General features: G+C 39.1%; 10 protein-coding genes across 11 annotated transcripts in view; 4 read left to right on the plus strand and 6 right to left on the minus strand.

The window, feature by feature from the left end:
- Window positions 1-17,851: 17,851 nt before the first annotated feature.
- Window positions 17,852-25,826, minus strand: PDCD6 (programmed cell death 6; the record flags this gene model as incomplete). The annotated part of the gene is made up of 6 exons (XM_079533270.1): window positions 17,852-17,950; window positions 19,764-19,873; window positions 20,385-20,543; window positions 21,278-21,322; window positions 22,870-22,931; window positions 25,765-25,826. The coding sequence occupies 6 exons, from the start codon at window positions 25,824-25,826 to the stop codon at window positions 17,852-17,854; spliced, it is 537 nt and encodes a 178-aa protein (XP_079389396.1).
- Window positions 25,827-26,614: 788 nt separating this feature from the next.
- Window positions 26,615-41,559, minus strand: EXOC3 (exocyst complex component 3; the record flags this gene model as incomplete). Its single annotated transcript, XM_079533191.1, has 12 exons — window positions 41,383-41,559; window positions 39,098-39,317; window positions 37,423-38,104; window positions 33,529-33,646; window positions 32,663-32,788; window positions 32,399-32,499; window positions 31,877-31,987; window positions 31,021-31,171; window positions 29,535-29,657; window positions 27,964-28,125; window positions 27,222-27,349; window positions 26,615-26,786 (listed from the first exon to the last, which is right to left on the minus strand). Exons 1-12 carry the CDS (start codon window positions 41,524-41,526, stop codon window positions 26,615-26,617), a joined length of 2,238 nt encoding a protein of 745 aa, XP_079389317.1. The 5' UTR covers window positions 41,527-41,559.
- A 2,672-nt stretch (window positions 41,560-44,231) lies between these two features.
- LOC306945115 (dynein axonemal heavy chain 5-like) lies at window positions 44,232-190,195 on the plus strand (the record flags this gene model as incomplete). Its single annotated transcript, XM_079533823.1, has 76 exons — window positions 44,232-44,394; window positions 45,971-46,071; window positions 48,111-48,299; window positions 48,398-48,472; window positions 50,417-50,503; window positions 52,483-52,554; window positions 54,568-54,669; window positions 56,100-56,290; window positions 57,002-57,163; window positions 57,257-57,350; window positions 58,180-58,278; window positions 59,188-59,369; window positions 60,512-60,631; window positions 61,315-61,516; window positions 62,532-62,627; window positions 64,430-64,603; window positions 64,689-64,778; window positions 65,952-66,107; window positions 67,112-67,251; window positions 68,884-69,035; window positions 70,933-71,140; window positions 71,983-72,070; window positions 72,187-72,310; window positions 72,421-72,584; window positions 73,695-73,787; window positions 75,266-75,469; window positions 75,936-76,016; window positions 76,099-76,503; window positions 76,642-76,760; window positions 77,655-77,791; window positions 78,877-79,039; window positions 82,039-82,150; window positions 82,473-82,601; window positions 83,849-84,048; window positions 84,147-84,300; window positions 84,963-85,229; window positions 85,461-85,589; window positions 86,023-86,238; window positions 87,831-87,977; window positions 90,100-90,272; window positions 92,244-92,422; window positions 99,569-99,756; window positions 100,899-101,093; window positions 104,108-104,242; window positions 105,239-105,428; window positions 107,196-107,413; window positions 108,282-108,593; window positions 112,786-112,875; window positions 112,973-113,209; window positions 113,732-113,899; window positions 116,466-116,672; window positions 117,671-118,000; window positions 119,910-120,116; window positions 120,204-120,446; window positions 121,284-121,438; window positions 123,635-124,299; window positions 125,458-125,738; window positions 126,080-126,295; window positions 129,015-129,182; window positions 135,847-136,065; window positions 138,378-138,554; window positions 142,325-142,519; window positions 143,365-143,520; window positions 143,784-143,966; window positions 149,711-149,881; window positions 150,293-150,671; window positions 151,790-152,061; window positions 153,272-153,436; window positions 156,686-156,953; window positions 161,596-161,717; window positions 162,411-162,758; window positions 165,733-165,921; window positions 172,844-172,976; window positions 183,248-183,456; window positions 188,472-188,693; window positions 189,974-190,195. 76 exons carry the CDS (start codon window positions 44,232-44,234, stop codon window positions 190,193-190,195), a joined length of 13,974 nt encoding a protein of 4,657 aa, XP_079389949.1.
- Window positions 190,196-194,101: 3,906 nt separating this feature from the next.
- CAVIN4 (caveolae associated protein 4) lies at window positions 194,102-206,171 on the minus strand (the record flags this gene model as incomplete). Its single annotated transcript, XM_079533436.1, has 2 exons — window positions 194,102-194,764; window positions 205,761-206,171. 2 exons carry the CDS (start codon window positions 206,169-206,171, stop codon window positions 194,102-194,104), a joined length of 1,074 nt encoding a protein of 357 aa, XP_079389562.1.
- Window positions 206,172-207,870: 1,699 nt separating this feature from the next.
- Window positions 207,871-324,925, minus strand: TMEFF1 (transmembrane protein with EGF like and two follistatin like domains 1; the record flags this gene model as incomplete). The annotated part of the gene is made up of 10 exons (XM_079533036.1): window positions 324,709-324,925; window positions 255,494-255,603; window positions 250,777-250,906; window positions 243,139-243,165; window positions 229,873-229,969; window positions 217,443-217,591; window positions 216,407-216,472; window positions 212,701-212,824; window positions 208,882-209,040; window positions 207,871-207,955 (listed from the first exon to the last, which is right to left on the minus strand). Exons 1-10 carry the CDS (start codon window positions 324,890-324,892, stop codon window positions 207,871-207,873), a joined length of 1,131 nt encoding a protein of 376 aa, XP_079389162.1. The 5' UTR covers window positions 324,893-324,925.
- Window positions 324,926-371,165: 46,240 nt separating this feature from the next.
- SLC39A6 (solute carrier family 39 member 6) lies at window positions 371,166-384,886 on the plus strand (the record flags this gene model as incomplete). Its single annotated transcript, XM_079533999.1, has 9 exons — window positions 371,166-371,891; window positions 373,168-373,348; window positions 373,599-373,768; window positions 374,686-374,898; window positions 376,262-376,331; window positions 377,556-377,933; window positions 381,492-381,572; window positions 383,832-384,022; window positions 384,734-384,886. 9 exons carry the CDS (start codon window positions 371,166-371,168, stop codon window positions 384,884-384,886), a joined length of 2,163 nt encoding a protein of 720 aa, XP_079390125.1.
- Window positions 384,887-390,225: 5,339 nt separating this feature from the next.
- ABITRAM (actin binding transcription modulator) lies at window positions 390,226-392,061 on the plus strand (the record flags this gene model as incomplete). Of its 2 annotated transcripts, XM_079533973.1 has the most annotated exons (6): window positions 390,226-390,283; window positions 390,358-390,409; window positions 390,707-390,836; window positions 391,640-391,716; window positions 391,789-391,858; window positions 391,927-392,061. In XM_079533973.1, 6 exons carry the CDS (start codon window positions 390,226-390,228, stop codon window positions 392,059-392,061), a joined length of 522 nt encoding a protein of 173 aa, XP_079390099.1. The 2 variants fall into 2 exon arrangements, with proteins under 2 accessions (XP_079390099.1, XP_079390098.1); XM_079533972.1 differs by lacking the exon at window positions 390,358-390,409 and having other exon boundaries at window positions 390,226-390,343; window positions 390,658-390,836.
- Window positions 392,062-393,234: 1,173 nt separating this feature from the next.
- CTNNAL1 (catenin alpha like 1) lies at window positions 393,235-450,439 on the minus strand (the record flags this gene model as incomplete). Its single annotated transcript, XM_079533176.1, has 19 exons — window positions 393,235-393,396; window positions 393,497-393,580; window positions 395,874-395,993; window positions 396,129-396,185; window positions 397,288-397,336; window positions 398,717-398,871; window positions 398,973-399,023; window positions 401,998-402,035; window positions 407,661-407,811; window positions 408,120-408,212; window positions 410,193-410,351; window positions 413,430-413,516; window positions 416,133-416,333; window positions 416,890-417,060; window positions 417,360-417,449; window positions 419,952-420,071; window positions 426,460-426,647; window positions 433,386-433,575; window positions 450,314-450,439. 19 exons carry the CDS (start codon window positions 450,437-450,439, stop codon window positions 393,235-393,237), a joined length of 2,292 nt encoding a protein of 763 aa, XP_079389302.1.
- Window positions 450,440-498,927: 48,488 nt separating this feature from the next.
- ELP2 (elongator acetyltransferase complex subunit 2) lies at window positions 498,928-532,768 on the plus strand (the record flags this gene model as incomplete). Its single annotated transcript, XM_079534010.1, has 22 exons — window positions 498,928-499,059; window positions 499,153-499,231; window positions 500,803-500,888; window positions 502,617-502,767; window positions 504,099-504,176; window positions 505,291-505,355; window positions 509,953-510,019; window positions 510,969-511,103; window positions 512,016-512,111; window positions 513,721-513,821; window positions 514,968-515,099; window positions 515,588-515,737; window positions 518,773-518,961; window positions 520,961-521,030; window positions 523,234-523,329; window positions 523,458-523,515; window positions 528,182-528,254; window positions 528,702-528,888; window positions 530,508-530,629; window positions 531,055-531,197; window positions 531,656-531,769; window positions 532,612-532,768. 22 exons carry the CDS (start codon window positions 498,928-498,930, stop codon window positions 532,766-532,768), a joined length of 2,481 nt encoding a protein of 826 aa, XP_079390136.1.
- Window positions 532,769-571,572: 38,804 nt separating this feature from the next.
- The window catches only part of GABBR2 (gamma-aminobutyric acid type B receptor subunit 2), a gene marked incomplete at both ends in the record, with an annotated part of 442,331 nt that continues 437,187 nt past the window's right edge, over window positions 571,573-576,716 (minus strand). Inside the window, one exon of the mRNA XM_079533247.1 lies at window positions 571,573-571,738. Coding sequence (XP_079389373.1) covers window positions 571,573-571,738 — 166 coding nt within the window. The remainder of the gene's footprint in view (window positions 571,739-576,716) is intronic.

The raw sequence follows: 576,716 nt of genomic DNA on the forward strand, positions 1-576,716 counted from the left end.
ACAATAGTCTTGAAATTCCTGTGAAAAAAATGAAGCTGTTGAAGAAGTTAATTTCATTTTAGTTAGAAAATGTCCAGCTGGAGATTTTAATGCTTTACTTCAGTGATTCTTAAGTAACACAATTTAACTTTCTCAAACGTTTGGGAATTTTCTCTGAAATTTAATTTGTACTGGTTATATATAATTTGTAAAACTGTGCTAGGACGAATAAAACTATTTGGTCTGTCTCTACAGACAGTTGCAATAGGGACTATTGTAATGAACTCTTATAAGAAAAATCTAATATAAAACTATGTCTGCTTTCTAGATTGAAGGTTACATAAGACCAAGTACCTCACGTAAGTTTATGTGTTATTTGAATATAACATATTTGACAGCCAAAACCAGCTTAGTTTGAATTGCTGCTTGAACTTGAAGGGTTTGACTGTTTTAAAACATTAAAATTGCAAGTAATAACACACAATGTTTTCTTTTCAAAGATTTTTCCAGTTTTTGTAAATTTGAAATGAAGAGACTTTTTTAGCTGCTTGGTTCTGGAGGAATTTAAGATAACTACAGTAGTTTTATAATCAAGAAAAGTCAAGAAGTATAGAAATATGGTTTTAGATGGATTTCTTTGAAAAAGCTGATAAAACCTTTTCCACCAAGTTTCAGTCATCAAAAGGCATACAAATCAGTGCTGAATTGCTGCTAAAGGCAGAAGTTATCTTTTTTTAGCAAATTTATTTGAATGAGCAATGGAAATAAAACCTTCCAACATAAAAGCAGCATCCTCCCTCTATGCAGTATATTTGAGTTGTATCGTTTTCCAACGTGAAGAGGTACGTGTACTTGCTACCTTTTGACCCTAGAACTACTGGCAGTAGGTTTATTGAAATGGGTGCAGATTGCTTGGTCAACAGTGTATGTCAGTATGAATCCTGCCTGTAGTGCCTACCACAGTGGTGATTTATTTGAATTGGTCACTGATGGCTTTTGTGTCTTGTGCCTACTTATGTTGGTCTACCAAACAAAGTAGCAGAGACCTTTTTGAGGCTTTGTCTCTTTTGTGAAGGAGATGGAATGTGATCCGTTAGCCTGGTCCTGTAATTCTCAGTTCAGAGTAAACTTTATGAATGAGTTCTAAAACCTCCAGAACTATTTGTGTATTCTGATCACCACAGTCTGAACTGTTGGTCAGAATCTTGCTATAGAGGTTTTTAGCAAGTTCGGCGCTGTACCTTGCTCTTCATAAATCTGAATGGATGTTGTTAATATTTTTTCTTTGTATGGGAATCTTCTGGAAACCGCTGCCGATTTTTTTTTTTTTTTTTTTTTTTTTTTCTCTATAATATAGAAGGTGTAATACTGAAAGTTCATCTTCTAGAAGAATGTAAAATATTTTAAGTATTTCAGAGAAATGATGATCCAGATTGCTAGTAAGTGAAGGACAAAACAACTGATAATCAACTTTCAGGTAGGCAGCGTTGTATAGTGTTAACATGAGGAAAGTTGTATGGACATGATAGTATTTGATTTCAGAGCTTACTGACTTCTATAGGACGTCTATAGGAAAGACGTATTCAAGTATTCACTCAGGGCATTGAAAAAAAAAATAATAATCCATGCAGTTCCACAGGCTATGAAGAGCTGGAAGGAACAGACAAGAGTGTTGTGATGTTCAGCTTTAACTAGGTATTAAGCTAGGTAATACAATATATAAGGTATTAAGCACAGCAGCACAACACCAAGTTTATTCCAAAATAAAAACACTACTTATTTAGAAGGAATTCATGCTTACTGGCTTAACAACTGTGTGGGCTTAAGGTAGATCATATTTTTAGAGAATGACTTTCATCTTCAGAGCTCCCTTCTGTCAGCAAGAATGAGTTTGAGGATGTAATTAAGAAACGCTATCTGGGTAAGAAACAAAACAGACATTAACATGTAAGTTTTGGCTACTGCCAAAATCACATAAAAAACAACATGATTATGTATCTTTATATACATTTGAGAAGCTTTGGAGGGATTGATTTGTTGCTTTCCTCAAAGGAAAAATTAAAACATTTCTTTATTCTCTAAAGAAAGGCCATCTGTACCTTATGAAGATAATTCCAGTAATCACTTACTCACAGAAGAGAACTAATGAACTTGAAAGCCCTATGGCGTTCTTATGAAGTGTGGGAATCTGTATAAATACAATGTGATAGTACAGCATATGAATTTCTAGTCTAATTTAGTTTCTGAATTCTGTTTGCATCAATATTTTCTGTTCTAAAAGCTACTTTAATACTACTACAGAATGCAGCTGGAAACTAAAAGCAGTTCCAAAGATTTAGTTTGCTGTTTTGGACAACAGTCTTCAGATTCAGTTATTTCTTATTTGAAATTATAGCGGATAACTGGGGAAGTTTGTCTGTATCTTCATTGGGTAAGTGGTAACTCCATGTGTGAGTACAGGATAGGAAACAACAGGCTGATCAGCCTTGCTAGAAAGGGCTTGTGATGGCTGTGGTGGTTGCCAAGCTGAATATAAACCAATAGAATGCTCTCATTTCATATAAAGCAATCTTGTAACACTTCAGGTAGGGAACAGGCAGCAAGCAGACTGCTGAGTGTTCTTATTGCCCACTGTTTGATACTGGTAAGATCAAACTTTGAATATTTTATCTAGTTATATTCCTTCTAACTCTAAAAGAAGGTGGAGAAATTGGAGAATATGTAGCAAAGGGGTGTGGTGGTACTCAAGGATAGAGAGCATTGGGCTTCTTTAGATGGGAAAGAGTACTGATGACTATTCTTCTAGAAGATTGCTACAAAGGTGATAAAGCTGAAGTTGCTGGTAACTGCAGAAGGTGAAATAAGAGATTATAGCCATGAATGGCAGATTGAGAGGCTGAACTCAAGAAAAACTTATTTCCTAGAGGATGGAACAGCACTAGAACAGATTATCCACATATCCTTCATCCTCAGAGGTTTTCAAGACCTGACTATATAAAGCTGGCAGTAACCTTTCTTGAAGTGGGAGCTTGGGCGGGATGGTGAAACTGGAACTCTGTATGATCAGAAAGCTATAACGTCGTCAGAACTGCAAAAATACAATACAGTAGCTTGTATGACAGGAGTGCTGATACGGATGGATAGAGGCTTCTCGTCAAAATCGCAAACAATCCAAAATTGAAATCAAGCAGTTTTTCATGCAGATGCTGGGTGGGTCAATGGGGAAAGGGTTTTGCGCATTTTACCCGCAAGGAAAGGAGAGAAGACTGAGGAAAATGATGATCAGTGGCAGCCTTAGTTGATATGATCATGAGATTATTATCATGACATTCCTAGTCACCAAACTGGAGAAAAAATGGATTTGATGGATGGAACACTCACTGGATAAGGAGTTGACTGGATGGCCACACTCAGGAGAGTTGCAGTCAGTGGCTCAGTGTCCATGTGGAGGCTGGTGATGAGTGGCATTCCTGAGAGACCAATGTTACTTAACATCTCTATAGGTAACATGGGCAGTGGGATTGAGTACATCCTCAGCACATTTGCAGATGACACCAAGCTGAGTGGCTGCAGTTATTATGCTAGAGGGTTCCATCCAGAAGGACCTGGACAAGCTTAAGAGGTGAGCCCAAGCCAACCTTATGAAGTTGAACAAGGCCAAGTGCGAGTCCTGCATCTGAGTTGGGTCATTCTCAAACACAGATACAAGTTGGGCAGAGAATGGCATGAGAGCGGGTCTGATGAGAAGGATTTGGGAATGTTGATTGATGAAAGATTCAACATGAGTTGACAGTGTACACTTGCAGCCCAGAAGGCCAACCTTCTGGATTGCATCAAGAGAAGAGTGACCAGTAGGTTGGGGGAGGTGACTCTTCTCTCTTAGGACCCTACCTGGAGTACTGTGTCTAGTTCTGGAGCTCCCAACACAAGAAGGGCATGGAGTTGTTGGAGCAGGTCTAGAGGAGGGTCATGAAGATGATCAGAGGACTGGAGCACCTCCCCTATGAGGACAGGCTCAGAGAACTAGGGCTCTTCAGCTTTGAGAAGAGAAGGCTCCAAGGAGACCTTATAGTGGCCTTTCAGTACCTGAAGGGAGTCTACAGGAAAGCTGGGAAGGGACTTCTTATGAGGGCAGGTAGTGACAGAACAAAGGGAAATATTTTTAAGCTGGAGAGGATAGATGAAGACTGGATATCAGGATGAAGTTCTTTACTGTGAGTGAGGGTGGTGAGAGACTGGAGCAAGTTGCTTGGTGAGGTTGTGAATTCTTCCTTGGAAGCATTGAAGGCCAGGCTGGATGGGGCTCTGAGCAACCTGGCCCAGTGGGAGGTGTCCCTGCCTATAGCAGGGGAGTTGGAACTAGATAACTTAAAGGTCCCTTCAAACCCAAGCCCTTCTATGATTATGTAATTTAAAATCCTTAGGGGAATGGGGACCAAGATCCTGGTCTCTGGGAGAACTGCCTTCATCATCTTCAGAAAACTAGTAGCCAGTATTCCTTGAGAGGCTGCCATGAAAAAGAAACCCAACAGAAATAATGAGTCTTCAGAGAGAACTCTCAAAGAGCAGAAACGATCCATTCTGCTGTGCAAGAATATGGACAGGTATAGCAGGTGGCTAGTGAGTTTGAAGAGAGAAAGGCCAACTAATCTTCAGTGCTTAAAAGGAAACATACAGACTTGAGGGCAGGCTGCCAACAAGAAATACACAGGCATTTCAGATGTGTTTGAGGTGGAGTTAAGACTTGTTGGTGAAGGTCAAAAGAAAGGCTTCTGCGTGACAGCAGCAAAAGGTCTGACCCATTGAAGACCAGAGCAAATAACTTAGTGATAAAGGACACAGAAAGTGTTGAAATACTTGTTGCTTTCTTCACTTTCAGCTTTACTGAATAAAGGTCTGCTTTCAGGATGTTGTATGTAGTTGTGGAGTCACAGTAGAGGAGAATTAGTTTAGGGACTGGCAAATCAAGCATGTTGCAAATACATAGGAAAAAATGGAATAAGTCTGGTGTTGGGGGAACCCTCTCTTGGAGTCTTTGAAAGGTCATGATCAGAAGAGTTCCTTGGTGACCTGGAAAAAGCCAGGTGTACTTTTCTTGAAAAGTGAGGCATGTGGCTACAGGATTGACCAGACCTTATAAAAATTATAGGACAAGTCCTTATATGTGTCATTAATTGGTGTGTAAAAGTCAAGATGATGACTGAGAACAAACTGTAGATTTACTAAGGAGAAACTGGGCTTGACCAACCTGATTGCCTTTTGCAATGACATGGGCTGGCTCTGTAGACATGGAAGGCTGGATGTTGTTTTAACTTCAGGAAAGCTTTCAATGCAGTCTCACTTAGTATGGTCGTAGCCAGACTGAGGAGATACCATCATTATACAGGTTGGGTAAAAGGTAGCTGAGGAAAACGTTTAGATTCAAAAAACAGTTGTCAGTGGTTTTAGGTGTGCTGGCTGGTTTGCTAGTGGCGTTCCTGAGTGGCTGATCTTGGTGCCAGCACTGCTTAACGTCTTCATTAACAATCTGGATAATGGAATATAATATAACACTGTCAAGTTTGCAGATTACATCAAACTTTGGAAGATTGCTTAGTATGTGATAAAACAAAGTTGCCATTGAGAGGGATCTTGTGTAGCTAGACAAATGGGGTGTCAGAAACCTCCTGAATTCTGGCAAAAGTAAATATGAATTCTTACATCTGGGGTGGAGCAACACCCTGCTGGATACAAACTGGACATTATTTGTATAGGGAACAAATTCTAAGAACCTACAGATTTTTATGTACAACAATACAAGCATGTATCATCAATGTTCTCTGGATGTAATGAAGGCTGACTGCCTGGACTGCATTAGAAAGAGTGTAGCCAGCAGGTTGAGGGAAGTGGATCCTTTCCAACCTGAGCTTTTGTATGATTCTGTGGTTCTACCTGCAGAGATCCCTCCCATCCTGTTTCTGTGATTGTTTCTTCATTGGATGTCTTCTCCAAAATGTTGGCAATCTTTTTTTCTCCTGACATGCAGAAAACTCTGGGACGTACAGTGCAAATTCCTGTTGCAACTTTTCAGTATTTGTTTAACATCAGGTGATAGGAAAAAAAACAGAAATGAGTCTTTCAGCATCATACTGCAGGGACAAATATGTCATTTGTCCTGAGAATCAGCACTTGCCCAGTTGCTTTCCTGGAACACATTAAGAAGTGCTAAGTTTTGTATAATGCAGTAACTGATTCTCTGAAGTACATCTACTGTCTTAAAGATAATCTTGTTTTACTGAGCTTTCCCTCCTTTCTAATTAATATAGACAGTACTGTCCAGAGAGATTATTGGGCCTTTAAAAGACTGCCATTACTTCAGAGCCAGTTACAGATTGGTTTGAGTAATGTTTCTATTGCGGTAATATGGTGGAAACTCTACAATGGTGCTAATTATTCTTCTTAATTTTCTAGCCCCATCAAAGAAGAAAGCAAGGTGAGATTATAACTTCTGTAGGGGAATCAAAAGAGATTTCTTTATGAGATCACTTTACTTGTTAAGTACATCTTTTCTGTAACAAATATCACATACAGGGAATATGTATTGTCTTTCCATTGTGCTTCATTTTGTGTAAATTGTTGCTTTCTCCTGAGAGGAAAACACCTGAAATAAAATGTGATATTCAGTTTCTGTGTAGCAGTGATTTTTTTTAGATGTTACGTGGCTTATGCAGTTCAATAGCAGTCTGATGTACCTCTGCACGAAGACTGCAATTCAAATGTCAGGCTGTTACCGCTGTATTTGGGATGCCATTGCCCTAAGCTGTAAGAAAAGGCACCTATGTTCATATATGAAGGAAAAGTTTCCATTACTTTAGTCACCTCCTTTAGCTGATCTGTAGAGTTCATCAGTGCAACTGTTGTTTTTTGAGTCAGAGTAAAGACCTTTAAGAAATACAGTATTTTAGATACAGAAAAATGTATCCTGTATTGTTAAGTTATATACATTTGGAAATCGAAATATTTGATCCTAGACACAAAAGTAAACCTGACATTTTAGTAATCTTTTAAATGTGTCTTAGTATTTCTCTTTCTTTCTTTTTAAGGTGGGATGATGATCATAAGCATGAGGTATGTAGAAGTAATAATTCTGCAAATGTCTTAACAGTTTCTTATGTTTGCTTTGCTTTTTTTTTTCTTCCTGAAAACAACTGCTTTTGGGCTTCATTTCCCATTTTATTGATACTATTCCAGAAACAAAGTAACTGACCTAGTGACTAGAGTTTTATGTTCACCACACCACCAGGGAAATTAATACTGTACATCAGGGTATTGACCCATGTAGTTCATATGATTTCTGTTCGGAATCACTGAGTATGAGATCCAGCATCTGCAGGCCAAGTGCCCCGAGTTATGATGCATTCTCCACTGTTTTGCCCCTCTTCAGATCAGAGATGTTCTATTCTGGAGGTTCGGTTTAAATCTGAAAATAAATATAAAGATTTATTGTCCTTTTTTTCTAATTCAATTCTAATTCAAAAGTGAAATTCTAAATGATCTCTGTATCTGACTTGAGGAGCTCTGTGCTATTTAGAGTTTAATGTTTACAGCTGCAACATAAAAATGCTGTCTTTCATTTGTGTTGACTTGTGTTGTTGGATGAAAGATTAAACAGTCTTGTTTTGTACAGGAAGGTGTTACAAGCACTGTGTGTTCATTCTTTTGATTTTTCTTCCCCAATCCCACAGAATGATCCTTTTTGGAAACAAAAAGCTTTAGAGTTCTTGGTACGTATGCCAAATAATTGTGATAAGAATTTGGTAAGTCTTAGTAGTTGTGGAGTTTCTCCTGTGTGAAACACTGAATATTGTAACGGAGCCATTGATTACTGCTCAAATTTATTTGACTCCAACGTTAATTTCTAAGGTACTTTTTCATGGACTTTGCTTTTTGAAAAGCTCAGAACATGCTGGCTTCAGCGTGAATGGTCTCACTAGTCACTGGACCATTCTTCTCTTTGTTGAGGAGCCACCCTAACAAGCAGCTTTAGCATCACTGATGTTGCTCAAGTGCAGTGGTTTGCCCATGCCTGCTAGGGTTATTGATAAACTGAGTGATAGGAGCCAGTCTGGTCCTGCTGTCTGTGATGCTGTGACTGCTGCTGCTGTAGAACTAGATAACCAAGTGAAACTGGAAGATCTAGAGCAATGTTGTAGCTGTTGGAGTGGAGCAGTTCCGCCTGTTCAGTTGCTGTTAGCAGTGGCATAGTAAGCCTTGCTTTGTCATTAGCATCACAGAATCATAGGATCACTAAGATGGACAGGATCTCCAAGATCCTCTAGCCCAACCAGCCACCTACCACCATTTCCTCACTAAACCACATCCTTTTTCCATCTGAATGTTTCTTGAACACCTTCAGGGATGGTGGCTCCTCCACCTCCCTGGGTAACCCATTCCAGCACCTGACCGCTCTTTCTGAGAAGATATACCTAACCTGAAACTCTCCTGGTGCAACTTGAGGCCATTCCTTCTCATCATATCACTAGCTATGCAGAAGATGCTGATCAATGCCTTGCTACCATGTCTTTTCAAGCAGATGTAGAGAGCAATAGGATTTCACCTGAGCTTCCTCCAGACTGAATAATCCCACTTCCCTTAAGATTTGTGCTATAGACCCCTCACAGCTTTGTTGCCCTTCTCCGAGTATGCTGCAAGGCCTCAATGTCTTTCCTGTAGTGAGGGGTCCGAAACTGAACACAGTACTTGAGGTGTGGCCTCACCAGTGCTGAGTACAGAGGGACGATCACCTCCCTGCTCCTGCTGGCTGCACTGCTCCTGATACAAGCCAGGGCATCTGCCTGTTTGTCTTTGCCATTTTTCTCACTGAAAGTCTTAAAGTCTTTTTTTGTTAAATATCTTACCTTAGGCATTATATCATTTCATTTGAGTCTGAATTGCTTGTTTCTGCTCTGAAATAACAAGTCAGCTGTTTTGAGAGGTGTGCTTCTTTACCATCTGAAGTGTTTTTCAGTCTTTTCTTTCTTTTAGTCTATTGTTATTTATGACTTTAAGAAGAGTTATAGAAAAAAACAAGTCTGGATGATCAGTAAACTACCAAAAATGCTTGGTAGCTGTTGACGTAGCTGATGAAAAGGTATCACATATATTTCATGTGGCTTCAAACTATTTCTATTCTTGTAATTTTCTGCAATCATTTATAAATTCATACACTTACTTATTGTGATTTAATATTAAAAAGACAGATACACATACCTTTTCTTTATATAGTTATATCAGTGTCTTTTATAACTCTGTATCCCAAAAGTATACATAGGAAAATTATGGTAGAAACTTTCATCTTTTTGTTACCAAAATGGCAGAATCAGAGGCATTGATGAAGTATCTGAACTTTTTATTCAAGTTTTGACAAGGAGCATAAATTTAATGCTTAGATCTGCAACAGAATGTTCATCATTGTCAGTATGGGATTGCTACAGACATCAAGGGTTATGTTTTGCCTCTTATCAGGACATAATTATATTTACAGTTACGTATTTTCAAATACATGTTGTGTATGTATTTATATGTGTATTATATATTTCTTATGTGTACGTTAATGGTCTAAGCTTGATTATACCAAAATGAAAATATAATTGATCTGTTTGTATACATGACACTGAAGTGTCCCAATGAGGTAGCAATTCTTGCTGTGTTTCTCAACAGGAGACTTTTCACATCACCTCAGACTCAGAAGCAACACGTGTTGTTCGTATTACACAGGAACTCACAGAAGCTTTGAAGTCCTTTTGTGAAAAGAAAGCAGTGGTAAGTGACTTCATCTTGACCAGAGTTGTGGTGATGTTACCAGTGGGAGGCAAGAAGTGGGAACTAATTATGTTAACGCCCTGCCAAACTGTCACAGTTCAGAATAGGCCAACCCTCCTCATTTAAATATTTCAAAATTATTTTACAATTTTGAAGAATCAAATTCATTAATTGCTTGGCACTGCTTCTCTTAGTTCTTCATCGTGTTCCATCTGTTTTCCTTCCATTTTGCATATATTTCCTGCCCAGATTTATGCTCTATTTTACATCATGATGTCTGGTTGTCATCCTTACTTTACATTCAGTCCCTTGCTTGATAGCTTTTCTTCTGTGATTAATCAGGCATTTATCTGTTACCCAAATGTGTCACTTTTTCTTTCATGAGAGTTTGGGTAAATGTTTTACTGGTAACTCTGCTCCCACTTGAGATCTTTAATCTCCTAAGATGAAGGCAAGTGAGATGTTCTGCCATTTTTTGGATGTGCTTACAAACCTTGACAGCTTCTTTGCATGAAAACTGAATACCCACACAGAAAAAAAGAGTGTGAAGATTGACCAGAATCTGTACAAAAATGACTATCCACCTCTGATAGCTACTGATCCATAAAATTTAGTATGTGTTTTTCTGAAAGAAATTTCAGAATGGATTCTTAAGCATTAACAGTATGCTCCATATCAGCTGAGTGATGGTAACTCTTTACACTTTTGTGTCCAACATATGTCAATACCTTTTGGAGATCTACACTTTCAAATTGTTGTGCATTTGCTGCTCACTAAAAAAACAACAGGTCAGAAGTCTGCTTACTTGCTAGGCTACATCAGCTTGAAGGTTACCATTTCCAATTTCCTGCTAGGGGATGAGCAGTTGATTCATATAGGAAAAATATTTCTTGCTGTTCCTATTATGGGATTTACTGTAAAGTACAAAATGGACAAGTTTAAAGACCTTTCTCATTTAAAATACAGCCTGGACTATTTTGAAAACAACAAACAAAGCAAGAAAGTGCCCTGTCTGGATTATCTTGAAATTGTATAAAGCCTGAGAATTGTGTTGGCACTGAAAATACATGAGGGCCTTGAAAAACATTCGCAAAGAGGAAGGGGCTGGAGGCTGGGGCTGAAACCAGCTTAAGTTAACAGTATCTGACATGTGTCTTTGCAGTATACTGTTTTTCTGTTTCCTATATATGCCACATTGGCACGTGAGTAAAATGCAGTTCTCATGAGCTGGTTAAAAATTGTCATTTAATCTCAGGCAGTAGTTGAGCCTTCCATTCTGCATTCCCTAGCTAGAGACAGGATTTGCATATGCACCAGTTTTATATTTTAGCCAGGCGATGTCAAGGGACAGTAAAGAAATCTGGAACAAGTGGTATTGTCATCCTCATTCCTCACTCTGTTCTCCAGGTTCATACCTCTTAAAAAGTGCTTTCTAATTGTAGTTCAGTGTGGTAATTGAAACCAACAGAGCAAAACATTCTTCAAATGGAGTTCGCTGCCACCTAAAATTGTACTCCGCTAACTTTCTATGATGAAATTTTTTGAATGCTGTACATTTCAGCTTAAAAACAGACATTCTACACTTTTGCTTAATCTAGGTGAATTATACTAACAGACTGAGGCCATTGATGCCAATGTCTCGAGGTGGATTTCCTGCAAGGAGAAACTTCACCAAACCATATAAGCCATATGGAAAATACAAAGGTAATGTAGACTCTTTGTTCTTCTAGTATTCTGCTCCTAATTTATTTTCGTGGCCAGCCATAGTGCTTTTTTACTAGAATGCTGTGTCACTTTGTCCTCTGAGTCAGTTCAAGCTATCATTTTCTGAAGCTTTCATGACTTCAACCCTGTCAGTCTGGGAACACTCTGTCTCACTGCATAATATTACAAAGAATAGAGGTCACTGGAAATCCAAGCAGTAGCATCTGCCTAGCTCACTGTGAAGGCTGGCATGTCAAGGTGTCTTCAAAGAGGAATTTCCCATTTTTACATTGGATGCTTCTGCTGATACTGCTAGGGGATGCAATGAAAGAGGTTCTAGCTTGCTTCTTTTGGCTACTGGCCTTCTAATTATTTGATAATGAGTTGTCCCTCTGTCCCACAAATCTTGGGGTGTGCAGAAACTTGGTAAGAAAGGATGTAAGGGTAAGCTGGAAAAGTAGAGCTTTGGCAAATTTTTGGTTGACTGTATTTTTAGAGGCTAGGAAGACTTGAATTTTTGTAAATCTTTGTTTCAGTGTTTGCTGCAGAACTGATATATTTAAGAAGAAAACAAACACTGGGAGGAAATGATGTGATTTAAGCTAACCCATTTTATTTCATATCCACAGCAGCTAAAGGGCACGTGTGCTAAAATCAGAAGTGTTGAGGCACACTGGCTCATTATTTATAATTATTCTTACATAAAGTTAATGTTTCCTGACCTCTTTGATCTCTCTTAGGTACATCTTACCTGAGAGGCCTTCGGTGATAATTCCACTGGTTGATTTTTATCATGCTTTGACAGTAAAGCAAAATACGGTTGAATTCAGATTATTTATTAGGTAATTAGTTGGGTTGAGCCAGTTATTTCCCTTCTGTTATTCTTTGTTCAGCTTTGTAGCACAAAAGCTGATGTTTTCTAACCCAGTAAATAGTCAGACAAAAAGGGGCTTGTAATGAATTAAACTTATTTTGCAAACAGTTGTCCCAGGTGTATGTAATGAATTAGAAGAAAAATAAAGCAGAAAAGTCACCCAAACTACACTGGTTATGTTCAGTCAGTGCCATTTGCTTCTGTGTGAAAATACTTCAGAAGGTGCCACTGAAAACTCTGTGTGCCCTATTTAGCATGAAGTTTTTTGGGTGGAAAGATGGAAGGACTCAGGTGAGGTACAAAGGTGGGAAATGTGGAAACAGGAAAAAAACGCTTTATGAAACATAAGAACAGTTGTCTTTTTGGTTGGTATTTTCCTTAATCTCTGATGCCCTTCCTTACGTTGTGTATTTATTTTTTTTATTTAGGAAATTTTAACTGGAATCAACGCTTTTTCTCTCAGTATGAACAGTGTGCTGCAGATAATTCTTTTGCTTCTGCCAACTCACACAGTTACCAAAATGATGATGGATCATCTTCCTGTGGACTAAGATCTGCTGACTCTGCAATGATGTCAGCACTCAGGGACTCTCTTGCTCTCCAGACTGGAAGTTCTGCTGGTATCAGTGAGTGGCTGAGGCAGTTCAACCAGTCTGCTTCTAACAACAATCCAGCCCTTGGGGCCTCTTCTTATGCGACAGGTTCTGTGAATGAGTACTCAACAGAGTATACGCCCAAAGATGTGCAAGGAGATAAGCTCCCTGGTAACAGAATGCCATATGACAGGGAAGGTGCAAGTTGGAGGAATCGACCAACGTGTAGCAATGCAAGGGGTATAAGTGATAAGAGATTACCCTATCCCAATTCTTCACATCCTTCGTCTGGAAGATACTCAACAAACTATTCTTCGCAAAGCTATTGCTCTTACAAGAGTGATGGGGCTGTGAATTCTTGTACGTTTTCTACAAATTCTGCTTTTTCAAGAAGAGGTGGCTCTAGGTGGAACCAGAACTCTAGGTGGAACCAGCGTCCTAACTGGAACCGGGACTCAAACTGGAACCAGGGCTGTAGCTGGAACCGGGACTCAAACTGGAACCAGGGCTCTAGCTGGAATCGGGACTCTAGCTGGAACAAGGAATCTAACTGGAACTGGGAATCTAGGTGTCGAGAATATAGGCATGAGAAATCAGGTGATAAAAATGATTGGGGTTCACATCACTGTTCCTTCCCTGGCAGTGGCTCGTACAGAGATAATGAGCAGTTCAGAAGCTCAGATAAGATGTTTGGTGAAGATGCTGTTGGTCCTGCTCCCAGTGTTTTGAACAGGCTGGAAGGAAAAGATATACCTATGATGACTGGGGTGCTCAGACAGCTGGCTTCATGTTATCCAGCAATTGTAAGATTGTGATTAGTGAAATTGAAAGTTTTGTTTGGATCATCTTGCTAGCTATATTTTCTATTGGGGAAGGGGATACATTGGCATAGATTAAAAAAGAAAAAAAGAAAAAAAGAAAAAAAAAAAAGTGCAGAACCAAACTTGGGTGGAATTGTTGAAAGTATGCAAAATGGATCAAATGCATTGGGATAGCAAAACAAATGTTACCAAAGAGCTGATTATTATCTGATTATTTTTTTTTTTCCATGTGGAAAAATACTCCTTTATGTTAGAAAAGTTTCTGCTTTGGAAATAGATTGTAAAATATTTCAAGGCCATTGGACATGTCCTGTCATACAGCTGCCTTTGGGTGTGACTTTGGACAAATCTAAGTTGTGCTTATGTACGAGAACCAGGAAAGTCAGTTAGCAGTAAAGCTTTCATTTAAATAATCTCTGATGTATTGTGTGAGATAATGTGAAAAAGAAATAACTTTGTTTTTTAATTTCCCCTTTCTAGAACTAAATATTCAGATGCTAGCCAGTGTGCTAATAGAAGCTAGAGGAAAAGATTAAGGAACAACAACAGCTGAACTGGAAGCAGATGAACAGACTCAAGAATCTCCGTATCTTGGATTTCAGGAAAGAGACTGCATTTAAGTGTGTTTTTGGAAGGGGAAAGGGAGGTAGAGTGTTATCTTTTTTATGATATTAAATGTAGGTGGAACACAAACTTGCACATAATGGAGGTGAATACTATTTTTTTTTTTTTTAGGCTTTTTTAAATGTATTTGTTACATCTTAGTGTATTGCAGAAAAATCTTCTGTTATTTTTTTTAATAGCATTAACATATGTTAATGTTGTCAGCAAAAAGCTGATCACCCTTTTAACGACCTTCCCCACTCAGAAAAAAGAAGTTTGCTTTTATGTTAATTTTTGGGGGAAGAACACTCACTGAAAATACAGATCTGTTGTTTGAAAATCCAAATGTGCTGCTCTTTTACACAAATTTCAGGTCAGTTCAGTTACCTTAAGCCTTTATAGTTGGGGTGTTTGTAGAAATAGATACACTACATTTCTGTTTAATGAGAGTGTGACGTTATTTCGTTTTATTTTTGCAGAGCAGAGAAGTACAATATCTGAGCTTTTATATCCTGTTGAGAATGAAACTTGTGAATCAACTTAAAAATTCATTTGATAAATGGATCCATGCTGAAATGGGAAATTCTTCATTCTTTGTGCTGACAAAAGCATACTGAGACATAGTAGAACCCATATGGCAATTGCATAATAATAGGGGAAACTAAATAATCAAAATGACACACTAACAGAAATGAGCACCAGTTCGTTGTGTTTACCAGTGGTCTGTACTTACATTTCTTCTCTCTGCACTTCTGAGCTGTAAGCTCACCAGTGCTTACCTTTAGATGTCTGCTGTATATAATATATAGCTAATGTGGGGCTAAGGAAAAGGACTAGCTTGAGACAGTTTACTCCTGGTACTCTGCTCTCCTTTTCACTGCTCTGTTATGGGCTGTCATCTTTCTTTCTAACCATAGCTGGAGTATTTTTCTCTGCACATTAAATACTTGTGCTGAACTCAGGTTTGTCTTCATAAGCTATACTAATCTATTTTTGCATTCACAAAAAAATAACCTTTTGGACGTCGTCATGTAAATTTGTAACACAAGAGCAACAAAGCAATTGATGATAGGGCACACACACTTGATTCTCTAAAATTCTATTCTTGTTTGGACTGTGCATCAGAATCCATCTGCTTTCCTTTTTCTTCACTGCCTCCTTTTCTCCAGGAAGTGTAGTGCAAGTAAGTTCCTGGAAACAGAAAAACTGAATGAGAGTTAAGGTTTTTTCAGCTGAGGTCTTCATATGGAGGGTTTTTCTTTCTACTTCTGATTCCTTGTGGGATTTTACTGTCAGTACTGTATATTCCAGTGGCATACAGTGGCTGAATGATCTCTTCCCCAACAAGATGCTCTTTCTTCCTCCGCGTTCCCTTATTTTTTGTTCTGGGGAACAGTTCCTGTTCTTGCCTGTTGCACAGGATGAGTGGTCTCCCAGCAGGGGAGGGAAGTTGTGTCATCCTTTCAGTCACTTCTCCAATTAGTCTTATATAAGAGAAGACCTCGTCCTGTTTCTGTTTTCCTGTGTTGGCCAATTTCCCCGCGTCAGCTTCTGGCTACTTGCTCCCAAGGAACCTCTGTGCCCTGTCTTGCCCCCGTGTAGTAGAGCACTGGAACAGAACGAGTGCTGTGTGTGTTCGTGTTTCTCTGGGCACTGGGCCTTCTTTGGGAAACAAACTTTACAAGGTAGGTATTGATGGGCTGCAGACCGCACTGCAAATGTTTGCCATCCAGCAGCAGTACAGCTACACCACGCCCTTGGGCACCAGGGCAACGTTTCTGAAGGTGTACCAGAGCCTTTTGAACCAATTTTAATTTTCCTTCAAACACCAGTGATAAAAATCTGGGATCGAACATGCTTTAGGGGTAGCTTGTGTATTTCCCAGCCAAGTTCTTGTTATTGTTACTTGCTTTTTCTTCAGAAGCAGCTCTCCCCCTGAGCTGAGGCATTCCAGTTGGTCACTGGTGATTTTTCTACACCAGTACAGCTTCTTTAGGAAGTGCTGGCTCCAGTTCTACAGCAGTGAAATATGATGATGCTGGCTGAAAAAGAATGACTTGACTTCCTTCACAGGCCACAACCCGGGTAATTCCTCTGATGTCAGCTTTTCTGGTTTTAGCTTTGCAACCTTGGACCTATGAATGATCCTAGATGTATTGGGTTTCATTTGGTCAGGAGAATTATCGAGGGGGACAAATTCCTTTGCAGGAAGGGAGCGGGAAGCTCTTCAAGTGGTCTCTGATATTGGTTTGTCACTGTCTGTTCCCCCAGCATCTCACAGGAGCAGCCCATTGGAGGCTAAGGACACCTTTTAGGTGTTCAGAGTCCTTTACGAGAACCTCTTATTTCCCAATGTCTGTGCTGTAACCATTTGTCAGTGATATTTCATAGCAAGATGCTTAGAAAATGTTACCAGTGTCACTAAGGATCTGTTGCATCATTACTGGACAACTGGTGGTACCACGTTTTTCTGCCCCAAAGCTGCCAGATAGTATGTAAATATATCTTGAAGAATAACAGCTTTGGGTAGAGGAGGTTTAAGATTTTCTTTCAGAGTAATCCTAGGGAGCTTGTTAATTTTTACTTCTTCCAGATTGCTTCTTGAAAGCAACTGCGTAAAAGGAATCTTAAGTAAGTGCTTTTAATATATTTCTGCTTGTTTTGTGTTTGTAAATGTTGAGATTGAAAGGTTTTGAGAATGCTTGACCATCAGGGCCGCTGCAGAATGGATGCTTCACGCAAAAGGAAAGATTATTTGCATTAAGAGGGAACCGTATATCCAGAGGATTTAAGAGTTTGAAGGGAATTAACTGAAGAAGATGCAGCGTTGGAAATTAATGTGAAGAAGTTATCTTTAAAAATGGCCTAAGGATACCCTGAAAGAAGCAGCTAGAAAGTAAAGACAGAAAGCAGAGAAGGCCATCCCTCTTAAGTGAGAGGGATCGTGAACTATAAAAACAAACAAAAAAACAACCTGCAACACAGGAACACAGCCACCACCCTCCAAAAAACTGTACAAATGTAGACTGTACATGTTGGTCTAACATTTTTACTTCATTTTAAGTTCTGTATTAAAAATTAATACATTATACTCTTATAAAAGTAAGGCACATGCAAAACATGTTGTGCAACTTCGGAGTTTTGACTCTTACCAACTAACAAGCATTATTTTAATTTGGCATTTCTAAAGTGTCCTTTGTCCCCATGCAGGATATGTGGAAGAAAGTTAAGTCAGACAGGGCACCAGTTACGTCTAGATTCTGTGCTTTGTGTGCTACAGTAAGCATGATATGGCTGATCTTAGAGTTGTAAAACACAAAACCAAACATTGATTCTAAAAGCGATGATGACGTACATACAAAATTTACGGATGTGAAATTATATCCATTACAATACAGCAATTATCTTATTCAGTACACGATGATTTGGCAACTCCAGTTTGTGTAATGCCAGCGGGGGCTTCTTAGATGTCAATGTCATACAATGCTGAAGACCATACAGAGGTACTGCTCGTAGGACACCTGAATCCAGCCATCCTGATCAGTATCATAACGTCGGAATACATCAGTCAGCCTCTAAATACGTGGAGAAAGAAAAAACATCTTTGTGTACAGGGAAAGATCAGACTGCCACACTTTCATGTATGAATGCTGCTGCTTTGTGCCTTTTGTAGACATGGCACAGTGTCAGGCACACAGAGGGAGCTCTTTGCTGTGTTTCATGCTTGAGCTGTTCAGTGGATCTGATTCTGTGATCTCAGGACACACCTAAGCCTATCTAAGCTTTTATTTATAAGCCAGAACACTTTTTATAGCTGGCTCTTCAGGAGCTGGGAATTAAGCAAAATTCTTGCTACCTTTGAGAGTCAGCTGCAGACAGGAGCTGAAGAGTACTATTACTAGTTTTCTATCCCAGTCCACTCAATGTATCACTAATATCTCAGCTGTCTCTGAACAATCCCCCAGAGGACAGGCAGTGCTGGCAACAGACCAGAACAGCTACCTCTGGTTTCACTAACAGCACATGAATGATGAGCAATGGCAAAGACCTCTTTGCTAGAATTTAAGTTGATAGCAAATCAAAATTGGCTCATATTTGCAAGTGAATATAAAAGCAATACATGCTTCAGCAGCAGCATTTGACTTAAGGCTACAAACATAAAGCTAAAGAAGAACAAAGCACTTAGGCAAATAATGAGGATCCCAATTACACAGAATCAGAGTTGCAGGGGTTGGAAGGAACCTCTGGAGACAACATCTAAGTCCGACCTTGGAGACTTGTTTCTCTTCTTATTGCATGCTGGAAGCTAGCTTAAGGTACAGTGGAAACACTAGATGTGTTAAGAAAAAAAAGGAAAAATTCTTCTTCCATTCTCTTACTAAAATTCAGCTTGACCTTTGCTGCAGTTTCCCAGCTTTTCCTCAGAGTCTCGCCTACATTTCAGAAACGCTAGAGCCACTTACATAAACCATTCAGTGACTTCTTTCTAAACAGAAGAATATATCTGCAGAGGGACAGCCTCTTTCCTTTTTCTCTTGCTCCCCATAAACATTCCTGTAACTGAAAGGGTGGGTTGGTTTTCTGTTGCTGTTTGGTTTTCGGTTTTCATGGATCCAAGTTGAAGGAGGGAAGATTTAGGTTGGATGTTAGGGGGAAGTTCTTTACAAGGAGAGTGGTTAGGCCCTGGAACGGGCTGCCCAGGGAGGTTGTGGATGCCCCGTCCTTGGACGTGTTCAAGGCCAGGTTGGATGGGGTCCTGGGCAACCTGATCTAAATGTGTATGTTTGGTGGCCCTGCTAGGTAGGGGGGTTGGAACTACATGATCCTTGAGGTCCCTTCCAACCCGGGTGATTCTGTGATTCTGTGATTTTGTTTAAAATGTCTTTTACTACCATTGCCCCTTCAGGAACAGCAGAGATGAAAGATCAAATAATTTAGCTGTTAGGTCAAAAATCTTGTAAATCAGAGCCTTAGACTGAAATAGAAAATCCTCACAACTTAGATTGCAGGAACATCTTTTTGGAGTACACTCAAGAGGGCAACATGGGACATAACACACTCCAGCTTGAATGCATCCAAGACCCATAGAAACTGTGTATATCATAGCTAATGAAAAGAACACTAAATGAGGCTGTATTTCATTTTTTCACCCCATTAAAAATACTTAAGAGGTCAAAAACAACTTCAGATTTACTTATATGGGATGCAAATAGATAACGAGTGAAGATCTACAGCTGGGGATGTTTCTAGCTCTCTTGTGCACTTTACTGAAGTGGATCGTTAGTCATAAGCAAGTTCTAGTTCCAGTATTATAAAGCGAGAACCATAAAAGTTGAACACAACTTTGTTTTTTTTCAATTGCCATTAAAAGTACATCTCCTTTCTTACCTGTAAAACAACACAGCACTGAATAAAGTCATCGAAAGCAACTTGGCCTCTTCCCTGTCTGTCAAACTTCCGAATAAGGGTATCGTAGAACTGATCAGACAGCCGGTAACCTTGGACAAGAGAAATCCTTTAGGATGATTCAATTACTACAGTGTTTCTGGACAGAGTGCTGGGTTGTTCAGCAGGCGTGGGCAACAGAAGCAGAAAACAGAAGTTACGTGAGACTTGTTTTTTCCTGCTGTCTACTGAACAACACAGGTGCACAAACAGAAGGCATGCAATATAAACCATGCTCAATAACAACAGTTACACACGGTATAGTAAACATCATTATGGATTAAAGTGACCATTGATTTACTCACAGAATGGAAAAAACAGTTCACACACATGTACTAGCACATGCACTTTCATTTCCTGCATAAAGGGAAATACTTCTAAAAAGCAAGCCAACAATGCAGGGTTGCAACTGTGGCAGTGTCAGTAAGAGGCCCCTCGTCCTGCTGCCTTTCGCATGTCTCATTTCTATTTCTAGTCATGGGTCCCAGCAGTGCAGCCCCAACAATACCAAAGTCACTGGATGACATAATCCAATCATAAAAACTGTAATTACAAATGAATTACCAAAACCTGTTAGTGCTTGCTTTAGTTCATTTTTGTCAATCATTCCAGAATTGTCTCTGTCATACGTTCGAAAGACATTCTGCCAATCTGTGATGTACTTCCAGACTCCAGTGAATTCATTGAAATTCACACCACCTTTGTTCTCTCTGTCAAACATGCCTGAAATAAAAAAGAAAGCCATGTAAGAACCTCAGCTCTGCCAAGTCTTGAGGAAGGTCTGCTGGTATTTTAAGAAAGAAACCAGTGCTTTAGGGAGTACTGAAAACAGGCGAGGAATTACTAAAGTGATATTTAAGTCATTCACCAAAGGAGGAAAGGATAAAGCAAGAAAATCAGAGTGAGTTACAGAATATTTATTTTTCCTGTGTTTTCATTTCCAGTTTCAAAGCATTCAGGGTTTGACTGATAATCCAGTGACAAAATGAGAAAGGACTCATTTTCTTAAGACCCATGAGAAAGCCTACAACATCTACGGACTGCCAGAAGCACTGGAACATTGATTACAGATACCATCCCCTTCATGGAGATTGCATTGCACATTGGATGGAATTCTGACTGCTGCTGAGCAAGTTTTAAACACAGGGCATTCATTTATAGTTCAAAAAGGTCAATACTTCAGTTCATATCTTACAGCTACTGAGGAAAAAAGAACTAGAGTTAGAAAACCATGGATTCTTTACAGTCGCAGATCAGCTCACTGACACCACGACCAGACTGGTTCATCAGACCTTTAAATGTGCATTCAACTTTACAATAGAAAAACAATGTACAAGTACTGTGATAATTGCGTGTATTTGTTTCTCTGAAAATAGTCTGCAACAACTGCTTTCTCAAACTGGAGCTGAAAAACCAACAGAGTCTTTGCCTACTTCACAACACGCAGCCATACTCACCAAGAATTGACCTGACTGTCGCTGGATTGAATGGAGTCCACGTGCCTGAAATAGAAAGAATTACTTTGTTCCTCCAGGCAACATTCAAAAAAGGCAACTGAACAACAAGCAAACAAAAACCCACAGGAACCCTAAGTAGTGAATTCTGAGCTAAGCAAGTCAGCTCCTCAACGTTTAACAAAGCTGCTTTGAAGTAACTGTGGTCTTGATGACTTCTGACAATGCTTTACTGATATTGCATAGAAACCCAACATTTTTCAGGCTGCACACACACACACAAAAAAAAAAAAAAAAAAAAAAAAAAAAAAAAAAAAAACCAACCCAAAATGCAAACTAAAATCCAGCTGAGAACCAAAGCCTTAGAAGAACCAAGAATAAGTTTTTTTCTTCCCAGGTTGTCGGGAGTCTCACTTGTTTCTCATCAGTAAAACTAAAAATCTGACCATTTCCTATTCTACAGATGGGTCACTCCAGGACATTGAGTGAAAAGCACAGGTTCTTAACATCACAGAGCCACACAGTGCAACAGTTGAGTTTTGTATAAATCCCCTCTCCATGCTGAATTAAAAGCATTGTTTAAATCAGCGTTTTCAGGCCAAGAAATGTTACTGCTTAGACAGGCCTGAGCACAGCCATGTGAAGAGGAGCTTTGGACTTCTGTGAACAGCTGCTACTGAATGTGGAAAGGCTACTTGCTTTGGACCAGTTTTCACTGGGTTGGAAACACTGCGGAGTTCTAAGGAGCAGAGTATGTTAACTTATTTCATGTAGAAAATTTCAATAGACAGATTCCATACAGAGAAACCATAGCAACTTCAGTGCTGAAGAACTGCACTGATTTCAGCTTGTTCAGCCAGCCAGCAACAGACTGCCTCCTCCTCCCCTGACACAACAAATACCTGGACATGTCGGCGCAGGAGAGAGAAAAAAAAACAAGAGGCAACGAGGCAGCACAGGATTTTACTATGCAAATAACTCTACTATGCAATAACCCACCCTTCCCAGATACACATACTGCTATTTGCATAAATTTGACATGTTGAAAAGCTGATTGTCAAGAACACATTGAACTTCAATATACAGTGAGAACAGTGAATACTTTCTTAGTATTACGTTCTTTTGGCCCATGTTGGACTATGACGCACAACCCTCCACAGAGGATATATTCTGGAAAAAAAACCAACACCGCCACCCCGAATCACCAGAAGGAAGGAAAATGTGACTACCGGAAAAAAAGTCTTCTGTTTTTATTTGGCTTCCTCGAGTTATTTGAGCATGCCCTAGTTAACAATTCAAGCTAGGTCTGAAGTACACCTTTCTACTTGGTTAGGAAAAAAAGTGGGAAGAAAAATGCCTCGTTTAAAAATAAAAAATTGCCACCTTCACTTCCTGCACCGTACTGAATGAAAAGCTCTCACGTGCAGGAAAAAGGCTGGCTGTAAATGTCTGACCTTTGCTCTGGTTCAGAAGGAGAGGTGCAGTGGAGATGAAAGCGGAGCAAAAAGTCAAGAACAAATGAGTCAAGTAGTCAGACTGGCATGAAATGTAGCATGAAGTCCACAATAGGCCTCCTTCCCCCTTTACAGACTTACCATTGGATAGTGCCTGCTGAAGCTCTGTATCTGAGATTACTCCACTCCTGTCTTTATCAACCCTGGAGGAGGGGAGAAAAAGTGGCATGCCTTAAGTTGCTGAAATTAACAGGATTTAGCTACAAGCCTCAGCATTTCTGTTCTTACCAAATAAAATGCAAATAAGATTCATTATATATAAAAAAAAAAAAAAAAAAAGTAAATCACTGTTTAGTCAGTCACAGCCACTGCAAATTAAATGCTTCGCTCACACTGATAAGACATTCTGGATATGAGTTAAGAAAGCTCTGAGTTTTCTCCATAAGAACGCGTGACACACAAACACACTGACAACGGAACAGTTTGGGTGTAACTCAAGGAGGCAGCTTCCCTCTGTTTCACACAAGGGCTTTCCCCCTGCACCTGACAGTTTACCCCCTCTCCGTTCCAACCATTCCAAAGTCCTGCCTCACTGATCCCTGTGCAGAAGCAGAGGGTCCTTTTGGAGCAGCTGGGGCTGCTCTGAGCTGACATGAGCAGCACGGGGCTCTGCTCACAGATCCACCCCAGGCCCCACTACCAAACCTTGCCATGTAATCCCAGCAGAGTTACAATCTGCTTATCTTGCTCTTGACCATCAGTCAGCTTAGAGCAGATCCTGCCCCTGTACTCAGCATTGGTGAGGCCTCACTTCAAGTACTGTGTTCAGTTTTGGCACCTCAGTACAGAAATGACATTGAGGTGCTGGAGCAGGTCCAAAGAAGGGCAACAAGGCTGGTGAAGGGCTTGGAGAATGTGCCATATGAGGAGAGACTGAAGGAACTGGGGCTGTTCAGTCTGGGGAAAAGGAGGCTGAGGGGAGACCTTATCGCTCTCTTCCAATAATTGAAAGGTCCTTACAGCAAGAGTGGGGTTGGTTTCTTCTCACTGGTGACAGGACAAGGGGAAATGGCCTCAAGTTGCACCGGGGTAAGTTTAGGTTGGATATCAGAAAAAACTTCTTTACAGAAAGGGTTGTTAAGCACTGGAATAGACTCCCCAAGGATGTAGCTGAGTCCCCATCCCTGGATGTGTTTAAAAACCATTTAGAGGTGGTGCTCAGGAACATGATTTAGCAGGGGGCTGTTAGAGTTAGGATAGTATCACAGAATCACAGAATTGTAGGGGTTGGAAGGGACCTCCAGAGATCATCGAGTCCAACTCCCCTGCCAAAGCAGGTTCCCTACTCCAGGTCGCACAGGTAGGCATCCAGGCAGGTCTTGAACATCTCCAGAGGAGACTCCACCACCTCCCTGGGCAGCCTGTTCCAGTGCTCCATCACCTCACTGTAAAGAAGTTCTTGCGCACATTTGTGCGGGTTGTGATTGGACTTGATGATCTTTCAAGTCTTTTCCAACCTGAGCAATTCTACAATTCCATGAATCTTCCTCACAGCCACCAGGTATCTATTCTGGAATTCAGCTACCCACGATACAGCAATTAGGATCCAACCGTGAAGGTGACACGGCTTGGGCACTGAGTACTGCAAGGTGCTCCTGCCAAGCCTTCACAGGCTTAGCTTTTGCTGCAAGAATCCGCCACGACATCTGGAATGCGCATTTGTGCTTTGTTAGTAGAAAAAGAAACAGATGCCTTAAAAATACTCAAACATTAGTATGTGTAACTAGAAACTGAAACTTGTGCTTCAGCTGATCATTTACCCTCTGATCCCCTAAGATGCTCTTGAATGTATTGAACAAAGATCCCAGAACTGCTGCATCTATCAGTGCAACAGAAAACCACACGCTTTCCCCTTCAGCCAGTTATTTATACACCAAAGGATTTTCCCTTTCATTCTATGCCTGCCAGATTTCTCGAAAGCTGTTTGATGCTTATTTATGTCGAAAGCCTCTTTGGAAACTATTTGGACTACATAAACTGTAGCAGTTTTATTCATATCTATAACCAATCCCTTGTCCAACACACTCATACAGTGGTAGCCTTGCTAGCTGCATTATTTAAAATGGTTCTACTGGTGGAGAAGGCAGAATGTCCACCTGCTTCCTTCTGGACCAGCTGAAACTGGGAAATGGCATCACACGTACTTCCTTCAAGTTCTCAGATAAAGTGCTTTTACACAAGGGTGGTGGACAACTGTCACCTCTCTGAGTCACTCCTGTATTAGGCCAGGCAGTAACTCTTACTCACTGCTGATCCAAACCTAGCACTCTTTGAATCACAGAATGGCTTGGGTTGGAAGGATCCTCAAAGCCCACCCAGCCCCACCCCGTGCCGTGGGCAGGGCTGCCCCCCAACAGTTCAGCTGCCCAGGGCCCCATCCAACCAGGCCTTGAGTGCCTGAAGGGATGGGGCACCACAGCTTCTCTGGGCAGCTGTGCAAGCACCCTCTCACTGCCATCTGAACAAAGAATTTCCTCCTAACATCCAATCTAAATCACTCTTCTTTTAGTTTAAAGCCATTCTCCGTTGCTCTATCACTATCTACCGGTGTAAAAAGTCAGCCTCCCTCCTGCTTATAAGCTCCTCTCAGGTAGCAGAAAGCCCCCCCGAAGCCTTCTATTCCCCAATCTGAACACACCCAGAGCCCGCTTACTCCATACCCAGCCTCCCTGTTACCGGAGCCCAGACGGACCCTTCGACACATCTCCCACAAAATGGGCCCGAGGGACGAGCTTCCCCAGGCTCTTCACCCTCCACAGACTGCGGCACTCCCGGATTCCCAGCAGGTAACCTCCCTCGCTCTACCCCGCCTCCCCCAGCCCTCCTCACAGCTCTCCCTTGGATTCCCGCCGCGGGAACGCAGCCGCAAACCTCGGCCGACGCCCAGCGCCAGTCAGAGGCGTCCAGCCCCCTCCCAAGGCCCGCTCGCTCCCCGTACCAGCTCGGCGAGCGGCACCGAGCCCTCCGCGGCCTCACCTCTGGAAGACGTTCCACAAGAACGAGGGATCGGGAAGCCCCATTCCGTGAGGCGCAGCCATAACGGCCGCCCCAACCTGGACAGCGCGAGCCTTATTCCGCTTCCGGGGGCGGGCCGAGCGGGCGCAGCGGGCGCGGAGTGACGTCACCAGACCGCGCCCACGCGGGGAAGCACGAGGAAAGGCACGTGACGCCCGTCGCCATGGCGACAAGAAGCCGGTGCGGCCTCCTGTGTAAAAATTAACTTTTAAATCTAAAGCTCGTTCCCTCCTCAGCTAAAACACAGGACACACAGCAGAACGCGGCCGTGGTTTAGCGTTTTATTGAACAAGTGGTGCTTCGTGTGCTCTTTTTAGGGAATCCACAAAGACGACATTTTGTACCTCACGCCCTTCTTAGCTATTTATTGATTCCCTCTGCAGCTCCCCCGGTCAGGAAGCTGGCTCCATAATTAAGGTTTTTGCCATAAACTATTTTACACCAAAGTAATTACATACACCAAGCATAAGGTGGGAGTGGAATGGGGAGGTTAATGTACACCCAATGCTGTGCCATGGGACGAGGGCTCTGGAAGAGCAATACACACCCAGCACTGCCACAGCTGTGTTATTTTCAGTGTATCTTTATACGTTTGCAATGCCATATTTCATGACTAGAAATGTATTTGCTGAGAGCAGTATCACCACCTGCAGAAGTCTGATTATATCCCATATCCCGACCTTGAGAAAGAAACATACCTAGTGTGCACTGGACATTACTTGAAACAGCACTGCCAAACTCGCCCTCAAATATTTCACTATTTCACACCTGTCAACCCATGCCAGTAATATCACATGAACAGAGCTGTCCATTACTTAAGAAGTTTTGCCACATTTAGAGTAGGAACTGTAATTTCTTTAAAAATTGGCACGTAATTTGGATTGGGTTGGCTCGGCCCTTGATCCAAAGTCTCAATGATAGTCTGCTTCATATCTCTGCTGGCATCTCCTCTCACCGTCAGCAAAGCTGCAATGTGGTCATCCCTGCCAAAGAAAAAAGGTAAGGCTGGCATTGGTTCTTGCAGAAGTAACATTGTGCTAGAAATAGCACAGATCATCCTTTCACGCACATTCAGCGTGGACCTCTAATTCTTAATCAGATCTGTGGTCACAAAGAACTGGCTTTTTCAGCTATCTATAAGGCACTATTTTCTGGCGATGCTCAGGAATCTAGGATGCATTTCACCCTCCCAAAACACAATGGGAATAGTCTCATTGTTTCTTTGCCATACCAATACTTAAATGCATATACCTGCTAGTCCAAAACATGTACATTTGCTATCAGCATTATTAAAAAAAAGCAGCCACATTTCAAAATATGATTAATACGAACACATTATGCATTGTTTTAAAATTATCCCATTGTTACAAACAAACTAGGATATTATCTATTTTGAGTTTGAAGGCAAAGAGAATTACCTGATATCTGGGTATTTACTGACTAAAGTTGAAACTTCCAGATAGAGCAGGGAAGGGTCAGTTAGTTTGATAACCTCTGCAATGGCTTCAATGATATCACAAAGTCCTTCAGTGTCCTCTCCAGATCCCTGGAAAATAATAATTAAAAACAAAAAAAAAAAGCCAAAAAAAAAACAACAATAATTTAAAAATGACTAAAGAAATTAACCCCCCCCTCAATATCACAATTATACACAATTATTTAATTAGTATTATTCTTATTTTGTCTGAGAATGCTGTCAAATTCCCTGAAGAGTGGAAACTTTAGCCATTAAGACAAAAATGTTTGCGAATTGTCACATTAAGCCTCTTTTCTGCATTTCCCTATTCCTCCTCATCTGCAGTCATTATCTCCAGAGTATCATAAAGAAAGCCACGTCTGACAAACATGTCGTATTTATCCACACAACTCTGTATTCTGGTCTACAACTGTTGCTAATCCGCAACACAAACATTACGAATAACTGAAGTGAAAGCCAGGTCTGCCTTTAAAGTTTATGTAAAAACGTGCCACTGCGAGGCCATTCAGATACTGCTTTAGCAGTGGGCTTGTGTTTGTTCATGAACTCTGTCCATGCCCCCACATGGCATTCTTGTTACTGACTATGTGTTTTAATTCAAACAATTAGCACATAGCAATGTGTTTTAATTCAAAATTGTTATAAATTACCAAGTTAACATCGTTATTGAAACAGATACTCACAGATGCAAGCTTCCTAAACAGAAATCTGAACTGTTCGGCTTCTTTGATCATTTTTTCTGCGCCCTCTTTTCTCTCTTCTGCATTCTTGAAAGAGATACGTTTTAACATGATCGCCCTGATGTACTCCACAACCACCCTTCGATGGGCCTCCATAGTCATCGTCTGAAAGAAAGAAGTGGTGGCTTATGCCAGCGATAACTGCCAAAGTCCCCATTCAGAGCAACAATCAGGCTCTGAAACACGTTTTTGTGCTTTATCACCAGGATACGGCTTTCACTAATATAACATACTTGGAATGGCTTCAGATTTCCATGATGCTAACAGAAGTGAAAACCTGCTCTGTTCACACGGCTTTTAAAACCTGACCTTTCAGAACTGAGTTAATCAAAAAAGTTTTAACTCCAGGGAAAGACAAGCGTGTCCTACCGATGCTGGAACATCAGATGTGCAGTCTAGGAAACTTGTGCTGGGCCGCAATCAAATAGCAGGTATAATGAATGCCGAAAGTCGTGTTTGACTTTTTTTTTCCCCTAAGGTGGCAATAAACACTACATGATGAAACCCACGTGATCTCTGAGATTGGTATCGATGACTGAAGAAGCTCGTGTCAAGCACAATTACCTCACAGTAACAAATCAGTCCTGGAAAACTGTTCCATGGATACAGACTAGTTCTGTGACCACCTAACTTCTTTCGTATACTTTTTCTAGACTGAAAATTCTTATAATTCACGCACTTAAAGGCCTCCAGTATCTCTAGATCCTGAAGATGAACACGTAAAAAGGTCAGAGAAATTTTAAGCAGTCCCTTCTATCTCCATAGGAGCTCAGGTAAGAAAGAATAACCGTATGATTCTGTATCTTACAAACTCTCCCAAGAATTTCTTCAAAGGCCTCATGTAAATCCTGATCTTGCTAGCTTCAAGTATTTCCTAAAGTGCTGGGAGTAATTTTAAGACACGCTATCTTAAATACACTCAAATTGACTTTAATTCAGTAAAGGACAAAACTAAGAAGAATAAAATTAAAAATTTCAAGGCTAAAGGAAAAAAAAAAAAAAACCTTTGACAGACCATGGGAAAAATATATTAAGATCACCTACATACTGCTATGTCATTTTTAGCATGCATTATGCATTTGGTCAATCTCATGTTGCCAACTTAACAATGCCTTCCCATCTTAATGTACATGTTAAAACAATACATTAAGTGTGCAAGGAAAAAATAACTGCAGGCAAACAAATCTAATCACATATCTATCTATAAACTTCTGATGCGAGGTAGAAAAATTCAAGCTGGTAAGAATATAATTTAGTAATATTACAATATATTTTCTGTATTCAGTCCTGCAAGTCTAATCTCTGAAAACATCAGATGGCTGTGAACAAAATAGATGAGAAATGCTCAATTCAAACTAATGCAATACGATTACAGTTTAATTTCCAGTCATGAATCAATTCAGAATTTCAACGTCTGTGTCCCAATTTTACATTCCATACAGCATCCATAAAAACCCAACCAAAAGGACATTCAGAGTATATTAGCAAGGTACCATAGAATATTTTGCACCTACCTTTTTATAAGGCTTTTTTATTTTTGCAAAGTCATTAAAATAATCCTCTACAGTGACACAAATAGTTCCCACAGCATTAGACCCCAACAACCACTTCTTTGTCATCAGCTCATTCAGATGGGGCTGAGAAGATAACAATTATAATTGATGAGATGAGGTTCCTGACACTTTTCATCAGATCAGTGCAATTAAGAAAAATAAGGAAACAATTTTAAGTGTTACATATTTCTGAATTACATTCCTTCAACCAGAACAAACAGTTAACACAGAAAAATGATGTGAGGGGTTGTCAGAACTGCGGCTGCCATAGAGCGCTACCTCGACATACACACCAGTTGTGAATGTAAACCAACTGCACTAACCTAAGCATTTATTTCACAAGACTCCAAAATCCTTTAGGATTTTCTCTAAATAGAGAAATGTCTATGCTGAATAAAAAAAATTAAGATCCAAGAATAAAGGTGCCTTAGGAGGACAATTCCAGTTTAACACAATGCACCTTTAAGCTGTTGCAAGAACGAAATTTGGTGCTTGTCCCCTTGAGCTGCTACTGGCTATTCCTGGTGCCACCACATCCTTGTGTCCATACCAAACTGGGGGCCTAGGTGCTTTATGCCTTTCCCAGAACTCTGTAACATGCAATTCCAGTATTCTCAGCACCCACACAGGCCTGCTATCTTGTTTCCTCTTCCCAGTGAAAATAATCTGCACATCAAAGCATTGTACAAATGCTAATGGAGACACAGCTTCAAGTTAAATAATTTCAAAGAATGCTCATTTGAGTATTGAGGGCTGAGTGCCTCTTCATAATAAACTAACACAGTTAACAAAAAAAATAAAGGTCTTGCTGAAGAGCTCCAGGTTTAGAATAACAGTGCTCCCACATCTTACTGCGAATCACTTCAAAATGTCATTCACAACCAAAATACTCAGAACACCTTTCTTCCTTCCACATCTCTCTCATTTCTCCACCTTCCTGCCCACATTTCCACTTTCTCTTAAACTGTACATAGCCCCTTTTTTTTTTCCCCCTTTCCATTTTTTAGGCGGATTCTATCAGAAGCCAGAATTCCTGAACTGAACTTATCAGTCAGAAACTGACAATCTTTACTGGCAATCAACAATCTTAATGGTTTCCCTTATGGCACCTGCACAAAGATAGCAGCTTATTATCAGTAGCAAATAATTGTTACAATGCAGCTGTGCAACTATTTGTCTATGTATACTCTACTAAAATATACGTACATTCACTATTACAAAGCAGCTGCCTGAAACAATCCCGTGAAATACAATCAAAAATCCTTTCAGTCTCTGACACTCAAACTGTACCAATGAAGTTCCCTTGCATTTTGCCAGCACACGTTCAGCAATCAGGACATTTCATACCTAGATCATTCCTGAATTATTTTTCCTAGGAAATAATCCTTTTTGTGTTTTTGGTTTTTTTTGTTTTTTTTGTTTTTTTTTTGAGGAAAAAAGTTCCAACCTCTAAATCCATGAAGACTTCATCTAGCAGGCTAGAGCATCCTTCTTTGGCAATGATGTCTAAAATCACATCCATGCTTGCATGACTGCTTGATAATGTCTCTTCCATTTCAACTTTCAAGTATTTTCTTTTCAGACTGATAATAGATTCTCTGTGACAAATAACAAGGCCTTTCATCATCCACTGAAGAAGATGCATTGCTACTAAATTTTCCAAATGCATGAACAGAAACAGACATACCAGTCTTACTTTTGCAACGTGAAACAATGTTTTCTGCTTGCTTTGGAAGCCTTAAGTGACTCCTCAGCATGACTTTCCAGTGAGCACACTAACTTACTTGTATGTTCCTTTAAAAAAATAAGAACTACTGCTCATTTGTAGATGGGAGAATGGCAGCAGAAAGAGATGAAGGAGAGACTGGATTGCTGAACTCTGACACATATGAAGGACTTCTCTTGTTTTGAAACACGAGCAATGAGGATTTCTTTCTCCTGCTTTAATATTCTAAATAAAGTCAACTATACCATTAATGTCCTCTGTTTCATCCACCTTGCTCACAGTGCTTGAAGGTGGACTTTGAGAGAACAAATGTAAGAAAAGATAACTGGTCCCAGACCAATTGAAACAGACAATTGCAATTCTGAAAGGAAAGTGGCTTTTCACATGAATCTGATTTGGTTTGCCAACAGGAGTAACAAGGCTTGCTTCCTAAAATGTTAAATACATTTAAACCTGTTGGCTTTCTTTAGTCAGCTAAACTATCTCACCTAAAACCCTCTTTGTATATAAAAATGCAAGACAGTGCTGGGAACGTGCAGTATTACAAATTAAATCCAGCAAGAAAATACAGACTTACTTAAAAGTTTGACAGTTGTTGATGACTGCAATCATGTACTGAACATAGCATTGAGGATACTGGCGATTTTTAAGATGTTCTTCTTTGTAAAACTGTGCTTCATCTTTGTATCTGTAACACACACAAAGAACAACAGTAACCAGACTCAAAATCTGTAATAACTACACACCGTAGAATGAAATGCTCCATAAGGACTTGACATTTATCTACAACAGTATTTTCAAGGGCTTGTTGCTCATGTGATGTTTCGTCTCTCTGTTTCTCTCTTTGTCATGAGAAAGGATTACCAGTTTGAAATACCAAAGAAAGAGGAACTGACTCCAAATACCAGAGCCAAAGAGGAACTCGTACAGCCACTCACCAACACAGAACTTCTCTGGTGAAGGAAGGAAGAAAAGAAAATGAAAGAAAAGCTTGGTTGGCACAAGGAGACAAAGAAATAAAGAAATATCCACAGGAAAACCAAGCAGTGAAGACAACTGGAGGCAAGATAAAGTATCTATACTTTAAAATTTGTTTTACCTGGTTAGAAACGAATTCATTTGTTGAAGGCATAGAAGGAGTACCTTTGTTTTCAAATCTTCACTTATCTGAGCAGCTACCTGAAGATTCTGCTCAAACATCTACATTAAGGGAAAAAGTTTAGTTGTAAAGGCAGGCCTACCTCAATGGGAAGTAAAAGAACAGTCACTGGCACCAATTTTATTAAAAAATAAATAAATAACCAACCAACTGAAAACTCCTCTGCATTTTTTTTTTTTCTAGAATAAACAACTTTTCTTATACCTGAAAAACAATAGCTGGGAGTGTAGTCTGGTAGTACCCATCTTGATCTGCTTCTGGCTCAGTTTCTTTTACCCAGTCTTTTTTATCTGTCTCCAGTGCTTTCCTTAGCCAGCCAATGATGTTAGACTACATCAAATAAAGCAACCAAGAGAAAGCAGAGATTGTTTAATCCAGCACCACAATAAAACAAAATAAAATATTGCAATATTTGGAATAGCAGTCATAGAGAAGTGCAGTAACAGATAACAAGATGAGATGGGCATCAAGTCCAACTGGTTGTGGTTGCTAGGCATGTTTTAGTATCCAACAAATGAAAACAGCTAAAGATCTCTCTCCTCTGCTTGGCAGAGCTCCCAGACTTAGGAATTCAACTGAACAATACAAGAACACCCAGTCCAAAGTTTCACATACCCCAACAGCCAGTCTGAGAGGCAAACAACATTGAATCTTTAAAGAAAAAAATCATTTAAAAGCCTGACAACCATATACTGATTCCTCTGCCATGGAGCTGACTGATTTTTGATGACTAGCAGTTTAAAAAAAGATGAAGTGTCACCTGTTGCAAGCAAGATGCGGCGTTTTTGTATTTTAAATGCACTTGAAAAGGCATGCATAAAAGGGAATGCTCTGCTTAGGCAGCTGACAAGCATTACATGAAAAAGACTGGCAAATATATCCCTTGAGCATCCTGATTACCTTGAAAAGATCACATCGGTATCAAAATTATGTGAAGATTTATACAAGGAAAGGCACTGAGTTCACGTTTGTCACTGCATTTTCCTCTGATGGAAGCACAGCACTTTGAGTACTAAGGCACGTGTGGCCATGCACTCATATGAAGGAATCTTTGAATTATTACTACTTACAGTGAGCGTTGACATGTACTTGCTGAGAAGCTCATCTACCACATTTTGTGAAAGCAGAAGATTCAGAGAATTTGCATCCACTTCAGGAGACAGCTCTGAATTCCCCATCATCTCTGCACTGAGTTTAAAAACAAAACAAAATATGCCACAATATTTCAGATAAGCAAAGGAAAATGAGATGAAAGTTAAAAACTACACAGCTTTTGTGGTCTGATCACCACAGAATTTTTACATTCTCTGTAAACGTACTTATTGCCACTAATAAGAACTTTTTGGAATGGACATAAAACTGAATGAAAGAATAGGATCTAAGGAGAGTTAGCCCAGCGTACATTCATAAAAAGTGTTTAAGGCATTTTAAATATTTATTTTTAAAATATCAAAGTGTTAACCCTTTTAAGTTTTGAGCAGAGCTACTCAAAGACCTTCTGTTGTGCTACTTTACTTCCCCATCGGAATTAAAGTACACTCAAGTAAAACCTAGCACTGCTTCTTGCATTGGTAGAGAATATACTTGCTATGAGAGAAGACATCTTACAATCTAAATCAAAAAGGCACATCACAGGTCCAGTACCATAACAGCCCTGCTGGCTGTACTTGCTTCATTGCATAGGATTAGAAAAACTAGAGCAACCCTCAAGAACATTTTTAAAAGGTTTATGGAAAACTGATACTTCACAATGAGATTTTTCCTCTAAACAGAAGTTGCTTGCTATGTCAAAGCATAAAAATTGCAAGAATCTTTAAGATTTTGAGCTTAAAAATAAATAAGTAAACAAAGCAAAAATGCACTCCTCAGAGTGCATTTAGTTAACAACTGATGCAAATATACTCAGAGGGAAAGAAAAAAAAAAAAAGTTCATTTCTCCAAGAGTTTAGTTTCTAATTTCCGCAAATTCGAGGTGTCCTTTGGGGATATGCAGTGAGTCAGCTCAGCAGTGCTTCCACATCACAAAAACCACTGCAGCCCTAGAAACATCCAACAGCTAATTGCTAATTACTAAACAAACGTGTTGTCTGTGAAGGCATAGAACCCAGTGCAACCGAGCCCTCTGCATTTGTAATGTCATTCTGAGGTGCAGGAAAGGAGACAAGATATTAAGGCTCTCAAGGTTGAATCCCACTCCATGGCTGTTCACATAAAGAATACAACAATAGTAATAGCAGGACCTGTTCTAGAGTCAAACAGGGGTAAAATGAGAAGCTGGCTATGGCGCTATGCTGTATTAGAGAGTATTTCTAATCTCATTAACCACCATCATCCCTACTTCACAGAAACATCAAACTTTTCTTAAGGCACACCAACTGAAGCCATAGAACAAAGACCGCAGATCCTTACTTCCAGTCTCAAAGACTTTCTATGAAATACTCCTTTCCCAATTGTTACAGAGGAAACAATAACACAACCCTTGCCAGGAGGCTTCTAACCATCGGAAAGGGTTGTTTCCCATCACAGAACATTCATAATTAAGTTGAACTTTAAGCCAGAATTGTATTCCCTGGAAACTAACACAAGAAAACTTCTATGCTGCCTTTCATGGCAGGCTTGACGCCAACTCTGCTGCATCTTGTAAGAAAGGTGTTCAGCTCTGGGACGTCGTCCAGACACACAGCACCGTGCTTTCCATTCACTGACACTAACTGCAGCAATGCTGCTCGACTCTCTTCTCAGCAGTTTTAGCAACACTTGACTGTAGCATCTAATAAAACAACGTTGTGAACAAGGGCATCAGCAGAATCTTACACAACCCAGATTTTTCTAAAGAACAGATTAGAGCCCTGATCCCAACCTAGGGCAGGTTTAGTAACTGCAGTATGTTTTCAAAACTCTCATTGACAAAATGATGAGAGACAAATACATGAACACAGTAAAAACTGCATCCCACTCAAACAGTAGTGGCTGTTATCCACGTGAAGATCACTAATTCTGAGCTATGAATGGAATCTACTTCTAAAAAGAGCTTACAAAATGATCACTTTCTACTTCAGCAGAGTGTATTTTAAATTCTTATCCTTCAAAATTATAAACAGAAGCTACGCACCATCTTCTTATCAATTCATTACATGGAAAAGAATGCTCAAGGCATCCCTTTATTGGCTTCTACCTTATCAGCTGGTTTAGAAATGCAGCTGTAATGAGCATAAACAAAATACACGTTCCTATGTCCTCTATGATGTTCAACTACATTTACTAAAAGTAAAGAAAGATTAGAAAGGACAAAACTATTTTCCATACAAGTGAATAGGAATGTAGAGCTTATTTTTCATTCAGGAAAAAGAAGGTTAAACTGATTTCACAGAAGTTTTCATGAATTTGTGGAAGTTTTTGTGATATCATACAGGCCAGCACAGTTTATTATATTCAGATCTCTATAGAGATGTCCAGCAACTGAGATTTGGTTAAGTTTTGCAAGAATCCCACTGGAATACTTCAACTTTCCTAGATTCCACCACCCTCTGCACAAGCTAATTACCATCTATATAATGCTCTATTGTAACCTAAAAGAACACAATTACTGTGCTGCCCTCTCAGGCTTCTCGGCTAGGAACTAGAGACGCTCACAGCCTTCAGCTTTTCCTGAGGTGTTTCCTCACTGACAGTTTTTAGACCAAGAACTGTCTCAACAGAACATCAGCCCAAGGCTGTAGATGAAAAACCTGGGAGCAGGATTTCTGCCCAGACAGTGCCCCCATAGGAAGAGAGAGTCCCACATTACAGATTTACTTTCATTGCTTCATTCCTCTGGCCCTCTAATAATAATGAAGAGAAGGCCAATGAACTCAGCTCCTTTATCTTATCAGCTGCATCTCAAGTATACCCTTCCAGCCCATTTATTAAACATACATTAGGGGCTCCTCCTGGATGTTCCCTATAGGGAAATAAAACAGAAGAATGTCACACAGTAAAGTAAAGCAAAGAGTAATCCAAAACGTATCTTAAAACAGGTCATAAAAACTCCCTGGAACAGTCATATCTCCATCCTATTTGCTGAACGGTGCTATACTCTAAACCTACCAGGAGCTCTATCTGTTGAAACAGGGAGATCAAATAATCAAAGACAGCAAAAATCATACACAGTTCAGATTCTGAGTCACTGCCAGCTATTGAGAACAAGGTTAGTCATAAAGCACAAAAAGCTAGCAGTACTTTTTCCCAAATAAATCAGTTGCTTAGTAACTATGTGTCAGCAAAGAATAAAACACTGCCATTTGAGCTTGTTTCTATCAGGAGAATGAGAGGACAGACCCAACCCTTCCATTATTCCAACATATCACAGCACTCAAAAGACACTAAGAGTTTGACAGTATCACGGGAGAGAACCTACGGGCAGAAATTCTTCTAAAGAAACAAAGTGTCACGCAGTAAAATCCAGATAAAATCTGGAGGAAGTTACTACATTCTTTCCTTTTAACAGTCATGAAGCAACACTTAAACAGTCCCACGCTCTGCAGAGGAGAACAATAGACAGTAAATAATCACACTAATTTACTGGGGCTATGCCCAACGAAAAACATTTTGCTTTGCATACACAAGCTCTCCATCTCCTCTGCTCTCCCCGTTTCATCACCAAGCAGTGCACAAACACACTGCTTTAGGCTGACAGCAGCTCCACGCTGCTCTGGAACTGCGTTAAAGCCTCAAACTTACAAAGCCACTCAAAACCACGTACTAGAAAACCTGGAGAAGTTTTAAGGGGTAGCTTCCAGAAAGTAAAAGGCATTAACAAAAATCAACAGTCCTTTACTATTATTCTCTTCTTTTTTTTTTTTTAATAAACAGCCTTATCTTCTTTATCTTCTATTCTGTTAACAGACATGCAATTATTAGTACACAGACTGTGTTGTGTATGCTTATCCTCAATTTTTCTCACAGAAAGATAAATGGGACTTTACCTTTTGTAAGTATTTAAAACCCAAGTTAGAAGGCTAACAATCTCATTTGCTTCCAGATCCTCTGCAGCAAGCTCTTGCATGCGGGTGGACAAAGCCTGATGGTACATGCTTAGCAATCTTTTGAAAATGTCATAGTGTGGGGGAAAGCATTGATCCAGCAGGGTTTTAGCCACCAGAAGGTCATCAAGGACATATTTACGTATGATTTCTAGGTGACGCACGAGCCACATTTTGTCAGATCCTCTACTATCTGCTTGAGTGCCTTCAATTCGTATGCTCACAGTTCTTTCCAAAATGTTGAACATATTTTCCTTCCATTTCTTTGGCCTGCCAGGAGGTATGAACCCAGTTTGTTTTTTCCGGTCTAACATGCGCCTGTCAATTTTTTCCTCCCTTTCGATTATCCTAACAACAGAAACAAGCAAGGTCGGATCTCGACGGACTGTAACAAGAAATCTCTGAACCACCATCCACAACTGCTTGGCCAACTCCTCAGAAAGTTTCTGCATTTCCCCAAAGTACGTATGGATGAGGTTCATGTCATGTGTGTTTTTGCTGTCCATGCGATACTGCTCATACATCAGGTTATCACGAGAGCACTCCAAATCCATCAGTTTTCGATGAGCTTGCAGAAGTTCCCCTCGCTCAATCAGATCTTGGGTCTCCCTCACTATCTCTGGAACTGCAACAAAGGCAAAAAAGAAGAAAAAGAGGTAAAAAAAAATAAAATCAAAATTCCAAAGATAAACTCAAGACAACATGAGCACTAGGAAACAAATGGGAAAACTACATTGAGTATTAAGGGAACAATACAGAATAGGATTAGGATTCAGTGGCAAGAAGAAGAAAAATGGAGAAAATGTCACAAGAACAGCAGATAGTGATAAAATCTGGCAATCAAATAAAAAAAAGCACATTAAGACAGTTACAATCATTAAGTGTGGTGAAAAACATTTGATTTGCAATGAAAACATTTGGTTCACTGAGAGGAAAGTTATCATCAACTCTACTTTGTAACAATCTCAGGGGAAACACTTCACACCCAAAACCTCTCAGGATACTAGAAAACAAAAGGCTGCATTCAGGTCTCAACTGCATTCAAGGGGGTAAACTAAAACAACATCCCTGAAACAAATTAGCACTGGAACATACACAAATTCATTGTTCTTTGCTAGATGTTACTTCAAGTGGAAATACAAATCAGCCTTGAGGTTCTTAACTGCTGTGTGAGAAAGACTGCTAGGAACCCTCTGACTGGAGTTCTTGCTCCTTGACATTCTGCATTTGCTTGCAAACTTATTTGCCTCCGAAGATCACCTGGGACCCAAGCCCTGCTGAAGGTACCCAGCATATTTCACATACACCTGAACTTTCTGTAAATGCTGCTTGCATAGTTCAGATTTCTACACTAAAAATATGATTCCAGCTACTAATCACAAACAAGAAGCTTCTTATTGACTTCTACCGATGATGAAGATAAGCCAGATTGGAAGCTTTTACAGAGAAATTTAGGTGAAATATTATTACTTTGCTGAACACGACATCTAGGTGATTTCTCTTTAATTCTTCATTCCCAGCAAGGTCTGAAGTTTCCCACATCATTCTATAACCATGGTTTGTACCACTTTGAAGTGCTTTAAGACTGTGACAGATTATATACAGAATAGCAGATTACCTGAAAATATGTTCTTGAGATTTTCTACAGCAGCTGCCAGCTGGCTATGTTGCACTACAGCATCTTTAACGTCCTTGAGGTTTTCAATGGCATTGATGCTCTGTCTCCAGTCTTTATTGACATCTATCAAAGACTGCTGAATGTCCTTTACATCATTCAGTGCATTGTGCAGTTGACTTAAACCCGTCCGTACCCCATCTAGCTGTGACTGGATTGCTGCCTTGAATGCAAACAAAAAGACAACGAACTCTCACGTTAAGCATAATGCATTGTAAGTACTGCATTTTCAATATTTCTCCAAAAATTTTTACTTAGCAGTACCTACTATTGCCATATTAAAAAACAAAACAAAACAAAAAAACAAAAAACAAAACACTAGATGTTTGGTCCACGTAAAACAAGTAGATTGACAAGGCAACTACTAGATTGTTATGGCATACAGCAAGATTATTGATATAGCTCTCTCTTGTGACAGGCAGTGCTTGAAATAATAACTCTTCAAATGGGCCATTACTCCTGAATATCGTTTTAAAGTCTTGACACACTACTAACATGCATTATAAAGCATATCTTCATGAAACAAATCAGATCACATCCATGTTTTAGGTAGCTAGCTTCTTAAAAATATGCAACTACGATGAAATCGGGCAAGAGAAAATGAAACTGGAAATAACAGAGTTCAAAAGACGAGCCAAAAGCCAGGCACAAGGGAAAATTCCATTGCTTCAAGTCCTTGAGTTCAGCAAACTGTAAAGCAATGAGGCACACACAGTTTAGCTCGGCTGTGGCCATAACTTTTGCTGTACATGTAAGGTCAAAAGGCCTGAGCTGTCACGGGTTTGTTTTTGTCTGTTACTAGAAGCCAAAGAGGAAATCCTGGTAGCTATGAACAACATTTACTGTGTTTTAAACGTAAAGGGAACATCCCAAGAAAATGCAGTCAATCTTAAGCCACAACTGTTTATATACCTCCAAACTACAATACACTGATTTTACTGACAAAAATGCTTTTTTTTTTTTATTTTTTTTTTGTCAAACTCAGCACAGCCAAGCAGTGGCACGGCATTTTTATACACTATCTGTCTACGGAACTGCTGCATCAGCTGATTTTCCCCTACAGTAACTGAGGTACCTAGGTTACTGAAATGCAATGTGGTACTTCAACAACCGAGAGAAGACAAGTTTCTAAAGCTGGCTGTAGTTGATACAATGATACAATGATTTAACATTCAGTCCATCTGATTCAGTTTTTCAATTTATTCTGAGGCAGATCTTCCAAGTTTCACAAATTCAAATTTGTACATATTTAAATTCTGCAGCAACTGATGTTAAAACAGCAACCATCAACTAATTTTTGTCACTGACTCAAACAGCCAAAGAAATTCCAAACAATAGACACCCACCCAGATGTGCAGTTTGCCTCTCAACAATCAATGGGGGATGCTGGGAAAGCAGGGGTACAGCATGCAGACTTTTCCTCCTACAATATGTATTCACCTTAGACTGGACTGACCATCACTTACATAAAACCCAAACAAAACCATTGGGAACAGTGCTCAGTACTTCAGTTTTGTTTTTTTTTACCCCTCAAGTGACAGCCCTCAGCATTAAGCTGTACAGTTGGCATCCTTGCAGCCTGGTCTCCTTAGAGCTCCATGAAGCTATAATCCATTATAAAGAGTGGAACCCTGAATGTAACTGCTTACACTAAGCTTCATGGTTGTTTGTTTTTTTCTTTTTCTTTTTTGTTATTGTAAGCATAGTTATTACTATTATGCTAAGAAGGAATGCAGGCTATTTTCAAAGCTGCACTGTGGACAGAAACATTCAAAAATCCTCAGATTTTTTGAGTCCTTTAGCAAGGACTCAAGAAACCTTTTCTTCTTCAATGACATCACCATACACTATTTGGAAGATTAAACTATCATCGACCATAAGCTCAAAGTCAGAGACTAAACACATGCTCAGCATCGATCGTTTTTTCAGTCCATCACCAAGTTTTGTTACATGTTCAATATTCTATTGTCACAACATTTGCTGGCTGACAGGCTACACTGCAGGAGGGAACCTGTCTGTGGATAAACTGTACAAGCTACAGGTCATAAGAACATTTGAAACACTTGAACAAAACTTCAACAGGATACAAAACATTTGCTCGCATTAGTTTCAGGCTGCAAAACTTCTCTTTTGCACTCAGACCAAAAAAATTCAAGCCCATGATATAAAACTATTTGAATTAAAATGTAGAAGGAAAAAAAAAAGACAACTCATCCCATACTGCGTACCTTGAGTCGAGCTTCCACTGAAGCCTTCTTACGAGCTTCCCTCCTGCGATACTGCTCCACTTTATCCAGCTGATCGGGACGCTGAAGCATTCCAGCCACCCTCTGAACAGCTGTTGCAACCGCTTCCCGATCCGTTTCCTCCATGGCTGATTGGGACCTCAATATGCCTTCATAATTCAACAGCACTGAAAATAAACATAACGTTTTTAGAACACACACTTTCACTTGATGGCTCTCCATAATTTCAAACTTAACTAGGGAGGAAACTTCAGCAATAAAAATGCTGCAACTTGACGGAAGCATCATTAGAAAGCATTACAAAAAATAGGAACTGGAATTACACAAGAATCACATTTGAATTCACTTAGCTCTGTTTCATTACCCGAAATGTTCTCTGCTTAGCATTTTGTATTTATCTTGCTCTATGGAAGCATGTGTCAAAAAATGATAAAAATAGCAAAAGAAGAACTGCAAATATTAATTTATAAAACAAACACTATGTAACCTCGGGTAGGTCTGCCTATTAAAAGGGTGCATACAGGAATCTGGTGGCTGCTCAAAGCACAAACTATCGAAGAACTTAAACCCACTGGAAGTGAGATCTATAGTCCCCTCGCAGTAGCTTAAATTTGGTATCAGCAGTGGAAAGAAACATAACTATGGAAGCTCTAAACCCGAAGACTTAACTATAAAGTACTTTTGTTTAGATTTTTGATGGAAGATTTCCTCCCTGCACTCTATTTCCTCTTTAATTACAGTATTTGTCCATCAGAAGTGCAGGTATGCAGGGAAAAATTAATAAAACATTTTACCTGAGTCTGCAGTAAAGCGTAGTTAAGTCAAGACATGCATGTAAATGAGTATTAGACATTAAAAGCAGAAAAGATAAAATTAACTGGCTCTCAGGCAGGCCTGCTTTCTCAAGCTATTTAAGAGAAGGCAGAAAAGGATCCTAATGACCAAAGATGGAAGAACATGGTATCCGCTGAAATCTAAGAAATGCATTTGGAATTCCTGATTCCTTCCAAATGGGAAATAATGGCCATAGAATGAAGATCTGGAAAGCCTGACCCAATGCCTCCTACTAGGAAGGGCTGTCAGAATCATTGGGTTGGAAGGGCTCTCAAAGCCCACTCAGCCTCACCCTGTGCCGTGAGCAGGGTTGCCCCCCCCCAAGCTCAGCTGCCCAGGGCCCCATCCACTCTGGCCTTGAGCGCCTCCAGGGATGGGACACCACAGCTTCTCTGGGCAGCTGTGCCAGCGCCTCACTGCCCTCTGACTCAACAGTATGAGCAGAGTTAGGTCAGCTTTAACACACACAGCACCCAGCACACCTCACGGAAGAAAGCACAGCGTGCTACAACCTTCCAGTTACACAGTGACGTGCTGAGATAAGTGGGCCGTTTCACAACCTCCAGCCGCTCACACAGGAAGAGCAAACTTCAGGGAACCGTGCCAACTTCGCAGAGGCTGTCAGCCACCACGAGCCAACAAAACTGAGCCCGGCATTTTAAGAAAACCCCCCACAGACAGGCAAGCAGACGCGCGCCCTCCGCCCCAGCGCCGAACCACAGCGGGCAGGGCCAGGCCGCGGGCTCAGCGGGACGCAGCCCCAGCCCCTCAAAACAAAGCCGGCAGGAAACCCCGCGAGCCCCGGCTCCCCTCGGCTGCCGCAGCCCGGCAGGTGCCCGGAGGCCGGAGCCCCGCCCCGACGAGCCCGCGGCCGCCTCCCGCCGAGCTCCCTCAGCCCCGGCCCCCTGCGCCACATCGGCCCGGAGGGGCCCTCGGCACCCCTTTGGTCCGCCGTCCCCAGCGACTCCCCGGATCGGCCTCCTCCGCTTTCCGTCACCGGGCTCCGACCGCCGCTCGCACCGAGCCGCTCACCAGCGCCGGGACCGCGGTGCCGCTCCCCGCCCGCGGCAGCCCGCCCCTCGGGACGGCGGTGACAGTCGGGCAGCGCGCATGAGCCGAGCCAGACCCCGGCGTCACGGGCGAGCACGCAGGCGCAGGGCGAGCGCACAGCTTCCCCTCGCTCTGCGGGAGGCACGCGTGCGCCTTGCGCTGCCTCACCCGCGTCTGCGCCGTTTTGTCGGTCGGAGGTGGGAGCGTGGTGGGTGTTGCGAGCTGATCCTTCGGGAACGGCTATCGGGGCGTTTTGCGGCCCCTGTGGTTTTCAGATCACTTCAATAAATTAAATGCAGAAGCCAACAGCATGAGACGGTTTTATTGTTCTTGGCTGTTTTCGCGGTGGCTCTGGGGTCTACCGAGGCGCGGGGCTGCTGCTTGCCTGGAGCTGTGTGTCGCACAGCACCGCGGGACGCTACAAAACGCGTAGGAGAGGAGTTAAATTAGAAGCTCGTGGGAAACGGGGACAAACGCGTTGCAACTCGCAGCCTGGCAGCTGCGTTTGTGTAGGGGTTGCCATAGCAGCTGCGGGCAGTGCCGGAGAGGCTGCGAGCGCTGAGACCGAGCAGGGAGCTCGGCAGGACGCAGCCCGGCGCAGGGGGATCGGCGGAGGTGGGATTGGCGGAGCGAAACGTTGCTTCTCAGAATAGAGCAGCGAGGCAGCGGCACGGGATGCACAGGGAGGTGGGGGGGTCACCGTCCCTGGAGGCGTTCGGGAGCCGTGCGGATGCGGCTCTGAGGGACGTGGTCAGTGGGCATGGCGCGGGTGGGTTGGGGTTTGGCCTGCGTGACCTTAGAGGTCTTTTCGAGCCTTAACGACTGTGTGATTCTGCGATGCTACAACAGGGATGCACGTGCTGACTATGATTGGTTGTTAACAGTATCACGTTATAGGGTCATTTTCTGTTTTGTTGATTTAGGTCAATGGTTGAGTGGCGGTGGAGATGGAGGAGGCTGTGGGAAATGAGGCGGAGTTCAGGGGGAGAGATGAGCTGCACTCCTTTCCTGATCTCCCTGCGCAGCAGGAGTCAGCGCAACTGGGGAGAATGCAGCCGTCATCCAAAACTGACACTGAACTCTGTCCACCTCTCATTGCTCTAAAAAAGGGTAAGAGAGAGAGCAGCGGTAAGTACTGTGGAAGGCGTGGGGGAGACCTCATTGTGACCTTCCAGTATTTGAAAGGAGTGTATAAAGAGGAATGAAAAACGACTGTTGACAAGGGTAGATAGTGATAGGACGAGGGGGAATGGTCTTAAACTGAGACAGGAGAGGTTTAGGTTAGCTATTAGGAGGAAGTTTTTCACACAGAGGGTGGTGACACACTGGAGCAGGTTGCCCAAGGAGGTTGTGGATGCCCCATCCATGGAGGCATTCAAGGCCAGGCTGGATGTGGCTCTGGGCAGCCTGGTCTGGTGGTTGGCGACCCTGCACGTAGCAGGGGGGTTGAAACTAGATGATCCTTGTATCCTTTTTAACGCAGGCCATTCTATGATACTTCCTGTTTACCGTGTAGGGGAAAAAAATCCAGGAACAATGTGAGCAACTGATTAGTGAAGTATTTAAATGTATATCAGTTGTTCACATACACTGAGTGGATACATGCTCTTAGGAATGTCCCAGTGTAGGAACCACGACATACACTTTTCAGCTTTATGAATAAGTACATGCAAGTACATGCACATGCATATACTTATATTTATATTTATAGGTCCAAGTACAGTGCTAACTCCAATCCCTTACCACAGTTCCTAGTGTTGAATCATAGTAATGTGATTAGAACAAATTTTCTGGAATTAAAATTAGTAGTATGCTATAGTATAGTATACAGTATGGCATATAGCATGATATCTCTTTTCTAAAAAATATTAGCAGTAATAATAGATTGAATAGCTCAAAGATTATTGAGCATGGCTCCTCAAGGACATCACCATCTCCTTCAGCATTCCTGGCTGTAACCCGTGATCTTAGATATGTCCATTTCGCTTAAGAACTCTCTAACCTCATCCTCTTCTACCAGACCAGGGAATACTTAAGCAAACTAAACAAAAGTGAGTCCATGGGCTCTGGTAGGATGGACTCACAAACACTGAGGGAGCTGACTGATGTTCTAGTGTGGATTCAGTAAGGGAAAGATATACCTGCCCAACTTGATAATCTACGGTGAAATGACTGGCTTGTTCACTGAGGAGAGCACAGAATTCTGCCTACCTATTCTTCTGTATGAAGAAACCATTTAAAACATAGAACTTGAGAAAAAATAAATAATGTGACTCGCTGTAAGCCATTGTATGGGAACTGCTGGGTCACGGCCTGAACCTCTGATTGATCACCTGAGGCGAGCCATGAGTCAGCCAGAGGAGCACAGGTGAAGGCAATTCTCCTGTGCTGCCGGAAGGGGTGGAGCCTGGCTCCTAGACCTATTTAAGAGCTGGCTACCAGTGGGGAAGGATCTCTTCTGGAGATCGCCTCTTCTGGTGTTTTGTAGGTGAGCCCCGCATAAGGGTAAGCTTTCCATTTATTCTCTTTTGTTATCATTGTCCACTTTGCCTAACTCTCTTGATTATATTGTGATTGTAACATCTTGATATCCATTGATTATACAGCCATTAAAAGATATTCCCCTAACAGTTTCTAAAGATTTCTACTAATACTCATGTATTCTACATTGCTTCTTTTTCCCTAGGCACCGAAAGTAAGTATCGTAGGCTTAGAGGGGTCATGAAGACAAGGAGCACTGAACTAGAATCTGCTATCACAGGATCATCTTGGGCTTCTGCTCTTCCGGCAAGTGTATTCATTCTAATAGAGGTGGTGACTCAGCTGCCTTTTGCCTGTTAAATTTTCTTCTGCACAAGTTGCTCTTGAAATTGTCACAATTTGACAAAATTAGACAAAGTTTGGTCTAGTACTGGATGGTACAGAGTTCACTTCATCTATTGACTATAAGGAAGTAGAAACACTCAAAATCATATAGTGTTAGGCCATTTATTTTCTGTGCTCTCAACGTGTGTTATTGGGCTTTTGTTTCATAGAATTTTTCATCATCTCTTTTCTTTGCCAAGATGAAGATTTATATTAGTTAAGAATACTTGAATAATGTCATATCTGTAGCATCTCAATATCTTATGTTACTTTAAATGAACTGTCTTAATTTGTGGAGGGAGTTGAGTCTTTCTGTGAGCTCTCTCTGTTTGCTATGGATGCATAGCTCTGAGCAGGCTTATTTAACTAAAATAATTCAGATTATATTAATTCCTTCTGGATCCAATCAAGGTCTGGCACAAATGTTAGTTTATTTTATGCTGCATCAAAATGAGTTTCTCCCATAAGTTGTGAATCAGAGGTAAAATATGTTTTAGAAAGTGGTAGGTTTTTTTTTCTTTTTTTTTTTTTCTCCTCCTGCAACACTGTCAGAACACTGTGTTTTCTTTCCCTTGTGCTCCTCTGCCTCAGACACCAAGGCAGCATTTGTTAAATTAAGTTTGGTCATCTTGTACTCTTGATGAAACAGCACAGAAGAAATTACATTTAGTATTTGGCTTCTAGTATCCTTACTAAGATGCAAATAGGAAAGAAATTGCCACCAGAGAAAGTAAAAGCTGTATTGCTGTAATGCTTATAGAGATTTAACAACAATAAGAATGTAAATCCTTGTTATCTCTAATAGTTTTACATTCTATAATGTGGGAGTTTTTTGGCTTTTGCTGAATTACATTTGACCTGGGGGAAAGAGAAACTGAATACTGCCTCAAGAAAGGCATACACAAGAGATCCAGCTGTTAGCATGGGGCCCAGAGATTATAAGAGACTGACATATATAACAGGGATCTGTATAGAAGAAGAAGGAACTCTGAGTCAGAAACGGTGGGTCTTATATAAACATGAGAATGGTACTGACCAACAGCTACTGATACTTGGGTGGGTTTTTTTGTTGGGTTTGTTTGATTACAAACAATTCTGTTCTAAAAGAGGATTGTTCAACTGCTGTTCCTAATTGAGAGTACTGGAAAGGTGAAGTAATTTATCATTGTTTTTCTCCATTAAAAATCGTGAGTTATAGGAACCCTCTAGGTGTTCCAGGCACTTACATTACTGAGAGCTATGTGTAAAGAGGAATCCTTAGCCTGGTGACTTTTTGACCCAAATCTTTTCTTCTCTGTACCGCTTCTGAAGATTACCTAAAAATATTAGATTACTTAAAGATTACTTAAAAATATTAGTTAACATAATTAGTCTGCTTACATCGTTAGAAGACTTTAAAAAACCTTTTGTCTACATAAATTTTCTTCTTTACCACTTTTCTACTTCCTATATATGACTTGCATATTAAATATCAATTATTTATTTGTTCCAGTGGTGACTGATTCTATGGTGGATTTGTTTTATTATCTTTTCCACTGAGATAATACCTTGATACTGTATGTTAAAATGCTGAGAGGGTAGTAATGGATCTGGTCCCAGATTTGGAGTATGGACATTTAGAAGTTTGAAAGCTAGATTCATAAAGCTGCGATTTGAAATAAGAGCCATTACAGTGCCAGGCTCCGTATCTGATTCTGAGGTCCTGTTCTGAAGTTTCTATGGTAACTGCTTTATGCTGGGAAGCAATTTTGAACTAACAAGTTAATTGTTAGTGTTTTGTAATAAGTAATAGTGATTTTTATTTTTGCTTTCTTTTCTTTTGATACAATCTTTCCATGGTCCTGCTTGAAGTAGTTATGAAAACACCTTAAAGATTAACAGTAAAAAATACAATCCTTAAATGCAATATAAAATAACTGTGGGGAAAAATGATCTGTCTGTAACAAACTTTTATTTTCTAGACAACTGGTAAGAAAAGTATAGTGCTTTCCAGTGAAACTAGGAAAGAGCTAGCTAAGCAAGCTAAAGTCGCGAAAGACGAGAGAAGATCTCAGATAGATGAAAGATACAAGTATTTGATATCAAAGTTATCAGATGGAATAGACTTAAATGAGCAGCAAGTGGAGGAGGCCATTATTTCTGATGACAAGGTAAATATTTATTATCATTAAATTATTAAATACCTTTCCAAATTTTCCAGTTCTTTGAAACTGCCTCACAATTAATGCTGTTGTAATTTTGTTTTTAGTTTCAACTTATAGAACAATTCTTTGCTCCTAATGGACTTAAAAAGTTACTGTTCTTTTACCAAGATGTTTTGCAGGTATGTTTCTATTATCACTTCTGCAAAAATAGCTTTTTTTTTTTTTTTTTTTTTTTTTTAAATCACATAACTGTGGCAAAATAAAGGAAATCCTAGCAAACTTTCAGCAACTTTTTTTTTTTCTTTATGCCAAAGAAAATGGAAAATAACTTGAATCCCATTCTTCAGACACTGCCATCTTGACTTGTATGGAAACAGGAGAATGCCCTGTGGCATTGTTTGATACTGTCTTTATTTACATAAAAAGTAACATAAAAATGGACAATAAGATATTAATCCAGTCTTCAAGAAAAAAAAATACAACAAAAAGCAACACATAGGTGAGGTCAAGTATGCACAGTGTTCAGAGTTTAAAAGGACTAAATGGGCTGATGTAAGTATTAGAGGAATGGGGAACTGTTGGAGGAAGAATATCTTTGTCCTTTGGTTTGAACTGTACCAACTCCATTGTGGTAAAGCACGGATTCAAGAAGGAGAAAAATTTCTTTCTAGATTAAGGTTTCTTCATATTCTGGTCTGTCTCATGCTTTGGAGAAGAATGTTAAGCTTGGAAAATGATAAATAAAAATATGGTAGTTGTGGTCCCAAAGCTATATTTCTTTCCCTTTCAATTTTGAGGAGCCTGTTCATAAAACCCAAAATCATATGTTCAACTTCCACTGAGCATGTGATATGAGAAGGTGCTAAATGATCTTGAAATTGCCTAATGTGACTGTAGTGAGCTCCCTGAACTGCTGAAGTCCTACCACAATTCTTTCTGGTTATGCCACTGAGGAACTATGTTATGATGGACTAATGGGTGAAGATGGTATCTTAGGATTGTTAGGGAGAAAAACTGATGTTTAGTGCCTGATTCTTTTAAGTGCAAGAAGGAATTACACATTCATTGTAAGCTATTTTTCTGAAAATTACTGGAATTGTCTAGAGACTTTGCAAAGTACAGAATCAGCTCAGTTGTCAAAAACAGTTTTTCATTTCACTGGGACTGCATATGCACGCCTCTGGGATGAACACATTCTTCTGACTTGAGTCATGATGAAACTAAGATCTTGAAAGCATTTTCTGTAGCTGACAAGGCAGAAATAAGTGTCCAACATGGCTTAAATGAAATTTTTCATTTCTGCATTTAATAGGTTTTTTTTTTTTTTTTGAGACTGTGCATAGTGGTAAGAAAATATGATTTGGTGTTGAGGGTGATGTATGTCATACCTCATGTAATTTGGTCCAGCAGGAACTGAAAGTTTGACTTTTTAGGAAGAGTTCTCTCCTCAAACTTGGAAAAGAGGTGTTCACAAGCCATTTTCACATGATTTTCTCTTCTATTCTTGAATGGTTCCACAAATTATTTTCTATTTATGTCTGTGTCAGAAACTGAGAGGGAAGTAGGTCTTGATCAGGCTTACATGTTTTTGTTGCTTCAGAGAGAGGAGGTTGTAATGAAGAGGGATGTCTCAGTGGAGGAGAATGAGAGGCAAGGCTTCTCTGAAAGAAAGTTTTTCAGTGTGATACGTGATTAGAGATATGGGCATAAAACAAAATTTATCCATGTTGTTGGCAGGATCCAACTGATGGAGTTGGACTTTGCAGACTAGTCACATGACACTTTCTGTGCGACATCTCATTTGTTTTCAAAGAAGAAATGGCTCCATTAAGCACTTAATATTCATTTGCATTACATATTTTCTGATTTTTTTTTTTTTTTTTTTTTTTCTTCATTATTCTTCAATTTTTTTCTGAAATAACAAGATGAGGAAACTGTTTACTGGGTACAGTCAAATTAATTAATTGGCTTATTCCCCAAATAAATCCGACTTTGCAATTTCTACCTGGATATTACTGATTCACGATGTGCTTAGTTGTTATTCACATATTCAAATATGATAATGTATGTCTATAAGGGTAGTTTTTATTGTATTAACCTTGTATTTATAATTCAATTGCCAGCAAACATCAAATGCTTCATTGAGGTCAGATGGATCAACCAACAGTTTCCTTCAGAAGAAGTTATTTCTTACCACGGGTTCTACAGAGGTATGGTTGAAAAATTTCTTAGTTGATGTTTGCAAAGGAAAATGGAGCGGAGGAAAAAGAGTACTGTAACAGTTGTGCAGCGTTAAAGCAATGTTTTATAACTCACGTTTAGTATTCAAGAACTTAGTCCACGTTCTTCCCATGTTTCTTGAACTGAGATTGGAATTTAACGGTAATGAATCTGATCTGGAAAGAAGTGGAGATTGGTGGATTTTGCTGTCTGATAAGAGAGAAAGTCTTATAATAAAATAAAACCTTGTTAAAAATTGTAAGTCTCAACATTTTTGTTGGCCTGTCTAACGTGGCATCCCACGTCTTTAGTGTTTTTGTATTTCCTTGTATTTGTGCTATAGCAGTGGTTTCTTCTGGCAATGGTGTTATTCCTTTATCTTAATAGAACATAATAATACTGCCCATTGCTCCAAAAATATATTTATTAATTCCTTTATTTAATTCTAGTTCTTATAACTACATCCTTATGTAATGTTGAAGTATTATTCAGGAGTGTCATTAAGATTTTGAATTTATTTTCTTTCTGTTGATTTCTTCTGGGGGCAATTAGGTGTACCATCTTCAATTTTTTTTGAATAAGGCATTGAAATGATTTTTTGGTTTTGTTTTCTCATTGTGCTTGCACTGACATTGTTAACATGTTTGTTATAAAGGACAGCTGCAGAATTCTTTCCTGCTTTCAGAGGATTAGGGAGGGAACTGTCTGGAGAATGGGAAAGTATGAAAGCATTACTCTCTGGTATTGCTGTGTGAGAGCTTCTTTGCCATTTTTCACAGGAAGTGAAGAATAAAAAAATAATCATGAGACGTGGATGAATTTTTCTATTTTTGAAGTAAACTATCATCAAGAGAACTATGTCAGTATTGCACTCTGGAAGCCTGGAGAGTTTTCATTGCTTAACCATAAAAAGGATAATAAAAATAATAAAAAATGAAAATGAGAAATGGCTTTTTTTTTTTTTTCTCCAATTCATGAATAGATTGAAAAAGGCTAGATTTTAAGCTTCAGTGGCACTAAGTTTCTGTTTGAGATTTCTTACTGAAAAATAGAATTTTTGGCCAAAGTTGATATTTTCCTGCACAAAATTATATTTTTATGAATTCTCTTTTTTCCAGTAGAAAGCATTTGATGTTCTGTTTGCACGTGCCCATACTGTCCAGCATGATGGTATTGTGTAAAAGCAGTGTACAGCAAAGAATAATACACCTTACATTGTACAATTGAATTGTATTTGTTGTAAATAGGACTATTTGTTCTTTTGAACAATTTGTGAGCTGAGTCAATTGGAAAGGCTTTTCAATTTTTTTTAGTTATTTTAATTAATAGACTAAAAATAAGCGTGGTTTGCAGAGCTGACTTGAAACTTACATTACTGCAGTCCATTTAAAAAAAAGAAAGGATGAAAATTTGTTTAAAATATTTCGATCAGAAGTTTTGAATAATCTTTCAGTTAATAAAAAAAAAAAAAAAGAAAAACATCCTTTTAAGATGGTTCATTCTGGTCTAAGTATGTATGAAATGAATTCTAAATATTTGAAAGCTGAGTATATATTTCGTTTTCTTCACTGAACTTATGTCAACAGAATCAAAAAAGGATTAGACAGTATCATGGATAGGTCCATAAATGGATGCTAAAATGACTAGACAGCTATCCAGCAAGTTATCCAGCAGCTCTCAGACATGTATTGCAGGTGGTGAGGGAATGTGAATGTGAGGGAACAGAGCACAGGAAGTAGCATCGCTCGCATGCTTTCCCTAAACTGCATTTTCCCGTCAGAGGTGTGATATTGGACTGCTCAGTCCAGAGGGGTGTTTCTGATGTGCTTAAATATCTTACAAACAGTTCACTACTTTTTTCAGTAATATATATATATTCTGAATTTTGTTTTCAACATGTTATTAAGTAGATTACTTTTGCTGTAAATGTGTATTCTTTTTATCTTTATGTATTTTGTGCTTTTCACAGAACTTTACAGGAATCTGTGCATTTTTCCTAAGGATGTCAGATAAAGTTATAACCGCATCAAATGTTTGCCAGGTCAGTCAAAAATCTTGCAGTGTTTGCAGTGCACTTAGAATTCTTAAATCTTTGCTCAACTCCACTAGTTCTACTGGAATCAGAAAAGGAAATGGGGAGTGTTTTCATGAACATGCTTAGTTGTGTTTTTAACAAAAGTTTCTTTTCATCAAAAATGTATTTGTGATTAAGTAATGTTCTAGTAATTACAAAAGTAGCTATCTATCTGCAATATTATTAAAAACAAATTTAAATAATAAAAATTCATTATTAATGTACCATGAAAAATAAATTTATTAGAGGCAAGGAATGTAGTCCTTGATACAGAAATTTTCTGATAATGAACAAACCTGAATTTTGGATGTGCCATATTTAAATAGCTCTGTCTTCTAAAATATGTAAAATAACATTCATCCTTGAAATTAAAGAAAGGTTTTTCTGTCCCTAATAGCTTTATTAGAGTATAAGAAAAGTACCAGAACAACCTTTTATTGCTTTCAGAGATATATGTTTTCACGGGAAATAGTTGCTGTATTTTTTCGTGAAGGGGATCCATCCATGTTGCCCAAGGAGGTTGTGGGTACTCCATTTCTGGAGGCATTCAAGGCTGGATGTGGCTCTGGGCAGCCTGGTCTGGTGGTTGGTGACCCTGCACATAGCAGGGGGGTTGAAACTAGATGATCATTGTAGTTCTTTTAAACCCAGGCCATTCTATAATTCTAAAAAGTAGACATGAAAGAGGAAAATGTGATAACCCTGAAATTATCTTTTCAAAAATATTCATGCACTGTTTTTAGTAATACAGATATTTTCTTTTTATTCTTCACTAATAGGTTAATGTGTTCTATTTGAGCAGTCAAAAGTAGTAACAAATGTTTTTCACTTACAGTCATGGAAATTAGTACTTCAGTTCCTGACTGTGTGCTTTGTAGCAGTGGTTTTACAAATACCCGATCCAGAAGTGCTGGAGTAGTTTGTAAGGTTCCTATTCTCTGGCTCTGTAAGTCCTACTTCAGTTGGGTACCTGTGCTAATGGTTGTTTGAACTCAATTAATTGCCTTGGTGCATTCTCTCTGGTTTTCTTGTGGTCACCTTTTTTTGGCAGGGGATGTCAAACTTGATTCTGCAGGTAAGGCAAAATTTTCAGAAGGCACAGAAGATAAAACAACTGTACTTTTAAGTCAGCCAGTTTTCACATTGATGAAGCTTGGGGCTCAGACTGGTTTGGCTAATTTTGGTTTGTCTTGCAGAGCTGCGTAGAAATATTTGAAAAGGGAATCTCAGAGTCACAGAAATAGAAGGATTCCCCCCTCCTATTTCTCAAGAGAAATAGCTGAATCTTTTGTTCCAAATCCTATCCAGAAATTCATTTGCACTTGGCATTCCAAAAACACTTAAGAATTGCTGTCTTTGCACAGGAAAAGGTTGGGAGTAGAAGCTTCCAAGACACTACTGAATATTCTCTCCAGATCAGTGAAGCTTTCATTATGATGAAGCCAAAAAAATTCTATGTATGTGCAGTTTGGAAGTTTTGAATGCAACTCCCTTTCTGCTAATAAGAAATACACACAGAGCCACAATAGCTAGACAGTATGGGTGGTAAAGAGCTCATGGTCCGGGTTCAGAATGTATATGCATTATTTAGGCAAAATGGCAGTAACAGAATAGCCAACTAGTCCATAAATGAATAACACTAGGAAGGCATGCAATTTTTAGATGCTTATGATAGATGGAAGCCATTCCTCTACTGGAGAAATATAGACATAAAATTGTCTTAATGTATTGATATTAAGTGGTTAATCTTAACTGGTTACTGAAGTATTTGCTACAATATGAGACGGATTTTTCTGGTGAGTATGGCAAGTCCTAGAATTTCCAGCTGAATTTTAATCAGTAGCAAAAGCAAATTCTGTATCGGGGTCAGTGTCCTCATGAAATGTTGGAAGTTATGAGCTATATCTGTATTGAATTTTACTGAAATAGTATAATGTAAAAGTTTACGTCCATTTTATTACCTTTTGTTTCTTTCCAAAGGAGGTGAATTTTGGCACCTTCGATTGTTCTAATGGAAATATCCTTCAGGGTCTGGAATTGTTCCTGTCCCTGATCATGATACCAGCGCTTAAATCCCAACAGGTAATCAAATAGATAGATTTTGTTTTTCTCAAGAACTTTTGGAATTAAGGTAAGTGACTGCTGTACGTTGTGCATCTGATGAACAAAAAGCTGGCCATAAAAATATGCAAGTCAAATATAGGCCTTTATGAGAGTCATGCAATTTGTGTATAAGTGTTTGAAATTCATATAGTTATTGCTTATTTTCAAGTAATAGCAGCAGTTGCAATGCTCATGACAAAGTAGAAAATGGTATAACAGCCATTCCATTTGAAGGCAAAACTGTGATCATTTAATTCTAATTGTATTAAGCTTGGATTGAAAGAAGTGCCAAGTCCTTCTGGTAGAACTAAAGATCTGTCCATAGTTTTATCCCAGAGAGTAGACAGGATGCGCTTTTGCAGCCAGGTTATTCAGCATCATTTAGTTGTCCTTTTTTTAATGGAGCTTGCAGAACATCACAGTTGGTTCTGTTTCTTCTAGAGGTACGCGTTCAGAAGTAAAAAATGGAATAAACCTCAGTGTCTTTTGAGAATGGTAGTGTCAAATCCTATTAGTTTATGCTCGCATTTTCTCAAAGCCTGGAGTAATAAGGGAGATTAAAATCTATTATCTCTGTTTAGAAGTTGCCAAATCAGAGTGGGGAAAAACAATAAAGAAGATCGAGTGTGAGAACATGGAGATGTCTTTTACTTTTTGAGAGCCTCATGCTGATTTGTGTCGTCTTGTCTGGTTTAACTCATCAGGTGGCTCAGCAGCACAGTCATTCGCTCACTCCCCTCCTTTCCAGTGGGATGGAGGAGAGAATTGAAAAGAAAACAAAGTAGAACTCATGTGTTGAGATAAAACTATTTACTAAGATAGAGAAAAAGAAAAGGATAATAATTTTGACAAATGTGTATATGTATGTATGTTATGCACATGTAAATGGCTCAGCTAGTCCCCTGAGCAGTGGAAGAGATTGAAATGAACTCCTACCCTGTTCAAAACTCCTTTCACATGGTGTCATATGGTATGGACTATCCCTTTGGCCTATTTAAGTCAGTTGTCCCAGTTCTCTCTCCCTCTCAGCTCCTTGGGCCCTTCACTGTGAGTGGCCTTGGCTCTGTTCAACACTGCTTAACAGAAACATCAGTGTGTTATCAACATTGTTTTTCTCCTAAAACCAAAATACAGCATCTTACTAGACACTCTGATGAAAATGATTCCATTCTACTTAAGATGTTATGTAACAATAATTAAATCAATGCACACTTTGAAATGCTTATGCCATAGTACTGATGAGCACATTCAGAGAGGTTTACTGATAAACCTTAATATACTGCCATAAATAAGAAATAGCTTTCTAATAAATAAATAATTTAAGGAACATAAGAATGCATGATCCTTATTTTACTTTATCTTTTTTTTATTTCTTTTTTTTTTTCTTTCATTAATTGTTAAACAACTAGCACTGGGGAGCTGTGAAAGAAGGTCTGAAGAACAGCCAGATACAAGATTTTCTATATTCCGTCGATAGATTTGTGGATACCTTGTCATCATCAAGGCAGAATCTGGAAGATAGAATTCAGCTTGCAGAACTGGATATTGATACTTATGTCAGTAATTTACAGAACCCGTCTGACTACATAACTGCAGGTAAGTAATTCCTACAGCAAAGCGAACACTTGGATAGTGATGCTATTCCTAAGAAAATAAATGTTATGTCATTAGTAAGCATTTATTTTGAAGAATTAATTCAGCTTCCTTGATCTATATACATTTTTCTGTTTTCTGTGACTCTTGTCAGATTTAAAACTGTCTAATCAGAAAATCATCAATTTTGTCCTTTAGTTCATTTATCTTAATCACATAGACACTGGCCTTCGTTATTCCTGGTTTGCTGGCTAAGTAATTGCCAAGTGAAGACTTGTGTATATTCTTTGCTTTCTTTGCCACTGAGGAAATCTTATCCAATATTAAATCCAAAGACTGTGAGTCAAAAAGACACACGCACACACATAAAAATATGTAAGAAAATGGGTGGTTATATCTCTTTTGAACCTTCCACCATTTCTTATCACTGCAAGGAATTTCAGAGTGAAGTCATACCAAAGCACTCAATACTTCTGCCCTGTATTAGCCTAAGTAGACCAATTTCCACTGATGGCTCTTAAGAAGAGGTAAGACATGTACATGTGCATTTTGTTATAATCTTAATCTTTTCCTTTTGTTGGCAGTGATTTGAATATACTCAGTTTACATGGAGTCTTAGTATAAATTTGCCAAAAACATTTCATCTCTGTAGTTAAAAACGTAGTTTAAGACTTTTTGGTACTCATGAGACTGTGCTCTTTTTTGATTTTGAAGGCAGTAACACAGAGATCACTGAGAAACTTGAAGAGGTGTTAATGATTTGGATCAAACAGATCAGACAAGTGCTAGTGGAGAGTGAACAAATGAGAAGGGAAGCCGATGACATTGGTCCATCTGCAGAGCTGGAACATTGGAAGTCAAGAATGTCATTATTTAATAGGTTAAAAAAGAAGCTTTCTTTTTTATTTTATTATTATAAATAAATGTAAACTCCGATTCCAAGAGAGATTTAAGTGTGTTTCCTTCTTCAAAGCCTTTTAGATGACATAAAGAGTTCAAGAGTAAAGAAAACTATAAGTATTCTTCAGGCTGCAAGATCGAAGACGTTAAAGCAGTGGAAAGAGTTGGTAATTGCTATGTTTTAATAAAAGTTTTTAAAAATTAATTCAGTACTGCATTTGTTATACACACAGAAGTAAGCACACAATGCTAAGAATAGTTGTGGTGTTTATGCTCTTTTTACACTGTGGTTTATTCTCCCTTGGTTGAAATACGTAACACCAGTGATCCTGAAGTTAAATAGATAACTTGAAAGGAAGTCAGTCTTAAAGATACTGAGTGGAATGGTGCAAAAGTAAAGCAACACAGAAATACAACAATGATGTGTCTCTCCAGCTGTACAGTTCAACAGTTGTGATGCCTGAAAGTTTATCATATTGTTTCTAGAATTATTGAAAATAGGCTGCTTCTTGTAGCATAGCTGCTTCTTTAGAAGAGTGGATATCTTTTATCTAAAATTAGCAGTCAAAATTGTAGACAGGCCAGAAAACAAACTGTAAGCAGTGTACATGCAATTTGACACCTGAAAATGCCAGAATGTGGATCTTATACCACTTACAAAGGTATTTTGGAATTTTCCTGTTTTGGAAATAGTTTAGGAGAATAGTCGTATCTCATTTGCCCTAACAAGTACTTATTAAAAAGAGATGCTTGAGATGGAAGCGCCTTGATATATTCTAGGGAACTTGTCAGTTCTTAGTTCTGTAGAACCAGTAATTTAAAAAACAGTCGTACCACATTAAAATCATTCTAAACGATTCTGAAAATTAAATTGGATTATCAAAGCTATGCTATTGTGCCTCCATCAAGTTTTGGAATTGCAGCATGAACTGTAAAAATACAGGAACCTCTTCTCTAAATTTTAACAGCATTCTTTTCTTTTTTTTTCCCCTTCAGGATGGCAGTATAACGATTGCTGCCAATGAAGCTAAAGACAATGTGAGATATCTGTATACACTGGATAAATTTTTTGCTCTACTGGCCAAAGCTTCTCCTGTAAGTAGTACTCTAAATAAAAACAGTTAACATGAAATTTAGACAAGAAAAGGCAGATATCTTTTCATTCAGTATTTATCTCTTATGCTTAATGGGTAGTAGAGAACTTCAGTTCTATGGCATTTGTGAATTAACAAATTTTAAATAAGCCAGAGATAATATTAGGGTTTTTTTTTTTGTGCAGAAAGTTGTTGTCATTTCAGAAGATAACTGAAAGGTGTGAGAAAATAACCAATAGTTCATGTTTTCTACTGCTGTTATTCTGCAGATAGTCACTCTTTCACCATACTGGATTTGACTTTTAGATGCAGTAATCTTTTATTCTGTTTTAGGGCAGTTATTGTCTCTTGTGATGGGTTCTAAATATATTTGACTTGCTGATTTTCTGTGGAATCTTTCTGTGGGACAGAGAACTCTACGGTCCAGTATGCTCAGTAAAATACAGATTACTATTGTCTTTTCTTCTCCTTCTGGATTTCTTTATGTACAAATGTAGGCAAAATGAGCAAAGACCAGCTTTCTTCTTGAACTGACTTCAGCAGGCTAACTCTTTTGTACTAGCATACACCTTTTTTCCTCAGGTAGCTTACTTTTTGCAAATCAGACTACAATGCTTTCACATACTGGAGATCATGTTCAAAAAGAGCACAGCCTCTGTTTTTCCTCTGGAAAATTCAGCTCTGGAAGGAAGCCTGTTCATTTACACTTAGTCAATTCCCCACTCTTTTCTCTTGGACAGAATACATTAGGTTTCTATGTGTGACTTAGATGTTTCAATTCATACTGATGTCTATAAAAACAATCAAAGAGATGTTTATTACTGATGAAAGTATTCCCAGAGTGATGACATTATAAATTATGTTTTTAGGAAATTTGAATTATTGACTTTCTTGTTTTTTCCTGGTACAGGTTACAGTGGTGGAACACATACCCAGTTTAATGAATGCAGTCTGTATGATCTACTGTACATCACCGCACTACAACACATCAGAGTGTATGACATCTCTTCTTCTTAAAATCACTAATCAAATGATTAACACGTGCAAGACGTATCTATGTGAAGGTGTTTCTAAAATCTGGGATCTGGACAGGTGACAATTTTAATAATTTCATCTTCTTTTGTTAAAACTAGAAGAAAAATCACAGATGAGACATCAAAATTATTAAGAAGTAAATTTAATAGCCGCTGGTTCTCCTACCAGGCCCTCATTCCCATGTTGTGACTATTCATTTTATGCAGAATTAAGTATTCTGCCAAATCATACTTATACACATACTATGTGTTGTGAAAAACTTGTTGCTGAAATGCATGTAATGTATATCAGTGTACAATATTCAATATATTGTCCCAGTGGCTTTTGTGGACCAAAACATACTTTAGCTGTTAGAACTTGGAGTTGAGATTCTTCAGAAATGAACTCCAAGGACAGACTGGCAAAGTTGCATCTGGGATTTATGTTTTGCCTTCAGTGAACAGTAAAGTCAGTTTGAGAAAAGAGACAGTACATACCAGGATCATAATTACAATTCAGCTGTACTCTGGAATGAGGTATGTGGGTGACAGAATGTCATTCAGACTTGTATTTACTATGTATCTATGGATAGTGCTACCTGGGCAAGAACATGAGGAGTACTGATGTTGCCAAAGAGGCATCTTAAATTTAAAAAGATATACAATAAGCTTGCTTATTTAGATATGTTCTCAGTCTAATTTTGTACTTACTTTCTGTTTTGGTTGGTAGAACTATTAGTATAGCAAAAGCCCCTGTATTAGAGCAAATATTAAGCATGCATTAAACCACAGAGAAGGGTAAAAATGAACATGACATTTCAAGTTAGCAGCTAGAACAGTAATGATTAAAACTATCTCTGAAAACTCAGTCAAGATTATGGTTACTGAAGTGAGAAGAAAAAGATGTTACAAACTTCATCAATGCATAGGTAGTCAAGGTGTATGTACTTGTATAGTTAATTCAATGAAGGCACTAAGTCAGCAGGCTGGGAGACAAAAAATAAATCTGACAGAAAACATTTGGATTCCTTCTGTATTTTATTGTGGGGAAAGGGCAGTTTTCAGAAATTGCCTACAATCAATTAAGTACTTATAAGTTTGTATTCTTATTTTTGCCACCTGACTGAAATATTCTGTTTTAATTTATGCTCCTGTACAGCTCCCTCGTGATGACTTACCTTTTGTGCTTTTTTTTTTTTTTTTTTTTTTTTTTTTTCCCAGGGAAGAACTGCTGAAGAGGATTCAGCAATGCATTTTCCTGAAAGAACAGTACCAAACATCATTTCAGAGAATTAGGGAGAAGCTAAAGAAAAATCCAAGTGACAGGCAGTTTGATTTCAGGTAAGCAATTTACTCTAATATTGAATGACATGCACTTATAAGATTTATAAATGAGGTGTCATAATCTCTCCTGGCTTCCTGAGAAGTTGAATGCTCAATTAAAATATTTATTATACTCAGAACAAAACTTGCAGAGTTTTGTTTTGTTTTTTTCTCTTTTTTTTTTTTTCCTTTTTCCCCCTGAGATATCAGCAATGACAAGTTTTTGCCAGTTGCTTGTTGATTTAGCAGATGTTTAAGGGAATTCAGGGAATTTATGCATGTGCTGGATTAATGCACTGGGACGCGAATCAAATGAAAAGACTCTAGTTGTATTTAGTCAGCACTGGTCTGGGTTGTCAATCACAATGCCAAGGGGGAGTTTTACCTGTATTGGTACTTCAAGCATGGAGCGTGTCTTAGTGTATTGTACATTCACATTCTTATCTTTTTTTTGCATGTTTTTGTTTCAAGAATAACTTCTGTGAAATATGGAAAAGGTTTTAATTGGTAGATACGAGAATTAAGCGTTTTCTGTGTTGTATTCATTATTTCAAAATTGTTTTTAGTTGATTTGCAATTATTGCAGCATCAGTGCTTTAATGGTGAACTTGATATTAGTTCTGGAAGAATATAGGAAATAAGAATAGGAAAAAGTGATACAAATAGATATACATAATAATCCTGTTGCTTCTTATCATCAGTGAGAACTATATTTTTGGAAAATTCGACACATTCTGTAAACGTTTGGAGAAGATTTCAGATATGAGCAATATTATGGAAAGCCTACTAGAGCTCCAGTGCATACAAATAGAAGGAATTGAAGAGATCAATACTTGCTTCCAGACCATTGCTACAAATACCAAATCAAAAGAGTATGATGTTCTGGATCACAGAAAAAAAGAGGTACATGAACTCAATGCTTGTCTGACAATCAATCCCTTAATCCTGTGCTATTCATTGAAGTTATGCAGGGAAGATCACATTTTATAACTATGATTATAGCATTTTGTTGCAGTAATAATATTTTTCCACAGTTTAATGCAGTTTGAAATAATTTGGGTGTATTTTGCTTTTTATTTCATATACTTTTGTTATTTTTTGATAAACTAGATTTTGTGTGATAAGTAATGGTGCAAACTACATTTCCTAAACTTGTTTGTTTTTAAGATAGATATATTTTGAACTGCAGACGGAAAATTAATTTAGACAAGTCAGTGCATTAAATTCAGTTTAGCAAGTGCAAGAGTTACTCATTGTTACTTAATGGAATAATAAAGGCAGTATCAATACCATCATACCATATAATGACCATTTCAGAAGGAGAAATGTATGACATCACCTCCAGTACTGAATCACGTGGATGAAAACTAAAGTGATTTTTTGAAGAGCTTCAGACTCAAATTCAGATTTAAATACATGCTACATATCCTAGAATTGAGCTACTTTTTTGAAAGTGTAGCTCACTTGCTTTAGTGGATTGACAGCCTCTCAATGGAAGTGATAGAAATGTTGAATTGGCTTTCTTATAATAATAACCCACTGTAGTCTGTAAAGTGCTCTAGAGAGGCCACTCAGTTTGCTAATCTTGATGAGTTTCATACCCGTCCGTGAGCTGATTAAGTGTACCATGTTCTCTCTGATGAGGTTATTAGCTTTCCTCTGCCTGTCCTTTTTCTTCTGCAGTCCACTGTGTTTGTAAAGATGGGTCTGTAATCATATAGCCTAATAGTTCTTAATTTTTTGTTTGCTTTGCTTAGACTTTTTATGCCTTCATTATTGGTCTCGTCTCTGTTCTCTTTAACTTACATGCTAGGCAGATAACGCAAATTTCCCAGAAACTTATTTAAAAAAAAAAAAAAATGCATAAAGTGAAAGCAACAGTATAGATTAATATTTTTTTCCTTTTACAATTTTCTAGTTTGATAAAGATTACCTTGATTTTAAGAACCAAATTGCAACACTGTATGAGTCCATACAAGAATTTGTGGATTCCTGTTTTGAGAAGACTGTAACTGTAAGTAATTATACAAATGCAAGCTCCTGTTTTGGTGTTCAGAAAGGTAGAGTATCCACAGTTCCTGTTGTATTCCATTGTTACTGGTATTGTTTTGTGCTATACTGGGGCTGCCTGAGATAAGGTAGGAGGACATCAAGCCTACTACAAGATACTGTCAGAATATGTGTAAAAGTGCTGAAAGTTAACATTTGTTAATAGTTACTGCTAGTTGTATGTACCATCTTTCCTTACTAACTCTGTATAGCCCTATTTTTTCTTTCTGGTTTATTTTCTTTATTTTCTTTCCTCAGCCTAGTATTCTCCATCCCTCTTCCACCCTGCTATTGATATTGACACACTAGGGTAGGTCCTTCTTTCTCTTACTATGTTTTGGACTGTCATATTTATGTGGCTCTATCTTCTTCCATTATCTTTGGACTGACTTTCTGTTTCTTTCTTACTCTGCTCTCTTTCAGTGTTCCCTGTCCTGTGTTCTGTATACTCACTTGCAGAAGTCCAGAAGTAATGTTTACTTCTGTGGTGATTTCCCTCTCTCCTCCCAAAGAATAGGTATCTGCTTTTCTCCTTTTTTTTAAAAAAAAAAAAAAAAAAAAAAAAAAGCAAAACCCAATTAAAGCTGTTGCAGGGGCATACAACATAATTTTCTTGAGCCCAGTGAAAGGAAACAACTCATGTTTGTCAGAATTTCCAAGCTCTGTGGTAGAATTGTTGCAGATAATTAAACAGTGCATGCAGTCTGATAGTAGAGTTCAGCAGCTCTTCTGCCGCCCAGTCTCCTACTGCTGGAAAAATCAGAGGTAAAGCCAAGCTACTGATCCCATTTTGTTGTATGTCAATATAGAAATGAAAGAGAAGTTGAAAGTGCAGAGGGAAGACCTCAGTTCATTGCCTCATCAGATGTAAGACTTCAGGCTGGAAGGTCTTTCATAGGTTGCCCATATTTATATATGTAAATATATAACACTAGTCAGAACAGGCGAGTTTTACGCGAAATTCAATTTCTTAAACTCTTAGGTATTCACTTACTGGAGAATAATGTAGGCTGGTTAGCTTTTTTCTTTTACGTGGAAAAGAAAAACAATTATGTGATTCCTGATAGAAACGACACAAAAAAACCATCCACCCAATCAACCCAAAAAAAAAAAAAAAAAAGCACAGGAGAAAAATAATGGGAAGATATCTGTAATTATCCCAAAAACTGAATTCAAATTTGGTTATTCAAATTACAGGGTGATCTAAAGGGAAAATGGAAAATGTTAATTTTAAACAAATGCAATTAAACTTAATTATTGTGAAAGTAAAAGATGCTATACTCAGATTTTAAATTTTATTGTACAAGAGCATATTTGAGATGCTTCCTGTTGCACTTCAAAGTTATTCCTGTTAGACTGGCAGGAGTAATGAATTAGTTTCTGCCATCTGTTACCTTAATGTCAGTACTGTTCAGTGCTTTAGGCCCTGACAATGGAATGAAATGTAAATGAAGCAGAAGGAAAATTATAGGTGTTTCACTACAACTATTTACAGGAAAAAAAAAAAAAAAGAGTAAGGTTTGGAGGTCAGAACAAAATGAGTGTTCCAACATTCTGTGGTGGTGGAAGTTTCTTTGTTAAGGCTATGGTAAATATATTTTAGACAGCATGAAATACTGAAGTTCATTAATTTGTCTGGAAGCATTTTCTGTTCTTAGAAAATTACTTACAAATTTATATAACTTATCTTATAAATAGAAATAACCAGGCTTTATGAACAATGACTATGAACATTTTTTGCAATAAATGTTTCCTTTTCCTTTTTAGACTGAACAGATGCTGAGACTTCTGATGAAGCTTGAACAAATAGGAGAAAATCAAATTGATCTTAATGAGAAGTATACCATTGTTCTTCAGCAATATAGTCAAGACTTAGACTTTGTGCAAAAGCTCTACCAGGAGCAAAAAGAAAATCCACCTATACCACGTAATATACCACCAGTAAGAATGAAATAAATGAGAAAGGTCTTTTTGTCTTGGCTTTCTAAGTTAATAGAAATATAACTTCATATCTTTTGTATTTTAGGTAACAGGGAAGATTATGTGGGCCCAGCAGTTGTACAGAAAAATTGACCATCCAATGAGATTCTTTAAAAAGAAAACTACGCTTCTGAAGGTTAGAAGTGAGGAAAGGATGTTTTATGGCTAAATTCTAATCCAAATTATTAACAGACATAAATTATTTTTTTCCTAAGTTCACTTTTCTAACAATTCTATTGAAACTTACCTAACAAGATAGTATTTTTATTTGCTCCAGGATCTCAACTTCTTTTTGCAATATTGTTATTCTGTGGCTCAGGACAGTTAACTTCCCTTGAGATGTTAAGCTGATGACTTCATCAAGTTCTTTTGTCCCTTCTGGGACCTGTGTTATTCCTAATTGCAGCATTGTTCACCATGGACCTATGCTTAGAGCCTTCTCACTACAGTGCTTTATAATGTAGAGGACTGAGATATTAAACTTCAAATGCTTCACATAACCGTACAGTTTCCTGAGTTGAATGAGACCCACAAGGATTACTAAGCCCAACTCCTGGCTCCCCACAGGACCACCTCAAATTCAAATCCTATGTCTGAGAGCACTGTCTAAATGCTGCTTGAACTCTGAGACCTTTAAAAGTCATCTAGTCCTGCTGTAGATGCAGGGGCACCTACAGCTCAATCAGACTGCTTAGAGACTGGTCCAGCCTGACCTTGAGTTTCTGCAGGGATGTGACTTCCACCACCTCACTGGTCAATCTGTTCCAGTACCTTATCATCCTTACTGTAGAAAACGTTTTCCTTGTACCCAGTCTAAATCTCCCCTCATTTAATTTGAAACCTTTTCCTTTGTCCTGTCACAACAGACTCTGCTAAAGAGTCTGTCCCCTTCTTTCTTACAGCCCCCTTTAGATACTGAAAGGCTGCTCTCAGGTCTCCCGGCAGCCTTCTCTTCTTTAGGCTAAACAGCCTCAGCGCTCTCAGCCTACTGAGAAGGACTAGGACTAGGAAGGCATTCTATCCCTTGGATCATTTCTGTGACCCTCCTCTGTTTGTGCTACAACAGGTCTATGTTTTGCCTGTGCTGAGGCCTCCACATCAGATGCAGTACTCTTGATGAGGTTGTTCTTTTGTTCTTTGTTTTACCCTCTCTTAAATTGTGTAACATGAAACTTTGTTTTGTTTTCTTAACAGTAGTGAGGAAGACCTTAATGGAGGACATTTCTATTACATTAGGCTCATCAAATCGATTAAGTGGTGATGGCTTTTCTAATTTCTTTATTTTTTATTTATTTTATTTTATTTGCAGACATTGGAAATGAAAAAGGTTGCTAAGAGCTACAATAAAATGGCTGCGGTTCTTTTGGAATTTGAACTTATTTATTATAGAGCATGGTGCAGGTTTGCTGACCAGGCTAGAAATGCTCTACATGCTTTCTTACTTGTCAGGCATGCAGAAACCAAGGTAAGTAGGATTTATTTTGTATTACTGCTGCTCTGTTTAGTATTACCTATGATACTTCACTCACGTCATGCAAGGACAAGCACAGCATTAAAGTAATCTTAATAAGGATAGAAAATAAACTACTTTAATTGACAAATTTTTTTTTTTTTTCCTTTTTATGCTACGATACAGACATAATCATCTCTATTCTTCATAAGTCCCTTGCCTCATTCAGGACATGTAAGAGGCAGTGCCCAGCAAATGCATGTTCGATATAGATTTGTCTACATCTTTTAATGTATGGTTTCATTTTTTTTTTTTTCTTTGTTAACCAAAATATTAGTCAAACAAAGAGTTTTTAATTAGATTGTAGGCTTCTCTATAGTGTTCAACATCACTGTGTTGCCTATATTGGAGTCACTAATTTGCTTTCAATATTGCTAGCTGAGATGGAAAAATCCTACCATTCTTTAAAGTTGACTTACTCTGCTGTGCTGCGGAGAAATTACAGTTAAAATGGACATTTTTTGAATTACGGACTCCATAATGGAAAGCTGGAACCTGATTTTCAGCTTAACTCATCACCTTATTAGCATTTTATGCCCTAAGAAACGTACGGAGGCTAAACAGAGCAATACAGTATTTCCCTGCAGTCTACAGATGGAGAAACTGAGATGAGAAGGCAAATCAGCTTTCACAGAGACAGGTGCAGAACTACAATCAGACTAGGGAAGTCACAGCAGCCAAATGTTTAGGGCCCAGTGAGGAAATCATGGGAAAATGAAATCAGTGGAAGCTATTGCATGATTAATATTCTGGAAAATCTGGAAAAATAGTTGTGCAGGAGTCTGGAGATCTTTGTAGAAATTGCGACATGGGCATCAATTTAAAAAAATTTGGCTAGTCCTCTATATCTTGTCATATCTTCCAGATGTAACAAACTGCATGTAATCACTAAACTACTAAAATACTGCTTTATTATTTTCTCTCCCTGCCCCTTTCCTCCCCGCTACCACAATATGAAGGAATTGGTTGTAAACTTGGATCCAGTGGTCCTGGAAGTACTTTATGAAACAAAGTACCTGAAAAAAATGCATTTTAACGTTCCAGATGTTGTCCTCAGCTTGTGTGCAGATGAAGAACAGATTAAAAAACATCAAATGGAGTGAGTGAACGCTTTCTGGATGTGATTCTCATCTGCAGATAGGAATCTTTAGCTTTGAGTCTGTTGTGTGTAGTTTTGATTTGTTGTAACTTTTCACTGTGGTGGATTTTAACTGAAATTTTATTCTTTTCCCCTGCAATTCCATAATAGTTCTGTTAATATGCAATTATTACTCTCTCCACAAAATTCTTGTAACTAGATAATGTCTACATGCTTTTATTTTGTTACAACAGCTACTCTGTAAGTGGAATTTCTAGGTACTGCTAAGGCATCTCCACTCCATAACATATGGATTGCATTCCAAAGTATCACACTTACTTTTGTAACACAAGAATGCTTTTGATGTTAAGTTAGAACTTATCACTTGATTGAGATACAACCCAGGTGTTGGTATAGGTAATACATCAACTAAGTTATTATATGCAAATATTCAAGTTTTTTTTATCTCATGCTAAATATCTGAAATAACCTATGTTGATTTATTAAATAGTTTCTTTCTGTCATTGTAACAGCTAAATTCTGTGCTGTAGGAGTTCTTTTCAGCTCTTCGAGATCCGATTATTAGTTCTTTAAGTAAGGATGGTAGGTCTAAAAAGAGTCCTTTTTTGTAAGGAGTGCACTTAAAGTAGTTTTTATATAGAAGTGATCAAAAAAGGACAGAGTTCAAAGAGTTTCATAACTGAATTGAAATCCTCTCAGCTCTCCTTTCTGTTAAAATTTTCAGTCTTTCGTTCTTGAAATGACACATTTTTCACGAATTATCCATGGAGTGTTTCAGAACAAACCTAAAATTTCTAACATGCAAATCAAACTCTGTGTGCTTCAGTCTTCTGAAAAGCAACATTTTTAATATTTGCCATCAAAGGGAAACAAATGTGCAGAAAGTGTTTGCAATAAAAGAAAATCCAAATTAATTTTCTATTGTGAAAGAGATTTCAGACCAACTCCCTAAGCAAAGTAGGAATATTCAGACACTAATTATGCTGTAAGTAACATTGGAAAAATACTCTGCATTCTGTGGATAGACTCTCTCAGTATACTGTTTGTAACAATATTTAGTGCTATGGTTTTAATCTGGCATAGAGCACAGTTATCATTTTTCTGCAGCAGCTCTTGTAAATAACCTGTTTTGTATCTTTAACTTCTGAGCTGCATTGACTTCCAGTTCTTTTTTGTAGAGATCTGTTATAAAACTCCATTTTCATAAAAATACTGATTCAGAATTTGGCTCCTTTGGCATTTTATGCCCTGAGTACTATGAATCTAGATTTTCTTATAAGTAGTGTCTTTTCATACAGGCTTTTTTTTTTTCTTTTTTTTTTTTTTTTTTTGTTCTGTGAAATAGGAAGAAGGGAAGAAAAACACAGTGTTTTCCATTTCCTTATTTTTGACTGTAATGCATTTTCTTTGGAAGAAAGTAGCCCTAAATAAATATTTTCCTGTAAATATTTATTTCTCCAGTCTGGTTCCAGTGCTTGAGAGGAGAAAGAGACCTAGTTAGAACTGGGAGAGACTTTAATTTTTAACATGGAATCAGGACTTGCAAGTCTTATTAACAGAAAATGTGACCGAATTTCCGTGTGTTTCTTATATCTGAAATAAATACATTCTAAACACGACCGTGTCTTACAGTCTCGAGAATCTATTGATCAATTACAAAGAGCATCTGAATAGAATTCCTCTTGTGCTGAAACCACTAATGAAGCCATTCATAGAACAAGTTGAGGATGCCCTTGCTCCAGGCATGACACAGCTGTCCTGGACTTCTTCAAGCATCAATAAATGTATGTAGGAAGAGAAGTAGTGATAAGCTGTTGATAATGTTGTTTGGTGGTAATGTTTTGATGGGAGGGTCTGTAAAGCCTCGACTCTCTAGCTGTCTTGAAACTTGAGTGAATAACATTACATCATATTATTAGGGCTTCTGTTGCATTGTGTTTCTGAATTCCATACCTTTTCATTTACTGAATTTAAATTGTCACATCACACTTCTTAAATTATTGTGCATTGTTACATTTTCCCCTATCAGTGTCTCTCTGGTCTGTTTCCAAGTAAGTGTCCACAAAAGGAAAAAATGTAGAGCTCTTCTTACGCCTACATTCTGTTTTTATTTTTCTGTGGAGAAAAAAAAAAAAAAAAAAAGGTTTGTGAACTGACCTCCTTGCTTTAGGTAGGTAACTGTAGCCTGACTGATACAAGAGTGCGAGATAAGAGAACAAACATTTGGTGCTGTGATAATGTCTCTTGTCTTTTCTATAGAAAGGTCTTTCTATAGAAACATCCTGAAATAGACATGACTAAATTCACAGTTGAAAATAGTAAGGGACAGATTTCTGTCCAAGTTCTATTTTTTCTAAGAAAGCTTTAAAAATTCTGAACTATGCATGGAGATTTCCCAACACAGCCATTAAGACAATGTTATCCTCATCAAGTACAGCATAAACTTAACTCTGTAATAGTGTCATTGAAATGGACACATGTAAAGCAAGACTTTTGTAGTTTGATTCTGTGAGAAAACAGTAGCTTATGCTTCTAAATCTGTTCTCACCTGAGGCAAACTGATGTTCAGCTTCCACCTTTTTCTTCAAAATGAAAAGCAGCAAGATAAATAGGAACAGATGCAGGCATGGGTTTTGCAACATTTGTGACTGTGCCATGTGATACTACTGCAAAGGGCTCTGGCCATTTCTTAAGGCAGAGCTGGCCACCTTTTAGCCTTTTACTTGATCTTTACCTGACTGGAAAACAAAAAAAGATGACAAGGTTTCCCTCTGTTTGAAAGCACGGGGGCTTGTGGCAGCCTTCTAGACTAAAACTTGGAAAATGAGAAATAAATGGATTTAGAAATACCTAAATTTTATGTATTAAAAAAGGAAAAGCGTCTAGGGAATTGGTTGGATTATTTGTTCATTCTGGTCAATAAAAAAGACAAGATTCAATCATTAACTTCCTAATAGCAATAAATGGTATCTTCTATTTTAAACATTCAACAGTAAGACACTACTGTCACACTGCAGCATTTTAGGTATTGTAACGATTTAATTCTACATACAGTAAGACAAAGTACTGATAATTCAAATTATGCTGTCTGCTAATAACCAAAATGTTATGATTAATGACCAAAATTCCAGATGAGTTATTTCTTTATTTTTACATGAAGTATAAAAGACAGCGAAAGAATTTATCCACTCTATTCAGAAACAACCATTTTTACTCAGCTTAGTAAACACATCTGCTAAGGGACTTGCTTTGTCTCTCTCCAAATTAAATTAGGTCATATACAGGAAAGAAAAAATCTAGTGGTTTAACCTATGTGCAGTCTTGAGGAATTTTAGTTGCTCTGTCTACAATGCTGACTTTCACACTGTAGGTCCTTAGGAGGACCAGAATATTTTTTTGAACGTTTGTTCCTCTTTTCTTTTCCAATGATTTTTGTTAATCCTTCATTCCAGTATTAATAGAGAAGAAATATTTTGAAGGTTCTTCTGTTACTTATTGTAAAATGGTTTCATTTAAAGACTCCAAAGTACAGGAAGTCCATCATGCTTTGGTTTCACGCCTTAGTTCCATATTCCATTGTTGTTAAATCATCATTTAATTGTAATAATTTGGGGCAGGTTGGGGAAATTTAGGAGGTTCATATTTCACTTGATTTGTTTTCATTTTGTTTTCTTTGCTTAGTTATTGAGAATACTTATAGTACCATGAGGGAATTGGACTTTATAGTCAAAGAAGCTGCTGATACCCTGGAGTGCAGAATTGAAAGAGTTCTGGAGGATATGTCAAACACTGCTCTGATAATTTTACCAGAAGAAGAACCTATAGATGTATCTACATTCTTGAAACAGACCGAAAATCTTGCTGTCTCTACTGCTTGCAAACTTTCTCAGTAGGTGTATTACTGCCTGGATTTGAAGGCTTGGTTTGGGAGCAAATATTTATGTATTACTTTTTACGCACAGAGAATGTACTTCTAAAAAAATCATTCTCACTGTTACTGACCACTGGTGTAAAGCAAAATGATAGTCTCAGGTTACGGAGCAGGAACTCCCAAGTAACTTCAATATAGCATATTAAAATTGCATTTATAGCATTTAGCATTTTGTGTTTTTCTTCTTATGGCATTCTATTGAAGAGCAAGGAAAATGGAACTGGATAAAACTTGAAAAGTCATCTCAGTGCTAACTGCTTGATTCTTAATGCTAGCTCAGTCATGTAAGACCTCTCATTTACTCAGAGCTGAAAATCTTTTAGTTTATGCTTATTTTCCATGATATAGAAGAGTAATTGTTCTGTTCTTCACCAAAAAAAGTATGTACATTTTGCAAAACATGATACTCACTTTGTACTTATTTCTTTATTATTTTTGATTTCAGAGCTAGAAAATACATCAAGAAGATAACTAACATTTTCTTACTGAATTGTTTTGATAAGCCTGCTTTTTCTTTAACTACAGCCAGAAAAAAACTTATTTTTCTTTGATTATTATTAAGACCAGTTGAACAAGATATAACAGAGTTTGATGAATGGATTTCCTGACAGACTGCATATCTTAATGCCTTACATTCTGTGCATGTGTAAGCAGTAGGAGCAAAGGGAAAAATAGAAGGGTGTCTCTCTGCACATATGGCACTTCAGAGTGCAGCGGAGCTGAGGATGCATCTATAAACAAGTTAAAGATTATTCCTTATGTTTGACTTGATGTGGATGACTCTAAGGTTGTTTTTGCAGACAGAGTCAGCAAGTGGAATGCTCTGTGTATGAACTGGTAGACACTCTTATGCGCAGGCTGAAAGCAGATACTGGAAGAACTCTGGAGGTAAGGCCTCTACAGTATTAAAAGTAACCTGCTATAATGTAGTCAGATATTTGATATTTCACTTATACAGTGGATAATATCATTACTTGTCTAAGAGTTTCCCTTTAACTCTTCAGGATTCATACTCCTGTATGCATCTTGACACAAAACAGAAAACACGCTGCCAAGAATGCATGTCTTGTTGTTGCTATTATTTCATGGGACAGCTTTGTCAGAGGAATACTGATTCTTTAGTCAGATGTAAGTCTTTTGTTTTCAGATTTGTTTAGTTTTTTAATATCACTTGAAGATTTTTTTTTTGCCAGCTTTATTGTGGTAAAAAATATAACTTAAATATTGCATTTATTTAGGCACGAAGATTTCCTTGGAGTCCTTGAGACATCAGTTGCGTGTTGTTGGCTCTAGGTATCAGATGATCAGGTCTGTAGAGACAAAGAGAATTCCTTTGTTCAAAACTGAATTTCAGCTGGCTATTCCTAATGTTGTCTTGCGACCAAGTCTCGAAGATATTCAGGTAACTGAATAACTGCACGTCTCAGCCATTTTTGTTAAAAATGTGTATTAACGCATTATTTTAAAACCAGATTTGCAAGTTTAATCTGGTATTAGCAATAAAGGGAGTGGAAGAAAAGATTAGAGGTCACTTGAGTTCTCATGACATCAGTGGATGCTAAGAAAAAAAAAAACACGAATTAGGTTTGTTATGCAGTAGAATCAACCATTTTCCTACAAGCTTATCAACTCCTGTTCGCAGTCCACTACAAATGTTTTCAAAGCAAGTGCAAGAAAAAAAATAAAATGGCTTTGATACATTGATTTGACTTCCTTGTCTCCTTAAACACTTTCAGAGTTTAAAAAGACGTGATTGAAATATTCAGTAATCAGATTTGTGCAGTAGTGAAATATAAAGAGAAATATTACAAGCCTGGAGCCCTGAACTGTGGAACAGTTTAAAGAAATATTTAAGCTTACTTACACTAATTCAGCTAAATTCTTATGTTTGTATTTACAATCTGCTATGACCTTTGAAGTTCTTTGGAAAGTACTAGTTGTTTATGTGGTTAACTTGAAGATTTTTCAGCTGGAATTGTCACCATCAAAATCAGTTGCTGAATTCTTTCTCAGATTTCATTTACAGCCTTTTGATATTGTCAGTAAGAAATCAGACCACAAAGTGTAATTTTTAAATACCATAGGTAGAAAAGTTATATGATAATTTATATAGCTGCCTGTATAAATTCAGACAAATTTATTCAGATATTCTGATATGAATATGAAATACAGTATTAATATTTATGTTTATAACCAATATAAAGTGAAATACTTAATTTATGATTCCTCAGTGGCTCATAGATCTCTCTTTCTCTCCTATATTCTTGTTTGAAGAACACATAAAAATAGAATGTCTGACTGACAAAGCTTTATGGGGTTCTCTTTCCCCTAACAAAATCTATTTTGCATGATTCTACTCCATGCTTATTAGAACAGTTCTGATAAAGATGGAGGTACAACTTTTCCATTTTGGTATTGTTCAGAGGATCTGTTTTTTTTCCTTATTCCTTCCCCTCCCCTTAGCTGTTCTGATCTCTCTGTGTGCTCAAAGTAGATGTTTTACTATTTTCAGAGTGCTGTAAACAAAGCAGTAAATATAATGTTATCAATAGCCAAAGATATCCCACTCTGGAAATTTGCTTACTTACACCATAAGCAGCAGCAGGTGAGTGTTTTATTTTGTTATTTAAAAATTTCAATATTTTGGTTAACATTTCTCAATTTCATATGAATATGTTCTATAATAATACAGTGATTTGTAATTTGGAAGGTTTCCTTACTAGCTTAAGTCTAGTTTTTAATCTCCAGATCAGGTAATTGAACAGAAGAGCAAAGAGTAACAATTAATAGAGCTAATGTTTTGAAGTTTTTTATTATTAAAATAAAAAATAGCTTTAATAAAAATATTTTAAAAATCCTGTTAAAGTATGATGATAGTGTGGATGATGTATGAAAACCAGCATTATCCAGTGTGCTACTAACACGACTTATTAGTTTTCCCAGCCAAAAACTAAGTTAAATTTTCAGGCTACATACAATAGCTACAGTGTTAAACTAATTGCTATATGTATGTATTATCAGTGTTAAAATGAGCACTAAAACCTTGGGAAGGTCTGAGATACAGATAGAAAATCAAATTTATTCAAGTTTAGAAATGGGCAATAATGGTAATCAGATGGCCTTAATTCTGTCTTACGATAATGAAATACGTGTTTGTGTGGGTCTGTACTGAAAAGTGTCTTTAAAAAAAAAAAAAAATTCCTCTTTTGTCAATCTGACATTAAAAACAAATACAAATCAGCTCATTTGCATAAAATAACCTTTTGAGTCCTGCAAATGATAAAAAGCAACTAGAAGAGAGTGAGTTGACCCAAGTTCGTTCAAGAATTGCTTGCTTATTTCTAAGTAGCCAATCCAAGATTACCTTCCACACTTTTTTTGGCCAAAAATAGAGATCACAGAATCATAGAGTGGTTTGGGTTGGAAGGGACCTATAAGATCACCTAGTTCCAACCCCGTGCTGTAGGCAAGAACACCTTCCTCTAGGCGAGGTTGTTCAGAGCCCCATCCTGTCTGGCCTTCAATGCTTTCAGGGAGGGGGCATCCACAACTTCTCTGGGCAACCTGTTCCAGTGTCTCACCACCCTCACAGTAAAGAATTTCTTCCTGATGTTAAGTCTAGATCTCCCCTCTTCCAGTTTAAAACCATCTTCCCTCATCCCTATGTGCCCTTATGTAAAGTCCCACCTGTCGGCACCCTTCAGGTCCTGGAAGGCTATTATAAGTTTCCCCCAGAGCTTCTCTTTAGACTGAAGAGCGTCAGCCCTCTCAGCCTGAATGTAGTCCTCTACCAAAGAAAGGAAGACCTGAACATCTGTATAGGAGGTGGAATGAGCACAACTGTACCTCCATGTGTTACATATTTGACTGAAATCATTTGAGGATGATTTAAAAATTATCATTAGCACTAGAAGTATAGCTCTGTAAAAATGAAAGCTAAGAGTGGGGAGTCTCCTTGTGGATTCTTCCTTTGCACTTTTCTATCTACTCATAGAAGTACCCACTGTATGTGTCTTACTGTGCATTCAATAATGTAAAATAAAACTAATGTATATATGTTTATTCTTGTTTACTTTATGCCAGGCTGAACAATCTGTTGCCATAGAGCTAGGTGATGAGAACAAATTCACCAGGATGTTGGCACTGAAGCCTTTAGACAAGCAGATCATTGAGCATAAGGATGTAAACAAAGTGGTGATTCATCTAAATACGGTTATTTTGTCTCTCAAAGCTAGAGCATCGGATCTTGTGAACAGCTTTTCTGAATTTTCAGGCATCTGGAATAAGGTTAAAAACATATTTAATGAAATATGTAGCTGTATTGTGAAATCTTCTAAATACTGTTGTGGATTTCATAAGGAGACTGTGCTCTTTGGGAAGCATTACTTGTAGTTACTGTAGGTGAATGTTGCTGAGCTGGATGAAGATTAATTTTTCCGTAATTGAACCCTTTATTTAGCCCATTTATTGAGACCCACATGGCACTGAAGCTTTTACCTCTGCAGAGACTAAGGGATATCCTCATCGGTGTCTGCATTTGAATTATAGATTTCAAATGCTTTAATAACGAGTGCTGTAAAAAGAATAAGAATCAGGAAAAGCAGATCAAGTGAAACATTGGAGCTTAATGCTTACACTTTGAACTCTGTTAAGAGGGATTGTTTGTGTTTGCTTAGTACATCAGACAGCTGAGTCTTGGATAGATTATTGCAATACCATTGCTAAGTAATAATTAAAATAAACTTTTATTTAGGATCCAGAGGAAAAAGTGAAGGAATTCATAGAGACTAAACCAACAATGGCTGAATTCCAAACTCAAATTGGATACTTTTCTGTAAGTATCATGTCTTTAATAAGAAGGAACTGTTCAAAAAATTGTAGTGAAATTAAAAATTGATCACTTGTGCTTTTCTTAGCAATTAGAACTGCAAATCAGAGAACTGCCAAATCACTTTGTTCTGGAATCAGTGGATATTGCGACAGAGTCATTGAAAATTGCCCTTATTCAGGAGTGCCACTCAAGACAAAGAACGTTTGGATTAGCTTTGAATGAAAGGTCTGCTGCAGACATGGATGAAATTTATTCATTCATTGACAATCTTAGCAAGAAATTAAGCAGGCCTGTCCATGACCTTGATGATGTACGGGGAGCAATGGAAGCCATAAAGGAAATTCGAGAGAATGAAGTTAAAATTGACATGACAGTTGGACCTATTGAAGAATCTTATTCTGTGCTTCAGAGATACAATCTGCTTTTTCAGGATGGAAACATGGAAAGAGTTGATGGATTGGCTTATGCCTGGAAGAACCTAAACACACAGGTATCATTGGTGTATTGTTTGTTTCTCAAATAACAGCTATAGGAGTTATTGCCAGACAATTTATGTTGAAATACTGGAAAAGTCTGTGGTTTTTTTCCTTTTCTTTTATGCCTGTTATTTCTCTTTGTCTGCATTTAGGCACTGCAGGTTGAGGATTTGCTACTGAAGGTACAGCCAAACATGAAAACAGATTTGCTGAGAGGTGTTCAGAGATTCCAGGCTGATACTGCAGAATTTTGCAAAGACTATAATGAAAAGTAGGTGAACTGTGGTACAGTATAATTGTGCTTAATTAGTGATTGTTCAAAATGGTGCATTTAAAGAGTTAAACATAACACAGTGTCAATGCTGATATGCCAGATTTCAGAATAATACAAGATATTCTTGCAGCCACAGTTTACACAATTTCAGTGCTAGAGTTGATTTTCAATACAGATCCAAATTTGAAGTCTTTGAGGTGTTCCAGACACAACAAAGCACTAAAGCATATATTTAAATATGTAGGTAGTGCCTTGGAAGTTAGCAGAGATTCCAATTCCAAATGTTTTTAAGTTCACTGATTGCACTTCACAGGAATGTTTACTTGGACTTTTTAAATTTACACTGTGCTTCATTGGACACTTCTGTGTTAGCAGCTAGTGTGGCACAAAGAAGGAAAGGACCAAAATTTGGTGGTCTGTTGTGATTATGTGAGATAACACACACACTCTTTATGTGTTTTGACAAGGAAATTAATGTCAGCTACTGAGTCTGGGGCACGCACTGCTTGAAGTCATGCCAGTTGTGTGTTCTGTACCTGCCATCTTTCCCTTTTTAAGAATATAACTTTTTATTTTACAGACGAGAAAGAAATGGAAAATAACAAACTATTTGTAGCTCTTTTTGCTGTTTTTCATATTTATTGGTAATCTGGAGAATATATATTATGACAAAATATATTATGTTCAGGTAATACTCAGTATGTTGTGTGGGCATGCATTTTCTCTTCTGGTAACTATTGTAAAAATTTCTAGAAAAAACAACCCAAAACACTTAAAAATGTTAAATACTATCCAGTAAATTAGGCCTGTGCTCTGTTGTGCATCTTCATGAAACCTGCATGGCTGATACTTGTACTTAATTGCTATTTTTTATTTTTTTTATTTTTGTAGGGGCCCCAGTGAAGAAAATGTTCCTTCCCATGAAGCAAGTGAGAGATTACAACTCTTTCAAGCCAAATTTGATGAACTGTGGATAAAGTATATCTCTCTTTCTGGTGGGGAAGAATTATTTGGTCTTCCTGTTACAGGTACTTTTCTCAGAGAATGTAGACACCTGGTGCAATAGGCTATATATATATATGTGTGTGTGAATATTTTTTTGTTTGGAACCTGTGTAATGGATTCAGTGCCAAATTCATCACAGCAAACAAAAAACAAACAAACAAAATCTTTGCAGTAAATTATAGTTGTATTCCTTATGAGTTAAGTGAAACAGTGTCTGTCAGCCTGCACACACATAAACAAGTGGAAAATGACATGCACTGTTCCATGCATCCCAGGAAGGGTGTATCTGCTCATCTCTCTTGCTTTTTCTGCCTAGAGTCAAACACATTTCCTCTCTGCTTTCCTTCATATGCAGTTTTTGGGAATATGTTGATGAAGTACTCACATTGTCCTATCACTGGATATATAATTAATTCACCAGGGTTGTGCAACTTGTCTGTAATATTCTTATGATTCTTAATCAGACACACTTCTAGTTTTGGATGCTACCATATGATTTAAAGTGTGATAAGTACTTCAAATTGTACGTACTGAATTCAGTGTTTTCTTGTCTGAAGACACAAGCATGATATATTTAACTAGAAAGCCCCACAGATATGATAGAAAGTAAGCAAAATGTTTCAGTTGAGGGGATCTTCTTAAATACTTCTATTGCCTAACATATGTCAAGTATCTTTTTTGAAAGTAATTCCTCTCCCCCACCCCCCTTCGATCTCTGCCTCTTAATTAAATAGTGCAAACAGTGATGGGGGATATGTTAGTTGTTGGATAAAATCACAACATGTTCTTTTACCTTTTCATCTACTTTTTCAACATTGTCTCCTTCACATAGGTACGTGCAAGCACCTTTCTTGTAAGATTACATTATACAGTTGTAAGGAATATTAGTTTAAAAAAAAAAAAAAAAAATTTAAATAATTGCTGTGCTTTAAAATCTGGTATCCTTACATAATGCAACTACAAAAGTTTGCCTTTATAGACACTAAAAAAATGCAAATCTGTTTTCGTGCAACTATTAAGTATCCATGTTAGAAATATGTGGATTTTTATGTTCATGTATACACTTTACTTAACATTAATGATTTTCACCTTCTAAAATCTGAAACAGAGTATCCTGAACTGCACAAAATTAAACGTGAGCTTTCATTGCTTCAGAAACTTTACAGTCTTTATAATTCAGTTATTGCTAGTATCAATGGATACAATGAAATGCTTTGGAGTGATTTGAATATTGAAAAAATTAACAACGAACTTCTGGATTTTCAAAACAAGTAAGTTGCTGTTGGGTGATGTACATACAAGTTATTTTTTTCTCACTTTTTTTTTTTTTTTTTTGGTGTTAATTATCTTGTGAGAATTATCCTGGGTGGAAGAACTATTTTGATTTACTTAAAACTCAGGGTTGCTTAAATGCTCAGCACTAGGGTTTTTTTTTTCTACTCTATTGGTGAAGACACATTCAATTTTGAACAGCCCTGGCTGTTCTCATTACTCATTACTCCTCTGTTCATTCAGAGGCAAAGACTCCTGAACCAACAGGATTTGGCTTGTTTTTCCTTGGACAACTTCCTTTGTGTTCTGATTTCTGTCCCTAGAATGTGTACAGAGTTGCTAGAAAAGATTTTTGTTACATGCAAAAGTAGAGAATAGTTGTGAAGGCCTTAAGCATCCATTCCCTGAGAACAGTCTCTCTTTTGCTCTTAATGGGAATTACAAACTGTACATCAGAAACAGATATGTTGAAACCAATTATACAATATTTTTATCATATCATCTAGTGGGAAAAAAAGATGTTATGGTTTTCTTCTAGTGGAAGATTCTAGTGGATTAACTGTTTTCAGCCTTTTGTTAGATTTGTATAAGCCTTTTATTTATCTTTTTACACAGTGGCTCTGATCGCTTTCTCTGTGAATTCTGTTAAGACGAGTTCATACTCAAGATAAAGACCCTTCTCTTCTGCAGATCCTTTCTTCTGGAACATGCATAGTTCAGATCAGCTTTTGATTTTGTGTTCAAAATCTGACCTGAGAGACACTTGAGTAACTTCAGGTGTATTATTCAAGAAATCAAATCTGTGCTTTTTATCTCATCACAAGTCCTTGAAAAGCATGGAAACTTTTTTTTTTTTTTTTGTGTGTGTGTGTGTGTTCAGACTTTTTAGTTGTATGGTATTTTGAGCATGTGACTCTGTTATCAAGGGCCATTTGTGTAGACACGGAAGAGGTGGGGTGGAGATTTTTTTCCTTTTTTGGAAAAGAGTGAACTGCTTTTCTGTTTTGGGGCAAAAACTACTCGGTTTTTCTGTGTTTTTTGTGTGTTTTTTTTTTTTTTTAATAATAGTAAAAATGTATGTATGTAAAATATATATACTTCTGCATTTCAGTAATACCTAGAAGTCTTGGTTTTGTTTCAGTAGAACTCTGCAATCTACATCATCTTCTTTTCTACAGTTACTTATTTTTCGTGGAGTGGCATGACTTTTTTGTTTTCTTTTACTGGAACTACTGTATGAAGCCACTGTATGACAACATTTTTGAAAGTTATGTGTTTCTCTTTGCTTCACATGTGCCTTTTTAAAATTTTTTTAACCCTTTCAGTGCTGAGCTGTCTTTGGAGCAGGGAGACTACCAAGAAGCAATAAACATCTTTTGTAACAGAGGTTTAACCCAGTGCTATCCTTCCTTTGGCAGACTTGTTAGCGTATTGAATCAAGCTATTGTCTTTAACTCTGGAGAGCTTTAAACAACCCGCAGAACTAACTGAGAGGGTAGTGAGATGGTATGTTGTGTTTTGAAATGAGCAGGAATACTGGAAATGCAGTTAGTGTTGTCACATAATTCTAAATATCTGCATAGTCCTTCAGTTTAATGTTTGCTAATTCTTTTAAAAATAGTGTAACAGAAAAGATTACCATGGGAAAAAGAATCTTAAAGATGACTGTAGGTGCAAATAATTCCACTTTAAATAATTTAAATAGTAATAAGTAGTAAATACTTTAATATTAAAAGGAAAAAAATTATAAAAGGGACGTGTTAAGAAACACTATTGAAATTTACAATTCATAACTATATGGAAACTTCCCTTTATCTTTTACTGTAGTATAACTTAAAGAGATTGTCAAGTAATTCTAGGAATGTAATTTAAACCTGATTAATGGAATAGTTTGTTAATGTAGTACATGTTTTGTGGAACTCATTGTTAGGAAGTTATTACTGAGATCAAAACAAAGGAAAATGTTATTTGTATTTAAATGATCATCAGTTTTCATTACCAAGTGAAGAGATTCCTTTTCCAATTGCTAGCCTAAGAAAACCATTGTAAGAAAGTTTGTTGTTGTGTCTTGGCATAGAATTAGCCTCTCAAAGCTTTATCCACACATCTGAATATAATTTTCCATCTGCAGTAATCTTCTCTAGCACATTTGATATTGTCTATTGTTGGATTCAAGATGAAAGAGTACAGAGATCATTGCAGTGCTATGACAGTATGCGTATTTTATCTACCTCATAGCTGCAAGCAGTAAAGAATTCACACATGTTCCAGTGTTGTGTAACAGATCTGTCTGTTTTTGAGCTGTGAAAAATGAACAATGTCATGGGAGGATATTTTGCTATGGATTGGATTTATACTGTATCTCTTTTCTGGCACTGAAGTGTAAAAGAACTGCTGTCAGTCTTTGGTCCATATCTTTTTTCAGATGAAAATTGCCATAACTTGTTAGAAGTAAACGGAGCAGTGACAATTCACCATGCTAGACATTCTTCATTTTCATTTATTTTTCATATTGAGATCATTCATAGAGGAAGACTGTTCTTTAAGCATCTTTCATACAAACTAGGTGTAAAATAGGTCTTATCTGATTGAAACTGAAGGATTTTTTTCTGCCTACAGGCTGATCAGTTTTAAGGTGTACTTTATCGAAAAAAAAAAAAAACATGCTTCTTAATCATTTTAACCCTTATAAAATAGAGGGTATTTTCAATTTTTAAATAAATTAACAATACCATAAAGGGTTGAGTTCAAGCATGAGTTTGCAGGTAAAATTATCATTCTCTAATTTAACTGAAATGGAAACCAACCCAATCTAGTGTGAGTTTTTCCTGTCTTTAGCAGTGTTTCATGCCTGCAGTCAGAAATTATCAGCTATATTTTATGTTGCCACCTTGTAACTCGGTTTTTAACTGGTCAGAACATGGGAGTATATTGTACTATTAAATGTTGAATTTTGGTTATGGGGAATCAAATATTTTATTTTATTTTTTTTTTAAAGAATTCGTAAGTTACCAAAAGCTCTGAAGGAATGGCAAGCATTTCGAGACCTAAAGAAGAAAATTGATGATTTCACAGAGAGCTGTCCTCTGCTTGAAATGATGGCAAACAAGGCATGTTCAGCGTAATGATTTGGAGATAACATTAATTTGAAAAACTCTATTTATGACTGTTCTGTCTGACTGTATGATGCTTTCTGTAATCTTTTTTTTATAGATTAAAACAGCTTATTTATGACAAAAATCTAGCTAGGATTGGTTGCAGAAAAGTAAAACAAAAAGTTTCATAATGAGATGAGGAAAAACTGTTAATGCTTTCAGTGGAATGGAAATCAAGATTCCTTTATTTAACAGATAAAATAAAAAATAAGTGATCATTCTAGTCCTAAAATAATAGTTTTTAAAAACCTTTCCTAATTCCTGTGGGCTTTTCTAGGCAATGATGTCTCGACACTGGGAAAGAATTGCACGAGTAACTGGACATCACTTTGAGGTTGACTCTGAAAATTTCTCTTTGAAAAACATAACAGATGCCTCCTTGTTAAAACATAAAGAAGATATTGAGGTAGATTTACTTTTCTGTCCTTTTATCTAGTCAGCTTTGTACCCTAAACAAATTTGGTTTCAGTTAGGTAATTCTTTTGTAGCATGGAGTTTGGTAGCTGATATCAGCAGTGATGGTGCATTTGCTTCCTTTTATCCTGGAGAAAGATGAAATTAATAGATGGTATTAAACTAGTTCCATCATCAGAAGGAATTCTGTTGTTTTAAGAGTAATATGATTCTGTCACGCTTCTGTTTTAAGATCTGCTTACTTATATTTTTTTAAAATTCCTTTTAAATGTCCCAGCAGAGAGCAAAAGTGGCTGTAAGTCTAATCCTGCTAAATGCTTGAAATCCTTGGAACACAGTAGAAGTAGGATATATGGAATTAAAGGGACACAAAATTCATTTGTATTTCAAACATACTTCTGAGAACAGGGGAATGAGAGGGGTTGTGTAATGTGCACAAAGATATTGCTACATTCATTTTATGCCATTGTCATCTTTTGCAAGGGTAAATTACAGCTAAAAATAAAGAAGGAAAACCCTAACTGTTTCAAGCTTCATTTTTATTGTGAATCTGTTTTCCAAACCTTCTGTAGTAGTGACCTGATTTATCTTGTTCCAATTCTAAGACGAAAACATGAAATCAAACCCAATATCCAAGCAAGAATTTAAGCCTTTTAAAACGATCAGAGTGGCAGCCTTACATCCAAAGGAAGATTTTAAACCTGTAATGGCAGTCAGTACATTACTGAACCTGAATCTGGGCTACTTCAATCTAAGTAGCTTCTCCTTTTTTTTTTTTTTTTTTTTTTATTTTATTTTATGGCATTCTTGTCCTCACTGTCTTCAAGAAGTAGTACACATTCAAGTTGCCCACACAGTCTGCTCTTGGGCTGTTTCCTGGTTTTGATTGATAATGTTTATTTTTCCTAACACCCTCAGTAGATATATTGGACTCCAAATTTTATTTTGTTCAGAGAGGCAAATTCTGCATCCAGGTTTACTGATTGAATCTTCAGAAGTATAAGGTGACTGAATGTCAACAATGATGGAGCACAGCCCATACGATATTTCAATTGCCAATAATTCTATAATACAAACCACTGTAACTTAATTATTGTAACTTAATTATTTTGGGGTTTTCGTACATATATTTTCATTAGCTAAAGCTTGCGCTGAAGTCAGGATCTATCTAATAAATTTTAATTGCTTTTACAGGTGTATATTGTAGTATTCTTTATTTACTATTTTAATCTTACGTAGGATATCTGCATCAGTGCTGTTAAAGAAAAGGATATTGAAGCAAAATTGAAGCATGTCATCAGCGAATGGAGTACCCATGCTTTCAGTTTTGGCCAATTCAAAACACGGGGAGAACTCCTTCTGAAAGGATCAGATACATTAGAGAAAATAGCTTTGGTGGAAGACAGCCTCATGATATTGGGGTCACTCATGAGCAACAGGTACAAAAGTTAATGTATACACGTATGGTTTAAATCTAATGAAAACAAAAAGTAAACAACTATATTTGACTTTTTTTTTTAAACTCTTGTTTGTACAGGTATAACACACCATTTAAGTCCACTATACAACACTGGGTTCAGAAGTTAGGCAATACAGCAGAAATAATTGAAAACTGGATTGCTGTACAAAACCTCTGGATTTACCTTGAAGCTGTGTTTGTTGGTGGAGACATTGCAAAACAACTACCTCAGGTATGCTGATTTATGATAACTATACGTGAAAGACAGTATGTTGTAAGAAGAGGTTAACCACATCACAGTTCACTTACAAATGTGTTTGATAATAAAGTGAGTTTTTCACAGACAAGCTTGTAAAAATTGTGCCAGACTGAGGTCTGTCTAGTTGAACTGCATAGAACTTAGTGATACCTACAGGAACATAATTGTGTATTATTTAGATTCAGCTGTCCTTGTCAACCTGCAATATTAGTGAATCATATGCTAGATAGTGCAGGATTCAGTACTACTTAACGCAAAACTAATTTATTGTGTCTTTCATATATGTAAGTGTGACTTTTTCTGTATTTGCAGATGCTTGTAGGCTCTAAGTTACACGATAAAGCAATGGCAGCTCTTCTGTATGAATTCTGTGTATCTAGGACTCAGTTCCTAACTAAGTCTCACAAAGAGATCCTGTGAGACTTGGGCAGCTGTATGTATGGTAATCTCTCTGAACTATTGCAGTCTCTTCAAAAGACTGCTATGAATTTCCATGATGGTAGATGAGAAAGATTTAGGAAGTGCTCTGATTTTCTTCCAGAAGAGAAATTCTTTAAATTTTAAAAATTGACAGATACGAAGGAGAGATAAAACATGTTTTGTTTTTTGGTTTTTTTTTTTTTCTTTTATTTCAGGAAGCCAGAAGATTTCAGAACATTGATAAATCATGGCAGAAAATTATGCAGAAAGCTCATGAAACATCAAACATAATACAGTGCTGTGTTGGAGATGAGACTTTGGCACAGCTATTGCCACATTTGCTGGAGCAATTGGAAATCTGTCAGAAATCACTGACAGGTTACTTGGAGAAAAAGCGGTTAAAATTCCCAAGATTTTTTTTTGTGTCTGATCCTGCTCTTCTGGAAATCCTTGGTCAAGCATCTGATTCCCACACTATTCAGGTACAAGTAACAAAGCAGTAATGCTCTTATGGTCAATATTAGTAAGTGGTGACTTTTGTTATTTTAGTGATGACTTTTGTTATTTAGTCAAGTGATTTTTTTTTTTTTTTTTTTTTTTTTTTTTAACCTGTGGAAAATCTGCAAAACCTTCTAATACATAACTTAAAGGCAGAATAAGAATGCCATATCAGATCAGTTTGTGAAGCTCTTTATTTTCTGGTTCTATTGCAGGCACATTTATTAAGTTTGTTTGACAATGTTAACCGGGTTGAATTTCATGAAAAAAACTATGACCAGATTTTATTGTTTGAATCTCAAGAAGGAGAACGGGTCAATATTATTGAACCAGTTGTAGCTCAGGTAATGGCAGTATATATCGCACTTTTTCATGACTTGATTTAGAATAGGTTTATGTTGTAATGACAAACAGTGTTGCATCATGTTACTATTTGTCTAGCTGAATGAAAACCTTCCAAAGTGAACAGCGTGATCAAGGCCGAAAAGGACAGGACAGTTGTGTCATTCTGTAACAATTACTTTAGCTGTTTTTTCAGCAACACTGATATGAAGTACCAAATCCATCACGCATAAGAGCATGCAGAAAGGCAGTGGAGCAGGGGAAGAGGAATCTTTTAGATTAGAGAATAACAAAAAATAACAAAGAGAATGGCAAAGAGGGAAATGGGAGTTTGAAGGACTGGGGGTGGGGAAAAGAAGTCACACAGGTCTTTTCTTCCTTGTAAATTATTCATAAAGAAATTCTTTAAAAATACTTTCTTGTTTATTATTTCAGGGCAACGTGGAAATCTGGTTGGGTCAGCTGCTGAATGGGATTCGGAAAACAATCCACACTATCATTAAAGAGGCATCAGTGGCCATTAGCGACTCAGGATTTAAGCTGTATGACTTTCAGGCAATGTTTCCTGCACAAATAGGACTTCTGGGAATTCAAATGATCTGGACCAGAGATGCAGAGAATGCATTGAACTGTACCAAAACAGACAAAAAGGTAGTATTTAATGAATCTCTGGGGATTAATTAAAGATTGTTATTTGGATCAGTACATATTGTGAAAAGTTACAAGTAATTTACAGCAAAAAGCACAAAATACTAATTAAGTAACCAGAATAACAAATAAGCTAATGAGAAAGCAAATGATAAAATGTGTTACAAGGTCACACCTCCTCACAGATTGCCCAGTATAAACCTTAAAATTGTTTCTAATTTTGTGATTTTTCTACTGTTCTGTCAGCCCAGTCAGACTGAGAAGTGATTATTTGGGAATACAGTGAATCTCATGTTGTTGCTTTCCCCAGAACAGATTTGGAAAGAAATAAGAGCTCCCTATATTTGGGGAAATAATTGTACTTCATCAGCTTCTGTCCAGTGTAAAGTGACTTAGAATTTTCAGTTTGTGAGCCTTTTTTTTTTTTTACAGGGAAAGGAAGGAATGGAAGCTGTTTTAAGAGCTGCTGATTTAATCTCAATTGCTCAGAGAAGCTACTATTAACACCAAGGGTTATTAATTTAATAACACTGAATCTATAAAGTGGGAAAGAAGGAATATGAACAAAAAAGTTGGAAATTACTCTTAATCAGGAATATACAATGAAGTGGATCTGAGAATTAGAAGCACCATCCTGAAGTAAAGGAAAAGTGAGGAGAAAGGTGCTATGCTGTACTTTTATAGTTAATTAGGACAAAATCTCTAGACTGTGGAAATGACCATTTAGTGCTGCCTTTTCTTGTATGAAATTTAAAAAGGGCACAGACCTGCTTTTAGTCCACTCCAGTTCATATACTAACTAGACTCAGATTCTTTTTCATTTCCTGGAAAACAGTATTTGTGGTCGGGGACAATCTCTCTATGTGCGTTTGGAGGGCAGGGAGATTGTTTAGCTCCATTAGTTTTGAGGTGGTTTTAGCAGCTTATTCTCAGAAGACAGGGAGAGTTTTAGGGTTTGAATATATTCACGGGAAACTAGTGTGATCCTTCTCTCACATATTTATAACAGGAATGTATATGAGCTGCTCTTTCTGACACCTTAGCACTTTGTGATTCTTTTGTGTACCAGGAAAGTCACTGACAGAAACTGATGCTGTTTACCTAAGCCACTGTTATGTAGTCATTTTTTATTTTTTTATATTTTGTAACAGAATCTGATGCCACATAAGAAATTATTATTTCAGCATTAGCATTGAAGATTACAGTGCATTTTTTATCTTCTCTGGTTAGAAGATGGGATAGATCTCTAGGTTCCTGTTCACCTCTGAAGATACTGTTTGGGTGGGTGTGCAATATCCAAAACAAAAGGTTGATGGTTCTGAAAATATACAGGGATGCAATCAGCTGAAGATATGTCCAATCTAGGAATCAAATTGTATGTGACATGTTCACCCAGAGGCACCTTATTGCACTTCGTTGGGCTATGACTGTATATTTGGAGGGCAGCTCACATATCCAGAATTAGGATTCCAAACCTAATAAATACAAAGCAAAACAGACATTTCATGGGGCCAAGGTGTTTGCAGATGTTTTTTTTCTAAACATTGGGAAAGCAAATTGTGTTTACGTTAATGTGAGTGTTCTTGCTGTGTAAGGTAATGCACGCAACAAGTCAGAAGTTTTTGGAACTTCTAAATGATTTGATTGACATGACTACACACAATCTAACAAGAATGGAGCGCACAAAGTATGAAACTTTAATTACTATTCATGTACACCAGAAGGATATCTTTGATGATTTGGTGAGTTTCTGAAACCCTTAAGAGACTTTCTGTGTACAAGCTTTTGCACATACAAACAAATCTTACAATGTGTTCTTTCTGAGTAGCTCTGACATTAGTGATGTATTCTATTCTATTTTCATTTCATAGAGATGTCACGCGAACATAAGGATGAAGTGTAAATAGATAAATTCATGTATTAAGACTGTGCTTTTCAGATTTTTAAGTGGTTATTGATTCTCTTGCACAAATTCATTGAGGGGATTAATATTTCTAAATTAAGATATTCTCTTAAATTGAAAATTTTAATAAATTATTTAAATGAAATGTAAGAAGAAAAAGCATGCCCTTAGCAATGCAATCAATCATGTGAATTCCAACCTGAGCTCTGTGTTGATCTAAGGTAACAGTTATTAAAGATTAAAGCAGTGAGGTTCTGCATGCTTGAAAAAGATAGCAACAATACCCAGAACAGATATTTTAATGGTTTTTTTGTGTTGTTTTGTTTTATAACTGAATTGCATGAGGATTCCTTTAGATCAGTTTTCTGAAAATATGAAACTAAAGTCATAAAAATGGGAGTAAAATAACTTTTGAAAAGTCTGCATGTTGCAAAGGTCTGTAATTCCATACAGCATTGTTAGATTTATTCATATATATTATACAGAAAAATAAGAAATGCATGTGTAAAGAGAGAAAATGATAAAAAAAAAAAAAAGTAAAAATTAGAAAGAAAACTGCCAACTTCTAAGTTAAGTGTGGAGTTTTTTCCTCTCATTGTAATTTTGATGCATTTTCATCATTATTTTCTTAATTAGGCATTTCATTATGAATTAATTTAATGCCATATTGTGATGAAATTACAAATTTAAATAACAGAAAATGGGATAGTTTTCAAGGGCCTGTGTGTATAAAAATAAAAAAAAGCAGGGACAAGTCCAAAACTGGGGAATGGATTGATTCACCCCCCCATATAAAAAAAAATTCTATTTCCTGCTAAGAAATTTTTTTTTTTGTCTGTGTGTGTGTGATTGAGACAAAGCAGGCAAAGTGGTTGAGAATTCAGAAACTTTTCTTTATCTTAAAGTCTATCTGCTGTTCCCAACAACCAGGACCACATATTCCTTTGGGGGCTAGTGGTTTGAGATCATGTATCAAAAATAATTATAGCATCATAGAATGGCCTGGGTTGAAAAGGACCATGAAAATGATCATCTATTTTCAACTCCTCTACTATGTGCAGGGTTGCCCACCACCAGACCAGGCTGCCCAGAGCCACATCCAGCCTGGCCTTGAATGCCTCCATGGATGGGGCATCCACAACCTCCTTGGGCAACCTGCTCCAGTGTGTCACCACCCTCTGTGTGAAAAACTTCCTCCTAATAGCTAACCTAAACCTCCCCTGTCTCAGTTTAAGGCCATTCTCCCTTGTCCTATCACTATCCACCCACGTAAACTGCTGTTCCTCCTCATGTTGATATGCTCCCTTCATGTTCTAGAAGACCAAAATGAGGTCTCCCCAGAGCCTTTTCTTCTCCAAGTTAAACAAGCTCAGCCTGTCTTTGTAGGAGAGATGCTTCAGCCCTCTGATCATCTTCATGGCCCTTTTCGTGACCCCCCCCAAGAGCTGCATATCTTTCTTGTATTGGGGTCCCCAGGCCTGGATGCGGTACTCCAGATGGGGCCTCACATAATGAAACAACATCTATTAATTTGCTGCAGCTCTGAACACTTCGTACTGAAAAAATACTAAACTAGTGCACAGACATGTATACAGCGCATTCCTTCTTTGTCCAACATCTAAAATTTTATGAGTAATAGCACCATGCAGTATAACCACTATTACTAAATAGTTTTTTTAATTAAGCTACCTGTTATTTTTCTTTGATGTCTTTTTAAGACACAATAATTTCTAAACACAATTCAAAGGAAAGTCAAAGTACTTGAAAGGATCAGAAACGATCAAACTAAGTTATAAAGGGGTTTGAAAAGAACAATGTGTCTTGAATCCTGCCTAATGCTCATTTTTTCACCTCTTGAATTTATGGTTAGCATATGTTTCTTCTGTATGGAGAACAGAATTTAAGATGGATTTATTATATTGTTTGACTTCTACATTAATGTTATTTCTCTTGCATTGTAGGTCCGTATGAACATCAAATCTCCATCTGATTTTGAATGGCAAAAGCAATCTCGGTTTTATTTTCTTGAAGACTTGGATAAATGTGTTATCCAAATCACGGATGTAGAGTTCACCTACTGCAATGAATACTTAGGATGTACAGACAGACTCGTTATAACTCCTTTAACTGACAGGTTATTATAAAAAGATTAGATGCCTAGTACTTGGAGCCTTACTTGTTTCCTTTAACTTTCTTGTGAGATGGATCTCTTAGTCTGATTTGCAATGCAGTGCTGCAGTATTGATGGTGAACAGCAGAGGCCAGTGCTCATATATGATTTAGTTAGGGAAAGCAGGCACTCCATATAGAGATCCTGACTTTTCTTTTGAGTGTTTGCTTAGGCTATCTATGCTAAGGTAAGTATTGAAAACTTACCTGTATTCAAGGTGAATATAGCAGAACGTAATAGCGATCTCTTAAGGAGAGTGGATCTGCAGTATGTTGCTGCTTTCAGTCAATAGTTGAATGAATAGTTAATAGTTGAATGTGAATTTGGGATTATGGCAAATAATTTGAAGTTTCTCTAGGGAAAAATCAGTAATTCAGGAAATTGCATCAAACAGCCAGTACAGATATAAATTTAAAGCAAGAAACAGAATGGCAAAACTGCAAACACAGGGGAAAAAAAAAACAAAACAAAACAAGAAAAAAAACCCCAACACTTTTAAATAAAAGTTAAGGAGAAATTCTTATTACTGGAGAATTATACAGTATGGTACAAACTTCATTATGTACGTATTTTTCTGAAGTAGTGCTTCACCAAGGCAAGAAGCAGTTGTATTTGTGATGCCAAAGCTTGTTCTTTTAAGTGTAGATAGGAGTGTCAGAATACATTGCTTAGTTGTTGTTATGTGAAGAATAGCTGCATACTGCTAAATTGATGCAGAATTGCCTTTGTGCTCTGTACTACAAGACTTTATTTACAAGTGATATTTTGGATTTTTGCCAGTTTCTGAAACAAAATTTTGTCCAGTGGGCTGCTTAGAGAGCTAAAATCGTTTACTTGGATACCAGGCTTTTAAAATATAACACACATCTGCCAAATTCTGTATACATACACTAAAAATTCACTTGATTTCTGAAGAGAATGAGTCTTTTAAGTGAGCTTAAGCTGTAACAACTAAATCCCAGAGTTGTCTGGGGTTACCTGCAAGATCCAAGCAAAGCTGCAGAGATTGGTAGCTATCTACTGCCGTACACTGAGAGAGTATTTGAAGCAGGGATATTTTCTAGTGTTGGCATGGGAAACTTTACGTGTTGTGTGAAAACAGGATTTATTCCCCTTAGAAAATTTTTCCACTTTAATACCACCATATGGGCTTACATGGGTTTATGATAATTTTCAGGTAGTAACACTTAAGCTTTGCAGTAGTCACCTTGGAATCAAGTGCTGTTTGGCTAATGATCTTGTGTTCAGAAACATTCCTGAATCGCAGGATAAATATACATTTGCTATCTTGCAGTATGTTAATAGGGCTGAAATTGAGTGCTCCTAAACATCATATCAGACACAGACCATACCATAGCAATTACAAAAAAGAAACGCAAGTGCTCTTTCTCAAGATTTGTGCTATTCATGGACTTACCAGTTTCAGTAGCAGAACAGTTAGGAATGATATTTTTTTCAGTTAACTGAATGTCTGTTAACTGTTTACTAGCTTATGAGGCGATAAAGCTTTATTACTGCTATTATGTTAGAATGAGTACTGTATTATTTTATAGGAAATGATACTGGTACCATTTGTTTGTTTTATGGTACCCATTTTCTCTTCCCAGATTTATCATAAAGCTATTGTGTATCACAGTGCTAACATTGTTGGACATAGACTTACTGGGATTTTTGGGCTATAGATTTTAGAACAGCAGTTATACTTCCCCATTTAGTAGTCTCCATACTATTTGGGGAGGCTGTGATCTAAGCCTGGAGATGTCAACTCCTGACATCCTGTCAGATGTCAGGATTTACTGCAGAGAAGCGCACTCATTTATGCCCTCTTTCCCCCTTTCCTCAGCCCTACGTAATACAAGTGCTGTGGTTACATTAATGGACTTCAAGTAATTAAGAGTAGAAAAAGATTTATAGAAGTCTTTATTCTTTTTCTAGATGTTATATCACTCTGGCACAGGCCCTAGGCATGAGTATGGGTGGTGCACCTGCAGGACCGGCAGGAACAGGGAAAACAGAGACAACTAAAGATATGGGTAAATGCCTGGGAAAGTATGTCGTTGTTTTCAATTGTTCAGACCAAATGGACTACAGAGGATTGGGTCGTATCTATAAAGGTAAGAAATAATCTGACTTGTTCACTTTAAAATCATATGTTTCTGTCTCCTCACTAGTGACTTAGAAGTGATTAGTCAAATATTTCCTTCTCTGTTTCCTGTTATTTCTAGATGCATATACACTTCTTTTGATGTTTGATCGATTCTTCTTCTACTTTTTTTTTTTTTTTTTTTTTTTTTCTCCTGGCCCCCTGTTTCCCTTTTCTGGAGGTGCGGATTCATGAAATCCCTCCTCCCCACTACTCACAGAACTGGGCCGAACCAGCCCATAAACTGTTGACAATTCCAACCACCCTAAGGGGAGAGTATTCAGCCCTCTTTTTCCCAATTCACGTCAAACAAAAGAACAAGTGTACAGCTCAGTGACACTGTACAAAGTAGGCAGACCAGCACGAAGTATTGTACTGTTTTATTTCAAACTCAAAAAATTTTTTGAAACTGGGAAAATGAGACAGCAGCCAATGTGATGTTTTCATATTAAACAGATCTTGGAAGTCAGTTTTGCAAATCAAATTTGCAAAAAATTGTATCAAATGATCCAATGTTTGTGAATTTCATTATGTCTGTTTTACTGTACGTGGTTGCAGTGGACTATATGGACCCCAGAACCATCATTTTCTGTAAGAGGTGGACAGTTAAATAAAAAACAGAAGGTATCATAAAATTTTCACTATTGTGACATCTCCTGAAGGTTACAATATAACCTGGAGATCATTTTGATTTTTAGTTAAGCCAGAAATGCTGGCCAAAATGTTAATTGAAGTAACTTTTTTCTTTAATTTTCTTTGTTAAAAGCTTAAGAGTATCCAGTTAATCTTTTCTAATGGGGATAAAAAACACGTCAACTATTGGATTAAGATGATTTTGCATTTAGTTGTGAAAATATTTCCCATTTTTCTGTCTTCCCTGTGGTCTTACTAGGTTTGCATAAGGCTAAGTTAAATCAAGCTGACCAGTAGTGCATGTTTAAGAACTGGGGTAAAAGTAGTACTTGTTTTCGCTTCACCGGACTTCATTCTTTTTCCTCCTAACCCTTTTGATGCTTTACAGACATTTTTTAAGCCTCATTAACTTGCTGATTTTCTTTAATGACAGTATCAGAAAGGAAAATGGAAATAGGTAGAACAGAGAAAGAAGGAAAAATATTGATCTGTTTGCCAAGTTCCTCTGATCACGGCTCTGAATTTTGTGTCTGTGTTCTGCAGAGTGTCTTTCTCAATAAGTGAACATTCAAAAACATTAGCAATGTTTACAAGAATGTGAATGTAGATAAGAAAGAATTATTCTTGCTTTGTCTGCCTCAGCCAGCCTCCATCCTCTATTCCTGTGAACCATGAGCTGGGACAAAAGAGATCAAAGATGCTGGTATATCTTAGCCTCTTTCAAGGTGAAGAAAGGCATTCATTGCCTTGAAGAAGGTTGAAACTGATCCTATGGAGAGCAGAAGACAGTATCTCATTGTCACACAGAGATGTGGTTAAAAGATCCCTAGAAGCTGATGACTTTTGTGTTGAGTACATTACTTTATAATAGTGCTTATCCAAAGTATATTCTATGTATTTAACCAAGGTCTGATCGTCACATATGAAGATAGAAAACAGTCACCTACTGATCAGGAGCTGTGGAAAACTGCTCATTTATGTAGTGCCAAACAAATGCACGAAGATTTCTAAGCTAGAGATTGAACTATCTGCACATATAAATACTTTCAGTCAAGGTCACAATTTTTTCTTGTAACTTCCAGATCCTTGAGCCAACTTTTAGCTGGATAACTTTTACTGTATATGTGAGAACTTGCAAATAGGATTACACACAGCTTTTAGTTTACCCAAATTATCTTGCTTATTGAAAATAAACAGAAGTAGACTGGGACCAGCTTGCTTTCTGGTTGAGGATAAATGTATTAGTAGCCCCAAGCACAGTCATTTACTGAGTCTGTGCTAACTGCAACCATCAGTCAGGAGAAGGAATGTTAGTTTGGTTCTTCTTGAAGTGAGTTTAGCTTTGATATCACTGAGCTGTTGTCTTTTTCCTCTCTGCTCCTTTTTTGAGAGTTTATCTTATACTTCCATATTTTTTCCCAATTCCTTTTGATTAAGCTGTTACTGATCTCTCTACACTCAGCAGTCTAACCTCTGTGTCATTGTGTTGTTTCTGCCTTCTTAACCTAAGCAGTTTGGCCGCTTATCCCCTCCCAGTTCCTTTGAGGCAATAGTGACAACCGTATCTTTTCATTGTCATCTTTAAGTAAAATTGGGCACAATTTCTATGTGTAAGAAAAGGAGCAGTTTTAGGGCTCAAATTCCCTCATCTGCTGTTTTTCTGTGGCCTGATAATTTTCCATGTAATACTGTTAAGCTAACTAATGTTGTATAAGGTGTCCTTGTTAATCTGGATGGCTCATTTAATGGCATGCTAATGTTAAATATGAGTTACAAGAGATCAACAAATTGGTGGTCAGATGACCATGATGCCTGTGAGTATCATAGAATCATATCATATCATCAAATGGCCTGGGTTGAAAAGGACTTCATAGATCATCTAGTTTCAACCCCCCTGCTATGTGCAGGGTTGCCAACCACCAAACCAGGCTGCTCAGAGCCACATCCAGGGACTAGGCTTATGAGGAGTAACTGAGGGGATTGTTTAGTCTTGGAAAGAGAAGGCTGAGTGAAGACCTTATAGCTCTCTGCAGCTACTGGAAGGGAGGTGCAGCAAGCAAGGAATCAATCACTTTTCTCAGGTGATCAGCGATAAATTGTAAGGAAGTGATCTCAGGTTGTGCCAGAAGATGTTCAGATTGGATATCAGGAAGAATTTCTACATAGAGTGTGTGCTCAAGTATTGGAATAGGCTGCCCAGGGAAGTGGTGGAGTCATCATCCCTGTAGTTATTTAAGAGATGTGAGGACAAGGCAATAAGAGACATTTGATCTGTTTGCTATAGTGGTAGGTCTTGGTAGGTCAGGGGGATGGTTGGACTTGGTGATCCCAAAGATCTTTTCCAACCTAGGCATTTCTATGATTTTTGAAATCATTTCTGAAGGCCACCAGTTAATTTAGGCTTATGGTTGCAGCTTGGAAGGGCCTGGCTTGGAATCACAATTTTTGGGTTGAAATGTCTTTAACATATCTGGTATTTCTTGAAGGATAGATATGTTATCTCTGGGAAGGAAATGAGCTATTTTTCGGTTAATAGGAGGAGAAAGGTCAGTTTTGTAAAAGATTCTTTATTGCATGTTTGTAAAAGTTCTTTCACGCAGGCTAACAAAACTGTTCTTATGAAATATATTGCACTTTAAAGAGTACACACTGAGAAATTCTTCAGAATTCTCAAAAATGTCTATGATAACCTTTATATTCCATCACCCAGTTGACTCAGAAATGAGGTTTTGTTTCCCTGTTTCTGTGTCTTCCTGTCTCTCTTTATCTATTCACAGCCAGATAGTCTAGCTGAGATATCTGGGTCCTGGACTTCTATCTTTGATACCTTTGTTTTTTAAACATGAAACATAACATAGGTTCTGATAAACTGGTCATTTGAGCTGGAACAGAGTAGTGTATCGTTCTATGGAAGAGCAAAGAGCAGTTTTCAAGTTTTATATTGTATCAAGTTCAATATCAAAATTGCCCAGGAACTGCAAATCAGACATACTTTATCACTACTGCAGAAAAGTGTCTGTGAATATACTTTAGGAAACCTTTCTGTAGTTGACTGAATGAATATAAAAGTCATGTTTGTTTAGATTCTGTTTTTAGAGAGTCAAATAACTCCTATCTTACCTGAGGTGCCTTTCTGTGATTTGATGGTTAATGCAATATTTAATGTAGGATTTGATCTTTATCTTAATTCAGAAGGTGAGTACATTCATATGGAGCTCCACATGGCCTGTGCTTTGGCTAGCCAGGATTCTGTTTTAGTGGAATTTGCTTTAAATTTTATCACTCCTGTGTGCTCTGCACTCTTAAAAGAATGCAATTTCAGAGCAAAATAGAATTTATAGTTGCTTTGTCATGATTAATTACTGCACTATTGCCCTATGTTTAGGCAGATAGAGTGATGTATGAGGCAGCACGTAGGATATGGTCACCTGGCTTGCTGGGTCACCTGTCAGAACAGGGGTGGTTGTGGCAGGCTGCAGTTTTTGAGTGTGGGTTCTTAGTTCATGTGCTAAGCAACATAGTTATGTTGTAGCATCCAGAGGTTGGGCCACCCAGCAGTGACTGGCCAGAGCGCCTCTGAGATGGAAAGGAAAGCAACACTGCATGGCAGAGATACATTTTTAAGTCTCCTTCAGAGTTCAGAAAATACCCTGTGTTATTTCTTAGACCCACTTCGAGGACCAGGATATCTGTACTGATTTTATTCTTAAACTTAAGCAGTAATGTCTCTGGTCTTGGTTTTTGTATTCTACTTTTATCCCTTTTCCGTATTTGATTAGCATATAATATTCTCTGAGTGGACAGAAATTAATGCCCATATGACAGAGCAAAACAAAATTGAATTCTGTAAGCTGTTTTACAGCAGACAGTTTGCTTGCTGTGCTTTTTGCTTGGGTGTTTGTGGGGCGTGTATGTATGTTTTTGTTCTTTTTTTCTATTTTTATTTTTATTTTTAAAATTATTATTTTTTTTAAAACAAAACCAGAATAAAATAGTTTTACTAGAACTGAATTAACTCAAAGCTATTGAATACTGGTATTGTCTGATAGTTAGATTTCCCAACACCATACAGTAGATGGCATTACAGTGTTTTTTTCCTTCCCTGAGGAAAATCGCTAAAACTGAACTTGTCATCCTTTAGAGAAAGCAATTTCAGAAAGCGTTTGATATACAGATAGTAAGTATAGGAGATGTTATGATATGGAACAGAGTCTCTGCTAGAGAATGTCCAGATTTAGGTCTTTTCCTTGTTGCATCCCAAAGAGTAGGTATTACTGTTTAATAAACACAGTAGCAAAACCAGTCTTTTTTTTCTTTTTCTTTTCGTATCTGTTCATAATAGTTATGCGACACATTTCTAGCACTAGTTAAGGTGTTCATCTAAAACCTTGCTGGAACCATGTGGTAAGAAAGAAACACTGATCAGTTGTAGGTTTTGAGAAAGACAATTGCAGTGAAAACTCCTGCATAGGCTCACTAACTTTTGTGTTGTGGAGTGGCTGTGGAATTAATTTCAGAGGATTACATAACTTTATCATTACCTTTCTGGAAAGCTGCTACTGTGGACTTTCCTGTTTCAATCCTGCTAACATGATAAATAAGGAGTATCTGACCCTCTAGAAGACATGCATTTCATGTTAATAGATACTAATACCAGTCTAGAACTCCACAGCCTTTTACAAGTAATAGTGTGAAGCGTGATTCCACATTCCTTTGTCTTAAACAGTGGAAAGTTATTCTTAAACAATTTTTAATTATGAATTAAATGTTATGACAGTATACAATAATGCTGTCAAAAAGTAATGCTTTCTGAATTTGATCCTGTGCTTTTCATTTAGAAAGGTGTCTCCTGAGCTCATCTTTGACAATTGTACCCTCTTCTTACTTGAAGTTCCATGCTATGTGCATGTTTTTGATGCCGAGTACTATGCAGATTACCCTTAAAGTAATGCCTCCTACTTATTTCCAAGGAAACTACAACAGATACAGAGAGCACAATAACACTATTTCATAGAGCAGATTCTCTGCTACAAAACACTATTTTTCAACACAGTCACTAGCTAGGCATTTTCACCAGCAATGAACAAGAGCCTGCATGCTGTGCTTGTAAAAATCTGCACCAGCGGAGGTAACCCACTGTTCACAGCTGCCATGATGGCATCGTTATTAGGAAAATGTTGCCTATGCAGACCATCTTTCATTGGCTCAAATGGATGGAAGTCAGAAGATGCCAAATCTGGACTGCATGCTGGGTGTGGTAGGACAGTCCAGCCAAGATTGGCAATATGCTCCGTGATCTTCAAACTGGTATGGGATTCAGTGTTATCGTGTTGCAATAGAAAAGTTAACTGCTTCTCTGGCCTGACTGCAAGTTCAAGCCTACAGCATAGTCCAAGTTTCAGAAAATCCATAAGGATCACCCCTTTCCTACCCCAAAAGACTGCATATCACATACCCACTGAGATCTGCTTCCTGAACTTTTTCTTCGCTGAAAAATTCACATTATCACTCCACAGACTGCCATTTTGATTCTGGCTTGTAATGGTGTCGCCATGTCTTGTCACTGGTAACAGTGTGAGGCAGGACACTGTCACACTTGTATTGATCAGTAGGTCCCAAAAAACTTGCATATAGTTTTATTTCTGTTCCTGTGTGACCATTTGTGGGAGTCACCTAGGCACAACCTTTGTAATATGCCAACATAGCTACCATCATTTCCAATGCTGTGAAGCCATTATTCAGCTTCGTCAACAGTTCTTTGGTCATAATGCACCAACTTGAATGGCTGAACTGATTGAGACACTCTTAGTTTTGTTGTGTGACAGCTGTTCATGGCTATCTGGAATGTGGCTTGTCTTTCATGTCACTGCTGTCACTGCTGAAACGCACAATCCCACTGCCTCACTGTGCTCACATCCACTGTTTGTTCTCCATAAACATTCAGCAAGTGTTGATGAATGTCTGTGGGTGCCACTTTTTTCTGCATGGAGGAATTCAGTGACACACCTTTGCTTCATCCACACTTCCATGTCAGAGGCCATTCTGTCAGAGTGCCCCTCTGCTGCTTTCTGTCATATGGGTACAACATGTAATGGGATATTGGTAGGAAGGTTCATCCCTACTTTCCTACCACCAACATGTGTCTGTAACATCATGGGACAACATAATAAAATAGGAGGGATTGCTTTTGGAGCACCCCTTGTATATACAATATTACTGGATGATTACCACCTCATGGTTACCGTAGAAGTGTAAGATTCTTTGAGAGTAGTTTTATTTATCTTTCTTAGAAAGACTAATTTTTTTTCTGAGTATCATTACAGCCTAATTTATTGAGTTTTTATTCCTCTTTTTCTTTTGTGTTAATATTATTTGTTTTTCTTGTGTTGCATTATGTTATATGGAATATATTTTATATGTAAATTCTGACTTGATCTGATACACTGTGTTTAATCAAATATTTTCCTTGTTTTCTCTTACTTAGGTTTAGCCCAGTCTGGTGCATGGGGTTGCTTTGATGAATTTAACCGCATTGAACTTCCAGTTTTATCAGTAGCTGCTCAGCAGATATATATTGTACTTCAATGTAAGAAAAATAAGAAACCTCAGTTCGTTTTCACTGATGGTGATGTTGTTGACATGGACAGAGAATTTGGCATATTTCTGACTATGGTACGTATATATGTATATAAACAATGTTAGTGTGGAAAATCTTTCCCATATCGTTGTGCATAAAAGTATCCCTGATAAAATCACTGGAACTCTCTTAGAAAACAGTGAGTTTAAATAATAATTTTCTCAAATAATGATATTTTTGCTTGCCCATATTTTTAACTGGTTCTTAGGACCTGATTTATGCAGTCATAACTACATATCTTAAGGGCTTTTTTAGTTCAGTATTTGACAGTTTGAGATTAAATCCAGCCATCTAATGTTTTTAGTCTAAATCTATCAAAATAGAACAGAAGTAATTGGCTATTGGAAGGACTACTCTAGATGTTTCAGGCAGTATTTCACCACCTCTGAAGAGTTTTTAACTCCAATCCTTCTCCATGACAGCATGAAGGAAGTCACCTTCACTCTGATTCACTGACCTCCCAGAGATTTATCTTTGATGCCTGTGGACTGTATTGTTTCTGTCAGTGCAGGAGGCAAAGAAATAGGAAAGTGTAAGAATGCCATAAAAGCTTCTTTATACTCCTTAGCTTAGGCTACATACGCACAATTAAATTAAAACATTTTCCATTATTCTCAGGTTTTCTATCTTTGAAACGGTGTTAATGTTGTCCTTCTAATTTGGAGGGAAAAAAAAAAAAAAAAAAAAGACAAATGAACTTGTGACATACCTAGTCCAGAGAAAATGCTGTTTGAAAACTGCTGGAAGAATTTAAGAAGTTATTACTGCATAGCCAGAGACTACTGTTCTCAGAGCTGACCCATGTGGTAGTCATAGAGACTTCTTTAGTGAAAGATCAGATGGGTCAGTTTAAGTTAAGACAGTAACCTTCAGCACTGCAATGCTATCAAGACCCTGAGTAGCTAATTGTTTAAAACAGTTCCAATATAATGTGTAAGTGGTTGCCTGTTTTGATCTGTGTGTCTTATGCATCTCAAAATGCCATATGTGATACCATGTACTTCATGAACTGCAATATTTGGACAGTTTAGTAGTAACGTGTAATTGTAACATGCTTCAGTTATCTGGTGTGATCTGGCATGTACACCTGTGTTTGCAAAATAATTATGAAAAAAGCTAAACCTTCCTATCCCACTGTCATCAAGTAAGATTTTATTTTATATTTTTCATTTCTCAGAACCCTGGCTATGCAGGACGACAGGAGCTTCCAGAAAATCTGAAGATTCAGTTTCGTACAGTTGCTATGATGGTGCCTGACCGTAGCATTATTATGCGAGTCAAGCTGGCAAGTGCTGGTTTCCGAGACAACCAAATCCTTAGTCGAAAATTTTATACACTCTACAAGCTCTGTGAAGAGCAGTTATCTAAACAGGTAAAATAAATATTTGTCCAACTCTAAGCTGTCACTGGAAGGGAATGTGGAGAATATACTTTCATGGAATATATAATTATTTTGACTCTCAGAAATGTAGTCATTTCTTAAGGTTTTCAGTTTCTAGTTCTACCATCAGAATTTGAAATTATTGTGTTATTTTTAGTTTTTAAACTAGGTTGTATAGTAAAGGAAGTTTAGTTTGTGATTTTAAACAGATTGCAGATAATGATAAAGATAGGATGAATAGTGTGCAGAGCTGTAAAGAGCTTTGTAAAGGACAGTTTTTTCACTCTTCTCACTTACAAAGACTAGATGTATTGGAGAGACAGTGTGTGAATTTTAAATAACTGAAAACTGCCTGGTAGAAACGAAGAACAAAGCTGCATTTAAGAGCAGGACTAGTTTTTATCTTTTGAATGCTGAGTGCTGACTGTCCACTAGAGGGTCTCAAAGAGAAATGATACGAATAGTAGGTAAATTGCAGCTCAAATGAGAAGTCTGCTCCTCTTGAATCCTAATGTACCTGGACATACCGACTGTGTTCTCCATTATATTAGTCCACATCTACACCACATATTTATTAAAGATTTTGTTGGCTTCTATGTAGAAATCTTCAACTACACCAGAATGAGATGGTAAAGCATCATGTTGTCCACATTATTTGAGAGGTAAAATAACAAAGTATAGATTTGGATTTTCTTATTCTTTTTCCATCCCTTGGTGATTTCACTGTGTCAATATATATATTGCCAACCAAACTAGATTCTCATTTTCATTTCTCTCTGTTTTCTTTTTTTCTGAGAGAGTTTGGCTCACCAGCTGTATGTTGTAGACTGTCTTCTGAAGGATCATATATTCACTACTGTCTTTGTAAATTGCCCAAGGTGATTCCATTTAACCTTCAAATTAGTTTTTAGGCAATCCGAATCACCCTATTTCTGTAGGGTGTTGTAGCATCTATTTGTGTTAGTTGATTTGTTGCTGTCCATCTTACTCCCTCAATCCTGTCCATGTTCATATACTTAGTAGTTATCAGGGAGGGAACTGCCTGAAGGAGTCTGAAACTGATTGAAATGCTTACGTGGAAAACTTCCTTAACAATTAGTCAAATGGTTTGTTGTCTTATATTAGTTCAATTGCCTTGTCTTTGGTCAGTCCTTTGTCTCATCTATATTGATGCTAGCAAGGGAGTTCCTTACTATTAATTAATGGATATAATTACCATGTGTACTGGTTGTGCACACAGGCACAGCTCTGAGATGCAGCCACGTCACAATGATATATTTGAATGTTACCCTTTCATCGCACTTAACTTAAATTACATAGTTCTTATTTGAGCAGCTAGTATATCTGCGGAAAACAGTCTCCTGTGTGAATTTATAATTTCATCAGGACCCTCTAACATTTCTTCAGTAATGACCAGAGAAGCCTGCTACATTGATCTTTGGTCCTGGTGGTTTACTTCATGCATCATGATTCTGTAATCTGCAGTAGAAGCCAAGAAGCATAGCTTTGTACAAAACCATAGCAATGTGCTACTTTGTCATGCCTGTGCCTGACAGAAGCCCTTTGAACAGTCCTGCTCATGTATAAATCCATTATATACAATTATAAAGTCAGAGAAGATCTGAGTTTGGAGGAGTCCTGTATCCATGCTGAAATAGGCTTAAATAAATCCAAATTGCTCAGCACCTCATCCAGGTGGGCTTTGAGTATCTCCAAGGACAGAGAAAGCACAATCTCTCTGGTCAAACTGTTGAAGTGTCTGACCGCTACTGCAGTGGAAAAAAAACTCTTCTGATATTGAAGAGGAATTTCTTAGATTTCCATTTGTGCCTCTTGCCTGTTGTCCTGTCACTTGGCACCACTGAGGCTGTTTTCTTAGCTAAATAATTTGCTGTAAATATTTGTGACGCTCCGTAACATTTTCAATTGACAGGCAGACTGCACTTTCCCAGGCAGTCTGTTCCAAAGTTTGATTTTCCTTATGGTCACAAAGTTTTCCATAAAGCTATAAAGCTGACTTGAATCTCCCATGATGTAATTAAATGCATTGCTTCTTTTTTTGTCTTTTCCTTCTGCCTTCCTCTTTGCAGAAATTTTTTGCACATCAAAGACTTCAATTGTAATTCATCCTATGTGCTACGTATTTACTCTTCCTACTCATAAAGCAAACATTTTTTACTTCTTCATGATATGGCATGTTTTATATTTGGCTGATATCTTTATTTTCTAGATTATCTTCAGTATGGGTTTGACTTCAACTGTTGAACCCAACTTTTGGTCACAGTTTGAATTACAGTTATGGTACTGTTTACCATCTTGATATCCCCTACAAACTTAATGAGTAATAACCAGTTGGCTACTCATTGCTGAAGTTTTGAGTAGTGCTCAGTGTGTTGTTCCAGTTTGTCAGTGATAGCAATTGTGAATCCATCATTACAAATAATTGTACATAGGTCAGATGTGGAGATACCTCAGTTGCTCTGAAAATATCAGAGCATGAATTGAGATTATGTATAAGATAATATAGGCTTATGTATAAATAAATTGTACCTGTATAATTTCAGTACATTCTTTTCATATCAGCAAGAGATGGGCTCTTTTAGTTACCAATCCCAATACCCCACATATCAAAATAGTAGCAGTTCTTATGTGTGCAGGTAATGAAAAGTAGTCTAAAGACGTGGTTTATTGTTTGTGCATCTGACATATTATGAATTTAGGAAAATGATAGAAGCAGCAGCTTTGTTACAGATGATGCATGAATGTGGCAGTGTACCACCAAAAGGGAGACTTGGCAGGCGTTGACATGCAACACTGGAAAATATTTTCAGGATGAGATAGCAACAGAGCTGGAATTTCAGTTTAAAAGATGAAAAGCTGTGAATTTAATTGTATTTAAAAGTTCAGTAGCTGAGATTTCTTTAGTTAATATACTTTTCAGCCCCTTCTTGATATTGAATTCTTCAGTGTTTGTGGTACCAATTGTACTTATGTATCATTTCAAGGTTCACTATGATTTTGGATTAAGAAATATCCTGTCTGTTTTAAGAACACTTGGAGCAGTGAAAAGATCTAATCCCGAAGAGCCAGAGAAAACTGTAGTGATGAGAGTTCTGCGGGACATGAACCTCTCCAAACTGGTATTGTAACACTGATGTCTTTTCCAAAAGAGTACTTTATTAGCCTTTGTGAAGTGTATTTATTATGCACTTGGAAAAGCTCTTTTTCTTCAGCAGTTGGATACATTTTATTTTTTTCTACTAGATTATTTATTTTTATGCAAATACAGTTATAGTGAGAGCACTATTTCTTAAAGAGAGGAAAACACATCAGAAGCATTAGGTGGAGAAATAATCAGAAGTACCAGTGTTCTAGGGGACCTGACCTCTTACTCTAACTGCCTTATGTTTTTTCTTCTTTCTACCCCATCAATGGAGAGAAAGGAAAAATACATTGTGCTACTTTTTTAATAATGTCATGGAAGATTCTTAATCCCGAGTTTCAATTTAAACAATTTTTGGTTGTCTTTTTAGAATATTATAAAAATTGCAATGAGTGAAGTAACTGGAAGCAGCTGACACTTTCTTGTATAGTGTAGTCTGTCTTGTTATCACTATTTAAAGTATTAATCCTTGCTTTATATTGCTGTAATTGTAAGGCTATAGTATATCTAGAGTCCATGTATTTACATTGGCAGCCAGTCCTGTGATGGGAACCAATTACACTGTTTCTGATGTTAATCTGTTTAGCTCATTGGTACATGCAGTCAAACCTATAGGCGTGCTTCAGTGATTTACAGAATGAAAAAGATCATAAGAAATGTGAGGGAAAATACAATTTTAATAAATCTTTCTGGCTTGTATAACAAATTGAGAAACGTGTGTGATTATATTGATACAAATTGTATTATAATGTTAACATTTTTATGAGCCTTAAGTATTTAATTTAGAAATTGCTACTTGTGATTGCATTGTATGAAATTCACTTAATAAATCAGATGTGTAATATTTACTTTGGAAAATATACACTTTTGTACTACTGTCTTTTAAATGGCATGTTCTTGAATAGTGTTTACAGCTGTAATAACAATTTCAGTTAATAAATAATATATTTCCTCCCTACTTTATCCTTGACAGGTGGATGAAGATGAACCTTTATTTATGAGTCTCATTAATGACCTATTCCCTGGAATTACTCTGGATAAAGCTGTATATCCTGAACTACAGTCAGCCATTCAGAAACAGGCAGAGAAAGCAGGGCTTATCCATCATCCACCTTGGATTCTTAAACTCGTTCAGCTGTATGAAACTCAACGAGTCCGACATGGTTAGCATGAGAGAAGAGGTTTTGAGGCTACATAAAAGCAATAAAGTTTTTTATGTTATCTGTACAGAGCGTAGATTATTTTCACAAAAAATGTATTTTGAAATTGGACAGATGTCATTTCTAAAGCTTATGTGGATAGGAAAGTATTAGGAGTCATTATCACTGTGCAATGCACACATAGTGAATTTTTAGCTATGTAGCATTACATTTTTATGGGAAATAAGAAGGTAGCCTTCAGAATGATTGAAATTTCTGTAGTACAAGTTAAAATGTAGAGTATTTGTTCCAATTCAGAGATGTCTGGATTTGTTTGGTATTCTGAAAGCCACAGTTGCCCTCAGTGATCAGTCCTGAAGCTTACATTTAATGTTACTGTGAAATAGTGATACTGAGAAGATTACAAAAATAATCACTCGTGTCTTTAATTTTATAGATTCTAGTAGGCATGCACTATAATTCCAAGTGCTCTTTTTTTCAAATCTGGTCAGTGAGTCTGAGGAGAAATAAGCCACCTGCTTGAGCAGAGAGTTTGGACAAGATGGCCTCCACAGGTTCCTCCCAATGTCAGGCTTTCTATACTTGTCATGTTTATAGTCCACAAGAGGCTGTTGAATAAAACTTACCCAGTCCTAACAAGAATGCCAAAGATGCTAGTACAAAGAGGTTTGCCATTCATAGTTGAAAAAATTATTCTCCGTTTGAAATGCTTGCCAAGACTCTTAAAAATCTAGGCATTTTAGTCTGTGAGGGAGAAAATATGAAGTAGCAAAGTAGCAAATCTATATTGAAGAAGCCATCCTTTTTATTCTTTAAGAGTGATAGTAAGTGAACAGTAACCTCAAGCAAATGGAAAAAATAGAAGGAAATACTTGCTCACATATAGTCTAAGAGCTAATGCCTCAAAAGATTATTTCAAATTATGGATTAGATGAAGGAACTAGTAGTTAATACTTGGTTGAATATATAATTTGCATCCAAACTGCTGGGTTCAGTGTTCCACATCAAATTATAACACTGACACAGGAACCGTAGAAGTTTATATGATTTAAATTGTGATTAGATATACTTTCTTGATGGAAGAAGCTGTTTGAAGAACAGCTCCACAGCAACAAGATCCATGGGATCTCTGTGCTTTCTCCACTGTGGCATTCTGTCTAAATGTCTCTTTCCACATATGCCTGCTATTCCATTGGTCATGCAGCTCCAATTGACCTAACAGTTAGATGCCAGGGCTTTTTTACTGCACAGTCTTGCTCATGTTGGGAAAAAGACCCTTGGATTTATGCATCCCCATAGAATTTCATGCAGTGAAGAAAAATCTGTAAAACATGATTCCCCTTGGTTGGAATAGAGGCAATATGTGCAAATAAAGAAAAAATGTATCATTATAGTGAAGAGTCATTGTGGATAGATGCAGGTGCATATTTTAGTTTTTGTGGTTCTGAAAGTTTTGCTTAGTTTAGTATATGTTGGGAACTACTCACTAAATGCATTTAGAAATTACTGGTTTTGTTTACCACCAGTCATGTCAGTGTCACTGCATGTGAACATCAAAAGGCAGTTGTGTTTCCCAATTACAGAAAGGAACAGAACTGCCTGAGGGAGGATGCAGACCCACATAGACTTCCCTGTCATAATAGGCCAGGCATTTATAGAGAAACATCTTTTTTGTATTGGCTTTTGGATAAAACAAGGACTGCTAGTGGAAAGGATCATTAAATGGTAGCATGATATTTCATTTTAAACCATGTTTGTATTGTTTCTAAGGTATGATGACTCTAGGTCCAACTGGTGCAGGAAAGACCAAATGCATTAATATTTTGATGAAAGCAATGACAGATTGTGGTGCTCCTCATAAAGAGATGAGAATGAACCCAAAGGCAATCACAGCTTCCCAGATGTTTGGTACCCTTGATGTTGCCACAAATGATTGGACAGATGGCATTTTCTCTACATTATGGAGAAAAACTTTAAAAGCAAAGAAGGTAATGGGTATTCTATTGTGATAGTTAATAAGGGCACTTACTGTTGTTTCCGTAAGATCTCATTATCTGTCATTTATGTGAAAAGTCTTCTGTTACAAATTCAAATGGGAAAATGCAGTGTTGGTTTTGTTTTGCATCTGAATAGCTGAATGTACCCCAAAGTCAGAATTATGTGTGTATGCCAAAGAGAAATGTGCTTCCCAAGCTCCAGAGGTTCCAGAATTAAATTGAAATATATTTTGAGAGTTTTGCTTCCTTCTGTAATTAGGTAGTCCTACTGTTCAAATTCAAAAGCAAGAGCTACTCATGTTTTGACATGACAAGAAAGGTAATATTCTCCTGTCTGATTTTATGTCATTACTGCTCTATTTCCAAATTCTTTTATCGCACCTGCACATGAAGTTTCACTGTGTAATATAACACTCAAATCTTAAGAAGTTTCAGTTCTATTCAGTTCTCATTTATAGAATAGGAAGCCTTATATAAGAAAACTAAGTAGCATCCCATGAGGAGCATGTGCCTTGTCTGTGACTTAATTTAACTGGAAATGTTTTAATCCACCTTGATGACTGATGGGATGATGGGTTTGCTAATGCTTTTTTGTAGGAGAGAGGGAGAGATTTATGTTTAGAGCAGTCCAAACTCTTGCTTTTCACAATTCTTTGATTTATTTTTTTTTTATGTGGCACAATTTAAAAAAGGAAGGTTCAATCACTGAGCAGTTATGAAAACTGCAGTACGTACATACTGAGCCAGTCAGCAGAAAATTATGATTTTATATCCAAGATTAGATCCTCTGTGACTAAATGTCTATTTTTGATATTTTTGGTCAGTTTACATGAGGTTGCATGTGTGTCTCCTTTTTTAGGGTGAGCATATTTGGATAGTTTTGGATGGGCCTGTTGATGCAATATGGATTGAAAACCTGAACTCTGTTCTGGATGATAATAAGACTCTGACTTTGGCCAATGGAGATCGTATTCCGATGTCCCCCAGTTGCAAAATTATTTTTGAACCTCACAACATTGACAATGCTTCCCCGGCAACAGTTTCTCGTAATGGCATGGTCTTCATGAGTTCTTCAGTGTTAGATTGGAAGCCTATCTTAACGGCTTGGCTGCAAACACTGCCTACTACATACTCTGATGTTCTTTGGAATTGCTTTAGTGCTGTATTTCAGGTACTTAATCATTTTAGAAAAAAAAAAAAATGGCATTCCTTATTCTTTATTAATGATGCATTGTTTAATCCTAAATGTTGTTTCAATTATTTACTTGTGTTTGTTTATGTAATAAAATAAGAATGAAGGATTTATAACCAAAAAAAAAAAAAAAAAAAAAGAAAGATCTCTACCATTAGTGAACAAGTGAGACTATATCAGATGAATAATCTGGATATTTCGTTTTGTCTGCGTAGGATATTTGGCAGTGAATTGTTAAATCCATGGTTATGTTATGGTGATGTCAAAACAGAAATGTTCTTTTTGCAATTGTTACTGCAATTTTAGTTCTTGTTAGGAGAACCTAACACCAGGGAAGTGGATGAATGTGTATTTTTTTTTTTTTAATGTGAAAAAGTAAGATCTGAAAGAAATGAAGCTCCATTCAAGCTATTGTAATCTTTCTCAATTTCAGTTGTAACAAGAACGCATTTGGTCCCTTATTTTTTTTTATGTATTTTTAAATGATATGTGGTAGCTCAAATTAATTGAAGGCGATTTGATGCTGTATGGTGTTCTGAACTTCAATAGAAGTGACTGCAGTATCCCCTCTGATTTCATAATCTGTGCATCTGTTCCAGAAGAGATTTTTGAGATGGCATCTCTTTGATACATTCTCTAAGTTCGGTTCAATCAATAGATACACAGAGAGGATTCAGAACATTCTTTCTCTTTATTTTACCCTAGCATACTGAATATTTTAAAAGTTTTCATTAGTATGATGGACAACGGTTCTAATGAATAATCTTAGCAGTATAATTTTTTTCAGTTGGAAAAAATTACTTATTTTTCTTTGAAAAGGTTTATAGAAATAATTACTTTTCAATCTTTCAGCTCTGTAATCTTTTGATTTCCCCACTTAAAATCTGTGGAACAAATGCAGCTTGTTGATATCGCTTCTCTTCCCATTTGCTCTCTTCTTCAGTTTTCCTGTGTGAGTTGAGTCAGACTTCACCAGGGCTTCTCCTGTAATCTTTTTTTTCTTTGTTGGATTTAAAAAATGCTGTTTATAATGAACTTTGAGTGACATTTTCTGAAAGATTATTTTTGCATTATGTTTTGGAATGTCTAGAATGCTAACAAATGTCTTCTCACAGATATGTTTCATTTTAGTGCCTGTTCACTTCATAACTGATGTTTAACAAGCTATTCATTTTGTTCTACCTCAAAAACATAATGATATGACATAGTATTTACTGCAGCAGCAAGAGAATCAATTCTGATAATGAATTTTAAAATATGCTTCCAAAGTAATGTATATGTGGGTCAATTTACTGCTTCTTTGCTACAATACTGTTTATATTTTTTGCTAAAACTTGCTCTGAAAATATAATAACAACGTTTAAAATACCCAAGCCTGAAGCAATAGCAATAAAGTCCTGAAAAATATGTATTTTATTAGATTGAGAGATGAAAATACAGTGAAATATGAAGTTAGTTCTGTGCTGAAGGCTGCGTTTGGAACTATCGAAATGTAAATGAAAGCTGTCATGCTGTCAGCTTTTTTTCACTCCTAATGAGCTATCTTTGCTGCTCACATAATAGAAGCGATGACAGTGATTTTACAGATGAGGGTAACACTACTTTTGTATTCAGATATCTCTTTTTACAGTTAATATTTCCCTCAGTGTATAAAAAAATGGATAACTAAATACTAAAAGAAAATTTGTGAAATAAGGTGCTTTAACAATGGTATCAAAGCCCAAATACAGAGCCAAGTCAATTTAATGCTAATATTAAGAAAAGCACATATATATAAGCAGCTTCCAGATATCTTTTTTTTTTCTTTTTTTTTTTTTTGAAGAAAATGAAGATTAGGCTGTAGATGGAAATACAGTAACTAAGGAGAGTCAGATTTTAAGTATACCTATAGAGGTCTTGTGAAGACAATCTAAATTGGAAACATTAACTAAAATTGAGTATGATACTTGCTTCAGTAATTCCAGTTTGCTTAAAAAACTCCCAGTGATCATATTTGGTAATGAAAATAGAATTTGTTGTTGAAAGCCTATATACTGGACAAAATAATCATTAATAAAGGTACAGCAAATAGCAGTTATGTAGGAGGAAGTCCCTGAGAATAATAGTTATGAATTAATGTAAAGAGTTTAATTCTTTTCATGTATAGTGAAATATTCCTGCAAGATATTAGCTTTTATGTAAAAGACAGGGATAAAGTGAAGAACAAAACAAAACAAAAAAAAAGAAGCAAGGCTCCAGTCTTATTGTGAATTAAGATTATATTTGAGTCCTTACTACTTCCGTGGCGTGTTTTATACAGGGTGACTGTGGGGTTGAACATTCATTGTCCCGGTCTCTGTTCTTTCTTCTCAGTAACATTCCCTGCTTGAGAGTAATTTCAATCATGGAATAGAGTGATTTCAAGTCAACTTCCATCCCCTTCCAATGTCTCTGCTCTCTTAAAGTTATAGTACCATTGTTTTTTTAAATCTGCAAATGTTGCTGCTATCTGTAATCAACAGATCTTATCTGATTGAAGTAATTATCCAAGACAGTTTTAAAGAATTGAAATAACTAACATAATTAAATTTACTTTTTTTTTTTTAATTTGATCACGCTCACTTTTTTTAATTTTATTTTTAAAGTCTGTTATCCTGGATGCCTTATTGTCCTATTCTAGGGAACTCCTAAAGTCCTCAAAATAGCAGTGTAGACAGATACGACATCTCTCTCCATCCATGTTAGATCTCACCCTAATTACATCTGGGTAAAGGTTGCCATTGCCTCTGGAGCACAGAGCTGAATGCATAATACAGACTTTTCTGTCTTTAATATTTAAATGCTGATGCTTAAAATAATATTAGAAATATTAATAACTTGGCATAATTTAGTTGTGTTTGTCAAAACCCTGTGAGCATGTTACCAACTTCTTGTCCTAAAGAGTATTCCAGAGTCCTGTGAATTCCACTGTAATTGGAAATGGCAGTGGGATATTTTCTCATACAAGTTTTTACGATGTGATTTCGTTTTTTAATCTTTTGAAAGATAGCGAGTTCCTGATCCAAATTGTTTGCAATTTTTGTTTATTGGCCCAACTCATTTTTCCAATTCTCCATCCAAACAAAATATTCTAATACATAGCTAACTCATGCTAATTGCTGTCTAGAACTTGCATCCTACTATCTGTCATATATTGTTTTAAAAATAAAGTACTGGTGTATATAGACCTAATGCTTTTCTTTTTTTTCCCATAAACTCGAAGAACAAAGATAACACAAACCCCACTGACATTTTAAGTAACATAAAACTTCTGTTTAAAACAGAGCTCCTTTAAGCACAGACAACAACTTTGACTTATGAAATATCTTTATTCTGAGTATCTCAAACCAATTGTTAAGCAATTTGAGGTTCTCAGTGTGGCAGTTATCCTATTATACAGATGAAGAAGCTGAATCTCAGAGAGACTTATGTCCAAGTTTTTAAGGTCTTTAGAACAGAATCTCCCACACTGCTGGCATGTAGATGGCAAGTGATGTTTTAGAACAATTCTGCTCTTCCCAGAGTGGACTTTACATCAATTTGCAACTTTGCTGAAGATCTTACAGAAAACTAGAGGCAGGCACAGTAGCCATCACCATAGAATAATCTGGAAAAGTCTGGATTAAATTTAAATTATTTGCAAAATTCCCTTTGGATATTGTCATAGTTCTACAGAAAAGAGTGTATTAGTTTAAAGAGGGTACATTGTGGTGCAATGAGAACTGATCAAATGTAAATTTATAGTGGTGAGGTCACGTGTTACATGCATATCATTGCAGCAGTTTGAGTGCTTCTATCTTCCCATTAGACAAATGGCAATGGTAGATTAAAATCTCCAGCGGAGAGCACAAATGGCAGATTTTTGATGTAACTGAAAAGCAGTCTTCAAATTGCTCTTTAGAAAATTGCTGTGCAGCTTATGTGAATAATTCTGCTGGCTGTGGTAAATCAAATTTTAAAGTATATTTTTGCTAGCCAATTTACTTGTTCTGTTCATACATTCGTAATTCCAGAAATGGGGAAAACATTTGTTAAGAACATAACAGAGAATATTGTTGAAATTAAGAAATTGGCCGTGTCTAAGAACGAAGCATACCCTTGAAACAGGGAAGCAGATTCCTAATTTTTTTTTTTTTGTTGTTGTTGTTTCCAGGATATGATCAATTTTGTTTTCTCTGCTGTGACACCAAAAATGGCAGTCTTAGAATGTATGTACATCAAACAAGCTATTGACCTTCTACAGGTAGATAAGACATCAGTTTTTCTATCTGTCATTCTGTTATTTGTTCTGGGATGTTGTCCTAGGATGGTGGTTGTCACATATTGCATCTGCTTTGCAGGGTTTATTGTCAGATCGAGATGAAAAGCAGCTCAGTGAGGAGCATATTGCTCGCTTGTTCATTTTTGCTGTAATGTGGTCAGTTGGAGCTCTTCTGGAACCTGATGACAGGTTGAAAATGGAGCTGTTCCTACGAAAGCATTCTGCAGTGAAAGAACTTCCAGCTGTGAATGGAGAAGAAACCATGTTTGAATTTGGCGTTAGTGCCAGTGGCCAGTGGGAGCATTGGTCAAAGAAGGTTCGTATGCTGTGACATGATAAGCTTTCTTAATGAGTATAAAGGAAAGATGTATTTGGTAAGAGACAGATTATTTTATCATTTAAGGTGCCCTTCATAATTCAGTTAAGGAGATTAACCCTATGAACTGCTCAAGAGTTTCCTTTTTGAAATACTTTTTTCTTTTCTTCATAAATATTTTTTGTGGAGAATGGAAACATGCATTTAAAATAGCTTTAGAAAAGAAACAGAAAAGTTATCTTAGGTTTGTCTGCTGCCTGTCACTGTAGTAATCTGTCTATCACCCAGCAAGAAAAAAAACTATCTTATTGTAATAGAGAATAGTGAAATGAAAATATCCCATTAGTATACTAACATTCTTTTACAAAAGCTTGGCAAGGTACTGCTTGCTTATAAATCAGTGCTTAGTTTTCAGGAAGAAAGATTTTGCAAATGCAGTGCGTTTGTTTTTGTGTTCTAATGTAAAGTGTCTGTGTGGCAATGTACAAAATCTTAAACATTTTTCATAACTTTCTCATTCAGGTTCCTGAATATATTTACCCTAGAGATTCAGTACCAGAATATACTTCCATTCTAGTTCCAAATGTAGACAGTGTTCGAACAGACTTTCTAATGTACACTATCATGAAGCAAGGAAAAGCTGTTTTGCTAATTGGGGAACAGGGAACAGGAAAAACAGTTATGATTAAGGTAGGTGGAATGGAAAAATGAGTTATATTTTCGTATGATAACATTGCAATAAAAATAATTGACATTGACAGAAGTGTTAAATTGAAGTGAAAGATCAATGCCTCCCACTGAGGCATTTTTCCAATACTCACATACTCTACAATCAAAAAACCAAAAGTATCTGTACTTTAGTACAAAGGGTTTATTTAAACTTTGCTAACCATGATCACAAGGTTGTGTGACATGTAAATGCTCTCTTATCTTTCTTTTCTTTGGATAAGCCAAACTGCTGATTTTGCTAAGGAAATATTAATTCTTGAAGGATTTAATTATTATTATTCCCATTTGCTTTCTCAGTGGTGAAATATATGAATTGATTTTTCTTTTACACCCTTGTTGCATGGACTTTCTTCACAAGCCACACTGAAAAGAAATAAGGAACATCCTTCTTGGGATAATATTTCAGAGGGGAAATTTAGTGCTCAAAATCTGCTCTCTTATTTTCTTCAGTGGAAAAGGCGAACTGCTCTTTCTGTGCAAAAAAATACGAACACAACTGCTATTAAATTAATGTATGTACTAATGACATGTAAAAATTAGTAACTTACTACAGAAGACAATAAAAAAAACATGAGCAAACACAAATTTCACATTAAACTTGAAATCCCTTTTAAAAAATGAAAAAATGTTATGGTTTTTAGCATGGTTTCTACAATTTTTAGGGAAATATGTATACTCTTTCATCAGTGAAGGATAGTTACATAAGCCTAACCTCCTGTTAGGACAACTGAATGTACTGTACAAGCATCTGTGCTTCTACTGGAGAATTTGTAGAGGCTTGGAAATTAAAAATATTTGAAAAAAACTGGCCTAAACTGACCTTTGGCTTTCGTAAAATCTGGAACCATTTTATGTCCTCCAGGGATGTGCTTTCTGTGCCCTGACATAAAGTGAATTGTACCAATGCCAGTTGCCATTAATACTACTTTTTCAGCTCAGCTGTTGATGCCAACATGCATGCCAGTGTAATGTCAACTTCTGTTCTTGGCACCAGCGGGAGAACTATTTTAGCAGAGTGCACAGGCGGGGTCTGGATGGTGGTCTCGACATTCTGCATGCTGGATTTTGGCCAGATACTGGCAACCTTGATCCTTCAGCTGCCATTCCTGTCCCTAAAAATAATTGGAACTGATTCTTGGGTGTTGCTTACCTAAAGTCTATTCTATGGAGCAGAGTATGTTCCTTACACATGGGAGTTTAGTGTCAAAAAAGTGCCAGTAGATATTTGATGTTATTTAAAGTTAAGACTGAAAATTAACTACCCCTACAAATGTTCCCCTTCTGCTTTCTCCTTCTGTAGAATTTAGCTTTTCAGTACCTAGTGAAAAAGAAATTTCCAGACATAAGCTTCTACTTTCATAAAGAAGTTAAAAAGATTTAATATAGAACTCTACGGGTACTAATCTGAAGGTTAGAGTAAGGCATCAGTGTATTAAATGAAGAACTTACAATGGAATGCTTCTTTAAGATCTTTACTTTGCACTCTGTATTCTTAATTGGTGAATTGCAGACTTGAAACTTGTGTGACAGCATTGAAAATTGCATACAGAACCTGATAGTTAACTAAATAAAATAACCTAATTGAATAAACTTATTTTTCAAAGATATTTCTTTGCACAGGTGTATATTTAGAGTGGTTGGGAGTGGTTATACATTCATGGTTGTGGTGAGTTGGCCTTGGCTGCTTAATCAGGAATGATAGAAGTTTACTTTTATGACATACCAAACATCTCTCATCATCACTTTTATAAAGATAAGAATATGAAGGATATTCAACTTTGTCATCATGGTGGGAGAACTAAGTCTTTAACAGAAATAATGTTAGAAATCTGGAATTTTTAATACTAATTTATGACCCAGGATTCTTATTAAACAAAACATTTCCATTGTTTTATATGTATGTCTTGGTATGACTCCAGGGTTACTTTTTTTTTTTATTTAAATTTTTTTGTAAAACCACTCTAAATAAAAAGAATGAATCTCTTGCTGTTTCAGGGCATTAGCAGCTGCTGTGGAAATTGTATGCGTTCATAAAACCCAAAGATTCCTTCATTAAGAGAAGATAAATATCAGTAAATCTAATCTATCTGTGTTTGATCTTACACTACTCTTCCTTTACTCTGCTTTAGTTGTTAGGTATGGTGTTATGATGTAAATGTAAAAATTTTTTTTTCACTCGTTCCTTGAAGATTGCTGTAACACATGATCATTAGTAACTTGAGTTTAGAAACCCCTCAACAATTACTAATGCAAAATTTATTTGCATCCTGAGTTGTCATATGTCTATTTGTTGAGATGCTTAGTAAATGTCTAAGTATAAAAACTTTTATACTTAGAAACTTTATAGAAAGCATGATTGGAGAGTTTTGATTTTAGATGGGGGACAGTATATTTATTTTAAATAAACTGCTGCTTGACATTTAAAAGTTACTATTTTTTGCAGGGCAGCTGGGCATCTCTGTATCCTGGCAACTGAAATAACCTGGAGTTACCAATTTAATTTGCTTAGAATTGGCTTATCTTACAGGGTTACATGAACAAGTATGATCCTGATGTTCACTTGTCCAAGTGTCTGAACTTTTCTTCTGCAACTCTACCAAATATGTTCCAAAGGAGCATAGAAAGTTACATAGATAAAAGAATGGGTACCACTTATGGTCCTCCAGCAGGGAAGAAAATGACTGTCTTTATTGATGACATCAACATGCCCGTGATTAATGAATGGGGTGATCAGGTAAAAGGAAACTGCTAACATTTGAGAACTGATGGTCTTATCATTATTACTAATGGAAACAGTGACCTACAGGTTTCAGAGGAAAGAAAGTGTAGGAAAAAAGTGTAATATGGACTAGATCAAATATGTCTCCTAAAAGCAATTTCCCCGAGGCAGTTTTTCTGTGGGTGATAAACTTTGGTGTCAACCTCAAAGGATTGCCAGCGTCAAGCCATTTGGTACAGACATTATAGATTCTAAATCTTTTGTTTTGTCTACATACAGAGCCTGCAGAATTTACAAGCTATCTGTACTAAAACAAGTTTGAGAAAGAATGTATACAAATACAGGTAGAAATTCTTTCCTTCCATCCACTCTGGACTTTAAAATACAGTTATTTTTAGGTGAAATCTCATGCTACAGTAGACACACAAGTCTAGTGAGCTGCTTGGAGGTACTAATGAATGCTTTATTGACCTGTACCCCAAAACTTTGACTTTAAAAGACTTGCTTATATAGTCATATTCCTCCACCTTATGTAGCTCTGTAATCCTGTTTTCTCGCTACCTCTATACAGGTGAAAGTGTGACTGTATTTTGTGCTGAACTAACCATTCTATGTCACTCATCTGTATACCCATGTCAATCTGAAAAAATAGTCTGACTGGATGTAACTTCAAAGATACACATTTTCTTAGCTTAATATTATGGAAACTGAATTGAATGCTAAACCTCACTACTACTTAGCTCACAAAGTTTAGATACAGCTAATTCATTGCACTGGGGCTCTTCTTACAATTTTGTATAATTGTAAATTGCTAAATGCCCAACAAAATACCTGAAATTCAGAAATATGGGAGATGTTTCCTTTTGTTTACTGATTTGTTGTACTACAGATTTTCTCTTCTTTCCTTCTCCTTCTTCTTCTTTTTTTTTTTTTTTTTTTTTTTTTTTTTTTAAGTGGAAAACCCTGAAATACTTACCTGCTCCATTTCTTTTTTTTTGGGGGGGGATAACTAGGTCACCAATGAGATTGTAAGACAATTGATGGAACAGAAAGGTTTCTACAACTTGGAGAAGCCAGGTGAATTTACGAACGTGGTTGATATTCAGTTTGTAGCTGCAATGATTCACCCTGGGGGAGGTCGGAATGACATCCCACAACGCCTGAAACGCCAGTTCACCATCTACAACTGCACGCTACCTTCCAGTTCATCTATTGACAAAATATTTCGAACAGTAGCTGAAGGCTATTTCTGTGAGCAACGAGGTTTTTCTGAGGAAATATGTAAACTGGCTTCTGCATTAGTATCTACAACACGAAAAGTATGGCAAACAACAAAAGCAAAGGTAAATTTATGTCCATTATGAAGTCTATGAAGCATCTGACCGTGACAAAATAATAAGACCAAGACTTTCTTTTACTGCCATGTGTGGATACCTGTAGGTATATCTGTTGTCTGAAGTTCCCATTATGAATTTTTTTAATATAAGTACCTCACTATTTGTCTAACAAAATTTAAGCATAATACAGAGAGCGTACTTGATGAGAACATTTAGATGTCTTCTATTTGAGAAAATGTAAAGGGCAAAAGGAACCATACATTAAAAATCAAACAGGAATCTTCTAAAAGGATGTTTAGAATTATGAGAAAATTTAAAGATCTGACAAAGTCAATTTCAATAATTCACCATCAGTCCTGGCAATCTAGGGAGGTCCTTGTTGACTGGAGGTTGGCAGATGCAGCCCAGTCTACAAGAAGAGCATGAAGGAGAATCCAGGGAACTAGAAGCCTATCAGTCTGACCTTGGTACCAGGAAACGTCATGGAGCAGATTGTCTTGAATGTCACCACATGGCACATATGGGACAAACAAATGATCAGAAGCAGCCTGCATGTGTTTACAAAAGGCAGGTCCTTCCTAATTAACCTGCCTGACTAACCTTCTATATCAAAATGACCCATTTAGTAGACGAGAGAGAGGCTGTGGATGTTGTTTACCTGAACTGTAGTAAAGCATTTGACATGTGTTTGCTTAGTATTCTCATGTCCAAGCTCATGGCTTGGATAGGTGTGTTGTTCTGTAGGTAAAGAACTGGTTGGATAGCTGGGCTTAAAGAGTCATGGTGAATGGAGTTCCATCCATTTGGTGGCTGATCACCCATAGTGTTTTGCAGGAGTTAATATTGAGCCCATCTGTCTTTTAGCTTTCCAATTAGCTGACAGTGTTGATCTGCTTAGGGTAGGAAGGTTTTGTAGAGGGATATGGATGGGCTAGGCCCATAGGATGAGTCCAGTTGCATGACTAGAAAAGGACTTGAGGGTCCTGGTCAACAACTAGCTGAACACGAGCCAGCAGTGTACCCAGATGTCCTAGAAGGCCAGTGTCATTCTGGCCAGAAATAGCGTGAATAAGGGCGTTGTTGTTCCTTGTACATGTCCACCGGGAGACTATGCTTCAAGTGGGCCCCTCACTTTAAAAAGAATATTTGATTGCTTGAGTCTGTCCAGAGAAGAGCAACAAAGCTGGTGAAGGGACTAGAAATCAAAAGTCATGAAGACTGACTGAGGAAATTAGGGCTGTTTAGTTTGGAGAAGAAGAGGCTGAGAGGAGACCTCATCTCTCTCTTTGAACAACTACTTGAAAGGAGATTGCAGAAAGAAAAATGTTTGTCTTTTTTTTTCTCAGGTGAAATGAAAAGCTGGATACAGGCATGGAATGAAATTTGGAAAGTTAAAATTACAGCATAGAGATGCCCTTTTTTTTTTAAGTGAAAAAAGTGGAGGAGGGTAGTGGAAAGGATAGATATGGTTTTGATATGTGATCTGTCGATGTAAACTTGGCTTATATAGAGAAATAGCGACTTCCTCGTGTAGTTTTGGAAAGGATGAAAAAAGAGTGACAGAAATTATTTGGAAGAAAGAGTATGAAAAATGCTACAATTTAAGCAATATTGATGTTCTTACTGTTGCCTTTAATGCCATTGTTAACTAACTTTTCTTGGCTACTTTCCAGTCTGCATTACTGAAACCTGTAAGATTCAAAGAAACTTGTGTGAAATTTGTGTGAAATTAAAGAGCTGGTTATTACTACTGTCATTTCTTCATTTTTACCTTTGCTTTTTAAATGCTAAGTGTGCATTTCTGCTATAACGTAATATTTATGTTGAAGTTTGTGAAAATATACAGTATTAATTTAACTCTAACTAGGAAATATTTAGTAGTTATTTGAACATAGATTATGATGTTCTTTTGCAGATCTTACCAACTCCAGCTAAATTTCATTACATCTTTAATTTACGAGACCTTAGTCGTATTTGGCAAGGAATGCTAACTGTTACTTCTGAAGTCTGCCAGAGCATCAGTGTTTTGGTAGCCTTGTTCCAGCATGAATGCAGACGTGTTATTGCAGACAGGTTCATCAGCCAAAGTGACAAAGACTGGTTTGAAGATATGATGAAAAAGGTAGGCAAATAGCATTAAAGTATTTGCTGCAGAAAGGGACCGATAAAATGTTTCATAATTAAAATGATCCTTAATGTATTGTTGTAGACTGCTGCTGCAGAACACAATCAAAATCTATTTGAAGATGGATCTACAGAATTATACTTTGCAGATTTTTTGCGTGATGCCCCAGAAGCCACTGGAGACGAGCCTGATGATGTAGAATTGAAGGCTCCTAAAATTTATGAACCTATCCCATCTTTGGATTATTTGGCTGAAAGATTACAAATGTTCATGCAACAGTACAATGAAAGCATCAGAGGATCAAAGATGGATTTAGTATTTTTCAAGGTATTAGTGCTTCTAGTTATGTTATTACAAAACCACCTGATCTTTTGCACTTTACCGATGCGTGTGTTTTAAACTCTTCCTTCAGATTATTCTTGGAGATAGCTGAAATGGCAAAACATGTATCCAGTGATCCTTATAGATATATAAAGGCATATCTGTGTCTCCCAAATGCTTTAATTCTCAAAAATTATCCCATCTTTTTATAGTTCACCATTTTTTATTTCTCCTGTCTTGCATAATCCAACGCACAAGTTATTTGTTTCTACAGTTCACATCATACTGGTCATCTGGCTCAAAGGTCTATTGATGCTTGGTGCTCTTTTATCTTTAGATTGGGTTATTTAGTTGATTTTTAGAACATTTCAGATTATTTGTTACTCTAAGATAAAAACCACAGTTGAATAAGAAATTTCTATAGCATACTTATACTTTTGGCAGCCTACGTAGAGAGACTGTAAGTAGCTCACCTAAAAAGTTGGAGGAGGCTGTCAATCTGCTTCCTTTCTAGTTTTCCTCCAAGTCCTTAAGGAGACATATGTTTGATTCTGCTATGTACAAATATCACATATAACAGCGTGTCATATGAGCTTCATACAGGGACATTTCTCCTGGACTAGGTCTGCTGGTCACTGAAGAAAAGGGAAATCTCTTGTTGATTCTGTTGAATACAGGACTGAGTATTCGGCAACTGGCTTCAAAGAAGGTCTCTAGCTGTTCTGAGGCAGTTGCTTAGTTATGTGCTTCTAGATAAATATACACTGTATTATTTTTTATATCTTAACACCCCCCCTCCCCTGCCCCATCCCCCGCCCCTTTTTTTTTTTTTTCAATACATAGGATGCAATCATTCATTTGATTAAAATATCACGGATTATTCGTACTCCACAAGGAAATGCGTTGTTGGTTGGTGTGGGTGGATCTGGAAAACAGAGTCTGACCAGACTAGCATCATATATTGCTGGATACGAGAGCTTTCAGATTACTTTAACAAGGTAACACAATACAGTGTACGTAGATATTTCCTATAGAAATGAACTCCAAACATGCGTTAAAGCAATGCAAACCTGTCAAACATTTTATCCCTCACTGTAAACTACATTTTCAACCAAAAGCACCTGTGTAAATACACAATCCGTAGATGACTGACCCTGGGTCTTTGTTTTGGGGCCGTTATGCCATTAAGTCTTCCTTTCTTTCAGCATTTGACTTTGCAATGCATGCTTGTAAATTCCCTCTAAATCATTTTACACTGAAGGTATGGCTGGGGGAAATAGTAACTTTTGTTACAGATGCCTACAGAACCCAGACTGTATTATTACAACTGTTACTATTACTTAATAGTGGGTAGTAGTGAAATTTAGTAATTTGTGGAAACTGAGGGGAAGAGAAGGGAACTCTTGATTTATCTATCTTATCTATTTGTTAGAGCCCTGTATTTTAAGTTGCATTTATTTGGTTTCTTTTCAGAGGGAGAAGGAGTCAGGAGGAGGATGAGTAGAAACAGAATAGGAAATAAGGTTTCCTCTGCCTTTATTCTGTAGATGTTGTTTTGAAACAACAGTCCCTGTCATTCCTCACTAGAGAATTGGAAGAGATCTTTACAATTAATTATTTGTCAGCGTTACCACTTAATTGTCTGGAAGGTGTTCATTTAAATCTTCCTGAAGCAACTGAGAGTGTAATGACTACCCTTCCCCTGTTTATCATTTTAAATAGCATTTACAGGGTTAAGAATCCATGACTGGCAGTGTGTATTTCTCTGTTTTCGAGGGTGGATAGTGATAGGACAAGGGGGAATGATTTTAAACTGAGACAGGGGAGGTTTAGGTTAGCTATTAGGAAGAAGTTTTTCGCACAGAGGGTGGTGATGCAGTAGAATAGGTTGCCCAAGGAGGTTGTGGATGCCCCATCCCTGGAGGCATTCAAGGCCAGGCTGGATGTGGCTCTGGGCAGCCTGGTCTGGTGGCTGGTGACCCTGCACATAGCAGAGGAGTTGAAACTAGATGATCATTGTGGTCCTTTTCAACCCAGGCCATTCTATGATTCTATTTCTCTTTGAAAACTACAGAACATGTTGAGAATTTTTCACTTGTACGTTCTTACCAGAATACCACAAATCATCTGTAGTAATTATAGTTCACACTAGCAAATTGAACTGTTAGATTGTTGCACAATTTCTACAGTGCTTTCATTCAAGGTATTTGTAGAGTTATGTTAAGATGGAGGTGCAAGGGCACTAGAAGATTTTCTGTATGGTATAATTTCAAAACAGAGTTTTGTTTTCAAATATTGAACAGTGCATTGTCTGTATTACGTTACGTAGGACTCTTGGAAATTAATTGATTTCAAAGAACACAAGTGCCTAATTCCTGCAATTTAATAATGCAAGGACAAAATGGAAAAAAATCTGGCATTTTATTAACTTCAGTTTACTTTTCTTGATATTTCTCAATCTGAATCATTAATTTGCATGGAATTCATCAGAATCATTCTTGTATGTGCCAACTGTAAGAGGTGTAAGGAATGAATCAGCCCAAGTGATAATATGTTCAATATTACGAATATTGACAATATAATAACACAAATAACACAATAGAAAACTCAGCTGTGCTTATTCGTGTCTCTTAGTGATTTTATTTAATGTTCTCTTAATATCTTTGAAAGATAATACATCGGTATTTAAGTTTAACAGCAGTGGGTAACAGAACCTACTTGACAACTTTGTCCAGCTATACTAACCTTCAATTTGAACAAAGAGCTTAAGTCTACAATCTTCAGGGATGCAAAACATCTGTATCATGCATATGTTAAAGATAGCATTACTCTTACATTTTATTTTCTAGCACCTTATTCTATTGGTTTCACCTCCTCTCCTATGATTTATGGAACCAATCATTCACTTTGGGAAAATATTTAATTAAAAAAATCTCTGAAAAATGAAAGTGGATGATACAGTGTCATGGTTTCATGAATTTTTGTTATCAGTAGTCAACATCATAACATCATGTTTTTCCCCTGCCCTATTAGTCACAGAACCAGGCTGAACCAGCCCATAAATCATGGACATACAGTATTTATTTCATATGTAGAATTTTATCCTGCCTGAATAAACTGAGCTGTATGAAAGGTATTTCCCAGAATGATCTATCATTTTTGTTCTCTCTTTCTTTAATTCTTTTCTGTCCCAGAACATATGCCACCAATAACTTCTTGGATGATCTGAAAATCTTGTACCGCACTGCTGGGCAAAAAGGAAAGGGCATTGTCTTTATATGCACAGACAACGAAATCAGAGATGAATCTTTTCTTGAGTACCTGAATAATGTTTTGGCTTCAGGTGAAGTCTCAAATCTTTTTGCACGAGATGAAATAGGTGAAATCACACAAGATCTGATACCAGCAATGAGGAAAGAGTATCCAAAGCATACTCCCACTGGTGAAAATCTTTATAATTACTTTCTTACTCGAGTTCGCAATAACTTGCACGTGGTACTTTGTTTTTCTCCTGTTGGGGAGAAGTTCAGAACTCGTGCACTCAAATTTCCAGCTCTGATTTCAGGCTGTACCATGGACTGGTTCCAGCGCTGGCCTAAAGATGCTCTTGTAGCAGTTGCACAACATTTTTTAGTTTCCTACCCTATAGAGTGCACAGATGAAGTAAAACAAAGTGTTATTATCACCATGGGAATATTTCAAGATATTGTAGCTGAAAAATGTGTTGAGTACTTTGAACGATACAGACGCCGAACGTTTGTAACTCCAAAATCTTACCTGTCCTTCATTGGAGGCTACAAAGCTATTTATAAAGAGAAGTTTGCCAGTGTTGGAAGTTTGTCTGAACGTATGAGAACAGGTACTGTAAATTTTGGCTGTGTATTTTTTTATATATATTTATTTTTTAAGTTGAGAAGAATCAGAATGTTAAAGAGTTAATTCTTACATGTCTAGAGAGTTAGCTTATGGACTTGAACTGTGAGCTCACTTTCATTTGGAAGCAGGCTGTCTTATTTTCAGCTGTGTTGTGTATGATTACAAAACATATGGAGTTTTTGTTTTGAGGAACTTTGTGAATATTGCATATTGCAGATGAGTGTTTAAAATAGCACCAGTTAGCAGCTAAAATACCTAAAGCTCTTGCTTCTATATGCCTGTATGCCACAGCACTACTGACTTCCTAGTTTTCACATTTAAACATACTAAAATTAAATCCGAGGGAAAATATGTAATAATCAGATTCAGTCAGATTATTTTAAATAAACATTATATAGCATGCATAAAATTACTAAAATAGTGCACTGCATACACAGTTAACAAATGGTTTCTGAAATTGAATGGTGTTTAGAACTGGAAATGAACTGAAATCATTTCTTCTACTGCCACCAACTTCAGAATAGTGCTATTTACACACATCTGCTTGGATAGATGGTGACTGGATGACTGGAATGAACATTTGTGCTTTTTTTTTTTTTTTTTGAAGGTTAGAGAGATTTACATGATTTGCATGCATGCATTTACTAATAAGGATTTTTATACATATAGATACAAGTAATTTTTTCATCCTTTGATAAAATTTTTGAAATATTGCTCAAGAATCTAGCCTCCCTACTCATCTGGATCTTTATATGTTTAATGTAGAAGCTCAGCCTAATCTCACCTTCCCTTGCATTATTTGGGGTGTCAGGTTCCTCTTCTCTGTTCTGTGGATCTTAGGAACAGTTTAGTACTTCATATAGTCTTGTGAATTTTGCACTGCTTGCATTTTTTAGCATCCCTCTCACATACAAAAATATAAGTGATCAATGACAGATTCTGAGAACTTATTATCCATAAAATAATAATAATAAAATACATGAAATATTAAACAAATATTAACCCTGCTTTATCTAGGTGGGGATTACTCACTGGTATTTCTAAATGTGAATATGAGTGACTTATTTTCAGTATCCAGACCACTTCTCTGAGATTTTTCTCTCATGTACTCATATTGCTGCATGGAATTTATTTTACACAGGTCTTGCAAAACTGATGGAAGCTGAGGTTTCAGTAAATCAGCTTTCCAAAGAGCTGGTGATGAAGGAGAAAGATTTGGCTGTAGCTTCAAAAAAAGCTGATGAAGTTTTATTGGAAGTAACAATGAAAGCCCAAGCTGCCGAAAAGGTGAAAATGCAGGTGCAAAAGGTAAAAGACAAAGCTCAGGTCATTGTGGATGACATTGCCATTGACAAAGCAGCAGCAGAAGAGAAGCTTGAAGCTGCAAGACCTGCTTTGGAAGAAGCAGAGGCAGCCCTGCAGGTCAGAATCAAAGATACTCTGAACATACATGTATTTTGCAATTGCTGTTTGTGGAATATTGTGGTTGAAAACATAAAATAATATGAAAGGTCTAGCAGTGACCTGGTAGAAAAAAAACCTGAAAAGCGAGGTAGTGGAGTGGTAAGATAAGAAGTACCTCTGCCGTCAGGTAATAAAATGAGTCACTTAGTGGTACAGGCAGTCTGGCCTTTCTGTAGTGCTACTTCTGGATCACCTGCAAAACTGAAGCAGTGGCATTAAATATGCAGTCCCCTGCAAAACATCTTTCTCTACCATCAAGTGATGGCTTAAATAAATTGATTATTTTCTTCTCTTTACAGACAATAAAGCCCTCTGACATTGCAACTGTTCGCAAACTGGGTAAACCTCCTCACTTGATAATGCGAATAATGGATTGTGTGCTACTTTTATTCCAAAGGAAAATAGACTCAGTAACAATTGATCAAGAACGCCCATGTGTGAAGCCATCATGGACTGAGGCTCTGAAACTAATGAATAACTCTGGATTTCTTGGCATGTTGCTTAGTTTTCAGAAGGTAAGGAGTTGTTAATGGCATTATTACTCCCATAGCTATCTTAGAGATCAGGTAAAATCATTCTCACATTTGTGTGTTATATCATCCACAGGAACAGAAGGACATAGATAGTCTGAAACACATTAGGTTTTGTGCATCTATTGTTATTGGCTGATAACTGTTTTTCTCTCCATTTTCATGGTTCTTTATTTCAGCAAACTTTCTCCTGGACTACACAGTTATTATGGTAATTATACAATTTTTCCAAGTACTGAATCAAATCTTGAGAAGCTTGATTGTATCTTTATTCAAGCAGCTCTTGCTTCTCAGTAGGAATTTGCTAAAAAGGGTCCACTGTTGATTTTTTTGGTTGTTTTCCCGTCTCTAGTGAGATGGTCTCCATCTACCAGACCTGTTTGCGTATAAAGTGCTCCAGAACACCATCTCCCAAATTGTTTGATGGGGAGGAAATATAAAAGAGAATGAAAAACCTGCAAAAATACAGAGCTACTGCAAACTTTTGGGACTATATTATTAGAAAAGTATTAAAGTGCAGAATGATCAACCAAATGAAAAAAAACAAACAGATTTTTACTTCTTTCAGGGGCAAAAGCCTGCCCCATTTACACCAACATTCTCTAGACTGTGGTGCAAGGGGAATTTCTTGCCAGGGAAGAGAAGATGTACCTAGACATGTAGCTAGACCAGAAGAAGACCTGGGATGGATTATAGAATGGCAAAATCAGGGCTCAACTCTCAATCCAGAAAACCAAGCAGGTTTTGGCAAAACCTGTGTTTTCTGCAATGTTGCAGAAAACTCTGTTCATTTGTGCATGGATTCTTAAATCAGCTTCAGCTGTGCATTTTGCTGATGTCTTTTTAAGCTACTGGAGTTCTTCCATTGTGCAGATGTGGCTTGAAACTGCTACTCTTGCTATCCCTAGGAGCTGCTTCTCCCTGTGAGCCATATTGACATGGCAGCATGTGGAATACTTATGCAATCTCTGCAGACAGTCTCCTTCTGGGGCTATCAATCTGGCCACTTTTCCCAGTGCTGCCTTCTCTAAACAGATAGAGGAAGTGAGTTCAAAGATAATGGGGATCAATTATACACTCCTTACTCAAGCATATGAGGTTTCCAGTTTTAGCACTTATCGGTGCTACATGTTCTTGCTGGTAGTTTGGAACACATTTAACTTTATTCAGAGCAATCTGAACAGCCTCTGTGAGGCTATGTTCCTGCAGGAACTCATACTGATGAGTGTGACAAGGAATTCCAGATTCTGTCTATCCCTGATGAAGTACTTTCTATGTCATCCCATTGCCTTATTTCTTCTTTCCAGTATTGACCATACGTGAGAAGTAAGGCTGTCATGTCTGGAGTTCTGAGTATACTATACTGTTTTTTTTGGTTTTTTTTTTTGTTTTTTTTTTTTGTGAGATTTTTGATGTTTTCTTATTTTTGTTGTGCAAGGAAGATCAGTGGAAGAAAAAAAACTCCTAGGGCTTAAAATTTGTTCCTCGAAAAGAAAAGAATGACATGTGAATAGGATCTTAGGCCACTGTTGTTCGGTCTTTGCTGCACCCTTGCTGGCTTGCTAACTTACAATTTCAAGTAGGAGAATAAAAAAATGAAAATGTTTATCTGTCACTACTCTTCATATTAGCAAATGTCATAATTAGAACATCATAATACATGATATTAAGAATAATGTAATTAATGTCTTTGTTATTATTATAGTAGATCAGGCAGGTATAAGACTGTCCTTTCTGATATATACCTCCAAAAAAAGGGTATCTTGCTTGATGCTATTAATGGAGGATCATTTTTAGATTCATTGCAAGAAACATGTTAATACATTGCCAATAAAAGGAAGATTCTTAATGCTTCTGTTGTTAAGCAACTATTATTACCCTGTGTAATCTATTCTACTCTCTACATTGCTTAAGGAGATGAATTCCATTTTCTTCTGACACTTGTGTAATTATAGATTAACCACTGTCATCAAAGATCTGGCTTTTCATACTCTCTACAGAAGGGAGAAAAAAATGTAAGATTAGAATAATAAAGTGAAAAGCTGTAAGAAATCACATTTACAGTTAAGGAAAAGGGATGGTTTCAATGAAGTCAGTGTTGGTTTCTGTACAGAAATGAAAAGTTTCACCTTTTCCTTTTCCCAGGCTACGCACTGAACTCCCTCTGTTTACACTATGATTTGTATGATATCATGGTGAGCTGGTTCAGGGAACTTGCCTAGAAGAAAACAGAACACTGTTGTGTGCTGGCTTGGATTTCTATCATACTGGCTTCCATACTAGCTCACTGAGAGCATTGATGATGTCATTAAAGATGTGGCAAGAACAGATCTTGAGGCTGAAAGGGAAAGAAGGTGCAGAGAGCTGTAATAGGAGTTAGATCAGCTTAGGTTGTCAGGAACTACAAATGTGAGTAATATCTCTAAATATTATGGGCTAAATAAATGTATGAAATGTAAACTGTAGTCAACTTTTTTTTCAGTGGAATTAGGAGCTATTTTTACTTGAGTTCACAAAAAAACCCCAACAACTAATCTGTTCTTTCCAAGAGTAGAAAGTACTGTCTGTGTTCATGAACTATATTTAGTTCATTTCTTTTGTAAGAAGTGGTAGAGTCATGTTTTTAAGAATATAAGTGTTTTGGTGAAGCAGACTTTATTTTAACACCCATTCTCATGAATAATTTTTCCTTTCTGCTGTGTAGGACTCTATTACAGGAGAAATTGTGGAGCTTTTAGAGCCTTATTTGGACATGGAGGATTATAATCTGGAGATGGCTAAAAAAGTGTGTGGAAATGTAGCAGGTCTATGCTCATGGACACAAGCAATGGCTTACTTCTATGGTATTAATAAAGAAGTCCTTCCTCTTAAGGTATTTCATATTATTAATTTCATTTTTCTGAGAGGTAACTATGGTTGAAGGCAAAAAATGTAACAGTATTTTGGCTAAAAAAGATAATGATCTACAAGAGATTCTTATTTCTTCATTTCTTCAATTTTGAAGTCCAACACTCGAAAATCAAAGAAGTCCTGCCATTTTTTCCCCCTTACATAGCTACATTTTGCACAGTTGTTACTCGTCTGCATACAATCAGTGGGAGTGTTCAGTGCAGATTCTTTATACAGCTTGGCTATTGGCAAGTGAGAGTTGCTGTGTCTGTCCTTGACCTATGGTCCTAATCTCCACAGTTTCAAGAAAATTTCCCCTCTGTCTTATTGGCCTGGGAAGGAGCATGCTTGTCATGGTCTTGGGAGAGACCTCTCTTGACAAAGAAGTATTCTTTAGTGAGTTTAGCTGGAATTGAATTATCTAAGAAAATTTCTGAATGTCAAGTCACTACAAGTGATCGTATATGTAATATGTAGTCACCTGGCACAGAATTCTTTAGGAACAGTGAAATTATTGTAAAATTACAGTAGAAAGGAATGAGCTGCCATTATCTGCACTGCTAAAGATAGTTTTATTATCTTGGAAATGTTTAATATATGAGCATATTAAAAAAAAAAACTTTGAATATTTATATAGTGATTTATAGAAGCTGCTTAAATGGACTGTTTTATTGTTTTGTTTGTTTGTTTGTTTGTTTTCTGAAAGAAATACATACCAATCAATTATGCTTCCATTGTACTTATGCTCGGTCTCCTTTTGTGTAATTCAGTGTACTCACTGCATATTCAAAAGTCTTCACATGTACTTTTAATTTATCCAGATTGATCTAATTCAAATTCATTCAAACATTGACTGTATTTTTGTGATTTATATTTTTAAAAACAATAGAATGTTCACTAATGAAAATAGAATCTGATATGCACCTATTGAGATCTATAAAAGAAAAAAAAAAAGAAGGGGAAATACTGGACTAATGCTCAGATGCAACTCTATGAAAGCTGTGGAAGTGCTCTTGCAGTTTTTAATTATACATGATTTAAAGTTACATATAAATTTATCTTTATATATTTATAACTTGCCACACTGGAACTGATACAAAGCTAAGCATGTATTTCTTGGCAAAGTGATACCTATTCTCAGGTATGGCAATAGTTTCCATTATTTTAAAATTGGAGATAATAGAGGAAGGAAAGGTTTAAAGATGTTATTGTGAGAAGCAGTGGAGTGATGCTAAGAAAATAATTGAAAATAAATGTACAATTAGATTTCATAAAGAACTAGCACAGGGTAAATCATCCAGTGCTAAAAGCAGGTTTACTGAATGAATTAATCAAATCGCTTTATCCTAACTGCAATTCTAGGAGACAGACCCTCTTCAACACTTGCATAATCCAGCCAATGTATTTTTTAGTTGCATCTTAAATGGGACTCAGTGCCTCCTTAATCTTAAATGTGACACTTCATGAAAACTGACTAATAATGACTTACATTTTAGTAATTATTGTGTATAAGTATGCAAAAAATGAATTCTTCCCTGAAATAATTACCTACCTCTTTAGATATGTGGCCTGCAGCCTAAGCATCACTACTCAGAGTTGAACACAGTACAAAAAACATTGCCTGCAAAAGTAGTGCAGTGTGGTTGTTTATCATAAAGCAGCCACCCTTACTGTTTTCCTGTAGACCCTCAATATGACTGTGAGCAGTTCCCCTCTAGTTTGTTAACCAGTCAGCAAGCCTGCTGGATAATTCTGAAACACCATCTTCTGTTTATCCACTATTTGAAGAAAATAGCAGTAGAGAGAGGAAGCCCTTTAGTTGTGATTGTGCTAGCATTCAATTAAAATAAGGAAATAATTTCTCTTGGAGATGTCTCCAGTGATTTTAATTAAGATCTCCTTAAGCTGGTTATGATGATCAAGAAAAGTTTGTCTGTAGTTTATAAATTCTGTTTGATATGGGGAATTGTCTCTATCACATGCTGCTTTAAATATGGAACTTCGTTGCCTTTTCTGCTTTTGCTTGTCTCTATGTTGAACTAAAACCCATAGGAGGCAATAACTGGAATTTCACACAGGAACAGTGTGAAAATTTGGTGCCAACTATTTAAATAAGAGTGTGCTTGTCAAGTTGATACCCACAGGTATTTGAGTATGAATTCAAGGAAGTCATTTATGTGAAGAGGGTGGAAGGGAGGATTAGATCACCTGTAACAAAACAGGGTAAAGTCAGGACATGTAACTTGGAAGGGAGAAGTGAAGAATCTTTGATAGCTATTGAGGTTGCATAAAGCAGATAAGAGGCAGGATCTTGATGCCTTTCAAAGGTTGTTTTAATTCCCCCAAATGGTCACTGATAGTAAAGAAATAGAGGACAAGATTTTATTAATGTCATTCTGCATGGATCTGTTTGCATGTATATGTATGTATTTTTATGTGTGTGTGTGAGCAGTAAATTTTAGAGGTGAAGAAAAGCCATTTTTTTTAATGTCTGCTAAACCCATGTGCTTGTTTCTCTTATAATGTTTTTCTAAATTATCTCTGAGTCCAACTTTCTCATGATATTGGGGCTCTGATCAGGATGATACAAAAGCAGTGGACCATCTGTGTGAAAAATCAGCAGTAAGCTGAGGCAGAGGCATCTAGAGATTGCATTACCATGAAGCAATGTCAGCCAGATACCATGTACCCAGGGAATGACTGCAAAAAGAAAAAAAAAGAAAAAAAAGACCAATGTGGTCATCCAACGCATCCACAAAGCACTTCTAGTAATGTTTCCTGTATTTACTGAGCAACAGCTGCTCTTCATGGAGATCAAGGGTTGTTCTAGGCATTCCATTCATGAGGAGAGATAGCATTTAATAATATGAAGATTTTTATCAAATAAAGCATTTTTATTTATTTTTATTTAAATGCCTTCCTGGATCAGGACCAGTTATATTCAGTGGTTAGCAAAATTGAATTTGCATTGAATAAGTGAGGAACTTGAGGCTATGGCAATGCTGATAAATTAAACAGTGTGACTGAACTTTAGACACTAGAAAATGAGCATCTGCGCTGTTGAATTGTTAGAATGGTCCTTAGTGTGTACTTGATCTTAGCCAGGCAGCATTTTCTGAGTGGTCTCTGGGCACTCAGGAGCTGGCCTGGCCAAAGAGCCTTTCTGCAGGTCTGTTTGCGTGCAGCGTGATGTTTTAGAGAATGGAAGAGTTTTACATGAGCTGCTCTACTCTTACAGATTTCAGTGCCAGAGGAAGGTTCTGGACACGTTAAATTTAACAGCATAGCTGTGGATTGCAATTACTTGTTTATTTTTCCTGTGTTTATGTGGAATGCACAAAGGTTAAGAGGAGTAAAATCATCTCACCACCTGCTATGAAGGCCTCTTAAATAGCCTCTTGGAATAAGGCAAAGTAGCTGCTCAACAGTTCAGTCTGTGCCAATTATTGACACTTGGCCTATGGAGACAGATGCAGGATGGAGAATGCAGAAAGAGCAAATGAAGCACTGGTTGGAGCAGACATGAAGGTGTTGTGTGGTTCCTCACAGTGCCAGTGGCAAGGAAAGGCCAAAGACATAGCTCTTGCACAAGCCTCCAGGTGTTCTCATGGAACCCCTTTATCCAGGAGCTTGCAGTGTGGTTCTCATGTCCTCAATCCTCGTGATTCATTCACATAGAATCCATTTATCAGGCTTTCACACTGCATCCAACTGGAACAAATTTTGAGTCGTTGCTTTGCTGCGTGACTCAGAGAGATTAAACGAAGGGTATGAATCTTGTTCACATAGCAATGTCACTAAAATTAGAAAGGCCGCAATGGTTCTTTGTGGTTGGGAGACACATTTTCTTCCCTCTGTTAATTGGCTGGAAATCTTCATAAGAAGCTTCTTGCAACTCTAATAGCCTTCTTGGCAGAAAAACTTTCCTTCTGCTCTCAAGGCAAAACTGTGCAGGAAGCTGCCAGCCAACCTGCTAGTGATGTCTATATGAAAGCAGTGTTTGTACCCATGTAATTTTGAAACATGGAATTGGTGAGAGAGGCAGAGAGTGATGATTTCCAGGGAGAACCGAAACAAGTAGTTTCTGCCTTGGGGAGTCACATATATTGGTCACCCAGCTATACCAACATTCATTCTTGTGTAACCAAGCATGATTCATCACGTATGATTAAGCATCCTGCACATCAAACCAATACCAAAATGTACTAATACTTTATTATTACCCTAAACTTAACTGAAAACCTTGGTTAAACTGTCTATAAAATTACTTCTTATAATAAGTCTTCTGCTAGAAATCCCTGTAATGCCTAACTAATTTGGAGATTTTCCATGTTAGAGTGCAATAGATTTTTTCTTTGCACTCATCTGAAGTGTTTCTTAGTGAGATTTATTTATTTATTTTGATTGTGCCTACATCTTCAAGGCGGGTAGCCTTTTAAGAGCTTTAAAAAAGCAGGAAGTCTGTTTTATTCATATTTTGTACCTTTCTGTGCAGTTTATTGCTGTGTGGAGACATGGCCTTTCATATTTGCAAGGTACCACCGCTTATATGTATTGGGCATTCTTTTTCACTATGGCTCACTGTATATTGCTATGGTAAATGCCAAGGTGAAATATGATTCCTCACAGCCAGGTTTAATTTTCCTGTTCTTTCATCTGTTCTTCCCAGCTTTTCAATGATATTTTTCCCTGTGTCACCTAACCATTTGTGAGCTGTGATGAAGCAATGCATCATAACTTTGTTTTACTTTCATTCTTAGCTCTCATGGGTTCAGTGATAAGAGAGGATCTGCACCAGAGGAGGAGGAGGCTAGGTGGCAGAGAGAGGGATGCTGCAGCATCCTCTTTGGATCTCAGTAAAAGATCCAACAACAAATGGCTTAATAAGACAATTGCTTTAGTAAGACAGAACAAAAAGAGGGGTATATGATAGCTTTAATGACCAAAAGAGAGCGGTCTTTCTCCATGAAGAGGATCTGCTCTGCATGGCAAACCATGGGAAAATTCATCTAGGCTCTCTCCAATGTTTGCATGAACATGGGGTGCTCAGCATCTGAAGGGATTTAAGATTTACTCACTACCTACACTTATGCTTGTTTTATTGGGGCGTTTTTTTCTTAAGACATCTGTTGTAAGTCCTTTCTTACTGGGATCTAGAAAGGGCCCTGCTCCATCTCTTTGCCTTCCCTGGTGTTGAGCAGAGGAACACCGTGTCACTTATTCAAAACTCCTGTAGTGTTTAAGCTTTTCCAGAGAGTCCAAGATTCACTGAAAGTAGTATCTGTGATTCTGAAATCTGCTTAGCTGGATCTTATCAAGACTCACTGGTCTGCTGATTCAACGGTGTCTGTCTCTAGAAGATGTTCTTTAATACGCATTTTGAAAAATAAAAGTAGAATAAAAACATTTCAGCATCTTTACACGATGGATATTTTATGAATGGTCATTTTGTTGGCTTATCTCCATTATAAAATATTTGTTTATCTCTAGGATCTGTCAGCAAATGCAGTGGCTACTGTAAATGATGTTTTTGCTGATAGTGCTGTTCTCTGCAAGTGTAACACTGAAGTGTTAAATTTGTGCTTCAATGATTATTGCAAATATGCTTCTCTAATTGCTGGGAGACCTATCTCGAAACACACTGGACTCCATGCTGAACTTTTTTATCATGCCTAATCTCAAAATGGGATTTAGTTTCCTCTCTTTTAATTTTTTTTCCTATCCAGTGCAAGAATTTGCTGATTTCAGTATAGTTTGATAGGAATTAAATTTATCTTTTTAGTCAAGATTTAATGACAAGAACCAGCCCAAGTTTATACTGTTTACTAAAAGTCATCCCAGAGATTCCTTGCTCTGCTCTGATGTGACGTGAGATTCAAGTTCCATATTTGTAATAAAACATTTTTACAGATTCTTAGTTTCCATCTTTGTAACTCTTAGAGCAGGAAAAATAAAAATGCATGGTATTTAAATATTTAGATGCTGTAAATATTCAGAGCAAATGAAGACAAAGTTTATTTGTGAGTGTTTCATAAGCATTTTGTCAATTTCTAATCTTTCACAAACAAGTATTTGGAAACATTCTGGATTCACATAATATATATATTTTTCTTAGTAGTAATACAGAAATGAAGAGGACAAGTTTTAAAGACGTCAGCTTATCATTCAAATTTTTATAGACACACATGAAATGTCTTTAGAGCTTCAGTATCCAGAGGAGCAAAAAATGTGTTTGTTACATTTTTATTGTAAAAGTAATTGATGAGGAAAGAAAGAAGAAAATTAGTTTCCATTATCATTGTTATTATTTTATAGTCGGTGAGGCACAGCCTTAATTTTCTTTTGCACTGAGAAGATATCACAGGAAATATTCTATGCAGTGCCTCATATATCTAGTATACAGCTATTTCAAGGGTATTGTGCTTATAAGCCATTAATCGTTGTGTGATTAATGGATCATTCTGAAAATATTATTAAAACATTTTAAGATTGCATTGAATGACAATAAAAAGGAAAAAAAAGTTTTTATTTTGTGTATGTATTATTTTTAGAAGTTCTCAATACAGTACAGTATATGCCACTAAATTAATGTCATTGACTTGCCAAACAACAAGTATTAATGACTGTTTACTTTGAAACGCTTCTAGGCAAATCTAGCCTTGCAAGAGGGAAGACTTGCAGCTGCCCAAACTGAACTGAATAATGCACAAAATCAACTGGATGAAAAGCAGATGGAACTTGATCAAGTACAAGCCATGTATGATGCTGCTATGAAAGAGAAGCAGGCCTTACTTGATGATGCCGAGGCTTGCAGAAGGAAGATGAACAATGCCACAGCTCTGATAGAAGGCTTGGGTGGAGAAAAGGTGCTGGTACATTATGAGTATAGTTCTAGCACAAAGTTGGTCCTTAGGTTTGATAACAAACATTAACATTGCTGAAGAAATTTAAGGCAAGGTGATGTCCTGATATCATATGACACTACACTATATTTTAGTTACACATGGGCTTTTATCTTTTTTTGTGAAACCAATGTATCTAACAAAGTAAAACCATTTATTATGTTAGCCAAATTCTTACGTATAATGATCATATGGATTGTATTGGGATAGCGTTAGAAATGAAAGCCAAGGAGCCAAATTCCTTTTAACTTTAGTAAGAAGAGAAATTAGGCTTAACCTAAATAATTGCCCTAAAATATTCATAAGAAGGATTACTCTCTTTTTTTCACCAACTGTGCAAGAATAGAAATTTGAAGCTTGACTAATATTCTGAATTATATTTTAAGTTCAGATTGCTACTGAAACCTTTTACAGAATTATGGGCTAATCTTTATCCTCTGTGCTAAGCTTTAAGTTTTACTCTCCTATGCACATTTTTATAGCTTCAGCTTATAATAGAATCTGAGGGCTTCCAGAAAAAGTGGGATGGTCTTTTTTGTAATTGGCTCATTACTTGCTTTGAGAAGTCCTTGTTTGTAATCACACAGAATCAAAACTGATGAGAGCTTCGACTTTCAACCACTGAATCCTGTAAGGCCAGATCTCAAGTGCTTGTACAGATGTGCTTCAAAATGTTTAGCCCAAAATATTAGATGCTTTGGCATGTTTTTGATTTCTCAGGACATTATCCAATAGAAGTTGGAGTATCTCCAAAGATAGAGATTCTGCAGGCTCTCTTGGCAACTATTCCAGTCCTCGATCACTCTCACTGTCTTTGTATATTTGAATGGAATTACCTGTATTTGAATTCCTGCCCACTGCCACTTGTCCTGTCACTGGGTACCATTTTAAAGAGTATGGCACCATCTTTGCAATCGCTCATGACATATTAATACAATGCCAGAATTCTCCCCAAGAGTCTGCTCTCAAGCTTAAAAAGTCTCTCAGACTATTTTCATGTGACAGAGGCCCCATTTGGGCCCTTTGCCTCTCTCTAACATGTCCATATCTGGTCAGCTCAGACCTGAGCACAGTAGTCCAGAAGTGGTCTCACCAGTGATAGCAGGAATAATCACCTCCCTGAATGTGTTTCCAGCAGTCATCTGAAGGTAACCTAGGATGCTCTTGGCCATCTTTGCTGTCAGCATTTGTTACTGTCTTATGTTCCACGTGGTGTCTGTTAGAGCTTCCAGGCCTTTTTTCTTCCCAACTGCACTCTAGCTGTCAGTTCCAGCTGGGACCATACTGTTGCATTGAGTTTTTCCTTCTCAGAGACAGTACCAACACTTTCCTTTGCAGAACTTGAGGAGATTCCTGTTGGTCCATTTCTCCAGCCTGTTGAGTGCTCTCTGGATGGCAGCCCATTTATCAAGTGTGTCAACTTGCAGAGAGTGCATACTCTTCTATTTTCTAAGGGTCATTCATTTTACCGCTACAGGAGTGATATTTGTATTCACTTTGTTCTCAGGAGTCTCTCTCAATCATAGTGACCTTCCAAAGACTACTGATCATCCAGAGTTTCAGATGCAGAACTCCATGCATTCCAGCTGCTTTCTCACATAGAGGGAAACTACTCCTCACTGCTCCAGCCTGTCCTTCATAACAAGCCTATATATGTGTTGTAGCACTGTGACTGTGGGAACTTTCCTGTTGTGTCACAGTGATCCCATGAGATCATGACTCTGTAGCTACTTGCAGAACTCTGATTCCTTGTTTGTTTCCTGTGCTGTGCACATTAGCATTTCCAAGAGGAGTCCAGCTCTGCTGATTTCCCAGAACCAGTATGAAAACCATCCGGGGTTCTGTCTGGTGGGCAGTACCTTGTTTATGTTGATATGCTTCAGGTGTCCTCTGTTTTATTGATTGTTATGTTTCTATTGTATACATCATTCTACACATTTTATCTGCCAGCCTGGTCCTTCAGTTCCTCACTGATTGTTGCTTGTCCTCTTCTTCCCTTTCCATTCCTTCTTTAAAGCCCCCTCTAATGGTTTGGCCAGCCTGTTGGCAGATATTCCCCACTTAGGTGGCTGCCATCTCTTCCAATAAAGCTTCTACTTCTGAAAAGAATGATTTAAAGAAAAAAAGAAAAGAAAAGAAAAAAAAGATAAAAAGATATTTGTGGTTCAAGAACAGTTACCTACCTGAAAGAAAGAGAGAGAGATTCTGAAATTGGATCTTCATGGTTAGGTTTGTGTCTGTTTAGTCTAACTTGCTTATAATATTTTTACGTACAGTTTCGTTGGACTGAAAGCAGCAAAAACTTTCAAAATGAAATTACTCATTTAGTGGGGAATGTCCTTTTGGCCACTGGATTTCTCTCCTACTCTGGACCTTTCAATCAGGAGTACAGGAATTTGCTGCTCCATTTATGGAAGAAAGAGATGAACAGCAGCAAGATTCCATACAGTAATGTAAGTTTTCATACTTTAACTTCATTGCTTTGCAGAGAAATAATGTTAAGAGCAATCAATTCCAGAAAAATACTTAATTGAAAAATTATTTATGGGCTGTCATATTCCATCATATTTTTAATAAATAACAATTCTGAACAGTTGACAACTGAGCTTCTAAAAAATTCTCTTAATACTTTCATGCATTGCAATATTAGTGCATAGGAAAAGGCTCTGGCAAATCTAAGTCAGACAGGCTACCTGAGATCTGCTGTCCTGGAAGGAAATGGCATAAAATGGAAATTCAGTCAAAATTAGAAGTTTAGAACAGATCTACTGCAACATAAGGGGGAGCCCCTTATTGGGTAGTCAGATTTTTCACCCATAATGTTTTTCACACAGACCCTGTTGCATCTGTGATTTCAGTCATAGAATAAATCAGCTACATCTAGCATTTACCAAAAGTAGAAAATACCTGTATCAAAGAGAACACCCATTTTAACCATCTCCTTCAACTTTTTAAGTTATCCTATTATAAAGGTTAACTTCCATCCCCTAGAGTTTTTCCAGGCAGTCTCCCAAGTTAGGCCTGCAGAACAGTGAAGAAATGGAGAGATTAGTCCGTGGCTTCTGTGCTGGCTGGGAGTTATGCCTCAGTCAACTACCTACCAGCATTTGCCCTATTTCCACTTTGACCACGTACAGTCTCATGTGTTGCCATTAAAATTTTTTTCTTTCTCTAGATATCCACTTTTCACTCTGAACTGTGAATCTAAAATATAAATAGGGAATTTGGAAGAAAGGGGTTTTTTTTTGCATCTATTTCATATTTCTGACAAATTCCATCATACATTCTTTAACTTACTGTTCTTAATAAGCAAAGTTGTGAGCAGATGAAAATAGAATAGGAATAGAAGGTTCCATTATTTTCATTTAGATTTATTGAAGTACAATGTTTTAATAATCTAACTTGCTAGAAAATATCTGTAAAATGGAAACACAGTTTTTCCCTCTTCAGACTTCACATTCCATATTTAGTCTACATGTAGGTAGATTTAACATAAAAATACTTTTACACCCAATAATACGATGGACTATTACACATTTTTTATCAGAAATATCCCCTCTGCATCCTTACGTATTAGCAATTAATACCCTCCTGTTGCACCCTCTGCTGTTTCCTCACACCGTTTAATATTGCTTAACTTCAAGTGTCTTGTTGAAACAATTAGGTTAAAAACAACTCTGTGTTTTTAAAAAACTTGGATTTACACCAGTTCAGCTTGCTTCACTTTAGACTGTTAAACTGATGTAGGCTTGTCACCAGTAAGGCTGTTCTTTGTGAGTTTATACAGCTTCCCCTTAAGTGGCCCAAGTCTGCGCAGATATAGGTGGCCTAAAATGCAGCTGAAGTAACGACCATCATGCAGCTTCAGTTCCCTGAACACGTCATATACTCTAATAAAGCGAGCAACCTCTGTGCTGGGACTACCGAACAGAGCAGGCTCCTTTCCTTGAAACAATGAGCAACCTGTGTACACCTGTGGCTGCACCTCTACAAATGTGTCGAAGGTAGATTACTATCCCTGCTGCATCTTATTGTCAGCTTCTTGGGGGATTTGACATTTAAAACCTATTTTAGGGGGACTGCATAGCCACAGGAGGTTTGTCATGCTCTTTATCTCATAGAAGTTATTTATGAATCTTTTTTTCTTTTTTTTCTTTTTTTTTTTTTTTTTTTCATTTATCCATATGGTGGATAGTGCTTCTTATAACAGTGATTGACTTTGAGCTGGCAGAGTAAGCCTCACAGCCCAGCCCAATATATGGTATGACTTATGAAGATTAATGATTCTGACTTGCCCAGCAAAGCTTTTTGAGAGCTCCAGATGAAAAGTAATACGTAAGGCCTGGATGGATTTATTAATAAAGTACCAGTCACAGTGCAGTCTCAGGCAAGATTCTTCACCAGTGTGCTATGGGACTTATCCTACATACACTTATCCCAGGGATGCTCTTTCTCAAACCCAGTGTACAAGATGTTCTTAAAAGCTGCTTACCTTGGAGAATATCTGTCAAGATTCCTGCTGTTTCACGATAAGAATTTGGATATATAATGTCTATAAAGTACAAGAAAGAGGGAACCAAAATTTTGCCTCTGTGAAGATGTTTTGACCACATTGCTACTAAGCTTCAGCCTTCAAAATTTGAGGAATACTTTTTGATTACTTTTGTGCTGCTCATGTTTATGCTTTTTTCCTATGGACAGGCTAGACATAGAGTGTCATAATTAACATGAGTTTCAAACCACAATTACCATTCTGTTTAGATAGCTGCTGTTAAAGATAGAATTATGATTTCAATGACAGTATATGGAAGCGTTATAATTTTTTTTCAGCAAATTAAGTACTCACAAAAGGCAGCAGATGGGCCTCTCTTGATACTTCACACCACAGGAAAAAAAGCTGCTTTGTAGTTCAAGGAAGAGGCTTGACATCTGCCTTACTTTGTCACAGACTAACTGGCTGTGGGTGTATGAATCATTTAGGCATAACAATTTAAAGAGAGCTGTTTCAAATTAGCTGTCTGTTGGTGTAGCTAGGCACTTAAATAAGCTAAGTTTCAGAGTTGCAGAGTGGCTGAAACTCCCTACTGCAGTAAAAAAAACTAAGAACAAAACAAAAACCTAAAACCTGTAGGGATGCTACTCAGCTGCTTAGGATATTAAATATGGCTTTATGTTCCAGTTGCTGAAAATTTTGGCTGTTACATTCTTTTATGTTCTTTTCACAACTGGAAAACAAACTCTTAAAGTTTCTCTGTTTTCTGAGAATGATTTCCGTTGTTTCATTCAGATTTTTCAATAATGAGAGTAGAAAAAAGAGAGTTAAAAAACCACCTGAGTCTTTCAACCACTGGTATTACTAATTTATGATTATCACAGGTCTGACAGTACCTGAAATCTTGTTTTAGACTTCAGCTGCTAAATTTAGTGGGTTTTCTTTTTTTAACGTTTACTTTCTTTTTAGACAAGTTTGTAGTGAAAGGTTAAAAAATGAAAGTTCCTAAGTGAAAAATGAAAGGAACAAATACAAAATATTCAATTTTATTCTTTTTAAGCTCACATCATTATCATGATACTTGAAAAGTATTTTGGAGAGCTAGATTTGCAATTTTAAGAACTGTTTCATTCACATACGCATTTTTGAGAGGTCAGTGTTCCTAGTGAATGAAATGAAGTAAGCTGGTTGTTAGGTACAATCAAAGTTTAGGAGAGTATATGAGCTGGGAAGAGTTTTGACCACAGCAGCAATATTTTTTCACAATAGCCTGTGGTTATTGGTCTGTAACATGTTTTTTCTTTCTCCACAAGCCACCCTGTACTCATATACGTGATTGGAGGGCACTTCATAACATTATGTCAGGAGGAAGCTCTTCTGACCAGTATGACCCTCATGAGGTAGCAAGAAAAGAATTTGACAAGATCTAAATCAGCTTGCCATAAGATACTGAAGTGTCTTCAGAGTTTCTCCAACACTACTGCTCTCTTTCTTTGGTGCCATTCAGTGCCATGTTAAGAATTAATGGACTTCAAAGTTCATATGGAATTCACTTTTATTATTGCCCCACTTTAAAATATTTAGGCTTTGAAGAGAGAAAAGATAAACAATAACTACCAAATACATTCCATCATTCATTGTGATCAGAATAAGAAAGCAACCCTTCCATTGGATATTTTAATGTAATTCCTTCAACTGGTAGTAATTTTGTCATTACATATTTTCTATTAGGACTTGAATCTCACCAGTATGCTTGTTGACAATGCTACAGTCAGTGAATGGAACCTCCAGGGTCTTCCAAATGATGACCTTTCAATTCAGAATGGCATAATAGTCACCAAAGCATCTAGATATCCTTTGCTGATTGATCCACAAGGTCAAGGAAAGATCTGGATTAAGAATAAAGAAAAGAATAATGGACTACAGGTAAATGCTTCACTTAATATGGTCTTGCTGGGATTACATTTTTGGTTAATCAGAGTCTAACTTCATCCCTCAGTTTCACTTGGACTAAAAAGATACTATTTTTGTTGAAACAGGTACACCTATTTTACAGCAGAGCTAAAAATGCAGTGTGATGTGACATAATACACTGTTTAAAAACTGTGTTCTATGCCTCTAGATATTTTAATTTTTTGAAAAATTGTAATTTAATTATTTTAATCTGAATTATTTTTCAAAGAGTAGTAGTGCCTGCAAGATGAAGTTTTTGTTTTAAAAAACATATCTATCCCAGTTTGCTTTCTGATAAGCAACCCCCAAACCATGTCAAAACAGGTGCTTGGAAAGGCTGTTCAATTCTAATCTCAAAGACTTACATTAAATTTGTTAAATTTATTAAATAAATGAAAAACAATCAATGTGATTCTTAGTAAGTTTAAGACTTGATATTGTGAAATGGAAACTGAATTGTAAATTCGATATCTGATGTGGAATATGCAAGATTGATACTTGACCAAACACTATCAATACCTGCTTTACATTATGTTTCAAACATAAATCCACTAATGTTTAAAAGGTATTAAGAAAATGCAGTAATAATATATATACAGAGATAGTAGACAACTAAATATGTATATAGCAGTAAAGAAAACAAGCAAGAGTGATCCCATGTTCCTTTAAGCTTTATGGTTCTTTCCATCTTCCGACTCGACACTCTATGATCCTATGATATCCTGGGATAAGTATGATTTTTGAAAGCTGCAATACATTTTGTACTGTTTTTCTATGTGCTTATAAATGCATGCTATGTTGTGAACGAATCTTCCTAGGTTACAGCTATGAACCACAAGTTCTTCAGAAGCCATATAGAAGACAGCCTGTCCCTTGGCCGACCCCTGCTAATAGAAAACATTGGAGAGGAACTTGATCCTGCTCTAGATAACATCCTGGAAAAAAATTTCATAAAATCTGGTTCAGCACACAAAGTAAGATGAATTGTTAACATAAAGCAAAAAAAACCACCAAACACATAGGGCAGGTGCTGGGTATGTGAAAGTCTGGATGATATGAAGATTCATACCTTCACTATGCTGAAAAAGATAAGCAGTGAACTCATGGGTTTTCTTATTTGCTTAAAAAGTGTTCTGAAATAATAATGAAAAAGATTTAATCTGTTTTTCGTGGATAAAATGACTGTTTTTCTGATTTTAACTTTTAAAAACTAGGTTGTTTTTGTTATTATTTTCAGGTGAAAGTAGGTGACAAGGAGGTAGATCTCATGAAAGGGTTTACGCTTTATATGACAACAAAATTGGCTAATCCTGCCTATACTCCAGAAATCAGTGCAAGAACAACAGTGATTGACTTTACTGTTACTGTGCAAGGGTTGGAAGATCAGCTCCTTGGCCGTGTTATCCTCACAGAAAAACAGGTATGAAGTCATTTGCAAGATTTGTGTAGAGGAAAGACTTGTTTGCACAATGAGTGTATTGGCTGAAATCAAATGCAAGAACAAAAATGCCCATTTAAGTTTATTTTAGTGTTTGGTTTTTTTTTTTTTCTGAAGGACGGTGTGGAGCTGGTTCTTAATTGAATTGAAGGAACCTAAACATTTGTTATAAGATCTGGCATTGGAAAGAGAAAAAAGAAAATTATTCATTAAAAATACGTCATGTGCATATACGTGACTTACACAAAGCATTTTTATTCCTTCATATAAAGCAAATGCTCCTCTTTCAGTCAGAAACGTCTTTTATTTCTGAATTCTTTTTTAAACTTAATTTGAATTAAATGAATAAATGCTTATGAATTCAAACTACTTTTGCCAGCCAGCTCGAGGCTGCAAGAAGATATGTAATTTTTAAGGAGCCCTCAAAACAGACTTGACTGTGCTTGCAATCAGATTTCCATTGATTATATGGAAACAAATATAAGAAAGAGTATTTTCTCATAGGTGTTTCTCAGAAATTTAATTTCATAATACAATATCTGAGACATCCTCCAAAACAATTCCTGTTCTTAAGTCATTCCTATTTTTTTTTGTATGTTCTAATTTAACTGACTACCCAAAAACTTGGAGGTCAATTCATCATAGACACTGGGGACAAATGTGGATGTGGTTTGTTTTTTTCATTTTTATTATTTTATATTTTACTGTGGCAGCCAGCCAATAAATACATAATATTGTTCAGTTATTCTAACATGAAATATTTGCTTGTTTTCCCATTAAAATGAAAGCATGGAAGTTGTATTTTATAACAAATGGAATGTCTTATATATTTCAAAATGAGTATTTCGTAATTGTGTTTTTGGAAAGAAAAAGTAACAAATTTTGGGTTAACAGAGCTGCTGCTTTCAAATTAAAAAAAAAAAAAAAAAAAAGATTGGTTTGCACAGAATAGTTTAGAATAGGTTACACATGAAAATGTCAAGGTGGGTTTCGAATATCTGGGACTCCACAGTGTTTCTGGGCAGCTTGTTCCAGCACTCTGTAGCACTCAAAGTAAAAAAAATTTCCTCAAGTTCATGTGGAACTTCCTATATTCCAGTTTCTTCCCATCGCCCCTTGTTCTGCCACTGGGCAAAGCTGAGAAGAACCTGGCCCCATCTGCTTTACTCCTGCCCTGTTGGGAGTAAAAGCCTCGTCATAAGGGAGGTGCTTCAGGCCTCTAATTATCTTTGTATCTCTTCACTGTTCTCTTTCTAGAAGTCTTCTGTCTTTCTTGAACTGAGTACTCCCATTATAGCCTTACCAGGGCAGAGTAGAGAGGGAAGAGAACCTCCCTCATCATGCTGGCCATGCTCTTTTTAATGCACCTCTGGATACCATTGGCCTTCTTGACCACAAGAGCATACTGCTGCCTCACGGTCAGCTTGTTGTCTACCAGAACACCCAGGTTCCTTCTCTGCAGAGCTCCTGTCCAGCAGGTCAGCCCCTAACCTGTACTGATGCATACGATTATTCCTTCTCTGATGCAGGGCTCTGCACTTGCGCTTGTTGAAATCAGGTTCCTCTCCACTCAACTCTACAGTCTGTCCAGATCTTGCTGCATGGCCGCACAGCTTTCTGGTATGTCAGCCACTCCTCCCAGCTTTGCATCATCAGCAAACTTACTGAGGGTGGACTCTGTGCTTTCATCCAGGCCATTGACGAACAAGACTGGACCCAGCACTAACCCCTGGGGAACACTGCTAGTTACAGGCCTCCAATTAATCTCTGTGCTGCTGATCACAAGCCTCTGAGTTTTGCCAGCCAGCCAGTTCTCAATTTACCTTGTCCACTTATCGATCTCACACTTTCTAAGCTTATCTATGAGGATGTTATGGGAGACAGCATCAAAAGCCTTGCTGAAGTCAAGGTACACAACATCTGCTGCTCTCTCTTGATCTACCCAGCTCGTCATGACATAGAAGGCTACCATAGAATGTCTTTTGAGTTGGAATGGATGCTTCAAGATCATCTAGTCCAACTCCTCTGCAAAGAACAGGGACACCTTCAGCTACATCTGGGCTGAAGGGCTCTGTGCTCAGAGTCCCATCCAGCCCAACTTTGAATGTCTCCAAAAATGGGGCTTCCACTACCTCTCTGCGCGACCTGTTCCAGTGCCTCACCACCCTTACTGTAAAAAGCTTCTTCCTTATGTCCAATCTAAATCTCTCCTCTTTTAGTTTGAAACTATTTTACCTTATCCTATCACCACTGAGCTTGCTAAAGAATCTCTCCCCTTCTTTCTATGGCCCCCCTTTAGATACTCAAAGACTGCTTTCAGATCTCCCCAGAGCCTTCTCTTCTCCAGGCTGAACAGCCCCAGCTCTCTCAGCCTGTCCTCATGGGGGGGTGTTCCAACCCTTGGATCATGTTTGTGGCCCTCCTCTGGACACATTCCAACAGGCCCGTGCCTCTCCCGTACTGCAGACTCCACATCAGGTTGCAGTATGCCAGGTGAGGTCTCATAAGTGCAGAGTAAAAGGGCAGGATTACCTGCTGGCTATGCTTCTTTTGATGCAGCTCAGGACACAATTGGTTTTCTCATAGGCTGTGAAGGCATACTTGCTGGCTCATGTCCAATTTAATATCCACCAGTACCCCCAAATCCTTCTTGCATGTCTGTGCTCCCTCCTTACGTCCTTCAGCTTGTAATGATAATGCAGGTTGCCACGACTTAGGTGCAAGACCTTGTACTGAGATTTATTGAACCTCATGAAGTTCAATTCAATTGTGACCCTCAGGCATTTTGACTGCACAGCACAGCTTGTCAAGATGGTCGGATAGGTCAAGTATGATTTCCCTTTGGTGAATCCATGCCGACTACTCCTGATAATCTCCTTTTCTGCCACTTAGATGGAGACAACATCCAGAACAAGCTGCTCCATCACCTTCTCAGGGATGGAGGTGAAGATGACTGGCCTTAGTTCCCTGGGTATTCTTTAATACCCTTTCTGAAGACTGGTGCAACTCTGGCAGCCTTCCAGTCCTCAGGCACCTCTCTCATTCTCCATAACCTTTCAAAGATGGCAGGGAGTGGTTTGGCAATCAATTCTGAAAGTTTCCTTAGCACTCATGGGTATATCCCATTGGGGACTTTGGATTTCAGTGCATGAGTTTATTCTCAACCAAGAAAAAGTTTTCCTTTCCCCAGACCCTCTCTCTTATCTCCAGGGTCTGGGATTTCTGAGGGGCAGTCTTGGCAGTAAAAACGGAAGCAGAAAAAACAGTGTTCAGTAAGTCCTCCCTCTCAGTATACTTCATTATCTGAGAAGGCACCTACCTTATTCAGCAGTTGGCTCCAATGCTTAACCCAAGGGATACCTTCAGGTATGTCCTTGAAGAAGTCATTGTTGGCTTTCCTAAAATGCAGGGTTGCAACCCTACTTATTGCCTTTTTTCTTCATGTCAGATCCTGAACTCTGCTATCTTATGGTCACTGCAACCAGGGCTGCCCCTGGCCTTCACATTCACAGCCAGTCCTTTGTAAGAATAAGGTCCAGCAGCACACATTTCATTATTGGCTGCTCCACCACCTGCATCAGAAAGTTATCTTCAGCGCATTGCAGGAACTTCCTGGGCTATGTGTGCCTGGCTATGTTGTTTTTCTAGCACATATTTAGGGCAATTGAAGTCCTCTATGAGAACCAGTGCCTGTGGTCATGAAGCTACTTTCAACTGTTGATAGAAGGTCTCATCAACTTCCTCCTCCTCATCAGGCAATTGGTGATTATAGATCTCTGATGAGAGAAGGAGGTTTCAATGTCTTTTCAAGACAGAAGCGATTTCTCATGGCCTGCAGAGAAGCTTCTACTTTTAAATGCTCAGATAAAAAGTGGTGCAAGTACCCTTTAGTCATATTGTTTTTCTTTTCCTGGACAAAACCGTTACAGAATTCACACTGAATGTATATAAGAAATACAAGCTAGAAATTATTTACTGAAAAATATTCATCCAGTGCAGTGTATCAGCTGAAGGGAGCTGCAAGGGTAACTATTTAGTATTAGCATTAATTACTGCACAGGGACATCTTTGCAAGTGATCTACATTTATTAAACCATTCCATTTAGCAGGTATGAAGAAATCATGGTTTTTCTGTCTCAGTAAGAAATGAATGTTCTGCCATGGATAGCCAAGGGAGCTCTGATAAATTTTGTTCGAAGAAAAGACAGAGCATTAACAGAGAATCTGAAAAGCAGGTTTTCTATGAGAAACAAGAAGACAAATTTATGATCACTGAGCTAAAGTAATAGATTTAAGGGACCGAGACATTCTTAATGATTGTTACAGTGATCAATGAAATACATGATAAAAGAAGTTTTTTTTTTTTCTTTGTTTTTTTTTTTTTTTTTTTTTTTTCTTTAAAGATTGCTCCTCTAACTGTTTGGAAAAAAATGCTCATCAGCATCTTTTTCTACTTTGATAAATAAATTGCTGCCAATGTTTGGGTTCAGAGCAGCTAGTCTTTATGTTACAAATGTGGTCATGAAATCCACTTGCAAGCCAAAGCCTGGCATGTGATATATTTGCTCATTTTTTGAAAGATATGCTTTAAAATCTTACAAATAGAATGGGTAGGATGCCTGTTCTTAAATAAGCATGCCATAAATAGAATTTAAGCACATACATAAATGCATATGTAATTATTCTGCAGAACTGGTTCTATTGTGTAATTCTAACCTTTTTTTGTGTGTTAATGAAAAAGGAAAAAATGCAGAAACTGAATGATTGAGGCTTTAGTCATTCTCTTCTTTTAGGGCTCATTTATTTGTAGCTTCCACAGAGCTACATTCTGTAGCCTCAGAATATATTATAAACAGATTTCCAAATAAGAGGTTTGTGAGAGTGAAGAAATTTTTCACTCCCTCTCTGAAATACAAGAGAGCATTCCCTGTACTCTATAACTTCATACATCTCCTTGTTCTCTAACTTGTCACTTTGACAAGAATGAAAATAAACCGAAGCCGTAGGTTTAGGCAGACTGGTATTATTAACTGCCTTTTTCTTACAGGAATGTTGACTTGATTGATTAAATAAAGCACCTAGCAAGGGTGTCTCTAAGCTGTGTAGGACTGTGCAATGCAGATGCCTCATTTCACTTGGCATTGTGTTGATTTGTCTGTTATTGTCACTTGCCATCGCCTATAGATGCCTGTAGAAATTGCATACAAATTCCACATCACATAGATAATAATTGTTGTAGTATTTTCTGCTTTCTAAGCAGTGGAGGAGTGTATCTTGCAAAGTCACAGGATGACAAAAATTAGAAATGGAATAGGCCACCCAGTCAATTTCCTTAAAATGTAAAATCAGTCATTGCTGATTTTTGTATGCAAAAAATGCATACAATGCATTTTTCAGTCCTTTGTCTGATTTAATTTTAAGTACTTAATGTAATGTGGCTTTTATCATTTCCCATTGGAAGCCAGTTTCAGTGCTTTGTGCATCTTACTCTGAGGAAGCTTGTTCATGTAATTCTGATGCATATTCACTCCTCAGTATGCAGCATTAATCAAACAGATGTGGTATACATATAAATCACTCTAGCATATAATGATTCTGTATTTTATAGAAAAAGCAGGAAACCCTCTAATTTGTCATGCATTAAATCAAATTTTCTGTGTCATTTTACAGTTGTTTTTTTTTTTTTTTTAATTAATTAATGAAAATGCTTGATTTTCTGAGTACAGGAACTTGAGGCAGAAAGAGTCAAACTGATGGAGGAAGTGACATCTAACAGGAGGAGAATGCAGGAGCTTGAAGATAACCTACTCTTTCGCCTAACGAGTACAGAGGGCTCTTTGGTTGAAGATGAGTCTTTAATAGAAGTCCTAAGAATCACTAAAACAACAGCAGAAGAGGTAAATTTTGAATACCTTGCAGATGCATTTTGTAATTGTAATTTGAAGATTATCTCTGGAAAGATATTTTTGCTGTTTTTGCTTTCTAATTTAGAGTTTCTATGCAGCATTGTACTTCGTAATAAATAGTAGAAACTGTATCGTTGTCCATTGTAAAAATGTTGCAAAATTAAACTATTACCTGGATAATTCCCTATATTCCAGACTTACCTTGCAAGTGTTCATTTGAATCAAATCATGTTGTGCTTGGTGTTTGAGCACATGAAGACACAATTGCTTCTGTTGAAACACCAACAAAGCTTGACTGAAAATACCAATGTGATCTTAATCAAGACCTTTTCCTATTGCTTGTGCAGTATAAACCACAAATGACATGACTAAATCTGCATTGTCTTTTCAATTAATTCTAAGGTCAGCGAAAAATTAAGCATAGCAGCGGAGACAGAGGTGAAAATCAATGCTGCACGTGAAGAGTATCGGCCAGTTGCTGGTCGTGGTAGCATTCTTTATTTCCTAATTGTGGAAATGAGCTTGGTGAATGTCATGTACCAAACATCCTTACGGCAGTTTCTTGGCATTTTTGACCTGTCAGTGGAAAGATCTCAGAAATCTCAGATCACAGGAAAAAGGGTGTCGTATATAATTGAGCATCTCACCTATGAAGTCTTCAAGTATACAGTTCGAGGGCTGTATGAAAATCACAGATTCCTGTTTACATTGCTGCTGGCGTTGAAGATTGATTTGCAGGCCAAGAAAATTTCACACAGTGAGTTTGAGACACTGATCAAAGGTAATTTCTCCATAAATATTCCCTATTTGCATATGTCTGTGGACTGCCAAATTCAGATTTTGTGCTTACACTAGCACTGTGTTCTATCCATTAGGAGTGGTGATTTTTAACTGGTGACTGAATACATGTATATTGCAAAAGAGAAGTTTACAATATAAAATTTGCAAAACAAGCAACATAGACTGTTGTCAAAATAATGCTAAAATGAGTTTATTTAACAGTTTTGTGTTGGATAACAGGGAAAAAAAGGCTGTTATTTTGTAAAAGACCATGTAATTTTCCCTTGCATGCCTCTTTTTTTTTTTTTTGAGTTGCCACAAGCTTTCACCTGTTAACTTGGAGACAGTCAGCAAAATCTGTTTTGATTGCTGGTGAGCAAGCAGATGAAGGTGTGGGTACTCTGTACCACGTTTAAGTGTGATTGTGAAAGGAAAGTAGAAATTTTTTGGACATTGTAAAACATTGCTATGTATCACCTTCTCTACATTATGCTACCAGAGCATGTCACTGCTAAGACACAATGGCAAAATAAAAATTTTGTTAAGCTTATGAAGTTCTTGTGGGGGCAGACACTGTCTCTGAGATAAGCTAAGAACGGTCACAAATGAAGATAAGTTCAATCAGACTCTTGTATCCAAATATCTCAGCTTGCTCATTGAACACCAGCTTAACATTCAACTGTGACTCAGCTGCATTCGAAGTACGAATGGGCATGATGGTGGAGTGGTGGGTGAGCTGTTGAAGTTGCAGTCCTGGAAATGAGTATACCATGTGCTTTGTCATTCTGTAGTGTAGGTGAAAGGGGGCTAGACTAACCATGGATCCTTTCTACATCTGAACAGAACACTTGGGTTTAAGTATCATAGAAAAAGTATTGCTCTAGCTTCCCAGATAGAGGAAAAGAAACTCAATACTGAGATATCAACTTTGGGAGGCATTGAGACCATTCATTGTTCATTAAATAAGTCTTCTATGCATAATTCTAGGTCTCTATCCTGTTTTACAAAAATTTTTATCCCCCAAATAAAAAAATCAGCATTTTGGATTACTAGTTATTTTTTCTGCTTTAACAATGTTTTGTTTGTTTGTATTCCCCATATCATTATTTTGCTTTGCAGGAGGTGCCAGTTTGGATCTAAATTCTGTGGAACCGAAACCAAAAAAGTGGATCCTTGACATGACATGGCTCAATCTTGTGCAGTTGTCTAGCTTGTGCCCTTTTAACGAACTTCTGGTACAAATTGTTAGGAATGAGAAGGCCTGGAAAGCTTGGTTCGATGCAGAAGCACCTGAAAAAGCTGTTGTTCCTGATGGGTATGACAGCTTACTGGATCAATTCCATAAGCTTCTCCTTGTCCGTAGCTGGTGCCCTGATCATACTGTTGCCCAAGTAAGATATGCTTTCATTTGGTGTTTATGCTATGTGGCATCTCCTCTATAACTACTAATTCTAAATTATGTTGAAAAAAAAGAAGATACAATCTTTTTTTTTTTTTTTTTTTTTATATCTTCAGCTGCACTGAAAAGTAGTACTTCTGATTTTGCAACCACTTCTGATGTAGTGGTTGGTGACCCTGCACATAGCAGGGGGGTTGAAACTAGGTGATCTTGGAGGTCCTTTTCAACCCAGGCCATTCTATGATTCTCTGATTTTAAGATTCTATGATTTTCTTCCATATCTCAGCTTCATACATTGTATGTTGTAATAGCACACCGTATTTAGGGGCATTATCTTTTTTTCAGAAACCTTTTCTTCAACAGAATCCACATGGTTCCATCCTTCTTCCTTTCCTACACTTCAGCAGGCAAAGGAGAGAAGTGTGGGAACTTCACTTTCCACAGTCTAAACAGACCAAAATAATAAAGCTGCTACTGCTCATCCAGCAATACTTACATCATCCAGCACAACCACCTTTGAGAAAGAATGTGTCTGAACGGTGGTTTCAAATACTGTAATTATTTTAATTGTTGAGGAAAGAGGAGGTACTTTTCTGTTATTATATTCTTTATCTCTTCTTTCCCTACTGTCTTTCCAAACACTGTAACATTTCACCTCTTTTCAGTAGGACAAAAGTCACAGTAATGGAAAGTTTATTGATGGATGTATTTTTTTTGAATCTGGCATCTGGCTCAGTCTCCTTTGATCTTGGGTGTTTCTTTCCATAATGCACACCTCAGTTAGTTGTTTGCACAGTTGGAAAATCATGGCTTTCGAAAAAGTCTTTCTTACACCTTAGAAATCCTTTATAACTTTGAAATCCTTGTAGAAAATGTCCATGAAAAGAGGAAAATGGAGGCATAGAAAAGGCTGAGACCTTTAAGACTACGGTCTGAGCTGTGTTTATTTTTTGTAGAAATAGATACTAAGCATAGGGAAACTTCTGTTTGCATTTTCAACATATATATGGAAGACTGTAAGATAGTTGAAAAATTTGTCCACTCTGCTATGCTGTAGATCCAGTGTCAACAATACTTACTTAGAGGAGCCAATGGGGCAGGTAACAAGCAGCTCTTTCACTTGGCTATCTACCGACCCAGTAAATTAAAAATAAAATATTTATGGTTTTGGTAGCTTTGTTTTGTTCTGATTTGTTTTTCAGGCTCGACACTACATTGCAGAATCCCTTGGTGTGAAATACACAGAAGGATTTATACTTGAAATGGAAGCAATGTGGTCAGAAAGTGACTGTCGAACACCTCTGACATGCTTTTTATCAGTGGGGTCTGACCCCACTGAAAATATAGAACGTCTTGCAAAATCAAAGGTATCTTAATCTGTGTTTGCTAGAGCTGATAAAGACATATAAAATGTCTCTCTCTTGAACTAGAAATGTTATTTCCATGTTTTATGTCTGTTCTAGTTGTGAAATTTTTATTCATACAATGTTTTCTGCAAGTTAATTTTGGACCAGTAGCCAACATGAATATTCTGAGGAAATGAAAACGTTACTTTCCTGCTTTTTCTGGGTGTTTTATTCCAATCAGCCCTCTGTCTTCATGCGGCAGACCAGGACAGTCCATTACTTAGTGAAAACACTTAGCTATAAGAACAAAGTATTACTTGCGGTGTGTGCTGCATCCCATTCACTGCTGGAGATCACAGTAAAGACAGTTATAGGAAGAACAGAAATATAAATAAGCAATATAAAAATTTAGAGATAGACAGAATGATTTTGGAGACCCTATCCATCAATTCACTTGAAGGATAAATTCAACATTTCTTACAGCACTCCATGCTTTGTGTTTTATAATTCACAGTGTAGACTGTAGATGCAAATATAATTGTCCTGAGAATAAGTTATTCACAGTTGTTCTCCATAACTTTTCCTTCTTGATAGAATGTATCTTCATTTATAGGTGCAGAATTTTTTACACGCTTAGTAAAATTCACTGGCAAAAATGAGAACTGCAACAAATCTCTGGGTTATTAATTAGCAAGTTCAGGTGCTCATCCTTGAAAACCAGGCTTCTCTTATTTTATTTATCTGATTGTTACATGGAATGTTTAAAGGTAGGATCTAACTCTGCCATCAGTGCTTAATGTTTGGAATCTTAGGTCAGGTTGTTGACATGACCCTTGTCCCAAAACCAGAGAACCAGCCAATGTATCAATGTAGGGAAAAAGGTAGTTGGATCAGCAGGATTTTTATACTTAGTGGAAGCAGTGTGTTGGAAGAACAATATTTTTCCTATTCATAAAATACTGACTGCAAGAATATTTATAGCTTGGAAATGAACAATTTTTGAGTCCCTTATATGTTAGTTGTTTCTGATTGGAGTCTGTTTTGTTGTTTTTGTTTGTGGGTTGTTTTTTTTTTCATGGCCTATGGCATGAATACCAATTTGAGTATCAGTTTTGTAATGGTGTTTTCTGTCACCTATTTTGCCCTTCAATGTGCATATCCTGCAAATCAGTTTCCTAGATAGGTACTTAAGCTCTCTCTGATAGGAGTTATTTTTTGTAATCAATAAAGAGTGGTGCCTCTGAAAGCATTTCAGAGCACATGATTGAAATGTAACTCTGTCTTCCGTCCAGGAGCTGAGCTTTTCTATCCCACTGGTCAGGAGTGAAGTGTGCTAAACTCCCTACAGAGTCTCTTGAAGTCAGCTGGTCGCTTAAGTTGGAGTCACTGAAGTCAGCAGTGGGGCAAACAAAATACTCTCCAGTTCTGTCAAATCCTAAGAAAGACCTTAGTCAGTCTGGGGCAAATGCTCATAGAAAGTGTTCTCTAATTCTGGCTGTCAAGAAAACAGGTTTTCTTGTCATTCTGAGAATGTATTGCCGTGGGCAGTCTTAAAATGTTTTCATGTTTTAAGGAAGCATAGATAGAATAATAATAAGTCAGGCTGAAAATGATATTAACAACATAAAACAATTATCTACAGTTGGAGATGTTCAAATTAATAACCAGAATTTATCTTTCGCTCTAAAATTTTATCTTCAGATGACCACTTCTCAAAGAAATGGAAACATTAGCTGTGACTCCTGAGCTATATAATCACCCTTATAAAGCTAGCTAGATCTATTTTAAAACTAGTTGGATTTATGTCCCCAGTGCTTTCACTTGAACTTGGAGTGAAAATTCAACCTTCTGAATTAAAAAATGAAATTCACAATGCCTAGCATTTTTACTAGATATTTTAATTGTTATTCTATTTATTTTTTATGTAGGGACTGATGCATAGAACCTTCAGAAAAACTGTTAGAGACACTGGGATGACTAAAATTATAGTAATTTCATCAGCATTAAGATGACACTGATATACTGGTATGACTCACTATTTACAGAAGCATTCTGTAGGCGAACATTTTGATAAAAGTCTTTTAGAAGGAATAAAAGAAGAACAGTCTGTAGTGAAAAAATATTTTTTCCTTCTCTTGATGTTTCTATAACCTTTAATGAGTGTACACTTGAGAGGTAACATTGCTAAGAGGAGCAAATTATGAGCAGATGCATTAAGGAATATTGAACTAGCTGAATATCTGTGCAGTCTGCAGGGGTGGTGGTAGCGTCTGACTTACAGGCTTGCTGGCTGTACTCAGATATTCCTTAGAAAAGAGGTTTTTTGTTCTTCTACACGTGGCTTCACAGCTTATTCAGCTTTACTTGTTTCACACTATTTAGTTTTCCTTCTTTTGGCTGGAGTTTCATTTTTATACTGATCTGAGAGCAGGATATAACTACTTTCTAATCTTCGGTGTTTTCTTCTTAAATCTTTTTCCAGGATGTGGAGGATCATACACAGTAGCTGTGTTTATGCAATTCAGTAAAATCAGGTCAGGATCTGTTCTCTGACCCTAAGGTGAAACGACCCATCACACCCTGTGTCCATATGGTTAAACTTTCTTTCCTACAGCCTCATCCACACTGTTTAGGACTGGATGACTTTCTTCCTTCAGTTTTGTTTCACAATGGCAGTCCGTAGCAGGAAAACCTAACATTAACCTTTCCAGCTTTTAGCCAGATGAAGATATGTCCAGGCTGGTAAGTCTTTATGAAGCTCAAAGCTCACGGCATGAGGGATAGTCAGCTGTATGTCTTGGGCTGGAAACTCTTCATGAAACTAAGTCTTTTCATCAGTTCTCTTGCCTCCAACTCCACCTGTATTTAGAATGTATGTGGAATAATGTATTCAAGTGAATTTGAGAACTCTAATTTTCCCGGTTAGGAGCCAGGCAGCCAACCTAAGTCAGGGGATCGCTTATTAACAAGTAAGGACAGTAAGAAATATAAGCAAGAGGGAGTTTTTTCTGCATTTTATTTACAGAACTGCATAGTCCTAGTAACAACCTGGCCAGTTTTTCTTTTTCAAATACCTTCCTGAGGTCTTCTTTCATCTTATGCTTTTCTTTTTTCTCTGTTTTGATATGATCAATTCCCATTGATGTTAGTGGTTTTCCTTGTGGCACAGTGTCACTGTCTATTGGCTTATAGAAGCAATAAATCATGCGGCCAATCATTGCAAAGAATTATATTTTAAAAAATTCAAAATAAAAATTTTTTACTTTCCAGAACATTCCCTGTCGTGCCATTTCAATGGGTCAGGGCCAGGAAGTCCATGCAAGGCGCCTGTTAAATCAGTGCATACAAGATGGAGGATGGCTACTTCTACAGAACTGCCACCTTGGCTTACTGTTTCTTAATGAATTAATGGACACCATCACAACAACAGAATCAATGAGTGAAGGTTTCAGGACCTGGATAACTACAGAGGCTCACCCAGAGTTTCCTATTAATCTTTTACAGTCATCCATCAAATTTACTAACGAACCACCTCAAGGTAGGAAACCATGCTTTTCTTGGGGGAGTGTAGAAAAGGGGGCTTAATTTTATTTCCTCTCTGTATCACTGAAATCCACACTATGTTTTAGTCTTTATTCTCTCAAAGTGCTAAATACAGCACTTTGTAAGTCGGTCTTGCATTGTGTAAAGCATAATTCTTTTGGGGAGAAAATTGACTTTGGTTTGTAACAGAAATTGACTGTATTTTGTTGTTTGGGTAGACCCTATGAATGTTGACAGTGGAACTTTCTTAAACTTGGTGCATGCTGCCACTCTTTTCTTGCCATCCTGTTGACCCTACCCAAGGATGCAGAGGAGAACTGATCCTGTGCTCTTCTGAGCAATGAAATTGAAGGACACTTCTGAACACTTGACCTCAGTGTCCCACACTGCAGTATGTAGCTGTGGCTTGTTGCTTTTTCTTATGTCGTCTGGCACTGCTGCAAAGAGTCTGATCCCAGCATCCCTGTTATTGCCCTTCAAGTATTTGTTGATCACCCTTTAGCTTCTGCAACCAACAAGAGAGTAAATATGAACTTCTGGTGGATCTGAATAGAGGGGTTTACTGAAGAACCAGTTTTGGGCAGACACTGTCTCATGTATGCAGACACTGCTGCCCTTCAGTATTCACAGTTTAAATTGTTCTTCACATATCTGTTTTTGCAGGTCATGCACTCTTAGCTCCAAGCCATATTTATAGGTTTCTCCTGTTTCTCCACATCTATTTTGCATGCCAAAAGTGGACATTGTTTCTGAGGGGGGAAGCCTGATCATTACTAAGGAGAAAGTGATGATGACTTCATTTGGTCTGCTGGCTATGCTCCTTTTAAGGTTGCCTGCTATCTGATTTGCCTCATTTTCTGTGAGTTCGTTAGCAGACCAGATGCTTATCAGTAGGACTCAGGCAGTCAGATGTCAGGATATACAAATGTATGGGATTGTTCTGCCACAAATGCAGGACTTTTCACTTCTTGTTGAACTTCACTCAGGTACTGTTTGTGAAGTCTTCAGCGCTCTAAAGATCCATCTGAATTGCTGCTCCGCTATTTAGTATGTCAACCACTCTTTATTATTATCTGCAAATTTGTTGCCTTTTGTCTCCTTTTTCAAGCAACTGATGAAGATAATGACCAATATCTGTTCTTGGTGTACTTGGCTTTTCCATGGCTGTCAGGAAACCATAAGCCATTTATTACTTACTAATCTTTGAGACTATAGCCAACCTACTGGCTTTCTATGATGAGATGATGGGTTTACTGGATGAAGGACAGCAAAGAGTGTTGTTATCTTGACTTGAAAAAGGCTTTGACACTACCGCCCATAGAATCCTTAGAGACACACTAATGAAGTGGAGATTTCACAAGTGTAGACTGAAAATTGTATCATAGAATCTTAGAATCACAAGGTTGGAAACGACCTATAAGATCATCTAGTCCAACCGTGTCCTCATCACCATTGCCACCACAAGCACTAAACCATATCATGCAGCACGTCATCCAGACGCCTCTTGAACACTGCCAGGGACAGCGATTCCATCACCTCTCTGGGCAGCCATTCCAGTGCCTGACCACTCTTTGAGAGAAAAAGTTCCTCCTTATGTCTCATCTAAACCTCCTCTGATATAACTTGCGGCCATTACCCCGTGTCATGCTCGTTGCCTGGGAGAAGCAGCCAAATCCCTCTTCACCTCCCTTCATGAGGTTGTTAAGTGCAATGAGGTATGAAGTGCTGGGCTCAAAATGTTGTGGTCAGCTGCACAAATCCATCTGGAGAGCTGGACCTTGGGGGTTGATACTGGGGCCACTAATATTTTACATTTTCACTGATGACCTGGACAGTGCGAGAGAGTGTACCCTCAACAAGTATATACAGATGATACAAAACAGTAAGAAAGCACTGATATACCAGATGGTCATGTTATTGTTCAGTGGGAGGCTGACAGGCTGGAGAAATGGGATAACAGAAATCTGTTGAACTTCAGCATAGGGAAATGCCACTGGAGAGAAAGAACTCCATACACATATACATGACGGGTCCATGCAGCTCACAGCTTTGCAGAGAAGGACATGGAGCTCCTGATGGATATAAAGTGGAACATGAGCCAGCAATACACCTTTGGAGCAAAGATGGCCTGCAGCAGTACTATGCTGCTTTAGGAAGATCATTTCTGGAAGGCTGAGGGAGGTGATACTTCTGTACTGAAAACATGCTGAAAGAATATCTGGAGTGGTCTGTCCAGGTCTGAGCTTCTCAGTGCAGAAAACATGGACATACTGGAACATGTAGTTCCAGTATGAGGAAGTCAAGTGAGGGGTCATATTCAGATACTGAGTGAACTACAGCATTTGACGTATGAGGAAAGGCTGAGGGAGCTATGATTGTTTAATTCTGAGAAAGGAAGGTTCAGAGACACCTCATCAATGCAAATATACATTCGATGGGAGGGAGTAAAGAAAACAGCAAGACTTTGCATTGGTGCCAAGTGAAAGAGGGAAAGGGATGGACATAAGTAGAAATCCAGGCAATTTCTGTATAGCAGTAGAAAAAAGAACAAGTGTGAGGATGGTCTCTGTAGACTGGAACAGTTTGTTCAGATTTTTTAAACTCTCCCTCCTCATAACCCACCTGGACAAAGTTCTGAGTGACAAGCTTTGGCTGATCCAGCTTTGAGAAGGAGTGTTGGCCAAGAGGCCCCTTCCAGCCTCACCTGTATGGCATGATTCTGTGTGATATGAGATAATCCATCTTTTCTTAGTCTCTAATTGATAGCTGTCCTACTGCTGACTGCCCCTCTCTTACTCAAACTACGCTGCTAGCTGCAGATGTCATTTTTATATTTATAGGAGCAATTTACCATGCTGCTAATTGTATATGATGGGGAAGGGCTGTATTTGTGCATGTCACTCTGAAAGTAACAACTCCTATTTTTTTCCATGGAAACTACAACAGATAAAAAAACAAAATAACACTATTTGATAGAGCAAAATCTCAGCTATAAAACACTATTTTTCAACATATTCAGCACCATCAGAAGGTGGCTTGTATTTCATGTCTCTGTCACCACCACTGAAATGCACTACCCACTACCTCACCATGTTCACATCATGACCGCTGTTGGATCTCCATAAATGTTCAGCAAGTGCTGATGAATGTCAATGGGTGCAATTTTTTCTGCATGGAGGATTCAGTGACACAGCTTTGCTTCACATGCACTTCTGTGTCAGATGCCATTCTGTCAGACTGCCCCTCTGTTGCCATCTGTCACATGGCAATATTGGAGTATTGGTGAGAAGATTCAACCTCTACTGCCATACACCAACATCCATCCCTGTTATAGCAGGCCAACATAATAAAGTAGCAGCCCTCATGTTTTGAACTCTAGCAGAATGAATCCTCAATCCTAACACTTACTCTGTCTTGTAACTCCCTCATCTTTGACTGTGTAATGCATTAACTTGCCCTGCATTTATATGCATGTTAGCACTGATTTCAGTTAATGAAGTCAGCGGGGGCTGAAAATTTGTATCCAAGGTCAAATTTAATCCCTCAGTCACTTAAAACTCTTATTTCAGTATTCATCCTTTGCATACTAGTAAGGTTTCTAACCAAAGCGTTTGATTGGAGTGAAAGGCATCCTCTTTCAGTGTACATACTTCATTCTCAAGAGCAGTTAGTCTCTTGATAAAAATTTCTCATCTCTTTCTCTTCTCCTCCACCCTTTTTTATTCAGCACTCAGCATATTTTTGATTGTGCTGTGACCCCTCCTTATCATTCAAATCATAAATCCTATTGAATGATAACGGCTTATAACTCCAAGAGGCAGTTTTATAATCCAGGCCATAGCCAATTTACAGCTTGCATTTAATAACAGAAATATGCCTGGGGTAACAATTTAAGTCAGGATGAAATATAAACAGTTGTAGTTTTCTGATACTGTCCTGCTATGCTCATAGCATGCTGTGATAAGGCGCTTAGTTTGATGAATTCCTATTAATTTTGGAGCTTTATTCTGATACATGTTGAAAATGTGTTTCCTTGAATAGTGTTCTACAGGATCTTTGTGAAGTAGGAAAGAAGCATAAGGGTTTTTATTTTATCACTGAAAGTACTGTGACCTCAGTATTCTATCTACTGCACTAGAAATCCATCTTTTTAGATTTGTGTTAAGCTGGTTAGGTGGAAGCTATCATAATAGGGAGTGAATAACTCATGCTTGGTGTTGTATGGCTAATGAGAGACTCATTTTATGTGTTTATTGAAACACTCTTGGATGTTTAGTGCTGTATTTCATTTTATATGTTAGGTGTCTTTTCTATTGTTCACCACTGAATAGTTACGTTTGTATTTCAGTTGTGACTGGTAACATTTAGAATAAGTGTAAAATGAGTGTAATTCCTTCTGTGTGCCAGAATTTAATACAATTTGGTATATTGTCTTCTACCTGAAACAAAATGTAGTTGAACATTGCCTGGCAGGACCAAGCTGAAAAGATTGTTGCTACAGAAGGGTTATTTGAAGCTACATAGAAGATGAAACTGTTAAATTGGAGGAGTGAATCCTGTTTAACAGAAGTTGGAGTTATTGATTCCTAAGTTTTTTTTTTTTGTTCATCTTTTGGATTTTTATGCTTATGTTCTAGGTGTGAAAGCTAGCTTAAAAAGAACTTACTCTACTATCACTCAGGATCACCTAGAAGTGAGCAACATGCCACAGTGGAAACCATTACTATATGCTGTAGCGTTTCTTCACACGACTGTTCAGGTTTCAAATCTTATTTCATATTCTTCTGTCATGAAGCCATGTTCATTTGTGAATGCATCTGTTACTGAATGAACAATATATTTAGATGTAAAGTTTGTGTTAGCAAATCAATACAAACATTGTGGTCCAAATGGCAGCCTGAAGCGTACTTGACTTTGAGTCATCTTCTTAGTGGGAATTTAGACTGTGTGAATATCATACAATGCCTTAAGAGCCACACACTGCTAGCTGCATCTGTAAATGATTAGGTAAGAAGCAGTTTTTGCTTCCTGCCCATGCAGGACGATGCAGGAACTTCAGTGTTATGAATGTGACCAGACAGAAAAAGAACCATAAAAAATTACCGTGGCCAATGTGGTTTGGACCTTTCCTAAAACAGTACCTTCATTTCTGAAATTCAAAAATGACAGTTCTAGACTCACAGATGGACCACTTTAAAAAGGGGAATTCTTTTCCTTGTGAAAATGTTTATATTTCTCTTCTTTGTTTGTCTCTACTTGTGATGATAAATGAAGAAAAATATTTAACTACTAGGTAATGAATCAAGCATTTGGACTCATGTGTGTTATGTGAAGAATCATTTTTTAAAGTTAGTGGAATGCAGCCCCAGCATATTTTATGTGTTCTTTTACACTCAACATATTCTCCAAAATTACAATCAGCCTTTTATCTCTAACTCTACCTATCTTGCAGGAAAGAAGAAAGTTTGGTCCACTGGGCTGGAACATCCCTTATGAGTTTAATCAGGCAGACTTCACAGCCAGTGTGCAATTTGTTCAGAATCATTTGGATGACATGGACATTAAGCGCGGAGTGAACTGGAGCTGTGTTCGCTATATGCTTGGAGAAGTACAGTATGGAGGCCGTGTAACTGATGACCTCGACAAAGCTCTGCTGAATACGTTTGCGAGAGTGTGGTTTGGAGAGCATATGTTTAGCGACAAATTTTGTTTCTACAAAGATTACGTGATTCCAAGAGGGAAAACAGTTGATGACTATCTCCAGTACATAGAGCAATTGCCAGTGATTGATACACCTGAGGTAAAACGTTTTGAAGTATTAAAGAGAGTTTTTGTCAGAGAAATTACTTTGTGGAGCCGGGAATGTATAGGCAGTATTAACAGGCAGACCAGTGTGAGTGCAATTGTAGTCGGTGTCTGCTATAGGTCTGCTAATTAGGAAGACAAAATAGGTAAAGCCTTCTTCAAGCACTCAGAAAAAAACCTCGCATTCATGTGCTCTGATCCGCCTGAGCAAGATAGTGAGTTCAACACAGGACTGTGAGTATGATGGACTGAAGCGTCTTTCATACGATGGAAAGGCTGAGAGAGCTGGGCCCTTTAGCCTGGAGAAGAGAAGGCTCATGGGGGATCTTATCAATACATTTAAATACCTATTGAAAGGTGTAAAGAAGATGGAGTCAGACTCTTTTCAATAGTGTTGCTTTCAAATAGTGTTATTGTGCTCTTTGTATCTGTTGTAGTTTCCATGGAAAATAAATAGATTTTACTTTCAGAGTGACCTACATACAAGATCCAGTGTGTGTATACTGCAGTGGTCACATTAGTTGCAGAACTGGGACATCCTGCTCTCTCTAACATAGCTACATGTGTTGCAGTTAGCTAAAATTGAAATGGAAATGAATGTTATGAGTTTCTGTCTCATTGCTATTGAGTTGATAAATGTCTTTATGGGTAAGTTCTATTAAAATTAAATAGGCAGGATTGAATAGAAAAAACTGATTTTCTATTACTGATAATGTGCTAGAAAGGAGGCTGAGAACAATCCATGCTCATAAAACAAACTTGAAAAGGTTTGAGTCTTTGAAGGTAGTGATAGCAGATGCAAGGGCATCTGTGCTGACAGAGAGGCACCTTTTACCATTGACTTTTATGTAAATTGGAGCAAGTCCAAGAATGCAAACATCTTTTTCTCCTATAGCTGTCACAGGTTAGGAGGAACATGACTACAATCTACAGTCATTCCAAAATCTGTCAAAATTGCTCATGGAAACTTTTAACCTCTTAAGTTACTGGTCTTCTGTTCCACAAAGGATATTGTGCTAGTCAAAGCACAATAAAAAAGCACTGTATCTTTTATTACCTCTCTTTTCTATTTTTGGTTGAAAAAGAAAGATTGAATAAGTCTGATTACAGCATCTTTGCTCTTTAGATGAAATTTCAACCTCTGATCAGCATAAACACTGACTTCTGAAGAAGGCTATTGAACTCAGAAATCCCTTTGAAAATGATTTTGATTTCAGAGGGGTGTAGAGTATTAGCAATTGGGTTTGAGGTTTTATCAGGCTAAATAAAAATCAACCAATTGAAATGCAGAATCTAGCATCCCTTTTAAAATCAAAATTCCAAGTTTTGAATCACAGAAAATGAGAAATTCTATTTCTTGATTAATTTACAGGACACTGCTCCACCCGTTGGTTTGCTACTCTGATTTCTCAACACCTAGGACCAGAGGGTTTTTTGCTTTTAACACCCCTGTCTTTGTCAATATTATGCCAATTATGAAATTAGCCCTTGGATTAGCACTGCAGCAATTTACATTCACTATAGCAGTGTTGTGTTTCTAACTTGGGCTATAGCATTGCCATATAATCTGCTGGAACAAAACCAACCAAACAAAGCCTTATTCTGCAAGAGCAGAAGCAGAAAAGCACGTATCTTCAACTGTGTATCATTGCATGCTGATAAAAAATGAGAGAAATAAAGTGTATTGATATTTTTGATTTTTGTGTCTCTAAATATACAGATTGAGGTACCGCTGTCTGTAAAATGTGTTAAATCCTGCCAGGAAAATAATTATATGCTATTTTTGATCCCACTTTCTCTCTTAGGCAGTTATAGGTCTGCACTGTGTTCTTTGTGCTGCTGTAAGGGTCAGTTCCACAGCTGGTGTAAATCAGTGCAGCTTTGCTAGCTTTGACACTGTTGCAGCCGCTTCTATCCCTGTCCTCTGAGTTTCTAGATTTCTAAATATAAAAATACTGCACAGGGCCCTTTTTCCTCCGTACTCAGAGTGTGTAAATATTTATCAGTAGGAATGTCTTTTTAGAAAATGCTAGTTCTAATATTATGTATAAAAACACAAAACACGAGAACCATGTTGCTTGGCTTCGGTGCTTGGTTTAGGAGCAAGCTTCCTCATTGCTGGATCAGTGGCTCAGTTTGTTAGAGGTAATTAATAGCTATAATTCAGTGAGGGCTTGTGAAATAAGTCACAATCCAATTCCTCCTGGAGAAAAGCTGCAATCAACCTGACAATTACAGACTTACTGATATTTCAGCAGAGGTTTCTGAGAAAGCCATTATCATTCAAACAAAGGGCAGCTTTGCAGTAATTCTGTGCTAGCTCTATCTTAAATAAAATTATTCAATTTCAAAAGGAGTAGAAGTAAAGAATAGGAGAGTTGAACCAAAAATAGCTCAAAACATAAAATGTCCTAAATATTATCACCAGTCATAAAATCTCTAAGTCCTTAAACTGCGAGCTGTTTTCTATTCTCTGAGCTCCATGCTTTGTAAGCCTAAGAGAACGAGTGAAACAAAATGCATCAGAAATGGCACTTGGTCTGATTGATAGGGGCATCTACTTGACGTGGTACAAAAGTAATAGATCTACTGAGGGGAAAAGGTAGTGGTGAAGGGTCAGCGTTTGCACATGGCACATTCCCAGCAAGCTCTAGTCTGATCCAGTGAAAAGGAATCAGTTTGTGCACAGCATGATCTAAACCCTGGTATATGGTGATAACCAGATAATTCAAAACCACTCTCATCATCTGAATGAAAATGCTGTTGTAGATTTAACCTATGTTAATGTTTCTGTATAATTTGTGCTTGCTTCTTGGCCAGTTAAATGGATGTACTTCCATTGGTTCTCTATTATTTTATAGGGCTGTGGATTTTCTTCCTTGTTCATCAGTATCAGTGGGATCTTTCACTGATAAAATTTAGAAGAAAAAATGCATTTTTCCCCTATTTTTTTTCCCTTTTACTTTAAGGTATTTGGTCTGCACCCCAATGCAGATATAACTTACCAAACCAACCTTGCAAATGAGACACTGAATACAATAGTGAGCATCCAGCCCAAAGACAGCGGCAGTGGAGGAGGGGAGACCCGAGAAGCAGTGGTGCAGCGCCTTGCTGATGAGATGCTGGGGAAGTTACCTCCAGATTACAACCCCCATGAGGTATATGCTCTTTTGATGCAGCTGTTTGATGTTTTGTGTATGTGTTTTATTGTGCTTCTTTCTTACATTTAAATGTCAAGCATTTTAAAAAGCTCTTAAATTTATTCATAGCATTCTAGAAGATTGTTTGGGTTGATCATCTAAATTATTCTTACATCAGATACTTATATTGCAAATAGCACAGTCTGCTGAATGAGCCACCTTGACACAGAACAGCTATCAGAAAGTCCTCTCCCCCCTCAGTAGATTAGAGGAAGATACCAGTGCTTTTACATAGGGCATGTCCAATGGTTTTGGGACCTTGGCAGTATTTGCACTATTCTATTCTACAATTCATGTTACATTTAATATGTCTTCTATAAATAGCTGTAATCATTCAGCTTAGAACTTCTCTTTTCCTCCCCCTCCTGGCAAACTATTTGAATTCCCAACTTTTCTTTTTTATTTAGCATCTTTCCCCATAGAGTTATTTTTCTAGCCGTTCATGCTTGTATATCCCTTTTCTCTCACATGCCTATTGAGCAATTCCCAGTGGGAGTATATTCATCATTTATTTATGGAACTTGTTTCAGGACGAAGTCAGCTTTCTAGTTTTCCCGTTGTTGTTTAGTAGCACGTAAGAAAATAAATAACTATGATAAATAGCAAATAAAATCAGACAAGTGCATAATTATTAGCAACTATTGATTTAATAATTTTAATAATTAGCACCTTGGATCTATGCCTATAGTCTACACCGTGGATTGTTCTCCATCCTTTTCCCTTTTCCTTCACATCAGATTTAAGCGGATTCACTGAACTAATGTCAAGTTTTATTTAGTTCCTTAGAATTTTGTTCTCAGTTTGGAATAGCAATTGAATGTTGGATACGTGCGTAGCTTACATAGTTTTGCCATATTTGTAATATGGATATTAAGCTATTTTTTACAAGGTATTTCCTGAATCCTCCAAATAGTGATTTCTTTTTTCCTTTGCTCCTCTTGAAGAATTTGTAATTCTTTAGAAGTTATAGAATGTATAATTTGTTTTATATTCTGATCAGAGGATATTCTTGCCTTCATATTCTATGCTTAGGAAATTTGTGCAGAGTGTTTTAATATTGTAAAATGCACCATGCTTGTTTCATCCAAAATTAACTTATCAGTTGTTTGAACAAATGACTATTTTTGTCTCGCATTTATTCTGTTTAATTGTGGTCTCGTTCACTCTCATTAAACCCTTGGTATCATTCACTCAGGTTGTCCATACAAAATGTGCATAGAATTGGCCTTCCCTTTTCTGTCACGTCCTCACAGATCTTAGCTTCGCAATCAAGCAGCGATGGGGTCATGGATGGTAGTGAAAGACAAAAAGCCTGGAGGCTTTTTTTTTTTTTAAGTTCCGTTCTTCACTCTTAACTTGTCTCTCTTTTGGTACCCTGTCTGGGTACAATGCATACTTTCCTGTGTGCATGTATTAAAAAATAACCACTAATTATTTTCAGTGCCATTTCATCATCCAATAATAAGAAAAGCTATTATCTTTTTTTTCATGACCTGCCAGGTGTACAAGATTTTATTTTCTCATAAGCAATCGTCTCTATAATGATTATCACAATTAGATAGTTCTTTGCTTCTGTATTCCTTCTCTGACATCTCTAATCTTCAATTCGCTTGAGAGATTTTCTCTTGATTCAAGTAATGAGATTCACATTGTATCAGATGAGCCAATATTATTTATTAATACTCTTAAATTATATCCCCCAAACCTTTCTCACATTTCTTCTAACAAGCATAGTCAGAAGATGTCCAGTTGGATCTGCTTTTTCCCTCTGTCTTTCTTGTAAAGGTATTCTGAGCTCAGGGGGCAATTTTGTTTCATTATCTTATTAATAAATGTAGATACTACCTCTTCCTGGTGATTTCTAGTTTTCTCAGACTGTGCACATCTTGATATGTGAATTGCACTTCTCTTTGATTAATCACATCACTGTATTTGCACACTGTTTCTTCACATTGCTGATGGATGACACAGAACTTTTCCACCATCCAAAAATAATAGTTTCTCTATCATGGTGCTGATGTCTTTGCTCTAAGTATCTACATAATATTTCTGGTCATTAGCTTCAAATTTATTTTGACAGTAACGTGTTCTTCTATACGTCTCTTTGGTTGTGTCAGCAGCACTGCAGCTTTAGATTCTGCCTCTTCAGTGTTATGAATTTTGTAATACTTCTTTTGCAGTTGCTGGTTCTTCAAAATTTCCTTTTTTTTCTTAACTAAAATATTTACCTTTTTTGTCATTCTTTGTATCTTAAAACTAGTTTCGGTCTTCAATAATGCTTTCTTTGTCAGAAGGGAATTTGCCTTTTCTCCCACTAGTCCCCAGTATGCACTGTATATGGTGCTGGAGTGTGGCCATTTTTAAAGATCGAACGTTCTCATCTGAATTTAAGTTCTGTTATTCTGGAACTTCATAGAAAGGGTGGAGAGGACAGGAGTAAGCTGTAAATAAAGCTGCATTTGTAAGTGTCAGCTTGCATGAACTGATAAAAAGAGAAAACATAGAATCAAAGAATCAATCCTAGAATCATAGAATGGCCTGGGTTGAAAAGGAGCACAATGATCATCTAATTTCAACCCCCTGCTGTGTGCAGGGTCACCAACCACCCGACCAGGCTGCCCAGAGCCACATCCAGCCTGGCCTTGAATGCCTCCAGGGGTTGGGCATCCACAACCTCCTTGGGCAACCTACTAAATCAGTTTAACAATCCTGAAACAAATAAAAATTATCTACTAAATGCTAAGAGACTGAGGGAATGTGTCAAAAAGAGTTCTTATGCACGCCTCATTGGATAAAAGCAGCAATGGAAAAACATTCAGTAGTCCTAACAGTGCCATTTGGTTTCTTTTAGCAGAATATTGAGTTCCAGATAGGCCATTATGTGGTAATCTTCAAAAATCTTGTTATAGATATACAGTCAATGCAGAAAAGAAGTGAGGAAATGAAAGAATTAGGAAACAAATGAAAATAAGTAAAAGCAATTTCTCTTCAGAGAAAGTGGTAGGTGCCTCTGCAATCTTTGTCCAGTTCTTGTGACTCCAGTAAGAAAGAGTAGAGTTCATCTGTTTGGAGTGAAAGCCCCAATGCTGTAGGTTGGTGATGGATGGTAGTGAAACCAATTGTCTGCTGACACTGAGAGCTCTGGATGTACCTTCTCTTGATACAGTGTGAAATACAGGCTGCCACACAAAGGCTTTCATTTCCCAAGTATTAGCCTTTGATGTGCATGGCATTTGCAGTTTCTTTTGTTATGTTCTTGTAGTGATTCCTCTCCGCAGTCATACTACTGACCAAATGTCAGCTCAAAAGCCTATAAACAAGTCACTTTTGCGTGCTTTATCAGACTCCAATATGACCCACGTGAAGCTAAAGCAAAATAAACCTTCCACCTGACCTGAAACTGTCTTCAGTTTTGTCATTCCAAAGGCAGAGGCAGGATAAAGCTTCTGCTTTCGTAACCATTTCTGCATCTGGATTTTGCTTCTTAGAGAGATCAGTGGTAAAATTATTAGGTCTGATCAATCCATGCAAATGAAGATGGATGCAAGAGTAAATGTCAGCCTGTCACACGCAGAAATTTATAAGGAAAGCATTTTCTTGTAGCTTTGAAAAGCAGCTTACTAGGGAATAGACATGGAGACATTCCAGAGATACTGCCCTTCATTGGCTTTTAACCCCGTAATAATGTTTTCTTCCTTAAATGTTTTCATAGTCATCATTTCACCTTATCCTCCTCTGAAGCTAAGACTACATTAGGAACTACTGTATGGCAGTTGGAGTTCATCTGAGGACCCCAGCCTGCATTAAGTGTTTTACTGGGGAGTTTGCAATGGTCTAACTCATCTGGGTTTGTAGGCTGTGCACATACCAGTGGCTGAACTACATCAGACTCACTGAAGCATACCTTTCGGGTTGGTTTAATTTGAAGGCAATCCAGTTTGTATGCCTGGGATCTACTTATCAGTGCAGTATTTTGGCTAAAATGACAACAACAAACAAATACAGAACATTCCTCATCTGAACTAAGGTGCCTTTGATTTAGTTACCAGCCCTATCAAATACAGTGGTCATCTGACACAGTATGCAGTGGCAAAGGAGTTGGTAACCTGAGGTCAGATACGAAATGTGCATAGAGGAGGCTCATACAGTAGAAATATACACTGCAAAATCTTACAGGGAGAACTATTAAGATTATGATTTTATTTCCTTCTTTCTTTATATCACCTCATTTTATGTTAGCTGACAGCTGATTTCATGTTGAAGAAATGTAAGTGGGCTTTATGGAATTAGTACATTAATCTCAGAAAGGCTATTTTAGTTAGTGAGTTTTGTCTTGAAGTTTTTTTTCTGACAGTCAGGATCCATCTCTTTATGTCATAATAAATACAGCACTGGCAGTAACTCATCTGATTGCTTGATAAGAATCCTAATACAAAATAGTCAATCATACCTCCAAGCTGGTGTTTAAAACTAATCTTACCAGCAAGGTTTCCAAGAAAAGCACTATCTTACACCTAGTAAATCTCAGTGCAGATCAGGACTGATTTGTACACAGCAGGGTCATCAGTATGTCATTATTTCAGTTTTTATATCTAGTTATGCTTAGTGCTCCAGGCCAAGTGCTGTGAATTTATCTAGGATGGATTAAAAAAATGTTGCATTATTGGGTCATTCCATTTTTCAAAACATTGCAGGTATTTTTAGGTTCATAAAAAAATCAGATGTTTTTGGTTATTTTTTCCCCTGAGAATTCATTAGTTAAACTGTGCTGTTATCAATGCAGTAATATATTAGAATGTTTATTTTATCTTTTCTTCGTAATTTCTTGAATTACAGCATTTTGGAAAATAACACCTTTAACAAGGTGTTTCATACAGTTTTCCTTCAGACAGGAAAAGTTTCTATTCTAAATTATGCCCCAAAGGAACACACACTTTGCAGGCTAGAAAAAAAAAGTTTATTTCTTATTTAAGCACAGAATACATAAGATGTACTCTGTATAATCCCGCTCTTATTAGTGTTATGCAGTAGAGATCTTCTAAATATTTCAGGAAAAAAAAAATCAAACTTTTTTGTGTGTGTGATAAATTTGGCTGTGAAACTGTCAGGAAGCAGCTTTCCCTGAATTTTGTCTGAAAAATATTGGTAAAGCTAGTTATAGAAACTATCCTCCCAAAAGTTTATTGTCTCTAGTCTAGTCTCATGATAGCTGATTTTAGGAAATTTTACAGGAAGAAATACATTAACTCAGTCACTAAAATGAACTGTCAGAATGCAAAGCATTAGTATAATTGGCTGGCACCTACTTCTTGGACATTTTGTCTGACAAACTCATGGGACTTTGTGATTAAAATATAATGAATAGCCTTCCTGATAACCGCCTCTCAAGGAGAATAGCAGACAAAGTTAAAAATGTATTTTCTGCGGCTTAAGGTTGAAACTTGGAGAATGGAAACTGTCAAAGCATTTACTCATTTATACTAGCAGTTATAACTACTCAACTACTGCATTATATTTATCCTGCAGAGATTTGCTACTTGGTATAATAATAAGGTACGCTCCAATAGTGTTTCCTATGAGTATTTCACTTAGATATATGACTGTATCTGGGAAAATACAAAGCAAAATCCAGAGGACTTATGACCAAATTTTGTGATTTCTATTTGGCTGCAGTAGAATTCCAATTATATTCTGTTCTTTCAAAGTAATAAACTTTCTTTCTTCGTCATCTTTTGTTAGTAAGCTCAAAATGAGCTCAGGAAGTCCAGACAGCAGGCCAATGCCTTTCTGAAAGATGAGTTACAACAGGGGGAAAACACTTGAGAGTCTTACAGTCAAGAATTCTCTAAAATACATTATACTATATGAGCTGTAGAAGACATGATTTAGAATCATTGAATCATAGAATCATTTGAGTTGGAAAGGACCTTTACAGCGGCCCTGCAATGAGGAGAGACACCTACAGCTAGGTCAGAGTGCTCAGAGCCTGGACCTGATTTTGAATGTCTTCAAAGATGAGCCTTCCACCATCTCTCTAGCAGGCTGTGCCAGTACTTCACCACCTTTCTTGTAAAAAAATTCTTCCTTATGTCCAATCTAAATCTCCCCTCTTTTAGTTTGAGACCATTTCCCTTTATCCTATCACAAGACCCTGCTGAAGAGTCTGTCCCCTTCTTTCCTGTTGCTCCCCTTTAGATGCTGAAAGTCTGCAATCTGGTCTCTCTGAAGCCTTCCCAGGCTGAACAGCCCCAGCTCTCTCAGCCTGTCCTCATTGTGGAGATTTTCTGGCTTTTGCTACTTTTTCTGCAATGTCTTTAGGTAACATTGACAATTCAATTTTGAGAATGTTCTCTGAACACTGTGTGATACCATTATCCTTGAAAATTAAGAAGGCCAGAAGCTTCTACCTACAAAATGGTGTACATGCTGCACTCATTTTTATATTGTTCTGTTTTTATATATCACTCTGTAGCATTATTTCAACCCAGCAGGGCAAATAGAGCTGAGGAAGTTCACCTATAGCACAATCTGGAAATACGAAATTATCAGTAAACACCCCTTTGTGATTTTCTTTTTTAAAGATCTAAGATCTAAGAGTCTGTGGCCTAGCAAGGACTAAAGGAACTGCTGTGTTCCTTCCAAAAGAGGGAACTTTCTCTCATTAGACTGGTGGAGCGTCTCCTTTTGGTAAGCTGATGAGTCAGGTTGTGCTAAATCTCACTGCTGGTACATGCCTTGCCTGGCCATCTGTTACATAAAGAATTAATTTTTCTTGAATTATGGGATACAGTTGAAAAAAAAACCCAATCTTTTGCTTTCAAAAGTTACTGCATGGGAAACAGGAGATTAAATCTTACAGAGTTTCACTATTCCTGTTTAGGTGAAAGCCCAGCTTCAAAAGATGGGAGCGATTCAACCCATGAATATATTTCTCCGTCAAGAAATTGACCGCATGCAGCATGTTTTATCCAGTGTTCGAGCCACACTGACTGATCTCAAGTTGGCTATAGATGGTAAGTTGCAATGTTAAGAATGATACTAATTAAGCTGTAATTTTTTTTAATTGCTAAAGGCTGTTCATGCTATTTTACTAAATAAATATTTTTCCTTTTTTTCTCTCCCTTTCTCCCTGTTTTCTCCCACTTCTCACTTTTTCTTTCTCTCTCCACCAACCACTTTCTCTTTTTCTATCTCTTTGGTATAGTATAGCCTGTATAGATTCCTGTTTGCATCTCTAAGGCTATTCCATCTTAATTTATTCTGTCTGCACATGCTCCAGTATTGCAGTTCGATGTGTTCTGCAGTATTACTGTGCTTCCATGATTGTCTTTGGAATCTCTACAGAGCTCAGAGGAGTTGAATCGTGTGATCAGGGTGTATGCCAGAATCATGTATGAAATTAAGCTGAGACTGATGATGATACTGAAGAAGGTACAGGCATTGCTGCTAAGTAATTGAGAGACAGAGTGGTCAGGCCAAATGACAAAGATTCTAATCTAAGATGGGATTTGTAATTTTCATGAAACTGGCCAAACCAAATAGAATGTCTCTAAATGGAATCTGAAGTGAGTAGGAGTGCCAGTCAAAAGAGAATGACAGGGTTCTGCTTTTGGCCATCAAAGGAGGAGGCAACAGTGCTCTGTCTCTCAGAGACAGGAGGATTTGGCTGAAAGTCAGCAATGCTGAATGCATTTAATATAACTCTAGTGTGCTGATGACTAGAAGCAGATGGAGAATTTGATCAGGAGTGAGGGAAAAGAAGGAAGGATGATATCACTGTCTGCTTTTTGATTTCACTTCCTATTTTGCTGCTTTGTAAGAGTTGAAATATCCAGGAAATATCCTATAATGTTGTTTGAATGTTGCAAGTATTAACAGTAAATCAAAATGACGCTGGATGGGTTCAGTTCCAGTGGTTAAGATCTCACCCAATTCTCCTGTTCTCCAGCAAAGAGGTAGGAAATACCTGAGAGAGAGCAAGCTGTGCCTGCAGGGAGAAGGTCAGAGTGCCTCAAATGAATCCCTTCTGGTACAGATGGCAGTGCACTGATCTGTCTTGTTTTACCTTCCAGTACAGCTAATTAGTTTCCATATCCTGTAATAATCTATGCAGAGACCAAGCTAGAAGTACCAGTTGTCTTCTATTTCAAAATTGAGCTCAAGATTCCCATGTATATGTGCATAGAGTCCCTTTTCAAGTAAATTAAAATAATGGTTTCTATCCAAGAAATAATTAATCTTTCTTTGATCAAGATCAGTTTCAAAATGTACAGTATTATGCAGACAAGTGGATGAGTAACATAATTTCTTTGCACTTAGTATTCAGTTGCACAGTGGGCACAGTCCTCTACCAGGTGGTTAATCAAGTTAATGCTGTAACTTTTGTGCAATCCTCTAAAACGTTATAATTTCTCAGGGAAAGGCAAGTAAAATATAGTGAGAAATTGCTCTGAAAACAAAATGGGATGTATAGTTAACAATACCGATTAATGGCTTCTGGCAGATTCATGATGCATCAGGTGCATGCCGTGGTGTGTTAATTAGAGGATGGAAAGAAAATGTAGACTCTCTGTCTTGCTTCAGCAAAGGGGAAAAACGCTCTCTCATGTAATAGATCTCCCAAAACTAGTCAACCGGAGCATCAAATCATCTCCTGTGCTCTTCTTTCTCTACACTGATTAGCTTGCTCAAATAAAATGTGTGCATTTTGACATCTGCCTTTGTCATGCATCTGGCCCTGGCATCATGAACCTGCTAAGACCCCAGCAGCTGCTTATAGCAGGTCTAAATTTTCAAATAAATATTGTGTTTCAGATTATAGTTTCACTCTTCATTTGTAAAAAGAGGTCTGACTATTTATTCCTGCAGGTTGGATGTGAATAGACAGACTTTGTCATTTTCTTGTTGCTCACTGTGTTTTATTTGGGGAAATACAACCCCCCTCAGTGAGAGCCTGTGTGCAGCTGAACATGAGAGATGCTGAAGGAATTAGTAGAGCTAGCTTTGTTCCTCTGACTGGAGGGCAGATTAACAGTGTTCAGCTTTTGGGAGCGGTGAGGATGCTCAGCATGTGTCCAACATGTTTGTTGGCAACCATGCACAAGCCTGCATCATCACCAGTGAACTTTGTTGCCTGGAGGGCTACTTTTTTTGGATCAGATTGTAATAATTAGATTGGAGCTGCACTTTGTACTCTCAGTTATGTCCCAACCAATAGTTCTGTTTTAATTACTTATTGATTGCCCAGAATTTATTTCACAGTTGGTGTAATACAGAGTTTCACATAAATCAGAAAACAGCAGTGATGATTGTCCTCTCAAGTGACCTAAATTGAGACTCTGCTGCAAATAGGGACAACTGTTTAGAGACAAGGAAACAGAGCTGTTTTCTCATCTTTTCATCTGGGGAGTAGTGTGACATGGGGATTGAACCGAAACTCCAGATCCTAATGGGATATGAAGAGCAGATCTTAAGCCCCTGGCAGAGTGACAGTATTCTCTGCAGAGCAGTATAGAAGCTATAGAGTTGCTGTGTACGTGCCTTGCCTTCTTTTTGTGGAAGGGTATGTACCCCTGGCATGGCACACTAACTCTGTAGCTGTTTACTAGCGACTGGGCACTTTCAGCCACCTCTGCCACTGAAGACAGTGTCCTTAAATAATAAAAGTGAACAGTAGTAGCCTAGACAGTTATTCTTAGTCCCTGTTGCAGTTGGAGTACAGGCAAATTTCGAGTAACCAATCTGTGAGATTGGAGTGGAGGGAGGTCTGCATGTACCTCCACGCACTGAAAGTAGCACTGGTAAGTGCCCTGATGGCACATATATGTGTCTTCTATTATTGAAGAAAGTGAGCAGAGAGATTCTCTGAGAGTTAGCCTTAGTCCTTCTTGAGTGGGTGAAGATGCCCATCATGTGTCCAACATGTTTGTTGGCAACCATGCCCAAGCCTGCGTACTACCAACAAACTTTGCTGCCTTTTGATCACATTTGATGATATTCTCCAAAATGATCATACTGTAATAATTACATTGGAGCTGCACTTTGTACTCTCAATTATGTCCCAAGCAATTGTTCTGGTTTTGACTATTGATTGCCAGGAAGTGGGAAGAGAGATTCTGTGGCAGTCATCTCTAATTCCTCTTGAGTGACTTCCAGTGGAGCATGCTAGTAGTAGTAGTGGAAATTGATACTGAATCCTTTGCAGTGGAAATAAAAGCAGCTTTTTAGTATGTTTTATTCACTGCATTTTTACCTGCTCAGTAGTCTGTTTAAAAACCTGTAGTGTGAAAGAAACAAATGCTTACCTCATTTATTTACAAGTATATCCAGATCTTGCTTTGATCAAAAATCTGCATCCACTTGGCATTTGTTTTCAGTAGTGTATTCAAACTAAACCTTTACAACTGCCTACCTCATGAAGAGTTGGAGCCAGGTACAAAACTTTAGATTTGTTGTACTTCCGTGTCATATGTATGTGTATGTGTATATGTCATTTGGTCACAGAACTCCCACTATTATTTTTGCAAAGCTTGCAGAGTTAGATAGATAAGTCCTTTTCATGTTAACCACTTATCTGAGAACACAGAAAACCCTCTAAAAGCTTTTACTATTAATATGTAAAGATTTGTTTTCATGACTTGCTGGCCTGGGATTTTTATTCCATTCATTTTACTTGGTACAAAAGACAAGCATTGTACAAATAGCTATGGGAGTCATAAGCCATAGGGTCAACATAGAAAAGAAAGCAAGGGGAACCAATAGAAGTAGTAACTTCAGAAGTCACCGTAGCATCTGCCATGTAGATGTTCTATCAGCATTAAGCAAACTATCCACTGCGACTACACTAAGGCACTCACCATGTTACAAAGCTAGCTTAAATTCATGAATGTAATGCACACAATGCATTGCCTACGCACCAGGCTTGATTTGAGTCGTTAATTTACTACCTTATTAAAAACTAATTACCTGCTTGTAGCTCCTCACTTTCCTTATACTTCGTTGATAGCCAGTGTGTTTGCCTTAGGTATTTCCTGACTGTCATTCATATGAGAATGTGTTGAAACACCAAAGGCTTCATGTGGACATAAGGTAACACATAGTCCTGCATATATAGTAGGAATCTCTTAGAGTTCCTAGATTCCATACACAAACTTTTGTTAAGCCCCTGAAAGAATGAGGTAGATTCACTATTTTTAAAACTCAGAATACTGTGATTTTGGTAGTACTGTTTTTATCATGATGCTGTAAGTAATTTCTGTTCCTTGTACCTTACAATGGGAATGTAACTGAACTCCAAAAGAGCTAGGCAATAATCTATTCTGCTCTATATGGTGAAAAACAGAAGCTTGGGAAACAAGTCTTGCTGGAGTGCACAGGAAAGACAGCCTCCAATGAAAATAAAGAGTTTCTTCTTCCCACTGGCTGCAAAGACGAGAAGAGATGAAAATGGATCGATTCCATTTAGATTAACAATGGTTTAAAACTGCTAAGACATAGAATTTTAGTTTGGCTTGTTGGCCTTAGCCATAGACTTTTGGACTGAACGATCTCAGGCTCTTACTTTACTGATCCTTACAGTGTGTGTGTAAGGCTTGTTGGGATCTGTGTGTTCCACTTTGGGATGAGGATTTTATCTGAAGATAATTAAGAGCGCTCAGTGAAGATATTCATGGAATACAATACTGGGAAATTCATTTGAGGAATGGGAGAGATGAGTCTAATGTGTCCTAAGTTGTTACTTTTGGCTTAGCATCTCTCATCCATTATTTAGTTCTCATTCACAGTGCCTCTTGTCTTCTGCAAAGTGTGGCATATTATTTCTAGACCTCTCAATAACTGTAATGCAATGTTTAGTTTATTGATTTAAAATATTTATTTTCAGTCTTTTAGTGGACGTAGGCAAGTGGTACTGGAGTAAGTTTTCAGAACAGTTTGCAAGGCTAGGCTGTATGAGGCTACTTTGAAATTTTCTTCCTACTGACTGAAGGAATTTGCTGTTGCAGAAAACTGTATTTCTCTCTCTCTCTCTCTCTCTCAAAAAAAAAAAAAAAAAAAGAGCATGCAACTTAAGTTTCTTATTTCATCTTTCCTGAGTTGAAGAATTAAATCAGAGGATTCTCTACCGGAAAAGGCAGGTATGAAACAAACAAAAAGCAGAACAAGAAAAAGGTTGGGTGTGGCTGGAGAGAATAATAGTCTAAAAGTAAAAAATGGAGAGTGTGTTATACATTGCAGGTCTTGCCTGCCTAATTTACTCTTCCTATTCTGGGAACCAGAAGCAAAAGGAAGTACTGAACTGTTGAGTGGCTCAGGAGAAAAGCAGCACAGTGTAGTTAAATGAGCTTTGAGAGCTTCCTGAGAAGCATCTCCAAATGCTGAAGTTCCCTAGTGCTACAAGGGAAGAAACAGGGAAATAGGAAAGATTGTCTGAAGCAGAGAAATTGATTTCTTTCAGCATAGCAGTAGTGATCAGTCTGCTCACAGGAACGTACTACAACTTACAAAGAAAAGATCAGATTTTAAGTATAGGAAAAAATATATACAGATTTTTTCATTTATTTATTTATTTATTTTTAAAATCTGTTACTCTGTATGTAGTATCTCTGGGTAGAATGATAAATAATGCATTCTTTGGGGAAAGCACCAGCAAGTTAGCTGGTGCCATAAGGCAGAAACAGAAGAAGGCTTATAAGGTTATGAGCAAATTGGGATTTTTCTCCTCAACACATTCAACAGAGGGAGTTGCAGCTTGGTGACACAGACAAGGAGTGAGTGTCTGGTCCATCCAGAATGATCTGACATTAACAAAACCAGCAGCTTGGGACATAGGCTTCAGTGGGGATTAAAGGCTGAAAAGACCAACTTGCTGTAGTTGTTACAGTGATAGCCAAGAACAGATTGATGCTCTCGCTGAGCTCTCTCCTCTGTGTACTGTTAAGACTGGCTGTACAGGACAGAGCTCTGCCCAGATTCATTGTCTAGGAACTATTGTTCTCGAGGGATGGTCTCCAACCCTATTATAATTGTGACAGCCACTGGCAAATTGTACTTGATGGAAAAGCTAACTCCTTCTCATCTCATTTATATCATATATAATTACTCTAGTTTTCTTGATTCACATCCTGTGCCTGTGAAAAGAATCAGTCTGTGAACTGAGGGTTATTTTGGTTCATGCTGGAGTTTAAGATCTTTCATTTCTAACTTTATCCAGCCATTTGTATGGGAAATTCATAGTTTCTAATCCAGATAGAGATTTTCCTAAATGTAAAATTGAAAACGTAGACCCAAACTTTACAAATCCCACCATTTTCAGATAGGCATGGTAGGGAAAGGACCAACTACGTGAAATAATACAATTCCCAATATAGTCCATAAACAGCATTATGTCTATTGAATGAGTCACTCTAAATACAGATCAGTTTAAAAGAACAGACTACTTAATTAGCAATAAAACTAGTACTACTCAGAACCGAGTAGACTGATTGAACTCATTTGCTATATACCAATTGGTTAAATGTAGCTGTGATTTGAAAGCAAGACAATAAATTTAAGGCAATGAAAAAAGGACATTCTAATTCCCAAGCTGCATGTACTCTGTGGACAACATAGTTACAGTAAGTATTGTTTTGTGAGTATCAAAATGCCCTAACATCTTTGACTGATCTGACCTTCCATCAGCCATTTCAGATGAGATTTATTCCATTCAAGAGAGGGAATACCATGAAGTAAAACCAAAAATAATTTGGTTACTAACAGCTGGCTTGATTCATAATACCTTCTAGACTGTCACATTAAGTTCATAGGACATTCAGTCTCTTCATATGGTAACCAGGGCTTTGATCTTCTGAGAAGTTAAATGTGAGAAGCGCGTGGTGTTGAACTACTTACTCAGTTTATCAAATACAGTTTTCCAAATGCATTTATCACCCTTCTCCAAAAAGGTACTGTTGTTTTTTCTCACCTGCTATCAATTTCATTTCTGACAATTACTTTATTTCTTACATTTTTATTTTTATCAGAGTATTGTAGCTGCAGGAATGCATCCCGACACCCACAGATGTCATTCAGTGTGCTGCAGTGCTGAAATTCAAGCTCTGTATGCCTACTGCCAGGGCTGACACCCACTCACTAGGAATATTTATGCAACTATATGACTGAGGCCAGGGCTGTTGAGCATACCTCTTCCTTAAGAACTCTTTGGCCTAACACTCTCAGCAGCTGCTCTGAGTCATAACGGGCAGCCGTCCTGAGAGGTTGCACCACACTTTGAGGCAGACTGGTTTTATGTACATACTTGAAAAGCTGCAGCCTGCCTGCAAGAATCACAGAATGTCAGGTTTTAAAAGGGACCTCAAAAGATCATTTAGTCCATCTAGTCCAATCCCACTGCCAGAGCAGGAACACCTAGATTAGGTGTTTATATTTATTGGTTTTTGGTTGGTTTTTTTTTTGTTCGTTTTTTTTTGAGATCAGTTCAACAAAATATATATTTAACATTATATCTAAACAGTTTCCTTTTCAGAAGCTCTCAGTAATATTTAGAATGGATTCAAAACTGTAGAACTCTCCTTGAAGAAATTCTATACGCCTGTAATTTTCAAGGAAATTAAAGAACCAAGCAACAATTAGCAGAGGTAATACTACTGGAACAAGACTGCAGATGATAGGAAAAATGATCATTCTTAGAAATCTCCTCTTTCCGGGTTAGAAACTATTGTGCTCATCTGTAGATGTGATTCAACAGAGAAGCATATGGCCTCCTGAACCATGTGTCATCTATACCTATGTTGAATAAACATTCCTCAAGTCTCTTCACAGAATCAAAGACTACTTTGAATTAGAAGGGACTTTAATGATAAAGTTATTCCAAACCTCCCTGTCATGTGCAGAGTTGCCACCCAGTTCTTTCAGTTAGAAACCATTCCCTCTTGTCCTATCTGCCCATGAAAAATGTCAGTCTCCTTGCTGATTACAAACTTCCTTCAAGAACTGGAAGGCCACACTGAAGTCTCCCCAGAGCCTTCTCTTCTACAGACTAAACAATTCTGGCTCCCTCAACCCTTCTTTGTAGTAGACATGCACCAGCCTTCTGACCGTCTTAGTGGCTCTCCTCTGGACCTACTCTAACAACTATGCATCTTTCTTATACTGGAGGCCACAGGCTTGGATGCAGTACTCCAGATGGAACCTTGCAGGAGCAGAGTAGAGGGAAATGATTATTTCCCTCTCCCTGTTGGCCACACCTCTTTTGACGCAGCCCAGGACATAGTTGACCTTCCAGGATGCAAGTGCATGCTGATGGCTCATGTCCAGCTTTTCATCCACCAGGAACTTGAAATCCTTCTTCACAGGGCTGCTTTCAGTCAGTTTTTCTTGCAGTCTCTACTCATGTTTGGGATTGCCCTGATCCAAGTGCAACACCAGGTGGTTGGCCTTCTTCAACCATGTTCTATTTGAATCATAGAATGGCTTCCCCAGAACTGGGAAGAAAATGTGGCTTTCTCATAACCCCTGTTTCAGGAGAAAGCTGGCTCTATCTGCATGAAAAGAAGAAAGAACCAAAGGTGAAAGTGTTATTTCTCAGTTCAGATGGCAATGATTCCGAGGAAAAGGGGACTCTGTTCGCTTATTTTCTGTTCTCACTGAGGTTACTCTGACATTGTAGCCATCATGTTTTGCATGATTTGTTTTTCACTTTTTCTGCCTCCAGAGGGCTAATCAAGTGTACAATCTAATACTACATTTTTGTAGGCAAAGAAGAGATGACACAGAGTGACTTCTTCCTTAAATGCTTGTGCTTAGTGTTCTATTAGAGATGTTTTATACCAAATGAGGATGTTTACAAATTGTGTTATAAAAGACTTTTTACATATCCCAGAACACAAATGTGAACCTGACTATGAAGCCATTACAGAGAATGCAGAATAGCTTGATGTGTTTGCTACAGTCTGTACTGCTGCAGCACTTTTTTATATTTGGGGTTTTGTGAAAGGTGATTTTTCTCATAGCATTTGCTGTATAGAAAAAGATGCATGTAAATAAGAGCAAGTCACTTGTGCAGTAAGAGACATAGTTTAGTGATGGGATTCAATATGTCGGGTAGATGGTTGGACTCAGTGATCTTGAAGGCCTTTTCCAACCTAAATGATTCTGTAATTATCTACTAGAAAAAAATGAAGCCTATTGGACATATAGTTACAAAGCAACAGATTTGCACACTATTATGCAGGTGTTCAGAGTAGCCACTGCATTCATCTAAATTAAAAACTGATGTTTGGTTTCTGGATATTCTCCTTTTTCTCCTCAACTGCGAACCTGCCATGGAAGCAAAGTATTTGAATGCCTGCTTAATACAGGGCTCATTTCCATACAAATATGATGGTATGGGCAAGTGCAGCTCATCTTTACCATCACCAAATAACCCTTCTGGCAGTAACAGCAGTTGTGTATATGATGATGCAGTGAAGACTGATATTACAGGAACATGTAATCAGAATGGGGGCTATCAGATCAGTTTCTTAGAAGATATTCTATCCTGTCCTATCCTATCCTGCCCTGTCCTGTCCTGTCCTATCTCGCATATGAGGCATGTACTTGCTGTCAGTACTGCTGAGAGTACAGACTGGTAAGATGTAAGAGCTTTTGGCACATGGAATGGCAAGTGTCATATAATAATCACATATTTGCCAATATTTTAATGGAGACAACAGTACTATGCATGGATAATACGAGCATACACTGCCAAAATAAATATAAAAACAAATAAATCTTGCCTCTAGCTTTATTCTACGTACTCTTTTTCTACTGGCAATCTTGATAATGGAAGTGTACAAAGTTATCATTAATAGCAGTGCATTTAATGAATATAATAACTGTCAGTACATGCCGAGGATATAGATGAGTTATACTGTATATCTCTATCACTGATCATGTACTTGGGAGCTATTAAAATATATTAAAAAGTTTTAAATAATTAATCACATTCCAAAGGTAGTGTCAATATAATGAATATAAATATTGTATGTGAAGGAGAAGTTGTTTAAAAAAAATCCTTATTTCTGATCAAAATAACAGAAGAAATATCTTTTATCTTGTCACATTTCCTTTGAATCGAGTCTTATAAATTTGTGCAAATTAACTACACACTGATAAGACTGTGGTGCAACAGGTGTGCAATTAAAGGACAACAAAAGAGGGTTTATTAGACTCAGGATGTCATTTGAAAATTTTCATTGCCTTTATTAGCCGGGGGAAAGTTCATGCTGAATGCTTTACTTATCTTCAGGAACCATAATTATGTCAGAAGAACTGCGAGATGCATTGGATAGTATGTATGATGCCAGAATTCCCAAACTATGGTTTCGGATTTCCTGGGAGTCTACAACTTTAGGATTTTGGTTTACTGAGCTTCTTGAAAGAAACCAGCAGTTCAGCACTTGGCTCCTGGATGGCCGACCAAATCAGTTCTGGATGACAGGGTTCTTTAATCCACAGGTAGGTCTGCCGGATTTGATACAGCTGCTATGTAATAGATTACACAGTGAAAGAACTTCCAGCTAACTCCATTGTGACTATCCTAAGTATAATCTAAATAAATACATTTTTAGCTTAACTGTAACACGAATTAAGTTCAAAATCTAATGAATTTTTTGCTTGACAAAAAATGACACCATGAAATAATGGAATGCCCAGCCCTGCTCAAGGCCAGCTCAAGGTTGGATGGGGCCCTGGGCAGCTGAGCTGGTGGGAGGCAGCTCTGCCCATGGCATGGGGTGGGGCTGGGTGGGCTTTGAATTCCCTTTGAACCCAAACCATTTTGTGGTTCGATGATCTTCTGATTGTTTTGATTGTAGGATAGAAATGACATTTTTTCTCCCATTTCCACATTTCCTGTTTTTATCTTCTCCTCTGCTACAGTAATCTGTTTTTCATTATTATGTGAAAAACCCTTAAAGGACAAGACAAAATATGGTTGAAAACTTTGACATAGGGTAAAGGGATCTGGATTTCACTCTCAATCCTTGTAAATCAGTTCCTTGAAATGGAACGCTTGTTATTTATACCACCCCAGGCTTATGCCAGTCTTGATCTGGAAAGACATATAAAATGTACAGCCCTTACCCTGCACCCCAAAATAAAACATTGATAAAGAGTGAAAAACAAAAAAAAAACAAAAAACAAACAAAAAAAAAGGGAACAGCTGAGAGCAGAGTTAGAAGAGGTGAAGCACACATACTTTGGTGATGTGCAGATCCTCTGCACAGATAACCACATTCATTAAAGCTTTCTGTGATTCACAGATGTTTATGGGAACTGTGAATTGTGGAAGTGAGTCATTGAGAGAGCATCCAGCCAACAGGTTGCTGTGGAGCCTTAGCAAAGAGCTATTTTAAAGATGTATTTTAATCTCAGTACTTGTTGGCAATGCAAAAGCTAGCTGAAACAGCTGCCTTGAAGAGGGAAAGCAACAGTGGCAAATATTCTTTAGTGCTACTGCTGGGAAATGCTCATCTATCATCTAGCCTGTCTGTCAGCTGTCTGCCCATACAACTTTAAGGCACAGAAGCGTGCTTATAAAATCCCTGAGTAAAGGGTTCCCAAGCAGAAGTACGAAAGAGAGTAGAAGTGGTTTTAATGAAACTATTATGCTTCTGTACTTGACTTGTTAAGAACACTAAAATATTCCTAAGTAACCGTTGCAGTGATCAGGTTGGATGCAACCCTGATGGGCTTTGGCTTTTGTTACTACTTTCTTTTGCTCTACAGATGAGGAAGAGCTGACACAGATTTGGTACTGACTGTTTGAACTGGCTTTGTTTTTGCTGTCTGGGGTTGTGTCAGTCCTGAAATTTGGCCAGCCCAGTTGAGGCATTCTGTATTTCCTTCGGATCCATGTGTCTGGATTCCTCAAAAAAGCTGCCAAGTAAGCAGAGTAAAATGTCCCCAGACAAGACACAATTTAATACAGCACTGTAAGTGAGAAAGCCTCTAGAAATTCTAAAATTAAACACTTCATGACACATAGTTCCAGAAGTCCCTAAATACATACTGTGCAGAGAAACAAAAGTCCAGAAGAAGATGTGTTTACCTGACTTGAACAACCATTGGTGCTGACAATCACAGATTTCATAATCAAATGGTTATTTCTGTAGTCTCTATTTTCTGTAACCCAGGCTGTGGGAACATTCTACAAGAAATTTGTCTGAACAAAGACACATTTTCTATTTAGCTAAATATTATTTTTGTTAATAATGTTGCTGTACTTAAAACCATTATTTCACATGTTAAGAAAATTGATTTCCATCTTTTCAAGCAAGCTGAGGTGATGAAGTGCTGGTTCTAATGGTTTAATGGCTTGTTTGTAACAGCTGAGAAACTCAGAAAAAAATCCTTTCATTTGGGAGAGGAAATGTAGCTCCTAAATAATTTGTAATTTGCCTACTTGCATAGATCTCACTGCTCGCTTTATAGTCAATGGGTAAATGCCATGGGTAACAGAAGACAATAAAGTAGATTTATAGCACTGGGAGAATGAAACACACTGGCAATAAGAAAAAAAAAATAGGACCTGACTTCTCTTTCCTTGGACTGGTTATATACTGGGATCAATTCAGTGGTTGCACAGAAGTTAATTTTTATTTATGGTGATACAAATGAGGCTGAGGCTTCTGTGTGAAAGAAAAACTGATTCCCTTTGTGATTCTGCATTGGGCTAAGACAACCGCCAAACAAAGAGTGGTGCCTCCTGGATGCAATCCTCAAATCCACAGCTCTACACGTCTTCCATTTCTACCTTCCCATTGCCTTACTGTGCTGGATCCTGCTTTATTGCTTTCTTGTTTGCATTGCTGTATCCAGCTGCTGCCACTTGTCCTATATGTGGATTTTAAACCCTATGAGGCAGAACTGTCTTTCTGGTTGTAGAGTGCTCAGCGTAATGAACCCCCAGCCTATTTCCGAGAGCCTGAGATGCCAAAGTAATGTGAATACTAATAGGAAGATGAAGCGCAATGGCTCCGTTGCTCAGAGCCTGCTGGATTCCATAGTAACCCTGCAATATTTTGCTCTCTGTAGGAAATACAAAATAAGTGACAAACAAGGAACCCCACAAGCAAGGTGAAAGAGATTATGTGATCTTGGAAACAATAGACATTGGTTTCTTTACTTCTTGTCACAGCTTCTGTGGGTGCGTGATTCTGGAAGGTTCAGAGTTAGTATGCATGGGTTGTTAGAAGGCAAAGGAGCCAATGTTTAGCAGGCTTCAGTGAGCAGGCCAGGGAGATGTTTGGGAAAAGGCAGGTTAGGGAAAGAAGAAATCATCTTCTGCAGTTCAAAATTCTAGCAACCTCCTGACTCAGAAACTAAACAACAACAAACAAAAAGCCCTCCCAACCAAAAACAAAACAAAAAGCAACCCTTCAAAAACCAAAAACAAAACAAGAACAACAAGAAAAAGCAACTAGCCAAACAGGACAAAGATACTAGAAATTAAAACTGGTTTCAATACTAGAAATCAAAACTGGGGCTCCTTGTCTCAGCTGCAGGCTTAACACCATCTGGGATTCACTCTAATGGGAATATAAGTGTTTCAAGTCCCACTGCAGAGAACATATAGGTTCAGCCATCTCTGCAAGAAGAGTCTGCTGACTAAATCTTATCTCTGAAGACAGCGTACAGATCTGAGCTTACTTTTATATCTGTATTTCCACAGAGCCTTTGAACTGATTCCCTTAGAGCAGTCATTGTTCTGTCCTGTCCTCTTCCTGCTCTTCTCCCTTTCATATTTGAGTAGATTTGGGTCTGGTGGCCCAGTGGGGCCTTCTGGCAGTGAATGCTGTGTGTTTTAAACTAACGTACTATCATGCTTCCCCAAATTAAAATTCCACAAATTAACTACAAGGATTCTGCTTTCATTTAATGGCCATTCTGATGGAAGAAATTGGCCATTAATCCTGTCTCCCTTAGCGGTGTGCAAGAGTTCTCAACTACTTCAAATGCAATTACAATTATCTTTGCTATCACAAAAGCTCTTTGCAATACTTGTTCCGGGGTTCCTGGAATGGCATTAATGAGAAGCCACCAATGTCATTTAACTGAAATATCCGAGTTCATGAATGTCATCTCATAATGGAAAGGGTGCTTTGTTGCTGGGAGGTGCTAAGGCCTGCAGCAGAAGCACCAGGCTTGGCTGTTGGATGCTAGCCCTACACCAAGACCATGATGCTGCTGATGCTGCATGAAGCTTCTTTTCCTTTCCTTCAGCCTCCACTATGATTGGATGAATAAAAGTAAACTAAAAATTTTAATCAATTCCCTCATTGCTACTGATTTCTTAGAATCACAGAATTGCTCAGGTTGGAAAAGACCTTAAAGATCATCAAGTCCAACCGCAGCCTAACCATACTACCCTAACTCTAACAGCCCTCCACTAAATCATGTCCCTGAGCACCACATCCAAATGGTTTTTAAACACATCCAGGGATGGTGACTCAACCACCTCCCTGGGGAGCCTATTCCAGTGCTTAACAGCCCTGTCTGTACAGAAGTTTTTTCTGATATCCAACCTGAACTTCCCTTGGTGCAACTTAAGGCCATTTCCCCTTGTCCTGTCACCTGTCATCAGTGAAAAGAGATCAGCCCCGCTCTCACTGTAAGCACCTTACCAGTTGTCCTCCCAATAAATCCCTCTTGTTCCTTTATAACAGAGAATGAGTTTCTTAAAATCATAGAATGGTTTGAGTTGGAAAGGACCTTTAAGATCACATAGTTCCAATCCCCCTGCTATAGGCAGGACACCTCCCACTAGACCAGGTTGCTCAGTGTCATCCAGCCTGGCCTTCAATGCTTTCAAGGAGGGGGCGTTCATTGGGCTGGGCAACCCATTCCAGTGTCTATTGCTAAATGCTGAGCGTTCATCTTGCTGGTGTCAGCAGCAGTATGCTGTGTAAGTGCACTGAAGCTTTGCACTGAGTAGCAGCTATGTTTTGCCCTGCTGACAGGGGCATTTCAGTAGTTAATTACATGATCCCAGTTTGTACTTCCTTTGTGGTCTGTAAAAGGCATTGGGAATTGTTGACTGAAAAGCATTTTTATGGTGTTCCTACAGGGAAAGGTAATATAGTGCGTGAAAACATGGTATTATTGGTGCCTCAGCAATTACCTGCATTTAAAATCTTACAAATCACATTTATTTGCTAGCTGTGTAAACCTTTCTCCATTTGTCTTGTTGTAAAGTAGGTGAGTAAGGTAAGATGAGTTGGACCTATACATTAAATAGGCCACTTTAGTGACTTCTTTGCCAGCATAAGCATAGCAAGTGCATACAAATACCTGGCACTGGGACAGTGTAGGAAAGCACTGGAGTTACACTACTGAAATTAGTTTTATACGTAGATGAGATTCTGTGGGTTGAAGTTTATACTGCTTGTGTCACTATTGTATAGGAAAACAGTTGGCAATGGGTGCGTTCAAGCTTCTTCAAAAGCCTGTGTCATATTTGATCTCTTCAGGGATTCCTCACTGCCATGAAGCAGGAGACAACACGCTCAAATTTGGCAAAAGGATGGGCACTCGACAATGTTGTTTTGCACAACGAGGTGACCAAGATGATGAAAGAAGACGTGGCTGGCCCACCTCCCGCTGACATTGGTGGGGTCTATATATATGGCCTTATCCTCGAAGGGGCTGGTTGGGACCGCAGGAACAGCAAGCTGGTCGAGTCAGCACCGAAGGTAAAGACTGATGGAGCATCACTAACTGGAGTGTAACATTGTGTGTTCAGAGAAAACCAGAAAGTATTCCAAGTGCTTGCAGCATATGTTTCACAGCAGGTTGTAAGAGGGTAAAGTAATAGCAGGACTGGGAAAAGGACAGGGTGTTTACCCACCACAACAGACCAAAAAGCCTCTGTCAGAAGATGAGTTTGGGAGGTGCTACACTTGAGTAGACCAGTAGCTGGGCTCCTTGGCTCCAGGTGCTGAACTACATCTGTGCAACTCATGAATCATTTGGACTGAAAGAGTGGGCCCTGTCACTGTTCTCAGAATCCAGGCCTGCTCTGATCACAGTGTTTAGGTAAATAGAAGACCCTGGCACTGCTACTGAGTTATTGGTATTAGTTCTGGGCTTCTGCTCAGTTATCCATGTATGAACTTACATTTTGCCAAGGTTACTGAGCACATTTAAAGTCTAGTTAAGGAGCAGTGATTGCATGCTCTGGTCAGTGCACAGGGAAAGCTGCCACTGTGTGTGCTGGTAAAGTTTTGTTCTCTCCTGGAACTGGAGTCGAGGCCATTGCTCTCTGTAGGTAAAACACTTCTGTAGCTGGCTGAGGGCAGTGTTTTCCAAACCAGATCTTGCCAGTGGCAGCTTCTGGTACTCATTTCCTGCTTTGTGAAAAGACATCCTTCATGTACGGAGTTTGCCCAGGTGCTCTGGCATCATAAACAAGAGCTGTCGATTTGAGACCTTTCTCTGCCTCTGCTAATGGGTACTGTGTATTGCCAGAGGGATCTCCTTTGAATATAACCCAGGAGGCACCCTGGGTCTTTGAAGCTCCACTGCCAACAGCACAGGTGTAACAGGAAGGCTTAATGAATGCAGCTGGGCCTCTGCAGCTCCAGTCTTGCCATTCAAGGAACAGGAGGTGGGGAAAGAATGGGGAACACCTACTAGAGGTGAAAAGGATGGGGAAAAAAGGCAATGGTCTCACTCCCTCCTAGAACCGTGCTGCCATTTTTTCATCCTTTGCCATGTTGCATCTTTGCTGGTTTCTCTTAGTTTCTGTTCCTTCCAAGGTTCTTGAAGTCTGCTCTCTCTGAGCTGCCAGTGGCTTATAGACAGGTTGGGGTCAGTGTAGTAATGAGCACAGGGATTGGCTTCTTCTGTGTGCTTCTGCTGAAGGGCTGCTGTTTTTTGCTGCAGTCCACCAATGAGTCCAATGCCAGGATGCTGGAGTTTGGACACCCTATCCTGCTAATACTGAGTCCAGTGTCTCTTTTAACATTTTCAGGTGCTGTTCACAAGTCTTCCTGTAGTCCATGTGTATGCTGTCAACATGACAGCACTACAGGATCCAAAGAAGCAACAAGGCAATGTGTACTACTCCTGTCCTGTCTACAAAACGCCTCGGAGGACAGATCTGACGTACATTTTCTCTTTGTACCTGAAAACAGCACAGAATCCTGATCACTGGACTTTACGGGGGGTGGCACTGCTCTGCAGTTCAAAATGAGGGCCAAACTATAGCTCTAAAAAAAAATAACCACCTAGGAAATAAGTTTGCAGCTAGCAGGAATTCCATTGTTATTTTCAGAGTGGTGTGGGAATTAGCAAGTGAGTACAGAGATCGTGTTAATCATACATAGATCAGTTTACTCTCTTCACTGTGAATACACCTAAATGTATTTAACCTGGGATTGTGAGAGGGAAACAGGTACGGCAGCTGTTGTGGAGCAGAAATACATTCAGCTAGTTTGCTCATACAGGAAATGCTAGGGAAAACGTGCTTATGATTGTGATAACTGCTCTAGCATTTATGGAGGTTCTTTTGTAGATGCTGTCTTTTCTTCCTAGTATAAGTCTTATTCACAGTACGTTATGATTCTTTTTAAAATCAACTTTGTAGTTAAAAACTTATCATGCATAGCATTATTAAAGCAGTAATGACGAGTGAGTTAAACTCATAATAAAACTTCATCCTTTTCTGCATATATGTGAATGCACTTGATTTTTGCATTTGTAAACTTGCTGAGTGGTTTTACAGATGGATGCTGCTATTTCCTTGAATAGTCTCTTGTATATGGAAATAGTAATAGAAGTTTATCTTTGCACAAGTTACTGCTTTTGCATGTTAGCTTGTTGCCAAACCTATGTCCCATTAGAAGGAAGATGTGCACACACCAAATTCTTAGTGAGAAGAAGTTCTGAAACTCTTCTGAGAGTAAACATGCCTAAACACCACTTTGGCCCAACTATTTGCTACATTGGTGATACTTCCTTGAATCGTGTGCCCTCGAAACTCTCAACTGCATTTTATGCTGTATTTTGCATTAGTCTAGGTTAAAAAAAAGAAAGAAGAAAAAGAAATAATATATATGTTTTTAAAAGGTAGAGGATACATAAGCCATTTCTGGGAGTAGATTCACCTGAAAAGATTGGTGTTATTTTGTGTATTGTCATCTCTGCAGTTTACCCTATGATTGAAGGGTGATTGCTGCTTCTCTTAATAGACAGCTATTGGCCAAAAAATGTGTTTTGCTTTTTTTTTCACTAGCACAAATTCAAAACAAAATAAATTGCTGTTGGATGTTCTGAAAGAAACAGTGAGTGCTTCATTACTCACTTTTTTTTTTTCTCCTTGTAAGCACTTGCAATCTTGTTCTTTTCAGCCGCCATGCAAGAAGGTAGTTCACCTTTCCCCACACCCAGTTTCAATCTACTATTAGCAGGCACAGAGTTCTTTCCACGAGGAAGTTCAATATTCTCAGTCCTACCCACTACTAAGCAGAAAGGGCCAAGTTTCTTCTTGGAAAACCGAGCAGCTGGGGCAGGATTCCTTTAGAACTTGCTTCACATGGGGTGGAGGTGGGATGGTCTTACCCAGTGACACCACCTGTTCCAAATATCTGCTCCAGGCCTCCTGCAGCATGGCTGTATGTCAGCGCGTCAGCTGACTCCACTGAGAATTCTGCTGATTAGAAAGGTGAACAACTGGGTCTCAAGATCTTTGCCTTGCAAATCACGAAGAGAGACTTCCAACGGGGAATGCCTGTACTGTGGTATAGAAAATGAGAATTTAATCTGTAGGGTTCTCCCCACTTCCTCTTTGAGGGGTTATGGTGTTAACATGGTGCATGCATGTTATGGTGTTTAACCTCTTGGTGCATGCAAAATTCATGCCAGTGACACTGATAAGGCTTAAAATGAAGAGCATACATTGAGTTACTTTGCACACCTGAAGTACTTGCTACTTGTTATGAAAACAGTAAATCCTTTAAACAACTGAAATTAGAACTGCTCATTAAAAATACGTATGCAGTTGAGCTTATATGTTTTGCTCCATGGAAACTGCATCACTTCCTTTCTTTGTCAAGTAGATTAAAAAATTAAACCCTCTGTAAAGAAAATCTATAGGTGCATGGTTCTAGCACATGGGGTCCTGAAGCAGAATAATTAAAAAAAAAAAAAAAAAAAAAAGTGACAGCTTCTTTGATACTTTCACATCAGCAACTAATGATATTTTGTCAATTCAGGAAGACCTCAAATCTCACAGAGCAGAAGGCAGGTGATACCCCTGGGGAACCAGACTAATGGTACGGGGTTCCGCTACAGGCAGGGACAGTTCTGTACCCAACAGAAAGAAGACCGCAGCCGCCTGCTTCCAGAAAATCTGTAAAGTAGTTGAAAAACAAAACCTTCAATGTATCCCATCATTAAAACATCTCTTTCCCTTTCCGCTTGTGCTTACCATGCAGTGAAGATGCATCACTGACTGTTGAAAGAGGTATCTTCCTCTGCCTGTTTCCCTCCCTCATCCCATTCTGTCCCTCCATGCAGTGGCATTACTCCTTTCAATCTGACAGCTCAATTTGCTTTGAGATGCCATTAACATGGCATAACATTGACCCTTCCCAATCAACATTTCTTAGTTATTATTGCTAAAGCTCTTTCACTTCAAAAGTGATGTCCACCAGACTAAATGAAAGAAATGGAAGGCAGAAGAGTTGAAATCAAACTAATTATATTTAAATTCTAGATTAACAACAGGGAGTCCTCAAACAATGCGTATAGATAATCAAGTTACGATCTGCTGTGAAAACGAATCTGAGAAATTAAACACACTGATACAGCTTTTGGCACTATCATACAGGTTTCGCACAGACAATAATGCCTGACGTTGCTGTAGGTAAGCGCTTTGAAGGCAATGCCATTTCAGAATGAAGAGAGCAATACAGTCCAGCAACTCATGTCCGCATAGTGGCCATGTTTACAAACATATCTGGTTTCAGGGCACTGAGGGTTGCAAATAAACAGCATTCCATACTCCAAAGGGTGTCCATCTCGTAATCCCTGAGGCTGTGGCTGTCCATAGTGGTGGTGGTGGGACACAAAAAGCTGGGTTATGGCCCTTTACTTCAGCAGCTTTGTAGAATAGATTTTAATTGCAGTGAAGCTCAGAAAAACCACACAGTCATGGAAATCAAAACAATTCTCTTGTCTGGTCAGCTACATTCATAAACCCTATTATCCTCTGGATAGAGTAACAATTCTTAAAAAGATCTTGAGTGAACAAACACAAACTCTAGCTTTTATCTCTATCTATCCAGAACCCACACATTGATTTTATTCCTCTTTTACTTTTTCATGCCCTTGCATTTCTTGCTAGCATGCCTTTCCATAGCATGAATATAACTCATTCTCTTTTCCTCCTGGTATATCATATTTAACATCCTCTGCTTTATTACTCTTACTCCATAAGTGCAGGAAATACCTTGCTTAAGCTCATCAATCCTTCCTCTTCCAGAACTCTAGAAATAACCTTTAAACACTTCAGAATCTTCTCTTTTCCACTAAGAAGAAATGCAAAAAACCTATTAATCCTCCTACGTTTTGTCCCACCCCGAATAAGGCAGGAATTTCCTCCTGCTGCTGCAGTGAGGGCCCTAAAATGAAAAGGTTTGTACTGCTGAATGGACATTTTTCATAGCTCTTCCTTCTGCTAATATGATGTAATAGCTTCATTATCATTTTCTGAGTCAAAGAATTGGTATGAGATTATGGAAGACGTTTTTATAATGTTGTACACAAAACTGAAGAGAGTAATTAGGCTGTTTAAATGAATGCTAATTCAGTCTTGGAAACAGAGCAGATTTCCATCTCCCTTTGCCACGTTGCGTGGGTTCTGTATAGGCTAATGCTGGCTGCTGGCACTCTTTGGGGGCAGTCCGTATGTTCAGGTGATGTGGCTTCACTCCTGTCAGGACAACAACACTACAGATACCCACGTAGATGGTAGAACAACATCAATACACGTTTTGCGATAGAACAAAAAATTCACACATTTTTCTAAAACTGAGGGCATACAGCCTGTGTTCTCTCTTGTGCCTGAGGACAGTATGGGTGCTTCTTCATCAATTCCTTACAATGATTGCTTCAAGTCTAGCAAGGGGACATCATCACCTCCACCACCTCCTTCTTTTCCTTCCTGCTTAAGCACCACTTCTGGGACCGTCATCACTCCTCTTTCAGCTGTCTGGGCAGCGCCTCTTGGTGTGCTGTTCTTGTCTTTCTTTACTTTTGTGATCACTTCTGTGTAGGAGATCTCCTCGGTGAAGGGCTCAGCAGCCGTGAGCTCAGTGGCTATGTGCACACCAGCCTCCTGACTCCCCTCCTGGCCCTCAGCTACCGTTCGCTCTTTGTTTTTTTTGTGGATCTTGAACGTCTCCTTTGTCGGGGCTGCCTGTGAGATGGTTTTCTTGATCCTTATCCCAGATTGTTTCAGTCTCTCTCCTGACTGCCTGATCCTCTCCCTCCTTTCAGGGGTCACAATTCTAGTTCGAAGCCTATTTACCTTCTTGCCAAAATTTTGCCTCGTCTTTTGGATATTTTCTCTTGAAAACGCCTTTTTGATATCATCTATGCGCCTCATGCCTGATTTCTTGAACTGAGCTGCTTTGCTCTCTTCAATATAGTATTCTTCATCAGAAGACAGATCATCAGGTGGGAGGAAATCATCCTCAAAAGTTTCGCCAGCTGTATGCTCTTTGATAACAGAAAGAGATGAAGGGCACTCGGTTTCCTCCTGTGAACGAAAGCACAGAGTCATCTTCCAGCAAGTCTGTTTTAAAAGGGTTGTGAGTGAAGCATTCTGTTTGTTGGCTTGCAGTGAATTACTGCTAACCAAAATACAACCTTGTAACAAAATAAGGTAGGGTCATACTATCTCATGTAATCCTACAAGATACAAATGGCAGAAGAAGCCTTTGACAAATTCTGTAAAAACATCGTACCTAATCAAAGTTTTCTTTTCAGAGCGGCTCAATCTAAAAATAATGAATGCATGGCTTCACATTTACTACTCCCTAATGGTTTTCAGAGCAGATGTGTCCAGCTCAGAGAATCATAGAATCATTCAGGTTGGAAAGGACCAGTAAGATCATGTAGTCCAACCATCAGTGCATCCTCACCATGCCCACTGACTTCGTCCCTCAGTGCCACATCCATACAGTTCTTGAATACCTCCAGGGACAGTGATACCACCACTTTCCACAGGCCTTTCTGGGCAGCCTGTGCCACTGCCTCACCACTCTTTATGAGAAAAAATTATCCCTAATATCTAACCTGAACCTCCTCTGGCACAACTTGAGGCTGCTCCCTTTTGTCCAATTGCTGTTACCTGGGAGAAGAAGCTGACCTCACTTTGCTACCACCTCCTTTCAGGTCATTGTACAGAGCGATAAGGTCATCCATGAGCCTTCTCTTCTCCAGACTGAACAATTCCAACTCCCTCAGCTGCTCCTCATAAGACTTGTGCTCCAGAAAGTTCACAGTTTCATTGTCCTTCTTCATGGTTTTTGAAGCTGATATGCCTCTCTTATTTCTCACCAATAAAAGTAAATATCCCATAGACAAAACAGGTACTTGTGCCAGCTTTACTCTCCTTAAGAGAGGGCTGCAGCCCTTTATATCACCATAAAGATAATTGCACATTCTTGACAAATTAGAACTCAGTGAACATTTCTGATGCTGCCCAGAAAGGAAAGGACCCCAGCATATTAATTTATGTGTGCTAGCTACACAAGAGGTCAAAGTCAGTAAAGAAACTAAATATTATTCAGTAAACCCAGTTCCACCCAATTCTCTCAGGACATGTACCATGAACTTGTCTTGTTCCATGCAGGAACGCACACAGGAGTAACTTACAGCAAGCACCTCTGGTTTCCATGGTTGGTTTGGTAAGTAATATGATATGCTGCCTGCTTGGAAGTAATGACTGCTCATGATACCTTAGCCCTAGGAACTGATGTAGCCCCTCCAGAGGAAGACTGATAGAAGCTTGAAGCTCAGATATGCATACAAATTTCCAAAAGCTGTAACCAATTTACCAAAAATTGCTGAAGAGTTAAAGATGTGGAAAAAAAATAACTTGTGAAAATAAAAGGTTCCAATAATCCAGTTTATCCAACAGGAGAATCTCTCAAGAGAACAGACCCACTTGGCCCCTGATACAAAGCCTGCTGTTTGTACAGACTTCAGAGATGTCAGTGACCATTCCTCGTGAGCTCAGAGCTCAGAGCTACAGCTGCTGAGGGATACAAAGTGGAAAGCCCGCAACTTGCTGGAGGTTAGTGAGGCAGACATGGCCTGTCTTCCCTACCAGCTCTGTCCATGTTTTTGCACGTCCTCTGCTCCCAGGAGGTGCAGCCCTTCAGGTGCAGATGTACAACACCTACCTAAAGCTTCTTTAAGCTGTTTCCCATTTGCAGTAACCATTTCAGCTGCTTTCTGAGGTCTGCCAGTGTCAGCTCTATCCTTGCTACTGCTACCTTAATTCAGAAAGTAGGAATGAGATCAGGACTTGTGAGCTCACGAGGAATGGTCACTTGCTGTGTACTTCACTGAAAACTTTTCGCCCCACAACAGTAGTTGTCATTTTTCACAGTGACTTGTTACTAGAAAGTCATGTTTAATGTTATTGTACAGGCTAATAGCACTATGTAAAATAAAATACATTAAGCTCTTTTGCAGATAGCTTTGGCTTCATTAAAAACCCTCCAGTAAAATAGTTGTTAATGCTTAATTTTTTTACAAAAATTAGGAACAAATTGTGTTGCATTGGTTACAGTGGGATGTTATTCAACTCATCTGTCAAAATCAGCAGGAACAAAACTACAATACTTTGCTAATAATCATCTGCATTAGCATGTGCAAATTAACATTAATTACATAAAGACTTCTATATATAAACATAATCCCTTCTTTTCTGAAAATGAACTAAAACACAGCTGGAGAAAATTCCTCAAAGTTTCTAAATTACAGCTCACTCTTTCAGCTGAAATGGTAACAAAAATATTTCCATAATGACTGTTTGGAAATTTCAATATGTACAGCAATAAATACAATATGGTAGATGGGGAACGTTGTACTTATGAAGGACACTTGTTAAAAAAAAAAGAGGACAGAGAGATGGTATTTTGTCTGCAGCAGTTGGACTGTGTCTTCCTGCAGAAGAGGAGTGAATGTGTCTGTACTTTTGGACAGCTGTTTCCCAGAGCTCTGCAGCACTCAGGCTAACAATCTGAAAGCTGAGGAAGAGTGCTTTAACTTTTATAGGTGTGTAGGTATAGACTTCTGAACAGCAACATCTGAGCTAAGGCCCTGTAGACTGGACACAGCAGCTGAAGTGACTGAATAGCATTTCTCATGTGCTGTGGATGCTGACAGTGAGCTTTGCCAAGGCTCTGATGTTCCCTTTTCCTTTGGTTTCTGCACACATCTTGCAGAATCAAATGTAGAAAGATTATAAATTAGGTTGAGGTTGCTTCTCTTCTCCAGATTTCTGGATAGAAGATGTTAGCAAAATGCAAAGTATTAGTGAAACGGCATTTATCTTAGTGAGGTTTTGTAATAAAAATACAGTGACTTAGTAGCTATGGGAGAGCTTTCTCCTTGACTCTCTCCTAGCCTATCCCTCAAGCACTAGGCATATTCTATACCCCTTATCAGTGGGGTAGGGAGAAGCCACGAGCTTTAATTCACAACAGAAGGTTTTTGAAAGGCTTTACTACAAGTCCTTCTGACAGGGCTTTTGCTGTGCATGCTTTTCATCATCCACCAAAAAAATAAAGGGATATGAGGGCATTAAAATGGATGTGACCAGTTCAGGAGCTTTACTCCTCTTCTCCTTTCTTGTTTGTTACACTTATCCTGGGTTTCAAACAGATATTTCAAAGCCCAAACTGAGTTCCTAGAGTGGGTAAAAAGGAAAAAATGAACATTGTCTTATATGCTACAAACTTCATAAAATAGTTTTACGTACTCTTTTTAAAGAGCCTCAAAGTAGAATTCTAACAATTATAAAGAGAACCATTATCAACACTCAACTGTTGCTCAGTTTCAATTACAACTTTACCAGATTTTTTTTTTTTAAATACAAGAAATAATAGCAGAGAAGAATAGAATGACCAAGTAAAGAATTATGATAGTACCTTAAATTAAACAAACGAAACAATCACACACACACAAAAACCATAAAACGTGCAAACATGTATGTATGTGTATATACAGAAATCAACGTTCAAAATCCTAGAGAACCTATAGAACTCCCAAAGAGCTCCTAACAAACTCGTTTACACCAAAAGTAGAGAGGAGAGACAGAGGAAACCTCATAAATCACCATCATTGTTGCACAATGGAAAGGCGATGGAAGGAGAACTCAGCCTTGGGACGTGTGGCAGGCATTGTGCCAGTTATGGTATGGCTCCTGCACAGCTGGGACTGATGGTCACCTGGCAATAAGGAGTTGGTGCATGGAGCAGCAAAATGGTGAGAGGCCAGCCCCTGCCTGGCCTGGAGATGCTGTGGTACCTATGACAAACTGAGATGCAAATGACTGGCAGCTGATAAGCAGGAAACTGTATCAAGAAAATATATTAAAAAAATCCTGGAAATTTGCATGTTAAATGAATGAGTTGTTATTCAAACCAGTAACCAAGGTAAATTGCTAAAACATCTCCTTGTAACTGCTCTCTAAATCAATAAGAAGCTGCTGATGAATAACCAATTACAAATCAATCTGTACATCTACTCGTATTCTAACAGTTAAGAGTGAAGCTTTGTATATCTCGAGTGATCCCTTCATTTTTCCTGCAAATAAGTCATTTCAAAATCTCTGCCATCAAGACAAAAAGCTGCTCAAAGGAGGGAGAAATAGGATTATCTTAAAAGGGCATCAAAGGGATTTTATCAAGTAAAGTAGGAAGGGAATAAACACTTCAGCACATAGGACTTTATGGCCAAGTGCTGTTGCTTGTATTTAGAATTATTTTTACATAATGAAAAAGCAGCCTGATTAGAACAGACAATCCCTCTCATTTCCTCTTCTGCGAAGCCTGATATGCATCCCTTTTCTTTAAATTCTGGCAGAAATTCATTAATTTTGCCAGGACAGTAAAGAAACCCAGCTCATTCTCTCATTATCTGAGAGCAGCAAGCTCCAGGCTACGTGTGTGTTGCTGCCCAGTTGTACCCCAGCATGTGGAGAAGCTCTTGGCTCCATGCCACCACACGCTGCATAAATGGACTACTTGCAGCTCCTGAGGAAAATCAAAGCTTCATGCTCACTTTGCTCTTATTTTATGGCTTTGGCCTAGAAAATACTTCTGCAGGACAGTCAGCAGGTTTGCAATTTATCCATACATACCAAATCTTTGTGAGTGGAGGAGAAGGAGTGTTCACAAGAGGTGATGAGACAAACAAAATATGTTTTGTAATGTTTTCATTCATTATTCCCTCACGTGACTGCTCTTGCAAGCTACTGCAGAGGGACTGTGCTGTCAAGTACACAGAAACCCAACCGTTCGTCACAAGTTGCTGGACTCGTCTGCCCAAGCAACCATGTCTCCCCACAAATTAGCCTCTAGACTCCCTTTCAACTCAATGGAGGAAAGAGGTACTTATCAAGCAGAAACTGCATGGAGAAGCTGATATCTGCTGTAGGTCGGACAAATCAGCCTCCATGAATTTCTCTCTATTCTCTCAAAGGGAGTCTACAAGCAAACATCTGTCTTCCTGATATCCAACACCTGGCAGAAAGAATGCCATTCCAGATTTTGAAATTCCTGTTCATGGTTTCAGATATTCCTCACTTCTAGGTCTGCACTGTCTTGGTCAGTGTTATTCCTGTACTAAAGGAATAATTGCAAGACCCAGCTCTTTTCAGCAGTGCTGAGAATTTCAGTCCTAACTGCTGTTATCAGGGTTGTATAATCAATGGATATTAAGATATATAATCACACAAAGAACAAGAGAGTTAGACAAAGTAGACTAAGATAATAGGAGAGAATAAATGGAAGGCTTACCCGTATGCAAGGCTCACCTACAAAAAAAACAGAAGAGGGGATCTCCAGATGAGATCCTTCCCCACTGGTAGCCAGCTCTTAAATAGGTCTAGGAGCCAGGCTCCACCTCTTCCAGCAGCTCGCCTCAGGTGATCAATCAGAGGTTCAGGCTGTGACTCAGCAGTTCCCATACACAGGGTCAAGTCCATTTATTCTTAAAATTCTTCAGGTACAAGGCAGATTGCTGAAATAGATATGTTCTCAGTGGTCAGATACAGCCTTATGTCCATACATCTTTTTGGGCAGCCTCTAGAGCCATGGGGAAGAGGCAAGCAGGCTCATGATGCAGCTGCATTCTCCCACTGGCTTGCTGGCCAAACTCACAAAAAGCCCTGAACCACAGCATCCAGTGTGAACGTAAATTGGGATCTGCTGTTTCCACTGCTCAACTTTAATAGGTGGAGAAAAATCAGTGGCAGCCCTTAGGAGAACGACTGCCCATCTCTTGTTAGGCACCTCACAAAGGAATGGGTCTGAAGGCCCTACTTACATCATGTCGAGGGGTATGGAGACAAGTATGCTGTGAGCACGTGGTCCTGTGAAACAAGCAACTTTTCCCATTTTAAGAACATAGAAATGGTCCCGCAGCTGCTTTATCTTTTTTTTTTTTTTTTTCTTTCTTTTTCCCTGTTCTCTTTCTTTGAGAACACATCCCTAGAACTACAGTTTTCCTTTAGCTGGTTGAGCATGGGTGATTTTTCCCCCTCAAAATCACAGGTAATTTATGATCTTCGCCCAGTGTTTCAGCACTGGCTCTGCTCTGCCTGCCTGCCTGTTGGCTGCACAGCACAGGGTGGCCCAGAGCTCTGACCTGAAAGGCTGAATCCCACACTGGAAACAAAGGATCCTTGCTACACTCTTTGACACAACTGCTGGGTTTTTCTTATTCTCTGTAATTTCAGCCAAGGCAATTACCTGTTTCAGCTGTAAAAATATTTATATATACACCACAAGACTTGAATAAAGGCCCCGTGTGTTGAGGTCTCGATGTTTAAGGTCTGTGCTTGGCAAGAACAATTAGTCAACCCACTCTATCTCTTGTTCATTAGGTTTTCATGCTCCATTTTGATAGCAAGAGGTTATAGACAGAGTTAATCCCCTCTCCCTGTGGAGTCAAGCAGAAGATCAGGCTCTTATGTCTCCAACACTAAGAGTCCATCCCTGGTTTCTACTCATTCAATTTACAGCCATTTCGCATCTTTTAGCCAGCGTTCTTTACTGTTCTCCTCATCCCTGTCGCAGCACGTGCTTAGAATCATAGGATGATTCTGATCGGAAAGGACCACTAAGATCCACAAGTCTAACCACCAGTCCACCCTCACCATGTCCCTCAATGCCACATCCTCACAGTTCACAAACATCCCCACCTCCCTGGGCAGCCCGTTTCAGTGCCTCACTGCTCTTTTTGAAAATGTTTCCCTAATATCCAACCTGAACCTCCCCTGATGCAACTTGAGGCCATTGCCTCTCATCCTAGCACTGTTACCCTGTAGAAAAGGCTGACTGCCACCTCACCACAACCTCCTTTCAGGTCATTGTAGAGAGTGCTAAGGTCTCCTCTAACCCTCCTCTTCTCCAGATGAAACATTCCCAGTTCCCTCAGCTGTATGAATGGCAAGCAACCCTCAGTCATCTTTTGAGAAATGAATATATCCTTTCATGTCCTTCCCAAACCATGGGGCATACAAAGACAAACTATCAGCAAGGGGTTCTGCTAAGTAGTGGAGCTGACTGTGCACACTTCAATTACCACTGCTCTACCTCTAAAGACAATTCGCTTTCTTTTCTATACTTTTTTCTCTGGACTGACAGGTCATCATTTTGAGTGTATTTTATTAGCAACTGCATCGCATTCTGTGTCAAGATAATTTACAAAAATAGCATACAGTTGACAATGATGTCTGAAAAGCAAACTCTCCTAGAAACCTTTTACAAACCACGCATCCTACAAAACAGTCCACTGCTATTTATTTGTTCTTTTTCCAGACTGTCTGCTAAGAGCTAAGACATTAGATACAAAAACAAGAAAAAGAATAAGCTCTGCCATGTTTCTGTAACACGTAAAAATAATCACAAATGGGTTACCTAGAACAGTCTGTTCTTGGTGAGCTATTCAGCTTCATGGCGCTAATGGTTTTGCTCTGCAGACAGCTGCCTAGAGCCTCTCCTAAGCCTGCCCTTCTCATGCCCAAATGATATCAGATGAATGGCAGTTGTTTCTTTTGTCTTTTTTAAATAGAAGCATTATATTTTCTACCTTTTAAGTCCCGCTGACCCTCAGGTTTTTCTCAGCATAGGCATAATTGAAACTGTGTGCTGACAGAGGGTGCTTTTGTGCACCAGGTCCATCAAAGCCCATGTTTGCAGCCTCACCCCTTGAATGTATCACACCCCTACTGCATATGGAAGTGCTTCCACTTCAGATTTTCAGATTATTGTCCCCATTTCAAGTTCACCTTTTTTAATGTCCAGATAATCATGCAGCAAAAGGACAGAGGCCAAGAAAACCTCTTCTGTTTTAATCTGTTTATGTACGAGTGTTCCACACAAGGCTTCATCTGCTGGCCTCCCCACCAAACCTGCAGTGGGGCAGTCCCCTCAGGGGATGTTTTTCCGAAGACCAGCTGCTGTAACATGGGCTTCCTGGAGGCTGCATATTCACATTCAGAGAGGAACTTGCAGAACATGAGAGAAAGCAAATGAAGCAAGTTCTTTCAGGATTAAAATTATTCAGAAATTAGCTATTTCTGAATAATTTAGTCAGAATGAATCAAATTGTGAGGTGCTCTTTGACTGAAGAGAAATGACAGCTCTCACAGCTGGTTATTCAGAATAACACGAACAGAGGTGAACAGAGACCTGTACAACCTATAATGTACTCTGCGTATCTCGTTATACTCTGAGGACAGCTGGCACGGTGGAGTCAAAGACATCTCTAGAAAGTCTGACGTAACCTGGCAGTTTTAATGGTACCATCAACCTGGACAGGAACGTTCCCTGCCAGCAAATCTTTCCCTCAACTGCATGGCCTTTTAAAAACGAGCACTCACTTTCCCCTAATCATTATCCTCACAGATGATCATTTCGTCTCTTTTTAATGTGAGGATATTTGCCAAATCTTTTCATCATGGCCGAGGTCTCTCGGGAATCTCCTCCAGCCAACGATCCTTTTCAACCTGCCTGCTCCTTCCATCAATGATGTGATCAAAGCCATCCACTTGAAAGAAAATCTTTAGGATTTAATTGGTGTTTCCTTTTTCCTCATAGGCCTCATGTTCTGGCAGAAGTTAAAACTAAAACCCACAGGAGCATTCCACTGTGGCTACACATGGGTCACTGGCTCCACCACAGTGTCCCAAATGGCTCATAAAAAAAAAAATCACTACAGAAGAGCTGTCACTCACAACCTCCAAGTAAACAACTTGGTTGCATCTATTTGTAAAATACAGTGAAGGGAGTGAGTGCCCCACACTGACTCACCAGCTATTAGCAGACTTCCCCTCATGGTAGCCAAGCTTCAGTCATTCAGGTCTTGGCAATGCAACAGTGTGCTTACACTGGTGTAAATCAATAGTGTGAAAATGACTACGCTTGTGTGAAAGAGGCTTTCAGGAGTGAGTTGAGCATTAAAACTCCATCTTAAGTACCTTGCTTTTGTGGAGCTAAACAGTTCTCCTCCTCCAGGAAAGAGTTAAATGTCATACTGCAAAGGCAGCAGCATATAGTGCTCCTCTGCTGTGCATGAAGGGAAAGGTTTCTTCAATTCACCTTATGAAAGTTATGGAAATTACAGAGGAATTAATTCATGTGCTCAACCAGTCTTTAACCACAACAGAAATAGAAAACTAGAAAGAGAGAAATCCTAAATTCTGTTTGCATTCCTGAAAAGTTCCAATTGAGGGTTAACCATATGGAACACGGTGCAGGTTGTCGTTGTCCAGCAAAATGAACAAAGAGTCCAGACACTCCACTGAAGGTGATTATCACAGAAAGTACACATGGTGAGAGCTGCCTTTGATGTGAAAGGCCTAAAAATAGCAACATTTCTTTACAGCTATGTGTAAATCTATTTCCATAACATTTTACTATACTTAAAGAATAAGTGACAACTCAGGTCTTTCAGGGGTAAAAATTGCATTATGTCATGAATACTGTTTTAAGAACAAACATTTTCAAAGCATCAACTTTACTGCAATAATTATGGTAAAGGGCTATTGATGAAATGGCACTATGCCATTAATCAGGAAAGTCAAAGATATTTATTATCTTTAGATGAGAAAAGATATGCAAGGAAAAAGCAGAATTGCCTGTTTGCTGTTCCATCATGATAGTGCAACTTGTAGTAATTGTAATAATTGGCTGAATTCTGTCCACACTTTCTCCTGTGCAGCCACAGTAAGTAACTCAGTCAGAAAAGGCTGGGAGGCACAATTTGGCTGCATATGTTACTAACATTACATTAAAGAAGTAACATTTCCTACCTTCAGCTTTTACTTTTTTTTTAAAAAGCGATTTCTTCCCAGAACTGGAAAATAAAATAGTTAAGAAAGCTGGATTATGCGTAAGAATTTGTCAGCTAAATATGCTGGTGAATATACTCACTGAAACAAGTGGACCCATTCGTGAAAATATTGTTATTTATGAAAAAATAGTTAGAAAATCAGGGTTCAAGACAATGGGAACACATCATGTTACTCACAAGGGCTGACATTCTCAAGACTGCCTAATGATGAATACGACTTGTTTTGAAAGAAGCTTTGGGGATTCACTGGTATGAAGGAGAAACTATGCTTCTGGCAAAAGATAAAACACTCACACTTTCTGTTGAGGAACTGGGAAGTTTCAGCAAATGAAGGATCAGGCCATTAAACGAATGAGTTTCACACCACTTGCTTGTCAGTGACAGATCCCATGAACTGCCTGTACTAAGGGCTCTGTGTATGGGTCAGCAAAAGCCCGCCATTTCATGAAACTCCTCCTCAAATGCTATCATTTGTAAGAACAAAGAACATCCTGCAATGAGGAATAAATGAAAGAGTGTATAATTCACTCTCCAAACATTGTGAGTGGAGATTGGAAGAACTGTGCTGTGGGAAAGCATTGCCAAGGATAGCAATGCAAGGAACTATTTGCTGCAAGGAAGACATTGTGGTTCTGAGTTTATGCACGCAGTGCTGCAGACTGAGACAATGAAGAAAGTCCCCAAGCAAAAGCTTGGGTAACACTGCAAGTTAAATACAAGATTGTTTTAAAGTTAATATTAAAAGAAAAACACTGTACCAGAGAGCTTACAAACAATTTGTTATTTGGACTTCTACCTAATACGGTGAAAAAAATATGAGAGATGAATGTCAGGCATGGTTTGTATGACAAGATTTACCGGGCCTGCCTCATATTACCTTTCAGAGAGGCAACAAATAGTCCTTGCTGATCCGCAGTTAATCTTACACTACTGGCTCTGAAACTCACCAACACTAATAATAGACTGCACGCACTGCCTCCCGTGGGCTCTGCTGAAAGACATGGAGAAGTGGAGCTCAGTGCTGAAGAAACCATAAAACCACACTCCTGCTGGACAGGCTGCACCTTTTGGTTCACCATATGATGTCTACACACAGCTACCAAGGACGTGGCACAAAGACAGCACAGCAATGGTTATGACAGACAGGTTATGGTTACCTGATAGATCACAACACGGAATTTGTTTTTCCTCAGCATCTCCTCTTGCTTTGTCTGCACCTTCCGTACATTGGCGCTCTGCCTTTCCACCCGTGCTCGTACTTCCTTCATGGTGGAGCTGACCTTGTGGGTTTTCTCCAGCAGCTTGTTTACCGTGTAGCCAGTATTGCCGTGAGCCTGGGCAAGCTTTAAGATATCAATCTGTATGGTCTTGATGGCATTTTCCATCTCCCTGTGCCTCTCTTCTATTCTCTTCTGGCTCGCTTGCACGCTGTCCACGATGTTGGCCACTTTGTCCAGGACTGTCACAATGGTGTATGCCGCGTCCTGCTCTTCCTCATCCTCAGTGACGCTCGATAGGCGGTTTTGGTGGAGTCTGTCAGCCTCCAGAGTGATCTCCCGGTGCTCCATTTTGCCTCTCTTTGGCAGGAGCCTTTCGTCTGAATGCCCTGCAACCACTACTGCAGGCAACCGGTGTGACAGGCGGCCTCGGCCATGCTGAAGGGTGGGAGTGGAACGCCGCTCCCGGAGGTGGGTCAGATGCTTCTGCACACCAAATGTCCACACACGATGGCTCAGATGCTTTCAGCAACATGAAACCTCTAAAATTAGGAAGCAATGTCTGGAAAGGAGCACACATTTAAAGGGTCACGCTTCTGTGCTGATGAAGTTATTAGCGTTAATCCAGGGAAGTTAAGTAACTTACCAACTAAGCAGGCGAGCAAACTCGCATATTTTAAATGATCTACTGTTGTTTTTGTGTTCCTGAAGCACCTGCACTGATGGAATTCAAACAGCACTCAGAAAATGAGCACTGGCTGTTTTTGGAGCAAAACAAACTTCAGCTCTTCAGCTGGCTGCAATTGCCACGTGAGGTAACAAATAAACACACTAAACCAGAGGCAATATAGTGAAAACGCTGTATTGTGACATGCTTTTCCAGTTCAAAATGTTGAAAGCTTTTTTTTTTTTTTAAATTGAACAAATTATTAAATCCTACATGCAAAATTCTGAAAGCCTACACTACATGTTAAAACAGCTGAACACGTCCTATTCACACTTTATCTCTGGATCTCTCGAACAACAACTAACAGTCTATTAATATAACTATGACCAGCAGACTAATTTGGATGGACTTTCTTAGCTCTTGAAAATACTCTATACAAGAGCACTAGTAATTCATTCACTTTTATTTGTTCTTTTTGTTTGTTTTTTTTTTAAATTATTATTTATTTTATTTGAATCACAAACACTATACAATCTGCATCGTAGGTGTTAAAACAATGTATTTTCTTTAAAAAAGTTTAAGAAGTATTAAAACAGCTTCAGTAGTGATAAAGTAGGCTTTATTCCAATTATTTGTGTTCAATTATTCAACACCAATCTTTACAAGCCCTAAATCTACCAAGACCTACTTCTTTTGGACCTGTGCCATCTGCTCTACCAGGCAACTTCCCAAATTAAGAAATTCATAATTTTGCCCTTTAAAAAAAAATTGTCAGAATCATTAATGAAGATGGCAGTGCTTTGACCCAGCCCACACGTTTCATAAATATATTACAACTACACACAGCACACAGCTTCACAGTTCATGCGATAGGCAGTGTCTAAAAAATCAGTTACTAACTTCCAAAAACATTTAAATATCTACGGTATTTAAACACAGTGTTTTCTAGTTTCTCATAAGAAAAGTAAGCTGTAAACATTTTTACCTTTAGTTCATGCCTTGTTTGCTAGGTAATGTGGACTTTTTATTGTTGGTTGTTTTGTGTTTGTTTGTGTTTTTTTTTTGTTCCCTTTTAAATCTACAACCATTGGTGGAATAAATCTGTGTTCCCAAAAATATTACATTCCATGAATAAAGCACAAGTCTATTATATAACCATGTGATACAGATACAGAAAATGAACTACTGTATTCAAAAACAGAAAAGTAAAGGTACTAAAACAGTCCATAGCTGTTAGAGCTGATGCTTTCAGAATACAGACCAACATTGTTACACTAAAAATGTTCAAAAATAAGGCCTCTGAAATAAATATTTCCATTCTTTAAAAAAAGATATAATAAAAATGTACATCACATGGTCAATGTAGGTATAAAAATCACTAAGTTAAACCATTCTGGATGATGTATCTGAAGTAAAATGGCCTAGGTTTTGCTTCTGCCGACGTCCTCTATTGTTTTTGGGGCATTTTCTGTTTAAAAAAAAAGAAAGAAAGAAAGAAAAAAGGACAAATGCTTTAGTATATACCATATAAATTTAAACCTAGCAATAGTGAATTGACTTAACAGCACCAAAGAGTGTAGGAACTGTGCTGGCTGAGTGGACACTCCTGCTGTTTGGTACCTGGTTGATGGTTGTGGATTTACGTGGGACACTTGGTCACTGAGAAAGGAGTTCTGCTTAACTTGAGAACCAAACCAGCAAGGTGCTACGCCCTTCAACCTTGATTGACAAATGCATGTATTATGGTTAATAGCTGTGTTGGCTTTAGTTTTTACAATTTCATATTTAAAATCCAGGGGGTGTTAAGACTGGATCAATTGGACCTGGCAGTGCTGGACCTCCAGTACTCTGCTGCTTGTTGGAACTCCCCAGGCAGAGGCCACCTCTCATCCCTTTTCTGGGGAGGGTTGCACATCTAAGAAAGCATTATGAAAAAGACAGCAATTCTGACCAGGAAAGGACTTAGTCAGCCCACCGGAGAGTGGGCAGTGCAAGATATAACACTATTTATAGCTGAACTGCAGGAAAACAGCAACGTGTCAACCTCTCTGGTTTCAGCAGGGAGAAGGGGGATGGGGAACCATATCTTCTATAAGATAACATCAAAACTTGAATAACTTGAATATGAGCTCTAACACAATAGCTGACCTTCTGAATGTTTCAAGGCTGATCTCCTCTCATGCGTAGCTGTTCTGGGGATTCAGAGAGGATGCAGGTGGTTTGCAAATTGAAATTAATTTGTATTTTGTGACAAAAAGAGTAATAGGAATCTTTTACATGAGTGTTTGAGAGTACTTGTTAATGCACATACAAATCCAGAGGGGAAAAGATTTAAATATAGAAGAAGTATATAAGTGCACTGTGTAATTTTTCACTCCTTTGGCTTTTACCCACCTTGTTATGCACATGACAATTGCAACTATAATGGCAATCTGTACGGCTCCAATTATTGCTGCAATAAGGACATGCGTAAGCTTTTGTCTACTCGGGACAACATAAAGAATACTAAAGTCTGTCTTTTCACAGTGCTGTCCAGTATATCCTGATTCACACCTGAAAAAGAAAAGGAACATTTAATGGAATATGTATTTTGACAGCAGTCCAGTCATTTTGTGATGAAAGAAAGAGTCCAAGACTTGGGATGAAAAAGCCCAGTAGTCACATCAGTGACAGCAGGAGAGAAACAGCCTCATCAGTGCTATCACTGCTGCTGCAGCAGCTCAGGACACATCACTTTTTGAAGCCTAAAATGAAATTTAGAGAGCAGAAGTACACGGAAGAGTTGCGATTCTGCCCGTTCTGTGAATGAGTGAAGAGGTTTGGATAGTCACTGAGAAAGAGCTGAAGAGAAGGTGGAGGCATGGTAGTGCCTGAATTGGAGAAAGGTTTGGATTTCTGGGACAAGAGGAGAGGCAGAAAAGGTAGTCTCTTCTGGATAGTGAGAGACCTGGTTTGTCAAAAGATGTATGTGGGGTGCTTGTTAAGTTGGGGCAATTTTTAGGAAAAACAAAGCAACTCGATGAAACAAGTAAACAGACTAGATGAGATACAAAGCAGTACGCTCAAGGAACCCGGCAGCAATGTCGATATGAGCATGGAGTATAGAGAAGGAAGAAAAACCTTGAAAAAAACAGGGAAAAAGTAAAATGCCTTTTCAAGCTGCAGCTTACTGATATGGAATCCTGCAAAAACTATTGGACAAGAGCAGCTTCAAGACCCTACCTGCCGTGTCTCCAAACTACTTTTCCAATTTTTCTCTTCACTATCAACCTACTGAAATCCCTCAGCCTTCAGGTTGAAGTATGAATCTGTGAGTGCTTGTTTCAAAGGATCACTAACAAGCGCAGGAGCAACAAGTTCCTTGTATCTAAAGCTATCCTTTAAAATCAACTGATGTGAGAACATCATTAAGGATACAGTAGAAAGCTGGAGAATTACTGCCACAGGCACAAAACCACTCCTTTTGTAAACTGGATACAACACAGACTTGGTCTCATCCATACAAAAGCTTTGTGCTAGGGTTAGGTGTTAATTCTGTTTAGAGGGACAAAATGATTATTTCCTAGACCTTCCTGCAACTGCTTAGGTGGCTCCTAAACTCCCTTTGTGTGCAGAGATAACTGCTGGGGTTTTCATGTTCATATCTCCAGCCATGAGCAGCTGTGTAAGATACTTACGTTCAGACATGAAATAAGTTCCAGTAACAGCAGAGCTATTAAAGAAAAGCCTCAGCATATTGTAAGTAAGCCTGGTAATGGCTAAGGATCGGAAAGGAATAGGGAGAAATGTGATAGCATACAAGAAGGAAGAGAAGGAACGCTATTGATCATGCAAGAAGAAACAAGAAGAAAGTGGTCTTCTTGCAAGTGAAGAGGATTGAATTCTTCTTTGTGACTTTGCTTTTATTTTTGTTAAAGAAGATAACAACAGTCAAAGTGTGATCAATGTGAGAATTGCTTTACAGCATGAGGCAAAACAAAGCAAAGGAAGCACAAGTAATTTAAAAACATTTTCTGTGAAACACTGAAGTGGCAGGAAATTATTTCTAAGAAATACTGAATGGAGATTTAGGACTATTGAATTCCTGCAAAGCAGAACTGTTTGTGTTAAGAATTGTGTTGGTAGTGTGGGTGAAGTAGTAGGCAATAGTTTAAGCTGCCTGGTAAATGGGCAGAACAGATTTTAAGGCATTCTTCTGCATTAATATAAAGCATGATAAACATAGGTCAGCGAGGATTCATCAGACTATGCTGAAGGTCAATTACTGGAGTTAGCGAAATGAAGATTAGATTTCTCTGCAGGGGATGAACTCTGCCTTCCTGATGCAGCCTGCCATGAGGGCACAACTGCACTGCACCAGGGAGGCAGCAGGAGACAGATCAGATCCCAGTTGTGCAAAGGCTACTAAACTGAGTATTGTGCAATTTACTCCTACAAAGCCTTCCTCCAGTCTACCTGGTGGCAGTTTTGGAGGGCTGCTGCACGGTGAGCATAGAGATTCATTGTTCTCAGTGAATGCAAGTCAGGTTTGCTCTGAATAGGTGTTTTCAGCAATTTTGTAGGTCATCTGGTACATCTCACACACCACTCTTTGGAAATAAGGACCGTGAGTATTTAAATAGCCAAGCAAGTCCAAAGGACATTTGGTGCTTCAGGCCGAAAACTGACAGTCAGAAATTCTTGACTGGACCCCTGTGAGGTTTGCTGTGCTGTGCCAAGTGCTGAGACTATTTTGGCTTAAATAATCAACCACTTAAATAAATAACCGAAAGTAGTAATACCAAATGTAATTATAAAATAGAATTTAAAGAGGCAGTATATTAATTAAAAGCATTAAGACATTAATTATCTGTACTTCAGATTAACAATAAATATTTAAACGATTGAATAGTAATTGAATTATAAATAAATAAATGACTATTTATAACAGCACTAACCAGAACAAAATTCTGAGAAATTAAAAAAGTCAGTTCATTCAGAATGTTTTTTTTGAAACACCTCTAACTTGAATATTTTGCAGATAAATCCATAATAAGTTGTAATAAACACAACTCTGCATCAAAAGAACACTGTACTCAAATACCGCTGCCCACCAAGGCAATGTTGGGGATGCAACCAGATTGCCAAGAGAAACTAAAGCATGTTATCCTCTCTTGGTTTTGGCCAAAGAAAAGAGAAAAACAAATACAATCCTAGCACAGAGTTGAAAACAAGAAAGTGTCTCAGGTGGGTAAAGCAATACAAGCTTTCAATTGGCTAAGCCAATGACTGTATTGGCTCTTCTTTTTGGGCTTCCTGCTCTCTGGTCAGTCTGGAAACCCTTACATGTTGGTAGTGCAGAAATGCCTCACTTGATAAAGATCAAGGGAGAAATTATAAGACCTAATGGATTTATAGCTGAAGTTTCCAAAGCTAAGGATAAATAGCAAAGAGTAACAGCATCTTCAGCTACATTATTCTGGAAGTACAAATCTGCAGGATAAAATTCAGGAGTGAAAACTCCAAATAAGTAAGGCACTAAATGTTATCAAGATGTAGCCATTTTCTGAAACACATTTTTAAATGATTTCTTAATTTTTAAAGAAAACGAGACATAGGATTTAGTGACACTTAGAGAAAAAAATACTTGGTAGCTAAGGAAATAAAAAGTTCACATTTCTTGTGTAACAGTAGCTGAATACCGATTGCTGTAGACAAAAAATGTGGATAAAGAATATCTTGCAATTTATGCTCTCTAAATAAAACACATTATTGTGAAGTAGTCAATAAATATTGAAAATAACATTGATACTCCAGAGAATTTATGCCAAGGACAATAAGATGTATAGATAATGCTAGAACAGATTTAGAAGTCAAAAGGGCAGTTGCAGTGAGACAGGAGAACCATGCAAGGTTTCTAGGCAGTGGTTTCTAGGTTTTGCTTTTCTCTCGACAAGATCTAGCAGCTGAAAACAAGGAGCCAACACTAAGGCCAGATTCTTCAGAGGGATTCAGCTTCTGAACCACCTTGCATTTGAGCAGCTGAGTCCTTCCTCTGAACACTGGCTTTTGCATGACCACTGCAACTGTGTGCTGCCCACAGCCCAGGCATGTGGCTTCTGTGCCACTGCTTAAGTAACTGCAAATGGATACATGCTGTAATTATGGCTAAGGAACATTCTGATTAAGCCTTATGGCAACTTCAAGCATATTTTGGAGGAATTCAGGACTTACCGGCAGGAAGCCTTCTGAGTGGAATAAATGAATTCACATTTTCCATGTATACAGTAGCCATTAAAGCTTTCTGAACAAGGTATGTGGTTACCAATGTAAATGTCTTCTCTTTGATCACTGGCATCTTTAAAAAAAAAAAAAAAGAAAGAAGAAGATACATAAAAAATATAAATGCTGTACAGTATTTCTTAAAAAATCTCAAGCAAGAATAGTTGAGAAATGCCCTGAAAGACTGATAGTAAAGAAATGCAAAACAGAGAAGCAAAAGCTTAAAGGTGAAGTTTCAGAAACACCTGCTGTTATTTGGTAGGATGTATCACACTGAAAAATGATCCTCAGAGATATCCTAACGTTCTTCTTATGTGAGCTTTCTTGAAAGGAGAAAAGTATTTTTGAGAGAAACAACCAAGCGAGGGAAGATCAGAAGTTTTGTCAGTGTCACTGTAGCACAGAGCAAACACATAGATACATAAAGCCCACTCCCATGTCTAAACAGAAGATCTGAAGGGCTGGAAAGAAACTAAAGCACATTTTATACTTACTGGGTAGAAAATTCTGTTCTGACTGGTATCACCAGTCATTACAGCTGAAATCAAACACATTACAACAGCGGTCTTCCTACAGAAATTCCTTTTCAGAGAGTAGGAACCTCAAAATACTGCAACGAGCTTAAAACACCAATTCTTTTGGAAAGTGTAATGATTCTGACTGGAATGGAGTTAACCCTTTCATCCCTATAGCCCCTATAGTTCTGGGTTTTGAATTCATAGTTGAAGTATTGTTGATAACAAGCCAGTATTGGCTGTTGCTGAAGGAAGCTTGCAGAGCCAACAGACTTTCACTTTGTCCTATTCATCCCTCTGCTCCCCCTGAGAAACCTGGGGGTGTTCAAGAGCTTTGGAAGGGAGAGGACAACTGTCCCAAAGTGTACAAAAGGATATTCTGTATCATAGGATTTCATACTCAGCAATAGAACTAGGGGTTTTGGTCTTCCTTCCCAAAGTGGCAGATGTTCACAGATTGGTGGTACAGGTCAGCCTGTGGGAGATTGTGAGTGATGGCCTTTGTATCACTTGATTTATTCTTTTTTTCTCCTTCATTTATTAAACTATTTTTACCTTGAGCAATTATTTTTTTCCTCACTTTTGCTCTTCCAATTTTCTCCCCTGTCCTCCTGAGGGAAAAGAGTAGGTGAGTGAGCAACTGGTGGGTGCTTAGCTCTGGCCAAAGCAGCCCAGCAGAAGAAGGCAATCCCTTCCGCCCAAGACTTGCTGCATCTGTCACTATCAAAAGCTGCATACATTTTATACCATTTCCCCAAAACTTTTTCTGTAAAGAAATCTTAAATACAGAAGTTGGTCTTTTGTAATGAACTTCTCTAAAGCGCAGGGATCAAAAGATGTGGTTGTAATTGTGGAATTATGTTCATTTCTAGGCAATAGACTATATCTTCACAAATACAAGATTATAATGAACTGCAGGTGCAAAGCAAAAAGGGACTGTGAAGAAGAATTCTCCTACACAATCACCGATTATTTCAAATAACACCAAAAAGAAAGAGAATGCATTCATACACAGAGGAAAAAAAAGGAAACACATGCTGCTGTTTTAGGTTCTCCTTGAACATTTTCTGGAATATTAAGAAAAAAATTATCTAAACTTTAGAGGTTTCAGAAGACTCTCGGTTTCTTAGTAAGGAAGCCTATTAGTTCAGGCTGTTCTTCAAAGTTACAGAAGACTTGACACAAGTGAAAGACATAGCCTTATATTGACAATATACCTGATACTGCTCTGTTGGAATAGACTACAAGGTGGTATATTCAAGACTACATGGTGGTATGTCCAAGAGGAGGAAAATTGGGTCATCCCAAAATTGTTGCCTCCCTCCTCCTCCAAGCAGTTAATTACTGTTGTATCTATCTCAATCAGGGGCTAGTAATAAGCTATATACATTAGTCTGTCCAGATGGCTGTGCTGTGCCTGTTCTTATTGTACATATGAATGCAGAAAGTGAGGCCCAGTGACAGATGCGTCCCCTGGAAGGCAGCCAGGTAGCCACAACTGCCCAACCAGAAACAGAACATGGGCTGAGCAAAGTAAAATGGACATTCATCCATCCATTGGGGGATGGGAATCAATTTTTAACATGAGAGGCCAGCTAGACTTCTAAGTGAGAGATTTAACTGGTGTAGAAAAAGTGTTCAATTAAAAAAAATTAGACGTATTACCAGAAAGAAGAAGCCTGCACAGCAACTGAAACTGATGTTCATCTTAGCAGGACAAAAGCAGAAGTTCAGTTGCACCAGTGAAGTGAGACCATTCTGATTTAACTTTAGGTAGATACAATAGGTACTGCAGGAAGAGGAGACCATCCTGACCATGATTCTAAGGACTGAGAGATACTATACATTCAGAGGAGAGGGTTTAACAAGAATAATGCACAGGACTCAGAAGTAAAAGCACACAGATAGAAGTGCAGCCTGTTCTCTTCTCCTGTAGGAAAAAGTCAATCATAGTACTTCACTTCAGGCTTTCGCTGTGTAAAAAACTTGACTACCACATAAAAAAATTTAGAACTATTTTTTAGCACAACATACTCCCTTCTTGCTGAACTTGAGACTGCACAAACTATATATTTAATCATAATTATTATATGCAGTTCTCTTTTCATTTACTTGATTTCAAGGACAATTTATGGGCAAGCAATAAAAGACTATAACTTCTTCCAAATAGGAACCAAAAGTGCTGTTTTATCAATCACATAATAAGATGTATATTGCATTTCATCCCTTTTACGCCCCCACAATGTAAGTGAATATTGACATTACATTATTCCAATTGGTACTTAAAAAGAATGAAAATAAAAGAATTTGTGAAAAAGGAAAAAAGCACAGGGCTTTTTGGCAATTAATGGGTTTTCAAGATGAACACAGGGAATGTCTAAAGGCATGGTTGAATGCTTTTATTGCGGGTAGCCATGGGAGTGCAAAACAAGTATAATGACAGAAAAAAATTAAAGGTCAGTGCTAACACAGAAGGTAAAACTGCTATTATTTGTGAGAGAAGAGGAGGCAAGGTTATCACCTATGCAGATCTGCTCTGAGAAGGCCAGGTGTTTTTCCTGGACAGCAACACTTTGAGCAAGAGCCATGAGCATTTGTTCTGAGAAAAAATGAGGTGCTGACACATAAAATAATTGAGCAGAAAGTGAAACTCTATCTTCTTTTGTTTATACTAAGGAATTAATTCATATGGGTAAAATGTTTCCAACCAATGTGATTTAGCAGTTTGGTTTACATAGAAGATATTAAAATGACCAAATACAGAATCTGCATTTTTTTTTTCATAGATGTGTTCAGAAAAGAGGGGGTTGCAGGGGGCTTGTGTAATTTCATCTGTTATCTCACAGCTTGATATCTTGCAGTAAAGGCATTTTCACAGCACTTGGCAGGGGTCTAATCCTGTGACTGTTGAGTAGGGGTGGTGAGCAGCTGAGTATCTTGAAAGAATACGGCAAGGCAAAATTCACAAATCCTGCACATCTACTTCATGCCAGCCTTACAATGACAGTGCTGCAAGAAAGAAGCTGTTCTTAGGTCTGTTTTGGCTACAGAAATCAAAGCTGCAAGAGACCAGAGAGGACCTGCTCACTGTCTTTTCTCATCTTGGGAAACCATAACCAAACAGCACAAAACCAGCACGATACCTTTCACCTCTGGCCGATACTGCATGCCGTCGTCCTTCTTTCCAACTGCGTTTGTGTCATCTGCTTCTAGATGATAAATACATGCATGGATAGCTATTAGGAAAAGCTTAATTCCAAGCCACTGCATACACATCATTGAGAATAACAGTCAAAGAAAAAAGTGCAGTACAAGCACACACACTCCCATATTGTTCCTCCCATCCAACCACAGCAGGAACATGTAGAGTCAATAACCCCAGACTCTAGCCTAACACAGGGCACATCTCAGGCTGTAGGTTTTGAACCTAAATCTCTTCCATTATATGGGCCTAGGTTATTTTGGTTGAGATATATATTCTTTTTCAAACTATTCAAATTACAGATTTTGTAACAAGCAAGGGGATGGTGGACAGCTGTTACTACAATGGGAAGGTCCTACAGCCAATTCACCTTGATCTGACTGAAATCAAGACTCCAAAACTGTGGATGTCCCCTCCCTGGAAGCATTCAAGGACAGGCTGAAGATCCCTTAAAGGTCCCTTCCAACCCAAACCATTCTATGATTCTATGATCAACAGCACATATGGCAGCAGTCTGAAGGTTTTGGTGCACCTTTCCAGCACTGGAAACGGGAATGGATAAACAGCAGCGCAACTGAGGCCCAACTTTACTCACCTTGCAACTATATTTTACAGTCTCCAGTAGCAACAGTGAGCATTTTCCACGTTCCAGTATTCCCTTTCTTTCCTACTTCTAACAGTACCCTCATGTAGGGATGTTGCTTGCATTCTCCTATAACCTTTTGTTGTCTTTTCAGATAATAGCAGCCAAAGGAAGAAAAGTTAACGGAAGCATACCACATCATATATATGCAGTGTAAACATACATCTACGTGGGGAAAACTAAAATACAGATGGTGAGTTCACTGATAGTGAGGAGAACTAAAATACAGTTCACTGATACCTGGATCAGCCAGTTCTAATTAAAAATGAAAAGGCTTTACCAAGCCTATTCATATCAGAATTTACATTTGTTGGAGAAATAAAATTAAACCTACCTGAGCAGTGTCCAAGATGCCTAATGTCTATCTGCTCTTGCCTCAGACAGGATGCTTCTCTAACAAAGCAGGGGTTGTTATAAGAACTTCCATCAGAAGCACAGACAGGATTAAAACTGTATCCACTGCAGTCTATATTGCATACACACCTGGAAATTGAAACAACAAAATTGACATCCAGCAAGCAAAGAGTAAGTACTGTTGACTCTTGAGCAAACAAAGCTAATATGTTAATACCAGCCTTCTTCATCCAGGAGAAGACTGTGTCGCATGAGGATGCTGAAGAACTTGCTGATACCTCAGGTTTCCAAGAAGAGTTTACAGAATCATGAATAAGTACCTCAGCATTCTTTTTTAAAAATGTATTGATATTTAGAGTTTTGCAGTAAGAACAGTCTCACTGATTAACAACCAAAAATGATGACACATTGCTGGGAAGATTCACAACATGAATAAAAGTATGTTTGTTGTTTTTCAAGAATTCTGCTTTTTCAAAAGCAAATGAATATTCCACTTTTTTGGGGGTGTCAGGATCCCTGAGGAGGAGCAAGAACAGGACTTCCATTTCTGTTAAGCATTTAAAAGAATTTTTTTTTATTTCAGAGGACTGAATGCAATCAGTGTACTTGGACAACTGTGTCATTTCAACAATACATTCATTTATACCTTTGAAAGTTAACAATGCATTTATTATATTGTATTTAAAACAGGATTATGTGATCTAACTATTTCATGCTACATTCACGTAATACTTCAGTTGTTTTAGACAAAGCATTTTCTGTATCATTTGCAAGAAGAGATCATAAACAAAGTCAGGAAAAAGACCTACCATGTAGCAGGCTGCTATTGACCAAACATAGTGCAGACTAAGACTTGTCTATGGCTGAGACTTACTCCTTTTTAGTTAGACAGTTCTGCTGCTCCTCCAAAAAGTTCTGAAATTTGGTGTGCATAAATGGCACTAGAAAGCTTACAACTTTCCATCCTCCAACCTCTTACTTATTTCAGTCAATATACTACTTTTTACGTGAATCTCTCTTTTTTATCTTTTTAAACATCTTTCATGTCACTTCTGTCCATAGAAGCAAGTGGTGGGGCTGCAGGATGGAGGAGGCAGGGGTGCTGTGAGAGCAGGATAGAGGTGAGAGCTCTGCATCCTCTAAGGAGGACACACTTGTCCTCTCACCAGAAACCTCCACACAGGGGACACATGGTCTGTCTGACTGCTGTTAGCTTAATCTGGGTTCATTCTTGTAAGACATGGAGTGGAAAAAAAACAAACACAAGCTATCTACATGTCAGGATTTTTAAGTTCTTTCCAGCTGTTCCAGATACAATTAAATGATTAAATAAATGTGTGTGTGTGCCTCAAGTCAGTAACAAATCTTGCAGCAGAACCTATTTCTACTCTTTTTCTCTTCTCTCTTTCCATGAGCATATTTTGTTACTTTTGTCATTTTTGGCTTTAAAGCTACCACATTTCCCAGTAATATTTCAAGCCTGTGAACTTCAGATTATTGCTAGACAAACGAGCAACTCTAGCACAAACATTTTATGTGCACCTACAGACAATTAAAAACTGCCCCAGTAATGAGGCTGCACACATCTTAGGGTGCTACCTCAAAGTTGTCTTGAAGCCCCTAAATATCAATGGCACGTTACATTATTTTTTTTCTTACTAGAAATGGGAACTCAGCATGGTTGTAAACCTTAGACCTGGGAAAGGAAGTACTCTTTTGTTTACATCCCCCCACATGACTTTAAGCTCAATAAGCCTAATGAGAGGTTTATTAGAACTTAGTACATGCAAATAAAAGGCTCACAGCTCAGCAGTTGTGTACATTTATTGAACCAAACTAACAGTGAGCTAGTCCTCATCTGTGTGGCACTGGCTGTGTGCTTACTGATATCTTCCCTCAGCCATCAGGAATCTCTTCTACACCTGGATGCCCATCCTTGCCATATTTATTTATATCTCCAAGCAAATTCCATCTCTGTTTCTGTGTCCAAACAGCTCCACTTCTGCCTATAGTCATCATCCAAAGTCTGCAGCACCACAATTACTGTTAGCTCTTATCATTGCTGGTGACAAACAAGGTGACTTTTGAAAATCATTTTTCCTTTCTCATGTTACAAGTTCGTGTTGAAACTGTTTGGTAACTGCTTAAATTTTCAAGCTGTGTTTTGTTCAGACTTAACACCTAGTGTTAAATGCATACTTACTTCAGACTGCAAAATGCTTGTTCTGGGGGGTAGTTGTGAATTCCTGTCTTCTTATTCTCAGATTACTAATAAACACTCCCAGCCTTAACTGTAACCCCATAGCCCATGTACAAAAATTTATTTTCAACATTTAAAATTCTTATCTAGATGTTGGAAAAAAGGGAAAAAAAAAAAAAAAAAAAAGCACAAAAAAGTGAAGAGCTCAGCGCTGCCCCTCCACTCCTGTGAGGAGCTGCAGCCACCATGAGGCGTCCCCCTCAGCTCTGGGCTGAGCCAACCCAGGGACCTCAGCTGCTCCTCATACCTCTTGCCTCAAGAGACCCTTCCTCATCTTTGTGGCCCTCCTTTGTATGCTCTCTAAGCGTTTTATGTCCTTCTTATATTGTGCCACCCAGATTGCACACAGTGGAGAGGTTGCACAGTGCAGAGCAGAGTGGCACAATCCCTTCCCTTGGCTAGAAAGCAGTGCCAGAGTATCATTGAGTAGGTCTTGACTGCCTTTCTCTGCGAGGAGGCTGGGCAGAAGGTGGTGCTAGTTCTTTCTCTGATGCTTTTTGCTATTACCAACTACTACCAGCCAAGGTGCTTGCAAATCCAGCTGAGGTCCCAGGGCATCTCCCAGCACGAGCACACCTGGTTCAGCATCTGCCCCTGCTTCCAGGATCATCCCATCCTCCTTCCAGCCCTCTTTCTCCTTTCTAAGACCACTTCCTTTCAGGACCCCTTTCTCTCCAGAACCCAAGGTTTTGCTTTCCCATTCTAGACTGTCTGCAGGAATGAAATGCACCATCAGGTTCCTAATTGATGACCTCGCCTCATGTCTCTTTATTAATTGGAGAACTCAGGACATGACAGTTCCACTTAGCCTGTATTACCTCAAATTTACAAGCAGTCCATGGTGGTTGCAGCTAGCAAGTAGCAAGCTTCTGCTCAAGAGTTCAGAAGTTTCATACATTCACTCACATGCACATAGTTATCTGCCTGAGGCTGTTAGCTGCTTTTTTGCCTATATCTGTGAGGCAAAATGATAGCTCAGACTTCTACCTGGCAGTTCAGTTATTTGTATATATGCTTCAACTGAGCTGTCTGGCATGTAAAAGTAGGCAATTTACATATCCTGCTGGATAATGAAGGGGGCTGACATGCTTCAAAAATTAAGATTATTGTGCTCCATTATTCAAAAGCAAAAATCTGAAACCTTTCAGAGGACTGGAAGAGAATTAGTTAGGGCTTTAGCTGGGGCATGATGGCATGAAGAGAAGAGGGCCTCTGTGGATGCAGCAGGGTATCAGAGAGGGAGCCAGGAGCACATGGTAGGAAAGTGCATGTGGGGGACTCTGGGCTGGGCATCAGGCAGAGATGAGTGGTTTGACAGCATGCCTTCCAGCCCCAGCCCAGGAGAGGTGAGTGTGAACAGGAACGAAAAAAAAAAAGGAGGTAGGAGCATAATGAAAAATTGTTTGGCATGTTTGATACCAACTTGCACAGCCTGTAGTCTCCATGGTACTGCCTCATCTTCTATCTTTCTTCCTTTTGCTAATATGCCATGTGTGAGCAGACTAGCAGAGGCCCACATCTCCACATACTCCCATCCTATGAACTCAGCTTAAGGGACTGAACTTCCCAGTGAAGCTGAAATACATTTTTGGTAGAAAACATGAAACAAAAAATGTTTTTAAATGCTCCGTGTTTGCTAAGGAAGGTAAAACCACGGGAGAATGAATTGCTGCTCTGATGCTGTATATCAAAAAAAACAAAGTTGGCAGCTGAATTCCTGAGAGAGGACAGGCTCACTACCACTGTCTGAAACCTAAAAACAGCTCAGGAAAGTATTGTAAGAATCCCAAATGAGCCTTCTGTGAAATACAGAGAATATGCTACATCCAGAAGTCAGAGAGCTACAGAGAGCAGGACAATAGCTTGATGCTGTAGCAAGGACAGAAAATCCAACCGCCTAAGGGTAACTGACCACCACCGTGGGCTGGACTCCTAAAGTCAGGCAGACGTCAAAGCCTGGGACAACTAAACACAGCCCATGAGGAGGTGTAAATTATACACCTTGTTGATTTCAGCCCTTATTTTGTTACTTCAGGCAGTGGCTTCCTGCTTTTGATTTTAACACCTTGTGCTTCAGAGGCTTTCTTTTCAGTCTCCCAAACGGCAATACACCATGTGACCCTTCCTCCCCTTCCTTTTCCAGTAAAATAGCAGTGCAGTACTTTTCAGTGAGAGTAAATACATGCCTTAGCCTCTTGCCTCCTTACCCAGGACATCAGAAATTAAAAAAAAAAAAATAATAATATAATTCTATGTGAACTCATCCCTGCCATGAAATGTTAAATAGTACAGTTAAGTTACAGGGGAATGATTTGCAATGGAACATAATTTTATAAAGCAGGAAGCCTATATTGATAAGGTTTAGGTTAAGATATTGACCCACATTAAAAAAAAAAAAGTATTTCAAACAGAATTTTCCACCTTATTTCTACTCATTTAAAATACATATTAAAGTACTATTCTGCATCTATTGAGACAGCATCACAGATTTGATTATAGCTTTTCATATTTTTAACTGATTTTTAGATAAAATTTTCATTCTATTCTCTATGGAAAAGAAGAGGAGCAAAATGCATTCAATTATGTGTGCTTTGTGCATGGGCTTTCTGGTAAGCAAGTAGCTGCACACTGAAATTACAACGTACCAGAACGGATGTTTTAAGAAAAAAAACAAAAAAAACCCAAAAAACAAAAAACAAAAACAGTGTCTATCACACAATACTTTTTGTAATAATAGAAAATTATTCACATATGGAAACTCAATCCTTGCATGTGAAATTAACCAAAATTGCTTAGACACTGCTATTTCAACCCCTTGGTATATTTTCGTAAATGTTAAAGGTTGGTTCTATTCTGGATGACTGCCACAATCCTAGCTGCCCTGTGAGGATGTGAGTCATAAATAAATGCAGAACAGTATCTTGCTTATATGTTTCTAGTGTGGAAAACCTGATATTAAAACAGCTTTCATGCTGAAAGTAGCCAGAAAATGCAATGACAGGACAACTGTGGCTGAAGGGAACTCCCAGTCTCCAGAGCAGAGCCAGTGACACTTGGGGTCACATGTGACAAGGCTCAAATACGGGCAGCAGAGAGGTTTGAGTCCTGTCTCTCAGGCAAGTGCCACACTGACAGGTATACTTTTGCCTCGCAAGTGATCGCACAAGGGAATCAGGAAGGCTTTTAGGAAAGAAAACCCCAAATTTTATCTAAGAATAATTATTCAAAAATTATTATATCAAAAGCTTGGAAAAACATTAAAACACTTCTAAATTCCATAATATCATTCTCAGTCAGTTCTTCTGAGTAACTCCCAGGAACCATTCTCTAAAGTCCAGCAGTGGTCCAAACATAAACTACTGATGCTGATAAAAGCAAGTGCACAGAAAAGTACACATCAAAAATAATTTTAAAAAATGCTCTCCCTGTTCCTCCAGTTGATTTTTACAAAACATCAGTCTTACTTTAGACTTGCCAAAGCTGTGCCTTGTTGAGTAAATTGATCATCATATCCCAGCACAGGTTGAGAGAATGGCAAAACTTTTGATCTACTGTTAATTTTGGATGTTTTTGCACCACCACCTAGGAATTTCACAGTTCAAGCCCCACTGCTACTCTGCTGTTGGCTTTTGTATGTGCTTGCCAAACACGATCCTGCTTTTTGCTCGTAAGAAAAATGAAAAGCTACCAAGTGGTACCTTCTGCCTGATGTGTGGCTGCTCAGTGCAGCTTTCAGAAGAAGAAAGTTAATCACTTAAAGAGCAGCCACTTAACATACATTTGTACTAAGGATAACTTAAAAGTACTTGATGCCTCATACCAGAAAGAAGTGAATGAGTGCTTCCAGTTTTTGCTGTAACAGCTTGCTATAGAAGTCATACTGGGATAAAAAGAGTCAGAGCAAAACAAGACTTTTTTCAAGACCCTTCTTATTGGTTTTCAAGCCAAGAAGCTTGAAATAGGTACTTAATTCTCCAAGCTGATGTCTTGCTGGAGATGTGTCTCCAGCTTTGTGTCTCTCAATTTACGCCTGAAAGCTCAATAGGACATATCCAGATGTTTTCATGATGCAGTAGGGTATACACAAAGAAACTAAATTTTGTCACTTGTCATCAAAAAGCTGATGTCCTAAGAAAGAAGGCGATGATTTGCTTTCATGGAAGTTCAGTTTTCTTGTGAAAATGTGCTTTTGGAAGTTGCATGCATATCATTCACTAACCGCCAGTTAAACAGAAAAGCATTTGAATATCAAGTGGTGATAAAATTGAACCAAGCAATAATAAAAAATGTGTTTTCAATAAATAAGAAATGAGAACGTACCATTCATTTATAGACATTACTAGGTGTAACAAGGAAAACTTGTTTAGTAAAATGACGTGACACATTTGAAACAAGCTCAGGCTGTAAGAGCACTTGCTGTTATCAGTAAATTAATTAGATCCCCAGAGACCACAACACATTTCAAGGCTCCTTTTCCTTTTCAGGCTTCAAGGAGCATGCAATTTCTTGGAAGTTCTGGCTGCTTAATAACTGCGAGAGATTCAAAGGGAAGAGGAAAAGCAGATTTGTGGAGTGGGTTTGACTGCTGGGAGAGGCCAGCCATTCCAAGTAGAGGGCAGGCCTTTGTGCCCATGTGGATTTTCCAAGAATGTTTTTCTGGATGGGCACCATGGGGAGTACTGTTTGTCCCTCCTTTCTAGTAATAGAATGTAACAGTAAGCTTTCCCAGCTACTCACCTATTTATTGACACATCTGTTTACAAGTATAGAATGAAAATAGCAGAATAAAACAGCACGTGAGATGCACACAGATGGATAAATGTAAGCTTGATGGAATAAATTTAGGTGAACAGAAATAGCTGGGGTGTTGCAATTGCAGTTAAGAAGATAACCAAGTGTGATAAAGGCAAATGAAGGATTACCTTTCATTTGATGTTCATTCCCTTGTGTGCAATTCTCTCCAGATGAAACTTGAACTAAGAAAATCTGGGTTTCAAAGTGATTTCTCTACCTATTCAACTAACGTTGAATATTCATTAGGCTTTTTTGGCGTCCTTTTTAAAATCCCTTTTTAGCACCGAGGAGGTAAGTGCAAGTGAAATAGATTTCAATTCTGCAGGCTTCTTTATGTCCTGCTTGAACACCCTCTCAGCCTTTACTTCTGCCAGCAAAGTAGCACACCCTTTAAATACCATAAGCCTCAGCTACTTTCCAGCCACCCCTTCACCTCCTACTTTAATTTTATGGCTTTCTCTGATCACTTTAGAAATTAAGTCCCTAATCAGAGTGAGCCTCTAGCAGCACATAGTGAATGATGCCTGTTCTCACAAGAGTGGCCTAACTCTTCCTCCATCCTCAAATAATATAAACCTTCAAAGACCTGGCATGCATTGCTGCAAAGATCTTTAAAACTTACATTAAAGAAAAACAAGCCTGGATTATTATCCACTAGAACCTATTCAATTTCTTATTAGTTAGTATAACGAAGAGATCATTATACAATTCCTTTCATATCAGGATTTACCAGAGGACAATTGCACATAATTCACAACACAACTGTGAATTGTATGTAATCCCATATAAAAATCATAAATCCCTTGCTTAGGTTGATTTCCTTTATTTGTGTTTGTTTTTTAGGGTGATCTGTAACATGACCAGTAGAACTGAAAAGCCCAGTGTGCGCCAAGATGAAATTGCCAATAGAAAACTATATGTTTCTATTGCTTCCCTACAGGGTTAGCTCACTTGCTTCCACCACATCAGCACTACTCTTGGTGGCCCCAAGCTGTGTGTTGCCATCTCCAGCTCCACTTCTCAACGGGAAGTCATTTCCAGTTCCAAATTCAGGCAGAAAACACACACCACCCCCATGCTGCTTACATCTTTAGGCTTCTGGCCAGTTTCTTCCACAAAAGTTTAAATTTACCAACTCACGTGTCCTTTTTCATTCCCTTACTACAAGTTTTGTACCATTATGCTGCTTCTTATAAGTAACAGAGCAAAATTCTGGCCAGAGAGACATTTTGAGGGACAGGACAGAAAATGACGTACAGAAAGACCAGTCTCAGACAATGGCTTCTCCACGAAGAATGCAATGAATGATTCAGTTTTATTGGTAAAGGGGGAAAAATCATATCTAATCTATGGGAAGTCTGTTGTCTGCAGGCTGTAGCTACCTACAGAAAGGTACAGAACAAATAAAGCATTGTAAGTCTTTATGTATCTTAAGACTAGTGCATTCACTAGTGATTGTTAATGGTCTTTAAAAGTCTGTCCATAAAGTCAAAATTATTTGAAATACTTATAAGATGTATGAGAAAGAAAAAAAAAGTATATTCCTGTGATGTTTCCTCAAATTGATTCCTTTTCACGTTTATATAAGGAAATCTTATATAATATACTAATCTGCATACACTTGAACATTAATTTTCTAAGTATGGCATGCTGTTTATGACAACCATCTGCTCAGACTTCACTTCTTTCTGTTATTCAGTCCACTTAAAATTAACATCCACAGTTTTTGAAAAGGCAATGCAAATGATAAAGATGTTCATATTTTTGCATTCAATTTACCATGCATTGTAACCACTTCTGGTATAGATAATATTTATGAGAAATCAAACAAAATGAAGATACAAATCACAAATGCTGTGCAAAGCTTTCATTTTTCAGACTATATATGATCTTGTATAATAGAGGCAAATATTGCAATTTCGATCAGACAGCTATCTTACTTCAATGCTTAGCCTGAAAACTAGAAACTTGTAACTGTAAGAGGAAGGATGGTTTTAGGAGCACCTAAAAATAAAATCACTAACTCCATGGTAACATAGAGTGCACCTCAGCTGCATACAACTGCATTTGTTTAAATTTGTTTTTAGAAAGCACTGGGATTTGATAACTACTCAGAATCAGAGGGCTAGAGCACCTCCCCTACAAGGACAGGATGAGGGAGCTGAGGCTCTTCAAACTGGAGAACAGAAGGCTCTAAGGAGACCTTGTAGTGGCCTTCCAGCAGCTGAAGGGGCCTTAAAGAAAGCTGGGCAGGGTCTTTTTATAAGGGCATGTAGTGTCAGGACAAGGAGAAAAGGCTTTAAACTGGAAGATAATAGATTTAGACTAGATATTAGGAAGAAATTCTTTACTGTGAGATTGGTAAGACACTGGAACAGGTTCCCAGTGAGGTTGTGGATGCCCCCTCCCTGGAAGCATTCAAGGCCAGGCTGGATGAGGCTCTGAGCAACCTGGTCTAGAGGGAGGTGTCCCTGCCTACAGCAGGGGGTTGGAACTAAATGATTTTGAAGGTCCCTCTCAACCCAAACCATTCTGTGATTCTATGAATAACGTAATAATTTTGGCTTGAAAGTATGTGCAGAGCTCAGCTGTTCCAAAATTCTGCTCAAAGCTAGTAAAGCTGGACCAGGGTGTCCATGTCTGTGTCTTATCAGGTTCTGATCACATTCACTGGTCTCAACTCCACAGCCTCATCAGACATCTTCTTCTGGAGTCTGACTACCCTAAGGGAGAAATGTTTTCCATTATATATCAAATTGGAATTTCCCATGCTCTGACACATCTTTCACCTTTATGTTGTCACTGTGCAACTCCAAGAAGAAAGAACTTGCTTTTGGACATCAGCAAGTCCAACTATAACTATCAGAAAATGCCAAGTAGTTGCTATCACAGTATTGCTCCTGTTTCACTGTAGAAATTACCCTGTAGTTTCCACTTAATGATGTAAACATTTTTTGCATAGGACTACCACATCTTTTGAAGTCCAAAAGACAAACCACAGCCCATGTGAAATAAAACTGTATCTAGCTAAATCATTCTGTCACCAGGAGAAAATCTGCCTGTGCTGCACTCCAGGCTGCTGTGGCTGCCTTGTTGGCAGGACTGGGGATTTCTCATTAGTGCTAGCTCATTTATCTCAAACCTCTCAACACTTTGTGGCATAGATGTCTCCCCTTCCACTAATTTACTGTCTGTCCGCAGGCTAATCATTTTATCCATAACTTAGTTTATTCATGAAATCGTAGTGCAGATGTCATTTCACATCTCAGGAGCACTCAGAACAGAAAGGAACTGGTGTTTGCAATGTCTCTGACTGAGGCATTTGGAAAAAGGATGCAAAAAAGCAAAATTTTATTTTTACCATAAGTATTAGATTGCATCTCATGAATATGGCTTGAGATTATCTACTGAACAGTAGGAGACAGTTCAGTTAACTCATCCAGTTATTATCTTGAAAAAGAATCTTCCTAAAATGCCTTTTCTAATCACACCAATCGTTTTAAGTGTTTTAATGCCATGAAGTCCAAGCAAGGGTTACCCAGGCCTAGGTAGTCTATCTGAACAGAACTGAAGGAAATTTTTGTTTATGATTCAATAGATATCACCCTGTTATGCCCAAAAAGTTGCAGTGGTAATTCTCACGGTTTAAAAAGCAAAAAATCAAGATAGTGTATTTTTATTAAATTGGAGTTCTTGCATGGTTTGCTAAAATTGGGAGTGATAATGGTAGTAATACAGCATAAAATTATTCTATGATTCTATGGATGTCCCCTCCCTGGAAGTGCTCAAAGCCAGGCTGGATGGGGCTTTGGGCAAGTAGGAGGTATCTCCGCCCTTGGTAAAGGGTTGGAACTTGTATTGTGTAGTAAGGCCCCTTCCAACCCAAACTGTTTAGGATACTAAGAAAGTTAAATAAAAATATGAACTGAGTGATGCTTATACAAATCTGATTAAAGGTGTTTGTATTGCCAATAATTTTATATCTGATGATAAAGTTTCAAGGGGTTAAAAAACATGGAAACATGGATGCTTAAAGCATTCTGAAAGGAGGTTGTATTAAGAGTTTCCCAAACAAATTTCAATCCCATCTTCTGTCAGTAAATAACTGCTTTGATTTTAGGAATAAAGGGCACCAAACTCCTAACTTCTACTGAAGTAAGCCTGTGACATTCTGTGTGACATGTCAAAATGAACCTTGCGTAGGTAATCTAAGGTCCCTAAGCAGGGCCCTACTTAGTCTGAATCCAAATTGACAGTGAATATCACTAAAAGATATACTGGTCAAAGCTAACGGGCAAAAAATGAAGTCATTTCGGTTGGAAAGCTGACAAAATTGAAAAAAATACAGATCTGATGGGTTGTAAGCAAGCCTCATAAGAATATTTCCTAACTTTTTATTATTTTCTATTTGAACATCTTCACATATTTTTTTCAAAGAGCACTAATGAAATCTTAAAGAAAAAAAAAAAAAAACACAACAAAACACTCTACTTTTATCAAGAAGGGGAAGCTTGGCTTCATATATATAAGTGGAACACTGGAGAAAAATCTTCCACTTTCTTCAACTTTATCTTCCCTTATGGATACTATGAAGTCACAGAAATGCAAACTCTACCTGTATAGACTGAATAGGCAATCTTTTACTGAAATTGAATGCTTGAGAATTGATTTTCCAAAGCCAGAAGCACATCCCAATGCATATAACAAACAAATCTATACCCATCTTGACAGTCATAAATGAAGCAGCCCGAGGCAATATTGCAGAAAATTATAATTATTATGAAATATGGCTACAGTTCATTCGTCTCCCCATAAAAGAGCAAGCCTAATTCGGTGGTATGACATTTTAGGAAACCTGAAGTATTGGGCCACTACTCATGTGTACTATTGCCATTTTGTTTTCACTTGTATATTCAAGATCAAGTTGTAGCATACATCTTGAATATTAGTGCTAAACTGCCTTACATCCTGAGATTTCCTTAATGCTGATAGCTCAGAATAAAATCTTGTGAACTTATGAGACATTATATGTGAAATAGATCCCAACTAGAAGATAAAAGAAAAGTATGCTTCCCACAGTAATTCTGTACAGAAAAGCAGAACATACAGAAAATAGTCTGAGATGAATGACAGTATCTGTTTTGTATTTTTGACAAAGATTCTCCAATATGCCTTTGCATTGTTTTCTCTCTTTCTATATCTTGCAGCTGAAAAAAATTTTTTCTTCACTGCCACATATCAAACACATTATTATTAGACAGCATTAAAACTTCAATTAAAGGAACAAGCGCAGTCAAGATAATCACATACTTTTTCTTTTGTTCATTCACATTGTTAAGGAAAACTTGTAACTTACCCAACATTTTCTGCATCTTCATCACACTCAGCCCTATATTTGCAAACTCCACATTTTGAGTGTTTTCTCTGAACTTCTGTCCCAGATCCTTCATACTCTAAACAAAACAAGGTACTATTAGCAGAAAGCATGACTTCTATATTAAGCTCTGTCTTTGCCTGCCTAAATTCATTTACTTTCAACTATTTTGTCAACAGTTATCATACACTTACACTGGAGAGCTCCCTCTTTCAAAATCCAGCAATTGGAGGTTGGTAGAACAGTAACAATGACAAGCATCCCAAAAAACACAACTGCTTCATTGATTGTCTCTTCCTTCATTGTTTATTTCACTGTATTTATTCTCACTTCACCAGACATGCATGTAATGTAAGTACATTACTTCTCATTTTTTTTCCCCTTTTTATTTCTGATGACAGTCTTAGACTGTACTCATCTCTGATACATGCTGTGGTATATTTTCTAGATTGGTACAAGACTAAAAGAAGAAAGTAATCTTAACAAGAAAATGGGATGAATGCTATGTCCCTGAAAAGTAAAATTAATACCCCAAATATTCTAAAATACAAATGCACGGATCTTACTGTTGACAAAGACATCAAAACTCTTAGTTGAGTAAAAGAAATACAACTACATGGGAATTGTTTCAATACAATATTTTCTTAATATTCTTTATTTTAACAGTGCAGTAATGGAGAGCTTGAAAAGAAGAAAAGGAAACAGAAATCTGCAGAGGGAGTCAAGAACTTTAATATACTCTTGTGTAAGGCTGACTGCACAAGGCTGTTGAAAAGAGATCTAAACAAAGTGATTCCTTTCTCATAGTTTGATATGCTGTAGCAAGGAGAAATCAACCGACCACCAACAATTAAAAACTTGCTATATTCTTTATATTTCAATACAAAAAAGAAATCCACAACAGTTGTTCCTAATCTTCCTTGATCTCACCTGAAAGGAATCTTTCCCTCTACTGTGGGCCGAGGTTATATGCACGTGGTTAGTCTCTCTTGACTTCACGTGTGTCTAAAGCATGGCACTTGTTTTTTAAAAATGACTACATACCCAAAATTTATTACAAAACTACACCACTGTGGGAATTCTATCAGCACACTTAATAAATTGCAATAGAAGTAGTTTTCTTTTATTTTTACAGTTACTTATTTATGTTTAGTTTTTAAATTTTATATATGCCTAGCATACTACTTTTTGACTGTTCTTCTGTATTGACCATTACTATTAACATTCATTTTATTACTCATTTTATTCCTCAATGAGTTCTCTTCAGAGACGACAGTCTGTTGCAAAGAAAGAGGCTGGCATCCAAGAAAGATGATCAAGATCCTGGACTCACTCTAGGGCAATAAAACCTTGCCTGCTTGGGCATATCATTAGCCTGATCAGTTCTGATTTGCACACAGTCCATTTCAAGGCCAAGAGACCACAGAAAAACAATAATTTTATAAGGATTCTTTAACATTTAATAATTTCCTAACCTAGATGTGCACTGCCTGGATTTTGTGCCTTCTATTTACTTAGATTTTGTGAGATATTGCCTTTGATTGTAGTAGTACATCTCAAAACCACTACTTTATACAAACTTCTTTTTTGAAAAAATAAGCGGATGGATAGATTTTATGTACCAGAAACCGATGATGACTGTCATCAAAAAAAATGTGCCCCCACTTCCCCCCCTTAATTCTATTTTCAGTTGATTCTTCCACTTTCTATTCTATTGATTTGCTTCTGACAGGTGCCAATATGAGAGGCTACAGCTCTCCAGATCATCACATTTATCCTTTCTCAAAATATTTGTACGTTACTTCTCATTGTTCTAATGACAAAAAATAAATATAAAGATATGAGTAGCCCACAAAATTCTTTATCAGTCATTTTTGAAGCTTTTAGGTGCAAACCAGACAGATCTGCAGATCACAAAACATCTGCCTTTGACATTTTGTGCTTAGTAACCTTCCGCTGTTCTGCTAGGATTGAAAATATTTCATCATTTCCAATATAAACTATCTGACTTCACTTGAAATACAACCAGAATGCCTTACAGAGCACTTTTGCTGCTCTATTAGCATTTCAGTGTTCATAAACAGTAATCCACAACTACTAGGTAATTGTTTCTACAAGCTATTCAGTGTGAACTTCTCTCCCTCCCTGCTAAAATTGCTTTCTCTATCTTCAATATTTTTTGCTTGTTTTAGAAAAAGTGTGGTACTCTTTTCTTGATTGAAACATGAAAATCCTAGTACACATAGAGTTACTTATCTGTACTTTATTCTGTTTGCATATGCATGCAAATAAATAATATAAAAAAAAATAAATACATGCAAATCACAATTACCTGCACCTCAGGTGCTGTTAATTTACACCTGTCAGGATGAAGTGTAGTGCAGATGAATGCATCTTGATACAACATTTCCAATTAGGCAATGGTCATCTGTAATTTTTAGAAGCTTCTTTCATTATTAGCTGCATGATGAACCAGCAGCATGAAACACTGTGTATAATTTAGATTGAAGTCCTTCAAGAAAATGCTACTTTTCCCATCAACACAGAATATATAATAACTGTCTTTTCAGCCTGAATAGGTAGCAGACACATTCTGTACCCAACTTGTGTGCTGTTAAAATAAGTTCATCCATTAATATTTGAGGGCAATAGTTCCTCTGTCGTGAGTGAGTGTCTCCAGATTGGCAATGCACCTCTTGACAGATTGCTTCTCCCTTCTCCTTTCTTCTACATATTTGATTGTTCCTAAATAGGTTATAGCCATTAATTTTAATATTCCAATCAATCAAATCTTCCCAGCAGGTTTCAGTGTTTCAGTAATACCAATTAGGTCAAAATATGTTTCTAAACGAGCAATTCAAGTTCTTCTTGTTTATTATGCAGGCTTCTAATGTTGATGTATAAATGATTACAAAATTTCTTCTCCTCACTTTCTTTGGTATCTTGATTAATTCTGCTCTTGACATCTTAATTTCATGTTGAGTGAAAGCTCATTTTACCTCTCTTTTCAGCTTCCTTTAGTGTTTTGGTCAGCACCTCATTAATACTCTGTCCTTCAAAGAAATGAGGCACAAGGATGGGATCTGTGACTCCCAGTAGTCTGACCTGCACTGTCCGCTAACACTTCTCCTTGAGTCATTATTTCCCTGCAGAAGTTGGCCAGCTCCACCTCAGGAGCCTGCAAATGGACAATTGCTCTGGAGGAACTGGCCAGCAGTAAATTGCTTCCCTTGGCAACTCATTTGTGTGTTCCTACAATTGTAATACCTCTGGCTGGAAGAAAAAGTATTGATTTGTGTCAAGGTGAAGTTTGGACTACCCCCAGGCATGGGCAGGAAAGAGAGCTTTGCTGTCATATATTTATCACTGATCACAGTGAAATGGAAGGAGCCCATGGAGAGCTGTGGCTGCTCTATAGCCATGTACCTACGCAACAACAAATCCCAGGTCTGGGGAAGATGCCCTGAAAATCAATTCCTACCTGTATTTGGAGTATAGAGATTTTTTACTGATGTACAACCTCATGGAAGACAATTAAAATTAAAATGATTTGGGAAAAATAAGAAGGGCCACAGCAAATCCTATTCTGTATCCTTAAGATACCTCCTGAAGTCATATTAATCCCATTGGCATGCCTAGCACTGAAAATTCCTCTCCTAACTACAATCCACAGTATCACATGCTATGGGTGGCAGTTCACTCAACTGTTAGTAACCTCTAGTTAGTTAACCTCTCCTCCATTAATTCTTAGGGCAGCGATAATGATGGACTAGTTAAAATGAAGATTATACTCATAATTTAAAACAAGGCTGCAAACTTGCTCTTTTGTCAGTAAGTTTATATTTGAAGCAAGTGAAAAAACTAATTTTAGCCATCCCAAATTTCTGGCAAGCAGTTTCTTGATCAATCTAGACCAAGCTGCTGGCTTATGCAAAAGTATTAGTTGCCAGCTGGATTAGAAGCAAAGCCTAGCTTGGTAGTCCAAGCTACACCTTGCTGTGCAGTACAGACAACATGGTGCAGCTGTAAGTGTTCTCCAGGAAAGACTCCAGCCTTTGAAATTCCATTTTTGGCATTGAAGATTTAATAAAACGATGTCTGGACTATTTATCTGTGAGGTGCTTGAAGAGGTTGAGTTTGAAGTTGGTATCTTAATTGCAGGCCAGCCATGGCAATGTTTGTCGAGTGATTATTATAATGACAGTGTGTGCAGAACTTGAAGATGTGCAGAAGCAATGACTCAAGGCCACACATTGCAAGACTCCCTGCCACCACTGCCCTTGTTGTGTCTCAGGTATTTTACACATTTGGCAATGATAACTTCTGTGCATAATGATGCTATGGATAACAGTGGGGAAAACTAGCAAGAGCTGGATCATCTCTCACTGCAAGACCCTCTGGGTAGAGAATATAAACACCAATTCACTCCACTGTCTTTCTTCAAATATGGCCAAACTCCATTTTTTCCAAAGACACAACAGCTTTGGCGTAAGCACTAGAGAAATTATGCACGAGTGGAAGATGATAGAAAATGGAAAGGACAGGAAAATCACTAGATGTCAAAGAAGATGTCCTGCAATTTCATAAAGATGCCAAATGTAGTTCTGTGAGCCCTAGAAGGTCGCATAAGAAGAACCTGCTCTCATTTCCTATCTGTTACCCTGTAAAAGAGCCAAGAAGAATCTGTCTTTCTGAGCCCCAGATCCCTGCATCACTGTGAACAAACAGTAGGCCCTTTAAAATCCCTACTAAGGGCAAATTCTCACCGACACAACACAAGAACATGCAAGCTCTTTGTCTCTGTGTTGTTGAACCTTTGGTGAAATTATAGTAATTCTTGCAAGTTTTAGTTCAGCGTTAATTTTACCTACTGAGTATAGTAGGGCCTCAGAAATAAATAGAGCTGTTGGAAGTAACACTGATACTCAGTGACAAACCATGTGATGGAATCAGCACTTACATCTCTCTAAATCACTCCCCATTATAGAAATATGCCTAAAAGACATGATGTTACCTCCTATCCAGGGTGTTAATCACCATCAAGCTCCTGCAGTCATATTAAAATACATTAAAATACATCAGTAGTATTATCAGAAATTTAAGAAAAAATTATTTGAGGTTCTAAATGGTGTCTGTTTATACCACCCTGACTGTGTGACAATTATTGGATAAGTGTTGTCCCCAGTGAGGAGAAGGAACAGATGGCAGCCTGCTAAAAAGCACATACTGTATATCAATTTATTAATTACTAAATGCAATCTGCTAGACGTTCATCACAAGATACTTTCCCTATTAGGTTTCAGAGGGATTAGAAATTCAAAACAAATTATTTTAATAATAATTAACTTAGCTATATGTATTGCAAGCATGTTATTTCCTTAGCATAAAAGCCTGAAATGATTGGGTGCCATCTGTCTAGCCACTACTACATCTTTTTTTATATATCAAAAGTGCATTCTGCTTAGTTACAGATATTCTCTGAACAACAAGAATAAAAAATTAATGTCATGGGCATAGCAGTTTCTTACTAATCAACAGGACCCGTCTCTTCAAAGGACACTGATGTGTCTCTAAGAAGCTGGCTTGAAAAGCCACTGACATTTGTTAAATGTGTGGTGCCATTCATGACACATGCTAACAGTTTTCAGCGCATCCTTGTAAAGGCCTAACTAGACCACAAAGTGAAAATCACAACCACCATTTGCTGGCTTTATCAAATCAAGAAACTAAGGGAGAAATGGAGCAAGGAGGAAAAGAGCTTTTACTTGCAGGAGACGGAAGGAACAGCTCAGAAGCTCACCTTTAGCAAAAGACAGGATCTGGGGACTCAGAAGAAATAAGGTTCTCCTTCAAAAGTGATTGCAATATGTCTGCGTGCCAGATGGAAAGTACTACCAAAGAAAAGCCTTTCAAATAAGGACTACTGCCAGATGAAAGCAGATTATCTTTGTCCAATATCCTTGGGAAAAAAAAAAAGAAAAAAGAAAAAGGAACCAGCTTTGACTTCAGAAAGCGTTCCTTTCAGAATCAGTGGGACATGTCTAAGAAGATAATGTGTAAAGGTAAGTCAGAGTTGCTGGTAAAATTTACAATTGTCTCACTATTACTTGGGCAGTGCCGCAGTGAGATCTTTTAAGAATATTGGCAGAAAAATGAATTAAAACAAGTCTGATGACTTCTGATCACTGAAGTCCCTTCAGCTAAATGACAGGGATTCTGCCTGGCTAAGAGTCCTGGCTGCCAGCTCTATGCATAATGAGCAGGCATGAGGATCACTAAGATGACTGCTCCTCTATGGATCTTCTTGGCTGTATGAAGCTATACAACTAAGGAAAAAAATATATATATATTGACATGCAAAATACTTTGAAGGAAACACTGGAAAAGCCCACCCTTAATCACATTCACGTATTCTGGGCTGCATCAGAAAAGTGGTGGCCAAAAGGGCAAGGGAGGTGACTGTCCCCTTCTACTCTGCCTTCATGAGGCCCCATCTGGAGTACTGCATCCAGGTCTGGTATCCCCAGCACAGGAAGGATTCAGAGCTGTTGAAGTGGGTCCAGAGGAGGATGATCAGAGGGCTGGAGCACCTCTCCTATGAAGAAAGGTTGAAGGAATTGGGCTTGTTCAGTCTGGAGAAGAGAAGGCTGCATGGGGTTCATTGTGCTCTTTTGCATTTAAAGGGAGATCATAAACAAGAGGGAAATGAACTTTTTGATGGGTAGATAGAGATACGACAAGGGGAAATGGTCTCAAACTAAAGGAATGCTTAGATTAGATGCCAGGGGAGTTTTTCCCTGAAGTTCTGGAACAGGCTGATAAAAGAGGTTGTGGATGCCCCATCCCTGAAGATGTTCAACGCCAGGTTAGATGGGGCCCTGGGCAGACCGAGCTGGTGGGGGGCAGCCCTGCCCACAGCAGGAGGTTGGAGCCAAATGGTCTCTAAAGTCTCTTCCAACCAAAGCCATTGTGTGATTCTATAAAACCTATCCAAGTTAATCTTCTGTAGGCTGCCTTACTGGGTCAAGACAGTTCTTTTTATTGGGAGAACATGGCAGGTTCCAACAATAATAAAATTTTTAAAAGGAAAATTCATGTTGCAAAAAAGAAAATGTGGCATGTGAGGAAGCAATCTATCTCCTTTATGCATTCATGACAATTTGTGTACATCAGTTTTTGTGTCCTGATCTATCAGTTTTGAAACTACATTCAACAGATCTAAACGTGTAACAATTTACTACTGGCAGAGATGAACACGAATCTGAGACTGTGACTTCTCTTTCACCAGTTCTGCCTCAAACAGCAACAAATTACACATTAAAGGAAGTGGATCAGGAGTCATTTTTATGAGTGTGTATTCTTCAGGGCATGGACATTGCAGAATACAAGATTATAACTCATGTCTTGGGATTCCACAGTCATCATTAATTAAGCAACATTTTTAGGGCTGAATCCCAGTCTCTGATACTGATTTCTACAGGGGTGAAACAGAATGGCAGTACAATGAGATTTTTGAAATTTCTCTAATTTCTGAATTAACAATCCATACTCTTCTTAGAAGTGGCATCAGAATACTCACTGCTACAAGTAATCAACAGCTTGTTTTCATAACCATAATTTTTATTATTCTAATTGAAGGTTCAGACTTCTGGACTGAGCAAAACGAGTGATTTTAATTGCAGATCTTTATGAATACTATGCCATCAGAACATAGGAAATGGAAATCACAATTACTGAAAAAGTCAGAGGGCAACTAGACAATTGTGTCACCCTTAGAAGTGACAGTCTTTCACCTTCCTTCAATTGTACTTAAGAAATTCTCCCGCTCCTAATTCTTTTGCTGAAATCTCCTGTCTTTGTAACAGTAAATATGATTTGGGAGAGAATGTGAATCAGTAGTTTCACAATTCTAAGCATTTTTGTGACACATGACAACTTCTAAGGCAAGACTTTGTCTGAAGTAATCTTTGAGAAAGAGAGGTTTTTTCCTTTTTCCTTTTTTTTTTTTTTTTTTTTTAAATCAGTTTCAAATGCACTTTTTCGACATTAAAATGAATGCATTCAATATCACTCAGCTTTGGAGCAAGAGGGAAATTCTGCAAGAAGTCAAGTTTCAGAATCATTAATGAGCTTGTAATGCATCTGGAAAATGAAACAGAACAACGTGAACCACTAGCACAAATCTCAGCTGCATGGGAGGCGCACAGCTAATTTAAGCAGTGCAGACTGTCACCAGCAGATCTATAGCAATAGATCCTTTACCAGTACTTTCTTTCAGATTTAAAAATCTACCAGCAAATGGTACATCTCCTGCACATTAGTGGCAGTGCTTCCTGAACACGTACAAGCAGCTGCACTCATCCATTTGGTGCGTGCCAGCATCGATGGTGCACGCACAATCCCACTAATTGTGTGTTTAAGAAACACAGCAAATACTGATTCTGTGATTAGCATCTGGAAATGTAAATCCTAAGAAGAAAACAGAAATTTCTAAACAATTACATTCATTCACAGAATCCTGCTCTCTTATCCTTGCATTTTTCCTCTTACAGTGCTTCTCACAAGCAGCATCTGCCCCCAACGGGGCACATGAATCCCTGAACTTGTGCACCCTTAGCCAACAGTCTGCTATGAAACTGTAAGAACGAGGTGATTATTGTATCTCAGCAAGCCCTGGTTTCCTTTGGAAGAAAATGGAGAGGACTATGCCAGGAAGGAATTGTGCTGTGCTTCTGTCAGTCCTGTAGCTGGACTCTTGTTGGTTCCCAAACAGTGCTCTTTCAATATCATCTGCTTCAGCAGCCTTTCTAAGGTTTGTTTTAATTCTAAATTTCCTTAGCTTGTAATACTTCTCTGATGTTTTCAATACCTCCTTGTAACATTTTTACAGTTACTTGGATAATGGAATAAAAACACTTCCAGATATGAAAACAATCTGAGTACAACATTCTTGACTTTTTTTGGCCAGAGTTTGGTAATCAAAACAACAGTGGTCTCCATTCTTTGAAGGATTACTCCCAGACACAGAAAATATCTCAATGCACTAAAGACAAGGTAGAAAAGTATGCCCAACTCAGTGACAAAGGGGAGACTATGGCAGCAATGTTTCATTGCATCATAAAGAGAATGACAGAATTCTTAGACTTGGAAGGGATCTCTGAAGGCCATCTAGTCCAACTCCCCTGCAGTGAACAGGGACACCACATCTACATCAGGTTGCCCAGGGCCTTATCCAGCCTTGCCTTGAAAGTCTCCAGGGACATGGCATCAATCACATCCCTAGGCAAAAAGTTCCAACGCCTTTTCACTCTCACTGTAAAAGATTTTTTCCTTATATCCAACCTAAATCTACACTCTTTGAGCTTGAAACCATCTCTCCTTGTTCTGTCACAACAGACCCTGCTAAAGTCTGTCTCATTCTTTCTTGTAGATCCCCTTTAGATACTGAAAGGCTGCTCTCAAGTCAACTCACAGCCTTCTCTTCCCCAGGCTGAACAGCCCCAGCTCTCTCAGCCTGTCCTCATAGGAGAGGCGTTCCATTCCATGGATGACTTTTATGGCCCTTCTCTGGATGCACTCCAACAGGTCCATGCCTCTCCTGCACTGAGGATTCCACTTCTGTATGCAGTACTCCAAGTGATGTCTCACCAGAGCAGAGTAGAGGGGCAGGTTCACCTCCCTTGCCCTGCTTGCCATGCATTTTTGACATAGACCAGAATACAGCTGGCTTTCTGGGCTGCAAGGGCACATTACTGGCTCATGTTTAGCTTCACATCCACCAGTACCTCCAGGTCTTTTTGGCAGGGCTGTGCTCAATTATTTCATTCTCTAGCTTTTAATGGTAGTGAGGGTTGCCTTGACCCAGATGCAAGACCTTGCACCTGGATTTGTTGAAAGTCATGAGGATCACCTGGGACCATTGCTTAAGCTTGTCTAGGTACCTCTGCACGACATCCCTTCTGGTGTGTTGACTGCACTCAACAGCTTGGGGGCTGTTTTCATAAGCAAACTTGCTGAGAGTGCACTCAACCGCACTGTTGATGCCATTGATAAAGATATTAAAAAGTATCAGCCCCAGAGCCAATCCCTGAGGGACATCACTTGTCACTGATCTCCATCCAGGCAATGAGCCACTGATCACCACTCTCTGGACTTGATCCTGCAGCCAGTTCTTCATCCATCAAACAATCCACCCATCAAATCCATATCTTTCCAATTTGGAGAGAAGGATGTTATGGGATACTGTGTCAAAGGCCTTACTGAAGTCGAGATAGATGATGTCAGTGGCTCTTCCCTTGTCCACTGATGCAGTGACCACTGCACAGTGATGCATAGAAGACCACTAGGTTGGTTAAGCAGGATTTGCCCTTGATGAAGCCATGCTGGTTCTCCCATATCACCTCTCTGCCTTCCATGTGCCTTAACGTAGCTTCCAGGAGGATCTGCTCTATGATCTTCCCTGGCACAGAGGTGAGACAGACAGGTTGGTAGTTCCTGGGATCATCCTTTTTACCCTTTTAAAAAACTGGTATCATGTTACCTTTTTTCCAGTCACCAGAGACTTCACCTGATTGCCACAACTTTTCAAATATCTTGGAGAGTGGCTTGACAACCACATCTTAGGACTCTGGGTTGCATCTCATCAGGATCCATAGACTTGAGGATGTTCCAGTTCCTCAGGTGGTCATGAACCTGATCTTTGCTTACAGTGAGAAAGATGTTGCTTTCCAGAACCCCTTCTACCAAGCCAAACATTTGAGGGCTGTGTGGTGACCATTTATCAGGAAAGACCAAGGTGAAAAAGTTGTGAAGTACTTCAAGCCTTCTCCTTGACTGTTGCTACCATCCTGCCTAGGGTACACCCTCCAGGATTTTTCTTTTCTGGTTGAGGTACCTGTAGAAACCCTTCTTGTTCTTCTTGACATCCCTAGCCAAGTTCAGATCAAGCTGGGCTTTGGCTTTCCTGACCCTATCTCTATACAGCTTAGCAGCTCCCTGAAACTCTTCCCACTATCATGGGAACACTACACTTTAGACACTACATGTGTCTAAAGCAAAGCAAAGGAAAAAAAAAAAAAAAGTCCAGAAACCACGACAGGTGGGAATTACAATTTTTTGTGATTTAAAATATTTTTCTGCCTAAAATTAAGAACGATATCCGATGTTTTTCATAGCAGACAAAAGTGAGGACGCTTCAGCTGACGCATATAAAAGAGCCAGGTAAGTGAAAGGCTAATGTCACAAAACTGCTGGAGGAGGCAGTGATAGAGAGTATACTGCCCCTTTTTCATAGATGAACCAGGCAGTGTAGTTACTCACATGGGGTGAAGGGATTCAGACTGAATTTGTTCCATTCTGCCTGATGTGAGCAGGCACACATATTCCACTCCCAAGACAAGACATTCCCCACTGCTGCAAAGCAGCCTGAAGAGTCCACCATTCTCTTCAGCTGATGCCATTCTATTTTGCATAAATAATTAAAATTCAAGTCTCGACTAACAAAGCCTCTCTGAAGAATGTATCCTTCCAACCTCCAGGCTGTCTCCTTCTTCCCAGTCCCTTTGTTCCAGGCTCAATGAATATTTTAACTGAGAGCAGCTACAACAGCAGAGGCCAATGGAGGCGCAGTTTGGGACTCTCTTACCAAGAGACTATGGGTTCGGTCTCCTGCCCCAAACCAAGCAACAAATGTATTTGAACTTGTATCTTTCATCTCATCACTGAGCAGTTTAGCCAACAGAAGACAGCATGCTCTGGCCTACTTCTCTTCAAACTGTTCATAAAATTACCAGAGAATCCCTGCATCTGTCAGTCATCTATTCCAGACCAACACAGTAAAATTTACAAAAGACTTTAACAGAGATCTTTGTATCCAACTGGGGAAATACTACAAGAAATCCCAACAGCATTCAAGCATTTCTAAAAACTGTAGCAAAAACAAAAGTCAGACGTGGGCTAAATTACTGTCATCTGTCTCCTCTAAGAAGTGCCCTGTAGCACTGACACAAGCAACTCTCAGCTTGCAGGAGCATCTGCAGGGAGTAACAAGCTGGGTAGAAAAGTGGGAAGCAGACAGAGCTAGGGATGGAGTGGGTAGCAAGCTCTTAAAAGCATGAGAAGAGTCACTAGTGCAGATAACAAGAGGCAGTGCTTGAGCAGGAAATTGGTCCTAATACTTTAAACTGTGTGAGAAAGGTGAAGGCAACTCAACGTCCCATCCTTGGAGACAGGACCTCATATGAGCTGGTGAAATAACTCTTCAGACAGCCTTAGTGAACACCAGTTGCTACATTTCTCATAGAAGCAACTGGGCTTGGGTTTGGTCCCACATGCTGCCCATCTACCTGTGCTGGGCTACGTTGAACTGATGTGGTGAAAGTAGGCATCATGAAACCCCTTGCTGGTCATACAGGCCATTAGGAAATAGGTACAAAAACCTAAGGCTCCTGAGAGGTTTGAGGGAATATTTTATTTGAGTAATGTGTACTTAAATCAAGGTGTCAAACACAGTGACTTGTATACACTCCATCAGTATGCACTGCAGTGCTTCACACAAACAAAACTCAAAAGCAAAATGGCTTTCCTGTGTCTGTACCTATATCTTACATTTTTCATTCTACATGTATTCTTGCTACTAGCATCAGAGATAGAATTAAGTAAAATCATGGGTTTTTTTAATCATTGGAAGAAGGTTAAGATGTACTCAAAGACAGGGATGCTTCCATTAGTACCTGCTGTGCTACTTGCCTTCTTTGAATACACAGCTTTGAACAGGAACATTTAAAATATTCGTTAAAAACACATCATACTGTAATCTTTATATATCTCAGGCAATGTGTTTGCCAAGGATAAAGTGAGAAATTGACATTGCAGGCACCAAGGAAATGAATGCAAGAAAACAAATTTATTGTGAATAGACATTTTCAAGAGTGAAATAAAGGTGAAATACAGTGGTTTAGTAGAGATCTAAATAGCACACTACATTGCTGGCAATACTGTTTCAGCATGCATGAAACAAATGAAAAATGATGTAGGTCATATCTGAAAGACCAACATTAGTCAAATGCACACTACAAAATATTTCTGCAGAAATACTGTTCTGAGAGGCTCAGAACACAGCATACAAACTTGTTTTTTAGTTGTTATACCTTTTCCTTAATTCCTGAGGCACAGCAGCACCTCACATAATGCAGACACAGATTCACATACAGTAAAAAAGAGCACATGTAACTGGGGTTTGGTACTCACCTCCTTCTCCTGACCCAGAGCCGTTATCTGAAAAGGAAACAGAAGGGGAGAGGAAAAAGAAAAAAAAAAAAAAGAAAGCAAATGAAAATATTGCTCCAGGAGCAGCTGTTTGTTGGCAACTTTCACTGTAAAACATTGTGCAGGTGTTACATTTCATGAGCCAGCTGTAAAAACAAACGTCTTGCATAAAGGCTGGCATTCTCTCGTAGGGTTTGTCATAGCCTATTGTGTCAGGACAGTTTTTATTCAAAGAGCAGCAATGCTTGATATTGAACAATTTTCTTAGCCTTTTCTCAACTGTGATAGCTTCAGAGCTGTTAAACCTAAAACAGATGAAGAGCATGGAGCCTGATTTTTTTAAAAATCTGTTTGCAAAGGAAAGTAGGTTTACCTTCAGCCCTCTAGCCCTGGAAATGGCACATGAAGGAGTAATGCATAAACCACTTGGCTGCAGAAGCAACTGATCCTGTAGGTAAAGTTGGTTTAGGTCATCTATCTATAAAATAGCTCTTTTCAAGTGAGCTAATCACTTTGTGTAAGGATGCTCTAACAGCATAATTATTTAATTGGCATTAGGCTGATTGGATTAGCATCAGATGAGTGACTTTGCTTAGCTGCATCCCCTCTGCATTAACAGTTTGAGTACCTCATCACCACCCCTGGCCAACTCACTCCTTCAGAGCACTGTGGTGAGGGCACAGGGATGTGCATCCTACTGTCCTCAGCTTGTGCTGCTGTGAAGACAAGCCCTTTGCAGTCACAGATTTCCCTTGGTCTTTCTTTGCTTAAGGGAGGTGAGAGGAGAGGCTGGGATGGCAATCACTGCCAGCAAATTGCTCCTCTCCCTGGTTAACTTAGCCTTCTGGAAGATGAGAGCTGCAGAGCACACGCAGCGCTCATCCCACACCCCTCCTTTCATGCCCTGTCTGATGGCAGAGGAGGTAGCTGAATCTACTCCCACAAATCCAAAATAACAAGGAGAACAGGGAGAGGAGGGGGGTTTGTACTCCCACCTACGAGCTCATTGCTCACATCAGATGAAGAGCCAAACCTCCATTTGTTCAATTCCTCCCCCCCACCTCTTCTTTAAGCAGCTATCTTTCTAAGAATAATTCCCTCTAATGCGTGGAGGAAAGCGAGAAATTCCACGTTACTGGGTCACTTTGCACATTAAAAATAATCTCCTGTCACACAGAATGTCAGCAAGAGAGACTTTTCTTTTCCCTAGACTAAATTCTCCTTTCTTTCCTCCTCTACCACTATTCTGTGCCTAACAAACTGTGCTTAGTAACTTACAGAAATAAATGCAAAAACAGGACTCCTGTTCCACCCGTAGTGACCCAATTTACTGACAAAGCAGACAATTCTGTATAAAATGTAAGTGTTGAATTGCTGAAAAGAATGCTTTATGATGTGTTATTGCTTCATTAAGAAACTTGAAGGAGTGTAATTTACTTATATAATGTATATGCGTATGCTTCTTTGAAGTGGTGAAATTGCGTCCTGAGCTGTTTTAGGGGAGGGGATGCTGACCTACAAATATGAGAAAGCTCAGTGTGCAATTCTTATAAAATCCAAAGGCTAAAATGCCTCAGAGGAACCTGAGTTGCTCCACGCTTAAGTTGTTGGCCCTCACTCCCCAGCACACACCCAGCCCAAGGCAAGGAGCTATGAGAGCCATGTAAATGACAGAGGTGATGCTCAGCAGCTTTGGGCTGACCTGTGGGAAGTCTGCAAGCAACTCTGTGAAGAGCATCCTACGAAAGGAATGGATACATTCTTTACTTGCTGGCCTTACAGATCTCAAGGTATCATTAAAATAAAAAAGTGGTATTCTGTATAATGTTTGGCATCATTTTTGAATGCTTCTCCCTGCTCTGGGTGCTATGTTAGCATGCCCGTGTCCAGCGTGAAATACCAAACTGGTGTTCCTGTGTATTCCAGAGCCTTGGCTAGGTTCTCCCAAACAGCTGCTGGCTTTAAAAGCAGCATTTTCTACAAGCTTACTCAGGCAGCCTTGCTCTTTTCAGGCCCTCAACCAATGCAGAATTTCCAAAGACAGTCTCCATGCTGCAGGAACTGGCAGGAAGAACACTCAAGCAAGAAAGCTGGACAGAAGCACCATCCCACCATCTTCAGCTCAGTAATTAGAGAGAGACTCCCAGTGGGACCAGCTTTTAACTCCAACTACCATGAAAACTGAACCAGCTTCTTCCTTGTTTTTGGCACACGCTCCAAACAGGAGCACCAATGATCTGCTGACAGCTTTAGAACAAGCAGACCCTTCTACTAAACCACATGGCCCAGCAGTGCCTTCGGAGCAAACTCACCAAGTCCTGCTTTCATAGGAGTATGCAAAGAATTGCCAAACAGTGGCACTTTTTTAACATCAGTGGCTATTGTGTCATGGGCAGAACTAAATACCTCTTGACACATCAGAAGTAAAATCATATGCCATTCTCCAGGGGAAAAAAAAAAAACAAAAATCTGATGTATTTGTGGAATTTGGGTACTGCAAGGATTAGCTGACTGTTGAGAAGAGATTTCCAGCATCTGAACTTTGGCACTCAGGAGTTATTATACCCTTTATACCCAAGTCCTGGATTTTCTCCTAAAGCTTTTGGGATATAGCTGGGTGTTGGGTGGCATGTGTTGGTTTTTTTTTTTAGTACAAAAACAGCATGTGCCACTTCCTTGCAATAAACAGATCTTGGTCTTTTGACACCAGCATTCCCAGAATTTCATTCCACAAATCCCAGATGATGTCAACTATTTTATTCAGTTGTTGTCAATTACTCATCCTATTAAGCCAAACTGGAAGAGAGAAAGGGCGACTGCTCTTTCTACCACAGTCCCCTGTTAGCTGGCAGCATGCAGTCTGGCTTTCCAGGCCAACACAGACCTGAGTGATAAGCAGCTCAGGAGGGACAGGGCAAACATTGTGCAGTTAACCCTGGTTACACAGGAGTACATCTAGGTGAAGGAGCAGGTGAAATCAAGAACTTACTATAACTGATCAGTTAAGTCCCCACGCTGTGATCCAAAGGCCAGCATTTCAGAAGACTTCTGAAACCATCATAGCCTGCTTAAAGCTGCCAACTAGAGTGAAACCCAATGCAGTGCCACCCCCAGGTTCCTGCTGCTGGCCAAACACATGGGGACATTTGCTGTGCTGGGTGTCAATTCACTGCACACACCTACCAGCTCAGACCTGCTCCCGCAGGGCTCCTATCCCCAGAAGCAGGGGTTCTGCTAGCAATTACCCCTGGTTTTGAAATCAGCAGCAGCTTTTGGGAAGGAATGCTGACAAGTCTAATTGTCAGCAGCTGCAAGGCCCTCTCCTCCTCCCTCCCTCCACAGCTGGAGAGAAGCTGTTAATCTGTGCCTTGCCAGGCTGCACATAGGCAATGCTGGTTTATCTCGATGTCTTCTGGGAAAAAGCATTTGCTATCATTTGATTCTGGTAGCCATTCCTGATAAATTATGGCATGCAAAAGAAGTTCAGAATATTAAATTCTGGAATGTGTTGACATGGTTTGTGTAAGCTTTGTTCTTTGCTTCCAAACCATTTCCTTTCCAATGACAGACAGTGATGCTGTGCTGTCACCAGCTCTCCTTGAAGGCTGGACAGGAAAGCTCCTGCATGGCACTGAAGCTAGGACTGTCTCAGTCAGGTGGGAAAATGCACACATGTTTTTATAGCAGGTTTTCAGGTTTGTTACAGCTTTGTTATAAAAGCATCAGCAGTTATTTTCCCATTTTCTGATTCTAGAAGTGAGCAGCCTTGAACTTCTTCCACATCTCCCTCAAAAGGATTAAACTGAACTCATTATATTTCTTTTCAGGACAATGTGTACATCTAATTATGCTTCATATTAAGTCTCTCACCAATAAATAAATGAATAAAATTCAGGGTAAGTTTGATTACTTCAGACTGAAGAATGAGAAGTTTAAGCCACTTCTAAGAGTATCACTCCTTAGATCTAAGAGAGCCATAATATCTGCAAATAACTTAGTTTTTAACTTTAGAAATCTCAACACAGAAAACAATTGACTGTGCCTTCCAAACCATACAGTATGCTGTATGTACACCCAGTAAATGTCAAGGACTGTGTTGTGTGGTTTCATTTTAGTGTGCATATGATGTAAAATTGACAGCAGTCAAAATGCTGGCTTTGTGTATGGACTAACAGGAACACACATTGTTGGGAATAAATCATACAGGAGTATCTTGTATTCACTAAATTAATTTATTTTAAACCAATAAATAAATTCACTGACAGGAGACAGGCACCCTGACTGCCTCTTTCCCTGGCTTCTTAACCCCATTCTAGCAGGCCAGTTTGGGATAAGCTCTTGTAGAGGAACCTCAGGTAGCATAATCAACGTCAGTGTAACACCATCCCCTATCAACTGCTGAAGGCCGTGACAGCAGCTAGGTGGCTGATGCTCTGAGACAGCAGCAGTCCTGGCGTAGGCCTTGCCACCTCCCCATGCTCGGTGCTCCCATCCCTGCATTTGTCTGTAGCCTGAACTGCAGATGGGAAACTGATCAGAGAGAAATAATCATAGAATCACCAGTTCAGCTGCCCATGGCCCCATCCAACCTGGCCTTGAGCACCTTCAGGGATGGGGAACCACAGCTTCTCTGGAAAACAACAAGGAAAAAGCTGGGCTTGTGCTGTGTTCTAGTTCACAACACAATCCCACAATCAGCCATCCAGCTTTTGCTAGGAGAAGGCCACCAAAGCACGAAAAAAAGTGGAGGAAAATGGGAAATGATCCCAAGAAGTACCCTTGTCAGGTCCCTCACATTACAGCCCTATTACTCTCCACCTAGTCTCCAACTGGACAATGCCTTTGTTATGAATGCAGGTTAATTTGCTTGACTTTTAGCTAGCTTAAGGCTGCTTTAGGATATATTTAGGTATTAAGCAAAGAGAGCACTAAAGCTGCATTTCACTCATTTTTCCAGTATCTCTATTCTGCAATGTGAGTCTACATGTACTGGCTAAAAGCTGTGGACCCTCATTATCCATAGCTTCTGCCAGGAGTGTTTAGGCATATAAACCTCTTTGTAAAACCAGATATTTGGCAAAAAAAAACCAAACAAACAAACAAAAAAAACAACCAACCAACCAAAAAAACCAACCATCCCTACATAGAAAAATGGGCTTTTCAAATGTTGAGACCTCCATATGCAGTCCCCAAAGCTTCAGTCATACATTCTCTTATAATTCTCTAAAATGTCATTTTAACATCAAAACCTGCATTCTATTCACTCCTTATGCATCTATGATTTTCTTTCTTTTTTTCAGTGGTGCTTTTTTTAGGATCTTGCCACTCTGATGGCTCCTAGACAAAGGAAATAAATATATAAATAAGCTGTTAAATCACCCATGACTGTGAAAAATTATTCACAGTGTTACCTGTCAAGAAATACATCTGATTAAATCATTCTGTGTACTGTGTTCCAGTGCTGTATTCTCAGAAGGTAGCAGACCCCAGCAAGCGGGAAGATTTTCATTCTTATATGAGCTTCAGAGCTCTCACGTACTTAAAATGAAATAGCTCTTACATAGCCACTGGGGGAATTCCTTGCTGTTGTCTTGTGTGCATCCCTCCAGGATAAAGCAGGCCTTTGCTTTGAAAAGCAGATTCTGATAGAAAAACAGTGAGTCTCTGCTTGGCTCCCAAAGACATCCCCAAACAGAAGGATTTTCACAGCAAAATCCAAGGCACTATGTGAAAAATAATGTGAACCTAAAAAGGATTTTTCCATTCAGGCATTTCATCCTAGTATATATATACATATATATATAGAGAGAGAGAGAGAGGGATAGAAATGTGCTACAGATCAAGAGTACACATACACTGACTCCACAATGACCTATTATCACCAGCAGGGAATAGGCTGGTTCCAGAGGATGGCTTTTATGATCCCATTTTCTCAGATCAATCAGAGTGTACCAGACACTCTGGGAGCTGGTAGAGCTGCACTGACTGGGCCACTGTAAGAGCAGTACAAAACCCAAATGGCATCCCTCGTTTCAGAAATGTTTTCAGTACTTTCCGCTCAATTGTGTCTCAGCACATCTTGATGTATTACACTAAGTGCTAAAAATTACACTGCATTTCCTGGGCTTGAGGTGGGACATAAGAAAAAAGGAGAGAAAGGCTAAAAAAAAATCTCAGATTAGCAGAGCAATGTTGTAATTAGCTGCCAGCAACCTGAAGCTGAGAAGAACAAATTTTTCATTTCAAAATGTCTTTCTTAGTAAGTGAAGCAGAGTGCATATAAAATAAATAAATAAAAAAAGAAATCCACATAGTTCTCAGATGTTGTTAGTGGAATACTTGAATGCTCCAAAATGTTAATGGATCTTTTTTTTGCTATTTCTATGTCTTCTGGAGATAATTTACAGGTGGCAGATTGAGAAAGAAGGTAACATTCCATTAGTTTCCTGTGGTCTGCTGGAAGATTCATCTGCAGCTCAGCCAGGCACAAGATGCTATAGATCATTTTGGACCTTAGTAAATAAAACCGCATCTCAGTATAGGGCTGTGCTGCAGATGAAGGCATTAGAGCAACCTATGAAAACACAGCCACCCTGCATTTAAACAAGCCAGCTCTGAGACCAGCAATAGAACAGTAGCAATGAACTTGGCCTAAGTAAACTGCCCAAATATCTCCCCTAGTTTCCAGACAGATGTTGCAGATATCAGCAAGATCAAGGCTGCTGCCTCTAAATTGTCATTGGTATCTATAATTGCCAATGCAAAGCTGGGCAGGAGTATGCACCTGATCCAAAGCCACACTTTGTGCTACCATGTAGATATAATCTAGTCACTACTTGTAAGATGAGAGATGTCCCACAAGCTTTTGTTTGTTTCTGTGTTATATATGTATGAAAGTACGCAGCTGTTGATGTTGCTAAGCCATATAGTTTAATTCTGGACAGCCAGCCATCTGTTTGACCTCACCAGCTTTGAAATCTTACCAGGCGTTCAGAAGACCTCTGATACCTAAAGCTTCTATGTCCAACAGCATGTTGCAACATTCTAGACAGAGACAGTGAAAACTTGTCCTGTGTATTTTAAGTGTTGGAAAACCTGTTTTACATGCGTGGAAACACCAACCCACTAGAAATGTGAGGTACAATGATTTTGTAAGAGTTATGCATATCTTCAAGGTCATGACCAATGTGCAACTAGTAAAGATGATGGTTTGTTTGCAAGCACAGTGGTAGCTGGGATGATCAGAATCCGGCTTTGGATGTCACACTAATCCTGTACATCCAAAAATTGTACATCCTAAAGACATGAATAATCTAGAATCTGTTCAATTTCACTGTGAGCCTTTTGAATATCAAGGTTCCCCGATACATACATCGGAAGCACTCACACAGTATTTTCTAGATAAAGTACTTCTAGTTTCAGTGTTCATTTATTAACCTGTTAGGATACTAGAAAGTAAATCAGCTTTCTTCTCTATATTTCATTGTTAAAGAGGAGTTGTGGTTTGCATGTAATTTCACTCAACAAAAAAGCATGAAAATGAAAATCTCTAGATTTATGGGAAAAACAAGAGCTGACCATAAACCATCGTTCATTGGTGACAAAGAATGTTTTACATACCAGAGTAACAAGGTCCCCTTGATACCATTGTTATCTCTCTCTGATGTTTGCAAGCAGCTCTCCTGAGGAAGCATTCATTTTGGTAAGTGTCTCCATTTGATCCACAAACAGGAATATAGTTTGTGTGACACTGAAAAAGAAATTACAAAGTAACTTAGTTATACAAAAGCACATGGATCATCTCAATTGCATGTTAATGTACAGGAAGAGAGATGTGTAAATACAAAGTTGCCAGCAGCAAATTATAATTCTTATCACTGAAGAAAAATTATTTCACTGTATATATTCCTTTCAGATCGCTGAAATAATAGCCCATCTCCATATGGACCGAGCATAGAAATTCAGCAGGAAAGATTAAAATAACTAAATAACTCTGGATCTCAGAAATGTCTGAAGGGAATATGACAAACATCTACAATCATTTGAAAGATAAAGGCATGGGACTCAAAGGGAACTCTGATCTTTTTGAGCAAAGAACAATCCTTCAAGGGAAGTGGAAGACAATCACCATTAAATTCATGAGTATCATGAGTGTTATATATGGTCAACAACTATAATAATGCTTTTGTATAGCTGTACTGCCAAATTTTGAGTGCAAAGTCTAAAGCATCAGTACAATTTATAAGAAGAAAAGAAGAAAGGAAAATTGATCATTTGGAAAGGCTTTGGCAGGAGCAGCCTGTTTTTTGCTATTTTCTTACATTCTAAGAAAAATGGATTATATATCTTTTGTATGTATAACGTGTACAGAAATGCAGTGAAACAGACTAAAACAGCTAGTCTGCCAGTGACTATGAGTGCTACATACTACCTGCTGAACTGAGTATCCAAACCCCACCTCGCTGTTTGGAAGAAAACACATTGCCCTGTTGGGGCTTCAGTGGTAACTACAGTTCTAGACATCTTCTGCATCTTTAGAACTTCCAGGTAAAAAACCCAGCCAAACAAAAACACCAAGAAACAATGAACCAAGACAGAGACTAGCTGCCAAATTTCTTAAATGTGAAGTGTATTATCAAACTGAGAAAATTCAGCCAGTGACAGAGAGTACACACAGAAATAACAATGTTAGTTAAGCTAAACTGCTCCAAAAAGACAGCAGTTTAGAGATACTATTAATTGTAAAGTTACTGTGTCGTATTTTAAGCATTCAGGTTTCTATCCTGAGGACAGAAAATTAGAGATAAAGTGATATCTTTTTTAATAGGTTGGTAATTCTTTAGTGAATTCTAAGATGCTAAGGTGCAAGATTTACTTGCTATCAATATTCCTTATTCTGTCTTACTAAAGCAGTTACCCTATTAAGTCATTTGTGGTTGAACCATTCTTATTGAGATCCAAAAAGAACCCTGCACCATCTCTGATGCAGAACACAACTGTCATGTGTTGATGATTTTTTAATCCAGGCTTTGCAAAATGTCATCCAAACTGCAGCCAGAGACCTTTTCAGAAGTTTGGTAGATGTGTTCTCTCCCACCTCAGTTATAGTAAAAAAAGAGTTAACCTTTTTTATGACTAGGCCTGCTGACAGTCAGGATATAACTAAGGTCAGTGCAAACAGAGCACAAAGGCATCCTCCAGCACCTCTCCTGCAATCTAATCTGTACATTTGTTGCTGGAGAGTCAAGCTCCAGTATCTCACTTTACATTAGGTGACTTGGTGAGATAGAGAAAGCCCACAAGGTGTTCAGAGAGGTTACAGCCTGCAGTGCTCATGCTGCCATGCCACGATATTGCAATGACAACACTGAAATTTGGCACCAAGTTGTTTCCGAAGGGGATCCTAGAAGGAAAAGCTATGACTCATTAATATTTACAGTTTTGGAAGACCAAATAGTTAATAAATCCTGCCAGGCCAGGAATGGCCATACATAGGAGGAAGAAAAAGTAAGGAAAAGGGAAAAGGAACTGAAGTCTCTATGCATTTTACTGAATACAAGGGACAGCCTTTACCAGCCTTTGCCTTAAAAATAGTCTAAGTGTAATAGCAATGCCTCTTTCTTCTCCAAAACTGCCTGCACTCTGCCAGGGGTACCAAGGCCTGCAGCCCACAGCCAGTGACAGTCCTGCCCTCCAACAGGAGAAGCCTCACCTGACCAGCAACGGACATGAGACTTTTAATTAGGCATCTCTCTTGCTAAAGTCAGTTTTCCTGAAAACTGCAGTTTGAGGAAGGAAAGAAATGTCTTACTGAATCAGACCAGTGGCCAATTTATCCAAATGCTCTCTCTTCAGTTGTGGGGAACAGGAAATTCTGTTCAGGGTTACCTCTACATTTACGCCCTGTAGGCACCTTACAGCTGGCAGACCTGATTTCATCATGTGGCAAAGGGGAAAAAAAAAACACGTTCTACAGCAATCACCAAATTACTCTGAAAGTATAGTCTGAAGTCTTCAGAAGTACACAGCTGCCAAGGTCCTACTGATCTCCATAGGATTTTGGGGTCAGCCTCTTCTCAAGTGTAACTAGCAATAGGACTAGAGGGAATGGCCCCAAGTTGCACCAGTGGAGGTTGGATATTAGGAAAGATTTCTTCTCCAAAAGAGTGGTCAAGCTCTGGAATGGGCTGCCCAGAGAGGTGGAGGAGTCATCGTCCCTCGAGATGTTCAGGAAACATTTAGATGTGGCAATGAGGGACAAGTTTTAGCAAGGAAATACTGGTGGTAGGTGGATGGTTGGACTGGATAATCTTGGAGGTCTTTTCCAACCTTGGTGATTCTGTGATTCTGAAAGCAGGATTAGATCCTTGCTACTTCCTTCCAGTGTTGGTTTAGTTGAAGCATTGTACACAAATTTCTTTAATTCCTTTGCACAGTCTTGTGCTATCAGCAATAAAATTAGCTGGTCCTCATACAGATTTGAACACAGAGAATCCAACAGTTTGGGCTCAGTATTCATTGCCTGGGGTATTTTGGTGGACCTAGCTTCTGCTGAATAACCAAGGTTGAAATTTACATAAAGAATTAAACCTGTTATGCCCGAAAAATATGACTCCTTCTCCTCATGATTAGACTTCTTTCCTTAAATATAGGATAAATTTTTTAAAAAGTACAAGTAAACTTATAATTAGCTTTAAAATAGCATTGGCTTTAAAAATGAGCTCCTAAGAAAAACTGTCAGCTTATCACATGAGACAGCTACTTATTTTAGCCCTCCTGACCTGGATATTGGGAGGTTATAAAATTTACCACCTACAGAAAATAAATGAAACCTTTGCTTAGCGCCTAGGGTTGAATTTCTTTCCATTTTTAAAACCATTATTGGGTTTTGATTTTATTGTTTTTCATAAATAACAGTTACAGCAAGAATGAAGGCTGATGAATAAAATTCTTCTCCTAAGATTTTTTTCTCACTTTAAAAGGCAATCAGATCTCATTTTTTTTCTAGGGGATGTAAGCTGCAGGATGCCCTCAGTGTAGGTACCCAAACTGAATGACATTGCATCAAAAGCTAGCTCTGAAAGACCAGGATCCAAAACCAGTGTAAGATCACACACACACTGTTGCTATTCTGGTTCCCCTTGATTTATTATTTATTGGAAACAGAACACAAAATTATTTTCAAAGCACTGAATGATAGCCCACTCTAGAGCTGGTTGGTAACACTGCTAACTCTTGTAGTTTTACCAGGAGTCTCAATATTTGATACTTTTGTCATGGATATAAATCATGAATTTAAAGTATCTCATGAACATGATCAGAGGGCTAGAGCACTTCTCCTAGGAAGAGCTGGGCTTGTTCAGCCTGGAGAAGATTCCAGACAGACCTCACTGTGGCCTTCCAGTACTTAAAAGAAGCATATGAACAGGAGTGAGATCCAACTCTTTACATGGTCTGATAGCGACAGGACAAGTGAGAATGGTTTTAAACAAATTAGAGACAATCTAGATTAGATGTCAGGGGGAAATTTTTCACTCAAAAGGTTGTGAGGCCCTGGCACAGCTACCCAGAGAAGCTGTGGTGCTCCATACTGGAGGGGCTCAAGGCCAGGTTGGATGGGGCCCTTGGCAGCTGAGCTGGTGGGGAGCAGCCCTACCCACGGCACGGGGTGGGGATGGGTGGGCTCTGGGGTCCCTTCCAACCCAAACCATTCTGTTATTCTATGATTCATTCTATGATTATTCTCTTTTCTCTAAAATGTTCGGGGTAGGATTGCCATGATAGTCACAAAAAGTGTAAACAACAGGCACAAAAGTCAATGGAGCAAATTGAGCTTCTTATTCACTGCTTTTTAAAGTTCATATGTTTTTTTTTTAAAATAAATTCTCACCACCTTTTTGTTTTCCTGAGTGGGAATAATTCACTCAATAAGCTCATTTTCATTCAATAAACTTTATGACCACTGCTGGTGATCCTGTTACTATCTCATTTTCACTGCCCACTCAGTGTCAGAGTACATTTACATATCTTTGTCGTTTTTCCTGTTTGGACATAATTTAATTTAATTCTTATTATTGCTGTTGCTGTTATTATTTTCAGCCTGCGAGTATTAAAGGCCTGTGACTACCAAAAGAAGTAAATGAAATTTGGGGAGCGTGACTGGAGGCATCCCCTACCTATAATCCAGCTTTCAGTTGATTAGCAGACTGAGCTACAGTTGTGGTGCCAAGCTCACCATCTCCCCAGGCAAGTAGTATGGGAAGAAAAATAATCAAGTTGTCTCTGGATTTTCCAGAGTCTGACACAAAAGGCAAACGGAAAAGTGAGCGCTCCTTACCTGGAACTGACAGGCACATTTCAGGCCATCGCCCTCTTCCTTACACACTCCCCCGTATTTACACGACGATTCATCACACACTCTTACATCAGATTCTTTTACATTTAACTCTGTGGAAAAAAAAAACAGAAACAGAAATTGAAACAGGAGGACTTTAATTGAAGGAGGACTGTAGCCTCCTCCTCAGTGGCAGCTTCATCATATCAGTCAGCAGCCACAGCTCAGCTCCGCTTCACCACACGAGGAGCAGTGCCAAAATCACACCGCACACCCTCTCTGCCAGGGATGCCTGAAAACAAAACATGGTGTGTTTAAACTATTCTAATTTGCTTGCACTATAGGAGGCAGAGTAATGAACCAGAGCCCTTCTGTCTTAGTTGCTGCACAAAGCTATGGAACAAAATACAACTCCTGCCCCAGTAAGCTTGTAACAGTGGTACAACCAGCAAACTGGCTTGTGCTGCACAGGGGACCAAGAGGTTGACACATCAGCTGTGTAAGTTATATTTCCTAACACAACAGTTATACAGTGTCACATTTTTAAAGTGTACATTCTTTTGAAATATATATTTAATTTGAACCATATATACGAGAAAGAAAAGTAGAAGGCAAGGGAGGGATAATGGAAGGAGTCAGTGTTAGCCCAAACATGACCTCATGGCCTCAGTGCAGTGGTGCTGCTATTGCTATTGATGGCAATGAAAAGGGGAAAGCAGTACCACATGCACTGAGAAAACCCACTGCAAATGTTTAAGAGTACAGTGAATGACAGTCCTTAAAAGGATGTTCTGTGCTTGGGCTTGAGTCAGAAACCTGAGCACTCTACAGCAACACAGCCCTCTAAGAGATTCAATGACATCAGTAGTTTTTAAAACTATGCCTGTAACTTGTAATAATTGTAATAATTGTTCTCCATAGAGAGTTGGCTTAAACAAAACACTAATACCAGCCATTCAGAACTGGTGAGATGTAGGTCAAAACCAGAAGAGAGTAATTTTCTCTGCCACTTGCAGTCTGAAATAGGAAGTCACCCTCCTGCTCACAGTGCTGACAAACACTTTGGTTTAGCAATAGCAGATACCATCCAAAACTGCTCCTGAGGGAATATGTAGCATTATACATACCCCAAATAATTCATATTAATAAATATCTATTGCATAAAAATGTATCTCAAATGATACAACGTATAATGTACCTCCATATTTAACACAGTGCAACGGCATATTTTTTTACAGATCTAAAGCTGCAGGGGTATTATAGCCCAACACACGTCCCAGTTGCAATCCCTACGTTTTGTTAACTGCAACAAAAGATTGAAAAACCATTGATTTTTTTTTTCATATACGTCCATCACTCCCAAAGACATAAACGAAGAGGGCAAGGCACGTAACACTGAGTAGCCAGATATCGTGGTTGCCATCACAACCCTGTGCACGTGTTCTCTTTAATGTCACCATTTATCAAGTGTGATTGCTATGTTGTAGGACCCGAGTTAATGTGACAGAACATTGCAGCTTTTCAATTTAGTGTGTTCATAATTTGCTCCTGAAGGAAACGTGCATTTCTTTCTCCCTGTGAAGATCTGCTCTGTGAAGATGAACAAACTATCAAGATTAATTAAGAGGAAATGATTGTCATATCTGAAAGAAGAATCCACTTTTTGGCGATACCAAGATACCTTTCAAAGAATGTACTTTATAAAAGGAAGTAACCAGGCTGACAAATTACAGTGCTAACAGCTTTTAAAATCCTCTTCTCAGGAGCTCAGAGCCCTGAACAGATGGGGGCTCCCCACTCTTAACTCCACCCCTCTTTAATTGAGCTCACAGTACTCTGGTGCTACGCACTCTCCAACATTCCATATCAGTGGAAGCAGCCACTCGGCAGCTGCAAACTGTGCTTGAAATCCTGAGGTCTACACACTGACCAAGTGCCCTTGACCTTACTGAAGACTTTCCCCACTCTCTGTATTCTCCCACCATAAGTTACAAATCACAGCATGGCTGAGGCAGGCAGGTCCCAGCCCATCTCCAGCCAACCAGAGCAGGGTTCCCAAGCCCATGGCCAGGTGGAGAGTCCAAGGAGGAAAGCCCACAGCCTCTGGGCAGCCTGGGCCAGCGCTCCAGCACCCACAAAGCACAAAAGTACTCCAGGTGTTTAGACAAAACCTCCTATAATCCAGTTCATGCCCATTACCTCCGGCATTGGGCACCGCTGAAAAAAGCCTGGCTCTCTGCACCTTCCCTTCAGGTATTCATGGACGTGGATGAGATGGCTGCTCAAGGCTGAACATGCAATGAATTCAGGATAAAACCAGAAGATAGAAAGATGGTGGTGGAGAATGATTCCTTGTAAGCTCCCCTCCTCCCCAAGAAACAGACTTCATTTTTTAAAAAGTACTCAGGAGGAGGAATGAAGATGACAGAAACAAAACAGTTATAACTCTGTCACTTAATTTTCTGAGTGGACTGCCTTTCTTTCTATATAAATCATAAATACTGATTACAAGCTTTTTGCATAAGCAATAAAGCCCTAGCAGGAAAAGTCACTCAGAGACTTGGAGGCAAAGTGATTTTCCAAAACCGTATAAAAGACAAGATACCCTGGTGACTGGCTCTTGAATGTGACAGATGAACTTTATTCTCATAGAATGGCATCTAATCCCTGCTTCCATTCAGCAGCAAATTCAAGCGGCAGTAAAATCAGAGCTCTGACATGTGTATGATTATACTCGACAAAATCACAAGCACTGAGAAGTGTGGTAGCCATAATGACTTCCACATCTACAGCGTTTTGCTCAAAAGTGAATAAATGAGAATGGATGTTAAGAGAGCGATGTGAAGAGGAGCAGTGGATGTCTCGCATGTCTGAAATAAGCTCTCTCTTGAATGGACTCCCCATGGAGAAAGAATTAAAATGGAGTTTCTGCGATTATTTCCAGAAGAATGGAATGATTATCATCATATGTGAGAATAGACCTGGAAATGGATGAAGATCACGCAGCAAATGGTCTAAGATAATTTCTGACATGTTTCCTTAATGCCTATTGCAACTCATTTCCTAGACTTTTAGCAGGTATAAATAAAAGGAAGCCTCACTGTGATTCATTACATACAGGGGAAATATTGTAAGTAGAAATCTATCAGCTCCCAGGAGAAAATTAGCGCAATTAAATCAAGCTTCCAAATTTATGATAAAATTAATCTCCACAGACCTGAAATGAGGTATTACAAGTGACTTGCTGGTATCTGTTCAACCAGTACACTTCCAGGTGAGGTGAGAAGGGACCTGCGCAGAGCAGGCTGCAGGCATCTGGCTGCACCACATCCAGGTCTTTTTGGTGGTTTTTTTGTTTGGTTGTTTTTTTCCTCTTCTTTTGAGAGAAATTTACTTTGTGACAATGTAACACATCAGTAAGAATAAGTAAAGCCTTTTCCATTTTGTCTCCTTTCAGAGAATTCAGAATACAGCTCAATACAAGCAGTTGGAGAATGGCTTTTTTCTGTGACCTCAAAGTGCACTGCTCTGAGGCACAAACCTCTAGCACCAAGCTAAATTACATGTGTCAAAATTCTGAACCTGAAGATGAAATCCAATTTGTAGTATAAGTACACCACATGTGTTTCTTCCATCTGGATGCCCAGAAAATAAAATAAAATCTAGGATGGGCAAATCCAGTAACTTCATAAGCAATTTGTTTTTTCAAATGGTTCTCCTGGGGTTGGCAGCTGCACATGGTGATGGTGAACGGATACAGGGAAATAGAGAACACCTTTCTCACTTGGAAGTGAGTGTAGGTGGGAGGTACAGGCAGTACTTCCAGCTTTAGCCTTTTGAGTACTTCATCTGAGGCAGGAAAAAGCTCTTGTTACCCCATTGATTAAACAAATGAAGTTTTCAGAACAGCTGGAGCATGTCAACATCTACCTGGAAAAGAGTGGCCAAAGGAGGAATCATGTTATGTGAGGGTACACTAAAGTCCACAAAGTATACTGGAAATAGTAGTTTCAGCATCACAGAAGAAAGTCAAAATCTGCAGTTCTACTACCTCCTTGGCCAGCCTTATGACTCTGGAATGGCTTCTCTGGGTGGTGATTTTGGCAAACTACTTACGAGTGATTAGAGTGTAATGGGGGGAAAAAAACAGCAAAGAAACAAAAAAGGACACTTTCCCCTTAGGGGTTATGAAGGTGAGCTGTTCATGTGACAAGTACAGTAACAACATGGGTTTTAAATCTAACTCTCAAACAAAGCTTTACCTGCCAGTCACATCCTTTATCCCACACCAAAGTTGACACTCAAGAGTCAAGCCTATACCTCAGATGTTGTTGTGCGCAGCTTGTCCACTGAAATCACAAAGGGGACTTTGAGAGACATCACACAAATAAAATTACTGCAAAAAAGCATTCCCCCAGTTTTTTGGATGCCCTTCAGATATCTTTGCTTGCCTGCAGCTGCCAGCTCAGAACAAAACAGCACTGCTCTCCTGCAGATCCCACCAGTCCCATGCAGGTAGCACTATGTTATCCCCCATTTTACCAATAAATGCAAGTTACAGACATGTATGATGTAACTTGTTTCTATTTATCTCATTGTTGTTCTTCAGCTCCTTGCTGGTTCCTGCTTTGGAATGAGAGGTAATGGCCTTAAGTTGTGCCGTAAAAGATTCAGGTTGGGTATTTGGAAAAAAGTCTTCTCATAAAGAGCAGTGAGGCAATGGCACAGGCTGCCAAGGGAGGTGGTGGGGTCACCATCCTTGGAGATGTTCAAGAACCCTGTGGATGTGGCACTGAGGGATGTGGTCAGCACGGTGGGGATGGACTGGTGGTTGGACTTAAGGTGATCTTAGAGGTCCTTTCCAACTTTAATGGTTCTTTGATTCTACGATACTACACCTCCTACACCAATTCCACCCATTAGCTTGTTTTTACAGCTCATCCACTGCACTTTCTATGTGCCTTTCAAAACATCGCAGCAACATTCAAGAGGAAGATGTTTCTGCTGCACAGGTTGAAATAGGAATTCTAAGGAGAAAAACAACTCTAAAGCAGATATGACTGCAGAGACACTAAAAAAGCAAGGAGCAAGCCCTATGAGTGTCTGAAAAGTAGAGATGCCTTTACTTGCATTTTGTTACTGGAACAATGCAATTTGCTAAGAATAGCTTTTTCCTGAAGGCTTTGTGCTTCTTTTAAGGTAGTGAAACTGTACACTGAAGATTTAATTCGTACAGGAAACATGAAACAGGGACACACAGTCTCTCCTCTTGGCTCTTTGCAAGACGAAGCAAAGGCTATTTTTGGTAGCATTGGTATACAACATCCACCAGTACTTGGCTGACATCACTTTTCTCAACTCCTGTACTCTGTTTCTGTAGCAAAAAACAACAGTAGAAGCAAAACTCACCAAATAATGTAAACTTCTGAAGGTGAAGTGCCATTCCACTTACTTCGTGACTGTGTGGTGAAGGTGGCTTATTTTGAAACAAGCCAGCATACAGTGCTCAGATGCATGTGTATACAAGCAGTTCTACAAGAAAGAAGGCCCCAAGGTTTTGCATCATTTCTTTGGCACCTGCCACTGATGCAATTTTAGGAAAACACCTAGTATTCGCTCCTGTTCTGCCTCCATCTTGTGTTCATAAAGTGCTTCACTGAGAGGCAGTTCATCCTACAAGACTGTGAGTGAGCAGCCACCACTGCAAGTCCCTGACTTAGTAATTGATGAACAGCTCTGCATTCGATTATCCATTCCATTTGAGACTGGAACTAGACTAGACCAGAGTAGATTAGAATTTGGAAGAGACCAACAAAGATCATTTGATCTGACTACTTGGCAACTTCAGGGCACTGACATGCTTTAATAAAAGTTAAAGCACATACATGAGGGCACTGTCAAACACCTATTGAACATCAAACACTTCTGGGAAGATTGTTTTTTGTTGTCTCCCATCAGTTTCAACAACTGTGGAATACAAAAATCAGCAATTTGCATACTAGAGTTTATAACTGTTGAATCTTTTCTGTGATTCTGTTCTGAGGTTATGGTGGAAGACTAAGGGAGCAATCAGACCTCTCAGACAAACTTAGAATTACTTGTCCAGACAGATAACACTTGTTTGTGGCAGATAAGGCGAAGCAAGGCACAATGGACTGTGCTATACTGTTCATTTGAACAAGTTATTCAAATTCAGGAGGAAAAAATAGAAACAAACAGAAAATTCTACATTTTCATTCCCACTTACATTAGAAGAAAAAATTCATTGGAATAGATTAGAAGTTATATGAGAAAAAAATAAATGAAATGCTTAAAATGAATTTACCTTAAAAACATAGACAGTTGTAGTCTAATGGAATTAAGATCCTTCCAGACTTCTTTTTTAATTGGTCAATGAATGGATGATTTGGGTGGCTGATAGCAAATCTGCTGCTTTCGAAGCAATCTTAAGCAGTATTATAGAACTAGTGAAACCTGTTTTGTTGTCTTGATGCAATATTTAAGAGTCAATTGTGCAGAAAAAAAATACTGTACTTTGGCTCTTGAGAATGCTAACTGAGCGAATAAAGCTTGAAATATTTCCCTAAAACTACTTTTACAAAACTGCATTAACATTTGATTGCTTAAGTGCCGTCCAATTTACCTAGGATGATTATACTTTTACATTTCCAGTCACGATAATCGCCTTCTAAAACACAGAGAAAACGAATGCATACGTGTTGCTAAAGTAATTAGTATTCTTGCACACAATAGGAAACCACAGCAACTTTTAACAACTAGCACTCACACAGCAAGGTAACAAGATTGGCTTTGAACCTGAGAGTCTCCCACACTGCAATTATTCGCATTACAAGTATGCCTCAGACTAACTCTATTCAGTGTGAAAAAAAGTGAGGAAAGTGTCAGAGTGATGAGTGTTTGGATGACAGTTCTGTCAAAATATTGGATTCAGCCCATAGTGCATTTCTGTTTCCATCATACAAAGAAAAAAAATGTATTTGTAGAGAAAGTTGAGGCACCTTTTGTTACATTAAAAGCTTTGACAATATTTCAGAAATTTTGTATAATCTGTAGGTGAGCATTTCAGCAAATGGTACAAATTGACTGGCTGTGCAACTGCTTGGAGACAGCCAAAGATGCAGTAAGAACGTGAAGTGTTTTTTTCTCTAGGAAACATATTTGTTGGTATCAGGGTCAGGTGGTACAGCAATCTGGCACAGGGCACAGATTTTGTGTGTGTTTCTTTTAGCAGCCACCCGGGACACTGCTTTCAAATCTTGTCTGCAAAGCAGAATCTCTGTCTTACTACAAAAAGTACTGAACGTGATTATGCAAGGCTTTTACAAAGAAATTAGCATGTCACTGAATATTTTTGCATAAAATTAAAATATTAGGGGGAAAAAAAAGCACAACACGTTCTTATAGCATATTAACAGGAAGATTACAACAGGTATTACCAATAGTAGTCTCTAGGGAAACTACTACTGTGCAGAGCAGTGACTTCCCAGAGTGCCTCAGCTAGTTTCCTCCAACAGCTGTTGCACTCACTGGGCAATTTTGGCCAAATCTGACAGTGGTTGAGGCCTGAGACACTGACCTCCTTACAGGTTTATGAAAAATCAGTGGCTGCTTGGAAAAGGTTCCACATTTACATTAATTGGAGGAGCTAAGAGTATGTATACCAGAACAAGGCTCATGTGATCAAACCATGCGCACGCATGGAACAAGCAGTCACTGTTCTCTAGTAACGATGCCATTATGGTCCCTATGGTCCTTTGTGACTTGGAATTTGAAATCTGAATGATACAAACACGCTGAAACACATGTATTTTTAGGTGATGGTAAAATCAGGAGTGTTTCAACCAAAGGTAGCTGTAAAATTAGTTTTCATGGGGGCTGAATGCTTGTAATAAGACTACTTCAGTATTTGTTTTCTAAAATTGCTAGATATCCTGACAAAATAAATGTCCGTAAATTTAGTAGAGTGGCCAATCTCTAGGGACTGTGTTCCCTGCCCTAGCTCTGTCCTATGCCAAATATGACCTCTCAGCTTACTTTTAAGATCTGAAAAGCAATATTCTACAGCTGGTGAGAGTTTTACTTGGATTACCAAGGAAATGCATGGCATTACTGATGTGTTGCTGAACACCACTGCCTGTACTAATGGAGGCAGTTCAAAAATAGTGCTTTTACACTTCATCAGCCCTCTTCAACTAGCAGGACTCCTATGAATTTTTTCAGCTGTTGACTTCTGACTGTTGTGTGGCACATGTATTACATGGTCAGGGGGAAAATATCGTTTGTCCTCATTCTCTTAATGCCTACTTGCTCTCTTTCAGTCTGCTCTACAGATGGTCATACATCTAAAATATTTCCAAGTTTCTTGCTATGGGTTTGCTGTATCTCTTCTTCCCTGATCCCTGATCCCCAAACTAGGCTCTTTGCCTGCTTTCTAGCATCATTCCCACTGCAGGAACCAAGCAGGCAAGCACACTGTTCCTAGGAAAGTTATAGCTTTGTTTTCCTGAAGAAATCTTTCTATGCCTAATTACAAATGAAAGTGAATATTCAAGTTCATTAAGGAAATTGGAGAGTTATTTCTCAAGCATATAGACCAGTGACAACCTATTCAAACACTCCCAAACAACACAGCACTCACTGACACCTAGAGCAGTGTAAATCCCGAAATTTTGAAGACCTAAACAAAGTAAAATGGTGTCAAAATCAACACCAAACCAGATAATTACCCCCCATGCATTACAGAGAATTTATTCTTTGATCTGTAGGTGACACGTAACTCCGAAAAACTGGTTTTGTGGCTGAAACATGAGCTGAAATCAGTGAAAGCTCAAGCACATCTGAAAGCGTGTCCCTTCACCATAAGGCCTGTATGTTTTTCTCACTCTTGAGGTCTTATAAACACAAGCTTGATTCAGCATCATGGAAGTCCCAACACAAAGATGGAATGGGTTCCACTTTCCTGTCAGGGCACAAAAAATCAGTAATTTTTTAAGAAATCAGTTATTTCACCCCATATTTAGGATGTGACCTCCTAAATAAAGGGTATCTATCATTTTACCTTCTGTGACATTTGAATACCAAAGTATGCATAAAATGAAAGCATAAACCTTTCTGGAACAACAAAGGGTGCTTAAAAATTCAGGCTCTGCACATGGATTTACACTTTCCTCTAATGAATATTACAGAAGTTGCTTGGGTCCTGTCTGTTTGTTTTATTTTATTTTAAAGACATCTGGGAGCCTGGGAAATCAGAAGTGGTTTCTTTTTTTTTTTAATTCAATTTTTTTTTAAATAAGTAATTTCCAAGGATAATGAAAACACTAGTGAAAACCAACACTTCTTCATGGACCTTTGAAGATAAACCAAGCCTCAACACTGAGAAAGATTGTACAGCTTCAATCAGATTATTAAGCAGGCTCTGCATATTGCACAGTTTATCAATGACTGCAAAAAATGCTTCATGGGGAAAAATGGAAATATTTTAAAAATGCAAAATGAATGTATACATGTATTCCAAGCTCAATCTTTTCAGTAATTATATTTTCAGCGTTCGTTATTGGCTCCAATGCTGCTCTTCTCCCGTTCTTCTTTCCCATTATTCTAAACATTTTTCCTTCAGGAATAAAGAGACAAAAGAGAAACATGTGGAATGCCAAGCCCTTCCATTTATCAAATGTAAAGCCAAGAAGAAACAAGTTGTTTTAGCTGATTTTCTACAGTGTACATAATGGCTTTCAGTGAGGAACTATACAGTTTGCAGTGATGTTTGCCATATATCACATAATCTATGGCTTCTGTCCTATGAGCCCTTGGACCGAGACTTAACCTTCAGCGTCTCTATGATCTAAATAAATGAAATGGAACTGATCATGTGTAAGATTAAGAATGTCTTTAAGTGCTTGTAGGATAAAGGAACTTTTGAGGACCTAATTTTTATGCAAATAATAATTAACTTGATTAGGGCTTTGGTCTATTAGACACAAATTAGTAGAATTAATTATAGTCTGGAGGAGTATTTTAAGTCGCCATTTATTTCTTATATTTGAAATCATCCTTTAAAAGTTACAGAAAATATCTGACAGAGTTTTCAGATAGTGTATTAATCTGCCCTTAATTATTCACTCTCTGAGGGGAAAATGCTGCTGTCTGCAAGATGACTTGATAGCAGAAATCTAAAACATGGCCTCTAAATAGCTTAAATTTTAAACATTACTCATTACTTCCAGTCATTATCATTAAAAACTACGTGAAATATTGCAATACCTAGAGGCTGCAATGCAGATCTGATCCTCCTGCTGAAAGGCACGGATAACAGCCAGTCCATGACTTGCAGCACAAGCAGAGAAGTTATAGAAACTATGATAGAAATTAGACATTATCATGCCCATTTCAATGCATGAGGAAGAAAAGTAGAGGGAGATAAAACGATTTATCAAAAGTTACAACAGAAGGCAATGCAAGACACCACATCAAGTTCATCCAATTGCTTAGCTACCAGCCTTAACCACCTTCTCTTTAACAGAAACACCTTCAGTATTACTACTAGAAAATGATGATGATAACCAAAAATAAAGCAAACACAAGTGATTTAAGGAATAAAATGAACATTAGCTCGTGAAGGCAACTAATGCAAGCTAAAGAGCTATGCTGCTATATTAATGCTGCTCATGTGACTCATCAGCTCTATCCAAGTAGCTTATAATCACTGCTCAAAAGTCATGGATGGCTCAAGTTGGAAGGGATCTGAAAAATCATCTAGTTCCAACCCCCCTGTTGTATGGGGGGGGGTTGGAACCCCACATACCCCACAGCTGTATGGCTGTGACAGAGCTTAATGCAGATAGTACACCAGCAGTGTATTTCTCACTCCTCCAAGGAAAACTCTTGTTTATTCGGAAACATGCAGCACATGGAGCTGCTTCTTGAGCAGAAGAGCATGGGAAGGTGGGGGAGTCCAAACACACTTTTGAGGTGTGCTTTGCCCCAACCAGAGAGAGAGGAGAAAAGAAGACTAGAAAAGGGTGCAGAGATTGGACCATAGATTAAACCATAGCATAGTAACCATTGCATAGATTAAACCGAGAACAATACCTTTCTTCAAAAAGGCAACAGCTCTCGCCCATTCAGTTTTCTGTGAAAGAAGAATTCCCAAGTACCAGTATTCTGATGGCAACGTCTCATTTCCTCTCTCTCTCTCTCTCTTTCCAGCCACATGAGGTTATCCAGGAAGGGATCCATGCCTCAGGTAGCTGTAAGAGAGATCATTTCTGCCAGCCTCTGCTCCTCGTGTTGCTCAACGCTGACTGAATGTGTGGAGAAAACTGCTGGACTGGGACAGTCCAACTGATACTTTCCAAAAACACAAATTACCTGCCTTCTGGCAGCAGTGAATGTGACTAAGATTTCTGAGAACACCACGAGACTTTAAACTGATAATAAATCTTATTTCTGAGTTCAGAAAAATGGAGGAACAGAACAAACTTACACGTGAAATTCTTAAACACATGCATAACCACCCAAGCTGCTGAAAACGCAGAGAATAAAGATCCAACTTGATGACTGAGGCTGTGGTCACAGGACAGGAAGATCTTCACCCCAGGACAAAATTTCAAATCTAATTCAAGTTAACAGCGACTGAAACCCATCTGGAGGAAGTTGAGTTGCCTTCACCAACATTTCGTATGTCTCAAGCACCCATGCAGTGCTACTCCTGCAAACAATTTAGGCAGCTCTGAAGAGATCGACCATCATCCCCAGTCTAATATCTAAGCAGATAAATTCGTGGATAGAAGTAACACCATCTGTGGCGACGCATTTAACACTAAAAATGCCTGACTGCAAAGATATTTTCACATTGATAAAAACTGACAGAGCTGAGACAAAGAAAAATCTTACAGAAAACAGTCTTCTTGCAATGATAATGATTAGGGACTTTTTGAATAATCTTAGTTAAGCTCCTTTAGCAAGATCTTCATTAATGCTGCTGACTGATTCCTTGTATGCCGTATTGCTGAAGGGCCTGTAAAAACAAATAACTGGAAACATCTTCCCTGCAACTCCCAAATGCTGCTCACAACAGTTTCATATAAACACAACCTTACTTGTAACCAGGTGAGGGAAATCAGCAGGGCCTCCTGGCCATCTCTTACATGCTATATTCTGCTCCCAGCAGCTGTAAATTCAACACTTCACTGAGCATTAAATTTACTCTCAAGAAACATTTTCTAAGAGAGGTGACAGAGTTATTGCGCTGTTGTAGCTGTGGAGGCAGATGGCAGTGTGCCAGAACTCCAAGAAAATTTTAAATTAGAAATCTGACCATCTGCTACAGGTGGAAAAACAAAGGTCTTCACACCCATGCTCCTCCCTTAATTTTGTAATTTTCCTGGTACTGAAATGCACGATGTGGTGCGCAACAGATGCCATATGCTTCCTGACTACTCCTTATTTGCAGCTGATAAACACTGGAATGCATTAAACAAGAATGAATTCCCGAATCTCTTTCATATATTGCATTATGCTACAATATTATTATTCTGTATCATGTAGGTTGCCCAGAGAGGTAGTGGATGCCCCATCCTTGGAGACTTTCAAAGCCAGGCTGGACCAGGCTGTGGGCAACCTGATCTAACTGTAAGATGTTCCTGCTCATTTCAGGGGAGTTGGACTGGATGACCGTGAACTGTCCCTTCCAACTCAAACAATTCTATGATTCTAGATCATCGAGTCTTGGTGTAGGACTCTACACTTGCTTTTGTTGAACCTCATCAGGTTCCTCCCTGCCTAAGTCTCCATCCTATCTAGGACCTGCTGAATGACAGCATAACCTTCTGATGTGTCCACCACTCCTCCCAGGTTTGTATTATCAGCAAACTTGCTGAGGGTGGACTCTGTCACATCCTCCAGATCACTGATGAAGACGCTGAACAAAGGCATGTATATAATAAGGCGTATGTATTATATGTAATTATTCTTATTATAAAATTAAAAATATAATTATAGAACATATATAATGAAGCATAAATATTGACATTAAATTTCAATTGTATATACTGCTATAATCCCTTATGTGCTATTCAACTCATCACTTTGATTCTGTCTTGTCTATACCAAACGGGAAGAAGAACAGAGCCTCTCAGCACATCTAGAGCCATCTACTGATGAAGTAGCTACTTCAAAGGTCAAGCTCATTTGACAATATGGAAAGTAACTAAACTAAACTAAACTAAACTAAACTACAATAGAACAGATTTTCACCGCAGATGAAAGACTTGCAGATGGTTCTGAGGCACAGCATTCCAGCAGGCAGTAAGATCAGCCTGTGGCCACCTTGTTCTTCATAAGTCTCTGCTTCTCTCTGCACAATACTCTGTGAGGAAATGCTTTGTGCCTCTGGGTCCACCAAATGCACACATTTAAAGCAGACCACTTCTAAGGGCCCCAGGAACAGGCTGAAATATCTCCCTTCTCCAGTACTGGAGGGTTCCAAAGACACCATAAGGTTGTCTAAATCCCAAGCACTCTATACCTCAGCCCCTTTCACACAGAGCAAAAACGTTTGTAATGTCCCCCAGGCAACACTGTGTTTTCCAGATTGAGCTTTGCAGTATGAAGATGCAGGTGATGCACTTTGAGCATACTAAAGAATTGCTAAAATGGTTATGAACAGAGCAGATTGATTGTTTAGGGACAGAGAAGTCTCATTTCCACAGCTGTGACCTTTTAGGATTACTACAGAGAAATAGAAAGGAAACTTGGCCAAGTTTTATTTTTAGTGCATGGCTTTCATAAACAGATCAAACCTGATATGGCATCCTGATGGGTAATTATGCAGTCACTTTATCAACCTTGCACTCTTCATAAATGTCTCTCACCTCATGCAGGTTTCCCACAAAAGCTCTTTGGGGGCTAATCTCTTGGTTGTTTGGTGATGGTGGAAAAACCTTTCATTTAACTAAGGCCATCTGAGGTCTTGATACAATAAGATATTAAACACATAAATCTGCCATTTTACCATCGCAGGACTTCAGAAATATTATTAATAGGTACTCTGTAATTCGGAAGATATCTGAGGGACTTTAAAACTGATGAAAATGTATTTCAAAATCAAGGTAAATAGTAATGCAGTTAGATCAAAGTAGAGAAAAGAACAGACAATGAAGAGAAATAGAAAGAATCAGCAAAAGGATGGCAGAGATTACAAAAAATAAGAAAAAAAGTCTTGTAAGGCTTCAGTTATTATACTGAGATGCCCCACATTATAGGATTTTTCAGAATCATTCAGTGACCATATAATGTTTTCAAAATTGATTTCAAAACATAAATGTAACATCTTTATTTTAAATTTAGACTTTAGACCTTCATTAAAATGACTCAGAAATAGGTGCATTAGATAATTCTAACTACTCACTGTTCAGAACAGCGTGAGATGTATAAAATCTTTCACCCATGTCACATAATTTTACAGTTTTTCTTGCACGACCTTTGTCCAAGTTGATGCACAAACTTTACAAATAGACATTGTCCAACACACTAAGATGAAAGCCAAATTCTTTACATAGAATGCCATCATACAACACTGTAAGATATTACTCTGTAAGATATTATTCTGTCAACGTCTGTGTCTCAAAGTTTGCTGGGGACACCGATGGACTTGTTCAAGTCCAGACAAGTCCCGAGTAAGGACGGTGAAAACCTTTGTCTTAAGGAGACAGATGGACAAGTCCAGGCAAGCCCTAGGCAAAGGTTGTGAAATCCTTTGTCTGGAGGAACGCAGATGGGCAAGGCCAGGGGCAACGAGAGCGAGATGAACTGCAGCTAAATAGCTGTGAAGTGCTCCTTTGTGTGGACCTATCTCCGGATGATGGGCCATCTTAGAGGGTACTCAATGACTCTTGCTCGAAGCCCATCCTTGTCACGTAGGCAGGAGAACAAGGAGGATAAAAGAGGAACTGAAAACCACGAGGGAGGAATTCAGGGAGAGAGAGGAATTCCAGAAGATAGAGGGATTCCTGAAGATTGAGGTGATTCCTGCATACTGTTGAACTCTCCTGAGCCTGCTGCTGGACTGCTGTTGCTGCTTCAAGAATTGGCTCCTCGACTTCCTTGTCTACCTGCCTGCTGCCCAAGTCCGGCCACGCTGCTGCTCCCCGTCTTCTGCTGCGTTCTGCCCGTGACCTTCAAACACCGTGCAACGGGACCGCTGCTGGATCCTGCTGGTGACTATCCCCGCTTTACGCAACTCCTGCTTCTTTTCCATCTTTTCTATCGCCCTCCTTCCCTTTCCCGTCTCCCTGATTAGGTCTTAGTAATAAACTGGATGCAACAACACATGAATCGTTGTTTCTTAATCTCACACCGGGTATACAGATATTAAAGAACCTCATCTCCCTCCTATAAATTGGAGCGAGACAAACACTCACTCAGATGCTCACATAAAAACTTACTGCAGGTCTCTGAGGTAGTCTTGCTTTCCATGTCCAAGCTAGACATTCTAAGGACAGCAAGTAGCTCATCTGCTGAGTGCATGAAGTAAAGCAGCCCCGGGTTCACTCTTGCAGCATGGAGGGGAGGGGCAAAGGAACACTGGACTATACTTAGAATCATGGAATGGCATAGGTTGGAAGGGACCTCAATGATCATTAAGTTCCAAAGCCCCTGCCAATTGCTAGATCACGTACTAGATCAGGTTGCCCAGCATCCCGTCCAACCTGGCCTTGAACACCTCCAGGGACAGAGCATCTACAACCTCTCCACTCAGACTGTTCTAACACCTCACCACCCTCTTACTGAAAAACTTCCCTCTGACACCTAATCTAAATCTCCCCTCCTTCAGTTTAAAACCATTCTCTCTTGTCCTATCACTATCTACTCATGTAAAAAGTTGATTTTCCTCCTGTTTGTAATCTCCCTTTAAATACTGTACGGCAACAATGAAATTTCTCCACAGCCTTCTCCAGACTGAACAAACCCAGCTCCTTTAGCCCATCTTCATAGGAGAAGTGCAACAGCCCTCTGTTCATCTTCGTGGCCCTACTCTGGTCCCTCTCCAAAAACTCAACATCTTCCCTATGCTGGGAGCCGCAGACCTGGATACAGTACTCCACATGGGACCTCACAAGGGCAGAGTAGAGAGGGACAATTATCTCCCTTGCCCTGCTAGCTACCACTTTTCTGACACAGCCCACGATATCATTGCAGGCTGTAAGTGCACAGTAGGGGCTCACATTAAGTTTTTAATCTACCAGGACCCCTAAGTCTTTCTCAGAAGGGCTACTCTCGAGGATTTGTTCTCCCAGTCTGTGTACATATCTGAGATTACCCCAACCCAAGTGCAAAACCTTGCATTTTGCTTTGTTGAACCTCCTTAGGTTTATGTGGGTCCACCTTTCTAATTTATCAAGGTCCCTCTGAATGCATTCCTTCCTCCTGATGTATTAACTGCACTACTCAGCTTGGTGTCATCAACAAACTTCCTAAAGATGAACTCGATCATCTATATCATTGATAAAGATGTTAAAGAGCCCCAAGACAGGCCCCTGGTGGACATCACTCATCATTTGCCTCCACCTGGACATACAGCCATTGACCACAAACCTCTGGCTGCGACCTCCCAACCAATTCCTTATCCACGGGCTTTCTAATTTTCATGTTAACTGACAGTCAGCTTTCAACATGGAACTTATAGTTAGCTTTGAGGTACACTGCCCTCTGTAAACGAAATTGGATCAGGGTGGGTATTACAAGAAGTATCATCCATATTCAGAATTTGTAAGTAAATATAACAATTTTAAATGAAATAAATAAGAAGCTGCATAAAAGTAATGATAGGTTACTGAGGATTATTCAAATGCCTTACAGTTTTAAACCAACTAGGGGACCTATTGCTATTATGAACAAAGGCAGAGAATAAATACGGTGGTAAATCTGATGCAAAAAAAAAAGCAATCATATAAGAACAATTATGCAACATAAGTCTACTTCATGTAGCAAACTCACAAGTGATAGGTCAGTAGATCTGTCTTTAGAAACAATATTGACAGTAAATAGAGTGCATTACATTTTCTACATGAGTGGATTTAAATGGGGCTCCAAAACATCTTTTAAAAAGTTATTAAAAACAAATCTAACATTTCCCTTCATCTTTTGAAATCTAATTCTCTAACATTCTCTTAAAGCAGAGATACATACAATACAGCACAAAATTCAGATATGAAAACACTACTTCATCGTGGGAACATTTCCTACCTTTCAGAATGCCTGGATTTTGTATTTCTTACACCACTTTTTCATCATTATGCCATTTATGCTTCCCATATCTGATATTTGAGATTTCTACTAAAGGATCAGATCTTGTGCTCCTATTTTTTAAAGGCAATTGGACTTTTTCAATGATGCTTAATCAGTGCATCTTTATTATTTATGCTATATCTTCTCTGTTAATGTGCTAATATCATTGTACATCTTCGTAAGTATCAATATTTTCTATGATAATCACAGATCTATGAGTAGAACTTATATTTAGTATAAACTCCATCCTCTGTATTTGAGTAAGTGCCCCAGTCACATTTGAACTCCTTAAGAAGGAAATGTGAGGATAAGAAACTAGCATGTCTCAGTACCTCCAACCAGTCGTGTGGACCGGACAACCAACATTTCATGGTGGCACAAGTTGTCATGAGCACTTCTGCCCTGCTCTCTGGGTGCAGAAGCAAATATTTTACCTCTCCAAGAATTCCCTGTGACTTCCACGAATCATGGAAAGAGATGATGACAGGCTTTGGAACACTTGGTTGTTGTATTTTAGACTACTTCAAATCCAAAATCTATTATGCAAGGGTCCCTCCTGTAGACTGTACATCACCCAGGACAGTGGTTATGACAGAAGCACTGATGAATACTTCAGACTAAAGTGTTAAGATTTTAAAATAATATTTAATATTGCTGCAACAAAAGTAGCATTACAGGATTGCAGACAGGTTACTTTCTGCTGTGGATGCCTAAATGCTCATACGATAAAGGGCTTCATCAGAAATTCTCAATAACCAAAAGGACTGAATGGACCAAATGATGCATCACCATCAATGCACCAAAGGACTGATCACATAGAGAAATAATTGACTGACACAAAGGAAACAACAGGGCGCAGGCAGTTGATTTTGACATTAAGGAGATGTCACCAGTGCAGCCACCTGTTTCTCTGTCTATTAATAAATGAGTAGAAAGACATATGAATGATAAGGTGAAAAGACTTTATGGTAGTATCAGGTTATTAACAGTGTTAGAAGAAATGCTGCAAAGAAACATGAGGTTGAGTGACTGGGATATGAAAGGGCTGATGTTATTCAATGCAGATAAATGTTAAATAACATATATAGAAAAATCAAACTTTTAATATGTATACATATTAACAAAAGATCCTGAGACTGTTATTACCACTTAAGAATATAATGCTTTCATTTTAATAGACAGCTTTTTAAAAATGTCAGCTCCAAACTTAACAATGATTTTAAAAAAAGTAAATTGTATGTTACGGATTATTAGGAAGAGAACAAAGAATAAACCAAAGAACACTACTATGCCACTATATAATCTAGAATGTACCCTGCCTTTTTAATAATGTGTGCTGTCTGGTCCATTATCACAAAAAGTACGTAGTAGAATGGAAACAAGTTCTGAGAGGACAAATGGGAGATGAAAAGTAAGGAACACAGTTCTTCTGCAACAGATTTTTTTCTTTTCTGAGATATTCTTGAATATATAACAAATGTCAACATTTTTTTTTCTGCAGCTGCTGTACAATGAGACCCCTGATGTTTACAGCTGTAAAGCAGCAACAGACATTCAGGTGAAAATCACTATGTAGATAATGACATTATTCAGTGTCTTTGAATTGGAGACTGGAAAACTTTTCAGAAAAATTCTGTAAAGACTTTGAGTTTTGTGTCACAAACTGAATTGGAAGGCATGATCTTCCAAATTATCACTTGCAATTTGTGCTTTTGTCCACTGAGAGTCTCACGTTTTCTAAAAAGTCTGTCCAACTTTCTTCTGAGATAAAGACCAAACCCCAAACCACTATTTCTATTCTTGTTCTACCAAACACACTCCTACAGCCCTGCTATGACCATCGTCATCACTCAGCACAACTTTGAGAAAGGCATTTTCTTGGCACAGATTTTAAAACAGAAAAACAATCCTTTCTAAGGAAATAATCCATGTCACTTTCTGGTTTCCTCCTGATACAATTTTGGAAGAATTTTGGCTGCCTACCAAGAAGAAATAAAATAATAAACTCAGGCCTAGGGGTAGCGCACCATCACGCTGCTTCTTTAATAGTGCAAAGCCTCCAGATAAGCTGCTCAGATGTAGAATCCTTTTACTTAGGCTATTGGCTACTTTGGTCAGCCATGTCTTATAAACACTTGTGTCAGTCAGTCTGCTGATAAGCAGACATCACAACTCTTATCTTTCCACACCTTCCCCACTAGGAGCCTGACACAACCCTTGTTGGTTTTCCACCTCCTCTGGTTCCTGCTAACTGAGAATCAGATCCTCACAACAAGAAGACAGACATATAGCCTTTTTCCAATATGCTGCTACTTGATAGGGCATTGGAAAGAGCAAACACACATTTTCCCTTGCACTATTGATTGCGACTTGTCAGTGACCTCCCAAAGCCAATACAGAGATTTTTGACCAGAATGAATAGTGACAGGACAAAGAAGAATGGTCTTAAACTAGAAGAGTGGAGATTAAGATTTGGAAACTCTTCAATGTGAGGGTGGTGAGGCACTGGAACAGGCCATCCAAAGAAGCTGTGGATGACTCAGCCCTGGAAGTACTCAAGGCAAGGGTAGGCTGGACGGGGCCCTGAGCTGCCTGGTCTAATGGGAGTGGAAATCCCTTCCAATCCAAACCACTCAATGATCTATGTATCTAAGACAAAATAACCAGTCTTGTGTTGCACTTATCTAATAGCTTTAAGAATACAAGCCTGTTTCAAGAAGAAACCCTCTTTAGAAGTAAACAGAGGCACATTTGAGGAAACATCTGTATATCTCAAGTTTTCTCTGCATTTCATCTCTAAAATGGAGACCAAGTAGCAAGGATGATAAAGCGAAGTATTCTATTTACTCTTAGATAAATACAAGTATGATCAAAATATTCTTGCAGCATCGTAACAATGTGAGCAAGGGTAAAAATAAGGCTTGTTTCCCCTTCTGAACTGGGGGAGAAAGAACTCAGCTAGGTTTTCTACAAGCTTTTCAGGTTCCCTCTGTGTTTTCCATCTTCAGTGTCAGTGAAGATGGAAATACGTCTGTGTCATATAACACAGATGGGACAGATGTTACATTCACAAACACGAGGTCTGAAGCTCAGGATCCTTAATGTTGTAAGTGGTTGTACTGAATTTCAGTATTTGAGGTACTTCATAGAAAAGCTTCCGCATAGAAAGATTCATCCAAAAAGTCATCAATATTACATTACAAATAATTGAAACTAAACTGCATCACGTAAAAGATAAAGAAACTACCTTAGCATCACTTTTCAATGTAAGTTACTGTTGTGATTGGAGTATGACTTAAAATTGTATGATGGAAAGTTGTACAACAAAGAATACTAGACAATAGGACAGGTGGACCTATGAGATTTCTTTGTATAAAAAGCTACCCTAAATGAAGCCATTTGAAATAAACAACTTTTAGCCCAGAGGAAAATTTTCTGAATGCTTGTAAGCACCTGATGACAAGGAGAATAAAACAAATAATGCTTCCTCAACCATAATGGTAAAAGAGCTGGAGAGATGTTAAATAAAATTCCGTGACATTTTGTTGGGGGATAAAAAATACAATACTATTAACCCTTTATTTTTTAACCTCCTGTTTCGAGAGGGGCCTTCCCTCTGTGAGCCTGGCAGTGGAAAATCTCTTTGCGAGCATTAGAAGGGGGCACAGTGAACAGAATAAGCAACAAGAGCATAATGGCAGTGGATCACTGGGCCACACAGGAACAAATGCTGAAGGCTTCCTGCTATCCAGAACCCCTGGGACACAGCGTGAGCCCCTGCTGTCCTCAGCCAAGAGGCAGAGCTCCCTCCAAAGGAGCAGACTCCTGGAGTGCTGGAGAAGCACTGCTTGGATATCCTGCAAAGATAACGTCAGGAGCTTCCCAGGAACTGTAAAGTCAGCACAGAAACGACTGGACATAACAAAGAACACTGAAATAAATAATGCATTGCCTTTATTTTTTGGGCAAACTGTTGGAGAAACATTCCGTGGGGAACGATGAAGCATTTTTTCCTTCAGTTCGAAGCTGCAATCAGAATGCAGTCGTATCTGCACACGTATTTTGCAACCTTAATATCAAAAAGATCCCTTTGTAACTACTTGCATTTCTTGAATATTAAATCATTTATCATGCTTTTTATCAGGAAGAACTGGGGAATATTTTAATACCCAATAATAATTTTTTTTTCATTTTTTCCTATCAGCACAGAAGTTCAGTATTAGTCTGCCTTTGGGCTGCAGTGGGATTTTTGAGAGCTCTGTCTTCCCCCACTTACTCCCACTGACTTCATTAAAAGAATTAAGAAAACAATTGGCATGTTTGAAGAGCTTAACATAAAAGTATACATGGAGTATACTGAAGGGGTAGGCTATTGAGCCATATTTGGAAGGTGCATTCACTTACAGTAGAAATGTACTTGGCATCTGGTAACATTTATTTCCATATTTAACAGCTTGGAATGCGTGCTAGACTGAATTTTCATTGTAAAATATAGGGATGAATAACACAAAGAGTATCTTGGATGCTCCGCTCTGAGAAAAAGTGTCAGAAAGTGCAGCAGTGCGTTTCAAGATGCATGAGTGTCCCACCTTCTCCACATGTATGGCTATATAAATCAAGAAAACACAAATCATGCAAATAAGTAGCATCATTTTAAAGGCTCCAAAATGCCTGGTTTAGTGGTTGGCAACTCTGCACATAGCAGGGGGGTTGAAACTAGATGATCATTGTGATCCTTTTCAACCCAGGCCATTCTATGATTCCACAAAAATATATGGCTTTGAATTCTATTTTTACTGTCTCCTATCTTAAACATGGAAACAAGAGCAAACTTTCACAGATGCGGTGAAAGGAAACACTTTTGTCTCCTTCCTCCCTTTTACTTCATTCTTCCTCATCCTCAGTAGGAAAATTGGGATTCTTCTTTGGGGAAACATTCTGCACTCATTTCCATGCCTCGCACTGCACAACTGAGAACAGAGGCAGACAGAAACTGAGGAACAATTAGAAAGAACAAGTATTTCATCTCCTACCACATGGGTAACATTCAAGGGAAAGAAATAATCAAAATTATCAAAGGCCCAAGAGTCTGAAGAAGCAAAGGTCAGAATTATTAAAAGGCTGAAGTGTATTGCACATTTCTCCATGAGCTTAAGAAGTCTTCTCACTTAAAAAAAAAAATTACAAATCATCACAATGCGTTATAACTTGACCCCATCTAAATAATTCAGTATTCACTGTGTCAGATGTAGGGCAGTCTTCCATTGCAAATGTATTAAATCCAAATTAATTAATGTTGAAACTTGTTCTTCAGTATATTAATACATTTGCATTTAGCATTTTTCCCCACTGAAAATACAGCTATATTCTGAGTACATACTAGTCTCTCCCAGGGAAATCTAGCCCTTCATTACAAGGTGTTATGTCAGCAGTGTATGCACTTGAAATCAGAAATCTCATAGATAATTGTATAAATGGTAGTGCTTGCTCAGGACTAGAAATAGTGATATCTGTCTGAAGAATGAGATGCTTGTCTAAAGCTCTGGAGACTTCAAAGGCAGTGTTGATGCTCTTCAGAGGAAAGAATGACATTCTTCAGAAAAATTCCCTATTAAGAGCTTCTGCTTACTCCTAATTTTGGACTCAGATACCATGATAGCAGTGGATGCTTTGTAAGGAAACTACCAAGTGGATGTTCGAGTAAGGAGTGTTTAAGTAACTAGGAAGTGCCCAGATGTCAAACATGGATTTAAGGTTCCAGAGCCATTAGTATCTAACTACTGAGTTCTGGTACTGCTCAATCTTATTAAAGCAGAACAAAGTTAGGAACAGTTTCTTCTCTGAAAGAGGCGAGGCAGTGGCAGAGGGTGTCCAGGAAGGTGGTGGAGGTGTTAGAAGCTGTATGGATGTGGCACTGAAGGACGTGGTCAGTGGGTACCGTGGGGGTATGTTGACAGTTGGACTAGATGATCTCAGTGGTCTTTTCCAACCCTAATGGTTCTCTGAAATTTATCCCAGTTAACTAGAAGCTTCTACAGCATTATCAGTATTTAGCTTCACTTGATCACTGTCACTTAGGAATAAACCTGAGAGGTACCTTGGCACACCGTATTTAATTCAGCTTTTTTTCCAATTTTAAATGTGACAAACTATTAGTCCTCCACATACCCTAACTATAGAAAAAACAGTTACTGCTACCAACGTTATTAACAAGAATTATCCAGCATTGCTGTTAGAGGCTTGCATAGAAGTCAGGTTACTCAGGAAACTCCTCTAAGACTCTGTTTCAACATACAGAGTTGTTTTACAAACCCATACACAAGTTACAAACTAAAAGACAATTCACTTTGGAGAACGAGACAAAGAAGTGAGGATGACGGTATCCCTAAATTGCCATGAATGAGGGAGGGTGAGGACAGGGGCCTGAGGTAAAACAATGGTTCAAGAGGAAGGATTGAAGAGGACTCCCTGAAGAGAGCACCAACAGCAAGGTGGTGGTGCAGGACTCAAATACGAAATCCAAGCAGCTGGCATGAATTGCCATTTGCATGAAAGACAGGGAACTAAAGGGGATTAAATGAGTAGATGGCTCGCAGTTTGCTATCCTGCTTCTTCTAGAAGCAGAGCAGCTCAAGCAGCATTGATACTGCCTAGGTCTGTTGAGGCAAAAGCTTTCCAAAATGTTATTCTAATCGTTCTTTGCAAGAGAAACTTAAATTCCAATTGAGAATATTGCATTGGTTCCATTTAATAGAGAGGAAGCTTGCCAGTTCTTCCATCAGCAGAGTTATAAAGCATGTCCTAGGGAATTTCCAGTGGGAACAGAAGTAGGGCAGCCAAAAATCTGTAAATAAAATATGAAGAAAGATAAAAACCCCACCACTTGAAGGGCAAGACTTCACTGCGATTGCAATATCAGGCTTTTTTAAAAGAATGTGGTTTTGTTTCTGTTTTTTGGTTTTGTTTGTTCTTTTTTTTGGTTTGTTTTGGTTTGTTTTTTGTTTTTTTTTTTTTTTGTTGTTGTTGTTTTGGTTGTTTTTTTGCTTATTTATGCAAAATAAGCTATGTTGATGTGAGAAAAAGAAAATAGGAGATTTGTTGTTATCAAATCTTGTCAAAGGGACCTGTTCTTCACCTGGTGCAACCAGAGCAGGCCCAGAAAGAGCTACAGGACTACAGTACTGCCGCTCTACTCTTAGGTTTCCCAGAAGATGATATATGAAGAGCTATTGTGAAAACATTGCAAAATTCCACATTTTCTTGTGTATAAGGCAAGAAACTTAGAACAAAGTTAAAGGTTTCTTGGAAACACACAAGTCTGGGTAGAGCAATCCTTAATAAATGAGATAAAATATAGTTTTTTGCAAATAATGAATCACTTCTTGTACATATATTGATTGTGTGCAATGTCAGTGATTTTGAAAAGGAGCAGTTCCTTTCAGCTGAACCTCAGTCTGTATTTCTCAGCTTATGAAATATTAGTGAGTAGCACTGACAGTGTTTTGCCACACACTGAGATACTGGAAGCTGCTGAACTGACAAAGGGGACACCGACTGCCTCTTTGTTGCTTCTGAAGCACAATACCTGAAGCCACAAAATATCTGTCTCCATACAAATTGCCTTGTCAAAAGTAAGGGCTTTTTCCTTTTTCAAAAAGTATAATTCACAAAATGCTTTTAAATTGTAGCTTTTCATTTCCAATCACATTTAACTGACTCATGTGAAAGAACTGTCTGTGAACAACAACTTATTTTCTTTCACAAATATACAAGGCTCTAATATTTTAGCTTGGTCTTAGTTTACTGTTCTGTAAATACAAAAGGAAGGGTTAAACTGAAACAACCACATGCCTATAAAATCCCAAGTGAAATCCATCAGGATTGTTTATGTTTATCTGCAAATAAAAAGATTTGTAGACATTAATACATTTTTAAACAAAAACCTATAATTCCAGTATTATACTGTTATACATTGTGTCTCTTAATTAGAAGGGAAAATCTTACCATTTTATTTCAAAAATAAGGAAGCATTTTTGCTATAATCATGAGTGCAAAACAAATCTTTTGTGTTTTATGATATAGAATTTACCCCATTATAATTACAGTAAAGTGAAAGAGATGCTTCTTTCTTATCTTGGGTAGATTACTATAATCTGATTGAAAATGCAATAGGTTTTCTATTCTCCATTTTATCCAGCTCCCCCAGCCCATTTCCTCAGTGTTAATTTGGAGTGCCATTCACAAATCTCTGTTGCTTTATAAAGCTATCTAAACACAAAAATGTAAAAGATAGTATTTTTGGAATAGTCTATGCAGCATGAAAGTGACTCAAAATAGGGTTAGAGTACAAACAATACCTGTATCTGTGCTATCATGCCAATTATCAGGCTTTCGCAAATGCAACTAGAATTTTATTCAGCTCATGTCCCTATTTCTCAGGGCTGTGCATCAGACATTGCATTTTGTCCATCTGTGTATAAGCCACTACAATATTTATTGATATAAAATGGTAACATTTTTTTTTCTCATGATGGAAAACAAGAACAGAAATTATCTGACATTTTTCTACAGTAGCTATCAGATGTTTCCTAGTAAACAGATTATATTAAACAATCACAGACTCTGAAAAACTCGTCATGTCAATGGATAAGGATGGCTCAGCAGGCATCCTAAATTTAAAATACCAGAGGCACAAACCTATCTTCTGCCAGTTGGCCATTGCTGTCACCAGAGTCTATTTGCGTTGCAGCCGTGTGTTCACATTAAATTCAGGAAACGCCCAAGCTATTCTGTCCCTTCCTAGCACAAGAGATAGAATCAGAATAACAGAATAGTTTGGGTTGGAAGGGTCCTCCAAGCCCACCCTTCCCTACCCTCCTGCCATGGGCAGGGCAGCCCCCCACCAGCTCAGCTGCCCAGGGTCCCATCCAACCTGGCCTCGAACACTTCCAGGGACGGGGCACCACAGCTTCTCTGGGCAGCTGTGCCAGCTCCTCACTGCACACTGAGTAAATATATTTTCTCTAACATCTAAGCTAAATTTTGCTTCTTTTAGTTTAGGATCTACCTTTCCAGCCAGCATTTGCCACGAGCCTAGGGGAAGAAGGATGAGGAGGGAAGCAAACAACAGACAATGCTTTATCAGATAAGGGTAATACCATCCATGCTTTTCAAATCTTGCATTTTATAGTGCATTTGACCCTACTGGAGCCAGTTATGCCTGAACACAGGAGACAGCCAAATCAGCTGGTTGCCTTTATGTCTGCAGTTTTGGTGGATTGTGCGGTGCACTGTGTGGCCTTGTGATGACCCACAACACATCCCAGGTTCACTTTCAAGCTCCCCAGGGTTTCCACGCATGCTCAGTATATGGTCTTCCTGATCTACCCATGATTGAGAAGACCAAATAGTCTGACATGCCACAGTCCCAGTGCAGCAAGCTGGGCTCCACAAAAGACTGTGGGGTTTGAGGCAGGTCCCTCCTCCCTCCTGGACAACTTCAGCAGCTGAGAAGAAATCCTGGCTGAAAATCTGGGAGACTCCAAAACCTGAGCCATTAAGGTCTTCCTCAGCTGCTGTTCAAAGAGGGGAACAGCAGCTCAAGGGCTGCAGTCTACTTGGGCCACCTTCAAAGAATATCTGCTTACAGCTGGGACTAGCAATAAATTTCATACGATTACTTTTCCAGAAGACATTAACACCTTTTTTTTTTTTCTTTTTTTTTAAGAATGTATTTTTTCAGAGCTTTCAAAGTCTTCAAGTCCTCTGTCTGGATCTGCTGATTGTTATACCTCACAGTCCCACCACTCTGTAGCAAAACTTAAGATTCAACTCTCAAGTGTGTTCCAGGCTCAGCACATACAGATAAATGTGTTTGTGTACTTCAGTGTAAAATACTGATGTGTTCAAAAGGCAAATACCAGCTGTAGAGATTTGTTGAGCTGGGATAAGCCTGATAAATTCATGTCCTCCCTCCTCACCATTTATTCAAAGAAGAGTACCCGTAATGTTAATGTACTTTATAGATTTCCCCTTTCTTTCTGTCAAAACAAACTTTGTTAGAAGTTGCTTTTAACTTTGAAACATCTCAATTGGTTTTGCTTTGTTTTCTTCCTTTTCACTGTTCTATAGCACATTTTACACGCCTGATGAAATTACCAGTGGTCTTTTGCAATCTTGATGTGCTGTCAAATGATACCAGTATCACCGTAGCAGTAAAATGTTTTCTTTCAGGAATGTTAGCCAATATCACGAGAAATAGCATTTGTAAGGAGCACTCTCAGGAAAATTTAAGTAAATGCTCATCACTTCATCCTTACTTCAAGTTCTCTTAGGAATTTTTTAACTGACTGCAGCTGATCTTTGAGATAAGACACAAAAAAAGCATTTAAATTGAGAAAATAAAAAATGCTAAGCTCTATTGAGAGTGTAAAGTGGAAAAGAATGGCTGTCATTTGATCATGCTGCTAATAAGAGAACTGTAAATCCTGCATATTTTACCAGATCCACTTTAATTAAAAAATTAATAATGTGAAAATCCAAATCAACACATATATCTCCACAATTCCTTTCTTAAAGGTCTATTTTGGTTTATTTCCTCTTCCTTTCTTTCTCTATCACATCCACATGATATTTTTTCCACAGTCTAGGATTTTTTTATTTCTCTTATTACTTTTTTATTTGCTTCCTCATGCTCTGATACTGTGCTCTTATTAGTTAGCTTGCTCTGTCTCCCCCTTGTAAGGCAAAACGAATATTAGCTAATCTGTGTATTCCCAGTGGCTGATTAACTGGAAGCCATGATAAAATGACTTTGTAAAGGGTAGAACTGGCTCTCACAGGTATGCATGGAAAAAAGCACAGAGAAAGGAAGAAGCATCTGGAGGCAGAAGGCTGATAGTACTTGAAACACGTCTTCTAATGTTAAGTGTGAATTGTACACATTCTGGGAGGAATTCTTTTCCCTGAAAAGTGACTTATTTTACGACTAAGGGACTACAGAAATATAGGGATCTTATATATGAATTCCTGGGATCTGTGAAAGACAAATTTGAAAAACATTATTGAAATACGTGAGATAGAGAAATCTTTATTTCTCTCTTTTTATATAATGCCTGGGAACTTACCTGCAAAAATTCAGTTATATGTGCATTTCATTGCAAGAAAAACTGTAATTTTCTAGTGCAAATCTAGACCCCTACAAAATGTAACAAATGATCCAAATTAGTACTTTCCGCAAAATTTTCTGTTTAAGACGTTTCACTGTGATTGAAACAACAAGTTTCTTATGTTCCCTTACTGAAAAAGACAACTTGAATTTTATATCTCCACTACACCAGTGGGGACATACTCAGGAATGTGTGAACAGGCACACTCTGCAGCCACCAACACGTGTCCCATAAAGATACCATATAAATTTGTTGGCTATTAGGAAATGGTTCTTCACCAGAGGGCAGTCGACATAGAAGAGGGTGCCTAGGGCTATAGGCATGGCTGCAAGCTGCTGGAGTTCAAAGAGCACTTGGACACCACCCTCAGACATAGGGTTTAAATTTCGGGTGTGTGGTCCTGTGTGGAGCCAGGATCTGCACTCGATGGTCCTTGTGGGTCCCTTCCAACTTTGGATATGCTATGATTCTATGATATCTTGAAACAGCTTTCTAAATTTGGGTGTGCCAAGAGCTTGCTTAGATATATGACTATCTGTGGATGTCTAACATTTCTTCCCTCTATGACAGTCCTAGAACACCTTCTAATTCCCAGACTAAGTGCTGACCTCTCCCTCCACAGAGGTATGAGATGGAGAAGCAAAGGCAGCAGGTCTCCACGAGCTGGTGAAATTACTGCTCTGTTTCCTTTCAGGAGCACCATCTGCTACTTCAGCCAAGAAATGCTTTTAGCTTGTTTGACGGAGTCAGATGGGATGAACTTCACCTAAAATCCTGATGCTAGCAGTACATACCAGGGATATCCTGCTGCTACCAAGATATGCATGACCCACTTGCAATGAGTGACCAGAGCTAGAAAAAAAAAAACACTATGTAATGCCTTGAGTTTGGGAAATTCAAAGAGAATCCAAGGAAAAAAATCACTTTCTCTTGTAACAGAGTCACCTCGATGCCCACTTTGGGAATCCAGGAAATTGCACGGGGCTTAAAGATACAGCTTAAGTGCAGGTAGCATCCTGAAATGGCACGGTGTATGATTAAATAGCAGGCTTAAATATTTAAATTATTGGCTGTCATACCAAGATACCTATACTTGCTGCTAAGTAGCAAGAAAGGATGTTACTGTGACCACTACTGAAATAGACCTTCGGTGTGAGGTACTTCTCATCATTTTCCATATGTAACAAACATGAGGCAAGTTCCAGCCACCAGTCACAGAGAACCACTCAAGAGGTCCTGAAATTTTATAGCCCTTGTGCTGACAGGGTGAGCCAGCAAGTTACAATTGTTCCCAGTAATGCTGGAAATGCTTTGTGCTGAGGGATGAACTTATTATCTCACACAGTAGATGCAACAGTCACGCTGTGTCTCGGAGTGCCTGCTACAGAAAATGCCCTGCCTGTCCTGCCAGAAGCAAAAACACCCATCCCAGGGCAGAAATCACAGAGAAAGTACTTGCTGTTCTTAACTGAAATGTGACATTACAACAAACCTGCAGCTTACAGATTGTCTTGGTAGCATAAAAGCTGTTGTCATATCTGTAGCACTATTTCCAAACCTGAGCTGTCATACCTTTCTGCAGCTTTCCTCGTATTAATTTCCTTGTTTCAAAAACACAAAGATGAGATGCAACAGAAACAGATGAAGAAGTACACCGGAAGCAAAAGGCACAGGTTCAACAATGTAGGACCAATGACTAGGACCCCATTTATTGGGTCAGACTGCCTCAAATTTCAGTCTTCCAGAGTGACAGAACAGGAGAGTCTGCAATATGAAACATTTGGTCTTAAGGATTTGCTGCCTACCACACACCACACATTCCCATGGGGAGACACCGTTTCAGACTAGCTCGGCTGGCCCCGCATACTGACTTCCACTTCTGCAGCACGGTGGGTACAATCATAAAACGGCATGGGTTGGAAAGGACCTCAAAGACTATCTAATTCCAACCCTCTTGCCATACACAGGGTTGCCAACCACTAAACCAGGCACCAGCCCAGGCTGCCCACGGCACCATCCAACCTGGCCTCCAACACCTCCAAGGATGGGGCATTCACAATCCTGACTTCATTTCAATCCAGTTGTCTCTGAAATCAATCTCACTCCTGTTTGCCAAAACCGCTCCACACAGTAAGCAGGTACAACCAGGAGGTTCCCTTTGGACCAGGAGCACATTTCTGAACTCAAAGGCCAACTTCCAAAGGCATACTCTCAGCCAATAGCCTCTCTCTCCAAGGTTCAGTTAACTGCCTTCATTGGGCCACCCCAGCTGCCCTCCCTCTTCCAGAAGATAGCTATTTTCCTCTGAATGGTGGCCTGCCTGGGAAAAAGCTTTCATTCAGTTAATAATGATTTTCCATCTGCAATCTATGCTGTCAGGAAATATCAGTTCTACAGTGAGGAAGAAAAAACAAGAAACCCAAATATCTCTACGCTGCAGTGAAAACAAAGGATTTTACCTGTGCTTTTCCAAGTGTCAGAATTTTTATTATATTTTAAGACCTTTCCTTCAGAAGATTCAAAACAAAACTGGCACAGAATAAGATGCAGAAGGTCCTTCTGCTGCTCAGTCTCCAAAAAGCAGAAAGGATTGCAACATTAACAACTCTGTGCTGCTGACTTGCTCCTGGGAAGTTCCTCATTTTATTGGCACTCTTGGATGCTCGTGACTATAGAAACTGATCAGAGGAACTGCACGAGTTCGAGAAGCAATCCATCCTGCCTGAATGGCAGGTATTCAGACCAGAGAGGATCTATTTTATCTAACGGGGATTCATATCCCCATTCAGAAGCACTTTTTTCCATCTCTAAACAGTATTAGTGACAAGATCATTAAAAAGCCAAATAATCAACGCGTGAGACATTTACTTCAAATCTCAATCAAGAAGTACAGAAAGAGGTAAATTATATGACTGTTTCTTTCCAGGGAAACCCTCTCCTACTAGCAGCTGACTTTCTCTAAATTTTTGTATGAGTGTTCACCCAGAACTCAATAGTAGTTCTTCTCTGAGGATTAAGGACACATCTGCTTTCACAAGCTACTTCACCTCCTTGTAGCAGAATGCACAGCATTTGATTTCAAAAAAGAGAACGCTTTCAGAGAATGCTTTACTATTAATTAATTTATTTATTTAACAAAGAACTTAGAAGATGAAAATTAGTTTTTAAATATTAAGTACTATTACCCTTGTGAGGCATGGAGCGTTTATACCCAGGTATAGGGAAGAAGGCCAGAAAATTCTGAAGGCAAACCTGAGCAGAAAAGAAGTTTCAGAAAAGATGACATAGAAGTAGTTGATGTAGATTATGTAGGAACCCCTCACAAATCTGAGCGTGAAAAAAGCAGAGAGGGATGTAAAAATGAAAGAAAAGATAGTCAGTTAAGACTTGCTAAGAAAAGATATGGACAGCAGAAAAGAGGAATGATTTAATGCTAGCTAACGTGATTACTGAGAACAAAAGGTCTCTTATAAATATACCGTGGCTGTGAAGGGGAAGATGCACCAGTAAGAAATTATGACTATTAAATAAATAAGGGGAAAGACAATACAAAAGATTGCAATAAAGTGGCTGACCACAGCGCCTATTTTTAAAGTCCCAAGTCACTGACAGAGCCATGTTTTTCTAAAAAGTGCAGGCAATTAGGAAATCAGTAGATTGCAAACATTATTTCCAATAGATAAAAAAATATGTAAAAAGTCACTTATGTCAGTGACTTAGCATAATTTCATCAAGGAACTCCTTATCAATGAGTGGCGTTTTTTAGCTCTACAAAACTGGACAGCATCCATGAAGTAATAATGTTGTTTTTGTTTAGATCAGTTTCTGTTTAGATGCCATTATCAGTTGCATGAAGCCACTGATGAAATACATATATATAAATAAAGAAAAACAGAAGCACATCAATTGGTAATGCTGAACGTCATTTTGTCTCAACAAATCCCATTACCGTTGTAAAACACAATTAGTTTTCGAGTCCTGTGGAACATATCATTCAAGTCTTTTAAATCAGTCTCCTAATACAGATCAAAACTAAACCAGAGGAGTAAATTTGCATTTGATAAAGTACAGACAGGATAATGTAATATTAGACATGCAGAATAAGTGTTGAAGATTCTGCTGCCCCAGTGAGCTCAGACAATGCTCCCCCCGACTACCAGCATGATGCCACAGCTGAAACCCAAGATTTAAGCACTTTTTGTGTTTGCCACTTGGCAGCCAGATGCTGTGGCAGACTAAAACACATATTGGATTTCTCCATCCAGTGACCAGACATACTGCCTACGCTGCCTGCTGCTGAATGGGACAACCAGCGGCAACCCTGCCAGGCATGCCAAGGAATGGGCACCCACCTTGCAGCCGCTTCACCAAGCTGCTAGTCAATCCTGGTCAGATCTGCAGATACAAAGCAGATAATATAACACAATACGATCTTACGTGATACCTCAGACAAGAAAAAAATCCAAGGAGCTAAGAGCAAAACATTTTAACCGCAGGTGACTGCAGACTCTTAGTAAAGAGGAATAATAGCAAAACTTCAAGGAATTCAGAAGCTTGCTCTCTGATTTTTTCATTCATTCATCGAAGGAAGACCAAAAATACTGGGAATTACTTGAAGCTGCTAAGATACTGAATTTTGTCCATGCAGGGGAACATACTTGACCAAAAAGCATTATAAAACAGAATATGAGAACATTAATTTCAGTTCATTATAATGAGTTTTAATAACTGAACTGTGATTTCTTAATGTAGACAGAATTACAAAACATACAATGTGATAAGGATGTTTTAGAGCATACAGAAAGCCATCTACCACTGAACTAAAAGGCTCCAAGTCAGTAAACACCATACAGACACAGCAGTTGAGTCCTGGGCCAGAACACAGTGCAAGCAGCAGGGGAATCAGCTTCATCCTACAGACGACCAAATATGTGAAGACAGAATAAATCCTTGGCATCTGTGTGTCTGAATTGCCATGATTAATTATTAAAGCTCCTTTCACACTGCCTGAGTGCCTATTAGTGGCCTCAAAGTACAGATGAAAAGAGACTCCTATCCCTGAGCCCACGTGTGCTGTGACCATGAAGTGCTGTGGAGCAGGTGAGCAACACACAGGGTGACCAGGGCAGGGCTGTGAGCTGCCTCCAGTTACGACATGGGGGAAGTGCAGAAAGAAAACAAGTCTTTCTTCCTTTGTCTGTCTGAAAAGAAGTGAGGCTTCTTATGAATGGATATAATCAGTGACAACAAACATCGTGGCCCTTGCAGCCTAGATGAAGGGGAGATGAGTGGATGAGGAGGGGAAAGGAGAGAGTGAGCAGCAGCAGTGTCAGAGCAGAGATGGGAGTAGGACGAAACTGAAAGGAGCTCATTTGGCTAGGGGAAGAGTAAGGGAGGTCTGAAGACATAAGAACAAAAAATTTAAACCAGAGGCAGTCAAAGGTGTCAGCACAAGGATTGAGAGGGAAAGATAACAAGGTCCCACTGATGGGCAAGGACAGGGATTCTGACAGTTGCCTTTCGCAGGGCTTGACGTGGGAGGTGCAGGTGTCAGCAGAGACTGCCATATAGAAAAACAAGAGCCGGCACATAAATCTTATTTCCTCTGTTCGGGTAGGAAGAAAAGGCCAGCTGGGGTAAATCTTTTTTAGGAAATAATTATCAGGATTTAAACAGACCCTAAATGTGCAGGCCGTGGAGGTGGCTGTAACAATGTGGAATTGCAGATACAAAACACCAACAGAAGAGAGAAAGAGTGCTCCATTGTGCTTCCTGAAATTAGGTTTAGTGAGTTTTATTTGCACCTAAACAGTAATAGCAAACTAAGACCCACACCCACATCAAGCTTGAAGAGACCCAGATATCTGAGACACAACAGACTGCTCACAGGGCTTCCAGTGTGGAAGAAAAAACCTAGTCACAAACTTCTACAGATGACTGACATCCTCTATATCCATGCATTGTTGTCTGCTGTAATTCTCAGAAAGATCATTAGCAGAAAGTGTTGAGATCAGCGGAGAAAAAACACTGTATGAGAAAGAAAATTCAGGTAAGAGCAAGGACACTTTGTGGGAAAGAAAATAAACACACTGAACATAAAGCACATTGTGTGACTGAGGGTTTGACTTGAGTAAATTGAAGCATGATGATCATGTACAGGCAGCTGCGGGCAGATGGACAGATGGACAATTAACTAAAAGACAAAGAGAACCATGAGAAAACAAAAGTTTGGTTGGGGGAAGAAGGCTGTTCTCCAGAAAAACCACTGTTTGTTTTTGTTCATTTGTTTTTCGTTGTTTTGTTGGGTTTTTTTTAAAGCAAAGGGGCGTGTTAAAGCAACTACAATGAAGTAATTAGTAACAGGTCTGAAGCTTGGTTGAGGCTATTTGTCTGCATCATTCAAAACCTTACTGAGAAATCCACAGAGAAGAATGCAGAAAAGTAGTGTATTTGAACAAAATAACAGGAAAATTGAAGTAATCTTTAAGGTATCAAAGACTATCAAAAGGATTTGTTATAGGAAATACTTGAGTGGAGGGGAAGGATTTTTGGAGGACAGAAGAAAACAGTGCCTGCTCTATACAGGGATAACACTAAAAGATAAAAAGAAAAAGCAAATGAAGGAATAAAAAAGGAGAGAGGAGAATTAATAAATAAAATGTCAGCAAAGGTGAGAGAGAGAAATAATAGTTAGCGCTCCTAAATAGTTATAGCATCAGTCTAGGCTAGGAAAAGGAAAGAGTTTTATGAGAAGAGAAATGAGACAGAAGGAGACCAAGCATGGGGAGAAAAACAGCTGTGGTTAATATCCGCCTACTCTTTGAAAAGCAGCACAGCCTGGTAACTGGATCCTGAAAGAAGCTGAAGTGATGGACAGGAGAAAGAGGCTGCAGAAGGCAAGCTGTGATGGAAGAAAGGAGAAAAAGCAGGTCAGTATTTTCAACAGTGAGTCTCAGGGTGGTCTTGAGATATCTTCTGGCACAAGCCAGGTTTGGATGCTTTGAGCAAATTGTGCTGTGACAGGAAAATGGTAGCCCAGAGTTAAAGATAGAACAGAAATGAGGCAAGATGTGAATTGATGGAGCCAGGAACAGTGACTGGATGGAGCGGCTTTTGAGGGATGGGAGGTCACAGAAAGGCCAGGTGGGGACAGGCGGGTGGGAAGAGGATGAGTGGTCTGGGGAGAAAGAAGGCAGTGGTCAGGAAGAGGGAAATTCGCTGCTGGAGGGCTGGGGAAGACAGCCACCCAGCCTGAGGAGGGTGTCAATGTGTCGTTTGTTCAGCGCTTCATGACCCCATGTCAAAGGGCAGGACCCTTAACAGCACAAACATTAAAATGTGTGGCAGATTGATGTTTTAGGTGATATATTTTTTTAAATTCTCCTTGGCTAAAATAGGCATTTTACATTCCTCATTTTTCAACTACCTAATATTAAGCTGCATTAAAACACACACACACACATCTCCCTCCAAAAAAAACCAAAAAAAAAAAAAACCAAAAAAGCCCAAACCAAGTTTACATCTGAAAAAAATTGACACAGCCCACTTTAAAAGCCTCACAGCACTTTGAATGTCCTCAAGTTTTGGTGTGAATGAGTGAATTTTTTTTTAGGACTTTCACCATGTTCAGTGTTTTCAGCATTTACTGTTGCGTCCTTTATACTTTTGCTAGATTTCCATTGCTGTTCTCTTTATGCTCATGCTAGATTTCCATTGCATTCGATAAAAAGCTTGTCTTGAAATTTGGTATCTATGCACCTAGCACCTTTTTTCTACAGAGAAGATGTGTTGATAAAATCTCTTGTCATCACGGTAAAATCTGGATACTGCACACAAGCTCCTCGCTGCCTTATTTGTAAGGAAAGTGAGCAAGTGGTCCCCCTAAGAGCATCCATGAGGCTCGCTGCCATGTTTCAATCAGAGGACAAGCTCAGCATGGCATCTGTCTCCATCTCTCAGCAGAGATGCGCTCAGGGCAGACGGGTGAGAAGGAGGACGCTAGGAAGCTCAGCTGGCATGCATAAGACATTTCAAACACGTGTAACTTGATTAAGCCATGGTTAAATTGTCTATTAGGATAGAAAGACATCTGTTAGAAGAAGCTTGAGGAAGACACAGGAAACACATTCAAATCTGCCGTTTTCTTCACACAGTTTTTGAATTTTAGAACTGCTCTAAGTTTGAGATTTAGCCTTCAAAGCCTCATTTTTAAATACTGGCTGATAAAAAGCAAGAACTTTGGACTGCAAATTCATAGCATGGTTTTACAAATGCTCTTTTCTGTTCTTGTTTACCAAATGCTAATTGCTTAACTGAATGCTGAATTTGTTTGGCAACCCTTTCTGGCCTTTTTCTCATAGTGCTCAATTTTTTGAGCCACTTCCATTATGTTTACAAGCGCTAGCATGAGATATTCAATCCTGCAAGTAAAAACACAGCAAAAATAAAAATAACCCTCCTGATGCACATTCCTCTGAACAAAGGGGAAGATGTTGATTGGTGACTTCCCAGTTCTGTTTTTTTGCCCTTTCATACATTTCCATGGGCTGGACTCACCCTTCCTAGCTTCAGGGTGGTTTTTTTTTTTGAAAAGCTCTCCCCAGTCTAAGCCATTTGTCTGGGTGTGAAAGGAGCCAAGATGTGAAATACAGAGACGTTAAAGTATTCATGGTTAAAATTTAAGGGAGGCCAACACCATACATGTCATTAATGTGAGGTGATGGTGGCAGGTGGGAAGGAGGGGAAAAAAAATTTAAAAAAATCATGAACAACTCAGTTTCCTTCTAATAGATCCATAAAATTCTCCACCAAAAAAAAAAAATTATATATATATATATATATATATATATATATATATGGCAAATTCCCCAAAACAAAATTAAACTTATGTTTCCCACTTATACAACCTAGAAAGGGCCAGCTACTCCTTTGTTTTCTCTAGGAGCCTAGCTGATGGTTGGCTTGCCTACATTGGAAAAGCAGCAGCCTCTGCAGAAGCTAACCACTGCAATCACCAGCCACGTCTTATTAAACCCATACATGGGAAGAGCTGTGTCTCCTAGATGAAAATTTAATTCCCTTAAAAGTATACATTTCAGTCGCAGGATGTCAGTCACATCATTAAACCTATTAATAGATAAGCAAAATGCATAGCAGATGGCCTGTGCAGACAAGGATTTTCAGGCACGTTGCAAGACGTTATGTCTTGTCTTAGAATCAGCCAACAATGACCTGGAACACACACTTGTGAATTTCCTATGTTAGTAATTGCAGCAGTAGTGCTGGCTATGAAGAATCAATTAGAAATCTTGTTGAAATATTCTAGTTTTGGTCAAATCAGAGAAGGTCTCATGGTGAGTCTGTGCCCAGGCAGCTCTTCTGTACTTTCCTCATGCCATCAAAATACCCCAGTTTAGTCTCCTTAAACTGATAGTTTAAAACATCTTTACTAGAAGTCCCATAAATGTAAATGTTGGCTTTAAAGAAAAGAACGTTCTGTCTTCAAACTTTTTTAGAAAAGTCAGGGTGAATAGTTATGAGGAAGAAGAAAAAACATTTTGAGCAATAACGTTCAATTTTTTAAGTGGAAATTAAAGTGCTAATTTGAACACACTATCTTTCTTTTTATTGTTATTCCTATTATGCAAAAGAAAATTAAATTATAACTTGTATACAGGGGAGACATTTATAATTAACTTATTTTCCTGACAGGTTTATTTTTGTATAATATCTAAATATTCATTTAAGACTAATTTCTCTCTACTGTATGTTAAGCTAAAGTAAATTGATACAGAACACTGGGAAGGGTGGGGAATGAGACTAATAATCACTTTTTGTCATTTGCAAAGAGGGAAGAGCTTGTCTGGTTCATCATTCTAGCTGGCTTTTGTATTATTGTTTTTTTTAGGAGAGTCATAATTACTACTTAGAGGAAGACAGTTGTATAATGGAGAGTATTCATTTCACAGTCTTGTTCCTTTCTGAAACACTTTCTGGCATCACAAGTTTCAAATTGCTCTAAAAAGGCCCCGAGGAGTTCATTTATTTACCATCAAAGCTACAGGAAAAAGAACTACAAAAGCAAAAGCCATCCTTAGCTTAAAGGGACAAAGCTCTGTACATTTCTAAACTGTGAATACAAGGACCCTTGTTAGACTTAACTCAAATAAATGAATTCAGGGGAGAAATTGCTTTGTAAAAAGAAAAAAGCAACAAATTCATAATTAAATTGTCTTGTTTTCTTTGTAATTATTTCCAGTAAAACAATTCTCCCTACTCTTCTCCCCATCTCAAGTCTGATGACCCACTTGATATTCCAGCCCTGGAGATATTTAATACCTTCCAGGTCACAGAGTGATCAGAGAAGCCCACTTTTCTAGCTCCCTGATTCCTGACAATCTCCAGTTTCCAGAAATAAGGGTACATGTTTCCAGCTACTGTTAGACTGGAGAGCAAAGTATGCTTCCTTAAGAAAGAAGGCAAAGAAAAATAGCATTATCCATTACTGCCAACATCAAGCTTATAAAAATGTTTAGGCAAGCTTTCCATATTGGACTTAAAAATAATGAGATGTTGTTTAGAGATAAAAGTTAAAGTTCTGTGCATTTGTGTTTGGATTCCTACAATCCCTAAGCTTTCTTGGCAATTATTGACCGTCTCTTCTGATCACGTACTTCTAGACCTGAGCCTTTCAAGACCTCATTATCTCAAACCTTGTCAGCATCTCTGGGCCAACATTTCCTTTTTAATCGACAGAAAAGCAACTGAGAGCATAAAGGGCTAATAGTGCATCTGAGGAGAAATTACTGCTGCTGTGCTTACAACAAATGGGCTTGGTAAAAGTATCTTTGCTTAATTTATTCTGTGTTTGTAGGTCTGTATACTTCATTTTCCAGGCTTTCCTCAGGGCTTTTTTTTTTTTTTTTTTTTTTTTAAAAGTCTTGACAAAGTGGCTGGCTAGCCAGAGATATAAGCTTATTCAAATGTTAAAATTAAGATGCAATGTCCATATCGCGCCTAGCTATTATGCCTCCAGGTCTTACTTGTTGTTGGCATTTGTTGGAAGTACTGGAAAACTTTCTCATAAAATGTAGGGGATGGATTAGTATGCTTGGAGATCAATTCACATCAATTGCAGAGAAAGGCTGGATGGTTTTGAGTCTCTCTTTGCTACCTGGGAAGCCTAAGTAATATCCTAAGACATGGGTTTACATGCAGCATGGCTTTCTCTAGGCCTATCTGGCTGGTTATGTTACTTTGAACTGTGTCTTAATATGTTCACTTCTTCCACGTTCTACTTTCTTCTCATTTAAACTGATGATATCTGTATTGTCACTTTCCTGATAGTACTTGAAGAATTCTGCAGGAAATATTGATTTCTGCCCGCTGGAACTGACTTGACAGCAAGGTTTTGTTCCCCCTCAGCCCCCTTGAGAACTGCATGCGTGCCAGCTTCTTCAACAAAGATGTAGACAGGTATCCAAATGATGTGCCTGTTTGCTTTCCATCTTTCTGACCTAGTGTTGTTGCCATTGTTTCACAAAAACTATCCTGATTCTGGGAAAGTTCAAGCAGTGGCCTCTGATTAGGTCCTTCCTGTGAGTAGGGGGGATCAGCTCAGTTTGCTGAAGCCAAGAAAGCTTAGGAGAGCAATCTTGTTTTTCTCCGTCAGAATGGAAATTAAGGCCAGGGCAAGCTAATCAGGAGAGACTGCAGAATAGATGCAACTTCTCACACAGACAATTCTGCATCATCACTCCAAATAGTTCAGGTCAGGTAGGCCGATGATGTTGACTCTGAATAAAATCACACAACGGCATATGAGGAATGAAATGAAGTGAGCATGCTCTCACTTTTTTTTTTTTTTTTTTTTTAAATTTAATAATGCTTTTTAATGCCCATCAACAGCTTTATGACGGCCAGCAAACTCACTGCTGTTCTCTGGTGAGATTACTGTGACTTTGTGAAGGGTAACTATGATTGTAAAATAGACTTGCAAAGCACTTCAATTAGAATTATTAACAAAAAATCATGAGCAGAAATCCATGACAATTATTGACTTCTAATTAAACAATAATTGTAAATTGGGAATTCTGTAAGGGCATTTTTAATGAGCTGCTCTGATGTCTATCCCTGGCCTGACACCATTCAATCCTTTTATCAGTGATCTGAGAGAAAATATAGTCTTTATCTGAATTAAGTTCACAGGTCATATAGCACATGAAAGAATGAATGATGAAGGAGACAGCCTGACCTACACTGTGATCTATTTTGCCTGGTAGCGTAGGCTTGTTCAACTCCTGAATTGTGTTTAAAACCACAATGCCAAGTTGTAGCAATGGTAAGAAAAAGACAAAGGAAAAAAGAAGTTGTTCACTTCTACAGGACAAGAAGCTTTGTCATGGTAAAGCTGGCTCCGAAAAGGATTTAGAGGTCACAAAAATGAGTCTGAAATCTGTAGCTAACAGGAACTGACACTCCTCTACTCACTTCCCCCAAAAGAGAAACCTTGTTAGAACAAGGACAAGAAGTAGGATGGAAATCTGAGAAAAAAAAACCCTACTGAAGTGAGCTCAGTGTAGCTGGTTAGCTATGCACTGATTCCTAGATCAAAAGGCACAAAGATCTAGACACGATTTTCCAAGGTGATGTTAACTATCGCCTCATCTTGGGCACTGCTACAACAGTAATCCCATCTTCATTAAGAAGAATTTGTTAGGAGAGAACCCCAATTTTAAATATTGATGAAAGAAGTCTTAAAGAGATTTCCAATTTTCACAATTATTAAAGTTCAGCAATGATGGACACATCTCTTAATTGCCTATTTTAAAATTACCATTTTACAGCTTAAAATTCTCCCCATTTACTACCAAAAAGAATTTGTCTTCATTGTTTCTTTACATCACTTATCATTTGGCTTTTCTTGAATTTAGAAGGAAATATTTACTGAATGCTTATCTAAGTACTTTTCTGGCCATTGCCATTACCATCTCCGTGTGATAATGAAACATTATCTTTGTTAGGGCTTTTATTCATGTTCTTGTACCTTGGGAACAGTCTGTGTTGTTCCTACCTCTGCTGGGCATTGATTTCTTCTCATTTGTCCTTTTGTTTCCCCTATGTACATGCTGTTCTTCCTAGCATTGAATTTATATCATGCTCATCTTTAGTTCCATGACATTTATATACATACAACTATGTATACATATATACACACTGTAAATAGATAAGGTGGATTCTTGAAGTGGATTGCAACATAAATATTCCTTGATTCTATGACTCCACACATGTAGACATGAAAATAAAAATTTTAAATTGACTTCTTAACATACATGTTAGAAACTTTGGTGGGTTGAGAACTGGCTGACTGGCAGAGCGCAGAGGGTCGTTGTTGGTGGTGCAGAGTCCGGTTGGAGGCCTGTAACTAGCGGTGTTCCTCAGGGGTCTGTGCTGGGTCCGGTCTTGTTCAACATCTTCATCAATGACCTTGATGAGGGGATAATGGCCACCCTCAGCAAGTTTGCTGATGATACGAAGTTGGGAGGATTGGCTGACATGCCTGAAGACTGTGCTGCCATTCAGCAAGACCTGGATAGGCTGGAGAGCTGGGCAGAAAAAAACCGGATGAGGTTTAACAAAAGCAAGTGTAGAGTCTTGCATCTGGGGAGGAATAATTCCATGCACCAGTACAGGTTGGGGGATGAGCTGCTGGAGGGGAGCTCTGCGGAAAAGGACCTAGGTGTCCTGGTGGATGACAGGTTGGCCATGAGCCAGCAGTGTGCCCTCATGGCCAGAAAGGCCAATGGCTTACTGGGGTGCATTAAAAAGAGCGTGTCCAGCAGGTCGAGGGAGGTGATCCTCCCCCTCTACTCTGCCCTGGTGAGGCCTCATCTGGAATACTGCGTCCAGTTCTGGGCTCCCCAGTACAAAAAAGACAAGGATCTCTTGGAAAGAGTCCAGCGGAGGGCCACAAAGATGGTGAAGGGCCTGGAGCATCTCTCCTATGAGGAAAGGCTGAGTGAACTGGGTCTGTTCAGCCTTGAGAAGAGAAGACTGAGAGGGAACCTGATCCAGGTCTATAAATATCTAAGGTGTGGGGGGCAGAATGGCGAGGCCAGACTGTTTTCAGTGGTGAGTGGAGACAGGACAAGGGGAAACGGCTGGAAACTGCAGCAAGGAAGTTCCGCACAAACATGCGCAAGAACTTCTTTACAGTGAGGGTGACGGAGCACTGGAACAGGCTGCCCAGGGAGGTGGTGGAGTCTCCTTCTCTGGAGATGTTCAAGACCTGCCTGGATGCCCACCTGTGCGACCTGGTGTAGGGAACCTGCTTTGGCAGGGGGGTTGGACTCGATGATCTCTGGAAGTCCCTTCCAACCCCTACAATTCTGTGATTCTGTGATTTAATTTACATGTTAACTTTTTCTTCTCTTGCCCCAGCGCTACATTGTAGGTGGATAAATATACTTAAGCATTTGGTAAAACATATGTGGAATTTAAATTTTAAAAATATATGAATGCTTGCTAAAAACACTTTTTCCTCAGAGCCTAACCAGAATTATCAACTTTCTGAAATTGGCCTTTTTAAAAGCTTGAGTACGTATACGCTAGCGTAAACATATTCAGTCCCATCACATCTATGCTTTCCTTACGTTAATAACATGGGAACAAAAATGATTACTTGTACCTCACCAGCAACTACTTTTGTGAGGAGCTGCTTTTCTTCCACTTAGGGCAAATCTTTTCTATGGTAGACAGCTCAGGCTGGGAAACTGCCCTTAGTTCTCAATGAGAGACAATCTCAAACCTATTTTGCATGGACTCTTTGACAGCATCAATAACATTTTCCACACGCGTGCACGACCACGCAGTTCCCCAGACCATGTGCGTCATCACTGCCTGACGGAGATTCACTCAGGCAGAAGACAAGCTCACCACCCTTCTCCCAGCTTTGCCCCCAACATCAGGCAATGCAGCCCATGTTCCTCAGAACCCCTTGGCCACCTCAGCAACAAGCCATGCTCACCAAAAATTCTGCTGAAGGCCCAAACAAGTGGAGACCTCCTAGTTTGAGAATGCTTTCCTCAGACAGCCCTGGTGCTAGGAGCAAAAAAACACTATTCTAGCTTACTTAGGATTTTTGAGGACCTCAGATTCTTGCATTAGAACAAAGCTTTTGCAGACACATGCAAAAACAACTACTCTCAGTCTTCCTCTGCATCTTCCGGGATGTTCTGTAACAAACAGCTCAGGACAACACTTAGAACACATCTGCAGACATTTAGGATCAATTAGACCTGTCTAACTTCCTCCCCAAGATTCCAGCTGAGAAGCTGAGCTGATTACAGCATATAAAACACCTGGGCAGAAAGATGGCAGAGAGCACTTTGATGTAGGATGCAAAAGGAAAACAAGGCTTGGCTGCTGGGAGTAGGAACTGTGAGCAGTTTTAAACCACTACTGAGGAGCAGATTTGACAGTGAGGAGAGTTAACCAGTGTGGAAATGAACCCGAGGACCTGATGGATTTCTGTGTCTTTGAAAATCAAGATAGAAATGTCTCTGTAAAAAATACTCTGTAGCTCAGCCAGAAATTATGGGCTTTTATGGGGCTTACTGACTGAACTAGACCGTGTGCATGCAGTGATCAGGCAGCATGCTCATCATGTGTAAATACTGAGGTACTGCATGTTTTTATTTTAAAGTATCACTGTAGTAGTTCCCTCTGGCCTTAAAATTAATTTTCAGGTTGTTTTTCCTCCATTTTACATTTTTTTGATGATTTAAAATTGTAACTCCTCCAGGCTTAAGAAAAAAAGTAATATATGCACACGTTTCAAATGACTCTTAATACAGCTTGTGTTTGTTATCCAACCTTAGTCTGAGTTACACTACATAAGAGCTTCTCAATATTCAAATGCTGTTATTTTCTGGACAATTTTGCTGCTCTGCAACAATGCTCTGTTTCTGTTTCCCTGTACTTTTGAATGCCAACCTGCAAAAACCCAGCTTTAAAGTATTACCTTCTGTGAAGGACTAAGGTAGAAAAAACATGCAAAATTCTTTCCAATTCCCTTTGAATTTGTCTTTAAAGAGATAAAGTAGCAATAAAATACTGTACAAGTTTTAAAAGACAGAAAAGCACTCTTTCCCCACGAACAATTAGTTTTACAAGGTCATTTGAAAACCAAGTACGCTATAAAAAAGCTTCAGATGCTTTTGCAATACTTTCATTTTTTAATCATCCATTTAACACAAACTGCACTATATCATTCAATAAGTATCTTTCCACGTATTCTGTTGACAATTGAATTAATCTAGTACTTATATACCAGATACAACGATTTATAGAAACTGGAACTGTATGTTAATTATCTAATAAATAAAAGCTCACTGGACAGCTGTGCCATGTAGTTTCAGCAAAAATATGTTCCCCCTGAAGTAGTTAGTAGACTGGCTATTTATTACATCATGAAATGATAACATTAGAAGGAAGAGTCAGAGAAAACAGATGCTTTACTACCTATATTTGAAAACTGATTTAGTAAACATTATGGTATTTTTTTTTTTTTAATTACCATTTTTTTCCTAAAGAAATCGTTTGCATTTCTTCTAAAGCAAACAACATTATTTTTACACAAGCTATCTGTGAATACTTTCCACTCACAATTATTCACAATTCTCAATTCACAATTCTCTAGGCCTTACTTTTTTCCTTACTTTTCCTTACTTACATATACAAATATGTAAAAAAAAAAAAAAAAAGAAAGTAGTTTTAGTACTTTGTAAAACAACAACAACAAAAAAGTAGACAATAACAGATACATTGCAGCACAAACACAAAATATTAAAATATTAAATGTGTTTATTTTAAAGTATGCTGTCATACTTCAATCCAAACCTGGTTTGAAAATCTGGTCCCCAGTGCTCCCATCCCCTCCCATAAATGATATTTCAAAATTGAAGATCTGTGATTTTTGTTTCTGGGCTGTGAGGAAGCGGTCAACGGACAGCCTGACAGTTTTGCATAGAGCATGAGAGCATTAAAGCCCTCTTAGAACGCAACCTTCAAGGGTACACACGTCTGCTCATTCACACCTTTGAGGAGGTAGCGGCACTATTCTATGCCTGGGAAAGTTAAGGTTTAGACTGATGTAAAATTTGACTTTGTACTTTTAAAGAATTGACAAAATGCTCAGAGTATAGGAACAGGCACTCTTTAGTTTCAGCTAGAAATAGCAGGAAAACTTGCCAAACATTGCTAAAATCTTTGCTGAAACTGGTTTTGAAATGTAAAGAAATCTGTTCACCTAACACTCCATGCAGAGGCTATTATTTATGGTATACCAAAGGGCAACTGAGAGGCAGGGATCTCGAGCACCTTCAGAATGAAAAGTCCACATCTCCAAGCCAAGGTGATTCCAGTGACATTTTCCAAGTGGGATAACCATAGTGAGTCAAACCAGTCTGAATCTCACTGAGTTCTGGAGCAGAAGGAAGGACAGACAAGACTAAGGAGGGAGCAGTTCAGTATGGCAGTGCTGGACAAACAGCTCCAAAAAATCTTATCTGACCAAACACCATCCCTGTAGAATCACAATCAATTTCGGCTGACTGCTCAAAGCACTTGTATGTGCTTCATGCAGGGGACATCAGTAAAAACAGGTCATGTAACCTCAATACCACAGCTTTAGCAGGACTAAAAATGGTACTCAGGGTGGCTGAAGCTAACAGTGATGGATCCAGGAAAACCCTTTGCTTTTTTATTCATCCTGGACTGAGGACTCTATTCAGAGAAGGACACGAGTGTCCTTTCTCCTTACTGTTTCTAGCAGTAGGAACTAAAAGGTCGCTTAAAATTCCTTTGCCCTCACTATTGCTGGGACTTGCAGTTAAATATTTAGCACCCAAAAAAAAAAAAAAAAGTTTTTTATATAGTTTATGAACAATTGCTTGTCTTTTGTCTGTCATGAGAAACAAAATGTAGAAATACAGGAGTATAAAATGCAGAGTTCTTGGAAGATGTGAGTTCCTGTGTAGGAAGAAGACAACAGGACTCTTAGCCAATGCAGGGCATGACTGAGCATGCAGACATTGGGAAACTGTCCCTGGTGTGGTGCTTGTGATGTCCTTGGACCTGGAACCAGCACAGGGAACTGGGAGAGCTCCACCACCTGCTGGAATGAGCTGGGTGCTGCCAGACAGCTGCACGCCACCTGAGAGACAGAGAAACCTGCTGCTCCCTTATTTCTACCAATGTCTGCATTCTCCTACTCCTCAACTTCTGCTCTACTAATAAACTCATTAAGTATAGCAATATAATCAGCATCCAATTTTCCCCAGGGGATGGAGAGAGGGAAGGAAAGGATCCCACATGACAAATGCTCGTGCTCTGCTTAATGCACTATAGGTAGGTACTCACATACCACGGCTGTGGGCTTGTTATAACAACATATTGGCAGAACAGAATTAGGTGAAAGGTTCCTCTTTATCTTTTCAGTCTGTAAGCCTGCTATGAAATAATGCAATATCACTAGGCTAAGGAAAGTGTTGTGCATAGGAGGAATCTGGGCAAGGGAAAGGGTATCAAAAGCAAGAGAGCTGAAAAAATAAGAGCACAGATCCACAAGGAGAAGAAACCAACAGACTGCTTAGGAAGTTTCTGATGTCTGAATTGTGTTCACTGTGAAAAACTGGAAATCCTGGCTTGTTTCTCATGCACAGGAGAGCTGCAGAGGACAGTATACCCGCCGGATTTAGCTCTGAGCTGCTTCCCAAGGGTTGCAAGACCATTTCTGCCAGAAATATTCTTGCTGAAGAAAATACACTGTTCCTTAAGTAGTAAAGCTGTTAACATGCTGTTTCTACAGGAATAACTCTGTTAGCATTAGCAAACTAGTAATACTGGCACTGTTCTAGTACTGCTGCTACAGGAGAGCATTTTGTATGGAATGCCTTTACAGGCATGAGGGCATCTAATTTTATAAAACCTATACATGTAACACATACACACTGTGTCCAGAACTAACCCACTGTATCCAGTCACTTTTGATCAGTCAGATCCTTGCAGCAGTCATAGCAGCTCAATGTAAGAAGCTGAAAGCATAAAACCCCATATTGACACTCAGCAGAGCATAGAAGGGGGGCAAGTGAAGACTTGCTTCCACTCATAACAGTCTGAATCACCCACCCTTTCCCAGCCTGGCAGATGATTTTCACACAAACCCTTCTTTAACACTGGTTTCACGCATTTTCATATATATATATATGAATATATATTTCTTTTTACAAGTGCAATTTTATTAGGGGAAGGATTTTGAGACACTGCTCATACAGAGATCATTCCTTGCTTACTGCCTGAACTGTGTGAGACCTGGCTGCCTTCCTGTAGGAAAGATGTTCTGCACAGAAAGTATGCTCCTACACCTTTCCTGTCATATCTATCTAACTAACCTCATTTCGCATTGGTAAATATAGCACATAATAATGTGAAGTAATAGCAGAACATATCCCAGTGGAAAGCCATCACTGGGGATTTTTTTAAGGTGTCACACAGGAGACAATGCAGCTCTTTTATTATCTTGAAATCGCCGAGCAGGTTTTTGCCAAACAAATCAAGCCCTAGCCCTCAGTGACTCCTACATCCATCCATCCATTCAAACCCAAACACTGCCCAAATGTCAGAGCACTGAAATCATGTCATGGAACGCCTTTGCATAAAAATCACTGCACGTACAAGATAAGGACAGCAACACAGCATTTGCTTTGTCTTCCTCCTAGTACTGAGCAAGAATTATGGAAGCAAAGTACGACCCAGATGACCTAGTGCTATAACAAGAAAAACAGACACTCATCACAGCATTGTCTTCCTATCCGCTTCCCAAACAGGTCAGCAAAGGTCCCCCAGAACTAGTAGGCCCTGCACTGAGGCAGGAAGGTGCACACAAGGCAGGAATATTCAACTAGAAGATTTTCCGATTAATCCATTCCTGGCCTGTGCTGTGCCTCAGGCAGCACACCAGTGTGTTGTATTTCCCTGGAGGGCCAAGGGAGAAGCCATGCCTCTCCCTGTATTTAATGCATGGTTTTCAAATACAACTGTAAATATTAGCTTTCACAAAAGGGTCTTGGAGACATTTATTGTAATCTGTTTTTCTCCAAAAACTTTTTCCCCCAAAACCTGTGCTCTATTACACCTGTACTACACAACAAGATCTATCGTTTTTAAGTCACCAAATCAAAGTGATACCAATAATATTTAATTAAGGGAAACACTAAATCTCTGTGAACATCCTGTGAAAATTATAATCCTTTCTGAACTGTGTCTTTCAAAAACAATTTGCATATTTAAACTCTATATTATACTTAATACGCAAAAAAACCCTCAAGTGTTGGTAAAAGTAGTGATTTGAAAACTTACATCAGGATATGACATTTCATCACAGTATCTCTTCCAGTTGACAAGATAAAAGTTAATGAAGATCAGCATGTTTACACTAGGTTTAGACAGTGTAAGAATGTAATAATTTAACATTTATCATGGAATGGATAGTAACTTTGTAGAAAAAAAAAAAAACAAATAAGATAAGGATATGAATTATTTGCTGAAGTTACAGACAAAATTAAAACATCATCTGTGCATTTTTCCATAAAAACTGCAGGATAAAAAACATAAGACTAGGCAACTGCAGAATGGTTTCTAAATGAGCTTACAAACCTCTGCAGTATCACCCTCACTCACTTCTGTCACAAAGTCTAGGAATAAAGTCAGAGCATGCTGAGAAAACCCTGACGATACAGCTTCATTCTTTTCAACCAGACAACACAGCACAATGTTCCAGTGAAAAATCTCAACTAACAATTATTAATCAAATGTCATGAATGAATTAGCTGTGAATGATGAATCTTAGAATCACAGGAGTTGGAAGGAATTTCTGGAGATCATCAATTCCAACCCCTAGCTAAAGCAGGTTCCCTACAATAGGTCACACAGGTAGGCATCCAGACGGATCTCCATAGAAGGAGACTCCACAACCTCCCTGGGCAAGCTGTTCTTCTTTTACGAAGACTAAACCCAGTTCATTCATGCTCCACATTTTTAATTCAAAAACAGGACACCACCTGTTTTTACCTTTCAAACCTGATCCAGTCATTGTCTACAATGATTAGGTCCAGCATTGCACTGATTTCATCTTGCATTTGAAGACATTTCTTTTTCTGAAATAAATTAGAAGGGGATTTCAAAGGTACCAATAAATATTAAGCAAATAAGTTAGGCTTGCGCCTTTGAAAATCTCATGAATTATAAATCTATGGAATCTACTGTTATATAAAAATATGATCAAGATAAGAAAGTACACATCTTTGAGGTTTTGTTGGCTTGGGGTTTTTTTGCTTGTTTGTTTTTTATTTTTAAGTATTATTGATCTAATATCCAAATCTGCTAAATCTGAAACAGTATTAAATCCTTTTGAAAGCATCTTTATTTTAACATACCAAAGCAGCTGAGCACTACAGCTCTGGTCTAACAACACAGTTAATAACATAAGTATATGAATTCAGAATTAAGCACGTGCATATATTCAGGATTAGGGGTTTAATCTGTCAATTTTCCTCATGGTCTGTTAAACAGAGGAGTACAGAAAAAACATATACATTTCTAATTGGAAACCACAATGACTGATAAAACTAGTTAAATAAATATATGGTAGTGGTGGAAGGATTGTTCTCGTTTTTTGTTCTGAAGACAGAAAATGGAAGAAAGAAGTTAACTTTTGATTAATTTCCCCCTCCTGCCTTTTAGTTTTTTTTGGTGGAGCTTTTTCTTTAAAACTCTCAGTTCATTGCTCTTTCTCTGATGATAATTTCCCCTCACTAACTAGTCTGTCATCTAGATACAAGACTTGTCCATCTCTCAAGGCCGTATCTCCTGTTCTTTCTCTAGCATCCCCTGTGCTGCCCATGCCCCTCTTGCCGTCCCACACCACCATGATCCTGTCCCCAGACAACCCAGTTCTGCTCTCCAACAGCAATGAAGAACTACTACTCCCACCCTATGACCTCATGTTTTTCCCTAAACTTTAGCAAGACCTCTTTCCTTCCAAGTCCATGTCTCAAAATCCCCTTTTAGGTATTCCTTCTGTTCTTGCATTTGCCTCTCCCTTTCCTTTAACTTTTACTTTGAACTCAAGCAATTTCAATCTTCATTGACTTCTGACTGAAGCCCTTTCCCTTATTGCTCCTTTTAGCCTACCTCATCCATTTGCCCTAGACTTAGTAATGAACTCTTCCTTCTGATCTTTTAATCTTTGAGTTCCTCTTCTCCGATGAATAAGGTTTCTCATTCCACAGAGCTGGCTTTGCCATCCTGCCCCACCTTTTCTGACATCCAGCCAATTACCCTCTATAACTCCTCTTAGATACTAATCTTCACTGGATTCTTCCTACACAGAGAGACAGAACATTTCATTGCCTCAGAAAGCTTTTGCTTCTGTTACTTTCCTGCTACCTTCTCTGTTCCTGACACCACACACTCAACTGTGTACACCTATCTCAGTAGCAAGGTATGTGCAGCACTATGAACTTCAGCATGAGATGAAAACTTCACCAAAAACAGGGTGAACAATCTGGCAGTTGACCCACTCCGATCTTACCATCAACATCCTCTTCCTGGGCAAATGAGGATACCTTTACATCTTATTTTACAGTCCTTGTCCTCATCCACCTCGCTATCTCCTTCAGAAAAGTCACCGTATTTTTCACACACACACCTTTATATTGCTCTGACTGCTTCCTGTATTGCATTCACCTTTTTGGCAGCATGCCTTGTTGGCTGAGAGGAAGATTCTTAATGAACTGAAGGTACAGAGAGGGAGCACACAAGTGTAAACACAGTCAGGCTACAAAGGGGGAGAACAAAAGCATTGCCTGGGCGCTCTGGTACAAAAACAGGAAAGAAAAAGCCCAGCTGGAACTAGCAAGGGACATTAAGGTTAGAAAGAAACAATTCTTTGGGAATGCCATATGCAAGAAGTTGTTCAGGAAAAATGTATCTCTTGATGGATGGGGAAGAGAAAGGCAGCAGGCTTCAAAGAAGAGGCTGAAGCACACTGTGTCTCTTTTTTCTTACAGGTCTTCATAGCCTGCTCCCAAATCACAGCAGGTATCAAAACCATTCAGAAAAAAAGAAGGACAGCCAACAGCAGAGCAATATGTTTGAGACTCAGAAAAATCAGGTATGTTCATCTCCATCAGGCCAGATGGGTCTCACTGGAGGATCTGGGAGGACTGACTGATGTGATGTTGAAGCTGATGTCAATTACCCATGAAAGGCCAACATTGTTCCATCTTTAGGGAGGTCAGGGAAGAGGACCTAGAGTACAGTCAGTCAGCCATTCTCACCACAGACCCTGGAAAACGTCCTCTCAGAGTCCCTCTTCAAAGACAGAAAGGACGAGGCTAGTAGAAACAGTCAGCAGTTGAAGGGCAGATCGTGCTCGACCTAGCTGACTTTCTTCCATGAACGAAGGGCCTGAAGGGAGAGTGGTGGCAGAGAAATGCTTCATTCAGACTTCTGACATCATCTCCCACAGCAGTCTCTTTTTTTTAAGCTAAGGAAACACAGGTGGGACAGACAGACTGTTGGAGCTGGGCTGGAAAGGGCAGTAGCAGAGGACACTATGGCCACTGTGTCCTCAGCTTCCCTGTAGCCTGGGAAGGCTATTTCCATAAACACAAGGGAAAAAGCTATATGCTTCCAGCCGTGCTGCCAATCACTGCCTTGCTGAAGTAGAGAGAGCTCACACCGTTCTTAGAAATAGCTTGCTTTGTGCCCTGGGTTTCGTGCTCATGAGCCAATCTGGCAGATGTAGATCTCGTAAGTTAGGTGATGAAGCAGACCCCAAGAGATGCTGGGTTTGAACAGGTTAGGAATCATTAATCATTTCTATTACTTGTTTGATTAGGTGATTAAAGTCTCCCACTGAGCCTGTTTCCAGAGAGGCTAACCCTGAAAAAGAAGATTCCTCTGAGATAAAAGATTTATATTATGTTTTGTTTGGAATTGTTTTGTTTTTGCCATCCAAGGTGAACCTGATTGCTCTTTTTCATTAGCTTGCATGCTTTTCTGATTTAATCCAGCATTTTTTTTTCCCCTACAGCTGTGTTGTGCTTTCTTCACTTGTTTTGTATCACTCAAAGAAGATACAGTAAATTTAATAGCTCTGTGAGGCTTATGTACTTTGCTATTGTTTTGACTACATTATCACCACCGTTTAATGATAATGTATTCTCAGTATTTTGTTTGCCAAACATGCAACTGTTTTTAACTTGCAATAACTGCATAAGCTCATTAAGTGCTGCTTCCCATTATGTTACCGTATTACTTTACAGGTTTCAAGTTTGTCAGTGAAATAAGAAGTTTAATTGCTCCTTGATTTCAGGAAAGACGGTGCTTAACATCTTGCATTTGATTCCTGCCTAATGTTTTGCTGCTTCAATCTCTGTCTATAAAAGCTTTCTTGCACTTAAATTCCTTTCTTGAAGATAAATTCTGCCATGTGGAATAGCAGAAATAAAAGTAAGTATCTTCAGTGGAGTGTAACATGAAGAACAAGGCAAATTAAAGAAGAAAATGAATCATACACGGTGCTTTCATGCTGGCTATGGAAGACTGAAAATGGGAATAAACCTTTTGTGCCTGATGGTCTTCAGTTACACCAAAAGTCTGAAGGAAATTTCTCTAGTAACTTGATCTCATGCACACTCCACAGCATCTTCATCTTCAGACAGATCAGATCTTGAGTCCACAAAATTTCTGCCCATTATGCAGAATCATAGAATGGCTTGGGTTGGAAAGGACTTCAGGGATCATGAAGTCCAAAGCAGGAACAGGGCTGTTGCCCCCAGCAGATCAGCTGCCCAGGGCCCCATCCAACCTGACCTTGAGCACCTCCAGGGATGGGGCACCACAGCTTCTCTGGGCAGCTGTGCCAGTTCCTCACCTCTCAGTGAAAAATTTCCCCAACACCAAATCTAAAGCTCCTAAAATCCACTGCTTCAAGGCAGTGGTAGAAATCTATAGCCTAACACACACTGCAATCACTGTGACTGCAAATATATGCGTGGTGATTATACGGTTTGGAAGACAGCTCACTAGTAGTGATGGGGAATAGTTTGCAGCTCTCCTCCTTATCTCTTCCTGCTCTCCATCTCATAGCACTGTCACTTCTGGTACCCATCACAACAGTCAGGAAGCCACTCATAACACCAGGAGAAGGGCAATGCAGCTGATGAAGAGTCTAAAGCACAAGACTTACATGGAGCAGCTGAGAGAACTGGGATTATGTCATCTGGAGAAGAGGCGGCTCAGGAGAGACCTCATTGGTCTCTACAGCTGCCTGAAAGGAAGCTGTGGTGAGGTGTGGGTTGGCCTCTTCTCCAAGGTAACAACAATAGGATGAGAGGGAATGGCCTCAAGTTGCACCAGGGAAGGTTCAGGCTGGATATTAGGAAAAACTTATTCCCAGAAAGAGTAGTGAGGCACTAGAATGGGCTTCCCAGGGAGGGGGTGTAGTTGCCCTCCCTGGAAGTGTTCAGGAACTGTTTGGATGCAGCACTGTGGGACATGGTTTGTGGGCATGGTGGGGGTATGTTGGGGGTTGGACTTTATGATCTTAGAGGTCTTTTCCAAATTTAATGTTTCTATTATTGCTGGCCCATTACGTCCTAGTGAGGGGACTTGGCTGACAGTAGGGTTTACTGAAGGCTGAAGTGGGCCAAGGTCTGTGGTGGGATGCACAGCCAGCAGCAGGAGAGTGAAATCTTGGGCAAAGGCAATTCTTGGTAAGACCACATCCTAATCTGGGCTATCTTTTACATTTAAAATGTAAGAACAATAAAAAACCCATAACATTTCCTTCCTGCTCTGTAAATGTGCTTTCTAGTGTTACTATTCAGCTGATTTTTTTCTACAAAACAAATAGCATTAATATTTGTTACATCTGTATTATTTTCTTTTCCATCACTAAATACATACTCTTACCTAGCAAGGGAGAAAAGGCTGCACACATTGTTTCTGCAGGCTCCTTTGAGAGGAAATTTCAGGAACGTTCTCACAAAGATGAGAAAGTGATGAGAAAGCAGTTCTTACTATTTGAGCAAATGAGTCTGACCACCCAAGGACAGTCCAAAGCATTCACATTTCCCAACTTCTGAACACCTTCTTGGGCAAAGGCAGAGTTCTTTAACTTGAATGCAACTTGCAAATTCCTATACTGAAATAATACATAGAGCTGGGACTGTGTGTTTAGTTAACATTGCTAACATTTTCCATCCTAATATCCTGTTTTGTTTATAGCAGTCAGGCTTGTTGTTTAAATAGAAGATTTCCAGACGTGCTGTTCTTAACAATCAAATCAGAGCACATATTTGGTTTTTTGGATTCTTTTTTTAAGCAATTATATCATTTGTACCATTAAAGGCACTTGAGCTTTTCCATGTCCTTACATAGGAGCTGAGGCACAAGCTGGAGTGATGGAGGTATATATTCTAAAGCTCAGACCATTGAATCCTCCTATGAAAAAATCCTATAAAAATGTAGGCTGCCAAAAGTGGCTGGACTATGCTTGACCCCAAGACTTGACAGAGAGATGGGGATCGCTGAGTCTTTGCTTTCATGTTGGTACATAGCAAAATTATCTATTTTCATGTGTCTGGTTCACATAGGAGAACTATTTTCAATGGTATCCATTAAGCCATTAATTCAAGTGAGAAGTCTCTGCCAGTACATAATGATTTTAACCTTTCTCATTTAAAAAAAAATCAGCCAGCCATGTCAGATTTCTGAATTTTCCCTAGCTGTTGGTAGGGAGAGTCTTTTTTCTTTTTTAAATGAAGGGAAGTTATGATAAGCCATAACAAAAGAGTAAACTAAGCACTCTGAAAGAAGATTCCAAAATAAATTTTATTTGTTGCAATTCTAATGCCCTTGTGCAATGCTGGACAAGTTACTCAAAACAGACTTCCCAGACATACTCAGCAACTGGGGATTTCTCATTGTCTGACTGGATTTCCTCCCCCAAATAGGATGTAATAACTCACACCAGTGGAAGCTGTTCAGTAGTGCTTCGTTTTTCCTAACATTTAAGTTTACACAAAAAGGTAAGGTAGTTTTCAGCCTAGTCTAGTCCACAGGTGATATTTAGACATTTTTGAAAGTACATCAAAATTTACTGATTCTTTTCTTGAAGTAGGAAATTTCTAAACACAGGTTCTAAGAGCAAGATATTCTTATAATGTCCCTAAAAATCTATCCTTTCCATTCCATTTTTTAAAATTAAGCTGCTTACTAAGTTTTTTGAACAAAATTTGGATTTTCACTGATAACAGATTATTAAGCAAATAGTACATCAGATCAGAAAGAGGATCATGCTTAGAAATAGGCTTCAGTGCAGAAGCAGCAACCAGAATGACATGGGAGATCTTCTGCAGCCATGTGGACAACGGACTGTCAGCAAAGGCAGTCAGCCTGCATGGCAAGCTCCTTTCTGCAAATATCGCTATCTAAAAGCATGGGAAGAAATGCCTGTTTCTAAACGAGTTGCAGAAATTAACTAGGAAATGAAACATGGACTTGAAGAAAAAAAAAAAAAAAAAAAAAAAAAAAAGAGTTATCTAAAAGAGAAGAGTAAAGGATGTTGCAGTATTTGCCTTCTGAAAGATTTAATCCCAACACTGATTGTTCTATAGCTTTGGACCTTTCCAAGAAGGAAAGAACAGTACTACAATTGAAAACTTACTTAGAGGGCATCATACCCCTGGATCTCTATGGTTTCTTTCAGCCTACATCAAAATCAAGAATTTATACAAATACCTTAAGCAATTGCTGATTTCAAATGAAACACGAGGCACTTCCTTATTTCCCAAATATTATAATGAAGCCAATTCCAACAAGAGTATTTTCCACGCAGGAGATTGAAATGTAATGGTTTCCAAAATGATACAAAAAAAATTCAGTTTCCTCTTGTGTTCCGTTTCATTAGAATCCCTTAATGGATCTATAAATTAAAATATTACTGCTGTGTATTCTTGTGATACACATGCCTGTGTAAAAATAGCAATGGAATCCTATTCTGTACACAGAGATTGGAAATAAATTAACGCTTGTGTAATATCCATGAAACATAGCACTCTGAATAGTACTGGAGAATAATTAGATTTGCATATACTCTCTCCTCCAAACACCCATACACTATACTATTTAGGGATGATTTTGAAAACCATAATTAAACAGTCAGGAAGACCCTGGAAAAGTAGCACAACCACCAGTACTATAAAAGTCACGGGGAGAAAACAAACAAACAAGCCCCTGGCCGCTCATTTGGGCTACTTAATGAATACTGGTAATGCCAGTAAGTTATGGACCAACAAAGAGCCGAGTCATAAGCTCTGCTGCTCTGAAACTTCAACAACTGCATCACACTTTTAACAAACAAATCACTGTTGACGACTTGTTCAGCTTACCGAAACGCATTTACCTCCCAGAGAGAGACTTGTCAGCTCAATCTATAGTTAATAATTCCTTTCTGCCTGCTCGTTTATCCTTCCCGAAATGCAAGGAGAAATATGATTCCCGAAGCTTCTGCTACCCCCTCTGACAGTCTCAAAGGGATTTTCAGGGGCTGGGAATTTATCACTGTGCTACAGTGTGGGATCCTTACACTGTGCCTTGTTGCCATCAGGGTTGCAGGTACAAAGAGGGCCCAGGTGAATGAGTGAATTTGACCAATGCTGTGATGGCCAGAATCTGGGACAAAGAAATGCATTCTCTAAAATACAGCCAAGATGCTGCCTCTCCTCCGAATACGTTCATCGATCGCATCAGCTCCTGTTGTGCCACTCATGCAGCACAAAGCAGGTGGAAATTATTTGCTCTTCCCACTGGGGATTCCCTCGGCAAATGTAACACCGGATTAGCCAGCTCATAAGTTGTCTTCCCAAGGTTCCCAGGGCTGAGGAGCCCTGTGAGCACAACCCGTGCCAAAATGCACCCGGTGTCAACTCACGGCTCTTGAGGGAGGCTTCCTAATTGCCATAAATTAGCTGCTATTACTTGCTTTACAGCAGAGAAGCAGGGAAGTGGTTGGTTCTCATTTTGCCCTCAACTGGAGGTAGCAAAGGACACGCAGGCTTTGTCAGCATCCTCCAGTGCTTGGAGAGGAGCCCCTTATTCCTGCAAATCCAGCAATCAGCCCGCAGAGAGAAGGAGCACGTGACCAGGATCACAGATGCACAACTGTATCTGTTCTGAATCATCTCACTTCTAAGGCACCGACGGACCCCATGCTGCTGCCATTCTGAATCTAACCCACCTCTTCTGCTCGAATGTGGGGCCATGGGCAACATCAGCCCTCTTCAACAATATTGTGACCCTCTAAAACAACAGAAAGATACTTAATAAATACAGCCAGGGGAAACCCATGTATGTAAATAGCCACATGGCTAAATTCTGCCCTTCATTTCACATCCATACAACTGAGAGGAAATAAAAGGCCAATTTCAGCCTCAAGGTAAACAACTGGTGATGGAAGTAGAGCTGCTATTTACACCAAGGTTGAGCCTGGTGCACTGGAGCTACGTAAACACAACTCAGCACAGTATCAGAAGATATTCTGACATGCTCTGCAAAATTTTAAGGTAAAACTGCCTTTCTGTCTAGAAGAAATACAGGTATCCAAGTCTATTCCTTTGCTATAGATTTTGCTACAGCTCCTGTAAAAGTCTATGGAATACCATCAAGTGTCTCTACAGTCTTAACCCGTATAGCCATAAGGAACTAGTATTTGCAGGCTCCTCCTGCTTACTCTATCAAATAAATCTGTTTGTTTGTTCTTTTATACATAGATAAATCATAATTATAACCTAGTAGCACCTCTTTGATATTAAGCAGTGATTAACACTCAAAAAGTGCCTTAAGTAGTGGGTTTTACTCCTCTGGTTATATGGTCATACAATCAGATCCTTTCCCCTTGTCTTTATAGCAATATTTCTCCAGGCAGCATTTAAAAGCAAATAAACCATACAAAGGAAAAAGCATAAATAGTAAGTGAAAGAATTTAGGCAGTATGCTGACATGATAAACAGGAGCACTAAACACTTCACTAGCTGTTCACCAAACTATCAAGAAAAACAGAAACCATATAAGAAACAAAATCGGAGGACAGTATGGCATCACAGTTTCCCATCTCTTTGACTGCGTTCAGAAATAAAAGACATTACTAGCAGAGGACTCAGAAGAGCAGTTTAAGGCAGCTTTCTGTAGCAGAATAACCACATTGCAATCTACTTCTTTCATGTGGTTTGCTGAAGTAGAAGAGAGAAACTTTCAAGACCACTTATTTCAGGTATTAGCTCAGAAGCCCCTTTGCTGTGTCAAGCTTCAGGTGGGATCCGTTGCCAGGCCTCCACCTGTGTCAACCCCACAGCTGCTAGGCTTGGTCCTAAGCCCACACACATCGTCACCTCCCAAGAAGCCTAACCTGTGTCTGATCCTTAGAATTCAAAAATAGAAACAGAAGAGGAAACTGAGCACAGAAGCCACATTTTCTTAGTCTTCTCTGTCTGGGCTTCCCATGAAAAGTCTAAGAAAATTCATGGAGCGATTTTGGTTGTAAGGATGGCGTTATGCTAAACTCTTCCACCCAGAGTAACTGAAAGGGGCTAAGGAAGTGTTTTCAGGATTTTAAAAGAAATAAATATTTATTCTGTAAAGTAGTACTGGTACCTTTTACTTAATCTTGTTTAGATTATTGCAAGTCCACTGTATTACGACTGTAAATAGCATATAAATATATGTTACCAATAAGTAATTGGTAATCTGTGACTCAACACACTGTATATTCGGGGGTAAAAAAACATTGTGAAGGAGGTAAAATAACTTCACATTTGTACATTAACTTGTATTTCCAGGTTTTGATACCAAATAATTTCATCATTATGTTTGAATAATTTGGGGTTTTTTTTTTGTTTTGTTTTGTTTTGGCTTTTTTTTTTTTGTTTGTTTAATATACTGTTTTTGATTAGGCTTATGCAGTGTTTAACAAAGCATTATATTCATCTCTTTTGTCTTCTGTATGTCGACCCTTTTATTACAGTATAGTATCTTTTTGTTTTAATGCCGCTCTGCTGCGGATTGCCAGCTCATTAATTTTTCTGCTATAACACCCAAATCCCTTTCCTGATCAGTGTGCTGGATGATTGATTCCTTGCTCCCAGACTAATTTTTTACGTTGGACTGCATTTACCATCTGGTAGATAAATCACCCAAAACGCTCAAATTCTGAGCCTGGTTCCACAGTTCCTCTTTGTTTGCTCAGTCAGCAGCGTGAATATCACTTGCAAATGTGGAGGTTGTGTTCTCTCACCTGGGTAACTCTTCTACATTACAGACAAGGGTTTAACAAAGAGCACTGAGATAATGATATACTTCTTCTTGCTTAACAAAAACAAACAAAAATAAGGCAGCTGTTCTCCATATTTTCTAACCAACATTTCTGTTTCATACCTATGACAACTGCAAGATTCTGATGTGAGAAAGACTATTTGTTACAGCTCAGAACTGACTTTGCGCATTTCAATCACATATACATATTTCCACAAAAGCATTCCATGTAGACGTACAAACAAAGGGACATCCTTTGCAGATAGCTACGGGAGAAATACAATTAAACAAATTGCCTTCTCAATCCACCTTTTGTACAAGAAAAAAAAATCTATAATCTTAACTCTATAATCTATAAATCTTATATAAATCTATAAATTTAACTTAGCCTGTCTATTTTACTTTCACTTTTATAACCCTGAAATTCCAGTCAAGACAGGAAAAAGGGACTCTGCCTTACGGAATTATCTAGGTAAAGCTATGTGAGAAATGGACGATGAAGGAAAATCTATCCTAAAACACCATGTTTTAGGAAGGTGACAGCTCATCTGCCCACTGCTGCACCTGGTATTAATGCTCAGGAGGACCCCGTTGGCTTTTCTAAGGATGTTTTGCTGCTCCCCTCTGCCCTGGAGAACCCACCTGGCACAATGAACTGACCTCTGCCTCTCCCAGAGGGATGAGAGAGAGGCAGCGCACAATCAGAGTCAATGCTAATTAGCAAAATGTAAAGATTTATTTAGATCAGTGCTTCCCTGAATTTTAAAGCAACAAACTGGTAACTACATACCAATTTTTATCAATCTATCTATAGAAATGCCTGTTGAAAATGCTGTTTGAGATGTCTTCATCAACCAGCTACTGACTTTACATCTTGGCCCTGAGGCTTATGTACACTTTAATGATTAAAACTTTTGTTTCCAAAAACTTTCCCACATTTTGTATGGCTAATCTATTTTATTTTTTTTCTGCATATGCACTGACACATTTGGCTAGCCCAGACCTCAAGCTTTTATGTTGCAATTGGGAAGGTACTTGTTTGTACTAACATTTTAGAGGAAATTCAGCAACTACTGCAAATGATGCTTATCTAATCACTCATTCTTGGTAGTTATGTGTGAAACTGTACGTGCAACCACGGAGAGCAAGTATACCAAACACCTCCCTGTGCTTCAAGTTTTTGCAGTGGGGCACTTTCTCACCTGCTGCTGAAAGGGGTTTTTGGGTTTTCTACAGTCATATGTGAGTAGATGTGACAGCAAAACCTCGCTGTGGTCCAGGTGCTCCTTCTCACATCATTAGATGCCATGTCATAGGAATTCAAGCAGTCTGAGGCAGGTTTTTTTATCTGCAATAGGCTGCTGAAACAGGGCCGAAACGTGCCAGTCTGGGAAATAAGCAGGGCTGGGCCCGGGGTGAGGCAGTCAGAGTTCTGAAGGTTAAGCGTTTCATCCCAAACACACCACAGCACTCAAGGGCAGATTAACCGGAGCCAGCCGCCTCCATCTGCTCTGACACCGGTCCCATGTGGCTGGGTGAGGCGTAAGAGGCCCCGAGGCCTTGCCTGGAGGAGCTCAGCTGCCACCCGCCAGCAGGTCGAGCGCTGAGAAGGGGCAGCCCACCGCAGCCTCACACTGTGCCTCTGGAGCAGACTGCAGAAGCCATCTCACAGCCCAAATGTCCTTGCGCTGTCTTGCCAAGCACTCCTTTTTAAGATGTTGATGCACGCAGCAAGGTCCCAGCCTGGCAGAAGTTGGCTGTTGTAGCTACGGAAAGGATAATTTCCCTTCAGAAAACTTACTGACAGTTCTGTCTTGTTCTTGATTTTCTCCTCTTTCATTTCACATGTTTTCCTGCTGGTCTTAATTAACGCTATTTCTGAGGCGTGGATGAGGATCCTGCCAGCTTGAACACTGTTATATAAAGTGACTGTTTCAAGACTGTAATTGCAACTAAATTTATTTTTATAATACTAAGTCAAAAGAGAGGCATTACGGGGATTTAATTTTATTTTGAACCTGATCCTTTAAACACTGTTGCTGTAACACATAATCTATTACCAGAAAAGACTCGTCTTTTCAGTCCTTAGAAATTGTTGCCTATAATTAGAATTGAAATTATCCTAAAATAAATCCTGATTTGCTAGTTAAACACCACCTCCTCATAAAACCACACTGTGACTAGTAAGGCAGTTGCAGAGCAACTTAAAAAAAAATGAAGCCTTGAAATTAGTTTAATAATAACTTTGTATCTGGAACAGAGGCATGCACCTCTGCAAAACCCATGCAAACCCCTGCTCAGCATCCCAGCCCTACCTAGTTGGGCCTGGGGACATAACGGGCTCAGAAAGAATTCCTCTGGTCACCTTGCTAGGTACTCAAAGAGCTTTGCTGGCATCATGCCCCCAACTTCACATAAGACAAATGTTCCGTGGTAAGAATCTTAGTGGAGACACAGATCTGACTCTTTTTTCTTTTTTCATAAATAAATACATGCACTGAAGAACATATGACCTGTGATAAACACTTAAATAACTAATGGTGCCACCTAATAATGAAAGATGAAAGAATTCTGCCCTCAGACCCTCTTGAAGCCAACTGTGAAGTAAATTGGAACTAAAGGTATGTTGTAGTTGTTCATCAAGACAAGGAAGCAGATAATGAGGTTCTTCAGGTAATTTTAATTTCATCAGATCACACTTTGATTGCTGAACTTACCCCTAAACAATTTTTTCTGTATCTTTTTATCCTTTCTGGAGGAAAAATATTACAAAAAGAAGAACCATTTTGTCAAGAAATGGCTTCAAATAATAAAATTTACTGTGGTTTTCTTTTGTACAGTATGCTTTTCTCTACACACTCAGGATCTACAGAACACAACTCCACACTCATGCTTTTCCTTTTTTTCTTCCCATGTTTTTCAGTATTTCTAAATTGTTAAAAATTCAAGATGATCTAAGAATAAATAACAGCCATTAGAAGAGAGGATTATTTAGTCTATAACTGATTATTTATTTATATTTAATTGTTATTATCTAAAGCTATTCTTGTGATAGAATGATTTTTATTTTTATTTTTTTTAAGAATAACAAACATAGAATTTCCTTGGTCTTTACCTCTATTAGATATTGCAGATAGCTTACAAAGAGACAGGCTTATTCCTCAAAAACACAACATGTCCTCTATCACCACATTTATTCCACAGCATCTGCAGGGACTTACCAGAAAGGATAAACTGTCATCTACAGTCAGAAAAATAGATCCTTTTTCAACAGCCTGGTGCTCATCATCTTTTCTTCCCCAAAAGTTACATCTATAGTTAATTTGGAAGGTACTTCTCCTATCTCCTATATGGACACATGCCAAAATCTGGCTATGGGATGGAAAAGTCACAAGCACTTTCAGCTTGCTGATCAGTGATGGAATACGATCATCTCTTTACAGGAAAAAGGAAAATCCAGCCTCCTGTCAATATCTGTGCTATTCTCTGCCTTCCTCCTTCTTCACTCAAAGACCCTGAGCGCAGATTTTCCTTTTTCCAAATCCAAGTAAATATTAACTTTTCCCTTTGTCCAGTGCACTGTCAATTCTAGAAGAAAAACATCAGACTCTAAGTACAAGTGCTTATCCTTGCATCAACAGCAATAAAAGTGCCTGACAGCTCTTAATAAAGATGGTTCTTGTTTTCCCTGTAACAGGAGTTATCAGGAAGGTCTCGGTACAGAAGGAAGGTTCTCTTGGCAACATTTTTCATGACAAACATTGCTGCTCTTTTCTCCATTTCAAGAAACAGTAAAGAAATTGGATCCCATCCAGTCTCTTCAGTCAAGCTTCACTTACTCCATAGCAGCATCAGTTCCCACTAGTGACAATGATGGAGTGACACCTGTTATGAGATGATTTTCTGTTATTCTGACACTTTCAATTCCACTTTAATTACCTTTTCACTCTTAATTCAGCTTTAGAATCTGCATCGCAAGGACATTCCATGGCTAAATAATTACACTATAGGGAAAGAAATACGTGCATGGTGTTCTCTGAGTATTAATTTCTCTTTTTAATCGTTCTCACTTTCTCCTTATAGCTGCTTTGTATTCATGCCTTATGATAGTTTCTCAAAGTGATATGTAACCTGACTGAGTCTAGATCATTTACTTCAGAAGTTCAATTGGCACAAACACATATCACAGTTTGCTTGGCTTGACTGTTGTAATTCATCTGCAGGAGCATAAGTCATAGTCTCAGATAAAATAACCAATTATTCAAGTCCATATACCATTTCAGATCAGGTTTGTCTGTGCAAACAAACAAACAAACAAGACATATATTTCTTAGAACAGCTAGGCTAATTTACCTGAACCTGTATCCCCAAACCATCCCCTGCTTTTCCATTCTTGCCAATCTGGCTTCACACTATTAACACAAATTGATTTGGTCTTATATAACTTAGGATGACACACTAGAACCAATAACCCCACTTAGTTCATCTTTACAACAACAATCGGAAAAAAAAAAAGAAAAAGGCATAAAGAGTATGCCTGCTGCAGCAGTTAAGCACAGATAAAAGCCAGGCTTGAGGCTACATCAGATTCTGGCTGACAGAGTCACGCAGAGCTCAGGCACAAACAAGGGCGAGCTCTGGCAACAGCGAGCGTCTGAGGTTTATGTCATCCCACATTGTTTTCTTGTGGACCAGGTGGACTGGGCACAGCTTTATGTTCTTCCCTTGCACGGACAGGGAAGGGACAGAACGGATCCAAGCTTCGGATAGTGCAGAAGCCTAGACCGATAAAGATGTACGCACTACTCGCTTTGGCCAACCCACTCTTCAGCTCAGCTTTTCACTTCACAGAGTAGATGTTATCAATGTGAGTAGCTTTAGACTCCTGCTTATCCTAAGGAAAAAGGTGAAGTACTCAACTGCAATAGCTCATATATAATAGATAACACATCAGAAAATAGTGATATTTTATCCTGGTTTGAACTCTAAAACTGCAATTAGCCAATAAATGTAAACAGTATTTTTGAAAGAGAGCCTATCCTGGACATATCCTAGATGCTACTGAGATTGAAAACCTTGCAAAAGCAACTGAGAAGTCACAAGCACCGAGTTTGTGCCTCAAACATTTTGCTCCTAACTCTAACAGATTCTTGTTTACTAAGTTTTTGGCACTTACTTTTTAAGCTTCTCAGTGTCTCATCCTGTTAACTATCAAACAGTTTTGGAAGGAAGGAGACATAGCAAAGGCAAGGGCCACACTCAAGGAGAGAGAAAAGCAACATATTTCAAGCATCGCTACTTTGGTTCGGCTTCAGTGACCTTTGTTTTTACCACTTCCTACAATCCCCACAAGCTATTAAGCACTGAACAAGTCAGCAGCACTAGCAGTCCACACAGAAACTACAGATGATGTGTTATTCTTCACTGCTGGTCCTTGATTACTGAAGGTAATTTAAAAAATATGTTGTTAATATTATCATGTAACATATTTTAAAAATACATTACATGCACCACATCAAAGTAGTAAAGAGATGACTTGTGCAGATAATTTTTTTCTTAATATGTTTATGCTGTGCCACTTCTGCTGACACAGCAATGATAATCTTGGGGATCCTTGCTATTGTGCCTGGAGAACAGACTTGATATCATCTAACAAAATAATAGAAATAAAGAGTGGCTAATTGAACGACCTCTGCTGCATGACAAGGATATGGGGAAACAACAATATCAGCAGGAGAGAACAAGGACAAAGACTTTCAAATTCTGAATGATGGCAGATTCATCAGTGCTAGAAAGCAAACAAGAAGAGAGGACCAAACAAAAAGAGATCTTTTTTATCTATGTTACTACATGCATCTCTAGCAACAGTGACAGAAGACATATTTTAAATGCACTGCTCCCTCCTTGAGTGTGTGCAAAAATGAACAATTAGTGTAATTTCTCTCCTTTGCTGTTATACTACTTGGAGTTATTATCATGTTCTGGGGATGCTCCCGCCTTATCTGCATGAGACTGCCATCTCCCGTTGCTCTTCCTGCTCACCTTCTGTGCCCTTCCCAAATCTTCTATCTCTAAAGCTCTGCTCACACAAGGAGCAAGCACACAAGCACAAACATGCTTTGACAATGTACATACAACGTGGCTAATTCTTGTTATCCTTTGTGAGTTGTTCCCATTCTCAGCTTTCTATCTTTTCTCATGCAGCTTCCTTACTCCCTTCTTCTCATGTACTGGTCAACCAATACTTTCCACTCCCATCCCTTCTCAGGACCCTCTTGCTGCCCAGCATCACGATGCTTTCAATCCACCTCTGATGTCTACTCTTCCCTTCTCATCCTACCATATCATAATGCATGAATTTTGCTTGTGCTTGCTGTACTCCTGATGGTTCACCACTTGATGTTCCCTGCTTCACCGCTCTCTTTTGTCCATTTTCACATTCTCTGTCTAATTTACTCTGTGAATTATTTCAGGGTAGAAACCATTTTTTCTAAAGCATACTGAAACTTAAGGTAATGTGTATGTGATGAAGGATTGCTACGCTATAGCTTTCTCTGCTGTTCTGTCTAAAAATTTATAAGCTTTTTGACAGCTTATAGTTCCATGCTCAATAAACAGCACATCATACTCTCCACTATCACCCTACACACAGGATGGATACTTTCCTTTGTCCAGCTCTCCCCTTTCCTCTCTCTAATCAACATTTTCCATCTACTTCCATCTTCAAGCTATTTCAGAGACCTTATGATTGTTGCAAAGAAAGACTTTAATGCTCCTCAGAAGGGTAATCCTGTAGAAGACCATGTGTCCTTTACTTTTCCTTGGCCTCATCCAGTCCTCAATAAGCTATTTTGAAACAATTTTATCTTTACAGACATTGTTCAAAGAGACTTTAAGAAACCAAGGGCAGCATATGGCCTATAAGACTCATAGGAAGTGTGTGAAATCATCCCAACAAGCATATATGATCACATAAAGGAAGGAGCAGCTGAAATGCATACCAGCAGAGATATATTGCTGCTAACTGGAATCCCGAGTGCTCAAATTTAAAGCAAATCTTACTGCAATGCACTGAATTTGGGCAGTTGCAATAAAATGAACCCCCGTGGCTGCAACACACCTCACACAGGGGATCCATACAGATTGAAACTGAAGAGTGCAGCGTGGAGATTCCCAAATCCAACTCACAAACTAAATCTATTTTATACTTCCTTTCCCAATCCTTATTGAGGACAAGACTACCAGAGCAGATAAGCAGCAATCACACCATCCTGCTTACAGCCATTGGGTACCAGAAGCGCTGCACAAGATGACTACAAGTAAATCTGGCAATAAGATAACACCTCTAAAACATCAACCCTAACATTTGGTGCCTGTTCTCTTTTACAGAAACAAAACAAAACAAAACCTACATCCCACCAACTGTTTTATCCAGCATTCTAATTAAAATCAAGTTATTTCAGTTTTCTCACTTAGCGAAGCAGGACTGACAGATAAACAAATGCACAGAAGTCCACATCACATCACCAATTAATGGCAGCTATGTCCAAATTCTCTGTTTCTTGCTCTAATTGCTTGATTATATGATCCTCCTTTGGCCATTGGCAAGGCATGATGCCATTATATCAGAATTTAACAAAAGATGGAACTGCAATGCCTGGGCAGAAGGGAGAGAATCAAGGCTAGAAAAGCCATCTGAATTTTTATGTTATCTGCCCATGTTGTCCACCTTGCAGTGCTCTTTTGCTACAGCAAACTCTTTCTTTAGCAGCATGCTCCAGAGGAACTAAGGAGAGGACTTCAGCATTTCCTAACAATTTAACAGAAAATAAAGGTAGCTACATAACCGAGTGGTGAGGAAATGCTACAGCCTCAGGGACCAACACAAAAAGTTTAAGAAACTGCTCCAGGGCATTCGGTCAACCTGATACAAACATCAAAATGGCAAAGTAATAGCCAAGGTCTGGATTCCGCTTCTCTGAGCACAGAAAGTAATTATGTGAGTCCCAACTTTTGAAGAAAAAGCTGTCACAGAATTCTAAGTTTGTTGCTCTGCGCAAACAGTGAGGTGAGCAAGGCAGTCCACCGAGAACTGCTGATGCTCCACGTGTACAGGGAAGTCATCTCTGTCAGGAAGGGACCTACCTGGTAAAACTTAATGAAGCCGTATTGGGATGAGCAAAGGGAAAACCTGTCCCAGACACCACGTATTGATATCAGGCTCTTTAAAATCAACGAGGAAAACCGAAACATCGCAATCATGTGTGAAGCAATTACCACACAACAGAACCTGACTACTACTGCCTTTTTAAGCATAACTTTTCTTCCACATTTTTACAGTGACACCACAACCAGTGCCTGCCATACGTGTTGTAGATGGCATGTATATCTGCTTCGGCCTTTTTGTACTTGATGGTGTCAGCCTGGATGCCCTCTTCCAGCAGTGTCCACACATCCCACATTGTCTTAGAAACTTCCTCCGATATTTCTGATATTTCACACTCCCCCTCGCTAATTTATGCCCCTGCTCTCCTCCAACGACCCATACGTCTCTGACCGCTGAGCCGCTAATGCCGGCGACACATTGACCTATTAACCCCTCCTAAAGAACGACCACAGTATTCCTGCAAACACAATACAGAAGTCAGGCAGCCGCACCGCAACGGCGTTGCGGTACAACGCGCGGACGACCAAACCGGATGAATTCAGACCAAATAAGCACACCGAGTGCGGGCGGCGGTGAGGTTTGTTCCTCACTTTGTCACGGCTGCGGTCCGGAGCCTCGAGGACGGAGCTCCCCGTGCCTGGGCTCAGTTCCGCGTCCGCTGCACACAATGGGGCGGGAGGCACGGAGCCGTTCATCGCCTCGGAGAAGGCACGGAGCGGCGCGTCGGTCCTTTGTGGGGAGCGGCGCTTCGGAGTGGGGGAAAGAGGACGACCTGCCCTCACCAGGAGGGGCTGGAGGGGAGAAACGTGCCCTGCTAGCGAAACGGAAACTTCATACGGTATTTACTTTGCCCCGCTTTACAAACGGCCAAATCCCTCACGATGCACGATGATGCGCTGCTGTCACGCCGAACCAACGCGCTGAAATCGCACCGCGCCAGCATCTCTCCATCTATCTGTCTGTCTATCTCTCTAACCATGCACGGAGCCAGCCCCATCCCAGCGGCGCTCGGCCGCCCGTCCCTCTCCCCGCGCAGCGCCCAGCGAAGCCCCCGGGGCAGCGTCTCCCCTTTGTTTTCCTCCGCGCCGCTCCGCTCCCCCACGTGCACGCGTGGGCAGGGCGGCGCGGGGCTTTACCTGAGCAGTTGCCGCCTTTCCCTTTGCCGCCGCCCTGGCACTCGCCGGCGGCCAGCGGGTGAGAGGCGCGGGCGGCGGGCAGCGCCGAGAGGGCGAGCAGCAGCAGGGCCGAGGCGCAGCACAGCCCCCGCGGGGGTCCCGCTCGCGGCGGCGGCCGGGCGGCGGCCGGGCTCTCCGCCACCATGGCGAGGGGCGGCGGGGGAGCGGCGGGATGGCGGCGGCAGGGCCCGCAGCCTCAAGCGGAGCCCGCGGCGCCGCCCGGGCGGGACCGTCCTTTCTCCGCCGCGCCGGAGCGCACCTTCAGCATCCCCGCGGGGAGCCGCCGCCGCCGGGCAGGGCCGGGCAGGGCGTTGCGGGACTCGGGAGCGGTACCCCGGCCGCGCTCCTTTGTGCGCGGCGCCCGCCGCTCCGCCTGCAACAAAGGGAGCGGAGCCCGGCGGTGCGCTGCCGCCGCCGCGCAGGGGGAGGAGGAGGAGGAGGAGGAGGAGGAGGAGGAGGAGGAGGAGGAGGGAAAGAAGAAGGGGGGGAGGGGGAGGAAGGAGCGAGCGGCACACGTGACGGCAGCCCCCTCCCCCGGCCGAGGGGAGCGAGGGGCTACGCGGGAGGCGGGGGGAGGACGGCTGCGGTCCCACCGCGGGGAGCGGCCGGAGCGCTTCGCTGCGAGCCGTGGGGCAACGGCGGAGTGCGGAGCCCCGCTCGCTTGGCGGGGGCGTTCCAAGCCGATGGGTTGGGGTCGGGGCAGGGATTCGTAACCCAGGGCTTTTAACCGCCTGTGTTGTTTTTTTTTTTCCCCGGTCACCTGCGAGGGGATGCTCGGCGGCCGGCAGCGCAGGACGGGTATCCCAAGAGCCGGCTCAGCGCCTTGCTGAAAGTTGGGGGTGAACTGACAGCGCCGTCACCATTTTTACATAGGGAAAGCGCAGACAGTATCTGTGCCTTCAACATGGTGTTTTTTTTTTCCGCTGTCACTTATACTGTATGCAAGTTTTTTAGCCCTCTGTGCAAAGCATCCCTCTGTGGGAGCAGAGTTGCCCATTTCTCTCTGTTGCTGCTGCTGCTGCACGCCGCCTTCTTGCCCCAAGACCTGTGTGGTGGGACCTGAGCGTAGCCTGCCATCAGAGCAGCCCCAAGTAAGATCACAAACATAGCCGTGGGTGCAAGGAAGTCAGGCTGTTGTCTTCTTAAATGTGATGACAAGCTGCGTCCTGGACCATTAAAACCGAAAGAGCTGTTTCCTTCCGGCATACACGGAGCTCAGTGCCGACTGCCCCTGCAATGTAAACGTTTTTCTGTAATTATTCGCTCCCTTTGTTCGCTGTGATGCCAGATGTCAGCAGACCCCCGCTCCTCAGTGAGGTGCAACACGTTAACCTGCTCTGCTGGCACCAGGCGCCGAGCGAGGTTAGTTAAAGCTTGCTCAGATGTCTGTGTGCTGCAATCTGCTCTGCTAAGTGGATAAACCCCTTGGATCATTAGGCTGTGGGGCTGGCACAGAACTCGTGTTTTGAGGCTAGCACTTTTTTTTTTTACTGCTATCGTAGAATCATAGAATCATAGAATGGCCTGTGTTGAAAAAGACCACAATGATCATCCAGTTTCAACCCCCTGCTATGTGCAGGGTCGCCAACCACCAGACCAGGCTGCCCAGAGCCACATCGAGCCTGGTGTTGAATGCCTCCAGGGATGGGGCATCCACAACCTCCTTGGGCAACCTGTTCCAGTGCATCACCACCTTCTGTGTGAAAAACTTCCTCCTAATATCCAACCTCAACCTCCTCTGTCCCAGTTTAAAAACACTCCCTTGTCCTACCACTATTCTTGGTCTCCTCCTATAATTCTGGGACCAAGAGTCCCAGACACAGTTTCAATTCAGCTTTCTTCCACACACAGCTGACATGAACTATAACATTTTTTTCACAGATTATTGCAATGGATGAAGTCTCTTCAGTGTCTCCCAAGACAACTTTTTCTTCATACAGGTAGTATGCTTTGTATATGCCCAAATCACAGCAATGTTCTGGGATCATGCTGTGAGTAACTAGTACAGGTGACTACTTCTCCTTGTCTGTCATTCACAGTCTGTAATAAAAATGCTTTTTATAAATGTCTAAGTGCATGACCTTATTTTTTCTGTTATTGAATTTCATCTCATTTTTTGTCCTTCCAGTTCCCAACAGGATGTAGCTACTGGAGGACCAAGCCCAGAGAGTGGTGATGAATGGAGTTTGTTAGATCCAGCTGGTGACCGATCACAAGTAGTGTTCCCCAGGGATTGGGAACACAATATTAAATGGAACATATTAAATGGAACACGAGTAGTGTTCCATTTAATAGCTTTATTAATAACCAGGGACAAAGGGATTGGGTGCACCCTCAGTAAGTTCGGAGATGACACCAAGCTGGGAAGAAGTGTTGACCTGCCTGAGGGTAGGAAGGCTCTACAGAGGGATGTGGACAGGCTGGATTGCTGCGCCAATGGCATCCTGGCTTGTGTCAGAAACAGTGCAGCCAGCAGGAGCAGGAAGATGATATCCCTCTGTACTCACCTCTAGTGAGCCCATACCTCAATACTGTGCTCAGTTTTGGGCCTCTCAATACAAGAAAGACATGGAGGCCATGGGAATGTGTTCTGAGATGGGCAATGAAGCTGCGAGGAGTCTGGAGCAAAATCTTATGGGTAGCTGGAAGAACTGGTATTGATCAGTCTGGAGAAGAGGAGGCTCAGGGGAGACCTTATCCTCTCTACAATCACCTGAAAGGAGGTGGTAGCAAGACAGGGTTGGCCTCTTCTTCCAGGTGGCAGTGATAGGACAAGAGGGAATGGCCTCAAATTGCACCAGGGGAGGTTCAGGTTGGATATTAGGAAAAATTTCTTCTCAGAAAGGATGTCCAGGGAGGTGGTGGAGATGTCCCTGGAGATGCTGAAGAACCATGTGGCTGTGGTACAGAGGGACATGGGTGGTGGGCATGGTGGGGCTGGGTTGGGCTTAATGACCTTAGGGGTTTTTTCCTGCCCTATTCATTCTGTGGTTCTATGCTATCTTGGAGATGTTCTGAATCTCATTTGCCCTGACAGTCCTGCCCAGAGCACTCCGGCTTTCATGTTTATGCAAATACATGCAAATTAAAACTCTTGGTCCCAGGACAAACTTTAAGAAACAGTAATAGCGACTTTTCCCAGTTTACACGTTCCCCTTCCAGGGCTGCATGTTGTCATTTGCAGTGAAATCCCAGCTGAATTTGCAGCTTTGTTTCAGTTTCCCATCTCTTTCAGCTTAACTAGGCAATCCCTGTGTGGCATCACATGAAAGCTTTTAGCAAGTCCACACAGACTGTAAGTAACTCTCATGAGGTTTGCGGTTTTTTGGTAGCTTGGGTGTTTTGTTTTGTTTTTGTTGTTGCTGTTGCTGTTGCTTTTTGCTGGACTCCTGGGATAAAGGCTAGAAAAGCCATGCCTGAGTTGTGCTATCTGTCTGGAGACCTCTTTAGCTCAGCTTTAAGTGAGTGATACAGTCACACTTGATTGGCAAATTCACACTGTGCCAGCTGGGTATTCATTCTTATTCTGTTCTCTGATATATATGTTTAAAAAAAAAAAAAATCCCAAACCCAAAAAGCACTAAAAAAAATCTAAACAGTTTCCTGCCAACCAAAGTAAAAGAGTTCTAGAAGAGTTTGAACAAGCTGCTTTCGCAATACAAATTTTAGGCTGAGGGAATGCCACACCATAGAAATGACAGCTCTGGTATTTCTTTGAGATCATGCTAAACTCTGACGCATTTGGTACCTTTCATCTTTGGCAAGTAAAGATGACTTTATTGCAATTATACAACAATTCAACTTCTGCTCAACTCCAACTGCTCTCCTGCAAAAGGAGAAAGCTCCACAGATTGTCTAAAATTGTCATCCTTCGCAAGCTCTTGAACACAAACAGCAGTTTTTCAGTTTACTGCTGGTACATGTAGCACTTCTGCTCTCCCTTCTTTTTCTCCAGTAACATTAAGAAGGAAGATGTGCAACCAAATGGAAGCAGGGAATATGCAAGAGCAGAGAGAAGCTGCCAGACTGGTGAGGGAGGTTGCATTTGCTAGAGATCTGGAAAAAAGTATTGACATGTGGAATCAAACTCAATAACCCACGTAAGGTTATAAAGCAGGTATGTTTATTCTGGTGCCAGGTGTGAGGGAGATAATTCTTCCTAACTCACACACCAACATCTACATTTGCATTGGATTACATAAACGGTGGGCTGAGCTTGCTTAAACAATTCCGAGAACTCATCATAATATTCCAATTAGTTTGAGGAAGTCATTATAATTCGTTCCACCTCCACACGCATGCATGCTGCTCCCTGGTGGTTGTGGGCAGGGGTCTTCAAGTCTTCCTCATGAAGGCTTCCCAGTGTACTTTTCACCTTTGGCTCGTCTTATGGTCTACATAACCGCAAGATTGCTATAAACTAGCTTACATCCTGGTCCTTACCACAAAGTTCTTGCTGTGTCAAGTTATAGCTACCACAGAGTTCCTGTTGCTGTTGCATCACTGCTTTACGTCTATGTGTCAGGTCTAGTCAGTATAGATACATTTAGTTGTGACGGCACACAAATTTATTTCATCTTAGGCTACAGTATGTGGAACAGAGATCTGTAATTTACTGAAATTGTTATACTGTTGTCTGAAGCCCCATCCACCCCAGTGCATGAGACATTAAAATCCTGTCCTTACCAATCTTTTTGCCGGAAAATTGTACTTACAAATCCCAACTTTCACTCTTAGCAAAAATAAAAAATCCAGCTCCCGTATTTGTGAAGAAGACATAAAAAACGTTAACATAGTGTAAATTAATTGTGTTTACAGAGTCCCAGCATGGCTGAGGAGGGCAGAGCCCTCTGGGCCCATCAGGTCCCAGCCCCGCTCCAGCAGGGCTGCCCAGAGCAGGGTGCCCAGGCCCATGGCCAGGAGGTCTGGAGATCCCTGAGGAGGAGACCCCACAGCCTCTGGGTAGCCTGTGCCAATGCTTGCTCATCCAGACAGCAAAACACCGTTTCCCGATGTTCGGATCTCAACTCCTGTGCTTCACTTTGTGCCCACTGCCTCTTATCCTGAACCAAAGACCTTGCTATCTAACCAAATCTGGAGTCAGCCTCAAGACACAGCAGTACCGTCATGCAAACTGTTTCATTATTGAATTTCATTAAAAATGCTCAGTTTGTCCAATAGTTGAAACCATTCATTTGTCCACATTTTTTTTCTGCTCTTCCTCGATGCCCAAACTTGTAACTGACACCTACACTCACAACTTGAAAACCAAAAGAATGTTCAGTATTTTGATCTCACTGCATTCTGAGAATGTAAAATGAGTGCAAAATCAAAACAAGGATGAAGAGGTTATGCCATTTAGTGCCATATGTAGTTAATTAGCTATTGAACTTCATACTTCGATGGATTCAGGTAAAAATTATTTTTCAGTACTATTTTCTCTGCATTATTCCTGTGTGCTTCAGTAATCCAGCATGTGGTCCACAATTCAGGGCAGGGTCCCTATGTAACACATGGGAATCCATCCACACAGGTTTGTCTTACCACACGCTGCCATGCCAACACCAGTTTGGTGAAGTTTCCCTGATTGGAAGATCCTTACTGAACTGAAAGCACATTCAGCAGAGTGCTTTCTCACTCCTCTATGTCTATATATATATATGTCTGGCCTCAGAGCAGCACTTGTCCTATGTTAAACTTCTGTTTGGTCCAACTCTTGACCCAGAACCTTGATCGAGAAATTCAGATATCAAACACCTCACAAAGCCAGTCCCATCCCATTTAAGCTAATTGTGGCTCTGGGACAAGAGACACTGACTGTGGGATATTGGACATTCTGCAGATCTCCCATCTAATTCTCATATTCCTTTTCCAATGCACAGAGCTGCGCCAGTGCCTCACCAAATTCTGAGGCAGCAGCATCTCCAGGTTTGTTGTTCTTGGGAAGCTCTTGGTTTGCTGTGTTACTCTGTACTGCTTCTTATACTTCTCTCCTGTATTTCTTCTATTTCCCTTTTCTTCCCCTAATATTTCAGACGTTTACTTACATGTTTTTTCTTCTCTAATTTTCTGCTTTTCATATTTCCATTCTCCGTGGTGCCAGATCTTTTTCTCTTGCAGTTGCGTTGCATCTCATTCCCCAGAATTTCTTTTCTTTTCTTTTTTTTTCAGCTTGAGGAGTTCACCAAAAACCCATCTGGGTCAACAAGATGATTTTTAAGAACCATGCTAGAGATACATTTCTTCTCATATCTTGTCACTCTCATTTCACCTCACCCCTAATGTAACAAGTCCTTGTTCCCACACTGGCCTGCTGGCCCACACGTGTCATTGAATTTGCTGTCACAACATCCTCATGTGAACCAAGAAATACTACTGAGCCCATTCTGCAGCTGGGAAAGCTGAGACACAAAGAGGTTATTGGGGTTTCTTTCTACATGTGGGTTGCTTCGTGTTATTTTTTCAGCAATAGTCATGGGACGCAAAGGATTCTTCAAAACAAAGTGTTTATCCTTCAAAACCCAGTTTCAAACACGTGATTTTCCTTCACATTTTAGTTCCTCCTGACACCAATGCCTTTATTCTGAGAAGTGTCATGAGCAGCAATGGAAGCTGCAAAGATTGCCAGGGAAAAAATACGTTTGCCCCTTAGGTGTGCCCACCTTGCACTGTCACTGCACATGCATTATTGATTCTCACTTGTCCATTCAAAACAATTTTTCTCCTTCTTTGGCTTCTACAATAAAATATGAGCTGTCATTTAGTGACTTCACATATTCAGGTCTTTTATTCTTTCCTCCTTGATCAATTCTTAATTAATTAATGTACCATTTTCTCTGTTCCTTCTAATTTGTTGACACCTTTTTCTTTCGAAAAGATATTGCCAGACTGTAACTGCTGATCAGTGAAAGTGATTTCCAGACGTTGATAAATGCTTTTGTCTCTTACTGATTGGACTGTTTCAGTTCTTCATGAATGTGGACCCCAGTGAATCCTATCTAGACTGCAGATAATTCACAACACAGCAACAGTATATGCTCCTAGGGGTACCAGGAAGGTCACACATTGTTCAGTTCTGCAGTTGCTACTGTATGCATAAAACAATGCAGATTTCTAGTTCTTCTTCCAGCTTTTGGCATCTTCAAATGTGAAAATACAAATATTCCACTGAACCTGGGCTCTACTGTCCCAACAGCTTTCTGTATTCTTAATCAAATGGGTATTTAGGGTTTTTTGAGTATTACGAGTTGCCAATTATGCCCCTTGCTTTGAGAAAACCCTTCATGCTGTTATCTGCAATTCTTAATCAAACTGTAAAAGCAGATTAAAGAGTGACATGAGTTATGCTGCATTTAGCTGTCTCCAATGACAGTATGTTATATAGTAAAATATTCTCAAACATTTTTGTCGAGGGGCTCTGTAATTTCAGTTTTATTTTGTTTTAGTTTCTGTTGCAGAAGCACACAGGCGAATGCAGCATACTACTTGTCAGCCCACTAAAGACGTACAGAAAGGGAATATTACCTCCCTCTGCTGTGACAGCGTGTAATTCAGAATTGCATAAGCTTTTCTTTATTGCTATATTGCATTGCATTTCCCAGTCTAATTTTCTCCAGCCTTCTGCTGTTCTCACTCTCTAATTTTGCATAACTTTTCAAAACATTAACTATTTTTGTGATGCTGCAAGTTGATTTCTATTGTTACAAAACTGCATTCTTATCTATGGCTATATTTCTCCGGCTTGTTCTATTACCAAACTGCCCAACCTTCATTTTCTTAGTTGTTTTAATGATGTTTTACACAAAAGAAATTGATTATGTTGTTCTTGCACCACATTATACATAATGCTTATAAGCACAGAAGCAATTACGTTATCTTTATGTTAATATGAAACTACACAAATAGAAAAAAAAAAAATCGCCAAGGATAACGCAGGACAGTAAAGTTGTGTATTTTTTTTTTAACGTGCACCACAATTGCAGCTTATAAAATAAGAATTAGGCAACGTGCCAGCTCTAACTTAATGCATGCTCAGGTTAATGAGAGATTAGGCCTGGAATAATGACATTCTTAAATGATAACATACTCTTATCTTGTTTCCCCACAAAAATTTGGAAAGAATTTCCAAATCTCATGGAAGCCCAGTGTGTGCCCATTAACATAGTAATATGCTTTTTGCAGTGGAGCACATCACTAAGTATTTGCAAGCCATGACTTATAAATGGAGGTTTATTGGATTTCCAGAACCTTGTGAAATCTCCTTTGGTGGATAATAAAGGCAAATGAATAAATTTCCATAGGAACTTGTCTAATATGATTACATTTGTATCAAGAAATGTGAGGCTATGAGGGATTTAAACTGGCCACAGCATCAGCTCTCCTGCTCTGCATTCCTGTCTATTTCCTGGAAGTTTTCAATGTAAGAACAAGACCTGTTTGTGATGAGCTATGATGCCATCTGATGAGTGAGCATTAGTGCCCCTTGGTGAGGGCACACCTGGAAATATGGCACTTTTGCCAGACAGCTAATAGTGGTTTTACAGTGAATTAGGATGAATCACAGCATCATCATAGAATGGCTTGGGTTGGAGGGACCTCAAGGGATCATCAAGTTCCAACCTCCCTGCCATGGGCAGGGCCGCCAACCTCCCCATTTAACACTAGACTGGGCTGCCCAGGGTCCCATCCGGCCTGGCCTCAAGCACCTCCAGGGATGGGGCATCCACAACCTCTCTGGGCAGCCTGTTCTAGCACCTCACCACTCTCTCTTCCCCCTGACATCCAACCTAAATCTTCCCTCTCTCAATTTAAAACCATTTCTCCTTGTCTTGTTATTATCTACCCTTTCAAAGAGTTGAAAGTTGACTTCACATTGGTTTGCTTGCCTTAGTAAATTTCTATCTGAACCAAGCATTTCACTGAATCAGAATCATAGGGGTTGGAAGGGACATTTGGAGATTGTCAAGTCCAACCACGTGCTAAAGCAGGTTCCCTACAGCAGGTTACACAGGTAGGTGTCTAGGTGAATTTTGAGCATCTCCAGAGAAGGAGACCCCACAACTCTCTGGGCAGCCTGTGACAATGCTCTGTTACTCTCACAGTAAAATAGTTGTTCCTTCCACTGTAAGTGTCTGAATTCAGCTTCAAGCTTCTTGACAAAGTGATTTAATAAGTAGTCCCTTAATATCAGTAGTGAAATTTCTACCTGGCAGAATAGCAAATGAATGTAACTTTCTGCCTGTAGCACAGATCATTTGATTTAGTGCAATCACATGATTCGATTGCATGTATCCATGCCACCTGCCCCAATTCCCTCTCAAGAAATTTTATTTTTTTTCCCCTAGAAAGATGTATTGCTCAAATTTCCTCAAAGACCACCTGCTCCTGGCAGATAAGAGGTACTTCCTGATTAAAGATCAAGCTGCCTTCACAGAATACCCCACAAGCAGTGTTCTGGTGATGAGGCTCTACAACAAAGCTTTTCTTGCCACAGGCAGGCCACAGGCCTTTACTTCTCTCACCTGCTCTGCCACCTCATGTGAACACAGACCTTGTGTCTTCTAACATGTCCCAGCATCTTGAACATTTGCCTGAGTGTAAGAACCCACCTTGTCCTTTTCAGAAGGACATAGCTGGTGCAAACATATTCAACATTCAGGGTATGTTCATGCTTCTGAAGAAGCATTGCTTTATATCTTATCATAGAAAAGCTTGTTGGGTTGGAAGGGACCTCAGTGCCTACCCAGCTCTACCCCATGCCATGGGCAGGGCTGGCCCCCAGCAGCTCAGCTGCCCAGGGCCCCATCCAACCTGGCCTTGAGCACCTCCAGGAATGGGGCACCACAGCTTCTCTGGGCAGTCTCTGCCCAGAGTCCGACCACAGCCTCAGTGAAAAATTTCCCCAACATCCAATCTTAATCTACTTTATTTTAGTTGAAAATCCTCCCCCCTTGTCCTATTAGTAGCTGTGGTTAGAAAAGGTGATAGGAAATGTGGTAGAAAATGCAGGAAGCAGGACAATGCAGATTCAGTAGGTTTTGGAGGATAGTATCAATTACACACAATTTTCCTATATGGAACTTATGTCTGTATCACAAATGCTTCTGAAGCTGCAAGGTTCAAAGAAGTACTTCTTCCTGCCCTGGGATATGGGTCTTGTGTTGGGAAGTGGCACTAATTGCTTTTAAGTGGGGAGCAGGCTTAATTGGCTGGTGTATATCAATCAGTATGAAAGCACTGACTAAAACCGTTAAGTGAGATGTACTACATCTCACATAGAGGGAAATGCAGATATTATATGATTATTGTTCAGTCCTCAGAGATGCAATTAAATGTTATTTTTATTTTATTACATCTCCTGTCTGTGAAAGACATGATTTTGTGGATGCCGACGTGAGTCATAGTTAACTTTCAGAGTATCGTTAATCCCTTTGTTCTTCATCAGGTCATGTATGCTACCGAGGTTTGAGAGGATGAAAGGAGTATTACTTCACAAGATCCTGAACTTGCTATACTCTTTGCTATTACAAAGAGGAAAATTGAATTGCATCAAGGGCTGCAAAAACTGCAGGCATTGTGCTAAAAAGGCGTTTTTTTACCAAAGCACTTTCTATGCCCGGTAGCATAATATGTAGTGGTCTTATTGTTGACACAGCTCTGGATATTTATATTCCTTCTGGAATAGCACAACATGATTCTGAATGTCGTGTGGAGATTGACAATAGGATTGCTGCTGAGGGAAAGAGAACTGGTTCTGGACTGTGTTTTGAATTTCAATCTGCATGCAATGAACTTTCATGTGAAGGCTGAGGGGAAATGAGAAAAACCTTGCTTTTATCAGCTGAGATGAATGTTATGGAGCATTTTTTAATCTCTCATTGATTAGTGACCAGTAGAACTGAAATAACTCCTTTTTAAAATAACATTTAAATGAATCTGCAGTAATGAAGATAAGATGTAATACACCTTCAAGGCTGCATTCTTGGGATAAGAAATGTTTTTGTTTATTCAGCATAATGTTTTAAATTGAGCGAAAGGAGATATTGCATTTTTAAAAATCTATTTTTATGTCTTCAAAGGCTTGAGGTGTTTGAAATGTGCAACATCTGTATCACTTACAGACATTACTTGGAAATACATTTTAGTATGCAGGAAAGTATGTTTTCCAGATAAATGTATTTGTTCCAGTATCCCAGCTATGCATCTGGCTTGAACCAGCTGTGGATAAGGAAGATATTGCTCAAAGATTTCCACAGAAATGTCTTTGTCTTCCTGTACATACAGTGCCAAAATACAGTCTGTGTAATCAAGGAGGAAACACATACAGTGTTCTTACACTAAGAAATGGGGTGCTTTAATTTGATTTCCAGAGTGTGCATGCCCTTGTTCATAGCCTCTTCACATATGAAGCTCCCACCCCACCAGGATGCTTTCCATTCTTCATTCCAGTCTATACATCCTCTTTCAGGGTAAGACCCATATGTTGAGGTTGTGCCTCTCCAGATATGAAAGAAGACAGGCTTGCCACCCAGAGAACCAAAAAGGACAGATCAAGGCATACGTCTGAGGGGTGGGTTTGGTGTTGCTTTCCTCCCACTGTGCACCGCCAGGCAGGCTCAGAACCCAACTTCTCTTTGCCTGCTGGAAACCTGCATTATCCAGAGCAGCTGAAGCCAGATCCTCCGCTGCCTTTCTAAAAACGCTCTCTGCAAGACAGATGGTGGTCTAGGAAGGAAGAGGAAGCCTCATCTGCCATGCAGGCCTTTTTTTTTTTTTTGGAGCAGAGCAGAGTTTGAAAGCTCCTTGAAGGGCAGCTTGACAGACCGACTGAGATGCCAGCCATAGCAAGGCTGGCACAGCAAGAGGCACTGCAACTGGTGCTTGACAGAGCCTCCAGTTCTGACAAATCAGGATTTGTCACATTCTTGATGTATTTCAGTTTAAGATTAAAATGAAAGACATTGAACTGTGAGAAACGTTGTAGTCATGATGATGATGATGATAACCAGCACAGTGCATGTGAGCATGTGTTGCTGTGTATGTTTGTAATTTGCAGACTGAGTCCTGTAGGTGATAAGCACTAGAAAAATATCACTGTCTTGGTGGCAGATATATTCTGCATTATTTTATTTTTCCACATATTATTTCATTTTTCAGAATCTGCACCCAAGAATCTTCTATGTGGACTTTGCTTTTTGCTTTTCAAAAAGATGCTGCAATTACCTACTTGAAAAAAATCTCAATTTCCCTTAGGTATTTCGAAGTTTAGTTGAAAAGAGTTTACAGATACCCGTGATACATTACTAACAGCCCTATCTAATTCTGTCATATGCACTTGAACAGCCAGGAAGAAAACAGTACAGTTGATTTGCTTCTATTTTGCTGAAGATTACTGTGAGAGAAATTTTTAAAAGTCTCTTTTTAATTTGTGCTTTCTTGGAGGAATGATGTGTAAGATGTCTAAACAAGAAAGGATTAGAATTGAGATAAATAATTAATAAATTAATCTTTATTTTTGGTTCCAAAAGCTCTTGTTTTTATGACTAGAGAAATGCACATGAATTACTAATGTTGAAAAGGCATTTTTTCAATACAGGAGAGAAATAAAACCATACAACAGTACAATAGCATAATGTTGGTATTTCAAATTACAAAGAGTGCTTTGTTAGGGAATAGATCATCTTTTCTACACTACTAAATTTTGTCTAATTACTCTAGATGTAGTTAGACAACGGAAATGTAATATGAAACTAAGAGAAATGTAATAAGACACAAAAATAGGCGCTTGTTATACGTAGGCTCTAAGACATAACTAAAAATTTGTTTACTTGTGAGATACAAAAGGCCAGCCTCATCTAGAAAAAAAGCATTGGTGCCTTTGGAGATACCATCAACATCATCCCTTGTCCAAGCCAGGATCTGCTAACTAATGTCTATGCAAGCAGTCACTGTGTACAGTCTACATACTAATACATAAACTGCTCCAGAAAACCTCACCGTAGAAGAGTAGGTAGAAGAAAATATAGGAATGACTCTAGGAGTTAAGCTCTTGGACTGGAACTATGTTCGGCAATATTTTAAGAACAACTCCAAATGCTTTGAAACCCAGGGGACCCTCATGCTCTGAAGTGCAAAGGACCCAGAAGTTTTCAGATCAGGGCTCTGTGGGAAACTTGTCCAGCTTTCTGATGTCTGAGTGTTGATGGCTCACTGAACTCTTCCAGAAAATGTAGTGCTTAGAGATTGCTTCATTTACTTAAAATAAAGTTGTGACGAAGACTGTTCTAACTAGCATAGAAGTGCAACTTCTATTATAGCGTCTTCCCACCACCTTTCAATTGTTCCTAACTATGGTATATTAATTTATTCTGGGTGGTAATGTTCCAATTAGGCTTTCAGCACAGTAGCTTTTTCTTTTGAAGTGAATCAGCAAGCCCTGTTGCATTATTTTTAAACTCTGCATGATAGGTAAAAGTGGTGAGACCTGTATTTAAGATAACCAGAATTTTCCATTATAAAATGTCTTGCAGCAGTATTTAAAGAACCATTGTTTCTCCATGATTTACACTCTGGTGCCAGGGTTGGCTTTGAAAGACATTCCCTTTTTTTTTTTTTTTTCCTTAATTAAAGCCAGAAAAGGGCAAATTATTTTTTTCAGGCCCTGGCATTTTCCACACAGTTTTTTCATCCAACCTGAAACACTAGCAAAACCCCTTAAAATGCCAGAAAACTGCCTTTATGCAGCTCCAGAAGGAATCACCTTCTTAAGCTTGGGACCCCTCTGAAGCGTGAATAGTCATTAAAGATGATAGAGAAATGCACTCTAGGATTGCATATCTAATCCAGTCTAAAGCAGTAATGTAGATGCACTCAACAGAGAATAAATGGCTTGATTTTCTGTATCTGAAAGGTGTTCTTTCTCTACAGGGAACTTCGCTGTTCTTTCCTCTGCAGGGAGCTGTGTTTCCAGGAGGAAGATAATGAAAATGCAATACTGAGCAAAGAACTATGGCAGCAGAGCACTGCTGCTATTCCCCAGGTGAACCGGAGTGCCCGGGAGCTGTAGAGTAGAAGTAGGGAACAGAAGAGAAGAGCTGCTGGTGCTTACAAGTCAACACTATATCATAGAAGATATCAGTCTGAAATTTGCTTTATTTATTGAGCATTTATTAATAGTGCTGTGTGTGAACCCGAGGAAAGCAAATGGCAAACTCCTGAGCTTTACTCCCTGCTTTTGAGAGAATAGTAGGAACAGGATGGAGCACTGCTATGAGCTTACAGAGCACTGTTAACTCAAGCACCCTTATCGATCACCTTGTAATTTAGAATTACGTAGCACAGTATTATTGATTTACCTTCTAAAAAGATGTTCTATTAGGCCTGATCATCATGTTTCTGTTAAAATCAAAGCCCAGCGTCTGGAAATTGAAGCATGGTACAGCAGTAGCCAAATATTTCTTCAAATTTGAGATAACTATTGCAGTATCTTTTAGCCTGAGCTCTGGCCTAAAGGAAGTCATAGAGACTCAAGCCAGACAGAAATGATCAATCTCTGCTGCTAATTAGAAAAATACCTATGTGATCTACTTATAATTAGCTGCATTATAAAAACATTAGCAGATACATTCTCTAAAGGGCCTTGATAACAGAGAAACAGCCACACATAATCTATATAGACATATATTTTTCCAGTTGCCTGGACGGTATCTTCCTGGATTATTGGCTCCTGCTTTTAGCATTTGCTCTCTCTGCATGTTAACTTTCCAGTTGTTCCTGTTGCACTTACATGCTGATGTCTACCCATTATTTACTTTATGGTGATGCTTTGTGAAAAGAGGGAGAAAAGGCACCACAGCCTTTTATTTCAGCAGCTGAAAAATGATGGAAAAGCATTCCAGGCAGAAACTGATTATTTTTTTTTTTAACAACTTTTGGGGTGTTTTGCCCTTTCAGGGTTTTTGAAGAGCGTTGCTTGCAACTGCCATAGTGCAGCAGACCTCCCTTCACAGTAGCAGAATCTTGTTTGAGTCAGACTTTGATCTGCTTACTTTTTTGGGTAGTACATTATCACATGGACATGAAAAATCCGTTCTCCATTTTGACAAGATACCTATAGGATGACAAAACTCTGCTGATGTCCAGAGCAATCCTTCATCTTTTTCCCCACATATTGACTGTCTTTTCAAACTTGTGTCAGGCTATGACATAAATGTAAACATTTCTACTGTCTTCTGTCAAAGCATTCAAGATTTGACTTTCCTGTGCAGTTCTGAATTCTAACAGGATCATATCTATGGGGCTGTATATGTTACCTAATACCCATGTAAAGGTAACTTATCTTGAGTTTTGTATATCAACTGTAGGATTCTTGAGCTATAATTCATGACTTACAGCAAGACCGAAGAATTTGAAATACTGATGTGTGAATGTGGGTGCCCAGGGCTGCTGGGCTCCTCTGAGGGGTGAAGCCAGGGCTGCCCTATGCTGGGCCCAACGGCCCCACTACAGGGAATGGGTGAGCCCCACTGCCCAGATGAGAATGCCTTGGGGAAAGATCAGAGAAGAAAGGGCAAAATGCTACTTGACAGCCAGGAAGAAGAGGGAAAAACAGCCCTGCAAGTCTCCAAGGTGAAAGGTGAAGGAGGAAAGGAATTGCTTCAGGCAGAGGAGCAGAGATCCCTTTGCAGCCCATGGTTGAGTTGAGATCACTCTGTAGCCCTTGAAGGACACCATGACAGAGCAGGTGGATTTTTTCCTAAGGAACTAGATAGAGCCCTTGAAGAGCCAACACTAAAGCAGGTTTAATCTGAAGGATTGCAGCCTTAGAGAGGACCCATGCTGGAGTAGGGAGAAAGCGTGAGAAGGCAGGAGGGGCATAGAAGAGATGCTATGGACTGACCACAGCCTTCATTCCCCACTACCCCTCTGCAGCTCATAGAGAGGGAGGCAGAGGAGCTGGGAATTAAGGGCTGAAGCTGAGCCTGGAAAGAAGGTGGTAGTAATGGGAAGGTGTTTCATCTCTTGTCTTTGTTTCTTACCATCCAAATCCATTTTAACTGACAATAAGTCAAATGAATCTTTTGCAAGTTGATCCTGTTTTGCCCATGACTGTAATTGGTGAGTGATCTCCCTTGCCTTGTCTCTAACTACTCAACATATTTTCAACATTTTCATATGTTTCAACAAGCTTCTCAACAATATTTCAACAAGCTACTCAACATATTGTCTCCCCTTGTCCTGTTAGGTGGGAGATCAGGACAGAGCAGCTGGGTGAGTGCCTGGCAGATCAACCCATCAGAACCAGAAGACATCCCTGTCTGAGTACAGAGTGGTAACCAGAAAAATTATGAAGCTGAGAACTGAGTCATGTGCTGTCTAGCAACCTGAGTTGAGGTTGGGTGCTCTCTTGAGCCTATGACTAGAAATATAGGCACTCTGAACAATCCAAGCTCCAGTAGTGCAGAGCACCTGAAGTGTTTTGTTATGAAATAAAGAATATTTTGAATTTTTCTAACTGTAGTTCAGTCAAAAGGTTTAGTGTTTGTTATTGATGATATTAACAAAGCCTGAATAAACACATTAAAACTCTTAGAAAACTTAAGGGAAGAAAAGCTTGCAAAAGCTCTTGGTGAAATCAGACAGTTTCCAGAAAAAAAAAAAAATGAACTTTAGACAGGCTCTTTCCATTCTTTTATGACAGGAGAGATCAGTTGTGGTTGACACACTATTTGTGGCTTGGTGAAAAATTCAAGAGCAATTCCTACGCTGGAACTGCATGGACGTGACTGAAAGCTGGCCAAGGTAGAGCATGGAGTGCTCACCAAATGCTCAGCAACTGGCAAACACCAAGCCCCTCCAGCACCCATTTGTATGCTCAGCCCACCCCGATTTCTCAGTATATCAGGAGGACCCCAGGGAAGCCACTGGTTGTCCTCTCTTTATGAAATACATCTGGATTTTCTGCATCTCGCAGTTCCACAAGTAAACAGCATGCAGGTGGCAATTGCTGCCCTTGTTCCAAGGCCTCAGAGGATTCAGTCAGACTTTGTTTACCACATGTACAAAATTGTTTGCATCTGTTTGCTTACTTTATACTTGACAGTGTTGCAGCTATGCTGGAAATCCAGCTTTTATATTGGTTGGATACTCTGAATCCTCAGCGCTGAGTGTGAAAAATTACAGTGCTTTTGTATGAGTCATCATCAGTTTTAACATTTTAGATCAAAGAAAGCAAACCATCTGGATTTTGTGTCTTATGTGACATACAATATTATAATAAATCTACTGTCAGTTCATGCATATACTTTAAGAAAGTTATATAGGCTTCTGTGGGATTTAGGTCATATGAAGTACTGTTTTCTTTAGCTATTTCCATCTTCCTGCCTCAGAAATTGATATTTGTGTATAATTCTGCATAGATTAGTGTGCCTTTTTTCACTGGATATGGAATGTCAATCATCTCTGTGTTCAGTGCAGGTAAACAGTTCTGAAATTTTCTGTGGACTGACATATGAGACATTGTATGAACAATCTCTTCCGTGTCCTGCCTAAAACGATTCATTTCTTCCAACAGTATGGATATATATAGGGCTTTCTGTGAACTAAGAAAAAACTCCACAGAAGTATTCCATATTCAGGGAAGTAATTAAGCACTTGTAGCTATGCGCAGAGAGTACATTACTGTAGCTACTGCTAACAGTGTATGAGACTTCATCTTAACAAATGAGAAGTTAGTCCAAACTGAGCAAAAAGTGAAAAAAGATTATTGATATCTAAGGCTAAATTTTGATGGTAGCCAATTGGTCAGCAATAAGAGCTAGCATTTCACATACTTCCTAAATGAAATCCAACTAAGCGGGCAAGAACTAAGTCTGAAGAATATGAAAAATCTCATTTCTCTATTATTGAAATATAAGTGATCAGAATCAATTGTTAGTGCCTGCGTACAGCAAGAGAAATAAGTGCCCTCTAATGGATTTCATTGGTTTGCTTTTTTCTGCAGTTGTGAAACTCAGGACTTAAATACAGGATATGATATCACTTAGGTGCACAGATTGTTACCGACTGCCATTTCAGCCACGTGTATCAAAAGTCTAGTTTCTCAGAGCTCAGCTGGTAATTAGTACCAGAGTTACGTATAGTGTGCAGCTACACTGGTAATTTGGATTGATCCTGCAAACTGTTTCACACACAGTTAGGCCATTTCTTTTCCGTGTCACTCCTTAGAGGTAATCCACACCATTCTTCTGGCTGTTGGACCAGAAAATTGTTTTCGTTTCTGTGAATTGTTCTAGTTTCTACTTTCAGACCCATCTCTGGTAATTGGTAAAAGAGAGGAAGTGAGTTTTTAAGATTAAATATGGTACCTGATTTTTACCAGGCATGTGGTGCATGATAATTTGGTTTGACAATGAAGAGAGCTGTGTAGACACCTAACGAAAATGTGTCCCAGTAACTGCCCAGGGGTACACTCCTAGCCCATAGAAAATGTGAGATGCTTTTACTTGGAGGTGAGCCACTTTCTGTTTACCAGCAGGTAATGTGAACAAGCATTGCTGTCACAGAGCAGTTGTTGCCTGATAACTTCTTATCCTTCAGTAAATTGTTTCTGGACCTGTAATCTCCTCGCCCAAGGGTGTAGCTGCTGGTTCCCACAACTGTCAGCAAAACCCTATGTAGCAACAGCATCCATCCTGCCCATAGCTCTGTCAGTCAAAGCAGGGAGCTGGACTTTGCTCTTCCAGCTGTCTTCTGCATCTCTAAAATTTGTGATGTTCCCTGAGGTTTTGAGTAAAAGAGGCTGCACAACATGCTCTTTCTACAGCACTTTGATACAAAAAGGTGTTCTGCACCAAAGTTTTTAAATATTTTCAAAGAAGGAAAGTACAGTATATGGAAGTGAGGGTCTTATAGATATCTCTACTTGGAAGTGAGGTGTCTGAAATACCATGAACACCAGTAAATTGTGTGCAGCTTGTGCACTGCATCATTATGTTTGATGGTGGGTTCTGGCCTTGACTGAGTCTGAGTCCTTCAGAAAGGACTGGCACTTCTGCAGGCCGTGTCCCTTTCAGTCTCCACAACTGCAGTTGTATGAGAAATGGCACCGAATATTTCTGATTTGTGGAGAATAATAGTCATACTTTAAAGAAGGAGTGCCTTCATAATAAAAATGTTGTTACTAACATTTTAAAAGAAAAACAATATTCACTTGAGAGCCGAGAAGCCAGCAATAATGGTTTTATTAAAACTCACAGCATGCTGAACTCATTGCTTTCAAAATGAGAGTCCTGATAGTGTAGATGGACATTACAAATTTTTCCGTGCGTGTGAAAATAAAGAATATTTTGTCCCTGTACTAAATGATTAAAAAAAAAAAAACAACAACCCAGACAGCCAGCTTAATGAAACTACAAAACAACTGTTTAAACATTTCAATAAACAAATATAGCTCCTCTCATTGCTTCATTCTTCCACTGATGGCAAATGGAAAATTTTGAACATTTTTTTCACTCATGAAAAAGATACTGTTTTCTTTGCTTGTATTTGCTTTTGATCTGTTTTGTCTTTTTGTTGTTGTTGTTGTTGTTGTTGTTGTTGTTTTTTAACCTTATATGCAAATCCATGGTCTTCTGTAGTAATGTAGACTTCAGTCTGGGATCTAATACTGAGAGTTTCATTTAGGACATGAGAGGACAGAAACTAATTTCTCAGAATGTAGCAGTCAAATAGCACACATTTCTGTGACTTTCTTACCCTTCTTTGAGCGTTTTTTTTCTTAGAAATTATGGGCAAGCCCTGTGTGTTTCCTGCCCAAGAATATTCTGCACGAAGATTTAAAAGTGCTTTGTCTTGCACTTCATTTCATATATATGACAATAAATGCCATAATCTTTTCTGGAGGCAATGGGAGGGTGCAGTGGAAGGTCTGTACAATGGTGAGAAAATTCTGACAGCATTGCCCAGCCCTCATTTGCTACTACTTTCACACCACTCTAATTTTTCTAAGACTTAAGCATAGCAGTAGAATAAATCTAACGAAGGCAAGCAAGAAAACACAATGTTTGTTCGCTAATGATGCCATTAATCATTACAGAGCGTGTGTTACATTGACAACTGCAGCACAAAGCTCATTTCTTGAAGAAAAACTTTAGTATACCAGATATATCTTAGCACCAGCAAACCTACTCTCACAGAGATTTTCCCTTGATAAGCCTGGTACATTTCAAAACAGGGCTAGGATCATTATTTGGCTGTGTGAGCTCCAATGGCACAGCAAGCTTCATTTCCAGATGATTCTTTCTCCCCTCCCAAAAGTGTACCCTCCTACTTCTGTCCCTCAGTGTGTGGCATCAGCTGGCAGAGAGCTCACTGGCAGAGGCCAAAAATGTGCAAGGAGCACATAACAAACAATGCTGATAACCTTAGGCCTCTGCTCTGGCATTCACTAATGAGTGTGGATGTGGCTATAGTGGATACTGAAGGACTCCTAGATCTTGGATATTTCACATATATTTGTGTTATGGCTTTCCCCCTAATTTTGATCGAGTTTCTATTGCTAGGGAAGAACTTGGATCAGACTAGGATGAAATGGTAGATTTTCATGTTTCTTTTGGTAGTTTAGTCATCTTGAATCAGACTTTCCTGGTTCTGCAGGGTATTATTAGTTATAATGCAAGGAACTTGACCTAAACACACACACATCTCTCTTCATCTGCACTCCATTCACACTCTGACAATGTCAGCAGCAAGAAATTGTGTAGGAGATTGAATTTTTCTGTGACACCCTGCATATTGTCCAGTGACTGCTCCTGGGATCAAGGGTGTTTTCTAAGATACTAGCAGAGCAGGGACTCAAGTGCTGGCTGCATCCAAGGTTTAAATGTGCTCTTACAAAGATATGTGAGGATGCTAAAGAAGAATCCATTTGAATGTGCTCATGGATTTTGGGCCTTGGTTATTTCTTGGGTCCCTCAGTCAGAGGTCAGAGCTAACTGCTTTTTACTCTCTCAGCAGTAACACTGGGCTGTGTCCTGGTCTGGGTAAAATCACACTGGTGGTTTGTACAGCAAGAGGCATTTTGGTTATAATTGAGCTGCTGCAGCTGTTTCTGAGAGGTCTTTGCAACCAACTGTTAATCAGACAAGCTTTCAGAGGCAACGGTAGCGTGAGACATTCCCTTATGTCTGCACTAACTGATCCCAAGCATACTGAAGTCACTGAAAGTCTTTTTATTGATTTTTGGTGCACTTTGGGTTGGACCTCAGGTATAGCTCAGTTACAGCAGACAGCAAGGATGGTCCTACCACGTTGCAGTATTAGTCGTCAAGTACTGTAGATACTAAGTGATGGATACTGTTCTATACCTCCTTCCCAGTGAAATTACATAAATGATAAACCATGCTTTTTTTCATTTCCATAATACTCCTATTTCATGGTAATAAAAATGTAATTCCCTTTCAAAGCCTACTGGACTTTCTGACTCAATGACATTTATCAGTAACAGTGCTTATGTTGGCCACAATATATCATTTGTCACTTTTAAATATTCTGCTTTCACATTTTATGTTCTGCTTTGTTAGTTTCTTAATGCTTACCAAGTCTGCTTGCTTTACATTATTCAATATAGAGAACATGCACAATATTTCTTTTTTAAAACTCTTCTTATTATATACAGATTCTCTCCTCTCACATGTATACTTGTTTGATTTTCATCACTGCTGTCAAGCTTGTCAAGAAAAATAATCAAATCTGAAGCAGAGATTCAAGCTGCAGTTATGCTGTAGCAATATAGCAAATCACACTCCACATACATTTTATTAAGTAAAGTCATGCCTACTGTTTATCCTGTAATGCCAAAGGGATTTTGATCTGCCTAATCACGATCAGGCACGGCAATATGTGTGTACAACATGGTTATAGCAGTGCACTGCCACGTGCTTCTGTCACAGGAAGGGAGAACACAGACCACTGTTGAAAAAGTAGGTATGTTATGTCCCCTAATCAACCCAGATTGCTCCCCAGCCCCACTAAAAATTGTGCAGGAGATGCTTTCTTTCCATAATCTTGCCTGGGAAGACCTCACATTCTGTCTCCTCTGTGTTGCTGCTCTCAGCAGCAGAGAAGAGAAAAAAGAGCAACACCAGAATAAGTCAAAAGCAATTGCCTTTTCCTGTTGCCACTGCAGTTGTTCTTAGAGAGAAATAGCTGTGAAAAGCAATGCGGGAGAAAGAGCTTAGGAAAGACGACAGAGCACCGTGCTGTGTAAAATTTAGGATGAGTTCATCTTTGGCTTAATGTTTAACATCTTCTCCACTTGTATTCTTTGAAAGCACATGGCAGCTGACTCCAGGAGAGCCCATTCCTGCACTGGCTCCTCCATCAATCTCTGCTCAGCTTCAAAGTATGTGAGATCCTTGAAGAAAAGAGGGTTAGAACAGGCAGATATAAAAGGCAGAGCGCTGGGTAGGTGAGAGTTGGGAAGGAAGCAGATGGACAAAGGATGGAGAAGTCTAAAATACAACCACTGTTTCCTGTAATCAGTGCCAAAAGCTCCAGAAGCAGTGAAGAAAGACTGCAGGGTTGTGAAACATGGAAGTGACAGGAAATTAATTTGCAAAAGGAAATCATCTGTTTCAAAACTCCATGAATATACAATTGATAGTTACTCAATGATACACTAAGTTCTTCCAGAATCTCAAATGCATCTATGTTCCAACTTCTGATAACAGAAAATATGAGGTATCACTACCCACAAACACAACCATCTCCTGACTGCAGGCAACACCAGAGCAAGTCAAAAGCAGAGACCATTTTGCTTTTCTGTGAAACAGCATGTGAAGAGTGGAATATGCTGTGTCTCAGCTTTCAAGCAACACAGGCACAGCTGAGGTGCTGCTCACAACCTGCAGCTCACTGTTCTTTCCCTGTACTCTGCTACCAGGGCTGCTCCCGCTAAGTTAAATGATATTTCTCTATGTTACCACTGTTCATCGCTTCTTACAAAAGTTCATTAAAGCATCACTTTCATTAATCTTTTAGTGACCTCCTCTGGACTTTTCCAAATAGAACATTTATCTTCTTCTTCAGGATCCTATCTCTGATGCAGCATTTGGTTAGGGTCGGTTATTGTACCTCAGTTCTCATCTGCTTTGAAATTCGTATGCTCCACTTTACTTAAACTTTACTTTTCTTACTTTCTTCATTCTGAAGCATTTTGATTTATTTTTATGTCTAGTTTTAAAGAACAGAAATAACAGCCATATAATTCAGATACTTTCAGACTATGTTTGCTTATTCATCTTCCAGAGTCCACCTGTTTTTTTAGCAAGACTGAGTAAAAACTATATTCTTCAAATTTCATTCTAAGTATTATATCACAAAAAATATTACAGAATAGCAGACTCATTTCTGTAAAATGACTTAATTCGGGTTATTTTTCAGTTCACAGTGTTTTTTACAGAGCTGTGTTTGGAGGGTACAATTAGATAAATAAATTTCCCTTTCTATGCTACAAGAAGCTGAGATTATTCAATTTTTGCTCAACTATTTGAAATGCAAAACTCTCTTCAGCAACTACTTAGGAATTCGACGGCACTTTCTTTGTACCCTGCCTGCATCTGCCGTTCCTCATCTCATATATTCTGTCAGAACAGACGGGATGAGATGAGCTGCTCTTCAGCAACACCATTTTTTCTTGCTTCGGAACAGGGAATATAGATATCTTGGGAGAACATAACGAATATGCAACTCACTCCTTTTTTTTCTTCTCAGTAACCATGTAGCCATGTCTTTCAGCCAAATGCATATTCACTATAACAGCAGTCCATTGACAGATGCTAACAGGCAGTATATTATCCTATGCAGGGATAATCGTGGTTAATATTAATGGTAAGCAATAATTAATATGAAGGTCAACACAATGTGCAAGTTTTTAGCAATGCCAATCTTTAGCCTGTCAGGAGATCAAAAAAAGTCCAATAATCACTGGACTGCTGCCCCGAGGAAGCCATAAAACATTACTCCAGAAGGGAAATCGGGGAGACTTGGCCTTAGATTTGGCTCATGGAAAGAAATCAAACCACTTCACCCAGGGGTGGAAATGCCATGCTCTGCAGTGCATTTCTTCCGTGGAGACAGTGATGATAGAGATCTGCTGCCAATGATCCCTGGCCAAGAGTCCAGGTGTGCCGGGAAAACTTTCTGCTTATCCACAGCCTTCACTCAATCTGTCTTAATCTGACAGGATTATTAGGCTCATAGCTATAGAAAATAAAAGTGCTTATGTACAAAGACAATGAATATTACTGCTCAAGATTTATGAGACTCTTTCAGGAAAAGGAGAACAAAGTACCATGTTCTTATCCGAAAAGAAATTTGTCAATTCTCAGAAGTATAAGGGGCTTTTTCACTTGCATACTGTGGATTATTTAACCGCTGATCTCTTTATATGGACATATATATATTTTATACATGTATGTGTGGGTTACTCATATGGGCAGAATTCCAGACACAGTTTAAAAAGTTTTCTAACTAAACCAAAAAAAAGGGAACAAAAATCCATTGGATGCATTTTGAGATTTCTTTGAAATAAAAGAGGGAAGGAGATTCTACAAATGACTGGGTAAAGGTGCTACTTATTAAGCAGCCTCCAAATATCTTACAAATGATGTATACCTAGAGGTTTCTCATTATTACTACAACTTAGTTTTTCAAATGTCACGGCATGATATGACCTGCTAGAAATAGCAGCTGTGTGATTGCTTTTCTAAGCGACATTTGTGAAGTCTGGTTGCATTTCCATCATTTTAGCTTCCAAATTTTTGTCTCACTAGTTAAACTTCCAGGAAGTTTATATGTTTTCTATGGATGTTTATGTACTATATGCCCAGTCTTACTCTAGATCACCAGTGGTTTGGCCAATAAACATAATCAACATATTAAAATTTTCAAAGTGAAAACTGATCTGATTGTGGTTTGTGAATCTGTGCTTCAGTTTCTTCTACTTGGTTCACCGAAATAAGACAAGTCCAAATTTATTGTGTTGTAGTGACACAGTGGATTATGTTAAATAGAGCTTAGAAACATAAATAGGAGAAATTAAAGAAAACCTGTCAGTGTTAAGGTATGCTATAGCAAATACTGAAAAATAAATGAGAACGTAAAAAATGTTCAGTTATATACTCTCACAGAAAAGGAAAAAAGAAAAAAGAAAAAGAAGAAAAAGAGGCAAAGGGAGAGAGTATAAAGTGATTTAGATCTGATTTTAGGTATGTATTTCCAATTCGTAGCCAAATTGACAGTATAGCTAAGATGCCAGATGCTAAAAACAAAACAAACATAAAAACCCAAAGTACAAAGGGGTAACCCTTCAGAGAGACTAACTACATTCATTTCACCCCTTTAAATATTTGAAGCTCTCAAACACATCGTTTTAGATTGTATCGGGGCAGTAATATGAAATACATTTTTTAGTTTATATTTCAGTTGTTCATATGCTTCATTTGTAGAAGAATAATCATTTTGACCATTACTGAACAGGAATTCTCTAATAATGCTTTGCTTCATTCTTAAGTATTTCATGAAAATCTTTACTATTCTTGATGTGAAATTACAAATGTTTGGGGCTAAATCCAGTCTATTTGATGAATTGATACAACCCATTATTACTTTTTCATGTCCTAAAAAATGTGATGCTTTAGAACAAAGTGATCCACATTGCAATGAGGAAAAAAAAGGTGTACCTCAAAAACGTATTATCACTGAACAACATCAGGATGCTACAATTCATTTATAAATAATGCATGAAATTGCCTCATTTGAACAATTTCCAAATCTGTCACAATGTCACAGTCTCTGACCAAGTTATTTCAGACATTCTATGCAAGGAGAGTTTAATGCTTTTGATTTAGAAGTGAGACAGAAACATGCTGAAATTGCCACATAAGCAATTACAGTTTAGCAATGGCAATATGCAGTTAAATTGCAATTGAAGCAGTGTGCACACTGCCAGTCTCTGTGTGTCCCACTGGCATGATGCTGGCTGTTCCCAGTCTCTGGATAGGAAGACATGGCCAGCAGCTACCACAAGCCTCTTGCTCTCTTCACTGCTCACTTAGTTTGTTGCTCACTTTTGATGTCCCACTGTGATTCTGTGACCACCTGTGTCCATTTCCTCTGAGACTTCTTCTGCTATGGGGTGGAAGGAAGGAAGGAAGGAAGGAAGGAAGGAAGGAAGGAAGGAAGGAAGGAAGGAAGGAAGGAAGGAAGGAAGGAAGGAAGGAAGGAAGGAAGGAAGGAAGGAAGGAAGGAAGGAAGGAAGGAAGGAAGGAAGGAAGGAAGGAAGGCGGTCTGTTCTTCATGATCATTGCACCTTTCACGAGTAACTATCATGTTTGAAAAGTCATGGCAGTCAGACATAACATCAGTGGTGTGCAACACCAGGACAAGAGGCAACAAGCGAAAACTGTGACACAGGAAGTTCTATACAAATATACAGAAGAAATTCTTTATTGTGAAGGTTACAGAGCACTGGGAGAGGCTTCCCAGGGAGGTTGTGGAGTCTCCTTCTCTGGATACAGCCAAGATCTGCCTAGATGCTTTCCTGTGACCTCCAAGACAGCTTATATTCCTAAATCTGTGGTCGTCTCTAATCCAGACTAATTTTCATTTAGGCCAAACAGAAACTACTTCTAACAACTGTTGCATTTGTCTGAGGGACTAGAAACTAAACGTAGGAACTCAACTTCCTCTGTTCTACATAGTCCTCTCTAGTGAAATTTTCTGTTTGCCCAGCTCACTGATGACTGTTTTCAATATCTGTTATCTTCTGGCTTGTGGTACACCATTCTCATACACAGATAATGGGACTCCCAGCTTCTGTTTCAGTTTATTCTATTCACTTCAATTATATTTCTACAAAACCTTCTGTTTTCCCTCTAACAACAGTTTGTCATTTCCCCTATCCAGTTCAACTTGGACAAAAGCTGAACTCAGCATCTTTCCCCTAAAACTCTCCACCTCCTACTTTCTGTATCTAATAACAGGGTTTCATTTTTTTTACTTTAAATACCGCACTGGGTCATAGTCAGGGCTGAATATGACAGTGATCATCTTCAAATGCAATATTTGAAGACCTCTAGCTCCCTGACATTAACCACCAAAATATAAATCTTCCCTTTATATCTGAACTCTATTAAAAATGAAAAATTTTAAGCAAAATGTGATATCTGAGGCAGGTGAAATTGTCAGGATATTTTTTTCAAAGAGTTTCTGTTTGTTTCAATCAACTGGACAATAATCATATGTGAAAATAATATAGAACTTCACTGTATCTTAATAACAGAGATAGAAATGTATCACATCTTTGCCCTAATAGCATTCTCCGTGAGTGCAGCTTGGAGGTTCCTACACTGGTCACAACAGGTGAAGGGGATTCTACCTACAGCCTCCCTCTCCAATGTGAGGGAACCTTGCCTGGAATGATTAGTTGAAGAAAACTGAAGAGCAGGTATTAACTTCAAATTAATATTGTTTAAAAATTAATTGGAGATGTTAGTGCTGTTTTTCTCCTTTAATTAACAATGTATAATGCAACTTTAACTGCAAGTTAATTACATTATAAAGGCAGAAGATATCTTCTGAAAGCTTTTGAAGTTTTTTTTCTCTTGCTCTGAGGAATTAATCGCTTTAGTATTTATAGATAATCTGCTTAAGTTCCTCATATATTATTATGAGAATGGAGCTCAAAGTTTAACTATTCTAAAAAATGTAATGCTTGTAAATTAAACATGTTCTACTAAATCTTAGAGACATTAAAGTGAAAAGACATGTATAGAATTTCAATGTGATTTTGGTTGACATGCTAGAAAAACTGGACTTTAACTGACCTCAAGAAATGCTGTGTTGAGTAAGATTATCAAATTTCTCAGACTGAAAATAGCTACTATGCTACTCCCATGAAAGATTTTGACATTGATAGGAGACACCTCCCTTCTGTCTAAAGAGGAAGGTGTGAAAAGTTTCCTATTCCTGATCCTATTCCTATTTCTATTCACCTTCCTAGACTTCTCAAGAGAACAAGATGACTCTTCCCCTCTCAGTTAAAACAGGAAAGACATCTCCTTAGGTGGGCTGGATATTCACCTGTACAGAAAATAAAAATGTTCACTCCCCAAATCTTCACTTTGTGATACAACTGTCTAACTTTCAGAAACAGCTCAAAAGATAAGAGACAATTGATCTTAAAATTAATTTTGATTTAACCAACAGAGTAAACCCAGACATCCATAGAAGGCCATAAGCAGGTCATAAGAAAATCCATTGCATTCTCTCAGAGGAGAAATTTTAGAATGACCATCAGAGAAAAAAGACAAGTAACAGGCTGATGACAGTTGCAAATCTGTTTCCTTTAAATGTGCAATATGCAACTGAATGTTATGAATATTATGTGAATATTATGTGCATTCTGAGTGCAAAGTTCAAACATAAATGTTGAGTTGTAGAAGCTGAGAAGTGGAAAAATAAGTATTTAAATTCTCTTGGACAAACAGTGCAAAGCAGGCCTATGTCAAATTCTCCAGGTGACATCAGCAAATCTAAAGAGGAAGAAGGCTGACCTGAATGCACACTCACTTTAAATATCGGAAATGGGAGATTCTGACACATTTCGTTGAGGAAATTGATGAAAACGAGTGGTTCCCACAAGAGTTTCTGAAAAGTAATTCCTATATAAGAAGCTGAAAGAGATTTTTTTTTTTTTTTTTTTTTTTTTTGTATATGCAAAGAGATAAATACTATTACTGAGATGTTTATCCAGACAAACCTTTTCCTTAATTTCTCTAGACAGAGTAGAAGAGCAATTGCAACAAATGCAAGACGGTATTTGATGGAACACTAGGCTCTGAGAGAGGTTCAGAAATGAAGACAGATCTTTTCCCATGCTGTCAGGATTCTTTCTAAATTTCTGATTCCACTTCTGAGAAGCTTGATGATAAATGATGCTGGAAGATGAAGTAAGAGATCTAAGTAAGCTGATGATAACCTGCTTGCAGGGCACTTCTATAAAACCGAAATATTATGGATTAGGTGTGAAGCATCCTCCATTGGAAAGGGATGATGCCTGCAAGGAGGCATGTAGGCAACTATGACTTCATTGTCTTTGTTCAGCCCCCTTTTAAGGTGGGAAGTTTTCACTACTTTGTATCCAAACCTATACTGAATGAAAAAGGCTAAGGATGAATTTTGTAGCTCCACAGAGTTATCTCTACCATTTCCAATTTCTGTGTAATTTGATTGATACGTTTCCTATCTTTATCTTAGACACTGTGCAAGATTTTTTTATACATATTGTTCTGCCTGTGTTTATTGGTAATCAAGGTCATAACTATCCACTAGAGGTCTCTAAACGGGGTGGATAGCAAAAGCTTCAGTGCATCAAGTACAACTGAAACCTAGAGGAACCAATCTGAGATTTGATTGCATAAAAAACTATGCTGTGAGTATACAAATGAGGTAGTTCACCAGATGAATCAAATTCTTATAAATTTTGGTCTCATAAAGTTAAAATCTGGACTGAGTAAACTTAGCTCTGATTATTTCTGGATAGATGTAAGGGAAAGACAAAATATAGAGCTAACAAAAGTAAAGGCTGGGTGCCTTAATACTTACAGATGACTGTACGGTTACAGTAAATACATGTACAAACATTTTATTTGCTGAGGGCAAAAGCCAGAACAGAAGAAATTCTAGGATTCTGAATGTAATTTAATATTATTTACCTCATTTTAAATATTAGGTGTACATCATCGGAGATTCAAAGGGTAAAACGAATGAAAAAAGTATGACAGGTTTAAATTCAGAAGTAGAAACAGCAATGAAAACAATCAAAGGAACTTTATTTTTAATTAAACACCAGCAAAAAAAAAAAAAAGTTTCTATTAATTTGTAAATGACACACACGAGCAGGTGCCATTTCTGGATTTTGTAACATTCTCATTGAGAAGAATTCAGCCATAAATGATGAAATTAATATGCACTTGCACAAACTGTCAGTGGCAGTGTTGGATTCAAGTGAGAAATGTGGAAATTTACTCACACATTTTACTGTGCTGCAAGAAAGAATTACTAAATTAACACCAATTTTTACTTGACTTTTTTGAATACAACTTCTTGATATTTCTATTACAATAGCCCATTTATCACACACTTTCCCTACACTACTTATAAACCCTCATTTCCACATTTATCTGTGTCCCCAAGCTACATTCCAATTTACTAGTAAGGTTATTTGGAGATATCACTTCTACTCTTTAATCTCTGCAAAACTCCTTCACTGGCTCATCTCTGTACTACAATAGGGGTTCATAAAGCTTTTGCCTTACTGAAATGAGATAAAACAAAGCAGCTGATACTGATTTTCTAGATATGTGAATATTGAAGAAAACAGAGAACCAGATTCAAAGGAGTACTCCAATTTTTTATTTAGAAGCATTATTTCCTACAAGACTAGGAAAGGATGATGTTAAATGAGAGTCAGATATGTAAATACCCATGAGCATGAGGACCAGAAAGAATGTAGGTTATAATGCTTGAGACCCCTCCTCAGACTTTCTTCCACTTGTACTGATTTTGTCTATGTAACACTCAGATGGGTTACTTAAACTTTTGCCCTAAAATTAGTTAGGGTTTGGTTATGTCCTGCCTCTGCTGCCACTTCACAAAAGCAATATGAATACTTAATCTGTTTCAATACCTATCTTTTCAATTTCCTGATTCAGGTTTAATGAAAGCAGGATGTTTCATAGTACTTGTACTGACTAAAAGCAATACTCCTATTTCAGATATTGCCTTCCCCCTCTATTTACTGGAATGACAGATACATTGCATTTTCTTTTCCAGCTTAACCTTTTGAAAATGTCGAAAGAGAGAATAATTTGTATTTCTCCTTGAGTTACATTTCAGAAATTAGCTTTTGAAAACAGTTCACTGAAGCAATTCGCTCTTATGTTTCAGGGAGAAATAACACATCTTTTTCTGTCATCTGGGAAGTTCAGAATTCAGTGCTCTCAGGGTTCCCTTGGTCTCTTATATTTTTAGTTTCAGTCAAAGCTAAACAGATAGAGACAGTCAATCAAATCCCTGCTTAACTTTTACAATAAAAGGAAAAATAAAGATTGAAAGGTCCTGAAGATTTCAAGCTCTGGAACCCGAAGCAATGAAAATACTGGGAAAATGTCAACTGGATTTTGAATTTAGTGAATGAGTTAAAGTTAAGCACATTATAGTGAAAGCTGAATATCAACAGACATTTCCAATTAACAAGATCTATTAATGTGCATTTTCTTATGGGCAGAAAGGAAAAGTTCACCACTGTAATTAAAACTTGACCGAAATAGACAGGATGATTTCAGTAAATGAAAAGGGATAACATCACCTTCTCATTCTCCTACAATAATTAATTTTTATGTTTTAAGAAAATTTTTAAAATACATATACATACAGACTGTAAAATCCATAATTGAAAAATGTAAGGGAAAATACCATGAGGTCAATTGAAGGGTAAAAATTCTTTTCTATACAATAAACAGTAAGAGCTGAACTTCTGGAGAATCACAGAATTGTAGGGGTTGGAAGGGACCTCTAGAAGTCATCTAGTCCAACCTCAGTGAAGTCTGACTGAGTCACAGAATGGGCTACTTGGATACCTACAACTGTCTCCCAGATAGTTATGTCAAATAGATGCCAGCAGTCATTTCATTTAAGCACAAAAGTACCTTTGAGATTCTAACCCTAAAGAGGCAGAGAAGGGCCTGTCCGGACCTTCTGATACACCTCAGTGGGTTACTCTCATTGAAATCTATAAGTTATGCCCATACTGTCTGAACACTTTTGAAAAAGAACATCGCACCCATCCAAATATTTCCGTGTCTCAGTGTAACTGGCTATTTGTCCCTCACCAGTTCTCTAGGCCAGTTGAATGGGAATTATCATGTTTAATTAAATAGAACTGAGTCTGATCTGGTGACCTTAAACAGGCTGCTCCAGGGAAGAAATATGTGTTCAGTGTATCACACAACAAAGCAACAGTGCAGAAGACAAAGCAACAAAGTCGCATTGAAACAAGGTGAAACAACATTCTAAGCTCTATCATTTCCAAATTCTGTGCCTGTAAACAACAAATGAACCCAAGAAAGGGTTTCTCAATGAGTGAATTTGAGGCTAAGAGTTAATAATGTTTATAACAGCCAACAGAAAACCTTTTTTTTTTTTTTTTTTTTTTTCCATATGTATTAGTCTCCAAAACTAAAAAAAAGCCTCTGGTGTGGCTTTTTTAACACAGTGAATCTACTTAAGTAATGGTTTAGTGTAATTTAAAACTGCTTTGGTAGTAAAAAATGGACTCATTCAGGTATGAACGGTGCTCCCACTACTCAATACCTATCATTAACAACATAACCTGAGACAAAATATTTTTTATCTGCTCATATTTCATACAACTTCTTGTCATAATTTGCTGTTATTCTGGGACTAAAAATGCTACACATTTAGCTTACATTTTAATTTATCTCAGGCATATTTTTAACACCCTTGTCTCCTAGAACTACAGTTCTGACATCTACTGTGTTTGATTCTGTATTATATTACTTCACAACTGTCAGACTGATATCTAGCAGCTAGACACTTGATTGCCTTCCTACTACAGTCTAGGTACTAGCACATCCTTCCCAAGTGTTCCAGGAATCACAGATTTCGTATAAAATATATATTAAGCAAAAGTGCATTTCTGGGTAACACAGCACAGTGAACGCCCAGAGGATTTGCAAGGTACTAAGGTGTTTTCCTAAAGATCATTGTGGCCTTCTCATGACAGTAACATGCCTAAGTTCAAGGAGATTGTGGATGCCCCATCCCTGAGGCATTCAAGGCCAGGCTGGATGTGGCTCTGGGCAGCCTGGTCTGGTAGTTGGCAGACCCTGCACATAGCAGGGGGATTGAAACTGGGTGATGATTGTGATCCTTTTTAACCCAGGCCATTCTATGATTCTGTGATTCTAAGTTATGCCAGTGAGCTTCAGTTATTTTACAGTGATTCTACTCGTTATATGGATAAGATATGTGGCAGCTGTACAGTTTCTTGACACCAACATGACAATTACAAAAATCAAGGTCTTGTCATTTGGGAAATCCACTCTGTATTCAAGTTATTGTTATTGCAGTTTTATTGACCAACATCTTGTCATGACATTAGACAGAAACTGTTCATTGTGATGCATGGACTGACGAGTGTAGCTCAGATTTGTCTAAATGTCAGATTGCTTTATAACAGACTGCTATTTCTTTAATCTTTTTTTCTAAAATGTATCAGTAAACCTAGGATCTTGGTATTAGAAGAAGAAATTGGGAGCTTTGCCAAGGATGTTGATGATATTAGTTTCAGAGAGAAGAATAAATTATTATTTGTTCTGATGGGGCTGTACAACAATTATTATTATATTCACAGATACAAAGAGGCTTTCAAGCCACATTTTTCTTTCCTTTTAGAATTATTGTTTATGCATGGCAAGTATGTTTTAGGGGACTAAGCAATGAAGAATGTCTAAGAGCGCTTTCTTTGTCCAACCTTGAAGCTTTCCCTTTTCAGTTTGTGCATAATCATTATGAAGAGTCATCGTTTATTAATAGTGAGAGCAAAGGGTGCTGATCACAGTGAAGATGAGAAGTAAACTTGACCTGTTCCTAATCCCCACAGACTTTGTAAATAGAAGAGGAAGTTCATTTTCCCCACTATCCATTCAAACATTGACTTCTGTATGAAATGAAGATCTAGGATGCCTTCTAGATATACATGCAGCGCTATCAAGTATCAAGGGTTTTGATAAACCCCAATCAACACACAATACAGAGAAAATTACCATTCCTGACTGTTTATAATTCAGCCAATAATGTAGATTTTTTCATAAAGGCAATAACAGCACCTATCTAACCCAAAGACTGCCAAGCTTCCAAAATATGCAGTTGATCATGAAGGAACTGGAGCTGCACAAATTATATTTTCGTATTATAGAAAGCACTAAAACTGAGTTAGAGGCTTCCATTCCTTCTATCACAATGCCTATAAAGTAATGATGCAATTTTGTTAACCACTTTTCAAGACAAAATAAGCTTGCAAATTTTGAAAATATAATTCTAAAAGCTATTGATATTGAAGACAGGCAGTATGGTGCTCACTTTTAATTTGACAAGGCACCAATGACTTAGAAGCTTCTGAGTCCCAAACAAATTCCTTTTCTGGAAAACAAAACAAAACAAAAAGCCTTCCATTCACAACAGTTTACCAGAGCATTCAATTTTAGCAAAAATTTTCTTCAGGAAGTGTTTCTTAAGCCCAAAATAACTCTAAAAATACTTTCTTGAAAAGAGAGCTTAAGGAAGACACAATAGGTTTAAAATGAAACAGTAAAGTGTGCCAAAAGGCACTAAAACTGTGATTTACATAAAAATATACAGAGAGAAAATGACAGCAGTAATGAGAACTGCAGATACGGATTGACAAACTGTAAGACAGCAAAAGTATCTTGGTAGAAAACTGAGTTGGAAGAAAGAGAAGAAGAGAAGATTGCTTTGTCCCTTTTAGGGAATGAGATCCGAAGTGTTAGTATGACTTTTAAAAAACAAAGAAAATAAAATTTTAGATATCAACAAAGGAAAGGGTCAAGATTTCTGCAGGAATGCCGTATCTAATATATCAAGGATTGGCAACAGCTTTTTTCTTCTTTTTGGTGGGGACTATTTATCTCTTTTTGTTATTCAGAAACATAACTTCAGATCTGACAAATTCAGTGTCCTTTCTCCATTTCTGAAGTTTTCAAACATACCATCTTTTTAGGGATGCTCTTCCATTTTTGCTTTCCATTACTATTTCTTTACAAGGAAGTCAGTAGGCTTGTTTAAGCTCTCTGCTTGTCAGTTCCTAATTATGAGCTTTTGTCTTGTTAAAATGCTTGTATACATGTTCTTTTCAGCATTTACTTGATTCAAAATCACTATTATATTTTTCCACAAAAAGACCATAAAGATAAAAAATATTGTGTCCAGAATGTCTAAAATTTAGTTGTTTTGTTTTGGTTTGGTTTTTTGTTTGTTTGTTTTTAAATAATCTTCAAAACACCTATGAATAGACACACGGAATACAGAGAACTTAAAATACTGTATTCTAAAAATTAAAGACTTCCAATAATGAACAGTATAATGAACGACAGTGTGATTTTGTGGCTGCATGCTCAGCTTCCCATCATTAATGTGAATAGTATATATATAGAGAACAATAATTATTGAGAATCTGCCTCTTTTCTACTGCCTCAAATGCAGAGAGCTTCTTCTTACCTGCCAGCAGCACAACACTATAACAGTGCTTTACAAAGCTACCTAGAAATTAATTAGGCATTACTAACATGCCTTTTATGCAGTGTAGCATCTTACAGTGTGGGACTCTCTTTTGTCCTTATCTTGTGCCCAAAGGAAAGAAGGCAGTTGCACGCAAAAGGGAACATATAGGGTATTTTCAAGCCTGTGAAGTCTAATCTCTCAGGTATTTTTCCTTCCAAAGAAAAAAAATGTGTCTACAAGGAACATTTATGTTGTATTCAAGCATGTAAAATGCATAAAAAAGGCTCAGATGAAAAAATGCCTTTCTTAAGTACCAGAAAGTAGTAAGAAAATAAGATCAGCACATTCAGATCATAGGACAAAGTTAACAGGGAAGCATCTGCAGGAAATAGTACAACAACCACTATTCTACGTGCAGTGCCAGAAAAGTAGAATTGCAGAACAGTTTGGATTGGAATGGCCCTCAAAACCCACCCACCTCACCCCGTGCTGTGGGCAGGGCTGCTCCCCACCAGCTCAGCTGCCCAGGGCCCCATCCAATCTGACCTTGAGCCCCTCCAGGGATGGGGCACCACAGCTTCTTTGGGCAGCTGTGCCAGCGCCTCACCATATTTCGAGGAAAGGATTTCCTTCCAACATCTAATCCAAATATCCCTTCTTTTAGTTTACAGCCATTACCCCTTGTCCTATAACTATCAGACTGCGTAAAAAATGTGTTTTCCTCTCCCCTCAGGTACCGAAAGGTCACACAGTGAGATCTCCCCAGGGCCTTCTTGGCTCTTCGTTTCTTTCTACAGGACCCTCCACTGATCTATGACTGCAGCATCAGCAATTGTGCAGGTTTTATTGTGAGTCCGGAAATATATGATAAAATATGAAATATGATCCAGCAATATCTGGTGTTCAGGTTTTCAAGTTATTTGAAAATGTCCATTTTGAGTTTCCGGGGCCCATGACTGGAAAGAAAAAAAAAAAAAAGGAAGAAAAAAAAGAAACAAACCTGAAAACAAATTGTCTCTAACATCAGAAAATAACTTTCATTATTATTTCATTCTTTAAACAGCGTAGACTATCAGCCACTCAGACCTGCTTTTAGCGTTCGGCTCACTGTTTTTTAATACTTATGATCAGTGCATTAGTGATCCTTGGCCTGCTCTATTCATTGCTTACTTCTGAAATAATAAGGTGCATGTGGATGAAATTGTCTTTTTTTTTTCTTTTTTTCCCCCCTGCAACTGAAAGAGCTAGAAATATATTTTAATGAGGTGAGCATGAAAATTCTCTTCTGAAGAGATGATTAAATAAACAGCATGTTAGGGCTTTAAAGAAACTTTACAAAATAAAATTAAATATGGAGATATAGACAACAGCTATTTATTAAGCCCTCTCTACCAAATACATTTCATACAAATTCTTACATCTCTCCAATCCCCTCTGAATGACCTAAGCTGTAACTTCTTAGGAGACAGAGCACAGAGAATACCTGAAGGCTTTTCTGAACCCACGAAATTTGAGTTAGTGGTGTGAGACACAAAAATGATGAAATATCTTTATCCTTTCCCACAGCTGTATTTTTAGTTAAAACTTTCTCCCTGGAGGAAAGGACTTCTCTTGCTTCAGGTTTCACTTTTGTTCCATCCTTTCACCAACTTGCAATAGTTAGTACAGTTAATCCTTGGGTGTTGGAGCAATGGCTTCAAGTAAAGCCTTAAGGATCTGAGCCAGCGAAAATTCAGAGTTACTAGAGCTCTGCTACACTGTATTAGCCAAAATTTCCACCATCCTGAGGTCAATTAGAGCAGATGGTATAGGAAATTGATTTCAGACATTTATAGATCTCTAACGCAGGGATACTGGAAGCACTGTCTTTTCTCAGGGCACCACTTACCAAAGCAACTGCTTATTAGCAGGAGGCTCAGAGACTACAACTGACTTGTGTAACCACTACATCATTTTTTTTTTCTTCCCTGTGAAAAATATTCTGGTGATTCCTTGAAGAAAATCATCTCTCCTAAGTTTTAGATGATGGGAAGAGATGTGACCATATGGTCATTGACTATGTGATGCTCACAACCTGATTTACAAGGCACGCTGAGAACTGTCACGGGACTATATGTCATCAGTGCAAGTTTTGCTTTCTAACAAGAAATTAGGAAGCACACTCTCAAAAACAAACAAACAAAAAAAACAACAAAAAATAGCAAAAAAAGTCATTTGCTGGGTGCCTAAGCTTGACTACTGTAAATTTATTTTATTCTGATTGCTTCCCATGCAGCATTTCTGTAGCAGATCTCAGTGCTGACTGCATTTTGCATTGTGGAGAAAAATGAGTGGAACAACTCATCACAGCCAAAAAAAAAAAAAGGAAAAAGTTTGAACAAAAATGCTTACATATAGGAGAGTTCTTTTGCTGTCACTCATGCTCTACTTCCAATTTTGTTTCTGTATTTTACCTTAAAATAGACATCTCGAAAACATAAATGGTTTTGGAAACAGTATTTGCTATCAGTATTGAGAGTTTTGTTATTTTTTGGACGTGAAAAGAAGTAATGCATTCTTAGTAATTGAACTGACTGACTCCAAACTGTGAATAGCATCTTCCAGTTGTACCACAGCAGTAAGGTTACTCTGGAATTGTGCAAAGCAGTTTGCTCTCCAGATGAAGAAAAGAATCCAGGTGAATGTCATACAACAAGAAAATTTAGAACTGAGTAGTAGTAGAGAACAATCATTCTGTTTACCAAAGAACAGATAGCTGTGCCTTCTGGAAGGGAGTGTTAACTAAAATTGCAAGCAACAGTTGAAAGAGAAGAAAGAACTGCAGAATTTAAAAGTTATGGCACTAAAAGTAGCCATGTACTGACAAGCCTGAGGCAAATAATATTGCTACTTAAAAGGTTGAGTTAGGAGAGCAAGTGTTAGCTATAGCTTCTGGGCTATCAGATCACCTGAAGCAAGTCAGAATGAAAAAATCAGTGCAGCACAGCATTTAGTGTGCTATCAGTGCCCAGTAGCAGATATACTGCCTACTGAGCTGGGGTTTTGTTGTCATTGTCTAGCAGCAAGATCATTTGTTTTAATGACCTTCTGTCATCATGTAAAAGCAAAAGCTCTTCTGATTGGATGTGTGGTAAAATTAAAGGCTAATTGGTATTCCACTGACAATATACAGTAGGTACCTCATTGTGCTGCTGACAAGATCTGATTGATGCTGCTTCAAGAACATACAGGTTTAAAGGAAATTAGTTTGATAGGAAAAGAATTGCAGCACCAAATTTTCGAGTTATCTACTAGTGTTCCATTTCACAAGAGATATTATACCATCCAAATTTAATACATACCAGGCAGAAGAAACCACGACAAAAATCCTAAACATTATTGTAGCATCTGTCATATGCTGCATGATGTTATCATGTCTTTGAAACAAGTGCACCTGGACACAGCAATAGTTTAATAAAAGTGAAGATTTCTGAGTATCAGTTCATCAAAACAGGCAAGTCTTATGGCCAACAGTAGGCATTCTACACAGAGATCCTTTTTCCTACAAAAGTGTTACAGGAATTCCTGAATATTAATGCTGGGCTGCTAGACATCCAGAAACACTGCACATGCCACATAGTTCTGTGTTGTATTTGCAGTAGTGTAGAACACTGTTGTGTTAGAAGAGATACAGAGTTTGTCTTGTCATGCACAATTAATACAACACATTCTGGACACTGTCTATCCTGCAGAATGTAAACATGAATTTGGAATGTTCCCCAAGACCAACTCAATGCATACACTCCTCTTTCTTTCCAGAAAGATCCAGAGAGGAATGTGGCGACGGTTTTAATGCATAGAATACACTGCAAATGCTTGCTTGTGTGACGTAGGCCTCGTGTCATTACAAGGTTGCTTTATGTATTACCTTAACTGTAGCCATAAAAGCTTAATTCATCAGTAGTTAAACTGGTATTAAACATTAAAAATATTTATAAATGACAGAATGTGTCAAAGAGAAAGCTGGCCAGCCATAAATCCAATACTGCCTCCAGTACAAATGGAAGAACCACAGCAGAGGTCACTCTGATGCAATCTTTCTTTTCAGAACACTGCACTTAAAAGTAGAGACAATATGCTTCTACCACAAACTTCATTCTTCAACATGAATTTTCTCAGCTCAATCAGAGCTGCTCAATATTACATTGTGATCTAAAGTAAAGAAGTGAAGGCAATGGGTGCCATAAAGCCCAGTATTATCCTGATGAGAGTTGCAGCCCTGCGTTGATTAGACCAGCTCTTATGGGATCCAGGTTTCTGTTCACACAAATAAGCAAAACAGGAACAGACAAAAGAGGAAGATATTGCTTCTGTCTGGTAACTACAGCTATACATATTTGGTTATATAAATATTTGTGGTTTTTTTACAGAATAGCTAACCTTCTATGTTTTAGAGACATATAAAATGTACTTGTTTGATGATGTTGGATCTCTTAGGCAACTTTCAGAAGTAAATAAAACTCTAGATTCCAGATGACAAACTGTACTCAGACACTTAAACCGTTTTATTCCTAAGGCACAAAGGAATAGAATCTCCATCCTGGTATACCTTGTATTTGTGTTGTAGTTTCCACTGTGAAGATATGTAATAACTTATGCTACTTAAAAGCACACCATGCATGAATAAATACTCTTACTCTCTTGCTTAATCGTCTTTCAATCAATAGCATATAAATAGCGTATAACATTATTTACACAGCACACACTCAGTCTGTCCAATAAGTGGCCTCTGATCTCCCGTTCCTCCAGCTGCTGGCACTGGACATATAAGCTCCCCAGGGCCATTGCTCCACACCAGCTGCTGGAGCCCAGACCCCCTCTTCCATGTGTGCACACACTGTGAATCTCTCTGGTACCTGCCTCCTGAATCCCTGGGTCTTCAGTTGTCTCATGTAACACACATGCAGACAGGCTCTCTGATAGCTGGTCCCTCGATCCCTTGGGACTTTCTGGTGCCTGTTCTGGACCTCCTGGTTCCTCCCATAGCTTACACTCACAGTGTTTAGGTCTCTCCAATATCCAGACCAGACTTAGGTCTGACCCAGTACTTGGCTCTCAAGCCTCTTATCCTACTATGCTGCTAGTCCAGGTTAATATTCACTTACAATTACACACATGGGTGAACACATCAACACAATGTACATGTACTCAGATCCCTGTCACTGCTGTGTCCCTGTCACATTGTCTGTCACTGCTTCTCTGTGCTCATGGAGATGAGTCTCTAATCACACAGCTTGTCACACAGAGCTTATACAACGGGTGGGGTATTTTTTGTGTCTTTGTTATGTGTCATAGTAAAGTTTAACAATTTAGAAATTTCTTTTTACTTTTTTTTCCTGTTGGTGTTATTTTAGTACAGCAAATCATTTGCATTTTCTCCATCACTGACTCACACAAAAATTTGGGCTTTTCTACTGTGAATTCCAGTCATTTTCACCTGCATTCTGTACTGGTATTCTGGATACATCAATAGCATACATCAACACACACACCAGTAAACAGAATCAAAACTACTGAAAAGAAGGATTGCAGCAGACCGAGTGTAAAGTTCTTCTTTATAAATACCTGGTCATCTCATGCTCAGTCACTAGGAGCTCTTCCACTGATCTCAGCAGCTGTTGGATCAGGTTAAAGGTAAAAGGTGTTCTGTGGAGAGAAAAAAAAATGGTGTAACTTTAATATTTTATTTCCATTCTTTAATATTTTAATCATTTCAAGGCTTATTCTTTCAAAGTGATTTGTAAACAGCTCTAAAACAACATGCAGCAAAGATTTGCAAGAAAATTACTTGGGCCAAAGACCTACCCTAGCAGTTAGCTCTTCCATAGGCCCTTGTGCATCTAAGCACAGCACAAGAGGATCTAATGCTGTGCAACTTTTAAATTACTACTTCTTTTGTTTTCCCTCTATTCTTATGAGAAGGAAGAGGAAAAGTATTCTTTGAAATGAGAACAAGCCACTACAGAGAGACGGGAACAGAGCAGAAGGTCCTTGCAGTCCTTGCATAAGGAAACCGTTTGTGTACAGTGCTTGTTACCATCTCTGCTGAAGGACGTATGCTTATTTATGTTTTGTTATTGCTCTGCACATATGCTAATAAAAACCACCACAACTCAACTTGCAGGTTGCTGAACATTCGCAGCCATATGGCAGCCATAACCAGTGATACTATTTTTTTCTAGATATAATGCTACGTATTTTGAAAACCAGTAAGGAACACATAAATAACATTAATGATATGACTACATTAAAATGCAAGACTTAAAATATGGTGCCATCAAATATGCAGTTGTTAAGTAGTTATTTGGTGTGCTACCAGACAGAGGAACATTTTGCAACAGGAACAGAAGAAATCATGGCTTTGGGGATTTTCCTTTACAATTTTGAAATTCTATCAGTAGTACACAAGGATTAATGGAGATTTTAAAGAAATTACAGAGAATCACAACAGAAATAATGTGATAATGGCTGTGTAGCTTGAAACAAGTATGCTTTGGAACATTCAGAACAAATGTAATATTTCTTTTTGTGTAGCTGTTCTGACTGAAAAGTTAAAATGCAAGGAAATATCAGTCTTTTCAAATTCTAAGAAACTTTCAGAGATAAAAGCTGATATGTTGAATATTTCTTAAGAGGAACCTCAGCATCACACTCAAAATCCTTTTTCTACCCACCTATCATCACCTCCATTAAGTGTATAACATCAGACTCATGCAACACATTTTTGATGAGGTCCTGCAACAGCTAGAAATTGCAGGCATACAAGAGACTAGAACTGAATTAAAACAGTCAGCACCTCACTGTTCCCAAAATACTAAGATTTTTGGGGGGATCAGGAACAGGCTGCCCAGAGCAGTGGGCATGGCCCCAAGCTGCCAGTGTGCAAGAAGTGTTTGGACACCACTCTCGGACACAGTGTTTGAATTTTGGGTAGTCATGTATGAATCCAGGAGCTGGACCCAATGATCATTGTAGATCCCTTCCAACTTGGGATATTCTATGATTTTGTGATATATGTTCGGCAAAACAATCAAAAGTTTTGGGGCAACATTATTGCCAATAGTTAAGCAGGTTATATTATCCCTAAACATTTCTAGTATAAATGCAGACTAGCTGGGAAAACAATCACAACATTCACATGTCTTGGTGGGAACAAACCATCTGTAGGGACTGTGCAGTTGGCTAAGGAGTGAAGTTCACTGATTCTCACAATCCAATGAGAGCTCATTAACACTTCCTCTGACACAGCACACACACTCCTTTCCTCACCTACCACTCACTGTTCTTGTCTTTCTTGTCTCATGCTACAGCTATTTAATTGGTTGATGCGATTGGATTAAAGATTTTGCTCATATTGACTACTGAAACATCCAACTGTTTGAGGCTAAGCTTAAGGTTAGAGATTCAAGACCAGATGAGGCCTGACAGGTCCTAAAGTTTTTGTTTTTGTTTTTTTTTTAAATAACTCAAGGCCTGTTATATAAAACAACCACAATCTAGCTCAGCTAATGGCTGTTAATGGGCTTTCTGACTTTAGCCAGAATAACATCTTAGCTACATGAGTGCTATAGTTCAATTATAAAAGACATAATTGCTTGTGGAAGGCAAGCTTGCTTTCAGCCTGCTACACTGACACTTAGAAGCCCTGCTCCTTGTGAGACTGAATCACCTTCCCTGGGCTCCACAGCAGTTACCGCATACATCCATTGTACTCCTCCTCATTCACCTTCTTTCCAAGGTGAAAAGATTGTTGTCTCCTGGAAGCCTCTCCAAACAGAACAAACAAAAGTGGCATTGAGGGTGGGCCTTCCCATCTCTGGTGCACCCTCTTGGAAGCCTGAGTGGCTTTAGAGCTGCAGGCACACAGCGGATCAGAAGCAGTTGAGATGCTGCCTGATTTGCTCTCCGCTGTATCTCTAAATAATGTCTTATAATGTGTTATACATTCATTTAACAGTCCACAAGGGACACCAAGAGACTTGTTTTATGTAGCCATCGCTATGATTTATATAGCTAGGTGTGGTCCAGAGCTCCTGTTTTCAGAGTAAGCCTTGAGACAGCAACAAGAACAAAGACAACTCAGGTGTTTTGATTTTGGCATGAGGTAAACTTACTGAGATAATTTCAGGTATGATAAAAGAGGTTTGGGGTTTCAAGTTTTACTGCAAATAAGTTTTTTTTTTTAAAAAAAGGATTGTTTTTACTACCCCCTTTTTATTATTTTTTTCCTCAGTTAACTACTCAAATTAAAATAGGAAGGAAAAGGATAGCGCTTTTAACACTGAAGACCATTTCCCTGTGACCTAAGCTCTGATGCTTAAATCTGTAAATGACCTTGACAGGATGCGAGAGGAGATAGCAGATTTGACACAATGAAACAGCGGGAGACAGCAGATACATTCAAGAGGCTGGAAAAACAGGCTCACCATTCAGTATCTGTATTTGGAAGTAATAATAGTAATAATAAACTATAAAAACAAATGTCTAACATTATCAGCTTAGGTTATAAATGCTATGTCACTGCAGCATCATAAAGGTTTCTGGTCAACAGTATTCATGCAAAGGGAATTTGCATTAATGAAAAAAAATACACCCTTCTTCCATTTTGCATCCTCTTGCTCACCCACTGGGGAAAAAATGAGTAAGGCTGAGGGACACAGTATTCTTTCCATACTTCAAAGCTAGTACAAGGAATAAATTGCCTGATCTGCTGCTGTTTCTGGAACTGTTCACAACCCATAGCTCCATTCTGCCCTCCAGTCAGCCAAACCTTTGAACAAACATGTTTTATTCATCCAGGCTTGGAGGTATTAGGTATGGAGATCTGTAATGTGAATCATCTGACAAGCCAGGGGCACTGACAGTGGCAGCAGAAAACAGGAGAAAGATGGCTGAAAAGGGACTGGATGTTAAGTTCAAGCTGCTGGCAGTCAACCAAGAGACACAAAAAACCCCTCATATTCTAGGGCTGGATTTGGTACTACCTTCACACTCCAGGAAGCTGAGAGGCCTTGGCAATTGGTGACATGAGGGAGGCCAGATTCCAATCCAGCTGGGATGTGTTAGCAGAACGGCACCCAGTGCCGCAGCAGTATTAATGATGCTATGGCAGAAAGTAAAGTTCTGGGACTGGTACAAGAAGAAAGGGGAAATACCAAGAGCCTACTGCCAGGGCATATAAATGTTTTGGGGCTGTGTTCACTTAAGAGGGGTACTGCAAAGCAGAATTTGAGAAACACAGGGCATCTATCAGCTTGCAGCAAGTTTCAAAGCCCTCCTGAGTGACCTCCATCCTTTCTTACTTTCTCTGTTCACTTGTGCATGAAGAGCAGTTTTCTTCTGCCAGATCGTTAATTATAATGACAGATTCAACCAATGTTCACTGCAGTACCCTTGTGTATGTCACCAAAGAGTGACACTGCTTTCCATTTACCCAGGCCTTTTGCTTACAGCTCATCAGTCACTTTCTACTCCAGGAACCAATTTCTCATCCATACCCTGTGCCAGTCCTCTTTGAGGACTTTGAGGACTTTGTGTGGGACCACTTCTAGGAATCTCAGGAATGGTGTTCTACCTGGTGCATTTTCTTACACTGGAAGTACAGCTGGATATTACGAAGAATTTCTTCTCTGGAAGAACGTGAGGCAGTGGCACAGGCTGCCCAGGGAGGTGGTGGAGTCATCATTCATGGCAGCATTCAGGAACATCTGGATGTGGCACTGAGGGACATGGGCAGTGGGCACGGTGGGGATGGATTGGGGTTGGACCAGATGGTCTTAGTGGTCTTTTCCAACCTGAATGATTCTGTGATTCTGTGGAATGGCTATTAATTCGAGTTAGTACTGCTAGTCTCTTCTCACCTAAAGGCCTTGGGCAGCCTGAGCTGGTGGTAGCGGTTGGTGCGTGGCCCTGCCCACAGCAGGGAGTTGCAACTGTGGGGGCTCTAAGCTCCTTTCCAACCCTAGCTATTCTGTGATGCACCACGCTTGGCTCACTTTAACTCCTTTTAGAGCATTTCGCACCTCGAAAGGAGCAGCCCGACCACTTGCACAACTAGTCACGCTCCCAGAACCAAGGCTCCCCTCAGCACACAGCCCGGCCCACAGCTACACCCAACCCTACCTGCCTCCCAGGCCTTCCCGCCCTCGGCGCCCGCCGCCGCGTGACACCGCCCCGCTACCCCATTGGACGCCGCGTGACACCGCCTTGCTTTTCCATTGGCCGCCGCACCCGGAAGGGGCGGGGCGACCGCTGACCCGCGTGTGCGTCGGCTGAGGGGCGGCCGCGGGTGCGGGTCTTGGCGGCGGCCTGCCGGCTCACAGCAAGCCGGCGCCGCGGCTTCCTGCTTCTTCCCGGTTCCCTTCTCCCGCAGCGGCCGAGCTGCGGGGCGGCGATCGGGTAGGTGTGCGCTCGCTTCTCTTCGCGGCGGGGCGGGGCGGGGCCGGCAGCCGCGTGGCGGCGGCTCTGGGCGGGGTCCCGCCGGCTGATTTGTGGCGAGGCGGTGGTCCGCCTGCCTGGCCAGAGGAGATGTGCGATAGCAGCGTGTGAAGCATCTGAAGTAACTGCCGGGGAATGCGGAGTGCTTGTCTCCTTGGTCGGCCAAAAGCAGTGAGAAGTTAACAATGCAGGGTTTGGCCGCATCAGGAACTCAGTTGGCACGGATGTGAGGATGCTGTCAGTTTGTTTCGTGTTAGAGAGCTGCCTCAGGCCGAGCTAAGCCGAGGTGAGTTTACACTCCGAGCAGTGATTGTGGCCGGGCACGTCGCTGTGATGCACAGTTCCATCTGTGCTGCGTGAGGCTGCACGGCTGGGAGAGCACTGTGTGCTGGGAAGGCTGTATGGCTTTTCTCTGGGTACTTTAGTAACTTGAGCAAGGCCTTTTTGCTAGTTCTGGGAATATATTACAGATTAAGAGGCCAGTTTTATGCGAACTTGGAAGCTTTTTTTATTGTTGTTGGTTTTTTTTTCCATTTAATGCCTAATAGGGCACTGCAATGGAGAGTACAGTGTCTGTTACGTTCCTCGTATCGTTTTTCATACTGTTGTGTGAAAGTTATCATCATGGAGTGGAGACAACTACTGTTGTGCAGACACTGGAGAGAACTTTTCCAGAAAAGGCAGCTGGCATTAATGATGACTTGGCAGGATTGAGACAGAAGCATCACCTTCAAGAACTTTTTAATCGTTATGGAGAAAACAACTCTCTGACAATTGAAGGATTTAGAAAACTGATACAGAACATAGGGATAGATAGAATGAAAAGAATTAAAATTGATCACAACCATGATCATGACCACGATCATCACCTTCATCATAACCACATTTCCTTGAGTAAAAACTCTGAGAAGACTGTTTGTCCGAACCACGAATCTGATGCTAACAAAGACCCCAGGAACAATTATTCAAAGGAACCTCATAAAGCAGAGACTGCAGACCATCAGCACAACTTTGTTTACAGTAAGAATGCCGTTAATGAAATCACTGGGTCGATCAACACTACTCCCACAGACGGCAGTTCTGAACTGCAGAATTTGGAACCTGCAGACGGCAAGTCTGTGGCTCAGATAGGCCTGGCTGGATCTAACTCCATTAATATCACAAATGGAAGCAGCACGAGTTGGCTTGCAAACATCAAGTCAAACGAATCTCATGTTTCTCCGAAGGAATTGGAAAAAGGAAGTTACCTGTATTCCAAACTTAAAAACACAAATACCCAAGAGGTGAGATGCTCTGTTGTGTTCTGGGTCCATTAGGAGCATTGTTATGGCTTGCTTACTGGGAACTTAATTTTAACTGGGTCCAGGCTTTATAGTATAACTGTGTTCATAGAAGAAACGTGGAACAATAGCTTTTCTTGAATCATAACTCTTTGGCTTGAAAAAATGTTATGCTCACAAGCTCAGAAAATACACACACTGTCTCATTTATGTGATACTCTTTTCTTAGAAGGAAATGCATGTTTACATTAAATATAAACATACATTTATTTTTATATACTTATTTACTTACTCTAAAATATGCAGTGACATTGAAGAGCTCTATTTAGGCAAGCACATACAAGTTAGCAACACTCTATAGGAAAACTCCCTTTTACTTTATGCAAAAACAGCAAGGGAACTTCAAGTACCCAAGGCACCATGGAGTGAATACTCAAATACTGTTTTCCTGAAATGAATTTCTTGCTGTGCAAGGGCAGCCAAAAACCATGTGTGCATGTGACTGTGACTATAGAGCTTGTACTTTGGTGCACAAGACCAGGAAATAAATAGCATGGGGCCCTGATCTGGAAATAACTGAAGAAGAAAAGTTTTCTGCAAAATGATGTCTGTTACTTTAAGGTAGTGAAAAAGAGTGCTGATGAAGTCAATCATTTTGTTGTAAACAGTTGTTACACGATCTTTCTGCACCAAGAGCTTTAAAAAGCAAGTGTTCCTCTGGAGTGTTAATTGTGTAGTTATTCTAGTTAGTTCAGAGCAGGCATGTGCAGCGTTTGATTAGTGGGTGCTGTATCTGTGAGTAATTGCTGCATTCTGCACAATCAGAGCAGAAGTGCTGCTGTGGAAATCAAGGGGAGTACTGAAGCCTGTAGGTCACGGAGTGGAAAGTTGTTCGCTGAGGGAAGTGTGTGGTGGTAGTGCTCTGCAGAAGTCTTTCACAGTAGTGACATAAAACAAAGCTTAAGAGCTTTTTGTATTATTCCCAGAGTCAAAACTGTTAGGCTTTTTCTAATCTCAAAACAAACCATCTGTTCTCCTTGTGCTGAGAATGTGTGATAATAACGCATCACCTGTCAGCGCTGCCCAGCTCGCCTTCTGGGCCAGAAGAGAGGATAAAGGTGTAGTTCTTACTGAAGTGATTTGTTACTGCTTTTTAATTACTGTCCGTGTAGCTGCGGTCATGTGGAGTTGCTACTGATTTCAATTAAGATAGGAGATGCAGTCTTTTTAAGGTACGGTATTTTGATTCTGGCTAACTTTAAGAAATGTCTTCCCACAGTGCTCCAGTGCATCAAAGCTGATGCAGTCCCATGGAATAAGCACTGAAGTACTGTTGTCTGCCACAGAATTTAGCTATCTCTGCCCAGCTCTTATTAATCAGATTGATGGGAAATACTGCATAGTCCACGCGAGTAGCGAAAAAGCTGAAGCTCCTCCAAAAGGTTATTCTCTGCAAATAGGTAGGTTATTTTTCGTAATGAGAAATAAAAGCCTGCTCAAAACCCATAGATGTTATAAATCTCCAAAATGTTTTTCGAAGCTGATGATTTTCTTTTAGGGCTTTTCATCACATGTGGGCATAAATCTTTATGGCCCAATGCTTGCTAATATCTAATCAGATGATAAGAGTATTTGATTAAAAAAAAAAAAGTTAAGCAAACAACATCTTGTGTAGCAGTTGTTTACATTTTCTTTTTCTTCTTTTAACAGCTTGGATTGGTGGCTTTATATCCATCTCAGTCATCAGTTTCCTTTCTTTATTGGGGGTTATACTGGTACCTTTGATGAATCGTGTGTTTTTCAAATTTCTTCTGAGTTTTCTTGTGGCATTGGCTGTGGGGACTTTAAGCGGAGATGCCTTCTTACATCTCCTTCCACATGTAAGTATTAATTGCTGATTCATTAGTTATTTCAAGAGGGCCATATTGACAGCTGGCTGTATCTATTAGTGGTAGTTTCATTAATTAACATATGCTAGTAAGATAGATTATTTAATAGAAATATATACTTTTTTCTCCTAATAACTTCCTGTTTGGAGCTGTTTGTGTTATTTCTGTCAGTCTTATAGCGTAAAACTTCACACCCCTTTCTCTCAAGCTGTATCCTGTTTTCTCAATCATGCGTGCTGCCAAATCTCTCACAGTTTGTCATGAACCTTATAGGCAACAGAAATAGTTCACTGTGCTCTTCAGATGGGGAATAGAAAATCCACTGTTTCATGTTGTCAGACATGTATGTTGATTGCTTTATCCATTGTAATGTTGTTTTTTTTTTTAAATCAGAATTGAACATTTCTAAAGTCCTAAAAAAACATTACTTGATAGGCTTTGAAATGTTCCATTACTGATTGGTAATACAGACAATAAAATTGGAATATGGTTGTAACATTTCTAAATTTCTTGAAGCTCTTGATCACATTTCTAGACGCAGCTTCCAGGTAAGATGTACTAAACAGCAGGTTTCAGAGCTGTGAGTTCTTTCTGTTCATTTCTTAGTCTTGAACTTTCCACGTGATGTCCCTGAAAATCTAAATGTATGTGTATGAATGTAATGCATGTGTGCATTATATCTGCAAGTAACTTCACTGGGAGAATGAAAGCCAGGACTGTTCTCAGTAGTTTCTGTCAAGAGATTTTCCTTGTAACTGCTTGAGGTTGTATCCTGAGCATTTATCCCATTCTAAGTGCTAAATCTGTACTCAAGATTTGAGGAAGAGAATGTAGAGAGAGCTTTGTATGTTTCTTTTGTTGTCAATTCTTCTGAATATAATGACTTCCCCTCTTGCTTCTCCCTTTAGTCTCATGGAAACCACCACCATCACCACGAAAAGGCTCCGCTTGAACAGAACAGAGGTCCACTGTTCAAGCATCTTGTTTTTCAAAGTACGGAAGAGAGTGCTTACCTGGATTCTACATGGAAGGGACTTACAGCGCTGGGAGGCTTGTATTTTATGTTTCTAGCGGAGCATTTGATCACTTTAATAAAGCAGTTTAAAGACAAGAAGAAAAAGGTAGAGAAACAATTAATTTGAATTTGTTGCGTTGCACGATGACTTCTGAGTACGCTTCTATAGAAACAGAAGGATTGTGTATATTGTTATTGGATAAAGTAGCAATTGCTGACTAGATTAGCACTCTGTTCTATTTCTCTTGGTGGCATTGATGCTTTCAAACTAGACAGTGGTTTGGTTTCTTTTTCTCTTTTTTTTCTTTTTTGTGGTCATGTCGGGGAAGAATTCAGAACTATCTCCTTAACCAGACAGGTAGTATGTGTGAATTGTTTAATAAGCACACAGCTTTGTTTTAAGTTAGAAATTTGGGAAGTTATTGTTCATTATTGACTTCCTTCTGACTTCTCAAGGAGATCATAGGATTGTCTAATTCTTAAAATTGTTCATTTAAATCTAAAATTTAAATGAAATAAGATGGCCTTGTGCAGTTACTGCATTACTGCTGAAGGAGCACTTCCACGAAATGGGTAAGGGCAGCAGTCGCTCCTTAGGCAGCTCAGCATCTGTCTGCACTGTAGAGGGTGACAGAAGGTGATACCTTTAGATGGCATTTTGCTTGGAAATACCATCTTGGAAGTTTCTTTACTCTCTCCCAAAATGACAGTGCAACACAGCCTTCACATTACTATGCTGTGTTTTATGTGGAAAGTGTAAATAATGATTGATTCCAGTGAGTTGTAAATGCTAGAACAGCAGATTTGGTGTAGAAGTTGTAAGCTCTTTTACTTGGATCCCAGCTGATTCTGTCAGTGTGGTTGATACTGGAGTAAGTGAAACCAACTGAGTGACAGGATCACTTCCACCGTCTTTAGTTAAATGTATTCACAAGGAGATGATGTGAAGAGTTACAAGCAAAGCTAGTATTTTCTGCATCCCTATGTCAGCCACTGAGAATGGATTTCCTATTGAACTAAGCACAAGGCTTTCTACATAGCTATTGATTATAAACTTTTGTGATACTGACTTTAACAAGCCATGAATGAAGGTTTTTGTTTGGCTTTTCTTCAGTACGCCAGCATTAAGCATTACACTGATGTTACAGATCTAGCAGAGTTGTTCTTGTTCGGCATATTTTTGTGTTTTTTACTTATCAAATGAACCCTTCTATTTAGTCCTTTCACAGAAGTGCATGGTATTTACTTGTTCATGTTCATTTTTTCACTCCTTTGGAGCCTGGGGAACTTTTGTCTTTTTACTGTACTTAAAAGAGTTTCTAATGTTCCTCTTTTGCCTCCTTTATATGGCTTCCATGTTGTCCTCTTTCTGTGCAGGCTGCATAAATGTTGTGAATATAATATTGCTCATGTATATCCTGAAAAATAAGTAAAATATTCATAACTACAGTATTTTCTTTTGGAATAAGAAAAAAAATGAAGATGATGGAGAAAGTAAGAAGTTTTCAGCGAATGAAGAAAAGTTAGATACAGATGATCGTAAGTCTCAGTAACATCACTGCACAGTTGTTCTTGTGCAACAGCACAGCTTAAAAAAGTACTGTATCTGATTGATGGCAGTTTATTCATTTGATTCTTACTGTAGGTTGATCTCTACCTCCTTCCAACTTATCCAACCTTTCTAAAGAAGGTAGTGGATTCAGTTTAGAAACGAGTGTTTTGAAGTCATTCTGGGAAGCTCTACTGGCTATGCCTATTGCATGTGTAGACATACCTAATGACTTCTACACTTCTATTAGACTGCTAGATGTTGGATACAGAAGTCTAAATAACAGACCATGCATACTTAAGTCCAGTTTTCTGGGGGTTTGAATGTTTATTCTTAAAGTTGATAATCCATAATCCAAGATGTTCAAGTACTTCATCTGCAAATGGTCGGATGTCTTGAAGATCATGTTGCAAACAAAGCCACACCTCACTAGGTATTTGTAAGCTCTTGTAGTTAAGAGCAGCTTCCAGTTTTTTCAGGAGGTAATTTTCTGTCTAAAGAAAGAGATCTCAGCAGTGCAGGAAAAGAACTGCAGGCAAGGAACGTAACGAGACTGGAGAGTTTGTCAGATAAAATAGTCAATGTTAGTGTGCTGTTAATGTTCACATGAGGACGCTTCACATTGTGTTTATATTCTTGTGTGTATATTTTCAGGTGCTGAAGCTTAACAAGTTGTGTATATTATTTATTTCTGTACAGAATGCAGGGAGGTTGCCAGAATTTTGCATGACATAATCTTGTTCTCTTGCGTTCTTAATCCTTAGCCCAAAGATGAGTTAATGTCATATGCATTTCAGTCTTCTTTGTTCTGAGGCAATTGAGCTAACAGCTTTCACGCTATGAAATTTGAACATAGTGCCTTATGCTGTTGTACTTAAATTGCACTGTGTCTTAGATGAAAAGTTGTTGTTTTTTTTTTTATTCTTCTTCTTTGACTTTTTAGGAGACATTTGTGGCCACAATGTATGGGACTGCTTTAGTGTTAGGAGACAAAGTAAAAGCTTTTTATTGTTATGACGTAAGAATTTTCCCCCAAATCTGATTAAAACAAAATTTGGTTGTGGAAGCATTTGGTACAGCACACTGGGTTATCAACTTCAACTTTCAGACTTGCTATTTTTTTTCTTTATCAATTATTCAACTTGCTCATTTTATCTTTGCTTCCTGGATGACTTTAAAAATATATAATATTATGCTCTGGGTTTTTGTAACAGGGTCTGAGGGCTATCTAGGGACAGACTCACAAGATCCATCGCCCTTCATTTCTCAGCAGCCAGCGGTGCAAGAAGAAGAAGAAGTCATGATAGCTCATTCTCATCCAGAGGAGGCTGATAACGAATATGTATCCAGAGGCTGTAGGAACAAATGTCATTCTCACTTACACGATACTCTTGGACAGACAGATCATCTGAGTCATCACCACCACGACTACCATCACATTCTTCATCACCATCATCATCAGAACCATCATCCACACAGTCACAGCCAGCGCTACTCACGTGAAGAACTGAAGGATGCTGGCATAGCAACTCTAGCGTGGATGGTGATAATGGGAGATGGGCTGCACAATTTCAGTGATGGCCTAGCAATTGGTAAGTGTTGGTTTGAACACAGCAGTCAGGTGTGACTGTAGCCAGGCATTGCTGCCATGTGTCTTTTTTGCAATATTGTGGTAGTTCTTCCTCATACTTGTACAGGTCTGTGGAAGGTGAGTAGTGCTTTTTATGTTCTGGCAGTGTCTAAGTAGGACACTGGTTACCAACTGTCAGAAGAGCAACTCATGGAGAGGATATCAGTAACATCAATGTATGCTGCCTTTATGCAGATCTCTGCTTCAAGAATGTCTCCATTAACTGTAGAAGTATAGAATAAGTGCATTCCTTTAGGCACTCAGTGTCCTGAACAGATTCAAAACAAGCTTAGTCTTTCTTTTTGAGAAAACGTTTAAAAAGCATTTTGTTTTTCTCAAATACTGATCTTGCTCAACTCAAAATCTTGCTCTTAGTTTTTTTTTTTTTAATTTCAACGAAGTTTAATTATATTAAAGATGGTACAGTATTCTTATAAACAAAATGAAAACACTTTCCTTTTTGTTTAGATTCCTTTCTTTCCCTTCATGCATTATAGTCTTCAGTCTTTTTTGGCAGAACTTTAACTGAAAGGCCTTTTTGGTATGACAAATGGACAGATTAATGTTTGTGTTTTGGTCTCCTGGATTTGATCTTGGATCTTGGTGTCTCCTTCTTTCTAGAAGGAAAAATTTGATGGTAGAACTAAATTATAGAAAGGGAAGTTAAATCAGTAATCATCCTTAGTTCTTATGCTGTTCTTTCATGATCTTGAATTCAATAATTAATGCTATTCCACGTAGTGGTTTTGTTTTGTTTTAGCTATTGGATTGGATTCATTACCAGCCTGTACAGAGTAATGAAGAGTCAGTTCAGCAGGAACAGTCTTTCTGTAAATTTTACTGCATAGACAAGTCCATTCTTGTTTAAGCAGAAAGCTCAATAGTAACTGTTTTCTTACAGCAGTATTTGCAGTTGTTCAAGTTCAGTCAGTTCAAAGAATAATGTGAGAAGAGACCTTCTGTGATTTAATCTTTTATTTTTATTTCTTTATGAAAGTTGAAGTGTGGAATGTAAATTTTCTAGCAGATGAGTTCTGAATGTGTGGTAGAAGAAGGATTTGCATTCAAATTACATGCAGAATCAATTATCTCTTAGCATTTGGGAGGTTTAGAAAGGAACTATGATTTAATAGTTATGAAAAGAAAACTATGAGAGGCTTATAAAAGCTTATTGAGCAAGCGAGAGCAGTAGCCTTTAAAAGTTCTGCCATGTTCAGACTAATGAAAGTGGAGATTATTATTATTTTTAAGTTCTGGATGAGTTTGAAAACCACCTACTTGATGTTTTGTCCATACCACTTATATAATATTTCTGCTTATTTATATGAAGATGTAAACATCTTCTGTGAAGATAAGTGAAGGGCTTTCTGGCTAAACTGAAGTTTGTTCATTTCATGTCATTTGTGAATTGGTAACTTCTGTGTTACTTTTTCCCCTAAATCTCTTGTGATTATTACATAGCAATGAGATTTAAGTGCTTTGATTTCCATCATGGAACACTTGCACTGACTAACCTTTATGAAATTATGCTCTGTGATTTGAACTTTTCTGTATAGCTTCAACTAAATAACTAACATGCAGAATGCTGTTTGTTTCCATACTAATCTTACCTATATTTTTTTCTTCTATTTTTTGAGAGAAGCGATGAGTCAAATATATTTGTAAATACCATAACGCTATTAAATAAACTTCTTGGGGAGGAATACCATCAATCAGATTCATTAGTGTAGTATTCAGTTAGCTGAAAATGTGTTAAAATACTAGTAGTCAGTGAAAAATAAAAACAAATATTCCTGTTCTTAAGCTTCTCGTTTGGTTGTTACGTATGAGTGCAGTATGTGCATTATACAGCTTTCTCAACTACTTAGATGGTCGGTAACACAGTCAGCTTTTGTATGGTTTGCCTTGGTGGCCACAAAATTAGGTTTACCTTTTGTGACTTAGCTGGACTCTTGTATTTTCACTTCCTTCTAATAAGTGATAAGACTGAAAACATTGTATAAAGGCAGTAATGTAGAGGAACTCCTAGATTATTGAGGATGCAGGCATGGGAGAAGGTAATTACTTTCTGCTTTCCTTATCTACTCTCTTCAAGAATTGAAGCCCAATTTAATTCTGAGGAGGTCTCTTGTCTTAGGAGATAACTGTAGCTATTCTGTCTCTTTCAAAATCTGACTCAGAAACTATAAAGCAGTATTTAGAAGAAAACAGATTGATGCGTAGAGAAGATTGATAGTTTTTACTAATAGCCTCTTTAGCTAGTCAAGTAGCAGTAACTTGTCACTTATGTGTTAATTGCTGTGTAGACTGCCATGACTAAGTGTTTTGGAGTGCTGTGTGAAATACTCTTGTTGAGGTCTTAAATCAAAATAGCTTTAGTCTTGCACACTGCAGCTCACTGAATTGAACTTGGAAAATAGAACCATAAAATGGGATGCTCCTCGGAGGTCACTTGAAACACAGTGCTTGGAAACACTCGGTGGAGCCAGTCATGGATCCGCACAGCCACCCCTTGGAAACTTCCATGGATGGATGTTTCTCCCCTTCTGTGGCCAGCCTTGTCTGCTGTTGCACCTCTCTCTTAATAATGAAGGTTTTATTTATGTGTAGCCCAAAGCTCCTGGTTGTAATTTGCAGCCTCTGTGACTCGTTATCTCTCACTGCTTTGAAGAGCTAGGCTCCTGCTTTTGTATTTGCACTGAAGGTGGCTGTGGGCTGCTGTTTATTCTAGTGAAAGAAGTGGAATTTAAGTATGCGCAGCTTCCTCAAGCTTTTAGACCATGTGCTGTAGGCTTCTGATCATCTTGTAAGCCTTTGGGCAGTATGCACATCCACCTTGAGCTATCTGCTTTAGGCAGTATTTCTATGCTAGATCAACTGAGCTTTGGTGGTCTCCATGCCACCATGCTTGCAGTTGAGGAGGACTGCAAGCAGTGGGCTTCCTTATGCAATAGCTCTGGTTGGCAGGTCTGCCTCAGGCATCTACCCTATGTGAGAGGGAATTGCCTGCCGCTGAAAAGTTTTCTTCCAGTTGTGCTGGCCCTAATCTGACCATCTGAAGTGTTGGGTGAATATTTGGGCAGAGCAGAACTCATTTTCCTGGCAACTCTTGCCGGAAGTGTGACAGTTTTTTGCCTGGGTGGAAGCTGCTGGAGTACTGGTGGAGAGATGGGCTTCTTTCCTGTGCTCTCACAGCTGTTGTAGCCATCCCTCTGCCAGCCCTACTCCTGGATCCCCTGCGTGCAAGCAGCTACAAATGACTCCTCTTTGCAGCATGGTATTGCGCTTATTTCAGAAATCAGTGAAATTTGGTTTGCTTTAGAGGATTAGAGGGCATTATGTTGCTTTGGGGTGACATGTTATCAATCTTAAAAACTTCAGTGACACTTCTGAATGCTTGCTGAAACATAAGAAGGTTTGAGTGAGAATAATTTTGTCCTAACTTAATAAGAAGCTGCAACAGTATGTCAGCATTTGATGACTGAATATGACCTAATGTCTTTTTTCTGTCTTTCTGTAGGAGCAGCCTTTACTGAAGGCTTATCAAGTGGTTTAAGCACGTCTGTGGCTGTGTTTTGCCATGAATTACCTCATGAGCTAGGTAAGACCCCAATATTTCAGTATGCTGCAGCCACCTAGGTACTCGCAAGTGCGCTCTGGGGAATTGTAGGTTATTTTATTCTGTTTTACAGTACAGTTTTTTGATAGTTCAGCCGTATCAGACTGTTTACTCAATGATACTTTTATTTAAAATAATGTTTATGAACTGCATTAATATTCCTTTAAAAAATCTAAACGTCTCTGCTACCATGTTTAATTCTCTTGTAGAATTTTACAAATTGTTCTGCATAGTTTGTATTTTATTCTTCATAGCACGGATAGTGAATGGCAGAAGAGTGCATGTTAGCATTTGCTTTTGTCACATCTGTTTAATTTTATTCTCATGTGCTATTGAAATTACAGAAGTCAGAATCCTTTCTGTGTAGTATGTGCTGCTTTTTCCACTAAGGTAGTTCCTCACTTAAATTAGACCTACTTAAAATATTCTAAAATGCTTTCTTTTTTAAGTCTAAGTCTAAGTGATCAAAATTCATGACCACAATTGCTTATAGGAATGCCCATAAGCTTGCTGTTATGCCCTGCTCCTGAGAGCAGAACTTGACTTTTTGGTTGAGCTCTGGAGAAGAAGCAGCTCAGGGGAGACCTTAGCACTATCTACAGTTCTCTGAAAGGAGGTTGTGGCGAGGTGGGGGTTGGCCTCTTCTGTTACTATCGATTGGACAAGGGGGAATGGCCCCACATTGCACCAAGGGAGATTCAGGTTGGATGTTAAGAAAAATTTCTTCTCAGGAAGAGTGGTCAGATGCTGGCAAGGGCTGCCCAGGGAGGTGGTGGAGTCACCAACCCCAGAGGTGTTCAAGAAATATTTAGATGTTGTACTGAGGGATGTGGTTTAGTGAGGAAATGATGATTTGGTGATAGGTGGATGGTTGGACTTGGGTGATCTTGGAGGTCTTTTCCAACCTCGGTGATTCTATGATCTCCTTTCCAGTTGTTGAAGCATTTTGAACATGTAACTGATAGTTCTTTCTTGGTCACCGTGGTCTTACCTGGTGTACAGAATGAGGAAAGAACAGTTTGCTTATACTTCTTAAACTGGTTTAATCCTCTAGAAAGTGGACTGCTCAATTAATTTAATGGAGCTTGTTAACCAGCATGTATATATCAAACTATTTATTAAATGATACATCTGGCTGTCTGTACAATCATGTTGTAGAAATAAATTACTTTCTCTGGAGAACATTTGTGGTTTTATGGCAGGGAAGAAATTATCTTGTTCATCTCAATATAAATTCTGTAGGAATTACACAACTTGTATTAACTACACATACAAGGTGTCATTAATACAAGCATACAAAATAAGTTCATGTTATACATCCAGTGCTTTGGAGTCAAATGTTGTTTGCTTTCAGGCAAGAAATCTTTCTAAAATTTAAATCCTGCTATTTCGGCCAATGCAGAAAACTTACTGTGAATACCTTGTTTACCAGAGAACATGGAATGAAACAAATTGGGCTAGCTGATGTTAACTGGGGAATAAATTAGATCTTCTTGTTCTTAATGCTAAGCAATGTTCATAATGTTACACCAGTTAATCTTAATTGTATCATTTTGTAGGAAAAGCTGTTGTAACAAACTTCTCAACTCCACTTTGGAAACTGCAACTGCTTTTAATTATTTTAACTGGAGAGAGGTTACTTTTTTTTTCTTTTTTTTTAAATTAGAACCAATTTATTTTTTTTCCCAAGTAGTAAGCTTGCATTATTTTAGTCCCTTTTGTTTAGATACATTATACTGATCTTAGGACAGATTTCTACTCTGAATGATGGAAGATCTTTCTGGCTGGTAACTGATGAGTCTTTTAAACAAAATTAAGGCTTTAAGGGTCACTTAAAAACTAGTCAAGACTTCCTAAATTTAAGAAAGCTACAGTTAAAATACTAAGAAAAGTTACAAAATAAAAGGAATTATCTTGGTAACATTGATTTAATCAAATATGTGGGAATGCTTTTTTTAGGAACTGACTTGGGGTGCACGTACATATCAGGTAGAGCAGTACGTTGGTTGAAAGGCAAACTACACTAAAAGCTTTTCCCTTCAAAAATCATGAAAATGTAAGGCTGTGAACTTGCTGCACTTGTTCTTGTGTATTTTAATTGTTTTCCCACTGTTTTCTAACTTTCTGAAGGAAAATGTAAGGCAAATGACAACCTAATCACTTCATCTTATAAGAAAGAGAAAATATGACACGCTGCAATACCTTCCTGGGGGTGTAAACTTCTGTTTTCTGCTGCTGTAGGAGATTTTGCCGTGCTTCTAAAAGCTGGCATGACCGTCAAGCAAGCTGTGCTTTACAATGCCCTGTCAGCAATGTTGGCCTACCTTGGAATGGCAACTGGGATACTCATTGGTCATTACGCAGACAATGTCTCCATGTGGATATTTGCACTTACTGCTGGCTTATTCATGTATGTGGCACTTGTGGATATGGTAAGTGGTTGTGTTTATGTATCCTGCGTTACACATAACATAGTGTAAGAATTGATATCAATTAAACTTTGGCCATAAATTATTCTCCTCTCTTCTTCAACATTTTCTTGGTGCTTGAAGGGACTCAGAAGTGCTCAGGTAAATGTCCAGGTGCAAGATTGCTTTTAGTTAGATGACTGTTGGTGTAGAGTGTAGCAGATGGTGTGCCACTTGTAGTCTTGCTGGCTTTTTCCACCACCAAACGTGGTTTGGATTTTGCAGCAAATCATTAGCGCTTCTTTTGGTGAAGCCAGGATTGTATTAAAATCTCTCCTGTTTCTCAGAATTATGCTTGTACAGAAGTACAAAGTGCTTAATGGATGTTCATGGAAGATTAAGTGTCGTTTTAAGAATAAAATGCTTGGTGTGGCTTGATGAAATCAGTTGGTAAATAAGCCAGCCATTTACTCCAAGCATAATTAAAGCATCAGCATAATTATCATGAAAACAGTAATTAGACCGCTACCGACTCTGTGTGTGTAAATAGCTTATATGAAAGTAGACAGATAATGTTACTCATGTTGAGTGACACCTGATTCATGAATTAGTATTAATGCAGCCAACAGAAAAGTCTTGAGGAGTAAGACTCAGCCATCGTGCGCCACATCATTGAAGAACTGTTCTAAATGACTGCTTATTTTGGAGGCATTTAACACTCTCTTGTTTATTTAGGTGCCTGAAATGCTCCACAATGATGCTAGTGATCATGGATGTAGCCGCTGGGGATACTTCCTGTTACAGAATGCTGGGATTCTCTTGGGTTTTGGGATAATGCTGCTCATCTCGGTGTTTGAACATAAAATTGTATTCAGCATAAACCTGTAATTTTGCCAGGCTAAAGATTGGTGTTAAGTTATAATTGGTAGTTGTTGTTTTTATTCCATAATGGAGGGGTACGCTTGGTATAGTCTAGGTATTTCTATTGGTGTGTCTTGTTGTTGTCCTTGGGTCTTTCAATCTCCAACCCTTTTCTCTCCCATAGCAATGAGAACTGTAAGGATTTTCACTCGGAATGTAGTGTTGCATACGGTACCATGACAAGACAAACTCAGTAAGTCATAGTGAGTACCAAATCTATTAATGCAGTGTCTCCTGTGGTGGGGGCCAAGGTGTTTTTGTGAATTTATTTACTGTATGTAAATATATGCAACAGTGGCTTTTTTTTTTTTTACTTCATGTTTTTGTTGGTATAAAGAAATAAAATGTCAGTGGTTCTTATTCTACCACAATCAAAACCAGTGAACAGAGAGCACAGTGAGCAGTGTAAAGCAACAAAGACATGCAGTACGTAGCGTGGATTTATACTGGTAGAAACTGATCTCTGTCCACTTTGTTTACAGGGGGTGGCAGATGAGCTCACCCCATCCTCTTGGTGGTGCTTCTCCTTGTGGATTCTGTTTCCTACTCCAGTTGGTTTCTACTGCAAATGATTTCATGTGAAATTGTTTGATTGAAGTGTTTGTGACAAGTATGTTTCACCTGTTTCTTCCCCACTGATAGGAGTTGCTCTTCACTGAATCCTCAAACTGGCAAGAGCAGTATGGCCATTACATTGTAAAATGTTTCTGTAGCTGTAGTATACTTGAATGCCGTTAAAGAGACTTTTAAAGCGGTGTTCTATCTCATTTATGCTGCCTGAAAGGGTGAGGTTATATCACAGTTTTTGATATCATGGGGAGTAGTGTTAGTAGTCCTTTGCTCAGCCTTCTTGATTTGGTTTGGGAAACGGGATGACTGGGAGAGCTGAATTCATCTAGTTCTGCATAATAACATAAGGTAAACCTGTGCTTGCAGAACAGTTGCATCCTTTCAGCTAAAGCTGGAAGATCCAAAAAGCAAGCTTTCTGACAGTGCGTCTACAGAAGCAGAGTATGAAGAATAACCCGTACGTACATGAGTGTGTGGTTTGAGCTTACGGCTATGGTCTTAGTATCTCAACCACCCTGAAAGTATCCGTAGGAAGGAAAGATGGAAAGGCCAATTGTCAGAGTGTGATTATTTTTTTGTTTTGACAAGCAGAATCCTGCATTTACAACGTTGCAGAATTGGCAGGAAATGCGAGCATTACATTATTGTGTTCCTCAACTTTTACATAGTAAGGTACGCTATCTTAACTCGCTTACTTAAAACCAGAAATAATCAATTACAGTTTTTCTCTGATTCAACTTTACCACTGCTTCAAATCTTCAGCTGAGTAAAAAGCTTGAACGAAGAGGAAGTATTTGATGATCCCGTGTCTGACAAGTTAAAGCAGTCTGGCATATGGTGGTCTGTCATTAAAATGAAAGCCAAAACTGTTGCATCAAAAATGGGTGTTTGGAATGAATTGTAAGATTTGGTTTTTGTTGTTTCTTTCTTTAAGTGGATGAGAAACAGTGTATGCAGGCAGTGGGCTGTTACTTTTTTTTTTTTTTTTTTTTTTTTTAACCTCCCTTCAATTCTTAACTCAGGTTAAGCGGGCAGATTTATTTAAACTGCTTTCCACAGTGATGAAATACTGTTCTATCAATGTTTCTTGAGCAAGCCAAAATAATCAGCATAGATCTGTTAAGGTTTTGATGCCAGTGCCAGAGCTCATACTGAAGGATTAAATGAGAACAGATTTTTTTCAGACTTGTGTGGTGAATACTTACCCTTTATTTTTTTTAACTCTGAAATAAGCTATGGCTTGAACTTCATTTCTGTGCCTTTTTTTATGAAGGTCAGGTATCAATCATGCCATAACAGTGGAAAATCACAGAAGGAAAATTAGTGTTCTCAGTAAAATATTTGCAACATCTGAATTGGGAACAGAAGAAAAAGGAGCAAATCAAGCTCACTTTTCCTATCCTGCAAGAGGTTACGTATCTAGAAGTTGGGAGAACTGTGCTGATGATTCCCTTGCAACTTTTTCCTTTTGAAAGCAGCGTGAGCAGAGCTTGTTATTCTCCAGATTGCCTGATCTGAAGGGACCTCAGCCTCAAAGGAGATGCTTGTTTCTTAAATCTTCCTGTAGTCAGCATTTGGCCAGAGTCTTTGGAGCAGGATTTGTCTTGTTTCCTTTGAAGTCAGGAGGCAAAGGAAGAATAATGCATCCTAAGGGGAGCACTAAGGTGTGCTGGAGTCTTGTCCAACTCCAACAAATCTGCACATTATGAACCTGAGCAGTTGTTAGGAGAGAAGGACAGGCTTCTCTTTTAGAGCGCTCGTTTCATCTCTAACAAGAATACTGACAAAACACAGGTGTATCCTTTCCCTTCATCAAGTGCTTTACCTTTTTTCTTTTTTTCTTTCCTTTGTTCTGCCTTTTGGTGAACCCTCTGTACTTCCTTCAGAAGCTCACCTCTGAGCAAACAGCGGAAGGAGGCTGCCAGAAGGAGTCCTGCAGTTTGTGGTGCAGAGGAACCATACTGTGGTACAACAGCCATCTGCTATGTTTTTTGTAGCATCTCCTTGATCTGCCATTCTCTGCTTCCTCTTTTTGCTGGTTCTCACAGCAGTCTTATTCTCACGTTCCGGAGACTGAATTAGGAAAGTTACACATATCCCACCTGTTGCTTCTCTTTCTTCCCTGCTTATAAACTGTTAGCTCACTTGAACTTGCTATGAAGAGAAAGTAACTCCAATTTCTTTCAAACAATCTAATTCTTGTGGCAGTTTTGCCCTAACACAGTTAGGACCATTTCCAAGCTTACAGCTAAAGCTGTGCCTACAGCCCCACAGCTCATCTTTCTCTTTTCTTTGCTACCCCAAGTGTTTGAATGTCATTGTCTTTGACTCCTAGTAAGCTGTTCAGTTGCTGGCATGTGCACATCACTGCCACCTTCTTCAGAAAAACAAACAAGTCTGAAAGAACAGTCCCATCCCCTCACACCCCCCTGTCAATACTGAAGCTTCCATATCTTGACCAGTTGGTGCCTTCTTCACTGACCTTTAACCTGAGTGGTCCCAGTCAATCCAGATCTTAGAACATAGCCACTCTTCTCCCTCTGGAAGTTTCTTCTGAGTATTGCAGAATTGCAGTATCTGACTTTGGTTGTGCCGTCTAAGCAGGTCTTGCTTTTCCTGGGGCAGAGCTGATGTGCTCCAGTTCTGGCTTCTGCATTGCTTCTCATGAGCAAGATGTGTTTCCAGTCAGAACACTGGGCAAGTCTTCTCTTCCCCTTCCCTCTGAGCCCCTCACAGCTCTGTTACATGCATAAATACTGGAGCCTCCTGGTGGGCGCTGTAGGATTTGGACACTATGGTTGTCTTTTGCCTTCTGCTGCGCACCCTCAGCCATCAGAGAAATTGGACATACACACTTCCTTGGTTGTGAGCTATTTCAGATGTGGGTGGCTCCTGACTCAGTTTGCTTTGAATTCTTGCGGTTTCTGTTGGCCTACAGCCTTAATTGCTGAAGTCAGAAGGACTTCTCTTGTCTGTGTGGTAGATGGGAGATAGGAAGCAGACGTTTTGCTGAGTGTCCCCTATTAGATGGTTAGATTGGTGACTATACAGCAATAAATCCACAGCTTCCGGGCTGTGCTTCCTGTGAATTGGCTGGCTTGCAATGAGAGAAACTGACGTGAAAATATCTGTGGATCAAAATACATTACTAATAAACCAGTGTGGAAAATAAACCTGCCTGCAGTAGGTGTGGGAAAGAGGGTGAGATGATGAGCTGGCAGTGAGCCCTTGGGTTGGCTTGGTGCTCCAGCACATTCATTTCTGGTGGGTGCGACCAGTGACTGCAAAACACTATGTGAGCAGACCAAAGATGGTCTGAAATGTGCTGTTTGTAGCAGTGAGGTGACAAAGCTGGCCCACATTTTCATTGTCAGCCTTTAGCAGAAGCAAAGCTTCTACTTCTTAAAGGTACTTGCAGTGAAAGTTCTTATGCTTTGATAGAGGGATAGAGCAGAGCCTCTAAGCTGCCTTTTCTTTTTATGCATTGATGTTTCTGAGCAGCTTGTGGTAATGTGCCTGCCTGCTGTGGCTGATAAATGGGAGCACCTTTTTTTGTGTGTCCTTCTTAACCACGGTACAGAGCTGAGTGTTGAACGCAGCTGTATCCACCTTATGTAGTGCCTGCGCTGGCCTTAGGCTAACAGGGCAAGGAAGGGTGGATTCTAAGTAATTTGCATTGTGCCACATTCTTCTTAATCTTTTGGCTCGTCTGTATATGTGACATCAGTCATGTGCTGTCCTTACTTGCAGCAGGAATTCCACTGTGCATATGCCAGTCCTTGCCTGAGTTCTTGGCCTGCCTGGGTCAAGCAGTGTGGCTGTTCTGTATTGATGGGGAATATTGTGCAGGCGCATAATGAATTTTGTTTAAAAAGCATTCAAGGCTACAAGGTGTAAATCCAAGTGGCTCTTCTGCTGCATGAATTCAGGGTCAAGTGTAATTACAACTCTTGTAGAAAACTAGTTTGTTCTGTTTGCCACAAATAGAAGCAGAAACTGTGTTTTCATGCAGTTGTTTGTACGTGAAATGGGGTCTTGGTACAATTAAACAATTGTTATAGCTGCCATTGTATTGCTGCGTGCTTGATGGAATAAACCACTGAACAAAGTGCTGTTTTTTGTGTTTATTTGGGACCTCAGAGGGGTTGGGGTTGGAAGGGCCCTCAAAGCCCACCCATCCCTGTGCCGTGGGCAGGGCTGCTCAGGGTCCTATCCACCCTGGCTTTGAGCGCCTCCAGGGATGGGGCACCACAGCTTCTCTGGGCAGCTGTGCCAGCACCTCCCTGCACTCTGAGTAATTAATTTCTTTCTGACATTTAATCCAAATCTCCCTTTTATTTTACTGCCCTTACCCCTCCTCCTGTCCCTATCAGACTTTCTTCATGGTTTATTTCCCTCCTGTTTATAAGCTCCCTTTAAGTAGCAGAAGGCTGTAATGATGTCTTTCCCCAGCCTTCTCTGCCCTGAACACGCCCTCCGTAGCTGCAGCTCCTTGTACAGAATCGTGCCCTCCTCTGAACCCGCTCCAGCAGCTCCTCCTCGTGCTGAGGTCCTGGACGCAGCACCGCAGCTGTGCCCTCGCACCGTTAATTCTTTCTTACGCTTTTCCCCACTTTGGGAGCGCACTTTTAATTACGCGCGATGGCGCCGCGCACCCACCACGGGGCGCCGCTCCTCACGGCAGGAATCGTTCCCGGCGCGGGGCGGGGCTGCGCGTGCGCCGTGCGAGCGGCAGCATGGCGGCGGCCGAGACGTGGGGCGCGGCGCGGTACTTCACGCGCTGGTACAAGGCAGGTGCGGCGCGGCCGGGCGGGCGGGATGGAGCTTGCCGGGGCGTCACCCTCACCCGTGTTTGTGGCCTCTCGCAGACGTGAAGGGGCGGCCGTGCGAGGACTTCTGCGTGCTGCAGCACTCCAACAGGCGAGTTGCCGGGCGGGGCGCGGGATGTTGCTCCCCCGGGCCCGGCGCCCTCTGGCGGCGTTGCGCGGCCGGGGCGGCCACGGGGCCGACGGTTCGTATTGCGGCCGCGCTGCCCCCGCCGCTCTGCGAGGGCGTGGGGGTGACGCCGGGCCCGATGCCCGCAGCTGAAGCTCGATTGTAGGTATTTATCTACTTACAATGCTACGGGTACGGGCAGAGACAGCGCTGGAGCTGCTCCGAGCGCTCAGGGTACGGCTTTGCACCGCTACGGTACGGTAACTGTCGTTCCTGTTGCAGAATCTGCGTCATAACGTTGGCAGAAGCCCACCCTCTTCTTCAGCACGGGAGAACAATTACAAGCATTAATTACCAAATCAGTCCCAATTGTAGCAGGCTTCAGAATAAAGTCTCTGGGAAGTCCAAAAGGGTACGTGTGTGGGGCTTTCTGATTTGGTTAGTTCTTGTCTGTCTCTCTCTCACTGCCTGGGACTCTCCCTCCTTCCCAGATCGACCCCTGACAGTGACCCATCCTTTTTATTTTCAGCCCTCTGCAGGTAATTGTATTCAGACTTGAGAGAGAGACCCCCAGCCCGGAGGGTACAGGCTCTGAAGCACTGAGGGGTGCCAGTGTTGCTCCAACTGCTGCTAACAGTCTCTGCTAAGTCAATTTTGTAGAGTATACAGAGACACTTCAGTATTCCTTAATAGATACAAACTTGTTTTCATAAAATGCCAAGGATTTGGAGATTGTTTTGGTGGCTTTTTTTAATTGCAGACCTCTGGTCTGTGACAGATGACAGAATGAGGGGAAATGGCCTCAAGTTGCACCAGGGTAATTTTAGGTTGGATATCGCGAAAAACTTCTTTACAAGAAAGGGTTGTTAAGCACTGAATGAAATAGGCTCCCCAGGGAGGTGGTTGAGTCCCCATCCCTGGATGTGTTTAAAAACTGGATGTGGTGCTCAGGGACATGATTTAGCAGGGGGCTGTTAGAGTTAGGGTAGCATGGTTGGACTTGTTTGATGCTCTTTAAGGTCTTTGCCAACCTGAGCAACTCTATGATTCTCATCTACTCCTGTAAGGAAGTATAAATATGGAGCCCCTAATGACCTGTAGCTATTCTCCTTACTTTGTTCTGTAATTCACCAACTTGTGTTATTGCTGATGTTTATGAAACTGTAAGAAGAGCTGGATAATTAGAAACACACATGTATTTTTTTCCACATGCAGGGAGCTCAGTTTTTAACAGAACTTGCCCCGCTCTGCAGGATATCCTCATCAGATGGAGAAGAATATACCATTTACAGGTAAGGATTTTTACACTCCCACCCCCATCCTGACATACTGTGCACTTTTACTGAGTCTGAATACTTTTGCAGTTGTATACGAGGACGACTGATAGAAGTGAATGAAAACATTCTTAGCAATCCAGCGCTTCTGCAAGAAAAGGTGAGAAGCTTTTTAATTCTTAGCCTTTATTTTACTACTTCAGTGCTAACATCATTCCTCCATTTTAGCCATCAACTGAGGGATACATTGCAGTGGTTCTACCCAAATTTGAAGAGAGCAAGAGCATAACTCAAGGACTTCTGACACCAGAAGAATACAAGGAAGTTTTACTGAAACGTCAGAATTCTTCTTCAGGAAGTTAATTATACAGGCTAAATAAGCTGCTTTTACATTGTAACTTTCATGGCATTGAAAGGTGTGTCTACTTATAAAAGTGGAACTTGACATATTTGTTTTATTCTTGTATGAAACAGGCAAAATAGTTTGTATATTAAAATTGTTTTCTCTCACAGCCGTAGTACAACAAATTTTTTACGTAAGCACAATTTTGGAGAGTAGTTATGTTCCAGGGATCTCTTTGCTCCTGGCTCAATGCAAACATAACACATAGAGAAAAAGCACAATTGAGCTGTTAGGTAATTTAGCCCTACGTTGTATTAGTTTGGCTTGCCAAAGGTGAATTGAAAATAAAATGCAATAGGAGCCTGCCTACAACAAACAGTTAACCTTGAAAACAAGCATTTCACATCAGGTTACGATTCCTAGCATCCTGAAGTCAAATAATGCCCTTTTTATAGAGGTTTCTCATAATCAGTATCTATTTACTTCAGTTTTAAATGCTGTAATGTAAAGTCTACATGTAATGCTTCAGTGGTTCTACAGGCAATTCAAATTCTGCTCAGTAAAGTTTAATCATAAAGGAAGCAACAACTGCCATCTACAGATAGAGACAGTGAAAGAAAAAGGGTTTTAGTCAAGAGTCTTAATCACTTAGGAGTACACTTCGGAAATATGAATAATGTCAGCAAAACTAAGATTCAGTGTCAAGCTCTCCCCAGAGTTTTTTCCTTAGGACTGAACTTCATTGTAGTATAACTAAATATTTCAGTGCTTTAGGCCACAGCCTTTCAGACTACATTCCTGAATGGGCTTCATAAATCCATAGACTGAATTGGGCCAGAGAGGAGTTTACAAACATCAGCAGTAGTGTTACATAGAGCACAGGGTTCTTTACGTGAAAGGTCTGTTAGCAGCATCTTTGGGTTGGAACATCCATTAAGACATTCGTAAGGATTAATTACAAAACCAGTATCAATAGTGAGCGTAGGAAATTCATTCACATTATGAAAATACATAATGATTACACTAGTTGGTGCTGTCATTGCTAAGTAACGGGACATCTATTAGATGTGACAAAGGTCAATAGGTTTAATTCAAATTAACCTGGTTTGACTTTCCACAAATGAAAGCAAAATTGAAACTTCAGCAAGAATTATTTTCCCTAATGGAGCTTCTGCAATTTCTAAGTGCTGTAATTACTTGCTCTCTAAAAATGTCATTTTAGTTACGTGATTTTCCAAAGATTTGATACCAAACATCTCCACTCTCCTTTCTGGAGCATGTACGTTTGTACTGGTTCGTGTTCTGCCTTCTTTCCACGGGGGAGCAGGCTTGAGATAGCCATTCCCTGCTTTATTCTGCATACAAAGACAACATATTATAAAAAGCAAGCAAACATACACAAAAACAAACAAAAGATCCCAAGTTTAAAATACTGCAGACAGACCAAGGACTCACCTTTCTCATTAATTTGCTGCAAACTGGAAGAAGTTGACATAACAGAGTCATCACATTCTTTGTTTTCTGAATGCAGGCATCAACCTATACAAGACAATTGCAGTTGAGTAAGACCACTGATCACTTCCATTAGGCAACATGAGATGAGAAATCTATTTTGAGCTTGAAATGAATACGAAGGATAAACACAAATCCAATCTTTTCTAGTCTAAAGGTTTTGTCAGCCTGCTCAACTTCCTGTAGTGTTCATAATGCAGCAGCATCCCTTCTGTTAAACCAAGGCAGGAGCTGTGAAGGAGAAGAGAATGATGCACATCCCAGGAGAGGGAGCTAAAAATAATATTAAAAGAGTAATATACATGTCTCGGAAATAAAGCTCTCACTATTTAAGTGTGCTTATCACAGTTCTTCATCTGTTTTTTTTTTGTTTTGTTTTGTTTTTTAAATTCCTTTCAGCATGATTTTAGAAAGCAGTGCATCACAGAAGCCTTACTTTGATATGAGTTACATTAAAACTACTCAATTATTGGAACTTAAGCCAAAAGCACAGCACAGATCATTAGGTTTAGGCTGTCCAGAAGCATTAATTTGATAGCCTTTAGCACTATGTACCTATAGAGACTGGAGCTCCCGTTTAGTCTAGCTAGAGCATGTGGAAGAAACCAAGCAACAGCCCTCAGGTGCTCAGTTTGGGTTTGATTCCTTTGGATGGCATAGCTGGTATCAGAACTGAGCTGTTTCTCCTACAAAATGGAAACATCTCTTACAGAGCCAATGGGAAACCAACACCCAGGTGTACAGGACTGCTCTTCTTAAGAAGTTCTGCTTCTGTTTGCTGCTATCATTTGTAGACCATTGTAATCATGGTAACAGTGCAGAAACTTTTATGACAACTATGTGAAAGTTGATGTATAACAACTATTAGGATGGACTCTGCCTTTGGAGAAGCAGCATGCATTTTAATAAAGGAGAGTATTCAGGGATTGGAATTTATGTTTATCTAAAGCATCAATTACAAGATCATAACTAATTATGACAATGGTAGTACAAATTACCTTCATTAGTACACTTTGAGCACTGAAGTCTTTTCTTAGGAGTTACACTTGACTACAGCTCATATTTCTTCAAATAAAGTTCTGTGTGTTACAGTAAAATAAATTCATCTCTTACTGAGCTGAGAATTCTCAGTTTCACCATTACAGATAGTGGGTAGGTTGAGGAAAACTTAGACATAAGTTCCTTGACAAAAGCGACCAGCAGTAAAAAGTAATACCCAGTAATGGCACCCTACAGACATCTAAGAGCATCAGTGTCTTGGGAAACATTTCTAACTCAACCAAAATGTTAATTTTGGTAATTTTAGAAACAGAAAGGAAAAGATCTTTCCTAAATCCTGTTACATACTGATTCTGCAGCTCACATGGTAACCTACTGGCAGGCAAAAACATTAATATTACAGAATCACAGAATGGCCAGGGTTGGAAGGGACCTCAAGGATCATGAATCTCCAACCCCCTGCCACATGCAGGGCCACCAACCTCCCCATTTAACACTAGACCAGGCTGCCCGGGGCCCCATCCAACCCGGCCTTGAACACCTCCAGGGACAGGGCATCCACAGCCTCTCTGGGCAGCCTGTTCCAGCACCTCACCTCTCTCATAGTGAAGAACTTCCCCCCTGACATCCAACCTAAATCTTCTCTCCATCAACTTAAAACCATTTCCCCTTGACCTGATATTAATGATATGCCTGTGGCCAGTGGGCTAATTATATAAAATGCGGATATCCATGCTCCCTAAAGAAAATAGTCACGAAGGCCTGAAGAATAATGCTACCCAAACTATCCACCTGCATACTTCCATGTATACTGGGTGCCAGCTTGTTGTATTTTGCCTCTCTTCAAACTCTCAGCATGAATAATGGGGTCAGGATAAACTTCCTTGAAGTCCTTCTGCTAATGGGAAAAAGAGTCCAGAAAACAATTGCACCGAGGCTGAAGATCCTTTCTGACACAAAGTTCTGCAGTGAATGGCTGGGGTTACAGCTACCAGTAGAGATGGGAAAAAATATTCTCCTTAGGAGGAACAGTTCTTACTGTTCTTCCTCTATACTTAGCCCATAAGCTTCTCAAAAGATGTGAAGAGCAAAACAGTACTTCAACTTGAGGTAAATTCCTTCTCATAAAGAACAGTAACCACAAAGTATCGCATAGCAGAAAAGATTAAATGCTTCCACAACATTATGCAATTCTGTACCTCCTTCTGCCAATCCTGGAAGTTCATCTGTTTTGTATGTTATCAGGGCCATAAACTAGTAAGTCTGTGTATTTCAAAACCAGTTAGGTTTTATTTTCAGACATTGGTAATTTTTACTTTACCTTTGTAAATGTAGCACTTTTACCCTGAACAGAAGTTTTTGCTGTTATCTGGAGCTGCTTGCATATGGGGATCAGTTTTTCAGCCTCCAACAGTAGCAAAGGTTTGTCATCATCATGTACCTGAAATGCATTTTAGGAAAACAAAACCACTCATTGTTACAGACTCACTATTAGGTTAATGGAGAAAGCAACCAGCTTTTAAGCAGTATCATTGAAGCTGTGAGCTGAATGCCTATCCTAGTTGCCATACATCACCTGATCAGAAAAGACTTGAAGAGCTGAAGCAAGCTTAATTCCTTCTGTTGCAAAAATCTGAAAGAGAAAAAAAAAAAAAAAAAAGTAAAAAAGTAAAAAACAAAACAAAACAAAATAGAGCACCACAAAAAAATGAAGCTTTTTCCACTTTGTTTCAATAAATAGTTTATGAAAAAATAAAAGAGTAACAGGAAATATTTATGACAGTTACACACATTTGTAGTTTAAAAATTTGCAGTGACTTTTGAAGTAAAAACACTACAAATTGTTATTTCCCCATGGCAAAGTTGAAAGGTTTTCCCTTTACCTATGAAATACCTCCAGCACCTAATTGGTTTTGCACTGGAGCAACTCACAAAAGTTTGGTGGGTAGATGACTCTCAGCCATATTTGTTGTGACCAGTCTCCTGTTAAGTCCAACCCCTAACCCACTCCCCCCACATCCCTCAGTGCCACATCCTCATTGTTCTTGAACACCTCCAGAAACAGTGACCCCACCACCTCCCTGGGCAGCCAGGCCACTGCCTCACCCTTTTTTCTGAGAGACTCTTCTTAATATCCAGCCTGAACACCCAATGGCACAACTCGAGGCCATCCCCTGTCATCTTAACACTGTTAGCTGGGAGAAGATGCTGACCCCTACATTGCCACAACCTCCATTCAAGGTCATTGTAGAGGGTGATAAAATCTCCTCAAGCCTCTTGCAAACTGAACAGTCCCAGTTCCCTCAGCTGCTGCTAGTAAGACTTGTACTTCACCAGCTTCATGCCCTATCTGTATATTCCAATTTTTTTTTTATTTTTATTTTTAAAAATCTTTTTCCTCCCCTAGGAGAATACCATTGCTCAGACTAGGATGGAGTACTTGATAACACCATCAGGAACTGAATTAAGTGACATAGTGAAGAAAACTATCTCATTAAAGGCAACTGTATTTCCCACTTGTAATGGGAATCTCAGTTTAAGCAACGCTGTCTTAATTAAGCACCTACAAGAACATTGCAACGTGAGCTTTCAGGAAGTACAGAGTTGCGCTGCTTAAAACCTACAGTTGACAATTTCTGATACACTGTACTGATGTATAAAGAATCAAAGTGTTACATTTGCATTTTGTTCTTCATTCATAATCCCTAGCTCCTACTTTGTTAAAAATGTATTACCTCTGCTTGATGAAATAAATCTTGAGTAGTTTTCAGAAGTCCTTCTCCTCTGTGGGAAGCAATGAAAACAGATTATGTGCCACGTAGAGACTGAAGAATAATTTGCCTGCACAATTTATACTCCCTCAAACACACAAGGGGAGTGGAAAGGGGGTGACTATACAGACACATCTGTAGCACCAGCAGACAGAACACTATCCCTAAATCCTTGTAGGATATTTTGTACTGTATCTATCCTCCTGATAGAGGCTGTCTACATCTTTTATATGCCTCGTGTAACTGTTAAACAAGTATGTGGCATTATAAATGTAAAAAAGCACTTCTGAGTGTTTAAAAGGCAACAGTCAAAGCTTTCTTAATATAAACCTGCATGTTGTAGTAGCCATACATTCTCAGCAGCTAGTGTTCCAGCACTTTCCTTCCATTCTCTTTGAAAAGAAGTGTACACTGATACACTCTTTGATGTTTAGGTTCTGAAAGGGAATCTGATTTCATTTATTGATTAGAAAAGGGGCTGCACGCTCCCCTTCCCCTGTGCCAGAAACTAAGCCTCTGTTTTCTTCTTCCTTGAAGCATTTCTGCAACACATAAAAGGATCTGAAAATCACAAGAATAAGAGAGGGCATGCTAAAATCTTAGCAGCTACAGAATATGACTATCTAAAACTATCAAAAGCAGAAAACCTACCAGCAAAGACAGCGAAGTACTGAATATTCAATTTTCACAGTTAGTTAAGAACAGTGACTAAGTTGCATTTGAGCAGGGATAACATGATGCTTAAGAATGAACACAGAGGATATAGAGCGAACAGCAGACCACAGGCAGTTAAGTCATAAAGGTAGGTAAAAACCAAAGTGCTTTTGCACAGAACCAAGTTACTCAATTACTGCTTAAAATGTTATAACTGAGCACTCCATGCCAGAAAGCATAACCTTCGGTCTTCTACTTCCTAAATTCTTTGCAGAGACTGACACTGTATAGGCAAATTTCAGAACAACACCTTTCAGTACAGCAAAGATCAGCAATCCTCAGTAATATAGTAATGTACCTATTTGCTAATTCCCTTACTTTTGAGAATATTTATCAACAACCTTATTAAATATATTTCCTGCCTGAAATCTACAATTAGTTGTTCTGCCACAAAACAGATGTTGGGCACTTAAACAGAACCCCCACTAATTTATTGCATTATTGAACAGCTTAGAAATGTCAAGTCATCACAGAACTGTAGAATCACCAAGGTTGGAAAAGCCCTCCAAGATCATCCAGTCCAACTGTCCATCGCATTAAAGTTAAAGCATAAGGTTGTAAATTAAAGCTCCTTTCTGTGTCCTAATATTCATGCTCTGAAAATAAAATGGTCTTACTTTTTATAAACAGTTTTATTTCTCTTCTCCCCACTGAAGCACACCACACACACTGTCATTACCTGGTGAATAAATACATGGAGTAGGCCATACTTGACATGCCTTGTCCATGTTGCACAATCTCATTCTCTTGGTCCTCCCATTTCTCTGTCTCAGAATCCACATCAGATGTGAGCAGATGCAGTTCTAATCCAAGTTTTGCAATTTTTGCCTGTTCCTGTAAACGTTAAGAATATTTTATACATATGAAAACGTTCTCCAGACAGGAGAAAAAAAAAAAAAATTGGAAGAACTTTTACTAAAATGATAGCATCTTACCTCAGTATCTAGTTTGACTGGCTTTAACGTTTTCAGATTTGCATTATGCTTCTGTTTCAAACAAAAAATAATAATTTTTAATAAAAAGAATTGATAATTATTTTTGCTAACAAATGAAAAGAGATGGCTGTACACTTAAGACTTTGCAGGAGAGTTCCAACAGTTCACACAAACTTCTTTAGAGAAGCTGAGAACCTGTTCTGATTTGCATGTCCTTTTGAAATGGGAAGTGCAGCCAGGGCCTGTACCTCCAGACAGTCAGGTTTCAAGAAGACCTCTTCCACAATTCTCAGGCTTGAGCCTCTCGTCTATTTCCTCATGCAGTACCATCTTTTCCCCTTACCCTCAAAACCCCAAGTACTAGTTACTGTTGAACAGTCATGATCAAGTACAGCTGTACTGATTTTCCCAACAAATATCACACTGCTGTATCAGTGACTTGGGACTAGCTGAACCTTCCAAGCTGAGCTGGGGAACGTGTAAATGTTGGCATGACAACGTAACTGATCCTTCCGTGTCAGTCTGCTGAAATAGCTGGAAATGAACACTGAGTCTTTGAATTATTTTTTTTCTTTCATTCTCTTACTTAAGTCTTCAGCTATCCAAAATATGTCTGACTGCAAGCCAAACACTGGCTCAGATTAAATGATAATTAGTAGTACTGACGTGAGCAGAATATCCAATACGGCAGAGCTTGCAAACTACGTAACAGATAGACACAGCAATATATCTGATCTGTTGCAAATTAATTTGCATGTTCAGAGAAAGCAGCAGTTCCAGGCTTTTGCTTTACGTGCTGATGCTGTCACTGTGCAAAGACAACAGAAACTAATATGGGAGCACATATAGTCCACATAGTCCACACTCAGAAAGCACAGAGGAGTACAGGGAAACGAAGAGTATAAAATTGGTGTCATAGCTTGGAGAGGTTTGTGTGAACCACTAGAGGAGGTTGGAGGACAAGGATGCAGCGGTGGAATCCTTGCCTGAGGATCTAAAGAGAGCTGCTATTAATTAGTGGGAATACTCAGACAAATTAAGCCAAGGAATCCCTGCCACAGGAAAGTGGGAAACACTACCCATTGTGAGTAGCATAAGAAACGCAGCTCCAGGTGTGGTCTCCATCTCTGACTTGAGGAATCTAAGCAAAATGAAATTCTGCTTTTACATTTCTACCGCAGTTTGCTGCTCAGACTTCAGCTGCTATGCCATTTCTTTTCCCTATCCCCACATTTTTAATAGCTCTGGATCTTCTCAGTGTCTACCCAGATGTAATTCTGCCAATGTATTAGAACAAATGGGACAAGCTGTTCTCATATCAAAGGATTTTGAAGAAAAAAGTGCATAGATTGATGTTCCTAATTGTGATTTGATTATATTTTTACAGATGCATTTCAAGAAATGTCAGTTTCAAGGCAGACTCTTGAAGAAAAATACAAAGCCAAGCTACATTTCTATCTACATACAAACTTTGGACTACAAGATAAGGCAAAAATTTAAGCTGCTGAGTGAAGGGCATTCAACAAAATCAGCACATAACTTCCTCTATCTACAAGTAACTAAAGAAGCCTCAGAATGTTTGTCATATTTGTAGTTTTCTCCACTCTGGTGTTCACTTGCTGTATTTGAATAGAAAAATTGGTTTAAAAAAAAAACAAACAAATTATCTGAACATTTACCATTCGGCTTGCAAACTGTGATTTGAAAGCTAATACTACAGAGAAAAATACATAAGTGCATTAAGTGCTACTACTGCTCTGTCCTCAGCTAAGACAGTCTGGGATGTCATTTGAAACCAGCATGCAGCACAGCCGCAATTAAAAATGTAAAAAAGTATATTAATTGGATCTACAGGAGCAGCACAGCTTCTGTGCAGGGACAGTTTGGGCATCAGCCATAGAGGGCAGACCAACTCCCCCAGCTCCACGCATCTTGGAGAAGATCCATGCAATCTTTTAGAGACAGAACTGTTTAAATCTTGGGGACAACATTTTTCTGAAAGCATCTTTAAATGGCATATGAACTGATATGTGGGAAAGTCACTTAAAGCATCTCTAAGTTTTGGCTGAAGTTCAGAAGCTATGTAGCTCAGCCAAACAAGCCCACAGGGATGAAAACCCCAACAAAAGCCACTGAACCAGTCTATTTTTCAGTCTCAGTATTTAGTTCTGTAACTGTGAAATTCATTCATGCTCACTCAGTCTAAGACTATACTCTATTTAAAACCTGCAGACTGAATTTATGATGGGTCACTCTCTTTTCAAGGGTCGGAAGTAACATATTGTATTTGAAGCCACAGAATTGCACAGCAGCAGGAGATGGAGACAGGCGTTCACTTCACACCCAAATTCCTCTACACCAGAGGTTGAAGGAGAGAAAGCAAAGAGTGAAACAAGCTGGAAGGTACAGTAAAATCTGAGATCACTCTTCCCCTTCTTCCTCCCAGCAAAAAGATTCAATATGTAACAAGTGAATCAATGACTGATTACAGGGTTTAAGTTTTAACACAGAGATGCTCTCGGGAGCAATGTAATATCAATTACTGTCAGCTAAGGATATAAATTATCTCACAACTAAACCTCTGCACTATAAGCATTCAGGATCAAATATGGAAACAAGAATCCATTATTTGAAGAGTTAAAAATATGCTCATACATATCTCTGTGTTCAAAATAGGTCAGTTCAGACAACAATACAAAAAATTCAAAGTACCAAGACTTATCTTACAGTGCATTGCAGCGTATTCTCACTGTTTTAATAGCGACAATGCATTTATTATTACACATCATTACAGTTAAGCATGTGGTGAAAATGTCATTTTAATAAACAAGGATCAAAGCTGACCTATAAAGTAAGTGATTGAAGTCTGTGTGATTAAATATCCAGTTTTCTATGATTTTTATTTAGCCACCAAGTCAAGGTGCATGTTACCAAGGTATTGCTTTGTCCTCATTAAATGCAATATGGAAAAGTCAACTGGTTAGCAGCATATGATGTAAATAGAACAGTCTCAAGAGCAACTTACCCCTGGTCTAGGCAGTGAAAGGTAGACACGCTTCTCTCCTAGAAGAACACACATATTTACACCAAAATTCATATGCAAAATGTAATCAGTAGGACTGCATGACTTATTTCAGCCTTCCTCAAATTTCAGTACTGTACATAAAAGTGAATGACTTACCTGTAATTCTTTGGATATTGCAGAGAATTGCCATTCTATCTTATGCTTCCAGAGAGAGAAACATCAAGAACCTCTTACTGTTTAGATTTTAGCTCTCAGTAACTGGCACTTAAGTATCTGAACAGTTTCACTCTTTCAGATTTCTAGTCCCCACCATGCAATCCTGACTAAAGAAGCTCTCTCCAGTGACTGAGCAGCTATCACTACCTGTGCCAAATACTGTGGTAGTTCCATGTAAGGCTTTCCTTGGCCTCAGATGGCATAAAAATTGCAGTAGGCAAAGCCACTAAGGAGGGATATCTAAGATAGAACCCTCACATTATAATATACAACGAGTATCCCACCTGCACTGTATTTTATAAAGTAAAGAATCTATTGCATTTTACACACTTGCTGAATTATTTCCTATATCCCCCAGGTTCTCACTCATTCTAAGTTCAAGCAAAGGAAACAGAGGAAAATACCCTCTAGGCATTAACTGAAAACGGATGAGAGTTTATTGGCAGGAGACAGTGCCACAGCTAACAGCCTACAATTAAAGCTCCAGTTATCAGATGTTTTAAATAACTATAGTTACATTTATTCAAATGTAAAGAGGAAAGCCTGCTAAACAAAAATTAAATAAAATTCTTACAGCTAGTGAAAAATAGAAGTTGCTTGAAGAAACAAAGGGCTAAGATAACGATATCACTAATGTGTTTGCATGGAGGTAACGCAGATGGGCAAGGAATGGACAAGTAACAAATCCCCTATCATTACTATTTCCTCCTCTTGCATCAGCTCCTATAGAAATTCCATTCTGAGTCTTCTGAAGATAGTTCTGTTCTGCATTCATGATTTTTCAAAGTATGTTCTTTACCTTCTGACACCTGAGCTCCGTGTCTAGACAACTGGCTTATTTCAAACAAAACTCAGTGAATTAACAAGTATCTCTCAACCCACTTGACAAAGTTGGATTCTTCCCTTCTGAGATCACCTCTTCCTTCTTCACTCAGTTTTTAAGAAGTGAAAAAAGAGTTATCAGGGCACAAACTGCCTAACTGTTTTTCTTAGAATGTAGTTACTCAGTTTAATTTCCCTCCACACACAAACATGTCAGATTCCTCAGTAAAGACTGACAAAAATGATTTATCGCATTCTCTGTATCAACACATCAACTAAAGGGGATACAACAATGTATGTAAGAAGTACCAAGAAAAAAAATAATCCTAAGTTTGAACTGCTAGAGCATAAAATAAAATCTCTCTAGTAAAAACCTACTGTGTCCTATTGAAAAGAAAGTTCCAAAACCCAGAAAGCTTTGACATGAGATGAATACTGAGAAGAGAGACACACAAGAGAGGTGAACACACAGAATTACGGCAACCAAATCAAAGGAAGAAGCAAACGAATGAGAAACAATGCCTTCCTTCTTCTACCAACTCCCCTCATTTGGTTTTGGGAGATTGAACTGTTGACTATATACAGCAAGAAGATGATTTGACTATTTCTTGCAATGTTACTTTTTCTTTCTTTTTTTTTTTTTAAAAAAAAACAGATTTCCCCCCCCCCCCAAAATTGAAAGAAAAAAAAGACTCAGGTATTGTTCTTTACAGAGCAGACCAACACAAGCCAGAGATAATCCTCCTTCAACAGAAAATAAATCTACATTGGTATAAAAACCAAATTCAATATTTGGTTTCCATAACAGAACACACAATTTTCATGTATTTAATTTCCACATTTTAGAAGTTAGATGTAGACTAAAATTTTAAAAGATTCTGTCACGTTATGTTCTTTCTGTCATTCATTCCTGCTTGCATTTATTTTCTGTAATGTGTTTTTTCTGGAATGTGTAAGAAAATCATTTTTTACTATTCCTATGTACTCCTTACATATATACTCCTTTACATATATATATATACATACATACATATATATATACATACATACATATATATATACATACATACATATATATATATATACATATATATATATATATATACATATATATACACACTCCTTACATTCCACTTTCTTATAGTTCTAGTCACATTTTCCTACCCACAATTTCTAAACTTCAACTTCTGAATGTTGCTTTTGACCTCATTTCTCATCTGTAAGGATGGCTATGCCTTTCTAGAATTCTAATGTCTAAACCTTTGAAGTTAGGAACTGCATCCCTTATTCATCAACTATGGCCCTTTCAAATCGTAATGCTCATTTAACTCCTTTTAAATCGAGTGGACAAATCTTCCTTTCTGCCCCCCTTTTGTTATCTCCAGAAATCACTCTCATATTTGTGATCAAATTACAAGGAAGAATACAATCAGAGGAGTATTCACATTGTTTTTCAACATATTGAAACCACACCTAAAAGGGGAGGAAGACAGGCCAATACTGGATCAATAAAAGACACTTCCACTAGGCGATTCACCTCAAAGTGCAAGAGCCTCGAATTTAAATGCCTTGTCTAAAACAGTTATCTTGGGCTTTCTGTGTAGTCAATGGGAGAAGGCAGCCACCCTCCACCAGCAGAACCAAATCTCCTCTTTTATATGAACTATCTCTACAGGTGCCCGACACTCCCCTTAGTTCATACCAGATACATGATATTTCAAAGACACGCAGGTTTCAGGAAGGGCCTCCTCACCACTGTATTAAATGGTGGTTTTGGATTAAGCAAAAGAAATTCATATCTACCTCACTCTATAGCTCTGCATAGCGCACAGGGATACTAGGCAAGGAACTGATTAGCAGAAGACAAGTTTACACAGTGAGAATCTACAGCAATCATAGAAATGCTTGTTTTATTAGATGTGTCCAGCACATTTAGTTACCATCCAAATTTTGCCTCTTAAACTGTATTCTGTACTCTCTAACAAAGCCAAACATTTTGGTGGTACAAAAATACAAGATTTTAAGCAAAGGAGAATAAAATACACACACACACACACACACACACACACACACACACACACAACCTTCTGACTGTAATTCTATCTTTCATTACACACCATCACAGTTCTACTATAAATAAAGCACTTTACACTGTCGTCTAAAATAAAGATACTTTTTACCAACATCAAGACAAGTAGTATGAATTACAAGAAAATAAAATCTTATAAAACACTGTGAAACTCCACTTCATTGGAGAGGAGAATGACATTCACAAAACCTTTACAATCTCTTACCAAATAGATATTTTAGTCTATTTTATTAATTGGGTTATCTGACAAGAGTTACCTCTTGTCAAAGAGTTAATGTCAAGAGAAAATAGTGCTCAATAGGGAAGAAAACTTTGTAGCAGATTAGTGGATGTAGTAGATCGAAGTCATTTCTAAGGAGATAACTGACAGTTAATACGCAACAATCCAGATTCATCAGGAGAGAAATCCCTTTAGCAGGCTGGGCCATGAGACAAGAAATAGGGAGACAAAGTCTCTTAAGCATCTTTCTGGCAACACAAAATGCAACGTAGCTAAAGCAATATAAAGTATACAATGCGTGCTTAATATTTTATCTAGAGGAATGTAAGGACACTGCATGCTGAAGGAACGACTAAAGAAACAAGAGACACTGAGACAGACCCATCTGCCTATACCCAACAGGAAAAGCCTCAGTCTTCACAGTACTCAGGCCTAGGCACACACTAACAGGCTCAGCAACAATTCCTCATTCTCTTCTGTCTCCTTCAAGCGACAGTATTAGAGAAGCCTTATGAAATAATGTTCTAAAGAGGCTGGAGAATATCAGTTTGTGGAAAACGTCTGTTATCTGCTGTCAATATTCACAAGAGAACGGAAAGTTACAAACTGCAAGGAGATGCTGGGAATACACTGTGCCACTTCAACAACTGTTTGTTTTGAAAGCCAAGTGCATGTTTCACTGTGGCTGCAAGGTTCTTCTCTTGCTAATTACAACAATACTCATATGGATATAACCTTTCTATATGTATGTTTATCAGTCATTATTGCATAAATGTGAAAAAATAAATAACAGAATAATCAGCCCTGCACATTCCAAATGGATAACAATATATTAATATTAGAGTAATACCATATTTTTATCACATTATATAAAATGCAATATATATTTAGAGAAAATTAATCCTTGGCTCCCAAAACAAAAAAGACACTAGAAGTTAAAAGGTGTATCAATAGCATCTCTGATCTAGTAGATTATTACATATTTTTTATAACATTCCAGAGCAAGGTGGAAGAAAAAGATAACAATCACATATTTCTTGAATTCCCAGTAACATGTGCTACCCATAGTTATTGTAAACCCAGTCTGAATTTCATCACCTTTTTCTTTTACAAGCCTTCAGACTCAGACACACATTCATCTAGCAGCAACGATGTGAGCTATTACTGCCCCGCAGTTGCTTGTTCACTGACCTCACAACAAATTGCCAAAGAAGTACTTGTGTGATCAAAATAGAAAGTTAAGCAGCCAAAATAAACTCTAAAAATGATAAAGTTTTATGTTAATAACAAGTTGAAGTATTATATCATTGATAAAGTGTCATCTAACCTGAATAAGGATTTACTTTTTCCCCTGTATCTTAGGCACAGGAGCCTGAAGTCCCTGTATTTAACTAAATTTGAACTTCTTCACCTGAGTGATTTTCTTAAAAATACAAGACATTCAGAATTGTTATATTTTACATTCTATCTGTACACAATTGTACTTTAAAGACTGAAACAAACACACAGCCACAAGATGCATGTCAGGCTACATTTAGGACATCATCTGGGAAAAAAATATTTTTGATAAAAATAATTAAAAAAAAATAGCTTCCATTTATCAAGAGAACCTACAAGTAAACACACATCTGTTTTGCAGAATTCCATTGTTCCCTTCTACATGTTGTACAAATACCAATAAACTTACCAACCAGAGAAAATATCCCAAGATTGTGCAGAGTCATCAGAGATTCCATCCAGGAGAAAGGACAGCAGTTTAAAAATCAAATAACTACATTCACTACATTGTGAAGTAAATACAACACAATCTGACAGAATACACAAATGTATATTATTGGCCAGAAAAACGGAATAAAATAAATTAACCATGCCACACAATTAATGTGCATCTTGACTGTCATTAACTAACATGCCACAGTCAAACCAAAAGGTGGGATGAAAGTCTGCATCTCTACTTCGTGGGCACCACTGGCAAAGAGTTGTGTCAAATATTTTCAGTACTTGGAAAAGTTCAATTTTACAGGAACTAATGACAGTGCAGAAGGTTAAACATATTTGATTTCACACAAACCAGGCTTTCACATTTCTGGCTATCTTTTCTTCAAAAAAAATCCAATAAGTGCTTCAATTTGGCATCTGCACACAACCAATGTATTTGAGTATTACCACTTAGAATTCACATTGCTGTAAGGGATACGGGACCACTTATTATGCTGCTCTCTTAAGAAAGCAGTATTTCTTAAATTATAGCTAAAATTCTTCTTTGGTTAGGAAACTACTTTTTTTTTTTATTTTATTTCTGAGTAGCATTCTTACCTCTTCTTCCTTCGAACACATCATTGATTTCTCTTAACAACAATGACATATCACTCAGTTGAGATTCCCAGGCCTCACAGAACACCTCAAGATTCTCTTTTGCAATCTTGCTAGATGGATGCAATGCTAGTGTTTCTGCTGCAGAAATTATCTATACAGAGAATAAAATATTTGTTAGCGGAAGACATTTTGATAAATAGCATTGCACATGAATTAACAAATGCATTCATAGGAAAAACACAAACTTAAATTGTCGCTATGAAGTTTCTGTAGCATGTTCACTTGACACATGCAAGTTCAATGACCTTCCTTGTGAATGCTTTTAGCTAACATCCAACACTGAATTGCAACTCTTCTATAGAGTTACATCAAAGAGTTCAACACAATGTCTCCAAAAAGCTCATGCAAGTAATTTTTATTTATGCCCAGTTGAAGTGACCAGATAAAAGCTGAGCATACCTGTGGGCCAGTGACTTGGAAGGTATCTTCTGCATGTATGCATGTGATCTCAAGGGGCTCTGTTCCAGAAACATGCCTCAACAAGCGACACATCTAAATACGTTTTATTTTTAAATTTAAAGAGAAAAAGAATGATAAAAGTATTTTTTCATTAGTAATGTCTTCGTGATTAATGAAAAAAGGCACACATACAATGAAGTTACTAATAGTCCTTTTCAAAACTTACTGGGTACCTCACAGCTTGGTGTTTCTCAGGAAGCATTTAAAATCAAGGGAAAAAGCAAAAATCCTGGCTTAAAAGGTATAGAAAAAAAAAATCACCCAAAGAAATAAAGATCTTAAATAAAATCATTCCAAAAACAACAATCGCATACATAAACAAGTAAATTAATAAAGCTGAAAGTAATCAGATATCTATAGAACTTGGGGAAAACACAGCAGAGATGATGTCACTATAATCAGCTTACTCAGCAAACATCAACCATGCGGAAAATGTAGGCTTTCATCATTCAGAGAACTTGGTTATCTTTGTGTGACCTTATTTTTCTCACACACAGGGAAGAAAGTAGAAGACTGTATGGGTAGTAAAAGGTAGTCACTTTCTTTTTTTGGTACTAAGTTTAAGAGTGAACTTGGGGCTAAGAATGAACAAAGAATTTCAGATCACAGAATTTAAGACAGAAACAATATATATTAAACTACTTTGACTGTTATTGGAAATGCTCTAAGATGCACATATAATCACAGTTACACCTGGAAACAAAACAGGGTCTCACTAAAAGAACACCAATGAATCACTAATACCAACTAGAAACAGGGGGACTGTATGGGAACTACTGAATCACGGCCTGAACCTCTGATTGATCACCTGAGATGAGCCATGAGTCAGCCAGAGGAGCACAGGCGAAGGCAATTCTCCTGTGCTGCTGGAAGGGGTGGAGCCTGGCTCCTAGACCTATTAAAGAGCTGGCTACCAGTGGGGAAGGATCTTGTCTAGTGATCCCTCCTTCTGGTGTTTTGTGGTGAGCCCAGCATAAGGGTAAGCCTTCCATTTATTCTCTCTTGTTATCATAGTCCACTTCACCTAACTCTTGTTTATTTTGTGATTATAACATCTTGATATCCGTTTATTATACAGGGACACAAACTGAATTAAAAATGAGTTGATTTCTTAGTCTCTGAAGTTCATAAAACTGTCCAGAACTCAAGGATATTATTTCTGTATATTCATATTTCTGGAATAAGTCCTTAGGCACCATTAAAACCCCAGAAATAGTACTAAATATTTCTGGTGCAGAAAACTCAACTCTTCTTCGCTTCATCACTATCTTATCAAGACTTGCTCTCACATCATGTGTTTCTTCATGCAACTCAATCATGCAACTCAATACACCTGCTTAACCCATACATCAGAAACACAGCAGGCTGAAAAGCAATCCTCATCACCTTGGAAAGGAACAAAAAAATACATTTAAAAAAAAAAAAAAAAAAAAACAAAAACACCTAGGCCTTAGTCTCTTATTCACATGTATGAACACTGCCATACAAAGCTGTGCATGTATCAACGCCAAGCATCCATGAAAAAAGAAAAGATTTCCAGTAAGCTTCTGACTCACAAAAACTTAACAAGACCATCAAAACAGTTAAGTTCATTAGATTAAGAAACCTAACCTTAAATTCTCTTCATTCTTAAAATGTGTCCTGGGTTCATCTATTGCTGGATGCTTAATGCTTCAGTAAACGGCTGTAATCTCTAGTTAAATCTAAACACTACTTTTTTTCATGAGTATTTCAGCCCTAAATTACGTATGCATACAACACTGAGTCAAACAATGAGTTTAAGTTAGACTCAAGAGGAGAACAGACTATACTGTGGGAACCATTTGCCACAGTAACACACCTGGTTCAGACCATAGCAAGAACAACAAGAAATCCAGCAGTATAATAGGAAAAACTAAAAAAAAAAAAAAAAAAAATTAAAACCAAAACAGGCAAAAGCCTTCCTAAAGAACAGATGAAAATAACCCTGCTATTCATTTTCACCTATTAAAATCAAAACAATTGTGAACTCACCTCAACAAGTTGCTCTTTCTGCTCTGATAGCTTGCAAGTATATTCTGCTACAGCTTCCAGATTTCCTTCTACTCCTGTGATTTTTAATGCTTTGAGAATCATATGATCTGTATGGTATTTCAACAGATCTGCTGCCAAAGATGTTGCTGCACTGTGGACCTTGAATAGCATTAAAAGAAGGAGAGAGAAACTGAAGAAAGAAAGAAATATAGCCAGTACCAAACCAAACCCCTTTGAAGATACAGCAAAAACGTATACTGCTATACCAGCATACAGACAGCCTGGGGCCTTAATTCTTCAACTATTATTTAAAATACAAAGATAAAATAGCCCACCCAAAGGTAAAGAGAAACAAAAGGGCAGCTGGGTAGAATAAGGATGTGTGATAATAACACAGCTGCTCTCTGATGATATTGCAGATGGAAAAAACAGGTGCATGAATTTGTGGAGCACCAAGTTCAGCATAAGTACAACACAATAACCACTCTACTTCTCATAAAGAATGTACATGAATAGAACCACATGCACAGTATCTGAATTTATAATGCATTAGAAATTATGTTTCCATCAATAAATTGCCAGCGATCCAAAGAGAAGCTTGAAAATAATCTATTGGCTCATTACACAGCTTCAGGAAAGTCAAAAGCACCTGTTCTACAGGAAGCTCAAAGCCAGAGCTAGGTATGAAGTAGTTTCAAAAACATGCTATTAACAAGCAAGGAGAAATTCCTCATGAAACATATCTCTAAATCCATTTGCATGCAACTACTGAAATTGTGTTCTGAAGGACTCTGCTTGATGAGAGCAACCAGCAACAGCTGCTGCTACTTCTAGTGCCTAGTCAGTAGATTTACCTGTGTCCTGTAATCAGCTCAATTTTAAAAACACGGGTAAAAACAAACAGAAGCCTGTTTTAGAAATAGGACAGCTTTCTTGTGACTGCTGAGTCTTGTAGTATTACATTTGTTTTAGTAGACTGAATGGAATGTATAAGAAACACGGCTGTTCAAGATGATTTTTCAAGCCCTTATAAACATAAAGAGTTTGATAATGTGACCCTGGTGGGCCTCGACTGCAGATGAAAGGGAATGTTTTCTAGAAATGTTAGCAGTTTTTTTCTCTCTGGACTGTCTTTTCTCTTCTTCTAGAAGTATTTCCTATGCAATTCAGAAGTAAGAGGTTTTGTTTGTTTGATGCATATTTCACATATTTAACTTCTGAAAGGAAAGTAGCTCCAATGAAGAGATAACTGCAAATTGTAATGTTAAAGTAGGAGCAGGCAATTCTCATTTACATATAGAATACAATAGTGATTACCTTTTCATTACAGATTCTTTTCATCTCGATCTAAAACAGAAATGTACTCAATTCTGTCTCAGAATATCAAGCAGGAAAACATAATCTTGGGGAAGGAAGGTACCTCTTGTTTCTTCCATAAAGTGACAAGAGATGGAAAAATACTACTTTTAACGTGGTTGTCTGTTCTCAGCTACTTAGCCTATTAAAACGTTTTAATTAGTGTCACTAAACATTTGATTTCACAGAGAGCTTGTTTGTTGATACAGTGCAGCAGCAGAAGTCAAGGACTAACAGGACAGTCTTCAAGCACACTCAAAAACATGGCTATGTGGAGATCAGCTACAATTTCTACAAGGAACAAAGAAAATGACAATAATCTAGATTTGCTTCTATTGATAGCATAAATCCTGTATTTCTTAAAAAGCTTTTACTAAGGAAGCTTTTATTCTCCATGTGTGACAAAAGCAAGGTATACAATACAGCTTGGGGTTGTTTAGAAATGCAAACCCACTCAGTTTGTTCCACAAATTCTAGAACAGCTTACTACACTTTCACCTCACTTTCAATATGGGACTGAATTGTAGGGCATAGATAACCCACTGTTTTGTACTCCACCTCTGTTAGCTGCTTTACAGGAGATAATTTTCTTTTATTGATACCTGACAAAACTATTTAACTGTAATAAGTATGTAGTCTTCGCATGACATTCATAAATAGAAATCTGTGGGCAGGACATTATGGCAAGATTTACATTTAAAGAGCTAAAAAAAAAAAAAAAAAAAAAAAAAAAAAAAAAAAAGTGAGGATATTAACAGTTTCTCTTACATCCTATTTGCCAGACCCTTTAGCTTTATGGTCTCTGTAATTATGTAGCCACATACTGTTTTCACTGAGAACCCTTCCTTCTCATTTGCTACATAGGAATGCCATTACCCCAATGGATTAAAGCAGCTGAATGTCACTCTGGAAAAGTTCTGCTACTGACTTCCTGCATAATGGTGACCAAAGTAAAAAGCTGTTAGTAAACGAGCACAAGTATATTCCATTTTCCAGGAGCTCAACAGGTAGCATGACAGGTAAGAAAACCAGCAGAAATTGGTTTGTTAGCCAAATATTTCCAGTCAGAACAGCTCAGATCTCAGTCTTAGCAAGTACACCATACCTCTCTTTTGTACTGCCTTATAGCTTACTATAGAAACCTTCACTGCCTTAGTGTTCATTTTGCTATCTGTTTAAGGGAATAATAATGGGAAGGACTTTAAGAGATATCTGAATGCTTTACAAATGTTTTAGAAGCTGCCAGAAATCAGTAATTCTGTATTTGGCTCAAATCTGTGGAACAGACAAGGCACCAGTGCTCTCTATTAAGGGAGAGAAGAGGGAGAAGGTAGGATCCAGATTAATAAACACAGTCAATCTTATGTGTCAAACAAGGCAGCTATCCCACATTGCATGTCATGATTTGTGACATCTAGCATGTTTGCATTCAGGAAAAGAGTGATTACAACAAACTGCCAACTGTCCAGAAAAATACCTGAGTATAATGCATAGCCGTAACACATTTTTGCTACGCAAATACACACATAGAAATGAACAGCTAAGGTAAGTTTCAGCACATTTTAACAAGAAAAGGTATTTAAAACAGGGATGTGTGCTTCCTCAAGTAAAATTTGGTTAATACACTTAAAATAATGATGGTACTTTCAAATGTATTTTTATTTGATTGCTGTAGCATTGGCAAACAGCCTGGGTATCCAATAGATTTCTAATTAGTTACAAGAAAGAAGAAAGGATATGATTGCTTACCAGCTCTCTGATGAAACTGTGATTCAGCTGCTCTAACCTCTTTAGGTCTAGGATCCTATTTTACAATTTCATATATGAAAAGTACAAAATGCAAGTATTCCTTCAGTTTGTGCTTGTTTGAACCGCACTTACCTCTCTTTTAAGCTCATTCATACACTGGCATGTTTTTAAAATGGAGACTTCCAAGTCTTCCATGAGATCCTTTGTCTTCTGGTTTTGCTAGAAGTCAAAGAAAACAACCAGACAAAACATTACACAAAAAAACAGCAGATCCCACCATGACACATTACTTAATTGCTTTAGAAGACAGCATTGTATTTCAAAGAGTAATATTTCCATTTGTATATCCTGTGTAGATTTTGCTCGAAGAATTCCTTGATGGAATCTAAAACTGATACCAATGACAGCTAATTGACTGTTTGGGATCAACAGGGATTTATTTCTGAGTCATAATGGCACCTTCAGAAAGGTTTCTTTATGATTAAGAACTTATACTTTCTGTCTAAACATCTGAAAGTAGAGTAACAGTTTAAAGGTGGTTTTTTTTTTTTTCCTATTTAATGTCAACAACACCCTTTTCAAATAAAGTGGTACCTAAAAAGTTATATTGGATATTTTACATTGAATTACAAAGAGATATCTTCCCTGTAAGACTTCAGATCTTTGTCTAATTTAAACAAATACATTATCTTCACTTTGTTGAATTAGCTTCTAGATGGAGCTCCAAATTTGGGAAAGAAAAAAACAACCAACAAAACAAACTGAACACTATCTGTGGAATAACCCAAATGTCAAAGGCATAGAATAGGAAAAACTGTTCCATAGAAGTAGGTATGAACCCATCTCCAAAACCTAGTGAAAATAATTATCCTAGGTGGGACCATTAAGAAGCCCACAGCTGCAAAGATATGAGCAACTCAAGTATAAACTACATAGTAGCATAAACACAAAGTGTCTGCAGATAAAGACAAGCATGCTCTCATTTTTTTTAAAGCAAAAAAAACACCAAACCAATATTAGCATTTCCTCAGGTATTCTTTAAGTACAGACTGCCATAACATCACTTCTAACATTTTAACATTCAATACTCACTGCCCTGTCCTTTCTTATTCTTTTACCAATTTATTTAATATGCACACTATAACTCCTTTTGTGTGTAATTATTTTCCTTTTCAGTAAACACAACTGAAAAACAATTTTCTAGTCCAAATAAGCCCACAGGAAAACATAAAACAGGACACTACTCTATACTGCCTTTGAATTTTATGAGCTTGAATATTTGCAGCACGGATTTCAGAAATATTTATAACTCAATCAATAGCATTAGATTTTCTGGTGTGTTCCAGCTACTTTGCACTGACACAGAGGAATACAAACTAGCAGGTCAATGATGCTAGCTAGCCTATGATTTAAAGTTGATTTATGTTTCAGGACACTTCTGTTTTAAAATACACTCTTCAATGAAGATTCAGTTACTCTGGCTGCTGAAAGGAAGTATAATGGGTGAAAAGGGAGATAATCATGCAACCTAAGAGCTCTACATATCTCTCAATTCATGCATTCCAAGGTATTTTGATTATCAACAATCCCACTTGAATTACATTAAGCTCCTCAGAAAATATTCACCCTCTGATGAAGCTCTAAACAGCAGAGCCACTTCAGCGAGCAAGTAATGTTTCAACTGCCCCCTTCAGTCATAGCTAAGCTGCATTATTTATTAGTGTAAATATATAATACACAAGCCCATGTGTGCACACTCAAGCATTTTCACAGCTCATATACATGCATATTTTTGTACTAGGCTCTCATTTCCATCATCTGAAATGCAGCATGTAAAATCTCTAGAGGTGATGAGTTTCTCCAGTAACACAGCTTAGAACTACTCAACCTAAGCAGAGTTTTAGCTTCTTATAGTTACTGTATCTATGCAATAAACATTCTAGATGCCTCTGTATATCAGTCAGATTTGTATTCTCTTCAAACTGTTCCACTAGATTAAGAATAACTGATGGATGCATCTAATTCAAAGAGGAGAAAAGGAAGAAAAATCTTTCTCAGAAAATAGATTCAGTTTTAATGTAGCTTATACACATCTGTCATTATTTTAGACTGTTGAGATTTCATGCTATGTTTTTCCTCAGGAACAAGACTGAAAGCAAGTCAGTAGCAGGAACAGAAACTGCATTTTCCTTTGCTGCCCCTTTCCTCCCCCTTTAGCATGTGTTTTATATTATCTTCAAGGAACAAGGTAAGACAAACGACAGAGACAGATTTAATGTGCTTCTTCACAAAAAAGGAAAATTGCCATCACTGAAACTTTTAGAAAAAGATGGACAAAAATTCCCAGTAAGTCTCTTCTCACTTGTCTTCCCTCCTCTCTAGAAGGCAAAGAAATAGTCAAGTTTTATAATATTTCACTTTTCAATAGTTTAAATGTTTTCAGTATTCTGTAGAAAACAAGAAATACAAGCTGTGATTACTGCCATGGGATCAAGACAACTGAAGTCTCTGAAGGAACACATCAAAAGGCCTTGCCATTCAAGACTGTTTTGACACTTCTATTAATCTCATTTCTACTTACAGCTTCATGAAAACCAGTCCACCTTCAATAACATAACTGAGGTGTCAATGAATGACTGAAGCGATATCGCTGGGGCAAGTTGAAAAGAGTACTGAAGCTAAAAAAGCACAGTTACAAACTCTGGCTTCCTTCATCAGCTAACTTACTCTGAGGAATACACACAATTCTCTCTTCCTAGACCAAAGGATATTTGGCCTTAAAAACTTCTTTCCAAAGTAGAGGTGAAAAGATTTACTTTGCTAAAAAGCTCTTACAGCTTGCATCCACACTGAAACCAGCTGCTCTAGCTCCATTTTAGCCTGCTTAGACAGCTCCAAAATGTGTTCTCTGTGCTCATGACTGGTATAGGCAGAATCTGTGAAGTCCTCCGTATGTTCCAGGATAACCTCCAGCATTGTTGAAAGATTCTCTTTTGAGAGAAAATAAAGATTCTCACGAAGACCCTCCACCTTATTCTGAAAAAGAAATACATCAATTCCTTCTTTTTAAATATTTACATTTGATATATTGAGAATGGAGGGAGAGAAATCAAGTGTTACTCAGATTCCAAGAAATAAGACATGGCTGTTAATGCATTGAGCAACAAGATACAATTTTAATTCATAATATTTTCTTTGAATGCCAGTTTGCTCTTTTAAATTTCTGCATGAGTGTTTGTATGTGTTTTAAAAATGCTAGTCTTATGAAGTAAGAATTCTTCATCATCAATTTTAAAGAAGTTTGATATCCTGGTGCTTAAGTTTATTCAACATTAAAGGCATTACTCCCTCACAAAAAAAAGCAGGAGGGATTGTGAAATATCAGAAGGCATATCTTGGCAATAGCAATGAAATTATCACCACCTTCTGCTGGATTCTCTTACATTCTGAGACATTTATTCAAGTTACATTGCTGAAAAGATGCTACTCTACCATTTAGAATTAAAAATAATAATAATTTTTTTTTAAAGATTGGATTCTAGTTGGGGGTAATTTGTTAAGCTGTAGAAAACAATACTCTTTCCATTCTCACCTTGAATTCTCTGATTCCAGTATATATACTGATAGGAGCCACTTCATTTTCTCCATTTGGTCTAGAGTCAGTTACAATTTCTATTACCTGTTCCAAAGCCAGTCTCATTCGATGAAAAACACCATCTTTGTTTATACGAGCAGATTCACAGTCTGGATGCCTAAGACAAGTCTTCAAAAGAAAGCAAATTAAGTAGTAAGAAGGAGATAAATGCAGGAGTGAAATGAATGCTTCCTGCTGAAGCAAGTCTGAAGAATGTGTTAGAATACAAAACATTCTTTCTGTTAAAATGCTGTTAAGTAGAACTCATAAAATTATTCAGAATGTAAAGATGTTCCTCTACTCATTTTATAACCTTCTACCTTTGAGTATGAAGTTTAAAGTGAGGTTGAGAAAGAACAGACAGCTATCCTGCCAGTTGCCATACCCTGATTTATCTACGTTGTGTAGAAGTGTGAATTATCACTGACCTTTGAAGCAGTTAATAGCATCATTGTGCACTTCTCAAGAACAGCCCTAGATGCTGCCATTCTTGCCTTTTTCTTCTCGTCCTTCAAATCCTAAACAGCAAAAGAAAAATGATTTGAATACTGCATAGTAACTGAAACGTTTACTGCTTATGAGACTGGAAAAAAAAAGACTGTCTTGCAGATGGATGGGTTGTAAGAAAGCTTCTTTATGATGTCTGACAGATGCTATTTTAAGCCTGGCTCATGATCTAGAACTTGCTTTTCAGAAATTCTTTAATTTATGTATTTATTCTTGGCACTACTCAATTCAGATTTCAAAGAAGGAAGATGTCAGAGATACAGCACGTGCTAATTGGGTCACTAATTTCTGTATCTTTATCATATAGCATTATTTATAGAGCAGGAAAGGAAGCAAAAAGCACAACCAAAAAACAAAACCTATGATTAAAAATAGCGTCTGAAATGGTGGGGAGCGGAAGGCAGAGAAAGAGAACACCGACCTTTCATTGCACTGCAGGGAAGGAAATAGAAAATTAATGTTTTATATATTGTTATATTTACCATATACCAACAATAAAGAAGATGTTCATACGCTTAAAAAGCCATTCCTCTGTAGAAAGCATTGAATACAGGAATTTTCCAGGAACTCTACACGCTGAGGGATATAGTGCAAAACCAAATTTTACCTCCAGAGAAAGTCAGCAAAAGAGAAGAACTTGGAGTCCAAAGTGAGACTGGAGTGGGAGGGAGGTAGAGAGGACAAGATTTTAGACCTTCAGTGTGTAACACGAGGAAGGACTTAGCTCAGGATCTTTCCAACACTAGTAAAGATAGCAGAATGCTTTAAGAGTGTTATGAAACGAGTAACCAAATGGTACTTCCACTGAAACCAGGTCTAGTTCTCCTCTGCCAGTTACCCATGTCTCGTATTTCTTACTATAAATGGACACAGCTTTTTCTCAGATCTAGTAACTTCTTTCCATCTTATTGCTATTAGGAAGTATAAGCTCCTAATTATACAAGTTTAGAAAATTTAACTCCTAGACAACAGTGCACTAATTTGCTGTTTATATGTCCATTTCGATCAAAACAGTGACATGTACTGTATATCCAGATTTATTACTCATCTCAAAATATGGAAGGTAGAATGAAAACAATTATTATTAGCTGAAAAAGGAACAGTTTACAGGATGGAATTAATACCACGTTAAAAAACAGATAAACATACACACAAATAACCAGATAAATCATTTTGACATTTTTCAAAAAGTCTGCTAATGACAGAAAATCTTGAAGCCTGAGGTGGCCAAGTTTTAAACAGCAGCTCATTTCAGAAATTTATGCACTGCATTTGGATAAATCCAATCACACTCAAAAGTTTCCAACATGCTTATACTAAAGAAAAATACCTTGAGGGAGGTTTCCTCCCAATAAAATCACACAGCAGCCTACACACAGTGTAGAACACTAACCATAACCCTGACAGAATTTTTAAGAATATTAAAGAAGTACTCTTTCCAAAAGAATCAAGTAGACAAGGAAAAGGGAGAGTGAAAGCCCAAATAATACTGAAAACCAAAAATAGTTGAATAGAGCATCGCTTACTAGCAATACAGTTTTCTCTTTTGGAGAAACAACTGCTATGCATATTTGAGAAGAAAAAAAAAAAAAGTGGTTCATTTCCAAGCAGGATATCCTTTAGTAGTACATAGCTTTTCCAGTCTTGATTATTTGACACTGAGCAAGTTCTTCACAGACTCAGGACACACAGACAGTGAAAAGAAGTGTTATATGTTTTTAGTAAAATACCCCAATGTCCTATTTATCTCAGGGATGCTGTGTCAAGTCACAAAAAGCCAATTCTATACGCATGATGCTGGGCAATCTTTTTACACAAACTGAATTCTGAATTTTGCTGAATATTAAGGATGCAATCAGACTCTGGTCCAATTCTGAATGGGGGATTTGATTGCCTAGGGGAAGCAACCAGAGCTCAGAGCAAAGGTCTTAAGCCTCAGCAGATCTTTTATTTACAGGGAAAGTATAATTCAACAGAGAGGTCCTTTTCCCTATGAAGTGAACAACAAAGATGAGAACAGTCTCTTTGTAATGAGGAAAAAAGTTTTGAACAAAATCTAATGAAAATGTTTCAGAATAATGAAAAAATTTAAGCAGATGCTTTATTGGGATGTAGAGATTCCAAGTTTTGAGTTTTCTGAAGCCACTACTCTGTTTTCAAAGTGTTTCACTATGTGCAAACATCAAATGTTTCTGTCAAGAAGTAACAGACAAATTCCCTACCAGAGCAAAAAGCCAGAAAAGCTAAAGCCAAACAAATGAAGTTAAAGCATGACTCAGATAATACACACAAAGGACTCTGCAAGATGTACAAGGGAAAATAATCCAACTGAGTTTTAAAACAGAAGGATGCACTTTGTGTGGAACAAAAAAAAGAAATGTGTGTTTCAGAGACAGAACACCACTATTTTTTGCTTTATAATAGTTAATGATCACAGAAGAATAAGAATCTTCAATAAATCAGGTGAAAATTGACACTTAAAGCATGTCTCGTAGCCTTTTATTAACACTTACATTTTGCCTGTCTCCAGTTAAATGGGCAAATTCGACCATTTCATTTCCAAACTGGCTGAATATTTGCACAAACTCCTGGAAACTACTGACTTTTTCTAGCTGTTCCATAGTTGCAAGAACCTGAAAGATAAGGGAAAAAACTGCAGATCATCAAGATACCAAACAGAAACCATTATTACTAATTTAGGAATATTATTATTTGTGAACACTTCTAAACAATGTCATATGAAATGAATGGATTTCATTACAATTTAAGTACTAATAAACCAAAAGCTGGAAATCGAACTTTAAATTATTAATTAATTAAATAATTATTAATTATATAAAATTAAATTATTAATGCTTCAATCAAAATGCGTTACACACATTTGAACACTCAAACACACTTTTTTTCACTCTTCCCAATATCAAGAGCAACAGGATTCAGTTTCCATATTTAGAAAAATATTCCTGCCTATTACTTTTATAAACATAAGTACTTTAAAATTATATGCTGATAATACTCTATATTATAATTCTCAACTTTAAAGTGCAATTTCAGATGCATTGTTTTCAAAGTCTAAAGCCATGCTTGCACAGTCCAACAAGTGTCTTATGATTGGCAACGTGCACAAAAAATGCATTCACAAAAGAAAATTTAAAAAATATAGAAATGAATTAATATAGCTTTATGCTTCCCATTACAGCTGAATTTAAAATAGTGGCAATTTTTTTATTATTTCTATATAAAGCAAAGTACTAAAGTTGTAATAAGCTCTTACTGAAGGTATGTAGGAACATGTGAAATCAGTATTTTTGTAAAAGTTCAGCAAAAACTATCACATAGGCTATAAATTATTGAAGCTATCTTGCTGAAGGCACTACAGTATGGTTTACAACAGACATTAACATTGGAGTAATGCAGGTTAGATGTATAGTATAGAATCCCACAGTGATCTTTCAAATCCAACTGACTTCAGAAGGAAAGACAGTTAAAGTAGTTCTTTGTTGTGTCTCAGTCTGAAGATAAGAGCCCATGGAAGTTTAATGAACTGTACTTAAAAGGGAGAAACTTCAACTCAGTTTTTCATTTCTACGGCAAAAGAATTTTCCACTCAAGTAAAAAGCAGCCTTCTTTCTGACAAATTTCCCTTTCCCTACAACCCACAATCTACAGCAAGTGTTCCATGCAATACTAGACTGCATTATCTGAGAATGCTACATTATGCAGCCAGTTCCACAAACACTGCAGAAACAAGAACTTCCATTATTCAGATGTTGAATCTCTGTGAGCAAGGATGCAAAGAATTTAAAAGGAAGCCACACAACGAAGATATGAAAATGGCTGTATAAGAGTAAAAGCAGAAAAGTGAATGGGGGAAAGGAAAAAATAAACAAGTTAGGTTCCAACATTCTTCTCCAAAAATGAATAAAAATATGTAGGTCAATCCAAAAGTAATGCTTCCTATTTATTTCCATGAAAATGACAACAGATACAAAGGGCACAATAACACTATTTGATAGAACAAACTCTCAGGTACAAAACAATTTTTCAACCTAGTCACCACTACTGGATATGCATTTGCAATAGCAATGAACAAGAACCTGCGTGCTCTCTATGCACGTAAAACACTGCACCAGCAAAGGTGACCCACTGAAATGCTGTTGCTGAAATGCACCACTCCCTGCCTCACTGTGCTCCCATCCACTGTTTGGTCTCCATAAATGTTCAGCAAGTGCCAATGAATGTCAATGGGAGCCATTTTTTCTGCGTGGAGAAATTCAGTGACACACCTTTGCTTCATACATGCCTCCATGTCAGACACCATTCTGTCAGAGTGCCTCTTTGCAAAATGTAGCAATGTTGGTGGGAATGTTCAACCTCTACTGCCATACCACCAACATGCACCTCTGACATTGTAGGCCAATGTAATAAAATAGGAGGCATTGCTTTCCGAGCAACTCTCATATAGGAGTAAATATATCTAATCCTTCTTGGTTTAAGCAATTACAGTATTCCATGAGTATGGCCTTGGATGCAAGAAACTTCTGTTTCAGTTACCCTAGAGCAAATGTTTCTGTCATGACAAATCTTGTCAAATAAAAATTTCAGTGAAAGCACACATTCCCATTACTGCTAACAATTGTAGACATTCCAGGCAGAAGTCACATTCTAAGGAACTACACACAGAAATAGTGTAGATAGCCCTAAATTATCTAAAGCTTATTCAAGAAGATCTTAAAATTCAAAATATCCATTATGTCTCCAATTTTTTTTTCATTATTATTTTAAGATTTCTTCACCATGAAACACACAGATACTAAATGAAATGCGAGGAGTGGTGCTCCTTGGGAGTTGGCATTGGAACACCATTATTTAATGTCTTTGTCAACAACATGGACAATGACACTGAGCAAATCCGTGGACAACACAGAAGCTCTGTGGTATAGTCAATACACTGGAAGACCTTGACAAGGCTTGAGAAGTGGCCCATCTGAATATCATCAAGCTGAACGAGGCCAAGTGCAAGGTGCTGCAGCTGGGTCAGGGCAATCTCAAACACAAATACAAGCTGTGCAGAGATTGAGAACAGCTCTGGAAAAGACCGGGGGTCTTTGCTGATGACAAGCAAATCATGAACTGGCAGTGTGCACTTACAGCCCAGACAGCAGAGTGCATCCTGGGCGGCTTCTAAAGAAATGTGGCCAGCAGGTCAAAGGGGGTGATTGTCCCTCTCTGCTCCACTCCGATGAGGCCTAACATGGAGTACTGTTTTCAGCTCTGGACCCACAGCATAAGAACAGGGAGCTGTTGGAGTGAATCCAGTGGAGGACCACCAAGATGATCAGAAAGTTGGAGCACCTCCTGTGAAGAAAAGTAGAGGGAGCTGGGCTTGTTTAGCCTGGAGAAGAGAAGGCTCCACAGAGATCTCATTGCGACCTTCTACTGCTTAAAAAGGGACTACAGGCAAGCTGGAGGGGAACTTTTTCCAAGGGCATATATTGATAGGTAACGACTTAAAGATTTGATTAGATATAAGGAAGCAATTCTTCACTATGAGAGTGGAGAGGCACTGAGACAGGTTGCCCAGAGAAATTGTGGATGCCCCACCTCTGGAATTGTTCATAGCCAGGTTGAATGGAGCTTTGGGCAACCTGGTCTAGTGGAAGATATGACAAGTGTGTGGAACTAGATGGTCTTTAAAGTCCCTTCCAACCCTATCCATTCTGTCATACGAAAATGTTAATAATTAAATTAGAATTTAGTATTTCACATCTACTGCTGCTCTATGAATGTCACTCTTCAGACTGCAGTCTTAGGCTGACATCACTTCAGGGCACTTCCATATTTTTATCTGTTCTGCATAGGATAGCAACACCCCCGCTGTCACTTCATTACTCATTGTTCTGGTGCTTCTGATTTGATTGGTGACAGCAAGTGGAGCAAGATGTAAACTTACTGATGAGGTGACTAATTCTGATAGAGAATGAAATAAATTGTGAAAGACTGGAAAGATGTGAGCACAGATTTAAGAAATACACACCATCTAAAAACAGAGATGGTGCAGAGGATGCACAGGCAGGAACAGAATCATCAGGATTATCAAGCAGATATTGCAATTTTGCAGTAGATCACCATCCTAGAAAATCTCAATCAGCAGTTTATGAATCATTTTTCTGTCTTTCAGCATTTTTTCACTCAACTCCTCTTGATTCACATGAGGAAGATGATTATGACAACTAAAAAGAAACTGTTCATAAACCTTAAGGTCCACAAGTCCATGGGACCTGATGAGATCCATCTGCAAGTTCTAAGGGAAGTGGCAGATGAAGTTGCCATCACATTTAAAAGGTTATGGCAGTCTGATGAAGTTCCCACTGACTGGAAAAGGGGAAATATAATCTTCATTTTCAAGAGAAAAAAAGAATATTCAGGGAACTATAGGCCAGCCAGTCTCATCAATGTGCCTGGCAAGATCATGGGAGCAAATCCTCCTGAAAGCCCTGGGAGGCACATGGAAAATAAAGATGAGGTAATTGGTGGTAGCCAATATGGCCAAATAGACTCCAAGATGAAAATGCAGCTGAGATGTTTTTGACCAAAAAGCCAGCATCTGCTCCAGTTGACACAAATGATAACCTTCTTCTGCCTCTCTATTCTCTATGTCAAATTATACTACACCATCTCTGATTATTCGTACACACTGCTTAAGACCCTGTAAGTTTGCAGATGACACCAAGTTGGCAGGAAGTGTCAATCTGCCTGGGGATAGGAAGGCTCTGCAGAGGGAACCACATAGACTGAATTGCTGGGCTGATGCCAATGGGATGAAGTTCAACAAGACCAAATGCTGGGTCCTGCACTTTGGCCACAACTCCAGGCAATGCTGCGGTCTTAGGGCAGAGCATCTGGAAGAAGTGTGGAAGAAACAGACCTGGGGATGCTGTTAGTGATCAGGTAAACACGAGCCAGCAATGTGCCCAGGTAGCCAAGAAGGCCAACAGCATCCTCACATGTATTAAAAATAGTGCAGCCAGCAGGAGCAGGGAAGTGATCGCCCCCCTGTACTCAGCTCTGAAGAGGCTGCACCTGTTTTGGACTGTGTTCAGTTTTGGACCCCTCGCAACAAGACAGACATTGAGGTCCTGGAGTATGCTCAGAGAAGAGCAAAGAAGCTGGTAAGGGATCTGAGGGATCTGGAGCACAACTCTGATGAGGAGCAGCTGAGGGAACTGGGATTGTTTAGTCAGAAGAAGAGGCACAGAGGAGATGTTATAGCTCTCTACAACTACCTGAAAGGAGGCTGTGGTGATGTGGGAGTTGGCCTCTTCTCCCATGTAACTAACAATAAGACTAGAGGGAATGGCTTCAAGATGTGCCAGGGAAGGTTCAGGCTAGGTATTAGGAAAAGAGTGGCCAGGCGATGGAATGGGCTGCACAGGGGGATGGAGGAGACACCAGCCCTGGGGGTGTTCAAGAAACATTTACTACTACTACATGTTTTAGTGGAGTTATTGGCGGTAGGTGGATGGTTGGACTGGATGATATTGGACGTCTTTCCAACCTTGGTGATTCTATTACTCTATGATCTCTCTATCATAATCTCTTAAAGGAAGACCTGCCTTGCTATTCATCAAACCATGACCTGACACAATTTTCAGAGCACCCTCTCAAACAGTGTGCCTATATATGAATGAACCTATAAATGAACCAACATTTGTTTGACTTCCTAGAGAATTACCTTACTGGTTCCATAAACAGACACATTCTCAAACTCTTTTAGTATGTATAGAAAGTAGAATGCAGTAAAACTCAAAGTAAACCACAAAGACTAGGTGACTACAGCAATCACAGTAAGACACACTTGCTTTGGAATATGACTTGATTTTCTATTTTGTAATACTTTCAAAATCAAAACCTGTTTCTGCACTTATGCTTATTGTATTCATATCACTATCACATTTGGACATTAGTTGGCAGAATGGCTGCAGACAAAGGGCTCAGGGAAGGCAGCAAAAAGAATCAAATGCACCACTCTGCTGCAAGAGAAGACCAGGCTGCAAGTAACAACAGGAAATTAATATTGATAAAACTAACACCACTTTGACCGACCACTAGAAGAAGAAAAGGCACTAAGATAGCAAATCAGTACTCGTAAGTCTCAAGCCAGACTGAAGCAATTATTATAGGCAATGCAGTTTCCAAATCTTGGGCTTGGCTGTCTTGCACCTATAAGACACAAAACAAAGCCTGTCTGAAAGTATACTGGGAAGAACGATAGAAAGCATGAGAAGTCAAAAGAAGAAAGAAAGGCACTACTCTGGATAAGGAGTTGAAAATTAATGAGCAAAAAAAAAAAAAAATAAAATCAAAAAAACAACTCATCATTCTGAGGGTTACATTTTACAAATGCATTTTTTGATCTTTTTTTATTTCAGTACATTGGGCAGTGCGGCAGAAATATCCTATGGTCAAGACAGTACAGTACATGAAGTAGATTTTATTCAAAGTTTAATGGCCTTCACGCACTATCTAGATCAGCTAAATAGTTTTAAGCTAAGTTTCAAGACACAAGCTAAACTGCACAAAAAACTTTTAGTCTGTAAGACTCTGAACAAGCATGTGCTTTTAACAGCTCTCCTCACAGCTTTTTGTCATAGATAAATTCTGAATGGTATCCTTGTCTTGTTTCGGACAGTAGAAATATCTTCTTTGCCAAGGAGAAGCTTTTATTGGCTTTTTAACTGACAGATAAATAAGCAGTAACACAGCTTTCTCTTCAGCATATTAAATCAACAGAGTAATACAGGTCACGTAAAATGTAAAAAGTCATAGAAAATGTTATTCCTCTTTACTCATAGCCATCCTACTTTGGATATTTGGTATTAGGCATACGTAAAATATACATTTTTACCTCTTTATTTTCCACTTTCCCTAGAGATGCAATGAAAATACCACTTCATCTAGCAACATTCTTTTGCATTAACTGCACATATCAGTTAAACCAAAAAAAGAAGCTACAAATACCTTGTTTCTAGAAGTTATTATTTGCTTAATAACTACTCTGTCTGCTAACACCAGCACTTTTGTGACCGAAGAAAGTAATAGCCTTGCAGCTTTTACCACGCCTGTTTTGTCCGTAAAGATCGTTATGTGGCTATCAGATTCGGGATGATCCAAGCTTGCTACATCTGTAAGCTGTGCAATTGTTTCACCTATAGGGAAAAAAATAAATAATTATCATTTCATACTATTTCATACTACTCTGTGTCATTATTAGTACTTATGAGGCATTCCAGAGCAATCCATGATTCCTTTTTACTTTGTTTTGCTTCCTGTTGTTGACTGTTGGTGGCACCCTCTCCAAATTGAAATCTGTATGATTCAGTACTGCCCCATGCATCCATCTGTATGTAGCACTGATTTTCTTAGAGCAGTGTACAAATATTTAGGTGGAAGGGGTGGAGTTACAAAGTTTCAAATGAGAAAACACTCGTGGAAAATATTTCTCCAATTTTCATAGAAAAAGTCAAATCAGTATCAACACTTGCAGAGCCATCAGAATAAGGGAATGGTATATAGCAAATAAAGAACTACAAATTCCTCTCTGCTTTCCAAATTTCAGTTAGCATTTCCATAATTTGTTAATTTCATATTTCTGTAAAGTTTTCTATCACAAATCATGATTCTGTGAAGTTTAGAGAGATTAAAAAAAAAAAAAACAACAAAAAACACCTGTATAATTTACAGGACTGAAACATTACAGTAAGACTACTGTGCTTTATGTTTAAAGAAATGCCAAACAGTACATTGTCAGAGACAGAAGAGAAAAAAGACAATGAAGCACTGATTTTCATTTCATGAGCATCTTTTAGTCAACTATCTTTTAATATAATAAAAGTTAAGGAGGGCCATTTGACAACGTTTATCTTTATTGTAATTAAAAAGTTCATAGATCAATGCAGTCAACGAATCTCCTTGTCTGAGAAAATCACAGGACTCCATCCTGCTAAATCTTCTGGTGCACCTTAAGTAATAGTGCAATAGAGGAAAGGCACAGAGCCTTTCATTACTCCATAGCTGCAGAAGGACTGCCAGGAAACAGTACTCAAGCAAGCTCTAAAATAAGGCATACTTTTTATTAGCATCCAAGACAAGATGATCAAACCACAGCTAACTTGCAAATCATCCTTGAAGACAGAACCCAGGACATTTGATTGAGTCCCCTGGGATTCATCTCCAAAACCACAACTAAGATAGTACTCCTAAGCATTTCAGATATTCACTTCAAAAATCTGACAGTCAGGGATCCCACACAAAGAATTTGAGAGTACATAATGAACCTGAAAATAATTTATAAAAACTCTACACAATGAGAAAAAAAATGACAATCCTTCAAAACATGATTCCATGTTTTGTAGTATTTATGGATAAATTTCTCTCATCTGATAGTTATAATCCCTTGAGCTCTCAAGTTGTCTGAATATGTATTGGCCTATGGCAAGGAGCTTTCAGGTCAGGACGTAAAAGCAGAAACTAAAAAACACAGATGTAAAGTGCTTTTCACAACTAAGGAAAAAGATGCACAACATAATTATCTCATTTCTTACTCTAAGTGATTCACCTTCTTGAAGATGAATTACTGAATCATAGGTGAAGCAGAAACTCATACAAAGAGTAATCAGAGAATGTAGAGAGAGCTGCAAAAACTGCTTGTCAAATGCTCTGGGCAGCTCTAAAAACTAGTGACTTCTGACAACAGAATAAAGGATTTCTTCTCTGCCGATGGTTCTGCAGCTACTGGAGTAGTAATGGTGACCCAAGAGTAAGCTATGAGGAAAAAATGTTGTTAGTGTAATATGCTCGGCAACATAGCTAGGCATACATTTGTCATGTAGAGGTGCTGTAACTGAAAGACTGGCAAATTAGGGAAAATTTTTCCCTGATGACAGAAAGAAGCAATTGTCACAGCCTCTTCCATGAAGGGTTAACAAGAAAAATTTGGGTAGCTATAAGACCAGTTGACCTTATTTCAAGAATAATATTAAAAATCATAATGGAAGGCCTTACCATATGAAGGATAAGAAAGCAATTGGAAAGAGCAAGCAGAGACTGCAAGGGTGCATAGTCACTTACCAACCCAAATACTATAATGATGACACCCTCTCTAGATGTGAAAGTAATGGATGTTGTGTATATTGGCTCTATCAAGGTCCTTAATGTGACCTCTCATAGTGTTCTTATCACTAAGTCATGAGATATGGACTAGATAAGTGAACAGTTAGGTGGATAGAAAACAGTCCTGACCATGAAGCTCAGTGGTAGTAATCAGTGACATAGGATTTCCCTGGCAGCTGGATACCAGTGGCATCCCTCAGGGACTGACATAAAGGATCAGAAAGGTTCCCTGGACAATTATGTTCAGCAAGTGTGTGAGCAATACCGAATCATGTGAGTGTCTGATATGCTGGAGGACAGGGATGAGAGAGAAAGAAGGACTGGCTGGACAAGCAATCTGACAGGAAACTCATGAAATGTATTTGCATGCCTGCAAGGGCATATAACTTTGTCCTGTATTTGGGCCAGTGCAACATTATACAACAGTACAGACTGTGGTCAGCGGCCTAGAAAGAACCTTATAAGGAAGAACCTGGGGGTCCTGGTAGATGATGGGTTGGGGATGGCAAAGAAGCCTAACTGCTTGCCAGGCTGTCAACAAGAGAGTAACCAGCAGGCTGTAGAATTGACTCAGCCCTTCTGCTTGGTACCTGTGGGACGGTATATGGGTATCATGCCCTGTTTAGGCCTCTTAGCCAAGAAAAACATTAACATAGCGGAGCATGTGACAGGAGAGGCTGAATGAAGTGAATTTGTTCACTCTCAAAGAGCTCAAGGATGTATACTACTATCCAATGGGCAGGAATAGAAAAGATGGTGACAGACTGTTCCTAGAGGTGCATGGTGATAGGACAAGAAACGACGGATGAGATATAAGAAAACGTTTTTTCAAATACATGGGTGGCCAAACACTTAACAGTATACAAGAGAAATTGCAGTGTCTCCATTCTTGAAAACAAATGCAGTTTCCAAAATGTTATTTTGTGATTCTTTGTATCCATCTCAAAACGTTGCTTTTCAACATGTTTAATTTATTCCTTGTCTGTACTAAAAGGCAAGACAAAAATAGGAGAGAGCTATCACTTCCATTTTACTCCACGTCTTCCTTGAGGGTTATGTAGTCAACTGGCAGTGAGCACTGAAAATGTTATGACACTAACTCATTCTTGACATGTGTTTTTTCTTCTAATTTAACGAGTCTCTCCTTAGCTTTGGGGAAAAAATACCACAGATGGACATCTGAAAACATGATTCTTTGAGTTATATTCCACTACTATACTGTTACTGTAAACACTGACACAGTGCAAGAATAATGTTAGGCAAAATCTGCTACACGACCCTCTGCAGCATTTTATGATTCTTTTTAAGTAAATCAAATTACAAGATTTATTACAAGGAAATAGTCATAACAAGTCTGAAACACTTGAGATCACTGATTATACTCTTCACAAGAGTCAGACACAACACATCATCCTTCAAAGCCTTTGCAGGATATACAATTGATTTAAAGACTCTCTACTTTTCTTAGCAATAGAAATAGTTCTAAATCCTCTAGGGTTGAGATCTATCTTCTATGCCATCCTGGTCTCAGATAGGATAGAACTGACTCTCCCTTTATAGTGTCTGATCTGATGCTATGTTTTTGTTTTATGAGAAAAACAAAACTGACAACACACAGATGTTTTAGTTGTTGTTGAATAGTACTAAGGACATTTCAGCTTCTCAGCTTCTTGTAGTCCTGCCAGTGATGGGGGCTGAGGAGGTACAAAGAGGTGGGAGTGGACAGGCAAAGGTATATTCCATACCATATGACACTGTGCAAAAATCACCTTGAAAAACAGCAGAGTTGGCTGGGGGAGGAGCCACTGCTTGGGGACTGGCTGGGCAGTGGTAGGTGGGCGGTGAACAATTGCTTGTTCCAACAACTGTGTGGTGCTTAGCTACCTGTCGGGTTAAACCACAACATACATCTAACAACACTTCCCTTTAATTTTTGAGGCATTGTCTAATTTACTGGCTAAAAGGATGTATAAACAACTCCACAATATCCTGTCCTAACCAGCTAAGGGCTTTCTGCTACCCAGGCCATCAGAATATGGCACCTCAACACCTCAAAACCAAACAGACATGAGAAATGCATGCTTTAGCTGCACACAAATTTTCATTACAAAAACTTTGTTTTCATTATAGTAAAATGTTCACAAGTGCAGAGGTAAGCCATAACTTCACATGTGAAATCCCAGACTTAACTCTATTATAGTCACTCCTTAACACTTCATCAATATATATGTAATTTTACAACACAGAACATTTTCTTTAGGGACAGGAAGATCATGGCAGGTCAATTTCTAATTCTTCTGCTTCCTTATTGTGCATGTACAATTAGAAACATAGAAAAACAAAGGCTATTTTAAAGAAGGCTTCTCCTACTTTTCCCTTTATTTTACCCTTGCAGAGATAAAGAAAAGGGAGAAGGGAAGAAGAGTTCACTCTCTCCTCACAGAACTTAATACCTTAGGCAAACTACAACTTCTCATAAAATCCTTCTTATCCCACGAGAAGAGTTGGTGAAAAGAGCAGTGTTCAATGGCTGGCTGAAGTTTTTGTGGGAACCCCACATAAAGCTTTATGCTTGCTTGCTACATGTACTGTAATGTATAAATCCAGTATGCAACATTGACATCTCCAGTACTGATGGCTGATATAGAAAAAGAACAAAGAGCTGACAGTTCGGGCTTTTCAAACTAGTCATATTCACTGATGAATAGTTTCCACGATGATTCTTTTATACGAGTTATTAATTGAATATAACTCTCCAGGAAATTTTACTGGCTTGCTTCAGAATAGAAGTTCTTCAAAATGGCACTCAGGCAACTGCACCTTGAGACTGTATTTAGAGGACAACTATCCATAAAAATGTGTCTGCACAAAGGACTCTCTAGCCTTGTTCAACACTTAACAGTCCACAGAGTTACACTAGCAAAAGAAAAAAAACAAATAAAAAAATCTAAATCGAACAATAGCAGCAAACATATATAATATATTGAATATTCCATGTAAATCTTCAGTTAGATCTAATACACATAGGCTTGAGAGTAACTGACCCATGCCAAGGGCAATTTGAAACTTGACAGAAAAGTAAATAACCTATATTCCCACTCATCTGTACTGAGGGGGAGAAAAAACAACACAAGAAGTATAACCATTGCGTGAGATAAAACAGTGCAGCCGGAGTATTTTTAGATTCTGAGCTCCTTCTGGATAAACTGATAGGAAGGGGCTGGAAAAAGAACTTAGCCACAAAATAGCTGGCAAGTCAAGAAACAGAGATTCACATTGCACTGGTCTTTTAACAGCTGAGATTATCAATGGAAACTTTCGGCTTGTTAGCATTTTACTTGGATCTTTGAAGAGAAAAGACATGCTTTACATAACAAGTGGAATGTTTTCAAATTAGGACATTTCTGTTTGCAGCCAAGTTTACTGGAGCGGCCATGAAACTTCAGCCTGAAGTTTATCTAGAATAGTCTTTCAAATCACAAAAGCAGTCCAGTGTTTTTCTTTGCTACTCATTGCTGAAGAATTTCCAGAGGATTTCTTATATTACTATGCTCAACCTGTAAGCTTTTATTTTAAGAACAAAATCAATATTAACTGCATATGCCAAATACATTAATGGTACGGCATCCCCAAAGTTTCAGGCCAGCACAAGGATTAAGCCAGAAGAATGCTAGCCAAAAGGCAAGATCCTCAGGCTTTTGGGCTTATTGAAAAGATATAGAACAAAGTAATAAACAAATAAAAATAAATCTCACAAGCACCCACAAGTCCTCTGTTTATCTTAACAGAACCAATTACAATAAGCTGGTCTTGGAGTACAGCTCCTGCTGGCTGACAAGCCATTAGTGTTGAAGGAAGGCTCATTTATTTGTCAGCACATCTGGAAGCTCAAGATAGACTTTATGCTTCCTGTGGCTTCAGGGAGACAACCCGTCATGCCAGTAGGCACTTCTGCCTGCTTCAAGCAGAACTTCCCATTATCTAAAAGTATATGAAAGTAAAAAAAAAAAAAAAGAAAAAAAACCCCACCCAACTACAACATTCAACAATCATTTAGGAAGTCTAGTAAAACATCATGCAATGGGCATATTTGGGAATGTGGTCTCTAGCACAACACTGAATTGTCTTACAGTATCAGAAAATATAACCCACTGTTTCCATACAGGGTGGCTTCTAGGAGGACGACCATGACAATAGTCAACTTGATCCTCGTCCATACTTCAAATTAAATCCATACACCCAGCAAGTCTGCAACACAAACGGTATCCATCAAAAAGAGGAATACGGTTTGATATTTTCGTTTTACTGAGGGGAGTCATCAGATGAATGATGTGAGTCATCTTACTGAGTGCTGATGAAATTCAGGTTGACACTGACCTTCATTCAGACATTCAGATTTAGAAAGCAGTGACCTCAAATTACTTTAAATACCCCACTGCTTTAGCTTGAGAGCAATAAACTCTAAACATGTTCTCTCAACATTCTGCTCTTTGTTTCTAAAAACATCATTAAAAAAAAACAAAAAACAACAGCAGTCAGGTAATTCCTTCTGGCAAAAGATCAAAGCCACCACACAATTCCATCATCTGCTGATAAAACAACAACAATTTAAGCAAGTGACCAAGGTAACAGACGAGGCCTCGAATTAAACAGCAGAAGAGGATTAAACAATTAAATAACACACTAAAGTTCTTATGTTACTTCAGACAATACAAATACTGATCCAAATTGGGCACAAGCACAACAGGTTACAAATTTCATGAGTAACTATGTACCTGCTCTCCTTGCTTCAATGCAAGCAATACTCATTTCTTCTTTCAATTCATGATTTTCGTTGGCGATAGCTTCACCTACTGTAACAAATCTTCCAACTGCCAGGTTAACTGCTTGGCCCACTCGCTGAATTGCCTGCAGAGTCTTGTCAGAACGCTTTGGTTTATCCTTGTGGTTAATAAGAGTAGTTATCTGTGAACAAGTAAGAATCAGCTATTAGAACTCTATACAAGATGTCTTTTTAATATCGTTGGCAAGTCTTGAGCACAATTCAGAGACAGTTTTTTAGTATACTAATAAAATACAGAATGGAACCACAATGTATCATTTAACTTGTTAGAGAAGGGGGGGGAAAAAGAACATAATTAAATTTGCTCATCTGCTATGATTTCAGCTTGTCCCAGATCCGAAAGAATTGAGGGAGTATTTTCCTCCTAAACTGCCTAGGTTCTCCTACCAGTCAAGTCTATTGTAGAGCAAGAGCATAAAAGCTGTGCCTGTAATGCTCATATCACACCCAAGGAAAACGCAGGAAACAGTGTAAGATCTGTTCTGCTTCACAATTTGGTCAATGTCCAAGGCCTTCAGCTAAGATATCACTAAGTATTGTTTCTAGAAAAAAATTTCAGGTGCGAAGATCTTACTGGGGCTAGATTTAAATGCCAGGAGCTGACTTACTCATACTAGCAATATCAAATACCTTATAATGGAAAAAACATCAGTATTTCAGAAAACACTGCACCACCACCACCTTGTCCCTCCCCCTAGAAAAGAAGAAAAAAACCCCCAGAAAATACTAAAAACATTCCCAATAAATAGTGCCACTTTATTCAAGAACTGCTACGGGAATTAAGAATATTTTGTCCTAGAATAAAGCATCATTATAGAAATGCATCATCTACTCAGTACCTTCTTATGTATGTTTTCCTCTGTCCTACTTGTACCCAAACCACAAGCTCCAAAGGAACGTCACTTTCTACAGTTCACACAACAAATCTGTCCTGCTAAGAGTCCTTCAGTTCACCAACCTCTCTCCTCAAAACCTAAAAATCCTTAAATACAGGTTAAGATGAAAACAAAATCCTATTAGAGAGTAAACCAAACATATCTCAACACTTTCAGGTTCATTCTAGAATTGGAGTGATATTACTAAAATGGATTAATTCCTCCCCTCCAATTACCATTACTTCATCGGAAATTCAGATTGATGTCAAATGGATCTTAAAAGCACACAAAAAACTGCAATATGCATTTTCCAGAATTCTTGCTTTGTGAATGCTCATCATACAGCAAATTGTCCAATACCCATGGGTAATCTACCAATCCCATCAGGCCAGTACCTGACCACAGACAGTAAGAGTACAAAGAGCATTAGCCCAAATGCTGAGAAAAAAAACAATTTGCTAAAGAGTCACAACTCTGTTTCCTCAACTGATATTTAAGCAAACAGCAACCTAACATTATGTAAACAAAGGACTCAAACACTCACTGAGTTAATGACTTTTCAAAAGTATGTGGAATAACAAATAGAATACAAGTTGGATGCACATCCTGTCTGCAAGTCTGCCTCCCACAGCATTTCATAATAGCAGAAGTTTAAACACGTTCTGTGTAACCCTGAAAAAATGCATACAAAACTAACACTGCAGAATGAAAGGAATCCCACGGTCTGTTACAAATCTTCAAGGGCATTTAATCCCATATGTTACCATAGAGGTATGTAAATGACAAAAATCACTAAGATGTCACTTTCAGTTGCTTTAATCATTTTTAAACGTTTTTAGAACATTTTCATTTGAGAACATGGGTGAAGTTCACCTCTTCAGCACTCTCATGAAGATAAGGAATCACCAGTACTGCATGATTTCAGACAGAGAGAGCCCCTTCCATTCCCACTATGTAAGCTGAAGCAAGAAGCAGTAGCATGTTTCACCACCAGCATCATCTAGTCTGTAACACACACTGAAGTAGTTTGTAAGTGCAGGTAAAGCTTTGCAGATCTTTCCTGGAATAGATAACACCCAGATGGGTAATATAATTTCTTTGGGACTAGCTATATTACAGCCACTTGAGTAATCACTGTAATGTTAGAATGGAAGGAAACTCATTGACCAATAGACATCAGTCAAGAGATCTGATGCACACAACAACTCCAGGCAAAGCTACAGGTTTGGGGCAGAGTGGCTGAAGGACTATGTGGACAAAACAGACCTGGAGGCATTAGTCGACATTCAGCTGAACAAGAGCCAGCAGTGTGCCCAGGTAGCCAAGAAGGCCAATGGCATCCTCTTTATCAGAAATAGCGCAACCAGCAGGAGCAGGGAAGTGATCACCTCTCTGGAATCAGTTCTGAAGAGGCTGCACTTTGAGTACTGTGTTCAGTTTTGGGCCCCTCACTACAAATGTGAGGTCCTGGAGTGTGCCCCAAGAAGGGCAATGAAACTGTGAAGGGTCTGGAGCACAACTCTGATGAGGAGCAGCTGAGGGAAGGGATTGTTCAGTCTGGAGAAGAGGAAGCTCAAGTGAGACTTCATCACTCTCTACAATAACCTGAAAGGAGGTTGTGGCAAGGTGGGTGTTGGCCTCCTCTCCCAAATAACTATCAATAGCACTACAGGGAATGGCCTCAAATTGCACCAGGCGAGATTCAGGTTGGACATCAGGAAAAAATTCTTCACTGATAGAGTGGTCAGATGCTGGAATGGGCTGCCCAGGGAGGTGGTGGAATCACTGACCGCAAAGGTGTTCAAGAAGCATTTTGATGTTGTACTGAGGGACATGGCTTAATGGAAAATATTGGAGATAGGTGGACAGTTGGAATAGATGGTTTTGGAAGTCTTTTCCAACCTTGGTGATTCTATGATTCTATATCAAGATATAAATACCTTCATGCCTATTAAAGTGCTATCAACACTACAACGTTAGATATGGCAAATGTAGCCTGTACTGATACAGTAAATTTTGCATAGAAAAATAAGTATATATATATGTATATATGCTTATATATAAGCATATATACCCTGCACCTCCAAGAGCGTTATCTAAGTTCTGCTTTAAACTTAAGGCCTCCCATATATTTAATTCTCTACATACTGTATCACCCAGTTACTAACACTTGTAGTGTCTGGGCAGGAGTTAACAACTGCAGAGATTACCTGTAAGCCTCGCTGAACAAGAGAAATACGTTACATGCTGTTTACTTAAGAATTTACCTGCCAGGTGCTAGAAAGGAAACAGACCTTTCAATGATGTTTACATTCTGTTGAATAAGAACTCATACTTTTACATGAAATACTTGTGCGAGATTGAGATGATCAGCTTAAAGATTGTGTGATCTCAAGAAACTGTCAGTTACAACCCTTAGCATCTTGTGGAAAACAGCCTTCTCCCCCACAACATTACTGGAACAAACATATAGCCATAACAGACCAAGCTGTACTTGATATTTAAGGAAATGAGTTCAATTGTGGCAGTTTCCAAGCAGCTGTTTTCTTAGCTTTTGGAAGGCTTTCAGATATGGCATTTAAGTTGTTATATGCTTCATGCACAGGAAGCATCATGGCAACACGCCTCACTAAAAATATCATAGTGTCTATTTATTATCAGTGTAATTAAGTCTTGCATGACAGAATGAAGTGATACTTAAGAGACTGGGTTTCAGGAAATGTTTATAGACTACTATATATAAAACCAACGGAAATGTAGCTATTTCACAGCCATTTCCACAAACACAGAAGTTAAACTGGGCAATTATGATGGAAGGTACCTTACACACCTCCTCACACTGCACGCTGTGCATAAAATGATTTAGGCCTACGTGAGTAATGTTTGTTATTGCCTCACCTTATCAGTTTTCCTGTTAGAGCAAATACTTAAGGTATTTATTCTGTAAATTGAGGATCAGCTATAGTCTTGTAGCAGACTTAGATTAACAGCTCATCTTATGTATCGCATGTTTTTACCTTCGCATCTTCCATTAATATCATATAGGTAGAAAACATATTTTTGAAATAAGTACAATAATAGAAATGGAAAGCCTTTGCTAAGAAAATGCAATAGCACTGCATACTAGGCAAGAAGATATAAACACAACAGGAGCATGCCACAAAGTACGTTTAGTTGCAGTTGACAGGATACATAAAAACTTTGGCCACAGCAATCTCCTCACAGCTCAAACCTTTATTAACTCATATTAATCTGGGAGCTAGGAGAGTGGGAAATGACTTCTAATATTGATTTTGGGCACTGTATCTCATTAGGTTTTATGTAACTCCCCAACGACAGACAGGTCTGGTTCATTCAGCCAGAAGGCAGCAGACATTGCTCTAACATCTACATCTGCTACAGAATACAACCATACTTGCAGGAACACAGGACATTCACTCCTAAAGGCCTACAAGCAGAACTGTCAGGAATGCTTCTCATCACAGAAGACAAACCTCAGGGAACTCAAGAGGTGGATGAGGAAGGACTACCTGCTTACCTGTCCTAGGAATCAAGTCTGTCATGATTTTGATGCACCTGATTTGATGCATGTTTAGGCATGAGGAAAAGTCTTACTATTTTCTAAGATTTTGAGCACTCATCTACAAAATATCCACATACACGCACACACCCCTGTATTTGTTTGTTTGTTTGTTTGTTTGTTTTGTTTTTGTTTTTAAGAATTAGAAGGCCTTATCTTCCTACTCAGGTTTTAATTGTAGGAATTCAACTCTGAAAGTTTTTAAAAGCAAGAAAAGATTCACAAAAATGGAATTTTGGATACTACTAGAGAACACCCAAAGGAGGGTGAAGGATCTTGAGGGTAGGAGGTACAAAGAGCGGCTGAGGTCCCTGTGTTGGCTCAGCCCAGAGGAGCTGAGGAGCTGAGGGGAGGCCTGATGGCGGCTGCAGCTCCTCACAGGGAGTGGAGGGGCAGCGCTGAGCTCCAGGCAGCTGGGAGTTAGGGAAAGGGTCTGCACCAGAGGGTGGTGGGCATAGAATAGGCTGCTGGAATTCAAGGAGTGTCTGTTCAATGCTCTCAGACATATGATCTGAGTTTTGGGTGGTCTTGTGTGAAGCCAAGAGCTGGACTCAATGATAGGTCCTTTCCAAATCTAGATATTCCGTGATTCCATGAAATGCAACTGCATTAGCTACTGATGCACTAATTAAATGTAGAAACCCATGTTCTACTTAACATGAAAATAGTATTTGAAACATCTGTCTCTGCTTTATGAACAATTGAAAGAGAACATTTTCTTCTACATTTTGTTCCTGTGTATGAAAGGACAACCAACCCCCTCTTGCACAAGTCCCACAGACCTCAACACATTGTACAGGGCCTCAAGACACTATTTCTGTAAAAGAACAGCTTGCAAGAAGCAATACGATACTGCTACCATATATTTACATATTTTCCTATGCCTACACTGCCTATAAACAGGATGCAAAAGACAGTACAAAAACTCTGCATGACCAAGAATACTGAGTTCCTTTATGCTTAGAATCATAGAAACATTCAAGTTGGAAGGGATCTCTAATGGCTGTCTGGTCCAACTCCTCTGCGATGGACAGGGATGCCTACAGCTACATGTTGCTCAAAGCCCCACCTTACCTGACCTTGAATGTCTGCAAGGATGGGGCATCCACCACCTCTCTGAGCAATCTGTTCCAGTGCCTCAACCACTCTCACTGTTCAAAAAAAAAAAAAGTTTCTTATATCCAATCTAAATCTCCCCTGTTCTAGATTGAAACCATTTCCTCTTGTCCTACCACAACAGACTCTGATAAGGAAATTGCCTTTTTTTTTCTTATAGCCTCCCATTAGGTACGGACTGACCACTTTCAGGTCTCCCCAGAGGGTCTCTTCTCCAGGCAGCCCCATCTCTTTCAGTCTGTCCTCACAGGAGAGGTGTGCCATCCCTCAAATCATTTGTGGCCCTCCTCTGGTCATGCTTCAACAGGTCCACATCTCTCCTGTACTGAGGACTCCACATCTGGATGCAGTACTTGCAGTAGTGAGATTGTTGTAGTTGCATCTTTATAAGAGGACTTTCCAAAAGCATTTTATTGCTTTTGTTTCACAAAAGCCTTGAGGAAAGCGAATGAAATAAACCACTTTGACAACCTGTAAGCTAATTCACTTATCTGCAGGCAAGTGCTTATAGGAACCTCTGGCAATCTTTCACATGTAGCACCTGACAAGCTGATGGCTGATAAGCCAAGTTTGGACAGGAAGAAAGAATAATTCAGGGTGGGCAGTGACAAGAAGAAGCTGGCAAACAGCACAAGAAGAGCCTTACCAAATCAGATTGCCAGCCTACTTGAACTAGTGTCTCCAACAGGGGCTAAACATGTCGGGTACCTAGGAAAAAATTCAACAAAAACAACCCAAATAGAATATAAAACAAGCAAATGAGATACTACTCGCTATGTTACACTTGTATCAAGAGTTTTGATTAACTGCAAATTGTACTTTGCATTTTAAAACAACATTTAAATTTGTACTTCTCATGCAAAACAGCTTCACATGTAGACAGTATTATTTTGATGGAGGTCAGAAGAGCTGTCTACACTCCCATCTTTCTGATCTAGGCTTCAAAACCTACCTCAGACCTCTGTAAACTCTGCAAGGAAAGGCAAGAGCTCACTCAGAACTCCAAATTTGAATACACACCTCAGATAATTAGCTTCATTACTATACACTTGTTACACATTCTTGGAATTGTTTAGTGAACAAAAGGATTGAATTCAATGCAAGGCTGTACTAAAGCAGGGAATGGCCTTTCTTTGTGCTGAATGCATTTTTAGAAAAACAAGAGTCCTTTAAACTTCAAGATTCAAACCCAACACCATCAAAATGATTATCCAAAAAAGTAAAGATACAGATGAACTTGTTTAGTTGTGATGTAGTACTTCTATGACACCAATTTATTTCCTCTAGACTGTTTTGGGGGCATTTGAGATTTCTCCACTCCAAACAAATGAAAAGTCTGGATTATTTTTTTTTTCTGTGTGATTAAGATTATTTCCAACTTTTAACTTCTTTTCTTTTTTAGAAGTTGCTAAAAGGAACTCTGAAGAAACAGAAGCAAACAACACAGCAAACAACAGACATTAGTTTTTGCAATCCATGGACTCTTACACATTATGTGGAATTGATAAATATCCTAATAATGTTACTAAAATAACACTGCTGTAAAGGAGAAATTCACTTGCTTCGTAAAATTCAGTTTTCACAAACTCCTTTAAAATCATTGATTCAAAGATACTTGGCAGAAAATTGACACTCCTGCCACACTCTTTTCTCTCTCCCCATCCCACACAGAGCAGAGGAAGATAAGGAACGCTGAACAATGTTCAACGATGCTTGACCACTGACCTAACAACACTGAAGTTTTCAATCTTTTTGTTATATGCCTTATAAGTCAGACAAGAGACTTATCTTCTTGCCCAAAAGAAGGTTTCTATAAAAACCAGTGACAGTGGGGAAGATACGTATTTTTAAACAACTCAAGTTTCAATTCCATTCCCTTTTTGAAAAGACGTGTAGAAATTTAGAATGAGATTCCCACTTCTGAGCAATTTGACACTTAAGTTGGGAAAAATATTTTGTTTTAATTCAAATTTAACTAATTTCTAATGTCTAATTTAACGTTTTCTGATTAAATATGTAAATCAAGTGCCCCGAACATCATGGTATATGTACTTATTCATCCTAAGATGTATCAAAAAATAAAATGGCCTTTAATGCCTTTGCATTCTAACAGTCACCACAAAGAAATTTTACTGAAATGCACAACTTCCTCACTAGAAAATGAACTTGAGCTAATGAATGCAATAATTGGTCTTAATGGTATAGAGACCAACAACAACTCCTCCTGTTGCTCTCCAGTTCAGTACCTTCTAACCTGAATGGATAGATTTCAAAAATACAGCTATTACCCTCTTTTAATTCTGCACCTTGAAATTCTGGGCAAAAACAAGTCTAAGAAAACAAGAACAACTCAGATGGAAGCCCATTGTCTAAGGTGTACTTTCAGATGTGGTCAAAACAGATGCACACATTTTCAGCACCAGAGAGATGCAAGTCTCAGAAATAACTCAATTTACAAACATGATCAGATAAACCTAAAACCAAAGACTGAATGCCAAATAATTATTGTGGCTTTCTTGTCTAACTTGCCTCTGTTAGCTCACCTAAACCTCTGTGCAAGCAATGCCTGAGACACCTCTGATCTTCTCAATCAGAAAAAGTCACTGTTGGGGAACTAAGAATTCAGATATTGTAACATAGGATGTAACACAAATACCACACTGATACAGTCTGCAGTCCAGACCTCTTCCAATTCAAGTTGGGACTGGATCCTGCAGATGTGGAAAAAGTTGCCTGTTAGCCCCATAGGCAGCTTCACTGATATGAATGCCAGTCACACAATGCCTTGTACTGCATGTTACAGACAGGATAGTTTTTCAACCCTTTTTTAGAAGAAGCTACCTTTGCAGTTCTTTGGCATACCACTTCAGTTCAGAGCAACATCTGGTATTGCTTCTTGAAAAACTCGTGCTTGTCTAGGGATTAACAGAGAAGTACAATGTACTCTGGAAAAAGGCTTTGCGTGTAACTATTATCCACTTAGAGAAGTGTAAACAACAACAGCAACACGAAACTTGCATATAATTTGGGAACCATTATCTGAAGAGCTCACGAGTAAATTACATTTAAATATTCTTCAATTTTACAACTGAAGGAATTTCAAAACATAATAAACTCTGATAATGAAAGGGCACATTCCTTACACTGTTTTAACTCCCACATTTTAAATCCTTGTAGGTTGGGACAGTACGTCCTTTCCAAATAGCTTTGATCCCTGTGAATAAGAAAAAGGCATTTACAACACTGAGTTACTGGAACTAATTTTCAGCTTCATTTTTACTTGAAAATACATAACGTGCGGTTATAAGTGGTTACATTCATTCTGCTTAATACAAAAAGTCCATACCAAAGTGTTGCTTGATGACAAAATCAAGCATGTAATATTTTTCCATATAATTCTGAAAGAATCACAGTATTTGCTCATATGTTTTTTGCAACTTGTGTTTAGGAGTTATCCTAACATTTCACTATTCATGTAATGTATAAAAACAAGAAATCATCCGGTTCACTACACAAATTATCAATTAAAAAATAGAACCAGATTCTACATTACTGCTCAGTTACCCCTTGAGCTTTAAACAAGGCAGTACAACTCAACAAGTAGAAACGATGAGGCTTTAGCTAGTAAGGGTTACGCTTTGCAATGCAGAAAGCAATGGTCTCATATTACCATACAGCAATTTTATTAATCTATAATCAGAATTGTTTGCAATCATTCATTCTTAATTCATCCACTGGGGATTTCAGTACCTAATCGAAAACCATCTGTTAACAATGCTGAGTAGCAAGAAAGCTGCTCTCACTCTTTACGCGCAGGGCCACTGTGAGGCAGTTTTGATGTAATACTCTGCTGGAGAACTACAAAAATGTGCTTAATCTATAGAAAAGATGTTAATCAGATCTCACAAGTGTAAAAGATAAGCTTCCTTTGAAAAAGAGCAGCTGATTTTAAGCAAAGTCACTATGAAGTATCTTGCTTCAATTACTTGAAATGTTACAGCAATTCATTTATGTTACCAAAGCTGAATATCACAATGGAGGTGCTAAGCTGAATTCAAAGCCAATTGCACCAGTTAAGGTTTCACGTGGTAAATGTTCCAATGCAATTTTCTTTGTAAAGCAGAATATCATTAGTGATATTGATATTAAAAAACTAACATAACATTAAAAAAATATTCACCTATTTAAAATATCCTAAGGTATTCCTATGCTCTCAAATATACCTTAAAAACCACAACTGTAAGCAACTGTCTCCCTTTCACCGATTCCTAACAACTCAGCTTCAACAATTAAACAGTCAATTAGGAACAAGCCTCAGTGATGAGAAATCTGCAACAGCATCAGCCCAGAGATGCATTTGAGGCTGTGGTACGACAGAATTAATCACAGGATCTACAGTCAGATGATGAACTCATGTGGTTAACTTTCCTGCATAAATCAAAGAGAAAGAAGCAGTCTCTTTAAAGGGCATAGAGTACATAGGGTAGACTGAACAGCTGAATTGCTGCAAGCTTTGTTTTCCAGAAAAATGTATGTTTGTATAGAATAAAAGATTCATAATACAAAACACAAAGTCATAAATTAATCCAAAATACCTATGGAACCAAAGGGAGGAGACAATGAGTTAGTCACTAATTGAATCTAATGAGGAACAGCTCTGTAAACAAGCAGCATACCACATGCTTCCAGAGTCAACAGCAAAGTTAATGTGTACGATGGCAATCACTGCACACTTTCCCTGCAGTACCAAATTCTGTCTAGTTTAGCAGGAAGTTTCCTTCACTCAGCACAAGTTACAACATAAGCCTCTACACAGTAATTCGTAATTTTATTACTCTACAACAGTGCCAAGTCTACAGTGACTTCCAAATTAATTCACACAAGAAGAAAATCGTGGAGCTGTTCAAAGCTTGGAGGTTGGCAGAATTCTTAAAGTACGGAAAGAGAAATATTTGTACCCAAGAAGCATTTTAAAAGGGAAGCACTCATTAGATTTTTTTCCCCTCAAGTGCACTGAAGAAAGTAGTAAGTTTAAGACAAACATGGACTGCTCTACTTTTTCCATCTCCAAGAAGAGCCGTAAGGAACAACTCCCAATGTTTGGCACCACATTGGAGCAAGCGCAGTCAACAACACGAGAAAATGCTAAAACCTTCTGGAGAAGAGAAAGGCCGAGCAGTATCCCAAACATGCAGCAAAACAAGGCAGGCAGGGGACTTCATGGAATAAGTCTCTCAGTGCACCCGCTGCATGAGAAATGCAAGTAAGCCGAAATGGAGAAAAGCTCAGACTTTTTCACATTCAGGAAGCAAACAAAAATAAATATTCATTAATTTCAGGAAAGTTGCCCAAAGAACGTAAGAGACAATCCTCTACCTAGTCTCTAAAGCATGGATGTACAACATTTGGCTTGCCTGGGATGCAAGTGGAGAGGAATTGTCTTGTGCTACATATAAAATAGTTAGTGGATATAGTTAACAAAACTTAGCTTTTTATTTGTTTTATTAAAAAACAATAACAAACATAAAATTGGGGGAGTGGACATATATGCTCTAAAGGAAGAAGAGACAATATATTCAACATGCAAAAAGCTCAGAAGTATGTCTGTGAATGAGTCCAATATAATATAGTCCAATATAATATTACAACTCCAGACTTTTGAACATTAGGTTGCATACATGACTAAAGCATGATGCTGAGGAAAAGCAGGATTTTTTTTTCCAGTTTTTGCAAACTAGTGATAGAAAGATAGATTCTAAGTGTGCTCTTGGGATATAACTGTTTTACAGTCATTAGTAAAAACCCATTAAGACAAATCCATGACTGAATAATCCTCAAGAACACTAGATGTGCTTAGAAGAAACAAATATTTGTTAAAATGTGTCACGTGTTAGTTATCACATAAGTGACAATAGAATCTTTCACATAAGTTTTGACCGGTTTTGGCACCATACCTGCATGCGTCCCCACAAATAAGACTTATGAAGCAACTTTGCCACATCCTGATAAAATATTCTTCAGTAAGGCCACAAAGAAAGATCCACATCCATGGTGCAGAACTGAACGCGAGCTGCCGTCCCACATTTTGCTGCTACTGGGTACAACATAAGCAATCTAGCTGTTACCGGGCACCTGAGGTCTTCTAAGCCAACAGGACACAAAAAAGCTTTCCCAAACACAGTATTAATCTACAGATAACACTCAATGTCATGCAAAAGTAGCACGCTGAACTCCATGGCTGCAGTTCTACAATACCTGTCTCTTTGATTGAATACGCTTGTTCAGTTCCATGCAGAATAACAGCAGTTTCACTAAACAAAGTAACTTACCAGTTCTTATAGTTGGTTTCTTCAGGAGCATAAGCCTGATAAAATCAGTTACTGATTCAAAGTGACAGCAGAAGAGGCTATGAAAATATTAGGTACAATGAACTAGAACAACTTTATATACCATTCACTAGTATTTCAAGGAACACAAAGATGTAACAGATGATATCAGCTTTTTCCATGCAACCTCCTTCTTAAAAGTAGATTGATAGTTGAGGTATAGAAGTTGCCTGATGCTTGTACATTAATACAAACGAGGCAAATAGAAGTAATGGACACCCAAATAAAAATTACATACTGGAAAAGACTCGATATTTGGTGTTTCTGAAGGGAAATCTTGCCTCACAACATAACCAGAGCTCTCTGGAGAGGTCATAGATTATAGGGCTAAGGATGGACTCTGCTTCCTCATTCTCTTTTAGCAAAGTCCATTTAAAGGGTTTCAGCGAATGAGGAGAAAGATGGAGTAGAAAGGCAGAAAGAATGATGGCCCACTGTAACAATGGCAGTTTCACAGAAACCTTTGCTGGAACATGAATTATTCTACACGATCGTGAAGAGAGAGGGGTGATAAGTTTGTAATAAAACGATGGAAGTTTGCTGGTGATCCCAAGTTATTCATGGCAGTAAAGATAAGATCCAACTAAAGAACTGCAGATGCATCTTACAAAACCAACCAGATAAAAATGTCAGATGAAAATCACTAGAGATCAAAGTGATACAGATGCGAAAATACAGTCCTATCTTCCTGTATGCAATGATAACTGACCATTACTCCTCAGCAGCACAACTTTTTTCAGTGCAATATCTGGCTACAATGAAAAAATATGCAATTTGCATAAAATGAAAGAGACTACCAGTAACATGTAGTCTGGCTCCATACTCCAGCCAGGTCCAATTACTGCATGTTGCTAAAGGTCTGGCCCAGTGAGTTTCTCATGCCTCCAGGAACGCAGGTATAGATTTTCTGCACACATCTTCCAGTGTTTGAGTACTGGGACAGCAAAAGAGAGCCTTTTCCTATATCTCAGGTTTCCCACGTTCCAATTTCTGTCATTTTCTTTTTGCCTATCACCATGCATCTCTAGGAAGGACCTACCTTCACCATATCTGCCTGACACACATAGTTGCAGACAACAGTAAGCTCTGCCATTAGCCTTCTTTGCTCAATGGAAAGCAAACATGCTTCCTGTAACCCCTCCTATGTCATATGTTTTCCTAATATCCACATTTCTCTTTTACCAGAGAGTGTAAAAGCTGTTTTCTGGATGCTGGCAGAGCAGTACGTATATAAAAACGTAATGTTTACTGAAACTGGAATTATTTCAGCTAGCTTCAGAGAAACCAAGGAAACAATATCATAGTAAAGAACAGGCTTCTTTTTTTTCCTTCTCAAGGCACATACCACTGGCTGTTTATTCAGAATCTGAAACTGACAAGAACAAATTCAGCAACATTTGTGTCTTTGACTTATTTTTTTTTAATTATTTAAGTTTTGACTACATTGGCCAAACAAATCCCCAAACCTCTGACAGCATCACCCACAAATCACAGAAATTGGAAAATCACATTCAGTAACATGTGAACACAACAGTTTTTCAAAGTGCCTATGGCAAAATGCACTGCCTGAAGCTGAGGAGTTAGCTGCTATCCCACGAGTCTGTACACAGGCAGGTAGGTTCCCTACAAGTACGAGAAGTGACTTTCTTTCAGAAACCAGATAGAGCTCAGGCTTCCACTTCTGAACTTTTTCAAGTGCCTTACTCTGAAGGTTCACAAAAAAAAACTGGTCTACAATTTGTCAGAATGCTTTCTTGGAACAGACCCATCCAGACAGACAGCTGAGAAGATGCCTGCTTACTGCTAGACTAGCAAGCAGGTACATACATAATGGCAGCTGAGGAAGTCGCTGGTGGAGCCGCATCCTGGAAAGTGCTTTTTCCCTGTCTTTGCCTTTCCCCGATTATTTTAAATGACTTGTTATTAAATGAGTCAGCACTGACCGCTTTAAACACCCTTCCTGACTTACGTTGCCAAAAACTTTCCATAGAAAAATAAAAACCAACTTAATTAGTCTGGAAATTGCAGCAGCAGTGAAGGAGATGTCTAGATTTTAGAACACTGTGCCACTTTCATGTGAAACACAGAACTAAAGGCACCCAACGGGGTTTGACCCATAAAGCCATATTTTCTGAACTGCGTGCCAAATGCTTTGTACAATACTGCAGAATAATTCCCTCCACAGCACAGATATGTGGATAGCTAAAAGAAAGGTTAGCAAACTGTGGCTTAAGTCTACAGTCTTCGTTTGTCAGTTGCAGAGCTATTTGGAGAGGTAAGCATGAGGCTAAGAATAGATCTAAATAAAAAGAAGATCTAATTCAGCTCTGTAAATACTAACTTTTTAGAAAAGTTTATTCATGAGCATATCCAGTAGATAATCTAAGGGTAGTTTTGACAATTGGGAGAACAGGAATCTTGTACCACTGCTGGTGGTAAATATACTCTGACACTATGTAGTCTAAGAAAAGCAAGTGGAAAAGTACCATTAAAATAAATGCTGAGGAAGAGAAGGTAGTCAAACACATTCACAGTATGACATGAGTTAAAATAAGAATCAATACAGGGAGTTTGGTGGGGCTTTTTTTGTTTGTTTGTTTGTTTTTTTGGCTTAATGAAAGATTTAGCTAACCAAAAGAGGTTGAAAGTGAGGCTACCTAGGGTTTCCTGTTCTTTTAGAAGCGGTAGTGAAAAGCAGTAACAACATTCTCACTTTTTTTTTCAGTACCACGCAAGTATCACATAGCACTTTCCAGCTTTTAACAAAACTGTCACCTATGAAGTTTACTTCACAGCATGAATAATAATTCCCTTTGCAAGAGTATTTTGCACAAGCGCAAAGCCAAAGTCCTGCACTTGCTGCAGATACATAGCTTATGCAGAACATAGGAAACAAATTATAAGAGATAAAGCACTGTTTCTGCATAAATCCTCAAACAAAGACAATGAGATGTCTACTAAAAAAATCTCCATGAAGCAAGTATGGAAATAACTGAAACCTGTACAATAAGTAGGGCACTGTATCAGGCCAGTTTAGGGAACTACTGCTGATACCATCAGTAACTTCAGCCTGAATCTGAATGGAGCTCAGCACTCATGTTCCAAGGGCTCAGGCTTGTTCCAAGTCAGGAGCACTGCACTAGGAGAACAGTAAGCTTTGAGTTTTTAGAAATGCTCAGACATCTTCCTAACATAGTATTAATGAAAGATGCTTAGCACGTCTGGAAGAGATGATCATAGGTTTTGTGGTCATTAACATAGGCACTGCCAACTATGAGGGATGCTCTGAAACTAATGCCTCCTGTTTTATTCTGATGGCTCACACATTAGAGGCAGATGTTGGTGGTATGGCAGTAGACATTGGACCTTCCCACCAACATTCCGTTACATTTTATTGCTTGTGTGATAGATGGCAGCGGTGGGGCAGTCTGGCACAATGGCGTCTGACATGGAAGTGCATATGAAGAAAAGGTGCCTGAATTCCTCCCTGTGGAAAAAATGGCACCCGTTGACATTCATCAGTGCTTGCTGAACATTTATGGAGACCAAACAGTGGATGTGAGCACAGTGAGGAGGTAGGTGGTGCAATTCAGCAGCAGCAACAGTGGGTCACCTCCACTGGTACAGATATTTCTGAGTGTGACATGCAGGCTCCTGTTCACTGCTGGCAAAAATGCAGAGCTAATGGTTGTGATTATGTTAAAAAACCTTTTTGCAGCTCAGAATTTGCTTTACCAATGATAGTGTGCTCTCTGTATCTGTTGGAGTGTCCATGGAAATTAAAAGGAGGCATTATTTTCGGAGCAACCTACATACATACACAAAGATACAAGACAGCCTCTCCTAAGGAGTATTCCAAAATAAGAATGTGCGCCTCATCACACAAACCTGTCAAAAGGAGGGATTTAGAAGCTGTTAAGCCCAGCCTTGGCAACTGGAAAGGTTTTTGTTTGCCCTTAAGGCTCCTAAAAGAAGTCTCCATGTTTTACCTCTCTGTTGTTTCAGGAGTAGAAAGTTCACTGAAGTGTATTGAGGCTCTGCCACAGAACAAGCAGCTGAACCCCTGAGGTGGGTTTCTCTGAGCTGACTGGGATAAGAAACTACCATAAGTACAGAACCACGGTCACAACCCTCTCCGATAGGCTGCCCATGCCCATGCAAAACGGGGCTGCCTACGGCATCTTTCCAAGAGGACTGCCACAGTACAAAGGCAATTTCGCATCGCTCCGACTAATGGGGTTTTTGTACTGCTGCTACATGCTGCGAAAAGGTTCTGCACAGACGCACAGATCGGTTTTAACTAACTTTTACAATCCACGTTCAAAGTACAAAAACGCTATCAAGCAAACACTGTACACGTTACTTTCATTCACAGTTTCTTCAAGCAAGAACAGCTTTATTGGGCATTCCAAACTTCAGTTTTGCAACTAAGGACCAAATGAACAAAACCGACCGAAGCTGTTAGCATACAAACATTCAAAACCCGATTTATTGCTTCGAGATCGGCCCGGACCGTGCGGGATACGTTCGGAGGTCACAGTTAACACATTATTTAACTTCTTAGCATTCAAGCGCTACCCCCAGTGCGATGAAAGCTCAGATCGATGCCGCCCCGCGCAGCCAGCTCCTAAAAGCCGCCCGGCCCACACGCCCGGAGCGGAGCGCCAACGCCGGGCGGGACAACCGAGCGCGACAGTCCGGACGGCGGGGGAGCCCCGCAGCCGCCCCTCAGCCCTCCGCGGGGCGGGGGAGCCGAGCCCAGGCGTTACGCAACGGCCCCGCGACCTTGCTGGGAGCCGGACTGCGGGAGGGGAGCATCCCTCGCTCCGGCCCCCGCGGCGGGACGGAGCCGCGCAGCCCGCGCGGGGCCGGGCAGCGGGAGGGCGGGAAAGCGCATTTCTACCTGCGACACCAGCGGCACCAGCGTCTGCTCCACCGAGCGCGTGCGGATCTCCAGCCCCGCGTCCGCCCCCAGCCCCGACGAGGACGACGAGGAGACGCCGCTGCTGCTGCACGGGGACGTGGCCATGGCGGGAGCCTCCGGCTCCCTGCTATCGCCCCTCACTCCCTCTCGGCCAAACTCCGCTCCCGCCGCCCTCTCGCCCGTTCTCGGCGGCCCCCGAACGCCGCCGCCCCGCCCCCTGCCGCGCCCCTCCCCCGCCCGCCGGGACGCGCGCTCGGCCCCCCACCCCCCCCGCCCGGCGGCCCCTTCCCCGCCCCCGGGGATAGGATTTAAAGCGGCAGCATTCGGCCCCCCCCTCCCTCTTGCTCCTCGCCGGTCAGGCTGCGCCCCCTGCCCTTCCCATCCGCGGCCCGTAGCCGCCCGTGGGCACAGAGCCGTGCCCTGAGGCCGTCGGGATGGGATGCAGGGGATCCCGGTGCGACTGTGGGAATCCTGAGCGGTTTGGGGTTTACTGCCCCGCGGCAGCCGCGGGGACGAGGGATGTATGTCCTGAACGTGGGCTGTGCCCAGAGAGCGGCTGCGGTTTGGATCTTGCTAAACACAGCCTTCATGCGAAAGCAGCTCTTCTGGGTGGCCGATCAGCACAGAGAAGGCAAAAGTACTTTCAAAGGAATGAAAGTTCTTTTATTATTTTTTCCCCCCTTTCCGGTTTTGGAATGGGCTAAACTCACTTCCCAACATTAGCTTATAACCTGTATTCAAAAATCATCAATTCACAAATGCCTGCTTTTCTAATTTGGGTCTATATTTGCTACAGCCATTTCTCATCCTGGCATGAGGCATGTAGAAGTGCAATAAATTTTTGATGCTATTAGATAGCATCCAAAAGAGAGCTACAAAGGCAGTGAAGGTTCCAGAGGGCAAGAGACATGAGGAGTGGCTGAGGTCCCTGTGTTGGCTCAGTCCAGAGGAGCTCGGAGGAGCTGAGGGGAGGCCTGATGGCGGCTGCAGCTCCTCACAGGGAGCGGAGGGGCAGCGCTGAGCTCTGACAGCGACAGGGAACGGCCTGGAGCTGCTCAGGGGAGGGCAGCTGGGGGTCAGGGAAAGGGTGTGCAACCACAGGGCGGTGGGCACGGCCCTGAGTGCTGGAGTTCAGGGAGTGTCTGGACACCGCTATCAGACAGGGTTTGAATTTTGGATGATCCTATGTCAAGCCAGGGATTGGACTCCACGATCTTCATTGGACCCTTCCAACTGGGACTGTCTGTGATTCTGTGAACCTGAAGTTTTCCCATCATCCAGTGAAGAAAGGCAGTGAAAGAAAAAACTTCAGTCAGAAAATATATACATTAGTACATGCAAACATCTGGGGAATGCTGAGCAGCCCCTGGATCCATCTCCCACAGAGATGACTTGGCACCACCTCAGCTTCTCTGTGCTCTGTGCAGTGCGATCACAGCAATGGAGTTGCAGGAGAGTGAGACAAACTCTCTACTCAAACCACAGACCCTACACTCACCATTAACTCAGAAAGAGTAAATTATAGACATCCTGCAGGCTAGCCTAAAAGATCCCCCAGCAATATGCCAGAAGATAGAAGAACAAGACCCTTCTTCTTTAGTCTGCTGCGCTAGGCTCAGGTGGAATGCCACCATAGGCCCTTCACCTCCAGATGAAGACCTAATGGAAGTGGATCTGCCTCCAGGACAGATGGCCTAGAATGATGCCATTGTGCCAGGGCTCGCATCAGTGTGGTCACAGGAGAGACACTGAAGGTCCAGGCACCCAGCTCATTATCTACTCCACAACCCCCATGGCTAGAATTAGCTGGGAGACCATCCATTAACATCCAGTAGGCTTGCCTGTGAGATGGCTTCCTTTCCCATCTCCCATCCCTGCTCCTTGTGAAGGAATTAGGAAAAGGTTCTTCAACGAGAGAGTGGTCAGTGGTCGGGCCCTGGAACAGGCTCCCAAAGGCAGTGGGCAGGGTCCCAAGCTGCTGGAGTTCAAGGAGTGTTTGGACACCACATTCAGACATAGGTTTTCAATTTTTGATAATCTTCTGTGGGGTCAGATGCTGGACTTGATGATCTCTGATGAACTCAGGATGTTCTGTGGTTCTATGTCTATGCAAACTTGTGGAAACAAATTTAGAAAGCTTAAGAGCTCTGTGGCACGAGCTACCAAGATGCAAAGCAGCTCTCATCCAGCACTAGGGTAACTTAATGCAACTCTATGCACAAGTCAACAAGGTTTGCCTAAGGTCCAGGTTGGTAAATCATGATGACTCCTTAGTTTCCTCCTCAGCACTGGTGATTTATGTTTGACTGCTCACGGTTCAGATGACACAACCATGTAAATGTCTCTTTGGCTTTTTTACATTGTTGGATCAAGAACTTTGTATCATCTTCTGTCTTTAAGAAGATATCCAACCTGTTCCACACAACCCAATTTTCAAACCTTGACATAAGATGAAGGACAGCATTTGCTGTCCTACAGAGTTATCCATATTTATTAAAAAAGAAAATTGCCAGAACTGCAAGTACAACCCTAGATAAAGATTTGACCCTATTCCTAGTACTTCAGGAAATTGCTTTCCAGCACGATCTCATATTTTCTAAAATGACATCTTATATAACACTAAATGTTATAGGAGAGAACCAAACACTTAAATCTACCATGGTAGAAAAACATCAAAATGATGGTGTTGACTTGAAATAAATGCTAGTCATGTTAGATCAAAGTGGGTTAGAGCACACTTGAGATTTCTTGTTGATGTTGTTGTTTCCTCCCAAATACTGTTCATTGTACTACACACTATCACATTATTTTCCAGGTCATTTGATTTCCTTTTATGTCCTATGTCTGATAGACTTTTTTTTTTTAAATTGAAAACAAAGTTATTAGCAGAGGTTAACTGTAAATATTTAACTTCACATTGAAAAGGAAAACAAGTTTAGTATAAAAAAATAGCAAAATAGCAGTTTAAAAATAATTTTCTACGCTATTTGGACAAATGATAGAAACTTTGCAATGATTTTCAGCAGGCAGAGGTCCTATTCCCAGTCTACAACTCTCTATCCATGCTTTCATTTTGTTTTCACTAAGGAAGCAACATTAGCAGGCCATGCTAATGACTACATTATCTAGTTCTCCCACTTTCTTTCTCTGAGTACTTCCAGATTAAATATGGAAACTACATACTGTGCTTCTGAATCCTGCCTGCTGCAATAGTTCTAACTGAATGCAATTGAATAGCTATAGCATGCCTCAGACTAACATCTTTGAAGGCATCTTGAGGAGATCTTCAAACGTGATAGCCTGAAGCCTAATTGTGCTTTTTAATTATGTTAAGACAGTTTGAATGAGCCAGTGTGATAAATTACAACCACACCTTTGGCATGCCAACACATACTTCTGAAGGAGTACTCTGAATTTGCATTGCAGAGCACTAGCATGTTTTGCATATGATTGTTTTCATGTGATGGGTTCAGGAAAGCAACAGTCCATCAGCCCAGAAAGAATGTCCTTGACTCCCATACGCAAGGGGTGTACCACTTGGCCACAGCACTTTCCCCACATCTACTGCCTTTTAGCTCTACTTTTCGTCTGAAAGGCATTGGAAATATAAGAATAGAAGACAATGGTAGCACCTCCTAGACTATGCTTCTAACTTCATAACTCTGCTAGTGATCAAAGGGAAGGAAGTGATTCATACTTTCATAGCATGAACACAGTAATCTGTTCCTCCTTATATTGTTTCCAGACTTCACTCAAGGATGTGACACCTTCTGCTTCTCTGTCCATGACCTCACACAAGCATAGGTTTCCCCCACAATGGTTAAAATAGTTTTCCCTAGTCTAACCTTTCATCTTTTTTATTTTTTTCCTTATCTATCAGAGCAACTTTTGTAGGAGGAAAGATTAATATCCAGCACAGTAGCACAGTGCTGAGCCAAAACTCTGTCTTTCCTCTAAAGTGATATCCCCCACACCCCGACAGTAACAGTACTCCTGAGAAGCAAGGCTGCTTTGAGTCTTTATGCACAGTTAGGCATCTGACTACGGATGCTGGGAATTACACGAAATTACTAACACAAAAGCTTATCTTATTCCACCTGCATTACAGCTTGTACAAAGAGGTTCTAGTTAGCCCCAATGTGATGAATCTGCTGCTACCTTCCAGCTAAGATGTATGTTTCCCAAAGTAAGATCTGTTGCACTGGAACAGTTTAAACTGTTTTTACTGATCCGGTCATTCTGAGGTCTTGATGGGGTCAAAAGCCTTTTCTATTGGAAGAAACCTTGTGTCTAACCCTTAGGAAACAAGTTGTCACCCTTGGTGTGAGAGTACTGCAAAAGCATGCAGCAGAGCAGATGCCATTTAACCAGTCCAGATGGGTTGGAACCTGCATTTTGTGAAGGGGAGCCTAAAAGTTTCTGGCCACAGGGAGCAGTAGGCAAAAAACTGCAGGGAAAACAAGGAAATCCTGGCAAAGACCAGCTGATGGGATCAGAAAACTTTTCAGTAAGTTTTGATAATGAGCATTTTTCCACTCATACTTACAAGTAATGAGATAACACATAGAAATTATCTAAATTAATAACACTTTAAGGGTGAATTCCAAATGAGGGTAATTGCTCTTTATTCTCCCATGGAGAAGATCCCAAATCCAGAGGTGAGGAAGCAGTGCCTCTAGTGCTTTCTTATCTTGCAGTTGCTGTCTGGAAGGCAGAGCTGAGTGGGCTGAGTGTCAGATTGCTCACCTTAAGCTCCTTTTCTTTTTCCTCCAGGTGAGAATGAAGTTAGAGCAGTGTGGGAAGGAAAAGCACTTCAATCATCTTTCCAGATGAAATTTGGAAATCTTCTCTAAAATTAAACTTTTCCCCTGGTTACCTCCAGTTGTCTTTATAACTTGACAAAGTCATATTTCTTTTTATTTCGGTGCAGATGCTTTAGAGCAAAGTTGTGAAATCAGTCATTTTAAAGATGACTGAAATTTTTTGGCTTTTGAGGAATGTCAAGAGACAACAGACAAAAAAGACAAGAATCATCTGCAATGTCTAATCCTGATTAGTAATGGCTATAAACTCCAAAATGCATTACATTTCTTTATAAAGCCAAAAAATCTCTTATGTTTACTTCCTACCCTGTAGTAAAATACCTCAGTTTACAAAAATACCTCCCTTTACAAAAAAATGAGATTTTTTTTTTTTTGTAAATGGAGAAATATTTTATGTGACTATATATTTACTGTGCATTTCTTGTCATTTTGTGAATTACTAGTTTAATAGTGTGACTGTAACAGTTATTATAGGGAATGTTAAGAAGAAGGAGATATAAAAATAATGTGTAGAAATATTCCAAGGACTACAGTTAGTGTCTATTTTTATTCAGAATTCTTGCATGCCTATACAGCCAGAGGGTGATTTCAAACTGAGGCTCTCTTTGCATTTATGATGTGGTAGCTGCCAAAATCTTCAGCAAGTAAAAGTTATTTGGCTGTTCTGCCAAATGTGATACCCTACTGAAACTTCTGTTTGCTATGACTCTCACAAGAGAAATGCCTTTTGTTTGAACATTCAGCTATCAGTAACCCACCACGGCTTGACTATTGCTTTTACACAGCACCTGAGAATACAGTTACTTCTGCTTGATCTCAAAGAAGTGTAAGGACTCAGTGCTGATTATAAATCCTAGTGTAGAATAGAATCATAATAATGTTAAGGTTGGGAAAGACCTCTAAGATCATAAGGTCCAACCACCAAGACATCACCACCATGCCCATTAAACTCAGTGCCTCATCCACACAGTTCCTGAACACCTCCAGGGATGGTGACTCCACCACTGCCGTGGGCAGCCTGTGCCACTGCCTCACCACAATTTCTGAGAAGAAATTTTTCCTGATATCCAACCTGAAGCTCTCCTGGTGTAACTTAAGGCCATTCCCTCTTGTCCTGTCACCAGTTACCTGCAATGAGCAGATCATTTTTGAAACTATATATACAGCACAACTTACTTGTGGCATAGCTGACTGTGAAGCATGCAAGAATTTCAGTTAACTGATCAGAATTAAAGGGAGATAGCTAAAATCAGGATTCGAAGAATATGTATCACCTTCTCACTGAAGTTTCTTCCCCTCAGAATTGTAGTTGATGTGTGTCTGAGGCAGGGAAGAATAAAGGAACAATTTCCAGTCCTACAACATGTTTTTATTTAATGTTTCTATGAGGCTTTATTGGCAGGGAAAGATCTACAGCTGTGGATAGTGCTAGAGTTGTACAAATTGTCCACTGTAAGTGTAATTGTCCTATGCTTTTGGCTTTATATGAATGTGCTACATTTGAAAACTTCGGTGTGGTTCTCTGACAGGTGTTTGTCTCATAAATTATTTAATTTTCAGAAGAAATTGCAAGATATGCAATTTGCCTTTGTCATAATGGAATGATTCTTACCCTTGTTTTGTGGTAAAGACCCAGGCTATCTTAAGAAGGTGGAATGCTTACATGGATGTAAACAGGATGGGACAGCCAAGAAAATGCCTTTTGTAGTCTCTTATAGAACAATTTTGCATAAATTTAATGAAAGGATAGTTTACTGAAGACTTTGTTTGGAGATACTTTGCAGAATTTATTTGGAGACAAACAACTAAATTTTCTGAACCCTCTGAAGAGAGTATTTCTTCAGAACTTAGCATGCAGGGCAGATGTGAGGTACAGGAAAAAAAGAAAATGGCAGGATGAAGGGGGGCACAACAAGAGATGTGAGAATAGGGGAGATGTGCAAGAAGAAGCAAATCTGTGCTAGACGTTAGCATTCTCCAGCTGCACGAACTACCTTCACAAGTCTTGTCTGTCTGACAGTCAGGGGCTTTAGGCTTTCCCACACTTATGAGATACTGCAGAAGTTGAATCAGTTCTGTAATTAAGTGTGGTAATTTTTTCCTTTATTTATAGTTTTCCCATGTTGCCCTTTATAAATGTTACTGGTACATGGACTTGAACCTAATGTTTACTGACACTCGTGTGACAGCTTTTGGAGACTAAGAGTCCCATCAGCTTAGTTTCAGCTGTGAATTTGGCCTTATTTCAAAAGGGACATCTGAAAAACACAGTTTCATCTTCAAATGTGAGTAGAAATTACAATGTATTTTTATAAAATAGTGGCCCAGGAGTGGTGGAGTACAGGACCACTGTATAGACTTATCAGTTAATGTACATTTCAAGACTCTCCATGCTTACTGTTACCGGATCAGTTCCTGGATAATAAACCATAATTTGTGCTTTTTTTTTTGTTTGTTTGCTTGTTTGTAGTCTCTGAGATTATTCTTTTATATATTTGCATTTTTCATAGGACAAGAGCTGAGGCTGATTACATCTAGGATCCTGTTCTAAATAATAGCTAAGACATTGATTGCAGAAGAAGGTATGAGCAGCCTCCCGATACAGTGCAATCGCCCCATTTGAAATTCTTAAGCTGACCTATAGCTCAGGGTTGGATGAATCTGCCAGAGAATTTTTTGTTTCTCTGTTTCAAGTCTTTTATCATGCTAGTATGGAGTGTTTTTTTAACCATTCCTGTGGGCTATAAAATAAATATAGCGGATTAAAGGCTTGAAGAAATCTCCAGCCTGCAAAATCTTTAAGAGAATTTGCCACCTAGCAACAGCAAGGAACATGTGTCTGCTTAGAACAATCAGTGATTGTGTGATTCAGAAGAAACCTCCACACTGCTTATAACCACAACTGTAACCTATGTAGGAAGGAAAAACGCAGCAAAAGACTCAGGTTTCGTCAGGGACAAAGGGATTTCATTACCATAAGAAGTCCCTAACAGGGTGACAAATAATCAAGACTAAAAAGAATGTGTGAGACCAGCAGAAAGGGAAACAATGACGTTCCTATTATAGCAGTGGGCTTTACAATAAGTGATATGTCAGCTTTTTCACTGGGAATTGTGCTGAATAACTTAGTGATTTTAATTCATCAGCAAATGAATACTTAGATTAGAAGCTCTTTTCTTTTCAAATTTGCATTTACCGCTTAGTCATGCAATAAACATTGCATTCCTTGAGAAGTTTGAATTATTTGCATATTATTTCAAATGTACTCTTTCTCAATGTTCAGGATTCAAAAATACAGACATCCTCTTAGTTTGTACATTAGAATGTAGGAAAAATATGTGAAAAATATGAGAGGAAGCATAAGTGCCGCATACACGAGCAGGCTGGCTACCAGAATCCCATTGATCCCATTGATCTGCATTTTATGATGCTAAAGAGATAGTAGTAAAAATTACACAGATGCCAATGCACATGGATTCTGCTCAGTCCGCTCTCATGTGTAAGAATGCATTTCACTGGATATCAGGTATTCCAGTTTCTCTGTCTTCCTACTTTTTTTTTCTTTCTTAGAAGAAACCAGGGATATCCAAGGACACTGTGCCTCTCATACCTCACAGACCTCTGAACTGTTGATACTTGTTAAGGAATTTTCCCCATGTGATGCTGTTAAATTAGCCTGGATCTGGTAAGATAAGCTGAATATATTGTTTCAATATCAGTTATTTTTAAAACATGGCCTGTAATTTCTCAGTTACAAACTGGTTTTAGCCCAACAAAGCCATTGTTAAAAATCATTGCTAACAAACTGCTTTTAATCTTAAAGATAGATGATGTATTATTCCTAAATTAGACTGCTTTACTATTTGGAGAAATCACTAGCCTAGCCCCTTACAGGCAGCTGCTAGGACTCAATTCTGTTTCTGGCAGCAGGAGAGTACATGCTGGAGTATCAGAATTGGAGCAGAAAATTGTAAGTACAGCTGAAATGGAAAAGGAAGCAGCAAGCTATTGCCAAGGGAACACAGGGATTTTGGTAAGGGAACTCATTCTATGAGTTTATACAAAATACAAAAAGTTCCAGAACAGATAATGTAAGTAGTGAAAAAATACTGCTAAAAGTATTTCACATAACTTGGCATTTATACTGAATTGCTAGTGACATTTCAACTTGTCATAATATAGTCAGGCCCTAGTAGGCAAAAATTTTCAATGGGAAATGAGATATTTAAGCAGTAGGGTGGTAGATTGTGGACTACTAACATCAGCTCTTACTTGGCAACACTTCCATTGATGTAGATGAGTGCACTGGCAAATGAGGACTGTATGTTCAGATATGCTCAAGACACTGCTGTTTGATAACAAGAGCAAGTTTGCAAAACACAGAGGGAAATCACTGCCGAGTCCAAGCCCCGCTGCTTCACAGTTAATTTCTTCCAGCAATTGATTAGAAAGTGAAGTGGCATGTTTTGGTTGAGGAGAATGCAATTTTATAACCAAATATTCCTTTGGTCCCAATTATTTGCAATCGTAGTAAAAGTCCTGCTTCTCTGAAGATAAGAGAAAGCAGTCAATAAGAAACAGTTTCTGTTTTCAGAGCTCCAGACTTCTCATCAGCTGCTATTCAATCCACAAGTGGCCTTTGGATTCCCAGGACCTCATTCAGAATTTTTACCTACATACATATAGAGGTATTCATTTTGATTTGAACTGCTCTCTGTCTGCTCTAACATTGACATGCAGGACAAGGACCCCAGCCCTTTCAGCAGGACCTGTGCTACAGCTGTGCTTTATCTACTCTGCCTCCTCAGAACTGAGGACTGAGGTGCTGAGGGAATGCAGCAAATAGGATGATATTTCTTTTAGCTCTAGCAGAGCCTCTTCTTAACTTTGAAGGAAATCTGATTGGGATTCCAAGAAATGGCTGAGGCAGATACAAGAAAAGGGGAAAAAATCCACACAGGCCAGTGCAAGGCTGCATCCCAATTGCATATGCAGCCTTCAAAAGCAGACTGAATCCCTACCCAAGCCAAGTTCAAACGATGGCTTTGAAACTAGATTCTCTCTTCCCATGTGTATGTCTGGCTGTGGAAATTTTCAGGGTAGTGTCCTGTTTTGAAGAAATCTGAGACAGGTTTTGTCTTCACCCTGATACAAAGACATCCTTGTATTCTTGCAATTCTTACTAACTCTAGAAAAAAAAGATTCAATATCAAATTTTCAGCACCAATATTTTACTTGTATACTTGTGATTTGTTTAGAGTAGAATTGGAACTATAACATGTGATGTGGAGCAGCACATAATTTGTTGATCAATATTCCTGCAGGTTTACATTTCTTCCAAAAAAAATGGCAGAATCGATATGTTCCACGTCAGAATGTAAGTATTAATGTGCGGGTTTTCTTTACTCCTAATATTCTTTTCAGTATCTGGAGATAGTTTAATACATGGTCTTCCCCCTTAAAAACCTTCCTATTGGAAATTGAAAGTGTACTGTTGTCTTCATACATCATTTTAGTTCCTTCTCTAAAAACTTTCCCTTCAAAAGCCATATCCGAAATATGAGTTTCAAAGAGTAAAGCATTCACAGAATCACAGAATCATAGAATGGCTTGGGTTGGCGGGACCTCAAGGATCGTGAATCTCCAACCCCCTGCCACAGGCAGGGCCACCAGCCTCCCTGTTTAACACTAGACCAGGCTGCCCAGGGCGCCATTCAACCTGGCCTTGAACACCTCCAGGGATGGGGCATCCACTCTCTGGGCAGCCTGTTCCAGCACCTCACCACTCTCATAGTAAAGAACTTCCCCCTTGACATCCAACCCAAATCTTCCTTCCCTCAACTTAAAACCACTTCCCCTTGTCCTGCTGTTATTTACTCTTTCAGAGAGTTGACTCCCGTACTGTTTATAGGCTCCCAAAGGCATGAGTACCACTCTTGTAACAGAGATTTGGTGTATCTGGGCAAATTACAATGGGCTTAATCTACATAATGAAATTTCATTATAGCTATGCAGCTTGTATCATACTGTTACTTTTCTATTCATACTGGTACTTATCTATTCATATTCCTTCTTCATTCCTGTTGAAATTTACATCTTGATACTGTTATCTCTAAGGAGTTTATTTTCCAGGTTATACAGAGCAATACGCTTATATGGTTAGAATCAGCAGTTTTCCTCATTTTTAATAGGGCAAACCTGCTTTTAGTTGGTGCTGTTGTACTTGGTTGCAGTTCTCTAGCAAAGAAGAATAAAACCCAATGAACTGTATTACAACCTTACAGTTTCTTCATTAGGATCCCACTGAATGAAGCTCTTTGGTAAGAGAGCTTCAGTCATCATCCTAAAACTGTCCCCATGAAAGCCAGCTGATTGTCATCTCATGAGCCCTCTGGGAAGAGTCGCAGGCCAATAAAAGGCTTTTTTGTTAATCTCTACATTCTATAACCTCTTCTAGTCTCACAGTCTCTTTCAGAAACTTCTTTCAGCTTCCTATCATCTGATTACTTCTCATATTTTTTTGAGTTATTCTCTGGTCAGCTGTTAGAGGAATTGATGTATTAAATTCTCCGGCATTTACTTCCTATAGATTCTAGCCTCAGAGAGCATCCCAGGACAGAAGTCACATGAGTCACACATGACCTCACACTACTCCAAGAAAGGAATGAAATGCATGATTTAGCTAAGTGCATTAATGATTTCTGGTTGAGACATGCTTCTGTGTATAATTTTATCCTTTTCTGATGGATGATAGACAAGATTTTGAAACTGGTAATTGAAGGGAAACTTAGAGGAGTTTTTAGCTGAAAAGGTAAGACTATTAAATTCAGCCTTGGCAGAAGACAATAGAGGGAATTAGGATAGAAAAGTTAAATTTAGCCCATTCCTTTCCTTTCAAATTTTTATCTGAGATCAAGGCTGTATTGTTGATACTTGCCTTTCTTTATGCTAAGCCATAAACTTTCAGTGATACACTTCCGTATTTAAAAAAAAAAAACAAAAAAAACCTGTATGATCCAAAATGGACATTTAAACCTTTCATACTTTCCTAAGCCATGCAGCTCTTAAGCCTCAGCCATTTCATTGTAAATCATACAGTCTGAGAAGGAATTCTTCAGCAAGATTTAATTTATTCAGTGGAAGGATTCAGTGTTTTCACAGACACGTTTACACTATAAGCAAATAGAGATAACTAACCATTCCCTGTTTCTCATCACTAAAGAACAGAGGATATACATGCAAGACAGACAAACTAAGAAAGATTTCAATATCCAAACCTTTCTTTTTAGAAAAAAATATCTGTAAAACATTTAGCTAAACTATAATTTGAATATATATGGATAGACTGGAGTTTGTTGCTCATGAATAACATATAGAAAGGAAACCTCCACTATCACCATTTCCAGCCTAGGAATTGAATACTTTGTGAAAGCAGTGAATTATTAAATTTGATTCAAACAGAATCCTGTGGCAGGCTACATTCCCCGATAGTCCATGGACAGGAATCTTAATGTTAACGTGTACGCAACACCTTTGTTCAACAAACCAAAGAGGTATTGGGTTAAGTTACTATTTCTAGTACTAAATTAAAAGCTGATGGTTCATGTAAATGCCACAGCATCTGGAATACTCAGGAACTATGCAACATTTGTGGGCAGGAAAATCTGAACTAGTCAGCCTTTTAAAATCTGAAGTGTCTTTGTGCAGCTGCACCTACTTATGTAGTAGCAGCGATATGGCACAGGTACCTGTGATATCTTAGGAAGACTATGAAGACCATTTGTGTTTTTTGCTGACAACCTATCAAGTAATTGATAGCAGCCTGACACAGTGAATGTCACACATTTCTTTTTTTTTTTTTTTTCCACTGTAGCCTCAACTTGAAAATATTAAGCAAGATTTCCTCAAATTTCCTGTACACAGCTACTTGAAAGCTCAAAATCAGCCTGACTTTGTTGCTTATAGACACCTTGGAGGTCTCTTTTACTTGGTTGATCTTTCATCACATTTTCACAGTGAACATTTTCCAAAGTAAATTCAAGGTTATTTTCAACAAACATTTCATAGTGAGACTGAAATTAATTTTATGCAAACATATCACAGATGGCACTATTTGAATCAATAGGTGTAGAAAATAATGCATGAAAATGGATGTATCAGATTAATTTAAAGTTAGATATCTACAGGGAAAAAATGTAGTACCATTCCAATACCCTATTCAAAAGATTTTTTTCTGATAAAAAATTATGAGTCCTGCAAACACTTCCGAGTAGAGATTGGAGTGACTTTGTTAATGAAACATATCTTTACATCAAGAAGTATAAACCCACAACTCCTAAGCTTCCCTTCCTTATTAATTATCCCTAAAAAGATTTTTAAATCTCTTACTTATCTAATCTGTGTTTTTTTCTCTGTACTTATTTTCTATAATGGGCAACATTTGCTCTCTATAACTTCCTGAAGGGAGGTTGTAGTGAGCTGGGGGTCGGCCTCTTCTCTCGTGTCATTAGTGATAGGACCAGGGGGAATGGTTTCAAGCTACGCCAGGGGAAATTCAGGCTGGACATGAGGAAGTATTACTTTTCAGAAAGGGTGGTCAGGCACTGGAATGGACTGCCCAGGGAGGTGGTGGAATCACCGACCCTGGGGGTGTTCAAGGAAAGACTGGATGTTGCGTTGAGGGACATGGTTTAGTAGGAGCTATTGGGAATAGGTGAACGGTTGGACTGGGTGATCTTTTAGGTCTTTTCCAACCTTAGTGATTCTATGATTCTATGATTCTATGATTTATCTCAAATCTGAATGATGCAAACATTTTGTCATAATTTAATTTCATTACTTTTTAGTGTCTTTGTTATTTTCAATATATTTTCATGGATCATGCCATCCAACAACACAATATGAAATACCTAAAAGCTTGCAGATAAAATCTCTGTTCTTAGATTATTTCTCTGTCAGTTTTTACATGAAATGAAATTCACTCAGCATAACTGAAATATTAACTGGTGTAAAAAGACTGCTTGAGGAGCTTTGCCTCAGGTGTTTCCCTTCCATACCCTGATCAGGATGACCAGATAGATAACTGGGTAATCTATCACTATCAGCCCATAAGCTGTGCTGCTACAATGTGAAGTGGTAAGAAACTTGTCTGCAGAGTGCTGCTGTATTCTCATTGCAATGAACTGATTCTGGTGCTTACTCTCTTCCAGGCACAGCTTTCAACATCCAACTCGGTTTTTAATATAAACATTGCTCAAGTTCTACACATTTCTGGCTGATGTTAACTGTAACTATTTCAGAAGAGGTATACTACATTTATTTATGGCTGTTGTCAAGTTGAAAATGAAGCTTATTTATTTACTGTAAGAAAATTGAGATGGCTTCAGCATATTTTATGTAGGTAAAGCTCGGGAGTCCTTGTAAATGATAAGGTATCCTGTACTTTCCAGTTAAACTTCACTTCCAGTCTTTTCACAATTCAACTTTGCAGTTACCATTCATGTCATTACTGCCAAAGTAATGCCTTTTTAAAATTCTGATGTGAGGGAAAAAAATAGCTTTCAGTTTTAGCTAGATTTTTTGTTAACCAAAATAACAGTTTTCCATTCCTTTTAAACGAATTTCTCAGGCTGGTGCAAGGTGGCCTGTGGAGTTAAAAGTGTGGAAATAAAACAAAAAGTCTTATAAATTAATGTACAAGATGTTCCAAGAAGGCAGTCCGAGTTCCGAAGAGAAGGAGACAAAGAGGACTAGTGAAGGGTAAAACATTGTGCAGACTCATTTGCAGTTCTACAGTGAATGCCTTTATGTGACTGGTGCCTTTCCACTCCTCCTCAAAGGGAAAAAAACCTCTAGAAGAGAGTGAAATTTAAATTATTTTTGGCAGTTCTTAGAAGGAGGATGCAACTAGTACCTACAGCAAAAAGAACTAGTAATTTAGGACTAACTTAGAGAAATTTGCTTTTCCTTTAACTTCTTAAAGGCAAAACTTTTGTTGTACAAAACAGCTAGATATTTTTTTCTGTCTCTGGTTTACAGATTGAGTTGCAGGAACATGAAGAGTTTGATTTACTTAGGTTTGATTTACAACAAATCTGCAACCAAGGCAGAAGCAGAAGCCTTTGTTCTCCAGTCTTCTGTTCTAACAATTAGATTCACTCTGTGGTTTTACTGATATGTATATAATAGCTCATGTTTTTTTTAACAGATAACATTCTGGATAGCTAGGAAGTGGCCCAAGTAGAAGCTGAATCATTGGTATATGATATTTTTAACTGGCATCATCAACTCATCATCTACTCTATCCAGAATCTATTTGGCTGTACCTTTCTTTTGCAGCCCATCCATTTTCTTCTATTGCTATCAGAGAGCATTTTTAGTATTGTCTGTCTTATGCTCCTGTACTAAACTAAAATCTCTTATGATATTCTAATAAATTGATTAAGGGAAGATGACCTGAGGGCGACATAAGAGGCAGCTAAGAATCACTTATAAATAAAATACAATTCTGTCTGCAGAGGCAAAATGTGCCAAACACATTACATGCACAAAAAGATAGTGTGTGTATAGTAGACGGTTCCTTAATATATGCATTAATAATAAGGTACAAAGATGCTACAGGCTTACTTTTATGCTGACTGGTATTACCGTTTATGCAGTGGGAAACTATATCAGCCTAAAAAATGGTAGACATTATTAATAAAGTCTTGTTAAAAAATACAAGGATCACAGCAGAGACAAACGATGCTGATGACAGATGCATAGAGACTGAACAGAATGGCAGGGTTTTCTAGTTGCCAAGCAGATTTGAATGTTGACTAATATAACAGTTACACTTCATTGTAACTCAGCGTTAAATGGAAAAGCTCTCTTCAAACACTTGTGTTGTTGGATCTCACGGGGAGCCGCTCTGATCCTCACATAATACAATAACATGATTTTATTACACTAAACCAACAGAAACCCAGCGCAGATACTTTTCACAAAATGATTTCTCTCTAAAAACAAAACAAAACAAAATTCCTAACCAGAACACCGGTTTTCAATCTACATAAAGGGGAACTGTAGCTGAACCACCCTGGGAACTCTGACTCAGTGTCACGTGTTCTCCTTGTTTGAGAGGGGAAGCAGTTTGCACCACCCTTTTCCTTGGCACAGTCTGCTTCCCTCCCTCCAACTCTGGCATGCAGCCCAACCCACTGACCCATGAGGCTCTTTACATTCTCTGGGCACATCAGGAAGGTTAGACCAGGCCATCACCACCTCCTTCCTGCCTCATGTAGGACAGCAGGTAGTCCTTACTTTTCCGTGTTAGAAACAAAAGCACTCCAAATATCTGTGCAAATGTTGACATTCTAGGTGATGTTTTTGCTTCTTGAAATAAGTTGAAATGTTACTAATTTGACTAATCCTTCTTGTGAGTATACTGTTACTGTTTGGCACATTTTCAGCAGTTTCAATACAGTGAAGACTACTGCTTAGTTTATCTCAAATGTTCTCTGTTATGTGTGCCAGAAAAGGTGTACATATCACTTAAGTGTATCAAATATAGTTGATGAAACTGAACGTGTAGAAAAGGTTTTATGTGTGCCCTTCCAAACTTGATCTTCAGTTCTGGTTTACTGGTTTTCACTTCTACTCATTTGTGGAACAAATTAAATTGAAGGACACACTCTCATTAGCCATACTTTAATTAATTTTTAAGGTCTAGTAAAGCATCAAGTGTTCAGCTACTGATGAAGAAATGGTACTTAAAAAACATTCCATATTCTGCTTCCTGAGGTTACTTTTCATTCACTCCTCTCTTTTGTGCAGTGTTTCTAAGAACCCTGCTTTTAGTGCACAGATAACTAAATATTCTGCTGTGGCTGGATATAGGAGGCATAATGGTAGCATCTAATTCTGCTGGAAAAGTTATATGAGATGCAAGAAAAAGATGTTATGTGTTGAATAAAAAAACATTGACTTCAGGCTGATGGACTGCTAGGGGAACTAAAAAAGGTGTGATGTTCCTTTGATTAGGAAAACACACAGCAAAAGACGTAGGGCAGCAGTTGAAACCATTACCTGAAAAAGCACTTGGGATGAAAAAGAACTTCAATAAAAACAGTGGACAACGCACTATCATCACCAACACTAAAACAGAAGAACATGTTCAGCCTGGTCTAGCGGTTGGCGACCCTACCCATGTCAGGGGGGTGAAACTAGATGATGTTTGAGGTCCTTTTCAACCCATTCTATGATTCTCTGATTCTACGTATCATGGTAGTTTTACTAGTACTTTTACTGTTCCTATTACAATCTGAAGAAAACTCACACCTGGCTAAATGGCAGAGACTTAATGAGATCTTGAACAGATCTGTATCTGTGAATTGTGAACTAGATGCTATGGGGAAAAAAAGGCAGGGAGCAAACTTGGCAGGCAAACATGCTTTAAGAGTGGAAAGAAGCTGTGAGAAAGCATCAAAGAATAGGTTCCCTGTATCTGAAAAAAGAGAAATATGTTTCTCCATAGAGGCAACTGAATTTGTCAGGGAAAGCAGATGTATAGTAAAAAAAAAAAAAAAAGTAAAAGAAATTTACATATGCAAGACCAAAAAAAAACCTATAACAACGTTATTTGGAAGCTTCCCTCTACTCTGTGTTAGGACACCGTAATACCTCCTTTACTTCTCTGCAGTCGTATAAGAGAGTGTGATGTTTCTTTAGAACATTTCTTGTCTACTGAAGAAAGAAATCAATGACCTATTTTTATGTCCCAGTAGCAAATACAGTTAAGTATTAGTTTTAAATCATTATATTTCTTTATTGTGCAGAAAACTATGTAATTTTTGTTTATTTATTTGCATACCAGCCTGAAGGTCCCATCTCCTACTCATATGAACCATATCTAGGTCTGTAGCAGGTCTCCTCATCTGGCCCAAAGTTCTGTAATTTGGAGCTCTACCTCTGCAAATTGTATCCTTCCTGTTTTCCTCATACTCAAAGCACTGGAAAAAAATGCTGCAATTAGAACTAGATCCTGTGGTTCCCAGGAATAGCACTCTGTTTCTGAAATTAGTTTGGATTACCATGTAGCTGTCCTCCACTTACTTGAATCCACTCCATTGCCTTTTCTTTTGTCCTGTTCCTCCATGAGTCCTCCTGAGGTCTCACTTTCCTCATTCCAGTCTTTCTTATCTCCAATTGCTCTTTACAGGGAGGTGATCATAATGGTACTCTCCAAAGCTCGTATTTTTATTTCTTATTTCCATTGTTTCTTGAAAAGTGGAAAGCTAAAATAAAATCCTTTTCCCTTTGCTTAACTATTCTGTGGACAGAAATGTGTGGACAGAAACTGTGCTAAAATATGCCATGAGTATGGCAGTGACTTCATGGTTACTGCTATCCAGATTAAACTGTAAAGTTTTTGACATGCTCCATAAAAAATGTCCTGTCAGCTTTTCTCTTATTGCATATTTTCATTATAAATTGCTTCATACCACCACCGTGAACATAAAAAGAAAAGATCAAGGGAAAAAATGCTGAACACATTGTTTGTACTTTGCAGCAGCTCTGGATAGTACACGTGACAGAAAAACTGAAACAAAAAGATTATTGGACAGTAGATATGTATATGAACTGTGTCAGGGCTGTTCTAAATCACTAATTTTGGACACAAGTTTTCTTCTCTGGAGATATCCATTGTGATAGTATAAATTATCAGTGCTCTGGATATGTTTTTGAAAAATAATGCAGAAATTAAAGGACAGTTATCAGATGTTACCAATTCACAGATCAAATTACTTTCCAGTTAAACTCCAACAACAAAACATATCTAAAAAACCATCTTGTACTAAAAACAGCTTGATTCCTTTTCTTTACTTACTTTGTCCAGGCCAAAAAAAATCATTTATTTTTCATTAGGAAATTTCAGGTGTGGTTGACTTGAATTGAGACATTTTGGTTTGAAATACTTTTATTTGTTAGTGAAAATTAGTTTGAGTCAGACAGTCTCCCTTCTCATTAAGTTGACACTTTGCACAGCAGAAGCCATGGGCAACAGCCAAGGTGATCTGCCTGGGAAGCTCAGATCTTTGGGAAGAATGTGAATACTGCTTGCACCTGAGGTATTGAGATAAGGCCAAGGGACAAGTTAATTTCAAGTCAAGACGGAATTACACGTTTTTACATTTCTAAGCTGAAATTTTTGAATTGAAAATTAATAAATCAGTATTTTGTATTTTGGGTATTCAAATGGGAAATTAGGCTGCTGTAATAGAGGTCAAAATGTAAAGCGGTGGACTAGTCCACAGAGGCTCTGCATTCCAATTTTGCCTTAGAAATACAGCAAACAGCCAAACCTGGGAAGGTAGACCTAGAATCCTGACCCCCTATGGCCTAGTGTACTGCTTTACACCATGCTTTACACACTGTTTTATGTCAGCCTACATTCTCACATAGAAAGACAAACTTCATATCCAAGGCAGTGACAGTCCACACATCTCATTTGTTGGAAGAAGCTAGCAGTATTCCATATACAGCAGGTCCCAGAGGGCCTCAGAGAACTTAGGAATCATCAGCAAAGAAGTTCTGTTGTTGCTACAAGCAAGAAAATCCTATGAAAATAATTTATCTTGTTTGAGGATACTACTTCATAATTTAGCCCCTACAGCTTTCTTCATCTTCTTCCAAGGCTTTCTCATTTCTGTATTTTTTCTGTAGTAAAGTAATCAGTACTCTGTGAAACTTTAGAGCATTTACATTTTGGTTTATGTATATTCTGCTCATACAGAATCAGAACAGTGCATGTAATACAAAATAGCAAAAGCTTTAATATATATGAATGAAATGCTACGTAGAAGAATTACGCCTCTCAGCTCAGTGATATTTCTGAGCATTTCACTTTCAAATATGTATTTATGCTATTAATGACAACTGTCTAATCCCTCACTGAATCATATTTTATTTTCCTTGTTTCCAATCAGCATAACCCTTCAGATTCCTCTTCTTAAACAAGACCAAAGTCACTATTAAGAATCACTGTCTTCCCATCACTGTCTTGCACAGTCTCCACATAGACGTGCTCTTGTCTGATATAATCTGTCATTTTTATTTCCAAGGGCAATGGTTTCTGTTTCTGTGAAGGACAGAATGTTAGCAAACTCTTACTCTTGGATGTGAGACATTGACTTCCTTTCTCTTTGAATTATCTGTGTTTTTCATAAGACTTGGGTGGTGAAAGGTGATTGACACTTTCCCAGGTTCCAAGGAGAGACAAAAAGATAATGGAACTGTTGAGGGGCTGACTGGGATAAGCCTCGGGAAGGTCTCATGCATCATTGCCAAAGAGAGAGGATAGGTGAAGAGGAGACGCAACTTTCGGGCAAGTTGATAAGAAAAAGTATTAAGAGCCTGGAGTAGAAGACATGTGTTGGCTTTGGGAATGCAGTGTGCTGGGAAAGAACAAGCAAGACAGACATCAGAGAGAGGAGAGAAAAGGAAGGGAATTCTTGTGGTAGGCTGGGAGAAAGTAAAAAAAGAAAGGAGGAAGGGCAAATTGGGATGACAGAAGAGAGTGTATAACCAACTGGGTATCAAGATACTTGTCATGGAAAGAAACAGAGCTAGTGAGGAGTTTTGGAAAGGAGGGATAAAAACATGAATAACATGAAAAAGCATGAATAAGTTAGACAGAGTGAAGCTCAGCATAGAAATGGGTTGCAGGGAAAAAAAGGTATTCAAATATAGATAAAAACACCTTTTAGTGTTCTTCAGAAACATTAAAACCTCAAGGTCATTGGAAGAGCAGTGGGGGATTTTGATGCATCTCTATGGGTAAGTTTGGCTGTTCACTCTTTTGCCCTGGTTTGACCTAACACAAATATTGTGCTACGGCCTGGTGTATGCTGGAGCAGTGCTGTCACTGTGGAACAACATGTTCCTCAGGTGACGCCAGAGGAAGGAAGAGATAAGGGCCATCCTGCAGCCCTTATCCCCTGCAGCTGATATCTCCTGCAGCCATCATCTCCTGTGTGATTGCAACAGTCCCCATGAGCAATTTCTTCTAAGTATGCTGACTTTCAGCAGAAGTACAGGCCTAAGGTCCATGCTATAAGGTATGGCAGCTCACCTGGAAAGGCTTTGGGGTAGATCCAGTGCTGCTGTGGCTCCTTCATTCCCTAGTGCAATACAGAGGATGCCCACACCATGAGGGATGAGCACTTGGCTGGGGAACACCTTACCCACAAGCACGGAAGAATGTCTCGGTGAATTTGTGAATTAGTGAGTTAATGAGGTAGTGAATTAGAGTCTTAACAAGTTAGATCAGTTCATTAAAAGCAGACTGAGTCCTTGTTTGAATTTTATCTAATGAGCTCACAAACTCAATTTTGATTTACAGAGTACGTTGTTTTGTAAATGTGAGCGGTCCAAACCAACCATGACATTAGGAACTGGCAGAGTGTGCTGGAAGGAGACAAGCTGCCTTTGTTTTCATGTAAGGGTGTGTGTGCTGCTGGTTGACTGGTTTAATTTTACATTCACTATTCTTCCCATTTCGTTGTTATTTCTTCGCTAGTGTCCAAGAGTATTTTTCCCAGCCACTTTTCACTACATGAAATGTAGTGATATTTCACAGGAGCATAATTTGCTTCTGATAGGTAACTCTCTGCAAGCACATTGAAAAAATTTACTCACTTCCTTTTCTTCCACCATGTAAATGTTTTTGTGGATTTAAACAGAATTTCCCCCAAAACAAGGGATAACACGGCATGGGAAGACAGAATAGGAAATGATGTGACCATACAGTGACCAGGGTACTGTCCTGAATTCTTTTCAAACATATTTCTTGTATCTATCTAATACTCTGGATGTGATACAAGATCCTTCAGATTTCTGGGGAATGATTACCAAAGAGCCCACCCTTATTTTTGACGTTTCTGAAATTAACTTCAACTAATCAGAGGACTAAGAGACACAAAGAGTACTGAAGTTTTGCTGTGCTGGATACCATAACTACTGCTCCATTCTCACTGACGTTAAAACACAGGTATCTTGAAAGATTCTTTTCATTTATGGAGAGAATGGGGAAGAGCAAAATGAACAGCTACTATGACAGATAGGCCAATAACATCATGCAGACAGAGCAGAGCAGCTAGAGGCAGCCACATCTTGATGTGACCACTCAGCATCTGTGACAGTTTGCTTACGTCTGTCCAGGCATCCCACTCTTCCACCCTTGACAGCTTCCAGCAATTCCTATCATTTACGTGAGAGAAAATGTTTGTGATGACATAGCTTATAATTCACACTGTGTGAACAGACTGAAGTATGAGAGAATAGGAAAGGGCTACAAAGATGGGGAAGGATCTTGAGGGCGAGATGTATGAGGAGGAGTCACAGGGTGATAGACTTCGTCTGGAAGGAATGTGCTTTCGGTTAGGCTAAACTTTTCACTAGACCTCTCAAAACTTAAATATTACTAATTTTACTACCGCTGACTCTTCTCACTGTTTGGGTTATGCAGTGGCGGCTGTGCTGAACTTCTAGCGCAGCTCTCTGTGTGGCAAATTCCAGGTGAATTTTAGTGAGCCTTCTCAGGATTAGGACACTGTGGGTTAAATCTAGCAGAAGCTGACGATGTTTTCTTCTGAAAGCTGGAAAAATGAAATGGCAATTTTTTTCGCAGGGTAAAACAGCTTCTGTTGAAGATTCTGGAAATCTGCCACAAGGTTTATGCAGCAGCTGTTGTGAAGTAGGGGGAAATGGTGGAGCTGGAAATTGTGATGAACAGCTGCAGAATTATTTTTTACAGCTGTCTCATGTCTTTTTTCTTTTTCATGCGCATCTTTTTATTTTTGTGGTACTTATGAACAGTTTCTCACAATAAAATGCCACATCCGGGTCTGGGGCATGGAATGAACACTCTCAAGTGACAAGAAGATTGCATGTTTTTTGCAATGAGCTGACTGGAGAGCAGTTCCACTTGGCTAAGAAGAAAACAACAAGGACTTTACTGCGCAAAATATGTAAAAGAAGTAAAATTGCACTTTTGGAAGACCCTTGGTCATTGATACTATCGAAGAAGATTCAGGAGGATGCAGAATCATAGAATGGCCTGGGTTGAAAAAGACTACAATGATCATCTAGTTCCAACCCCCCTGCTGTGTGCAGGGTTGCCAACCACCAGACCAGGCTGCCCAGAGCCACATCCAGCCTGGCCTTGAATGCCTCCAGGGGTGGGGCATCCACAACCTCTTTGCGCAACCTGTTCCAGTGTGTCATTACCATCTGTGTGTATGGAGGCAAGCTCTTTTCACTGGTCCTTTTTGCAAGGACAAGAGGCAATGGGCTCAAATTGGAATGCAAGAAATTTCATCTGAACACCAGGAAGCACTTCTGTGCAGGTGCAGAAACCTCAGCATATAAAGTGAAATTGCTGAAGGATTACACAATAAAAAGTCTTTTAGTATACTGTAAAAAAAAAACAAAACTGTTCAGTTGTTCAGTCACCAAAGGCTATTTGCCATCATCCACACCTTCATCATCTTTAAACAATTCAAAGAGTACATTGGAAAAATCCTCACCTAAGACCTAGAGGTTATTCTAGAAAACAGACAAGTTTTTAGTCTCCTTTCAGTGTCGTTGCACACTGTGAATAAACTCAGAATATCTGTGTACTCTCACGACAAGGGGAAACAAATCCTGAAATTTCTAGACTTTCTGGTTTACAAGAATTTTTTATTATGTAACTTTCATATCAAGAGTAATCAGTTACATACTTTGTTGTAAGAGTTATCAGTTACATACTTTGTTGTACTGCACAGCATCTGATCTGAGCAGTTAGATGGAAGTATTGAATTTATTCAGACAGATACTAGAATATTCTGCTTGTTGTCATGTATTAAATATGAGTTCTTTTGCTAATGAGAAGCTTGAATCATTTTTAAAGTCTTTACCATCATGCATATATGTATATAATTCAACAAAACAAATACTTGAGGGAAACCGCCATCCCTAACTCACCTCTTTAGTGCCTGTATACAATTCCATTAGATGGAAGGGCATCACGTATAGATATATTTGAAATTTTAAACAGAATAGCAAAATCTTTATAGAGATTAACTTTATCTGAAGGTCATGGAAATAGAGCAGAGCTTTTCTGGGAGACAGCTAATACATCTTCTTTTCAGCAGCAGCTGAAATTCTTTCCATATGAAGTTTGCTACGAAATGAATGAAATTTGGGGTTCAGGATTCAAACACTTGGAAATCTGTGTAGGAGTAAGCACTCATTATACACCTCTCAGTTATTTTTAGTCTTTAGAAAAGAGAAGGAGTTTCCATTTTGGAGTTTTTTGCAAAAAGTGCTTTACCTCTGCTGTCTCTGAATCTCAGTCTTTGTCCTGGCTCAGAAGGATCCCAGATCTCTCAGTTCTCTCAAAAGGCCATAATTCTCTGTGTAGTTTGTGGGGGAGAATACATCACTGACAAAGTAAGCCCCTCAGTGACTGAAGTTCTCCGTTATTTTTAGAATGCTGAGCCTGCTATGAAATTTCCATAAAGTTCTTGAAAAGTCAAAGCTTGAATTATAGAAACCAGAAGGGCTGGTTTGTTTCTACCCTTCCCACAGTACACTGCATGTTTGCAATAAAACATACTGACTTCAAATAGCGTAACTTTTCTGTTCATGTAGCTCTACATGAAGCCTTTGAAAGGTTTCTTTCTTGCATGTCGTTTCCCTCACTGTATTACAAATGCAGAAATAAAAGTGTGGGAGAGCATCAGTCTTTAATAGGCAATGGCTCATATAGATACAACTCCACACCCGTGACCTTATATTTCAAACACGCAGTTCAGATTAGGCACAGAAAAACAGAAAAGGGTATTCTTTCCTAGACTTTGCCTTCAGATATTTTTACAAGATTTCATTCTGTCAGGCAGATGTCCAGTCTAAAACAAGATTTAGTCAGCAATTTGGTTGGTTGATATTGCTTGGCCAAGCTCATCCCAGTAGTTTTTGATTAAAGTTTTTGGTTCAGATTTCTCCATGGCCTTCTGACAAGTGAATGAAATTAAAAAAAAAAAGTCCCTTAAAACTAAGAACAGAGTGTATTCACGGTGAGAAAAAAATTTCTGCCAGGAGGGAGTGCTGGCACTTTTAAGTTCTCATCGGCCATCAAAGACTAGACTGCATCAGAATTTTCCCTTTTGTAAATATCATTTAAACCTATTTCTGCTTCGCTAAGCCCAGACAGAAGCAGACTCACTCAAAATATGTTGTCACTAATGCTACAGCTCAGATCAGAATTATGTTTTTGAAATGATCTTCCTGGTTGTGCCCATTTACTACATTTTTATTTGCATCACAGAGATATTTTGGAGTGTTATGAACTGGGTCTTCCCAAGGTTCATAAAAGCAGCTTCCTTTTGGATGAAACTAAACTAAACCATGTGAAATGTGCTCCAACCACTGCTGGGTACTCATTCCAGGTGGCCAGACAAAGCAAATTTTATAACTGGGGAGGGAATATGATGGGACACTGTGATTTAGCAAAAAATAGTGCTGCATTCTTCTGTCTCCACTAGTGTTGAGGTCACCCCTGGTAAAACAAAGGGACAGCTGGATATGTGCGTCAGTTATTTTTGGTTTCTGGAACAATTATTTTGGATTATAAGGAGCTGGGTGTAAATTAAAGAGCCCTATAACAGTCTCAATTCTTTTTTAGAATTAATGACTAGACTGTTAGCCCTAAGAAGGGTAAACAGGAAGATGGAAGACATCTGTTCCAGCAGAATTCGTGAGCTGCATTGTTTTCAGCATTTGATCAGAAGAAACATTCAGACACTTCGTGTTTTACAGAAGCTCCTAGAGACTTACGAAGAGACTCTGAAGACTAGCACTTACAAGAGCTAGGAGATCAAAGCTAGATTCACATCTTTCAAAATACAGAGCCTGTGCTCTGGTTAAGGCAGATGTGATGCCTATATGGTTACAGAAGAAGAGGACAGGAGCTCAGTTGGACCTAATTCAGTCCAGAGATACAGAGCAGTATAATGAAATTAAACATTTCGAAACAAAATTATGGCTGAGACTGTAAGCTGTTCCCAGTGGATAATGCTGCACCAAAATTTCAAATCCCACCTGATTATGTGCTCTCAAGAACGATTCTGCATAAGAGCAAATCTTGTTTCATGATGAGTCAGAAGGCAATGAAGTTTTCTCTGCAAGGATCTGTGCAGCTTCTTTCTGCTTCTCTAAAGAGAGTGGCATGGTTTTGCACAGATGGCATTTGGTGGAAACCAGGAGGGCTGCAGTACCAGGAGATGCAAGAAGTGGGATTTCTTGCCCAGATAAGCCCAACTGTGTTAAAACTGCTGTGAGGATGTAGGAGAGCATTGTGCTAAAAAGATTATTCCTTATAGCTTTCACAGGGTACAGTCTTCAGTGTCACAGACAGATTTTGTGGCATGAGAATGCATTTCAGAAAATCTCATTTATTTCTTTTGGATGCGTGAGTAGTGAGGCTGGCACCTCCAAGCTGTTAAGAGTTGAGGACCATGCAAGGTCCTTTGCCCATGATTTGCAGCACAGCCTCACATTTAATATGACTTCAAAGAGGTTGAGAAATCTCCATCTTCACATTCCTTGAATAGGCATCTCCACTATTCCTTCTAGGTGCTTTATAACTAACAATCTCCTTATCTGGCTTGCTTTCCTAAAACAAATTTTTAAAGGCAGACTTGTGGTTGGTTGTTCTGCGAATCCTCATAGGTCTGCAGGGTTACAAACCCTCTCTGATCATTTGTTAATGAGTCATTAGTAGTGACCGTCTGTTAATGTGAATAAATCACCCCTTCTTAGTCACTCTTTGTCCAAATAAAGTCTGTTCTGATAACAAAAATGTTACAACCAGCCAAGAATCAGTGAGATAAAATTAGAACTGTTCTTTCTCAGGCCTGCCACAAAAACAGGGCTTAGCTCCCTCTGACTGTGTCTGTCTGATCCTCACTACAGCCCTTTTGTTTTTTCTCCTTGTTTCAGTTCAGAATATCTATCCATTCCTACCCTTTTTGTCTAACATTGCATGATTGTATTTCAGTAAGATTTTAATGTATTCGAGTGGCTAGGAACAAAAGGTCAGCACTTGTTAGCTGTGTAGCTTTACTGAACTGTGACTTTCCACCATAAAATTGGCACAAGGTCATTTTAAGAATTTCTACAGTTTTGTTAGCAAGGAGGAATTACCTATTCATTTCTGGACAAGGTTAAATAGCTGACAACAGCTACAGGTTAAATATTAAGCCATTGATCCTTCACTTCAAGTAAGAAACTGTAGTTGTCTTCAAAACCAACTTGAAACCTGGCACTGGTGCAAAACCACTTTTAATCAGCAAAAGAGATTGTAAGCGTCTTGAGCCAGACTACACTCTACTGCACCTTCATACAACCTTGTAAGAGTGAGAAAGGCACAGTTCTGACTGTCATAGATTATGGTTTGAAAAACTCAGCATATTTTTTTTTACCAGTGTATATTCAGCAGGACTAAAGATGCAATCAGATGAGGTGGCTGAGCTGACTTCATATTTTGCTATTGTTAAAAAACAACCTCCTCTCCTCTCCTCTCCTCTCCTCTCCTCTCCTCTCCTCTCCTCTCCTCTCCTCTCCTCTCCTCTCCTCTCCTCTCCTCTCCTCTCCTCTCCTCTCCTCTCCTCTCCTCTCCTCTCCTCTCCTCTCCTCTCCTCTCCTCTCCTCTCCTCTCCTCTCCTCTCCTCTCCTCTCCTCTCCTCTCCTCTCCTCTCCTCTCCTCTCCTCTCCTCTCCTCTCCTCTCCTCTCCTCTCCTCTCCTCTCCTCTCCTCTCCTCTCCTCTCCTCTCCTCTCCTCTCCTCTCCTCTCCTCTCTTCTCCTCTCCTCTCCTCTTTTTAGTTCTATCACTTTAATGGACTCAGCTGGCTACTCTAAAGATCGCGTATTTCCACACTAGCCCAGGGAAGAGCTTGGGACCATAGGATTAGAAAGATGGCACCAATGACAAAAGGAAGGACAAAAGGAAGGAGAAAGAGAGGGAGCAGGTCTGTGAAACACTGGAACAAGTCTGCCCAGAGAGGTGGTGGATGCCCCATCCCTGGAGACACTCAAGGTCAGGTAGAATGGGGCTTTGAGAAACCTGATCTAGCTGGAGGTATCCCTGCTCACTGCAGGGAAGTTGGACTACATAACCTTTAAAGGTCCTTTCCAACTCAAACCATTCTGATTTTATGTCTGCTCCTCTCAGCTCCTTGAGTTGTGGTATCAGCACTGTCTATTTGATCAGCCCAGACCTTTGGTGCTCTGCAGTTGATTGACAATGGACAGAAGTCTCCATAGTGTAAGCATTTAGACCTAAATTTAACAAAACGTGGGCTCCTGGTATTTTGTTACATTTTTGTCTTGGTGATGATTTAGTTGTTTTTCAGAGTGTGGCAATAGCTAGGATCTACATATTACTGTGTTAGGGTCTACTGGATTATTATTATTATCATGAAAACCTTGAAAATACGAGCAAAGTTTGTCACTGCTTGCAATAGTAGGTACCATAAGGGTTAAAAACTATCTTCATTTCAGACAGGGACTTTACACTTCCAGAGTGTGGGATTCTGTCATTTAAATATTTATTTTTTATTTTTCCCTGAGATGACACTGAACCCAGAACTGGTACCCTAAAACCTAGCAGTTTGCTGCATTTGGTCACCAGCCATTTCTTAACCCCTTCACACACCCACAACGTGCTTGCAGCTCACTTTCCTGTTTTTCTGCGCATGGTTTATCGGTCTGCCTGAATTACAGCATATGATGCCTGACCTGTTGAACATTCACCTGGGTGAAAGCGTGTGCCCTAATGCATTGCCCAGCTGTACTACCAGCCTCAGACCATAGCTTACTCCAGCTTAGTTCTCAAAATGCTCTTGGCAGTGTGGTTCAGAGCAGAGGTAAGAGGCCAGGCTGTCATTTCTATTGGTGGCCACGAGCTACATTCTGCATGCTTCGTGGCCTGAATGAGTAAATCATGCATAGAGGCCCAAAGGTAAAGGTCAGGAGATGAGAAGAAGTGGAGAATGACTTTTCTAATTCGCTGAACATATGAAGGCTCGAAGACACATGTGATTGACATTGACTCAAAGTCACGTGTGTTACCTTACTACAGTTGTGTTCAAATCCACTTTCTGAAGGACTGGAAAAGGTTAAATGACATAAGACGGCCAAGAGGAAAAATAATAAGGTGAAGTGCTTCAGCTCATTTATATGGTCCCCTAAAACATAGTACTGACTGCATGAGTCCTCCCACTATCCATTAGTTCAAGCTAAAAAAGATGCTTTCATTTACTTAAACTTGCACAGAGAAGAAGATAAAGAGAGAGAGAAGGTAAAAAAAGAAGATAAAAAAAGGAGATAAAAAGAAGAAGATAAAAAAAAGATGAGAGAGAGAAGAACTGGCCATACACTTTGTGCAGTGGGAAAAAACTAAAAACTTACTTTGGTAAAGTTTTGTAAACAGCAACTATCATAGCAAATACTTGACTGTGAATGTTATTTTTCTACTGAGGGCTCTCTTTTGCTGTATTTTGTAGACTCCAGTGCAAGTCTGAAAGGCTGCAGTAGGTGCCTGTGGATGCACCTCTTTCCAAACACTGAGACATCCTGTGATGTACACTGAACAAATCAGGCTTGGTTCTGGGGTGGTGATCACAGCTCCGTGACTGCTTTTTCTGAAGTAATACTCTAATTCATTTAATAATGCAAATATGGTCCTAGCAGTGCAGCTTTACAGCATACCGACTAATCTCTGCCACGGCAGGGTGCTGAGAATGAGTTTCTGTGGGAAGCTGTGGGTATGCATAATAAACAGCTTATCCCCAGCAAAATCTTTTTAATCGGGAGTCTTTCTCAGATCAATTCAGTTAAATGAGTTCACACATCATAAACAAAAGAGTTCAAATCTCTGATCTGGAAAAAACACCATGTCTGCTCTGAAGTTAGTCAACATGAAACAAGTTGGCATCCTGGCCCTAGGAGTTAATTTGCGTTATGCTTGTGTGTGTGATGAGAAAACCTACGTAACAGTACTGTTGCCTGTTAATGTACTTAGAATATGTGTTATTACTTTTTGTACACATGCCTCATTTTCCCTCTAGCAACTTTTGAACACAAGTGCCAGACTAGGACTCTGTATCTGCCAGGATTTTTCAACTAAAATTAAAAAAAAAAAAAAAAAAAAAGGAGGTGTGTTTCAATAAAGAGTGTTTCCTGTAGGCTTGTAGAATTGAGTTCAGAAAAGAGGGAGATTGCATGTATGGGGAGCATTCTGAGTGCACTTTTGAAGTAAATTCCTCACTTTCCTACTCTTGCTGTGTATGACTTCATGTCGTGGAATCATCTTCACATGTATGAATGGGATTCCTCTCAGATGCAACTGAACAGGGAGCCATTCTCCAAGAATGTTTCTCATGCACTTCTGTCATATATTGTCATGCAGTCCATGCAACAAAATAAAGGCTGCTGAATGCTCCCTGATATGTGGATGGCAGAGACTATGATGTCATATTTCTCTCCATAGATCCAGCACCGATAGTCTGCAGATGCTTCCTAATACAGGCCATCAGTGCCCTTGCCTGAAGGTTCACACTTTATTAGATGCTGAGAAACCTAGTCTTCTACAAAATCATGACTTCGATGATTGCGCCTTCTTGATGAGATCAAATGGCTTCCAGTCCAAATTCAGGCAAAATATCTGTCAGACCAACAAATGTTCACAGAACTATGAGTTTAATAGGAACATCTCAGCTTCCAATATTGAATTTACATGAAAACATCTGCTAGAAAAACTTGGACTTGGAGTGTGGACCACTGCAGTTGGTTCTTGGACATTAAAAATCATTTCAGCAATAAATTTTAATCTTTGGGATTTTGTATTCCCTCAAGGATTTCAATCAAATATTATGGCACTATTGGACAAGAGAATCAGTGAGTAAAAACGACAGTTTTGCCTTGGATGGCCACCTTGAGTGTCAAGACCGATAACCTTTTTGAAACACAGGTATAATGCGAGTAAAATAGAATAATCTTTTATTCAGAAGATCACTACCAAGGAAATGAATATGTGTTTCCTTACATGGCTACTGGCCTGACAGCATTTTGCAGATACACCCTGAATGTAGCTGTGCCTTTTCCTTATTTCTCTTGCCAGAGACAAAGTAAGTCCCAGTGAGAATAATGATCTAAATTCCCCATAAAGATAGACTTGGGAGAGTAAGATTTGTTTTTCCCTTGACTGTTTCTATGTAGCTTATAGAGGTCAGAGCAGTCAGTCATAAAAATTCAGATGCTATTCTGGTTAAAGTCACTTTGTAAAAGAGGCTGGAAGCATCTTCTTTCATTTTTCACTTCTCTACTTTTCTGAAGTAGGAAAGATAAGCTATATTTATGCCAAAGATGCAAAGTAGATAAGCAGAATCAGTTCATAATTTCTGCCAACTTCTAACATTTCAAATACTATCCCCCTAGAATTTGACATCAAACGAGTCTTGCAAAAATAAGTCTCTAGATGTCATCCCTTCAGTCTTTTATTGCATGCTATGTGTCTGGGAGAGGGAAACCCCATAGCAGAACATCACAAATGTTGTGCAGATGTACTGTACATGCACAGCAGCTCCCAGTTTGGGCTGGAGGCATTCCAATCTTGCCATGGAAATCAAGCACAGAAAATCTGTTTCTTCTGTTAAAAGCAGTTTTTGCCTGAGTTTTATGGGAATAAAAACATGATCCATGTTTTCTCACATAATCATCCAGTCAAAATTGTAATCATTACAAAGCCATGACTGGATTCTCTGATGTGGGTGTTTCACGAAGAAGTCATCACAAAGGATGGCTGGCACAGAGGAAAGGTTTATCCCACTCTGCTCCTCAGCTTCACCTCAAGCATCCTTCAGGTGCCACAATATGAGAAGGATGTAAAACTATGAGAGAGTGTCCAAAAGAGGGCAACAAAAATAGTGATGGATGTACGAGGAGCAGCTCAGCCCAGAGGAGCTCAGAGGAGCTGAGGGGAGGCCTGATGGCGGCTGCAGCTCCTCACAGGGAGCGGAGGGGCAGCGCTGAGCTCTGCTCTGTGTGACAGCGACAGGGAACGGCATGGAGCTGCGTCAGGGGAGGGCAGCTGGGGGTCAGGGAAAGGGTCTGCACCACAGGGCGGTGGGCATGGAACGGGCTGCACAGGGCTGTGGGCACGGCCCCGAGTGCTGGAGTTCAAGGAGAGTTTGGATACTGCTCCCAGACATATGGACTGATTTTTGGGTGGTGCTTGTGGGGCCAGAAGTTGGACTCCTATGGGTCCCTTCCAATTTGCAATATCCTGTGATTCTATGGTTCTGTTATTAGGATGGAAAACATAGAACAGTCTGTTGAAGAAGTAATAAAAATATATCTAAATGTGGTAACAGATGAAGTCATAAAGTTAAAACAAAGAGAATTCCCCTGGTTTACCTGCTGGAGGTCCTTCCAGTGTTTGATGGCAAACAGAAACCTGGGGCCTATTTCAGAAGGTCAGACCTTTTTGCCTGAAGTTTTGACCAAGCTATCTGGCACTAGACCTCCCTACTGTTGTGCAGCGTGAGAGTGTATGCAAGAATTATATCAATGTATCACCTAATACAATGTGCTAGTGAGCAGTCAAGGGAGAGACTACAAGATAATGCTAAAAAAAAAGGAAAAAAAATTAATCATAGAATTTAAACCTGTTTTCTTTGTCTTGCTGTAAAATCAGTCATGAGATTTTCATAATAGGGAAAATTAGTTCATAAGTACCATTTTAATTTTTCTATCTAAGCACAACTATTATCCATTTATTAAATGTGAAAAAAAATGGCAAAGAGACAAATGGAAATTATTTCTGGTTCCCTCATTCAATTTTTCCACCCACGTAATTGGAGAGACTTTCAAGGGAAAAGGAATTTAAAATTCTTATGTTGTGGATATGATAAATCATAAAGTGGTCTGAAAGTAATATCCACTTTTAGTAGCTATCTGGAAATGAAATAGGTTGCTAAGGGTATTTCTCATAAAGAAATCACCTGATTTTTTTTTTTTTTTCACTGATGTTTGGCAGAGCTAAATTAATTTGTTTGGAAAGATGTCATCCGATGTAGCACCATTTGTAAGCTGCTATTTTTCTCTTCACAAATCTACATAAACCTACTGTCCATGTAGCTCAAACTGTCATTGCAGAATAAATCAATGACATTAATATATATCTCCTGAGGGCAGTGTATACACCAAATATCTGTGCTCACACAATAGATAAAATTTTATAATTGTTAAGATGCAATGAGATTTAAGAGTGTGCCTGGAAACTTTTTAAAAATGATGTTATTTATTAATATGTTTAAAGAGTGCCCAGAACAGAGAAGACAAGCCTGGGAGGTTGCTGGTGCTCAAAGGCTAAAGAGGAAAACTGATCCCCAGATTTGATGGCAGGTGAGGAAGCAAGTACTGCAATTATGAATCTGGTAGCAGGGTTGATGAGAGAAGAAACAGGTGGAAAACAATTTGCTGTTGAGTGAGCACTGAGGGATGACCTTCCCAAGAAAATTCTCAAGTCTAGTTGATGCCTTCATAAAAGTGATATCTTTATAATGTCTCACAGTTCTTAGAGGTTTTGGGGAAAAAAATCTATCTTCACAAACTGTGCTCCATTTTTAATTTATTTTCCTAGGGGCTCAAACTGAATCCCATTTGGAATCCAACAGAACCACAAATCCCAACCTCTATCATTTCTGTAGATTGCAAATGCTGCCTACTACTATGACCTGGGCAGCAATTCTGGAGGGAAGGCTCAGGTACCATGGAACAAGAGAAAGAATAAACTGTCAAAGTCTGTTTGGACAACACTAATGGCTGACAGCAGTAAGAGCCCTGCTCACTGCTGGCTGCAGGTCTTTCAGCTCTGCCTTTGTGCAGTGCCTATTTCTTCTGCAAGTTCTCTAAAAGAATCTCTTTTAGATAATTCTCTCAAATGATCTGAAAAACATTGGCCAAAGACAATGTAAAGAAGGCAGCTCAAGCATAATAGCTCTCTACATTGTTTAGTAAAATGAAAAAAGAAAACAGTGTTGTTAGAGCATTCATATTATTTTAAGAAGTGTCCTTAAGGTACTCATCAATCTCAAGAAATACAACATGGCAGTATATTTTACGCATGGGCTACCATGAGCTAGCACCATACCTGACCCACCTGTACCACATGTCCTATTACAGACAGAGGAATGTGGATATTTTAAAATCAACACTCCTTAACTAAGTGTGCACAGTCTGCCCTAACTTTTACTGACTCCCAGAAATAGCATGTGCTTGGTGCGTGCAATAGAGTCCTAAGTTTTGAATTAAGTGTACCCACTGTGTGACAGAAGACATAACAATGGGCGTTAGCTCTACATGGGAAATTGTGTTTGTCTTTGAAATATCTCAGACTTAGTCCAACTTTTTCAAATTGTGAAAGCAAATAAACTTTAACTTTCTAAAATAGCCCCATTGCTTTACTGCCATAACTCATTCTCACTGCTTGCTTTTGTGTTGAATATGAATTGTATACTTTATATAGAAAGCTGTACTGTTCAGAAGAGGAAGCAATTTCCAATTATGTATTTCTCGTAAGAAAGTTATTAGAGTGATAGTGGTTCCTATGCATAAATTGGCAAGTAATTTTCATTGTGGGATTAAAAAACAAAACCAAACTGTCCAACTAAAACAACCAACCAAACAACAACAGCAACAACCAACAAAACACAACCACAAAAAAAAGGTTGAACATTTCTAAGGGGTCTTTCCATTAACCTGTCTGTAAAACTGTGGGATGTTAATACTTGGCACTGATCTCAGGCTGGGATGCATAAGGCTTTGGCTAACAGCAGGGAGTAATGACAAACTTGAATCCATATGCTCTTTGCTTTCAGTTCTCTCTTTGTTGTAGAGGATTAGTGTATGGAGTGGCATTCTCTCCCTTTCTCATACAGTTATGCCCAAAATGTTCTGCACAGTCTGCAGTGCTTAACACTTTGAAAGCATAGCAGTGACTGCGCTACATGTTATGAGCTGAACCACAAATACACGCAGAGCCAACTTTCCTCTGCCCCTGAAGTCCCAGGAATTTCTCCCATGTCCCCAAAGAACTGATTTGGCCTCTCTGTTCTTCACCAGGAGAAGGTTTGGCAAAAGCATTGTCCCATTTCTTACAAAGATGCAACCAGACAAATCTAACAGCAAAACAACAACAACAACAACAAAGAAAACAAAGAAAAAAGAAAAAAGAAAAAAAAGAAAAAAGACAAAAGAAAAAAGAAAGGGAGATCTATTTTAGGTAATAATAATATAAAAAATGAATAAAGATAAAATATTTGAAATTTGCCTGGTGTTAATCGTAACAGATGGTAGAAATCAATTTGCCGTTAATTTACTTTCATGTCAAACACTCAACATAATTAAGAAAAGTGTCATCTAAATTTTCAAATTAAAATTATGTGTAACATAGATTCCTCATTATCATACTAATACCTGTGAAATGCTGTTTTCAGTTTCAAAGCTTCACAGCCTTTTTAGAATCAGACTTCAAAGCCTCCTGGCAGGAATTGTGGGTAGGAAGGTTAGGACTTAAAGCTAGATTTCTTTAATATTATCCTTGAAGCGGGAGCACTTGTTTCAGTTGTTAATTCCCTTTTCTAAATTTCACACATGCAGCAAAGCATGACTATCAGTGTTACACTCTGGTTACCGTTTGCAGGGTACCTGCACAAATAAATAACAAGTGTTACTCTCCCTAAGCCTAACAGAAATTGTCCGAATGAATCACAGGCATGATTTAAAACCATAATCCAGTATACATCTGTGGGTTTATTCCGAAAGAAAGTTATTTGTGTTAGTATTAATTACTGCCAAATTAGAATAGAGAAACAAATCTGATAGAGGAAAATGCATTGCGTGCCATTTGCTTTTTAATTGTGCCAGTACCTAATCATCCTTCCATAGATATGAGACATCAGGAAGAACTCTTGAGCTGTTTCATTTTATACAAAATTTTTCCTCTGTAAGCTGTTGCATTCAACCACTTTTTCAGCATTTCAAGCTATGACAAGCCTTTCTTTCTTTTTTTTTTCCCTATTTTTTCTGTTTAATCTTTTACAAAATGATCAAGAAAAGAGTTCCTGACAGTCACCAGCCTTTTTTTTTTCTTTTTCTTTTTTTATATGAGTCATCGAACCCCTCCTGTGTCTGCTGCTGGACTTCAAAGCAATGATCTCAGGTTGTTACATGTGGCTTACTGATGGCAAGTTGGACATAGCATTAGTTATTTCAGCTTGATGCCACCTTATGACCTGTGAAACAGGGGTGTGAGAAGGAACCTTTTTTTCAAGTAATATTTTTCCACATAAGTCACACCTCTTTAGAACTATTAGTGCCTCACATAACAGGAGAAAATGGCAACAACTTCTGTGAGTGGGAGGGAGGATGAGCCATGCAAAAATTCTTTCTCATTATTTTTTTTTTTCCCAAAAGATTTGAAAATCCTTGCATCAGCTGAGTAGTAATAAGGAAGAAAAATCAAAGAGTAGGGCAAAGAACAGAAAGGCTATCATTCTTCATTAGCAGAGAATATGTGTGCCTTTGTAGCACAGCAAAAAGCAACTGCTGGGCAGAAGCTCTTCTCGATGTGAAGAAATAAGGAGATCCTCTTGCCAAGTTTTAAGAAAATTACCCATATAGAGTTTTGACCAGCCTATGAATGGGAGGCCAGAGGCAGCCTGTTTTGACTATTCAGAAGGAGCTCTGGAAAGTTTCTAGGATGTATCACAGAGCATTGGATGACTTGGTTTTACATAGCTGATAACACCGAGGACTGGTCCCAGGACTCCTGAAACCCTAACACTTAAACAAGCAGGATTTAACTTCTACTTTGGACTTTAAATGCAGTTAAATTTTGTCACTAGCAAACTTACACGTCAGTGTGCCTCAGTGTGCCACCTCAGCAAAAGCCATAAGGAAAGTTACCACATATGCCACTGTATACATGGGATATGGTTTAGTTTATATATTGGCCACACCAGCAGATTCATTGTTCAGAGTATAACACATAAGACATCTTTATTGCCTCCTTCCAGGCCTATATAAATGATACTTAGCTCAACAAACCAAGTTTATTTTAAACCAAACTACACTCGAACAAAAACAGAACAAAACCTGCACTTCTTAAGTGCCACCAAAATGACTCCTATGAAGACAGTGCTTTTTATTAGAGGTGTTAGTGTTAAATGTAATAAAAATATTTACTAGACCCAGAACGCCTTTCTGTCAGAGCAATAAGTGTCCAGGCAGAGCAGCTCAGGATTGCATCTTCACATGTCTTTGTGTAAGGGGGCACTTAAACAGATCAAACATCTCACTGCTTAGAAACTGGAGAACACTGGTGTCACAGATACCACCTGCTTGGTGTGTGTATAATGACAGAAGTCAGTGACTACTTGAAAAAAATTAAATTGAAAGTATGGAGCTACTTCTGAGAGCTTGACATGATGGTGCAAATTTGTATTAGGCATGAGAAGATTCAGAGACACAATGACACCATTGTGGGCCATTCAGCACCACTGTGTGATAAGCACTCAAATATCTGGACAACTGAATGCAAACCAGGCTTTAATACATTGTAAATGCTTCACATCCATCAACTGTCAATGAAATGGGAATGCAAACAAATATGTGATCTTGTGCTTTAAGGAAAAACACAACTGCAGCTATCCTCAAAGGAACTTTCTAACTACCTCTCACGTACTAGATGTGGGAATAGCACAACATCTCGTGATAAAAGATGCCAGATATGAAATTCTGGATCTTATTATGTGAAGAAATCATTACAGACAATAACATTTCTGACAGATAAGGAGCTTCCTCATTTATGAATGTTGTGTCTTGGCTTGGTTATTATATTAGTTTTCTAGGCTTAGGGGATTGATCAAAAAACTCAGGCAAAACTTTCTACAGCAATTTAAACAATAAAAAAATGTACCAACCTACTTTACAGCTACAGGCATCAGCTCTCATGCTGAGCTGACAGGGCAGAAGGGTTTGATCAGAAATCTGGAGCAGAGACTGCAATCTTAAGCTGCATTATGCCAATCTTAAGCTGCATTATGCTGTTGGACTTCAGGTCACTTAGTGTCTCATGGGATAGTGTGCATATCCCTGGCTCCACAGGAGGACAGCAATTTGTAGCAGGTGAAGCAGAAATCAGAAATGCAAAATCTTCCACTGTGATCCCATTTCTACAGAAAGGAAATTGGGAGATGTCCAGGAACTACAGCAGGGATGGGGCATCCATAACTTCCCTGGAGAACCTGTTCCAGCTTCAACCACCCTCACAGGAAAGAATGTCTTCTTTACATCGAATCTAAATTTTTTAGTTTAAAAAGAATCACAAATAATTCTCAAGGGTTAGAAATGTTGGCATCTCGGAAAAGCAAAAAGGAGAACAATTTACAGGGGTAGGAACTGGAAAGTATCTGGAGAAGTTGGATCTCATTAAAGCTGCCACCATGGGATGCTGGGGTGTTAAGCAACACAGACAATTTGGAGGGTTCCTTGCTTTCATAGAATCATAGAATTGTTTGGGTTGGAAGGGACCTTTAAGATCACCTAGTTCCAACCCCCTGCTATAGGCCAGGTCACTCAAAGCCCATCCAGCCTGGCCTTCAACGCTTCCAGGGAGGGGCCTCCACAACCTCACTGGGCAACCTGTTCCATGTCTCACCACCCTCATGGTAAAGAATTTCTTCCTAATATGCAGTTTTAATCCACCCTCTTTCAGGATAGCATTTTCAACACCAATCTCTGAGGAATGCAACTCATCAAAATATTTTAGAGTGAGCTTTTGTTCTCTCGGCAAATACAAAATGCTGTTTGGTAACAGAACCAAACTCAGCCAGATTTTCAAGATGGAAAGCATTTGTCATGGACTGATAGAAGCAAGAGATTAACCAAGTATTTGCTCAGGCATAAAAAAAAAAGTTGATAATCTGGAATAAATTATTGTTTGTAAAGAAGTCAAAATGGGAATATTTTTAAAAAACAAAGTAAGTAGGATAGGAGATGAGGAAATAAATACTATATCATGGAAAAAATTGAGGCTACCACAGGGCAGAATATGAAGAATAGGTCACAGTTATGCTTTACTTGGTGTCTCATCTTTCAAAATTCTGCATGGAATTTAAAGTGATATATAAGGATACAGAGGATTTTAAGGAGAAGAGAGGTTTGGAATCAAAATTTGAGGAAAGAGAACCATGTGAAAGAATAGATGATCAGAGAAGACATGCCATATGTAACAGAGAGCAGAGAGAACGAGTAATGAGGATTTCTGCAGGGAAGTGTGACAAAGGAATTGCCCTGAAAAACATCTAATGTGGAAACAACAGCTCATGTCCAACAACTCAGCACCTCTGCAAGGGAGGTCACCCCTGGTTTATGATGCTTGACTTGGACTTGGAACCTGGCTTCATGTTTCAAAGTTGTGAAAACTTCAAACCTCTTCAACGTGCCTGTCCTATAACTCAAAAGACAGTTTATCAGACACCTTCTTGTCAGAAGAAACATAAACTAACTGAAGCACAAAATGTAAATCTTGAAACAGATTAACTCAGACTCCAAGATTCAAGAGGACTTCTGAGCTGAAATGTGATTCTCCTTTTATGACTAAAGATTGCCATATTGCTCAGTTATGAAGGTTAATGTATTTTGAAGCCATGTATAAGATTTGTTTTGCTGGTGGTTGTTTTTTAGCTTTCAATTGTACTCAAAATGAAGCAGGTTGTCAGTAATGCAAAATGCACACTACATATGTAATTAGACAGCAAAGTAATTTTTGAAGTTTTGAAAGGCCCAAATATGAATCAAGCTAAAAGCAGAATATTTATGTGATAAGGTATTTGTAAGAATCAAGGTAGGACATAAAGTAACTAGAAGGAAAGAAATGAAACTACAACATAAGAAAGTATGGACAAAACCACAAGTGCCAACCCTACCCTGTGTATTCAAACAAATAGGCTGTTCATGCAAATAACTTCAATAATGTTTTCACTTAGAAGAAAGCAGTGATGTGAAATAATGTAAAAGCTCTGTTAGTCATTCTTTATTTACTAAAGTTTCTTCCATCATATTGTCAAATTGCATCTAATGATCCCTCTTCAAAAAAAGAATAGCATTCTGGACAACAGGAAACAGCAATATGTGAAATGATATTGTTGAAGAAAGCAGGAAAAAAACACGGGTGTTTTACCCAGAAGATGATCTGTCTCTGGTGCTTGGAAAGATCTGGATGCAATTATTTGTCACAAAAGGAAGGGAAAGGAAAAGGGGAAGGGGAAGGGGAAGGGGAAGGGGAAGGGGAAGGGGAAGGGGAAGGGGAAGGGGAAGGGGAAGGGGAAGGGGAAGGGGAAGGGGAAGGGAAGGGGAAGGGAAGGGAAGGGAAGGGAAGGGAAGGGAAGGGAAGGGAAGGGAAGGGAAGGGAAGGGAAGGGAAGGGAAGGGAAGGGAAGGGAAGGGAAGGGAAGGGAAGGGAAGGGAAGGGAAGGGAAGGGAAGGGAAGGGAAGGGAAGGGAAGGGAAGGGAAGGGAAGGGAAGGGAAGGGAAGGGAAGGGAAGGGAAGGGAAGGGAAGGGAAGGGAAGGGAAGGGAAGGGAAGGGAAGGGAAGGGAAGGGAAGGGAAGGGAAGGGAAGGGAAGAGCCCCCCCCCCCAAAAAAAAATACAGAAAGGAAAAGCTCAGCTAATGAGGCATCCTATCCATTCTTCATATTTTGTGAACACCCACCTAAAATATGTGCCATTATGCCATTTGTTTTTAAAACTGTGGCATTGGAAAAGGCAGATCATACTTCTAAAATTCATTAGGTATTTTTATAATATAATCTGGCTACAGGAAAATATCAAAACTGAATGATGTCATAGTTTACCAGGAGTACTGAACACTTGTTCAAGATAGAAATAAAACGCCATTTTCTTTCTCACAGCCTAGAAGCAAGCCTGCAGAAGATGTAAATGGTCAATCTGGCTCTGTGGTTTTATAATTTATCAACCAGTATTCTAGTTGTTTTTATACCATATTATAAAGTAAAATGTTAGTTGGTTGGTTTTCTTGTGTGTGTGCGGTTTTTTTTTTTTTTTTTTAAGTTAGTCATTCTTTTGACTAAAAACTCTGTAAAGATGACTAATCTGTGTTGCAGTTAGATGCAGGCTGTGATAAAAGTCCAAGTAAACAGCACAAAATGGTATTAGCTCCAGAACAAATGTGCCAGTTTCTTTTTCACTTTTCCTTGAGGCTAAAGTCTCGTCCTTTCTTGCTCTTATTATTATGCCCTGGTATTCAAAAGGCAGAACTGTGCTACAGGTGACAACATAGTCTATTAAGCCTGCAATGTGTGCACACTATTACAGGCATCTTGGGGTCTGCACTATTCCTTTTTGCCTGTACGTTGCCAAACCTTGGTGACCTTGGGTTCCTTCCAGTCTTACAGAGCATTCCTCTGCTGGAGAGTTGTGGTTAAAAAAAAAGGAAAGACATCCTCATTAAGAATAAGGTTGCACCGTCTGTCTTACATCTTGTGGAAACAGCTGAACTAAAATGTCTTGGCTTCCCAGGGTTCTGAATGCTTCCAGTACAAGTCAGGTAATGAGTAACGACAGGCAAAACATTAGGCAAAATGCCTTTGGGAACTGAATAATGTAAAGCCATTCTCACAAAATACAAAACAAGAAACAGAAAAGTTATCTTAGCAACTCATCTTTGTTTCTTGATTTATATCTATTTTGGGGTGACTTGACAGAAATTATAAAGGGATGTCTGCAATGCACAGCTCCCCAGCTCAGCATAGCTGGGTTCTGTATGAAGTATATATGCTAGTCTTTGGCTCACATCTGTCAATTATTTTCTTCCCCCTCTTATAGAAACACAACTAACTTATACCATTTAGGAAAGTTGGTATAGTCTGAGAAAAGTAAATGTGAGGTAGTATTACTCTTCTGGACCAGGGAGTTGGCCTACGTGAAGATGAATCCAAATCTGGTGCAAATAAGGGACAGGAACATAGGGTGTGATGCAGGATTCCTCATCTGCAGAAGATGGTCTGAATCAAAACAAAAGTTTTGTTGTTGCACTTTATATAGGAATGGAAGAAACATGAAAACTGGGGCTGTAACTATGAAGAATATTACGGTCTTATTTGCCAGTATTCCTATGTGAAATGACATCATTTCGTGTACTTAAAATAAGGTAAAGATTCACTGCAAGCTTGCCTAATTTTGGTTATGTTGACAGTTAATGCAGCACAACAGGCTCTTTACAAACTATTACTGCTGTCTGGGCAAAAGTTTGCCTCATATTGCTTCTCACGAGTGAATTTCAGTGCGAACTACAGGGTTTTGTTGGCATACACTTCTTTTGCTTGGTTCTTCAATAAAAAGCCACGTGCAGAATACTGGCACAGACATTTCTCTCATTTTCTATACACTCCTGCTTCAGTATTCTATTTATACTCTTCACTGGAAATGTAAGGAAAAATGAAACAAAATAACTTGCATAAAAACATATTAGCTTATAATGCCAGCTTGATTTATTTTGCATGCAATTGGCCAAATGACTAACCAGATACTTCTTTCACGGTTCCTACAATACATTCCTTCATACTTTCCCCATTTCATGGTGTTTTCCTGATGCAAACTTTTTCATTTTTTTCTCTCTTTCATCCAGTGATTCAAATTAACTATGTCACTTGCAGATTAAGCTGAACAAGGCAGGCACGAATCCTCAGAAGTACTTAGGCAAATGAATAGAAATTACGTTCCTAAGCCATTTTTGGTGATTTAGACCTTGGTCTTAACATTTCTCTTCACTTCCTCAGCAGCTGTTTAGACAAATCAGCCAGTTTTCGTCTCATGCGATGGTAACAGTCTGAAATGCGTGGTTTGTGGCTTTCTGCATTTAAAAGGTAGAAAACAGGAATAATAAAATAAGGAAATGTACCTGTTTAATGATTATTTCTGATATTTGAGGTCTATTATGTCTGTTTAATGTTCTTTTAGCTGTGTACATTTACATGTGAAAAACATCTGTGCAATCTCATATATGCATGAAGAAGAATATTGACATGAATTGTATTGATTGATTCTTTATAGTAAAACATTTGATCAGTGTTCAAAGTGCATGTTTTTCAGAACTTTCAAGCACAAGAGTAAGACTGAATCCCAGCTTTGAGTACAAAACAGAATTTATCACCTTAAATCTGAGCACATACCAAAAATTCATGTTCTGTACACTGGAGTTTTCTATATCTGAAATACTTTGACTTACCACTGGGACTGTTTTTTCCTCATGTTTAGTCAGTATGACTCTTTTCTAAATTTTTTTCATCAATTATTACTATTCAGTCTTACTTTTTTTTTTTTAAAGTAATACTTAACTATGTGTGGTCGTTGTTTTCTTCTAAATGAGGAAGGAGAGACGTGTCAGGGAAATGCTACATAAATACAATAAGTATTTGCAAGATGTTTTTCAATAATGTGGAACTATTTCCTATACAAGTTAACACAGAATTTGAGTGTAGAATAGGATTTTTACTAATCCAAATTGCACTTCTGAGTATTCTGGGTTATTCCTTTTCTCTTTTTTTTTCTGGAATATATGCTTAATATAACATCTTCTTGTTGAGCTTCTGCTTCAAAAACATAATACATAATCAGTTTCATTATGTGACATGCTGTTTCATCTTTTTTTTTTTTTTTTTTTTTTTTTTTTTTTTTTTTTGGCAGCAATTTTCTAGGTTGTGTTTGCATTACGTCTTCCTTTTAAAAAAAATCAGAAATATTTTCAGTGGAATTTCTTTCAGCAAGCAATTACATTCATTGTTTGAAGAGCTAATTTTGATGATATTTCTAAATAATTAGTTTCCTTTTTCTTCAGAAAATCAGAAATATATTTAAGCAGTGGGAATGTAAGGCATTTATAGAATATTTAAAACACATTCTTCAAGAAAACAGGAAATAGCTATCATTAACATTTGTTCAGTTCAGTATCTTTCACCAGAATCATTCAACTTTCAGTCTTCAACAAGATAAATTAAAGGAGAAATTATGTCTAAAAACTTATTCCAAACATTTAATATGAACTCTATTCAACTGATAACATCTACTTTTTTTTTTATCTTGAGATTTGAATTTGAAAAGGATGCCACGGGCTTACATTATACTCAAGATACAGTGGCAAACTTAACTTTTGTTGAATGTAGGACCAACAATTCCAGAATCAGTCAACAGCAGTTAAATATGAATCTTAGGAAAATGAAGTCTAAACACAGAATTGTAATGGATCCATTCAGAAACGTCAGGAATTACACTTATGCTTTATCACACTTTTGGCACTGAGTCTGATACATGTAGGTTCAAGGGAAAGCAATCCCATTAAGAAGTTGGTTAGTAAGCCCAAGAATTAGCATTCCACGTGCACTGAAGTTCCTTCAGAAGTAGATAACATAGATGGAAAAGAAGGAAAAGTCTGAATTTGTACTTAAGATCTATCTGGCAACCAAATTGTTACTAGGTGTTGCGTAGGTATCACCTGTGAAGATGCCAAATAATTTAAAAATATGTTTATATTTGGTTACTGTTTCTTATTTATTTTGGCAGTGCTCTGGCTCTGATCCCTCAATTGAAGCCCTGGCCTTGGAAGAGCCATCAGAAGTGCCCCAACTGTGGAATCCAATTTCCAAAAGTTCTAAACACTTGCAGTCACAGCCAAAGCTGACGGGTGCTGGGAGTGGTTAGCCCACCCTCCTGGAAACCACGTACATCTTCCACATTGGTCACTTCCTCACTGAAAAACTACTGCACTTCTGATAGGAAATCGTGCCGTGGGAAGAAATTGCAGTTTGGAAGAGGAATATAATAACACCCTTCTGCCAAACAGCGATATTATAAAGAAAATTATAATACATGCAGTTTTCCTGACATTTAGACACTCTGGTAGTTGAAATCAAAATAAGGCCTATTGCCGCAGTATAACTAATGATGAGAAAATGAAATGTGAAGAGTGAAGAGCTTGGTGAAGAGCTGCCTCATTCACCAAGTACTGTTCACCCAGGTTGCTATTGGACAGAAGCAAACTATGGTAAAAATAGCAAGCAGTAATTTGAGTATGAGGTAACTCTGTTAATGATTACTTCGTAAGGCATGTATACAATGAAGACAAACAAAGACAGGTTAAGTTCAACAACCACAAGAACAACTAGGCTGCTAGCTGAACAGTACTTGGCTTTGCCAGTCTAATAATGCTTAAATATGTAGAATTAGACTGCATATAATATAAACTTTAAACCTAACATGATTGCTGCTTTACACAGTATCTTGCAGAATTACCTGTCTATTAGACGTGGCTTTGTACCAACTTCAGTTTAATCTACTGAAAACCAGATTTCTTCTCAATATGTATTCAGTTAAGAATCATGCCAGAAGATTTACACCAAAGAGGGGTGGGGAGGAGTGGGAAAGAAAAAAATATTTTTATATATATTTCTGAAATGTGAGGAAGTTATTTTCTGGGAAGGAAAACAGCAAGGGTAGATTTGGATTCAGTAGGGAAATTGATATGAATGAAGAGTGGCAGTTGATAACAAGCCTAGAATACATCCTTTTCCTCCCTTGTAACATTTCTGACTGCCAGCACTACTTCCTTACAAAGTATATGTTCCTAAATGCATATTGGCTCTGCTACAGTTATAAGTCACTCTAAATTTCTCATGTGCTATTTTATAGATGTTTCAGTATTCAGGCGTAAGAGAAGACCCTTTAACTTAGGAATACACACACACACACACACACACAAAGCTTCTTGGCTTAGACAAAAGGCTCAAAAACTAGTGAGAATGAGGACTTGGTCAGATGTATGAATTACTGAAAGTATGGAAGAGAATGGGCATGTTTAGGCTGATCTGAACTGAATGGCCTCAGCTTACATTGCTATTTAGCCATTACTCTGCAGTCCTGTTACAGTACTCCGCACAGGACTTGCGAGACCAAATTCTGTGCTGCTTTATTCCATTTAGGGGACATCATCAGCAGGAAACTTTTCATGTCACAGAGGAATCCCCAACCCAAAGGTGTCTTGGAAAACATTATGCCTATGTCCACAAATGCAGCCAGACCCAGCTTCATTCCTACAACTGCAAACATAACTTCAGCTTTTTGGCAAAGCCTGACCTCCTCCTGCCAGAGCCCTTGCTCCAACCTTGTCAGGGCACACTGAAAGGGGGCTGCTGTGCAACTTGGCTGCTGTGTAACCATTCTCCAGATGGCACTTGTCCATTAATGCATGCTTTGATGACTGGATCTACGCATTTTGTACAGACATTTATTCTCTTAGCAGCCAACATTTCTTGTTGTATCTTGCTCCTGATCAGGCACAGCGTCCTTCCTCTTGCACCCACTGGGAAAAGCTGTGCCCAGCTGCAACATTTTTGTCAGGTTGCCATGCTGCTGCCAGCCAGTACCCATGAACATGCAGGCATACTGGGAGAGAAATGCCGTGCAGGAATGGTTTAAGGTCCAGAAGATTTGGTGTGCAGTGCAGAGGCTGCTTCCTCTGCACACCTGCTTCTTTGCCTTCTGCTGCTTCTTTTCCCACTCGACTTCTCTCTGCACAGCCAGGAGAGCTATCTGCTCCCTCCACCACAGGCTTCTCAGCTTTGCTTGTTCAGAGCAGCCTTAATTATTCCAGAATACTGCAGGCACTCCTTGGGGATAGGAGGCACAGGACATCTGTAGGCAGTCACAGAATTACAGAATGATTTGGGTTGGAAGGGCCCTCAAAGCCCACCCACCCCCACCCTGTGCTGTGGGCAGGGCTGACCCCCTCCCCCCCCAGCTCAGCTGCCCAGGGCCCCATCCAACCTGGCCTTGAGTGCCTCCAGGATGGGGCACCACAGCTTCTCTGGGCAGCTGTGCCAGCACCTCACCGCCCTCTGAGGAAATATTATTTTTTCCTAAAATCTAACCTAAATTTCCCCTTATAGTTTAAAGCTCCCCCCCCCCTCCCCCGTCCCCGTCCCACAGCTATTTTCTCATTTTCTGTTTCAAAGTAATAAATTTATATCAAGCTCAAATCTTTCCATTTATTTAGGACAGATACCACGCAAATAACACTACAATTTTAGACAGGGTTGTTTTTTTTTTTTGCTTGTTTGATTTTTTGTCTTTTGATCTGTCTTGATTTGGTTTCAATCTCCTGGGCAGAAAGGGCAATAAATACGTGAATAAATCACAAAAGAAAAATGTAATGGATGGAGTTCTCTAATCTGCTATGATCTGTCTTCTGTCTTGAAAAATAGGCATACTCAGACACATTCAAATCAGCCCATTGTACTTCCGCTGTTGCTTAGTTGCAGATTCGTCTGATTTCTATGGCAGTTATCCAGAACATCATAATAATCTGGAATATTAAACACAGTCCACAGGCAGTGACTTAGCTTTGTAATTCTTTCTTGGACAGATGTATCTCTGGGGTGTGTTCAGAGATGAGCAACAAAGCTGGTGAAGGATCTGGAATACAAGTCTTATGAGGAGCAGCTGAGGGAATTGGGATTGTTCAGTTTGGAGAAGTTCAGGAGAGACCTGATGGCTCTCTGCAACTGCCTGAAAGGAGGTTGTAGAGAGGTGTGTGTGTGTGGGGGGGGATTGGCCTCTTTTCCCAGATGACAGCAATAAGACAAGAGATAACGGCCTCAAGCTGTGCCAGGAGAGGTTCAGGTTGGATATTGGGGAAAATCTCTGCTCTGAAAGAGCAGTGATATATTTGGAACAGGCTGCCCAGGGAGGTGATGGGGTTACCATCCCTGGATGTGTTCAGAACCATGTGGATTTGGCAGTGAGGACGTGGTCAATGGGCATGGTGGAGGTGGGCTGATGTTGAACTAGATGGTCTTAGAGGTCTTTTCCAACCTCACTGGTTTTATGTTTTTGTGATTCTATTCTCGGATATGACAGGTTCAATCATATTAACATACATCCCCAAGGACAAAAAGATCTAGAATTCTTTAGTAGCAGGAAGCAACTTCTAACATCCAAAATGTGAAATACTGGGTGGATACTTCACAAAAGCATCTGAAATCATTCTGAGAGGTGTAAACAGAAGACGGCAAGCTCATAAACAAATTGCCAAACAAGAAAAAAAAAGAAACCTCAGCCCTCCTTGCACCCAATCCCATCTGTGATTAACGTAGATATCTTCTGTCCGTAAGAAACCTGCATTTATTGAACGAAAGCCTTCAGCCCCAGCAAATCCTTTTCGCATATATGTGCACTCGTTTCGGTGTACAGGCAGCCACAGCACCTGGATGCACACAGTCGAAAGCAAACAGAAACGAACCTAGAAAAGTTTTAAACTCTCACAATGCCGCAGGAACCAGCGAGTGTTTGAAGACATGCACAGAAAACAAAAAGAACTTCCTTTTCCCTTGTGTTTATGCTTCATTTCCATGCCTGCCGCCAAACTGACCGGGAAGGACCCAGCATTCGGCCAGCCCTACGAGGAACGCCGGCTCGGCTCGGCTGGGCTCGGCTCCACGGCCGCAACGCCAGCGCCGCCATCCGCGCAGGCTCGGAGAGGCCACAGCAACATGGTGACTGGTCGTTGCTATAGGAACTGCGCCATGCTGCGCACGTGGCCGGCGGGGAAAGATGGCGGCGCCCGTCTCCGTCTGCCATGTCGCCTGCTGCGCCAACCGGGTGGGCGGCGGGGCCGTATCCTGGGGCCGTGAGGGGCTCCTTGCCTTCGGCAGCTGCCGGGACGTCATACTTTACCAGCCGGCGGTGAGCGGGGTGGGGAGGCGTGGTGGGGAGGCGTGGTGGGGCCGGCCTGGCGGCAGCGCGGCCTCACACCGGGTGTTTCTCTTCATCCCGCAGGCCAGGCGGACGGTAGCAGCGCTCCGCGGGCACGGCGGCAGGGTGAACTGCGTGCGCTGGGCACGGCGGCGGGACGGCGGTGAGTAGGTGGGGTGGGAGGCCTGCGGGGCCCTTGTGGTAATTCCAGGTTTTAAAGTTGCTGAGTTCTTGAACAGCGGCAGTTCTTGAAGGCACGTGTTTCTGTCCTTAAGCTTCCTGAGGAAAGGGAGTGGGGCTGCTTGTCAGACTCTTATTATATTGTGCCCATGTTTGTTTTGGAGGGGAGTGTTGCTAAGCACTGAGGTGAAGCCATTCCTCCTTAATAATGATATAAACTGGCATCCTTTGAAATGGTTACACTTACGTGTTTTCTTCGCAAGTACTTTTTTTTTTTTCTATATTAATACTATTTTTTTGTGCCTGTGTGTGTCTTTTCTTGTGTGGTCTTTACGTAAAACAAATTGTTTTCTGAGAACTTGGCAACATATAGTTATAAAGGTTAGAAGAGAACTCTAAGATAATTCAGTCCAGCTTTCAGCCCATCCCCACCGTGCCCACTGCCCTTGTCCTTCAGTGCCCCATCTTCATGTTCCTTGAACACCTCCATGGATGGTGACTCCACTGCCTCCCTGGGCAGCCTGTGCCACTGCCTTACCATTCTTTTCGAGAAGAAATTTTCCCTGATATCCAATCTGAACCTTTCCAGGTGCAACTTGAGGCTATTCCCTCTTGTCCTATCACCAGTTATGCAGGAGAAGATGCTGACCCCCACCTTGCTGCCACCTCCTTTCTTGTCATAAAATGTGATAAGGTCTCCCCTGAGCATCCTTTTCTCTAGGCTGAACAATCCCAGTTCCCTTAGCTGCTCCCCATAAGACTTGTGCTCTGGACTCCACAACAGCTTTGTTGCCCTTCTTTGAACACGTTCCAGGGCCTTGGTGTCTTTCTTGTAGTGAGGGGCCCAAAATTAAATGCAGTACTCAAGGTGCAATCTCATCAGAGCTGAGTAGAGGGAGGGATGATCACCTCCCTGCTCCTGCTGGCTGCACTATTTCTGACACAAGTCAGGATGCCATTGGCCTTCTTGGCCACCTGAGCATGCTTCTGGCTCATGTTCAGCTGAGTATAGACCAGTACCCCCTGATCCTTTTCCTTTATGCAGCTTTCTAGCCACCTGCCCCAAGCCTGCAGTATTGCATGGAATTGTTGAGAGCAAAGTGCACGACTTGGCACTTGGTCTTGTTAAAGCTCATACAGCCTGAAATTAAGTTTTCATGTGAAGGTTCATGTTCTGTGGAGTCATAATTTTCTTGCTTTCTTGTTGTTTTATTTATTTGTTTTTTTTCCTGTTCCTCAAAAAGACAAACATATTAAACTACTCTGTTGCATTTGAGAATCTTTTTAGAAAGATATCCATCATATTCATATGAAGTATTGAGTATTTCTGTAATTCTTCTCTACCTGTTATTCTGAGTAATTCCTTTGCTCTTGAGTTCTCATGTACTGTGCAACTTTCATGGCTCATACTTTATTTTAATGAGAACTTTGTGTATAATTGATAACTGTGATAAGTAGTTACTTATGTAAGTAGTAAACAATTTAGCTGTTTTGTGTTGCTGACCGCTGTTACGAAGTAAGAGCTCACAAATGTTGTGGAATGTGTTTTTTTAGCAACTGAAACTGAGTTAGTTTCTGGTGCATCTGATAAAAAGCTCATTCTCTGGGAGTGGAATGGGACAGGAGTTTGGAATGATCAGGTAAGTAGAAATATCCTCCTTTTAAAGCTTCCCTCCTCCCTCTCCCCCCTTTTTCCTTGTTTTTTTTTTTATTGTATACCTCAAATCAAGTTATTTGTTTTGCCTGTAGTTTTTGTGCCTCTTTATTGCACTATGACAGTTGAAGCTCCATGTGCATCTCCTCTAGACTGCTGATACTATATCATGCTATGATTTGACCTAAATGTTGTTTCTTCTCTTCTGTAGTTAATCTTTTTTGAGATCAGCCAACCAGTCATCATGTGGATTTGTCTAGCTTGTCTAAAATATCCTATTTGTCTGATTATGAGTTCTCAACTTTCTCCTCTCCAACTTTTCTTTAAACTGCCTTAATATCTTGATACTCTGAAGTTCATTTTTAGTATGTGTTTTATGTGTCCTTCTTTCTAATTTCTTTACATTGATTTTTTTAGTGGTTTCAATCTTCATGACAGTGTTTTATACACAGGCAGTCTGACAAGGATGATACACGAGGTAGGATAGGTATTTAAAAAAGCACTTGTGCAACAGTTGATTTCAGTTGAGACAAGTAAAAAGGCTTGTTTATTTATTACTCATACTGTAAAAATGGAAGGAAGAAGATGAAGTATGACATAACAGACTTCAGAATGGACTGAAATGTAGGAAAAGGTGTGTTATGTAACTTATTTTTAAAATATTAAGCACTGCTTGTGAATAGCTGTGTAGATAACCTATTTCAGAGGCTATCTCATACTACTTTTGACTATGTTTTAAAGTGCATGAACATAGTAACACAATGGGGGAAAGTGTCCATATAGTAATCATTATCAGTCTTGTTTATTGGAGGAATGTTCTTGGAAGCGAGTAATTTCTGTTTTTCATCTGCTGTAACTTTTAACATATTGATGTAAAATAATGTACACATTTATTTAGTAACTTCTTCCATTAATGTGCAAAGTTTCATTTAAACCTTTGAAAAAGAATGTGACTAAATTTGCACATTTAAATGACTGTTCTATACAAGTGTATGTTAAACAAGCAAAGTTCTGAATTGAACCAATTAGAAATGTTACTAGGGCTTACTAAGCTATCTTTTGGAAAGTGATGACAATTTGGATAAAAGCTAGACTTCTTCTAGTTTGAGAATTAAAAGCTTCTCGTTTTGCTATTTGTATTTATGAGGAGTGGATTACAAAATATCAATTCCCTAAGAAACGTAAGTCTGAATTCAGAGATTTGGGTTTTGTCAGTATTTTAAAGAAATCTTTGATTTGTGAAAGCCCACAAAACAGAGCTGCTGTAGCTGCTACTTATTCCATTGTGTTCTCTATTTTGCCTAAATTGCTAAGGTTCTCTGTACTTTTGGGAGATGTCCTGTATAGGTAGGGGCCACGTGAATGAGAAAAAGGAAGAAAAACTGCTCATCCTAACCTAACTACTATCATATATCCAGGCAGCCTCAAGGAAAGGTGAAGTTTTTCTAGTGCACACAGGAGAACTTGTCAAGTTCATGCTCATTACTGCTGTATCCCTTTTCTGTTTTTCATAGAATGTGTTATAGTTTAAACATAGCTTGGCAGAAGCTCCACCACCATAAACATACAATTTGTTTTCAGTACTAAGGGTTGTTGTTTCTTTTTTTCTCCTCCTTTCCTTAAAATGTTTTTAAAACTTCTCATGGATAATTTGCTGGAGTTTAATTGTGCTTGACTTTTTTTTTGACTCTATAAAACTTTCTTATGTTTTCAGCTTGTGAAAAGCGTTCCTCTCGAAGGCCATACTGAAGCTGTTTGTGCTGTGGATACTGTCTACCAATCAGATGAACCTGATTTAAATCTGTTAATAGCTTCTGCAGCATCTGACTCTACTGTGAGAATTTGGTCTCGACATGATTCAGAAGGTAGGGTTTTTTTGTTTTTTTTTTCTTTTAGATTTAGGGATAATGTTTTGTTTTTTAATTGAAAGACAACATACTGGCTTAATAAAAATGATGAATATTCATCCATTGAAGTACTTGGCTAAATACTAACATCTTCTAATGCAACCACACTGATTTCCCTTCAAGTTTTGTCTCAACTACATTGTTTTTTTGAAAGCTGGGGGCTATAGAAGCTTAGCAGCTTTGGGTCAAATTTGTTCCTCAGACTTATCTCTGTTTTTTATCAGTGATGAGTTGGCTGAACTTAACAGCCTCTTTTTGATTTGTATTCAGAATCTGATCATCATTTTTCCTTGTAACATGGGACAAGCTAGCTCTGTGTGTGCTTATGAGAAATAAAATTACTGTGTAAAATGAAGCTGGAATGAGAAAAGTGAAGTTAAACTAGTCACTTGTTATTACTGACTTGAGTCCAATGAAATATAGGATAGTAGGTCTTCTTTTGAACTAGGCCTATTGTATAGATAAGATATAAGATATCTTATCTATACAATAATATAAAGATATTATAGAAGATATTTTATAAGATAATAAAAGAATAGTTAGGATAGATAATCTAGATATCAAGTGTTACTTGTCAAGTTGTGTTGACTACATCTCTCCCTATTTTCTTTGCTATCTGGTGTACTGAGGATTTCCCGTTGGCTTATTGAGTGAGATAAGTAGTTGGGAGTTGCCAGTCTTCAACCCATGTTCTAGAAGGCATTTCTCATGCTCCCAGAGGACACCCTGACGTCCTATCCTTTCCTTTCGGTCTTGCTGTTGTGGGTTTCAGAAGCAGAAAAAACAATTCCTTTTTAATTCTACTTCTGTAGGAAAGTTGTTCTGCCATCCTGTTTGTTACTCTGATCTCGGTGGCTTACCAGTTTAATCGCTTCCTAGGATCTCAAGGCTGAAGAGAGGAAGGCTGGATTTGCTCCTATCTTTATCTGCTTTTCTAGCAAAGAATTCAGTTTTTGCTTTCCTTGTAGTGAATGCTTTTGCCACTGGATGTAATTTGGAATATTTATTGCTTCTGATGTGTTACCAGAGGGAGCTGTACAGTTTTAATACTTGATGGAGAATAGTGACTTATGTTGTAATTTGGCTAGCTCTGGATGGATTGCCATGAGCCCACAGAAAATGAAATTGAGGGTAATTTTCCCTCTAAAATCAATGGCTTTTAAAAAAAAGTCTTGCAGCTCTTTAAAATAAAATTGAACAGGAAATTTTAACTGCGTAATATAAAAAGAGATGGCAGTGTAACTGTGGTACGATGAATGAGTTCAACAGTGTCTGTTCTCATTTTTCAGTTAAATGCATTGAAGTTCTGCAATTTGGAAATGGATTTGTTATGGATGTTTCCTTATCCTTCTTGCCTGGCAGCAATGGTGAGTAAATAGAGCAGCATATCTTGAATATCAGTGCAGGAAAAAATAAAATCTAAAATTTCCCATGTGTAGCAGGTTTTCATTTAACCAACTTCAGACTCCTACGCCATATATTTTGTTTCCTAGGGAATTAGCCTAAACTTCTGCCTGTACTCAAAGACTTCAGCTGAATTTTTCTAGGCAATTTGAATAATTCTGTCTGACTGTGGCATTTTCAAAGTGGTTCTCAGAATTCATGTTAATGACTTTTTTAAAATGAAGTAACTGACTTCAGTGAAACTCAGCGTTTTGTAATCTGCCCTTACTTGAGAAATAAATTGTCTAGCCTTGGTAACTATTTCTTCATAATTCTTTAATTTGTTCCTTTTTTTTTTTTTTTTTTTTTTTTTTTTCTTCCACTATTCCAGTCCCTTGCAATACTGCTTCATCTTTAGATCTACAAGGACTGGAGCAAGTGTTAACTATTTTTCTTCAGCATTTTCTACCTACCTTCTCGTGTTTTTCCCTCAGTCTTAACTTTGTTTTGCTCAAGTCAACAGACCAGTGTTTTTTTCCTGATTCCTAGATAGTTTCTACGAGCTGTCTACTGCTGAAAGCTCGAGTAGACGTGTAACAATGTTAACTGCTTTCATATTCTTGCATGTAGTAAGTCTGTCTTCGTTCTTATTTGCTGTATAACTGTGTCCATCCATATACTCATTTCAGTTGATCAAGGGCTCAAACTGTTTTAGTTGTGAGTCATTTTGTTTTGCTATTCGCTCCTTTTGTATTTAGAGGAAATGCTGTTTATTTGTATTAATTTTATTGCTATCAACACAAATCTCTGGTGCTTGAGCTTCCTTGGAGATACATTAGCATGAAGAAAACTACTCAAATTAAACATCTGTAGATATTACTTAGGTGCCAAAAGAACTTCTGAGCTTAATGTTCCTGAAATACCAAATTTTCGTTCATACAATATTAATTATCTGATTTAGAATATGTTAAAGCAGTGGTATCTTGGCCCACTATACATTTGTATTGTTTTATTGCTTTTTCTTATTTGTTATTTCTCATATCCTAGGACACTAATTTTGTAAATTTAGTAATGAAGACTTTTTTTCCTCATTTTCAGTACCAGTACTGGCTTGTGGTGGTGATGACTGCAAAATAAACTTGTTTATACAGCAGAATGGTCAGGTAATTACAGCTTTTTGTCTCTTGCTTTGAACATTACACAGTGCTTCTTCTCATATGTATCTTTTTTTTTTTTTTTTTTTTTTTTTTTTTTAATTTCTTCAGTAATTATTATCTGTCTCCAGATAACAATCACACGCAACCACCTCTGTTCAAATAATTCATTCATTTTCTAGGTAATGATGAAATTCTTGTACAGAATGTTCAACCCGGATCCAGTAGAAGTGTTATTCCTCCTAATATTTCCCTATATGAAGAAGCCTGTAGTTTTTGTTCCCACTGACAAGGAATAGTTATGACTGTCCCTGATTACTCAGTATCCATGTGCTGAGTGTTTCATATGGAAATGATGAGGGTTTTTTTTTTTTTTTCAGTCTGTGAACTGTTGCAGTAAAGCTGATATTTTCATCTGTAGAATTGTATTTTTGTTGTTAAGTATGCTGTTTGTGCTGGATGTTTCTGAATGACTAAATGAGTATTTGGAAACGATATCTGATATTCTCTTGGCATACACATTTTTCATGTATTACTTGGAAGCTGGCAATACTTAGTCTTCCATATGGTTAAGTGTTCCCTCTGGTGCACTACAAATAAATTATCCTCTTGCGTCTGTTCAGCAGATTTGTTAGACCCTAAAGAATGTGTTCCATAATTGTCTTCCACACCAGAGGTCAGTGACACTTCTTTCTTTTCGGTCCCTTTAAAAAAAGTTGAACAACCAGGGACCCTCCTCCAAAGCCCGAATGAATTTACCAATCAAAAACCTTAACTGAAACCAACATAAATGGGAACCACTCACTTTCTGCTCAAATACAGTCTCCCAGGATTTTTGAATTTTTTTTTGAATAGGCCTTTTAAGAAAGATTAAGCTTCCTATAGGTTATTCTGCCTATTCAGGTAGTCATATACAAGAAGACTTTTTGTCAATAAAAGAAATGCTTCATCCTTTCATTTCTTGTGTTCAGTGATATCTTCACTGCTAACTAGGAAAATGGAGTCAGTTTCTAAGTTTTTTCTTTTCTTTTTTTCCCCAGTGTGTAGCTTGTGAGTTAAATCAGTTTAATGACATTCTCTAAGAACTAGCACTCATGATTCTCAGTGTGTAGTAGTGCTAAAGAAAGATACGTACATCAGGTGTTGTGCAGCTAATTTTTATATTTACAATTTGCATCTTGGTTTTTTTTTTTTGTATGGCTCAGATTAGCAAACAATATGCAATTTAGCTGTCCAAAATATTTACACATACATAACTTATTTTGCCAGTTGCTGTATGCCTTTTGAGGATAACAGCATTCTTAACTGCAGTCTGTGGATGGATCGAGGAAGGTAACTGAAATAAGTTAAATCTCCAGCTTCATGTAGGCAAGTTTATACTGCTGTCATTTTTGGATGTAGGAAACATTATTCATGTAAAAAAGGTGTGGAATTTTGTATTGACTTTTTTGTTTTCTTTTTCCCCTCACACCTTCAATTCTATGAAGTATTTTCACGTACCAGTTACCTTGGCAGAGATGGAATTTAGAGTCAGTCTCTGTCACACAGAATCACACAATCACAGAATCGTAAGGTTGGAAACAACCTTCAAGATCATCTAGTCCAACCACCCTCCCATTCCTATTAGTACCACAAGCCACTAAACCGTATCTCATAGTTCCTCATCCAGGTGCATCTTAAACACTGCCAGGGACGACGACTCCACCACCTCCCTGGACAGGCCATTCCAGTGCCTGACCACCCTCTGAGAGAAAAAGTTCCTTCTAATGTCCAACCTAAGCCTCCTCTGGTATAACTTCTGGCCGTTTCCTCGGGTCCTACTGTTTGCCTGGGAGAACAGGCCAGACCCTTTTACACCACAGCCTCCCTTCAGGAAGTTGTAAAGTGCAATGAGGTCTCCCCTGAGCCTCCTCTTCTCCGGACTGAACAATCCCAGCTCCCTCAGCTGCTCCTCATAAGATTTGTGCTCCAGACCCCTCACCAGTTTTGCTGCCCTTCTCTGGACACATTCCAGTGCCTCAATGTCTGTCTTGTAGTGAGGGGCCCAAAACTGAACACACTACTCAAGGTGCAGCCTCACCAGTGCTGAGTAGAGGGGGATGATCACCTCCCTGCTCCTGCTGGCCACACTATTTCTAATGCAGGCCAGGATGCCGTTGGCCCTCTTGGCCACCTGGGCACACTGTCAGCTCATGTTCAGCCGAGCATCAACCAACACCCCCAGGTCCCTTTCCTCTTCGCAGTCATCCAACCACTCATCCCCAAGCCTGTAGTGCTGCATGGGGTTGTGGCCAAAGTGCAGGACCTGACACTTGGCCTTGTTAATCCTCATCCCATTCACCCTGGCCCTCTCTCTCAGTGAGGTGAGGCTTCTGTTTGGTTCTGTCTTAACTTCCTGAAACGTGACTGTGAAGTGAAAAGTGAAAAGCACATATTTGATTCCATTTAGATTAAAAATGCATGTATGGTACATTACATAGCTATTAACAGAATGAAAACATCCTTGGAGTTTCCTGCCATAAATTCCTTCCTGGCTGCTAAAGGGAGATTCTCCTCTTCAGTCAGATTCTCTCAGATTTGCTGACATCTTTTATGGCTGCTATAGCTCTTTTTTTTAAAGCTACTTGAAGGAAGTGTTGTTATTGTCCTGCCACTTTTCAGCAGAACTTGATGTTGGGGAAAAGTTAGAACCTGAACTTCTACATTCTTCCTTTGCTGGTAAGGTCCCATAGCTCAGCTCTATTAATTTTTAGAAATCTAAGTAAGACTATGAGTACAGAGGTAGAATGTGAGTGGGCAATGGGACATACTAATGAAACTCCGATGGCATTGTTGTAGTCAGAGGAAGGGTGAGATATCTTCAGGTTATTTTTTTTAGTTGAGTCAGGCTGCTTTTTGGGTAATCCCATGAATTTGACAGCTGAAATATCACTATTTGTAAAACTGCTTGATTTTTGAAATTGAGTGGATGATCCTCTATTTGGACATCCCTTAGAGTGTTTAGTAGAAAGAAAACAGTCTCTTTGCTTTTCTGTGTTCCTGAAAGAGGCTATTGATTTATAAAAGTACTTAGGGAAAAATCTCTAAGAAATAATTTTATGTCTTCCTGCTTGAGATGTGATGGTCCTGTGAAGGGGAAGCAAAGCAAACCATACTATCAAAATAGAGCTTTAAAACGATGCCCATATGTTGAGCTTGGCAGTTGTAAGAAAATTTGGTTGTGTATATTTAGTGATTTCCCTCAAATAATTTGCTTTGGTTGAAAAGCAAAGTAAGAGAACCAAAGATAATTTGGCCTCTTTCTAATTCTGAGAAGATTGTCAGCTGGATAGAGGAGGTAAATCACGTCTACTGTCTGGCAAAGGAAGACTTGGACCTCTGCAGCCTCTTATACTATCACTGGGCACCACTGAAAAGAGGCTGCCCTCGTCTTCTTTGCACCCTCCCTTATGGTACTTGTATACAACTGAGGTTTCTTTGAGCCTCCTGTTCTGTCCCAGCTCTCTCGGCCATTCCTCACTGAAGAGGTGCACCAGTTCCTTAATCGTCTTTGTCATCCGTTGTTGGGCTTTCTCTAGGAGTTCCATGTCTCTCTTGTACTTAGTAGCTCAGAGCTGGACATATTTCTCCAGGTCTAGCTTCACTGGTACTGAGGGGAAGGATCATCCCTGTCAATCTGCTCACCATACTTTGCTTAATGCAGTCCAGAATACCATTAGCTTTCTTAGAGACAAGGGCATACTGGTAATTCATGTTCATTTGGTATCCACCAGGATCCCCAGGTCCTTTCTGGTTAAGCTCATTCTGGAACCTGGGGTTATTCCTCTCCAGATTTTGCACTTTTCCTTTTTGACATTCTTGAGGTATCTGTCAGCCCTTTCCTCTGGTCTGTAAAATGGAATATTCCACCTGTTACAAATAGAAGTATACTGCTAATGAAATTTCTCAAAGGGCAATCTGGACTATGTTATTGTCACTGTGAATCTCAAGTGTTGAGGTTATGTTTATGAAGAGGTATCTATCCACAGATACAGTTCTCCATGTACAGCACCCTTTGAAACTTAGTTAATAAACTTGAGAGGTAGGGAATGTTTCTGGTCCCTTATGTCATTCTTATGGTATCATATTCAAAGTTAATTATGGAAATAAATTTGGCATCTGTACTTTTTATGCTCAATTTTTACCTATATTCATTTTTTTACATCATCTGAAGCTGCATCTGCTTTGCATCATTATTTACTGTGTCATCTGCATTGTCTTATTGTGTTTGTTTACCACTGTAAGCATGATTTATTTAAAATAAATAACATGCAATCGATATCATAGAAAGTCTGTAGCATCTTGGAGGTGAACTCCTTCAATTCTCATGCTTTCCTGCTGGTGTATGGGAAGTGGCATAATGGATTGTGTTCATGCAATGATAACAAAACAGAAAAGCCCATTTAGAATATGTCAGTAAATAACAATGTTTAATAGCAGCTTTTTTTTTTCTTTCCAATTTCAAATAATAGAAACTGTAAATGTAAACAAATTTGAAAGCTAATTGACCTTGTGTGCATAGTAATTGAGTACACTTCTGTATGATGTAACAGGCATTTTTATTCAGTTTCAGAAAACAGTAATACTCCCTGGCCATGAAGATTGGATAAGAGGCGTTGAATGGGTGATCTGTGGTCAGTATGAAAGATGAATGAAGTAAAATACTGATTTAGTACTGCTGCTGTTTTACCACCCCAGCTGATGTTTTTGGCACACTGTGGCTTCTAAGCTCGTGTGGTTATGCATTTTTTTTCCTGAGGTGATGACACAAATGTTAAAAATCAAGGTAGAATTTTGTGTCTTATTAAAAACGTAAGAATTGTTGAACCAATACCACAATTACTTATCAAGTTATCAGAATTGCCATACAGTAAGATTGATACAGAACATACTTGAGTTTACATCTCTCATTTTTATTGTGATCACTTCAAGTCTGTTTACCTAACTGCTGCCTAATGCAAATAGGAGCTTTAGCAATTTGTCCTCAGAACGACAATATCTGTGTCTGAGTAAGAAATAGTTTGCCTCTTGTTGAGGACAAAAAAGTAGTACTTTTCTTCTTTCTCCTAGTGTAGCTTTTTTTTTTTTCTGTAAGATAGGAGATTGAGGAGAACCTATGTAGGTGGACAAAATAAAATAGAAAGCATTAGAGGAATCTATAATCCTGAAAGAAGAAAGGGAGGAAAGAAGTTCTTATAAGTATTAGATTGCTCATTATCAGAAATTAGGATAACAAAGGCCATAAGTAATAGACAAACGTATCTGGTATTTAGCACAATGTTTCTAACAGGCAGGGAAATGTTCATTGTCAGTATGATCTAAACTAGTGGAGAGCTTGAAATGTTAAGATGAGTTGACGTTGAAATTAACCAGCAGTGTTGATACTTGCACAATGGAAAGAATGAGGGTAATATTATAATGAATATTTGGAGAGATGATTGGGGGTTGGACTCTGATCTCTGGAGGTCCCTTCCAACCCCTACAATTCTGTGATTCTGTGACAAGTTAGTCATGGTATTTATTTAATGCAGTGAAAATATGGCTTTTTTTAGATTTTTTTTTTTTTTTTTTTTAACCAAATAGGTGATGATCTGTTCTTAGCAAGCTGTGCTCAGGATTGTTTGATAAGAATTTGGAAAGTGTGTACAAAACCAAAGCAGTGTTCAGAAATTGAGGATGATTCTATCAGACTGAAAGAGAATGTTTTTACTCTTAAAGGTAGGTAAAAGCTGTAAAATTCTCTTTTACAATTGATTGTGTATGAATTGGTTGTGTATCTGGTAGTGGTTTTGGGAGGGTTGTCAAGAGGATTACTGTCTCATTTCTTTTGTTTCTTGTATTTAAAATAATCAGAGACCAGTTTAAACTGCATTATTTTGTTTAGTTATTAGAAAAAGTTGAGTTGCTGTTTTAAAACAGCAAATATGTGAAAAGTTAACAATATGTTCCCAAAATGATGGAGTAGTGAGAAAACTTAATATCAACCTGTATTGTTACATTTATTCTAAATGCAGTACCTAGTCATGAGATACATTTGTTTGTGGGAGATATGCTGTTATGTAGCTCCCCTCCAGCTTAATAACACATGTTAAATTCAATGCTTTAAAAGCATTGAATACTTAAACCTTAGCAAAGGATTGGAGAGAACAGATAAATGTGTGCAGGTTTACTTTGTGTTTATTTAACATACATTTAGAGCGCTCTAAAGTCATAAGCTTGCAATTTTGACATTAGGAAGTATAACATTGTTTGTAGGATGATGTGTGTAGAAATTGCTGGTGAGTCTTGATACAAATCCTAATTCATTGTTGCGTTTGCAATAATTTGGAGATACAAATATGTCTAAGTATATGGGCACAGCTGATATTGGACGATTTATTTCAGAGTTCCTTGAGAGCTCTCCAGGAGTTCTGCGATGCCACTGCGAGGCAATAGATGTCCTGTTACTGTCAACATGATATGCAGGCCTTGTGGCAAAGTATGTTTTCAAGGATCTTTTCAATGCCAACAGGCTATTGAGATGGTGATAAATGATGAAAGCAGTTGATTTGTCATTGAAGATATCAGAAATGGTCTGTTTTTTTTTCTTGGCTTTTAGAAAGAAATGTGCTTTTCTCTGATTTGTGGTAGATACTGATACAACATATGGAATTACTTTGGAGTCTGTGCTGGCTGGCCATGAAAACTGGGTGTATGCAGTCCACTGGCAGCCTTCCTTTTCCAAAGGTGAGCTGTTACTGAGCACCCTAGCAGTTATGCTAAGCATTGTATATATGAAGTACAGTCACATCTGTTTATTGTGTTTGCATGTTCACTTGTCACTGTGGACTACAAAAATGTTTAAATTTTTCAACTGATGTTTTACAAGTAAATATATTTTACAAGTAAATATTCAGTCAAGTGTTTCGACTGAATGTGCTACAGTAGCAATCTTACGGCACAGGATCTCTCTGTTGCCTAATGTTGTCTTTCACTTATGCCTTCTTTTGTGAATGAGTTAACAGAGCTGTACTTGTTTTATTGTGATTTATTTCCTATTTACGTAATAAGAAATAATTTATCACCATGCATGGAGCTCAAAACAGCTCTAATGTTTGCTTTTGTTACATACATTTGAAATGTATGTTCTTTGGAAGGTCAGTATTAACTTGAGTGCTCCTTTCTTCTTAGACTAGAAAGTAACAAATAGCAACATTTGGAAGATGAATCTTCAGTCTTCCATGCATTAATTAAACAGGCCATGAATTCTTGAGTATCAGGTTTCTTTAGCTAGAATGTAGCTTTAAGGCATTAATGTGGATTCTCATTGAAGATTGTTCTTTAACTTTACACCTTGCTCTAGTCCTTTTTTAAATCCTTTTTACATCTCAGTTTGTTGTGTTTGCACTATCAAAAGGCCCTTGTGGATTTGTTGTTCACAGACCTGCTTTTTCTTTTCTTTAGTTTGTTATATCCCTTATTTATTTTTTTTCTTTTGGACAGCAGTATAAGAATTTGCCTCTTAAATCAAGATTTATGCAAAACGTAGGCTTGTAAATCTTGCCTTGCAATCAAAAAAATGTTTTATTGTTAGATGATGTTTTCTAGATACCTTGTATCAAGCTTCTGCATATATACCGCTGCTTGTGTGGCCCTTCCTAGTCATGGGTACTCTGAAATAGATCTTCATGTTCGCTAGAGGCAGGCTGATTGGAGAGACATATTTTGGGCACTGCTTATCACTTCTCAATGTAGAACATGGAAGATGTGGTGCTGATATAAGATACTGCCTCAAAAGATGTCCAGAATGTCTTTAGGCTCCTCAAACAGTTCTCCTAGGCGCTTACCCAGCGCCTTTCCGCTCTGACTGTGTCCATGAATCTAAAGCTGAGTTCGAAGAGGAAAACAAACAAACAAACAAAAAAAAACCAACACAACATGGTGAATAGAGATGATTATTATTGTTATTGGCATAGTGATTATTATTTTGCTTGAAGCTGGAAATTCAGTAAGAAGTTGAGGAACAGAACCATAAACTTCTGTGTGGTCTCTCTAGAAGCTCTAGCTCTTCTTCCAAATAACATTTTCTCCAGCGTCAGTTTGGAGTGAATAAACAGTAGAATGTAGTTGTTCTCTTGCTTGTGTTTTGCATTTCCTTTTGGATATTGTGGTTGAAAAATACAGTGCCTATTAATGAACACTTAGTAAGAATGTAATGCCTATTAACTGTGGCCTCTGAGTGTTGCGTTGTACGTCTCTTCTGCTGAATTTGAGTGTGTTTGGATTCCAGTATGAACAAATTCTTTTTAGTAAAGCATTCTTAGATTGTAGAGTAATCTTTTTCCTTGTACAGCAGGTGGCAGCATGCAACAACCAATGAGGATATTGTCTGCATCAATGGACAAAACTGTGATCATCTGGGAACCTGATAAGGAGTCTGGAGTTTGGCTAGAACAGGCAAGTGTCAGTCTTTTCCACAATACAAACTGTATTAAAACTGCCTTTCCAGCATTGTGTGTGTAATAGAGGCAACTAAAACTATAAAATTATGCTAAAGAAAGATAGCAACTTTTTCTTACAGAATACGCATTCTAATGCTGTGCTGCAAGTAAAACATACTTGTCAAAAATGATGTGATGCAGCATAGCTTTTATTACTTGCTTATTATGATATTAGGAAGTTTGTCAGAATAGTTTCTGCTTAACTATTATTATTCATAGAAGAGCAAGTCAGGTGCAGTGTAGTAACACACTCATGGTAAGTAGAGGAAGAAACCACCCAGAAATATTTATAGTTAATCCCTGTGGGAACATGGACCCATGCAGTTCCTGCAGAGCAGCTAACACATGATTCACAAGCCCTGTTTTAATCACAGTAACTTTTTCATGGGTATTGACGTTAGGTTTTTCCTCCATTTGAGCTGAATACTCGTGTTTCAGTGCATTATGTTGAATGCTTTTCTAATGTGGGTCATCTTAAATAAACAAGTAATAAAACCCAGATTTATCTAATGCTTTGGTAGATGTCTGTGGAAAAGCAGATCAGCTAGAAATGTATTGCAGTAGTTCCGCTGCATTTGTTTTTGTTGCGTTATGCCAACCATTGTTTATGACTTTTCCTGTCACAAAGGAAGTTCTTATGCTCTCCTGGGGAAAAGAAGTACAGTAGTAATTATAATTTTTCCTCAGTTCCATTGAAAAGCCTTTCTACCTGAAGTACGAAGTAGTACACAAGTGGGTAATCATATAGAGATGCTGATTGTTGTTATAGTTATGCCTAAATTTACAAATTTCAAAAAAGTAATTGTGCCATAAAACTTGTACTAAGTTGTTACTTTTTTTTACTTTCCATTTGCATTGGTTGGACCTCAGATTGCATGATCCCCCTTCTGAGGTGCTTGTGAAGGAAGACTGTTAAAATGACCTGCAGCTTTAATTCCTATGATACGTTAGTGCTTAATTTTGCAGTTATCCAAAATGTTTAAAGAATATTATATAATACAAACTCTTGCCTATAACTGATTTGCATCTTGTGAGATTAGGATGAGTTCATGTTAACTGAAGGCCATTTTCATGGGCATTTCGTTTCTGCTCATTAATTCAGGTGCGGGTAGGTGAAGTGGGTGGCAATACCCTTGGATTTTTTGACTGCCAGTTTAGTCCAGATGGTTCAATGATCATTGCTCATGCTTTTCATGGAGCATTCCACCTTTGGAAACAGGCTTCAGTTAATAAGGTATGTTATTTGTTTTTTTATTATTATTATTAGTTCTTATCATTTACTAGCTCTTGTCATGCAGTTGTATGGTTAATAGAAAATACCAGGTGTAACACTACAGCTTAAAATTAACGATAGAATTGGTCCTTCTCTGAGTATAATATTCTGCAGAAGCCTCACTCTTGCATAAGGAAGAGGCTGGAATTAACCACAATGTAAAGCTCCTGCCTCTGTGTAGGATCCACAGTCATTGGAGCAATTTGAGCACATCTGTAATTGTGCTTTCCTCAGAAATGGTACCTGAACCACTTACACTACTTTCTTTTAAGTTGGGACAATAAATCAGTATTGGTGTCCGTGTAGCTATGTTGAGATCTAATAATATGCTATTTTCAAATGTCTTTTTTTTTTTTTCCTTCCTAATCACTTACTTTTGTTACAATATGCTGATTGGTCAGTTGAAAACATATTGGTTCTTACATGTCTTTCTTTAATATTTTTAATAGAAAGAATGGACTCCAGAAGTTGTGATTTCAGGACATTTTAACAGTGTTGAGGATGTACAGTGGGACCCAGAAGGAGAATTTATCATTAGCGTTGGTTCTGATCAAACTACTAGACTATTTGCTCCATGGAAAAGAAAACATGAGACACAGGTATGATCTTCAAAAAGAATTTGTGGGGTTGGTAAAGGCTTGCCTTTCCTGAGTTTGGAATAAGTCCTCTGAGTTTAGTTCTTATCTTCAATATCCTCAAAGCATGATATTCAAAACTGCTTGTGTAAATGTTTGGCTTAGTTATTCAGTATGTGTTGTTTTCACTTTAAAAATACTGGTTGCAAGTTTTAGTAATGACATGAATGATTGCTGTTTAACTCCTGAGTTCACCTTTGGCTTACCTTCAGTTAATGTTCTCCTGGGCTTTAAAAAAAAAACAACAAACAAACTAGCTCTGAAATAAGTGGTGCAAGAGTACATGCTTGATTCTAGTGATCATCTATTGCTCTTGTTTCATGCTTAGCTAAGCACTGTGGAGGATGGCCATAAAGATACTCAGCCTTGTTCTTTTCCCCCATGCAAATTTCTCACTGTATTTCTATTTTATCTATTTTTATATTATTTTGTTTGTGAATGTGACTTTTACCAGAATGATTACCCACCACTGAACTGCATTTGGCACATATTCCTGCAGCTCCTGAATAACTGTCTTCCAAAAGGAGTCTAAATTTTGTTGTAGGGAAGCCCTGTCTGGGAATGCTGCAGTTGCAGTTTCTCATTGATCGTTCATTTTGCTAGTCTGCAAACACAGGGTTGTGTTGTTTTGTTTTTGTTTTCTGACAGAACATTCCATTCAGGAAACTTCCAGAAACTAGAGCACTGAAGTCATGTGAGATCCTGTGCTAGCAATGGGGGGAGGTAAAGGGTAACTGTTACCACAGAAGCTTAGCTAAGTCACTGGCATAAACAGTTCCTTGTTTTCCTTCTTCCAGACTACACAGAAGTGGTAGCAATCCCAGATCAATTTGTAAGCTTTGCATTGTATTTTATGAAGAGCAGCTCCCGTTTGTTTCTCTGCTGCTTTTCCCTTGTCTCCAAGCTGGCAGGTGCAACAGCTCTGTGGAAAAGATAGAACGCTGGATTTGGCATATGGAAACTAAGTCCAGAACTAGCATGTTATGTAAGCTGACCGCATTCAAAACAGTTGTCAATAGCATATTCTCTGTGACCTACTGAAGCACCACTTTTCATTATGTATACTGTTTGCTAAATATTTGTCTGGAAGAACTGATCTTTACCTATGCAGCTGTTCCTGTTATCTCTGAAATTTTAGAATTAATGAACTGATTTAGCAGAATGATGGCAGTGTTCTTATCTAAGTGAACTGAATTATTGTACTTCTTCCTGATCTGACAAACAGCAGCCATCTGGCTGGATGGACCACATGTAAAGTCAAGTGACACCAATACTTTTTGCTGTAGGAGAAAGCTGTAGTAACCTGTAGGTGGGGTGAGGTGTCAGTAGGTTCCTACTTCCTGTATTTTGTTGTAGTAGAAATGGGTCATGTGAAGGGGTCTGGAACACTAGGCAATGCAGGCTTTTAAAATGCCAGCCTTTCCTTACTATACTGAGTTTAGCATCTGAAGAATTACAATAGGTAACATCTGATATTTGTCTGGATGATTCAGATATCTATTAAAAATTAAATAAATATTGAGCTTTTTTACTGAAGAGTACATAGTGCTAAATGCAAATTATCCCTTAAAACTTCAGTTCTGATACAGTGATGTGTTCACACGTCAGAAATAAGGAATAATACATAACTTCAATTTGTCATGCAGACTTACTCTTGAAATTTACTGGAAGAAGATTATTGCACAAACTTGCACAACCCTCCTTCTGCTTTGGTGTCTTTTTGTTTGTTTTGTTTGTTTTTAATTTTATGTACTGTATTTTAAAGTAAGCAAAGATGCACCCACTGTAGGGAAAGGAGGGTTTATTCCAATTTATTGCACCATTAGCTTTTTTTTTTTTTTTTTTTTGTAATTGAGTATTTTTTTTCTAATTGGAAAATACTGTGCTGTTTTGGTTTTCTGTAAGATTCCATTCATGTTGTATAGAAAGTTTAAAAATGAGATTTGAATGAATTTTTAGTGTAATACAGGAAATTTAGTCACCATAATGCCTGTTTGTGCAATACCTGGTATAATATAAATTGTTTGACTGCAGTTTTTCAGGGACTTTAATACTGAGGTAATATAAATTCTGAGTGAATAAAGTTACAACTAGCAGAACAAAAATTAATTCAGAAATACACACCAGCTGAAATATAGTATATAAATAACAACAAATGATTCTCCCTAAAAGTTTTTTCATGACACTGCATTTACTAGAAAATGAGTTTGGTTTTTTTTAAGAATTTTTACTTTCATATGTAGAATAAATACTATTTTTTAGGAAACTAATGTGAACAATTTAATATATTCTTGCTAATATTCTTTGCTTTGTGTCACAATTTAAAAAAAATAGATCTTACCCATTCAATTTTTGGTTAGCTGTTGATTCTCTTTTTTGGGTTAAAGTATGAGGGAAACTAAAAAAACTGTTTCCAATGAAAATGTTTCTTAAATCATCAGGGTTTTCCAATTGTTTTTGCATTAAGGAGCTATTTTGGTCTTTTCAGTTCTTGTACAGCTTCTACAAAGTGATTTTGCTTATTTTAGTTATGGAGAAAATACAGGAAGTAGGAACCTACTGACAGCAATGCTGTCATGCTTCAGGAAAGGCAGATGAAGGAAGTAGGTACTTCTTGCTACCTTCTTAGGTCTTTCAGAGCTATGTTTTTGAAAGCAATAAATAGCATACAGTCCTCCCTTTTTTTAAAGCAACTCATGCCTTTTGTAAGGTATAGCATGAAGAAGTTTTGGTGACTAGTTTGCCACAAAGGTAAGCAAATGCCCTAGGAAACCTGAGAAGTGACTCCATTCACTAATTGCAAGAGTCTTTGGTGGAAGAATGGGAGTTAGCTGATGTATGTGAGCATACACCAGTTTTATAAGCATTAATAGAAGGTTATTAGCTTTCCTTCATGTTAATAAAGTCATCAAGGAATTTATTAATGCTTTTTTACATCTCAGAATCTTACTGCTTCTCTGATTAAGAAATGCATTTTAACTGCATTTCTGTTTGTGTAGGTAACCTGGCATGAAATAGCCCGGCCTCAAGTACATGGGTATGACATGCGTTGTCTGGCAATGGTTGGCCGCTTTCAGTTTGTGTCAGGAGCAGATGAAAAAGTGCTTCGAGTTTTTTGTGCTCCCAAGAATTTTATAGAAAATTTCAGTAACATCACTGGTATTCCAATGGAGAAGCTGTGTTCCCATGTAAGTATTCTAAAGCAGTTATAAATGAAGCCGCCCTTTTCCATGTAAATGACATCAATGCTTTAGAAAGCATCAAATGCATTAACTTACACCAAATAATATAACAATTCTGAACCTTCATTTCTCCTTCCTCTTATGCTAGTTTCTCTGTGTGCTTTTTCAAATATATTTCCTGATGTTGTCATAGAACCACTGAAGTTGGGAAAGACCACTAAGGTCATCTAGTCTAACTGTCAACCTATCCACCACCATGTCCACTGAGTACTTGAAATAAAACAAGACATGTTGTCTGAAGAATATAGGTAAATTAAAAAAGAAAAAGAAAACATCAGCCCAAGTAGACTAGTGTATATATTTGATAATTTGCAAACAAACACTAATGCCTGACAATGTGCTTCTTCTTAATTTGAGGGTGTAGTAGTCTTCTTTGTATGTAATTATTATTGTGTGGTTTTGCGTTGTTTTGTGTTTTATTTTTTTTAATCATATATTTGGAAATAGCACCAAGCTTTCAGCACTGCTGTTGGTAGTTCTAGATAAATATTTATAAATAGGTATTTGCTCATGCTTTATTTCCTCTTGGCTGTGGAAATTTTCTTGTGAGGCTAGGACATTTCAGTTCTTGTAGGCCTATAGCTGTTGTATACAAGTGAGTGTTCCTGCTTGTTGGAAAGATAAGACTTGCAGCATTGCTATCCTTTTTTTGCTACTCATTCACTAGAGGAACTAATTCTGATTTTCTTTGCATCTTGTAGAGCAGCCCTCTTTCAGAATTGTTACCTCTTTGCATTCCTGGCTTAAAAGCAGTGTTTTCTGCGTAGATTCTCAAAGACAGATTAGCCCTTCCATTTTGTTTAACATTTGAAATGTGTAGGAAGGAAATCTATTAATTTTTAGTAGCAAGAAGTTACATAAGTAGATATCTGCTAATTGTGTTAAGTTGTAAGCATTGGTACTGATGACGTTGTGCAAATAACACTGTGCTTTTATAATACTGGCAGATGTCATTATTTTACTTTTATGTAGACTTTCCTTATCAGCTCTTCCTCTGAGTGCTGTGTTTTGATCTATGATATCACAAAATGTCTTACAGACTGTCTAAAGAGGAAGGCTTCACAAGCTGTAATGATACAGATACTCTTAAACAGCTTAATTGAAATAGTTTTGTGTGAATACTTTTCATTAGTGTGTAAGCTTTGTCTTAACTGTATTCAAATGCCTTCCCTAAGAAAGTGCCAAACCAAAAAGGCCAGCTTTATATTCAAACAAGAAGAGGAGCAGGATTACATGCAGTTCAAGCCTATTGGCTTGTGTTATACCTTACGTTATAAACAAGAAGCATTTTTGTTTTAAAAGCCACTTATACGTCAGTGTCAGACATTTTCTGATCAAGTTATGAATATTTAAATAATTAACATCTTATTCTAGGCCATCACCTAAATTTTAAGTCCAGTCTTCGTTCAAACTTTTCAAACCCTTGAACAAAGGAATTTTACAGCTGTTAGATCTAAAACTTTTCTATCTCTGCACGAAGGTCCTGAAGCTCACTTACCTGTCTAATTTTTGGCCATGTATTCCAGCCACATCTCTGTGTTATGTGCTAGATTGTGTTGGAAGCCATGGACAGAGACACCCCCTTAATTCACCTCAGAACAGACTACTTCCCAGTCCTATTGCATTACTGACTGCAGTGCTCTCAGCTGAGCCTTATCGTGTGTGTCCTAAATAAAATTATAGCTGAAAACCTGAATGTAGGAATGAAGATACATGCTTTACAACAGAACTTTTGTGCTGAGGCCTTAGATAAAGCTTTTTTTTTTTCTTGTTCCTCATATTGTCTCAGGTGTGCTGTGGGGTGAGTTGGGAGTTTTCCAAAGCCCCCCCTTCACTTTTCTCTAGCAAAGTCCCTGTTCTTACAGGGATTCATTAATCTATGGCCTTTAAAACCTGATCCCCACATGACAATTTGTGAAACTTTTCTCTCTCTTTTCAAATTCAGCAATCTTCTGACCTTCCAGAAGGTGCAACTGTGCCAGCATTGGGTTTATCCAATAAGGCTGTTTTTGAAGGTATGGCTAATAAGAAATAATAATGAGAAGTGATGGTGCTTCACATGTAAAGTTTTTTGGTTTTTTTTTAAATAATTTCATCAATGTTTGTCTTTTTGCTTGGTCTCATAGTGAACTTGACTAAGTTTCTAAGCTAGAAGTAAAGTTGTACAATGTGTTTATTTTGTCTGGCAGCACTTAAATATGGCACTTAACAAATACAGTGAGAACAAGTGAGAATGCTTTCTTGATTCAGCCCTTTATGTGCTTTTGGCTCCTCTCCTAAATATCCTGTAGTAAACCTTATGTGAACCCCAAATGCTCATTCCTTACCTCCCACACTGTGACCCACATTCTGTAGGACCCAAGGCCTCTCCTTGTTGTCTCCACCTAGATGTGAGACTGGCTGCGTGCTTGAGGTGGACCTGGAAATATCTGGGGCACGGTGTTACTCAGATTCCCCAAACTGAAGTTGTTCTTATGTTTTCTCTATGCTCCTCGTTGTTCCCTCAATCAGATTGCTGACAACTTCTAGCAAAAAATAATTGAGTATTATTAAATAAAATTGAATTCCACATTATTAAATCAGGGCTGTCCACTGCTTTTCTTTGTTCTTCTGTAAAATACCAGTATCCTTGACCTTCTAAGCTGTATTCTGGAGTCTTGTTCACATGCTCCTTGGACATTAACACCCTTGTAGAGGTTGTAGAAATAATGCAGTTTTAAGTGGAATTGCACACATTTTGTATTCTTTTCCTGTAAGAATAGACATAGACCTTTTCTGGGTAAATGACACTTTGTGAAAACATTGGAGAACTATTTCTCTAACATGAAGAAATGTTCTTTCAGTAAAGGCTGGAGAGACACCAGATCATATTCTTAGAGAAGTGGTGGGGACACCAGGACGGATAATTGTTTGGAGTGATAACTGTAACTGAGCCATATCTTGAGATTAGGTTTGGAAATGGGAAATCTGGTGTTTGATAAAGCATGTGGTAAAAATGTATTTTAATTGAAATCTACAAATTAGTTTTTTTCCCCTCTTTTCTGCCTAAACTTTTATCAGAAGGTATGAATTAATAAAGAAAGTATGTGAATTAGATTTTATCTTCAGGATCTTTAATGTTAATATAGCTAAATTGTCCTAAAACCTAATTGAGAGGAAAAATATCCTTGTTGTACATGACATAATTTATTTTGGCGAAAATCTTTTTTTTTCCTGCTCTTTCTTAAGACCTTCCACTAACAGAGGGAAATAAGTTCCATCTTCTAGAGTATCGCCACACAGAAAGCAATAAAGTTCAGTTGATTTCATGTGCCATACCCAGCAGTAGCACTATAATAGAAAAGCTGTCAAATTTTTGTGCTGTCCATTATTGTCCACCAAATGCTATCAGCACTGATAGCTTAAGTTAAGTCCCATAGAATGTTGTTTTTGCTTACTCTACAGAGGAATCTTACAGTGAACAGCCATGAGGAAGTATCTCAAGTTAGATACATGCTACTGATTTTTCTTTTTTTTTTTTCAAGTAGAAAGTAGGCAGGATGGATAACAAAATAGTCTTGCTGTTCTGCTGAGTTCTCTACCTACTTTTTTAAACAGCTATATTCAAAATTTGCATTTCACAAAACAGCACTTTACCCCGACTTGATATCTTAAATATTTCTTTCAAAGTGAATATTGAGTTGAATTTTAATGTAACTGAATAATTTCAGTTAGTACGTTTGCCTACAGCTACGAAGGCTGAGCACTTGGCAGGTTTGCTGAAGTTTGCAAACTATGTAGACTTCTTCAAGCATGACTTTTCATGTAGGTGTCTACATGATATGAAATTGAACTTTATTTCTTTGGATTTTTTTATTTAAATTTTCAAGGAGGAAAATGATTTAACACTGGGGACGCAACAGTTTCAGCTCATATTGACTGATTCTTTGATATATCAAAGTTTCTTTGGGAATCTCTGAAGGAGACTCTGATAGTGAAGAGGTTAATCCCAGAGTGGAACTAGTTCAAAGGTTGGATTGTTCTTATGTCTTTGTTGGTTTTTTTTTTCAAAAGTCTTCTCAGTGTTACGTGCATCAGAATCACTGGATTCTAATGTTTGTATTAATGTTGCTTGGATTTTCAAAATAATGGAGGGTTTTCCCTTGTGTAATACATGCTTATATTTTCTTTTATATCAAAAATGTTCTCTACAGCTAATAAAGTCCTTATTTTGAATAGGAGATATATCTGCTCAAGTAGCTGAGGATGAAGAAACGTTTAATACTATTTCTAATCAGTATCCTGAGACATATTTTCAACCCCTGATCCTTACAGGTATGAGATTATTTTCTGTTGTATGAAGTAGAGAATTAGGTTTATTGGGTATTATCTTAGAAGTGTAATTTAGCTGATTTTAGATTATCTACTGCCAAATTTAAATATGTTATACAAATGTCTTTTAGAACCTCCTCAAGAGGATCACTTGCTGCAGAATACATTGTGGCCTGAAATTCAGAAGTTGTAAGTTTTTTTTTTTTTTCTTTCCCTAAAGCTATTGCAATATTAATGTAGTCTGGTCTTATAACTCTACCTGACTTACTACCTGATATGACCCTGTGCAGCATATATCTTGTAAAATAAATATATGTATCACAAAGGTAAGAGCCTGAGGAAAAGGGCAGGAATTTTTGCTTTCTTTTGCTTTTTGGCAGACTGTGCAGATCACGTCTGTCTTTCTGCTCTGGAAGTAGTGCTGCTACTCAAGGCTGATGGGGCAAATACGTAACTTCCTCTCAAAGCCCAAGGAAGTTGTCAGATGCAATAGATGGAAGCAGCAGCTGAAACAAGCTGTGGTTGGTGGTAAAGCAAGGAGGTGACTGTGGGTTAAGATGGTTGCAGACCCAGTTTGGGTATTGAATGCTGACAAAATAAGTTATGGTTCACAAACGTAATAGGTCATGCAAATAATTGTTGAGGTTGCAGGGTTTTAGAATTCTTCTACTGTGTTTTGTTCCTTCTTTTTCTGTGATTCATTCAAAGTATTAATTTCATAATAATTTGCAAATGAAGTTTCTAACGTATTTGTTCCCTCAGGGTCTCAGTAACATTAGGTTGCAATTGCTCAAGCTTCAAAGTTTTGGTGAGCTTCACTCAAAAGAGCTGGTCTTAGTTACAAGTTGTTGCATGCTAACCTTAGCCAAAATTTGTTTTCTTGACTCATTGTCAATTAGATAGGCTCTTTGAACCTCTCAGAGTGTTTGCAAATGGCAGTACCAGGGAGTTGATAGGAAATGGAGGGGATAATGGAAAAAAGTCTTAACTGTAGATTTTGCATGGCTGTTTTAAGTGAGTTTAGGTAACAGTGCTGCTCTCGAAGCAGAGCTGTGAGTAGGAAACTGATTATCTACATATGTTGGGCAGCATTCTCATTTCTGATCTTGAATATGCAAAGGAATTAGTCATTTCAAGTTCTTATGTATTTTCTAACGTGAATCTCCTGAAACAGTAGTCTCGGGCAGAAGCAAGAATGTTGAGTCTTCGATGACTACATTTACCAATTTTATGGCTTTGTTTGGGGAGGGGAGATGGAAGAGGAAATATTTAAAACACAACAACAACAAAAACCCCAACATTTTAGGAAAGCTGCTTCCAAATTGCTTTCATTTGGCTGAGTAGGAGGTTTTGTTGGGAACTCATCTTTATGGTTCAGCTGGGCAGTTAATCTTCTTTGAATACTTTAAAATGCTTTTACACCAGGGAAGCTGGCAGGAACTAGACTGTGTCTGTATGTTTTGTAATTACCAACGATTACATTAAATGCTTCTCCTGTGCACGCAACGGCTGCTAATGCATCTGCTTTATTTAAGTAGTTTGGTGGTGATCATAAGTAGTGAAAAGGGGCCAAGGCCAAAATTTTCCTTTGTTTGTCTTAACATTTCTCAGTGTTTATTGTTGATATTCTGCTATGGGAGTACTGCTAATCAAACCTCGTTTAGTAAAATATCCTTTATTTTATGATGGCTCTCAGGTGACTTATCAGCAGTTTTTTCTGTAGTTAGAGAAACTGTTAATGATAGAGATTCCTTTGTGTAAAAGAAACAAGATGCAAGCTGTCTTTCAGATTTTCTTTTTTTTGTTCAGGATAATCTTGAAAGAAGTAACATGAAATTGCATAATGCAGATTTCAAGTTACCATGGCAGCAGAAAAACAGCATGAGGAACTGACTTGCCAAAAATAGCCTCTTTGTTATTGACATTTGTGTATTCCCAGCTCTAGCTCAGCACCAAATTTTGAAGGATTAGTGTTCAGTTTTGATAACTATTTGGTTGAGTGGGTTTTAGCATGAAGAACTTGCTGAATTTTTTACATAATCTAATAACTTTAAGATAAAAATATGATAAATCCTATGAGAATATGCTAATCCTTATCCTCTTGGAAAATTACCATAGAATGTATATATGCAATATGTATGCTTTATGTAATACACTTGGAAGTCCTGAGACATCCTTTTTGACACTAGAAAATTACAGTAATCATTTGCCTGGAAACTTTGAACGTCCATTCGGCTCACCTGCGCATAAGAAAATGTTATGAATTACACATTGCTAGGGCAAAATGGCTTGTGGCTGGAAATGTCATTTCATTATTCATTGATACAGTTGCTTTGTTCTCCATTGTGAAGCCTTTTTTGTGCTGCATTATGTAACGAAGGGATGGGATTGAATGTATATGAGTGGAGGGAGGGCTTGTGACTGGGACTTGCTGTCTTCATCTTTAATGAAGTCACACCTCAGTGAGTCCCTGCTTGTACAGATGCATATTATAGTTTAGTTTGTTTTTTGGGTGGGGGGTAGAGGGAGAGTTTGTATCTTCTTGGGCTTTCTAGGATTTTCATCAAGCTTATTGGCACAAATTGTCACTTGTTCTGGACGTTGCTCTAAGCTTTGGGGATTGTTCCTGCGAAGCAAAGTTGTAGCTGACGATGGTCCATCACTGTGTGGGAGGGAGGCACCTTCTCCTTGATCAGAACTCTGTTCTGATGTAGCTCTGAAGAGATGAGCAGTTCTCCAGATAAACTCCTCTGGTCAACAGTATTGCAAAGACTTTGTTATATGGGACTGATGTTCATGGGATTTTACTTACAGCCAAAACAGCCATCTGTTTAAGTGGCAAATTACTGTCTGTGTCTGTTGAATAGAGTAACTGCTGGGCATTTCCCACAGACAGACTCCCACATTCATGTCTAAAGTCTGGGGACATGCTGGCACTTCATGAAGAATGTGTACAGGCCTTCTGGGAAGAGAGAGACTGGTGGCTGCTTAATTGGAACATTAATTTGCAAATTTAATTGTGTCTTATAACGGTGAAGCTATTAATTTGTGTCTTCCCCTCACCCTTCCCAGAAGGGTTGTCATCATAATGTTTACTTTAAAAGTAGATTTCTGAAAGTTGCCTTATATTGGAAACTATTGAAAGTCAAGTTTTTAAAACTGAAAATATTCCATTCAAGGTGTGCTTTCAGTGAAATTCAGTAAAGGAGAAACAGCTTGTGGAATAACTTGTGAAACAAGTCTTTGGTTACTTTGTTTTTATCTCATATAATGTAATACTGCAGAGGGTTTAACAGCAATATTTTGATCTTCTCTATGCAACTTTTGCTCTTATTAAATAGAAGCATTAAAATACTCCTCCTCAAATGAAAACAAGACAGCATCTTTTACAAAGTCACACAAGCATTGGTCAGACCAAGAGCCTCTAGAGACCAGTGTTATGCCCAGGGACTATAATGGCAATAGGACATTTGTTTTCAAAGATATGAGATCCTTGCTTCAGTTAGTCCAAGCAACAACATCCAAGAAAAAACCAACTGCAAATGAAGTGGCTGGCAGGGAAGACAGAGTGATGTATTGCCCGGGCTGAGGCTGACTCCTTGCTCTGTGGCTGTGGTGAGTCTAGCTGTTTCCTACAGCATGGCAGACTGGACTACATGATTTGGGGTAGGAGCAATTGTGCTGTCTTATGAAGAAGAAAACTCTGTGTAAGCAGACACCCCAAGGAAGATGGTTCCCTGCAGTATTCACTGTTTTCAGCTCAGGAGCTTCTGAAGCTGAATATGTGTTTTTATTATGTTTCAACAACACTCACTGGTTTTTTCTTCCATTTACTTGTGGAGTCCTGTTTGAACCAATGCAAAATTGCAGTTCTCTTGATACCTTTTCTCACAGAGGTCAGAAAATGCATTGTCTCTGATGTAAAGAATCCTCCCAGCAAATTTTGTAGTAGAAGAGACAATGCCCTTTCTGTGCCCGTTGTTGTTTGCAGTTCAGTGTTGTTACCCCTGTCATACAGAACAAGGGGTAATCAAGTAAATAGTCTCTGAGCATAAGGTCACAAGGAGTAATAAACAAGCCCTGATACCTCTGTACTTCATGGCACTCAAAACAGTGTCCTTACGTTGTCATTGTTCAGGAGTGATGGGAAAGCTGGAAAACAGGGAGGTGATTCCAAGTAAGGTTGGCCTCATGCAGAGATTGTTTAACTTTGTCCATGAGGATTTCTGTGTTATTCCTTAAATATTCCTGTGTTTCTGATTAGATAAGTGAGTTATGTGGCCTAGGTTTCATCCAGAATTCTTACGGCTTTGCTTTGAACAGAAAGTGAAATGCTTGCTTAGGTACTATAAATCCCTCCAGCAGCTGGTATTTAGCTGATATTTTTCTACTGTTTCAAGATGTTGCCAACTTTATTCTGCTTCTGATCTCTGACTGGTAGTAGTTTGTTAGCCTTTGTTTTTCTTTTGCGATTTTAAAATATGTGGCTTCTAATTTTTATTGATAGCGTTAAAATTGTTTTACAAGAAAACAAGAGTACATTAAATGCTGTCTGCTTTTTGTTAGTAATTGCAGTAGGTTTTGCATTGCTGATGATTTAGGACTATGAAATGTGCTGGAGTGGTTCATCTCTAGTCAGTTCCTAAACATGAAAGAGTTTATGCAGATGTTTGAATTGAATGCAGAGTATTATCAGGATTTGTTTGGAATGCGAAACAGAAAGTGTTGTTTGTTGAAAGATGCTCCTAGTATGTATCTTCCATTTTTACAAAGGGATTTAAGTTAATATAAAAACCCTAATGCATACTGCAGAAATGTCTGTGCTGTGATAAATAGCTTTTGAAATTTATTTCAGGTATGGACATGGATATGAAATTTTTTGTGTTGCTTGCAATAATTCAAACACTGTAATTGCCTCAGCGTGTAAGGTAAGAAAAGATTCTAGCACCATCTAGTGAAAAGTGCTGTCATATTTCTAGGGCTGACAGAAGAGATGTCAGAATTCAATTTGTACTGTACTGTATCTGCTCTTTAAGTTAACGTGAAAGATTTCTTATAAATGCCAGTTGCCTTGCAAAGGTGAGATTGAATACAGAGATGCTGTTATTCAGAAATAACTCTGTGATTTGTTGAAAGTTCTTAGTAAGAGGAATTCTAACAAACAGTTATTTGTAACATTTTTCTGACACATTGTCATTGCTGGTAGAATGCAGTGAAACAATCTTGAAACTTTGTAGAAGGAGCTGGACTGTAACTCATGAAAAAAAAAAGCCCCTTAACATTTTGGTATATTGAAATGTGTGATTTTTATATTTGCCTTATTTAATTCACACTGGGTTTTTTTTTAATTTATTTTTTATTTTTTTTCTCCACAGGCTTCCAAAAAAGAACATGCAGCAATTATTTTGTGGAGCACTTCTTCTTGGAAGAAAATACAGAGTTTGCCATTTCACAATCTGACTGTTACTCAGCTGGCATTTTCACCTAATGACAAACTTCTATTAGCAGTGTCCAGAGACAGAAATTGGTCACTGTGGAGGGAAGAAGTCTCATCAGAGTCAGGTAAGGTACATGGGATGGATTTTACACATTTGAAGACTTTAAGATTTGTTCGCTATTTTTGGCTTCAAAGTATTTGGAAGATAATTGGTAAAATATTTTAAATGGACACTTTCCTTACAACTATTAAGTATTTAATAGTGGTATGTGTTCCTGTAGCTTTAGGAAGTGCAATTCATGGTGCATAGAAAAACTATAATGGGAGTTAAAATGTAGAAAGGGATATGATCAGGCATTAAATACTGTTTGATTGAAGTCTTCCTGCCTTTTACTTGTGGCTGTACATTACAAATTTACTGAAATCAGGTACATGAGCTGGAATACAGCGTCTGAATTTCAAACTGGTTTTCTGTCACGCAAAACCATTGTCTTGGTGTTCTGCACAAGCTACATTAGAAGGTTCGTTATTACATTGCTGTGTCCTGCATAGTACTGCCTTGTCTCTTTTTGCAGGGCATGATGCTCTGAGGCTCTTGACAGGATTAATTTCTGTCTTTGGTGTGGCTTTCCTATAATCCTACGCAATTGATTAATTTGGCTCGCTGTCTCTGCCTGTAAAATAGAACTGATGGTAAAGATTCAGTTGACTTTCTCATTAGGACTTTAAGCCTTGCAAAATCGTAAGGAAATTGCTGTTGAACATGAATGGATTCCTTGAACAGATGCTTATGCTGAAAACAATTATCATTGCACCATTGACTTAGTAAGAGCCCAGTAGTGTTTATGTGCTACAAGGTTACTGAGCTCTATAGAGTTTTCTCACAGACTTGGCAGTGAGTTTTCACCCTGTCACACAGTGTCTGCGTTCTGGCTTGAGATTCTGTTCTGCTCAGACTTGTATTTTAAAGCCTGGCATATTGTCCAGAGTAGTTAATATTTTGGATTAAAGAGTATGAATTCGTACAGAAAGCAGAGGAAGCCCTTTTTATCTATTCATCACAAACTTCTCCATCTACAAAACATTGTTATTAGTATAAAGCAAGACTACTTGTATTGGCATCCCAATAAATGCAGTTATTCAACTTCTATGTTCTGAAATGACAGTTCTTTCTAATTAGGAAAAGCATTCCCAAAGCTTTGCTGTCTGCTAATCAGATTTGCTGCCTGATTTTATGTGTGGTGAAACCGCAGCTTATCTTGGTGGGAGCAGATTAAGCTTTGGGATTGGATCATTGTGACTTCAGCTCTTGGGCCTTTACTGGTAACAACTAGAAACTGTAGTGGGTTGCTGGGCTGTATGTGTACACATGGTGAAAACTGCACTATACTAAAGCTTTTGAAGTCAGTGTTTTTATTAAAAGTTTGTATGAAGCCTTGATATGTAATGCTTGAAATTCATTTCTTGTGAAACAGGTAAGCGTATAAAGGAAACTGTTCCCAGTTTTCATGCTGTAAGGACTGAGTGGTGTGGTCTTGGATCAGTACTAATTATGTTCAATTGATTAACGTTGGGAAAAGATACTAAGTACTCCTGACACTATTACTAAGTACCTCCCAAGTGCTTTAAAGATGAGTGTAACGGCATCCAATTATTCCTGCTGTTCATATTATTCTTAATTATTCTAGGTACTTCTAGCAAACAAAGTAGTTGAAGTGAAGGTTTTTTCTTTGTTTTATTCCAGGACCATTTTTCAGTTGCTGTGCACACACAGACAAAAATACAGCTGTTCACAGTCGAATCATTTGGTCTTGTGATTGGATGCCAGATAGCAAATATTTTGTTACTGGCAGTCGGGACAAAAAGGTAATTAATGTAAAAGGAATTTTAAAAGCCCAGAATCATTTTAAGTGTATTTAAGATTAGCAAGTGCTGTATTCTGATGGACTCATGGTCTATGAGCACTAAGAGACAATAGTGTATGTTACCACAGAAATCAGGGAGACTTTCATATGGTGGATAAAGTGCTCAAATATGTGTGTACAAGACTGCGTCTCAACTTTGCGCAGTGAGATAAGCATATGTCACAAACTGTCATGGGTATCTACTTCAGGTTTTATTGGATTTTCATAATATAATCTGTATTTGTTATTAATATATTTAATGCAGTCAAGCAGACTTTCTAAGCAGTTGAATCTTTGTAGGTAGAAACTTTTAGGGGTCATCGCCTTTGTTCTGTGCTCTGGGAGTATTTTAACGGAGGGATTCTTAGATGATTCTCTTTTTCACAGGTCATCATCTGGGGCCAGTGTGATTTATCTGTGACTACTGAAGGCAGTGTGTTGGATTCAATCAAACCTTGTTCAACAGTACTGGATGCTGGAGATTCTGTTACTGCTGTTAGTATCAGCCGTGTGCTTACTCCTGATGGAAGGTATTGCTGGCTTATATAGTGCCATTCTGAATTCATCTTGAAATCAGTATGTTTTTCCCCTTTAGTAATTTTGTGTGGCTTAACAGCTCTTAACATGTAGCTGTCAAGTATTTGACTACTTGAATTCTTTTTTCTTTCCTTAACCTATTTTCGGGTGGGGGGGGAGAGGATGACAGAGTGGGTTAATGCATCTGAGGCACATTTGTTCTTATGATAATGTTGTCTGGACTGATGCTGTAATAACCTGCTTATGAGTATTATATTTTTTATTCTAACCAAATGAATTTACAAATTCCTGTTTTGTTCATTTTTATGGAGGTGCTTTGATTTATACTGATTTTTTTTTTTTTTTTCATGAAAAAAGTGTATATTATTTTGAAGGCTGAGTTGCAATGCTTTGTTTGAGTGCTTAGAATTCTGCAGTTCTTTTAGAATTAATGCAGTTGTTCTCTTTACAGGTATATTGTCGCAATAGGCTTAGAGAATGGGAAGATTAACTTTTACACATGGAAGCAGAGTGGGCAAGAACCATCAGCAGCTGACTGGACCAAGTGTGTTGAGATGGATAACAGGTATATCTTTTGAAGTATTTTAGGAGCAATTAAGTGTTCTTACCAAGACTGATAGTACTGGAATTTTTTTCTTATGTTATAAAATGATATGAAACTGCTTTATTTTCATACAAATTTGATATCCTTTTAGGAAAAGACTGATCCCTGGAAACCTGCAGATGTCTTTTATCATAGTCTGAAAATAAAAAATAAAGCTTTTTTAGTGTTAACCAGAGAACAAGATGGTAGAAAATACTGAATGCTGGGGGAAAGAATCACTGAATAACTGTCTGTATACATTTGCAAAGAATTTTGAAGTAGATGACAAAGTTTTAAAGAGCAGCTTATAGCAAAAACTAAAGGAATCGTAAGTTGAATATGGTGCTGCTATGGTGACAGTAAGTGAAACTCTACAGAGAGACTTTGAATATTTAATTTGGAACATTTTCTTAGATTCTTTCTCTATGTATTGACATGGATAGTATCAGAAATGAAAGTTGATGGTGACTTTGGCCTGTGTACTTGTAGTGAATTTGAAAGGGATGCCAAATGACAGGAAATGACATACTAAAACCCAAAAATCTGTCCTATCTTGGTAACTGAGATGCTAGATCTTCAGCCTAACATGACAAAACTTCAAATCAATAGCTGTTTAAATAATTGATGACCGTGAAGATAAAATGTCACTGTCATTAATGGCCCTACTTATTTTTAAGATCTTCATACCTGCTGATTATCACAAGTCAGCTTTTCCTCAGTTGGTAGAGTTAAGTGTACTAATTATATAAATGTTGATGTTTACATTCACATACCCAACTGTGCTTGACATTTCGCAGTTATGTATGGATTTCTTTTTGTTGCAGCCAAAGCCATGCTCTTGCTGTGAAACGTTTGTGTTGGAGACATCGTGAGGGCAGAGCTGGACATAATGATCAGAAAAACAGCGAGTGGTTGCAGCTTGCAAGTTGTGGAGCTGATCACTGTGTTAAAATATTCAATGTCAACAGATTTGCTCTTTAACAGAGACAGCAGGCCTGTCTGTGCGAAATTAATTCGCAACACTTTTTCAGCATTTTTTAATCTTGTTTTTGAATTGTTTTCTGCTGTGGAAAGTGAAACATCTGAAATATAACTTATTAAAACAACTTTGATAACTGGAAATATTTTTCTAATTCTGCACTTCTGGGAAATGTGAAGTATTTATATATTTTGATTGGTGAATGTCCTGGAGATCAGGGATGGGAGGTGTGGGATATGGCATAGAAGAAGGTTAAGGAGATCTCTTTGTTCACTGTGAGTCTGGAGTAGGTGGGAGGCAGCCAATAGTTGGGTTCTTGCATGCTTGGGTTGAAAATGGAATTGTTTGAAACACCTTATTATTAAATGCAACTGTCAGTTAGCCTGTCAGTGCTGGCACTGTTTCAGCATCTGCAGTTAACCAGAGATCAGAATTGACTGCACATCTCTCCCTGATAGCCTTCAGAGTGTTTATTATAGTACCTGTCCAAGTCTTAGACCAGCTGGCTATAGAACAGGCATGTCCAATCCACTGGCTGCATGCAGACTGGCATGACTAGCAGTGCAGCGCGCCCTGCCTTGCTCTGCTCTGTAAGGGTGGTGGCTCTTCCCTGTGGAGTGACCCTGAGCATGCAACCATCATTAGTAACACTGTGTGAACTGGAACACAGGGAGAGCTGTGCTGAGCAGCACGGACTCAAGCGATGACAAATAATTGTATGTGTTTTGATACACTGGCTAAGCAAAGAATACACAGTCATGCTTTCTGTTTTTATAAAGGAGTTTGAGAATAGATTTCAAGATAGCAAAAAAATCATGAATTTTTTTTGTGGCACCGTTTTCGGTTGATATAAATACATTACCTGCAAATTTCTAAATGCAATGTATAGAGCTGCAATGAGATATTCAACTCAAAAATCTGGTAGTGTCTTACAAAAGTCTAGTAGAGAGACATCTCTTAGAAGAGAAAAATACCTTTCACTTCACAACCACACCTTATTCATGTTATTGCTTTTTGGCTGCATGTTTGTGAACAGTTGTCGAGGATAAAGTACAAGAAGAATAAAATTTGATCAAAGATCTCTGAACACCTTGAGAGCTCACTGAGAATTGCAACCACTTCTGCTGAGGAAGACTGATACATTAGTTTCACAAAACAACGTCGAATATCCCACTAGTTATATGAGTTTGTTCCTCTTTTTTTAATGTTTTTGGAAAAATGCTTAAAATGTTTTGTTACTTAAATACATTAATGATATTATGTCTTTTAAGATGGCTGCTTCAAAAACAATGCATCCTATTTTATGATGTTAGACCATGACATCTGAAATGGATGTTGATATGGCAGTAGAGGTTGAGCCTTCCCACCAGTATCCCATTACATTTTGTTGTTGTAAGACAGATGTCAGCAGAGGGGCAGCCTGACACAATGGCATCTGACATGGAAACATGGATAGAACAAAAGTGTGGAATTGAATTTCTCCATGCAGAAAAATAAGGCGCCCATTCACATTCATCGACTCTTGCTGAATGTGTGCAGAGCCCGCAGAAATAAATAGGAGGCATTTCTTTCTGAACAAGGTGTTTTGCAGCTCAATACTATTCCTCTTTACTCATTTTGGCCTAGACAAGCCAAAGGGTTGGACATCCACGCTTTCCAAAACTTGCATGTCTTGCCATAGGGGGAAAAGCAAAACCTATTAATTGTTCCTCATGTATTTTATGCTATCACGGAACAAGCTTTCTTTACCAATAACAGTGTTGTTAAATGAGCATCAGCTATTACACGATTAAGTAATGCATTCCATTATATCTGGGATTTTTGTGACTCAGTCATATTGAAGAGTTCCTCATAGTTCCAACTTCAGATGCGTCAGATCAGTCTGTTGTCCCCTCAGTTAAAATGTTTGCAACAGACAGTTTTTTTTAAGGTAGATCATCCAGAGACTAACACATAATAGTCTTTTGCAATGTAGAATGTTATGTTTGTCCCCATATCACTTTACTGTGCATTTAGTTTTTTTTTTTTTTTAAATCATATACCTCTACCTATTCAGTAGATCTAATACAGTTTCTCAAATCAGCAGCTGAGTAACAACTTGGGTGTTGACTTCATTTTCTCACCTGGTAGCAGAGAATTTTTTTTGCTCCATGTAAGTGAGATATAAAGGAAAGTAATTTTAGAGGTAATTTTGTGAGTAACATTGGCTTCCTAATGAAGAATACAGTTCTCTAAACAGCAAAATAATACTTTAAGTATTAATAATAATTTAAGATTACTATGAAAGTATCTACAGAATTTCTATGTTGCTTGATTTTTTCTCTATTTACAAAAAAAAAAAAAAAAAAAAAGGGGAAACGTTGGCAATATTCATTCATTCCATTATCCTTGTTTTATTGGTGTTGTAAATCCTGGTGGAATAATGTGCCTCCTTGCTGTATTTCCTTCTTCCTGCAAAAACTTGATTAGAATTTTCTACAGTTTTTGCCCACTTGAATGGCTGTCACTTTTGTTTCTCCCATGCTTTTCCTTTGTGTGTACTTTACTGAGAGACCCTATTTCATACACTGAAATAATGCATCCATCCATGCATGCACGATTTATGACATTAAAGAAAGTTGTGACTTCTGTCCTGTTTACCTGACTGACCTGACCACGGTCTTGTTTGCCTACAAAGATCTCTTATTTCTGCATTTTCTGCTGGGCTGCCCTAGTGGTCTGTCAATGCTGTTCTCTGCTGTCAAGTGCCATGCCTCTATCCATTCCAACACACCCTGTTTTCTAGGAGGACAATTGTTTTTCACTGCTTTCCTTGAATGAAATGTTGAGTTGCTCTTGGGTACAGTTGGAAGATAGTCAGCCTCTATATTTTGCAGGTTGCTTAAGTCTCTCTGTTGCAAATAATTTAAAGTTAAATTTAGTGTTTCTGCCAATATATCTTCTCAAGACTGTCATGTAAGCTGTACAAGCTCCAGTCGTAAGAGGCTCCAACTTTCCACAGCACAGCCTGTTATTGCATTTGTTTTCCCTTAACGAGGTGATCATGTACAGCAGTCAGAAGTGAAAACTTACTATCTGGAATCATAATACTCCCCATCTTTGCATTATTCTTTCCTGTCAGTGCTTAGGTAAGGCTTAATGATGCTGTTCTAGCAATAAAAAGCCACAGGCAAATGGTGCATGTCAAAACGCACACATCTAGAGCAGCCTAATCCTCCGCATCACATTTTCTAACTCCGATTAGAACTTCTGAGTTTGTTTGCATTTCTGTCATCAAAATGGACAAAGGCAGTGTACTTATTTTAAATCCCAGTGCTCCAGCAGGATGCAAAGCTAAAATGACATCCTTATAAACTGAGACTCTCCATAGCACTACTTATAATTTGCTGTCTTTTTTTTTGACCAACCATTGCTTCTGAAGCGTGCAGAACTGGGTCTGTGCAGGTTTAGGGAGCTAAGCTGCTTATTGCCTCTGCTGTGCTGAAGTGTTACTTCCTGAAGTTCCTGGTCTGATTGATGTACGCACTTCTGGAGCTTACCATTAAGTAATAGAGTGCGTTTAATGGAAGGTTACCATAAATGCTAAAGCAGATGAGATCTTGTCACACAGATCTAGGCCCTTAGCTAACTGCAAGTTTTCAATACTTTTCTTGTGGTTATGTGTGTTGGTGTTCCCCTCCATCCTGACTCCAAGTCGCAGATCTTTGCCTAGATGCTGGTTTTTTTTGTTTGTTTGTTTGTTTTTTGCCTTCTGTCCTTACACTATAAAATGTGTGGACTCTTACCTTCAAACTTTCTGCATTTGTGACAGACTGGGGTTGAATTGAGCCAGTGGATTAGAACAACTTATAGGATATATGTGGACACTTGTAAACCAGAAAAAAGATTGGATCAGGGTAAAAACTTAAAACTCCTTTACAAAAATGTAACTGCAACTCTGACAAAATGCAGGCACTCACCTCATGTTTGCCCTTATGCAATTCATGCTTTGTCGTTTTTCTTTTGTGATGGTGTTTATCAGAAGATAAGTGGCTTGCATTAGACCAAGAAAACAAAACAGTTTACTGGATTGTACATCTAATTGCTATTGAATAACACCACTGTAGCATTACCAACTTTTAGCTCAAAATCTCAATTCTAGGAAGCAAACTGCTTTATATATTGCAGTTGTTGGGAAAGTTTCCAAATATATGGGTTTCATTCTGCTTCTTTCCCTCTCCTCCAATCCCTTTTGAAATATGGGCTGTTGAATCTTTCTGCATCAACTCCAGGCAGAAATACATCTCAAAAGCCCGTAATCATCACAGTCTGAATCTGCAGTATCTGTTTTCAAATGCAATGCACCATAGCACTTATTCCAAGTCACTTTTGAATTGCGAAGTTAGACTGGTGCTTTACCTCCTACCTGGTTCAAAGCCCCAAGGAAATGTAAACCAGCTGTGCCAGCAGTCTCCAAGGTATCCCATTCAGGAACACTTGGGAAACACATTATTAGAAAGGAGAGAGAAGTGTTCTGCAGCAGGAAATCTTGAGTCTGGCATCTTAAATGGCTGAAAAAAAATGTTTTTATCATGGAGCAATACCATATTGAAGTCTTTATGGGCTCTCTGTACAGGAAAGATGAAAATAGAAAGCAGTTTGTAGTTGCTCCAAGGCTTTTTCTTTCTTTTGTTTTAGTGACCAGCCCTTTGTGTACCTTGTACATTATGTTCCATGTACAGTGCCACTGAGAGTTAGACTTAAAGGAGTAGGATTGTCTCATCTCAAAGAGGAGAGATGTGAAAAAGAAACTAAGAAATTGTGTGAGTCTTGTTCATAATTAGAGATCTATAAACAAAAAAGCCATCTTGAATCTTTCAGGCCAGAATGTAGGCATCCTCAGGTCTGATTTGAGCTAAAGAGACTTTTGTGAGGAGAATGTTGTGGCTTGCACAAAGACCTGGAGAAACTGAGCTTGTGTAAAATGGAAAGGTGCAAGGAGCTGATGTTCAGCCTGAGGAGAGCCTGCCTGGTGACAACAACAGCGAGTTCTGGTTGTGCCTATTTTTCCAGTTATGAGCCGGGAAAAAAAGAGTTCCTGTATTATGCCGAGCTTCAAGAAGAATGTGTATGTATTCTGTTTTTGTCTGTCTTGTGGTCCGAAACTTCAGAAGCAACAAGAAGCTAGTGAAAATTTCGAGGAAGTCAATTATTGAGCTCTCAGCTATTAAAAACATAACTTTGGCAACCATGAGTAATCTCTGTTTTCCCAAATATTTAGGGGAAAGAAATACGAATGTTCTGAGACTGGCTACTGATTGCAGCTATTGGGTGATTATGGGAGAGAAGGAAGCGGCTCACATAGGCTAGAATCTCACTTTAAGGAAGAATGGTCTGTTACAAATAAGGAAACTTTAAAGTAACTGTGATAAGCAGCAAAGATATTCCTTAAGACAAAGAAAGGAGTATCTGGAGGTGTACAAAGGATGAGACAAAATCTGGCAGTACAAAACAAAAACAAAAAAAAAATAAAAAAAATCAGACCTTGCCATTAGTGCATTAGGAAGCTGTTGGAGGAGGGAGTTGAGCGCAGTTCAGCAGTGCTCTGCTACTACTCTTACCAGTTTAATGGTATCTATAGCTGCTTGGAATACTAGTTTTGTGGTGCTGAGGAGGGTGTTTACCCTGCAACTTCCCTAGCTCTTCAGCCTCCAACCTTTCTCAGTTTTACTCAATGATTCTGGGGCCTTCCCTCCACTGCTCCTCTTTGGACAACTTTGCCTGTGTCAACCCCTGGTTTTCCCTTATTCTGCTACCTTTTTAATTTGTTCCACAACTCCAGCCCATTCAGAGATGTCGGCGCTTGGTCAAGTTGGAGAGCTCTCATAGTTTCTTGTAGCATCAGAATAGTTCTCAGAATAGTTCTGCTTTATTGCGTTCAACGTAAATCTTATATACCATTCACTTACAAGCAAGAAATTCCTCTATTCAGTTCACTGGCCTAGCTTCTCCCAAACAACAGTGATAAAGGATGAAAGATTTCTTAAGTGTGATAAGATTAATGCATACAAACAGAACCTCCTGTTTACCCTTAGACACAAACAGATACCATTTGTTCTCTCTTACACTCCAGACTCCCGAGGTTTCACATTGATAGGGTCTATCAAGGAGTGTGATAAACTGTTTGGTGACTGCTCACATTTACATCTTTCCCCACACAGAGATCACAACACCCCTGTACCCCAGTGACCTAAGTTGCCTCCCTATTGCTCATCACCAATCATGAATTTGAACCCAGGGAGAACAGCAGAACTGGGACTTTTAAGTTACATCTTCATTATTTGCACCATCCCATGGCTACAGAATTCAGAATCCAGGCTGTGAGCATCTCAGTGAGATGGGAAATTTCATAGAATCATGGAATGGTTTGGGTTGGAAGGGGCCTTTAAAATCACCTAGTTCCAACCCCCTGCTATAGTCAGGGAAACCTCCCTCTAGACCAGGTTGCTCAGAGCCCCATCCAGCCTGGCCTTCAATGCTTCCAGGGAGGGGGCATCCACAGCCTCACTGTGTAACCTGTTCCAGTGTCTCACCAATCTCACAGTAAAGAATTTCTTCCTAACATCTAGCATTAATCTTTTTCAGTTAAAAAAAACATTTCTCCTCATCCTATTGATGCACGCCCTTTAAAAAAAGTCCATCCCCAGCTTTCCTGTAGGCACCCTTCAGGTACTGGAAGGCTGCTGTTAGGCCCACCCAGAGCCTTCTCTTCTCCAAACTGAAGAGCCCCAGCTATCTCAGCCTGTCCCTACAGGGGAGGTGCTGCAGCCCTCTGGTTATCTTCGTAGCTTTCCTCTGGATCTGCTCCAACAGTTCAATATCCTTATGTTAGCATGCCCAGAACTGGATGCAGTACTTCAGGAGGGCTCTCATGAGAGCGGAGGGGCAAAATCACTTCCCTTGACCTGCTAGTCACACTTCTCTTGATGCAATACAGGATACAGTTGGCCTTCTGAACTGCAAGTGCATATTGAATCATCAACTGACACCCTCAAATCCTTCTTCTCAGGGGTGCTCTCAAGCCATTCTCTGCACAACCTGTATCTATTGGGAAAATCAGGCAGGAGACCTGCGTGGATGAGCAAGGAGCTCATGCACAAGCTTAAAGGAAAGAAGAAGGTCCATGAAATGTGGAAAAAGGCTTTGACCACCTAGGAAGAATATAGGAATGTAGTCAGGGCCTGCAGGGATGAAACGAGGAAGGCTAAAGCCCGCCTGGAATTGAATCTGGCTAACGTGATAAAGGATAATAAAAAAGGCTTCTTCAAGTATGTTAACAGCAAAAGGAAAACTAGAGAGAATGTGGGCCCCTTACTAAGTGAGGGGGTGCGGGAGTTCTGGTAACAGGGGATGCTGAGAAGGTAGAGATACCGAATGCCTTCTTTACTTCCATCTTCAGTGAAAAGGCTCTCCCTCAGGTTTCCCACACCCTGGAGGTTAGTGAGAGGGTCTGGGGAATGGGAGACTTCCTTTAGTCAGGAAAGAGGTGGTGTGTGAGCGCCTAGGCAGTAATAAGGTCCACAAGTCCATGGGATCTGATAGGGTGCATCCACCTGTGCTGAGGGAGCTGGCAGAAGTCATTGGTGAACCTTTCTCCATCATCTTTGAGAGGTCTTGGATAATGGGGGAGGTCCCTGAAGACTGGAGGATAGCCAATGTTACTCCAGTCTTCAAAAAGGGCAAGAAAGAAGATCCAGGTAATTATAGGCCTGTCAGCCTCACCTCTGTCCCTGGAAAGGTGATGGAACAGCTTGTGCTGAATATCATCTCCAGACAACTGGGAGGAAAAGGAGGTTATCGAGAGTAGTCAGCGTGGGTTCACCAAGGGGAGGTCGTGCTTGACCAACCTGGTGGCCTTCTATGATGCTGTCACAAGCTGGGTGGATGGGGGAAGAGCAGTAGCTGTAGTCTACCTTGATTTTAGGAAGGCATTTGATACTGTCTCCCACAACATCCTTATAACAAAGCTGAGGAAGCGTGGGATAGACAAGTGGACAGTGAGGTGGGTTGAAAACTGGCTGACTGGCAGAGCGCAGAGGGTCGCCATTGGTGGTGCAGAGTCTGACTGGCGACCTGTAACTAGCGGTGTTCCTCAGGGGTCTGTGCTGGGTCCGGTCTTGTTCAACATCTTCATCAATGACCTTGGTGAGGGGATAGTGGCCACCCCTCAGCAAGTTTGCTGAGATACGAAGTTGGGAGGATTGGCTGACACGCCTGAAGACTGTGCTGCCATTCAGTGAGACCTGGATAGGCTGGAGAGCTGGGCAGTAAGAAACCAGATGAGGTTTAACAAAAGCAAGTGTAGAGTCTTGCATCTGGGGAGGGATAATTGCATGCACCAATACAGGCTGGGGGATGAGCTGCTGGAGGGGAGCTCTGCAGAGAGGGACCTGGGTGTCCTGGTGGACGACAGGTTGACTGTGAGCCAGCAGTGTGCCCTCATGGCCAGAAAGGCCAATGGCATCCTGGGGTGCATTAAAAAGAACGTGGCCAGCAGGTCAAAGGAGGTGATCCTCCCCCTCTACTCTGCCCTGGTAAGGCCTCATCTGGAGTTCTGTATCCAGTTCTGGGCTCCCCAATACAAAAAAAAGACAGGGACCTCTTGGAAAGAGTCCAGCATAGGGCCACAAAGATGGTGAAGGGCCTGGAGCATCTCCCCTATGAAGAAAGGCTGAGTGAACTGGGTTTGTCTAGCCTTGAGAAAAGACGACTGACAGGGGATCTAATCCAGGTTTATAAATATCTGAGGTGTGGGGGCCATAGTGGTGAGGCCAGTCTCTTTTCAGTGGTACGTGGAGACAGGACAAGGGGAGATGGACACAAGCTGCAGCATAGGAAGTTTCGCACAAATGTGCGCAAGAACTTCTTTACAGTGAGGGTGACGGAGCACTGGAACAGGCTGCCCAGGGAGGACATGGAGTCTCCTTCTCTGGAGGTGTTGAAGTCTCGCCTGGACGCCTACCTGTGCGACCTGGTGTAGGGAACCTGCTTTGGCAGGGGGGTTGGTCTTGATGATCTCTAGATGTCCCTTCCAACCCCAACAATTCTGTGATTCTGTAAGTATGCTAGGCATTTCCCTGACACAGGTGCAGGACCTTGCACTTGGCCTTGTTGAATTTCATGAGGTTGGCATAGACACACCTCTCAAGCCTCTCTAGGAACCCCTGGATGGCATCCCTTCCCTCTAGGGTGTCAACTGCACTACTGAGCTTGGTGTCATCTACTAACTGGCTGAGGTGGATTTGGTCTCTCTGCCCATGACATATCAAAAGATACTAGTAACACTGGTCCCAGCACTGATCCCTGAGGAACACCACTTGTCCCTGGTCTCCACCTGGACATCAAACTACTGGCCACAACCCTCTGATTGTGGCTATTGAGACAATTCCTTATCCTGCAAGTGGTCTACCTCATGGTGCTGCCTCCAGAAAAGAATGAGGCCAACTCCCACTGCAGAGGGCTCTTGGCTCCCTATGCAGATCCCTAGGACTCATAGGAGCATAATTCCCACTCTTACCTTGTGTGATACACTCTCTCTCCATTTGTGTTCAGTGGCATTTTCAAACTTTGCTAGCATCATCATTTTATTTTCTGCAATAATTCATCTGTGCTGTAATGCAGTGATGAAACTGAAAAATGATCTCTCACTCTCTATGGAAGAAGTAGATCAGATAGCAAATCACTTAGCATAATGACAGGGCCCACCCAGTACCACCAAGGATACTAAACAGGCATGCCCTGGATTTGAAGTGCTCTAAAAGTCTGCTCCATGTAATAGATGCATGCACAATTTAGCCAACCTTCCTGCTGTACCCCTGCAAGAAAAGAGGGTGCTGTACCGTATAATCAGTGAATATAAAGATGCTATAATTTCAAAATAAACAAGAGAGCTTGGCTAAACAGGTTATAATAACAAAAAGAGAACAGATAGAATGCTTACCCATATCCTAGGCTTGGTGCAAAACTCCAGAGGAGGGATTTCCAGAAGAGATCCTTTCCCTCTCGCAGTCAGCTCTTAAATAGGTCTAGGAGAGGTGGAGCCAGGCTCCATCCCTTCCAGCAGCACAGGAGAATTGCCTTCACCTGTGCTTCCATGGCTGACTCATTGTTTGCCTCAGGTGATCAATCAGAGGTTCAGGCCGTGATTCAGCAGTTCCCATACATGTGCCTAAGGTAACTGCCATGTTATAGTAGTGTCACCTGTATATGGATTATAGCTGATCCAGTTACAGCAAACGGAGTTTTCACTACAGAGGAACTATTTCCCTTTGAACATACAAACCAAGGATTCTCAATTTTGTGGTTTTTTTTCTAAGCTTTTCCTCACCCATTCTTTTAAGAGGGTGTTTTGCCTTCTCAGACAATTCTCCATTCGTGCAGACTCCTAAATTCCCATCCAGTCCATCTTTCTTTGCTCTACATCCTCTTTTCTCTTCCTGTTGGTCATGTAAGATAATCCTATTCTTTTTAGTTCATGATCCTAAGGGAGCATATACATAAAACGTATAACATCCTTTTAGTACTTTATCTTCTGCCTTCTGTATCTCTGCGTATGATTCCTCCTTCACTGGGTTTTGGGTTTTGGTGTTTACCCAGCCTGTCAGGTCTCATTACTTCCTTTTTCCCTGACAGCAAATTGCTAGCAGCGTATGTGTGAGTAGCGTATGTGTGAGCAGCATACCTTCCTCTCTTCCTAAAGCATATGCTTTCTACCTGCCACTGGGGAGAATTTTTTTCCTCTACAAAAGTGAATTGACTGCAATCTCCAAGGGAAGCTCTTCGAGTACTTTTTGAGATAAAACAATTGTTATGTTTGCCTTTCCATTTCATAATCTCAGACAGTCTCTATCCTAGGAGTCTTCATATAAAGCTGTACATCTTCAGGAGAATATCAGTACTTCACAGAAACTCCTTTTAGAGCCTACCAGTCAAACCCTTTGTTTTGATGTGGCAGGCAGTCCTACGTGTGGCCATCGCATATCAGTTATCCAGATGCTAAATGTCATCACTGCTGTGTGCAGAAAACATGCAGGTCTGTTGCAGGTTTCTCTCTGCAGAGGGGACTGAGCAGGATCTTCGAAAGAGCTGCAGTGCAGGGAAGAGCCTGAGACTCCTCTGCATTGCTGCATTGGTCTTCAGGGTGACTCTCATGCAGACAGGGGCTGAAGATGTGATGTTACTGTTGATGGTGGGAATCTATCATAGATATACTGGTCAAACTTTTGCTTTCTTGTGTTCACACCACAGTCTCTACATCTCAGATGTGGCTGTGCATCCAGTAACAGTTCCAGTTCACTAAACCCACTGTTTGAGATGGGAGCTGCTCTTTGCCTGCTAGGTGTTGGTTCAAACAGATACACTGCCTCTGTGGTTATAGCTATACAGCAGAAGAGCATGTGAAATGTAATCTGGGAAGTGTGTTAGGCCAATAAAAAGGTGCAAGTGATGTATTTGGTTTGCTGCTGCTATGAAAAGACCAGTTTCAACTGTTTCTACACATCAAAAAGAATATGAGTCTGTTTGATTGTGTGAGAAGTATCTCATAACAGGAGTTATATCATACCTCAAAGCCTGAGCTACACCTGGGATGTGAAATTTTGCAGTTCTCATGAAGTATTCAAAAATGCATTTCTATAAATGAATAGCACTGAAAATTGCTAGCATTAAGCTTTTGTTAATAAAAGGAAAAGAAAAGAAAGGCACTCTAGATGTTTATCCAAACATCTGCTCCAAGCAGGGGTCAGCTGTGAGGTCAGACCAGGCTGCTCAGGTCTTCATCCAGTCAGATCTGAAAATCTCGAAAGATGGACACTACACAACTTCCCTGGACAATCTGTTTCAATGTTGACTGTCCTCATGATGAAACTGGTTTTTCTTACATCTGCTCTGAATCTCTCTTGGTTTTGTTTACGCTTGCTGTCTCTCCCTGCAGTGCACTGCTGTGAAGATCTGGGCTCCATTTTCCTTGTAGTTTCCTCTTAGAATTCTGCTATCAAGTGCTCCAATTTAGAAAACTTTTCCTATACCGGGGGTCCCAAAACTGGACACAAGATCTTACTTAAAGACTAGTTTATGCTATGCAATTTCCGCACCCAAAAGGCCGTTCCTATGAAGTGCAAGTATATCTTAGAATCGTTAAAGTTGGAAAAGACCTCTAAGATTATCAGTTCCAACCACCAACCCATCCCCACCACATCCACTAACCATGTCTCCCAGTGCCACATCCACATGGTTCTCGAACATCTTCAAGGATGGCGATCTCACCACCTCCCTGGCAGCTCCCTGGCAGCTTGTGCCTTGCCGCTCTTTCTGAGAAGAATTTGTTCCTAATATCCAACCTGAACAGAGATGTGCTCTCTCCACTGTGTCAATGCTGCATCTGGAGGAAAAAGACCTCTCTCCAGAGTATCTAAGTGTCCTTGAACTGTGTTTCCATTCTTCCAGGAGGATGGAAACAGAAGGAAGGCAGAAGGAAGAGCCAGTTACAAGCCTTATTAACCATCTCACTATATATATAACCAGGGGTTTCTAGCCTGGCCATTTATTTAGGCTCAGTCAGGGGCTGACTGCACTACACAGAGGAAATAGCACGTTGGTAGGAAACAAAGCAGTCCCTCACAAGTTCTATATGAAAAATAAACTTATCTTCTGTCTCAGAGGAAAATAAATGGGTACTATATAAAATGCTTAAATATGGTCATTGCACTGAAAAATTGGTGATATATTATTTTAATATGCCTCAGGCCACCAGGTGGCAATATAAGGAAAAGGATAAACGCATCTCCTGAACCTGCCTTGTATACGTGAAAAATCAAAATAAATTTCAGATATATTCAGAGACAGGTATTTGGTCTCCTCTGAGTTGTTTAAATGCAGTGTTTCAGCGATAAGCATTTCTCATCACAAAATGCTGATTCTGAAAGCAATTTTTTCTGATTTTGTTCTGAAGATGGGAAAACATCCATGCAACTTCAGAAAATTATGTGCACCTCCTAATCACAGTGTCTTATCATCTTTTATAGGCATTCTTCCTCACCCCAATATCTATATTTGAAGAGCATGTAAAATATTGTAATTTTCTTACTTTGATTTCCCGAAGTGTAAAAAGGCACTCACTTTCCTGCATCTATTTTGCTGCCTCATTGCAGCATGTCTTGTGTTTTTTGAATGGTTGCTTAACCACACTGATGCCCCAGAAATGGCTTCATCAGCTGGTGAAGTCCCACGCACCTCCTGAAGGCAGTAGCAATTTGAATTGAATAGTGTCCATATGGATTGACATGATGAAGATCTCTCAAAGTCCAGTGATCTATGGTTCAGGCATATGGTTTGGGGTGGAGAAGAGAAGGCTCTGGGAAGACCTGATAGCAGCCTTTTAGTATCTAAAGCTGAGGGGGCTATAAGATAGAAGGGGACAGACTCTTTAGCAGGATCTGTTGTGTTAGGACAAGGGGAAATGTTCTAAAACTAAAGGAAGGGAGATTTAGGTTGGACATAAGGCTCTGAGCAACTTGATCTTACTGTAGATGCTGCTGTTCATTGCAGAGGAGGTGAAATAGATGATCTTTAAAGGTCACTTCCAACTCTAAGAATTCATGATTCAATAAAATACTTTTGAACTAAAAGAGGAGAGATTTAGATTGGATATAAAGAAGTTTTTTACATTGAGGGTGGTGAGGCACTGGCACAGGTTGCCCAAAGTGATGGTGGATGCCCCATCCCTGGAGACACTCAAAATCAGGCTGGATGGGGCTGTGAGCAACCCGATGAAGCTGTAGGTGTCTCTGTTCATTGCAGGGGAGCTGGACTAGGTGACCTTCAAAGGCCATCTCAAGCGATTCAATGATATCTTAAACCAGAGGAAGCATTCATGTGCATATCAGCTGGATTTCTTCCTCCTCTCATGGATTTGTCCACCAGGGGAATTCCCCAGGTTAAGTCTGTGCCATGTGACGAACCAGTTCCTGTTTGTTTTGGACGTTAAATGCCTGCTTCTTCTTCTATAAGGGAAAAAAAAAAAAAAAAAAAAAAAAAAAAGCCATTTTTCAATGCCTTCATGCTGTTTCTGATGTGATACTCCACCCATGGATTTCTTTTTTAGGCTGAAAAGACCTACTGTGGCTGAGTCTCTCTTGTGGTATCTGTGCAGTTCCTTTCATCAGTCTTATTGCCTCTTCTCCAGCACTACAATATTTATAGGCTATTTAAAAGTATTTATTACTCTCAGCCTTTTCATTTATTAATATTTGCCTAGAAGTGTCTACTAAACCAAACTGCTTATTTGATGTAATGACAATTTTTTTTTTTGTTTCTTTGTTTGTTTTTGTTTTAAAACAGAACTTTATTTGAAGCAGTTGAGGCACACATTGTGAGTCTAACGCTGCCACGCTTGCACAATATAGAAGGGAATGACTGTACCTCCTGAGTTTGTGAGCAGTACAGTGACTTGTGTTTTTTCCATGTTAATCAGGAAGATCTTTTATAAGGCAAATGAAGTGTGAAACACTGCCTTGCTCCTCCACAGCTCACTCACTATAAGGTGTCTAAAGAGGTCCTCTGAAAGCAAGTAAAGCCTTGCTGGTCTTGGAGAGCTGTTCTTCTCCTGCTGGAGTACCGAAGTGGCCTGGTCAGCTGTAAGACATCAAAATGCGGTCTACTCACTGTTAAGAAAAGTCATGTAAAAAGACACTGCATGTTTGTTTCCATGTGTTATAACTGAAAGCGTGGCTTTCATTTTTGTCTAAGAGGGAGCAAGTGCTGGAAAAAACGTGGTTGACTGATGGTAAGAGCTGGTGGGCAAGTGAAGATCCAGCCTGAGAAGGAAGTGCCCAGTTTCAGCCCACAGCTGTGGCAGAACCACAGCAAATGGAATTTGTTGGAATTTGAGGCTGGACTCCAAAAAGTTCCATGGTAGCCCAACAATGTCCTGAGAAGCAGGACACTTGCTGTTGTGCTGTGTTTCTGTGTAGGTATGAGAAAAAGCTGAACATACACTTTTGAGGAAGCTCTCGTGTCTCTTTTCTGTTCCTGCAGTGCCATATGCATTCTCTGAGTCACTGGGATGAAGGAAAAACTTTCTTTGTAATATCCTGTTGCATCCTGCACAAGACTGCCCATGCAGAGGTAGAGATTTTTGTGCTTATACATAACCTTGTCTGAAATGCTCTGGAGCCTACTATGTTTACTCTCCTTTTAGGTGCTGCAGAGAAAGTGTTGCTCCTCTGGGGAGGCGAGCCTGACAAAGTCTGACTGGTCTGGTCATCTAAATGTGGGCTTGGGGTCATTCTTCTGTGAGGTCTTTTCTTTGCAGACATCTCCCCACCCTGCAGTACTGCAGGTACACACTGGTCAGTTAGGAACTGGCTGGAGCTACTGACTGTGGCACCATCCCTGTGCCTGAATCTAGTTGTTTGATGTGTCTCATGGCAGCATGACTGCAGAAAATCACTTCACTTTGGCTCCAGAAAGCATACCATGTCACAGCCAGACATACTCTGTTTTTTTTTGTCATCAGCGGTTGGCTAATACAAACAATATTCACTTCCCAAGTGGCACAGATATACAAATCAACCTTTCATAGGCTAATGGCCGTATGAAGATTTGCTAGCTGGCATTCATGACATGTGGAGACACGCTGATGCCAGATGCTTGCAGGGTTTTGGCTATGCTGTTCTCATTTCCAGGAGGATAGTCAGTACCAGGCTATTCTGGGAGATCAACTGTGGGCCCGCATCAACGTCTTGTGCTTCTTTCAAAGCATCAGGCAGTGGCACTCCCCTGGGTGTGTCAGTCAGCTGGCCTCTGCGTGGTGTCATGCTGTTGCCTAAAGCTCCCGGCCTGTCTAGCTGCTATAACACCACTCAGACACTGAACTAATGTCATGTTGTGACATCTCTGAGAGGTGGAAGTCTTTGAGGATGCAAACAGAATAATGTATCGTTCTTGGCGAAACCTTCTGGGGAATCGTGCTGTGAAGGGATGAGCAAAGCTGCAACAAAGTCATTGGATTCTTTGGTCTTTTCAAACTACAGCATCACTGCAAGTAGAATTTTATAATGAGATAAAGGTCATACTGTCATACTGTCAGTCATACTGGTAAACATGGAACTGGTAGACTTGGTATTTTTATGGGACTGCTATAGCAAAAGAGAGCCCTGACTTGGTCTCTGCTTTAATCCACCTGTGTGTCTTGCTGTTGGTGAGATCATGTTTGTTCCATGGACTTGTATTTTAAATAGATGAGCTGACTTAAGGTACCCACTGGAAGGGCCTTCACAGAAAGGGCATTTCTGACAATACGTACAAGAATTCCAACACCAGCATAACTGTTTTGTTGCCAAATACTAATCTAATTTGTATCTATATTAGCACCCATTGGTGTAGCTAACAACAATCAACTCTAACACCTCTTTGTGTTTGTCTATTATTGTCCTGAACCAGATTCATTCTCTATTTTCTTTTTTTGAAAAATGCAGGAGGGGAAGCAGAGGCCATTTTAGTGATCAATATTGGACTATTGAAAATAGCTGGAATTTGATCTGCCATCAGAAAACCAGAACTGCATTGTTGGTTTTCGGCCGTGACTCGATACATATATTAACCAATGTGCCCCCCAAGACCTTTCATGCATTCTGCATCATGTTAGAAACATTAAAATATTAACAAACTTTGATCCCAGTGCAGATGAATGCTCATTCAGCTCTGTTTTTAATCTAGAATGCACTCAGTCTTCTGAGTTCATAGTAAACTCCAGAAACCAGGCTGAAAGCAGAGCACCACCATTCAGCAGCATCTAAACTCCTTGTTCAATTATTTAAAAGCTGCTCTGAGAGCATCTTTGGCAATGTGTTACAGATTGTTGTTGGTAGTACATTTCGTTGGGCTTTTTTTCCACAAAAAGAAGCATCCCTCTGGCCCTCACCATTTCTTGTGAATGAGCTCATTACAGTTTCTGTGCAGCAATCCCTTTGCCTCATTCCTTTCAGTAGCTTAGGGCTGCCAGAGCTCTTCCTCCGTATATGCATTGAGGATGCCATATTTTAAATGCATCACAAGATAGCTTGTAGTTTTCCCAGACAAAATTAACTGAGATTAACTTCTAGGAAATTAAGGAGAAGAGATGGATGTAGGAATACGCCTTCTGCCCTTGAATATTTCAGCAGCAGCAGCATTAGGCAATGGCCAGCAAACAAAACCTTCCTATTCCTCCCTCACTGCCCTTCTTCCAGGGGCCTTGGAAGTGGCTGCAGCAAAGCACCTGTGTGAAGAAGACAAATGGGATGCTGCCAGCCCTGCCTTTTGCACCAGGTCTTGTTGTGTTCCTGTGTGGGCTCTGTGCTATGGCTGCACAGGGCTGGAGCAAACTCCCTGTTGGCAATAGCAGCCAGCCTAGTTTCCCCAGCACCTGACATGCTAGAAAGCAAAGGAAGGTATACATGCCTCTGTTCCTTTTATATTTCTTTTCATCTCCCCTCTCTAATCTCCCCACTTGAGGCTGGTTTGGCTGTATCTAAGGAAGTTTGGAGTGTTTCTGAAATTTCCTTCATTTTGAAAAGGTCTCCCGAAAATTTTCCACTAGATACGGCCATGTGAAATCACACATCAGAAAGAGCTCCAGTGCTGCAAATTGACATGCTCATCATCTTTACGTTTCGTTCTCTGAATATCTTCAGCATTCCTCCTTTTCATTGTAGCAACACCCTTGCTCAGCCTTAATTGTTGCTGCTTATTGATCTCTGCACAGCACATTTTTCAGGCAGCTTTACCAGTGGAAGCTGAAATCTCTGTTAAGGATGGCAGAGGAGGGGCTGAGGAATACGGGCACATCTGTGACATGTACTTAGCTGGTGGTTAGAGGTCCTCAAATTAGACCAGGAGCTCTGGGTTTGTTTTCCTTACTTTGTGGCAGCAATTCTCATCCTCCAGCGTGAATTTTCAGACTGTCAAGCAAACAGTAAGAAGCCCTTCTCGCTATGGACTGGCTGTGAATTGCATGACAATGAAACCATAATTAAAACATGCAATTCTTTGCCTTTTGTTGTCGTTGGCAGTCAGCTTGCTAACAAGTGACTTTGGTGACCCCAAGTGCCAGAGAGGCTGTGAGATAATTAGCGAAGGGAGGAGATGTGGTAAGGGAAAAATATGCACACCTCCTGTCAGCTGAGCTGAATGCTGACCATAGCTTCTCCACACTGGTTTTCTTTTCCATCAGTAAATTTCAGCATGTCACTAAGTATCTGTTCCTCAGTTTCCCTCCAACGATATCCTTACTCTTGCATCCAATTTGTACCTCAACAGGGAGACTAATTGATTGCAGTTTACACATTTATTTTCTAAAGGTAACTACAAAGTGCTTTATTTAAAAACGATGACTTCCTTACTGACGATCTTACAAGCAGACTTGCTTTTAATTACAAAGCATACCTCCAAGCACAGAGTGATGAACAAGCAAGTTAAAGCTGCCTGAACAAACCAAGCAACATTAATTAAAATGTAAAACAGGCCACAGCAATTAGGCTGGAGAAAAAACACCTAAAATAATAAAATTCCTTCCTCGCAGGTTAAGCTATCGGTCTCCATTCAACTCCCAGCTGTGGGAAGAAGAGTTTTTCCAGTTTAGTTTGGCGTTATTAGCAGCAACAATCTAAGAGTGATCATAAAAATGTATGCAACAGCGTCATGTTCCTGTCATAGGCTGATTAATGCTAATGGCAGCAGATTAACAAAAACAAGGAGAGCGCAGTTCACCTGGCAGCATGTCTTGCTATAGGCAGGATGTCATTTGCTGATAGGTGGCTTGAAGCGTGGATAACTCCAGAAGCAACCAGGTGCACATGCCAAATGTACGTGCACTGTGTCACATACGGAAATTCAGAACCAAACTGGCTTGAAAAAGCAAATATCACAGAGTCCCAGCATGGCTGAGGCAGGCAGAGCCCTCTGAGCCCATCAGACCCCAGCCAGCTCCTGCAGGAGCACCCAGAGCAGGGTGCCCAGGCCCATGGCCAGACAGAGTCTGGAGATCTCTGAAGAAGAGACCCTACAGCCTCTAGGCAGCCTGTGCCAGTGCTTGCTCATTTACACAGCACACAAGTGCTCCTGGTGTTCAGATGGAACTTCCTGTGTTCAAGTTTCTGCCCACTGTCACTGTTCCTGGCACTGGACAACACTGAAAAAAGCCTGGCTGCACCTTCGTTGCACCTTCCTTCAGAAATGTATAGATATCAACAAGATCCCCCTGGGCCTCCTCTGCAAAAGCTGAGATGCAGGAGGTTCATAAGGTAAGTCGTGGCTGGGGTGCTTGGGATTCTCCCTGCTAGGGTGCCACATTTCATTACTAGTGTGTGGCAGAATGTCCACCATCTTACTTAAGAGAGGGGAAGCTGAGGCTGAGCCTGGCAGCAAGCTGAAGTCAGGCTCGCAGGTCAGAGATACACCTACCCGTGCAAAAGGCAGACCTTGCAGGGAGGAGAGCAGATGTCATGGCAGCAAAACCCAACGCGTGGCTGAAACATCTCCCCAGGCTCTGCTTCTCAGAGAATTTTCCCTGCAGGCCTCTCTCTCCAGCAGAGCTGAGCTGCCTCTGCTCTCTAGGAGATGGCAGGGGGCTGCAGGTTAATGAGCTGCACCTGCTGCTGAAATGAAGCTGTAATTATCCTGCATTTTTCCGCAGAGCTGGGTTATTGGGCTGCAGGGGGGCTGCAGGGGTGTTGTTTTCCTGGGGAGGATGCTATGGGGTGTGGAAGTCAAAAGGCTGTGTTTGTGCTTAGGGTAAGGCTGCCAGAGAGAAACTAGGAAGCTCCATGTTTACAAGGGCAAAGGACGTGTGCAGGTACTTTTGCTTATGGCCTTTTGTGCCCAAGTGTTGTTGCCCGTAGACTCACTCAAGCCTCTGAGAAACCCAACAGATACTTTGAAATGGGATTTTGTGGAGAATTATGGCAAGGAATTTGAGCAATTCAGTGCCCAGAGGCCAATGTACACACACAGTGTCAGATGTTGAAGTGCAGAACAGAAGGGGTTAGGAAAAGCAAAAATCACAGAGTTGCAGCATGGTTGAAGTAGGCAGAGCCCTCTGGGCCCATCAGGCTCCAGCCCTGCCCCAGCAGGGCCACCCTGAGCAGGGTGCCCAGGCCCATGGCCAGGTGGAGTCTGCAGACCTCCAAGGAGACTCCACAGCCTCTCCGAGCAACCAGAGAGGCATTGAATTCTTATGCTTGATAAAGGTATAAGAGCTGACAGAATAAACACATCAGTGTTTCTGCTGTATTTGTTCTAGAATTAGGAAAATTGTTTAAAGTCACTTCCTAATATAGGGAACAGACAGCAAAGATAACAGGCATACGCGTACACTAGCAAATAACTTGAAAACCAATATTGAGTACCTTTCTAAAGCATCTTTCATGCAAGCAGTAACCTGAACTTTTTAAAATAAACAATGTAAGCTCAAAACTCAGTAGCAAAAAAAGTTTACTGCTAGGAGAGCACCCTGCTTTTTCCTTAAATGTTGATGCTGCTGTGCAAATAGTTAAGTCATACACACCAGATAAATGAGTATCACCAGATACACTGTTAGCTAACAGAAAATAGAAGCTGAAAATTGTGGTTGGGAAAAAACTGATGCTCTTGTAGGAAAGTACAAAAATGTTTCAATTTGGAGGATTAAACAATGCTTTGTTTTACTGCTGGCTGATGCTGGGGATGATGGCAGCATCTCTCCGCTCTGCTGCACATCCTATTGCCCAAGCGCACGGCCCAGCAGCATCCTGGATGCAACGTGGAGCTGCCGTGCTATTAGCAGTTTCTCCCTGCTCAGCAGTGCTTCTTGGCAGTGAAATTGTCTTGCTCTGCGACAACAAAATCGATCAGCAACCTCCTCTGGGGTCTCAATGCCACATTGCTGCTTACACTACATAAACTAATTTGATATTCTTCACCATTCTGTTTTACTGCACTGCTAGTAGCAGTTCTGGATAATATTAAGAATGAAAAATTGAGGAAGTGAGATGCTTTTACAGACCTACTAGACAGTTCCAGATTCACCTTTAAGCCCACTCTTCCTCGAAGTGTCTATGTCACAGTGAAAGCCCTTGATATCAGTGTGAAATTGCATCAGTTCATCATGCAGGCAGGAAACCTGCCTGTCCAATGTCCATTTAGGCCGAAACAAGTAGTTTCCTGAAATACTGTAGAAATGCAGATTAGCATCCTTTATTGGAACTGTTTGACACCAAATTATTATTTTTTTATGTGTAATCAGGGATTGGAGCTGGCGGTGGCTGTGCCTTTGCTGAGTGAGTGAGAGATGCACTGGGTGCATTTTATTTGGGTCACTGGTAACATTTCATTTTCACAGCAGAATATTTGATTATATATTTTTTGCATAATGAAGCAGTGGAAACACACAGCAGTCCTCCCTTAGAAAAGACAGCTGGATGATACATATTTAAATAGCCTGAATGGGCTTTCCTGTAATCATTAGGTCCAAGCAGGGAACTGCCTTCTCCTGCCCAAGCCTGCGGCTGGAGAGAGGCCTGCTGAAAACCATAACAGTTCTGTAAGGAAGAGGAGAAATTGAAGGCCTCTTTTGCACTGCAGAGGAAGTTGCAGGTAGGTAAGTTATGGCTAAGTGGCACTGTTTGGCAGAACCACCTTCCTTGCAGACTGGTCACAGCACTGGAGTAATGCAGGATCCAGCCTCTGGCCACCTCTGCAGTTTGCCTTGAGCTCTCGGGGTGCGAGAAGTCAAAAGCAAGCAGGTTGCATAAATTCATAACAAAAATGAGTATAGTGAGGTTGCCACACTTCCATTTCTTCCTCTGGAGGCTGAGAATGAAAGATGCATTTCCAGTAGGCAGGGAGTGGGTGTGTGAGAGCTGCGTGTGTGCTCCTGTTCCCACCATCTGGTAAAGGGTGAACATTTCAGGGGAAAGCATTCTGACAGCAGAGTTCATCTTGGATTAGCAAATCATAGGAAAACCATCCATTTGGTTGCCCTGACTTCAACGACTGAAGAATAGACTAGGGAAGGAATAGATAAAATGAATATTGTCAGATCACCAGGAGCCAGAATCGCTGTCAGAAAGATGCTAAAATGCATGTGGGCTGTAAGAGAAAAGCCAAGAGAGTCTGCTGAGGGCCAAGTGCAGGTGATGCACTTCAGGACACAGTCCCCTATAGCCACTCAAGCAAGTGCCCTTGACATAGCAGAGGCTTTATTCAAAGTGAGCTCCATGAACACAGGGATGATTCCTAGGGGAAGGGCGAGAAGGACACGAACTGAAACACATGAGATTTGATTTATACGTAAGAAAAATCTTCATGGGGAAGGTGGTCAAACACAGGAACAGGCTGCCTGGAGAGGTTCTGGAGTCTCAGTTTTTGGAGATCTTCAAAAGCTGGCTGGGTGTGGTGCTGGACAACCTGCTTGGAGCAGCCCTGCTTGATGCAGGACATTGAATCAGACAACCTTCAGAGTCCCCTTCTGACCTTAGCTGTTCTGTGAAGAGGATTGGACTACCATCTAGTTGTGGAGAAGTAATGGGAAGAGGATAGGAATGGCAAGGGTATGACCCTACTTTTTTCACTTCTGTTAAAGCCCTTTTTTCAAGGGTAGGACAGAGAAATCAAGGACAGCAATGGGCTCTGCAGATGTGAACAAGTTTCACAAGTAAGGTGCATGGAGTCCTTTGTTTTACTATGCCTGTGATTTAACAATAACTAATGAAGAGCTTCAGGGTTGTTTTAATCAATGACAGCAACCTACTTACCTGGTAGAAGAAGCCACAGAAGAGGGTTGGCCTGCAGAGTCTGAGTGGCTCTCAGTGTGTGCAATGCCATCCATCTAAGGAGCCAGCTGGGACCACCTGTCAGTGGTGGCATGGCAAAGCAGAGCAGCACTACTAGCTGGGGGTGGAAGATTTGTGGCACAAGCAGTTAACAAGAGTATTTATGGCCAGTGTAGGCCTAGCTAGTGATGGACAGATGAGTCAGGTTATCAAGATTAGCAGCCTGGAGCATCAATTCTGATAAGGCTTCCCTATCTAGGTGGAAAAGGCAGTATTTCCTCTGGGACAACAGATTGATTTGTGCCTTACATGGATTTCTTTCTGCTTAGGCATCAAAGTACTACAACTGGAGCAGGTCTGGAAAAAGACATGGGCAAGTTTCTTACTTGTCTTCTTTAAGATGTGGATGCTCTGTTTTTTAGGACTGATTAATTTTTTCCATGCTGACATATTGTCTGTTTTGTTTTCCCTTTCTGATTACGTAAAGCTCATTTATAGAACTTCTGCCTTCAGCTTGTACTTGAGCCCCAGAAAATACAATTTCAACTTCCTAATTTCTAGGTGGAAGCTTTTAGTGCCCTCTCAGAATTGAACCAGCCTTATTTCTGCCAATCAGTACCCAATAGGAGAAGTCTAGTCTTTCTAAAAGTCATTAGTTACCTTGTTTCTTCAAGTATGCTGTTTTTCTTGTGTGAACCAGTCCATCAGTTAAACAGTGATTAACCCCGTGTTCCGCATTACAAATTGACCTTGAGTTCATTTCTTGTCACAAATTGAAGCATTACAGGAAGCGGCTAAAGTTCTCCAATATCTTAAAGGCCAACATCGTCTTGAGTCATTTTGTGACAACTGCAATTGCCTGAAGCATGAAAGCAGGCACCTCACAGCTTAGCTGAAGCAAGCTGAGACACACAGTGTTTTCAACAGAAAAGACCTTGATTTTGCTAATAGTTCTTATGCTTATTTTCTAGGGTCTTCACCTATGCAGGTTTTGCTGCAAAAATTCCAAAGTATGAAGAATCAATAGATCAGGAGAGGGTGATGGGTAACATTTAGCATGGTTTGAGAATTGCTCACAATGGCTGAGGTTAGTGTATGTGTTATTTTATTCTTTTATATTTTGCCCTGAGAAAAATGTATTTTACCCGTAGTCCAGAAGCTTGGATAACTTTTAAAATACTTATTTCAGGTGTACTTTAAATAGCAGACAAATTTGTCAGTAAGCTACTTAGCTGAAAACTTTCTTTAACTGCCTAATTTGCCATGTGGTGTCTTGTTAGAAAACCTAAACAGAGTGGATAAGAACTAGCTAGGACTGCCAACATCTTTGCATAAGCAGAGCTTATTTTCCTAGGTTTGAAAGCTGTCTGGGGAAAGTACATTCTTTCTTGAGAGGGAGACCTACTGTTCTTAGAGTCGAGGGCTAACAGCGCAGACACAAGCAAATAACAATGTTAGGAACTGTAAGACTTGACTGCCTGTCCTGCTGGTGGAACTTCTTGATTTGAGGATGCTGAGCACTATTAAAGCCACCTAATGCATATGTTCTATAGCAGCGTTGTGGTTAAACAGAGAGAGTTCTGTCTGCAAATACATCACCCGAGCACCTCCTACTATCCAAAACTTCATGATTTAAAGGTGATTTAGGCTGGGGAGAAATATTCTGGAAAACAAGGTGTGTGAGGCATTAATTGCCCTTTAAGTCCCTCTCCATTTGGTGTTTCTTTTTCATTAGTTCCACTGGCTGTTCCTCACCATCCCTAACGAACTTGCTGAAATCAGTGTGCTATTCACCAGCTGTTGAAGGAATTAGATGTATATTCTGTTATATATATACAACATCTTTAAAATGCAGTAGAAGAAAACATCTGGGCTCACATACCCCAGTAAACATGAACAGATGTTTAAGGAAAATCAGCTTTGATAATTCATTCAGCTTTCTTTGTGCAGTAAGCCTATTTGGTGGGGTCTGCCACCGTGCAGAGTTCTCCCATCAGCTCATCCTGTGTTGCAGACTTCTGCTCTATTCTCTAGATTTGGCCGCTCTAAGTATCTGTAGTGACAGAACCTAAAACTGGTATTTTCATGTAATTTAGAAGTCTTCCAGCTGTCTGACAGACTGTTAGGGAGGTGAGGATATGTTATAAACCTATAAATACTCTTGTAAGAACAACAGAAAACCAATGTCAATTTTCTTCTCCCATTTGGCAACACTCCAAGCATCTGCTGTCTAAGAATATCAACTTTTAGCAGCAAATTGGTGCACTGAAACAGGCTATGTCAATTTCTCTCATTCCCTCAATGCTTGGAAAAGAAAAAACAGAAAGGTTGCTACTAGACTATGGAAGATAAGGAGAACTATGAGATGAGATTAATGTTTCCTATAACATGCCTCAGGCAATAATAAAGACAACACATTAGATTTTAATAAAACATCATCAACAAAAAAATATCTGTTTCATTTTCCCTTAATGTAAGAGAAAATTGAGACAGGCAAGGAACAAACCCTTCATCTGATACAGTGAGATCAGTTACCTTGCTGGTTCACCCATGCTTAACAGAGAAACATGTATTTGGCAGGTGTTGGGACTAGAAAGGTCTTCAGTTTGAAGGAAAGACAGATTTAAAACTTTTTAGGCAAATCTAGCCATAGTTACCATATAATCACTTAGTCTTTTGTCTTGTGGTTATCTCTGCTTACTGCTGTCTTCCCAGAATTTTACTGATGCTAGGAACCAGGAGGAAATCTGTTCTTCACAGCTGAGCTGAGGAGGTCTGCTCCCCAGCTATCAACATGACAAGCATGGAAGAGATAGAAGAAGAATATAAATTAACAGAATTCTCCATGCAATAGAAGCTAAGTCGTTGAGGACCAAGAGTACTAAACCATGGGTGATTGCTTAAGTGGTATCTTTTGAGGACAGCAGCTGAGGCCAATGACCTACGTAAAACCCAGGTTTCAAAGAGCAGAGATTAACTGACATAAATCTTACTGTTTCTAACTGGGAATACAAGCAACAGAATAACCTGCCTGCTGGATTAGCAGTTGGTCTCTCAGGGGATTATGACCTTGCATTACCAGCAAAATGCCCTGTTAATCCCTCCTTCGGGAAATGCTTCCCTGTTCTGTATAAGGATGCAAGCGCATGAGTGGAAAATACACATATGTACACAATATGGATCCCTCCAGGAACTGGTTGTAGGCATGCAGCCTGTCCAGCAGCCATCCCTGATCACCCAGAGCTCCCTAGCTGCTAACACCTGCAGCATAAGAGCTCCTGAGGCCCACAGGCCTACATTTGGTGCTCATGCATGCACTGGTGCTCATGCATGCACATGTATGCTTTGGGCTCTCCAGCTACAGGCCTTGGACTCCCTCCCTGCCCAGCAGCTGGCCTGGGACCCTCTAGTCTCTAGGCTCCTCATCTGCTCATGCCAATGTGTACCTCAGCTGGCCTCCAGGCTCCACAGTCCCTTCCACAGCTGTTTTTGGCTTTCTGGTCCCTCTAGCAGCCAACCCTCACCCATGGCTCTCTGCCATTCAGCCCAGACTTCTAGCTGCCTAGCTGCCACCAGTGAGTCCAGCCTGATGTTCCCTGGTGATCACACAGAAATATATCAGTTGCTTTTATCCCTTCAATCTCTTTTTTTCCCCCCATCTTATTCCTCCCAAATCACTTTGATCCCTGACTGCTCTTGACTGGTCTTCAACGTAACCACTCCTTTCTGGGGCTTGCACAATCCCCAGATACTCCTCCCTTGCATCCCATGTAGGGTCTCACACCCTATAAGGCAGTGACTCCCCCCCAGGCTGTAAGATGATCTGGAGAACCTTTCCCCCTGAACCTCTTCCTGGGACTGTGGGCTGAGCATCTCCCTATGAGGGGCCAGATCAGGGGGCTCCTCTCTGATTAAGTTTATGGGATTCAGCAGTTTTCAGCTTTGTGATGCTGGAGATGGATCCTCACAACTTAACTGCTTTCCTACAATGCCAAGGCTGTGATGATGTTGGGGTGTTCTGTTTTTCTCACTGGGTTATTGGGGTTTCCCTGCCAGTCATCATGGAGATGGTTTTTTAGTTGCATAATCTAAAAGACATCACACAGAAATTTGGTAAATCAGTTGAACAGCTGAGTCTTGGTAGCAAAATTAATTAATTAAATAGATAAGTCTAAATAAAATGACTTGCAGAACTGTGCCTATATGGGAAGGCTGAACATCCCCAGCTGTCCTTGCAGTTAAGGGGAGGTGAAGCTAATTAAAATTGCTTAGGGTTATTGCCAGCAAAATGGCAGAAGTACTGCATTCATTATTTAGTAAGTTTTGTACTCTACACTCCACCACATAACCTTACTGTTATAAATCATAGTACACTCAAAGAACAGCTAAAAGGTCTTGTTTTTTTGCCATATGTTCATTTCTCATTTGTTTAATTCTTTACTTGTGAAGCTATTTTTGTTTCAGACTCTTAAATTAAAAATAAAATTGGCCCATGGATGCCAATTAGAATTTAATGATTAAAAGAAAAGCCCAACAAAACACAAAATAAGGGAAATTTATAAAAGAATAATGAAAGCTATTGATGAAGTTAGCTATAAATCTAAATTGTAAATACTGGTATTACTCACTGCACATTTCTGCTCTACAAAAATAGCAACAATTTATTAAAAGAAAATGTATGAGCCTAGATTATCCTGTCAAAAATTCCTTGATAAATGATAAATCAACATAGTATTTATATAATATTTCTCATCTGCTTGTGAATGTGCAATTGTTTTAACCCTGAACATAGGACTCCGATGTTCCAAATTCGGCAGAAGGGAGGTTTAATTCTACAGTATAAAATCAACGTGCTTAAACCTATGCAACTTGTCGATACACCTGGGCAGCAGTTTCTGATGTAAAGCTTTGCCTTTGGAAAAATGTGGAATCTTATTCTATACTTAATCATTTTCTGGAGGACTAACTGCTTTTCTAAAACTGCTTTTAGTACATACAACCATACATATGTTTTCTCCCTTCTCTAGACTCTGTTTTGTTTTACAATATGCCCATGTCCTGCTTTGTGGTTTTCCATCTGGGATCATTGAACCCAACTCCTGGCCCCACACAGGACCACCCAGAACCCTACGTCTTTCTGAGAGCACTGTCCAGATGCATCCTGAATTCCGGCACTCAGGGCCGTGCCCACAGCCCTGTGCAGCCCGTTCCATGCCCACCGCCCTGTGGTGCAGCCCCTTTCCCTGACCCCCAGCTGCCCTCCCCTGACGCAGCTCCATGCCGTTCCCTGGGCCCTGTCGCTGTCACACAGAGCGGAGCTCAGCGCTGCCCCTCTGCTCCCTGTGAGGAGCTGCAGCCGCCGTCAGGCTTCCCCTCAGCTTTTCTACTTAGTTTGTGCTGAAAATAATGCCATCACAGTCACCACCATTAGTTATGCATTTTCACTAGCAATGAACAAGAGCCTGCATGCTGCCCTTGTAAAACTGTGCACTGATGGAGATGACCCTCTGTTGCTGTTGCCACTGCTGAAACGCACCATCCCCTGCCTTATTGTGATTATATCCACTGTTTGGTCTCCATAAACGTTCAGCAAGTATTGATGTCAGTGGGTGCGAGTTCATCTGCATGGAGGAATTCAGTTACACACTTTTGCTTCATCTGCACTTCTATGTAGGATGCCATTGTATCAGATTGTCCCTCTGCTGCCATCTGTTGCGCGGCAACAAAGTATGAAGGAATATTGGCAGGAAAGCTCAGTCTCTACTGCCATACCACCACCATTTGCCTCTATGACGTTGTGGGCCAACACCATAAAATAATAGGCATTGCTTTTGGAGCATCCCTCATTGTTTTTGCCTCTTTTTGTGGTGCTGTGCTTACTTTTCTTGAGTCCTCAGGGACAGCAATTTTAGAAGAAAGGGTTTACAGTGACCCAAATTCTTCACCAGGAAGACTTTTGTGCTGGGAGCAGACACCATTCCTCGAGTCCTAGGTTACCTGAACAGTCTCACCACTCATGTATTGGTGAGCTAGCAAGCTGTGCAACCATCCTTTCATTTTTAGACATTTGCCAGGAGTTGAAACTTGCTATCATAGAATCATGGAATCATAAAATAGCCTGGGTTGAAAAGGACCACAAAGATCATCTAGTGTCAACCCCCTGCTATGTGCAGGGTCTCCAACCACCAGACCAGGCTGCCCAGAGCCACATCCAGCCTGGCCTTGAATGCCTCCAGGGATGGGGCATCCACAACCTCCTTGGGCAATATGTTCCAGTGCATCACCACCCCCTGTGTGAAAAACTTCCTCCTAATATCCAAGCTAAACCTCCCCTGTCTCAATTTAAAACAATGCCCCTTGTCCTATCAATATATACCCTTGTAAACAGCCATTCCTCCTCCTGCTTATACACTCTCTTCAAGTACTGGAAGGCTGCAACGAGGTCTATCCAGAGCCTTCTCTTCTTCAGGCTAAACAATCCCAGTTCCCTCAACCTTTCCTCATAGGAGAGGTACTATTGCAGAACCAGCTTTAAAAGAGCAAGACAAAGTACTTCTTCCAAACTTGTTAGTGACTTCAGTAGTCATAATCAAACTAAGTTCGCGTCTGCCTAAAACACAGCCCAATAAGTCATCAGTCATCATTTAATGCACATAATGTAGCCCACATCTAGCAATAACAACTCTGCATCTCCTGGTTTACATCCTCAACAGATTTTGTTCTTGGGGGTTCATGTCCTTTCACCTCACAAGGAAGTACTCGGGCAGGTACCTGACAAACCATGAGGTGAACAGATGTGTTTGGTGTTTGCGACGAACAGTTCTGGCCTCTGAAGAAAAAAAAGTGCTGAAAGTGAATAGTCAAGAGAAATGCAGAGGATAATTCTTAGGGCTTGAAGCAAGAAACTCTCAGAAACAGGACTGAACTGAAAAATAGGAGGGAACTAGGTAGGACAAGAAAGAATATTGTAATTTATGAGTAGCCAAATAACTGCCTGACAGGTGCAAAAGTAAGTTAGCAGAGTGTGGGATGTTTTTATGCAGAAAGGTTTGTTGTTGACGAAGAACAGTTCTGCACACAGTGACTGAGCCTGGAGCCATGCCAGAATGAAGGCATCTGAGATGCAGAACTTCAGCAAGGAGGGATCCACGGCACACTGAGCCAGTGATGTGTGTGTTAAATATAAAGCAGACTACGATGCACCGAGCAGTGTGTTGCATGATGTACCACAGACGTCAAAATAAATCTTTGCCAAATGCGTAAACACATCCCTGAAAGGCATGTGATAGGTCACCCTCCTCGTCTCATGGAATTATGAGACCTTTCAGTGACGTACAGACAGAAAATTTCTCTGTCACTGACACAGGACCGAAACACCTGCCTTAGACAACCACTGTTTACATGGTGCAGCTTAAAGCATCACATATCAGTGAAGAAAATATGCAAGTATATTCCAAAGAGTGGGGGAAAGTTCGCAACAAATAACATCCCTCTGGCTAAGAGTGTCTATTCAGCAAGGGGAGTCTGAAAGAAAACATGACTGCAACATCTCACCATGGCAGCTATGCCAGGAAAGAAGAGCACAGGCTCATGTGGTATATCAGAGTCAAGTGAGATGGTAGAGCAAGAGGAAATTATATTTGAAATAATAAACTGTTGACTGATATTAGCAAAGCTAAAAGATGGTCTCATGCTTTAAGATAAGGATCACTGATGATGATTATGATGATGTGATGAACTTCCCAGCCCAGAGGCAAGGTGATGCTTTCCAAAGGGCCAGATCAAGGCTGGGATGGACTTTTGGATGAACCCATGGTCTCCATAAATCATTCATTTGTGAACTTCCACTTATAAACATTGTGCTTGTCCTGTCCTGTAAAACTAAAACTCACAAAAAACCCAACTCCTTTCCTTAGTTTTAATGTGTATAATTGCAGAACAGTATGCTGTAAACACCATTTTCCTATAGGAACAGAAAAGGGAAAGAATAAGATGAAAAGTCATTATTTGCTTCACCTGTATACTGCTAGCAATGTGATGTTAATACAATGAAGTTAATGCAATTTCTATATAGAATAGATTAAAAGAGTGGAATATCAGTGAAAGGAAAGCCTTAATCCAAAAGAGAGAGAAATTTATGAGAAACATCTATTCATCATTTTGAATAAACCGTACTGAATTAATTTGAGCAAGGTTGTCTGAATTCTGATATATTCATGAATGTTTTTATACGTGCCAAGCTGAAGTAGGTCCTGATAAAAGGAGTGTCTTCCTGGTCTCTTTCTATATATGCAGCCAGAGCAGCAGAATGATCATCAAAGCCACTGGCAAAGTGCATAAGCAGAGATTTAATTCTCAGAATTGCATTTGGTTACAAAACTTTAAGAGCCATGTGGAGAGGTCTTTCTTTATGTAGAGCATCCTACTGCAGCATCATAATATGATGAACCAAATTAATACAAGGAATTCATTATTGAAGTTTGCCTATGACAAGGTCTGGGACTGAGTTTTCTTTTTAGAATGTGGATTTTAATCTATGTTAATGTTCCCATCAGTAGGGTAAGTTAATGAGGCCCAAGCTCGTTTTATTATCTTTTATCTGTCTGCAGCTCTAAACTCCTATCCGCATGGCCTGAGATACGCACTTTGCATGTTGGATGAGGAAAGGCAGTTTGTATTTGAGCATTTGCACAGCACAGACGTGAGTGCACTGTGGTTGGTGTTCTCCATATGGGGAAGTTCATTTTGTTTCTGTCTTGCTTGAAAACAAACAAACAATATATCAGCAACAAGACCATAAAAATAGCAGCAAATAAGGGATATGAAAAACTGTTGCAAGCATGCCTGCTAGACCTGGGTGTGCATTTTTTCTTTTTAGATGACAATGAGTGGTTACTGACTGCTGACGTAGGCTGGGAAAAAATAGAAAGCTTATTTAAGGGAGGTTGTATTAAAATAGGCACTTTTTAATGCTTGAAGATATTTTTATCACATTTGGGTCTCTTGAGGAGAGTGGTCCTTCTGACTTCTCAAGTAAGGTCTGACAGCTATTTCAGGATTTGAACATATCAGATATTCAAATATTGGTAAAATCTACCCATAGAACAAAGGAAGTGAGACATGGAGTTGAGTTGGTAAAATAGCTGAAAAAGATGGGGGAAAATACAGGACAATTCATTCAAGCCTAGAAGTAGAGAGGAGACAGCAAGGCCACTCAGGGAAGTTGTGGAGTCACTATCCCTAGAGGTTTTCAAGAAAAAGGTAGATGTGGCACTCAGCGATATGGTTGAGAGTGGTCACAGGAGTGGGTTGATGACTGGACTGGATGATCTTGGTGGTCTTCCCAACCTTAATGATTCTATGAGTCTGGCTGCCCTGGGATCACTGCTCCCATCTAGTAACCCAAAAAATAAGCCAACTAGACTGCAATAGACGTATTCAGATTCATTAGTTGGCCATTCATAATACTGGAATGGGGCCAACAGCAATGTGCTGTGAGCAAATGGCCACAGCACGAAGACCAACCTGTGCTGGCCACAGCCGAGGGCAGCCCAAACAAACATCTCAAGGTAACCCAACCCTGGCTTTGTTTCACAGCTGCATAGTCATTTAAACCTCTGTTATATCTTTTTTTTTTTTTTTTAATTATTTTCATTTTTCTAAGTAAAGTACCTGTGAAAGTTTGGTAGCAAGTACCACTCTTATTTATACACATGGATAATGCTGGAACAATTCATACATTTTTTCCACTTACTGAGCTTCGTTCTCACCATAAATTGCTTATTTAAGTTCAAATGTGAGTTAATTCCTACGTGTTTTAAATAATAATAATAAAAAAAAAAAACGGTAAATACAGAATATTAGCTGGGAAGTAGAATAAAGTCATAGAATCATAGAATCATAAAATAGCCTGGGTTGAAAAGGACCACAATGATCATTTAGTTTCAACCCCCTGCTATGTGCAGGGTCATCAACCATCAGACCAGACTGCCCAGAGGCGCATCCATCCTGGCCTTGAATCCCCCCAGGGACAGGGCACCCACAACTGCCTTGGGCAACCTGAAGTCTGAAAGATCTTTGAAGAATGCAGACACTTATTACAGAAATATTTGTCAGACCAATGGCAGGACAGCAGCTTTTTAGCTGAACACTTTCATCTTGAATTTGGAGTGCATATAATCTTAAAATTCTGTGATGGACTCTGAAAGCAGTCTCCCTACGTAAGGGGGATAATGAAATATTCCTCCCCACATCCTGGCAGTCCAGTTAAACTGTTAAACGAAACATGTTTCTGTGTGTGTATGTGCAAAAAACTCATTTCTGTCAAATTTTCGTAACAACTGGTAACTTGAAAACTTCACACCCTTGCAACCACCCAGCAAGTCTGAAAGCCTGGAAATAGCCCAGGCTATCCAAGCATTGAATTTATTCTCAAACTTTGAGTTTACTAGAAGAAGAGGTTGAAATTTGGAGGGAGGTTGCTCCTATTTTAGTTTCTAGCAACATCAAAGCAGTCAGTGATGACATTGGCTTCAGTCCTGACAGTTTCAGCAGCTTCCCTTGTACAGTTAGCTTTGTAGGGTAACAGTGATTGTCTTCTGCTAGTGGTGCCTGTATCTGATGCTGACACTAACATTTCTTCCTCAAAGTGACTGCAGCTATGCCCCTTGTTCATTTGCATCTTTGTAAAAGTCATGCCATTTTCTTGTATGTATCTGTTGATTTCACCCCCTCTTGCTTCCGTTTATCTTTCTTGAGGAGAAGCTGATCTATGGCCAGCAATTATCTTTTCTGCAGCATGTATTTAAGTGGCACCTTCATCTGCAGGTGCCCCGAAGAGCATGATGGGCCCCTGGTCCTACTACTACAGTCTCGTTCTGCTTTACCTCCTGAACTGCCCAAGACTTGATGTTCATCTCTGCCAGTTAGGTTTGCAGTGCAGCAGAGCACTTACTTTATGATTACAAAACCACGTACAGATTTCCTGCCAGCTCTTTTTCACATACTTTCACTTCTGTTCCATGTTCCTTTCTCCATAGGCCAGGCAATAAATGGAGGATGCTCAGGCTCATGTTTTTGCACTGTATAGCAGAGTTGGACAGGGCCAAGGTCTGTTATTGAGCAGAGGATACTTTGCATGTGTGTGTTCTCAGGATGAGTTTTGCATTTAGGCTCTTGACAAAATCTTCAAGCAAAAATTATCATGGATATATCATTTGGAGTCCCTACATTGGCCCTGGTGTGTTCTCCATGCCAATAATACTGGGCTGCTTGCACTTGCTGAGTGTCGAACCAGTGGCTCAAAACATCTGTTAAGAGAGGTTACTGATGTACCGTACTGGCAACCCGGATGCCAGCGCCAGCAACCCAGCACAAGGCTCCAGCAGTCTTCTCCCCATCTCTTCAATTGCAGTTCTAGTCCAGCAATGCCCTCTAGTAAGTATAGAGCAGAAGTAAGTGTAGCCAAGCACCAGTGGGATCCCAACGGGCTCAAGAGGCAGAATGCTCTTGGAATTCATTTGTGAATAGCATTCATGTCCATTAAAGTAATGGGTATAAGTGTCATTCACCATATCTACTGATGGAAGAGGCAGTCAGTAAACATGAGAAATGAACTCAGATAAAAATCATGATATTTAAAAATCATGACTATTACACTGTAATAAACCTGTCAGTCTTCTCAGAAAGCAAGAAACAAATCTCAATTAAATAAAACAGTAGAAGTGAGAGTGAGCCCACCGAGAGGCGGGCCTGGCCCATCCTTTGGGCTGATAGCAGCAGGGTGCTGTGGAAGGGAGGGGACAGGTCCTCCAGCACCCAGGCAAGCCTGAGCAGAAAGGACCAGGAACAATAATCCAATCTTGGGGAGAAAGGTATGCTGTGATAAACAAGCATGTTCTGAAAAGAGATTTGATTATAAAAACTTATAAAAACTTCAAGTAAAGATGTTACGTGTTTTGAAAGAAGAACAGAAGAAGAGTCTTTCTTGCCTTTCCCTCATCATCCTCAGTGCCATCAATTCTTTTTGAAAGTAATAAAAATTTTTTGAAAGTTTCTGCAAAATTGCTAATTTTTTATGAATTCAGTGGCACTGTCAGTGATTTTAGGGAAAGTGTACCTGTGGAAACTCAGTGGTTTGAGTAAACTTACTTCCTTGATGTCTTCCTCTTATTTTCTTGACCTCTCAGAGCAACGATGTATTTTGTTCTTATTTCCTATTATTCCTGAACCGCTCTAAGTTGCTCGCATCCTCCCACCATTTTTGGCTGAATGTAGGTTTCACAATAGAGTTGTTCTATGCTTTTTTTTTTTTCTTTTTTTTTTCTTTTTTCTGAATGACCTTTGATGTATCTGTGTGAGTTTCTCCTGCTATCTGGTACTCTGCATTGAGATCCATGATCTATGCTGCTGGTTTCACATTCATATTTTCTCCTTAGCATGTGTTCTGCAGCACTTCTCAGTTGCATCAAAAATCTACAGGAAAAACATTAGTTAAGGCTCTCAGTTCCCTCATACTTCTTGCATATGCAGGTTTGATAGTTCTCCTGTTGAAAAAAAAGCAAGTAAAATAAAATGCTCCTTCCTCCACCTCACTCCATGAACCTACCCTCCTCATGTGTTGCCATGAGAAGAGATGGGTGTAGGACTCAAAATCTGTGCAAAACTGAATGGAGAGGTTTAATGTTTGCTTCATGAAGCATTTGGTGATCATTCTCATAGTGTTCTCATTCTCTGGAGCAGAGATCTTTGTACAAGGTCTACTCCAAAGGTAATGCCTTGATTATGTTGGCCCATGACATCAGAAGTGGATGTTGGTGGTATGGTAGTACAGGTTGAACCTTCCCATCAATATTCCATTACATTTTCCTACTGTGTGACAGATGGAAACAGAGGGGCAGTCTGGCATAATGGCATATGACATGGAAGTAAAGGTGTGTCACTGATTTCTTCCATGTGGAAAAAATGACACCCGCTGACATACATCGATGCATGCTGAATGTTTATGGAGACCAAACAGTGGATGTGAGCACAGTGAGGCAGTGGGTGCTGTGCTTCAGCTGTGGTGGCAGTGACAATAAGTCACATCCTCTGGTGCAGGTGTATATGAATGCAACATACAGGCATTAATTGCTGGTGAAAATGCTTAGCTAGCATTGGCGACTGTGTTGAAAAATAGTGTTTTATAGCTGAGAATTTGCTCTATCCAACAGTGCTGTTGTGTCCTTCGCACCTGTTGTTGTTTCCATGGAAAATAACAGGAGGCATTATTTTCAGAGCGACCAATGTATATAGCTAGAAGTCTGCCTCACCTTCAGTAACTTACCTAAAAAATTCGAATTTTCTTCCTTCTCTTGAACTCACACTTTCTATGGTGCAAGAGAGAATAGTGTACATATTTAGTTAGGCATGGGAGTAAATATTTGGAATATATTTAATATATGCTATTTTCCCATTTAAAAAGGGCTTAGACTTCACTCCTGAACGATGCCATGATTGTTATTTCAGGACAGAAACACACCTATCTGTTTTCTCTAGATGTGAACCCTTCAACTACGTGGATTTGTACTGTGACTTTTATTACAGTGTGGTGTTATAATAGGATTTGCCCTTCCCCAGGGAAGGCTTTTATGTAAAGGTGTATATACATATAAATATGCATATATAGAACAGTTCTGCTGTAGGGTAAGAGGACACTGAGTCCAAAAAGCTAGGTTTTCTATATTTTATTCATAAAAACAGATTTGCAACAATTTATTAAAAATTGATCTCATGCAGTATAAGGTTATACAAGAAATTCTTCATTTACATTTTATTCTGGCAGTTCCAGTCTAGTTTAAAGCATTTGTGCACTAACATCATTGGAAAATGCCATTGGGGCACAGCCTCTTCATAAATTTACAGTACATTTTTGCTGCAGTATAAAAGAACAGAAACATTAAATAGCTATATTCACTTGGTTGGTCTTGTTATCTGCAGTAAAGTAAAAAAAAAAAAAAATGTTATGGGAGAAACTACAGTATCATTGAGACAAAGAATGTACTGCATGGTTTAAACCTAATAAACGTCACACAGTCAGTATTCACGAAGTTACAGACACACACACACTCACCTCCAATGGTCCGATACTTCTGATTTTTTTTTCCTGCTAAGTTGGAATAATATTTCTACAGAGATCTTTGTGTATACATTATATACAGTTTTGTATTTTTTTTTCTCTTTTTAAAAATTAACATTCCTTTTAAAATAAACCAGGCCCTGATGATATTAATAAAGCAAGAGAATACTGTCAACACACATTGAGTGACAACGTCAGTGTTTAGTGCTTAAACAGAGTAATGAGTTCTATTTTATCTGTGTTTATACTTACATGTTTTTGTTCTAAAAGCTACAATATTTCCATAACCTCTCTTACTGTATGTGCCAAGTGAAACATTTTGTGATGCTCCTGATTGTAAGATTCGGATATATATTCACATCGGTTTTGGCCACTATGAGGTGTGTTCTATTTTCAATGGAGATATATGCCAGCTCATCAAAGCTGCAGTTAAGTCCCTCAGCTAATGGACCTTTTTAGCTGTGCTTTAGCCATGGTTAATTTGTAAACCTTTGTAGAAACCTCATTCCCAAGGTCTGGTCTGTGCTGCACAGGCATTGGTCAAAGAGGACTGAGAGCCCAGTGGATGCTTCGGGTATTTTCCCCCTTCTCCTAGCAAGCAGCCCTGGCAGAGAGATGCCACATTTCCAGTTCATTGGAAAAAGAAATTGCACGTGGATCTCACCTGTGCCTGGAGGCTCGGCTCCAGAGCTGGTCCAGATGGTGTGCCGCTATTGTTCCTTCTAATTACTTCGGTTCAGGGGATAGAGCTAAAGTGTAAAAACCATGCTTTTGAGTTGTTTTTGATTTTTATTCTTTTTTTTTTTTTCCCTTTGAAGATTCAAATGAAATATTCTATTGGTAAATTTGATCTGTTTTCTCTGTTGTCCACCACGACTGTCACACAAGCAGGTACGAAGCAAACATAGTGTATGGCCACATCTATGTGCTCTGCAGGTGTTGCCTGCAGCCGCAAAGTGCTGTGCCCTAACCCCCCACCCCCAGTCCGCTAAATTTTTTTTATTGTAATTGTGTGTGACATAATTCAAACAAACTATGAAAAACAATCCATCCTGTGACATTAAGACTTTACTACCCAGCTGTCCTCAGCCCGAGGACTTTTCCAGGCAGTTTAGTACATTATGGTTGGTGGTGCTTGCTCTGAGACCTCATTAAACCGAAGCTGCCGATGGCCAGCAGTGGCTGCCATCCCTGGAGAAGGACAAAGTACTGTGATTCCATCAGCAGCTCTCTCCTGTTGTAACTTCAGCCCCTGCTCGGGCTTCCTGTACCGTTGTTAGTTTGAGGTGACCCTGCAGTCTCAATGGCACCCGAGGAATCATTTCTCACATTCCTTCTTTCCTACAGAACATCATCCCTGAAATGAAAACGAGCAAGACTAACCAGTGCAGAATGTTTCCAGCAATTTAACACAACTCTTGTAAAAATGAGTGTATCTATTTCAATAAATACATTATAGCTCAATCACTGTATTTTTCCTTACATGGATACAGTATAGAATTGCATGTTCTCAGCAGCCACGTAAAGCTCAGTGACATTTGAGTGTTTTTCCTAGAGTCTTTTTTGCTAGATTCGTATTTCCCAGCCTCCTTGTTGCTAGTAGAAATTTGGGAAGAAATGTTTTCAGTGACTTCTACGTGAAGAAATAAAAACTCCATGAATAAGGCTACAGATCAAGCTCCTCGCGTCCTCCTCCTTCGCCTTCCCACATGAGCTACCCTGGCACTCCTGTGGCGGTGGCCTCAGCAGTAGTTTCTCTGTGCTCAGAGCGAATGTCACTTGCTTGTAGCAGAGTTCTATGTCAGATGTTTAGACCAGTCTTTGAGTACTTAAAAGCAGTTCAGGAAGCACTGATCTCTCCTTCCTACAGCCCAGAAACCATCACTCGGAAGGAGGGTGGCACGTGCCTGTGCCGAGGGCTGGCGCTGGGGCTTACGCAGGGGCTGGCACAACTCGCGTCAACTCCTCCTATGGAGGGCAGGTAGGCGTGGTGGAGGATGGGCAGCTGCAAGGACAGCCGACGCTGTATGCTGGGAGAGACAGAGGAAGAGAAGTGTTAGCCAAGGGAAAATCAGAGAATCGCAAAGGCTGGAAAAGACCATTACAATCGTCTAGTCCAACCGTCAGCCCATTTGCACCGTGCACACTAGTCATGTCTCTCAGTGCCATATCTACATATTTCTTGAACACCTCCAGGGAGGTGACTCCACCACTTCCCTGGCAGCTTATGCCACTACCTCACCACTCTTTTGGAGAAGTTTTTCCTAATATCCAAGCTGAACCTCCCCTGGTGTAACTGAGCCATTCCCACTCATTCTATCGCTATTACTTGGGAGAAGAGGACGACCCTCATCTCACTACCACCTCCTTTCAGGGAGTGATAAGGTCTCCCCTGAGCCTCCTTTTCTCCAGAATGCCATTTATTGTGTGCTTGAAATGTTTGCAGGTTGCTGCAAGGATATTTACTGCTGTTAGGATAGAGAGGGTTAATGCTAGGAGTGCCGAGCTCACTACTGTTGAGTGATGCCACCACCACATTATTTCTCTTGGGAATCTTTCTGACAGGCTAGACATGACACAAGAATCTAACGGAGCCTTCTCAGCATCCCACTGCCTTCTGAAATTCCCAGGCACTTTCAGATTAATTGTTTGACTGATGGTACTGGAAAAAGGGAAAGCCTTAAACTGCAAGGAGGGCATATGGCTTAGCAATCCTCTGCTCCTTGCAAAGTGATCTATTGCACGCAAAGCACTGCCTAACTGCACGGACATGCATGAGGTCACAGACGAATTATTAAGCCATGCATCACTTAGCACAAGGATGTCAGAATTAAAGATGGCATTTTTGCAGCTCCAGCTAAGGCAAATACAGGTGCACAGAGGGAATGAGTTCAGATTGCTGGGTTGTTCCAAGTGGTTTGTCTGTGCAGTTTAAGTCTGCGCTTTTAAGGCGCAGACTGCTCTCAAGTTCCCACACAGTGCTGTGGGGCTGCAAAGTGAAAAGCAGTCTGTTCCACCACCTACAGTGAAATTCAGCATTTAAAAATCCAATTTTCCTAGAAAATTGACGTCATCATAACTGTTAGGGTGCTCTTTTTTTTCTTTTTTTTTAAGGGGGCACAAAATCATGATTGTGACCAGCACAACCAACCCCCCTCCATGCAGAGGACAGAACCATGACAAGGCTCTACTCATGCTCTGGGTATACCAACACCTCCCACAAAACCAAAACCAAGTTGAGATTTGTCAGTGCAAGAGATGGTTTTATTAACTGAGATGATATCATACCAGGACTGTTTCTGCACTTGGAGGCATTTGCTCTTGAAATAAGGAGGGATTTTTTTTAAGAGAAGACAGCTGTCAAAGTGATAGCTGACTGAAGGTCAGATTTTTAATTCCAGAAGAAAAATGCCCCCCATACAAGGAATAGGAACTGTTCAACAGAGTTTTAAATATACATTTCCCTGTAATCTTCCATAATTGCTGTATAGGCTGATCCTTATGAGAAGTATATGTTTGGAAGTTTGCCTTTGGACAGCCTGTCTGATTCAAACACTTCCATTCTTTTTGCCTTGCATTAGGAACTGGAGGCATCTACCACAGCATCCACTGCACTTCTCGGGGACCAAGCAGTAAAGCTATCCAATTCAAAGAGAAACAGATGTAATGATACTTCTTAGTCTCTTCACTATAGTACTAGAGCTTGCTGTGGGAGATGGGGAAGAGATGGGGAGAAAGAGACTGCAGTCTGTCTGGCCAGGAGACTCTTCCTCAGGATCTTTTCTTTCACAAACTCTTTTTAAAAGTTTCCAGCAATATTAACCCCCAGTGATTGTACTGCTGGCCAAGTATACTTGGGATAAACCAAAATCCACTCATTGTTATTTTACTAGTGTTCCCAACTCCTTTTGGTGGTATCAATGAACTCAGACCTGTTCCCAAGGAGTGCAGAAGGGGTACAGCTTGCTGCTGCCATGTGCTGAATCCTTATTAGCCCATGACTGCAGATTGTAATTCTGCCTCTCGTTGTAGGGTCAGGCACAGAATTGCCCGTGCTTATTTTCCCACTGGTGGAAACACTTACTTTGTTCGAGTGCTACAGACTTTTCATTAAAGAGCTTTTTAAAGCTATTCCAAGAGAATCTAGTTGCATAATTATCAAGTGAATGGCTTTCTTCCACCCATTTAAGTGCTAGCCATAGCATGGACAAAGCATGTTTATTTGGCTGTGCACACGGTGGCTGCAGTGGGTGGCAAATTTTGCTTTAACTGTATTTAGAATTTACTTTCAGTTGAAAACTTGGTTCCTGGAATTGAGGCGGAGGAGGGTAGCCTGGAGACTAGAACACAATTAAGAACTTAGGCAAGAGTCTTGGGTAGAGATTCATAATAATAAATATCCAACAATCAAAAGTAACCAACCAAACAAAAAGTGCTATTTTCTCAAGTGAAAGTAAATAGCCTTAGCCTTAGCCTTGCCTCACTCTTTGTCTTTCTCTTTCCCACTATTGATACTTTCCCTCCTCCTCTACTCTGCCACATTTGTCAGTGCTTTCCAAGTGGCATGCACATTGTTTCAGATTGGCTGTACAACACAGATATGTCAGAGTGTACGGTCGGGTAGATGGGGACAGGAATTGGTGAGTACTGGTGCCTTCCTAAAATCACTTCAGGAGGCAGAAAGGAAAGGTTCCACACACAGGGCAATTACTCATCAGGGTGTTAGAATAGCACACGTCCCCAGCTATAAACAGAATAGTCATTTATTAAGAATAAATAGATTCGAGCAAAAGCTTGCCTGACAGTGCACATAGGAGCACAATGCAGTGCAGATTATAGAATCACAGAATTGTGTGAGTTGGAAGAGACCCTGAAAGGTCATCTAGTCCAACTCCCTTGCAATGAACAGGAACACCTACAGCTACATCAGGTTGCTCAGAGCCCCCTCCAGACTGAGCTTGAGTGTCTCCAGGGATTGGACATCTACCACCTCTCTGGGCACTCAGATGGGAACACTGTGCATGAAGCTGCAAAGGCAGCAGCAGCATACAAAAGATCTTTTGGTTCTGCTATACAAAACCACTGATGGGATGTATTTGGTAAGAGAGGAGGGTGAAATAAATGCAGCCGCAGTCAAACCTCTTAAGATCTGTGGGAGTGTGTGAACTGTCTAAGTGTTCAGAGATAATTTCAATCAATTCTCCAGCCCATTGATGTTGATTTCTTTGCAGCTGCTGGGAAGCTGGAAAAGTTCTATAGCTCTACAGTAAAGCAAGATACTGTATTAGCAAGTAAACTAACCAGTCTCAAGCCACTGCATTTTTACAATGTATTTGAGTAGGATAGGATCATATGAAGTACCATCAACAGAGAAACTTCACAGAGGGGACACTTTCATTCCAAGGCATTTGGCTGTAATCCAGTCACAATCAACATTTTTAATAAGAATTTTTGGTTACTAACATTGACAGAACTGGCCCCAACAGGGTATCTGTCTGTGTTTTAAATGCTGATAAAAGCAAAATTTTAGCTCAAAAAATATCAAGGTACCTCTCCTATAACTGCAGGCTGAGGGAACTGTTCCTGGAAATGAGATGGCTCTGGAGAGACCTGCCAGTATTTCACAGGAGCTTATAAACAGGAGGGAAAGCAACTTTTTACATAGGTAGACAATGACAATACAAGGAAGAATGATTTTAAACTAAAAGAGGGGACATTTAGATTAGATGTCAGGGGAAATTTTTCAGAGCAAGTGGTGGAGTGCTGGAAGATGTTGCCCAGAGAAGCTATGGATGGATGTTCCATTCTTGAAAGTGTTGAAGGTGAAGCTGGATAGGGTCCTGGGAAGTCTGATCTGGTGCCTGATTTAGTGGGTGGCAACTCTCCCCATAGGGGGTTGGAATAGGATGAGCTTTGAGATCTCTTCCAACCTAAGCCATTCTATAACTCAATTACATGGGTTATACAGTGACTAGCTGCTTTGGAGGTTACAAAAATGAGAACATATAGGAAACAGTCTACCAAAGTGGCAGCTTTTAGTGGGGTCTGGCAGAGATCTACTAGTTTTACTCTGTGCCAAAAATTAATGTAACTTACGACTGATGTGATGGGAAAAAATGCAGGAATGAGGGTGCACAGAAAAATACTCTTAGGTTACAGAAGATTTCCCATGGAATGTGTGGCCACAGTACAGATAAGGTGCCTGATGCGACCTTTAGATATTAAAGCACTATCAAGCTGGTATACAAATAATATATCTTACAGCACACTGTAGTGGTAACACAGGTACCAAAGTGCCACATGCATTCACGGTGCACCTATATTTCTGAACAGATCACATGCCCAGGAAAAAGAATGGAAGAAACAGCAAATTTTACATGGCACTGTGAATCACCAACCAGCAGGAGAGGGAGCGAGAGGCAAAGGGAGCTGTTAAGCACCTACATTCACATGGTAAGTCTTCACTCTAATCATAGTCTTAATTTTCAGTAGGTGCATGGATATAAATGGATCTTAGCCAAAGGCAAACCCAATGTTTTTCATGATATGATAGAATACAAACAACATCCTGAAAACAATTATGCACTGCATATCCTTGCGCTACTGAGCCTGAAAAATTTGCCCTTGGATGTGTCTTTACATTAGACACAGTTGCAAAGTAAGGGATCATACTCAAATGAAGCACTAGTGGTAAAAAGACCAAAAAATCCCTAATAAAACTATTCTCTCTACTCTACAAGAATGTTCATAATGAAAGATACCAAATCTCCAGAGTGTTGTCAATAAGACAAAGTTAGGGCGCTTTTTCTGGGGAAGGGGTATGAATTAACACTTCTACATGTAAATTATTCTGTTAACGTCCTCCTTTCTTCAGTTTGTGGCAAAAAGGAAAACATTTACTCAGTTGTAACCTTCAGCTCTATTCTTAATAGTAAGAAACAGGTTCAACTAAAGTTACAGGCTATGTAACTACCTCTCTGTCATACACCATGTGTACACAGGTAAATG

The sequence above is a fragment of the Tetrao urogallus genome (assembly GCF_951394365.1).
Source record: "Tetrao urogallus genome assembly, chromosome: 3".
Taxonomy (NCBI): Eukaryota; Metazoa; Chordata; class Aves; order Galliformes; family Phasianidae; genus Tetrao; species Tetrao urogallus.